At 49.7% G+C, this 491,570-nt stretch overlaps 50 protein-coding genes, 6 long non-coding RNA genes and 4 other non-coding genes across 120 annotated transcripts in view; 24 read left to right on the top strand and 36 right to left on the bottom strand.

Moving 5' to 3' along the window:
* LOC128748626 (calpain-2 catalytic subunit-like) overlaps positions 1-1,197 on the bottom strand; it is a 3,944-nt gene extending 2,747 nt beyond the window's left edge. The window contains exons 1-4 of the mRNA XM_053847573.1: positions 720-1,197; positions 397-484; positions 213-328; positions 21-154 (exon numbers count right to left, since the gene is read on the bottom strand). Coding sequence (XP_053703548.1) covers positions 21-154; positions 213-328; positions 397-484; positions 720-956 — 575 coding nt within the window. The 5' untranslated portion in view covers positions 957-1,197. The remainder of the gene's footprint in view (positions 1-20; positions 155-212; positions 329-396; positions 485-719) is intronic.
* Positions 1,198-5,996: 4,799 nt separating this feature from the next.
* LOC128748146 (uncharacterized) lies at positions 5,997-7,123 on the bottom strand. Its single transcript, XR_008412756.1, has 4 exons — positions 6,895-7,123; positions 6,522-6,801; positions 6,289-6,335; positions 5,997-6,108 (listed from the first exon to the last, which is right to left on the bottom strand). It is a non-coding gene; the product is annotated as an uncharacterized LOC128748146 (long non-coding RNA).
* On the bottom strand, positions 6,174-6,247 carry LOC128749011 (small nucleolar RNA SNORD65). The gene has a single exon (XR_008412870.1). It is a non-coding gene; the product is annotated as a small nucleolar RNA SNORD65 (small nucleolar RNA).
* Positions 6,405-6,478, bottom strand: LOC128749010 (small nucleolar RNA SNORD65). Its single transcript, XR_008412869.1, has one exon. It is a non-coding gene; the product is annotated as a small nucleolar RNA SNORD65 (small nucleolar RNA).
* Positions 7,124-7,409: 286 nt separating the features above from the next.
* Positions 7,410-10,666, top strand: LOC128748143 (ras-related protein Rab-34-like). Its single transcript, XM_053846580.1, has 10 exons — positions 7,410-8,063; positions 8,322-8,413; positions 9,170-9,235; positions 9,290-9,391; positions 9,456-9,520; positions 9,579-9,630; positions 10,004-10,085; positions 10,149-10,239; positions 10,302-10,409; positions 10,465-10,666. The coding sequence occupies exons 1-10, from the start codon at positions 8,016-8,018 to the stop codon at positions 10,521-10,523; spliced, it is 765 nt and encodes a 254-aa protein (XP_053702555.1). The 5' UTR covers positions 7,410-8,015; the 3' UTR covers positions 10,524-10,666.
* Positions 10,667-10,815: 149 nt separating this feature from the next.
* Positions 10,816-23,978, bottom strand: supt6h (SPT6 homolog, histone chaperone and transcription elongation factor). Of its 3 annotated transcripts, XM_053846579.1 has the most exons (37): positions 23,847-23,978; positions 22,247-22,357; positions 21,992-22,168; positions 21,640-21,710; positions 21,385-21,568; positions 21,228-21,309; positions 20,899-21,154; positions 20,715-20,816; positions 20,537-20,650; positions 20,366-20,455; positions 20,131-20,273; positions 19,908-20,053; positions 19,740-19,847; positions 19,383-19,663; positions 19,165-19,319; positions 18,809-19,004; positions 18,589-18,728; positions 17,722-17,839; positions 17,572-17,648; positions 17,365-17,500; positions 17,151-17,288; positions 16,488-16,655; positions 16,033-16,160; positions 15,754-15,961; positions 15,530-15,677; positions 15,305-15,447; positions 15,090-15,230; positions 14,825-15,020; positions 14,589-14,734; positions 14,429-14,521; positions 14,246-14,359; positions 14,042-14,166; positions 13,750-13,862; positions 13,603-13,680; positions 13,335-13,534; positions 13,004-13,266; positions 10,819-11,955 (listed from the first exon to the last, which is right to left on the bottom strand). In XM_053846579.1, exons 2-37 carry the CDS (start codon positions 22,344-22,346, stop codon positions 11,745-11,747), a joined length of 5,289 nt encoding a protein of 1,762 aa, XP_053702554.1. In that variant the 5' UTR covers positions 22,347-22,357; positions 23,847-23,978; the 3' UTR covers positions 10,819-11,744. The 3 variants fall into 3 exon arrangements, with proteins under 3 accessions (XP_053702553.1, XP_053702552.1, XP_053702554.1); XM_053846578.1 differs by lacking the exon at positions 23,847-23,978 and adding an exon at positions 23,524-23,733 and having other exon boundaries at positions 10,816-11,955; positions 21,228-21,568; XM_053846577.1 differs by having other exon boundaries at positions 10,817-11,955; positions 21,228-21,568.
* Positions 23,378-28,005, top strand: sdf2 (stromal cell-derived factor 2). Of its 2 annotated transcripts, XM_053846583.1 has the most exons (4): positions 23,378-23,478; positions 24,148-24,601; positions 24,945-25,141; positions 25,326-28,005. In XM_053846583.1, exons 2-4 carry the CDS (start codon positions 24,427-24,429, stop codon positions 25,623-25,625), a joined length of 672 nt encoding a protein of 223 aa, XP_053702558.1. In that variant the 5' UTR covers positions 23,378-23,478; positions 24,148-24,426; the 3' UTR covers positions 25,626-28,005. The 2 variants fall into 2 exon arrangements, with proteins under 2 accessions (XP_053702558.1, XP_053702557.1); XM_053846582.1 differs by lacking the exon at positions 23,378-23,478 and having other exon boundaries at positions 23,541-24,601.
* On the bottom strand, positions 26,508-60,175 carry caln2 (calneuron 2). 2 transcript variants are annotated; one of them, XM_053846585.1, is made up of 7 exons: positions 60,015-60,143; positions 59,331-59,939; positions 50,714-50,838; positions 44,253-44,396; positions 40,395-40,507; positions 30,452-30,605; positions 26,508-29,530 (listed from the first exon to the last, which is right to left on the bottom strand). In XM_053846585.1, exons 3-7 carry the CDS (start codon positions 50,829-50,831, stop codon positions 29,403-29,405), a joined length of 657 nt encoding a protein of 218 aa, XP_053702560.1. In that variant the 5' UTR covers positions 50,832-50,838; positions 59,331-59,939; positions 60,015-60,143; the 3' UTR covers positions 26,508-29,402. The 2 variants fall into 2 exon arrangements, with proteins under 2 accessions (XP_053702560.1, XP_053702559.1); XM_053846584.1 differs by having other exon boundaries at positions 59,331-60,175.
* A 17,954-nt stretch (positions 60,176-78,129) lies between these two features.
* Positions 78,130-86,409, bottom strand: nf2b (NF2, moesin-ezrin-radixin like (MERLIN) tumor suppressor b). The gene is made up of 17 exons (XM_053847674.1): positions 86,007-86,409; positions 85,811-85,926; positions 85,026-85,151; positions 84,825-84,947; positions 84,640-84,723; positions 84,505-84,573; positions 83,306-83,388; positions 83,152-83,227; positions 82,941-83,078; positions 82,766-82,840; positions 82,589-82,702; positions 82,404-82,526; positions 81,012-81,229; positions 80,070-80,172; positions 79,844-79,986; positions 79,604-79,772; positions 78,130-78,829 (listed from the first exon to the last, which is right to left on the bottom strand). Exons 2-17 carry the CDS (start codon positions 85,898-85,900, stop codon positions 78,782-78,784), a joined length of 1,782 nt encoding a protein of 593 aa, XP_053703649.1. The 5' UTR covers positions 85,901-85,926; positions 86,007-86,409; the 3' UTR covers positions 78,130-78,781.
* Positions 85,864-90,198, top strand: mettl27 (methyltransferase like 27). Of its 2 annotated transcripts, none has more exons than XM_053847675.1 (6): positions 85,864-86,673; positions 86,864-86,994; positions 87,287-87,415; positions 88,049-88,184; positions 88,611-88,703; positions 89,374-90,198. In XM_053847675.1, exons 1-6 carry the CDS (start codon positions 86,508-86,510, stop codon positions 89,574-89,576), a joined length of 858 nt encoding a protein of 285 aa, XP_053703650.1. In that variant the 5' UTR covers positions 85,864-86,507; the 3' UTR covers positions 89,577-90,198. The 2 variants fall into 2 exon arrangements, with proteins under 2 accessions (XP_053703650.1, XP_053703651.1); XM_053847676.1 differs by having other exon boundaries at positions 86,585-86,673; positions 86,851-86,994; positions 89,374-89,695.
* Positions 90,199-90,917: 719 nt separating this feature from the next.
* LOC128748136 (claudin-4-like) lies at positions 90,918-92,702 on the bottom strand. Its single transcript, XM_053846568.1, has one exon. The coding sequence runs from the start codon at positions 92,477-92,479 to the stop codon at positions 91,544-91,546; it is 936 nt and encodes a 311-aa protein (XP_053702543.1). The 5' UTR covers positions 92,480-92,702; the 3' UTR covers positions 90,918-91,543.
* Positions 92,703-94,683: 1,981 nt separating this feature from the next.
* Positions 94,684-95,316, bottom strand: LOC128748137 (claudin-4-like). The gene has a single exon (XM_053846570.1). The coding sequence runs from the start codon at positions 95,314-95,316 to the stop codon at positions 94,684-94,686; it is 633 nt and encodes a 210-aa protein (XP_053702545.1).
* Positions 95,317-96,379: 1,063 nt separating this feature from the next.
* Positions 96,380-97,288, bottom strand: LOC128748138 (claudin-4-like). The gene has a single exon (XM_053846571.1). It carries the CDS (start codon positions 97,252-97,254, stop codon positions 96,694-96,696), a length of 561 nt encoding a protein of 186 aa, XP_053702546.1. The 5' UTR covers positions 97,255-97,288; the 3' UTR covers positions 96,380-96,693.
* A 2,210-nt stretch (positions 97,289-99,498) lies between these two features.
* Positions 99,499-100,131, bottom strand: LOC128748122 (claudin-like protein ZF-A89). The gene has a single exon (XM_053846527.1). The coding sequence runs from the start codon at positions 100,129-100,131 to the stop codon at positions 99,499-99,501; it is 633 nt and encodes a 210-aa protein (XP_053702502.1).
* Positions 100,132-100,776: 645 nt separating this feature from the next.
* Positions 100,777-121,767, top strand: LOC128748111 (uncharacterized). The gene is made up of 4 exons (XM_053846508.1): positions 100,777-101,267; positions 114,086-114,088; positions 116,440-117,036; positions 119,640-121,767. The coding sequence occupies exons 1-4, from the start codon at positions 100,777-100,779 to the stop codon at positions 120,430-120,432; spliced, it is 1,884 nt and encodes a 627-aa protein (XP_053702483.1). The 3' UTR covers positions 120,433-121,767.
* On the top strand, positions 102,854-104,170 carry LOC128748124 (claudin-like protein ZF-A89). The gene has a single exon (XM_053846528.1). The coding sequence runs from the start codon at positions 102,860-102,862 to the stop codon at positions 103,490-103,492; it is 633 nt and encodes a 210-aa protein (XP_053702503.1). The 5' UTR covers positions 102,854-102,859; the 3' UTR covers positions 103,493-104,170.
* On the bottom strand, positions 104,530-107,868 carry LOC128748121 (claudin-4-like). Of its 2 annotated transcripts, none has more exons than XM_053846526.1 (2): positions 105,490-106,031; positions 104,530-104,557 (listed from the first exon to the last, which is right to left on the bottom strand). In XM_053846526.1, exons 1-2 carry the CDS (start codon positions 106,029-106,031, stop codon positions 104,530-104,532), a joined length of 570 nt encoding a protein of 189 aa, XP_053702501.1. The 2 variants fall into 2 exon arrangements, with proteins under 2 accessions (XP_053702501.1, XP_053702500.1); XM_053846525.1 differs by lacking the exon at positions 104,530-104,557 and adding an exon at positions 107,189-107,868 and having other exon boundaries at positions 105,096-106,031.
* Positions 121,768-126,509: 4,742 nt separating the features above from the next.
* On the top strand, positions 126,510-130,506 carry abhd11 (abhydrolase domain containing 11). The gene is made up of 6 exons (XM_053847679.1): positions 126,510-126,735; positions 127,467-127,602; positions 127,682-127,855; positions 127,953-128,123; positions 128,215-128,396; positions 129,515-130,506. Exons 1-6 carry the CDS (start codon positions 126,611-126,613, stop codon positions 129,648-129,650), a joined length of 924 nt encoding a protein of 307 aa, XP_053703654.1. The 5' UTR covers positions 126,510-126,610; the 3' UTR covers positions 129,651-130,506.
* Positions 130,507-131,175: 669 nt separating this feature from the next.
* bicdl2l (bicaudal-D-related protein 2-like) lies at positions 131,176-136,370 on the bottom strand. Its single transcript, XM_053847677.1, has 6 exons — positions 135,846-136,370; positions 135,095-135,214; positions 134,108-134,260; positions 133,416-133,495; positions 133,232-133,352; positions 131,176-132,254 (listed from the first exon to the last, which is right to left on the bottom strand). Exons 1-6 carry the CDS (start codon positions 136,368-136,370, stop codon positions 131,904-131,906), a joined length of 1,350 nt encoding a protein of 449 aa, XP_053703652.1. The 3' UTR covers positions 131,176-131,903.
* A 1,024-nt stretch (positions 136,371-137,394) lies between these two features.
* On the bottom strand, positions 137,395-140,770 carry sumf2 (sulfatase modifying factor 2). Its single transcript, XM_053847680.1, has 9 exons — positions 140,615-140,770; positions 140,394-140,547; positions 140,208-140,322; positions 139,803-139,847; positions 139,592-139,742; positions 139,448-139,503; positions 139,261-139,345; positions 139,055-139,196; positions 137,395-138,993 (listed from the first exon to the last, which is right to left on the bottom strand). The coding sequence occupies exons 1-9, from the start codon at positions 140,682-140,684 to the stop codon at positions 138,912-138,914; spliced, it is 900 nt and encodes a 299-aa protein (XP_053703655.1). The 5' UTR covers positions 140,685-140,770; the 3' UTR covers positions 137,395-138,911.
* A 479-nt stretch (positions 140,771-141,249) lies between these two features.
* cct6a (chaperonin containing TCP1, subunit 6A (zeta 1)) lies at positions 141,250-146,463 on the bottom strand. The gene is made up of 13 exons (XM_053847021.1): positions 146,250-146,463; positions 145,751-145,814; positions 145,423-145,557; positions 145,158-145,331; positions 144,799-144,902; positions 144,458-144,728; positions 144,085-144,167; positions 143,320-143,416; positions 142,377-142,524; positions 142,011-142,144; positions 141,844-141,946; positions 141,632-141,704; positions 141,250-141,552 (listed from the first exon to the last, which is right to left on the bottom strand). Exons 1-13 carry the CDS (start codon positions 146,384-146,386, stop codon positions 141,480-141,482), a joined length of 1,596 nt encoding a protein of 531 aa, XP_053702996.1. The 5' UTR covers positions 146,387-146,463; the 3' UTR covers positions 141,250-141,479.
* A 522-nt stretch (positions 146,464-146,985) lies between these two features.
* On the bottom strand, positions 146,986-151,792 carry LOC128748869 (protein NipSnap homolog 2-like). Its single transcript, XM_053847912.1, has 10 exons — positions 151,571-151,792; positions 150,470-150,594; positions 150,359-150,404; positions 150,195-150,289; positions 149,652-149,722; positions 149,442-149,582; positions 149,344-149,375; positions 148,972-149,066; positions 148,338-148,421; positions 146,986-147,649 (listed from the first exon to the last, which is right to left on the bottom strand). The coding sequence occupies exons 1-10, from the start codon at positions 151,660-151,662 to the stop codon at positions 147,585-147,587; spliced, it is 846 nt and encodes a 281-aa protein (XP_053703887.1). The 5' UTR covers positions 151,663-151,792; the 3' UTR covers positions 146,986-147,584.
* Positions 151,793-152,097: 305 nt separating this feature from the next.
* Positions 152,098-159,625, bottom strand: mrps17 (mitochondrial ribosomal protein S17). Of its 2 annotated transcripts, XM_053847915.1 has the most exons (4): positions 159,561-159,625; positions 159,404-159,476; positions 153,678-153,809; positions 152,098-152,527 (listed from the first exon to the last, which is right to left on the bottom strand). In XM_053847915.1, exons 3-4 carry the CDS (start codon positions 153,798-153,800, stop codon positions 152,204-152,206), a joined length of 447 nt encoding a protein of 148 aa, XP_053703890.1. In that variant the 5' UTR covers positions 153,801-153,809; positions 159,404-159,476; positions 159,561-159,625; the 3' UTR covers positions 152,098-152,203. The 2 variants fall into 2 exon arrangements, with proteins under 2 accessions (XP_053703890.1, XP_053703888.1); XM_053847913.1 differs by lacking the exons at positions 159,404-159,476; positions 159,561-159,625 and adding an exon at positions 154,017-154,291 and having other exon boundaries at positions 152,105-152,527.
* Positions 159,626-164,803: 5,178 nt separating this feature from the next.
* Positions 164,804-177,817, top strand: elnb (elastin b). Its single transcript, XM_053846507.1, has 40 exons — positions 164,804-164,920; positions 166,949-167,212; positions 167,374-167,619; positions 167,808-167,828; positions 167,977-168,063; positions 168,187-168,267; positions 168,354-168,511; positions 168,564-168,972; positions 169,053-169,262; positions 169,334-169,381; positions 169,445-169,507; positions 169,568-169,612; positions 169,680-169,742; positions 170,035-170,079; positions 170,184-170,468; positions 170,542-170,574; positions 170,644-171,129; positions 171,212-171,241; positions 171,436-171,543; positions 171,707-171,805; positions 172,037-172,081; positions 172,753-172,782; positions 172,846-172,962; positions 173,022-173,069; positions 173,135-173,185; positions 173,523-173,603; positions 173,669-173,692; positions 173,771-173,986; positions 174,060-174,440; positions 174,504-174,959; positions 175,036-175,068; positions 175,131-175,400; positions 175,490-175,531; positions 175,725-176,051; positions 176,122-176,304; positions 176,472-176,549; positions 176,660-176,707; positions 176,994-177,017; positions 177,112-177,177; positions 177,253-177,817. Exons 1-40 carry the CDS (start codon positions 164,845-164,847, stop codon positions 177,294-177,296), a joined length of 5,421 nt encoding a protein of 1,806 aa, XP_053702482.1. The 5' UTR covers positions 164,804-164,844; the 3' UTR covers positions 177,297-177,817.
* A 1,075-nt stretch (positions 177,818-178,892) lies between these two features.
* On the top strand, positions 178,893-187,030 carry LOC128748984 (LIM domain kinase 1-like). Of its 6 annotated transcripts, none has more exons than XM_053848141.1 (15): positions 178,893-179,108; positions 180,755-180,893; positions 182,245-182,354; positions 182,418-182,579; positions 182,640-182,745; positions 183,341-183,588; positions 183,662-183,851; positions 183,923-184,009; positions 184,960-185,091; positions 185,153-185,212; positions 185,278-185,343; positions 185,420-185,606; positions 185,905-185,960; positions 186,024-186,181; positions 186,240-187,030. In XM_053848141.1, the coding sequence occupies exons 1-15, from the start codon at positions 179,065-179,067 to the stop codon at positions 186,625-186,627; spliced, it is 2,133 nt and encodes a 710-aa protein (XP_053704116.1). In that variant the 5' UTR covers positions 178,893-179,064; the 3' UTR covers positions 186,628-187,030. The 6 variants fall into 6 exon arrangements, with proteins under 6 accessions (XP_053704116.1, XP_053704115.1, XP_053704114.1 ...); XM_053848140.1 differs by having other exon boundaries at positions 182,406-182,579; XM_053848139.1 differs by lacking the exon at positions 178,893-179,108 and having other exon boundaries at positions 179,582-180,893; positions 182,424-182,579.
* LOC128748987 (uncharacterized) lies at positions 183,911-188,142 on the bottom strand. Its single transcript, XR_008412860.1, has 4 exons — positions 187,997-188,142; positions 186,224-186,341; positions 186,009-186,154; positions 183,911-183,996 (listed from the first exon to the last, which is right to left on the bottom strand). It is a non-coding gene; the product is annotated as an uncharacterized LOC128748987 (long non-coding RNA).
* A 181-nt stretch (positions 188,143-188,323) lies between these two features.
* Positions 188,324-196,921, top strand: LOC128748986 (septin-5-like). Its single transcript, XM_053848145.1, has 13 exons — positions 188,324-188,524; positions 188,863-188,885; positions 189,841-190,218; positions 191,329-191,425; positions 191,539-191,625; positions 191,700-191,823; positions 191,927-192,061; positions 192,123-192,240; positions 193,877-193,978; positions 194,045-194,141; positions 194,221-194,383; positions 194,439-194,538; positions 194,877-196,921. The coding sequence occupies exons 1-13, from the start codon at positions 188,479-188,481 to the stop codon at positions 194,946-194,948; spliced, it is 1,542 nt and encodes a 513-aa protein (XP_053704120.1). The 5' UTR covers positions 188,324-188,478; the 3' UTR covers positions 194,949-196,921.
* Positions 195,038-204,520, bottom strand: mntb (MAX network transcriptional repressor b). The gene is made up of 6 exons (XM_053848144.1): positions 204,191-204,520; positions 200,491-201,061; positions 200,374-200,415; positions 199,953-200,064; positions 197,631-197,823; positions 195,038-197,565 (listed from the first exon to the last, which is right to left on the bottom strand). Exons 1-6 carry the CDS (start codon positions 204,264-204,266, stop codon positions 196,784-196,786), a joined length of 1,776 nt encoding a protein of 591 aa, XP_053704119.1. The 5' UTR covers positions 204,267-204,520; the 3' UTR covers positions 195,038-196,783.
* A 2,804-nt stretch (positions 204,521-207,324) lies between these two features.
* LOC128748032 (lissencephaly-1 homolog A-like) lies at positions 207,325-219,141 on the bottom strand. Of its 3 annotated transcripts, XM_053846420.1 has the most exons (12): positions 218,979-219,114; positions 216,871-216,958; positions 215,671-215,913; positions 214,604-214,688; positions 214,458-214,532; positions 214,153-214,359; positions 212,314-212,482; positions 211,392-211,494; positions 209,745-209,973; positions 209,561-209,662; positions 209,325-209,481; positions 207,325-208,393 (listed from the first exon to the last, which is right to left on the bottom strand). In XM_053846420.1, the coding sequence occupies exons 3-12, from the start codon at positions 215,700-215,702 to the stop codon at positions 208,320-208,322; spliced, it is 1,233 nt and encodes a 410-aa protein (XP_053702395.1). In that variant the 5' UTR covers positions 215,703-215,913; positions 216,871-216,958; positions 218,979-219,114; the 3' UTR covers positions 207,325-208,319. The 3 variants fall into 3 exon arrangements, with proteins under 3 accessions (XP_053702395.1, XP_053702393.1, XP_053702394.1); XM_053846418.1 differs by lacking the exon at positions 216,871-216,958 and having other exon boundaries at positions 218,979-219,141; XM_053846419.1 differs by lacking the exons at positions 216,871-216,958; positions 218,979-219,114 and adding an exon at positions 218,192-218,846.
* Positions 212,669-248,507, bottom strand: vtnb (vitronectin b). 3 transcript variants are annotated; one of them, XM_053846416.1, is made up of 9 exons: positions 248,340-248,507; positions 247,491-247,607; positions 247,155-247,424; positions 246,943-247,082; positions 246,724-246,880; positions 246,350-246,496; positions 245,967-246,284; positions 245,670-245,802; positions 212,669-212,679 (listed from the first exon to the last, which is right to left on the bottom strand). In XM_053846416.1, the coding sequence occupies exons 1-8, from the start codon at positions 248,401-248,403 to the stop codon at positions 245,702-245,704; spliced, it is 1,314 nt and encodes a 437-aa protein (XP_053702391.1). In that variant the 5' UTR covers positions 248,404-248,507; the 3' UTR covers positions 212,669-212,679; positions 245,670-245,701. The 3 variants fall into 3 exon arrangements, with proteins under 3 accessions (XP_053702391.1, XP_053702390.1, XP_053702392.1); XM_053846415.1 differs by lacking the exon at positions 212,669-212,679 and having other exon boundaries at positions 245,555-245,802; XM_053846417.1 differs by lacking the exon at positions 212,669-212,679 and having other exon boundaries at positions 245,555-245,802; positions 247,155-247,421.
* Positions 219,738-222,117, bottom strand: LOC128748037 (uncharacterized). 2 transcript variants are annotated; one of them, XM_053846428.1, is made up of 4 exons: positions 221,896-222,117; positions 221,716-221,768; positions 220,976-221,543; positions 219,738-220,536 (listed from the first exon to the last, which is right to left on the bottom strand). In XM_053846428.1, exons 3-4 carry the CDS (start codon positions 221,519-221,521, stop codon positions 220,432-220,434), a joined length of 651 nt encoding a protein of 216 aa, XP_053702403.1. In that variant the 5' UTR covers positions 221,522-221,543; positions 221,716-221,768; positions 221,896-222,117; the 3' UTR covers positions 219,738-220,431. The 2 variants fall into 2 exon arrangements, with proteins under 2 accessions (XP_053702403.1, XP_053702404.1); XM_053846429.1 differs by lacking the exon at positions 221,896-222,117 and having other exon boundaries at positions 221,716-221,781.
* asl (argininosuccinate lyase) lies at positions 223,010-226,250 on the top strand. The gene is made up of 15 exons (XM_053846414.1): positions 223,010-223,139; positions 223,252-223,446; positions 223,746-223,829; positions 223,985-224,139; positions 224,203-224,280; positions 224,346-224,423; positions 224,485-224,537; positions 224,716-224,778; positions 224,887-225,001; positions 225,082-225,166; positions 225,235-225,294; positions 225,383-225,466; positions 225,680-225,760; positions 225,851-225,957; positions 226,023-226,250. Exons 1-15 carry the CDS (start codon positions 223,125-223,127, stop codon positions 226,165-226,167), a joined length of 1,398 nt encoding a protein of 465 aa, XP_053702389.1. The 5' UTR covers positions 223,010-223,124; the 3' UTR covers positions 226,168-226,250.
* Positions 226,356-230,352, bottom strand: LOC128748033 (carbonic anhydrase 4-like). Of its 4 annotated transcripts, XM_053846425.1 has the most exons (8): positions 229,633-230,352; positions 228,533-228,580; positions 228,224-228,388; positions 228,024-228,169; positions 227,868-227,960; positions 227,743-227,809; positions 227,110-227,273; positions 226,356-227,043 (listed from the first exon to the last, which is right to left on the bottom strand). In XM_053846425.1, the coding sequence occupies exons 1-8, from the start codon at positions 229,688-229,690 to the stop codon at positions 226,861-226,863; spliced, it is 924 nt and encodes a 307-aa protein (XP_053702400.1). In that variant the 5' UTR covers positions 229,691-230,352; the 3' UTR covers positions 226,356-226,860. The 4 variants fall into 4 exon arrangements, with proteins under 4 accessions (XP_053702400.1, XP_053702399.1, XP_053702398.1 ...); XM_053846424.1 differs by having other exon boundaries at positions 228,024-228,388; XM_053846423.1 differs by having other exon boundaries at positions 226,356-227,273.
* Positions 230,523-236,545, bottom strand: aldh3a2b (aldehyde dehydrogenase 3 family, member A2b). Of its 3 annotated transcripts, XM_053846412.1 has the most exons (11): positions 236,419-236,545; positions 235,340-235,502; positions 234,987-235,218; positions 233,762-233,847; positions 233,237-233,445; positions 233,054-233,171; positions 232,850-232,991; positions 232,623-232,789; positions 232,440-232,539; positions 231,275-231,507; positions 230,523-230,826 (listed from the first exon to the last, which is right to left on the bottom strand). In XM_053846412.1, the coding sequence occupies exons 2-11, from the start codon at positions 235,499-235,501 to the stop codon at positions 230,812-230,814; spliced, it is 1,464 nt and encodes a 487-aa protein (XP_053702387.1). In that variant the 5' UTR covers position 235,502; positions 236,419-236,545; the 3' UTR covers positions 230,523-230,811. The 3 variants fall into 3 exon arrangements, with proteins under 3 accessions (XP_053702387.1, XP_053702386.1, XP_053702388.1); XM_053846411.1 differs by having other exon boundaries at positions 232,623-232,991; XM_053846413.1 differs by lacking the exon at positions 233,762-233,847 and having other exon boundaries at positions 233,237-233,363.
* LOC128748034 (paired mesoderm homeobox protein 1-like) lies at positions 238,848-241,580 on the top strand. Of its 2 annotated transcripts, none has more exons than XM_053846427.1 (4): positions 238,848-240,196; positions 240,271-240,442; positions 240,527-240,699; positions 241,007-241,580. In XM_053846427.1, exons 2-4 carry the CDS (start codon positions 240,310-240,312, stop codon positions 241,484-241,486), a joined length of 786 nt encoding a protein of 261 aa, XP_053702402.1. In that variant the 5' UTR covers positions 238,848-240,196; positions 240,271-240,309; the 3' UTR covers positions 241,487-241,580. The 2 variants fall into 2 exon arrangements, with proteins under 2 accessions (XP_053702402.1, XP_053702401.1); XM_053846426.1 differs by having other exon boundaries at positions 238,857-238,971; positions 239,665-240,442.
* Positions 241,689-241,762, top strand: trnat-agu (transfer RNA threonine (anticodon AGU)). Its single transcript has one exon. It is a non-coding gene; the product is annotated as a tRNA-Thr (tRNA).
* A 3,858-nt stretch (positions 248,508-252,365) lies between the features above and the next one.
* On the top strand, positions 252,366-260,255 carry slc13a2 (solute carrier family 13 member 2). The gene is made up of 11 exons (XM_053847535.1): positions 252,366-252,625; positions 254,606-254,734; positions 256,099-256,235; positions 256,321-256,565; positions 256,629-256,794; positions 256,854-256,976; positions 257,068-257,280; positions 257,454-257,554; positions 257,612-257,727; positions 258,848-259,222; positions 259,498-260,255. The coding sequence occupies exons 1-11, from the start codon at positions 252,521-252,523 to the stop codon at positions 259,627-259,629; spliced, it is 1,842 nt and encodes a 613-aa protein (XP_053703510.1). The 5' UTR covers positions 252,366-252,520; the 3' UTR covers positions 259,630-260,255.
* A 170-nt stretch (positions 260,256-260,425) lies between these two features.
* On the bottom strand, positions 260,426-263,994 carry LOC128748608 (protein unc-119 homolog A-like). Its single transcript, XM_053847536.1, has 5 exons — positions 263,803-263,994; positions 262,660-262,773; positions 262,232-262,325; positions 261,999-262,171; positions 260,426-261,606 (listed from the first exon to the last, which is right to left on the bottom strand). The coding sequence occupies exons 1-5, from the start codon at positions 263,900-263,902 to the stop codon at positions 261,494-261,496; spliced, it is 594 nt and encodes a 197-aa protein (XP_053703511.1). The 5' UTR covers positions 263,903-263,994; the 3' UTR covers positions 260,426-261,493.
* Positions 263,995-264,754: 760 nt separating this feature from the next.
* LOC128748609 (beta-crystallin A1-like) lies at positions 264,755-267,796 on the top strand. Of its 2 annotated transcripts, XM_053847538.1 has the most exons (6): positions 264,755-265,043; positions 266,258-266,471; positions 266,549-266,667; positions 266,743-266,884; positions 266,962-267,104; positions 267,168-267,796. In XM_053847538.1, the coding sequence occupies exons 2-6, from the start codon at positions 266,433-266,435 to the stop codon at positions 267,313-267,315; spliced, it is 591 nt and encodes a 196-aa protein (XP_053703513.1). In that variant the 5' UTR covers positions 264,755-265,043; positions 266,258-266,432; the 3' UTR covers positions 267,316-267,796. The 2 variants fall into 2 exon arrangements, with proteins under 2 accessions (XP_053703513.1, XP_053703512.1); XM_053847537.1 differs by lacking the exon at positions 264,755-265,043 and having other exon boundaries at positions 265,958-266,471.
* A 3,819-nt stretch (positions 267,797-271,615) lies between these two features.
* On the bottom strand, positions 271,616-274,811 carry LOC128748109 (trafficking regulator of GLUT4 1-like). The gene is made up of 3 exons (XM_053846505.1): positions 274,410-274,811; positions 274,208-274,334; positions 271,616-271,743 (listed from the first exon to the last, which is right to left on the bottom strand). The coding sequence occupies exons 1-3, from the start codon at positions 274,809-274,811 to the stop codon at positions 271,616-271,618; spliced, it is 657 nt and encodes a 218-aa protein (XP_053702480.1).
* Positions 274,812-284,495: 9,684 nt separating this feature from the next.
* On the top strand, positions 284,496-284,567 carry trnaw-cca (transfer RNA tryptophan (anticodon CCA)). The gene has a single exon. It is a non-coding gene; the product is annotated as a tRNA-Trp (tRNA).
* Positions 284,568-285,150: 583 nt separating this feature from the next.
* LOC128748230 (uncharacterized) lies at positions 285,151-293,039 on the top strand. Of its 10 annotated transcripts, none has more exons than XR_008412773.1 (7): positions 285,151-285,236; positions 285,558-285,646; positions 286,118-286,181; positions 286,251-288,634; positions 288,725-288,827; positions 290,310-291,163; positions 291,622-293,026. It is a non-coding gene; the product is annotated as an uncharacterized LOC128748230 (long non-coding RNA). The 10 variants fall into 10 exon arrangements; XR_008412770.1 differs by having other exon boundaries at positions 288,725-290,254; positions 291,071-291,163; XR_008412768.1 differs by having other exon boundaries at positions 288,725-290,396; positions 291,071-291,163.
* Positions 293,040-293,078: 39 nt separating this feature from the next.
* LOC128748232 (uncharacterized) lies at positions 293,079-293,698 on the top strand. The gene is made up of 3 exons (XR_008412774.1): positions 293,079-293,224; positions 293,280-293,362; positions 293,640-293,698. It is a non-coding gene; the product is annotated as an uncharacterized LOC128748232 (long non-coding RNA).
* A 726-nt stretch (positions 293,699-294,424) lies between these two features.
* LOC128748108 (F-box only protein 40-like) lies at positions 294,425-298,489 on the bottom strand. The gene is made up of 6 exons (XM_053846504.1): positions 298,463-298,489; positions 297,057-298,190; positions 296,684-296,970; positions 296,486-296,617; positions 296,119-296,389; positions 294,425-295,667 (listed from the first exon to the last, which is right to left on the bottom strand). Exons 1-6 carry the CDS (start codon positions 298,487-298,489, stop codon positions 295,497-295,499), a joined length of 2,022 nt encoding a protein of 673 aa, XP_053702479.1. The 3' UTR covers positions 294,425-295,496.
* Positions 295,358-304,798, top strand: LOC128748226 (F-box only protein 40-like). 12 transcript variants are annotated; one of them, XM_053846782.1, is made up of 15 exons: positions 295,358-295,639; positions 296,011-296,395; positions 296,540-296,633; positions 296,717-296,823; positions 297,632-297,938; positions 299,343-299,463; positions 300,140-300,250; positions 300,340-301,213; positions 301,287-301,848; positions 301,977-302,422; positions 302,621-302,800; positions 302,907-303,148; positions 303,213-303,672; positions 303,739-303,932; positions 304,680-304,798. In XM_053846782.1, exons 8-15 carry the CDS (start codon positions 301,211-301,213, stop codon positions 304,777-304,779), a joined length of 2,187 nt encoding a protein of 728 aa, XP_053702757.1. In that variant the 5' UTR covers positions 295,358-295,639; positions 296,011-296,395; positions 296,540-296,633; positions 296,717-296,823; positions 297,632-297,938; positions 299,343-299,463; positions 300,140-300,250; positions 300,340-301,210; the 3' UTR covers positions 304,780-304,798. The 12 variants fall into 12 exon arrangements, with proteins under 12 accessions (XP_053702757.1, XP_053702756.1, XP_053702755.1 ...); XM_053846781.1 differs by having other exon boundaries at positions 297,632-299,463; positions 300,137-300,250; XM_053846780.1 differs by having other exon boundaries at positions 297,632-299,463; positions 300,026-300,250.
* Position 304,799: 1 nt separating this feature from the next.
* Positions 304,800-308,285, top strand: LOC128748228 (coiled-coil domain-containing protein 92-like). The gene is made up of 4 exons (XM_053846789.1): positions 304,800-304,946; positions 305,318-305,466; positions 305,543-305,590; positions 306,904-308,285. The coding sequence occupies exons 2-4, from the start codon at positions 305,337-305,339 to the stop codon at positions 307,560-307,562; spliced, it is 837 nt and encodes a 278-aa protein (XP_053702764.1). The 5' UTR covers positions 304,800-304,946; positions 305,318-305,336; the 3' UTR covers positions 307,563-308,285.
* Positions 308,286-308,601: 316 nt separating this feature from the next.
* crcp (calcitonin gene-related peptide-receptor component protein) lies at positions 308,602-310,434 on the top strand. The gene is made up of 6 exons (XM_053846790.1): positions 308,602-308,666; positions 309,069-309,105; positions 309,173-309,271; positions 309,511-309,605; positions 309,713-309,770; positions 309,916-310,434. The coding sequence occupies exons 1-6, from the start codon at positions 308,659-308,661 to the stop codon at positions 310,027-310,029; spliced, it is 411 nt and encodes a 136-aa protein (XP_053702765.1). The 5' UTR covers positions 308,602-308,658; the 3' UTR covers positions 310,030-310,434.
* Positions 310,435-311,938: 1,504 nt separating this feature from the next.
* On the top strand, positions 311,939-318,344 carry LOC128748264 (protein-tyrosine sulfotransferase 1-like). 2 transcript variants are annotated; one of them, XM_053846869.1, is made up of 6 exons: positions 311,940-312,185; positions 314,552-315,035; positions 316,182-316,340; positions 316,409-316,656; positions 317,446-317,641; positions 318,113-318,343. In XM_053846869.1, the coding sequence occupies exons 2-6, from the start codon at positions 314,637-314,639 to the stop codon at positions 318,146-318,148; spliced, it is 1,038 nt and encodes a 345-aa protein (XP_053702844.1). In that variant the 5' UTR covers positions 311,940-312,185; positions 314,552-314,636; the 3' UTR covers positions 318,149-318,343. The 2 variants fall into 2 exon arrangements, with proteins under 2 accessions (XP_053702843.1, XP_053702844.1); XM_053846868.1 differs by having other exon boundaries at positions 311,939-315,035; positions 318,113-318,344.
* LOC128748107 (pinopsin-like) lies at positions 315,451-320,430 on the bottom strand. The gene is made up of 5 exons (XM_053846503.1): positions 320,112-320,430; positions 319,577-319,745; positions 319,164-319,335; positions 318,873-319,097; positions 315,451-318,811 (listed from the first exon to the last, which is right to left on the bottom strand). Exons 1-5 carry the CDS (start codon positions 320,428-320,430, stop codon positions 318,620-318,622), a joined length of 1,077 nt encoding a protein of 358 aa, XP_053702478.1. The 3' UTR covers positions 315,451-318,619.
* A 351-nt stretch (positions 320,431-320,781) lies between these two features.
* On the bottom strand, positions 320,782-325,298 carry htatsf1 (HIV-1 Tat specific factor 1). Of its 3 annotated transcripts, XM_053846866.1 has the most exons (11): positions 325,200-325,298; positions 324,835-324,891; positions 323,776-323,940; positions 322,779-322,965; positions 322,668-322,715; positions 322,449-322,603; positions 322,222-322,385; positions 321,998-322,094; positions 321,554-321,643; positions 321,360-321,497; positions 320,782-321,294 (listed from the first exon to the last, which is right to left on the bottom strand). In XM_053846866.1, the coding sequence occupies exons 3-11, from the start codon at positions 323,938-323,940 to the stop codon at positions 321,064-321,066; spliced, it is 1,275 nt and encodes a 424-aa protein (XP_053702841.1). In that variant the 5' UTR covers positions 324,835-324,891; positions 325,200-325,298; the 3' UTR covers positions 320,782-321,063. The 3 variants fall into 3 exon arrangements, with proteins under 3 accessions (XP_053702841.1, XP_053702842.1, XP_053702840.1); XM_053846867.1 differs by lacking the exons at positions 324,835-324,891; positions 325,200-325,298 and adding an exon at positions 324,024-324,340; XM_053846865.1 differs by lacking the exons at positions 324,835-324,891; positions 325,200-325,298 and adding an exon at positions 324,094-324,335.
* On the top strand, positions 324,516-329,874 carry LOC128748106 (biorientation of chromosomes in cell division protein 1-like 1). The gene is made up of 9 exons (XM_053846502.1): positions 324,516-324,802; positions 324,877-325,001; positions 325,226-325,408; positions 327,405-327,429; positions 327,506-327,590; positions 328,065-328,196; positions 328,997-329,139; positions 329,195-329,406; positions 329,664-329,874. Exons 1-9 carry the CDS (start codon positions 324,659-324,661, stop codon positions 329,872-329,874), a joined length of 1,260 nt encoding a protein of 419 aa, XP_053702477.1. The 5' UTR covers positions 324,516-324,658.
* A 211-nt stretch (positions 329,875-330,085) lies between these two features.
* bnip1b (BCL2 interacting protein 1b) lies at positions 330,086-332,749 on the bottom strand. Its single transcript, XM_053846722.1, has 6 exons — positions 331,993-332,749; positions 331,568-331,660; positions 331,217-331,308; positions 331,027-331,134; positions 330,845-330,963; positions 330,086-330,773 (listed from the first exon to the last, which is right to left on the bottom strand). The coding sequence occupies exons 1-6, from the start codon at positions 332,074-332,076 to the stop codon at positions 330,577-330,579; spliced, it is 693 nt and encodes a 230-aa protein (XP_053702697.1). The 5' UTR covers positions 332,077-332,749; the 3' UTR covers positions 330,086-330,576.
* A 5,116-nt stretch (positions 332,750-337,865) lies between these two features.
* crebrf (creb3 regulatory factor) lies at positions 337,866-352,062 on the bottom strand. Of its 3 annotated transcripts, none has more exons than XM_053846719.1 (10): positions 351,903-352,062; positions 345,871-346,094; positions 343,775-343,900; positions 342,222-342,397; positions 340,105-341,201; positions 339,841-340,038; positions 339,519-339,708; positions 339,373-339,446; positions 339,109-339,228; positions 337,866-339,039 (listed from the first exon to the last, which is right to left on the bottom strand). In XM_053846719.1, exons 2-10 carry the CDS (start codon positions 345,877-345,879, stop codon positions 338,921-338,923), a joined length of 2,109 nt encoding a protein of 702 aa, XP_053702694.1. In that variant the 5' UTR covers positions 345,880-346,094; positions 351,903-352,062; the 3' UTR covers positions 337,866-338,920. The 3 variants fall into 3 exon arrangements, with proteins under 3 accessions (XP_053702694.1, XP_053702696.1, XP_053702695.1); XM_053846721.1 differs by lacking the exon at positions 351,903-352,062 and adding an exon at positions 351,379-351,810; XM_053846720.1 differs by lacking the exon at positions 351,903-352,062 and adding an exon at positions 350,412-350,980.
* Positions 352,063-352,989: 927 nt separating this feature from the next.
* LOC128748922 (prenylcysteine oxidase-like) lies at positions 352,990-359,350 on the bottom strand. The gene is made up of 7 exons (XM_053848011.1): positions 359,043-359,350; positions 357,944-358,150; positions 357,422-357,596; positions 356,976-357,187; positions 356,769-356,909; positions 356,281-356,692; positions 352,990-355,432 (listed from the first exon to the last, which is right to left on the bottom strand). Exons 1-7 carry the CDS (start codon positions 359,149-359,151, stop codon positions 355,183-355,185), a joined length of 1,506 nt encoding a protein of 501 aa, XP_053703986.1. The 5' UTR covers positions 359,152-359,350; the 3' UTR covers positions 352,990-355,182.
* A 150-nt stretch (positions 359,351-359,500) lies between these two features.
* Positions 359,501-369,482, bottom strand: tcerg1b (transcription elongation regulator 1b (CA150)). Of its 3 annotated transcripts, none has more exons than XM_053846836.1 (21): positions 368,799-369,482; positions 367,129-367,360; positions 366,863-367,015; positions 366,486-366,759; positions 366,169-366,411; positions 365,341-365,400; positions 364,405-364,605; positions 363,879-363,982; positions 363,522-363,607; positions 363,288-363,448; positions 363,155-363,230; positions 362,491-362,626; positions 362,326-362,415; positions 362,119-362,237; positions 361,863-362,013; positions 361,636-361,800; positions 361,365-361,547; positions 361,120-361,299; positions 360,951-361,034; positions 360,659-360,759; positions 359,501-360,204 (listed from the first exon to the last, which is right to left on the bottom strand). In XM_053846836.1, the coding sequence occupies exons 1-21, from the start codon at positions 368,843-368,845 to the stop codon at positions 360,003-360,005; spliced, it is 3,048 nt and encodes a 1,015-aa protein (XP_053702811.1). In that variant the 5' UTR covers positions 368,846-369,482; the 3' UTR covers positions 359,501-360,002. The 3 variants fall into 3 exon arrangements, with proteins under 3 accessions (XP_053702811.1, XP_053702812.1, XP_053702813.1); XM_053846837.1 differs by having other exon boundaries at positions 363,312-363,448; XM_053846838.1 differs by lacking the exon at positions 365,341-365,400 and having other exon boundaries at positions 368,799-369,479.
* Positions 362,073-366,969, top strand: LOC128748254 (uncharacterized). Its single transcript, XR_008412778.1, has 3 exons — positions 362,073-362,275; positions 362,343-362,643; positions 363,190-366,969. It is a non-coding gene; the product is annotated as an uncharacterized LOC128748254 (long non-coding RNA).
* An 84-nt stretch (positions 369,483-369,566) lies between the features above and the next one.
* LOC128748253 (uncharacterized) lies at positions 369,567-371,755 on the top strand. 3 transcript variants are annotated; one of them, XM_053846843.1, is made up of 6 exons: positions 369,579-369,716; positions 370,020-370,207; positions 370,286-370,344; positions 370,420-370,501; positions 370,563-370,617; positions 371,372-371,755. In XM_053846843.1, exons 1-6 carry the CDS (start codon positions 369,605-369,607, stop codon positions 371,578-371,580), a joined length of 705 nt encoding a protein of 234 aa, XP_053702818.1. In that variant the 5' UTR covers positions 369,579-369,604; the 3' UTR covers positions 371,581-371,755. The 3 variants fall into 3 exon arrangements, with proteins under 3 accessions (XP_053702816.1, XP_053702818.1, XP_053702817.1); XM_053846841.1 differs by having other exon boundaries at positions 369,567-369,716; positions 370,286-370,501; XM_053846842.1 differs by lacking the exon at positions 369,579-369,716 and having other exon boundaries at positions 369,768-370,207; positions 370,286-370,501.
* On the bottom strand, positions 371,041-378,964 carry LOC128748252 (clathrin interactor 1-like). 2 transcript variants are annotated; one of them, XM_053846839.1, is made up of 12 exons: positions 378,745-378,940; positions 377,094-377,198; positions 376,248-376,344; positions 375,544-375,652; positions 374,944-375,135; positions 374,697-374,865; positions 374,345-374,561; positions 374,200-374,281; positions 374,053-374,124; positions 373,670-373,974; positions 373,434-373,602; positions 371,041-372,690 (listed from the first exon to the last, which is right to left on the bottom strand). In XM_053846839.1, exons 1-12 carry the CDS (start codon positions 378,783-378,785, stop codon positions 372,350-372,352), a joined length of 1,899 nt encoding a protein of 632 aa, XP_053702814.1. In that variant the 5' UTR covers positions 378,786-378,940; the 3' UTR covers positions 371,041-372,349. The 2 variants fall into 2 exon arrangements, with proteins under 2 accessions (XP_053702814.1, XP_053702815.1); XM_053846840.1 differs by having other exon boundaries at positions 374,697-375,135; positions 378,745-378,964.
* A 34,297-nt stretch (positions 378,965-413,261) lies between these two features.
* Positions 413,262-418,473, bottom strand: LOC128748747 (uncharacterized). 2 transcript variants are annotated; one of them, XR_008412834.1, is made up of 3 exons: positions 418,416-418,473; positions 415,049-415,225; positions 413,262-414,886 (listed from the first exon to the last, which is right to left on the bottom strand). It is a non-coding gene; the product is annotated as an uncharacterized LOC128748747 (long non-coding RNA). The 2 variants fall into 2 exon arrangements; XR_008412835.1 differs by having other exon boundaries at positions 413,262-414,866.
* Positions 418,474-420,040: 1,567 nt separating this feature from the next.
* Positions 420,041-491,570, bottom strand: part of LOC128748116 (transcription factor COE1-A-like) — a 75,166-nt gene continuing 3,636 nt past the window's right edge. For 2 of the 6 annotated variants that reach the window (XM_053846513.1, XM_053846514.1), the window contains exons 4-18: positions 491,280-491,436; positions 490,869-490,932; positions 489,961-490,016; positions 484,354-484,427; positions 480,302-480,370; positions 437,993-438,074; positions 437,062-437,203; positions 435,801-435,934; positions 434,733-434,859; positions 429,326-429,414; positions 424,716-424,781; positions 424,063-424,474; positions 423,779-423,976; positions 423,336-423,404; positions 420,041-422,563 (exon numbers count right to left, since the gene is read on the bottom strand). In XM_053846513.1, coding sequence (XP_053702488.1) covers positions 423,337-423,404; positions 423,779-423,976; positions 424,063-424,474; positions 424,716-424,781; positions 429,326-429,414; positions 434,733-434,859; positions 435,801-435,934; positions 437,062-437,203; positions 437,993-438,074; positions 480,302-480,370; positions 484,354-484,427; positions 489,961-490,016; positions 490,869-490,932; positions 491,280-491,436 — 1,738 coding nt within the window. In that variant the 3' untranslated portion in view covers positions 420,041-422,563; position 423,336. The remainder of the gene's footprint in view (positions 422,564-423,335; positions 423,405-423,778; positions 423,977-424,062; positions 424,475-424,715; positions 424,782-429,325; positions 429,415-434,732; positions 434,860-435,800; positions 435,935-437,061; positions 437,204-437,992; positions 438,075-480,301; positions 480,371-484,353; positions 484,428-489,960; positions 490,017-490,868; positions 490,933-491,279; positions 491,437-491,570) is intronic. The other 4 variants (XM_053846515.1, XM_053846516.1, XM_053846517.1 and 1 more) reach the window with 4 other exon arrangements.

Here is a 491,570-nt window from a genome sequence, read left to right as displayed (position 1 = left end):
CCTCTTGTCAGAACACCTACTTGGCGTAGGCCTTCTCCAGCAGCGGCGCCCAGAACTCGCGCACGTCTTTGGGCTGCACCGAGATCAGGCGCTTGTTGATGGTCGGGAGGTGGTCGTCCACGACGACGTCCACCCACTTGCCGTACCTCCAGAACTGAACACAGAGAGCGTCAGTCAGCGCACCAGCTCCCGCTTACCTTCAGACGCCGCACCCTGAAGTGGAATATCCCTGGGTTGTTGTTGAAGGTCTGCTCCAGGGGCACCACCTGGGCCATCAGGCTCTTCTGGGACGTCAGGGTCCCCACGGCTGCCAGGAACCAGCAGTTATCTGCAGGAGCAGAAGGTCACAGAAGGGTCTGCGGGAGGCAGGCAGCAGAGCCGGACGCTGCTACGTACACACGTTCCCTTGAGCAAAGTCGTAGTGCGAGGCTCCAGCGGAGAAGAAGACGGGCTCGCCCGACACGTGGTTGGCCTTCAGGATCTCCTGCAGCACCAGAACACACAGTCAGGCAGGTCTTCAATGCACAGGTGAAAGAGAAGCAAGTTCCCCAGCCGCCCTCCGGCGATATGCTCCGTAGCGCACTGCAACAGTTGACGCTGCTGATGCCAAAGCTCTGAAGCAAGGCCTCAGACTTCACACCTACAGTGGTAAACTTGGACCAAGCCGTTTGGATCTAACCTCCTCAGGTTCTGGTGGTCAGAGGGCAGGACGAACTCACCGAGGGGCGGAGCCACTCCACGGCGTTGAGCTGAGCGCGGCTCATCCCCAGGTCCCCCAGCGAGCGGTTCTGCGGCGGGAAGTGCCGGTCCACGAACTGCGTCCTCCTCCGGAGGCAGCTGTCCCTCAGCTGCTCAAAGTCCTGGTGCTTGAAGTTGGCGGGGTTGGTGCGGCTGCCCTCGCTGCCTTCGCGGTAGCGCAGGTTGATGATGGAGGTGCAGCTTTCATGGTCGTGCATGGTGGCGGCGGTGGCGGCAGAGGAGGAGGCTCTGGAGCAGCTGTAGCAGAGGCAGAGAGGCGCACGCAGCCAGAGGGAGAGTGCGGCGCTGGGCAGGCAGGCCTTCCGCTTTATAGCCGTGCGCTGTTGCACAACAGCGGGGTCGGGAGGGACCCTCCCCGGAACGCAGCAAAAGCTTCAATTATGGGGGAGGAGGCAGCGAGAGGAGCCATGTCACCTGCCCCCTCACCTCCCCCCGGCAGGGCGGGAGACCTCCGAACCTGCCTGCTGCCTGAGGGACAATCCAGCACCACAGCGAGGCACGAAAGCCTCCCTGAAATGTGCGACTTTTTGAAGAAAAAACATTCCTGCGTCTGGAGTCCTGTCACTCATGTCAGCGAGGCCCATTATACTCAAATGTTTGAGGCTCAACGTTGAAGCTAGCGGCACCAAGGCCAGCGCAGTGATGCGACACGAACCCAGTCAAGGTCTTGGTCTTTCCTCAGAAGCAGCTCCGTCTTGTTTCGGTCCAGCTGGACTCGGGATCTGGACCAGGATTTTTGACAGTCAATCATCGCCCAGGTTAAGAGGCCACCAAGTTCTCTGGGGTTCTTCTGCCCTTCACCACATCAGGACAGAACAGGCTTGTTCTGGGGCCTCGAGACAGGAGGGTTGGTCTCTCAACAGTCAGAAATGAAGTTATAGCTTAGGACAAACTCACTGTTACTTCCAGATGTCTCCATTCAAATTCTTGGTCTCGGTTTTGACTCGGTCTCGCCCGTCTCAAAGCCTTGATCTTAGTCTTGACTTGGTCTCCCACCTCAAAGTTTTCGTCTTGGTCAGGACTCGGTCTGACTCTGTCAGGAGTCTCAGTTCTTCTTGGTCTTGACCCGCCATCAAAGTCTTGGTCTCGATCTTGACTCAGTTTCATTTCTCATCGATCACTCAGTGTCACCGCAGAGTCTTACCCTCTGACATCTAGGTCTTGACTCGGCATCACACCTCAGCACTTTCACTCGATAAGACCCACAGTCTTGTCCCTCTTCAACTCTTGCTCTTGGCTTTGACTCCATCTCACCCATGCCCGATCTAACCCCCCTCCAACTCTTTGACTTGGTCTTGCCCAGCTGAGTCCCACCCTCTTGACTCGGTCTTGCCCCCTTCCAACTCGTGCTGTTGGTTTTGACTCTGTCTCGCCCCCCCTCCAACTCCTGGTCTTGCCCCAGCTGAGTATCACCCTCTCAAATCTAAGTCTTAACTTGGTCTCACCGACGCTTGGTCTCACCCACCTCCAAGTCTTGGTGTTGGTCTTGCCCCAGCTGAGTCTCACCATCCCAAGCTAAGTCTTGACTCGGTCTTGCCCACGCTTAGTCTCACCCCCCTCCAACCCTTGGTCTTGGTTTTGACTCTGTCTCACCCACGCTCGGTCTCATCCCCTTCCAACTCCTGCTCTTGGTTTTGACTCCGTCTCACCCCCTACCAACTCCTGGTCTTGGTTTTGACTCCGTCTCACCCCCTTCCAACTCCTGCTCTTGGTTTTGACTCCGTCTCACCCCCTACCAACTCCTGGTCTTGGTTTTGACTCCGTCTCACCCCCTACCAACTCCTGGTCTTGGTTTTGACTCCGTCTCACCCCCTTCCAACTCCTGGTCTTGGTTTTGACTCCGTCTCACCCCCTTCCAACTCCTGGTCTTGGTTTTTTAACTCTGTCTCACCCCCTTCCAACTCCTGCTCTTGGTTTTTTAACTCTGTCTCACCCCCTTCCAACTCCTGCTCTTGGTTTTGACTCCGTCTCACCCCCTTCCAACTCTTGGTGTAGGTTTTGACTCCGTCTCACCCCCTTCCAACTCCTGCTCTTGGTTTTGACTCCGTCTCACCCCCTACCAACTCCTGGTCTTGGTTTTGACTCCGTCTCACCCCCTACCAACTCCTGGTCTTGGTTTTGACTCCGTCTCACCCCCTTCCAACTCCTGGTCTTGGTTTTGACTCCGTCTCACCCCCTTCCAACTCCTGGTCTTGGTTTTTTAACTCTGTCTCACCCTCTTCCAACTCCTGCTCTTGGTTTTTTAACTCTGTCTCACCCCCTTCCAACTCCTGCTCTTGGTTTTGACTCCGTCTCACCCCCTTCCAACTCTTGGTGTAGGTTTTGACTCCGTCTCACCCCCTTCCAACTCCTGGTCTTGGTTTTGACTCCGTCTCACCCCCTTCCAACTCTTGGTGTAGGTTTTGACTCCGTCTCACCCCCTTCCAACTCCTGGTCTTGGTTTTGACTCCGTCTCACCCCCTTCCAACTCCTGGTCTTGGTTTTGACTCCGTCTCACCCCCTTCCAACTCTTGGTGTAGGTTTTGACTCCGTCTCACCCCCTTCCAACTCCTGGTCTTGGTTTTGACTCCGTCTCACCCCCTTCCAACTCCTGGTCTTGGTTTTGACTCCGTCTCACCCCCTTCCAACTCCTGGTCTTGGTTTTTTAACTCTGTCTCACCCCCTTCCAACTCCTGCTCTTGGTTTTTTAACTCTGTCTCACCCCCTTCCAACTCCTGCTCTTGGTTTTGACTCCGTCTCACCCCCTTCCAACTCTTGGTGTAGGTTTTGACTCCGTCTCACCCCCTTCCAACTCCTGGTCTTGGTTTTGACTCCGTCTCACCCCCTTCCAACTCTTGGTGTAGGTTTTGACTCCGTCTCACCCCCTTCCAACTCCTGGTCTTGGTTTTGACTCCGTCTCACCCCCTTCCAACTCCTGGTCTTGGTTTTGACTCCGTCTCACCCCCTTCCAACTCTTGGTGTAGGTTTTGACTCCGTCTCACCCCCTTCCAACTCCTGGTCTTGCCCCAGCTGAGTCTCGCCCGCCCAAACCCAGGTCTTGAGCTGGTCTACACCACCAGATGGTAAAGTAACCTCAGGCCCTTCTGACTGGGCGTCCGGTGCGGCTCCTTTGACCCAGGTCGGTCGGTCCTGACCCGGAGACCACGCACCACTTCACCAGGCTCGTGTGAGACGGACAGCAGCCATGGCGCTGTCCTGAGGAGCCGTATCACTGCAGACCACCGTGGCCAGTGTGGATGAAGCAGGTGACCAGCAGAACTGGGCTCCTGCAGGAGGTCAGCGGCTGCTGGAGAGGAAGTCCCACCTGCAGATGTTTGCCCCGCAGCTGTGCGTGACAGCGTTGGATTACAGCAAGACACTCGTAGAAATGACTTTCCAGTCCACACGGGAGGCGACTTTCATCCCGTGCCGAGTCGCCCGTGTTGTTTACGTGGTGATCACAGAACACATGTGCAGGAACGTGTCGCCGCAGGCTGCAGCCACAATGCAGGGCGATTATCCCCCCCGTCCTCTGAGCTCTTCCCCTCGAGACCATTTGGTCCAGACTTGTCACATGCATGACAAGTCCGAGACGGATGAGCTGATTTGCATATAAGGCTGCAGCAGGAAACCCTGCGGCAGAGGAATGTTGTCAAGAGAGGCGCAGTGAAAGGGCTTTATATCCCTGTAACCCGCAGCCGCGCTTGGCGTGTCAGACATGCCAGCGACTCCAGACACGGGGGGGCCTCCAGCCAGGACATGGAAGGGACGGGACGCTGACTGGGACCGCGGTCATCTGAACCATCAGGAGCAGAGCAAGTCAGACGTCCGGTCAGAGTCCGCCGATCACCACTGACCACAGGTGAGAGCTGGTCGCCTCACAGGTGCCACCGACTGCTGTTCTCACCTCAGTGAGAAGAAAATACAACTCAAAACTCAGGAGTCCAACCACGCTTCTCTCTGCTCAGATGCAAGTGTAAAGAGTAGGATAGAAATAAGTTCTGCTTCCAACATGCCACCCTGAAGCCAAGTGTCTGCACAAACGTTTCACCGTGGGAAACTGCAGTGGAAGAGTTCAAGCAATCGGCCTGACAACGTGGCACACGCCACAGCCGGGTCAGGAGCCCAGGCTGAGGGCGCTGCACCTGCGCCACACCTCCGCCGTGAAGCGTCACTGCTGCCCGAGCGCGAGGCTTCAGCTGAAGCGCTTCATTCCTGCAGCTGAGGACATGTCGGACCACTTGGTGCTCACAGAGCAGAAACTCCGGTTCTGACAGACTCACCAGGTGTTCACAGCGGTTTGACCTTTCATCTGACCTTGTAATCACAGGCAGCGCTGCACTCAGCTCAGTGACTTCAGAGACAGCAGGTCAGAGGTCGAACCAAGGTCTGGGACTCCGGTCCCAACAGGAGGCTCCAAGGTGAAAACCACAGCCAGCAGGTGAAAACTAGCGACGGCTACCGCAACAGCGGCACTCCGAGCTCATAGAACAATCCCGCCGTCGGTGAGACGATCATGTGACCGTGTTGACATGGCAAAAATGCACCAATCTGTTAACAACGAAGCGCATCTGTCAACAGGAAGCAGCTGCTGAAACCATCCGATCTCACGGTTCCTTGTGAATGTCTGCGTGGATCTAGGGGGCAGCACCAAGGGAAACGCTAGTCGTGTGGGACCATCTTGATCTCCTGTCGGAGAATGGATTTATTTCAGTCTTCACCCAGTTTGTCTCAGATTTTCGACTTGCCGTGTTCCATTACAAATCAAATTTCAAGGTAGTTAATTTAGCACCTGTAAAAACATTAAGTAAAAAAAGGTTTTCACATTTAAAGATATGGGATAACAATGAATGCAGAGACGTCAATGATATCGTTTACAGCAGGTCATCAAGTCAGTCAGTTCAGTCTGTCCAGTCGGTGGCCTGCAGGGATTCTTCATGTCCAGCAGGTGTCAGTGTTCAGTGACAGTATCAACGCAGTGCGTCATTGTGGCGAAACGCTTTATGCCTCATTTACCCATCCCTAGCTAAAACACAAGCTCAGTCAGGGAGCAAAGCTCAACGCTGGTCAGAAACCTCCACCCAGGGCTCAAGCTCTGAAGACCATCTAGTGAGGAGAGGACGCTTGAGCAGAGAGATTCAGGGTCAAAGGTCAAGCCAAGAATGTAGACCTGAAGAACTGGGTTTGGAAAGAGCAACATGAGCTCAACTTGACCAGTGAGAACCAGAGGGGGGCGGGGCATGAACGACTGAAGGCAGTTGATGTTCCAAAAGGCTTTTATAGAACAGTGTTCATTTGATGTCAACAAACACAGCAGGTCTCCCCCTGGAAGGCTCTGGTCCTCAGAGAGCTGCGCCGAGACGCCGACCCCTGCGGAAGAAAGCCTCATGAGACGATGGCGTCCTGGGCTGGAAGCCCTCAGCCTGCAGCGTTTGATTCAGAAAACCAAGGTTCACCAGCGAACAGTCTGACGGTAATTCCAGCATCATCAGTTTAGGTTTCATCACGACACCATGAGCAGCAGAAGCAGCGTCACGCTGCGCCACTCACCTGCGACCGAGTCGCCGCCTGCCAGGAGGAGTCCCAGGGAGACGCTCCTGCAACAGAAGGAGACGGAGTCAAGTGGCTGCCAGCAGAGCAGCCGGCGCCGGCGCTCAGGCTGCAGAGCTCAGAAAACCAAGCGTCACCACTGAACCATCTGCCGGTAATTCCAGCTGTGTCAGTTTAGATGTCATCACAGCACAACACAACACTCGGCTCCACACAGGGGAAGGAGCACCCACCTGGAGCGACACCAAGGCTTCCGGCCAGAGGGCGGGGGTCACACGTGCCGTGACCCGCAGGAGACGCCAGCAGCCAGTGGGAAGATGGAGTCACGTGGAGGCTGAGCATCAGCTGGAGGCTGGGCAGCAACTCATGTCTGCAGCGGTCAGGAAACCAGAGACCATCGGTGGAGCTCGGACGGTGACCAACACAACAGCGGGGTCAAATGAGACGCTTGGCTTGACCTTTGACCCACCCGAGCGCTGACGCGGGGCTCAGCCGGGAGGGCAGCGGGTTAGCCTGAGAGAAGCCAATATTCAGGTGTTGCATCAAAAATGTGGCACGTATTAGCGCCAACTCGGCGAACAGTCGCGAGGGACGGGAGCATCTTACCGTGGTCGAGCTCCCGCGCGCCTCCGTCCGCGACACGTGCTCGGCCGCGGCCTGTAGACGCCGCTCTTCCGCCGAGAAACATCTTATTTTACTGGCGAAACAGCAACACAGCGCGGACTGAACGTCTCTATAGTCCGCGGGCTCCTCCAAACAACAGAACCGACGGTCGCGTCAGCGAGCGCTACACAATCTCCGACAGGTCTAAGGCAGGAAAGGACAACAGACAGCCGCGAGAGCGCTTATATGGAGCGGGCGGCGGAAATGACGTCACCAGCCAGACACCGTCTGCCGCCTGCTGTATTGGAGTGGAACTACAGCTATTTCCACACTCATCAAGTGCTTGGCTTCAAAGGAGCCAAACAGATGGCACCGCACAAGTGCGACCCCAAGTGGCCGTTTAAAGCCACGAATCAATCCCTAAGAGCCGTCATCCGGGGGAGTCCGCCAGAACAACAAAACAGGACATATATATATGTTGTGTTTCTTGGGGTTTGATGTGCAGGGTGGAGCGAAAAGAGGACGAGTGGCTACGGTTCAGAAGCTGTGGATGGACTTGTTACTCTTTTCAACATACAGAACACAACTCCAATTAGTACATAAAAAACAATGTTCAATGTAGAAATGTTAATGCTACACGGAAACATGAGCGCACCGCGCAAGATGCTACTCCCAGCGTGGCACGGACTGGGGCTGTGGCCGCAGGGTGGCGCTGTTTGACAGTGAGCGGAGCGACGCGTCTGGCGCGCAGAGGGACGCGCGGCGGCTCGGACTCGTCTTCAGCTCGGCACTGAACGCATCAGCGAAACTTGGCCCGCGGATCTCGCTCCAGCTCCAGGTAACGGAACCGCTCTTGTCTTACTAACCGCAGCCGCCCACATCGCCTCTACACGCACGACGGACCACTGCGTCAAGAGGTTTCTCGTTTGAAGAACTAACTTTCTGGCATTTCTCCGGAAACAGTGGCCAAAGGTTGTTCTCGCTCTTCAGGTGTGAACGCGTTCATTTCCCGGCTGGAACCGCGCTGATGCGGCTCCGACTGGGTGGACTAGTTAGTGTCCTCATAAGTGTGTGTGTGTGCGTGTGTGTGCGTGTCAGAGAGCGAGTGTGGCCCGGGGTTCACGATGCTGCCACCTGTGAAGAAGGATCGAATCATTACACAACTGCCAAAGGTCAGAACCACACACACACACACACTGTGCTACCGCTCTCCTTGTGAGGACCTGTCAGGGCCTCCCCCTCCTGAACCGGGCTCTGAACCAAAGTGAGCCAGTGATTTTGAAGTTTGGACCCCCAGATTGAGGCCTAACCTTGCGGGGTCCCAGGAGCAGGTGTGTTTCCAAAGGTCGGTCCTCACAAGTGCAGCGGGTCCACACTCACCTCACCATCCTTCAGAGCTGCGAGTGAAGCCTCTCGCCTCTGTGTCTCAGTGTTTCAGTCCCCACGCAGCGCTGCACACCCGAGACAGCTTCCACCCTCAGGTGACGGCCGCGTGCCAGGTCCAGAGGCCCGACTCGGTCAGGTGGGAGCAGCGCCCTCCTCACACACGGCTGGCACTGTCATGCACCTGAGTGCACTCACCATGGTGCTCTTTGCGTCGGCCATTTTCTTTCAACCTTTCGTCCCGCTGCTCCTCCCAGAGCTTTTGCTGTAGAGATGCGGTTTGAAAAACCAAAGCATGCGGCCCGCCCGGGAATCACCTGCTGTTTTTTTCTCTGACCTAGGAGCCAGAATTCCAGAGATAGGCCAGGTTTCGTCACCAATTTTCCCATTGAAAATGAATGAAATTTGCCTCTACTTCAACGACTCGCAGCTCCCCAAACTTTGGCCTCCAAACTCAATGAAAAGCTCGAAACGCAGCTGCACTTCTGTCCTCTGTCGCCCTAAAAAAAGATCACAGCCAAGTCGTATTGTTTGCCCACAAATCGGCCTCGAAGAACCCGAGATTTGGCGAAAATCGAAAAGTTAGAGTGAGCTATCAAGCTGGTTAGAGCGGAGCAGAGCAGTCGAAATCTAGTCATGTTCCCGTTTGTAAACTGCCACAGTGGCCAAACGGTGGGTCGCAGAAACATGGAAATCTCCAGTCCTGTAGCCACACTTGTCCTCTCTCGTAAGATGTGCTCAGAATTACTGGAGCACTTTCAGAATTTGTGTGAGACCAACCAAAGAGAAGTCCTTCTTTAATGGCTCCTTGAGCAGTGAAACCCCTGGAGTGGGTGGACAGCAACAGGGTTTCAGACCCCGGTGAGAGACCTGGTGGTGTCTCCTCTGTCCTCAGCTTGAACGTGGCCAAGGTCATCGTGGTGGGAGACGTGGCTGTGGGGAAGACGTGTCTGATCAGCAGGTGAGGGTGAGCCAGCCGCGTGGTGCCACCGCCTCACTGGTCTCCGTTGCCCAGGTTCTGCAGGGGGGCGTTTGACAGGAACTACAAGGCCACCATCGGCGTGGACTTTGAGATGGAGCGCTTCCAGGTTCTGGGGCTCCCGTTCAGCCTGCAGCTGTAAGTTCACGCACTGCCATGGCGCCGTGTCTGGCTGATGTTGACTGTGTTGCGGTGCTCTCAGGTGGGACACGGCGGGGCAGGAGCGCTTCAAGTGCATCGCCTCCACTTACTACAGAGGAGCTCAAGGTGAGACCCTCCGGCAGGTGACATGGAGTCCCACTGAAGTTTCTCTGTTCCCGTCCAGCCATCGTCGTCGTGTTCGACCTGAGCTGCGTCGGGTCACTCGCACACGCCAGGTACGACGTCACCTACACACGGGTCGCCTCGGGACTGTGTCCTACCTGTCTCGACTGTGAGGAGTTTTTTAACTCTAACCCCTAACCCTAACCCGAGTGTGAGGTCACCACCCCACGGCAGGACGAGCGGATTGACCAGTTGTTCTTAGAATGGAAAGAGAAATGTGCTCAGTTTAAACAGACATGTCCGTCAGGTTCTAAAAGCCTCTCGCTGCCAAGCGTCTTGTAGATATTAAACCACTGTTCCTAACTTTCAGGTTCAGGTGAGCCATGTGTTTTGGATGGTTAGGTTTATGGGGAGAGGCTGGGGAAAGGGTGATGACCAGGGGAGGTCCTCACAAGTATAGAGGTATAAACGTGTGTGTGCGCGCAGGCAGTGGCTGCAGGACGCCATGAAGGAGAACGACCCGTCCAGCGTTCTTCTGTTTCTGGTCGGCACCAAGAAGGACCTGAGCGTGAGTAGAGCTGAGCTGAGCAGGCGGCGCACGGCGTCAGGGGCTCACCCTGCTCTCTTGCAGTCTCCAGAGCAGCTGGCCCTGGTGGAGCAGGAGGCCATCAGGCTGTCGGAGGAGATCCGGGCCGAGTACTGGGCCGTGTCCGCCAAGTCAGGTCTGCGGCCGCCGCACCCTGCCTGGCCTCGCGCCAACTCCCCTGGCTGTCCTCTCTCGCAGGAGACGGCGTCAGGGACTTCTTCTTCCGCGTGGCGTCGCTGACCTTCGAGGCCAACGTTCTGTCGGAGGTGGAGAAGAGCGGCTCCCGCCATCCCACCGACGTCATCAGTGAGTGCTGAAGAGGCTCTCGCAGATGGGACGCTGACTCCCGTGCTCTTCACAGGAATCACGGAGACGCACGACGCCCGCCTAGCCGCCAGGAAGCCCAACTGCTGCCGGTGAGGAGGAGCCAGTCTGGACCGGACCCGAGGTCAAACATGAAACCGTGACCGTTTGGTAATGAGGGTCAACCGCAGGCCAGTGCTGTGACTCATCTGTCGACCGGCAGAGGCTCTGCATGACCCGGATACTTGGCTTCACGGGGACCAGTGAAGCCAGCGACTGGTTCCTCACTGGAGGCTGAGGAGCCGCCGGTGCTGTTTCTTTAGCAACACTCTCATGAAGTCCATAGACAAATGGGCTGCGAGGCCCCTGAATTAAAAGCCATGTATCTCCCAGTCTGCCGTCTGTCATGTGTCTCGGCGCGTCTAATGTGAAGCATGCGCCGTCTCCCATGACCCCGCCGTCCTCGCACGCCGCACCCTGGAGACTCAGAATGGAGCCATTGTTCAGCGCAGAGAAACGATTAGGTTTTCCAGGACGTGGATGATTTCAATCAGGTGACTCTTGGACAGAAACATCCAGCTTGATCCCAACACTTTTATTAGAAAAGGTCATCAGCAGCGAGGAGGTCGACGCACCCCAAAACCACGGGACAGAGGAGACACGGAACAAGCCATGCAGACGGACTCATCCAGCCGCGGCTGCGCTGGCACGCCCACGTCACACCCGTGGTGCCTTCACTGACCTGCTCCAGTTCACAGCCGCATCACAAGATCATGAGAAATGCATCCGTTTCAATGTTGCGACCATGTGACGCGTCATAATGAGTGAGGCGCCGCCACAGCAGAACAGAAGATCCGCCACAAGTCGACGCTTCCATTGGCTCGGTCTCAGCAGACCACTAATAAAACAGCCTGCTGTGTGAGGGGTGATCCACACCGGGTCCTGATGGGGACGTAATACAGGCCTGGGTCACCTGACGGGAGCGGGCGCCACTGATGCGCAGGCTCCAAGTGGAAACAGAAAAACATCTTTATTCATCCTGCTGGATTTTATACAAAAACTGAATTGGCAGATGGGCGAGTCGTTGTCATGGCGACAAGGCCGCTGCCTCCCTGTAACGCTGGGCGGCCGGTGGGGTCGCCGGGGGTCATCATCACGGCACTAACTAAAAACCTGTCCAGATAAAGACAGTGGTCTGACGGTGTCTGTAGGTCCATCTCCTCTCTGTCAGACGCTTCAAGTGTCTATTCCCGACTCGTCACAATACTTTCGCAGCAGAAGAGAAGACGTGGGGAGCAGGGGTGAAGGAGGGAGGGAGGGGAGGCCCCCGTCTCTATCCTATCGATCCATCTCGTCCAAGAGGGGCGTGGCGTCGCCGGCGATGGACATGGGGGTGCTCTCGATCATGGGGCTGGGCGAGGGGCGCGGCGTCATCCTCTGGCTCTTCTTCCGACCCTCCGCCTCCTTCTCCTTCAGCCACTGCTCCGCCATCTTACCCCAGTCCACGGCAGAGGAGTTGCCGGTGCTGCTGCTGCTGCTGCTGCTGGGCCTGTGGGGAGAGGGCGGGGCCTGAGTTACGGAGAGAGACTGGATGGATGGCGCCCTCTACAGGACACAGCAGGACGCACAACATCCACAGGCAACAGAGGCACCGGTCCACTGCTCACACACCGGGCCTGCCCCAGGTTCTCCTCCCAGACATCAGCCTGAGGCATCTTTTCCCTGTCTCACTTCCTGACCCTGAGGTTCAGGCGCCTTTATACGTGCGCATGTTTATCCTACTCCCCTCTTCTTCTTTCTCGGTGGGCTTCTCCCTTCAGAGGTGGCCACAGCGGATCATCCGCCTCCATCTCCTCCTGTCCTCTACTTCCTCGTCTCTCAAACCTACAGACCTCATGTCCTCCTTCACCACCTCCATCCATCTCCTCTGTGGCCTTCCTCTCCACCTTCTGCCTGGCACTTCCAACATCTTCATCTACCAATGTACTGGCTCTCTCTCTCTCTCCTCTGTCCATGTCCAAACCATCTCCATCCAGCCTCTCTGACTTGGTCTCCTGAAGACCTGAGCACATGTGCTGTCCCTCTGATCCTCTCATCATCCTGCTCTCACTCCCAGAGAGAAGCTCAGCATCTTCATCTCTGCTACCTCCAGCTCTGCCTCCTGTCTTCTCCTCAGTGCCACTGTTTCCAAACCATACAACGTTGCTGGCCTCACCACCCTTTTGGACACTGACACATCACACCTGACACTTTTCTCCAATGATTCCATCCTGCCTGCACCCGCTTCTTCACCTCTTCCTCACACTCTCCATGGCCCTGGACAGTTGAGCCTCAGTACATCAAACCCTCCACTCTCAGGATGAAGACTTAACAACTGTGTGATTCTAACTAGGTTCCAGTTTGGGTCAGAGGCCTGATTCAGGTGTGTTTTAGATGGTTGGATTCAGGAGGACCAGGTGGACACCTGTGCCACAATGCACTGCAGCAGCTGAAAGAGCAGCTGAAATCCCCTCTGCTCACAGTCCAACACTCACTGCAAACATTCACTTTCACAACAGGTGACTTTTCTGTCACTGACACGTCAAACTGAGTCTCACTTTGGTTGCTGCTGCTGCTGCTGCTGCTGCGGCGTCCGGCGGCTGGACGAGATGGAGGACGACGGCGTGCCGGAGGAGTGGCCGTGGTGGCTGCTGTGGCCGTGGTGGCCGTGGTGCGACAGGTGGCCCCCGTGGGCGTGCGAGGACTGGGGGGTGGAGCCGGGGTAGAGGGGCGTGCCCAGGGCCTGCTGGCTGGGCGTGGTGTAGGAGTAGCTGGGCGTCATCATGGGCGTGGCCATGGGCTGCTGGGGCGTGGCGAACACCTGGCGGAGACACGCGTCGTCACAACACCTTCTCACACCTGGCGTGTCGCGGCCACGTCGGGACTCACGTGATAGGCGGAGGAGCTTCCTCCTCCTCCTCCTCCTCCTCCTCCTCCTCCAGTGCTGCCGCTATAACCACCGTACTGACTGGAGCTCCACTGAGCCGGCGTGGTGTTGGGGTTCTGGCCCTGACCCGTCACCGCGGCGATGGCGTTGAACATCTGGGACGTCATGTTTCTGGGCAGCGCGTTGACGGCTCGCGTCAGGTCTGGCGGCAGAACACAAGTCAGAGGTGAGCGTGGCGTGGCCCGGAGCGGCGGGGGACGAAGTGCCCACCTGCGATGTTGATGTTGGCGGGCGTGGCGTTCAGAGACGCCGGCGTCCTGGTCCGGCTACTGTTGCTGGGCGTGATGCCTGTGGAGGAAAGGAGGCGGTGAACTCGGGAACAGTCCCGCGGAAGAGAGCAGAGGAGAGAGCGCCCACCTGGGACCGGCTCCTGGTAATGGTCCTTGAACCAGCGGAACAAGCCGTTGACTGACGGGAAGATCTGGGAGCGGTAGCGGAAGCCGTCTGGGGTGATGGTCACGTACTCGATTCTGAGCAGGGCAGAGCCATTTTCCCATTCAAGTCAAGGCATTTGAAGCATTTCAAACACGACAGAGCCGAGCGCCTCTGCGGCTGCTTCCAAACTCACAACTCTTGCTCGCCCCCCGCCTCACCGCACTAGTCACCCAGACCCTCAAACCTCCCTCCCACCTGTGCAGTGACGCCTCACCTGGGTTTTCCACGCGGCTGGTACCCAAGAATGAACTTTCCTGGCAGATCTTTGCAGGCGGAGATGAAGTAGGGAATGAAGGTGGGCTTCTCTCTCTTCGTCCTGATCAACAACTCCTCCATTTTCTGTCGCAAGACAACAGCACAGAGTGTCACTGCAGCCCAACGTGGAGCGGCCTTTCTCTCCTCCTCGCTAGATAAACACCTCTTTGCTTCCTCCGTTACAGTCCTGGAAGTATTTGTGGCTCAGAAGGTCACGAGCGAAAGAGGCCATCGGCTGAATGTAGCGAGCGGTGATCTCATCCAGGTCTTCAAACTCCTGTGGAGAAGCAACTTCAGCGTCCTTTGACCACTTTCTGGACATCAGGTGAAACAGGAAGACACCTACTTCATTGTTGATCCAGAGGGTGTGACCCAGGCTGAAGGCGTTCTCCTTGCCTTCTTCTCGTACGTCCACGTGCTGGTAAATGTTGTCAGCCACCTGGGAACAGACGTCTGTCATGAGTTCCTCAGCTCTTTATGAGGTCAGGAGTTCCCGCTTCCTGCACCTTCCAGGTGACGGTCAGATGATTCTCTCCTTTGCTGCTGGGGCGGATGATCAGGTCCCCCTGGTCCAGAGTCTCCATCATCTTCTCAGCCTGGTTGAAGCTGATGTTGTGGAAGTTGGGGTGGGCAATGACACGCTTTATATAAGCTGCGGAGACCAAAGGAGCAAAGGACGAATTTCAAATTGAGGGTCAGAGTCTTCCATCAAACCACAGGAGCAGCCCGCTCCGCGACTCACGTGTTCTCTGCTGTTTCTTCTTCAGCTCCTCCTCCAGCTTGTGGTCGTCAGACTCTGCGTCAAAGTCATAGTAGGTGTCCTTCGGAAGCTTCCACTCGTTCTCCTTATCCATCAGGTCGGAGGTTCGGCACGTGAGGTCCACGCTGAACTTCTCGATGTCGATCTTCATGATGCGGCAGTGGACCGTCATCCCGACCTGCTCCAGGAGTCACATGTCAAACCAAGCCTGAGGAAACGGAAGAGGTCCACAGGAGCGGAGCATCACCTTCACTCGCTCCTCGGGGTGTTTGACCAGCTTGTCACTGAGAAACTTGGTGGGAATGAAACCCTGGACGCCGTTGTCCAGTCTGGTCCGCACCCCGATGGCCTGACCAGGACAGGAGCCGCTGTCAAAGTGGTTCCACACCTGCACAAGAAACCACATTCACTCACAGCAACGCTCCTGGAGGTCAGGGGTCAAGAGGCCGGCGCGGCCCATACCTCGCTGAGCTCAGGGAAGTTGTCCTGCTGGCAGAAGGGACACTGCCACAGGCCAGTGCTGTCATTCCGGATGGCTTGATCGTAGCTCTCTCCTTGAGGGCGCCGATGAGCAATGCCAGTCACCACACAGGTGATCAGCTTTCCTGGAGACGAACAAGGCGCCACAACATTCACAAGGATCCATCTGAAAACAGGGGAGTCGGGGAGGACGGCGCATGCTATTACCGATATAGAAGGTCTCTGGGGTCTCCTTGGTGAGCAGGTTGAACACCTCCTCTGTGTTGGGAACCCTGTAGGGAACTCTCAGGTCCTTGTACCTGCAGCTCAGCTCTGCACGGATGTCATACAGAGTAATGCCCTTGTTGCCGTAACCCTGAGGGGAGAAGATTCACGTTGACGGTCCAGGAGCACGAAACACCGCCCCGAGTTTGACCTCCTCAAAAGTCCACCTGTCGCTCCAGCTCTTCAGCAAACGCATCCAGATCCAGATCCTTGAGACGCTCGGGATTTTCCAGGATCTCCTCCAGAGCTCCCGCAGGGTTGGCGTCTTCTGCCGACTCATCGTACTCCAGGGCGTCCACAGCCATCTTTCGAGCCCACTCGTACGTCTCGGGGTGCACGCGAGAGCCGTCCAGGACCTCGATGTAGGAATCCGTACTGTCCATACACACAGCGACGCCATGTTGGTCACATCAGGACACTTCAAAGGAAGAGTGACACTGTCGCACCTGTCTCCCAGGGAGGCGGTGTCTATCTTGATGAAGCCGGCGCAGTTGATGAACACTTTAGGTCCCATGTGGCACATGGTGACCAGCTGGGTCCGGTTCTCCAGACGAGTGTTGTTCTGTTTCAGAATCTGCACCAACACAGGAAATGACTCTGAGGTCAGTCAATCACATCAAAGGACTTGAGTCCACAAGAAACATCAGTCAAAAAGAAATGCACTGCCTGACACCGATGACACCCGCCTCTCCAACCTCGTCCAAAAGTACGTCTGTGTCAAGTAGGGAGGGGCGATATGGACACAAAAAAAGCGGACCACCACACTCTCCACAACTGTCACACGCCGCGGTGCCGTCAGCGTCTCCTCATGTTCACGTGTGCAGGTCCAATGCAGCCAGTGAGCCGCGGGTTTATCCAGTTTATGGTGAGATGCAGAAGTGTCACATGAGGCAGGACTCACCTTCAGCAGATGGGAGCCCTTCCTCGGGCCCAGCCCACAAACGTACTGGACCAGGCTCTGCGTGTGAGGGTGGGCTATGGCTCGGTTCACGTCGACTCCAACCTCGTTGACGCGGTTGATGAACTCGCAGTAGAGGGCGTTGAGGAGCTCCTCCTTCACCACGTGCTCCTGGAAAAGCCATGGCGATGTAACGCAGACCAGGGCAATGTGCAGCCTGGGGACCAAATGTGGCCCTTTGACTGTATTTATGTGCCTCTCCTGGAGTCAGTGTATGTAAATTATAAAACTGTCTTGTGCACTGTTTTTTTGTTCATTATGATGCAAGTGAAACAACTTTCAGGTTTGATTTTTTTCCTCTTAATCCTTGGTCTTTTCCGTTGGCTATTTTACGGGTATTTCCTGAAAGTGCATTTTGAAATGTATGAGACACATCGAGAATCTTTAAATGGAATGTAGTTGCAGTTGAATAAAACACAGCAAACCAAACATATTTTCTGTGCACTTTCAACATGTATTTTAATAATCATACATGATATCATCACTTGATTTTTATTTTCATTTTTCCCTACCCTGCTTTCTTTGGGTTTGACGGCCCCTCTCTACAGCCACAACACATAACCTGCCCACCTCTGATGTCATGTCTGTGAAATGAGCGGCCCTCACCTGTTGGGGGTGCAGCTTCAGGCAGAGGATGTCTTCATCGGTGCTGCAGACTTGAGCGTACTCCATCAGAGGATCCTGGATCTTGCGAGCTATGGACACCGCCTGCCGCAACAGCGGTGGATAGTCCCGGAAGTCGGTCTGAACAGAGATGCAGCTGAGTGTCAGGGCAGCAGTCACGTGTGCCGTACGTCACGTCGGTCGTGTCAGTAGTGACCTCGGACTTCTTGCTGTTCATGTAGAGTGTTGCCAGTTCATTGTCCACCAGCTCGACTCCGACAGCAGGCAGTGAAGACTCTTGCTCCAGCTCGCTGATCGCCCTCTTAATGTCTTCGATGATCATTTGAGCATCTCTGCAACAAAGACAACACGTTCACGTGGACATACATCCTGTACCTCACATGCTTACGAGCAGCTCTTTCACCTGTTCTCCCCAGCGACCGCCACCACGTGAGGTTTCTTACTGGACAGAAACCTCTTGAGGTTTTCAACGTCCTTGGCCTGAGGAAGCAACACCCATCAATGATGGTGTATAAACTGAGAACATGTGATTGGTGGCGGAGAAGAAACAAACCTTCTTCTCTCTCTCATCTTCTCTGAAGGCATTTCTCCGCTTCATGAAGTAGGGCAAGCGCAGGAAGTCCACCACCTCTCCTTCTCCGTTGATCAGAGCGCAGAACACAGGCGTGTCCCTGTCGACAGAACATGGACAGAGCACTTCAACTCCTTGCACGGCTTCTGCAGAACACGCTAACAACTCTGTAAACAACGCAAACAACTCTGTAAATACTCTCTGTAAATACTTATAAAAGTTCAGTCTTGACTGTTGTTCATGAGTGACATCAAGAAATAACCTCACACTGCCACTGTAACAACACACAGCTCAAAACTAGAGACTCGCTTCACACCGCAGGAGTGACACAGTAAAACAGGTGGGCAGTCAAATTTCCACATCATAAACTGTAACCTTTGTGAGGGGCCATCATGCCAAAAGAAAGACAGCGAGGACTAGGGGATGAAATGAACCATTAAATATTCAATGGAAGCAAGGATATGAAGAAGTGTAAATGTGTCATGGAACCTAGAAAGCAATATTTTATATGCATCTTGTTTGAACTGAAACCATAATAAAACTATGGACCAAACACCAGATAAAATTGATTATGAATTTCCTTTCAACAAATTTTGAGGAAAATACAAAAATGACAAACGAAAAGAAGACGCTAAATTTTAGTCATAAATGTGTCATATTTACTGTCGAACCAGTGCTGACTAAAACGGAAACAGGATAAAAAATTGTCAGATATAATGCCGACTTATCAGTTGTATGGTTTTAGTCTGACCTCCTGAGGGCCACAAAAACACAGGCAGAGGGCCCCGCATATGGGGCTGCACTTTGCCCAGGTCTGCAGTGAAACCATGCAGCCCCAGTCACACACACCTGCTGGGTGCATAGGCAACACCAAGCACCCGGATTCCTTTCCCCTGACCCTCATCCATCAGATCATCATCCTCCTCCACCTGCTGATCTGGTCTATACGGCGACACCTTCAGCCAGTTGTACAGGCGCCGACAGCATGACTGGGAGAGGAGCAACAGGGGTGAGCGTCACCAAAAACAGAAGGGATGGATTGGGACAATAGATGGGTCCAAGACTTTACCCTGACGATGCTCTCTTTGGCTTCAGCTATCAGCTTGCTCTTGAGCTCCTTGGCCATCTGAGGGTACAGGAACTGGGACAGAGCTCTCTCGATGGCCGACGTTCTCTGCCTGTTCCACTCCTGCACCTGATGACTGAACTCATCTCGGTAGTAGAACTGTTTGATCTCATCAAAGTAGGTCTGGTCACCAGCAAACCTGCGGAGAAATTCAACAGGAATGCTCATGTTTGAGCCACTGTAGAACCAGATCAATAACCCGAGTCGAACACAACACTATTTCACTAAGGAAAAAAAGGTATTTCCAAACGGATCCATTTCTCACAGTCAGCTGGTCTGGACACGATGAGTGCACTCACACTTTAGGTCCCACAAGGTCGATGGAGATGTCGATGGTCAGCAGTCCCTCGTCCTCAGCCAGGCACATCTTCAGAAACTGATCACCATTCAGCTCTTTCACTGCCTTGTTCTTGAGATACTTGAAGGAGTTGGCGAAGCTGCTCTCATCTATCTCCTACAAGAGAAGAAAAGCCATGAACACTGGAGAAGGTTCAGCTCATGAACTAGGATGACAGACCTTCTTCCCCTTCTTGGTTGGCTTGATGTTTATCTTTGCTCTTTCCTGGAAGGTTTGCCGCAGAACATGTCTGACCAGCGGCTCTCGAGCGATCTGCATGGCCACCATGTACCTGGTCCCTTCCAGCACCGCCTCCGGAGTCGAGAACTGACTGCAAACATAGTCTTTGGCCAGATCCAACGGCTCAGCAGGAAACTGCTCCGTCTCGTGACGTTGGTAACTGTCCCTCAGATTTTCTCCGAACTGTTCTGGGGTCAAACCAAACTTCTTTGCCAGGCCATCTGAAACCCATAAAGAGGTTGTGGTGAACGTAGAAACACACGTGTGTGTGTGTGTTGGGAACAGAAGGCCACTCACCAAGTCCAACACTCTGACAGATGCTGTACATGTCACGGCGAGAAGCCAACTTGAGATCAGGTCCTCTCTGTTCCTCCTCTTCCTCCACTTCCACCTCCTCCTCTTCACCTGCAGCAGATCATCGCATTAGTCTTTCACTCACTGACAACACAAAACAAAAGAATTCACCGTCTTCGTTGACTTCTTTGATTTTTTTGAGTTTCTTCTTGTTGGCTTTGGCAGCGTTCTGCATCTTGGGGATGTCTCGACCATAGTACAGCAGGAAGTGGTTGTACACGTCACCCAGCTCCTCCAGGGTCTGAACATCTTTGAGTCTGGAGGAGAGACAGGGTAGAAGGCCAGTGAAGTCACTCAGTTCTGACTGTGGTCTGGGCCTCAAACCCAGACACACCTCTCCATGTCTGCGGTGTCAAGAGGTCGGATCCCATCGGCCAAAGGTTTGTCCGGGTCTGCTGAAATCTGCTCAAACTGGAACGATTGCATCTTCTGAAACAAGCGAGTTAAATTCTGCTTCCTGGTCTTCAGTTGAGTCCACTGGAGTTCGAAGGGAGTGAGAACAGAACACGATGGATTCAGAACAAGCTCTTGAATTCATGTCTTATGTGACCAGCTTGACAGAGCTGTACCTTCTCATCCCACTGCCAAACCTTCCACAGGTCATTGATGTTCAGCTCGGGCTCCACATACTCCTTTCTGTAGAAAGCTATGAATGGAACCTAAAATGACCGGTTGACACATTTTTCTCAAAGACAAATGAAAGAGGCATGTACACAGTTACAAAGAGAGGGAGAGTGAACCTCAAACTGCTGGTTTCTCATGAAGTTCAGAGCCTCCTTGATCTTTGCGATGGTGCTGGGACCCTTCCGGCTGAAGTTGGTGGTTGTCCCTCTGTCCAGGTAGTCGGTGCTCTCCTGTTACACAGTCACAGTTGAGTATTGCACCGCGTAACTGTAGATATGTCAAACCAACATGTACCTGCATGGAGATGGTGAGCGTGGAGAAGCCATGTCTGAAGATCCACTCTGCTTCCTCCTCCAGCTCATCATCCTCGGCAGGTTTCACAGGGATGGCGCGTAACTGTCAAACACAACCACAGTTCACTTGGAAAAACAGACCTTTGATTGAAATCCAGTTCACCACCTTCCACTCCAAAACACACCTGGAATCTCTCCGGCATGTCAGTGGAGCGGATCTCGTTGTCCTGGTCAGTCATGTGACTACTTTCCAGCTCACTGGGCTCATAGATCTCAAAGATGCTCTTTCTCCCGACCCGCCGCTTAATCTGTTTCTTCGGTCTGTCCCATCCTTCTTCATCCTGGTCCTCTTCCTCCTCCTCACCAGCATCGTAAGCATCGGCATCAAAGTCTGCAAAGTCAAAGTCGCCGCCAAAAATCTCCTGCGCCTCCTGCAGGGCTCTGAGGGTGAGACGACAGAGGTCAGACAAAAGATGTTTTGAAACAGATGAGGAGCTGACAAAAGCACACTCACGCGTCAGTGTATCCGTGAAACTTCTTCCCTCCCTTTTTGGTGATGGGCTGGCCGTCATCATCAACAATGAAGTCATCGATATCTGTAAAGTCACAGCAAGAATAAACACCATCAAGAACAACTTCTGTGACTTTGTGTGGCTCCAGCTCTGACGTACCCGACTCCTCATCCTCCTCTTCTTCCATGTCATCTTGGTGTTGCAGAGGCTCCTCGACAGCCTCGCCCTCCTCCAGCTCACCCTCTCCATCACCATGGAAGATTTCATCAGCGATCAGGTCTTTCCCATCATCATCGTCGTCTTCATCGTCATCCAACGTCTTAACTCGGTCATACTTCTTCTTCTGCAACATAAAGCCGTTATAAGATGAGCGTTAGCAGAAATGTCTGGAGGCGACAGTCGGTGAGGTCTTACCCTCCTTTTAACTTTCACACCCAGGTTTTCTTCAATGAGGTCAAGATCTTCATCGTCCAGATCATCATAAACTACAACAGGCAAAAGCACAAATATTAGAATAAGCAAGAAATCAACATCTGACAGGATCATTTAGCATCTTTCTTTTCAAAAGCACAGAAAAAAACGAGCGTGTTGCAATGTTGAGTGTTGTGTTCCAGTGTTGTTATTTATTTATTTATTTTTGTTTCACAAATAACTCACTAAGTAACAAAGTAATTACACCCTCATGACTAGATTTGGGGTTTTGTGGATTATGTTGCTGAAAAACTAAAACAGGTTGATTGAAAACAGTGCTATCTAATCAATTTACCCCGTTTTTTACGGCGATGCCGAACTTCATCTTCAGAGTCACTGCCAGGACCTCCCTCCCCGTCACTCGCACTCTTTGGAGCTACATCCTCATCTTCATCCTCATCCCCATCATCAATGAGGCCCCGTAAATTTCCTTGCTCATCCTGGTCCTCTGTGTTGTCGTCGTCCTCTTCGTCTATCGAGAAATGACAGGTGACATTGACACACACTGCATAACAGGAACAAGTGACAAAGACAATTGATGAGGTCCTACCATCGTCCTCCATAAACATTTGAGTCTTCTTGGGTTTCAGATCCTTCTCCTCCAACTCCTCCTCAGACTCCTCTGCCTCACTGTCTATGAAGACAGACATGTCTGCCGCTCCTACCAACAGGAAGACACGAGTAAGGTCAATGCTGCGAGGCATGCTAACTTAACCAACGCCACGCTCAACATGCCACCTTCATCTGACACCTTTCTGCCACAAAGACACCAGCACTCTGAATTGGCTTATAAATATCAACTCCGATATGCAGAAAGCTCAAAGTTAGGCTTGAAAATCTAAAGCTCAATACAAATAGACAGAGTGCTAGTTCTGCTGAAAAAGACATTGAGACATACTTTGGATGCTGTCCTGCCATGTCTTCGCCTGCAGTCAAGAAGCATTAACAGTATTTCTACTGTACCGATACTGGTTATATAAACAACCCAAATGTCCCCAAATGTTATGGGAAGAAAAAAGGCCATGGCGTTCTGCAGACTCTGATGCTTTATGTCGAACATCCATATTTGTTTCTTCTGTGCTCAGAAGTGCCTTTTAAATAGAGTTGGATGAAACAGGGATAGAAGACAGTTGGAAAATGATTATAATATTCACATTAATATAAACTTAACAGTATTTGTCATTGGCAGACAAATGTTAGACTCTTTCAAAAAGGCACCTAAATTCATCTTCAACATCAGTTGCTGTGTCTTTACATGTGTAAAGACGAGCCTTTTCCCAACCACTGCACACAGCTCGAGGGGGGATTCTATGGCTTCAGCAACAATGAACTTCACTTTCTTTCTTGTTGAAGCTATAGACCACTGTCCTATTTTAGTATTCAGCTTGGGTTTGATCGTTTAAAACACATCCTGGCCAAGATAGAAGCCAGATACCTCATGGTAACCCACTAAGAGCCCAACAGAATTGTCGCATTCTCAATGATGAACTGAGTCAACATGAGCATTCAAACGTGACCAAGCCTTGTCACTCAACTTGAACACGATGTCGTCGTTCAGTGATGGAGCCTCGTGCTTTGTTGACCATGTTCGGTCAGTGACAGCACGTCATTCTTCAAATAAATACCACTTAAGCACAAAAGAAAGAAATTGACTTCCCAGTCGCTCCTCCGAGAAATCTTGTCAACACACAGTTGTAGTCGTAAATCCAACAAAATAGAAGACTAAAGACTAAATGCGACGTTGAAAGCTTTTTAAGGAGAGTGTATCATGACATAACATGCGTAAGTTATTTGAAAAGGGCAAAAAATGCGACTGATTTTACCTACATGGAAGGGTGCTAGCCTGTTAGCTTGCCCTGACAATGTTAGCAACCGATGCATCTCCTCACAGTGAAAAATCACCCTATACAGCAGACGTCACCCGCCTTTACTTAGATGCGTCGATGAGAACTACGGCATGCGAATAGCAGGCGAACAAACGAGGCCTGCGATCCAACTTCTGAGTCCTGCGTCTCTAGAAAGCCTTTCACGGAGCTAACTTAGCATTAGCCTCAACAACAACAACAAAACAACGCACGAGACGAGTTGTCTGAAGAGTCACTGAGGAATTCACCATCTAGATCGAAAGAGAACGTAAACACATGACTCACACGTCGCCGTGTCCGGTTGTTTTAGGCAACAATGATTGTTTTCTTGAGTGTTTTCGGAGCGTTGAGGAGATGAATACTAAAGATGGCCGAGTGTGCGGCGTGATGATGCCGCTGTGAGGGGGAAACTTGATCGCGCAGCAGCGCCCCCTGCTGCCAAGAGCGCGAGATGAACCAACTATGCACCATCCAAAAGCGTTTTTTTTATATTAACCAGTCGCGACGATCTGAAAACAGAATGACAATTGTTTAATTTTATGTTTTAGTGTGTGTTGTTGTGTCATCTGAAAGATTGAATTCTCAGCCGGATTCCCAGGTCTGTCCTCTCAATGACCGATATCTTCCAAGTTCTTCCAAAGTTCCAAGGCAAGGAGAGGTCTTTCAAGGTCTGTCAACTCTAACCAGGGAACCGCTCGGAGTCAGGTGTTTGGAGTCAATCAAGTGGCTGCTCGAGGAACCGACCCCGGGGCTTCCACTCCGCTCCTCAGGGGGGCGCTGTGTGGCCAAACAGTGACGCCCTCTCCGAGCGTCGTGACGTAGGCAGGAACGACAAATCACCGGTGCGTGTTCCCCTGAAACAGAAATGGGCAGCTTCGATCGCGCTCCGAGAATCACACCTTTAGTGCTGCTCATAGCGTGTATGACAGGCCAGTCAGTCGGGACCGAGTTAAGCTTCGTGACATGCGGATCAGTCGTCAAACTTGTGAATATAAAGCACAACGTGAGGCTTCACTCGCATGAAGTTCGCTACGGCTCCGGTGAGTGTTATTACGGTCATTGTTCTACTAGTTTGTCACGACACGTTCTACTCTTCAGACAGGTTTCCCATTTACACAGCGGGTTTATCTGTCACTTGACAAAATAACTGGCTCGTAAACGAATCGAAAGACAGACGAAACGAAGAAAAAACAAGAACATTATTTTGCCGTTTTCACTTTTTTCTTTGTTGCATATATACGGTTCGGCCATTCCACTGAATCCACTCATTGGCAGTTTTTATTGTCTAAAGCAACTCTGTGTTTTTATTGTGTGAGGCAACGCTCTTGTTGTGATTCCCGAATTTACGACGTTGTTTCTGTGTGCCGTTTTTCCGCGGGGCAGGAAGTGGCCAGCAGTCAGTCACAGGCGTCACGGCCGTGGAGGACAGCAACAGCTACTGGAGTGTTCGCGGCACCAGTGACTCCTCCTGTGTCCGAGGAGCCGCCGTCAAGTGCGGTCAGGCCATCCGCCTCACCCACGTCAACACGGGCCGGAATCTGCACAGCCACTACTTCGCCTCTCCGCTCTCCTCCAACCAGGTAGGTGGAGCTCGCTGGTCGACACTCCTCAGTTGAGGGGGAGAGAAATGTCACTCGCTTCAATAGATCAGCCGGTTTGGTCGTCCAGTAAGGTCCTGGAGTGGATGCTCGTCTGGTTCACAAGCCAGCTGTGGTCCTCCTCTGAGTCTCTCCTGACCGTCTCTGCTGCCTCCCCTGCTCACAGGAGGTGAGTGCGTTTGGAGAAGAGGGCGAGGGCGACCACCTGGACGAGTGGACGGTCCAGTGCGGAGGGTCGGTGTGGAAGCGTGAGGAGGCGGTGCGCTTCCGTCACCGGGCCACCGACGCTCTGCTGGCGGTGACCGGGGAGCAGTACGGGCGACCCATTCAAGGTCAGTGGGAGGTTCACGCCATGCTGAACCCCAGCCAGCACAGCCTGTGGAAGACCATGGAGGGCGTCTTCCTGAAGCCCAGCGAGAGTTCCTCAGCACACCCCGACTCCAGTTACAAGCACAGCGAGTTCTGAGCAGCCCTGCCTTAGTCTCTCACCAGCAGCACCAGCCGGTGGACTTCCTGTCCCGCTCCAGTAGTGACACTTGGCAACAACGAACACGTCCGTGTAAGGAGATTCAAGTAGACTCTCTGCAGAGGGTGACGCCAGTGTCTCTCAGGGCTCAGACTGAACTGCTGCAGTCACACAGAGCGAGTCCTGAAATACTGTGTCTGTCCGTGCTGGAGACATCAGGCCCTGAGGAAGAGAGAAGCTGACCCCGTGTGAAGCTCCATGATCAAGCGTCTGCTGCCTCTCTTCACTCTCATTGAAAAACCATACCTCATTAAAAGAGCCCTCTGCTGCAGCACGCCGCCCTGGTCCGGACTCTGGTTCTAGTGTGATGTTTTTACTCACTGATGCTGTGTTTTCACCGACGATCAGCTTTTGATGATCCGGCCACAGCAGAAGAGCCACGCAGCAACATGTGTGTGTGTGTCCTTCTGTTGATGGAGCTGGTGTTTACAATGACGGAAAAGAAAAACAATGAGTCCCTGTGATTGAAAGCTGAAAAAGAAGTATGGTTGGAGTCGACGTCGCAGCTTGGACCCGGACAAACCTGCGAGCAAAGCCAGACGGGTGGGACCAGGTGCTTCGTTTCCTGGATCTTGGTTAGAGCCTCTGTCTAGCTGCAGACTCATTCAACACAGCACTAACAGGCTGCTAACACCTCCCACTCAAGACCCTCCTCTTGAGCCTGATCTCCTCGTTGGAGGCGCAGCAGGTGAAGTTAGCCGACGAGGCTGGAGCCCAGAAGGTCCTTGCAGGTCGTAGCTTCCATCTTACCAGATGAGTGGAGAATGAAGAGCCGCACAGGCGCTTCTATAAAAAACCAAACTTTATTGCATAAACATATGGTTATAGATACTCAGATGTATTTATTATAATGTATTATATTCAACAGAAAAAAAGTATATTTGCATTTTAAATACTGCTTCCGTTGGTAACTATTGCTGTTTCTCAGCAGCATGTCCTCCCTCCACCTACAGTCAGAGTTAAAAACAAACAAACTTAAAAAATAGTGTTAGATGTTCGACTGGATAGAAACCAGGGCTCCCCACAGCCGCGCGTGAGGAACCGCACCCGCTGCGGTCATGGGGATCATGTGAGCTCGGATTTGCATATTTATGAGAATGCCCTCCCGTTGGATTCGTCGCTGGTATAAACTAGAAAAATGGCTGGCGCAGTAGAAAGTGGAGCCTCAGACGCGTGACCTTAGAAGGGACGGCAACAGTGACGAAGACTTCCTCCTCCGCGAGAGAGAGAGAGAGTCGGAACATGCACGCGGATTTACAGGTTTGTACATCTTCGCTGTTTCTACATCCAGGTCTGCTGTCCTCCAGTCGACCTTCACTGGTTCCACGGTTTGATGGTGGCACCCCAGACGGAGGGAGGGGGTGCTGAGCTTGTGAGGACCTCGGTTCAGCACACACGTCTGAGCCTCCAGCAGGTGGCTCGCCACTCGCCAACCTCGACTGCTTTGCTACTTGGTGTGTGTGACTCGGTTGAGTTTGACCTCAGCAGTGAGGCGTCTAGAACTGTGATTGTTAACGATAGGCCCGGGGCCCATGGTAAGACGCTCAGTTCAAACCCATGAGCCACGTATGGTGGCAGTAGTGAGTCAGTGAAGTGACTTGACAGCTGCACATCTGTGATAGTCACCAACTATGGAGAAGTTCTTGGAAAGAAACGACGATAAAGAAAGTGGTGGCGCCCCCTACAGTACACACTGTTCACCTGTTGGAGCAGGTTTGAAAATGAATTGGATGGCAAAACTTTCATTTACACTTTATTCCTTATTTGGAGTTTAAATAAAATATATTATTTTAACTTTATGATATTTAGACATGCTTTTACTATAAGTATTTTATTCAGAATTATATTCAGTTTTTCCAATATTCGCAACGGTTTGTGCCAAGTATTTTTTCTTTTTTTCTTTCGTAAATTTGATGAACATGACTTGCAGCTGCTTCTGCTGCCGGTTGGACTTTTCCATGACAAATATCTTTGCAATGATCTGATGGTTTCATGTCATTTCACAAGGTTTTGGTTTTTTTTTTATGTGTAAGACGATTAAATATGGACAGCGCTCCTCTCCACAGTTCAGAGTAGGAACATAGATCTTTGTGAGTTCTGCCCTTTGGCTCAGCTCTTTCCCACCACACTGTCCTGCTCCATTGCCGACCTCCTCTGACTGGTGAACCAGACCAACCTGTACTGCCCTCTTCAACTGGCCACCATGAAAGGAGCTGGTCCCCATCCTGGGCCACTTGACTTGATGCCAGGACTACATTTATCAAACGCTGCGAAGCCATGACGCCAACAGACGCTCATCGTGTCCAACAGAGCTGTGAGGGGGAGCATCCCACCGGTGCTCAGAGCGATGTCACATGACAACCAGCCGATGATCTGGAGGGAAAGAGGCGGGCGGTCCTTGGTGGAACTGTTAGACAGATCAGAGCAGCGACCTTGTTTTGACTCAGCTGCGTGCCTGGATCATGAGGCCCAAGATGAGCAACAACTTCTGACATCTGAGGACAAGTGGGACGCAGCAGTGAAGCGTACACTCCCTGCACTACCTCCCTCACGGAGATCACTGTCGGACCAAAACAAAACCAGGACACACATCTGCCACAAGTCTCCAGGACTCACACACACGACAAGACGAATCTCCACCCACCTCCCGGGTCACACGTCGGCGTTTCTACGCTCTAATTCTACTTATAAAACTGAGTGGCACCATAATGGGTCAGCTTCAGTCGGCTGATATCAACGGTTGTTCAGTGCAGACGGTTAGAAATGCCCTCGCGACATTCACGCAACACAATTCACCTTTGACCCTGGTGTGTTGCAGTTCTCCGTTAGACCTCTAGACGGCGATATTATCCACGAAAACGGCTTCAAAACAGACCCGTCTGTGCTGTGTATCCCTGATTTATCTGACTAAAGACTCTTCTCTATACATTCAGCTATGGATATATATATACATATACATTGGAGCAGTCACGTGACACGTTATTTACAGTAGATAAGTGGGAGCAATTGGCCTGGCAGTGCTTCAACTGTTCTGGCATGCTTCTCTGGGGGTGGAGGGGGGGGGACGCAGCTGGCTATAAAAGGTGCTTTAGAAGTAGTTTTCACCCCAAAAATCATCTGCTCAGGACTCGCTGGAGCAGAAGGACACTGCACTCACTGCATTTTCATGGGGTGGGTCTGATGGGGGGAGGGCAGCTTGTGCTCTTCCAACATGCTGAACAGTTTACAGTCTTGGCCAAAAATGTTCATCACACAGTTGACGCCTGTTTGGAAGCTACAAAGATTCAAGAGACGACGGGTCTCTTTACTGTGAGCCTTTCATCCGTGCACAGTGATGACATCACAGCGGCAGTCAGGGCGGAGTCAGCTAAGGTCCGATCGATGGCGTGATCCGTCACAAAGCAGAACTGTGTTTATAGAGTCCACTTTTGGCCAAGACGGTAAATATAGTGGCGAACATTCAGAGCCTCCACATTCGATAGGTTCAGACATTCAGTTCTGGACAGTGATGCTGGGGTCAGGGCGGGGCGCCCCCCGGGGGTCAGGGTGCTCATCTACATTCTACAGAACACGATTCTCCGCTGCCGTAGTCTTGGTCTGCTCTTACTGTTTCTTGGGGTGAATTCAAGTGAGACAAGAGAAAATGCTCGTGTGGTCCGGCTTTGGCTGAGGGGACCGCAGGTGAGGTCATGGCTGGTCTGTCCACAGTGCTCCCGGTCACTCCATGCCGTTCCGCAGCATCTGATTGGCTGCGATGAGCATGACGCTGATGATGAAAGCCATGGCGAACGCACAGATGAGGCTTTTCCTCACGCACGTCTGACGATTCTTCTTTTTCGGATGGACTGGAGGAGAGAGAGAGAGAGAGAGATGAGCGGGTGAGAGGGTTACGGCGAGCCCACCGGCGGCAGGGAGACAACTTCCTCATGCAAATGTGTTTTTCATGAATATTCTTCATCTCCGCCCGCAGTCCTCACAGGATGCGGATCAAACACACTCTTGTATATTCATGTTGCTTCACAAGACAACCAGGGATTTCACCCAACACGACGCCCAGATTTCACACCCTGTGATGGAGACTCTCACTGCCAACACACTCCACTTGGCTCCTTCTCAGTGAGAGAACTTTTATCTTCCTTACGCATCAAACACACTGCTTTTCTTGTGACCATGAGCTTTCATTTCATTATAGTCTTTCAACTTGGACTTGCGTGATTTTATGTTCACACTTATTTAAGGAACTGCAGTTATATTCTACATTTTTATTAGGTTTCCTCAATCTCTTTTTTTAATTTATTAATATGCATATTTTTTTCCATAAAATATTTCCATATTTTTCCTTTGTTAGATGGAAACACTCATGAACATTCAATATTGCTGAAATATTTCATTCTATTATTTATTTTTCTGTATCCTATTTTTCATCAATCAAGTCTGCTCTAGTTTTTTAAATCTCAAAATAACACAGTTTTATGTTGTAAAATTATATTTTTCACCAGTACCTTTAAACTAGTGGATGCATTGTTGCGTGTCTCCCATGACATGAGGCGAAGGAGGTGCAGAAGAGAGTGTGGTAGGGTGGAGTGAATAAGGGCTCGATCAGAAATGAGTCTGTTCAGAGCTGTGTGTTCGCAGTGACAGACCTTATGAAACCACATGAATATGGTAACCCGTTCTCACTCAGGAAACTGCTTCAGTCATGTCACCTGTTTGTTCTATTCAGCTCCTCTCGCAGGTGAACGTCCCATCGTGTGCGAGCCACTCACCTCCCTCGTACTCAGGGCAGTTTCCTGAGGTTTCGTTGAGGCTCTCCTCCTCGGTGATGATGATGTTCTCAATGTCCTTCATCGTCAGATGGTCCCTGAAGGCGTGGAACAGCACCTGCTTCAGCTCATCCAGAGACAGCTGCTGCATGTCAAACTGCAGGGACACACACACACACACACAGCTGGATTTAGGAGGGCAGGTTAACAGCCGGGATACGGAGGTAAACACCAAGGTTAGAGTGTCTTTAAAAACTGTAACGCAGAAGGAGAGGATGGAAGCGCCGTCGTCCGTCCCTGAGTCGTCAGTCGTCTATCAGTTTTCCTGGCACAACAGATGGGTGTAATGAGGCAGAGGAGGAAGCAAATAGAGGGAGATCACGGCGAGGGATGAAAAAGTCGCCGCGGCCCGAGCGAGTCCAAGACAGAGGAAGTAGCGGGAGACAGATGGAGGAAACAGAACTGGCAGACGCCGCTGAGAGAGAAAGCGAGGCAAGGGGGAGATGCTCATTTCAACTTTATTAATCTCCGTTATTGCTCTGCTGCCTCCACAAAAAGACATTCTGTGAGCGACTCGGCGACAGAGCTTGTCAGGACCGGCGCACGGCGCTGTGTAATGAGTGAGATGGTTTGGAACTGAGGTCCTCCACTATGTTGTCTCAACAAAACTCTCTGGTATCACCAAACCACACAGTTCAGCAACTGTCTTCCCCGTGGGTGCACTCTGATTTCCTCCCACCTTCCTCCCGTGAGGCTCCCGTTTCTCTTTTTTTTTCCCGTCGCTGTCCTCTGAGTCACTTTCATGAAGGTGAGAAGATGATTCACGGAGGTTTGCTGGAGACGGAACCAACGCGTCCTGACAGGAGCCAGGTCCCACAAAACGCCGCTGCAGCCCCACTTGAGCCCAGTTAGTTGCGGCCACAGTCCCGGTGAGTTTCATGCTTCTGTGCGCGCCGGGTGATTGGTTTCCACGCTCCTTTATTACCTCCCGTCCCCCCTGTGTTTCCTTCATGTGCTCCCTTGTTTCTCTTCCACCGCGCTTCCCTTCCTCTGAGTCCAGTTTTACTTCTAATTCCTCCCTCTCGGCGGCGCACTCTGAGGGCTTATCGACGTGGACGCTGTTAGTCCACTTAGGCAAATCAAATATTCCCCTTTAAATGAAGCACCGCTCTCCATTGTTTGCTCATCCCTTCTTTCTCGTCCTCCGTTATGTGCTCTCTCTTGTCCTCACATCCACTTCTGGATCTTTCAGATGTGAGCTGCTCTCCTCAGCCAGATATGTCGAGGGCTGCTGGTGTCCCGAACATCCCTTTCACACCCATCCTTTTCCATGGATCAGTGGACCACATCCATCCTCACCGCAGTCAGTACATCGAGCTCCCCCAGGAGCTCCACTCTGGGATGTTCTCAGGAGGCTCCCCCTAATCCAGCGGCCCTTATTTCTTTCATTTATTTTGGCACAGAGAGAGTGAACTAAGGCGGCTGACTTCCTCTCCTCAGTTCACTCCCGCAGTGACGCAAAGCCGTTGGAGTCGTCGTGTGAAGGGGGAGGCAAACCTGATCCTAGTCCAGTGTTTTCCAACCTCTCTCCAGTCACGACACCCTTGGTTCACACCACCACAGGAGCCTGGGCCACTGGTGCTTCAAGTCCTGTAGAAACTCCCTCTTCACTGGTGAAACACTGCAGCTACTGACACTGGCTTGTTCTGTTGCCAGGATGTTTGCAGAAACACATGGCAGAAAATGTCTTTGTTTCACATGTGTCCAGAAAGAGGCGGCAATATGGCAACATACATCATGGTTTATTGACGTATTGACTGACTTTAAATCACTGTTTGGATGGGATCACTTCTCTTTTGCATGATGTGACTGTAGTTTCCAGACAAATCCTTGGCTTCTTTGCCTGAACTTGCTTCATCACAACAATGATTCTTTCTCTCTTCACATGTATTTTGTGGTGCGTTTAGTTGTTCAAAGCCACCTTTTAAAGCCCAGAGCCAACGTCAGTCCATGAGCATCAATACAGTTCTCTGTGAATGGCATCGTCCCACCTCTGCTGAACCCTGGGGGGTGGCATCAGAAGACCATCACAGGCGGAGAAGGTCAGCCTGAAGGTCAGGACTGCCATTCTAGGAGGACAGTGTTTTGATGACCGGCCTCTTTCTTCTATGTCTTTGAAGGTGGTATCTTTGGTGAACACCTTTCTCACAGTTTCCTCACCTACAAAGCCATTACCCTCAACATCATCTGAGGAACCGAGAGCCCCTGCTGTCAGGGTCATGCAAACAGTGGCCTTCAGCTCACGCAGAGTTGCTATAGCTCAGTGGCATCGTCCGTCATGTGCAGGACCTCCTGTGTGAGATGGCTCTTCTCTACGTCCATCAAGGCTTGAATGTCTCTGTCCAGTCCTACTCTGAGTGAGGAAAATGTCCTCTCTGTTTGGTGTGTGTTGAGGGTGGAGGTGCAGGTTGGAGTGTGATCCTCGCTCATGTTCCAGGTCCTGATGCCCGGCGTCTGGATCCCAGCCTTCACCCACAGCACGGCCTCACTCGCTTCCACTTCTCAGGTGAAACTGCACTCGAACCACGTGCTCTCCACGACTGTAAAGTTATAGCTCAAATCACTGTACAGCCAAGCCTCCTCCTGTCCTCAGGATCAGGAGAGAAAGTTGACAGGCTGCCAGACTCGTGCACGAGGCCCAGTGTCAGGGTGTTTCCTGCCGCACCGGTCTTTGTTCAGTCTGATGCCTTTGTCCTTGAGCTGCGAGTGTGTGTGCTTGCAGCTGCTGAGCGGTGCGTGACGGGAGGCTCCGAGATGTCGTGGTGGATTGAACCACTTTCCTTTAGGAGTCGTAGAACATTTGTTTCAGGCGCTTCCAGATTTATCAGCAGCTCCGCTTCAGATGCCGGGGTTTTGGAGGATGGTTGCGGAGCAGAGACGCACCAGATGGTGGGCTAATGGAATCAGGGAGTTTGGGCCTTCAGTTTGGTTTGACGGAGGTGCGACATATTGAGGGGAGGGTGGGTGTGTTAGGGCCCATGTTGGCACAGCCCACCTGCTTCTGGCATCAGCACACAGCAAAGCCATGAGACAGAGAATCCTTCTCTGGGTGTGCTGACCTTGCACACGACTTTGTTTTCAGAGATAACAAGCTCCGGCTGGCAGAGCGCGACTTCAGTTGGCAGGGTTCCTGTCGTCACTTTGGAGAAGTGCACCTGCTCCTGAATGTCACCTGAGCTCAGACTCCTTGGTTGCAGGAAGTCGGTGAGGAGATGCAGACAGACAGGATCACCAGGGCTTGAAAACTGAGCTCAGATAGGAGAACTTTTGTTCACCATTGCAACTCGACCATTCCTGCGCCCGTTCCAGCGGGACACAGAGGGCAGCCATGTTGTCTCTGGATCAACGATCAGGATGGAGACCTGATGATGTCTCACGAACCGCTGAGGAAAGGACTTCACAGGAAGACGTCAGTCACAAGGGAAAGCCCTCCGCTTGCTCATATCCTGACCAGGGCAGCGTTTATCACTCAGGGAAAACACTGATCTAGACAGTGATGTCCAGAGAACTGTGCTCGCCCGGTGCTTCACTGGCCGTGAATGGACTTGAGAACTCCTGACCAGGCCCAGAATGAAGTGGCCAGACTTCAGCGGAGCAAGGCTGACACACAACCGGCCGCCTCAGTTCAGAAGTCTGCAGAGCAGTCAGCGCCAGGACTGGCCAGACAACAGAGATGGCCGAATCCTTTGTTGCCGCTGTCACCACACATGCAGTCTGTGGAGTGGTGCTGCAGCAGCTGCTTCCAAAATGCAGCGCGCTGCAAGCTGTGACTCTCAAGCTCTCGTGGATGAAGTGTTGGTTGTGTGTCACCGTCCGCAGGTTTGCAGCTTCAAATGTTTCCTGTCCAGTCCTCCCTCAGGAGCCGGGCATCCCAGCCCTCACTGACCCGCTTTAAAGGGAGGAAATCCACTTCCGCCGCTTGTTAGAATCCTGCCAACAAAGAGTGAACAGCAGACGTGTCAGAAGCACCGCCATGTCAGGCGGCTCATGTGGATGGACCTTGACACGCTGTGACTCATGCCGCCTGCTTCGGGACTCCAGGGCGCAGTTCTGCTCCCAGAGCTGTCTGGGCTCGGAATGGATGCAGGGAAGGCGGCGGTGCAGCCGGGGGACAGACAACGTGACAATTCAGGGCAGGAAATGCTCGATATACAGTGTTGGTCTCTGTCTGTCTGAGGGGGGAGAAAAGTGTCGCCACCGGACGAGTGATTCCTCAAAACACACAAAGCTGTTTGGCGGAATGTTGTGTGAGCATGTGAGAGCGGAAGCCACCAGGGTCAGCAGTCAAAACAGCGACCCGCTGTGTGTGAGTGTTGAAAGAAGAAGTCAGATGTTACACCGAGCTCACACATCTGGGGGTCGGAGAAGACAGAGCCTGTGATCCTGTGGCTTCACGGCGCCTGCCTGTACATGTCCTTGTCCTGACTCCCTGGTTCCGTCTCTTCGTGGCCGGCTTGTCCAGTCCCGGCTTGATACTCTAATTGGCTCCCTAATAAGCCTGTCTCACTGACGCTTCAATCCACTGCAGAGCGCAGAGGATCCAAACAAGAAAACAAAAGCGCTGCCCAGCAGAAAGCGCTATTTTCAGACGACGCACATTGAATATCTTAATAAACACAAAGGCTGTTTGGAGTCGCTTTGGTCCGCAGCTATTCTGCTGAGATCCAAATTAGATTTGGTGGAAGGAGCGGAATATGGGGTCATTAACTGGCCCATTTCTCCATCGAAATCACCGGGCCCCAAACGCACCACAGACTGGCTGTTTGTTCAGGAGACCAAACCTCAAATGACAGGACTCGGCTCCAGTTTTGGCCCCCTCCCTCCCCCCGGCTTCGTCACTTCTCTCACATGCACACAAACACGTTTCTGCGACAAAATTGCAGGTAAGTTATTTTTTAATGAAGAAAGAAGAGGCAACATCCATCCACTGATGAATAATAGATCAATTGGAGCCACTTAGAAAAAAGTCTCTTCCCATTTGATGACGCTGTTTTTTAAGCGAGCGTTAAAAATAACAGCACATTGAACAAATGTGACACGGAACGTTCCCCTGTGCCGACCCCAATTCTCCACAGACTCCGTCGCCAGCCTCTTTAAGGTAATTACACTTGTGCTGCTCCACTGCAGACAGGAACATGCCACCAAATGGAAGTTGTTATGTAACGCAGCGGGACGTTCAAAACAAATGTTTCTGTACGAGACGCTCCGAAAACCCGCTCGCAAACAGGGGTCAAGTTGATCAGCACAAGCTTCCTGGGCTGGAACTGAGTGGGGCGTTGCTCTCACGACGGTCAAGTCACGTGCGCGGGTCGCGTCCAACTCGAAAACAACCTTGCACATATTTACGTCAGATTCGGATGGCGGGAAAAGACGACGCCAGGCCGCAGCCCGGTCCAGCTACAAGTGCTCAGATCCACACAGACACACAGGAATTGCCTGCCGACCAGATGAGGACCGGAGTCGGCTGCTGCCTGGAATCAGACCATCATATTTTGCCCGGATCAGGGCCGGATGTGGCCTGGATCACCACGCCATCTGGGCTGGATGGAAACTTGGTTTTGCAGTTCTTTGATTTTTGGTTGGAGAAGGTTAATAAATAATTTCAGTTCATTTAAAAAGAGATAACATTGATAACAATACAAGTTTATTGACTTGGACGGAGGGACTGAAGGGCCTGTTTGCAGGTATTTTCTGTTTGTGTGATGCTGGAATGCAGTTGAGTGGTTTGAGGTGGATGGGAGCATGTGGAAGTTTTGAGTTGCTGCGCACCTTAAGTCACCTTGGGGCTTCTGTAAGAGCAGTGATGCTGGCAGTCGAGAAAAAGTAAGAGTGGAGCCCCACGGTTTTCTGACCTCTCTCTCTCTCTCTCTCTCTCTCTGTCTCGCTCTCTCGCGCTCACTCTGTCTCTGGATAACTTTCACTACTATATTGTTGTTTGGATGTTATGGATGCCTGATGCACAACTTTTTGTATCACCCTTTTTACAGTTTGGCACCAGTTAACTGTTGAAATCTGGCCTGCGCCTGGTGTGGAGGCAATTAGCGCATCTGACTCCTGTGTGGATCCGATGTATCCCGCCCGAATCTTGGCTTTATTCCTGGATAAACGCTGTCACTTCACACGGTCGGTGCAGCGCTGAATGCGTCAGCAGGATTATGGTCAGTTTAGCATTCCGCTACGGAGCTCTCTGACCCGCCTCTCGAAGGATGGAGGTTCATCGATTTCTAGCTAGGTGTCAGAAATATCCTCTAACCCAGAGTTTATCACCCGGGTACCGTGAGAGCGTGTCAGGTGTGGCGTGGGAAAATGATCCAGCGTCACCTCATGTGTCCGGAGACAGAGGCGGGTGATATGATGCCATGAAATCAGGACAATGAGAAGGTGTTGAGGAGCAACCAAGGTGAGGAGTCATTTATCTACAGTATCTACCTCGCTGTAACACGGTTCACTTTTCGCGGTTTCACTGTTTTGCGGATTTATGTCAACAGTCTCCATGGCTCGTCTCTGTACAGCCTTTTCTCCACGACAAATTCCACAATGTTGACAACACGCTCTGCCCAGCAAAGGCACCAGAGGACACGCCCTAAAGGAAGAGGACGACGCTAACTATGGCAGACAGAGTTACACTTCTGGACATGCTGAAGGAAGGCAGACGCTGTGCGACTGTAGGGCAACATTAGAGAATAAATGAATCTTTGGTTCGTTCCATCAAGAAGGAGGAAGACAACAATGAGTTTCAACAAGGATGCAAAAAGGCTAGTAACTGTCTGAAACAAGAGCATTGTAAGGATGCACTCTGCTTTAGCCTGGTGGATTTATGCCTGTCAGAAAAGAACATTACGCTGGATACCAACGTTATCCACACAAAAGCTAACAAACCTCACGAAAGCTTTGTTGACAGCGATAACAACAGCGGAGCGCAGTCGGAACAAAGAGGCAAAGTCAGAGGAACTGTGAATTACACGCGAGTCCAAACTCGTATTGACTACATCTACATTACATCTACATATAAAAGATTATTTTACAGTATTTCTAAAAACTCATAGTTATTTGTAAGAAAACATTATACATATTTTTATTTGTTTTAAAAATGTTGGGGCCTGAAAACAGGTTTTGATCTTTGGTTTCATTCCATAGTGCAGTATTGTATTGTATAATAATTGTAAAAAATAAACTGGCTACTTCACATAACACGTGATAAACAAGAGTTCACTGTAATTCATGTTACATACATATGTGCAATGTGTTCAATCGGACACCCGGCAAGATGCCAGTAAAGCCACAAACAAGTGAAGTTTTTAGCTCACACTGAAGAGAAGGAAATAAACAAGATGCACAAACCTTTTAGAAAAAACGACATTAAGGTTCGCAGCAGTAGACCAGACCATTCGAGCCCAGAGGGAAAAGGTCTTACTGATCTCATGAAAACTGACCTTGAGTTTTTTAGACATAAATAACATAAGATTTGTTGCATACTGTGTTACGGTGAGCGTCATGTGATGTCATCGGAGTGAAGCCAGGAGAGTGCAACGATGTTCGAGGAGAAACTTTGTCTGACTGAGGATGTTTTCGTAATGATGACACGACGTCTGCAGCTGTGTTCCGGTACAGTGTGAATGTGATTTCAGCTGCCGCGGCCGGAGACGGTCTGAAGGAGAAGCGACTCGGTGCTGTCATGAAATCCAGCCATATCAGGTGGTCGGACTGGGATCATGGTGGCACATCTGCGGCTCGCTCTCCTGGAAACACGGCAGCCACGGTGGCTTTTAAAAGAGCCGGGTTTTTATCGCCGCCACTGAAAACGACTGTCTTCGGGGGCTGCAGCTTAATTTGCAATGGAAAGCTCTTTTTCTCCCAAATCTAATTTACAGTCCGTCAGCAGAAGCGCGCTAAGTTGAGTCAGGACATTTCCACGGCAGAGATCTGCATCTCCCTCAGGTTTCCCTCCGGAGCCGTGCAATCCACTCAACAACAACAGGCTGCAGATATCTTCATGGAACTGGCCCCTCAGATAAGCACAGGCACGCACGCGCGCACGCGGGCGCGGGCGGGTGGGCGGGGAGCAGGTGAAGACACCGCGCATGTCAAACCCAGGCTCCTGCAGCAGGTCAATCAGTGAGCCAACCACACAGCTATCAGGAGATCTGGTCGCTACTGATTCATCCTCTGAAGCCTGAGACACACGAGCACTTCCTCCCCTCCCTCTCTCTCTCTCTGTCGCTCCTCTGATTTCCCCTCTCCTCCATATTTGTAGGAGGCGAGCATTTAAACATCCCCAGAGAAACATCCTGCCACCTTCATGAATTAGAGTCTCTCCTCACTCTTTTTCATTCGCAGCCTTCGCTCCCCCGTGTGGCATCCCTTTATGCTCCAGTATCTTTATGTGGGGCGCCCCCCCTCCCGCCCTCCCCATCAGCCGCTCCACATTCTCAAACACTGTCCCCATCTCATCTCTCTATTCTTCCACGGCGCGCCTCACAGTTTGCTCCACCTCCTGTCTTCACACACGCCGCTCAGGTCTCACTCTTCCAGGCAAACCATTTCCCTCCGCCAGCCTCAGAAATGGATGTAAACTCTGCCTGATGTGTCTCAGTAACCGCCTCTTTATCTCAGTGAATGGCTCTCGAAATAGTTGCTCTCACACGCCGCTCTTCAACACCGACGGCCGTCTCCACTAACAGGCTGAAAACACTCAGCCAGCGACGACTTTTTCCCTCTCCAGAGCAACAACTTGGCCCTGTTCAAACGCATGCAGATGAGCCGCCGCTTTAATCACGGCTGAGACCGCTGTGGATACTTGAAAGCTCCACGCTCCCTAAACCTCTCCATCTCTGGAATCATTATGGAAACACCAGCGGATAAGAAAGCCACACCATAACCCAAAAACATAAATCACTTCTCAGCAGGCCTCCGTTCCTTCAAAGGCCTGCGTGGAAACAAAGCCAGTTATTGCAGGAGAACAGGTACGGTGTGTGTGTGTGCGCGCGCTGTCCCTGCAGGAAGTAGGACTGTGCTTAAGGAGGAAAATCCTCAGGCGGAGATGATGTGCTCAGGCAGCTGCTGATAAATATAGGGATGCAAAACAAGCTCTTTGGTAGCACCACACAGGACGCATGCAACAGTCACCGCACCACAAAATGCTCACTTTTCAACTCTGATAACTGGTGTGCATCGATCTTCCTACAATGCCGAAGGAGGAGGCAAAGGAGAAGGAGAAGGTGAAGGTGAAGGAGCAGGAGAAGGAGAAGGAGCAGGAGCAGGAGAAGGTGAAGGAGAAGGAGAAGGAGAAGGTGAAGGAGAAGGAGAAGGCGAAGGTGAAGGAGAAGGAGAAGGAGAAAGAGAAGGTGAAGGTGAAGGTGAAGGTGAAGGTGAAGGTGAAGGAGAGGGAGAGGGAGAAGGTGAAGGAGCAGGAGAAGGTGAAGGAGAAGGAGAAAGAGAAGGTGAAGGTGAAGGTGAAGGTGAAGGTGAAGGTGAAGGAGAGGGAGAGGGAGAAGGTGAAGGAGAAGGTGAAGGAGCAGGAGAAGGTGAAAGAGAAGGTGAAGGAGAAGGAGAAGGAGAAGGTGAAGGAGAAGGAGAAGGAGAAGGTGAAGGCGAAGGTGAAGGAGCAGGAGAAGGTGAAGGAGAAGGAGAAAGAGAAGGTGAAGGTGAAGGTGAAGGTGAAGGAGAGGGAGAGGGAGAAGGTGAAGGAGAAGGTGAAGGAGCAGGAGAAGGTGAAGGAGAAGGTGAAGGAGAAGGAGAAGGAGAAGGTGAAGGAGCAGGTGAAGGTGAAGGACAAGGAGAAGGAGAAAGAGAAGGTGAAGGTGAAGGTGAGCAGCAGTCGGGTGGTGCAGGAGTTGCTGTCTAGTTTTGTTGTTATGTGCTTGAGGGGAGTTGAGAAAGCTCTCACCTGCCAGAAGATGTTGTCGATGGTGTTGCCCAAGAATCCTTCTCGGTTGTCCGACGACAGGAGTTTGGGCCCCAGTATCGTCATGAACTCCTCAAAATCCACCTGCCCATCGCCTGCAGCCACAACAGAGACAGAGACGCTGAAGAGGGACACGGCCAAACACACTCATCTGTGACTCACAGTCTGAGTCACAAAAGAGAATTCTGCCAAAACCTCCTGTGGATATTCCGAAGATAGTGATTCACAGTCAGCAGTGGAGCTTTACAAAGTTTTGGAGGAGAGTTTCAGAGCGTGGTGTTGGGTTGTGGCTGGTCCGGGGTTGGCAGAACGCTGATGTAAGAGAGTCTGCTGTTGATGCAAGTTGAGTAAGTGAGGAAGGAAGAGAGGCGTGAGGAAGACAGAGGGGTCTGCTGGAGGAGCAGCAGCGTGTCGGTGTCTGCAGAAGAGGCAAGGACGGGCGTCATGGCCGCCCAGGACCGTTTCCCCGGAGTACTGCTGAAGCTAGAATCACTGTCCATGTGTGCTCGTGGGGGGTCGTGTTTCAAGGTCAAACCAGGCTTCTTGAGTCACACTCATCATCTTCATTTATCACATCCAACAATGCCATCGACTTCTCCGTCCCCTGGCGCCGCCATCCAGTGTTCCCCCTAATGTTTCATGTGTCTGAGCAAACACACTCTCTGAGCACTCACCTGGACCACCGTGAGCCATCTATTGTTATCGGATGTGGTGACTGCTGCAGTAGTTTATAACAGCGTTTGCAATATTTACCATACATATATATATAGCTCCATCACTGTCACGCACTCCAGCTCTAGTCGTTCACTTCAAACAGCAGCTCTTCTAGTTGCTGTTCCTTCCACTGTGAGATCGTACCAGCTGTGTGCAAGCTCAGAGGGAAGGTTGCCTCCTTCACTGTCCCTCTCTCCAAACCTCTCCTCTGACAGACTCATGTCTGCCTCTGACCCCTGCGTCTCTGAACATCCATCCTGTGGAGCTGCTCCGTCACTCCAGCTCACCCTCTGACGTCAGCCATTGTTCCTCCACGCCTGCACTCTCATCTTCACCTCCCTCATCTCTTCCTATAGAAAGGTGTCAGTGCTTGAATCCTCTGCCAGCGTCTTGAGAAATGACGGCGTAGTAGGTCAGACTTGATGTGAGGTCGACGACGACCCTCATCAGCCTCACGAGGTCCACATCAGAGTGAGACGTGTTCTCGGCCATCGTCTTCTGACGTCCGAGGAAACAGTCTAAACCTTGGTCCAGAGCAAGTCAGATCAGTCCTCAGCAGGAGGTTTGAAACCTGTGACGTGAAAGAAAGCTGCAAATCAATAGCGGAGCAGCAACTCCAGGCCGAGTGCTCTCAGGCAGGAGGGTGCACGGCGCGTTGTGCCGTGGCTGCTGAAGCAACGCCGCACTCCTGTACAACACCACTCACTGTTCACAGTGAGCTTTATATTTCCTCCTGATGTGTTTGCTCCGTGTGATTGCTTTTGCTTGATTTTCCAATAAAGCCTTCAGAACCAGTCAGAGGCAGCAACCTGCTCTTCACTGAAAAGGTGAAACTGCATCTGTTTTCAATGGCGGTTGCGTCAACAATAAAGCAGGAAATGAAAGGTCAGTCACTGAACTCAGCAGAAACACGCCACGCAGCTATGAAACAGGAGACGCTCCAAACACACGCACCATAACAAATGGTTCAGTCAATAATGTAAGTGCAATAAAAGCCACGGTGAACTGTGTGGACCGGTGCGAGGCAGCTGTGAAGTGCCTTATAAGAAATGAGACTCCGGCGTCTCCCCGAGAGCCGTGCTCATTTCCCATACTTGCCTCAGGACTCCTCTTTCCAGGGGAAGTCATTACTCTCACATTAATACCTGAAGTCGTTATTCCAATGGCCATATAAAACCGACAACTCTGAGCGGCTCAGTTGCGCCGCTCCGGAGACTGTGACTGTGCTGAAGAGTGTTGACAGAGAACACAAGCGAGACACAAGCAAGTTGATGCTGTCGCTTGTTTGTGTTTACGCAGCTTCTGCTACTCATGTCTATGCTGCAGGTCATGTGACCAGCGCCGCGACCTCTTCTTCATGCCTGCTGTGTGTGTTTTTGGAGCTCGGCAACACTGCTGCCTCCTGCTGTCTGACGGAGCTCACAGCAGTCAGTCAGCTTATGCAGACGAAATAAATGTAGGGCAATAATACTGGTATGATTTTAATATGAATACGTTTACTGCCAGGGATTTTTGTGGTGTTGGAAACCAACAATGTGAACAATAATAAAACAAGTGAAAAAGTTGTTTCATGTGCCTCAGCAAACCTGCCATTGTGATGTGGCGACTGCTGTGATTGTTTACGATAGCGTTTAAAATATATAATTCACATTGAGGAATGCAACATGTGTGAACTTTAAAATGAAAAAATAGAAGCTTTCAATTGCCATTGAATTGTTTCGATTCTTTTTGGGGTGACAAAGTTGGCTCTCGGAGATTCAGTCGTTCCTCAACAACAGCTCAAACATGGAAACATTTCTCTTCATATTTTCTACAACTTTGCAATGAGCTGACAATTGGCAGGAAAACAGAGACAGTAAACACTTGTCCACTGCTTAATGAACCCAACTTGTTTCTAGAAATTGCAAAACACTTGACTGAGCGCAAGTTGCTCACGTTGTCTGAAGGCACCGTTTACAGAGATTAAGTTTCCAAATAAAGCAAGTGGGTCTCAGCCACAGCTCTTCAAAGAACAGTGGCTCTGAACTTCCCGTCGTAGCCGCGGAATACGTGAGCATTTAGGGGAGGCTGGATTTGTTTTCTGGGCTGCTGGCATCAAAGAGAGTCATGTCTCTGCTGATAGTCTCTGTGAGGAAACCTGATGGCGAGATACCAGAGAGTTTTCATCGCAGAACCTTTACACACCGCAGCAGTTTGTTATTGGAGATGGATGATGGGAGGAGCGGCGCCGGATCACATGACCCACCTGACGAGAGGCAGCGCCCCTGCGTGTGTGTGTGTGTGTTCGGGGGCTGGAGTGCGCGTCAGGATAGCATCTAGAGGAGGAATCTGCCTGGGTTTATTTTTAGACTGAACTATTTACACCAGCAGCAGCTCTTTCAGACGTGCATCTCATCATCTTCAGCAGAACGTCTGAGGCTCCACGGCGCTCCGGCTCCGGGTGAGGGCCCCGAAGCGCCTGCTCCCGTCACAGGTTCAAATCCCATCTGAACCTGGGACTGAGCTCCACACCTTTACGTCCATGTTGTGTGGTTATGGCGACCTGTGTGAGTGTTTACTTGTAGTGTTTGTCCTTCTTTGTGAGGACCGATTCATGACAAAACACTATCTTTATGAGGACTGACTTTTTGGGGACATCCAAGCCTCAATCTGAGGGTGAAGACTTCAAAATAACTGGATGATTCTGACTGGTTCCAGTTTGGTTCAGAGTCCTGGTTCAGGTGAGTCATGTGTTTTGGAGGGTTAGGTTGAGGGGGCGAGGCTGGGGAAAGGGTGATGGCCAGGAGAGGTCCCCACGATGTCCCCACAGGGATATAAATACAGTGTGTAAAAGTGTGTGTGTGCGTCTGGTTGATCCTCACTTGTGGGGACCAATTCTTCACAAAAAAACTATCCTTGTGAGGACCTTATGCCAACATGGGGACTATTTGGCTGGACCCCACAAACCTAGGCATCAATTTGAGGATGAAGACTTGGAAATAACAGGAACATTATGGTTGGGTTCCAGTTTGGTTCTGAGTCCTGGTTAAGGTGAGCCATGTGTTTTGGCACTGAGAGGTCCCCACACGGGCAGCAGTACTAGCATGTGTGTGTGTGTGTGAGTGTGTGTGTGTGTGCGTCCCTCACCGTCCATGTCCAGCCTCTGCATGATGATGGCCAGCTCCACCTCACTGGGCATGTAACCCAGCGAGCGCATGGCCATGCCCAGCTCCTGCTTGGAGATGAAACCGTTCCCATCTCGGTCCAAGACACGGAAGGCCTCGCGGATCTCTGCACAACAAACACACACACCTCATCGGGGACTGAGCGTCAGGAGGAGCCACAGCAGGAAGGCTCTTCCTCCGTCCCCTGTGATGGAAGATGTTTGGAGTCAGTGCTAAAAGCCGCTGGCAGGCAGCAGATTTAAGCCGCTGTTATCGCTCTTGTTTATTGCCTTTAAAAACCATGGGCTTTATAGACAGACTGCTCCTTGAGTGGCTGAACTCTCTTCCACTGCTCCTTACTCTCCACGCACCAGACCAGTGAGCAAGCCGACGGGGACCTCAGGGCTGTGAAGAGCCGCTCAGAGAGCGCGAGAGTCTCAGTTCAAAGGAAACTTGAGGGGCAGCAGAACGAAACACCTCTGTGGCTGCTGGATGGAAGGAGGCCAGGATGGCTGTGGTTTGGGTTCGAGAAGCTGTTGTCTAAACCAGGGGCTCTGAACCTCTCTGATCTGGGGGCCACCTTCCCCAGAACAAAAGGACCCATTCAAGTAATAGAACTGACTCATGACTCTTAATCTATTCACACGTAAACAAAGCAAAACCTTGTGAAATGACAGGAAACCATTCGCACTCAGAGACCTGATCCAAACTTCAAATCTCCTCCGTCTCCGGACGCTTCCTTCTCTCCTCCACTCGCTGGGTCCCGGCACTAAAGCGGCTGCAAATGAGCAGCGAACGTCACGTTCCACTCGCCGACTTTCACTGTGGCTCTAATGAGCTACACTGTCAGACAAACAGGACGGAGACGAGCTCGCGGCACACGCGGACGTTCATCTGCTTGTCTGTAGATGTGAATCTCTCTCTGTGGTGGGATGGAACCTGAGGAGGCACCAAGCCTCCCCATCAACACACAACACTCTCACAGGACTCAAGGTGAGTGGGATGTCAGACTCACACCTGCCCCACCCTCCCTCATCCCCGCCTCTTCTCTAACTCCACACTCGTTCCTTCGCCATCGCCGTGTGCTGGAGAGGACGCCGCGAACCAAACATCCCAAAGAAAGATGGACGACAGCAGGAGATGTGAGATTGGCACAACTGTTTATCATCGCGGGGCCACGTTATTGGTGGCAGGAGCCACGTCCCAACATAGAGGAGTCAAGTCAATGGCGCCCACATCTACGCCGCTTGATATGACTGTCAGCCCCGACTGTTTCCACAGCCGATAATTGAACTCACCCTGAACACAGCTGAGACATGAGGGTCCACTCATGGTGTGGCCGGGTCGGCGCTCCTCCACAAGCCTGACTGCTGCCCTGACTCGGCTGCGTACAGCCGTGGTGCCCAACCTGAGGGTGAGTTCAGGGATGCTGCCTGCACGTTGATACATTATGAAGATTCAATCTGCTGCCGGATGCGCCCAGATGGAGGCGCAATGATGAATATTAATGACAGACTAGTGGATCCAAACATTACAGCCACCAACAATGGCGCTCTGGTGCTCTGGGATCAATGAAAAAATCATGTTCTCCGAGGCGTGATTTGCCTGAGAAATGCACACACACACTGAGGCCAGACAGAGACGTGATGCTGAGCAGCTGCCGGCCGTGTGACGCTGACAAGGCCTGACTGTCCCACCTGAACAGAGGCTGGCGCTCCGGCACCAGGAGTGGGTCTGTCTTACCCTGAAAAGGCTGTGTTGGTGACACCAGTCCTGCAGTCTTTCCACCGCAGCTCGACTCACAATGCAATGTCCCCGGAGCTCATTGACACAACTGACACGCGCTCCCTTTTTTAAAGGCAATTTTCCGCCCCTGGCACCAGACGGATCGGCTCCAGATGAAACTTTCTCTGTGATGCTGCACGTGCAAGCCGCAGCACTCGGACCGTCCAGAGCCCAGTCTGGATGCTGGGCACGAGCCAATGAGTGATCGCTCCCTGGATGGAGGGCGAAGGAGAGGAATGCCTCCATGACTGCGAGGCATTGTGAACATCAGATCACAGACGCTCCACTACCTCGCTGTAATATCTGTCACAGCAAAACTCAGCACATTTCAAGCTGGGTGAAACAAAATTTAAAATACAAACGTATTTATTATTAGCCATTTTGTATAAATATATGTTCCTTCATGTTTTATGCATGTTTCTAAGATTGTTGGAAGTAAAACGAGTGCGGCAGAGGAGACGGTGTCACGGTTTCCACTTGGCATCGGGGAGGGGCATCCAGGCTTCCCGTCATAAGTGGCCTGGAACTTGAAGTGTGCGCGTCGTCTTTTCTCTGCAGACATTCATTTATCATTTCTCAGGTCAGTGTTGTGAATATGGTCGCAATTGAACTGAACAGGCAAAAAAGCATGTTCCCCGAGGTCTCATGCGCCGCCCCCCTGGGCATCGCCCCACTGTTTGAGAAGCACTGCGCTACAGTCAGTCAGTATGTCACGGACACAGCACAGACTCACCTGCCACCTCTCACATGGGATGACAGGTTTTTCAGTTGGGTCCTTTTGACACAATAGTTGCTGCATTCAGCAGGGTTTTTCTATTTTTTTGTCTCCTTGAAGAGGGATATAAAAACGTGTCTGAATTCAATGATTTAATGGTTGACGTTTTCACATCATGTACTCAGAAGTCCTCATGGTTTTGATGACAAATTCATTGTCAATCCATGTGATCGGTGATCGGCAGCAGCGACCCTGAGCGGCGCCTCCCTGGTTAGAAGAGAGCGAGTTGACTTTGATGAAGGTTCAGTACAGGTCAAGGCCCATGTGTCTGGCTAATGGCTTCATAATTGGCAATAAGCAACGCTTTAAGGGTTAACTGCAGTTCCCAACCCCACCTGAACTCTGAGAGAAGGGATCAAGCTCTGGCGGGAAAACACGCCGGTCACTCAAGAGGCTAATTACCTGTCAGTCGGGGGGCGGGGCTTTAAGATGGCGTCCATCTTCTGGCTGGGTGGGGGGCGGGGGGCGGGGGGCGTCCTGCTGGACTAATCCTGCTTCCCTTAACTTCAGCCATGAATCTTACATGAGCTTAATCTCTCGCTCTCTCTCCGCTCCGTCATTGATATTCTCAGCGCCAACATCACGCAGCTTCCCTCTCAGTCCCTCTAATAAGCCCATCGCACATCGACCTGGAGATCGCCGCCTGACTCTCTTAACTACAGTAACAGGAGAGATGTGGAGGCTGCACAAGGGCGCGCCCCAAAACAGAGTCAGACACAGAGGCCAGATGAAGCGCTGGAGGCCACGCCGATGGATGACGTGCCTTCAGAAGCAGCCGGAAGGATGGCAGCGACAAAGAGGGAGCAGAGCATCCTCCACCAACCTGCGGCGTCTCTCCCTGAAGTGAGAGTTCTCAGATGCTACACATTTATTTTGGGTCCACATAAGACAGGTTCGCTCGGAGTCTGAGGACGCCTTGGCAGTGTGGAACTCAAACCACCTGCGGTCCAAATTCAATTCACCTAACAGCGTTACGGGGCGTCTCTAACCTTCCCACCTTTCCCAGGTTTTGTGACCAGTTTTTCCCATTGAAAATGAATAGGAAGAGGATTCAACACTACAGAAATTTGCCTCTACCTCAACGGCTCGCAGCTTACCCAAACTTTGGCGTAGAATCTCTGCGAAAAGCTCAAAACGCAGCTGCACTCTTCCTCTGTCGCCCTACTAAGTCGTATCGTTTGAGAGTCGCCAACACGAGGTGAAACCCGCCTCCATCGAAAATGCATTGGATGCTGCTCAAAAAGTTACTCGTTTTCAACTCGCCATCCTGGCCACACCGTAGACTGTCGACACATGAAATCCGGCTCAGTTAGAGCCGAAAGCCTCAGGATTCCGCCAGACACCGGGGCACATCTTTTGAGCGAGAGAGACGTCATTCAAAGCTTCAAACATAGCTGCAGACCTCCACTGACAGCATGTGCAGTGCGGTCGCGCACAGTGCCGTCACCAGCTGTTTATTTATAAAGAGCAGCGACTAGTCTAAAATATAGTCTCTCAATGAGTAATGAGCTGAATTAAACAGTAATCTTTCTCCCACAAAATAAAGAAATATGTAACAGCTACTGAAGAAAATGCCCTCCAACAAAGCACCTTCTTAAAAAGACCTCACCCCTCGTTCTGTCAGCAAACTGTTCAGCACTGAAAAGAGGATCTGTATTGAGAATCCCAATGTAAAATGAAATGATAAAAATTACCCAAGCATGACATGTCCAGGCTCTTTTATTCTGCTACACTAAAGTAACGTAACTCCGGCCCCACTTTCCAGTCTGGCCCTGAGGAAACTCCCAGCTTCATGTGGCGCAGGCTCACAACTCGACATCATTCACTTGCTTTCACCGCGGTTGTAAAAACAGAGGTAGAATGAGTTCATCCAGAGACAGACCTTCCACGATTCCGCCCCACATCTGCAGTGGAAACGCTTTCACAGCCATTTGAACGTGTGATGCAAGACTCACTGCAGCAGGCGAAAACCCATGACTTGACTCTCTGCCAGCCGTTAACATCACGCGCTGGGTTTTCGCCTCCATCAGCGCCACGTCCCGGTCACGCAGCTGGCGTCAGGTTGTGACACCTTCTGACAGCTGCTCTAACTAGAGTGAGGCATTGCTGGTGGGTGACGGGCAGAATACGGCGTCACAACGCTGGCACGCCGCTGCAGCATCGCAGAGCTCTGCTCCTCTGCCGACTCACAGGTGGTCCCGTCTGTGACTCAGCGACATCCTCGTGTGACAGTAGAAGGCCTGTTTCAGACGGGAGCGGGGAGAAGACAACAGGTTTCCAGCCGGATGTTTGGAACAATGACCTGAATTCAGGCAGACTCACACTGAGCAGTGGGTTCAGCTTCACCGTAGGACACAAACACAGCTTCTGGATCCACTTCAAACTCTCCCTGCTTCCTCACATCTTTGTGAACAACTGAGGGAAGCACAGCTCACTGACGGGTGGTTTCCCTCTCAAACGTGCGGCCCTGGGGCCACATGGGGCCGTGCGGCATAACGATCGGGCCCTAAAGAGGCCGGGGAGAAGCGTGAAAAATATTTACATGTTGAGAAGCTCGACTTCTCACCAAGGTTCCTCTCAATCCATGGTTATGTTTCAATATATAGTCAACACAGTCTGGACCAGTCTGTGGCACAAGCTCTATTTCATTCAACACTCATGTCGTTTACATTTAAAAAGCATAAATGCTTCTTCCTAATTACTAATCTTTGAAATAATATTTTGTTCATATTTCTTGTAACAATAATAATAATAATTTCATCACTGAAACTGAAATGCTTTTGGCCAAAACAATATAGACATTTGTATGTATTTTTTTTAAATGATGCCATTTTTTAAAACTACCGCAGCATCCGATCAAATATTTATGATATACATTTTTATTTATTTATTGTCCTTTGTCCTTCTTACTCCGAAACACTACAGTTCTTAATCGTTGCTTTCCTACTTCATGTTACAGTGTTGCATCACTGCCTCATGTAAATGAACAAACGCATCTTATGCTTTTACTGCACACACTTGTTTTGCAATGTACTTATATTTTCATTTCTTATTACTGATCACCATGTTTTAATTCTCAGTTCACTGTGGGCAGCAGAGTAAGACTTTCTTGACAATAAACAAAATATTTTCTTCAGTTTATAATGGCAGTTCTCATCAAATATTAAATATATTTCCTCACCACTGTAGAAGCAAACAGAAGCTTTAGTTTGCTTTGGTTCAGGGAGGATTCCTCCATGTTTGTTGTTGTTGTTCTCATCCTCGCTGCCATGTGTCTGCTGCATCAGTGGGAGCAGTGGAGCAGGAACTGCTGCACTGACAGAGGGTCCCTGTTGTCTGTTCCATTAAATTAAATTAAATATTTCAACACTTGTTTGTTGTCATTAATTAATGGTAATTAACTCCCACCACTAACTATTTAATGAGCTATACTGGTCAGAATAGTTTCTCTTTTGACAACAATAATGTCCAGCTAGAGAGAGGATTTGAACTCAGCACACGACTGTGTGACCGGACAGATGATGGAGTGTGTTCAGTGAACTTGAGAGGCCCGGCGCCGGGCGGCGGCTTCAGGGTCCCGCAGACACCAGACAAGGCTGGGGTCCCCGGAGGCGATCGTGACCTGAACCTGGGCCTCGCTCGACACGACCATGGGCGAAAGCTACGCGCTGCAGAGTCCGTCTGGAGCCAGGGATTCCAGGACTGTTAGCAGCGATTGTGAAGCCGGTGAATTAGCGCCGCAGCGAGTCCCACGGAGCGCGTAAAAGAAAAGCCAATAGATTGAGTCAGAGGTCTGTGAAGTGGCGGGACGTGAGCGCTCCCCGGAGAGAGCTTGTTGTTCCAGTGGTCAAACATTAACGGCAGCTCCGTGTCAACACACTCACCGCCCAGTTCCTCGGTGGAGATGCTGGTGAGCTGAAAGGCTTCGCTGCCCTCCGTCAGGGAGCCGCTCAGGTAGTTGTCAGGATAGAGCAGACCCGCTCGCACATGATGGAACGGCATCTTGGCCCTGCCAGAGGGAGACACACAGTAGTCAGTCAGTCAGCGCTGCTGCCACCAAGGTCAAAGACCCGCTTCAGAAAGATTCATGCTCCGCTCCGTCGCCTTGTCGCACAATCAAAGTGACAAATGATGTCATCCCATTATAATTCCATCGAGTCAGGCGCAAAAAGCATCCTTCTATTGCTGGGATAATAGCAGCAGTCGTCAGGAACATGGAATGATCCGCCAGCCATTCTCTGTCTGTCTTTGCTTTGTTCTGGTCTGCAGGTCCTCAGAGGGAGCAGGCTCCAGACCTGTCACTCAGCATTGTTTCGTCTTCCCCCCTGCTGTCAGCCAGGCTGACTCTTGCCTCCCGACCCCTGGGGGCCTGACAGGGCATCAGTCAGTGGCCGCCCCCTGCTGTGGTCTGATCACAGCCGTACCCGTCTCTCATCCCTGACTGTGCAGACGGTGACGTGAGAAGAGTGTGGAAGGAGCCCCAGGTCCCGGGAGCAGAGCAAACACCCCTCCTCATTTGCCCTCCAGACGTGGCTCCTCTGAGCCTCCGGATGGAGTCGGAGAGTGGACAGGAAAAGGTCATCAGTGGAGAGACGGGCCCAGGTCTCCTCCTGTGTGTGCGGTCACTGACTCTGCCGTGTGTGTGTGTGTGTGTAAGTGCTGATGGCTTGTGAGCACCGAGGAAACGTGTTTGTTGGTCCATCTGCTCCTGGTTCTACTCCTGTCCCACCTGCACATTTACGCCACTCAGGTCACCATGGCAACATCCATCCACTCTGCAGACATGAGCCAACGAGATGCACACGCACGCGCGCGCGCGCGTCTGTGATCGCTGGAGCAGAGGGACATGCAGCTCAAGTGGCTTCAGCCCAGACTCATCTGGCCTCTCCTTCACACATGAAGACTGAAACTGCTGAGTTGTATGTTGAAACGGGGCGTCCAAAACTCCACCCCCAACCCATAACTCCGCCCCCTCCCGACACACCATGTCAAGCACTGACAAGTTGCTCTGTAAAAAATCTGTTTGTACCAAAATAACTTGATAAACAATAGATAAACAAGCATCTGAGTCAAATGACAAACGCTAACAGACATGAAGTCAGTATGTGAGGGTGATGCTTTTCTACACTTTCACAACTTATCTGTGGTTTCCTCCTGTCATCAGCGTCAGACATCCCATCAGTAGCAGCGCTTCCATGCCGCCGGTGTCGCCACTTACCGCGAGATCACCGCGAGATTACGGCGGTAAACAAATATGGCGACCGCAATGGCCAAAATATGACCTGGACCTGGCCTGCCAAGTCACTTCCTGAGGCCGGCAGCACCTCGGTGAGTCCATGTCAGCAGAGGGTCTTCTGTTCCAGCACCATGAACGTGAAGGGGAAGGAAACGCTGGTGCAGAGGGAGGAGCTGCATGTTGGAGTCAGTGGAGAAGAAGTGTGTGAGGTGAAAGACACCACAGAGATGCTTCATGCTGAAACCATCCTCCAGTGATGAGGAGCCAGACTGAAGCCACACTCTGCTCAGACTCCTGCTCCATGGAAGACCAGCTACGACCAGCATAACTTTGTCTGTCCATGCCAGATTCAAATCACTTCACTCACAGCCACCAAAGAAAAATACACTTTTCAGTGCACAGGATTCACGTCGGCTGAATTTCTGACATCTGGGTTTGAGAGCTGTTATCCTTCGCTCATAACTGGAATTACGTCTACACTTTTGAAATATTTTAGCGACAGTTATGATTTGCAGAGTAACATTTTTACACAAAGGATACAAAATAAAAGCAATGAGAATCAGAGCTGCACAGTGAGAGGGAGAAAAACCATGGTTCACAATGTTTTTCTCAACATGATCCGGTGTTCAACCAAAGCACGTGCTAAGCAAGCTCGAACATGTGACACTTTCAAATATGCAAAACCGACTTTCATTTGTGAGTTTAGAGTTGAACCACCAGGACGCGTCGTGATCAGTGCGGCTGGGAGCTCTGACTCCACGGCACTTCACATTAGCGGTGTGAATCCATTCCAAAATAATAATCTCATTCATTTAAGTAGGGATGTACCAATACGAGTTTTTTTTTTGTCCAAAATGTATACAAGCACTTGCATTTGAGTACTTACTGACACCGATACCAAGTACTTACGCAATTACGTTATTTTGAGTTTTTTTTTTTCCATATATATATATATATATATATATATATATATATATATAGTTATTTGTGCAACATTCCTCTGTATGTTTTCTTGTGCATCATGCTCTCAGCTTTCACTGCAGTACAAACTCACATTTTACAAAATTGTCATATACTGACATTCAAAAACCATAGAGCATTATTGGTTTCATGTTATCGGTGGCCATGGACGCTGTGGACACCGCGGATCTGCCCCACCATACACATCACTGGCCGTAACTCAGCGGGGGAATGCTGTTGAAACAAGCTGAGGAAAAGACTCCAGAAGGTAAACCAGGACCCAGAGAGAGACAAAGCAGGAGCACGTTTGCAGGAGAAATGAAATCAAACAGGAAGCAGGGGAGAAAGCATGAAGACATATGAGATGAATAAGTGTGTGTTTTAGCAGCCCATCTGCTCGCACAATAGCTCCTCACAAAAACACCCCCTCAGCCTCTCTCTGTCTCTCTCTCTCACGTACTGCGCAGAACACACATCCAACTTCATCAATCCGTCTTCTGCACTCCACTTCTCCGCCTCACTCACTCCATCCTTGTTTTACATGTGTATTTTTGGATTCAATTACTGCTGCGCACTAAAGAGAAGAGTGTTGTCGCAGACGGATGCCAGGGAGACGAGGACGTGGAGAGCCAGGCAGGTGAGGGGTGGCAGACCTGTGCGGTCACTGTCACCCCGGGGATTCCAGTGGAACGTCTGCAGTGAGGCAGTCAGCAGTGAGAGCAGGGGTTTGGGAGGTGGAACTCACCCCCCGACTAGACATGACTGCCGGGTGAGATACATGTGTGCAGCCGTCACAACAGCCTCTGTAAGCTGCTGAGTGGACAGAACGAAGGAGTGAGCAGCACCAGCGTGATCCTTGGGGCTTCCTCTGTGGTTCTTCAGAGAAGAGAACCTTTCCAGTCGAGCAGTGAACCAGAAGCAAGGTCACGCGGTGAAGGCTGTGTCCCATCTCTCCCTCTAACCCTGGGCTCTGCGCCTCACGTGTCAGTGTGGTGTGTCCCACTCCTCCTCACTGGCTGTTCACCACTTGAAATGATCCCTTCAAACCCAGGGAGCTCCGGAGCTGACTTGAAACCAAGTGGGAAGATGAAGTGTGGAGAGATGTCCAGGAGACCAAAGGACTTGATTTCACCACAATGTTGGACAGGACAACAGGGACATGTTAGTAGCCAGGACCACTCTGCCCTTTGTTGACTTTCTCTGGCGTCACACGTCAGCCAGCCAAATGCTCCACCGTGTCCCACAACATGAACAATACAACATGGATGTTCAACAGTAGGGTTGGATTTATGCTGAACAAACAACAGTGGGCTAGCATCCAGGCTAACGTTAGCATCCTCACACCTCTGACACGTCTGTCACCGCAACATAGGCTCCGCCCATTTCTCCTCCGCTGGTTCACCAAACCAAGTGAGATGATCAGCGCCGATGCAAGAGGTTGCAGAAACACTGGAGCTGGCATTTCCAAAACGTTGTCTCCAACACTGGATATGCAGGAAACAAGACACAGCACGGCAGCCAATGACACGCCGTCTTTACGCATGACCTCATCAAGTGTTGTCCCACTTCTGAGGGACGTCAATCGCTTCACTTGGTCATCGGAGGGAGCTTCACAGTGGAGGGAGCTTCACAGTGGAGGGAGCTTCACAGTGGAGGGAGCTTCACAGTGGATGGAGCTTCACAGTGGAGGGAGCTTCACAGTGGATGGAGCTTCACAGTGGAGGGAGCTTCACAGTGGAGGGAGCTTCACAGTGGAGGGAGCTTCACAGAGGAGGGAGCTTCATAGTGGAGGGAGCTTCATAGTGGAGCTTCATAGTGGAGGGAGCTTCACAGTGGAGGGAGCTTCACAGTGGAGGGAGCTTCACAGTGGAGGGAGCTTCATAAAGGAGGGAGCTTCATAGTGGAGGGAGCTTCATAGTGGAGGGAGCTTCGTAGTGGATGGAGCTTCATAAAGGAGGGAGCTTCATAGAGGAGGGAGCTTCATAAAGGAGGGAGCTTCATAAAGGAGGGAGCTTCGTAGAGGAGGGAGCTTCATAGTGGAGGGAGCTTCGTAGTGGATGGAGCTTCGTAGAGGAGGGAGCTTCACAGTGGAGGGAGCTTCACAGTGGAGGGAGCTTCATAGTGGAGGGAGCTTCATAAAGGAGGGAGCTCCACAGTGGAGGGAGCTTCACAGTGGAGGGAGCTTCACAGTGGAGGGAGCTTCATAGTGGAGGGAGCTTCACAGTGGAGGGAGCTTCACAGTGGAGGGAGCTTCATAAAGGAGGGAGCTTCATAGTGGAGGGAGCTTCATAGTGGAGGGAGCTTCGTAGTGGATGGAGCTTCATAAAGGAGGGAGCTTCATAGAGGAGGGAGCTTCGTAGAGGAGGGAGCTTCATAGTGGAGGGAGCTTCATAGTGGAGGGAGCTTCATAAAGGAGGGAGCTCCACAGTGGAGGGAGCTTCACAGTGGAGGGAGCTTCACAGTGGAGGGAGCTTCATAGTGGAGGGAGCTTCATAAAGGAGGGAGCTCCACAGTGGAGGGAGCTTCACAGTGGAGGGAGCTTCATAGTGGAGGGAGCTCCACAGTGGAGGGAGCTTCACAGTGGAGGGAGCTTCATAGAGGAGGGAGCTTCACAGTGGAGGGAGCTTCATAGCACAGTGGAGGGAGCGTCACAGTGGAGGGGGCTTCAACCAAGTGCTAGCGTTAGGGGGAGGAGTGGGACACAGCTGAAGGCTTCTTCATACGTGAGGGTCGCCCTTCACCCTCGCTGCATGGAGCAGTCAGGACCCCAGTGACAAATGTCGACCAGGAAGGACGGCAGCACCAGTGAGTGTCCGGGCTGTCACCGTGTGACGCATGTTTCACAGTTTCATTGCAAAAGGACAGTTCATTTCTGTCCACAAAAGGTTTCTCAGATCCGACCAGTAAAAATCCCACCATTCACTCTGCTTCCAACTGACTCCAAGGAAGATAAGAGAGGAGCTAATGGGCGGAGGCAGTGTTGGATGCGGGAAAACAGCCCCCGTGACAGCAGTGGCTTGAGACATCAGAGAAGGACGTGCAGCCACTCTCACAACACGGCAGTGTCTCTCCCTCCTGTTCACGGCGGAACTCGTGACGGGATTGATGCGCAGGAGTCCAATAACTGTCTTTGCCTCACGTGTTGGCGCTGGCAAAGTCACCTTGGGCAGCGCTAGAGCGGCAGCTGGGACCGTCTCCATCTTACTCATCACTCTGCGAACCTTTCCTCGGCGGAGGCGCCGAGCGTCAGCCTCCAGCTGCTTGATGGAGGTCGCCAGGGTCAAACAAAACACACTCCACGGCCTCGGACCATCAGCTAATCTGCCAGACACACAAGAGCTGGGAGGAGGAGCTGGGCCCGCTGGGGCCGCTGGGCCGGCGCCATGTCAGAGGGCACCCGCTGCCCAGGCTTCATCTTTATCTACAGCAAAGCACATGTTAGCCAGCACTTAGAAGACTGTCTGATGCTACATTAGCTTGGACTGCCGCCGTGGCCACGCGGTCATGAACAGCTACTGTGGTTGTCTCTCAGACTTTTCTATTCTGTCGAGTCATAGCGGTCAGCGCTTCAGGGATCACAACACTGCGCCAATGTAGAGTTCCGTTGTGTTCACCTTCAGCTCAGAGGTTCAGGAGAAACTGCCATGCCTTTCATGGGGTGGGAGGCAGGGGACACGCTGGACAGGGCACACCTATCAACAGACAACCACTCGAGATCAGGGGTGCCAAACTTGCTGCTGGGCTAGCCACGTTTTGCCTTTCACCTGGAGTCTCCACATCAAGTCATGGTCTCGTCATGTGGAGCCAAGTCTTCTCGCCTTGTCTAGTCATCGCATTCATCTCGTCTCATCAAGGTCAAGTCTTTTCTGCGCCTGGTTCTGGTCTCCTCTGGTCACGACTTGTCCCTGCCCTCCTCCTGATCCTGCTGTGTCTCCTGCTTCCTGCTCGCTTCTTCATCAGACACCTCCACCTTGCAGATTTGGGTCCAAAACGTTGAACATGTGTAACAGTTACGATTGTGAGCCAATGTTTCCAGAGCCACAGTCAGAACAAAAGCAGCCTCCTGAGGCTCCCTTTAACTCTGGAGCCGAGCTCTCGAAACATTGGATTTACCGGAGTAATTGGCTCTCCGGCTACTTTTACCTCTCCGCTTGTTTGACATGTCGGCTCGCCTGCTGCTGAGGAAGTGAAGTCATTTTCATATGCCAGTTTTGCTGACTCAGCACAAGTTCCTCAGATTCACGACGAGACTTCCTCAACAGGTGTTCAGAGCCGTGAGTTTAACGCCATGTTCAGGTACAAAACTGAAGGTGTTTTTCCTCTCACCGTCGCAGCACCTCTGCAAACCAACCCCAGAGAACAATGGCCTCCAACTTGGTCCGTTTCTGACAACACTCCCACAACAAAGCAGTGGAAACCAGTGGATCCGCTCGGCAACATCTCGCCGCTGCGGCGCAGAAGATCAAACACTTGCTCAGAGCCGCGCTACCATCCAGATGATGCAGCAGGAAACAAACTAATACATGATTCATGTCTCTTGATGGAAACGTAATTACATTTGCAACATGACGGCACCAGAAGCAACGAGAGGCCCGACATATTTGTTCAAGGTTAAGTTGTTCTTTCAATTACCGGCTAATGACAGAACACCGTCACATGACCAGGCGCAGACCAATCAGAGAGGCCGTGGACATGGAACCAGAACACGCTTCATTAAAGTTCTGCAGCTGCACCGAGTCCAGGCTTTTAAAATGAGGTGGAAATGAAGGGAGTTTCATGCATTGTTGCAGACAGAAAAACACAATTATGTGGCTGATTTTTAAAAAGAATTGGTGGTGAAGGTTGCTCATCATTTATCCGTCTGGAGCGACATGACGGGAAAGAAGGAGCTTTGCAAATGAGCTCAGAAAACACTAGTGTTTTATCCTAAAAAAAAGCTTTGATTTGAACCAAATCTGCGTTATTTGTAAAAAGAAAACATGCAAAAATAAATAAATGTACATGCTAAATAAAAATGGAGGCTAATCTTTTTCACGCCGATGTCAGTGTGGAGTGAGTGCTTGTTGTTTTGTTACGCAGCTCCTCACGAGGGCGGAGCCTGACGGAGGTTTGGATGGGCGGAGTCTGAGAGGTAAAGGTGGGGAGTGTTTGTGTTGTTCAGCCAATTAAAACAGTAGCTGCTGACACGTTCCACAGGATGTCGAGGGTCAGAAACTGCTTGGAGAGTGATGGATCTGGAGGTCGGCCGTGTTTGTTTACGTCCGCCCCGTATGGTGTTCGGGAGACACTGCAGTTCCGCTTTTTACTTCCCTCTATTCTATGGGAATTTGGACGTTTCGGAATGGATTCACAATCGTTCACAATGCGCGAGCGCGTGGCGTCGCAGAACTCGCAGGGGTTGGTTGGAATAGCGTTCATAGTTGCAGTCACGACGTCTGCTGGAAGGACCGACCTGTTCTGCCTGCACTGGTACCATGGACCAGCTCAACCCGTCCATCATCAGGTGACTCACAAACCTCTCGTGTGGAAAGAACAGGAGCAAGTGTCAAATATGAATCAGGCTAACCTCAGTGGGCTCACAGGTTTAGTCCCTCAAAACACCATCATCACATTTTAGTTGAGGGTTGGAGACAGTCGGGGAACACAGAGTCAATCTGCCGACAGCAGGTGACGTTTTCACACCGTAAGATTCACAAGAGACCTTTATCGAAGGTGTGACCTCAACATCCTGAGCACCTCTCCGGATTATTCAATCGTTCAGACCGTTGACAAAGGGCTTGGAGGCTCATTAAGAATCAACATGTTGAGGAAAATTCCGGACTTGATCTCTGGGAGGCGGTGACAGACAGGTGGTTGATCAGAGACAAGGATCGCCTGAGAACAACTTCAGGCGTCCGGTCCAGAGCCTGGGACCCCCCGGACGCTGAACGAAGCTAACGAGCCGAGCTGCAGTCACAGCTTCATTGAACTAAAAATAGGCGCCAGAAATGCGCGCAGCGCCGCTGGTGACAGCCGTGCGATGACAAGCGTGCTGCATGAGGAGGAACGCTGCTGGACCCAGCGAGGGGCCGCAGAGGATGATGGGCTGGGCTGCTGACGCCCCGCTGGGAGGAGATAATTATACAGCAATTACACCCGCGCGCGCGTGACCTATAATCACCCAATCACCCCGATCACTGGGAAGCACGCAGATCCCAACATGGCAGAGAGAGAACCCCCCCCCCCCCCCCCCCCCCCCACCCCCCCACCCCACACACACACACACACAACAGGTGCAGTCGCGCTCCCGGGAGTCTGGAACCCACCTGGCCGCGGAAGCGCCGTCCGAATCAGCCCGCTCGGTCGGATCCCCGTCGGTGTTTCCTGGAGCGCGCGAACGTGTTGAGCCGTGGAGGAGCCAGAGGTGGACTCATTCAGCGCCAGGGTTTGGATTCGCCGCGGTGTCAGGTGCGCCGCACACTTTCTTTTTTGGGGGGGGAGAGTTATTTCCTAAATAAATCAACTGGTTCCGGACGGGGGAGGCGGGCTTGGCCGCTGCTGGAGCCGGGAGACTTCAACTGTGACCCACTGGCTCGTGCATCTCATCTCTCGTCGCAATATCTGGAGGCTTCAGCAGCCAAAATCCGCGTCCTCTCCGCGCACCCAGACGGACGCGCCCAGACGCCCACGGACCGCCGCCGCTGCTGCTGCCGCCGCTGCTGCCGCTGGGTCTCCGAAGCGAACCGGAATCCGGATCACAATTCAGAGGAGTCCTTGGGGTGCAGACGGTGCAGGGGTCCCCCGACACCCCGGGTGCGTCTCGCTCGGTTCTGCCCGCTGGCAGCGCTTAGCCACTGATCAGCCGCGTCCGGAACCAGAGTCGCCATATGTGGGTGGCGCGGATGCAGAGTTTAGGTGAGCGGGAAGACGAAGACCTGTAGAGAAGCGGAGCAGGTGTGAGAGAGAGAGGAGAGAGAGAGGGGAAGAGGAGGAGGAGGAGGAGGTCCGACCAATTAAGGTTCCGCTGGATCGGTGCGGCTCCAGAACCCCCCCCCCGGGGTGGAAGAGCGTGCGTCCGCGCGAGCGTTTATTTAGCTTCTCCTCAAAGCTTCAACAGGCATTGATGACCAGTTATGGTGCTTAGGAAATGACATCAGCCGCAGCACTTAAACGATGCGCTGTGTCAGAGCCCTCCTCCCGCAGCCGGGCTCCACCGAGGCAGCACCTTCTGGGCCACCCGCTGCCTTCCCGGCATCCTCCCTGCTGCTCTATAGCATGAGCCTCATGGGTCGCCTCAGACCCCTCCTCGTGTTATGCAACACTGGCCTATATGAGGCAGCTAACCGCCTCGGTGGAGCGTTGCTGATATTAAATGCTTACAGATGCTAATTTTATCCTTGTGCTTTTTTTTTTTTTCCTTGAACGGAAGAGATGACCTCGCTGACACCCGCCGCCTGGCTTTGTAATCTCCCACCCTCGGCTCTTTCTGCTGCAGTCGGAGGAGCGGATTTGGATCAGATGCTCTGGACTCCGCTCCAAACAAACATGTCAGTTTAACCTCACAAACCTGAGCTGGTTTCTGTCCCGTGACCAAGCTGACCAACGGAAGTGACCTGGTCTGACCCAAGATCTGTGGGGCCCCTCGTGTCTCCGTCTGCTGCCTGCCATGATGAAGAGAGGCTCTGGAGGACCACAAGTTTCAGTCTGTGTGGGCAGAATAAGTGCACTCTGACCGAGTCACTTGTGACCTAGGTGCTTTCATCCAAGAGCCCTGGAGCACTTAACCCTTTTGATCTTGGGGCCCATTCAATAGAACTGATTTAAGACTCGTGATTTCATTTGGGATCAATAACCATATTGAATCTACTGACACATAAACAGAGCAAAACCTTGTGAAATGACATGAAACTATGTGATCTGTTGAGAGTCAAGACACGGAGTGGGACCCAAGTGCTGTGATGAGAAAACTTACAGGAGGCAAGGAGTGGAGCAAGGTACAATATTTAATCATTAAACAAGAAAACCAGAACAGAAAGAGTCACCGAAGCGGGAGAAACAAAGTGAAGTACAATCGTCCAAAATTAGAGTGTCAAACTGGGAGAAGTCCACAGGTACGAAGAGAAGAGTCCAAACAGAAAGCGGCACCGAACCGAGAGAGTCAAACAAGCTTAACTCTGCAAACAGAGAGAGAAAAACACAATGGACAGAAATAGTGAATCATAGAACAAACCAGGAAACACGCGGAAACAGAGGAAGGAATAAAACACAAACTCAGGCACCAGGGTTTCAGAGAGAGTGGTAAAACATGACCAAACCAGAGCGCAGAGAGAGAACGAACGAGGAGAGCCACTTTACCACAGAAATCAAGGAGACCATCTGGCACACGTTGCTGGAGTTCAGGTGTTATACACAGGTGATTGGGATGATTGGCTCCAGCCGTGTGCCTCACAAACAGGAAGGAAGGAGGGAGAAACAGGAGTCAAGGGAACAAAATAAAAGCGGGTCATGACATGATCAGCGCAAAGATGTTTATTTGTCATGGAAAAGTCCAACCAGCAGCAGAAGCAGGTGAAAGTCATGTTCATCAGATTTACTAAAGAAAAAAAGGAAAAAATACACTTGATGCAAACTGCTGAGAAAATTGGTCAAACTGAAGAAAGTTCTGAATAAAAATAATAAAACCATGTCTAAATAGCATAAAATAATATAATTTATTTAAACTCCAAGAAAGATATACGTCAGGTGTAAATGAAAGTATCACCACAAAATGTTTCAATTCACTTTCAAAACTGCTCCAACAGGTGAACAGAGTTTACTGTATGGGGGCGCCACCACTGTCTTCATCGTTGTTTCTTTCCAAGAACTTCTCCATAGTTGGTGACTATCACAGATGTGCAGCTGTCAAGTCACTTCACTGACTCACTACTGCCACCATACGTGGCTCATGGGTTCAAACTGGGCGTCTCATGGCCAAGAGGGGTGATAAGCGGCCCAACCATGGGCCCCGGCCCTATGGTTAAGAACCACTGATTTAATCTGCAAACGCAGGGGAGAAATGATCTTCTGTAAACAACAGGGCTCACACGGTTTCACAATGCCATGAGTGAGGTGAAGCAGAAGCTGATCTTCTCTTACGTTAGCCCCGCCACCACCAGACTGATGAAGACACCTTTAGGTTAGTCTGTAGGTTCCTGAGAGAGTTGACCTCCACATGTAGATGTAACAAGTCCATGACGGTCCTGCACTTCCACTCTTCCCCAGTGAGGATGATGAGTCTTTAAATTCCATCTTGTTTTCGCACTGACTTTGATGAGGATCGAAGAAAATTGGTTATCAGAGTGTAAAAATGGTGAGTTACCTAATGTAACTTCAGTTCTATGAGTACGTTGCATATGGTAACCTCCAGGCCCCGCCTTGCACCAAACTTCATCTCTCCTCTTAGGCTTGCGACCGCCTTCTTAAAGAGCCTGAGCATGTCGTCCAGGGGAAACATACGCTCGGCAGGTCTGGCCGGAACGCCGGCGCTGTCGGAGTCGTCATCCATGAAGAGAGACTGCTCTCGTCCGACGCGTCGTACTCATCCCACAGTTTGGAGGATTTCCTGGACCTTTTAGTTTTGTCCTTGGCTTTCTTGGGTGCCATGGAAGTCGACGCCTTGGGCGGCGTGGGGGAGGAGAAGCGCATTCGGCTGGCTGCAGGACGGCCGCTCGCTTCTCTCGCTCCTCAGTGGGAAGAGCCAGACAAGCCGGACAAGAACTTCCAAGCATCCGATGATGATGACACACTCTCAGGCTGAGAGAAGGAGGAGGACGCATAAAGGCCAACAGGGAGTCTTGTGGGGAGATTTCTATATAAATTAGGGGTGGGATTTGATTAAAACATGAAGCTAGTTAATTAGAACATTTTTGATTAAGTAGTTTCAATTAATCGCAGTTTCATCGTATAAGAATATTTGCCAGAAGTAGCCACATTTTTCAATGTGAATGAATGTGGTTTATGACTGAATCCAATGATGGAGCCATACGTCCATTTAAACAACAGAATATGGTTTGTTTTGCATCAGTTTGACAACAGCACAATAAACCTCCATGGTGACTATAGTCAAGTCTTTACGTGACCTGATTTAGACTAGAGCTCTTTTCATGTCTTGGAAATGTTTGTCCATTCAGAGTGGTGGAAACCCTGGACATTGTGGAGTGAAAAACCTCCCTGAACCAAAACAAACAGAAGCTTTAGTTTGCTTTGGTTCAGGGAGGATTCCTCCATGTTTGTTGTTGTTGTTCTCGTCCTAGCTGCCACGTGTCTGCTGCATCAGTGGGATCAGTGGAGCAGGAACTGCTGCACTGACAAAGGTTCCCTGTTGTCTGGAGAGCACACACTGTTCAATTAAATTAAATTAAATTAAATTAAACTTTACCACGTTTTTTGTTGCAATTAATTAATCATTAATTGCAAAGTCAAGTTAATTCAAAGACTCATCTGTCCATCTGTCTTGGTTCGTCTGCCCCTCACATTTTCCTTGTATGATTTAGGAGCGCGTGTGACATTTATGGACCTTTATTAACAAAGAGAAGTCACCCCTTCACACATCAGCGCCTCACTCTTGTTGAAATGTCACAGGACTTGACTCACCCACTGGCCAACGCTGAGGGTTGGGACCCCGCTGGCGGAGGAGAGGGTTGTCAAACACCCTCATGGACGTGAGAAGAGGAGAGAGGGCGGGAAGCCCAGCGTCACGCTGCACCACAGGGACACGCTGACACAGACTCTGACCTCACAACAAATCAATACGCTGCAGTCGGAAGTGGCTCAGGGATTTCACCCGCCAACCCTAAAACCATTCGCAGCTCAGGCATAAAATCGTCCGGCCCATCGCAGTTTAACCATCGAATCAGAGGGACCCTGAATAAACCGCAGCCTGAAGTGACATGGAGGCAGACAGAGACGAGATGAAGAGGATGATGAGATGAGATGTGAGAGACGAAAGATGAGATGAGATGAGATGAGATGAGATGAGATGAGATGTCATGAAATGAGATGAGATGAGATGAGATGAGATGAGATGAGATGAGATGAGATGAGATGTCATGAAATGAGATGAGATGAGATGAGATGAGATGAGATGAGAGATGAGATGAGAGATGAGATGAGAGATGAGATGAGATGAGATGAGATGAGATGAGATGAGATGAGATGTCATGAAATGAGATGAGATGAGATGAGATGAGATGAGAGATGAGATGAGAGATGAGATGAGAGATGAGAGAGATGAGATACGCGACATTTTCACATTTGACAGTGGTCAAATGGTGAAGAGGCGGGATGAAGAGGATCCTCCTGAATGTTTGATCCACGACTCCAAACTCCTGTCCTCCTGAACTGCGTCTGCAAACGTCTCACTCTGAGGAGACCTCAAGTGGGTCCTCACTAGGACAGACATGCTGAAGCAGACGGACCAACCACAAGCCTCCGGCAGTCACACGCTCTGCTGCGGATCAGAGACGAGACAGAGAAGGACTCTGTCGAGGTCAGCGAGCGCCGGGCGTCGGAACAGGACCATTAGCATTTCAAAGCTCAGGTTCACTCTTCAGACACGGCAATTTATTTCTGCACCGACGTTAATGTGCTGTTTTAATGACCTTTTCCGTGCGCTACATTTGTCAAAATAAAAGGATTATCTGTGCGAGGGGCAAAGCTGGAGCTTTCAATGGAGTCGGCGGAAGATAAAAACTTGTGAGTGGAGATAACAAGCAGCAAACTTTGGGCCTTCAAACACACCTCATCCTGGGCCCTTCCTGCTGCTGCTGCTCCTCTGTTAAAACACTAGGGTCCGATGAGAGAGGAGAGGAGAGGAAGAGGAGAGGAGGAGAGAGGAGAGGCGAGGAGAGGAGAGGAGGAGAGAGGAGAGGAGGAGAGAGGAGAGGAGAGGAGAGGAGAGGAGAGGAGAGGAGAGGAGGAGAGAGGAGAGGAGAGGGGAGGAGAGGAGGAGAGAGGAGAGGAGGAGAGAGGAGAGGAGGAGAGAGGAGAGGAGAGGGGAGGAGAGGAGGAGAGAGGAGAGGAGGAGAGAGGAGAGGAGAGGAGGAGAGGAGAGGAGAGGAGAGGAAGAGGAGAGGAGGAGAGAGGAGAGGCGAGGAGAGGAGAGGAGAGGAGGAGAGAGGAGAGGAGGAGAGAGGAGAGGAGAGGAGGAGAGAGGAGAGGAGAGGAGAGGAGGAGACAGGAGAGGAGGAGAGAGGAGAGGAGGAGAGAGGAGGAGAGGAGGAGGGGAGAGGAGAGGAGAGGAGAGGAAGAGAGGAGAGGAGAGGAGAGGAAGAGGAGAGGAGGAGAGAGGAGAGGAGGAGAGAGGAGAGGAGAGGAGGAGAGAGGAGAGGAGGAGAGAGGAGGAGAGGAGGAGAGGAGAGGAGAGGAGGAGAGAGGAGAGGGGAGGAGAGGAGAGGAGGAGAGGAGAGGAGAGGAGAGGAGAGGAAGAGATGAGAGGAGGAGGAGAGGAGAGGAGAGGAGAGGAGGAGAGAGGAGGAGAGGAGAGGAGAGGAAGAGAGGAGAGGAGAGGAGAGGAGAGGAGGAGAGACAGATGCACGGTGTCATGAAGGTCATGAGCCAGGAGCCGTGACACCGACGTGGTGTAACCTGACGACCGTTGTGGAATAAATAAACAGGCTCGTCGTTGCTGCAGTGAGGTCAAGGGTCGGAGGCTGAGGTTGGCGTGCGACTCCGGGCCGAGCGCCTGCTCTGTGGTCTCCATCCTTCCGCCGCTGCTGAGGCTGTTTGAACATGATCCATCACCCTGGAGCGAGAGAGCTGAAGGAGGGCGGACAGGACACACCCTCAAGCGGTATCGACCGTGTTCTGGAACTGATCCATAGGAACCGCTCCTGCATGCCTGAGCAGGTCCAGGGACTCCGGATCACGTGAGGACCTGGGGAGGCCACGCCCCCACAGTCACACCGGCGACGGACCGTGTGGTGAGGGAGTCAGAGCTGAAGTGTGAAGCCCTCGCACCACTGCAACTAATACAGACTGATGAGAGAGCGAGAGCAGCTCCACGGCCGACCTTCTCACTCGCTCACCAGCCGCCTCTGTCCCATAAAGCCTCCTCCTCCTCTTGCAGGTGGAATACAAATAAGCCCAAACAACAGAAAAAAAACTGGCCTCAAAATCAAATATAAATAACTGCAGCTGCTGAAGAGGAGCGAAGCCGAGCGGTTTACTGAGCCGTGGCTCCGCCCCCAGGAGCTCTGAAGGAATAATTGGAGCGGCTCAGCCTCCGGTCCTGGCTGGAGGGCTCAAGTCTCAGGCGCCTCGGGACCCGACTGAGCCGCCTCTGGGGGAACATGACGCCACCCAGAAATCCTCAACACCAAATGGTGTCGAGGCTTCAATATCCCTTCAGCCGGCGCTGTGCCTTCAGGATCCTGACACCACCCTGACAGGAGCCCACTTCCACACGGAACCTTCTCATCTTCTTCTCTCTTCGCAGCGATCCAGTTCTAGCTTCCTCTAACGCGGAGCGACGGAGCAGAGTCGTTGGTGAGCCTGTTCCCCGTCTGCGTTCGAGCCCGACCTGCCGCTCGCTTTAAGCAAGTCAGCCAAGACTGGACGCCTGTTAGCAAGAACAGCTGGAGGAAGGAGTGTTCCACAGCCTGTAATGACATTAGCCACGCCAACTTAAACATGGCTGCTCCCCCCTGCTGCTCACAGAGCAGAACATGAGAAATGACTGCCAGCCAGAGCGGGAGGCTGGTGACGCAGCTGAGGCAGCGTGATGGATCTGTCCTGGAGACGTTGTCTCCCTCAGAAGATCGGTGGGTGACTCAGCAAGGTTAGAGGAGGCTCTTGCAGCTACTCACTCCAGGAACAGTGGTCTGAGCGCGGCAGGAGAGGTGGGGAGACCTTCCGCCTCACGGAGGGAGCAACCACGTCTTCCTGGAGACTGACACCCAGCGACTCCAGCCAGGTTTTATAGACGTCAATTCTTAAAGATTCAGTGGAAGCCTGGCACATTACACATCAATCCCAGAAGGTTTGGGGCCAGCAAGAGGCATCAATGCTTTTAAGACGCTGTTTCCTTCCTTAACCGGGGTTGTTGGAGAAGCTTCATCCCAGTGTCACCAGCATCAAGCAACACTTCTTTAGGAAGGAGAAGAAGTAGTTCTGGGTTTCACTCCGTGTACACCAACAACTTCACTCGGTTTCCATCTCCTACCATGAAATACAATGTCATTCTCCTCAGTGGGTTACATGCCGGCGCCATCTACTGACATCACTACCGGCGCCATCTAGTGGCGTCACTGGAGGCACCAAACACCGGCACCATCTAGTGGCGTCACTGGAGGCACCAAACAGCGGCGCCATCTAGTGACATCACTGTAGGCACCTCATGCCAGCCCCATCTAGTGGCGTCACTGGAGGCACCAAACAGCGGCGCCATCTAGTGACATCACTGTAGGCACCTCATGCCAGCCCCATCTAGTGGCGTCACTGGAGGCACCAAACACCGGCGCCATCTAGTGGCGTCTCAGGAGGCACCAAACACCGGCGCCATCTAGTGGCGTCACAGGAGGCACCACACACCGGCGCCATCTAGTGGCGTCTCAGGAGGCACCACACACCAGGGCGCTGTGCACTGAAGTGGCATCAACATCAGCCAATAATGAGGGGGTTGAGGAAGAAGAGCAGCTTCATGTGAACCAAAGACTTGTTTGGATTCCAACCAAGTCACTGTGGAAGCCACGACTCGGACTATTGTGAGAGGAGGAAGTGTCTGAACGGATCAACACTGGTCTGATAAATAAAGCTCCAGGCTGCAATGATTTTAACCAAATATGCTTTATTTATTTGAGTATTGAATATTATAGTATTTCAAGTGTGACGTGAATAAATGAATAAATCTCCATGCAAAATAAAACAGATGCATAAGTAAGTTCTGTCTTTTTTCTGACGATGTTCCGTGAGTGTTTTGTTCTGGAGCTCCTCACAGGGGCGGAGCCTCTGGTGGGCGGGGTCTCAGGTGGGCGGAGTCTCAGGTGGGGAATGTCTGTGTGTGTACGTGTCTAATGTAAATGCAATGTAGAAGACTAGTGTATCATCCTCTCTGTGGTTGGAGTGTCTTGAGTACACTTTTTTTTTTAAAGTGGATCGTTCTTTTGTCAAGTCCGAGCACGTCTTTGTTCCCACGGAGGGGGCGACGTGTGATGAACCTCTCAGAGGACCACGGAGATCTCTCACCCCCGACTGTCCCTCCTGTCCTCTGAGGGCCACATGTGAATGGACACATGGCTCCCGCCTGGTGGTCGCCGTGGTAACCTGCCTGTCCCTTGAAGCCCAACACGTCGGTGCTTCCATGCGGTGCACAGCTCCTCATCGCCATTCCGTCCCAGATGCTCCTCACTTCCAGCTCCTCTCTGTTAATAAGTGATGGTCGTCTTGGCAGGAATGTGAGCGCGTTTGTTTCCTTTCAGTCGAGCCAAGGCTGCAGAAATCAAACGTTTTGCTCTGCCCAAGGGCGGCAGCGCGAGTGCACACGCTCCAGGCGTGCACGCCGCGTGTGTGCGTGAGTGTGTGCAAGGCGAAGTCCCTGCAGAGCCATCAGCAGTCACACGGCTCCAAATGAAATAACACTGAATCAGATGAACGTGACTGGAGCGCTGCCGAGGTGCCGGCAGGATGATAATCCCGCCATTGTCCGGCTCATCTGGAGCCTCCACCGGCCTCGGATGTACACACGCCTCCACTTTCATGTCGGGCCATCACATCAGGCGGATGGGGAAGCAATATTCATGGGAATCGCCATGGCAACCCATCTGAATCATTGGGACTGGAGAAGCTTCTCCAGTTGAAGAGAGACATTTTTGAAGCGTATGATGAGACTTCCCAGATGACAAGAGATTCCTCAGGCGAACTGTGACCCCGGACCTCAACAAGCCGTCCACGCCACGACGCAACTCACATGGCGAGCTCCTCGGAATGAGCTGAGTCGTCCAGCCCACATGATTCATCTTGAATAATGTTCAACATGGATTGGTCGAGATCTGAGTTGAAGTCCTAGTCCTGACTTGTATGTGGTTTCTACAAACACAGTGTGAGCTCAGGTGCTTGGCGGAGGTCTGCAGCCACTCAGGGCTTCTCCAGTTCAGGTTATGGGGTCAGGTTATGAACTGTGACCGTGGAGAGGTGCTGTCAAACTCAGGAGGTGGACAGGAGGGTAAGTGAAAAATGAAGATGGGAAAAAAAAGTGAAGGAGCCTTTGATAATCCAGCATCTGTTACTCTCTCACCTGAACCTCCAGCCGTGCCTTGCTCCTCACAGCCATCCAGACTGATCAATGGGTCGGTCGGTCGGTCGGTCGGTCGGTTGGTTTCTGAAACAAGGCGCAGCTAAGCCCTGGTCAGAGAGAGAACAAGGGGGCGCTGAAGTGCCGAGGCAGAAGGCGATAATCCAGGCAGTGAAGCTGGTTTCAACAGCACATGTTCAGGAAACTGTGGGGTTTCTAAACCAAGTCTCTGAGAGGAGGCGGGACGCTTGAAACCAGCCAGTCAGAGAAGAGGTTGGACGCCCTCCTCCACGCCGCACCATAACCTGAGACGTGGCTGAGGTTCAGACATGAAACGGGAACCGTCAGACCCGCACCTGCTGAACCTTCCTCCTCCACCTGCACGTCCTGCTTCTCTGCTCCATGTTGTCTTCCTCTCCTGTCCCTCCGACGAGACCAGCGCTGACTCAGCCACCAGAGGACTGGAGAGTGGCAGAGAGGAAGCAACAGCAGTGTGTTCAGTGGCTCAAGTGAGGCTCAGCTTTGCAGCGGTGGGGGTCTGTCACTAGAGGCAGCAGCAGAACAGCAGCATCCTGCAGTGGCCGCTGGCAGCAGGTACCTGCTCTCCGTGTCTCCCCTGGGAAGAGGCGCTTGATTCTTAGTGACCAGAGGGGGGGCTGCAAATCATGTGGCTCCCCCTGGTCTCTCCAAGCCTCCATTTTCCTGGCTCTGCCCCCGAACTTCCCCGCCATCCATTACCTTCCTTCACCTCCATTTCCACCGGCCCAGTTTCCAGCTCCTGGCCGTCAGCGGCCCCATCATCCCGTCTCCTCCTCACTTTCCCCGGAGACGTAGGAAAAGAGGTCAGATTTGTCCCAGCACAGGTTCACCTTCAGCTGCCCGCCTGACTCTGGTCTGGGGGAAAAAAAGTGGGAGAAGGTCTCCATTTCCTCCAACAAAACCTGGAGAGCTCCTCATGTCTCGCTCCTGGCTCTGAGTGCTGGAGCGGCCTCAGGTGGGTCAGGCATTCGCCTCCTGCACGTCAAGGAGTGTTTTCCAACCTTTCTCTAGCTACGACACCCTTGGTTCATTGAAAACTCCCGGGACTCACCACCACAGGAGCCCGGGCCACTGGTGCTTCAAGTCCTGTAGAAACTCCCTCTTCACTGGTGAAACACTGCAGCTACTGACACTGGCTTGTTCTGTTGCCAGGATGTTTGCAGAAACACATGGCAGAAAATGTCTTTGTTTCACATGTGTCCAGAAAGAGGCGGCAATATGGCAAACTATATCATGGTTTATTGACGTATTGACTGACTTTAAGTCACTGTTTGGATGGGATCACTTCTCTTTTGCATGATGTGACTGTAGTTTCCAGACAAATCCTTGGCTTCTCTGCCTGAACTTGCTTCATAACAACAATGATTCTTTCTCTCTTCACATGTATTTTGTGGTGCGTTTAGTTGTTCAGAGCCACCTTTTAAAGCCCAGAGCAGACGTTGACAGTCCATGAGCATCAATACAGTTGAGTGGAAGTCAGACAGGTCAGGTTAGCCGTTAGCTCTGTTAGCTCTGCGCTGCAGACAGTCTTTGGCCTGGTGGCGGCTCCCTCCCTCCATGGTTCTGTGGTGAAGGTGTGTGGTCCAGTTAGAGGCGCATCAGCTTTAGAAACAGCTGGAAGTTGTTGAAGCATGTGAGCGGCTTCTTGGCTGTGAGTGTGTGGGCAGAGGAGCGCGGCGCACCACAGCAGCGCTGCTTTGACTGAGGGAGGGATCAGCATCAGCATCAACACACTCTACAGTAGAGTGGAGAGAAAGAATGGCAGCCAGTCCATGGGATCATCTCCTCACCTTGGTTGCTCCTCAACACCTTCTCACTGTCCTGATTTCATGGCATCATATCGCCGCCTCTGTCTCCGGACACATGAGGTGACGCTGGATCATTTTCCCACGCCACACCTGACACGCTCTCACGCGGCACCCCGGGTGAAAAACTCTGGATTAGAGGACATCCTGCGTCGTAATTCCACCTTAAACAACGCTCCTGCTCTTTTGTTCGCTGAGAAGTTCATGTAATCCCTCTTAAGCTGCTCTCACTGGATGATGTGGAGCCTTCCTGCCTCTGCGATGTAACAGGAAATGCACCTGCTCTTCCCTCTTCAACCAGGCATCACACTGGACATGGAACCAATACTCCAGACATGGTCGCCCTTTCTGATGTTTGTAACTGGAAATAGACTGTTTACTTCATCACTTGGGGCAAGAGGTTCAAAGTTACCACGCACAGACCAAACTCTGTTTATCAAAGGCTGCAGATATGAAGGTCCTGAACAGGAAATAAAAGCAGCATGGAGCTCTGAGGTCAGCGCTGAAGCACGGCCACGTCTGGCGCGTCCATCACATGGTCATCCTTCTGTTTGAGTGGCATCTAACTGTCGTTGCGGCGTTGTGTTTAGGATGATGATCAGTTCACTGGAGGCAGGTGAGTGACCTGTGGTCCAGACCTGCACACGGATGAAGGACTTCAGTTTGAGTGAGTGAACACCTCTTGGAGGCCAGTGATCTTCAGCAGTTGTGTGAGGGAGACCCTGGAAAGCTGCCGGCATGGACCTGTTTGCTGGATCCAGATGCAGGCCAGATGTGGGCCGGACTCCAGTACAGTTGTGGGCCACATCCGACCCAGATCCGGATGTGGCAGATCATTCCTGTCGGCGGGTCTGGGTCGGGACTGTACCTCAGGCTCATTATGTTGGTCCCTGCTCAGTCACACAGCTCTGGCGCTGGCTGCACACTTCCAGCAGCTGATATATGAGCTCATGGAAGAAAAACAAGGTCACACGATTAGCATATAGGCGCTTGATATTCCGCCGCTGCCTGCGATTGATCCCAGTAATGCGGCGACGGGCCTGTTGTCGTGGCGGCTCAGGGGGAACAGACCCAAGTGCTCAGATTGTAGCTGGATCACAGAAGACCGGACACAACCAGGTTAAGTTTAACTACAAAATACAAGATAGAGATAACAGGGCGCAGACAGGAAACTAGGAACTGAAGGTAGAGTGAGGGAAACACTGAAGGACGGAGAAAAGAGGCGAATCACAATCGAGCCAAAATAACGGGGACAACCAAAACGCACCTGGATAGACTCACAACACAAACACACTCATGAGGAAGAAAAGCCAACAAGAGCAGTGATGGGTCCCGCAACAATGATGCTCCGACGCACGCCGAGCTCACAGAGCAATCCCCGCGTCGGTGCGCGGACCGCTTTAAGACCATCACGTGACTGTGTCGACTCGGCAAAAACGTTCCAAACTGTGTTATAAGGAAGCGCATCTGTCGACAGGATGCACCTGCTCGGTTGCCTGCAGGGATTTTTAATGTCCAGCAGGTGTCAGTATTCAGTGACACAGTATCAACACAGTATCAGCACAGTGTGTCATTGTGTCGAAACGCTTTATGATGCCTCATTTACCCATCACTAAACAAGAGAAAACAAGACGTGAGTACAAAACTCTCCAACGAAGCACAAAGCTGATAGAAAAGGACAGAAAATAAACAAGGAAGAAAACCAAGGAAGAGGCAGAAAACGCAGGCACAATAGAAAGTTATCAAAGAACGCGATAGAACTCAGTCTCGAGGGGACCTTTACTGGTGGACGCGGAGTAACCATCTGGAAAGGCAGACTGGAACCAAGGTGCAGAAATCAGCGGAGCTTGATCAGCAGGTGGGTTCCAGCTGCGCTGCTGTGAAGGGAACAAAGGAAACAGAAACAACAGACAGGAAAACAGGAAATAACAAAATAAAAGCACATGAAAACTGAGGCACAACACATGTTCTGTGTAGCGCCTCTTGGAATAGGAGTTTCAGTACTGGTGCTTTTATTGTCTGTTTGCAGTGTGAAAACTTGTTTCACCTTCCAAGAGCGCTAAATAAACAGTTGGCATGGCTGCACTCCTTCGCTTGTCACTCCAAATCATTACAGACAAGTGACTGATCATCTGGCAGAACATACATCTCTCTCTGCAGGACTGAGGAACAATGTGTGCTGAGGACCTCCGCACCTCCAGCCACGCATGCGCCGGAGTTGCACCAGCAACAAAGCAATCCCAAAATACAAGCATGACCAAATGTGGTGACACAAAGCAAGAAGTGCACACCTGAACGAACAATGAAATCCCAAACAAACAAAAAAAACGTGCAAACTGCCATTAGATTCCGGAACACGCTGACCTTGGTGTGGGTTCAGCGCCGAGCGGCAGCCTGTCAGGTGACAGGCTTCAGCTGAGGTCCATTAGTGTCTCAGGAAAACCCTGTCTGCATGATCTCCAAGTCAAAAGCAGCCGGGACGAGACATCGATTCCTCCTCTCACTGTCCTTGCTGCGGCCTGCTGAGCCTCCGTTCACACGTTATTGATCGTGTAAAATCTGGATCACAGTCGTGGGCTCGGGTGGGAGGAAGGATTCCTGGAGAACAATTAGACGCTGGCTCTTGTGACGGCGTCGACGCGCCGCGCTCGCTGCTGCCTCTCATCTCCGCTTGATGCTGCGGAGAGAGCGGAGCAACAGGGGACACCAAAGCCTCTCGGATGAAAGGAATCGATCCGTCTCTTCATGTGAGGACGACGACGACGACTTGTTTGCAATTAGAGCGTCGCCGCCGCCACGGACAATTTCCCTTCGCCGCTTATTAGCTCAGCCATGAAAGGCTCAGCAGAAAGTGGCGATTTAATGGAGATAAGCGTGAAGATCAGATTGAGTTGGAGGGAAAGTTGCAGCAGCGTTGATGTGATTGCGGACCTCAGCCCAGGTGCAGGCCGGATGAAGGGCGCACTTGATATGGAGGGAAGTGTCTCCATTAGCACGGCGGCTACTGCAGCGGGATCAAGAGGCGCACCTCGACACACACCCTCCTCCCTCCTGCGACTCGGGGAGGGCTCCTCCTCGGCTCACCTCCGGCGGGTCTCAGTAGAGAACGGGTCAAAGGCGCTTTAAGGGCGTTTGTTGTGGGTGGATGGAGGGATTCTGCGCCTCCCAGGAGAAGCTAGTAAGGCTTTTATCTCCGAGGCCAGATGCAGCAGACTAGTGTCCACATGTGGATGGGGAACAGGCTAAATATAAACCCGTCAGCCGCTGACAGCGGCTGTGAAACGCTGTGGGAGATAATGCTGTCAGGCTTCACCTCCAGTCGCCGGCAAAGGAGAGATTCAAAAGTAGGTAAATGTAAGCTCCACTGTGAAGCGCCCTCCACTATGAAGCTCCCTCCACTGTGAAGCGCCCTCCACTATGAAGCTCCCTCCACTGTGAAGCTCCCTCCACTGTGAAGCTCCCTCCACTGTGAAGCTCCCTCCACTGTGAAGCTCCCTCCTCTATGAAGCTCCCTCCACTGTGAAGCTCCCTCCACTGTGAAGCTCCCTCCACTGTGAAGCTCCCTCCGATGACCAAGTGAAGTGACTGACGTCCCTCAGAATTTGGAGAAACTTGATGATGTCACATGTAAAGACGGTGTGTCATTGGCTGCCGTGCTGTGTCTTGTTTCCTGCATATCCAGTGTTGGAGACAACGTGTCTGCAACCTCTTGCATCAGTGCTGAACACCTCACTTGGTTTGGGCTTGACCCGGCCCGCAGGCCAGGCGTTTGCTGTGACCTACATTACAGAGGCCATGTTCAGGAGGCAGAGCTGTGGGGGAGAGAAGGCGCATGTCACGGCCCTATTTGCTTCTTCATCCCGTTTTGCTTCCAGGGCTCAGTGTTATGACATCATTTCCTGTCCGCATGCGCACAAGACATGTGGTACATGTGTGTACCTCAAGTACGCTTTGGTGGACAGATGTGGAGCACAACCTGCTTCTCACGATGATTCGATGAAGTACGCGTGGGTGCAGTGACGCAAGCAAGTTATGCTAATTTATCTATCTAGCGGCTACAATCACATCATAACACTGAGCCCTGGAAGCAAAACGGGATGAAGAAGCAAATAGGGCAGTGACACTGCAGATGGGCTGTGTGAGGTGCTAACATCCTCCATGATGCGGGGCCAGACCACCTGCAGGTGTGAACATGCTGCAGCTCCACCCAGCCTCTTCTGAGGCGCCACACTCGCTCCACATTCCCACCGTAGCGTCGCTCCGAGAAGCGTGTCAGGAGGCCACGCTTCCCGCCAGGAATAATTCCCCTGCAGATGGTGATTAATCTTACCTTCTTCTGCAGGGTCTGGAAACACAGCGAAGCATGTCGCTCCCGGCTCCTCGGCCGCTCCACCACCACCGTGTACTGCAATATTTACAGTAGACGGTGATGCCGGAGCTTCCTTCACTGGCTGTGAAGACAACAGGAACAAAGTGACTTGTTGGTAAAGTCTTTGAACCTCAAACGGTTCCGATAACTTCTTCTTTGGAAATCCACTTGACTCACACGTGCGGAGAGAGGCTGTGTGTGCGTGTTCCCCAGAGCTGCATGGATTAGCATCTCATTGACAAAGTTCATGGGCAGCAGAAGCTGCTCTCCTCATGAGCTACAGCTCGGCGCCGGCGTGAGTTCCAGTGTAAACCAGAGCATCACTGTGCAGGTGGAACTGTGATACCAGGGCAGCACGGAGCTTTCCAGGAGGTCCCTCACCGGACGTGAGACCGTGAGTGTCTCAGATGAGTAGGCCAGGCCCTCTGAGGTGCTCCCATGTGCTCATTCATGATAAAGGCCTCACATCTGTTACTGGCCGTCGTCCAGGCGCGTCTGGGGGTCACAGAGTCAGACGGTGCTCAGGTGGGCCGTCATGAAGGCGGCGAGTCAAAGCAAAACTCGAGTCAAAGCAAGAGTCGAGTGAAAACGAGACTTGAGTCAAAGAAAGACTCGAGTCAAAGGAAGACTTGAGTCAAAACAAGACTCCAGTCAAAACAAGATCCAAGTCAAAGCAAGACCCGAGTCAAAGCAAGACACCAGTCAAAACAAGACTGGAGTCCAAGCAAGAGTGGCTCAGCTCTGTCCTCACCCCGTCAGAGCACAGCGCCCCCACCACTGTCGACGGGTGCTGCATGTGTCCCATCCTGGAGGGTGGAGGAGCAGCCGTGACCTTCAGCCGCCCGACACGCGTGTGAGGACGCGGCTGGGATTCAAGCGTCGACGACTCCATGATAGTCACGCTGGATTAGAGGGGCCAAGTATGAAAGACATGCGGGTTCGGTTGCATTCACTCAGACAATTTCCTTCCGCTGAATGAAGATGAATGTGTGTGTCCGGACGTGGCTTCTCTCCTTTGTCCGACTGTCCTCTGCCGGGGCCCTCGCTCCATCCCTCTGACTCAGACGTCCGTTCTCTCCTCACTAAGTCCAGGAGCCCTGTTCATCCCTGCAGCCGTGCAAGGACGGGGGTCACTGGAGAACAGGCAGGGGCCCTTCGCCTGGGGCCCCCGAGCTGCTTCTCACCACACCTTGGCTGAGAAGCTGTTTTAGTGTCTGGAACCCAGCAGGACATGGTCCAGCGTGGCTCATCTCAGGTGGTCCGTGAGAGGCTGGAGGACAGCTGACGTGGCCCCTAAGAGACTCAGGACACGGTGACACCAGTTTGGGGCCGGTCCCCACAGCAGCGTGGACGGAAACAGTCGAGTGAGCGCTCATCTTCTTCTTCGTGACTCGGCCGCCCCGGTCACTCTCGATCCTCCTCGTTACGCTTAATGACTCCAGCCGTAAAGTCTCATCTTCGCCGCGCAGCGAAGTAATGACAGGCATAAAACCTGACTCCTGGCAGCGAGGCACCGCGTCCTTCCTCCGCTCCGCTCCACCATCCATCAGGCGCCGCTGCGCCTCAGCTCTCATTGATAGCGCGGGGCCGTCATTATAGGTCACGTGACGGTCGGAGGAGGCTCGCGTTCCTGGATGATGACGGCCAACTGATGGACTGAAAAACACCAGAGCCGCTCAAGTCACCGGTCACGTCTCTGGTCCAGACCGTGATGGAGCCGCCATCCAAGCACAGGTTCCGCTGCGGAGCTCGCTACGGTTCACCAAACGCAACTGGACAGAGACAAAACCAGAATTGAACTCATTTTCATTCACTGCAATAACAATAAAAACCAAAGTGGTTCATGAAACAATGACGACCTGAGACATCGAAACGAACTAAAATCATAGCAGAATTACCTTTATTTCACAAAGAAGCTTTGTGAGATGATTTAAAATCTGTTTATTTTGCCTGGTTTCGCGACAGCGGTCGACGGGGCCGTGACGTCATGTGTGTTGACGCCCCGACAAGCTCGACAGTGGTGTTTGGGTGAAAGCCTCTTCTTTCCAAACCAAGAGTTTTTATGACTATTTTTGTGACCTATTTCAGTCTTCAGTCTTGGTCCAATACCTCACATTGAAGAAGAAAAAAAAACTTTCAAAAACTAAAATTAATTGTATTTGAGAGACAAAAATTCAAAGGTAAATAAAAACAAAAAGTAATGAAGAACCCCCAGTAGTTCTGAGATGGTCGGCGGCAGCATCACGCACCCGGCTCCTGTTGCACTGTAGTGACAGCTGCCTGGATGACAAGCGCTCTCTTTTCCCACTCAGGGACATGAAACGGTCGCCATCCATCCTGACTGAAGCACCTGTCACTGATACACACTAGAATCTTTGGTCTTCTGTGGAGCTGCTCTCTTCCCAAACACTGGGCGCTGAGGTCCGTCTCTGCTGGCCCAGTGAGTCCAGGAGGAAGGTCACGGCACATGAGGAGGAGGTGAGGAAGTGTGGTCATGGGCCTCCTCTCCTCACCACAGACAGAAGAGGAAGATTTAGATTTTTTTTAAAAGAGAAATTTAGTCCATCTTGTCAATGAAGGCAGGTTCATGTTTAAATAGAAAATACTGAACAAAGGAGAGTGGGGAGAAGCGAGGGAGGTTCCGGTCAGGTCCAGAGATTTTAATATGAACACGGTGAACGCCAACACAGCGAGGGAACACAAACCTGGGCAGCTACAAACACGATGTCACATCAGAAGTGACGGGAAACTCAAGGATCCTCATCAGTTAAGGCCACGGAAATGAACAAAAAAAACTGTGCGAAATAAATATGAGACTCCTGGACTGGTGCCAAGCTGCCAAAGCTCAAGGAGTTCGACCACCTTTTCAACTCCTGAAATGTTTCGATGACTCAGCAATGTTCAACGTGGATGAGCGTTAGTGTTTGAGGGTCAACAAAAACATCCTGACCGAGCGCGCCCCCTAGTGGAGGCCGTTCAACGAGGCAGCTGCAATGAACTCTGTCACTGACCTGAAGGCAGAACAACAAGGAGGGCGAAAGCAGCGGAGCAAAGTAGAAAAAAATAAAGTCATAAGCATAAAAACCTGAAATGTCAGCTACAAGCTTGGAAGCCAATACTGCGTTGCTCCTCCCTGAAATCACCTGGATGTGACCTGGACACCACGGGCCCCGTCTTCCGCCGAGCGAGCTAAATTTCCCTTCAGACCAAATTCAAAAACCAGGGATCCAGACTTGGAGGGTGGCGACCTCGGACACGGGCAGGTGACCTTGACGACGACCTTCTCGTGGCGCAGCCTCAGACCTCTTCATAGTAGGCCATCTGAGACATGTAGGCCGAGTTCCTCTGCAAAGAGATGCAGGTGGTCAGTGTCACATGACCATCAGAGAGAAACCCTCAGGCTTCGTCTGCCTTCACTGGGCCAAAGACGACCAACACTAGCTCCGGTCCGACAGAACCTCAGCTTCCAACGGCTCGGAGCACCTCAGACAGAACTGCCTGAGCTTGTTCTGCTGCGAGCATCTCCCCGACTGTCCAACTGACCAGGGGCCGGAGCTTGGCTCAGCAGGACGGACCCAGACTCCTCCTGACTGAAGTCCCTCACCTGTCCTCACCTGCAGCGCCACCTATCAGCCCGTTTGATGAAGGTCAGTTGGAAGTTGGCTCACAGCAAGAGAGGGTTTCATAAACCACGAGGAAGTGGAACAAAGCTGAGCAGAACATGAAAGGAGCCGGACAGTGAGGTAAGTAAGGAACGGTCTCAAAACAGTCGGGAGCGTCTCCGCGTCCGCTCAGCTCTCATCTTCTTCCATCTGGTCTGGGGTTAAATCACCACCAAGATGGAGCAGACGAAGCACGTGAAGGTGAAGGGAGGGGGGAGCAGAGCCGAGCCACTCGGGCAGGTGGAGAGTTTCCCATAAGGAGCTTCCAACACTGCAGACTGAGAGACCAGAAGGTCTGCTCTACTGTGCAGTCCACAACACTCATGTTATGAGCTGCTTCTGATGGATGTTTAACCTTCACAGCCAAGTGATGGATGAGTCGCCACTCCAGGCCTCTCCTCACCTTCACCTGCTGCTGAGGTAGCTACCGCCGCAGCTTAACTGACTTAGAACCTACGTTGCTGTGCGGCGAGTAGACGGGCTCCTGAGCATATCCCGCCGCCTCGCTGTGCAGGGTGTAGACCCCGGCCTGCTGCTGCTGCTCCTCCAGCTTCAGGCTCTCAATCTCAGACTTGAGCTCCTTCAGCTGGTCCTGCAGGTGCTTGCTCTTCTCCATGTACTCCAGCCTGCGCAGCAGAGGAGCGGTGAGGAGCGGTGAGGACGGCCGGCCGCGCCGCTGCCGAGAACTTGGCCTCACCTCTCTCGCTCGATCTCCATCGACAGGCGTTTCATGTCGGAGTCCTTGAAGTCCAGGCGCATGGAGGCTGATTCATAGGTGAAGTCCGCCGCCGCCTCGGGGGCTGCAGGGGGGGCGGGGGGAGCCGAGTAAGCTGCTATCAGCTGGAGAAGGAAGAAGAGCGAGAGATGAGGCCGGGGCTGGCAGCGCCCCCGTGAGGCTGCGGGGGGAGCTGCGCCTGACTCACAGGGTAGGTGGTCTTGGTGATCTCCAGCAGCTTCTGCTTGGCCCGGCGCTCGGCGTCCTTGGCCTCGCTCAGGTCCTGCTTCAGGTGGTCGGCCTCCTTCAGCCTGCAAGGCCCAATACAACGTCAAGCTTTTTTTAGAGCCAGTTTTGGAGTCTGGTCTTCACTCGGGAGAGCAGGACTCGCACTAATGCCACACATCAAAGTGTATTTACTGAGTTTGGGCTGCACGGAGAGGAGCCATGCATAAAACATCCCACCTTCCTCCAGGGACACGCGCCATGAGAAAATGCAGCGCAGAATTAAAAGCGTACAATATTAGCTCGACCCTAAATAAATGAGGGTGTGTGTGAGTGTGTGTGTGAGAGAGATAATTCATGTTGCTATCGTTTCTATTCTTAGAGGAGAATCCTCACGCGAGTTTGCAGCAACTCAGCAAACAAACTCAGGTCCAGGCGCCAACCTCCTCCACTGATTTCTTATATTCATTTTTTTAAACTTCATTTATTATAATAAAAAAATTGTTTTCTTTTCATTTAAGCTCTTTCCTCGTTGGCGAGATTCTGATTTCAGAAGATGACATGTAAACCCAACACAACTCCACTCAGCGCGAGATTACAGCGGTAAATAAATATGGTGGCCACGATGGGCAAAATACGAAAGGTTTGAGAATCTACGAATTTGGATCATATTCGGCGAAATAACCGGGCAGAAACACAATTTAATGTAAACTCTTGAGATGACACTGAGACATGGGCATTATACAGGCACTAATAATACATTTGGGGCATCCTGCCGTTTTGCGGTTAACGGCCTCTAGCTAAAAGTCTGAACGGTGTGTTGAAGTGTGATGACAGTTTTAAGGGCCGAAACATCTGATGTAAAAGCCACATCAGTTATGGACACGCTAAAGAAAGAGGGAGAGCCAAAGTGAAAATCTCAAACCTCCTCTCCGACTGCTCCACCAGTTTGACGGCCAGCTGCTCCGCCTCCCTCATCTTCTGTTCCATCAGCCTCTTTTCCTCCTTCGTCTTCATGGCGGTGACCTCTAACCTCTGCCGCTCCTGTTCCGCCTCAGCCGCCTTATGGGCCAACAGCTTGGCCTCCTCTTCAGCAATCTGGGCTTTCTCTGCCAGCAGATCGGCCGTCTCCTCCGAGCGCAGCTGGAGGAAAATCACATTTCAGAGCAGGCGCTGTCAGATTCCTTGGCAGCAAATCAGCAGCAGCGCGGAAACAAGAGTCGTGCTCTTGTGTGAGCTGCACAGGGGAACACAGCTTTATAATTGGGTACTTAACACGAGGTCAGGGGCTGGAAGGCTTCCTGCAAAACACCAAACAGCTTAGAGAGACGCACTGCAGTTGACATGAGAGGCAGGGGTCAAAGGTCACAAAGTCATAAGGAGACAGGCTCCAACTTTGTCTGGAGAACAATCCACCTGTGCACACAACAAGAGTGGAACGTGGCCTGCACTGACACTGCTCAAAAGAAGACTTTTATTGGATATAAGACGCATCTCAAGTTAATGCTTTCAATGAAAAACGGTTGACTGTGCCCTGAAATGTGAAACCACTGAAGGAAAGGGGAAGATAATGAGACCATCCCTCTGCGCTGTCAGTCCATTCATCAGCCACTGATCCCACTGTACAAGCTGGGAATGGCTCCTTCCGCGACGCAGCCCACAGGACGGCGACCGTGGCAAAGACGGATCGATGTATTGACGCTCACACTGCACGTGGCCGATTCAGACACGTCAGCAGAGACACGTCGCCAGGACACAGTAAAGCTGCTCACAGCTTCAAGACTTTAAATGGATCATTATGCACTAGAGATGAGTGATAACTGATCGTACACCATATCCCGTCATACACTATCTCCACGATGACAATTCTGCATGTCACAATAAACTCATGAACATGAGGAGTGACAGTTGTGGAGAGTGTGGTGGACTTTGGTTCACCATGGTAGTTTGAACCTTTGATCATGACACTGGTGGACTCTGACTCTCTGGATCCCTGTTTCTTTGATGAGATGGAGTGGTCCTCATAGGTTCTCTGAGGCGCTCCTCTGCCTCGGTTCACATCAACACATGCAGCTCTCCCGCTGCCAAGGTGACAACACTTGGATATTGGATATTGGCGGCGGCGTCCTCTTCCGCGTCCCCATGAGGCTTCACTGATGGAGGACACACTCTCACAGGCAGCGCAAACACTACGCTTAAAATATTCAGGAGATCAACAATCTTTCTGCCTCAGCCTGACCCTCATGCAGCCTTGACCAAAACAGGCTCACACCAAAGATTCACAGATCGGCTCTGAGTTTGTAGGTGAAATACTCACCAGTGCCTCGTTGGCCAGTCGAGCTTCATCCTGCAGCTGGAAGAGTCTTCGCTCCATCTCCTCCTTGGCCCGCTCAGCCTCCTCCCTCATCTGCTTCTCTCGAGCCAGGATCTGACGCTCCATCTAGAATATAGACAGGTGGTTGACAGGAGACTGCAGGCGAGAGCACTCCTCTGTGACGTCACCTTTTTCCGGGCCTTCTCTTCTTTGGCCTGAGCTTTCATCTGCTGCACCTCGATGGAGTCCACCTTCCTCCTTCTCATGAACAGGTCGTGATTGCCGATACACAACTGCAGGATCTGGACACACCACGCAGACGTTAGCAGCGGAGCACATGATGGGCTAAAACCTTTTCAACCCACCAGCTTGTTGACGCGCAGCTGAGACGAGTAGAACTTGAAAACATCCTTCTTCTTGTCGAGAGGTTTGATAGTGAACTGTAATGAGTCAGTGTTTCTGTTAGGAGTGGTTGATAGCGTGGGCAGGTTTCACTGAAGCCCCTCTGGGGAAACACTATCGAGCTCAGATGAAGGTCACCTCTTTCTCACTGTAGGAGATGTTCCTGATTCCGCTCCACGGGAAGGATTTGTTGGGGTTGAGCTTGCTGTTGGGGCTGTAGATGTGAAGACCCTGAGCGTCCACTCCCAGCAAGAGGTCAGTGTCTCGCTTGTTTTGCTGTCAGGTGGCACGGAAGACATGATGGAGACCTTCCTGAGGAGAGGTGGAACTACAGGACGCTGAGACTCACGGTGATGGCAAAGTAGCTGACACCGTACATCTCCAGGTCCTGGGCAATCTTCAGGTACTCCATCTCAGCCTCGTCCCTGAACAGATGAGTCACATTCAAGGCTTCACACCTGGCACTGAGCAAACGGTGTCATGCTTCCGTGTGCAGGTCGTACCTGGCGATGCCTCGGTGTTCGGCGTACCAGGCTGTGATCTTCTCCTCCCACATGTCAGCTGTCATTTGGTATTGCATCAGCACCTGGGATGCAGCGACACTGGGTTATTCACTGGGAGGGTTTGGAGAGCAGATCTGAGTACAGGACCGGATCAATTTCAATAGACAGAGAAACCCAAGCACAGCACAACCAGGTGGGAAAAAACACGAGGAAGGAATACATTTCATGATACATTTCTTTGATGAAAAAATAAGGGTGTAAAACGGTTTTTATCTGCCATGTCTTTTGTTGAGGCCACAATGCTAAAGAGGAAATTGCATCATGATAAAATGACCTGATTCAATAAGGAAGAAGGACAATTGAAAATGAGCAAGAATGAAAAACTTCCTTTTGTGAATAGTCTACAGCAACAGTAATACTAGAAACCCAGCTGAGTCCACTACATTTGTACTTTCATTTGAGATGGTCCCAAAGGAAAAACCAATAAAAACAAAAGATGATAAAGAAACCTTTGAATGAAGGTGAATGAACACCATAGGTGCTGCTAAGCTGCTCACTGGACTGAGCAGGTGCAGACATGTTCCTGGAGACGAGTGGTGCACAAAGATGTGTCTGTTTGTGCAGAGAAAGTGCTCTGTTCTTCAAAGAAAGGAACCATGCGCTTGCATTTTTCTAGCTGGAGAAGAACTGGGATTTTTGAGGGGCAGTATAAGCATGTTAAAACAAATGAATCATTTATTAATATCATTAACAAAGTGGTTTTCCACTAATGTGACCAGGGAAAAGGCCACTGCTGTGCACAGGTGCTGTGCAACACTGACATTAGGAAAAAGGCAGGGAGGCTCGGGTGGTGGGGCTGTGTTGATATATATTTATCAGCAGTGGTACCTCGGTTTTCGAACGTCCCGGACTTTGAACAAATCGGACTTCGAACAAAAATTTAAAGATTTTTTTTGCTTCTGATTTCGAACGAAAATCCAGTACTTGAACGCCCCCGAAAAAAGCCGGAAAAAACATAACGTGCGTGGACCGATCAGATGACCCACGACGCGCTCTGTTATTATGTATAACGCAGCCTCTGTATTTTTATTTATTTATTTTAGGGCATCACGGAAGTCCTAGGTGTGAAATGCAGAGCTCACATTTACTCTCTATTTCTCTCAAATCACTTAAGCCTCACACACCGCAGCTGTACTCACTGTTTTTGGCAGAAGCTCGTCCTGGGCCAGGAATCCTGGTTTATGAAAGTTTGGATCGTAGTCTCCGTACTGCAGTGGAAACGCACACAGAGTTTTATTGCGAGGCGAAAATCCGACCCTTTGCTGCGGTCTCACCTTGGCTTGGACAGCATAGGAGGCCAGAAGAACAGAAGCTTCAGGAGAACAGAAAATCTCTTCGTCTAGAATCTGTTTCTTCACCTGAACAGAAGTACAAACAGTGACATGAAGAACATCTCAGCTGAAGAAAACTACGCAAATAGACAGAAGGACCAATGAAAACAAATGAATAAAGGGGTCACCTGTAAGAAAAAGAGGTGCTGAGTTATTTCTTGGACCAGTTCTTCCTCTACTTTTTCTGGGAAGAATTTGGCCAGGAAATGAAATGTTATTGGGGAGTCTTTGGGAACCTCCTGGTCCAAAACCTGATCCAACAGAAACAACACAGAAACATGACCATTGACAGGCTGAACCTACGCAACACGCTACGGCAACAAACAAACCCGTTTCTCTTGCTTCAGCCAAGCGTACGTGTCTTTTACTGTGTAGCGTAGTCCGAAGAACCAGGTCTCCCTCAAACCAACAGTCCGGCACACCAGGTCAAACAAGTCTTTGCCCTTCCACTTGACCTGCCAAACATCCAGTCAGAACCGGTAAGATTTTCATTGCATTTCTATCTTAGTAAACTATTTCAAGGTCAACCTAACCCAGTACATGACAAGAATCATCAAACAACACACAAATGCTGTTTAAAAATGAACAGGACAAGCTTCTGTTGTATCAAATTTGACGTGGTTGACTCAATCCTATTTTGCTTTCCTTTTCAAACATTCAAATTATGTATTATTAAGTCAATTATTTCCATAGAAATATTTACTAAAAATGACCCGTGTGGCGTTTTTTTCCTGATCATGATATGGCTCATTCATTAGCATCTTTTCCAAGTTCAAAGCACAAAAACAGCAAGCAATTAAATGCTAATATTAATGAAACATTCAATACATTTAAAGAGTAATCAGAGACATATTACTATAAACTTCATAAGCTGTGTAAAACAACTTGCAAGACACTTTCCCTGAACCCCTGAGAGGGGAAAGTAAATTGGAGAATCGGGTTTAAATAACTGAAATGATGATATATATATATATATATATATATATATATATATATAGACAGACACACACACACTGCGTTTTCAACCGGCTCCATATATATATATATATAGATAGATAGATAGATAGATAGATAGATAGATAGATAGATAGATAGATAGATATTTTTTTAATACCTCACAGCTGAACTCCACTTCTGCATCCATGGTGATCACTTTGACTTTAAAAGTCTTCGGTTGCTTCTTCTTCAAGCCCAGGATAGACATTGTGGCGAGCGAGCTACCAGACAAGTCTGTGGAAGTCAGTCCAAATGAGTAAACCACTCGCTCAAACGTGATTTTGAGAGTGCAGCTGGAAGAAGAGGCCTGTTACCTGGGAACGAAGCGTGGAGCTCAGCACACCGACACAACTCGGCACAGGCGCTGTTGGACTCGGGCAGACCGATGCTAAGCTAAGTCACAGTGGACAATGTTCACTTTCAATTATGCCGTGAAACCGCACCAAAACAACTTTTCGGTCCGTCGGAACTTTTCCGAAGTCTCCATGCTCGAACAACGAGTGTGGAGTTGTTCCAAAAAGCACTTTAAAGCAAGTGAACGATGTCCTCGGCGGCTAGCTTGTTAGCATGCAGTTAAATTCAGGACTTTCCAGAAGATTTTTTTGTTTTGACTCCCAGTCGCTCCAGTTGGGAATGCGACACCGCGCATGTGCAAAACGCTGGCCATGCAACCTTCACTTCATATCGGAAATTGGCCAGCATATACTAACGAGCTCTACTTAATTAATATGGAAAGGAAAGGTGAAATGATGGTATGTTCAGACGAATCAGTTTAATATTATGGATTGTGCGTGTCTGAAATTTGCTCAAGTCCCATGAAGGAGAACGAGGGAAAGTCCCACGGCAGATTGTTTTCAAGGGACATTGAAGGCACCACCTTCAAATCGCTTCCTGTTTCGGAGGCGAGCTTCATGTGTTTAGAACTCTTGGAACCAGCTGCTTATTCTTACTATTCATTAACCCGACCATCGACCCGCTTCTGTAAGAAATCCAGATTTACTGCTCTGCATAGTTTAGCACTGTGCGTTTCACCCAGTCATAAAAATGAATGTTCGAAGTCTCTCAGCGACTCATCCATGTGCCTTTCGTAAACATCATTGTTTCTGTGATAACACAAGCGTTGGCTGTGATGATAATGTCGACGCCATTGCTGTCAAGTATGTTCCAACAGGCTCTCATGAAATGTCTGCTGTGAGCAAGTCTTTGGAAGACGTCAGAGCAGTCATCCTGTCAGCGCATGAGAAGGTCACCGCGGAGGAGAAGGCCACCTTTTACAACCGCTGGGCCCAGACCTACGATCAAGTACGTCTGAGGACGCAACAGTTTCTGCTGCTGCTGCTGGCCTTCATCATCTTGTATTCATAGAAAGGATCCTCTCTGATTTGCATTCATGAGAATCTGCTCACAGTCTCATGATTAATTTAACACGAACGGCCTGAGGAATAAAGGAACAAAGTAGGAACTGGAATATCTGCACTTTCAAACCAATTCAGAGCTATTTTAAGTGGAAACAAATGATTTCAGATTTGGTCCCACTATCTGCCGCCAGTTTATCGGCTAATGCCTCATCCCTTCTTGCCACTGACTCTGACAGGATGTTACTGCGATTGAGTACCAAGCGCCTCGGCTGGCTGCCGACAGCATCGCGGCCCATTTCAGCGGAGACCGTGAGCGAGCCCAGGTGTTGGATGTGGCCTGCGGAACAGGACTTGTAGCCCGGCAGGTGAATATAAACCACTCAAGATGTCCTCCGAAGCAATAAGCAGCTTATTGAGTGTGAGTTTCATGTGTGTTCCTCTCTCTGTGGGGGAGAGAAATCAATTGTAATGTGGTTTTGCGCGTGTATTGCTGCTTCACTTGGCTGCATGTTTGGGACCTGAGGGGCGATGCTTTTATTTGAATTGTCTATTAATAACGGAGGGCTTGCTTTGGAGTGCACTTTCTCATTTTCACCCTTGAACTAAATTGAAATATTAGGGGTGATGTTTTCATGATCAAGTAAACTAAAATCATAATAGAAAAATACCACGTAATATGACAAAGTAATGTTTAGAAAATTGATTCAATATGATCAAACAATCCTGAACAACAATGACAATGATATATATGACATAATATTCTGAAAAATAATAGGGTAAGTCATATCTGTTTGCACCTGTCATTAAAATATAAATATAATCTAAAACTATCATGTTTAAAAGGAAATAAAAAATATGATTATTATAGTATTCAAAGAACAGAAAAAGGGTAGGAATAAACTGAATATTTAGGATGGAATTAAATGAGAAAATTATAAGAATATAAGTTGAGATGGATAAACTGGCCGTCCACTGACCAGCAGAGTTGTGTTTCCCAGCTGAAAGGTCACGGATTCGGGCGATTCTCTGGAGTGGACGGGAGCGAGATGATGCTGAAGATGGCAGAAGGGACCGGCCTGTACCAAGGTCTCCAGCTGTGCTCGCTGGGCGAGGAGCCGCTCCCCGTCCAGCCAGGTGATCTGTCACTGCATCCTTTCTCCCAGATCATCGATCGCTGTGGCGCAGAGTTTGGCCCGGCGGCTGCTTTGTATTTTCTCTCTGGGCTCCAATCGATTGCCTTCATCTGTAGTTTTCATGGTGATTTATGTTTTGTTTGGCCTTGTGGAGCTCATTCGTATCTTCAGAGCAGGACGCAACATTTGTAAGGCCTGACGGGAATGCTGCGCCGTTTGTTGCAGAATTTCTCCCGCGGATAGTGTTCCTGCTTGATCAATGGCAAGAACACTTTAGACTTGGAGAATCCATCATTGATTTTAGATGCGAGTCCTCGATCAGGGCTCTTCACCCGGGATAAACCTGCCCGGTGAAATCCTTGCTGTGTGACTCTGAGGGACTTGAAAAGAATGACGATCTCCTGGCTGCATCTCTCCTGTCTTTCAGGTCTGTTTGACGTGGTTGTGATCGTGGGAGCTCTGAGTGTCGGCCAAGTGCCCGTCTCTGTGATTCCAGAACTCTGCCGAGCAACAAAAGCTGGTGGGAATCTGCTGTGTCAACATATTTAGACTGAATCATTTGCTACTGCTTGTTGCTTTAATGGAGTCGCGGGGGACTGGACACACACACACACACACTTGTACGGCTATCTTTGTGGGGGACCCCTTTCCCCGGCCTCTCCCCCTGAACCTAACCATCCAAAACACTGGGCTCACCTTAACCAGAACCCTGTTATAATGACCTCATTTTAGTCCTCAAATTGAGGCTTCAACTTGTGAGGTCAGGGATAAGGTCCCCACAAAAGTAGGCGTGTTTCCAAGAATTGGTCCTCACAATTATAGCTATACAGGGTAGTCACACACACACACACACACACATCCTTTCATTTAGCTTTAATTCATAGAAAGAAAATAGTGACAAAAGTCAAACTCGCCTCCCAAACGGACCAGACCTGTCATTCATCTCGCCTTCTCAGAATCAGAATCAAATTTATTGCCATGGTCAGTGGGGAGCCCATTAACTAGGAAAGTGTTTTGGAATAACGTGCGTGTTGCTTGCACGCCCCCTCGTGGTGGGGCGCTCACCTTCACGTTTTCCCCAGTAAAATGATTTGAAATGTGCTGTTATTCGAATGAGGAATCGTCCTGCAGATGTAGACAAGCATTGAAAACAAAAATAAAACCATGCAATTCCCCTTTGCTCCCGCTAGGTGGCTGTGTTTGCATGACTACCAGGAGCAACCCGGACAACCTGGACTACAAAAGTGCCCTGGAGAAGGAGATGAAGGCGCTGGAGGAGGAGGCAGCGTGGACGTGTGAGGGGGTCACTGAGGTGCAGCAGTGGGAGCGCGCCGTGTCCGAGCACGAGGACGGATACATTTCCGGTGCCGTTTACCTCTACAGGAAACTTTAGCTGCCCACAGAACGGGCTGACTGCGCGTGCTCGCTGATGGAAGCCGTCCACACTGTGGCGCTGTTGCGTGTGCTGAATAAAACGATGTCCGTGTAACGCGACAGCTTCTGATCTCATTGCTGGCGACAGGCAACAATGGAGACGCTTCCTGGGGAGTGACAGGTGATGTGGCAGCTGGTGAGTGTTCAGTGAACCGTTCGGAAGCTCGTGGAGAGGAAGTCCCAGCTGTTCGGCAGATGATGAATCCGTGGATGTGCACGACAGATGCCTCGTCCATCACCATGATCACGTCTGTCATCGTGCTACACCGTGGTCCTCACAGAGACGTTTCACTCCTGCTGTCATCGGTCTCCAGCTCCAGAGGCACACGCGCGTTTAAGCCACGCCTCCCGTGACTCCGGCATGTCCTGGGTCTGCCCCGGGGCCTCCTCCCACTGGGCACGCCGGAGGCACCTCACCACGGAGGAAAGGTCCCAGCACCCTGAGGCTTCTCACAGGGCCTGAAATGGACCAGTTTTCTGGGGGAGGGTCATGATTCGTCACCATTTTTTTGTTAGATCTATTAATTGTAGAGGAGTCATTTTCGTTTTCTTTCTTAAATAATTTGCGTACAGTTTCAGAAAGCTGATTTAATATTTGTTTTCGAAACTACGTGTGTGTGAAACTGTATCATTGACGTCACGGTGAAGGTACACTCAACCACAAAACGCCTGAAATGTCAGTGAATCGATTCAACAGCATGAAAACCAGACGATATTCGAATATTAAAATAAAGCGATAAGAACCCTGCGTTAAGACACTGTGCTGCGTTCAAAGACGCATCCTAACTAAGGAACATATCACGTTTCATTAACACCAATAAGAGCCAATGCAGTGTTTTAAGGGACAGATGGCAACTTATATCGCATGTTTTGCCACGCTACATTTAGCGCATTGGTTTCTTCATTGTCTTCAGTTTGATTTTTTTGTTGTCCCCCAATCGAGCTGACTCACAGCTGGCCATGTGACAGAGGCGCCATCAAGCTGAAGGACAGAAGCAAAACAATCATATTAAAAGCACTGTAACTTCAATTGTATTTCTGAAATGCGAAGGAATAGTGTAAAAACACCGTGATTCTCAATAGAAACTCTAGTAGTGAACATCTTGGTGGCGTTATTTACTACTTGCCATGAAGTATACACCTTTACTTACTATAAAGGAACACCAGTTTTTATATATTTTATTTGTTTATTTATTTTGAGGGACAAGATATACTGTTAAAATGTGCGTTAATCATTACTATTAAATAAAAATATTTTGAAAGGAAAAAAAAAATCTAATATTTAGAAGAATGAGTAATGAATGATGAAAGTTTCTGTCATAGTTTGGACCTTGTGTGGGCCACATAAACACAGGCAAAGGGCCGCACTGTGCCACCTCTGAGTCTATTGATCCTGTTGGCGCCGCTCTCTCCTGTCTTTTAATAAGAGCAGTTTATTTTGAGCTCTCCCGTGTGTTGAGGCGCTGACATGCTACCAGCTAGCTGGATCCTGGCTGGAACGAAGCCGTGAAAACATCCAGAAAACATCTTTGCATATTCAAAACCCAAGCTGCCACTGAAACTAGACTCGAGTCCCTCAGCAAACAATCATCCGTGAACGGCCCGTGTCCCTGGTGAGTCTCTGTCAAACCAGTTCGTCCTGTGTTTCATTGAAAGAGCTCGCAGACTCACGTGAGTCCACAGGCGACACGCAGTAGAAGAAACTCCACTTGGTCACATTTGTTTATTCAAAACAGAAACGCCAATATTGAGTTCCTTTCATTCATTGATTTCTGAGACACAGTGAGAGCGTAACAGCAGTAGTTCAGCAGCTGTGAGGTATCATTCTTCAGTGCAGAGAGAAGAGTCACATGACTTGCTGTGATTCAGTCCAGTCCAGTCGAACTTCATGTAGCAACAATCAACCCGGCGTCAGGTGACAGCGCCTCAAATGTAGGTCCTGGCTGGGTTGGAGGACAGGTCCTCGCCGTCGCTCGGGACGGACTCTCTCTGACTCCGCTCCAGTTCCGCTCGCTGCAGCTGGGACTTGGTGGAGAGCGGCTCGCTGGCCTCCGATTTCACCGACTCCGGCCTCTTCATCTGCGATTTGGAGGACGGGGCCCAGGAGTTTTCCGAGTCCGGCTGGTCCTCCCAGGGAGGCCTCGCTGGCGGAGGCTTGGCAGAGGTGCCCTCCTGGCTGCGGGCCCTGACCGGAGCTCTGGTCCTGCTGTGATGCGAGCCCGCCTGAGTGGAGCCGTTGGAAGAGCGCACCACCAGGTAGCGCACCGACGGGCTCTTGTCGGCGTCACGGGCTCTGATGGGGCAAGCGGAGTTGATGAACAAGCCGCCTCCCAGGATGAGCAGGATGGAGGCGCCCCAGCCGATGTAGAGGCAGGCACCCAGCTCCCTGCGCTGGGCGTCGATGGAGGCGCTGTAGAACTTCCTCACCACAGCGCCGGCCGACCAGGAGGTGGGAATCAAACACAGCACCCCCGTGGCCATCAGCACCACCCCGGCCGCCACCGCCACTTTGCTCTTCGCCCCGTTCCCTTCTTCCTCCAAGAAGCGAGTGCACTTCCCCCCGATGAAGGCCATGATGAGGCCAATGCCTCCGGTGGCGATGGCGAGGACGGTCAGAGCCCTGGCGGCCTGCAGGTCGGAGCCCAGAGCCAGCAGGGACTCGTAGGGCTTGCACTGGATCTGCCCGGTGCTCTGGGCCACGCAGGTCATCCAGATACCTTCCCAGATGCGCTGTGAGGTGACGATGGTGCTGCCCACGAAGGCCGTGACGCGCCACATCGGCAGGATGCAGCAGATGAGCACGCCCACCCAGCCCAGCAGGCAGAGGGCGCTGGCGAGCATCTGCATCCCCAGGGACGCCATGGCGGAGAGTGTCGGTCGCTGCGCTCCGGCTAAGATCCTCTGTCCAGCTTCGACATCCTCGATGTACGAACTCGGTTTCAGCTCCGTCACATTTCACCTTCTGGAATGTTGAGAATCGACTGTCAGGTGTCCATGTCGCCGCTCAGTCCCTCCCCTCCTGTCGTCCTGTCCTCCCCCTCCTCGCTCCTGCCCTCTGGCTCTGCAGCACGGTGTCACCTGAGCGACGGCCTGAGCGCTACTGAGCAGGTGCAGATGCGCCACACCTTCTCTTCAGGGACAGGAAAGAGGAGGAGGAGGAGGAAGACATCAGTGTTGAAACTCTGACATCATCTCTCCCCTCCCCCTGCGGTTTTGTGATGAAACTAATTTGGAACCAACAACCATTGGCAGGAAGAGCCTGGCCTCACTGTTGTCTGACCCAGATAATGGGCCCATGAAGGAACAAAAGAGGCGAGTCACATGGTCCGAACACGAGGCGCCTGCCCATCATGGCGTGGCGCGACACCAGAGAAGCTTGTTTGAGCTTTACGTTGGTTTGCCTCATGAAAAAGTGGGGTTCAACCCGTAGAGTCAGTGGCTCACAGCAGCAAGGATGTCTCTGAGTCGTTCTCTTCCTTGTTGCAGTAAGTGAGAGCATCTGCAGGTGAGCATGTCGGCGGGAGGCTGTCGCACTGCTCTGACAAACAGAGACTTCCTTCAGGCGCCAAACATGTTTGCTGACCTGAAGCCAGCGAGCGGAGATCCTGAACATGTCTTCCAAACACCATCAGGAATCATCCCCACATTGTGTTTTTCATGTCTAACAATAAGTGGCTGAGCCGTCAGACCTGTAAAACTGGATGTGAACCTCAGTGAGAGCCGAGAACTCTGGTTCCTCTGAGCTGGATCCGCTGATGACGACAGCAGACATACAGCCACGGTGGTGGCATGAAGGAGGAAAAACGCTTCTCTATATTTGGGTCAGCAGGATGACTGACAGCTCAACCGACAGCGGGGAAGGTGATGCACGGCCCAAACCTGTGGGCGGGATTGTGAGTTGGACCCCTAGTGGCCTTGCACAGCGGTGCAGTGTTTTTAAAGACGACTCGCTCATGCAACGCTCTTCATAAATATCTATATACACTATATATGTATATGACATTCACTATATAATATGTATACTGTGTATATAGTGAATATAATATACAAATACAAAAACCAGCTCCTCAACATCAGCCAGCTCCAATAGTTGCCTTCAGATGGCAGCTCTTCTAGTTGCTCTTCCTTCCATGGTGTGGATGTAACATTGTCACTGGGCGCACGCTGGTCTGAAGCAGCGCTGCACAGGAGGAAAGGAAGGAAACACGCGGTGGCACAGCACAGTGAGCGCTTCATCTGATCGCTCTGATGTCACCAGGCTTCATGTCTGGACGGCCAGAAGCTCGGAGTCTGGGTATTGATATTCACTTCAGGATGGATTTGTGTTGCGCAGCGTAGATGTTTCTGTGCTGCGATCGCATCAGCTGCGCGCACGTGTGCAGCTTAGAGGGAAGGTTGGTTGTGACCCCTGGAGAAGGGCTGTACCTCTGAAACCTGCTGGATAAATGTCAACAATGACTGCATAAATCAGACGCCTGTGTTGGACGAACTGCATGGGGTTCCTCTGGGCACCGTCCTCTGCCTGTCCAGTCATGCGTATCCACTTTGATCTGAACCTTAAGAGGCCACAGGTGTGTGTGGGACTTGGGTTGGATTGAGGCCGTCGCCCGCTGCTCTCCTGAGGACGACTGTTTGTTGCTCTGAATGTCAGTGTTGTTGTGCTTTGTGTACGAAATGTCAGACCTATTTGAGCAGCGTTTCTTCGCACGTACTCATCAGCACCGTCCTCGGCAGCTTTTAAAGACAGTTCAACAGCGAAGACATGAAACCTCCAACACATGTTTGTCAGCGTAAGTCTGTTTATTTAGCAACGTTTCTTTGCCAAACCCGCGCAACCCGTTTGTAAGCTCCAGTTGGATTAACATCGCAGCAGCGAACGTATCTGAGTGTGAATGAGCAGGTGGGTCTGGGTGTAGGAGCCGGGCAGCACCAGCACTCTAACCGTTTCTCTCCAGCAGGAACTTAAACATGCATTTCCGGTCCACTCAAAAGCAGCAGGAGCGTTCTCTCTCACAGGAAGTCCCTTGGTGGAATTCTCACCACCGCTGTTGACCCTTCAGGCCCTTCTACACGTAGGACCTGCTGCTCTTCTCAGCTGGGGCCTTGGTGTACGTAACATCGTAGTCTCTGTCGTCTTGGGACAGGCAAGAGCTGCACAGGAGACCTCCGCCCAGAAACAGGGCCGCTGCTGAGCCCCAGCCAACATAAAGAGCCGCCCCCAACTCCCGCTTCTGGGCAGGGATCAGCATGGGGTTGTAGAAATCCTGAATGATGATGTGCGCCGTCCAGCTGACGGGGACCAGAACCAGCAGCCCGGCCAGGACGAAGATAATCCCCGCTGAGGTCAGCAGCTTGACCTTCTGCGCGCCGTCAGCCACCAAGGTGGTGCAGCGGCCCCCAACCGAGCCGACGAGCATCCCGAACAAAGCGGCCACCGCGGCGGTGACGGTGAGCGCCCTGGCTGCCTGGACGTCCCGAGACAGAGACAGAAGCGAGCTGTAGACCTTGCACTGCATCTGGCCCGTGCTCTGTGACACACAGTTCATCCACAGACCCTCCCACACCACCTGCGCCGTGACGATGTTGGCCCCGATGAACGCCGTGACCCTCCAGGTGGGCAGAGCGCAGGCCACCACGCTGCCCAGGAGGCCGGCGGCCGCCAGACTGAAGCCCAGAAACTGCCTCCCGGCTGAAACCATGATGACCCGAGCAGCGAGCGGTGACTCTCAGGGAGGCTGCGATGGACTGACAGGGGGCCAGACTGAGGAGGCTTTTATTCTTGGCCAGGCTGAAACTGATAAAATCTCACCAGACCACATTTATTCCCACCTCTGAGAGGAAGCTTGGAGAAGCTGATTTACAACATCAATAAATATTTCAGAGGATGTTAGAGGCTCCAGGAGCCATGAGAGCAGGGTCTGGTCCCACGTCAGTCACAGCGGTGTCGCTCTCTCCACCGTCATCGCTTGTTATTTGATGATCGACTCGTCCGTGAGGGCGCAGGTCAGTGAAGACTTGGGGATTCATTCACATAAATGCTGTGAAGAAGAACCTCCAATCTGATCTTTATGAGTGGGACACTGACAAAGTCACTTCCCTCTGGAGAGGAAACAAGCTCTGAATTTCAATGCGGCATTTATGGCTCTCATTCCTGCATCTCAATACGACTGGTGACATCCTGTCAGAACCCTCCAAGAATTTAGCGGCATCACTGTAACCAGCGAGCGGATGTTCTAGGAAGCTCTGCTGAACTTTAAGTCCAATTTTATTTCTGTGTCTTGATTATTTCTACAATCACCTGTGATGTAGAAATTGATATTACTTTAAAAATACATTATATTTCACAAAGATATTGTGATTTTATGAACCATAATTATAGAGCCCACTGCAATAAGATCAAATCCATGTTGGAAAAACTTGTGTTGTCAGTACAAATAGAACGTTATTGTGTAGATAAATAAACCGCCATTTAATCTATCCATTTTGCACTGCTTTTCTGAGGTCGCGGGGGCAGCAGCCAAAGCGAAGAGGCGCACCACAGCAGCGTTGCTTTGACTGAGGGATGGATCAGCGCATCAACACACTGGAGCTCTACAGTAGAGTGGAGAGAGAGATGTCAGCGATGGTTCTGCTCCAAGCTCCACCCCCCACGGACAGAACAGCAGGGGGGCGTCGAGGGGGCAGCCTGGCTTCTCTCAGCATGGAGGAGAAGTGGTCCTGCCTTGTGATGAGCAGGAGGAAATGAGTGGAATGAAGGCAGCGTTTCTACAAACATACAAAGCTTTATTCATGGAGAGTGAACATATGTACATATTTCAGACGGCAGTGTGAGTTAGCATCCACTTCACAGGATCATTGACACACTCGCTGAAGTCAGACAGACGCGCGCCCTACTCCGTGTCCTCCACATTATCGGCCCAGCTCTCTCAGCAGCGCTTGAAATAGTCCCAAAGGAACATTTGTTCTTCATGTGTTTCACCTTCATTCTTCCAACCTCACGTGAAATAGTGCAAAGTAATTCAATGATATTTCTATATAATCCCATCATCATCCAGTGGCATGGCTGAAGGTGGTCCTCAGCATCTGTAGCTGCTGCACAGGACTCCGCCGCCCAGGATCAGAAGACCGCCCGCGGCCCAGCCCACGTAGATGGAGGCCCCCAGCTCTCCCCTGCGCTCTGCCGTGGGCAGCGGGTTGTAGAAGCCCGTGATGATGCTGTGAGCCGACCAGCTGACGGGGATGATGCAGAGGAGTCCGGCGATGAGGAACACCACTCCGCCTGAGAGGCCGATCTGGGCCTTGGTGTGCCACTCGTCCCGGAAGAAGTTGGTGCAGCGGCCGCCCACGACGGTCAGGCCGATAGCCACCACGCTGACGCCGATGGAGACGCAGATCAGCGCCCTGGAGGCCTGCAGCTCCTGAGGCAGCGCCAGCAGGGAGTCGTAGGCTTTGCACTGAGAGTGGCCCGTGCTCTGGATCACGCAGTTCATCCACAGACCCTCCCAGAAGACCTGCGAGGTGACGATGTTGGCCCCCACGAAGGCGGTGACCTTCCAGGCCGGGAGGCCGCAGACCAGGATGGTACCCAGGAAGCCCAGCATGGCCAGAGAAATCCCCACGATCGGAGTCCAACCCATGTCCGGGCCGCGGCTGGTTACATGACGGTGGAAGTTGCAGGTCGTGTTATGAGAGCGAAGCGAGAGAAACAGGGGCGGGACTGCAAGATTCAGGATCAGGTTTCTTGCCTGTCCTGATTCCCGCGTTGTCTCGACGGGGAGGAGGAGATCAGCAAACAAAAGTGACATTGTCTTAAAGAGCCCGCTGGGAAAACGGGCTTGTTTCTGGAGGAGACTATCCCTTTCAAGTTCCTCTAAACCAGTGTTTTCCAACCTTTCTCTAGCCACGCACCACGACACCATTGGTTCATTGAAAACTCCCGGGCCTCACCACCACAGGAAACGCGCACTTGTGCTTATAGAAAATCCCTCTTCACTGGTGAAACACAGTAGCTACTGACATATACATCATGGTTTATTGACATATTGACTGACTTTAAATCACTGTTTGGATGGGATCACTTCTCTTTTGCATGATGTGACTGTAGTTTCCAGACAAATCCTTGGCTTCTCTGCCTGAACTTGCTTCATTACAACAATGACTCTTTCTCTCTTCACATTTTGGAGCACATTTATATCAGTTTTAGTTTTAGTTTTTCCAAGTTTTAAAGCCAGTAAAGCTTTGAAGTGAGACGTCACGCTAGCCGTTAGCTCTGTTGGCTCTGCAGTGCAGACAGTCTTTGGGGTCACGATGGTGTGATCCAGTGATCGACCTCATCTGCGTGCTCTTGACCTCACGTTGTGTTGAGGAACTAGTAAGCTAGCAAGCTACCAGCAGAGGACGTTCAGAGATGGAGTGAGAGCAGCAACCACAGCTACATGCTTCCAGGTCTCAGCGTTGACTCCAGCACCTCTGGATCACCTCAGACCTTCCTCCCTTCTCATGCAGTCCACACCATTCCCAGAAAAAAAGACATTGAAACTGCTTGTGACCCACTCTTTCAACCTACTCTGACCATCAACACAGGTTTTACCCCACTTTGAAACATCATCTATTCAACCTCAAGCAAAAATCCCTGTCCAAACCCCAAAGGTGAGCGTTGCTGGGTCACAAGCATGTTGGCTTTAAATGAGAGAATACAGTGCGAGAGACACGTGGAGTGGGACGGGGTGCCAGATCAGCCCCTGTGTGTACCTCAAGGCAAGTGCCCCTGGTGGAACACACTTGCATTTGAGGTGTACAAACACGCGCCAGGGCTCATGCTGGAGATGGCGCTCAGCAAATCAGCCATGGAGTCGTAAAGCTGGCTCTGAACCGTTAATGTTTTACTGCAGGATTATGAAGCGCTTCTGGCTCCTGCCGAGAGCCTGACACGGAAAACATGCGGCTAAAGTTGAGCCAAGACAGAGCAAGAAACCAGGCACTCGACAGTGAAAGGCTTCACTTTAACCCACAAAGAGAATTGAAATTTGTTTTTTCGGTCTGGGTCACAGCGTGGGCCGCAGGTTTCCTCTCACTGATGAGTAGGACACAAATGTGCCGGAACATTATGACCACTGCAGGATTGACGTGTGGACTTCAGGCCTCCCCAGCGTCACCCGCTCTTGGTTTCATATCTGAATGCCACTGTGGTAACTAGGGTTTCTGGTTTGGAAGCTCCAGAATCTCACATCCATCACTCAGGGATCAAACACATGCCTTTGCTTCCGACACTGTGCTTCTCAGTGGGGTCCAGAGCTGAAGCCAGGCGCGAGATCAGATGTTCAGTCTGGACCTCTTTGACCAGACCGCTGCGCCCACAAGCCGCTGATGCATAGAAAGTCAAGTCTGTTCCACGAGAAGAATCCAGACAGGGAGACCTGTGAAGCTTCAGAGGAACTGGGAAGCGACAATCCTGCAGTGGTCATAATGTTCCAGCACATTTGTGTCCTGAGTAAACTCAAGTAGCTTTACAGGGTCTGTTGTGCATGAAACACTTCTGAAGCACCAGTTCTGAAGTTGAGCGTGTCAACTCCACACCAGAGCAAAATCACATTAGCTGAGACTGTCAACTGCACTTCCACCAGTGGAGACACCTGCACACCTTTTTAAAGAAAGTTGAGCAGTTATTTTGGGAAATGTCAATAGTAGCTCTGGTGTGTGTCCTCCTAAGGTTACTGCCTAGAATCTGCACTGTTTGGAGAACGTTCAGCCACAATGACACGTGAAAACTGTTTGGTAAAAGACAATTTAATAAAACCATAAAAAAGGGAGAATAAAAGCTTTGAAATGGGAACGTTAAATAAAGTGTGCTGCAGCGAGGAGCGGAGCAGGCGGCGCTGCCCTCAGACGTAAGCCCTCTCGCTGGGCGCCGAGCGCGGAGCCGAGTACTTGACGGAGTATCTGTCGTCCTTGTGCTGCCGGCACTGACAGCAGAGGAGAGCTCCTCCGATCAGCAGGAGTCCCGCCGAGCCCCAGCCGATGAACAAGCAGGCGCCCAGCTCCCTCCTCTGAGCGTCACCAAGGATGGGGTTGTAGAAGTTCCTGATGACCTCGTGCGCAGACCAGGACACGGGGATCAGGCACAGAACTCCTCCCACCAGCAGGAAGACCCCGGCCACCATGGCCACTCTGCTCTTGGCCATCCCATCTTCAATACAGTTGGTGCACTTCCCTCCAGCGAAGGCCAGCAGCAGCCCCACCACCACCACCAGGATGGAGATGACCACCAGGGCCCGGGCGGCCTGCAGGTCCCGAGGAAGGGCCAGCATGGAGTCGTAGACCTTACACTGCATCTGCCCGGTGCTCTGCTTCACGCAGTTCATCCACAGTCCTTCCCAGAAGGTCTGAGCCGTCACGATGTTGTTCCCGATGAAGGCCGACACCTTCCACATGGGCAGAGCGCAGGTGATGATGTCGCCCAGGAAGCCCACGGAGGCCAGGAAGACCCCGAAGATCTGGAGACCGGCGGACGGCATGGCTGTCTGTCTGTGTGTGTGAGGGAGCAGAGTCTGGACCAGCAGGAGACGCTGGAGCTGGACGCCTCAGGTTTTACCCCCGCAGGCTGGGGCGCACGCTGCTTCCTGGTTGGCTCTCACCAGGATCAGGCAGATTGACGACACCTGGGGTCATCAGCAGCATGTGAGTGGAACTGAAATAGTGCTTCATTTACATGACTCAGAACTAAGTAAAAAGTGAATCAAACAGGTGCTGTTTGAGCCTTCTTGCTGTCTGAGTTGTTTACGTCAGCCAAATATTTTCAATTACAATTTCATTTCACAATTCTTATTCACACTTTTTTTCAAAAATAAAAGATCAAATATTTGAAAGAATCAATATTATTCATAATGTCAACAGCTGCAACAACAAATTCTCATCTTTGCTCTTGACGTGCAGCTCACTTATCTTCGTCTCTGTTAAAGATATGCAGGTATCTAACACATCCGTTCTTCACTTGCTGCTCAGGTTCACTGATGACCCCAGGTGTCGTCAATCTGCCTGATCCTGGTGAGAGCCAACCAGGAAGCAGCGTGAGCCCCAGCCTGCGGGGGTAAAACCTGAGGCGTCCAGCTCCAGCGTCTCCTGCTGGTCCAGACTCTTCTCCCTCACACACGCAGACAGCCATGCCGTCCGCCGGTCTCCAGATCTTCGGGGTCTTCCTGGCCTCCGTGGGCTTCCTGGGCGACATCATCACCTGCGCTCTGCCCATGTGGAAGGTGTCGGCCTTCATCGGGAACAACATCGTGACGGCTCAGACCTTCTGGGAAGGACTGTGGATGAACTGCGTGAAGCAGAGCACCGGGCAGATGCAGTGTAAGGTCTACGACTCCATGCTGGCCCTTCCTCGGGACCTGCAGGCCGCCCGGGCCCTGGTGGTCATCTCCATCCTGGTGGTGGTGGTGGGGCTGCTGCTGGCCTTCGCTGGAGGGAAGTGCACCAACTGTATTGAAGATGGGATGGCCAAGAGCAGAGTGGCCATGGTGGCCGGGGTCTTCCTGCTGGTGGGAGGAGTTCTGTGCCTGATCCCCGTGTCCTGGTCTGCGCACGAGGTCATCAGGAACTTCTACAACCCCATCCTTGGTGACGCTCAGAGGAGGGAGCTGGGCGCCTGCTTGTTCATCGGCTGGGGCTCGGCGGGACTCCTGCTGATCGGAGGAGCTCTCCTCTGCTGTCAGTGCCGGCAGCACAAGGACGACAGATACTCCGTCAAGTACTCGGCTCCGCGCTCGGCGCCCAGCGAGAGGGCTTACGTCTGAGGGCAGCGCCGCCTGCTCCGCTCCTCGCTGCAGCACACTTTATTTAACGTTCCCATTTCAAAGCTTTTATTCTCCCTTTTTTATGGTTTTATTAAATTGTCTTTTACCAAACAGTTTTCATGCGTCATTGTGGCTGAACGTTCTCCAAACAAAGTGCAGAATCTAGGCAGTAACCTTCAGAGGACACACACTGGAAGCAGCTACTGTTTCCCAAACCTTTCCCAAAATGACGGCTCAACTTTCTTTTAAAAAACTGTGCAGGTGTCTCCATTGGTGAAAGTGCAGTTGCCAGTCTCAGCCAATGTGATTTTTGCTCTGGTGTGGAGTCGACAAACTCAACTTCAGATCAAGCGTTCATGCCAAACAGACCCTGTGAAGCTACTACAGTTTACTCAGTATTCCACAGGTCTGGGTCAGAGCGTGGGCCGCATGTTTCCTCTCCTAAATATTTTCCTCTTGCTGATCAGTAGGACACAAATGTGCTGGAGCATTATGACCACTGCAGGATTGTCACTTCCTCTGAAGCTTCAGGTCAGTGGCGTTGAAGCTTCACAGGTCTCGCTGTCTGGATTCTTCTCATGAGCAGGACTCAGGATGTGTGCGGGTGTTTGATACCTCAGGTGTTTTCTCCTTTATTAGGCTGATAAAGACCTGTTGACAGATTTGCTTAAATGAATAATGCCGCGCTCTACTCTCTAGTAACTGTTCTCACTGCTGTGATCTACAGCTGTCTGCATGAGGACAGTGAGGAGGAAAGACGCTAGTTTTCCCCAAGTTACTGAAGATCACCAGGCGATTCATTGATCATTTCTGACGTCTGGATCTGGACTTCACTGACTAGAACCTTCTCCATCCTCAGTCCTCTCTCTCACTGTGTTCAACCTGTTGTGAGAGCAGCGTGGACCAATCCAGATGCTTCGTATTACGCAGCTAGTTTCCACTATTTCCCTGTAAAACAAACATGACAAGACTCTTTCATGTTTAGTTTTGGCTGTGAAACGCCACATTCTGTTCCAGCCCTGGCTCAGCTCCGTTATCAGTTTAGTCCTGAGGTGAGGACGACTCCGGATAAGGCGATGGTGGTGAACAGGTTCCTTCGTCGTGAGTCACAAACCAGCGCCCCCAGCTGAGGAGAAAAAAAGGCATATGGGCTGAGGCGCATCACACTCAGGCCACCCGAGACAGAGGCCGCAGTGTGAAGCCGCCCGGAGTGTAACATGCCTGTTATATAACGGCGCTTCCATAAATCTGTGCGTGTCTTTATCAGACGCTGCTGTCTCCTGGGAGATCTGCTGAGCCACAACAGAGCTTCTGTGGGAGAGGATCCCCCCTGAACCAGCGCCAGCGTGATTGATGTGGACATGCGGAGGCGGGAGCGTCGGGGGGTCCGGCGTATAAAGCGGCCGGGCGGAGCGGCGGGCTCCCCACAGTCGCGGCGCATCACTCGAGCATGGCATCTCTGGGGCTGCAGATCCTGGGCGTGGGGCTGGCCGTGCTGGGCTGGATCGGGACCATCTTGATCTGCATGCTGCCTCTGTGGAAGGTGTCGGCCTTCATCGGCAACAACATCGTGGTGGCTCAGTCCATCTGGGAGGGTCTGTGGATGACCTGCGTGGTGCAGAGCACCGGCCAGATGCAGTGCAAGGTCTACGACTCGCTGCTGGCGCTGCCGCAGGACCTGCAGGCCGCCCGAGCCATGGTGGTCATCTCCATCCTCTTCTCTCTGTTCGGGCTGCTTCTGTCCGTGGTGGGAGGGAAGTGCACCACCTGCGTCGGGGACCGTCGCACCAAGGCTTGGGTGGCCGTCGCCGCCGGCGTCTTCTTCATCCTGAGCGGCATCCTGTGCCTGGTGACCGTGTCTCTGCCAGCCAACACCATCATCAAGGACTTCTACAACCCCGTGGTGCCGGACGCTCAGCGGAGGGAGCTTGGCGCCTGCCTCTACATCGGCTGGGGGGCTTCCGGGCTGCTGCTGATCGGCGGGGCGCTCCTCTGCTGCCAGTGCCCCTCACCAGCCGAGCGCTACAGCGGCGCCAAGTACTCCCCGCCCAAATCCACCACACCGGGGAAGGAATTCGTCTGAGCTCCGGCGGCGCTCCAGGCGGGACTTTTCACACTCGACAAACCTGTTTTGCAAGTGACTCACTGTGTCTGACACATCTTCAACGGGATGAACAGACGTCACACTCTCGCTCTATGTGTTCGTCGGCGTTTCTTCCGGTTTCTGTGGAAAGTCTGAACGAGTGAGCAGATGACAGCTTGTAAGGTTTGAACTGTGGGTCACTGTTTGTCCCCCACAAACAATCAGTATCTGCATCGCTGAACTTATCCAGACTCATATTTGGAGAGTACACAAATCCATACGTTCAGCTCCGAGAACATGTTTTTTCAGTGGCTCTCATCTGCATGCTCGACTTCAAAGAATGATCAAACATTTATTCAGTCAAACACCTGAGCAGATTCCGCCCAACTGGGTTTCAAACCGTCCGACTCTTCCACCCAGCAGCAGGACTCAGAGTCAGTCAGAAGAAAGTCACTCTGGACGGTGTCTCTGAGGCAGCATCAATCCAGCAGCAGTGAGCTCCAACAAAAACCATGATCTCATCACATATTCCTACTTGTCATTCTATCATCATATTTGTGATTTCTTTATTGACTCAATTTTTTTTATTTTCTTATATCAATTTCAATGTTCTGTCACTACAAATGTATTTCTTTGCAACGGAACATTTGTTTCACCGTTTCATAATTGTCTTTGTAATCTTTCTTGTCATATTTTCTTATTTTCATAGAGCAAAAAATAAAGCTGTTTTTGCATACATTTGTGATGTTAATGTGTTAAATAACAATAAATTATTGTTTTACAATTATATTAGATTATAGTATTGGTTATAATTAACGAGTCTGTGTTAGATGTGACAATACAAAAAAGAGAAAGAAAAATAAGAACATTTAAAAGAAAAAAAGGAAAAAATTTAAGGAAAAAAAGAAACACAACTGGACACAATATTAATATTAAATATTCTTTGCTTTTTAAAAAAATGGCGAATATATATATATATATATATATAATATTGATTAACAGTGTGACTCTGGTGACCCTGACCTCGGGAGGGCCAGTCAAACAGGCGCTGCGGACCCCCTGTGGCCCCCGGGCCGCACTTTGCTCGGCTCTGATGACGCTTCAAGCCGGACTTCTCCCCTCCCCCGTCTACCTTGGTGAGAGATAGCGCCTATTGTGATGTCACAGTGATTTAAATGGAAACGACTCTCAGACAAAAGGAAGGAGAGTTGGAATATATCATCCTGGCGGCAGCGCTCACACAGGCCCGAGTGTAAATATCCAGCGCTGAGACGTCCACAAAGGTTCCTCAGCAACATGAGGCAGCACGAACACGGCGCTCCAGTCCCTCGGACCAACAGTTGTCTCACCACAGATGCTATAAATCCCACTCGTGAATGCAGATCTCGCCGATACAGTAAATCCCCGTCGACTCCCCTGGATTCCTGAATTCTTTACGTGGTGCGGGTGGGGACGAGAGTCAGGTTCTGAATCACAGCCAGGAGCAGAAACCACTTCAATAGAGGAGTTTATTGGCGCTTCACAGTTGAAAAGTAAAAAATACAGACCATGTTTCTATAAAACAAAACAACCATAATAACAGGGAATACAATGGTTATAGTTTAGAAAGTTGGAGCGTCACAATGTTTGGTTTTCTGGAGTTCAAAAATGCGATCGCAACAATAAATTAAAAATGGAAACACTTGCGCTTTCGTTCGATCCACCTTTCCTTGAGTGTTTGTTTGGATAAAGAGTAGAAAATACAAAAATACAAAAGCGTTGTCAGGCATGGATAAAAACCACGAGGAAAATGAAACAAAAAAAGTCTGATTTCAATGAATGAAGTACTTCATGTCTACACAGAGAGAGATTCATGACCATGTGGTTGCACAGACCAGCAGATGACCTTGGATCAGAGCGGCTCTCACACGTAGTCCACGTTGGACGCGGCGCTCCGGACCGGTGCAAACTTGGCCGACCCGTACGGCCGCGACTCTCTGGGAGGGCAGTTGTTGCAGAGCAGGCCTCCTCCCAGCAGCAGGAGCCCCGACGCGCCCCAGCCCAGGTAGAGCGCGGCGCCCAGCTCCCTCCTCTGAGCCGCCACCACCATGGGGTTGTAGAAGTCCCTGATGACGGCGTGCGCCGACCACGACACCGGGATCATGATCAGCAGAGCCGCGACGATGAAGACCACGCCGGATGCGATGCAGGCTTTGGCCTTGGCGGCTTCGTCCTCCATGCAGTTGGTGCACTTGCCTCCGGCCACCGCCACCAGCACCCCGAAGACGCCGACGATGACCGAGACCACCACCATGGCCCGGGCAGCCTGCAGGTCCTGCGGCAGCGCCAGCATGGAGTCGTAGACCTTGCACTGCATCTGGCCGGTGCTCTGCACCACGCAGGTCATCCACAGACCCTCCCAGATCACCTGCGCCGTCACGATGTTGGCGCCCACGAAGGCGGTGACCCTCCACATGGGCAGGGCGCAGGTGATGATGGTGCCCAGCCAGCCGACGAAAGCCAAGAGGACACCCATGAGCTGGAGGCCCTGAGACGCCATCTTCACCTGGAGAAGAAGAGCTCACCTGTGCAGCCGGCCTCACTCTGAGCGGCCAGCGCCTCCACCGGGAAGATAACCGCTCTCAGGGTGGGGTCTCTGAGCGGCGGGACAAAAGGGGGCCAATGAGACCTGAAACCCAGTTTTCTCTGGCCATTGTTCTGTTGTGGACCTGCTTTGTTCCCTGGAGGACGGATTGGACGCTGCGAACAATGGCCTGGGCTCACACCTCGCGATCACACGCACACTTGGGCGCACAAACGTCAACAAAGGTTCAGCCTTGGGCAAACACAAAACCACCTGAAAGTTGAGTGTTCAACTCCAGGAAGTGTTTTAAAACAGACGAATTAGACCTGCAAATGAAGGCTCTCATCTTGGTATTGAAAGACACAACTGTCAGTCAAACCTGGCGATGGAATGTAATTCAGGATTTGTGACCCCTTCAAGCAAGTGCTACATGAAGTGCCACTACTGTTCATTTATACATTGTATCTAAAAGCCTAAAGCCACTTGTTAGCATGTTGCTAACCACCATATATTGCTTCTGATCCACGGAGTCAGGTGTTAATAATTCATCTCCTCTATCTGGCGCTGATACTCTCCCACCGGCCGTTGTTTTCATCTGCCGCGCCCAAACCTGATGAACCAGAAACACAGCCAGGCGATAGCTGAATGTTGAGCGGCTGCTTTTTAAACCGCATCGCTCACAGCGTTGTGTTGTTCAAGGAGACAAAGAGCTGTTGGGTCAGTGAGGTTTTATTTACAGTTTGTTTCAACAACGTGAACATAAAACGAGACCTGAGAAGTCAAAATAAAAAAACATGAGGAAATTCAAATAGTTACAAAAGCGAAGAGCATTAAAAAAACTTGAAAATGACTAACATATTTACAGATTCTGCGGCACTAGCATCCACTTCCCTCTTGGGTGTGGTTCAGGTGTCAGGCCCGAAGAATCCACTGGAGCCGGCAGCACCAGAGTCCACGTGAGCCGAGCTCACGGCTCAAACGTAGTCCTTGCCGGATGCAGGGGCGGAGGCATCGGATCTGGCGGCCTTGTACCTCGCGGTGTAGGAGCCTTCGTCTTTCGGGGGGCAGTTACAGCACAGCAACCCCCCGCCGATGAGCATGAGTGCTGCGGCGCCCCAGCCGATGTAGAGCGCGGCGCCCAGCTCCCTCTTCTGGGCGTTGACCATCAAGGGGTTGTAGAAGTCCCGGATGATGGTGTGGGCCGTCCAGCACACTGGGATCAGGCAGAGAACCCCGGCCACGATGAACATCACCCCGGATGCCACGCCCACTTTGGATTTGGAGGCTTCGTCCTCCACGCAGTTAGTGCATTTCCCCCCGGCCACGGACAGCAGGATGGCCAGGATGCCCACCACGATGGAGATGATGGTCAAGGCCCGGGCGGCCTGGAGGTCGGAGCTGAGCGCCAGCATGGAGTCGTAGACCTTGCACTGCATCTGGCCCGTGCTCTGCACCACGCAGCTCATCCAGATCCCTTCCCAGGAGGTCTGCGAGGTAACGATGTTGCTGCCGATGAAGGCCGTCACCTTCCACATGGGGATGGCGCAGACGATGATGGCGCCGATCCAGCCGAGGATGCCCAGGGCGGTGCCCAGCATCTGGAGCCCAGCGGAGACCATGGTGGTGCTGTTCAGGGAGCAGGTGTGAGCTCGGTAAGGTGAGATGCTGAATGGGACTGCATTTCCACAGCCGGTGCATATGATGGAGGGGGCGGGGCCAGCAGCAGGTCCACCTACACCACCTCAGAACCGGTCTGACCATCCGACTGTTCCCCTGGAAACGTGACACCCGCCGACTCGGAGGCCTCCAGCGTTTGAACCAATCCTGTCATTAAAGCAAGTGAGCAGACGACTTCACCTTCTTTGTGTCTCTCGCTTCCAACCCCCTCCCCCAAATCCAGTTTCACCATGGAGCATGAGGGCGGGTGAGGCCTTCTTACCGGGAGGTGACTCACACTTTTGAATAACAATGTTGTGACGATGCACTTTACCTGACCAAATATGGTCCCGGCTTCCGTGGTGTCTTCTCACTGATGCTTTCCACTGACACAGCAGGCTCAGTCTCCAGTCACATATGAAAACAATTCCTCCTCACACAACAATCCCTGATCATATTATAGGTAAAAAAAAAAAATTTTTTACCCATTTTAGATGCGCTCTGTTTAAGAAATAACATCATGTTTTGTGGTCAGTTTAGATTCTAATCTTCAAAATAAACAGTGCTGAGGTGGTCAACTTCACTGTTATCCACAAGCTAAGCTAGCAAGTGTGTTATTCCGTTTAGACTTTCCTTCCTGTACATCATATTTAAAAAAAGAACCCTCATTTTAGTAGGCCTAGATCTATTGTGCATATGAGGGTGGCAAGGTGTTGCTTCATGGAGCAACTCTGACTCACAAAAAGAGTAAATAAATCGTGAGTAGTATTGTGAGTAGATGACTGCTGCGTGAGTGATGCCATCTGTGACGTCACTTATTGTCGTGTATCCGCCCAACAACATGCCACTGTTACGGGGTGGCGTGTGAAACTCAGGGACGGGCATATGTCACGACTTTTATATTGAAGAAATGTAACTTTTTAAAAGTATAAACGGCACAACTTTGATGATCAAATTAATGTAAATGTGGTAAACAAAACATGAATGGCCAAGGCGAAGCACAATGAGTACGTTGTGTGGGACTTTCCAGGCACAGGGCTGAGTCATTGTTTAAAAAAAAAAAGACAAATATTTGGTTATTACTACATCGAAAAATACATCATTTAATACACAACACTTCAGTCATCTCTTTAAATATATTTCTGCATATTATCATGAAAGGTTTTTATTTCAAAATCCCAATATTTAAAGCTATAACTGAAAACTAAGATAGCAGGTGCTAGTTACTTCTGTTGCTAGTTTAGTTTCACAAAGCTACTAAAGTGTTATCAATAGTGACGTTAAGGTGACCAGACTTGAGTTGATACAAAAGAGGACGCCACATTCCATGTGTCCAGAAACGCGGTGACGTCACAACAATGTTCCCCCCGAGCTGTTTAACATGAACACAGAAACCTGCGCGGGGGGCGTGGCTAGTAAGGTACCGACCAATCAAATCCTTGAAGAGAGAAAGGACCGACCAATCACTACTCATCAATCTGAACATTTCCTATTGGCCGGCTTTTCGTAGCCCCGCCTCTCAGGCCCGCTTCAGGAAGTGAAACAGCGCTTCTGTAATAAAACGTAGCGCGGATTTGACGTGAGTATGTGGCACTAGTACATATGATGTTCCATTCCGCTGAGTTCCTTTCCTGAGTAATATTCAGGCTGGTGCCGCCGATACCGATGCCATATAGCTATCAACAAAAAGGGGATACAAACAATTATTATACTGGCAACTCAAAACTGAAATTGCTAGTAAAATATTTAAACAAATAATGCCATAATAATTGCACTGTTAAATTAATATAAATTATTCATTTAATTATTACTGAATTATTCAAGTTTTATATGTGTGTGTGTATATATATGTATATGTATATATATTAATGTTTAAGTTTTAAAATAATACAATATTTGGTAGCTAAACTTGTGTTTTATTCATCTTTTCTGGTTCATTTTTCACAAAGTCTGTTTTATTGTCATTGCATTTAGTAGTAGGGATTGTCAGAAGTAGGTGTTTTTGCAATACTGGTAGCTGTAGGGAAGTAATAGGACAACTTAAGTACTAGTGGAATAAACAACAGTACTAGCACGGAAAGTACTTGTATTTGTACTTGTTGTGTCTGAAGTAATAGTATAGACACAGAGGAGGAAGTGAGAAACAGTAGTAGTTGTTACAGTAACAGTACAGTACGGGGTATTAGCATCAGATATATTTATGGAAGTATTTGCTGTATCGAATGTAGTTGTGGAAGTGACTTTATAATGCAGCACACGACTGAGGACTCCCCCCCCCCACACAGAAACACACTGTCCTTCCCTTCATTTGAAAGATCAGAGGGGAAGTGGTGTCAGAGTTGGTGGCGGCACATCCTTCATAGCAAATGAGCAACATGTTCGGACTGTGGAATTAAAGTGAGTCAAACCCAAGGTCAGCTTTGAAGGAAGCTCCACTGTTCTTCCAGCGTGTTTTCTGAGCCGCAGACTGAGGGCCGATTGTCCAACAGGACACACAGAAAAGTACTATGTGTGGAAGCGCTGCAGGCAAGACTCTCTGGTGCCATGATTTGGAAGGAATGGTGATGGATATTTGCAGTCACTGAATATGGTGTTCATGACTCTGCCCCCAGGAGGCAGCAGACGCCGCTGTCGCAAGTGTGTGGCTCCTTGTTTGCTCCACTTGTTTTGCACGTCCTTGTCTGTGACTCATCGAGAGAACAGGCTTTATGATTCAGATGTGGAGTGAAATCCTAGCACGGAGCTTTAGATGGATAGGTACTTGATGTCTATCTTTGTTGAGTTCAGTTTCCCACTCACACCTGAATTACCTGAACAAATATCTGTCACTCATCTGATCAAGCTCTCAAGCTTCGAGCTCTACAACGTGTCCTGATCAATCTGCTGATGACTGAATTGGGCTTTATGTGGAGAAGCAGCAGCAGAATTTCTTTTTTGGCTCGGCTGAGAAGAGAGCTTTGAACTGCCATAAATCTCTGAAGAGCCATTAAATCCAAGGACCCTGACTCTTTCAAAGGGCTTCAGAAAGCTCCCCATCAAAAGTCTTGCTTTCAGACAGAGTCACATGCTCAGTTAACTGTTTAAACACAGGCGTGTGGTTTGACTCGGCAGTTCTTCTTCGTTTAAAGTGGCTTTACCATCACACAGAAGTATGTTGTTACAAGTTCCCACTTCATCCAAATCTTAGTTTTCAACTACTCAACAGTTCAGCTGACTGAAGTTAAACAGACACAGTGCAACAGCTGAGGGTCATATTGACATGTGGGAGGAGCTAGATGTTCAAATCACATCTCTACTCCTGATGAACCCATGAATGAGTCCTGTTTTCCATCGCGCTGGTTAGTTTCAGCTGCTCCGCTGTTTCAATCCAAGCATCAAAAGAGCTCCTCTCCAGATAATGTTGCATGTTGAAATGTCGTTGACGTCACACTATCTTCATTATCTGTTTCTGACCTCTCTTTCACTCTCAGACAGTAAGTGGGTCAACATGTCTTACATGTGTCTACACAGGATTTCAGCGTTCGTATCCTCATTGCGCTCAATTAGATTTGGACTTGAGGAGTGGAGATTTGTAGATCATTAAACATGTTGAACCTGAGCGGATCAGTGAGTGGAGCCGCTGGAGAGGGAGAGAACAGGCGAGGAACCTTCCTCATATCTGCTGATCTGATCTCACTATCGCTGGTGTTCGGGGCTGGAGACCTCACTTTGTGACCTAATTCACCTTCAGAGTCACTGGGAGGAGATGTGGCACACTGGTGGAAGGTTTGACTCTTCACACAGGCCCATAAACCGCAGGGAGGTCAGATAAGCTTTAGGAGAACGGCCTCCAACACACTTGGTTAGAGACGGGGGGTGAGGGGAGGGCGACCCCTGTTTGCTTCTTATCCATCTTTAAAACTCCTCTGATTCCAGAGCTAAATTAATTTAAGGCTCCTGAACATTTGGGCGAAGAATTGACCCTCTTAAAGTGGAATCAGTTTGCCCGCTGGCCTTCTTCAGATCAGGCTTTAACACAGCTGTTTGGGTTTGGACTGCTGTTTTGCCTAATTCAGTTGCTTTCATTTGCTTGAGATACTCTGAACAACTGAAGCAGAGGGGGCTGGGAAGGTGGGTGGGGGGGGCGAACTAAAGCGCCGGGGAGAACCCTGACAAGCAAATGGAGCCGCTTGCTGGTCTTCACTATTTTCACCAGTCGAGCTCAACACTAACACGTGGCTCTGGTGCACTGTGAAGCAGAGGCAGAATTCACGTTGATGTGGAGGCTCATTCCAGGCCTCATCCCTGATGTTGTTGAAAGAAACCTGCAGTAGCTCTGGAGCCGTTCCAGCACAGTCAGATGACTTTGCCTCGCAAGACACGTCCTCCGCTATTAAACTGTCTTCAACTGTAAGTACTTTTTGCAAGGTTGCGGCCTTAAATGCCTGATAATGTGGCTTTTTTTTAAATTGCAGTCAAAGTTGACATGACGGGAAATAGGGAGGGGCGATATGGAGAAAAAAAGGCATCATGATAAATGTTGTCATTTCGGCGATAGCGATAATGATCAGGATAAAGCCATGTTCCTTCTCCTCCATGTGTCGGACACTCCAGTCTCTCTGTTTGATGATGGAACTCAGGAGTGGAGTTTGTCTCCAACACCATGGTTTGTTGACGTCTCAATAGAAGAGTGAACTCTGCAGTGCAGAGATGAGAAACTCAATGTCTCAGGTCTCTGGTAGAAGCCGCTGGTGTCTGACAGGCTGCTCTGCCAGCTTTATTTAGGGCTTCAATGGAGCCGTCTGTCTGTCTGTCTGCTGTGTCTCATGTCTCTGAACACTTGAACTATGGAGCAGTCTGGACACAGTTCCTAGATGCTGCTGAGGAAACATTACCAAGGCAGAGGAGCGCCTCAGAGAACCTGTGAGGACCACTCCATCTCATCAAAGAAACAGGGATCCAGAGACTCAGAGTCGACCAGTGTCAGGATCAGAGGTTCCCTGAATTCAGAATCACTTTCAAACTAACACGGTGAACCAAAGTCCACCACACTCTACACAACTGTCACACGCCGTGGAGCTGGAGAGCACGGCGCCGTCACCCTCTCCTCATGTTCACGTGTGCAGGTCCAATGCAGCCAGTGAGCCGCGGGTTTATCCAGTTTATGGTGAGATGCAAAACTGTCACCGTGGAGACTGTGCTCGGGAAATAAGGAGCTTTCCAAATGAGCTTGTAAAAAACTGGGTGAGGCTGCACTAGTGAGTTCCGCTTTTTACTTCCCTCTATGCTACATTTCAATCATGGGAATTTGGATGTTTATGATTCAGAATCCTTCACATCCTCGGTGGCAAGATTTGTGTGCAGGTGTGAGCCGGGAATATGATGCGGCATATGCCGCGTAGAGGGGGCGGCAGAGGAGACTCAAGTGAGTGGAGGAATTGGCAGGAGAGTCACAGTGATTCAACATAGCAGCACCTCACAGACCTGGCGGGGACTGGTTGGAGTTGCGTTTGTAGTTGCAATCGCAACCTCGCCGTCTCCTGTGAGGACTGAGTTGTGTTTTACTTGTACCACAAACACAGACCCGTGCGTGCCGGTCCTCCGCGTCAGGCCTGTCAGACTCCACTGTGGAACTGAAGCAGGGACTGTTGTCGAGTTCTCTCTGTGCTTCCGCATCTTCCCCCTCAACTTTTTATACAACACTTACCCTGAATGTTGCAAATATCTGCTGCACAGCGAATCTGATTTTCCACTGGCTGGAACCCAGAAAAGATAACCAGCAATTGGCACGGCGGCGGCACCTTCACCTTCCAGCTGGAGTAAGAGGCAGAGAGGCAGAGCGTCTGCTGTCACATGAGTAAACACAAGGCCAATGGTTAATCCATGAGCTAACTGAAACTCATTTAACAACTCTCGTGAATAATAAAACCATTGGCTGCAAGCTGTTTATCGCAGAACTGGAAGTGGATGTGCTTTGATCCGCTCCGTCTCAAGCCTTTCAATGAGGTCAACCTTGTACCGCGCTTGTTCCAAACAGGACACCACCAAAACGCTTACAGCTGCCAAACTGTTGAACCAGAAACTCAAACAGACCTTTGTCTGTGGCTTAGTTCAGTCCGGAAAGTGACTTTACCTGTTTGGGTTTGATTACGCACCAAACCTGAGCATCAGTCGCACAAATCTGTGGCCATTGTTGTAGAGTTGACTCTGACTGGGTCCATGCGGCTTCACCTGTGGCAGTGCTGTCTGGGGTTTGTGGTGTCAGTGGTGGGATTGCTCTTTAATGGCGAGCAGGTGAACTGGCACGTCAGGAAATGACAGGACGGGCTGAGTGTGGCCCGCGGTTCTGAGGTTTGACACCACTACAGCAGAAAGATCAGCGGTCACAAAGGAAGGACGTTGTGACTGAGACTGAAGGGAAGGGAGGTTCACAGAAGAGTGAAAAACAAGGACGACGGTTCAGACACCCAGCTATCGCTTCCTTCCTGTACATTGATAAACAAAGATAAATTGCTCTTTATCTGGTTGTATTCCATCTGACGGTGCGTGAATGAATTAAAGTGATAACGCCAGCACGCGTCCTGCCGAGTCATGTATGGATGTAGACCCTACAGATTAGGATGGAATTTGTTTTTGTTAGACAAGGATCTTCACTCGACGACGTCATGGAGGCCTTTGTCCAGACCTGAGAGTCGGCGTGAATCACCACCAATATCCAGGGACAATCGCGTTGGTCTGCGGTCGGATCGTGTGGTTTAGCAAGGCTTGGACAGAGAATTGAACCTTGGATGTCTGAATGGCAGGTGAGCTCAATCAGTACAGGAAACCTGTTGGCAGTGACACTCTCCCTCACTCTTCATGACCCATATCTTGATGTGGAGAGGAGAAATTCAACGGCTCCTTCCTGACACAGTTTAGCAGGTTTTCCTTCAGCAGCAAGTCTGAGTCATATTCCTGTGGTGACTGTAGTTTGTAGGTGCTTAAAACCAGTCTTACTCAACTGGAGAGTGAAGTGGTGAGGCCGGTCACGATGATCAGCTCAGTGCAAAGGTCAGGCCTTCACTCGTTCACATAAACCCTTCACTGCACCATATCTTCGCGCAGGCTGTTGAAGAGATCCATGTGATAGTAGACGAGTATGAACTGAAGTGTCCACCAGTCCAGAAGGTGTTGAAGCAGACGAGCAGTCTGCTGAGTGCTGTTCCCTCAGAGACGTGTTACGCTTGAAGTGACTCTTCAAGTGAAGGTTTTAAAAGCTTGAAACATATCGATCCCCAAAAGATGCATCTGAAACACACGTCACTTGTTGATGACGTCACTTCCTGGTTCAACTCAATCGAGTAGAGTGGACACCCATGGCCTGTTCCTGGACCGACCTGAACAGGTTGGTACCAGCAGTGGAATGATAAAGTCTCTGGGTCCAGTTCTGTCTGTCTCACCATGGAGACGGAAGGGCCTCAAGAGTCACAGACGTTTCACTGATGATGCCGAACCATGGTGGAGGTGAGGAGTCTTGGAAGTGGACCAGCATTATGGCAATGGGACGCCTGGAAGTCTGTCCCTTTATTGTCAAGCATGCAGTGAATGGATTCAGGTCTCGATGACAAAACTGACTGAGACCAACGTTCCCGCTAAGATGCGCGCCTGCGCAATTGCGCACATCTGATACAATCTCAGCCGAAAAACATCTACACTGCGCTACAAAAACTCATCCTGAAGTGAATATAAATTTCCGGACGAAGTGCTTCTTCCACAGGCTCACTGTTCCGTGAGGAGCGCTCACAGAAGACGGTGGCCTCAAGTGGACAAAACTCGCTCTCACAACAGACCGATTCAGGAGCCTCATCCATCCGTTTGAGAAAGGATCAATGTTTGTCAAAGCTGCTTGAAGTTCTTTGATATCCAGCGCACACCTCATGGTGTCATGTGGCTTCAGTGACTGGCGTTAAGTTTACTTATTGTACTGGAAGATTATTGATCGCTCGTGAGCGCTCAGAGAGCGTTTGCTCAGACACAGAAACATTAGAGAGTACGTTGCCCGATACATGTACCCAACAGCAGGAAGGTACCTGCAGTGTTTGTCATGAACCACACTCCTCCTGAACGCAGCAGATACTGAAGCATGTGGGGTTTGCTATTAACTGTGCTGAGACTGTGACTCACTGGAGATGAGCTGTTTTGGTTATAAACGTGGGCTATAAAAGTTCTCAGCACAACAACCGGGAAGTCGGCCCAGTATCTCTGCACTATATTTTATAGCAGTGGCTACACGGTCACCTACCAACCACACAACAAGCTGGTCACTCATTACCTGTCATAAACTGGACCCTCCCTGCGCTACCATGGTCAAAAGGTCAAGCCGGAAAAATCCTCCATTTGAAAACCGCACTGCCCTCCTCACCCCCCACCCAGGTGGTAAATGAGGGCAAAGCATGCTGATTGGCTTAAGATGGCGTGTGATGTCACCACGGAGGAGGGTGAGTCACCGGGTCGTAAAGCCATGTTCCGATAAGCACCTTAAGAACAGCTGGGAACAGGAGGACGGCTTCTGACGGAGCAGCACCTCAGAGGGAGACGAGCCAGTGGTCAGAAGGACGGCGAGCGATTGGGCTGGACCAGGGGTGGCAGCCCTTCAATAGCGACGAGCAGAGACCCCGACTCACAGACCGAGACTCAGAATGGCTTCGTTTGGACTGGAGCTGGCCGGCGTGAGCCTGTCCACGCTGGGCTGGCTGCTGAGCGTGCTCAGCTGCGCGCTGCCCATGTGGCGGGTGTCGGCCTACATCGGCGCCAACATCGTGACGGCGCAGGTGTACTGGGAGGGTCTGTGGATGAGCTGCGTGGTGCAGAGCACCGGCCAGATGCAGTGCAAGGTCTACGACTCCATGCTGGCGCTGCCGCAGGACCTGCAGGCCGCCCGCGCCCTCACCGTCATCACCGTGGTCCTGGGCATGGTGGCGCTCTTCATCTCTCTGGTGGGCGCCAAGTGCACCAACTGCATCGAGGAGGAGTCCGTCAAAGCCCGAGTGATGGCGGCATCGGGCGGGGCCTTCATCACGGCCGCCCTGGCCCAGCTGGTGCCCGTGTCCTGGTCGGCGCACACCATCGTCGTGGAGTTCTACAGTCCCATCATCCCCGCCAGCCAGAAGATGGAGATCGGCGCGGCGCTGTACGTGGGCTGGGCGGCGGCGGCGCTGCTGCTGGTGGGCGGCGCCATCCTGTGCTGCAGCTGCCCCCCACCGGAGGAGAAAGCCCTGAGGTACAGCGTCCACCCTCAGAGCCGCATCGCCTACTCCGCCGCTCCCCGGTCCGCGGCCCAGAGCTCCTACAACCGCAGGGACTACGTGTGAGCGCTTCCCTACCCTCGGACTCTTTTTGTACATACAGTGTTTTTGATACTCTGTGGACCTCAGCAGTAATTTCAAATGTTGTTTACAAATGTTAGCGCTGGGAAGGTAATCCAGAATCGTTTCATTTCTCGCGGAGCAAAATGACCAAATCTGAGTGGCGGAGAGAACCTTTCCACAGAAGCTGATCTATTTATTTTTCTATGGTGAGAAATCTCGTGGCTCACAAGCAATCCACCTTCACGGCTGCGCTTTGCTGCGGATCCCTGTAATGATTAGACACACACACACACGTGAAACGCTGCCCCGCCAGAGTGGAGCTCACCACGGACTGAACAAGGTCAAGCGGCGTGTCGGAGGAGGGGAAGCCCGGCAGAACGTGGACGGAGGGCGTTAGATCGACCCTTTTGTTTGTTCAACAAATGTGCTTCGCGTGCACTTTTGTACTCGTCACGTGACGCCTGTGTACAGCACAAGGAAGTGCTATGAGCGTTTGAACCTAAATTATTTGAATAGATGTAAATACTGTGGAAATTTGTACCGATAATAAATAAGCTAATTTAATATTTAAAATGATTCTGGTTTCGTGGAAAAGCCATGTTTTTATTTTGGAATAATGTCTCTCACTTTTCCAACATGTTTGTTGTGTGATAATAAACTTCTGTGCTCAGGAAAGTACGTACTCTACGCGTCCATTTTATAGTCCAAACTACACACCAAGTACACAGAGTTTCTGGATTTGCATAGTCAAAGTTCCACTGTGCGGCAGCAGGTGTGTTCGCCCGGCTGCGTCGGTCCACGGGACATAATAAGTGACCTATTTTTACTGAACAACACACGAGACCTTCACAGACGTTCTATTGATTTGACAGGGTTTAAATAAGTGATAGCCACATTAGCCATTTAAAGGCAGCTGGCAGCGAGTACAGCTCCGTTCTCATGTTGTTCTCATGTCTGATGTTGTGAAAGGTTCCTCACGATTCACCTGCGCCAGGATGAGAGAACCACAAGCTCAGGCCACTGGAGCTTAGCTTGATCCATCCAGGCGAGTCCACATTTCATCGCCGTGTTACGTTGTCCAAAGTCCAAATAAGAGGAAACGTGCAGTTTGGCAAACATATATTGATGAAGCAGAAGAGACAATACATTTTATTTAGTTTCTCATTATAAGTCATAAATATATAATGGTCAGTATTTTTTTATCTGGGTAATTATTAATAAAACAACATGATGTTAAGGCTCTTTAAAGAAAAACAAACTTTCATTTAATTGTTTTTAGGGACAAAAAACTAAAAAACAATCTGTAAACAATCAATGTTAAGTGAAACGATGTTAAACAAACTTTGTTTAAATTTGGAGGGAAAATGTTGACGAATGTGACGATGAAGGGACATGGTGATCACCTGCCCATGGTGGATTCCCTGGAGAATCTACTGGGCCTCAGAAGGTCCCAACAGCCCTGAGCATATCTGAGCAGGACTGTCGTGGCAACATCAGGAGCGTGGACGGCTCCTCAGGGACCAGGGTGTTGTGACACAAGCGCGAGAGGTGGAGCGGCTGCTGCTGCTGCCTCCAGCTGTGTGTTCTTGTTCTGCTCGGCTCCGTCTTGTTGGTTTCCTCCCAGCACTTGTTTGACAAACACAATGGCTGGTGTGTTTAGCTCCAGAAACCCGCTGACGCTCGGGTTACCTGTGGCTGGCTGCGCGGATGCGCCTGTTGTTTGCAGAGTGGTGCGTATCACCGATACCTCGTCTGTATGCTAAAGGCGTCTGAGTCGCCTGCGCTGATGTTTGCTCTGGGTGCAGTTACACCGGTTTCCCGCGGAGCTGTGGGGGATGTTTTCCCAACTCATCCTCCCAACTGGGACAGGAAGGCAGCAGGTCACAGGGAAACGCTGTTTTCAGCGCAGTGTTTAACCAAAGATTCCAGCAGTGAAGTTAACATCATATCATGTCTCCCGCCATCTTCTCACCTTCTACTCTGGAGAGAATACACAGTTTCAGCTCCACTTTAGCCGGGGCCCCGGGGCCACATGTGGCCCTTTGCCTGTGTTTTTGTGTGACTACAACTATAGAACTGATAAGTCGTCATTTTTCTGAATATTTTCTGTCTTGTTTCTGTCATTACTATTTCCACAGTAATTATACCATGTTCCGGACTAAAATGTCTTTTCGTCTGCCATGAAATATTTTGAAATGAATTTCCTTTTAATATTTCACAGATATTTGTTTTATTCTTATTTATATTGAAACAAAATCACATACTAAATGGAATATTTTTATGGGCTTCATGCCATATTCCTCTTTCCATTGAATCTTTAATGGTTCATTGTTCTTTTGGCATGGTGGCCCCACACGTTTAGAATGTGGCCCTAAGTGATCAGCTGGAGGTCAGAGGTCATCGCTCATCTTCAGCTCATTCAGGGTCTGTTTACTTCTTTGCCCCTTTTGTCGTCATGACATCATCATCATAGTGTCAGATCCCCCGCCCCCGGCACTCTGGTTTCCTCCCACACTCACAGGAAGTGAGCTCCGGAGAGAGAAGCTCTTGAGGCCCCTCCCTCACATCCCTGTCTCCAGCTCCCCTCCTCCGCTCCGCACAGGTGCGTGTGTGTGTCCTCAGCGGGCGACGCCTCTCCACACACCTGCCGTATAAAGGATCGGTTTCCTTGGCAGCCGCTCAGAGCAACATCCCGGGCCACAGCACAGGAGACGATCAGCAGCGCAGCAGCTTTGAGCGTGTCCACCATGTCGATGGGTCTGGAGCTGGTGGGCATCTCTCTGGGGGTCATCGGCTTCCTGATCGCCATCGTGACCTGCGCCCTGCCCATGTGGCGGGTGTCGGCCTTCGTGGGCGCCAACATCATCACGGCCCAGACCATCTGGGAGGGTCTGTGGATGAACTGCGTGACGCAGAGCACGGGCCAGATGCAGTGCAAGGTCTACGACTCGCTGCTGGCGCTGTCCCAGGAGCTGCAGGCCTCCAGAGCCATGATGATCATCGCCATCATCCTGGGCGTGTTGGGCGTCCTGGTGGCCATCGTGGGGGCCAAGTGCACCAACTGCATCGAGGACGCCCCCACCAAAGCCAAGGTCATGATCATCTCCGGGATCTTCTTCCTACTGGCCGGCCTGCTGGTGCTGATCCCGGTGTCCTGGAGCGCCAGCGTCATCATCCGGGACTTCTACAACCCCATCGTGACGGCGGGCCAGCGGCGGGAGCTGGGCGCCGCGCTCTACATCGGCTGGGCGGCGGCGGCGCTGCTGCTGATCGGCGGCGCGCTGCTGTGCAGCAGCTGTCCGCCCAAGGAGAACAAGTACAAGCCGCCCAGGATGGCCTACTCCGCCCCGCGCAGCACCGGCACGGGCGGCTACGACCGCAAGGACTACGTCTGAGCGCCGCGCTCTGCCTGTTGCTTTTGTGTGACCGTCCGGAGGGAAACCTCCCCGACAAGACTCCGAGATGAAGCCACTTCTGATCTTCTTGCTCTCTTCTGCGCTGTAGGTGGACGGGGGATGGTCTCCTCCCGAACATGTGACTTAGAAATGTGTGTGTCGGTGTCGTGTTCGACAGAAACCTTGGGTTGGAGTGTGAGATGAAAAGAGCTTGCTCTCCTTTTACATGGATTTGAATGTGTGTGTGTGCGTGCGTGTGTGAGGAACGTTTGCCTGGGAGAGTTTCAGCCCAGACTGAAACTGAGCCGCGGCCTGAGGAGGCAGCTGGATCCTCCTCCAGTGTCTGTCGTGCCTCGGCTTCTCCCGTCTCATGACTTCTGTTGTGTCAGTTGTGTTTTGGCTGTTTTTGTACCGACATGTGCCTCTTTTGTAGCCGAGTGTTGACACAGCATCGGTGCGGCGCCCGAGGGAAGCCGACGGTTGGAGGATGTTTGAGTCCAAACAACCAGGATGTGACATTCGCAGGTGTAAATAGAGCAACGTAACGTGTAACTAGTTGTTTTAACCTCGTATTCAAACAGATTAAAGTGTGTTTTCAAATAGCCGTTTCCCCTTCTTTCTCGCTGCTGAGTGACCGGTCGCAGGTGTGGCAGGTGCTCCGAGTCACATGACCACACCACCTCATGAGCCTCACGTAAAGCAAAGCCAAGCTCCAGTTTAAACTGTGACGCCACTGTCAATACATGGCTTGGCATGAAGATCACAGACGATCTTAGCTGGTCACTCCACACCTCCTCCCTGGCAAAGAAGGCACAGCAGCGTCTGCACTTCCTGAGGCGGATGAGAAGAGCTTCCCTGCCCCCCCCCATCCTGACCACCTTCTACAGAGGGACAATCGAGAGCCTGCTGACCAGCTGCATCTCCGTCTGCTCTGGGAGCTGCAGTGCATCAGACTGGAAGTCTCTGCAGAGGGTGGTGAGGACAGCGGAGAAAATCACCGGGACCCCGCTCCCTGCCATCAAGGATATAGCAGATGTTCGCTGCTTATCCAGGGCACAAAGGATCATCGCGGACTCTACTCATCCAAACTATGCACTGTTCTCCCTCCTGCCATCTGGCAGACGGTTCCGCAGCATCCGATGCAGAACCACCAGATTCAGGAACAGTTTTGTTCCTGGTGCTGTCAGGTTGCTGAACATTGGACAATAGCTGCAGTACTGTTTATTTGTTCAATTGTACATCCTCTGGACTGGCACTTATCTGTTATTACTTTATTATTATTTATCTATCTATTTATTTTTGGACATTTCGTTTTGTTTTTGGAAACTGGAGGCCTCGGACCGAAATTTCGTTGTCATCATATAGTAATATGTTTTGTGCAATGACAATAAAGAAAGTCTAAGTCTAAGTCTAAGTCTAAGATGTGTTTCTGGAGTTGCGGGTCTGAGTCATGTGTCTGAGGCCGACTGGACGGACCAAAGGGAAGCACAATGGGAGGCCGCAGGTGGCAGGTGGGGTGGGGTGTGTGTGTGGGGGGGACTGGCGTCATAGCGCTCGCAGCTGTTTGAAAGCACGGGAGGGGCGGAGCCACGTCCACCAACCGTCACACAGCCAATAATACTGCAGTTACATCAACAATATCAGTGTTGAAAACCTCTGCTTGTGCTCACTTGGTTTCAAGATTTGCTCAACAAAATCTCTCATGCAACATTTTTTCACATTAACTTCTGTCTTTACTCAAATATTTGGCGAGTTCCCTCTTTATGTATTTGAGATACTGTATGATAAATATGCCACAACTGGATTTATAATGAATTCAGAAGAAAATATGGTTTATTTATATTATCATTGCTTGTTTACTTTACATTCATTTTACTGAATATCATTTAGCATTTTACATTCCATAAACAAAGTACAATATTCAAGTGTCACACTTTTATTTTTAAGATTTTGAATTTAAAAAAAATATTGATGTCATGGCTCCGCTTTTATTTTCTCACTTGAGTCTTGTTTTTGTTTTGTTCTTCCTGTTCCTTTGGCACACGGCTGGAGCCAGTTAACCCCTGATGACCTATTTCAAGAGCACCTGGACTCTAGCAACGTTTGCCAGATCGTGTCTTCTAGTTTCTTGGACTCTCCTCTTTGTTCCTGTGAGTTTGGCGCCTCATTGTTCCCGGTGATTTTTGACCTCTCTGGTTCCTGTGATCGACTCCCATTGTTCCCTGTGGTAACTCCTCCTTCTCTTGGCGCTCCTTGTTTCGGTCTCTCGTCCTGTGCGCTGGCTAGCTAGTTTTTTCCTTACTCTGTCTTCAACCCTGGTGCCTGAGTTAGTGTTTTGTTTCTCCCAGATTCCAGGCGTTTCCTCTTCTCTTTTGTAGTTTATTCTTGGTTCGTTGTACATTCAGCTTTTGCTTAGTTTCTCCCGGTTCGGTCACGCTTTTCTGTTTTTTTGTTGTTTAATTATTAAATATTATTTCTAACTCGCTCCTGCCTCACTGTAACTTTCACCACTCGCACTTGGGTCCTCAACATGTGACATTCACTCTAAGTCCCTTGATTCGTGACATGATGTTTTTCTCACAACCAGTTGTTTAAGAAAATATGTCATTTTAGTTTAGTGTTTTTTCTTGGATTTTTTTTTTTTTTTCATTTTAGTTCATCACGTATATTTTACGTCTGCACTAAGACTCCCGCTGCACTTTAATAAACACTTGAGTTGTTTCAGTTTGGCGTGCATCACCAGGTGTGTCAGGGTTATTAGCGCAGAAATGCCGCTTGTTTTTCTTTCCCAGATGACGTTCACTGATGAACGGAGCTTTTGGGTGAAAACATGAAATGTCATTGTTAATATGGCATGGGACGCACCTGTCATCTGGCGTGATGAATATTTTCTGGGCCGTAAAGCCAGACTCGCCTCACAGCCAATAGCTGGTACTAGTGCTGACTCAGCAATATCACTGCCCTCCATGTCACATTTTTCACTCTTATCTGTTAAAACACAATTCTTTATCAGCCTTGAAGTTTCCCCGAGTCCTTCATTCTCCCTGCATCTACACAAACACTGGCTAATTCATGCGCTCTAATCTCAGAGGACCCTGGTCCGAGAGACTGCTCGCCGGGCGGGGCCCCTCCCCTCCCCCACAGTCCCCAAAACCTTTTGATCAAATCAAAATAATCATGAATTCATAAATGCTTATTGCAACTGCTTTAATATATTTACATTTGTGTAACTATAATTATATTCTGTTAAATATAAGCTAAAATTGCTAAATATAAAATTGTCATTTTCTGCATAGTTCAATGACTACAAATATAAATACGTGGGCAAGATTTTTCATACACAAATGATGAATATAATAAAATAAATACAATTATAATAAAATGATTCAATTATGTAATACAATATATTGAATCTAGAATATCTGGATTTAGATTAATAATCAAAATAGTATTTTTTTTTTGTATTACTAAGGATTTTTTACATTGAAAACAAATAAACTGAATATTAGTAGCATTGAACCATTTCAGAAGACAAAATAATATTGAATTACAATCATGTTTTGGGGTTTTTTTCAGTAATAACTGCATAATTACATAAGGTAAAAGTCATTCACAGCGGGGCAGTTTAAGTGTCTGACAGGAGCCTGACAGTGACCCAACATTTCTGGACTCGGGGCCACTCCAGAGACGGCTGAACACCTGAGCTGTGCTCTGTTGCATTTGTGGTGGAGCTTCTGTGATTTCACCCTGAGGTTGGAGGAAGCGTCTCAGTTGCACAATGAAGCCAGTGTTTTATAGCTGCAGTTCCTCAGTGGCTGATGATAAACGAGAAGTAAACACGAGGTCAAACGCTCCCCGGACAGCAGGCGCAGTCTTCGGTCGCAGCAGCCGCTTCTCCAACACGTGAAGTTGACAAACAAGACGGGGCCGGGACGACAAAGTCCACCCGGCTCCTGATAGAGGCGCTGGAGGAGAAGGATTGCAGGTTATCGTTGGTTTTTTAACCTTTTTGCTTGGTGGACTGTGACACGGTGTGAAGTGAGATTATCTGCTGCACACGCTTGAGCAGACGTCCTCATCTGTCCCACTCCCAAACCTCACCCAGGACGGCTGCTCCACTCCAGCTGAGATGAATCCACTCAGAGAAGGGGCCAGTGAATGAGTGATGACCTTAGACCCTCAGGTCCTGAGCGGATGAGTGTGGTGGGGCTCTCAACACCAGGATGGACATAACTGCTCAGCCCACTCTGGCTCAGGAACATACCCTAGCAGAGGAAAGTTCCACACCAGCCGAGCAAGTGTGAGGTCATCCTGGGTGCAGGTCTTCAGGATGGGAGCAGGAGAACCTCCAGATGTGCCTCAGGAGGGAGGAGTCTTCTGGGGAGAGAAGAGCCGGTTCACTTTCACCGCTGCCCCCGCGACCTCTGGCCCGTCCCCAGACAGACACACCGGAGAGACCGGCCTGCATCGTTCATACTCGTGGATAGAAGCTTGAAAAGACAGCTGAGACCAGGAGCGACTCCCAAGTCGAACAGAAAGGCATCCTTTCCCTCTGCCCTCTGAGTGGTGGTGAGACTCAAGTGTTTGGATGCCAGTGAGCTGACCAGTGTTCACAACTTGACGCCTCATTAAGTCATAAAGAAGCACTGAGCTGCTGATAAAAGCCTCTGCCAGGAACCTGCCGGACAGGACGGACCTGTCCCCTGGGTGGGAAACCATGGGATCCTCAGCTGATCCCACATGCCTCAAGTGTCACATGACCAGCAGGTTCCACTTCCTGGAGCTGAATCCTGACGTGACCTCACCATGGGGGGTGAGGATGAGGAGGAAGTGCCAGACAGAAGCAGAATGTTTCACAACGATGGACCTGGAAGTGGAGCGAAGCTGCCACTTGACATAGTTAACAAGGCAGTCACGATACTGCACCCCGCGCCTTCATCTGGTTCCCCGCCACGTTCTTCCTGTTTGTCCCGGGCCATTGTTGTCATGGCGACCCCTCACAGTTTGCTGCATCCCAGCAGACTGGGCTCCCACGGCAACCCATGTTTGGAAGTGGCACGAGGGACTCGCTGATGCCTTGTTCTTCTGGGGAAACACTCCCTGAACGTTTGGAGTCGTGTCGTAAAGTTACTGCATTTGAGGTTACTTTGATAAACTGCTTTCAGATCTGCAGTGGTGGGAAAGGTTTTGACGACTGAACATTGATTTGATGATTTAATTTCTGGTCACGTTCTGAGTAACACATTCTGTTTGTTGGCGACAACTGACCTCTATAAACTGCCACGACTTTACTTTTGTTGGGTGTTGTTGGAAACAACAGACCAAAATGGAATATCATTTTCCTGTATTTGTTTGTGCCTGTATAATGCAGACGAGACTTTAGAACATGAAATTACATTTTTAAAGACAGGTATATACTCACGTTGAAGACGGTTTGTTCTCCGCTCTCGCGCGCCGTCGCCCCGTGAAGCGCTTTAAAACTGTGACTGTGTCGCCATCGTTTGGTTGTAAAAGGAATTACTATTCATAAAACTGCCCTGGTGTAATACCAAACATCTGTCAAATATTTACACGGGGACTTTACAAATACTAAAGATTACACATTGTGTAAATGTTGCCATGTTATCGCGTAATAGAAGGTACATAATGTAGTTTATGTATCATTAACCGTTTTATTCTCTTTTAATATGTATGTTATTTGATGTATTTTCATGCATTTTTCAAGGATGGATCTCGAATTTTCTTTTGGGAAATTAATATGGAGGAAATGGTACGAAATCTTCGACTCAATTTGACCAAATGAAATCATATTAGCGGTTGTCCACAGGAGCTCGGAAACAGCAACATGGACGTCTGCCTCTTTGTGCTTGCCTTTATGTACTAGCTTTCAAAATTGTACTTATATTTACTTCACTATTCGTGTCTCTGTGCGTGTTTATACACGTGAGGTGCAGACATTCTTCTGTGAAGCAGTGAACCCAGTCAACACCCTTCTAAAAAGTGCTTTATTGTTATTCTACGACGGACTCGATGCGTGAGGGGAGCGACTGGGCTGCGTGCTGACGTCATCAGGCCTGCGCCCTCACGCAGCATCAGCTGGACCGTCGACCTCCACTCTCCGCTGCTGGGATCCTCTCATGCGGCTCCGCATCCTCCAGTCCACGGAGCGTATGTTGCCATGAGCGCCTTGTGTCACCTCGTCCGGAGAGGCCTGCCGAGCGGCCGGGCTCCGTGCCGGCTGTTCCCCGCAGTTGGGCTTCAGTGTGGCGCCTCGGGGGTCCGAAGGCTCGGCTCCAGACCCAGGTAGTGCTGCGAGCTAACCGGCTAGCTGGTGCCCTCTGCCTGCACCCGGGCCGAGGTGGCGGCTCTAACCGCGCGGTTCTGTCCCTCAGCATCACGAGAGGCCGTTTGCAACATGTATAGAAGCGTGGCGTGTTTGTGTTGACAGTCTTTGGAGCGATGACATTCAGAGCGGAGGTTAGCACGATGGAGCTAAGCTCCTGGTTTCACTCTGAACGTTCACTCCAGTGTAATACAACATTTCCGTTCCAGCGTTGCTTTTAGGGTATTGTTTTTCATTTTATAACAATGAGCCAGTATTAAAACAATGAACTGAAGCGTTATTATCTTTGTAACCACAGCACATGGAGCGTAGTAGATCAAACGAACGGAAAAATGGTCTTTATTGCGTCGGTTGTATTGCTTCTTTTTTTTAATGCAAACGTCACAAAGTGTTTTTCCAAAGATAGAATGAAAATAAACAGCAGAATTTCTGAAACAACAGCAGCCTAGTGCTGAGAAATACACTGGTAACAGCAATAATAAACTCAGTAACTGTACTAATGTCTGACTGTAAATATAAATACATAAACGTCTGCTGCACATATTCAAGTCGAGCAAACAGAAAGTAGTGGTTCAGCACATTATCGGAGCGCAGCTTGTGAATAAAATGCCACCGACTGAACTGCAGTTTGGTCCCGAGTCACCAGGTGGACGCCCAACATGAGACATGTCGCTGCTCTTCCTCCCCGCAGCCCCGTCAACCTCACCTACGACGTCTTCGACGGGAAGGGGGAGAGCACCCCGCTGGTCTTCCTGCACGGCCTCTTTGGCAGCAAGTCCAACTTCCACTCCATCGCCAAGTCGCTGGTGCAGCGCACGGGCAGGAAGGTGACGCAGCGGCGGAGGTCCTGGTGGACCTCTTCGTCCCGGTGGCTCCAAATGTCCTAACTGTCCCTTGTCCAGTCAGGTGCTGACGGTGGACGCCCGTAACCATGGCAACAGCCCCCACAGCCCCGAGCTCACCTACGAGGCCATGGCCGGGGACCTGAAGCACCTGCTGGCGCAGCTGCACATCGAGAAGTGCGTGCTGATTGGCCACAGCATGGGAGGGAAGACCGCCATGACCACGGCGCTCACGCAGGTGAGGCCTCCCCGAGCCGTGGCCACGGACTGCTTGTGTTGACCATGTGGCGTCAGACGTTTGGAAGGCCTCCTAACGTGGAAGCGCTTGTCTGCAGCCGGACCTCGTGGAGCGGCTAGTGGTGGTGGACATCAGCCCGGCCCAGACCTCCACCAGAACCAACTTCAGGTGCTACATCCAGGCCATGCAGGACGTGAAGATCTCCACGGACCTGCCCCGCTCCACTGCCCGCCGCATGGCCGAGGATCAGCTGCGCGGCCTGGTGAAGGTCAGGACTCCTGCCGGGCCCCCCGTTGAGGGGGAGGGGGGTCCAGGTGGGACCCGAGTATAGCTGCTCTCTCTCTCTCTCGCCCCCACAGGAGCACTCGGTGCGGCAGTTCCTGCTGACCAACCTGGTGGAGCTGAACGGCCACTACTCCTGGAGGGTCAACTTGGAGGCCATCTCTGCTCACCTGGACAACATCATGAGCTTCCCCGACTTCCACACGGTCTACAGCGGCCCCACGCTCTTCCTGGGCGGAGCCAGTTCTGCTTACATCAGGTAGGGCAGGACACCTGACGGATCTCCTGCTGGGTTTGCTCCTGAAGAACCACAAAAGACTCCAGTCATTAAACCATTTCCTCCATCCTCCATCAATCCTCCTCACTGGCCGTTCACCACTTGAGATGATCCCTTCAAACCCAGGGAGCTCCGGAGCTGACTTGAAACCAAGTGGGAAGATGAAGTGTGGAGAGATGTCCAGGAGACCAAAGGACTTGATTCACAACAGTGTTGGACAGGACAACAGGGACATGTTAGCAGCCAGGACCACTCTTCCCTCTGTTGACTCTCTCTGGCGTCACACGTCAGCGAGCCAAATGCTCCACCGTGTCCCACAACATGAACAATACAACATGGATGTTCAACAGTAGGGTTGGATTTCTCCTGAACAAACAACAGAGGGCTAGCATCCAGGCTAACGTTAGCATCCTCACACCTCTGACACGTCTGTCACCGCAACATAGGCTCCGCCCATTTCTCCTCCGCTGGTTCACCAAACCAAGTGAGATGATCAGCGCCGATGCAAGAGGTTGCAGAAACGCTGGAGCTGGCATTTCCAAAACGTCTCCAACACTGGATATGCAGGAAACAAGACACAGCATGGCAGCCAATGACACGCCGTCTTTACGCATGACCTCATCAAGTTTCTCCAAATTCTGAGGGACGTCAGTCACTTCACTTGGTCATCGGAGAGAGCTCCACAGTGGAGGGAGCTTCACGGTGGAGGGAGCTTCACAGTGGAGGGAGCTTCACAGTGGAGGGAGCTTCACAGAGGAGGGAGCTTCACAGTGGAGGGAGCTTCACAGTGGAGGGAGCTTCACAGAGGAGGGAGCTTCATAGTGGAGGGAGCTTCACAGTGGAGGGAGCTTCACAGTGGAGGGAGCTTCACAGAGGAGGGGGCTTCACAGTGGAGGGAGCTTCACAGTGGAGGGAGCTTCACAGTGGAGGGAGCTTCACAGTGCAGGGAGCTTCACAGTGGATGGAGCTCACAACCAAGTTCTGGTGTTCGAGTCATGAAATTAGCTCAAAGTTTGGGGCAGAATTTCCCCACAAATATGGTCTGAACGTTTGAATTGTAATCGTTTGACCCCAGATCTAAAGTCTTTTTCTCCCCCCAGCTCTGAAGATTACCCCGAGATCCAGCGGCTGTTCCCCCACGCCGACATCCAGTACATCCCGGACGCCAGCCACTGGATCCACGCGGACAAACCCTTGGACTTCATCAGCTCCATCAGCTCCTTCCTGCAGTCCTAGCTGGCCAGGACTGCTGGACTCTGGTCCTCTGGGTCTCAGCTTCTGACCCCCACTGGACCCACTCCCCCTTTTACAGCATAGTGAAGTGTAGATTCGTGAGCATCCTCATCATCACGGCGCCCGCAGCAGGGCTCCTCAGGTCAGTGTGGACGGACTGTAGCGACCCCTGGAGGAGGAGCAGCGCACTGATCCAAAGAGAGACTCACTAACCTCAGGTCAACAGTCCCACCCCCTTCGTTCTTGGTTCTGGTGTCGTCCTGGTGTGTGTTCTGACCCGTATATGCTGCATCGATGTCGCGTATCTAATCCTTCTCTCTCTCTCCGTCAAACTGCCACGAAGGTGTTAGATGGTGCCTCCGCACAGAGCCGCTCTCCGGCAGCTGGGTTGCCGGTTCTGTTCGTGTGACGGGGACCCGCTTGGGGGCCCCCGGGGGCCGAGCCCTGTGAAACGCTCAAGTGGCTGTCGGTGATTCCTTGAGTGCATGTCTCTCCTGTGCTTTTGGGTTGTTGCCATGGAGACGGTGTTTACATGGGAAGCTGTGTCTTTACATTTAAACTGATTCACTGTTCTAATGTGTAAAACTATATTCTACAATAAACAGCGGAGGTGAGGAGGTATGTGGATGAGTCATGTGACACCCGAGGCTCTGGAACCTTCTGGACCTGGAGGTTTGAAGTCGCCTGATCTCCAGCTTCAGAACAGGTTCATAGAAACTGTGGCTCTTGGGTCCAAGCTGAGGCTGGGATGGTGGGGGGAGGCGCAGGTGAGAAAGGTCATGTGACCGGGAGCAGGACCTTCTCACAGGAGGAACAGTGAGGGAGCAACCTGGGAACAAGAGGACGGTAGCTTCCAGCCCCTCGTCTACAAAGTGACAAACAAAAGCCTGTGCTTCTGTCGTGCCTTCTGCAGAAGATGGTGAAGTCATGTGACCCGTCAGTCAGATCTGAGCCAGAGGTCATTCGAGTTTTTGATTTTATTTTGAAGGACAGAACTGTGTCCTTCAAAATAAAAAGACTTCAATGTGAGATATTTCTCTCATGAAATTTGAAAAAATGTTTAAAAATGTGGGCATCATTTCCCGGAGGGCTTCAGGTTCTCTGTTCAAAACAGTCTTCGTGGATCAGTTTCACGTCGGCCTCAGGAGGCACTTGTCAAAGCAGGTCTGGTTTCTAAAGTCCTCAGACCTCATTCTTCCCAGACGCCTTCAGGTGAGCGCCTCCAACCGTCAGAACCCACGGAGAAGCTTCCTCCTGCTGTCACGGCCTGCAGCTTCCTGAAGGGCTGAGTGTTTCCAGGACTGACGTTTGGCTGTCTCTCACTCTGGTGATACAGTGGTGCTTTTGAGGGAGGAACAACGTGGATCTTAAACCAGGAAAGAGACAACAATGGGGGAAAAGTTTCACTGTTCACTGAGAAGGAGAGCAAAAAAAAAAAAGTATATATATATATGATATCATTAAATAAAGACTGCTGAGGACGGTGGAGCTCCAACTCTCGCAGGGAAGGAAGGTTCCAGAACCAGACAAGGGGTCGGAGGTCACGAGGACCACTGGACAGGATGGAACACGGAGCCACTCTGAGAGAAACAACAGGTTTCATTCCGCGGTTAAACCTCAGAAACTGTTGGTTCATTTGAAGCCGGCTGGACCAGCGCCAAACTGTCATCTGAGGTGTTTGAAGCAGAGACTGGTCTGGACCGGTTTCAGGTGAGTATCTCGCTCATCTGACAGCTGGAAGGTTTGGTTCTGCCGATTCACATTCTGTTCTCAGAACACTTACATAACAGCCGACCAGCTGCAGCCTCACAGTCCATCGCTCCAGAACCAGCCACGAACCCGGTCACAGCTCTGATGGGCGGGGCCTCCGTTCGGCCGGCGCGTCTGCAGCTAATTCCTCCCTGCGGTCATAATGTTGGGACCGGCTGTGGACCACACTAGAGCAGCGATGCTCCCGTCTGCTTCCTGACGCCTCCTGCTGGGAGACTCTGCAGCGCCCCCTGCTGGCCGCTCCATCTCTCACCGCCTCACCACGACAGCTGACCACAGACGCTAACGGCCATGTTCGCTACACGCTAGCAGCCACAGCATGACTCAGCAGAACTCTGTGTAACGTAGAAAACTTTATTTACAAAGCAGCTGTACAATGACTGAGGCCAGAGACTGTAGAACACCACTGAGTACACGTTAAATACTTAAATAGATCAGAAGCTGAGGCCCGCCGGCCCAGACCAGTCCAGACCACCATCAGCGCCCTCAGTCCAGGGACACCACGTGGAAGCCGTCCTCGTCCTTGGCGCTCGGCGACTCCGGTTCCGACCGGCTGTTCTTGTTCCGCTTCAGCTTAGTCATCCAGTTGCGCGGCAGCGTGCCGCCAGTAGCGGGCGAGCGGTGCACCGGGGCGGGAGACCCGGCGGCTTTGGGCACGTAGATCTGGGCGGGGCTGGCAGGGGGCGGGGTCTGCGCCGGCACCGGGAAGTTGCTGGGCCGCTGCATGGGAGCCTTGTTGGTCCTGCGCAGGAGGCCCATGCGGGACGGCTTCTTCTGGACCTGCTCGGCCTGTTGCTGACTCTGGAGCTGCTGCTGGATGATGACCTGGACGTCCTCCTGAGGGACACAGAGACAGCACGATGGGTCAGGGTATCGGGGTCCGGCTCACCCACTGCTCCACCCTGCCCCAGAGTCCCACAGGTCACCACCCGCTCAGGTGGGTGAGTGTCATGTGACTTCAGCACGGCGTCGCTGCATCACTCGCATGCCTTCACAAGACTCTTGTTCGTGGTGACGCAGTAGTGGTGGGGAATAGTGCCAGTGGGCGTGGCTTCACTGGAGAAACACTGACACCATACGTGGCTGAGACACCTGAACACGTCGCTTATTTACGAAAGAAAAAGAAAAAAAAAAAAATATATATATATATATATATATATATACAGTATATATATATGACAAATATATATAGTAGTCAGTTTATATATGTCTGTAACAGGTTTTTCCTTTGAGGCGACGGCCTCCTGACTCAATATAAGAGGAGAAGTGGATCCAGAGTCAGTTGGATACAGCCAAATCCCACTCTGCAAATACAAGTTGGAGTCCAATGAAGGAGTCCAGGTCACTAACTTTGAGGACACTGGTCCTGTCCAGGACGTTCCAGGGGTCTGGTGAGTGGTGGAGCGGGTCTGACTCATGACGTTACACCTGAGCGTGACACCAGGCAGGAGACGCCTCTGCTGACTCAGCAGTGTTGCGGCGCCGCAGGTCAGCGCAGCTGGCATCTCCAGAGGGTTCCACGCACCCGTCCAGCAGCCAAGCAGCTCAAGTGACATCTAACTTTCTATCTTCACAGGCTGAACCCAATCATCCTCCAGAAGGACTTCAGCACCTGACGGTCCCAGTCTCCACCGTTGTCACAGCAAAGACCACTGAACAAAACGCTCTGTGAATTTGACTCTCATGTGGATGAAGACAATTACGACCACCCGATGCTTGAGAGCTGAACCTTCACAGGCTGGCGACTCTGGACCCAACAACCCAACCCACACCCACCCGGGTGAGGGAATCTGGCGAAGCCCCGCCCCCCTCACCTTCCAGGCCTCCAGCTCCAGCGACAGCTCCAGACGCTTCTGCGCCGCCTCCAGCAGCTGGTTGTTGAGCATCATCAGCTCAGTCTTGCTCCTCAGCAGCTCGGCCTCCATGGCCTGCTTCCTGCAGAGAGACCAGAGAAGCAGCTCAGATGAGCGCCCCACGCTGGAGACACGGCTCACTCACTTCTCTATGGCCTCGTCTCTGTCCCGCAGCGCCTGCTCCAGAACCTCAGCATCCTCTGATTTCCTCCCACACTGAGACCCCTGAAGGAGAAGTACAGTTGACCTCCATCTGAAAGCTTCACACTTCCAGCAACATTCTGAGACGCCTGCAATTCCAGAGAGGCCGACTGATCTTGTCTGGCAAACCAGTCGGGCCACATGCCGGCGCGTCCCCACCCGGGCGGGGAGCGGACCAAGCAGAGCCGGGAGAATTGGCTCACACCACTACACCAGCACTTGACTGTCAAACAATGACACATTTTTTGACCCCACTGAGTCTGTATTTTAGAATAACTTGACACGTATCATGGCGTTTAAGACACACGTTTTAGTCCAGTGTGAATAGTTGGCCAGAAGATGTGCGGTAAATAAACAAAACACTATTTTTCTTTTCTTTTCTGTCAGACAAACGTGATCAGTCCAGTAGCTGGACCTTAGTGGGTGACTACTGACCTACACAAGCTAAAGTGTCAATCATCTCAGCTTGATTTGGTTCCACTCAACAATATCAGGTAGAATACAAGCTCATTGCTGATCTGACTGTGAAACGCTTGTAAAGTCATGTGATGCTGTTTCTCAGTGTGTAGTTTGGGAACTCAGATGAGCGATAACCGAGTGTTCTCCCGTCAGAGTAGCAAGGGGCGTGGCCAGTACCTGCTGGGTGTGGCCCACCGCCAGCTGGCGAGCGACGATCTTCAGCTGGACCAGCGCCGTGTCCAGCTGGGTCTCCGCCTGCTCCGGGGCGCTGAACTCCACCTGGGTCAGCGGGTGCAGCAGCCTCAGGACGGACAGCACCTCCGCGGTCACCTGAGGCGGACGCAAGGAGGCGTGAGGCCAATTGCTCACAAGCAGAATACTCGACCTAAATGTTTAACATTGAATTGAAACGTTACATCTGACCAGAAACATGCCACTAAAAGCGTTAGAGTAAGGAACAAAAACGATCATGAAACACCTCACTTTCATGCTAATGCTCGCATTACAGTTAGCCTCCGCAAGCTGGCTCCGATTTGAAGGCTATTAAACACGATAAAAAAAGAAAAACATGGAACTACAAGCACGAGCAGCAAGAGTGTTGTGGACCGGATTCGACCAATTTTGTCTCTGTTGAACCTTGGAACTTTCAATTTCTGTTTGCTAAAGTTGTTCAATCGTCCGTGTCTGGCGGTGCGTTCAGGGCGTGTCAGAAACAGACGTGAAACTAAACGAGGACCTTTTAAAAACATTCTCTGATATCGTAACAAAACCCTGATAGAGTGTATCAACACGTCTAATATGGAGTATATAATCAACACGCCTAATATACTAATATAACATGTATTGCTATGGAATTATTTTTCAAAGGTGGACATTCCAAATGTGGCGCGCCGACGTTGCTGCGCTCTTGAATGCAGCAGGCGCAGCAGCACTGCGCTGCGGAGTGACAAGCGTGTCCCAACAACCACGGTTTAGCTTCATCTGACGTGACTTGAAATGTCAATAGGGCGGATCGTTTTAGTTCATAAATCCCCACTGATCAGTGATTTCACCGATGACTGTCTGCTGAGTCAGCTCTACTCCGCGTCTGTGGCGGGTGACGGAGCTCCTCAGTGTATCTGACCGCTGGTCCTCAACGTGCTGTGGCTTCGGGGGCGTGCGTACCGCTTCTCTGTGCTGGCTCCATCCCGTTCCTTCCCTCCGCTCCTGCAGCTTGTCCACCTGGGCCTTGAGCTTCATGCTGCGCCGGCGAGACAGCTCCACTTCTCTGCGAACCTCCTTGAGCTGCAAGACAAGCGCAGCGCTGACGTCATTGTGAGCGCCGCGTCAATAGAAACCCATGATGTTGATAGAAACTGAGCACGTGAGATCCAGTCCTGCCAGCCGTGACGTCAGGTGGAAACACGCCATTAAACGGCTGGTATTTCTGTCCCAAACAACCGCGAGTCTCTCATAAACAAAGAGTCAGAGGAGACTGGCCAGTGAGATGAAGAAGCAGCAGCTGGTGGTGTGTGGGTTTGAAACACAGCCGCTCTGACTTCAGTCTGAGAAATGTCTGTATCAAGCTCAACACAAAACAACAACAACGTTGCTGCTTCAACGGTGAAACTTGGTTATTCAGCGTTGCGGAACCTGTTCATGCCTATTGGCGACTCTTTATGAAACACAACCAAAATACCAGTGACCGAAGCTGTTGGCCGTGTGCGTGTGTGTACATGCTGCTACGGCGTGTTGTGATGTCGTCTGAATGAAGCGAGTTAGAAAACAGTATTTATTTTAGCTTTCTCTCTTTAGCTTTCATTTGTGGAACTGTTTCATTTTCTTTTTCGTTTTGATGTTTTTGTCCAGAGAAGCTGACTTGATCAGAGTCAGGACCACTGGAGCCCTCTAGAACCACCGAGCGCTTGTGACCTACCGTGTCGGAGACGTGTCCGAGGGTCCGGCGCCGGCCCAGGGGTCGGCCACTGTTGATCAGGTCCGGGAGGCTGCGGTCCTCGTAGCTCCTCTGGAAGGGCGAGCCGGCCTCTTCATCGGGCAGGAGCACGGACTCGGGCGGCTCGCCGGTGCCCTCTGAGGCCACCTCGCAGGCGCTGTCTTTGCCCTCGGACTGGCAGGAGCTGCTGTCCCCGTCTCCGGCCAGGCGCCCGCCACAGAAGACGCCGGTGGCCGAGCCCAGGTCAGAGCAGTCCACCTCGTGGTAGAGCAGCGAGCCCTGCTGTGGCGGCTCATCGGGTGCCGCCATCTGCGGCTCCGGGGTCTCGGCCTGGCCGACCGGCGGCTCCGGTTCTGCTGGCAGGACCGTGGCTCTGCTGGCGGGGCTCCTTGGAGAGCTGAGGTGCCGACCCTGGAGCCGGCTCAGAGAGTAGTAGACGGTCTCACTGCTGGGGAGGCGAGGCTTCATCATCTGGTTCAGGTCAGAAAAGGGAAGCGAGTAATCCATGACCAGCCCTCGCGCACTGCCGACTATTTCTGTCCAAGACGGAGGCAGAGCGCTGAGCTAAAAGCAGGCAGAATGTGGCCCGACTGGTTCCACCTGACATGAGACCATGTGATGTCACTGCAGTGGCAGCTCTGACATTCCTTCCTCATTTCCAGTCACAGAGTCAGAACAGAGGCCTGGCACACCAGGGCCACGGAGGGAGGGGCTTCCAGAGAACACACCGCTGCTTACAGCAGGGGGTCAGAGGTGGCAACTATGACCTCATCTAGAGAGGTTTCTCACTTCACTGCCGCTGCACACAAACAAATCCCAGCTCCAGTTCATGAACGGCGTGTAGGCGTGACCATAGAACTCAAAATTAAAGGGTCAAGTGAGGTCAACAGCCTTTCCATCAGCGCCATCTACTGCAGTGGAGGTGAAGAAGAAGTCATGTTCAACTTCCCACACAGCTGAAATATAAATATATCTTTCAATATAACTTGGTGGTGGGACTTTAATGAGTTAATTCTGATTCATTAATTACAACAGATTTTTTTTATTTAATATTAGAAAATTAAATTTCTGGTACAAACATTTTCACAAGACAAAAGAAACAATATTTTGTTGTTTAAATGCATGTATGGCTCAGGGATCATTTGAATCAGTAATATACCAAATTCATTCACATTGAAAAATGTGGCAAATATTCTGATACCATTAAACTGCCATTCATTGAGATTAATTAGTCACAAATTCTCTAATTAACTAGATTATTTTTTTAATCGAATCCCACTCCTAATATAAATATGAATTATAATTCTTCTCCACCCAAAAAAAGGATATTAAAGACGAAATATGGGTATGATATCGGAGTACCTCGATGTATTGCAGCGTCTAACTCAAGTCAGCTGCCAGGCTTCGTGGTGGTCACAGCTCCTCTGCTGAGGTGGGCGGGGCCAAGGTCAGCCCAAGGTCGAGCCTGGAGAGCCGCCACCCCAGCAGGCCGTCTGTGAGACGCATGATATCGGATCACCTGGATTTTATCTTCTCGTCTGATGGCAGAGATGAACGAGTGAATCACGTGCTCACCTCTGACAGAACACAGCAGCCGTTACATAACAGTCAAACACAATGTTCTCCTGGCAGCGCAGCGGGACGTTCCTGAGCCAGCGGCTTCTGGGAACCTGCTTCCGTGAGCGCTGAAGAGGGGCAACACGTTCTGAGGCGGAGCCTGCGATGGCCCACACCAGAAACAACGAAGCAAACCGCGTGTCACTCACAGCAGGTGTCGACTGACAGCTGAGGAAGCGGCAGTTCATCTGTTACGCAACACCACAGTCAGCTCTGCCGACATGAGAAGAGGAAACGCTGCAAACATACAACATTATTTCTCATGAAAGAAGGAAACATTACATCCACCTCTGGTTCATAACATCCAACAGCCAGTTCCTGAGTATTTGCTTGACTTTTCTTGCAATATCCACTTCATGTTTTTACATTTTACTGTATTATAAGTCAAATCAGATACAAGTTGATGTGGAGCACCAAAATTAAATAATTATTAAACATCTATCAAGTTTGGATTTCTGAACATGAATCTTTTAAAAAATTGATTTGGGGATATTTTGTTTTGATTGAATTTACTCAATTATATTTGAAACAATTTATGAAAAGAAAACACTGTTTTGCTCAAATAAAAACATATTTTTATTATATAAAAATAAATATTTTTTCCAACATTTACACTTGACACGCTGATTTGCATTTGTATTTAAATGGCTGAACTCAGAGGTGAGGGAGGCGAAGAGGAGAGTGCAGCAGGGTCACTGCCATCAGCCATGTTTAGCGCCTTGGAGTCAGAGAGGAAGGTGCTAAATAATAAACTAGATGCTGCTATTTAGGAATAAACAGCTTGTGGATACATCGTGTGCAACTCCAATGATATTTTCAATGGAGCCGATTGTTAGACGTTGGCGGCTCTCATGCAAATTCTGAAAGTGCTCCAGTAATTCTGAGCACATTTTACAAGAGAGGACAAGTGTGGCTACAGAACTGGAGATTTCCATGTTTCTGCGTCCCACCAAATGCGAAACCAACTTTATTTCCTCCTCTACTCCACTCTACCCAGCTTAGTTGCCCACTGTAACTTTTTGGATTTTTGCCAAATCTCTGGGTCTTTGAGGCCGATCTGCGGGCAAATGATAGGACTTGGCTCTGATCTGTTTTTTAGGACGACAGAGGACGATTTTCAATGGGAAACCTGGAATATCTTGGAAATTAATTCTGGCACCTAGGTCCGAGAAAAGTAATAGCAGGCGATTCCTGGTCGGGCCGCACGCTTCAGCTTTCCAAACCCGTCTCTACGGCAAAAGCTCTGGGTGGAGTAGCGTGCCGAAACAAAATGGCCGGCGCGAAGAACAACATCGTGAATGCACACAGGTGTATTGACGAAAGTTAAAAGTGAACGGACAAGCGAGAGCGTGTCGAGGTTTTATTCCCAGCTCAGTTCTCCACAGGAGAAAGCGCTGGTGTCTGTGGTCACCTGACGCCAGGCTCCTCCTCCTACAGCTCCTGACTCCGCCCGTCACTGGAGACGCACCTGAAGCCCAGGTTGTCAGAGGCGGAGTCAGGGGTGTTGCCCATCCTGCAGGATCACAGAGCTGAGTCAGTGCGCGTCACAGTCAGCAGGAAGTGAGGTCAGGCACCTGGTGGTGAGGCGAGCCTTGTGATTGGCCGAGCCATCCGCCGTGTCGATCCAGGAGGCGCCGCGCAGCACAAACATCTGCTGGGCTGCTGGGAAGCGGCTGGACGTCCACTCCCACGTGTTGCCCATCATGTCAAACAGTCCTGGGACCAGCAGAGGGTGAGTGGCGCCCCAGACAGGCCCAGACCAATCGAGAGCTCCGGCTACCGTAGCTGTTCTGGGCCGGGAAGGCGGTGACGGGGGCCACGCCGTGGTGCCCGTCCTCTGCCGTGTCTCCATCCGGGAAGGAGCCCTGCACACCGGGAACAAGGAGCGGATGAGCGGCTGCTGGCTGGGACGACACGCTCCTCCGTCGCTGAAGAGGGCGCCGTCTCCTCACAGCCGGAGGACTGACCTGCCACAGGTTGGTTCTGTTGGACTGGAACTTGTTTCCCCAAGGATACGTGCGACCTAGAGACCAACAGCTGAGTCAGCCACCAGCGTTTCTGTCCTTATCGTCTCACATCAGGACAGAGGTGAGAGCGCGGGGACGCCGCACCTTGCCGCCCGCCGCGGGCCGCCCACTCCCACTCCTCCTCGCTGGGCAGCCGCTTCCCGCTCCACTGGCAGAAGGACCGGGCGTCATTCCAGCTCACCTGGACCACCGGGAAGTCCAGGCGCTCTCGGATCCCACTGCCGGGACCTGCCGGCTTGGAGGGGGGAGGGGGGAGGGTCAGACTGGGGGTTCACGCCAGACTTCAAAAGCTCACCTGTCGCCAAAACGCTCTTTCCACGGGCAACCACCAGGGGGCAGACTGCAGGAGCAGACACATAATTCCATCATCGCTGCGGTTTTAAATAAAATAATCATCCACCTACCGAAATATGTACAGAAAATACAACACAATTTCATAGAACGTGGCAATGTGAGCATCGACTTTCTAAATAAAGGGAAAAATAGCAAAGATTCTTGGGAAAAACATACCATTATTGTTACATATTTGTTACGAAAAGAGGTCAAGGTTAGCAGTGTATGAATAAGAGAAGCTCGGGGAATGTTTCGTCATTTTAATGTTTATGTTACACGTGCATGAAAACTCACTTACCGAAAGGTTTATTTTGTGGTTTGTTGTAAATACAAATATTTGTGTGCGTGGGGGGGAGAGCTCACCGACCTCGATCCTCTGCGTGACTTTGTTCTTCAGCTCCTCTGAGACGAAATCTTGAAACACGAAACTCCAACCGAACTTCTCAGCTTCCGTTTTAAACTTCTCTGCTCTCACAAAATCCCTGCAGCAAGAAGGATTCCAGGTCAAAGCTCGAGCCGTGACCGGGGTTTCCGGACCAGGCGGCGGCCGCACCTGAACTCAGCGTTGGTTACAGGGTACTTGTCTATGTGGAAGGGCTGCAGCCGGACCTGCCTGCTCGGAGACTCTCCGTCCCTGCCGTCGGCCTCGTCGGTGCCCATGCGCATCTCTCCTCCGGGAACACTCACCATCTCACCTCCTGCTGCCACTGAACCCGGTGCCAACAGTCACTTCACGATGTCGAGCTGTTTTTTCGACACAAATGCATCTCTCACCTGAGACGGCCAGGAGAACCACGGACGTCCAGGGAATTAAAGAAGCATCACCTTTCACGGTTAAATACATCTCACTGTACAGGAAGCGTGACGCATCTATTCATCTGGAGTAAAGTTTTTCTTTTATTTTTCAGGAGTACGTTGGCACAGCCTTCAGTGCGTAGTAGAAACAGGTCCGATGTGACACAGCTTCCGCGTCACAATGGTTCCGCGTGTCACAAAAAATGTTTTTAAATCATTACTTTTTATATAAGGGAGTTTATGAAACACGATTTCTGATGCTACGAGTCATAATTTCGAATAACGCTACAGCAGATGAATCGATTTTTGCAAACACATTTCTGTGGATTCCAAAAGGTATGAGTGTATATATATATATATATATATATATATATATATATATATATACACACATACACAGACAGGCCTTGATTCTTCTGTGGCCACATCCTTGTGTCCCTTGCCCCGTGTAGCTGGGACGACAGGCTCCACTCCAGCTGCTCCAGAAAGGAAGGTTGAGGCTGCAGAGGGACACTACACTTCCTGATGTACGATCCAGGCTCCGCTGGAGCCGTGTCCTCTCATCCATCACAGGTCAGTGAGATCGCAGCTTCAGAGTTCAGTTTCATAAATCACGAGAACAGCTTTGGCGTCAAGAAAACCTTTAATGGGCAGAAACTAAATCGAGTGTCAGGAGTCAGTGCTTTGAAGAAAGTACATAAATAAAGTCATTTATTGGAGCCGCGTTGGGAGGACGACATGGAGACGCCGGGGCAGTTGTTTCCTTTACAGACTTGGGTGTCGAACCGGGGGACGTGATTTCAATCTTCTAGTTGAACAGACAGCTACAGGTTCATTCAGAGCCTCAAGCCCTGAGTGAAGACATCCCAGCTCGCATGATCTCGTCCACCAACAGGATGTTGCTGGCGATCGCCGTGCTGAGACAGAAAGAGAGCACCAGTCAGTGACGGCACGGCAGACGGGGGGGGGCGACTCGGCGCGACCCTCTCTGCTCACCATGAGTGGAAAAGCTGCTTCTTGACGCTGTAGTTGTCCCACACGCCGGCCTCTGCTGCCACCATGGGCTCCCCTGAAACACAGTCACCCATGAGTGGCTCAGACCCCAGCGGAGAGACGGTCACACAGCAGTAGCATGCTAACAGGAGGAGGTTTGATACCCAGAAACACAGAAGAACTAAGAGTCTAACTGTGTGTGGAGCGGAACCCACCCGTGCTCAGGTCCACTCCAACCAGCTGCCCGGACTCTCTGTACTCCGTCTGCAGCTTCAGCAGGGTCTCCTGGGCGTCATACCCAGAGTTCTGGGCCAGAATCTGCAGAGGAGCGCAGGGTTAAGACCACGGTCTGAGGAGAGACAGCGGACAGAATGTGGATCACCTTGGGGATGATGAGGAGAGCATCGGCGAAGGCCTGGACGCCGAGCAGAGCTTTGCCTTTCACGCTGTTCTTGTGTTTGACCAGGGCGTCAGCCACCGCCACCTCCAGCGCACCAGCGCCGGGCACGATGCAGCCTGAGGAGAGAGAACGGCGGTCAGACGCAGGCGCGCGGGTGCGGACCGGAAGTGAATGTTCTGATCTTCTGAATACATGCAGGAGTGGCTGGACTCTCAGAATGCAGAGGTTAAAGACCAGAGTCAGTGTGGCACAGACGTCTAAAGCAGGGGGAGCCAGTAGGCACCCCTGGGTGTTCGCTGTGCAGCGGAGCCGGGGCTCAGTCTGAACAAGCACAGAAGCGTGTCTGACCGTCCTCGATGGCGTTCTTGACTGCGCACAGGCCGTCTCTGATGGCGTCTTTGATCTGCACCAGCGTGTGTTTGTTGGGTCCCTTTATGAGCAGCGTCACCGACAGAGGGTTTTCACACTTCTCGATGAACGTGTACTTCTCTTCTCCCTGCAGACACAGAGCAGCAGTCAGAAGTGTCGTAGATCCTGATAATTCACTTCTCAAATGCATTTTTCTGCTTCCATCAAACGTAGAACCACTAAGAAAAATGACCGACAGACACTAGGGATGAGCAATAACTGATCATACACAATATCCTGCCAAGTCTCCACGATGGCAATTCTGCATCTCACCATGAATTGGAAAAAAACACGATGTGGTTTGTATCATGATCTGGAGAATAGACTCTGACTCCATGATCATTTCTTCACCTGATGGTTTCTAATGTTTCTTCAGCAGCATCTAGGAACTGTGTCCAGACTGCTCCATAGTTCAACTGTTCAGAGACATGAGACACAGCAGACAGACGAGCTAAAAGTCACACAACCCTGGCGTCTAAAAATAAACCCGCTCGTCTGCATGACTTCCTCGTGCTGAATTGAAGCAACATGAATTAGTAAAATGTCAAGAATTTCCATGACAGGAAGAGGAGACTTGTAATTAGAGGTGACGTTCGGCATGATGCGTCAGACACAAGTGATCCCCGACACAGCGACATGTGCCTGCAGCTGCATGCAAATGCCACTCCACACACCTAAATAGGAAGCGTAATGTTGAAGGAAAGAATGGCTCCACACCTGCGTCAGCCACTGCAGGACAGGTGTGGCTGAAATGAGGTCGAAGCACAAACCAAACAGAAAAGGCAGCACCTCGTGTTTCCAACAGACAAGAGCAGCAGCAGCAGCAGCAGCAGCAGTGAGCTCAGGTCACAGAAGCAGAAGAAGTCACACAGCTGAAACCCACCAGAGTGTGTTCGTAGACCAGGCCGGCGTGTCCCAAGCAGTCAGGCGTCAGGTCGTCCACCGAGTTCATGGCAGTGCCGCCACAGGCCAGAGTGAGTCTGCAGGAGGAGCATGACGCCGGTCAGAAACAAGTGCATCGCTCCCCAAAAACATTCCTTCACCCACACCACGATCTGATCATCGTCGGGCTACAACTAACCATTTGTTCTAACCATGAGCCGACACAGATGCGCACAGCAACATGGCTGACTGTGGCGCTGGAAACAGAACATGAAAAATATCTGAATTCTAAAATGCACGTTAACTGTTCTCAAGAAATGATGTTTTGAAGCTTTCAATTTTGGACTAGATTTGCTGGAAATGTGGCATGAAAGGAAGGTATCCTTTGATGTGAAATGGTCCCAGAATTTCAACGTTTTGGGTTGTGACAGTCACTACGACATCACAAGACAACAGGTCAGCAACTAGTAAAACAGTTCACGATTGTCGACTAGCTATTGCAGCCCCAGATCATCTGTTCCAAACGCTGCCGAGTTGAGAATGAGTTGACATCCAATTCTTCAGGAACAAAACATTGCTGTGCTCTGCTCATAATGCATCAGTGCCATTGTCCCCTGAAAGACATCTTCAAGGAGAGATGCAGCTTTGGAGTGGAACAAGACGAGTCAGCAGATTCTTCCAATGTTCATTAAATGAAACATGGGGTGTGTGACTCTGCCCCCTGCTGCCGACACACCAGAATACAGTCATCGCCCGCAGCGCTCACCTCTCCATGTTTCTCCTCTTGGCCCGGCGCAGGGCTACAATACCTTCTTTAGCCAGAGCATCCAGAGAGTACGGATCGATGCCCTGAGCAGAAGGACAGTGAACAGAGTCAACATTGACACAGTCAACGTGAACACGTCTCCAGCTTCACGCGTCATTTGTTCTGACCCGTTGAATACAAGTGGGGACGGAGTGGTGCCCTCATGCAGAGGTACAGATCAGAGTCACTGTAGCACAGACACAGATGACCGAGGGGAGCCACGCAGCATCCTCGGGTGTTCACCGTGCACAACCTTCAGCTTGGCGCCGCAACAGCGCAGAAGCATTTGCTCACACTCACGCAGCAGCAGCAGCAGCAGCGTTCAGGAGCCTACCTTCTGGTTAATGACAACGAAGCCCTTCTCCCCATTGGGACAGACTTTGTTCTTCAGAGCAATGATCCTCTGAACACGGTCCTCGATGAACTTCCTCTCAGCCGCCACAAACTTCTCTCTCTCGTCTGCACTCTTGTAGAAGAAGCCAGAGTTCACCTCCGTCTTCTCGTACTCCAGTGAGACATTGCAGGTCAGCACGTAGGCGTCCTCCACGCGCTTCTTCATGTCCGGGTGCCGGGCGCCGTGGTCCAAAACCAGGCCTCTGATCAGCCTGTGCAAGGACACCAGTGCTCAATGACCACTCAGCACATGCGGTGGAATCAATGTTTCCAGTGAATTACTGTGTGTCGCAGTCAGTCTTGTGCTTCATCTCCATGATCTCAACCATGTACAGGTCGATGGGCTCGTTTGGCTTCGAGATGGTCAGCACAGCATCGACCACGGCCTGCAGACAGAGTCACGGTCAGAAGGAGCACAGGGAGACTGTAAGAACTTCAGTCAACAGGAACAAAGCCAAGGTGGGACGTGCTTGAGCAAAATAAAACACCAATATATGAGTGACACTTAATCCATTTTCACTTTAACATCACCGTCCCTGCATGAAATTGGAGGAGATTCAGAAGTTTTTCCTGAAAATATTTTTTTACTGACACCTCGAGTTGTCCTAGTAAAGACATCACTGATCCGTTTTATGTCTCACCTCAGTGAGCAGATCTGCCAGATCTTCGTGGACCTTGGTCCTCAGAGACGTGCGTGCAACATTTATGAGGGTCTCTCTGTCCATCTTCTGAGTCACCTTCACTTCCTCCAGAACAGCCAGAGCTTTCTCTTTCGCTGCTTGAAATCCCTCGGCCACGATTCGTGGATGAAGACCCTGTTCAACATCAAGAACCTGTCATTTACATTATTGTAACCTGGAGCAGCGCTCAGCAGGGCAACAAGAAGCGAGAGGAGCCGCCTGTTACCTCAGACACGTAGAGGTCGGCCTGCTTCAGCAGTTCACCGATGATGAGCACGTTGGACGTTGTTCCGTCTCCTGTGATGTCATCCTGCGCCGTCGCCACCTTGGCGATCAGTGACGCTGTCGGGTGCTGAATTTGCTGCACACATTTCACATACACCAACATGAGCGGCGAGATGGTTTGGTTTTTTTCACCACAGAAATCGAGCCAGCATGAGACAGCATCTCATGTGGGGCATCCAGTCACAGGGAAGCAGGTCTTGTGAATGAATCAAGCGGTCACAAATACGTGCGAGGTAAACAGCGACGACGATCAAGTCAAAAGGTCTCACCATCTCGTGTAACAGGACGTTGCCATCTTTGGTCAGCTTGATGTCTCCGGCACCAGAAACCAGCCTGTCGGTGCAAACAAGCGGTGAATGAAACCGGCTTCGCGTTCAGAGCCGGAACACCGATTATATACCGGGGTTTACTCATCACGTACACCACCATCGTCAGGTCAGTGCAGCGCGAGCGCCGCGCTCTGACACGCGGCTACCGGGGAAAGCTTCCCGAGGAAGTTTACTAGTTAGCATGCTAACGTTAGCCTGTGGGCAGTGACGGGGCAGGGCAGCGTGCTGTCATTCTAGGAGCAAATCTCTCCTTAAACAAGAACGCGGGCGCGGTCAAGTTGCTTATTGTAACGTGCGCTTGGTTTCCAGTGTGGTGGCGCTGGGTGACACCGACATGTGGGGTAAAACACAAGAAGAAGGCAGCCGGTAAGGCGATGCTAATGTTAGCCACTTAGCTGCCTTAGCACGCGTGCGGCACAAAGAGCTCCGCGGTGCTCACATTTTCATGGTCCCCTTCGGTCCCAGGTTGCTCTTCAGCACATCCTGGAGCCCCCGAGCGGCGCTGATGTTGACGGCCAGCGCGGCCTGGGCCCGGGCCACCTCAGCTTTCGGGTTCAGATCTTTCAAGGCAGCCATGGCGACGCAACCAGCCGGGTAGAAGACTCAAGTACCGCCGGAAGGGAAGCGCTCTGCTCGCGACGCTCTCGGAAAGAGAGTCCGCTACTAGAAGGCTCCAGAACGTGCGCTCGTGCTGCCTTCAGAGACCACGCTCGACCTCGGAAATTGTCGTTTCCGCGTGCAGCCCTTCATTTAACAGAGTTGTTTAGTATCATTACAATGGTAATAAGGATTAACTGATCCTGTGTTTTACAGCTATATTTTATAGAGGACTAGCCGGGCACATGTAGGGGAAGAAGCCACCTACGTGAGTGCGAGACTCGCTTAGAAACGTTCATATCCGACTGTCTGCAAAAGCAGCACAATGACGCACTCGACCTTACGTCTGCGTCACCACGAGTGGCTACTTTGAAGGCATGGGATGCGTTTTCTTCACAAATCATCGGGTTTTACGTCGAAATACAGTATGTGCGAATGTAACTAACGCCACACGCGAACCTGAATTATTCGACATGACGCAATCCAAACTGTATTATTACTCCACTCCATCAGAAATGAACACATCCGTAAATCAGTGTCTCTCCACACCCACAAAGCAAAATAAAACAAATCAGACTTCCAGTTTTTATTGAAAATTGAATTCTATATTTACACAAACTATCATTAATAAAGCACTGAATCTCACATTGATATCGCACTGGACTAACAGCACCCCTACAGCGTTCCAACACCCAACTGTAAAGCACGACCTCAGTAACATTGAAAACCCAGTATTCTCAGTAACTGCTTGTTTGGGTCAAAGCCAGGAAGCATCAGTTGATTACAGAAGAGTAACCGTGAGTGGAGTGGGACCGACGCACGGAAGCTCGCTGGAGTTTACCTTTGATGTGAGAGCATGGACGTGTTGGCGGCGAGCGTCCGTCGACGCTGGTCCCCACCTGTAGCAGTTCAACTGAGCATCCGGTTCGACGCGTAGAAAACTACTGCCTTTATGACGGATTAATAATCAGTACCAGAACAGAACCATGAAGGACTGGGCCGCTGAGATCGGACCAGGAGCCCAGCGCCAGACAGTAACTGGAGTAGCAAACACAGGCCTGTCAATCATCGTGACCTTTCCCAGAATCAGACAGAGACGTAAGACGGAGAAATCGGAGAGGATGTGCTGATCCGCGGCTGGGCCCTCGGGTCAGTCGGCCGCAGCTCCTCCTCCCAGCTACTTTAACGGAGAGTTCTTCATGGGAATCATTATCCTGGATTCCATGTGCTGAATCAGAGGAACTGAGCAGAGAGACACAGAACACAGAGTCAAGCAGTCTTCAGTCTCAGTCGCCTCCATTCTGAGAAAAAACAGCACCATATTCCCTGCACACATACCCAAAACACACAAGGGATAAAACATGGGAATTATAGAATGGGATTATTCTCCAGGACTCCAGGATATATATAAATAATAGTAGTATGTGATTTTACGATATTAATCTCATAATATTACAAGATTGATGTTGCAGCAGTGGTATGTGATTAAAGTCGTAATATTACGAGATTAATGTCGTAGTAGTAATAATGACTAAAGTTGTAATATTACGAGATTAACGTTGTAGCAGTAGTATGTGGTTAAAATCGTGACATCACGTAATGTTATTTTTATTTTGTGTGTGTGTGTCAGGCCCTAATTCACCGTCGCAGTTGGCTGCACATCTGTCTGTTCCCAACTCTACCTCCAGGTGGCGACAGAACCTCTAAAACAAGCTGCCAGGTCGGGTGACCTCACATGCAGGACGGAGTACTGATCTCACAGGTTTCATGTTTGAGTCGCACGTCAGCGTCAAGAGACTGGGCCTCAACGCGGCCCTGCTCTGCTTCACATGTTCAGTGGCATGAGGACCTCAGGGGATGCAGCTACAGGTGTAGCGCCTCACCAACACTCTCCTCCCACTGTTCCCAACAATCTCTTTCTCCATCGTACCTGTGTAGTAAACCACCTCGTCCCAGCCTTCGCGCTGCCAGGCTGCGTTCCGGATGTTCTCTCTGGACTGCAGGTCCTTGTAGGCTGCAGGACACATGAGAAACACGCGTGAAGCTCGAGTGCAACTGGACACTATGGTCTGTCATCATTTTGGGTTCGTCTGAATGTTTTGATTTCTTGTACCTGCATCTATGTGGGAGCAAGCTAAGGCGTTTACTTGGACCTGGCGCCCCCTGTAAAGTCATTTGAAGTCACTGAGGGGAGAAAAGGTGACGTATGTGTCATGTGATAGCTTGGAACCAAGTTGGAGCTGAAGGCAAGAGCTTGAGTCTGTTTAACTTCTCCTGAGTTTTTAAGGGAAATGTTTGGGATGTGATTTGATGTGTGGTTGTGTAGATGTCCTGTTGTGGTTTTTCACCAAAAATCTGAGTCCACAGCAACTTGACATGAGAAATAAAGACATCAGTGGAAGACTGGTCGGTACCTCAAGTCAACCTAAACCGTAACAAAACGTTGGACAGTTAAAGTCACTGTGCAGCAGGTTGTGACGTCATTGCTCCAGGTTGTGTTCAGCGTCTACACATGGAGGCCACGCGAGCGCTGTTAACACGACTGGCGACAACATTGCGCTCACCCCACAGGTGGTGAACCGTGTACAGACTCCCGATCTGAGAGAAGAAGCCTCCCACCGCCTCCTGGTTGTGCTGGCGGATCTCGATGGCCCGAGCCCTGCAGGCGACAGCAGACCATCACTGCAGTGACATCATCGACGTGACAGCGTGCGTGAGCTCAGATCCACATCAAACCCAATTAGACCGGATTGACAATGGAGACTCTCGGGAGCCGGAATCAGGAGAATTTAGTTTGTCAAGCCGATGGGGTGAGAGACGTGCTCGGCAGCCGTGCAGACCACAGTACCGACCACTCAAGCTCTGAAGCCAAGAGTGAGCTGGGCTCAGTCGCACGTCAAGTCCTCCCGCAGACAGGTGGCGCCACTCCCACGTACCAGTAGTTGCCCCACTCGATCATGGTCCCAGGCTGAGGTGGACAGAAGCAGAGGGTGAAGCGTGGCGTCTGACTGGCTGAGGTGGCAGGGGGACTCACCCTCAGCTGGTAGGATCGCAGCTCGTATATGTTGGGGCCGGCTCGGGGCGCGGGCTCGTCCCAGAAGCTGAACTCCAGAAGCAGCTGGTTCCGGCGGGACAGCAGCATCTTGCCCCTCTCTTGTCTGTATTCCATGAAGTCCTGCAGTGACAGAGCCGTGCGGTCAGAGGGCGGATCGGCGGGCGTCAGAGGGTCACAAGGTCGGCTCACCTTGTTCTGCCGCAGTTTATTCATGACCTCAGTGAGGGCGGGGTAACCTCCCCGGTACCTCCACAGGTGAACTGCCAAACACAAGGACGACTCAGCAACTTTGACAGCACCAGTGCTGCGAATCATCCGCAGAACGCCAGTCTGAGTTACAGTAGCACGAGGCGCAGGTCGGTCCAGACTTCATTTCAAATACACACGTCAGTCGGCGGCGGCGCTCTCCTCTGAGGCTTTTCATCTGTGCTCGCCATTATTTTTCAAACTCTAAAACTCTTTCAATTCCATTCTTATAATGGCTGATGTTTATATTGTCAGTTCAGTTTGTTCCACAAAATAAATTGATTTTTTTTTTTTAAACACCTTGAAATAGTGTCTTTAAATGAAATATCAATAATCCATATCATATAATGATGCAATTACACTTTTCTTCCAATGAAAAATACCTCGTTCGGCAGCAACAGTTGAAGTTACCCTGGCCCTCACCACATGACTGAATGATGTGGCCCCTCAGCGGCCCCTGATCCGGCCCTATTAAGTGGCTCCTACCTGCCTGGTCCTGCTCTCCATACCAGGTGTTCCAGGTTCCCACCAGCTCACAGGGATATTCCGGGTCGGCGTGAATGGAAGGCAAAACCTTCTCACTAAGCAGAGTCAAACGTTATGAAAGAGAAGGATGAGGCGACATTTGACGGAGATGAGAGGGTCCTCACCAGAGTTCGTTGTAGTCATCCAGGCACTCTGGCTTGACGTTGTGAACTGAGGAGGGGAAACAATGATCAACAGGAAGAGCGTTTTGCTTTGGCTGTAAAGACGCCACCTACATTGAATCTTGTACAGATTGTTGATCTCCTTCTTGGCCAGCAGGTGGGAGTGAGCGTCCTTCCTCGGGTCCACTTTCCTGACGAACAAGGATTTGAACCAGCTGTCCTGAGGGCCCGATATGCTCCTGTGGGGCAGCACACGATCAACACCCGCCTGTGAATGACTTTCATATTCTGCCCGCCGGGGTCGCCAGCGTTGATCAACCGTCCCCACAGCTTCTCCATTTCCCCCTGGTCTCCTGGCACCACTTCCTGCTGACCACATTTGCACAACTGTGAGTCCAAGAACCTGAGAAGGGGTCAGTTTCTCTAACATGCCACGTGTTCTTGCTTCCCCTAGGATCTCTGCTTTCCTCCCACAGTCACCCGACATAGGTAGGTGTGAGTGCCGGAGAAACTGAGCTGGTTGTGTTGGTGTTGCTGAGGGCAGTGGTCTGGGGTCAGCGGGGTCACAGGTCAGAGGTTTGGCTTTACCACATAGACGGCAGCAGGTAAAGGCAGTGAGTAAAGGAGGCTGTGTGTGCACACGACAGGACACAGAGCGTGACAGTGAGTAGAGTCTGAGCCAGCCAGGGAACAGACTCACTTCCTGTCTGTGTCTATCTTGACCACGACTGCTGCACCAGTGTCATCCGGCCAGCAGGAGGGCGTCGAACCGCACACGGCCGGAACTTACGACGGTTATCTGCTTGAATTGAACAGACCCTCTGATGAGCACACGCAACAAAAGCCGTTTTATAAACTTCCCAGTTGTTATATGAGTGTTTCAGGGACGACATTCGCTCAGAGACTTGTCACCTGAGCAGTGGCGATATAAACATCGACAACTTGACCTTGACCTGGAATTTAGTTTAAAACTTAAAGAAGACAATGACGCCAAAATGCAAGACTGAGAAGAGTGGAAAACGCTGGCTGCAACACAAGTCCGAGTCCTCACGCCGCCAGCTGACGGGATGTAACAAGAGACCATGAACGCAACGTTAGCTTAGCCGCCTAGCATTCCAGAGTTTGTCATTGGCGTGGAACTCTATCGGACTTCGGTCGAAAGTTCGCTAGATTCCCCTGCAAAGGCAAGGTTGCCGAGTTGAACAAAACTCCGACCTTGCGATAAGGTGGGCCTGCCCGCTTGCATTCAGCCCCGTCGGGCCGAGTCTGACGCCGGCGCTCAGTCTGTGAAGGACTCGGGTCGCCATGTTGCTGGTTGACAGCTGCTGCGGGGAGATGCTGACGTCTCTCGCCTCGTGATGCGAGCCACTTAACACACTTGGGCATCACATCACGAGGTTCCGTTTTGATCGACGAGATCCAGACGGTGGCGGCACGTGATCGGGTGGGCTCTGCGTTCAACGGGCAAGTCACATGACTGACCCTAACCCTTCAAGAAAACAAGGACCAGGCGCAGTCAGGAAGTATTAGAAATGCAAAACTGTGAACGGAAAGATGAATGTATCCAGATAAAAGCGCCATTTTCTGAAGCAGAGATAGTTTAACCAACCGCACAATGAAATCACTTGTACACAAACAACCTCACTGATTCATGTTTTGTTTCTTATTTGGAGTCAGAATGTTTGTCATCACTGTCAGCGAACAGAACGCATCCAGATCGAGGTAGGAAAAGAGAAAACAAGTCTAAAACAGACCACTAGTACTTAACAAATTCACCAGGTGCTTTATTGAAAACACACTGCAACCAGTCCCCAAGTCTTGTGTGAAGCAGCAGGAGCAGGTGAGCTGCTACGGAGCCGGCGTCGCTGCTGGAGGGGCGTCGGCTCCACCAGGGGCTCCAGAGACGCTCAGCTCTCCCAGCTTTCCTGACAGTGCGTCTTCGACCTTGACCTCATCCGCAAGGTCGGTCAAAGACTCCAGAAACTCAGTCCCTGCGACCCTCCTGCCAGTGAGGGGGTCGACCACCCGCCCCACTTTGTAGACGATTTCAGCGAGTTCGTGCTTGACATGCTTGGAGCGTGGAGCAGGCAGAGCCTTCAGGAGGACAATATCTCCCATGGTGCACTGCTGCAGAGCATCGTGGGCAAAGTAGGTCTTCCTCTTGTTGTAGTACTGTGTGGAGGACAGACAGGTTTGGATCCGTTTCAATGAAGAAATAACTAAAATAGAATGACAGTTACATGCGTGGCATTTCAGTGGTTCACACCAGAATGATTCAAGTTCAGGTGAGTCCAAACACAAAAGCTTAAACATCAAGTGCTACAGTGATGAGTGAAATCAGGACGTTTTGGTGATGACATCACGTTAGTGGACCAGAGGCTCCTGGAGAAAAGCAGACGCTCACTTGCGTCCAGCGGGTGGCGACGGCGTCACACCAGGCAGTTGCCATCGGATTAAACTGGAGTACAGTAAATGAGGACTTCATTGTGGGCTTTTATTTGTCACTGCCTGAAGATCAGAGTCCTAAAGTGTCATTGAATTTATTTTTACATTTTTTATTCGAACACAACTGCCTCATGTGACGTCATTGCTCCCAGCCAGACACAGGGAAGCAGCTCATTTTTCCCAGAAGCACCTCTGTGCACATGGTCCACTGGCAACTGCAAAACGCTCCCTGTGAATTCACGATTAATCTGCGTTATTTGGCCCCATGTTTTTGACAGTAATTGATTAATCACAATTAACCTCTTAAAGTCCTTCAGCACTTTATTCCCAGCCATAACAGGAAATAGCAAAAATAAAAGGTTAATTATTATTTGACAAATCCTAACACACGTAGGTCCAATCTCAATGATTTTCTGGTGTTTCATTTCTTAAATTCTTCTTCTAATAGCTGACAATTTCCAAATAAACTAAACTGAATTTTTGAATGTATTTCCTTCAAATTGGAAGCTAAGGAACATTTGGTCGCACGTTAAATATGGAGTACTGTACAGATAAGTAGGAGCTGACAAAACATTTGTTTTTGGTGTAGTCCCGGCACACTGCTTGAAAAACAGTGGTTGTTTACCAAATGCAGAAGAATTCAACAACCATGCTTTGCCTTTGGTTTGTGCGGTAAACAAACCATAGGTTTTCTGCATTGGAAGCAGCGAAGCCTCAGCACACTGTGGCTTCACTGAACATACTGAAGCCGACAAGCCATTATTCGTGACACCTCCGAACACTTGGATCCAGCCATCAACAAGGTGCTGCCAGTGGATGGCAGAGTCGGGTTTGTGTAAAGCGGGACCAGCCCCGAGGCCCCTCTGACGGAGCTCACCTTCAGCAGGTAGGGGTCCAGCACCAACCGCGTCACCCTCACTTTGGCCGTTTTAGCCATCTTGGTCCCGATCACCTTGCCGATGATCCACTTGGCATGAACGGACGACCTGACCACCGACATCCTGCTGACCTAAAACCACACCAGCCAACACAGACATTAGTGCCACCACTCGCTCAGAACCGCATCAGCCTTCTGTTCATGTTTTATAACGTCAACAACGGTGGGTTGCTCTACAGGACGACGGCGTATCCAAGCGGCGGCCGGAGAAGCAGGCTAACGCTCACTCGTTATAGACACTGACTGGCCTGCCAGAACCAAGACAGAATAATTACTTACTGTTCCTCAATAAAATAAACCAGCAGAAGGTCACATCCTCCCGCACAACGCCATGCGCGTCTCTCCACTCTTCTTTGATGTCATTGTCATGCAGGTGTCACCGAAGGAACGCAGGACACTGCCCCGCGTGGTCGGAAGAAGAAACGCACCTTGGGTTTGGTTTCTCTCTTTCCCTCTACTCTATTCTAACTATTCACCCCAAACATTGACCCAAGGTAAAAACACTTATAAAAACAACTATTGATTTGACTCACAGAGATAGAGTGAGAGACAACCTTGCATTTTCATTTATTAGACAATTATACTCGTCAATCATTTCCCTCTGTATTGATCTTATCTTATATAATACTGTTACGCACATAACAGAGTGATAATTATTCAACAGTAATGCACTTTCTCCACCTCAAACTCGTTTGAATGTTACCAGATTAAGCCAGCAGGTGGAAGCATCGAGTCACTCGAGTCCCTCCGTGTCCGAAGTGACTCACACTGAGTTTGATAGTCAAGTGGAAGAGTATTCCTGGACTGAAAGGTTGCTAGTTTACTGAGGCCATTTCTGTGCGTCTCATTCATCCAGCTGCTTCACTGCAGTGATGTCTGACAGACACAAGAGGCAGACGCCTGTGATTTGGAGGAGGCTGAATCTGTACTCTGACTTGGGAAGCCCTCAGATCCTCCAGCTGTAGTGGGAGCGTCTAGTTCCAAACTGTTTTGTAGCTACAATCTCAACTCCCTCATTAGAAGCCCCACTTGACTGCAGCTAAAAATACAGCACTGAAGAAATGATGACGCAAGTATCACATTCGAAGAATTCCGAGTGGATTTCCTCACACGTTCTTCAGACTAAGAGCAGGTCCAGCGTTGCGTGGACTCCGTCCAGGCTCCCAGATCCCTGGATTATCTGCTTCATGAGCCGCCGTGTGTGACTCCCCTGGTCATCTGAGTGGCGTAGCCGGAGTGAAATGCTCAACACACGACGCAGCGTGATCAGGACTCGTGGCTCGGGATCAGCTGCAGAACCTGCCCTTAATCAAAACCTGCTGCTGCTGCGAGTCTGCTTTCCATTTAAGGCAGTGCAGCGTTGGTACACCAAGCATTGCCAGCATTACACCATCGCCCAGCTGCAGTCTGTCGTCCTACATGAGGGGGTAACGTTTCACCTGACAGAGATCCGTCACACAGGCACAGCCGCGGCCACCGGCACCTTCTCCTGCTTATAGTGGGTCAGATTTGTCCAGTACAAACGGTGTCCGTTCATCCGTGGCATGATAGTCATCCAGCAAATCCAGCCTCACTGACCAGCGCGAAACACTCCAGCACTTATCAAGTGGGTCAGTAAAACACAGCCAGAACCCATGTTCAAACATTTGCCTGAAGATTACTGCACGTGTGAATTCTTCCATCTGAGCGGTGACAGAACGCAGCGGTGCGGCTCTGCGCGACTCGGATTGAATGTTTTCACCGATAAGGAAGTGGCCTTTATCAGCTATTATTCTACAGATAGCATGGTTTTAAAGCACTTGGCCGCGACCTTTATCTGACTATCCAGGAATTCCTTCACAGATGCTGGAGGTTTGTATGAGATCCAGCCTCAGCATCCAGATCTGACAGAGAAGCCTGGCCCACTTGTGTCTCGGCTGCGATAGGCCGGTGAGTCATGGCCTGGTGTTGACTTTAGCGGGGGATTTAGTGCAAAGCCAACAAAACGTGTTCCCCTTTTGAACTGCAGTCAAAACCCAAACAGAGCTGGGGATGATTACTTGGAGATGGCCTTCCTCAGGGGCTCTTGCATCGGCGCTGATCATCTCAATTGGTTTGGTGAACCATTTGGTAAACCATGTTCATGTTGTAGGACACGGTCGACCATTCACAACATTCCGGCGACGGCAGGACGTGAGGAACGTCAGTGACAGGTTTCCACAGCTGGTGCTAGACAGAAATGTAGAACCAAACTTTCAGACAGAAAGCAGTCGATGTGTGCTGGAATGAAGTCTGGAGTCACAAGAAGAATTTGACATGACTGACAGTGTGAGGACAAAATTATGATCCCAGATAGATGGAGCAGTAGGTGAAGAGTGAAGCTAAAACAGCAGGCAGACATTGGCGCTGGTGAGGACAGATGGAAGTTCTGAATACACGACTCAACACAGCTGATCAGAGGGACTGTCTCGTCCGACCCACCCTCTGACGCCTCCTGACACACATCCAGATCAAAGACGCCGGGGCCGCATGTTGACACACGTGAACCGTGGAAGTAGGTCATAGGTAACAATGTGGGATCACTTTTGTTAATGTGCTGTGAATTAAACATCCAAGTCAAGAGGGATTCAGCGACATTCCCGCGGCAGTGACTTCATCTCTGACTGACCTTCCACTGGAAGGCCGGTAACACAATACTGCTGGTGAAGGAAGCATCAGACGCCTTGCCCGGCGCAGGTCACCGCAGCGTGGCTGACAATACCTGCCAGGGCGACTGCTGTGTGTGAGGGTGTCACCGCGTGTGAACCAGTCGTGCGATCTTTAATCCCGCGGCGGCGACGAGTCCTCTCGCTAATGTGTTTCACATGAACTCGTCACGGCAAACGCCGCCGTGCCAGAGCGTTAGCTACAGGTCAGTTCAGGTATCGACCGCACGCCACTTCTCCTCTGCGAGCCAGAACGCTGACCCCAAGACTCACGGTGAGGAGGACCCAACCTGGACTCACGACAGCTCAACCAAACAGGTGACGGCTGAAAACACAGAGGGAGAAAACAAGTTTCAACTGGACGACCTGGATGGCAGCAGTTTTGCACCAGGTTCAAGGCCAGGCCATGAAGAGTGGTGTCAGGAGTGGGATGTGACGCTTACTCAGCGCTTTTCATACATCTGACAGTGTGTTTTGAGACAGTGACGTGTCCCAAAATAAAGCGACAGAAAAAGGCGGTTAAAGGCCCTAGTTGCAGGAAGACATCACTGCAGGCAGGTTCTGACCGATGTGGCCTCTGTCGTGTACAAACGCTTGTCTTTTCTAGGCAAAAAAGAATCTGCTTTTACTTCACTATACTATAATGAAAATGTGTGGAATGTGAGGCTCAAACTGGGTCATAGCTTGTCTTCAGGGTCGATGGTGTCTTGATTCTAGGGAGCAGCCCCGACCACCACTGGAGAACGCGGCCATAAACCGGTTCCTGTTGAGCCGAGCTGCCACACAGGGCCCAAATCTGTCAGTCAAACAGGTGGTTTTCCCAGCTCGCTCACGGATCCACTGAGGACTGGCTTCACGCTCCATCCACTCCCGCAGCAATCCCACAACAAAGATGGCCCCACTCTGTCGAGCAATCCCGACACCACTTTATCTCAGTCATAACAAACACGGTTAAATTAAAGGGAGATAGACATTTCCCACGATGCCATGAGATCATTGTGTTGGCTATAAACCCCAGATAAGATGGAGAAATTCATCCCGAAGCGAGGGACGTCCATGCAAGGAGTGTCGTGCTGCTCGACTGGGACGGATCACTCACAGTGAACAGCTACAAACACAACACTGGTGATGGAATCTGCTTGGCTACATGGTCATCGTCTGCGCAGACGGTGCAGAAGACAGGAAGCAGAGCAGGAAGAGTCAGAGTGGAAGATGCTCAGAAGAGACCAGGAAGGACAAGAGTAGAAACCAGCCTGTGAGAGAGACGTGTGGAGAAGTTTGGAGAGAAAGTTAGGACGGACTAGGGACGCTCCGATGATCAGCTGATCTCAGTGTGATCTGTGAATGCCGATCACTACCTGTCACTTCCGATCACAACACCTGATCAGGTGTGACACCAGCCCTGCTGGTTTGATGCGTCCGCTCCTCCCTCCTGGCTGCTCACTCAGCAGCAGCATGTCTGCTGTGGAGCTTCTTCACAGCACAGTCTCTAGAGACTCACCCGCCACCTCTCACATCAAATTAAATGCTTTTCAGTTGGGTCCTTTTGACAGAATAGTGTCTGCATTCTGCAAGGTTTTTCTATTTTCGCCTCCTTGAAGAGGTATATTACTGAATTAAAATGATTTAAAGTTCATGTTTTCACATTATGTACTCAGAAGTTCTCATCATTTTGATGACAAATTCATTGTCAATCCATGTGATCGGTGACCGGCAGCAGAGTCCCAGATCAGAAGGAGGACAGACTCAGGTGGAGAGGAGGTTTCGGGGACATGTTGGACCAGGAATGTTGGCAGCACAGGGCAAGAGACGGAGAGGGAGACGAGCACAGAGGTTCATGGGTGAGATAGAAGAGGACATGAAGAGCAGATGTGTGGCGAGGGCGCACGATGGAGAGAGGTGAAGAAGACGGCTTACTGAAACCACTGCTCTCCAGCTCAGTCTCCAGCGAGCGCATGCTTCCTGTCACTGCCTGTGATTAATGGCCCTGCAGGCCAGACTCTCCTGTCCATAAAAAGATTACGGTAACTTCATTACCTTTGTTTTCTCGGTTGACTCTCAAGGTTTGGCATCTCGGTCACATGACAGCTGCCAAGACGGCTACGCTCTTTATTTGTATTCCGTCTGGCTGCTGCTGGTTCTGACTCTATGTATGGTCCGGAGGAGCGGAGCCGGGGGAAGGCAGGTACCACAAGCGGCACTGGTGCTGGGCTCGCCAAACGCTTGACTGACACTTTGGCCCGGCTGTCCAACGTCTTTGTGTTTTCGCTTCTTTAAAACTCTCCTGTAGCATTTTTGGACGGGTTACAAAGGCCGATGAGTCATCGCCAAGGAATGTGCTGGCAGTGCTCGCACTTGATGCAGGGCCTTCCTCGCAGAGCTATCAGACTATGCAGTTATGACTGTTGCCTGCAGTCAGCAGGGAAGTGCAACCCAGACCACACTGTCCCGAAACTTTGGCTCAGCAACAGTTTTCCTTTGTACAAAGCACTGTGAGTTCAAATGTAAAACGTGGTAGCATGAATGACTTCAGAGTCACTTCAAACTTCAGTTCGAGAGGATGGGGCTGCTACGTGGGACGCGGTGATGGAGCAGGAGGTCAGTGAGGGAAGCAGCTTGAGGTCAGAGGCGCGACATGCAACAGCCAGTGTGACTGGAAGGGTCAGCTGAACTGCCACAAAGCACTGATCCATTGGTCAGCAGTTATCTTTCATGGATGAATTGAACACATAAATGCCCACTCATCCAACCCAAATGTCTCATAATGCACTGCAACCATCAAAGCCATTTTTACAGTTGAGTCAAGTCTAGTCTGCATGGCTGACTGGTAAGAAACCTGGCAGATGATTCCTCCATCCATGACCTTCAGACACCCCCCCCCCCGCATGACTGTCTCTGCCTCGCTTCAGACTGACTCAAGCCACCAGTTCAATACAAAACACATCAGACACATTTCCAATGTGGAGCACATGACTTTCTCACCTCTAAAAGCGGCGGGTTTAGTCATTAACTTCGCAGGGAACATGTCACTGCGTCGTTCTCACAGTAGTTCAGGCTGCAATAAAGCAGCAAGTCAAACAGTTTGGGTGCCAACTCAAGCGTCTCAGCACAGTTGTAGTGTGTGTGTGTGTGTCGGTACCGCTGTGTTCACTCCGTCCTGACTGGCTCTGATACGCCGGGAGGCTGTGAAGCATCATGTGAGGAGGACCCAGAGGCCGAGTGACCTGGAGATGACAGGAAGGTCAACGCTCAAGGCACAAGACACTTTAAAACAAGAGTTATGGATCTTAAAACGTTTGACACGAATGAATGTTAATGACGACGCAAAAATGCAACAAAAATCTAAATCTATAATTTTATATGATTCTTTAAAAAAACACTCATAAGTATAATACGCTGCTGATAGACATGTCAATCTTTACCCAGTGTGTCTCAGATTTTCGACTTGTTCCATTCCAATTCAAATTAATTTCAATGTAGAATTGAATCCCATTATTTAAAGAGATGGAATAATAATGAATGCAGAGACTTCAATGATGTTATTGTTTACAGCAGGTCATCAAGTCAGTGTCAGTTCAGTCTGTCCAGTTGGTGGCCTGCAGGGATTCTTAATGTCCAGCAGGTGTCAGTGTTCAGTGACACAGTATGTCATTATGTCAATAATTACTACTATAATTAGAGGTACTGTGGAACTGTGCAGTATTTGAACTACATGAAAATGAATACATAAATCGGGGAACTGTGAACTTGAGAAATTCAAAAGAGGAGTTTTGTTGGACGCGACGCCGGGCTCATCTCTGACACCCGTACCAGTTCCAAACATCATCTCGGTGGAGCTCATCTGTGATGTCAGCACGAGGCTCCCGAGCGGCGAGTGACGTCAGAGACCAGCCAGTCACGCCGAGGCCCAGATGAGTGATGATCTGCCGAACAAGGAGCTGAATGACCTCAGCACCAGGAGAGATGTTCGGGAATCCAGTCTGATCTGGAGTTGTTCCCATCAACGGACTGACTGAGCAGGGTGTGGTGGCGCAGGAACCCGGCCAGCGTTTGGAGCCGCATGTGACTTCGGCGAGTGAGTTCAGGTCTCATAACTCTGAGTTAAACACAATCAAGTCGGGAGTGCTCAGACAAACACTAACTCATCAGTAGAGGCAACAACCCTGGACACACACACACAGCTCATGGACTCTTCACCTCCCTGACAAACTCATTTCTCACGCAGCAGAGCAGCATCATCCTCAGACCTTCATCCGCAGCTGATGAATGAGCGACGCGCGGCGCTGTGTTTAAGCTCCTACTCTACACTTGTGTTGCTTTAACCCTCCAGGGAGTCTCCTCGCAGAGCTGAGGAGAAGCAATGAGTCATGGGAACGGTTCTGCTCGGAACAGGCAACTTAACTCTCCATCCATCCAGCGTTGTCACGGCTGACAGCAGTTTGAAACATGGAGAATGTGACAGGAGCATGAACTTCACTGCAGAGTGAACCACCGGCTGTGAAGATAAAGTCCTCTGTGATGTCTCTCCTCTCTTAAGCTCAACACCTGGCTGTATACCAAACCTATCTCCCACCGTTGGACAGACCAGAGAGGCCATTGTTAACGGTAAAATCTAACAATGAAAACTGTAACTTTCTGGGTTTCACAGACTCACAGGTCAATGTTGAGAGAAGACTTCAGTGATGTTGGGGGTTTGGAACCCAGAAACCCAGATGAGTCAGAGTTGAAGACGCTCATGTCAGTAGAAGCGATGAGCAACAAGATCAGGAAGGAGTTTGGAAGTAGTTTGGTTAGGTTAAGATGAAGTAGTAGCGTCTCACAGAGCAACTGGACAGAAGAAGAACCCGTGGAGTGGAAGAGACAGGTGATCAGAATCAGAATGAGATTTATTGCCACGCTCAGTAGGGATCCACCAACTAGGAAAGTGCTTTGTCAAAAACATAATAATAGTAATAATCATAATAAAATAAAATAACTACAAAATAAACCACAAACAACAAAGGCTGGTCACAAATGCAACAGTCCTAAGGCCGAGGGGAAGCAGCCGTGTGAACCTTAGCAGCTGAGCTATCAACACAGTATCCGGCTGACTCCACCCGCACCTGCACTGACAGCAGTCCGTCGACGTTTAAAGCAAAGCCTTATTCAGCAGCACAGACGTGTGAGTCACTACAGAAAATATTTGTCCAATCAAACGTCTCTAAACATTAATATTAACAATGGCTGAGGTCCACCGAGGTGTGTCAGAGCGACGGTAGAAAACAGCCAACAGTAATGTTGTGAATTCCACCGCTGCTGTAGTCAAGCAATGCAACACAAACACAGCGCGTGTTTGACCACGCTATCAAGCTGAATCTAGTGCACTTGCCAGCTGTGTCTCTGAGAGTCTGGGGCGCACCTCCACGCTCACCCCCCCCTCTGATGTTTGCCGTCTGCCACTCACATCTGAAAGAAAAAAAAGCATGCGACTAATGACAGGCGCCAAACATAGGCAGCAGACGTTAGCTAAACGCTGAGTAGACATGAGGTCTACGGCAAACTCACTCCCCTCACTTGGCTGCCTTGTTTGTTTCAGTGATACCCTGGACGTGCTCACCGAGCCATGAAGGAAGTCAGGTAGTTCCAGCTGTCAGTCACACCGATGAAGGCATTCATGACAGACTGGCTTCAGGACTGGGCTGAATGACGAAGTCAGAGGGGACAGATGGTTGGGACCTGTGGAGAGGAGGATGGAGCTGGAGAAGAGGAGCACAGTGCTGAACTTCAAGGGGCACCAGGGCAGGGTGAAGGTGACCCCCGATGATGATGATGATGGCTGAGGAAGAACAAACGACAGTGGTATAGTGACCGAAGCCTTCGGCCATGTCAACGGAAGCTTGGGATCTATTCCGGTTGCAGCCGAGTTGCTGCTGGCAAATTTAGCTCATGAAAGACTTTGTTTTGGAACTAAAACTCTTTTCCTTCAATGATGTTATTGTATACAGCAGGTCATCAAGTCAGTGTCAGTTCAGTCTGTCCAGTTGGTGGCCTGCAGGGATTCTTCATGTCTTAATGTAATGCAGGTGTCAGTATTGAGTGACAACACAGTGTGTCATTGTGTCAAAACGCTTTATGATGCCTTGTTTACCCATCACAACTAACTTCCGCACAGGAAACATTAGAGCTGGGCTAAACATGCAAATACAATAAACAACGATATAACCACAAATGATGAAACTTAGCTGTCAATCACTTGAATAAAGCTGACTTGATCAAACACAATGGTCCGCTGCACGCCAACCTTAATACACAGCATCAGATGGTGAAGCTCACCGTCATGATGACAGCCACAGAATAAGCCTCTGAATATCAGCAGTCACAGCCACTGCAGCACCTGAGTCTCACACTCCAGACAGAGGAAGACGTGGAGAACATCCTCTTCAACTCCAGCTCCAACCAACAGGTGACCTCCGCTTCAGACGTGCAGCACAGGTTCTGCTCTCCGGGTGATTTCACTGCACCACTCTGAGCTTAGGAACAAAGCCAGAGCTGAAAGAGAAGCAATAAAACATTTCAGCTCAGTCATGGTTCTCAGGTGGCCGTCTGTTTGACACACACACAAGTACAACACAAACCGTGCTCGGACAGACAGGAAGTTTTCAACAGCTCCCATGTTCCTGCTCATGAGCAGGGCAGATCTGCAGCCGCTTCTTATCCTGGGCGAAACGAGAGCCCACAGAGAGAAAGGCGCACACACGTTCTCCCCTCATGAGTTCAAAGTGTTGCTCAGCCATTTGCTCACTTTCACAGTGTGTTTCCAGGTCTGTCACCCCCACAGAGACCCCTGACTGCAGAGGCAGAATGGACAGCACCAGACGGCCCAAACATGGAGAGAACAGCAGCCTCTGGATGCAGGAGGGCTGCTTCTCACTCACGACCTGGTAACAGGGACTTGCAAAACATGAGCTGAATGAACATGGGCTCTGAGGGTGAGGTGTGAGGAGGTGTAATCTAAGGAAGACAGTCAGACCTTTAACAGTGACTCTACACCGAGTCTCTCACCGAGGAACGGGCCTCCAAATAGCAGCTCTGCACTCGTCAGCAGGATTGTTGATCCTCAGAAAAGGGACGGGCAGTAAAGTCGTCTGTCAGGGACGTGGAGCGGAGCACCAAAGAGAGGACAGGCCACTGGTTTGTCAGGCATCAGATGGGTTCAGGACATGGACCCGAGACCAGCAGACCAACACCCACATCTACAATGAGCAGGTGGTGAAAGTGCCTTCATCCCTGACCCCAACACTCCGACACTCGCCTTGGCTGCAGGGCTGCAACGATTGGCTGACGTCATCGATAAAGTCGACAACATTAACGTCAAAATCTGTGCGTCGACGCGTCGTGTTGCTGTTGGTGTAAACACACAGGATGGGCCTCGAGAACTGGTTGTTATTGAGAAGCAGTGAGAAATGATCACCTTCATCATTAAGATATGTTCATTTCTGCTCCTTTCATTGGTTCCTGACTGAGGTCCGACTCCAACTGGTCACCTGCGCGCTGCAGGCTCTGCCTCACCACCTCCGTTGACTAATCAAAAAAAAGAAAAAAAAAAGAACGGATTAGTCACCAACAAAAATAATGGTTAGTTGCAGCATCTGTGACCTCATCTCTGACCCTTCTACTCTTCTTCTACAGGCTTCCTGGCCTGTTGTCAGCCACACGACTGTCCTGCAGAGCTCCTCTGCTTCACCTCCCTCTGTCCATCACGCTCTCCTCCTCTCTTCCACACACGCATGGACCCTGGTGGCTTCTTTCTCCCCCTCATCCTCCACTTCACTCACACTACAAAGTCCATCTCTGTTAAGTGTTCCAAAGCAAAGCAAAGTACCATTTAACACTGACATTAGAAGGGCATTATACCATGAACCACAACATGCTCAACAAATCCACAAACACAAGTGGGTCAGCAGGTGAGGCGCGACGACACACACTGGGTTCATTTGGTTTCCGAATTAAAGATGAATGTGCTGGTGTGCTCAAACACAACACGCACTGATGTTGAGCTGGTATGAAGTCATCACGCCAGAGTCATGACGGACGTGACACATTCACGCCGACAGTGCATGTTTTTGTTTCGCTTGGAGAAAGAGGCCACTACTTACTTTCAATTCAGACTCTTGAACGTGCTTCAAATTTCCTTTTTTTTCCTCATAAATGCAACTCCCAGAGGGGGAGAGAGAGGTGGGGAGAGGGGGGTGCAGAGCGGACCAGTTGGTTGGATGAGGTGATGGTTGGTTTTCTCTCCCTATTTTTTCTCATCCAAGTCTGTGTCTCTAAGCCAATTGCAAGGGGTCCCACTCTCAGACCCTTTTTTTTCCTCAGGAGCCCGGACAGGCTTGCGGGGGATAAAACCTGCGCTTCTGGAGAGGGGAGAGACATTCGGGAGCGAGATGGCGAGGGGGACTTTGGGCACGTACCTTCGAGCGGCCCTTCTTCTGGCTGTGTGGAAACCTTCACTGCAGGGAGGTGAGTGGGCTTCAGTGCATCACAGCATCAGTCGGCTGAACAGCACCTGTGGAGCAGTTGACGTATGACCACATCACTGAACAAGAGTTTTAGAGAGGATTTCTGTCCATCAAGCTTCAGTTTTGTTCTTAAAATCAAAGTAAACATTTACACTTAAAAAAGCATTTCAAGTTTTGACTTTTATCCGTACTCATTTCTCAGGTGTTTAGGAGACAATGGAGACAGAGAGGCTAGATGGAGATGGTTTGGACATGTACAGAGGAGAGAGAGAGAGACAGTACATTGGTAGGAAGACGATGATGAAGATGAAGAAAGATGAAGAAGAAGAAGATTATTAATTTCTCAAAAGTCCAATACACAAAGCTCAGCTTGATGTGGTTTAAAGGAGAGACTACAAACCTGCTGGTTTTGAAACTATAAAAGAGATGGGAAGAGTTTCTGTTGCAGATTAGACACACAAGAAACGACAATGTTATGGTGAAGCTCGAGAAAAACTAAACATCTGGATCTTTGAGAAGCAGTGGGGTGGACCTGAACGTTCTTCAGACACATCCAGCTTCTTAGCTTTGTAGTGAATGACCTCAATCCGTCTTGTTCTGACCTCATCGGAGACGCCACAGGGGCAGGTGGGTCGGGAGCCAGAGGACAGGACAGTCAGCTGAAGCTCCAGCTCAGTGTGTGTGAGAATGTTGAGAACAATGTGACCAAGGTGAGACACACAACTGAACGCAAGAGATGGAGCTGACTCCAGGAGTCTGTAGCTTTATGGTTCATCCAAGTGTTTCAAGATCCCTTCATTCGTCTGAAACTGTGCTGCAACAGTAGTGAGATGCTTGACTGACTCGCCTTGTTACCAAGGTTAGGGATCAGAAGAATCAGGTGTTGTATAGACTCAGGTGTATGTCGTATACTTCAAGGGGATTAATGCCAAAAAGTCAAAATAGGGAGTCTCAACAGAAGATCTTATGGAAGAATCCACAGTTGAGGCGTCTTTATCATTGGTTATTACGGCTAAAACAAGTCGCTGTAGTCATTGGAGGCAGTATTTCGAGTAAAAGTAGTAGCAGTAGTGGTTGTAGTAATGAGTACCCCTACAGTGGTCGTAGCAGGAGTGCAAGATGACGAAGTAGTAGTAGGACAGACTGGTGACGATGTCGTAGTAGTCTGTTGAAGTGGCAGTGATGATAGCGCCAGCAGATAGAAAACAGTTCAAACTCAAAGTACATATCGTTCTACTTCACTTCAGAACGCGACCTTCTGTCTGGCGGTGCAATGTCGGAGCTCAGCCGGGCTGCACGTGGCTCTTAAACCACTGAGTATGCAAATCAATGCTTGTCCATGCTGGCCAAACCTGCCGTCTTCGCTCGCACTGATCTCACGTTTCAGCGTGTGGGGGCGTCTCCGTCCCGCGCTGGGAGACAGATGACTCTAATTATCAACGGGGTTCTGGTAATGTGTTGTACATGGCGGCGCTACAGCATCAGTCACTCACAGAATCCCCACAGACCTCTCGGTTTCAGATCCGTCGTGTGGAATCTTAAAAGCATTTCCTTTTATAGCGCTCGGTGCTTTGCCTTTCTATTCCTGGCCCTCGTGATTTGTGAACATGCGAGGCCAGAACGTGTGAGAATTATGACCGGGGAGGCATGCCTTTGTGCTGATAGGGCTCTTGTTATCGGCCTGCGAGACCCAGACTGAGGCTAGCGAGAGACAAACACTCGCGCAGGAACATGAGGAACCCCTTTGCTACACCACATCTGATCGTGCTTGCAGCGAGTGATTCTCTCCAGCTTACACCAATTACAGGGTATAAAAGAGACACTTAGGTCCGTTTACGACGGATGAGGTCAAAATACACAACATGGCCCTCAGAGGAACAAGCCTCAAAAGCCCTGGTGTAAGATGGCAAATCGCAACTAAGTAGCGAGGAGCCTGGATTCAGTTAAAGCAGGGCTAGTGGAGCGACTTCAAAAGTACAAAGACTTCAACAGCTGAGTGGCGTTACATCTTTGTGTTCCTGTGGAGCAGGTGTGTACGTACCGGCTGGTGGAGCTGCAGGATCTGGCATCGGAGCTGGTGTTGGGCCCGGACGGGGATTTGGACCGGGAGGAACCGGGACTGGATTCGGACCAGGTGGAACTGGATTTGGACCAGGAGGAACCGGGACTGGATTCGGACCAGGTGGAACTGGATTTGGACCAGGAGGAACCGGGACTGGATTCGGACCAGGTGGAACTGGATTTGGACCAGGAGGAACCGGGACTGGACCTGGGCAAGGCAGTGCTGGTGGAGGTATTATGTCTGCCAAGTACATTCAACGTATGGAGTTTAGAACCAGACCCATCGAGAACTGAACATGTTATTTCACTTCTATTTTTCAAATATATACTAAAATACTTCTACTCTGGCAAATATTTACAACTTCTACTTTATCATTTGTGATTTACATTAAGGAGCATATGGCGGGCAAGGACAAGGAGGTGTGGGACCTGGGGGAGTTGGATCAGGCGGAGTAGGACCAGGAAGAACAGGACCTGGAGGCATCGGACCAGGCGGAGTCGGCCCAGGTGGAGTCAGACCAGGGGTAGTCGGACCAGGTGGATTTGGACCAGGTGGAGTCAGCCCAGGTGGATTTGGACCAGGTGGCTTAAGGCCTGGATCTTATGGGCAGGAAGCCGGACCAGGAGGGTTCGGACCAGGTACGAGCGGTCATTATTTTGGTGGACACATGATGCATCATAGGTTTAGAGAGGTGTTACTGTGAACATGATGACGCAGCAGGGTCATCCAGAACTGGAGCCACTCTGTTAACCTTCCAGATGGCATCAAGAGGAGTCAATTTACGAAACATCTTCTTGGTTAATTCTGCTGTGCTTTTTCCCTCCAGGTGGGAAGCCTCCAAAAACAGGTAAGAACTAAGGTGTCACTGAAAAGTGTCTCATCAATTTGGTTTTTATCTGCTCTCTAGCTGTGATGGAGGTCAAGAAACAGTGACTTGAAAGGATGAATCAAGTCATCCAAAATAGAAACAACAACGATGTGTTTCTTTCGTCCAGGATATGGATCCCTCGGGGCAGGGGGGTTCGGTGGCGGACCGGTTGGGGGTCCAGGCAGAGGTCAAGGAGCAGGATATACACCTGGAGGTCTGTAGTGTCAGAAGTGGCTACACAACGGCTCGTGCCGCCACCAGGCAGCACAACTTAGTTCAAATTCTGTGCAAACTCCACTGCAGTAATACACATCAACAGAATTCTGTACTCGCACAGGAGGCTACTATGGCGCTGGTTATGGAGCAGGTGGCACAGGCCAGTTTCCCGGGTCAGGGCTCCCGAAACCTCCTAAAACAGGTAACAACTCGTCAGCTCAATATACACTGCAGTACACTTTAGTGTAGTGAGCACTACATACACATAATTATACTTCCTCATGTTAGGCAGGACAGGACCAACCACTGGACAAACAGGATATGGACCCGGAGGTGCTGGAGCTGGGTCTGGCGGGACGGGATTTGGACCAGGTGGGGTTGGAATTGGACCAGGGGGAGCAGGGATTGGTCCAGGAGGGACAGGCTTTGGACCTGGTGGTGCTGGGGTTGGGCCAGGGGGTACAGGGTTCGCACCTAGTGGAACAGCCATTGGGCCAGGGGGCACTGGGTTTGGACCGGGTGGTGCTGGGGTTGGACCTGGTGGAACTGGGTTTGGACCGGGTGGTGCTGGGGTTGGACCTGGCGGAACTGGGTTTGGACCAGGTGGCGCTGGGGTTGGACCAGGTGGAACTGGGTTTGGACCGGGTGGCGCTGGGGTTGGACCTGGTGGAGCTGGGTTTGGACCGGGTGGTGCTGGGGTTGGACCGGGTGGCGCTGGGGTTGGACCTGGTGGAACCGGGTTTGGACCGGGTGGTGCTGGGGTTGGTCCAGGTGGAACTGGCTTTGGACCGGGTGGTGCTGGAGTTGGGCCAGGCGGCACGGGGTTTGGACCGGGTGGTGCTGGGGTTGGACCTGGTGGAACTGGGTTTGGACCGGGTGGTGCTGGGGTTGGACCTGGTGGAACTGGGTTTGGACCGGGTGGCGCTGGGGTTGGACCTGGTCGAACTGGGTTTGGACCGGGTGGCGCTGGGGTTGGACCTGGTGGAGCCGGGTTTGGACCGGGTGGTGCTGGGGTTGGACCTGGTGGAACTGGGTTTGGACCGGGTGGTGCTGGGTTTGGGCCAGGGGGCACTGGGCTTGGACCAGGTGGTGCAGGAGTGGGACCCAGTGGTGGAACCCAAACTCTACCACAGACAGGTGGAGCTGGTCGAGGACCCGGTGGGAAGAGTGGTAATAAAGCATCAAAACAAGTCCCAGGTAAAGCCCCCCAAGTCAAGTCCGGTCCAGCAGACGATAAGTCCACAACTATCTGACTTTATGTTTCACAGGAGTCGGAGTGCCTGGACTCTATCAGGGGGGATACGTCCCGGGTCAAGGTACGGACCACAGAGCATCAGACATGGCTGCTTGAGTTGCTGAGGGATACACACTCTCTCTAGGCTTCGGAGGTCGAGGTGTTCTGCCGGGAGTAGCTACAGGAGCTGGACTTGGTCCACAGACTGGTATGACGTGTTCACACTGAGAATCCTGGTTGCTGAACCTGAACATCTCACATCTTGAAGGAGCTGGAGTTCTTGGTCAGGATGGTGCAGGTCAGGGAACAGGAAGTAAGTGTCACCAAGTTCCATTTGAAAGACGGATCAGTCCATCTGATGGTGTGTGGCTGAGTTCCAGATGGCCGTGGACAACAGCTGCCGGGTGTTTTCCGTGGCTACCCGCTCATCTCACCGAAGACAGGTAAAAACTGACGTACCCCTGCTTCTGGTTGGACTTTTCGATGACAAATAAATATCTTTGCGATGATCACATGGTTTCATGTCATACGGCTTTGGTTTGTTTACGTGTAAGTAGATGAAATATGGTTATTGATCACAAATGAAATCAAGAGTCATGAATCAGTTCTATTATTTGAATGGGCCCCAGGCCCATTTGTTCTGGGAAAGGTGAGGCCCCAAGACCAAAAAGGTTAAGACCCCTGCCATAAGGAATGAAAGCAGAGAGAGGAAATGCTTCCTTTCGTCTCTTTCAGGGGCTGCAAAGTCAAAGAAACTGGGAAAAGCCGCTTCCAAATATGGTAAATAGCACCCGTCTTATGTTGTTCAGTGTGTTGTGGAAACCTAAAAACGAAAATACATCGCTCTCACTAACCTCAACCATCCAAACTGCTTTCTTCACAAGGAGCTGGAGGTGGTGGGTTGACTCCGGGTCAAGGAGGGGCTCTGGGTGTCGGGGATGGGAGACTGACACCTGGCTTTCGGGGGGGTCCTGGATCTGTACCTGGTTTTGCTGGTGGAGGGGGAACTGCTGCTGGACCAGGCTTTGGTGCCGGTGCAGGTCCTGGAGGTGCTGGTTATGGACCTGGGAGGACTGGACAAGGAACTGGAGGAGCTGGTTACAGGCCCGGAGGAGGTGGATATGGACCTGGTGGAGTTGGATCGGTGGGCACTGGAACAGGACCTGGAGGTCTGTAGGAAGTACATGAGTTGCAAACTACTTCTAACTCTTCAGCTGCTGACACCACTACATTTCATTTCAGGCTATGATGCCAATGCAAAGGCCCGCAAATATGGTAAAACTTCAGTGAGAATAATACTCACCAACTAATACTGTCTAACAAAACAACTTCATTTTCATACAGGGATGCTGGGTGGACCAGGCTTTGGACCTGGAGGGACAGGTACAGGCTATGGGCCTGGTGGAGGAGGCGGTCCTGGTGGCACTGGAATTGGGTTTGGACCAGGCAGAGGAGGATTAAGCTACGGACCAGGTGGAGGAGTTGGACCTGGTGGCGTAGGAACTGGGTACGGACCAGGCACAGGAGTCGGACCGGGTGGGGCTGGAACTGGGTACGGACCAGGTGGAGGAGTTGGACCGGGTGGGGCTGGAACTGGCTATGGACCAGGTGGAGGAGTTGGACCGGGCGGGGCTGGAACTGGGTACGGACCAGGCACAGGAGTCGGACCAGGTGCTGCTGGAACTGGGTACGGACCAGGCACAGGAGTCGGACCAGGTGCTGCTGGAACTGGGTACGGACCAGGCACAGGAGTCGGACCAGGTGCTGCTGGAACTGGGTACGGACCAGGTGGAGGATTCCGACAGGGCGGGGCAGGTTATGGACCTGGAGGTGGGAAAAAAAGCATCAAATTCTGTTCATTATTATTCATGTCTTCCTGTTATTCATCACATTAAACTGCATCTGTTTTCAGGCTACTCTGGTGCCAAAGCACGCAAATACGGTAACAAGTTTTTTCTCTTGAAATGAAGTGATTTGCTCAAGGTCCATCATTAAAGAAGCCTCAGTGGAGCACAGCTAGACTCTCAACTGTATCTAACAGGGACAGGAAGACATCAGATTGACAGTGACACGCCCTTTAAACAAACGTTCCTGAGCCGGTCTGACTTTTGATGGACAGAACGTGGATCTCTGCAGGTCTTCCTGGAGGTGCAGGAGGGAGCCTGGGGACAGGAGGATTAGCACCAGGCTCAGGAGTTGGAACAGGAACTGGACCTGGAGGTTTTGGACCAGCTCGTACTGGAGGTGCCTTTTTATCTGTTCCTGAATGTAACAGCCCGAAAGCGTTCGACTGAATTCTTTTACCACTTTGTAACGTCTAGCAAAGGCAGCGTGATGAAGAGCAGCTTCTACTAATAATGCAGCTCGTTACATTTGAAACACTGACCTTCTAATACTTGGAAAGCAGGATTGGGACCAGCTGGATACGGTCCAGGAGTCGTGCCGGGCACTGGCTTTGGACCAGGAGGTGGCCTCGGCACGGGAGCAGCGACTGGATATGGACCAGGTGAGGAATAAGCAGTGAGAGTTCACACAGTTCAGACTGAAATACACACAACAAGGAGCCAAAGCCGCAGCCGTGACACACAGGACAGGAGGTAAACTTCATGGCACACTATTAACTCTCAAACAATCCATGTTCTCAAAAGAACGATGATGAGTGGCAGGGATTTTCGATCCGTTTGTTGGCTTAATGACATCAGTGCAAAGTTTAAGTAGATTTGTTGTTGTTTTGAAGGAGGTTATGGACCGGGAGGCTTCGGACCTGGACCCGGCGGACAAGGTGAGTCGTTCTTGGGTGCTACCGTTCATGGCGCGTCAAATAATGACACTTTGTCGACCCCAAGTGGTGACCAGGGTGTATCGCATTATCATGACTTCCCTTCTTTCTCTCTGGGCTTCTCCCTTCAGAGGTGGCCACAGCGGATCATCCTCCTCCATCTCCCCCTGTCCTCTGCTTCCTCGTCTCTCAAACCTACAAACCTCATGTCCTCCTTCACCACCTCCATCCATCTCCTCTGTGGCCTTCCTCTCCACCTTCTGCCTGGCACTTCCAGCATCTCAACATCTTCATCTACCAATGTACTGGCTCTCTCTCTCCTCTGTACATGTCCAAACCATCTCCATCTAGCCTCTCTGACTTGGTCTCCTAAACACCTGAGCACATGTGCTGTCCCTCTGATCCTATGCTCACTCCCAGAGAGAAGCTCAGCATCTTCATCTCTGCTACCTCCAGCTCTGCCTCCTGTCTTCTCCTCACTGCCACTGTTTCCAAACCATACAACATTGCTGGCCTCACCAGCCTTTTGGACACTTTCCCCTTCATCCTCTCCTTTCTCTCCACTGTCTCTCCTCTCCCTGGGTCCATCTGACCCATCTGAGCTTCTGACTTGCTCGTGCAAGCTCAGCTCAGCCAGTTATGACAGTGTAACTATGCCTTGTTTCTTGATTCAGGATATGCCGGATCTAAAGCAGCCAAATACGGTGAGTACTGAAGTGTAACTTGATTCCCATTGGAGCATTTGAGTGAGGTGTTTTTGTGTTCAGGACCAGCAGGTGGCGTGTTACCTGGTACTGGTGTTGGAACAACTGGAACTGCAGACCAGTCTGGACCCAGAACCGGGGTTTCTGTAAATGGCACTGGAACACAGACGAGACCCAGTGGTGGGTTCTGATCAACCCATTTCTCCTGAAGAGGAAATGAAAAAACTCTGCTTGGCCAGCAGGTGGAGCCGTGGTGGCAGGAGGAACTCCAGAACCAGCGACAGCAGGTAGATGTTCTGTGTTAGCATGAGGTGATGAGGTCCCACTGATTCAATGTTACTGACTGACGCAGGTGGCAGAGGTGGAGCTCCAGCTGGAACAGGAGGACAAGACAGCGATGGAGGTGGGTGTGACATCTTTAGCTCGCCAGCTTTAGAAAACATCATGAAAAGTCCAATGGAAACTGTGCTTGTGTTCCAGGTGAGGATGGTGATGTGATAGAAGGCTCTGGCGCTTCCGCAGCAGAAGGTGTGTCAAGTCCTCCTGCACGTTCTAACTTACCTTGAAACAGATGAGAGCGGGTCACTCACAGATCTGTGGATCCAAAACCCAGATGACCCAGACCTGAGAGGAAGGACCCAAACACAGCCGTTACATCACTGTCGCCCGCACACTCCGAGTCACACGGCAAGCTTTCGCCAAAATAACATCAGAAATGTATTCTGCTTCTAAAAATCCAGGTCCTGGGGTGGGAGGAAGAGCGGCAGGTTCTGGAGGAGGCCTGGGGGGAACCGGGATCCCCATCAGCGGAGCACAACCAGGTACCACCTCTCACACGTGAGACACTCATTGGAAACTGACACTCTTGTCTTCATTTCACGGGCAGGAATCAATGGCAGCCACGTGTCAGGTCAGTCGCTGAAGTCGATAGGTCAAGGAAGTTAGTTGGATGTCAACTATTTTTTCCTTCTGTGGAACGTGTCTCCAGGTGTGGGTGCTGATCTCTCGCTGCCTGGAGCCAAGCCACTGAAGCCTCCAGGCGTTCCCAGAGGAGACACACCAGGAGAAGGTGAAGGCAGTCCAGATGGAGATGCAGGTGGAAGACAACCAGGGGTAGGAAGGGCTCCTGGCACCACCGCCACTGGAGGAGAAAGTCCTGCTACAGGCAGCGGTGGAGTGGGAGGAACCCCCAAACCACCCAAAGGTACACGTTTTGCTAGAAACATCTTGCCTGGATAACTATAAACTCTGAGACCATTTTACATTTCAACACTCAGAATACGGACCTGGTGGGACTTCGGCAAGTGCTGGAGTTGGAGGAGGTCCAGGAGGAGTAGGTGGAGGCCCTGTTGGAGGAGGACCTGGTGGAGTTGGTGGAGGCCCTGGCGGAGTTGGTGGAGGCCCTGGTGGAGTTGGTGGAGGCCCTGGCGGAGTTGGTGGAGGCCCTGGTGGAGTTGGTGGAGGCCCAGGAGGAGTAGGTGCAGGCCCTGGCGGAGTTGGTGGAGGTCCTGGTGGAGTCGGTGGAGGCCCAGGAGGAGTAGGTGGAGGCCCTGTGGGAGGAGGTTCTGGTGGAGTTGGTGGAGGTGCAGGAGGAGATGGTTTGGCGCCTGGGATTGGTGGACCTGCAGGAGCTGGAACTGCCATGAAACCTGGGAAGAGTGAGGTCAAAACATCATAAACTTTCTGAAAATTACCTTCTGATCCGTTTTCTTCTGCTCCAGGCTACGGTGGTGGAGGTGTTCTCCCAGGATCAGGTAAGAAGATCACACTTTTTTCCCGGATCAAACCTAAACTCTCCTTTCCTTTCACAAAGGAATACGATATCCCACCGGAGCTGGAGTCGGGCAGGGTGGGAAACCAGGGAAAGGTTGTAGAGCTCTTCCCTGCCGTCGATCGCCCTCGGTTTGACACTGAAGATAAGAACATGCGTTTGTTTGTCATTCCAGCATACAGAACTCTTGGGGTTGGAGGTCCAGGTGGGGTTGGACCAGGAGGTTACCGGCCAGGATTTGGTGGATACGGCGCCGGACCTGGTGGATATGGGGTTGGCCCTGGAGGGTTTGGAGCCGGGCCTGATGGTTATGGCACTGGACCCGGAGGTGCTGGTGGGGGACCAGGAGGCGGACCTGGTGGAGCTGCTGGTCTGGTTCCATACGCAGCCGGTGCAGGAGCTGCCGGTACGTTGCACAGACTGACAATGTTTTAATGAGGGTTATGAAAACAGTCCATATAACAGACCTATCTGTGGTCCAGGATCCAGATTTGGAGCGGGCAAACCATCTAAAAGTAAGAGCGACGGAACCCACCTCAGCCACCTCTCAGGGAACTAAAGCCGGACTTCTTCCCAGGTTATGGCGCTGGAGCTGGCAGCTATGGAACTGGAGGTGTTGGAACTGGCCCGGGAGGTTTTGGTGGCGGTGGCTACGGACCAGGAGGCACTCGTGTTTACGGACCGACCGGTGCCGGACAAGGTGGATATGGACCCATTGGTGCAGCAACAGGAGTGGGACCTGGAACTGGACCAGGAGGTGTTGGAACCGGACCGGGTCTCTATGGTGGTGCAGCAGGAACTGGGCTCTACTCTGCAGGGCAGGGAAACAGGAAACCACCTAAATCTGGTGCGAGGATCTTTCTTCACTGTTCGACACCAAACCCACTGTTTATTATATATGCTGAGTTATAAAGACTGAGACTTGACTTCTCACAGGTTACGGCTCATCATCCCAGGGCGGAACCGGCTATGGACCAGGTCAGAGAACACATTAGCTCTTGATCAGTTCGACCCAACCATCACCAAATCAAAACCAAAGATACTAAAGCTTTTAGAAAAAACATCTGAGATATTGTGAGCTGCATTAAGACGCAACATTCCCAAACCTGAGGAAAGAAAATCTGGTCAAATTCTCTGACCACAGGGGTTGAATTGTCCTCACTCATTCCAGGTGGATCTGGGACTGGAACAGGAGGGTTCGGACCAGGTGGTGCTGGAACCGGAGCAGGAGGGTTCGGACCAGGTGGAGCTGGAACCAGAACTGGTTTTGGTCCAGGTGGTTCTGGAACCGGAACAGGAGGGTTTGGACCAGGTGGTTCTGGAACAGGAACAGGAGGGTTCGGACCAGGTGGAGCTGGAACCGGAACAGGAGGGTTCGGACCAGGTGGAGCTGGAACCAGAACTGGTTTTGGTCCAGGTGGCGCTGGGACCGGAGCTGGTTATGCACCGGGTGGTACGGGCACAGGAGCAGTAAAACCATACGGGAAAAGAAAACCTGGTGAGCAGCAGTGAAGGAACATAAAGAGACGAAAGAAAGCTTACATGTCCTGGTGTTTTGTTTCATTCAGGTTACGGAGGAACTGGGTTTGGCCCAGGAGGATATGGTCCTGCTGGAACCGGGCCAGGAGGAATTGGTCCTGGTGGGTATGGCACGGGTGGTGCTGGTACTGGGCCAGGGGGCTATAGACCTGGTGGGACCGGTGGTTTTGGACCAGGAGGATCATCGCTGAGTGGTGCTGGTTTTGGACCAGGTAAATAAAGTTCCTGAGTTTAACAGTCTCATCACTTCATCAGCCCTGTGATGCCTGCCTGCTGATGACCCTGTCTAGCTGGGATGGGGTGAACACATGAAGAAATAGCTGCACCTGCCTGACCCTTGCAGGAGCAGCAATGTCATGCTCAGGTTCTCGCTGTGTAGGTACTGGAGCAACCCGAGGAACAGGGGGGCCGGCCGGGGCGACTCAGGGAGGGGCCGGGGGTCCGGGAGGACTTCCAGGTGAGCAGGTATCCATTTTAACAGGGAAATGGAGGAAGGATTGAAACCACCAGACCTGCTGACAAAGCAAAACCTTTGTACTAGTTGTAATGTGACTGATTTGCCTGCAGGTGGCGGTAACACTGGCTATGTCGGCATATCCGGAGGAAGCTATCCAGGTAACGAAAATCCAACCAGGTCTTTTTCTAAACACCATCCCGAGTCTAATGCTTCACAGTCTCAATATGACACCAATTCGAGAGATATTCTTCTTAAAAACATATTTTAGTCAAAGTGTTTGAGACTCACAAGTGTCGACGCACATCACAGTGAGAAAAAAACAGGATGGGCCTCCATTAACATGGCGGTTTTAGCTCATGTGAAGCCAAAGTTACCATCCAAACTGCAGCACTTTTGACAGCAAAACAATGACCAACAATCTGTGTTGTGTTTCATCCCCAACAGGATACACAGGCGCTGGACAAAAAAGTAAGTTCATCAGTGAGTCTGTGTGTAACTGATGCTGTGATGGAGTGGAGGAGAGGAGAGGATGACCCGACGTGACTTGTCTTCCACTCCTCAGCCAAAGCACAGAAGGCAGCCAAATACGCAACCATGCAGGCTCTGCTGGGAGCCGGAGGCTACCGAGGTACACGCTGTTTTTAAGGTGCGCCACGAAGCGACTTCACGCCCCACCCTCGCTGTGTTGATGTTCTGGTCACAGGCGCGGGCTGCCAGAGCAAATACTGCGGCCGCAGGAGGAAGTGAGCGCACAGGAAGAGACCTCATGACAGTGGTGCTACTGCCCGACCCAGCTCAAGTCACCCCTGCTCACACTTCATCCACTCAGAATATAGAGGAACAAAAACAAAGCTCTCTGTTGTCATGAACAACCTCAATCCCGAACTGTAGACACTGCAATTGCTTCCTCTGTTTCAGGCAGCTTCTTCCATCCAAACACAACAATCACTGAGGAGTGCACAACAGCTGCTCGGTGACATTCTCCAAACCTGCCACGAGCATCGGACTCTCGCGACCGTCTCGCTGGCATAGTTGACACCCTCTTTAAATTATGCAGCTCCTTGTTCATGTAGTCCCACTTCACAGCGTATTCATGGGTTATGAAATGTTTCCGTGTGATTTCAGTGTAAACCTTTCCTGTTTGTTGTGGAGTGTCATCATTCACAGCCACACAACGTGCTTGTATGAGAACTGAGTCTCACGCAGCACTTGTGATGATTGTGTCGTGAGGAAGACAAAGCACTTTTCTGACAATGCTTACTAATAAAAGAGGCGTTCCTGAACCAAGTGTGTGAGCGTCAGTTCTGAGGTGACCACTGAGAAACATGAGAGTTTTGGTGGAAAAACAAGTCCTTCTCACCGGCACAGATAAGAACGCAGACCTCCGGTCGCTCCCCTTTGCACCGCAGAAAACATTCATTTGATCTACGTTGTTTCAAAACTCAGCAACAAGCTCAACTGCTTGGCAATACTGTGAACGACAAAAGCACCCGCGAGCCTGAAGAAACTAGCCAGCACAATCACAATCCAACCACTGCCCACCCACCGATCGCAGCAGCACCCGCCTCAAAGATCACCCTCTCCAACTAAGGCCACTTTTAAAAAGATCTCTCTCAGAACAGCATTTTGTGTCCACTCCCCACAACAAGTGCTGCTAGAAGTGGGACGCCAAGGAAGACCACCAATACATGCATGCATGCACAAAACAGCAGAATATTGCACCACTACTTCGGGACACAAAACGTAGTGGAGCACAAGACTGAAGAGCAAGGACGCCGATGTTTCGACAGCGTGGCGTGAAGGACGGGCGGTCAGGTGACCTCTCATCACACTGACTCGCACACAACAAGCTGGATCTTTGGTGTTGCAGTTTGATGTTAGTTTCCTCACGGATGTTAGCGAGACCGATCCTTCGTCCTTCAAGTGGTGTCAGAAGTGGGATGGCAGCAAGCAACTGAGACTGAAGCCGATGAGGAAGGCAGGAACAAGGTGAGCCCATTTAAAGGACCCTAAAGATGGTGAAGGAAATCTGATGGACATGTTGATGGTGCTGCCAGATGGTGTGAGGATTTACGCTCCTCTACTGCAACCTTTTTTCTAACGAATGGTGGCATAACTCAGATCTTTGTTTTTTGTGTTTCAGAAACAAGAGTCAGCAGTAATAAAACACAAATAATAACACAGCATTAAAAACACAAACCTTCCCTGAGAAAACCGCACTGATGCCTTGGGACTGGGAGTAACTGAAGTTGGAGCCACCACCGTCGGCGTAACTGGACTGGGAGGGCGGAGCATGATTTCTAAACTGGGATCTCAGCGGCAAACTAGAAGCAGAACGGTCCCGCTGGTGTCAATGGGTTGGAGCTGTTCTCACACTGCTGCTCAGCAGACAGGGAACTGAACTCAACAGGAAGTGAAAGAGAAGAGAGAGTGAGCGCAGGCGACCGCACACTGCTCGTGAACACATGCAGGAACAGTCTTCAACATTTTGAGGACCTCAGAGGGGGCAGGCAGAATGTCCAGAAGGGATCAGCGGTTTCGACGAGGGATGAAAGGAAGGTAAGAGCTGTTCGTACCGATCGCACGACGGAAGATGGAGATCAGATCACGCTACTTCCTCAAAACAAACTCCGCAGAGAGAGGAGTTAAATGTTGTAGTTTGACTTCTCTGAATCATTTTCACTGAGTCAGGGTCGCTCCAGCTGGAATTTAGGCTCAATATTTACGCACCTCAGGTTTAATAGCTGACTATTATGTCTGGTGCCCGTACATAGAAATTGATCAAATGATGAGGGAAAGTTAGGTAGAAACTTTTGTGTTGAAACTTTTATGATAATGGCTACAGTACGACGTGAAATTTGTAAATAAAATCATGTGTGAAGTTGAAATATCCCATTCACAGATGGGATCCTGTCACACTTCATACTGGGGAACAGAAACAAGTCATTGAAATGGTTCAATACTGGAAGAGCTTTTGGTGACCACTCACGAGAAAAATATAGCCTGGCTGAACAAGATGCTGATAACTAAACTTATGTTTTCTAATCTTAAGTGTTACTGAATCTTACAAACACCATATATTTGGCTGTAAATTTGAGGCAGAATCCTAGTTCCCAAACTGCTCAGGTTTTACGTCAAAGTGGACCAAAAAAAGTGCTTGGTTTTTTGGAAAGATATCGACAGAAGAAGCCAGCATTATTCCAGCGCATGAGGCGTCCAACATCATTTTTATCGGTTTTAGATATCACGCCAGTTCACCAGCTCATTTCTCGAAGCCACAGTACAATCTTGATCAGTGAGGGCGCGACGGTCAAGGCTGGTTTACTGAGAAGCAGAGATGAGGAAGTCCAACAGGAAAATACATCACACATTCTTCGTGCTTGACTTCCACTATCATCAAAGCAAAACAACTGGAGTTCTATTTTCTACACCCGCCACCTGTGAACGGATGAACGCGGCTAGAAAAGAGATTCAAGCAGAGGAAGCACAGGGCGGTAGGAATAGCACCAAGCTCTGACCAGAGGAGGCCATTGTTGCCACTCAGTACAGTCCGGGCAACTGGCCTGGCAGGTGTGTGTTGTAGGGCAGGGTTAGTGGTGGGATGCCACCAGAAGGCCTGTGACTCCCAGCATTCATTAGTGATGGACACTGCCCCACTCCCATAACGCACTGCAACAGTTGAAGTTTTTGAAACCTGAGACAAAGCAGTTGAAGTGAAATCCAGTGAAACCACCACAGCAGAGACTCAGAAGGTGTGGCATGAACTCGTTCCTCAGAGGTCAGACACAGTTAAGAGGAGTGGACGGGCGGATCAGTCAAGAAGCAGTCACAGGGAGGAAGTATCATGAAGACCGGGAGATCTGTAATCCGCTTGTCTCTGCGTCAAAGCAAGCTTCTAGTGTGATAGCCGAGGTGGAGAGAGGAAGTACAGAGCTGTGGTGTCCAGGAAGTGACCTCCCACTGCAGCTGGAGGGATCAGGCCAGCTGTTTTCACTGATGATGGGATCATTCTGCTTCCACCGGAGCTTTACTGAGGTTTCTAGAGAAGACGTTCAAAACTGCACGTTTCCCCAGCGTGGAAGATCAGGATGTGAGAGGTGGATCGTGTCAGGAACTTCCTTCAACAGAGAGCTGGGCGACTCTTCCTCACTAACCTCCTCCCATTGTTTCATCACATCTCCTCCCCGCTTCCTCCCCACGTTTAGGTGCACCGTCTGCGGCTGCATCCTGTCCAACTGGTACTACGAGAGAGAAGAGCAGCTTTTCTGTAAGAAGCACTACTGGAGTCGTTACGGGGAGCCGTGTCACAGCTGCAGAGAGGCCATCACAACTGGACTCATAATGGTGATGTCACACAATCTGCAAGCTCGTGATGATGAGAGACCTGTGTTGCACTAGCGTGTACAGTCTAAGGGTTCTGAGTAAAAGTGAGAACTTCAGTGGTGCGCAACACTAAGTGGGCAGCCATGTGGTCTCCTCCCATTGTCATGACTAATCCTGAAGGTGGCAGGTGGGTTCTTAACCTTTCTGATGTCGGGGCCCACTTTTTCCAGAGGAAATGGACTCAGAATAGAACTGTTCAATAACCACATTTAATCCACTTACACATGAACAAACCAAAACCCTGTTAAATGGCATGAAACTATGTGATCATCGCAAAGATATTTATATGTCATCAAAAAGTCCAACCAGCAGCAGAAACAGGTGCAAGTCATGTTCATGAAATTTACTAAAGAAATAAAGAAAAAATATATAGTTGATCCAAACTGTTGAGAAAACTGGAAAAACTGTACATACAGTAAAATAAATACAGTAAAAGAATGTCTAAATGTCATGAATAATAATGAAGAATAAGATATATACTGTACACATTCAAAATATAAACTAAAGAAGATATAAGTCAAGTGTAAATGAAAGTGTCACCATCAAATTTTCTAATGGAGTTTAAAAACTGATTTCATGAACAGTGTTTACCATTGGGGGCATCATCACTTTCTTTATCAATTTTTCTTTTCAAGAACTTCTCCCTAGTTGGTAACTATCACAGACTTGCAGCCGTCAAGTCAATTCCATGACTCACTGCCACCATATGTCCAAGTGTGACAAAAAACTTTAGTGGCCCTCTATGGTTAAGAATCACTGTGCTAGAGGATCCATCTACAGCTGTGGTCAGCAGCCGTGCGTCGACTAGAGAGTCTCGTGGTCTACTGGATGAGGAACAGTCCATGTGGAGGAACTGCTCGAGTGCGTCAGGTCTGTTTCCTTAAAAGACACCACCTGATAAGCAGTTGCACCAAGCAACTATCCAGATAAAGGCAGTGATTTTGGGGGGGAACAAATGACAAACTCCTGACTGGGTTCAGGAACAGCTCTGCATTTACACTGATGATCATCAGTAAAACACATATTCTCTCCTTTCACCATATGCTCTGATAAAGAAACCACAAACATGCAACCCAGCACTCTGGCCTCTGACTGTTGTGTTCAACTGTGTTAGCGCCAAAGCCAAAGAGCTTTCCGACTTTCAAAGACTTCCTGCCTCTTGGTTTCCTCCCAGTGTGAAACCTTCATGAGGAAATCCTTCGTTAGTGTCGCACCTAAAGGCTTTGTCAGAAAGACTTTCACCGCGTGAGCCGGGACGTGACCAGACTGCGGTCCGTGATTCCACAATTCACACCAGACTTTGCTCACACAGGTGGCAGGAGAGCAGAAGTACCACCCCGAGTGTTTCACCTGTCAGAGGTGTCACATGTTCATCGGAGTTGGTGACACCTACATGCTGGTGGAACGCTCCCAGCTGTTCTGGTGAGGCGCCACAGCGACGTGAAAACCATAACAAGCTTCACCTGACTGCAGTTTGTCTGGCAGCGGCAGCTGCTTCAGTCCAGCTGCGGTAGCTGCGTCTCAGTTGAGCAACACCCCCCACATGGTGGCGCTAGTCTCTCTTCCTCCAAGATCAAGCGGTGGACGAGGCCTCACCGTGAGCACGGAGGTCAGCACGGACAGCGGGCCTCTCATCACCGTCACAGAGTGAGCAAGCACAACTCCGTTCTTTCACTCCCAAGTCTCATGGTCTCTCGTCTGTTCTAGGTTAGACCCAGATGTCCTGGGCTCAGACCTGCGATCCTCTATCCACACTGGGGACCACATCCTGGAGGTCAACGGAAGCCCTGTACGCAACATGTCCCCGGAGCAGGTCAGCAGGACACAACCAGTGATGCCAGTAACGCAAGAGTAACGCATTACTAAATAACTATTGTTGTCATTGTCGGGACGCAAAATATTACCATTTGCTTTCTACAACTGCGTCTTTGGACATGACACGCCAGCCACGTTTTCAACACGCGGGCAGCTCACGTGTCAAGCTGCCGGCAACACTGCAGTAAATAACAGAGCCGTGAGGAGAGAGTCTGCTATAGATGACGGTATTAACCCTGCAGAGTCCACCGACGCGCAGAAATCACCAGTTAAAGAGAGTGAGATAAAGAGGCCTCGCAAATATGTATGTCAACAGTGTGGACTCAAAACTATGTGCCAGTTTTTTTAATCCTCTTGATAGTTAAGTCCAACCTCAAAATTGACGTAAAAAAAGAGAGCTGTAGTCGGCTGCCAAATGTAACTTGACAAATACCATGTAATCTAACTTAGCTACTTTTAAATTCAAGTAATCAGTAAAGTAACTAAGTTACTTTTTGAGGGAGTAATCAGTAGTCGTAACTGTTGGCAACACTGAACACAACACTGAAGAGCTCACGTGGTGAATCAATCCCGTTGTTACGTTCCGTCTCTAGATAAACTGTCTGATCCAGGACGTGAGAAAAACTCTGACGCTGATGATTGAACGTAACCCAGAGTCCACCAAGAAGCCTCCGCCCTATAAAGACGCCCAGGACGACAGCGTGAGCAAGAGAGTCGCCGCCACGCCCAAACTCCCGAGCCTGGAGGAGGAACCCCACTCTGGGGAGGACGTGGACCAGGCAACCAGACTTCCCTCTTGTCAGCAACATGGAGCCACGGGGACGCGATCGCGACACATCATGTAACGCTGACTAATGAACGACTCCCTCATCGTCATCCTCATCTTCCTCGCTGAGTTTGTTCCCCTCCACCAGCCGCAGCTCCAGCATTGACAAGTGTCCCCGGTCTGCTGGAGCGCTCTCGCTCCCATCCCACAAACGGGAAATGGTTCGCTCGGAGTCTCTGCGTGTGGATACCGGCGACCGGACTCATCGCATCTTTCGACCGTCGGACCTCATCCACGGTGAGGTGCTGGGAAGAGGCTCCTTCGGACAGGCAGTGAAGGTACCGCTGCTGGCCCTCATGTTCGTGTTGTGCGGGCGACGATAACAAAGCTGAACATTTACCTGGTGAAGGTGACCCACAAGGAGACGGGAGAGGTGATGGTGATGAAGGAGCTGATTGCATTTGACGAAGAGACGCAGAAGACCTTCATGAAAGAGGTGAGACGCAGAACAATCTTTAGTTCACGTGCAATTCACAATAAAACCACTCACAGCACCAGAAAAAACTAGTGGTGGGACTTCAACCAGTTAATTATGATGAATTAAATTAAATTAAATTAAATTAAATTAAATTAAATTAAACTGTTTGCTCTCCAGACAACAGGGACCCTTTGTCAGTGCAGGAGTTCCTGCTCCACTGATCCCACTGATGCAGCAGACACGTGGCAGCTCGGATGAGAACAACAACAACAAACATGGAGGAATCCTCCCTGAACCAAAGCAAACTAAAGCTTCTGTTTGCTTTGGTTCAGGGAGGTTTTTCACTACACAATGTCCAGGGTTTCCACCACTCTGGATGGACTTGAAATTCTTATAAAATTCAAATTCTTATACAAATATTTCCAAGACATGAAAAGAGCTCTAGTTGAACTCAGGTGATATAAAGACTTGAATAGAGCCACCATGGAGGTTTATTGTGCTGTTGTCAAACTGATGCACAATGAACAATATTTTGTTCTTTAACTGTCTGTGTGGCTCCACCATTGGATTCAGTCATAGACCACATTCATTCACATTGAAAAATGTACTTCTTGTGGCAAATATTCTGATACCATTAAAATGGGATTAGTTGAGATTAATTAATCACCAATTCTCTAAATAATTAGAATATGTTTTTAATCGAATCCCACCCCTAGAAAAAACAGTAGGAGCTCTGTCCTTGTGATTATGCGTCTAAACTTGTGGTTAAATGCTGTTTTTGACCCTGACATATGTGAGTTTGACTGGTCGCAGCTGTGACTCTCATCTCCTGAATATGTCCCATGCTGACCCTTTCTTTCATCACCCCCCCCCCTGAGCTGAGCATCAACTGTTGGCAGCAGCTCCTTCATCCAGCACAGACCTGTGGCTACAAACTTTAAAGTGACCGCCACGCTTGATGTGCACAGGTGAAAGTGATGCGTGGCTTGGACCATCCGAACGTCTTGAGGTTCATCGGGCTCTTTTATCAAGACAGGCACATACACTTTGTCTCGGAATACATCGAAGGAGGAACTCTCAAAGACACGATCAACAAAATGGTAACAAGCGTCATTCATCTGAGCTCAGACATGAAAACGTCATCCGACTGTTTTGCTGTAGGACGAGGGCTTCTCCTGGAGCGTCAGAGTGAGCTACGCCAAAGACATCGCGGCCGGGATGGTGGGAGTCTAAGCTCGCTCGCTCAGTTCCGGACTGAATCTGAGACTTACTATCCGTCTCCTCAGGCCTATCTGCACTCCATGAACGTCATCCACCGAGACCTGAACTCTTACAACTGCCTGGTGAAGAAGGTGAGCAACTAGGTCCAACGTTCCACTCGACACTTGGGAGTAATGAACGTTAGTGTGGCTTTCTCCATCTTGCTAGAACCAGTCTGTCGTGGTGGCAGATTTCGGGCTCGCTCGCTTGGTGAGGGAGGAGCCAAGTCACAACAAGACGTCATCCTTGGAGCGACCAGCGAAGGGGGCGCTGGCAGAGCTGCGAAAGCAGGACCGCAGGAAGCGCTACACCGTGGTGGGCAACCCATACTGGATGGCTCCCGAGATGATCCACGGTAGGGATGGACGAGACGGACAAAAAACGCTAGCAGGATCAATGCTAACGATAATTCTCAGGATAAATCCATGTTCATTCTCCTCCATGTGTTGGACACTACAGTCTCTCTTGACACTGTTTGATGATGGAACTCAGGAGTGGAGTTTGTCTCCAACATCATGATTTGTTGATGTTTCAATTGAAGAGTGAACTAAGTGTAGAGATGAGAAACTCAATGTTTCAGGTCTCTGGTACAGTAACAACAGACACTGTATGTCACATGAGTCAGCTCTGTAATGACCCTTTTTCACCTACAGGCAAAACCTACGACGAACGAGTCGACATTTTCTCCTTTGGGATCATGATGTGTGAGGTAACGACAGGGTGAGGGTGAACACCAGCGTTGACGCCTGGAACTCACTCTGCTTCTGTCCAGATCATCGGCAGAGTGAGCGCCGACCCAGACTTCCTTCCTCGGACCAATGACTTTGGTCTGAACGTGGCTGGCTTCCGTCAGCAGTACGTGCCCGCCCAGTGCCCGCGGGCCTTCCTGCCGCTGGCTGCTTTCTGTTGTGACATGGACGCTGAGAAACGGTAGAGAAGACCACAGACAGGTTGTGACTGCTGAACGCTAACCTTCGACTCTTCTCAGCCCTGCCTTCACAAAGCTGCAGGAGTGGCTGGACAACACACTGATGCACCTGGACATCGGCCTGCCGCTGCTCTCCGAGCTGGACCACGTCTGCACAACGTTCTGGGGGAACCACAGCTGTCATGAACAAGCAAGCAGCCAGGGGCTGCAACATGAACACCATGACTCTCCGTCCTCCTCAGATCAGGGAGCGTCTGATGCCCTCACACACAGAGAAAACAACTCACAAAACTGTGCTCCTGAAGCAAACCAGCGGAGGCAGGAGACCTTCAGCCTCTCCAGCAAAGAAACCTGTGGTCCCCGCAAACATCTCAACGGTTCCAACGAGCCCAGAAGAATGTGCAGGGTGTTGTGGAACAGATCTGAAGAAGACACTTCTTTTTTGTGATTCGACAAAACATGGTTGAGTCGCATGTTCACAAACTTCTGTGCCCTTGCATCATGCTACATTTCAACAAGCTCCAGATGAAAAGTTTAATTTGGAAAATAAAAGTGGAATAGGAAGGTCAGGATCAAATTCCTCCTTGTTTGTGAGAATCCTCCTGAAACCACACTAATGTTTGACTGGAGCAGCAGGAAGATCAATTTAATCCAAAACTTTGGTATCAACTTCCAGAAACTGTGAAAATGGCACTTTATTGTTTGACCCAGCTCTTGTGGGCTTTTGGTCCGACCACTGGTGAAAATAAAACTTTATTTGAAAGTAATTTGTAGGGATGCTCCGATCAGGATTTTTGCTGCTGATCACTGATATCGATCACATGGATTGATGAATTTGTAATCAAAATGATGAGACCTTCTGTGTCCATGATGTGAAAACATGAACCATTAAATCATTTGAATTCAGACACATTTTATATCCCTCTTCAAGAAGGCAAAAAATAGGAAAAAACTTACAGAATGCAGCAACTATTCTGTCAAAAGGACTCAACTGAAAAACATGTCATTTGATGTGAGATGTGGCAGGTGAGTCTCTAGAGACTGTGTTGTGTCCGTGAAATATTGACAGACTGTAGCGGGACTCAGCACTGCATTGAGGAAAGTTTCCACTCCGGACGTTTTCAACAGTTTCAGACTCAGGTGGCTGACAAACGCTGCACCTGGCTCCAAAACGGTGACCGATCTGGACACCTGAGAAAGGCTCCTCATCCAGTTCGGTGAAATGAATGATTATTTCTCATCATTCCGAATCTCACGCTCGGAGCGGCGGGTGTTGCTCAGCGTCAGCTGCGCTCACAGCTGCTGAGGAACCAGCGCTCTCACTTTCATGAGCCCAGAAAACTCTCCGTGCTCAGTCAAGTGCTGGAGCTTTAAATGGTGTGTTTCATTTGAAGGCGCTTCCCTGCGCAGCATTGTCCCCTGCATGTGCTGCAGGATGCTAACTTGACTGGCTGGTCATTGTGTGAGCAGCCCAGGAGGGAGGAGCGGATGCATCACGACCAGCAGGGCTTCATCAGAACGCAGCTGTCACACCTGATCAGGTGTTGTGATCGGCAGTGACAGGCAGTGATCGGCATTCACAGATCACACTGAGATCAGCTGAACACAATCGGTGGCGATCGATCAGAGCATCCCTGGTTTATTTTGGGTTTAAACTGGAGTTCGCTCCTCCAGGTCTCTTTATAACAAGGATAACTGAGGGACTTAATCCTCCAGTGTGCCTGGGGTGCGTCCCGGGTCTCTGCCTCACCAGGAGGGTGTTGATCCACCTCACCCCATCAAGTCCAGACAGCTAGAGGAGTAAACAAGTCTTGTACCTGAGATCAGGCACAGCAGCAGCTCGTGACCACAGGTGAGGTGGATCTGCCACAGCTTCACCTTCTGGCTCAGCTCTATCTTCCCCAGCATCTTCTCAATCGTCTCTCACTCCATCTTCACTCACTCTAGAACAAAGCAGTGACATGGATTATAATCTGTGAGTCTCTACACACAAGCGTTTGAGTGTAATCTGGACAGGATTGAGAGTCTCTAGTGAGTGGAGGAAATGAATTTCATGGCATCTGTAAACAAGCTCAGCAGCCAGAGGGGATTTGTTCTCCTCGCCACTAACTTCCTGTTGCACAAGTCCTGAGCCCAAAACTCTGCCGGCACCAACAGGACTTGATTAATTTGTCAGAGTAATCAGACCTACTGACCCCCCGACTCAGACTTCTTAAAACCTCATCACATCTCGCTCGGTCCCGTCCGCGCTTCACCCAACTGCTTAATCTGACGGCGGTCAGTCGGAAGAGGCGGCAGCATGGAGCACATGTCCTCCCCGGTCCGGTTCCGAACCAACAGAAAAGGTAAGTCCACCTCACAACTGCACAAGGAACCTTTCTGGATCATTCGATCGAATAGGAATGAGACACTCTGCACCTGGTTTGTATTGCCAGCCCATTCACTGTGATTCTCTTGCCTGTATCATCATATTGTGTTGCATCATTTTGACTTCATCACGGTGATGTGTGTTTCTATTTGATTTTTTAGTTCATGTCCAACAGCAAACATGTATTAATACAAAGTAACTATTAAGCTTTTGGTGAATAATTCTCTGCAAATTAGCAGTGTTTATCAAAGCAGGTCAAATGTCCATGCGTTGACTTTATTTTCACTGTCTCTTGTTGCCGCTCCTCGGAAAAAGCCGGCACATTCCCAAACAAAGAGGTAGGAAACGTTATCTGTAGTTTTATAGTTAGTGTTTGTATCTTGTGTGTGAGTGTTAATCTGCAACCCCCACCCGGCAGGAGCATTATAAGCTGGATTAAAGCTGTGAAGCTCAGTGGGTAACAAGAGGTGACAGGTAGCAGGCCAGCCGGCAGCTCAGTGCCCCAACAAAAGAGCCGCCGCGGGGGAATTTGGCTAAAGTTTGGGCGGGTCTTCAAAAGGGGGGCTGCAACTGAGCTGAGCAGGGGGAACCTCCAAATGAGGACAGTGTCTTAGTGGCGCCCCTCCCTGAGCAGACAGATGGAAACGTTCCTCTATAATGGAATAAAGAGATCAGGGTTAATCGGTGAAGCAGAGTCCACTACAACAATCGTGACTGATGCTCCTCACAGACAAACATGTCAACAACTGTAGCAATCTCTGCGCCACCATTTTGCTTTTACTGGCCGCCACAGGAGGCGCTGAGCCAGGTCCCTCTACCGCAGACCCTTGCTGAAGTTTTGCCTTCTGGCTCAACTCACTCCGACGACCCACTCGCACGAAACAGAACCACGGTGGATCTTGAGGCTCTTGTGGTCCTTGCAGATCCACAAAGCTGTGTCCCATTTCTCACACTAACACTCTAGTTTTGTGCGTCACGTTTGAGTGTGGTGTGTCCCACTGGCCGTTCACCACTTGAAATGATCCCTTCAAACCCAGGGAGCTCTGGAGCTGGTGGGAATATGAAGCGTGGAGAGATTTCCAGGAGACTAAAGTACTTTATTAAGTACTTTATATAGCGGCTTCAGCTTTACCCATTTCTTCTCCGTTGGTTCACTCTCTGGGCCTCTCACCCAGAGTAGCTGGGAAAGCATCTTCTTCTTTAGTGCTTCCTTTAGGTAGCAAACCCATATAAAACTATATATATTGTTATAAACAACAACTTCAAAACAACTGTGTGACTCTCTTGTCCCAGCTGTCCAGTCTGTCCATCGAGGACCAGGAGGATGTCCAGCTTCCTTATGCCATGAGGGATCTGCCTCCGTACTCACCACCAGGGGGACCCCACCACACACGAACGCTCAGCCTAGAGTCCAAAAGATCTGGCACCACAACTAATGGGACCTCCAGCAGTCTTCCCGGGACCCCGCCACTGCTGCACCCGACCCCCTGCCACAGCACCAGCTCTGCCACCGCCCCCCACAGACCGATCCGCCCGGGTCTGGAATCGCTTTTCCAGCCGCTGAATTTACGCAGGCAGCTGGTTTCTCGCGGCTCGCTGGACTCTCCGCTCAGTCCGGCCTCACGTCCACGCAGCCCGTGGGGGCGATTTGACCCCTACGACTCGCCAGAGGTGATGCTGGTTTGTGGGAGGGAGTCGCATTGTGACGACATTTATTCTACATTGTTGAATGTTGAAGCATCAGCGACCAATGTTATGAGACATGTTGTGTCGAAAACATCATTAACAGGAAACATAAACACCAGTTTAGCAATTGAATTCAAAAATTCAAAAAGTACAATTCATTGCTCTCTGTTCTCTCTGCTCTCAGTTCCTGTTACCTTCATCCCAAAAGTTAACTGGAGTTTGTAAAAAGGTGAAAAAGGCACACATTTTTAAATCCCTGATTTTCAAAAAAAACAAAACAAAAAGACCCAGATCCAGTGGACTTACATTAGTGGAGTGTTTGAGGTGCATGTTCGCTTGGTTAACTATTTTATGATGATGGCCTTTGGCGTCATCTTTGTCTCTCCTCTCCACGAGTCCATATTAGGGATGAACCGATCGATCGGTCACCGATCATGATCAGTCGATATCATCATCGGTATCAGTGATGGGCAAAGGTCCTGGTCGGAGCATCCCTAGTCCAACTTTGTCTCCAAACTTCTCCACATGCTCCTCTGATACACTCATCTCTGGTCTTCGATCATATCACCAACATCTGGTCCAAAAGCATATGAGAACTAGAAACATTTGGCTTCCAAGGGTGAACTACTGAAATGAAGTCTTCAAGTAGGAAGCTTCAGTTTTCTGAAGTCCCACTCTCAAGTGAGGGGACAAAGAACATCAAACTGAGGTCACGAGTGTTCAACATGAGCGGTCGATATCTCTGAGGAAGCAGGTGAGCAGCTGACTTGTCCTCCACAGACTGAAGGACAGCCACAGTAACTTCACATGGAAAGGCTAGTGAGGGTGTCGCACTCCATTAGCTGTTCTCGCACAAAGCTAAAGTTAGCTCTGTCAAAACATCAAGCGCACATCAAAGACAGGACAGGTTGGGCGCCGAGCCTCGAGTTTGACAGGTTGGTCTCTCTATGCTGAGTTTTTGGGGCGTCTACAAACAATGCAAATCAAAGGCTTGCTGTCACCAACGGAGAGCATCTTTGACCACTGTTCGGTCGAAGAGCGATCATACTGCCTCAAACATTGGTGTGTGACTGAGCTGCTCCTCTCACCCTGCAGGACCACGACAAGGAGTACGTTGGCTTCGCCACGTTGCCGAACCAGGTTCATCGAAAAACAGTGAAAAAAGGTTTTACCTTCACACTGATGGTGGCAGGTGAGTCGAGCGACTGCTTGTTGTCTTTGTTGGTGCAACACACAATGACGCGTTTAGAGCAGCAGGAAGTGTCTGGTAGCATTATGATGGGTTGATCTTTTCTGTGGCTACAGGAGAGTCCGGTCTGGGCAAATCCACACTCATCAACAGCCTGTTCCTCACCGACCTCTACAGAGACCGAAAGGTTCCTAATGCAGAGGGTGAGTCAGCAAAGGCTGCGCTCTGGCTCAAGAGTGAAAAGTCTCAGATTGACGTTCCACTCTACTGTGAGCAGAACGGATCAATCAAACTCTGGGCATCGTGAAACACACAGTGAGCATCGAGGAAAAGGGGGTCAAACTGAGGCTTACCATCATTGACACGCCCGGGTTCGGAGACGCAGTCAACAACACCGAGAGGTGGGAGCATCCACTTCACGGGGAAAACACTCCAAACCTGATGGAATACAAGGTCATGTCACACACAAGCGTAAACCTTCACGTGCACTGATTCTGACCTCAGCTGGAGGCAGATCGAGGACTACATCGACCAGCAGTTCGAGCAGTACTTCAGAGACGAGAGCGGGCTGAACAGAAGGAACATCCAGGACAACAGAGTCCACTGCTGCCTCTACTTCATCTCGCCCTTCGGTCACGGGTACGTCCAAGCCTTTTAAGGCAGTTTCACTCTTAAAACTGTGAGTGTTGCCTGCTCGCAGCCTCCGACCGCTGGACGTCGAGTGTATGAGAACCCTGCACAACAAAGTCAACATCATACCAGTGTTGGCCAAAGCTGACAGTCTGACGCCCTCCGAGGTCTACAGGAAGAAGATGAAGGTGCGTGAGAGAGCTCACCAAACATTAGCTTCCAGCCTCGCGTCACCTCATTTAATGTCTTTCCTGACACAAGCTATATCCCCACATGAAGGAGATTTTATCTAATCTCATCTAGTTTAGGAGAAGTTCATCAGTTATTTATCATAAAAATTAGAGAGGTATGATCAGTTTCTGGATTCAAACCTTCCATGCAGTAACTAACTGGAGCTAAATCGGAAACTCATGGACTTCTACTTCAACTGTATCCTCTGATATTGGAGGAGGGATGTTTAATGCATCAGTCAAAAACAAAGCTGAAATGAATTGAATGGTTGTCATTAATAGAATGTATTATTGTACGTATTCCATCCGAAGGTTTCGCTTCTCTGTTGGGTGAGCAGGGTTTTAGGATGAGGAGGGGTTTGTGACGAGGAGGGTTTTAGGACGAGGAGGGTTTTAGGACGAGGAGGGTTTTAGGACGAGGAGGGTTTTAGAACTAGGAGGGTTTTGGGTCGAGGAGGGTTTGTGATGAGGAGGGTTTTGGGAGGAGGAGGGTTTTAGAACTAGGAGGGTTTTGGGAGGAGGCGGGTTTCAGAACTAGGAGGGTTTTGGGAGGAGGCGGATTTTAGAACTAGGAGGGTTTTGTGACGAGGAGGGTTTTAGAACTAGGAGGGTTTTGGGAGGAGGAGGGTTTTAGAACTAGGAGGGTTTTGGGAGGAGGAGGGTTTTAGAACTAGGAGGGTTTTGTGACGAGGAGGGTTTTAGAACTAGGAGGGTTTTGGGAGGAGGAGGGTTTTAGAACTAGGAGGGTTTTGGGAGGAGGCGGGTTTCAGAAGTAGGAGGGTTTTGTGACGAGGAGGGTTTTAGAACTAGGAGGGTTTTGGGAGGAGGCGGATTTTAGAACTAGGAGGGTTTTGGGTCGAGGAGGGTTTGTGATGAGGAGGGTTTTGGGAGGAGGAGGGTTTTAGAACTAGGAGGGTTTTGGGTCGAGGAGTTTTGTGATGAGGAGGGTTTTGGGTCGAGGAGTTTTGTGATGAGGAGGGTTTTGGGTCGAGGGCTTCATGGCGGGATCGAATGAGCTGCTCCTCATAATATTGAACTGCTCTCAACAACCGTGACGTGTCACATACCTGTCGTTCCTTTCGTCGAGCGGTCCAACGGTCCGCGTAACTCTTCAACAACAGCAAGTATGAAGCGTCTTTGTTTGAATGGAGGTTTCAAATCTTTCCTAAACAAAGTTGTGTTGCTGGAGTGGATGATTGACGGAAGAGAGCGCATGCGCGGTTACCAACGGCTCAGGTGCGTTCAATGACGCAAGGAAAAGTTACTTCTGTTTACATTGCCGATCCAGAGGAGAAGATCCGGTGTAAAGAGGTCAATAATCGAGCTAACCATATATATGCATTTATCACAAGGTCCTGTATTTCTGGACAGAAATTAGCTAACAAATTAGACTATCTACATTTCCAGTTTGTGTCAGTTCCATACACGTTTGTATTTTAATGTACTGCTTTTTGTCACCAAAAAAAGAGGCAGATGACTCCAATTTCCTCATCTAGATAAATGTGGTTGCTGATTCAAACACCTCCCTCTGCAGGTTACCTTTCCGTGTGTTTGATTTGATGCTCGTCTTGATCATGACTTCATTTGTCTTCAGATCAGAGAGGAGATCAAGAAGTTTGGGATCAGCATCTACCAGTTTCCCGAGTGTGATTCCGACGAGGACGAAGACTTCAAGAGTCAAGACCAGATGCTGAAGGTTCTCTGGGTGAAGGCCTGGTGAGTCCTGATGTGAACGGTTCAGTGACGGATCTGTGACTCACAGGACAGCCTTCCGTTCGCGGTCATCGGCAGCAACATTCAGGTGGAGAGTAAAGGCCGCAGGTTCCGAGGTCGTGTCTACCCCTGGGGAGTGGTTGAAGGTAGCACACGAGCGAGTCAAGATGAACCTGGTGAGGGCCTGGCCCCTGAACTTACTGCTGTTCCTGTCTTGTTGCTCAGTGGAGAGTCCAGCTCACTCGGACTTCCTGCTGCTGAGAGACATGCTGGTCAGGACGCACATGCAGGACCTGAAGGACGTGACCCGGGAGACTCACTACGAGAACTACCGAGCCCAGTGCATCCAGAACATGACCCGCCTGGTGGTGCAGGAGAGGAAGCGCAGGTACACGCTGGCCTCCTCAGGTGGACCCTTCACTTTTTAACCTCTGCGCTCTCAGTCTGCGGGACCGACAGCGAGAGGGCAGCGAGGACTTTCCTCTTCCTCTGGCCGTCATCGACACCGACAAGGAGAGACTCATCTACGAGAAGGATGAAGAGGTGGGACACTCATTCATTCACTCTCTACAGTAGGTTTGAGCATAGACGCCTTTCGTTTGTGGTCCCTTCAGCCACACCACGTCTGGCTGTGACAAACCTCATTTAGTCCATTTGGTCTTGATCCGTTTCTCAGTCTTGTGCCACATAGTGGCGGGAGGCCGTCACATTACAGGTCACGAAGCTATGAACATGTGAATTCTGCTAACCTTCAGGGTTTATGATGGTTATTGTATTGTATTTTGCGTTATAATGGCCCACTAACCACTTAACTACTTAAAGTATTCAATGGGAATGTAATTTTTTTTTGTCTGTGTGTGCGTGTGTGTGTGTGTGTGCAGCTGAGGAAGATGCAGGAGGTTCTGGAGAGGATCCAGGAGCAGATGCACAGCAGCCAGAGAGGAGGCTGCTGAGCCACATTTTGGTTTTCAATGACATTTTCTATCGTTTCTTTTTCTAACCTGTTCAACATCACTAAACGACTCCAACACCTCGCATGGACTTGTTTATGAATGACAGTGACTCGGAGGCAGAACTATGTTGTAAATGTTATAAGATTTATTAAGAATCTTTTATGTCATCAGCATAATTCTTCATCATTAATATTTTTTTTGTATTTGTTATCATCATCAACAGTGGACAGTTAGATGTAAAGGCAGCCCAAAGTGTGCAGGCCATATATAACTTAAAACTTTCTCCATAGGGAAAACATTATTTTCGTATTAATATATAATATCAATGTAGCATGAGGTCCAAGATCCTGCCCACGTTATACAGTATTGTACATGGTCCCGAAATCAAACGAACACCTTCTGAACGAAAGAGCGATCTACATGCAACTAAAATCAGAAACAAGCATTTGGAAAGTTTTCAGAGATACATACACTCCAGAACGTGCACACCATCACAAATGTACAAAGCTTCATACATACAAATATTACAAAATTCCATATCAGACAGTATTAGTTTATCATGAAAACAAAGTGTGGCGTCTCATTCTGACTGAAAAGAAAAAAAAGACAGTTGTCACTCATTCGCTTAGCCAAGGCTGTCACAGTGTCGAGGCTCCAGAGCACCTCATGCACAGGGCCACACCACAACCACACACAGCCATGCCACAGACACAGTAGGATGAACTAGACAAGAGAGGAGCCGCGTGACCAGCCAGGAGCGCCGCCGCAGATGTGCGCGAGGTCAAGAAACACGGGTGACGCCAACCTCCGCGTCCATGTTGTGAAAGAATGTCACAGATTACGATCAACTTCTGACTTCAAATCGTCCCCTCTCGGAGATGTCAGCGCTGATGAGGGCAAACCATGATACTCTGCCTTTATACACGCCATTTAAAAGAGCTCTTGTGGACATGGATCTTTCCGACTCAGACAGAAGTTCAACGGTGGTCAGCTGAAGCGAGAGCGACGCCCCCTGGTGGAGAGCCAGTGAAGCTGGTTTTCATCACGCACATCATTAGGATGTACTTTTTGTAAACACTTTTAAACGGAGCGCTGAATGAAGTTGTAAAAATCGGTTTCAAACATTTGTTCCTGATCACATCCTGCTCATTTGATTCGTCTAAGATGAGACCTTAAAAAAGTGAGGGGCCGCGGGGCCAGCAGGGGGCGCTGTTGCACCAGAGTGAAGCGGACGACCTGAAATAAGCCAGACTTCGAAGGTAAACTCTCCTCTGCAGGTTTTCTGGGACATCAACGTGTAGGAAGTGACTTGAGCTGAAGTTGCTGCTTTTGTATTCCACCAGCCAAGTTTGAGCTGCATCCGAGGATGGAGCCGTTGTTCTGTTTGAGTCCAGAAGAGAATAGGCTCGACCCACTTCAGAACGCAGCCAGTGAAAGCCGTTTGTTCAGCTATGTTTGTCCATCTGTTTTGTTTCTGTCTCCAGAACTCCAGCCTGCCTTGCTACCCTCCAACATCCTGGTGGTCCTTTACTTCTCTCCAGGCGTTTAAGTGCAGTGGAAGGGCTCCTGTGAGGATTATTTTGGAACCAACCTGTTCCTCTCTTTAAAGCCTCAGTGACATTTTCCAACAATAAAAGGACAAACGCTGCGTTGTCACGGCAACAGGTGGGAAATAAACATGATTGGATGACAAACGGATGATTTTATGATGAGTATAAACTGAGCTTATTGTGTTAGTGCTAAAGGTTCAAGTTCAAACAGGGTCATAGGTCACCCACTGGGTTTCCTTCCAGAATCCTGCGTGTGACTGGAGTGTGGCGTCCCTGTGGATGGATTCAGGCCAGTTTAAGGGTGTTGACGGGGTACATCGGGACCGTCACCATGGTGACCGGGTTAAGCACGGCTGCCTGACCGATGGGCTGAGGATGAGGGGCCAGCACGGCGGTGGGCTTCCCTCCGTGGCTGACCACGGCAGCGCTGCTGACCTGGCCCGCGGGAGTGTTCGCCTGAGGGTTGGCGTGGACGTGCGGCAGCGTGTGGTGGGCGAAGCTGTGGGCTATGTGACTCACCATGGTGGTCTGGGAGACGGACACACTCTGGGGGTAAAGGGTGGGCAGGTGGGGGGGAAGCTGAGCACCCAGGTGGGTCACCGGGTGGACGGTGATATGTCCGATGGGCTGCGCTGTGATAGTCTGGTGGGTCGGCGCCGCCGCTGCACTGGGCTGCGGTGTGGAAGAGGCGGGGCCAGGGGATGGAGCGATGTGGGTCAAATGTCTGAGGTTGGTCGGCAGCGCGTGACTGACAGCCTGAATGACGGAAGGATGAGAGACCGCCGCGTGGGCGATCACCGTGGGCTGCACCGTCATGGCTGACTGTGGAGGGGGCGGAGGCGGGGGCGGAGCAGGAGCGATGGCTGGAGGAGGAGGAGCGGGAGGAGCAGACGAGGGGGGAGTGGCCAAGACCCCCGGGAGAGGCAGCGACGTGTGCTGTATGGACAGGTGAGGGGTGAGCGGCGGCGGTGGGGCCTGGATGACGGCGGGAGGTGTTGGCTTGGGGGCAGGCGCGGCGGGCGCCGGAACCTCGTCATCGATATCCTGCTCAAAGTTGTCTTCTCCCTCTGCGACAGGAGAGGAGACGCGTCAGCGACACTTTCACAGACGGCGCCGGCTTCAGCGGCCGTACCTGAGGCGGTGGACGTGGACGCCTGGTCGTCCTCCGGCTGGATGGTCTGTCGCAGGACTCTGTCAATCTCCATCACGTCCATGCACTGGCTCAGCTCGTTCTTCAGCTCGGCAAGCCGCTGCTGGGTTGCGATCTTCTCCCGGGCCAAGCGCTCCATCTCGTGCTCGTACTCCTTCTCCTTACGCTTCAGAGTCTGGAAAGAGACGAGGAGTTCAGAGTCATCAAACCGAAAAACCTGCACCAGTCATCCCATCACTTCACTGCAGGAGGCTGCTTTAAGAGAGTCTGGGTCGGGCTCAGAACGAAGCCGGAGCAGTGAGTGAGACCACCCGGCTGCTCAGTCCTACCACCCCCGCCGACATGAAAAAAAAGCTGGACGGATCAAAGTGCAGAGAAGCTGATGTGCAGGAGTGAGAGTTTGTCGCTGTACGTTCAGTTCATCGTTTCTGTTTCTTTCTGAGTTGTTACCATCATCTGAAGTCAAGGAGCCAGTTGAGTTTCCACATTGTTTAACACTTCTACCGCCATAAAATCAAAGTAAACACGAGTATATATTTGTAGTCGTGAAGGAGTTAATGAGTTCAGCAGAAACTGTAAATGCTGCCTTGGAAATGACAACTTCCTACATTCACTACCTCTTTTTCACAGAAAAACAGGGACATTAAACTTGAAAAAACATGCCGTGGTTACGTTTTGGTTTTTCTCCCCTTTCGTAGGTGTTGTGTGAAAGAACGAGGTCACGATGGGAGTCACGCCAACACGTTTGACATTCCTCAGACAGTTTCCACGTCACCAGACTAAAGCATTACCGTCAGGTTCCACGGCATGAAACCATTTTCACACGCCGCACCTGGAATACGCATCAGACTGAAACAGAAAGAGACTCTGCAGCGGCTGACCCAGATTCTGAGTGGCTAAGGACATTATGGGAGATTAGTGAGGTGCAGGAGGCGCTGGAGAGACGCATGTTGCGGCCAGGAACAAGGGGCCAACAAAGCGCTAAGATGAGGACGGTAAAAGATCCTTCCCACTTGTGCCACATGTAAGGATCAGAAAGGCATGAGGGACGGATTACACCGACAGGAAGCTCAGTTCAGCAAGCAAAGCTGTTCACTCAGCACACACGTGACCTCGCCACACGCTTCCCTGACCTCCCCCCCTCCCTCACAAGAAGGTGGTCAGTCGTGCAACACCATTCCTGACCTTCCCAGAAAACACACTTCCCACTCCCAACAGGAAGTTTGCGCCACAGAGCATGTGACTCTTGACCAGGCCCACGCCCACCATATATCGCTGACTCATCGCTGGCTCTCCTACCGACTGGGAGCAGACGTGGAACAACGCATACAAGCTACCTGTGTGTGCGTGTGCTGCATGGAAAGCGAGAGCCTGGACACCATTGGCCCGGCAGCACATCACCACGGACACAGCTGCCACCCATCCGCGTTTCCATGGCAACCGTTCCGGCCAGGATTGGGTTACCGGAGCGGCGGTTTGTCAGCAGGACTCCCACTGCAGCGGAGGGTAATTACATTTGTGGTTGTTAGTGAGTCGGTGCTCCCCCCGCCGTGTACAAACGAGCGACAGTGTCCCGACACAGCCTCGCGTTGCCATGGTGACGGCGCGAAGAGACGGATGAAGGTTAACACGTTGTGGAAGCAGCTCTCTCCAGCTCTAATGGCTGCTACTCAACAACAGGGGCTGCTCTGTGTGTGGCGAGGAGGAGCAGCGCTGCAGTGACATCAGCGGGCCGCTGCTGGCCATGTGCTCATCTCTCACATGGCTCAGGCGGCGGGAGCCAGCCAGCACGAGGGGAGGGAGCAATCAAACCTTCTGACTATCACAAGGACAAAGAGGGTCCCAACAACTGCCAGGACAACAGGTAGAAGAGAGACGCTTGGCACGGCGTCGCCAGGTCACTGGCCTCACACACTGGCCAGCAGCCAGTCAGACACTCAAACATTCCACGCGTCTTCATCTGAAGACTTGACTTCAGCGCGTCAGCGCAGCCGTCAGGCCCCTGGAGGAAGCGCATCAGAGCCAAGCTGCGCTTCCGCACAACACACGTGCCTCCCGCAACACTCCGCTCAGATTCCAACCGTTTCATTAGCAACTTCAAGTTTCCACTGGGAAATATCACCCGCTCTCATCCTGTTGTTATTAAAAAAACAGCAGCATCAATACAGAGTTATTGGCAGACTGCTGAGTCATGGTTACCTTGGGGAGTCACAAGCAACTCCCCCGCACCCACAGTCTGACGGCACAACAGAGCCAGCATTGTGCCTTAATCCCAGAGCTCCGGAGGAACAAATCAGAGCGTACCTGAATGTAGCGCAGGGCGCTGCGGAGGACGCTGAGGTTGGAGGTTTTCTTCTCGTCCACGTTGGGAACGTTCTTCTTTAGTGTCTCGAAACATTCTTTGAGGTGCGCTCGCCTAGAAGGACCACAGAAGACAGCGGTGAAAACCAGCACGCAGATACTGAAGCACGGTGATGGGCGTGAGGACATCAGGGAAGTAGCACAGCTTCACGCCTCCACTGTTTGCTGCTGACGCCATCCAGAAAACCATGAAGATGCAAGCACTCCTCAGGTGTTTTACTGTTCCTGGAGCTCAGTTGCAATAAGTAGCGTACACCACTCCAGCGTGAGCCCACCAGGAGACACGGTTTTAACTTGCTCTTCTCCAGGTAGACACTGTAACCCGGACTGAGATGATGAAACCACGAGGCATCAAGAGACTGACCTGTGCTTTTCCAGTATGTTGTGCACCTCTCTGGTCCCAGCTCTGTGAATACATGAAAGTCATTGTCAACCTGATTTGTCCAGAAGGAACTTGAGAAGTACTTGCACAGTAACTGACCCTCCTGGTCTCCTCTTCCCTTCCATGGTCCTCATGTCCTCCATCAGCACGCCGTTGGGCCGTGGCTGAGACGCGGGTGGAGCCTGATGAGGGGCCAGTGCGTGATGAGAGCCAGAACCGTTGGTGGTGATGGAGGCCGAGTACTTAATCTCAATCTGAGTCTGTGACTGGCTGGTTTTTAATCCAACCACTGGGGGGCTGCTTTCTAACTTGATGTCGGGGCCACACAGCAGGGGGTGCGAGGCCGGGGGCTGGTGCTGAAGCTGAGGGGGCGAAGCGTTCTTGGCCGGCGGGGAACTTTTGAGGGCCGTGGCCGCCGCAGCGATCTGCGTGGTGAGAGGAAGAGGAGGAACTGAGGGGGTCGCGGTGACCACGGGGACCATGGGGATGACGGCGATGGGAACCTGAGGAGGTGGGAGTGAGGGAGGGGGCGGGGCTAGGAGGGGGCGGGGAAGCTTGTGGTCAGAATCCTCGCCGCGGTCGACTTTGATTGGAGGCGACGACAAGGTCACAAGCTCTGTGATTCTGGACTCTGGACATTTGATGAACGTCTTCTTGAGGTCCTCTTCTTCTGCGGGTGACAAAGAGGAAGTCAGGACGAGCGGACAGAAGACGGACAGGCAGTGCAAGTGTTTCTGCTTTGTGTTCATTCAACACCAAACTGTGCTGAAGGTGATGAACAGAACAGTCTGCCCTTTGAATCAGAGCTTGGATTATTGCAGCAGTTTGTTAGAAAACCCCAACAAAGACTGACACTTGGTGGACTCGACATGACTGGGACGTCAAGGGCTTCCTTGTGTTCATTCATCCTCTGATGAATCTCACCCAATCTTTTAAGCCGCCATCAAGCCAAGTATGGCAAGTATACCACCACATTGGTTCCATTACTCCTGGAGGCGCAGGCTGACACTTGAGTGGGTCAATTGCTTGGCTATCTTTGTGACCTGCAATCTTCTCATTGCAGTAAACATGAATGACGTCCTTCAGCAGCCATCAACACCCACGTGCCTCTCTTTTATTGAAGCACAAGAATCATCCACGAACAGATGACCGTCTCTTTGGTCTGGCCCTCAGGGTCACGCCTCCGTCCTGGCTGGAGCTCAGTCACCACCAACTAGCAACTAGCATTACCATCACATAAGGGGAATTTGATGAAAAGGAAAAGCTTATTCACGCTGCTGTTTGCCGTCATAATTTATAATGAAATGACACTGGACACATGACTGGCTCTTCACCATTCAGCTCCATGACGGGGGCGCTCAGGTTCGTCAGGTATCACCACCACAGATGAGCTTTTCTCACCCAGCGGGGCTTGTCTGAACATTGTGTCCCAAAGTGGGGAGGAAGCTCGGGGACCATGTTCAGGATGAGCGAGACAATGAGGCACGTGGGCGCATGAGAGCGTCAGCACCTGTGGTCGTACTGCAACCATGGCCAAGTCCTGCAGCCGGACGCTAAAGCACCGTCACAGGCTCCCAGACTCCGGCAGCACGAGCAGGTCCTCCCACGCAGTCCGCGGCTGCTCCCACGCTCATTCGCTCACCGATTTAGTGAGTGTGTATTTCATAACGTGGGCAGACTCATGGAAATGTGGAAAGCCCTCGGTTGCCATGGAAACAGCTGCAGTAGGTACAGAAGATCCCAGGGATTCCTCAAATCTGCCTGACGCCGACAGACAGCCCAGACGTCATCGCACAGAACCCAAGAGACACACATGATGTTCTCAGCAGCTGGACCATCAGAGGAAGCGCGGGGGGCGGAGATCTCGACACAAAAACTGAAGTGACAAGGCCAGTTTACAGTGCATCAGCTCAGACTCAATTTCATGGCTGTAAAAGACAGGAACATCTGAAACCAGACCAGGTTAGTTTCCTGCGAAACAACACTCCAAATCATGAAAATCTCCCAGGAAGCTAGTTTAGCTAGCAACCTTTGCTGCGCTCTATTGACTCCACACAGTCATTCTATCAGAGTATTTCATTGAAGAGTAAATACCAGTGTAGCTGGTGCAGTTGTGATGCCAACTCCTGAGGTGAGACTTCCCGGTGACATGAGGAGACAGGCTTGGCCAGGACAGTGTGTCAGAGAAGTTGACTCATGCTGAATGTATCTCTCATGATATTTACGCAATAGATGACTCCTAGCTCTTGTCCCTCTGATCTACTCATGTCTGATGTGGTCCTTTCCAGCCACTCCCACTGACAGCTCTGGGAGTGGGAGTGCTGCACTCTCTTCCTCAGCTCCCTCCATCTCTGTCCTTCGCTCACTCCAAACCAGACCAGGGCAACTCGGTCCTTAAGAGGCCAGGGAGGTTGAGGTTTTGCTCCAACTGAGCAACACACACTTTAACCAATGAGGTTTCAGGTGAAACACGCAGCACCAGATTAAGATCACCTGACTGGTGAAAAGGTGTCAGCGAACACCTGCACCCACAGCAGCCATTTGTGGAATGAAAGCTCCAAATACTTGAACTGTTGAACTGACCTGGTCCTCGGGCACAACCACGCGTCTAAGTGCAAGGCACGCCGTCCACATGGGAGTGCGTTTGGAGAAGTGTAACACTGTGGTCGCCATCTGACTCCCACCTCAAGTAACCAGTTTGCAACACTGTTATCTTGGAATCCGACTGGTGTTATGTAAACTAGACCTGCTGCTCTTCATGGATTGTGAACTTCACATTGAACCGCAGCAAAGGTCCCGAGTGGCCGGGTCATGACCATCACAAAGGAAGTGGGTTGACATCCTGATGACACTTGGATCACATTTGCCAGGGCCTGCGGTATGAAAGGTCAAACTCCAGAGATAAGACGGGACACATATCTACTTAAAAGCTTTAGCCCAACTGATATCTGGCCTCTCCGAGCTTCCAGTCCAGGATTTGCTCCATGCTCCAGATTGCCGGCTGCACGCAAGTCCATTACATAACTGTGGCAGGGGCAGGGGGCGCGGGTGAACACACTTTGCCCCCCTTTCTCTGACCTGCACTTTTCAGTAGACTGAACAGGACGGGCGGGGCGGGGCGAAGCGTGTGCGCGCGTGTTTGTGTGAGTGTACGCGGCTGAAGGGGGCGTTGCACGTGGTGGTTGTAGGCGTGGCCAAGCATGCGGTGGGACTGGAGCGCGGGGGGAGGGGCAGCATTGTGTGACACGTCATCAGTGTGGGAACACAAACACACGCACTAATCACCCGCTTCTGCTACAAAGTGTGCGAGTAAAGCACTCGGTCGCGCGGCGATGAGCCGAGGCTCGGCGCCGTCTCCCGGCTGACGCCGTCACGAGTCGCGCTCGGACCGGGGAAGAGTGCGCGAGGTCCCGCCCCGGTGTGTCATCAGATGTCAGGGTATTATGTAAAGAGCAGCCGCTGCTCGCCACCGCCCTGCCGGTGCTCGACGGACAAAAGTGGGGCAGATCTATTGTGATCGCGCTCTTTTATAACAGCGATCCCTCCACTCCACGCGCACCGCACTGCACTCGACACACTTGTGAACGAGTTGTGGAGGGAAAGTTTGTGCGGTATTTTCAATGTAAACCTGGAAGCAGAAGCTATTGGTGGGTGACATGCACACGCAGAGCGTGCGGCCAACTTTCGACATGGAGAGGCAGAGCGAAGGATGTGGGGCTGCATGACAGCTGAGAGGCGCAGACGCCCGGACAAGTTGACGCGGTTCTGTAGCAACAGTTAGGACTCGGTGTCCACTCACCACGTGAGACCTGCTGCTGCTGCTGGGCTTGCCATTCCAGGTACCTGGCCGCCTCAAGGAGGGTGTCGATGCTCATGGTAGGTGAGCCCAGAAGACCGGCGCCCGGTGGCCCGGGACACGGAGCGCGCACAAACACCGAGGGGTTAAAACAAAAAAAGCCCGAATGTCCTCCGGGGTGGCGCCGGGGGCTCGGTTCGCCGAGCTCGTCTGACCGCCGCAGGTGTGGTCAAGCTAGACGGGCGGTCTCGGTCCGGCCGATGTGGAGGGAGATCCTCGCCAACGTAAAAAAACAGCCGTGCAACAAGATGGCGATGCGAGCACAGGAATACACACAACAAGGCGAGTGGTGTTCTCGTCTGGACCCGCCCCTCCCGGATTCCTGCCCCGCCCAGTTACTACGACCGGCAAAAGAACTGGAACGAACTCTCACGTACCAGTCGGCGTTTTACGACCCTAATCCTCGGCACTGCACCGTACCATGTTACTTAGTTCCAACACGAATAATCCTAAAAAACCTATTTCTGTGTTTGACGGAAATGTGCGTATAAATAGCTAATTTACCAACAAAATTAAAGTTCATTCCGTGATACCAGCATCCATGTTTTAGTTTAGACACAAGAACCGCAGCGCACGGAGCTCGAGCTGAGCGCAGAGAGCCAATCAGCGCTCAGAACAACAAGGCATGGTGCTGGTCCACATGGGCACCCGCCCGGCCCGAGCGCGAGACATTTGCATGGCGAGAGCGTGACTGGCCACCCTGCTGTCTCGAGATCCGAGCTGTCACTCAACACAGCAGGGCGGGGCTTACCTATATCTTGGCCACATTCACGGTAGTACTGTACGTGGAGGGAACTTCTCACGGTCCCTGGGCAGTGTGGGATCCGCTTGGTGTTTACGGTTCGATGACTCTCAGCCACCTGACATGCTAGTTTGACACGCTAATGTGTCCGTGAACGCATCATTCCTCTGCGTTGAGGGGGCAGCGGTGGGAGAAAAGAGGCCTGGAATCTTCCACCCGCTGGAGCCACTAATCCAGGAGCAGGCAGACCGACAAGAAGTGAAGTATTGGAGAAAACAATGTACTGAGAAAAAAGTCAATAAATATGATATGGATAAGAGGATCTATTTTTACAGTAAAGAAGCAAATCATGACACGTTATTACAAAATAATGTTATTTTTCTCCTTTGTTTTGGTGGCAAATGCACAAAAGATCAGTGAAAGCCATTGTGATAACATGATGCACTTCATGCATGAAATGGCTGGGAAAATAACAGAAGAAAAGACTTGGCAGGGGCCACATGAATGCAGGCCAAGGGCCACACTTCACCCAAGTCTGCACTAGTCTGATCAAACTCTCTTGACTGTCCTCACCTTATGTATGTGTGTCGGCATGGTAACAGCCTTCTGTTGGACGCTATGCATCTCCTCAGACATCTGCCGCCTCAGCCAATCAAAACGGCAGCTTAGATGTGCACCGACCATGTGACCCGCCAGCACCAGTGACATGGTTATCTAACGGCCGGGTCACAATAGGTGGAGGCAGCATGGCAGTGGAGATGAGAGTATGAATGAGAGGAGGGAGGGAGCAGCACATGGGAAGCACATGGGCTGCGTAGGAAATGTAAAGCTGCAGAGAGAGGAGGAGGAGGAGGAGGAGGAGGATCCTCAGGGTGGGAGGAGAGGGAGGCAGGGATGGGGTGACCCAGTTAGAAGCACTGCATCACACACAGGAGGAGGTTAGTGGTGTGTCTGCACTGCCGATCTGTTGCCGAACTGGGCGTCCAGTCTGGAGCTGCCCCACGGGTGAGTGTTTCAGGAGCGGCCCGGGCCACAGCCAGCTCCCTCCACTGGCTCCTCGCCTGGGATCAGGTCAGCAGCTACTGGCCCAGACATACAGCTGAGAGCAGCCGTGAGGCCCAACTCCTGCCTGGGACAGCAACTGTCTCGCTCCGGTTTCAACCCCCTGGACTGAATCCTCCCAGGCCAGTCTCCACTCTGAGTCTCCGGTGCGTGATGGAACTCCCGCCTGTGAAGACAGCAGCTCTTGAGACACGATGCTTTGTAGCTCAGCCCTCATCTGTGCTCCACTCTGATCTCTGATTCTCATGAAGAAACACAGAACTTTATACCTGAATAAGGTCAGGGGGGTCAGGGGTGCGACCTCTTGACCCGCAGCACAGAAGTGGGGCCCAGGCGCGGAATGTCATGATCCCTATAACACCTTCATCAGTATGAGATTCTCAACACAAATGAAGTGAATATCACACGGGCGTGTCAGAACCTAAAACCCCTCCAAGTGCAACCTTTCGTACGCTAGAGGGCGCCACGCCTTCTCACAGCCTCGCGTTCTTCATGTCCTTCTTGGGCTTTGCGTGGATTAAAAGTCTAGTCACGTCGACTGTATTGACACTCATGTCGTCTGTAATGGGATGACACACAAACCTATATTTGGGCGACTTCCTGCTGCAGTTTGAGCTTGAACTCACCTTCATGAGCGAGTCTCATTCGAGAGAGTAGCGGCTCTCGAGTTCATCTATGGCGTTGACCTGGTGATAAAGCATGGGGAGGACTGCTAAAAATAACCAGCAAAGTCAGTTATTTAACGCTGCGGCGGGCGGAGCGGGAGACGGAGGATGGTGGATGTAGGGCATATTTCTCCTCCAGCGGCTCTGAAGAGAAACAAGAGCCGCAGCGCGCGTCAGCTGGATGGTCCTTTCATGAGGCAGACACTTTCATGTCCCTGCCCGTCAGCTCTCTTCCCACCTGGCTCCCGCAGTCATCTGCAGGAGTCCTTCACACGACGCTCCCTCAGACCTGCGGGACAAAACAAGGTGTGGCGGCGGCCCAACAGCGGCCGCCTTGGCAACGGTTGCCAGGAAACCGCCGAGAACACAGGCAACTTCATAATTGATAAAGGGGCTCTTAGTGCCCCGATAAATCCAGTCTGGAAATCTTTTATTTAAATGTGCGACTTCCGCATTGATCTGACCTCAGCTCAGGTCGCGCTGCAGCAGCAGCTCCCACTGAGCCGCACAGTTGTGCATGAATAACTGCTCCTGTCTGCTGACCCACTTCTGAGAAAAGGCTCTCTGTTTTCCCCCTGACAGCCGAGCTCACATCACGAAAGACACTCCCAGGCCGCTATATTTACAGAAGTTTATTTCATTATGTTGCAAACAATGACATCCAGATATATTGATACACAACTTTGACTGTGCGTGTATGTGCATTTGAGAGTGTGTGTATCTGCGTGTGTGTCAAGAGCGTGGAACCACAAAAAGCAGAATGAAAATCCCGTGAGGGAGCCCTCAGTGGGTCAACAAGGCAGATAGCGAGCAAGAGGGCACCGGGCAACTCTTTGGGCAACACACACACACACACACACACACACACGCTCCATCGACGAGGCTTCGTAAACACACTCTGTGAGGGGGTGGGGGTGTGTGTGCCTGTGCTCTCAGCAGCGTCGGGGTCATTAAGGTCCTGTGAGTGTCCACTAGAAAGCAAGTTCAAGAGACCAAGTAGCATGAATGAAGTGTGAGGCTCCGACCTCGGAGAGAGAGGGCGTCCTGCCACCAAATGCACCACACACAGACGGAAATGTACACACACGCACTCACCCACAGAACCTAGTGATGGCCTTCTCTCCACTCATCCTACTTCAGAACACCTTCCTCACACCTTCATCCACGCAGAGACGGAGTTCGCAGAAGAGAAAAGAAGCTCACGGAGGGCCGCCGCTGGTCACTTAACCGGAATGAACCCCTCGCACCTGACTACAAGTCATGACAACAGTATGCAGATTCGGCAAAATGAAGGGCGTTTCTTGTTTCACCATGCAAGGTATACGTCGTATCGTTTGTGTTTATGTGTCAGAGGTCGCGTGACATTTATTAAGCGTACCCTACATCCAGAATAATTTACATAAAAGGACAATAGTCATCTCAATAGGGCCGGACTGCGGTGGGAGGAGGGGAGGTGGGGAGGTGAAGCACCAACTATGGTTCGGAGAGATGAAGAGCCGGGCAGCAGGACATTAGAAGAGGCTGGGGGTCCAGGAGGGAGAGTTGGAGCTTTGCTTTTGGACGCAGGAGGGAAGCAGGACGGGGCGGGAGACGGGCCGCGGCCTCAGCGGCACTCCCACACTTTGACTGTCTGGTCCACGCTGCCAGTCACCACGTAGGGCGCAGACTTGTGGAAATCTGCAGACACAATCCCAGCGTCAGGTCAAAACCTTCAAAACCTAGAGCCACGTGAGATGAATACGGAAACATCAGGAAGAACATCATTTAATGCGGAAGAACCACTGCACAGACGGCGGGGGTCAGAGGTCAACCTGGTTCATCTGAACGTCTAAATGCCAACAGAGCAGCAGCTATGATCCCTCGAGTCACCATGAAAGATCGTGGAACTGCTGCCAAACGGACAGTCACACGTGCGCTAACCTCCACCAACACATGCACTCTGACTGAGCCATCTTCTCCGCAACACATGCACTTCATGTGATCCATGTGAGCTAGGGAAGAGTCATTTCAGCGATAACAAGAATGATCACGCTTAATAGACACTACAGTCTTTCTGTTTGATGATGGAACTCAGGAGTGGAGTTTGTCTCCAACACCATGGTTTGTTGACGTCTCAATAGAAGAGTGAACTCTGCAGTGCAGAGATGAGCAACTCAATGTTTCAGGTCTCTGGTAGAAGCCGCTGGTGTCTGACAGGCTGCTCTGCCAGCTTTATTTAGGGCTTCAATGGAGCCGTCTGTCTGTCTGTCTGCTGTGTCTCATGTCTCTGAACACTTGAACTATGGAGCAGTCTGGACACAGTTCCTAGATGCTGCTGAAGAAACATTAGAAACCATCAGGTGAAGAAATGATCATGGGGTCAGATTCTATTCTCCAGGTCATGATACAAACTGTCAGTCCTTTGTCTTGTGTGATGAAAAACCATGTCACAATTCACGGAAGAGGACACCCCTGCCAATACCGGAGCGGTGTTTTTGCGGATGTCAAGCAGCAACAGCTCCAACTGTAGAGCATTTCTGACAAAGGAAGGGCACCCTCGAGCCAGAACTTCGTGCAGTTAAGTCCACTGCGAATCCGAAACCAAAACCTGTGAGGAGATGCAACTCACCCAGAGAGGTAACAAAGTGTTCATGAGCAGCCAGCGTCTTCATGCAGCGTTTGTTCTTGTAGTCCCAGATCCGCAGGGTTTTGTCGTCGGCGCAGCTCACCACAAACTTTCCTCCGGGGTGCACCATCACCCCACGCACCCAGTTGTCATGGCCCACCTGGAACATTCAAGGCCGATCAGACACGCGCCAGACATGAGGGGTTCATCGTTCGCTTCACTTCTCTGCAGCAGCTCACCAGAGTCATAAGGCAGATGCCGATGCTGACGTCCCATATCTTAATGGTTTTATCCCTGGATCCAGAGAGGAGGAAGGGGCCGGGCTTGCCGCTCTTCTTGTTCTGGTGGAAGAAAACACCCGACGGTTATGGGCCACTTGGTGACCAACCCATAAATACCAAGCCAGTGAGCAGCTGAACGCACCTCTGAGCCCGTGGCCTCCAGGATGGTGGGGTGGGCGCTGTCAGGTGCCCAAGCGATACATTCAACCACGTGCTCGTGCTCCCGCAGCTCAGCTTTACACTCTTTGGAGGCCACCACCCAGACACGGACCGTTTGATCGTTGGAGCAGCTGGCAATCAAGGAGCCGTCCTGGTTGGGACGGACCATCCTCACCCACTCCCTGTGACCCGTGAACGTCTTCACACAGTACCTGCGCGGGAAACCACCCCGTCACTCACACACAGTTGCACACTTCCAACATCTGCTGGTCAGTCAACATGACTGAGTAACATCGTCATAACTATAAAACCACAAGATGAAACTAAGCTATCAACTGTTTTACATATCTACTAGGACTGCAACGATTAGTTGACGCCATCGATAACGTCAACAACTAAAATTCGTCGACGTCAAAATCTTTGCGTCGATGCGTCATGTTGCTGTTGGTGTAAACACACACGGCCACAGGATGGACATCGATAACTGATTGTTATTGAGAAGCAGTGAGAAATTCTCATTCTCTGGAATCATTCAGAGATGTTCATTTCTGTTCCTTTCATTGGTTCCTGACTGAGGTCTGACTCCAACTGGCCCTGTTGATCAGATATTTTATATGAGATACATATATGAATAGTGATGATTTTAAATTCTTCTCAAGGACCAATAAAGAGCTCCGTTCTAAAGAGCCGCAGCTCTCTGTCCACTGCTTCATGCTTCACTGGGTTAATACATGTTCCTGGATGATGTGTCATTATTTTAGTATACTTCTTTAATAATGTATGTGTCGGAGTATCACAGTGAGATGGTTTAAGCAACTTTAGGTAGAAGCGAAATTCAAAATAGCTCCAAACAAAGGTCATCGCGATTAGTTGACAACAAAAATAATCGTTAGTTGCAGCCCTAATATCTACCGTCACAAACTCCTGGACTTTTATGACTGTATTTTCAGTTCAGGGCAGGTGTTTTTAGCTAGTGTGCTAGTACTGAGCAGCCTGGTAGTCTCACTCTAGTTTTCCAAAAAGACTAGCAGATTTTCCCTCCCATTTTCATAACCAGGCTTCTCGCCCTGCTGGGAAAATCCCACAGAACAAACACTAACTGACCATTTATAGGATGAAAGTAGCAACAGCAGCTACAATAGCTGCTCCTGAAAAACGAAATAAAACAAGATGTTTACAGAAACTAGTTTAGGATCTTGAGAACGAGTTGCATATTTCACATGAATACAACATGACGGTTGAGAATTTAATGAGATCCAACTCCAAAATAGATTCAGTCCATTTGGAGCTGAACTGAGGCAGCTGTGACGGTCACTAAACACAACCAAAGGAAAACCAACCACAACGGGCCTGTGATTCCTTAACTTTGAATAATTTGAATGTGGATGTAAAACAGACTTTTGGAGGGAGAAAGGTGGTTTTGTTGAACTCCTTTGTTGAGAAACTATTCTGTTGACCAGCAGAGGAAAAGCTTGAGTTTGGAAAACCCAGGAGCAGGTGTGGGTGAACCTGCATCCGTGGTCCAGACCGTTAGTATCACCCTCAGACGGAGTAGCTGCACAACTCAGATGCTCCACGACACAGAACACTGATGATACGTGACCCATATTCAATGTGTTTCATCACTCACCCAGTGGCCACCTCCCACATCTTGATGGTCTTGTCTCTGGATGCTGACACTATGTGGTCTCCGTTTGGCATGATAGCAACCGAGGACACGTTGTGGTCGTGGCCTGGAGCACACAGTCAACACAGAACACTCGACTTCAGACACTCCAACAGAACATTTTGACAATTGGATTGAAGAGGCTGGACAGAGACCAATAGTAGTCCACACTCTAAACCCCAGGTGCCAAACTGAGTCCCAGAAGGGCCTGTGGATGCAAGTTTTTGCCTCAGACGATAAGTCCTCACACAACTGATTGGTTCAACTGTGCGCTCCTTATGGTTCGGAACCACACGGCCATTTTGGGATTCCATTTGACAGCTGTGTTCTATACACTGAACTCTTAACTAGGGATGCTCCGATCGATCGGTAGTGATCTGTGAAGGCCGATTCGGAGTTTTACTCTGTTTTGGAGTAGGATGCAGCGTCCCTCAGCCATCTGAATCTGAAACCTTTGGAAACATCCGGAGTGGAAACTTTCATGACTGCAGTGCTGAGTCCTGCTACAGTCTGTCAATATTGTACAGACACAGCACAGTCTCCAGAGACTCACGTCTCTGCCATGTCTCACGTCGAATTACATGTTTTTCAGTTGTGTCCTTTTGACAGAATAGTTGCTGCATTCAGCAAGGTCTTTCCATTTTTGTCTCCTTGAAGAGGTATATTAAAATGTGTCTTTGTTAAAATGAATTAATAGTTGATGTTTTCACATCATGCACATCATTTTGATTACAAATCCATTGTCAATCCATGCGACCGTGTCGGTGCTCGGCAGCAAAAATCCTGATCGGAGGATCCCTACTCTTAACACTATAGTGAATATTGGTGGCTCAGGTCTGAACACATGGAAGTAAAGCCACATGTGGCTCCGAGATTCACGACCTACCATGCATGGTCCGGATGCACTCGAAACCCTGGAAATCCCAGAGCTTGATGCTCATGTCAGCCGAACACGAAGCCAGCAGCTTCCCTGTCTGGTCGAAGGAGATGTCCTGCACTGAATCGGTGTGGCCCTTGAGGGTCCGCTCGTAGTCTCCTGCTTCATAGTCCCAGACCTGAATCGCAAAACAGTAAGAGTCTGAAGAAGGCCGGTTGGCAGGTTGTCATCTGTTTAAGCTAGTGATTCTTCACCATAGGGCCCATGCAGGCCCATGGTAGGGCACTGAGCGCCCCCTAGAGGGCCGCTAAAAGTTTTTTGTTTTACACCTCTGTGCTGTGAGACGCTCAGTTTTAATCCATGAGCCACGTGTGTTGGCACTAGTGAGTCACTCAATTGACTTGACAGCTGCAAATCTGTGATAGTTACCAACTATGGAGAAGTGCTTGGAAAGAAACAATGATAAAGAAAGTGACAGCGCCAGTAAACACTGTTCATGAAAGGACCAGTTGGAGCAGTTTTGAAAATTAATTGGAACATTATATGACGATACTTTCATTTACACTTTACTTATATCTTATTTGGAGTTTAAATCTGTTATTTTTATTTTATGATATTTAGACATGGTTTTATTATATTTATTTTATTCAGAAATGTATTCTGTTTTTCAGTTTGCATCAAGTGTATTTTTTTTCTTTAGTAAATTTGATGAACATGACTTGCACCCACTTCTGCTGCTGGTTGGATTTTTCCATGACAAATAAATATATTGGCGCTGATCACATGGTTTCATGTCATTTCACAAGGTTTTGCTTTGTTTACATGTGAGAGGATGAAATATGGTTTTTGATCACAAATGAAATCAAGAGTCATGAATCAACTCTATTACCTGAATGGGCCCTGAGCCTACTTGAACTGGGAAAGGTGAACCCCGAGATCAAAAAGGTTGTAAGATAATGGTTGAGATAACATCAGATGGAATGCGACTGACTCAAATTCTTTAACCCATAATGAGTCAGACAATCACCTACTTCTCGTGTACTTGTTAAGGAAATCCAGCGAGGGTTGTTGTTCTGTGTCATCCACATGAACAATGACACAGCACAAAAAAGGAGCTGCATGAAGATGACGAAAACAAGGAGGAAGAGCCAGTGGGAGGGGTGGGGGGCTGAGGCAGAAACACTGAGGATGAAAAGCGTCTCAGAAGTGCAGAACACTCAGATCTGAAGGGTCAGAGCTCCAGAGGGAGCATGATGGTGCGCACCATTGATAAACGCTGAGGTCAGCCATCAAGAAACAAATCCAAATAAGACGGGGGCGTGCGATTACAAGGCAAAACCACAAGTAACACATTGTTGTTGAAGTTCAGCTCAGAGTGAATGCCAACAACACGCTAGCAATAGCAAAACTCAACCTCGTGGACTTGCAGATGTCTCCGTTTCATGATGGAAAAGTGACATCAACAAATAGGACTGTAACAAACACTCAAACTATATTTGATTAGTGGCACAGGGGAATAGAAGAAAAACATCGTAACATCAACTGGTCCAGTCAGTAGCTGGACCATGGATGTGGGCTTCAGAGAGCTGTGCAGTTGGAAGCACATTCAAAGCCACTTCAGAATGAACCTTGGTCGTCCCGCTAACACAGAGTTAGCAGCATTAGCCTGTTCTGACACTGAGGGGGTACTAAAGGAAAGGAGGAGTCCAGTTCTGCTGAGCTTCTAATGAAGCCTGACCATTCCACATATATCTGTAGAACAATGCATCCTAATCTCTGCTCTTACAGCCTGAAGACGGGACACACAAACTGGGGTCACAGCCATGAGTCCACGAGTCCCCCACAAACCTTAATCGTAGCATCCTCCGAGGCGGTGACCATGACGGAGAAGACTGGATGGAATATGACTCGTGTGACTGGAGCTCGGTGACCACACAGGGCGTACTTCACGGGAGGACGAGGAATCCACTCCTTTGGGTCACGCTTCTGTCCGACAGGTCCTCCATGTGTCATCTCTTCTTTGGCCTCGTTCAGTTTTGACTCCAACTCCATCACCTGCATGAAAACAGGTGAGTCACAAATCATGACTGCTCTCCTGAACACACAGTTCAGAATGGCCACTCCTTTTGAGAAATTCAACCATTGTTCTTTACCTTTTTCTGTAATCTAATGACAGAGGTCCATTTTTTTTCCAAAAGCCCAGCATACTTTTTATCTACATCTTCGTTCTGAAAGGAAAAAACAGACAACAGGAAGTGAAATTTCGGGGTTCAAAAAGCCCTGAGTAATTTCTTCCTACCATATCCAACTCCGCCTCTTTCTTGAAGGTGGAATAAGCTTCCTCGTATCCATTAGAACGGAGATAGTCGGCTATAGCACGGTTTCTGAGACAAAACACACATCAGTGTCAATGTGGCTTCACCATGAAAAGCAACTATGAGAATGAAATAAAGCAGATTTGAGTGATGTCATCCCTGCTACACTCAACTCCACCTTAACACAAACGTCTGGTGCCTCCTTAAAACCAGGCAGCGAGACCACACCCTGGCTTAGAGATTTCAGCTCTGCCATTCAAGCATCTCAGTTTCACCTCAAACACAAGCGTGTCTGAACCACCGCCAAAAATAATGAGAAGTTGCCAGCGAGGAAAACCAAACGTAAAGCCAGAATCTGGCTGTGCTGCTGCCATGGAAACCCAGACAAATGGGTGAAGTCTGCAACAGCAGCAAACACACGGTAGAAGAATCCTGAATCCACAACATCTTCAACACAAACAGAACAGTAACAGGCTCACTGGGCAGAAATAAACAGAGCAGCTTCTTCATGATTTAAAAAATGAATATTTCATAAGTTACTGTGCTAAATTTAGGTTTGCTACTTCAGGCTTCTTTACGCAACATTCATACTTTAATTACTGCAGCTGAAAATAAGCTGGAGTCGGAATTACAACAGGTCTCCACTGAGTCAAGAACTTAGAAAAACAAACAGATATCTCTTCATTCTATGAAACACATTGACTGAAAAACCTGAACTTCACTGTATGCAGTAAGATATACTCAAGTTAACCTTCTGTCCCGCTGAGACAGCCAGGGAAAGCAGCAGTCCTTCGAGTTCAATGTCCATCCCATCCCCCTTACTTCTCTCAGCCCACCATGTACATAATGAAATATTCACTACGAGATGACTGAAGCTCAAATCTCTTTTACTTCACTGGAGGAAACGTGATTCTTGTGATGGCATGTACCTACAAACACGTACAAATAACGCTATTATTTTGCTGTGAATAACAGCCCCACATGTCGGATAAAACATACTCCCACAAACCACTGATATTTGTGATTCTATTTTTTCCATGCAGGCACTCACAGTTCATCTCTTTGTCTCTGGGACAGCACCATGGTGGCTGCTGTTGTCTCCCACTCGGGGAGTTGAGCTGGAGGTGTAGTTTGGGTGGGGGAGTCTGGTCCTTGTCTTTGGGAGACGACAGAAGAGGCAGGTACAGTTCCCCGAAAAGGTTGAAGCGAAATTCAGTTCTCAATTTATGGCAGGAAAACCACACCAAGAGAATTCACCGTCGAAGAAGCCTCAGCACTCGGCCGCATCCATCACCTGTTGAGACAGAGAACAGTGAGTAAAAAAAGAGGTCAATACACGCACCCCCAAGTGGGGTCCAGAACTTGTCTAAGGTGCACACATGTAGTCTTATTCATTTATCAATTCTGACACTGTATTCATAGTGAAATAAAACAATGACACTGAGCAGCAGCAGGTCAGACTCTGTTTCCATTTCTGGCTACTGAACACACTCCAACTTCTCTTTTATACCAGCGAATCAGGGCTTTTCTAGGGTGACAATTGTGAGACCACCAATCACATTCCTTCAAAATCTGCTTTTCTATTCAACAACAGAAAGAAAAAAAACAAACAACAATGCCACTTATATATGGATTTTGACTGGCAAATGATCTTCATGCTGCCAAGATATGGGGCCTCATCACAGCAGATGATGACATGACAAATGAAACGCCTGTGATTACATTGGTCTGACGTGACGAGTCTAGGGCTGCAACGACGAGCCAACTACAGCTAGTCAGTGACGAGTCGACTACAGAAATGGTCCCAGATGAGTCTAATTATATAGAATGCAGTCTGCAACCCAGTCAATGATGCAGACTGCAGGAGTTGCACTGAATGACCAGCACGGGCCCTTGACTGTGGCCCGTCTGTAACCACATGGGAAGTCATATCGCAGCACGGCGTCAGCACAAAGACCTACAGCAATGACTATCCAACGTCTTTGTCGGGAAACCAGCCTGAGATGAAGGTAACCATCACAACAAAGGCGGAACCAAACACGAGGACTTCAGTCAAGCCCTGGAGTAATTGTGTTCACTTTCTGATCCTCAACATTGAAGGCACTTGGGGCCACATCAGTGTTAAGCTGCTTAGTAGCCAGACCAGACATCCCATAGACTGTGTGTGACTACAAGTCCTCCATATAGCTGACAGAGCGATATAAAGAGACCGCACACAGACTAACAGGATTAGCAGGAGGTTAAGAAAAACCTTAGGAGAAGCAGTGCTCGTCTGGGGACAACAACAACACAGTTGGGTCCGTGACCGGTGTCCACCAATATGGATTCCAGACAAACCTCTGAAAAGAAAAACAGCTTAACGGCAAGAAAAAAAATTATTTCACACAATGGCTATTTTGACTATGGAAAACAATATGGCACCCAGTGTTAAACAGCCTGGAGTGCAAGAAAGTGCTCAGAATTGCCACGGTTGAAAAGTAATCATTTCAATGAACTGACCAAACTTCAAGCGCTTGCATAACCCAGTCAAGTCAGTTGTTTTTACACCTGATAGGGACCGAAGCTGCGCTGCTGAGATATAATGGAGCGTGTGAAAGAAGCACACAAGCGGTGGTGCGCACGCGGCCTGACATTCATCAGGATTGATGTTTGTTGCACAACCATTCGGCCACAATCACAACAACTAAACAGTTGCCAACAGGATTGTGTTCCATAAACGACCTTTATCCACTTGTATGCTTTCAATTTCAGTTGTCAAGATTTACATCTGTACAAATCAAGGCATAAACATGGTCAGTGTCACAAGTTATGACACAATGGTTTCAGTGCGATGACAAAACATCCAAACACCCATGACACATTTTTCAAAATGATTTCACTAAGGTTTAAGTGCCTGTTTGACGAATAGTAACATGGTAATACTGCTGGGATGTCACAAAGCTTAGTCTGCCCTTCTTAAAACAGAACTACACGACTCTGTGTGGTTACAGTGTTATTACTCCTCTGGTCCCCTTCTCTTTACCCATCAGTTTGGGTGCTCATATATCACAACAATGGTTTCAGTATCGAGTTATACCAATCTTTATCACCGGTTATAAAATTATTATCAAGAAAACCTAGTCCATGTAGTAAAGGCCATCGGACAATAAACACATTTTACATTTAATACCTCGAGTGTTGCTATGGATTCGTGTAGATGGCCATGGAACCTGGAGTGTGCATACAACTTGGGAGGGAAAGTGCTTCTCAAAACAAACTGTAACTGAGCTGTAATTAACTGGTTTTGAGATTCATGAAGCCTGTTCTGATTTAGTGTCCGCCAGGCCACTTCAAAGTATTTCTAGAGGCCCTTGAGCAAGACTTAATGACTTGTTTCAACAAGAGATAAGCTTCACCACCTTGACTTTTACTGACGTGCATTAACGATCTGTTGCATAGACAACAAACACGAGGGAGGCACATAAATAGTTCAGCACTGATGAGCAGAATACACATCTAATTCCTGCCATTTCTTCAGCCACTAACTAAGTTAGGGGAATGAGATTAAAGCACAGCACTGGGTCATGATTTACCTCAAAAGCGGTGATGCTTGATGATGGCTGCAGCCGGTTGAAATGGTTTCCATGTCGGACTCGACTGCGGGTTTCGGGTCGTTCTGTTGACGTCTATCTGAGCTTCGGTGTCCACAAGGACAAAGTTGCAGTCATGGCTCAGCAACGCCCTTCCAACATTAGCTTAGCACGGTAACCAGAGCTGTCAGCTCCAGCCAGCCTCCACAACAAACCCACACAAGGGCGTCGATCTGAACCTCCAACGACCGGCAAACACGCCATGTCAGGGCAATTACACCAGGAATTAAAACGCAAAGCGCCGCCAGATTGGTCGTTTTTCCTCAATCCTTCCTCGGACCGAACCCAAGCCACATCCTGACGGGCAAACAGTGCTAACAAGAACGACCACGTTTGAAGATCAAACGCACTAGTTGGTGGTCAGTTCGCCAGCTCACTCACCATACGAGCTCATCCTCCCCGAACTTCCATAAATAGTCGAAGCTAACCATAACTGGTGTTGACAACCGGTGTGCCGCCGCAAAGCTGCAAGCTTAGTACATGAAACCGCAGTATTAATATGATGGAGTATTCACGATATAAGCAGATGATACTCAGGAGAGGACGGGGCTGTACATGAGCTCCACTGCGATGTGTTTGTGCCAGCCACCTTGGTTAGCTTAGCCTCGGCCTCGCCGCCATTTTGAGATCGGAGCGAGAAAGCGCAGACACTGCAGACGGTTGGTCAAATTACACGCCTCACTCGGCGTCTTGACACCAACTCACGCGCCGGTGTGAACGTTTCACTCACCGTCAGAAGGTGAAGGAGCTTCTCATGTCCTTTAGAGCCCAAGTGCGCGGTGTGGACGCCCGGTTTGGAGCCTTTTACTGTGCCAGATTGGTCAGATTGCTCTCCCACTAGGAACCATCACAGCGGCCCAACTAACGGTCGCGATTGGCTGTCGGCAGCGCGCACGTCGCGGTGCCCGGGAGCGCGCGTTGTTCACGAGCATGACAGCAAAAAAAAAGTTATTTTTAAAAGAAAATAATTCCATTTGAGAACATGACTTTTAAACTTCAACTTTGTCCGTGTCGTTATCTATGGTTGTATATTTGGCCCAAATGATAAATGCAGTTGAAACAACACCAACACCAACAGGTGACACGCCAGAGAGGACTGCAGCCTGTACAGTCGGCTCGACCCCAGCCTCTGACACCGACACAATGTAGGTGTCAACTCGCGTTATCTGCCCACCTCAGCAGCAGGCGGTGCAATCATGAGCATTTCTTCATTCATGTGGTCAATGATTACGTTATGTTTTCACCCATTTATGATCTGGCGTTAATTCATGTCATGATTTCCAATGATCTCATGTCAACACATTCGTTTCATCGAAACACTCACTTCATAAAACTCACTCATAAATCAAAGCATTACAAAAAGCGTATGTCTTTTTGCCATTTCAAATGTCATTATGAAAAACTGTATGGAAACTGTAGAACAGCGACCTAGGTGAAGAAACGTCACCGCCAAGGAAGAAACTCTTTATTGTATCACAATAATCCGCCTATGAAAGTCCACTTCGTCATCTACAGGAATCGATTATGACATAATAGTGACATCCTGTGGGCAAAGATGTAATTGTAGACACGTGACCAAAAAAATTCAAGTCAAAATGTGATCAAATTACAGCAATACGAAAATGTATTGTTAAAAGATTAATTGAAAGACTGTGTTAAATGATGAAGTTTAATTCAAAAGCGATGGAAAACTGCATTGAGTAGAGAACCATTTTTGAGAATAGAAATTAAAAATAAAAATGTGATTTTTGAATAGCAGTAAATAAAGATATATAAATTACAAAAAATAAACATCAATATTCATCATCAAATATCTAAAGCAGAATAAGATTTTTACCGAAGACAATAAATACCTTATTGAAGCAAGTGCCATTTCACAAGTTGATATTATAAAATGGATTAGCATATGTACCTATTTATTGAAACAACAGGTAAAAGATGACCCTCTATCGTTTCCAGTATACTCCAACATAAAAGGATGCATATGATAGCAGTCAGGGTAAACTAATGGCACTTTAGGTGGCTAGTATTGCAACTGCAGTAGCTTATTGTGGCACTTGTGTAAAGATAGACAAACATCAATTGCCAATCCAAACAATTAAAATGATGAAAGTACGAGGATATATCTCTAACATGAAGCTTCAGGAGGAGGAGGAGAGCGTGGCCAGTTTCGCACCAACTCATCAGAACCGGATCAGAAGCAGCCTTTGAAACCAGTGCGTCGAGCGGAGCTGATGGATGACATCACACGGACAGGTCCCTCCTCTGACTTCCCTGAGGGAGATTTGCTGAGAAGAAATGTGAAAAATAAAGAAACACAAAAAACATGCAGCCATTAGCACCGTTGTGAGGATGCTGGAGGAATCTTCACATGATTGAATCAGCTAACAACATTATTCCACTCGTCTGATCGACTAGCAACTTTCTAACGTCATTCAGGCCTTCATGTTCTCACCTGTCCCGTTCTCTGAGAGACCTCAGAAAGTCTCTGACGCTTTCGTACAAAACTGGTTTCATGTTAGTCTCTGAGATTTGGGGGTGATTCAAGATGTCTCCGGTCTGTGAGTTACTTTGGGACTGGAGGCTGAGAGAGGATTTGGGTGATGTGTTGGACCAGGATTTACCTGGAAGCGTCCATGTTTGCTTGAGCTCATTTGGTTTTTACACTGAAGAACTTCTGAGCTCCACATCCGTCGTGGGTGCTGGATTTTTTGGCAACATCCTCACCTTTTCACTTTCAGAGTCCATAGCTCCCATATTGACCTCCATTTCTGGGGGTATGTTGTCGCTCATCTCTTTCCCTAAGTCAGGAGTTGGTGGTGCTTCCACATCCAGGTGCCTCTGTGCTGCATCCGGACCCTCAGCAAATGGAGACGAGTGTCCTCTTCCTCCCACACTCGTGTCCAGCTGGTGACTGGACATGGTGAAAATTTGAACCCCAGTCACATCTGGACATCTGCACTCTTCGACCTTCGAGCCTCTGACTCCAGCCTCCTCCTCTTCAGACACCAGCAGACAGACCATGGGGTCCACTAGGGTCACCTCGCCGGTGTCACCAGGGAACAGGAAGTGTTCCGCATCCAGAGTGAGGCTTGTGATGCCGGTGGACACGGTCACCACGTCGTCCTCCCAGGAGTCCGTCTGCTCCGCAGAGTCACACTCGCTTCCTTCGCTGCAGAGGAGGGGGGATCCCTCCGTCTCACCCAGGGCTGGGGTCTCCACGCACCTCAAGACTGACAGCAGCAGCTGACAGCACTCAACTACATTACCCATAGTGCAGTCCTGTTGATCAGACCTAAGTGAGGAGAGCACAGTGAGGTTCCATTGAACTCTGCATATTATATATTTTCCAGTTCTATAGTCCCAATCTACAAACAATAGCTGCTACGATGAGCTTTACTTTCACTCTGACTATGGCAGGGTTGTGACTGGATGAGAGGCCTTTTGAGGAGGGTGTCAAGAGTCACCTTAAGGGCCGTCAATAGCTGATCTTTGGCTTGATGCTGATGATGTGGGACCTCTGGAACAGAGATTTGAAGATGTCAAAAGGTTGCATCAGCACAATGTTCATTGCTACATCAAGACAGAGAAGCAGAACAGAGACAGCTCACAGGCTACAACACCATCCTCACAGCGCGAGGGCCTACCAGCAGTAGTGATCGTGGTGAGCGCATCCATCTCGTCCGCCACACGTCTATGTTCACTCTGCTGGGATGAGACGTCGGACTCCCTCAGGATTCTCTCCGCACTCCTCTGTCTCGGGCAGAATCACCGCTCAGTCCTTGCGTGTGCCTCACCAGGAGAGAGGAAATGTGCAGGCACTCTGCAATACCAGTGGATGGCAATTTCTTAGCTATTAATGATGTAACTTCCTGTGTTCAGCCAATAAACTCGCTGTCAAACTTGACTGTGAACAGATGCTGACTGGGTATAAATAGAAGGAGCAGATCTGACGGTGTTGCATGCTCCACTGACGCAGCACATGACTGCCGTCTCGATCCACTTCTCCTCTTTGCTCACTTCTTTTGCAAATGAGCTGGTGTATAACTCGGTGGTTGCCATGGCAGCACTGCAGTACTGTATTCATATTCTGGCCATGCTGTGGAGTCAGCTGTGGGAGGATCAAAGGAAGAGACACGACAAAACGATTTGATTCATGGTTCACTGTCCACACCAGCCTCTTCACCACTGCCTCGCTACTCTGAGGTCGGTTAGTTGATGTCATTTATAACTGAACGTGATGAAAAATCATTCATCAATTTTGACATAATGCCATAATCGTGTCACTTCTCATTCATAAATGCTGTGGCATGTCTAGTCATGTGTGACAGGAAATGATGAATATTATGGTCAGAATGTATTTTGGAAATTCTGCTGTGGCACCCTTAAATATTTTATATATTGGTAGTAAATCTACCTCATTTATTTTATCATTAGTGAATCCGAAGCCAATTAAACACACTGACTACTATTCAAATGGTTGGTTAAAACTATCCAAGGACGTATCATATTTTATGATGTACCATCAGGACATCGGAATTTTTTAATTTGAAGTACTAGATTTGCTATAAGGAAATGTCGATTATCCTCAGTATGTTTTGGAAAAATAAATAGAAATAGCTCAATTGCTTACATTACTTTGCGGTATAAAGTTTAAAATGCCATTGTTTCGTTTTTATTATTAACTTTTAGACATACCAGTTTTGTCTTCATAACTTTGAACATGAATCGTATTTTTCTTCACCGTAACCGACAGAAAAATCAAAACAAAGCTAACGGAATCTAGCGTGTAGCAGAAACCGGATATGACGCAAGCGTACGCGCCGAGCGGCGTGGCTGGCCTGGCAGCAGCGGCAGAAGCAGCGCTCCTGTCAACATGTCGAACGATGAGGTACGGAATCTTTAACGGCAAAGGCTGACACGACGCGACATGAATTTAGCGGATTTGTTGTCTCCAGATACTCACCAGGGCTGTGGATATGTCGTTCACTTTTGTCCCGCAGGCAGGGAAACTTTGGGGGGGACGCTTTGTGGGCGACACGGATCCAGTCATGGAGAAGTTCAACGCTTCCATCACTTACGACCAGAGGATGTGGGACGCCGACATCCGAGGCAGCAAGGCTTATGTGAAGGCGCTGCAGAAGGCCAAGTTGGTCACTGAAGAGGAGATGCGGCAGACGCTACAGGGGCTGAGCCAGGTGAACCACCTCAAAACAGAGACGTTTGTGGGGATCAAAGTGCTGGAAGACATTCGGAAACATTGGCAGGCGTTCACAATAGGAATGAGTCACTGATGGAGGGCAGTTGTGGCTCACTCAGCAGCCCTGCGGATCAGCTATTGTGTTAATGGCTGACTGAACTGCTGTGTGGTGGAATTCTAATGTTGTCGTTCGTTCTTGCTTTGGCCTCGTAGTTCAGAGTAACTTCAGAGTCCTAGAATCATAAACGTTTCTCTGGGCTGAGAACCTCTCTGTGCTCTTCATGTCTCCTGATCCAGATTTCTGAAGAGTGGGCCAAGGGTGTGTTCCTTGTCAAACCTGGAGACGAGGACATTCACACGGCCAATGAGCGCAGACTCAGGGTGAGCTGCTCCTGTTCTGTCTTGTAGCTTTCCAAGAATGTGACACTCGCGACACTTGCCACTCCTGCACTCACTGCACTCGATGTCAAAGTTTGACAAACTTGTTCCACCTCTCTTCATGTTGCTCTCAAATATGGATCTCTGCTGCACTCCAGGAGCTGATCGGCGCCGCAGCTGGGAAGCTCCACACTGGCCGCAGTCGGAACGACCAGGTGGTGACCGACATGCAGCTGTGGCTTCGCGACGCCATTTGCACCCTGACCCGACACGCGCTCCAGCTGATCTCCACCATGGTGGAGCGCGCGGCCGTGTGAGAGAAAACAAACCGAGCCTCAATCTTTTCACGTCACTTACTGTTGTTTTCACCCCTCAGGGAGGTCGACGTTCTGGTCCCTGGTTACACCCACATGCAGCGAGCTCAGCCAATCAGATGGAGCCACTGGATCATGAGGTGCTCATGCTAGTACCGAGACAGCGGCTTCAGTGTTCCCTCCTAATATTCTGATGTCTCTTCAGTCATGCTGTTGCCCTCAGCAGAGACGTGGATCGTCTCCAGGAGGTGAAGAAGAGAGTGAACGTTCTGCCTCTCGGCAGGTGAGCTCCGACTTCAAACACGCTGCTGGTGACCCTCATGAATCCATTCTCCAATTCTCAGTGGAGCCATCGCTGGAACACCGTTCGACATCGACAGAGATATGCTGCGAAACGGTAACAAGCATGTTTTATTTTAAATGTATCTAGTGGAAGCCTTTTAAGTAAGACCAGTGACTATGGTTCAGGTGTGACTGAATATATTTGCTCAGGCTGAGAATCAGTGGATTTAGCTTTAACCTCATTTTTTTGTGGTGCTTGATAACACACTAATGTGACATGGACTTGTGTCTAGAGTTGGGATTCGAGGACATCAGCCTGAACAGCATGGATGCCACCGGCCAGAGGGACTCGGTCGGTGAGTCCGAGTTTAACTCGTGTCTGTGAGAACTTCACACCGTACCGGTGATGAATATCATTTTTGGATCAATAATGTACAGTATTTCGTCTCATTTTCTTCCTCCAGTCGAGTTTTTGTTTTGGGCTTCCTTGTGTCTGACCCACCTGAGCAAGATGGCGGAGGATCTGTTGCTCTACAGCACCAAGGAGTTTTCTTTCCTCGCGCTGTCGGACGCCTACAGGTGGGTGGCTGTTGTTAGAGTTTACCGCTAATACGCGCCCAAGGACTGGGGCTCAGGTCTGTGCTGGTGTCGCCGTGCAGCACCGGCAGCAGCCTGATGCCGCAGAAGAAGAACGCTGACAGTCTGGAGCTGATCAGGAGCAAAGCAGGTCGAGTCTTCGGCAGGGTGAGAGGCGCGGTGTGGAACGTCACGAGAGGCGACCGTGGCCCTGGTTTTTCACACGCTCGTTTCAGTGTGCAGGTTTCATGATGACTCTGAAGGGCCTACCCAGCGCCTACAACAAAGACCTGCAGGTAGGGACGCAGCCGGTCTCAAGTCACGTGATGAGGCCTGGGTGACTGCCTGAGTCTGGTGACGGTGTGTCTGTGTGTGTGTGTTCAGGAGGATAAGGAGGCCATGTTCGACTGCTACGACACCGTTCACGACGTGCTGCAGGTGACGACAGGCGTCATGTCCACTCTGAAGGTTCGACGCCTCCTTTTGTTCCACACTAAATAGACGCGTGAAACGAATCTGTTGCACCGCTTGGTCTCAACACAAGATGGCGCTGTTGTCCTCAGTCACCGACTGTTGGACTGCGACTTGGTTTCAGGTTTACAGCCCGAGAGAGCGCTGTTTTCGTGTGAAGCATTTGATCGATCGGAAGTGAAAATGTTGACCGACTCCTCTCTCTGGCAGATCAATCCCAGTGTGATGGAAGCGGCTCTCAGTCCTGACATGTTGGCCACTGACCTGGCCTACTACCTAGTGAGGAAGGGGGTGAGTTAGAGGAACCAAGAGTGAGGAAGTTTGGCGCCTCCAGTGGCTGTTTGTCTCACGTATCGGAGTGAAGGGAACGTTCATGTTCAGGTTCCGTTCCGAGAGGCTCACAGCTTGTCCGGGAAGGCCGTCTTCAGTGCCGAGTCCAGAAGCATCCCTCTGAATCAGCTGACCCCGGAGGACCTGGGCGCCATCAGGTGACCGCCGTGGTGCTCACAACCAGACCCACAACTCGCCCTCATCCTTCCCTTCGCCTCTGCAGTCCTGTGTTCGGAAGCGACGTGTCGTCGGTGTGGGACTACAGGAGCTCCGTGGAGCAGTATAGCGCCCCCGGGGGGACGGCCAAGAGCAGCGTTGTTGCTCAGGTGGATCAGCTGCGGAACTGGATGAAGAAACACGCTGTGTGATCTTCAGCTGCCAAAGGTCTGAATCAGGATCACTGCCGGAGTCCAGGTGCCTGCTGAGTCAATAAATCCACTCTTGACCGCAAGCTCTGGCAGTGTTTCACTGAGTGAAACTCTCTCACACACACACACACACACTTGTATTTCTATCCTTATGGGGACCTCTCATGGCCGCCAACCGTCCTGGCCCAGCCTGTCCCATAAACCTCACCATCCAAAACACATGGCTCACCTGAACCAGGACTCTGAACCAAACGGGAACCCAGTTATTTTGAAGTCAAATTGAGACTTAACCTTGTGGGGTCTGGCCAAATGGTCCCCACATTGGAAGTGTTTTGTCAAGAATCGGTCCCCTCGAAGTAGTATAAACAAGCCCGTACACGCACACAGATGACATGTTGTCGAGGGAATCTAGTCTGGAATTTATTCAATCACAGATTTCTTCTAAAACACACGACTGCTACTTTAAATCAGCAAAAGATGCTGGTTCTATTTTGATTATTCTCAGTACTGTGAGGAGTTTGAGAAACAGAGGTTTGTAATTGACAGAATCATGTCGTATCTCACAGGAGGGTTGTGATACGATCTCATCTCACGATCATGAGGGCACTGCTTCTTCTACTTTGTCCCATATGGTACTGCAACAGTTGAAACCCCTGCTTGTACCTTCCCTTAAGAATGAGACTGGTTTGGATGTCAGAGCATCACAGGAGACATTCCGACCAGGAGCGCGAGAACTCCTGTCCACGCGCCAGTCGTCAGAGCTCCGCCTGAATTGGATCGGTACACGACCCTCCCGTCCAGAGGCTGAGTGGGTCTGAAGATGTCCGTCATGGGCTGCCCGGTCCAGAAACGACACTGCTTCACCAGAGCGTCCAGCTGGAGAGGAAGGAGCAGCACCGTGACACAAGGAGCGCCGTGGTCAGGAGGCCGGGGTGGACTCACCTGCCGACTGCTGATGGGCAGCGTCCTGCGGAACACAGTCCAGGCCACGGCTTGCTCACACCCCGGGGTGGTCATGGAGCCCACGTAGCGGTAATAACCACGCAGCTCTTTGGACGGCGGGACGATGTCACTCAGGCGGAAGTTGGGGACCACAGATGAACTTCCTGTGGAGAGAGGGGCGTTTTTGAGATTTTTTTTTTGCTTCTGATTTCGAACGAAAATCCAGAACTCGAACGCCCCCGAAATAAGCCAGCTTTATTATTGTGTATAACGCAGCCTCTGTATGCGTTGTATGCGCTGTATGACGTGTCCCGTTACTGACTGTTTTTTCTTCATATTGAGGTGTAAAACCTTTCCTGTCTCCGCACTGGACCGTGGTAGAGTGTCACAGGGGAGGCGCTGGAGCGCGCACAGCAGGGTTTGATGTCCAGTTGTCGGCTGGAGCTGGGACAGGGACGAGGCGTGTCTCGGACAGAGCGTTACTTGGTTCATGACTTTGTCACAGCCAAACTGCACAGAAGCGCACGTTCAGAGCTGGACACGCACCGGGCACCTCTTCGCTTCTGGAGAGACGTCACTCACTCGGCAACCCCTCCCACATGCAGTGGCCACACACACACACGAACAGCGTACCGTTGTTTGGGACTCGGCCCAGAGCAGTGATGACGGTGTCCAGATGTGGATGGTCATCAGTGGACTCCTGGAAGCAGAAGGACAATACCTGAGGTGGAATTTGACTGGGGGGGCTCGGGGCGTACCTCGAACAGGAAGGCCAGCAGAGCGATCCCCGCCATGTCGTGCTCTGCCTCCACCAGTGACCCGTACGGCTCCTTGATGTGAACGATGTGCATCTGAACACAACCAGGATCAGATCATGTGACCCGCCTCTCGCCCCAGCGGTGACCGTGACGCACCTCCATGGGGAACCTCTCTCCATCAATGGTGTGCTCTGACCCGGGTCTCCCGCTGCCTCCCCAGTGGAAGTGGAACTGGGCCGCTCGGTAGTGACCCGGCAGAGCTCCGCCGGTCAGTCGGACCGACTGAGGCAACTCGAAATGAGCTGCGAGGAAGAAGCCATGAGAGCCAGCAGGTGCTGGACGCGACTCTGCCTCACCTGAGTGGCCCTTGTTCTTCACCGTGATGTTGTTTCTGGTGGTGTGGCCGATGAAGTCGAAGGGCGGCAGGGCGGCGTTCACGTGCACCTTACGGGTCACGATGTTGATCGGGGACTGGCGAAGGCCTCCGCACCTAGGGAACTGGGCCGCCCAGCGGCTGGGGTCTGGAGAAACATCACCACAGCAGGTCAGCCTCCTCCACCTTCCTGTCCTGTCCTCTCCCCCTTGCTGATTCTGTTCCATCCTGCCAGTCATCGCCACCCTGCCTGCACTCTCCTCTTCACCCAGATATGAGTTATTTTTCTTACCTCCACAAGTGTGGTCACAGGAGTACTGGCTCTGGTAACACCACTGAGCTGCAGAGAGAGAAGACAAAGTGAATAAATGCAGCACTCTGCTTCAGTCAGGACGTGGCCATGAGATCAACCTTGATCCTCACATGTCGAATAAACGAAGAAACCAAACCAGAACATGAATAAATACCATGATTAAAATATCACTTTTCTCACTCCCTGACTACTGAAAAGTTATTCATCTTATCCTCAGTCAAAATGTCTCGTCCCACTTGACTCAAGATATATTTACTCTACAAGTGTCATTTCAGTAAGATGAAGTTGCATTTTAAATATCTTGTCTCTTGAGTTTTTCACACTTTTTTTATCTCATTTTTAGAGAGGCATTTTTCCACTGATGTTAGTAGTCCTTGTTTTATTTTATTTATACTGAATTTTAAGGTATATTGTACCTATATACTCGACACATGATACGAGCACATACTAAAAAGGAAATAAACAAAACATGTATGTCTACATTTAGTTGTAATAATGCCACAAATTGCAACAAAGAAAAATGTAAATAAATCATATTTTTACATACATTTTTCATAACAAAATTGATATAAATTGTTTATTCATTAAAGGTGAGTGCCACAAGCGCAGCAATGATGTCATTTCCTCCCACCGCACACTATAGGCTGGTGAGCCTTCACCACACACACACACACACACATCCCTCAGACATGTTCTGGAGTGGGCGGGTCAGCAGTGGGAGTTGGTGAAAGCTGCTGTTGTGTAGCTCGTGTGACCGTGTGGCTGTTGTGGGAACGGCGACCTCCACAGAAAACTCATTTAGCAGCACAGATTAGCTGCACGGCTCCCACAATGCCGTTCATTGAAAGTTGATCACAGTTCTCACAGGACAAAGAGCAGGTGGGAGGAAGTGGACTCACCTGAGCCATCACCTCGGACGTCGAAAACAACAAGGATGGAATACAAGTTCTGTCTTCCAGGCGATCAAATAATAACACAAGGAATTACTCCGGCGGGTTAAAGGTCATGACTGAAGCTTTCATAGTTGACTGAAGTGAAACCGAGGGAAGACAGGAAGAGTGTGGCGGCATGTCAGGTACCTGTGCACAAGTGAGGGTCCAGAGTCACCAAGATGAGGAGGTAGAGAGGAGACTCCATGGTCCAGACTCCAGCAGAGCAGCGGAGGATTCCTGCCTCACATTCTGACCTGGAGAGAGGAGTAACGGTGGGAGGGGCCCGAGACCAAAGGTGTGACAGCGCAAGAAGCTCCTATTAACTAATGAGTGTGGCAAACAGGGCAGTGGCGCCGCCTACCGCTGAAGATTCTGAGCCCTGACACAGCATTATTGAAAGAAGTGACGCCGTCAGTCTTCGCGTTCGGAGGCTGAGTCACAATCCTTGGATGAACACGACGCCATGTTTCTGATCTCACCTTAAACATGTCTCTGTTAAGACAGAAAACAGGGTTGTACACAAAAAGATGGAAGACTTTTCAGCAAAGAAATCCAAGCGCATCACCATTTCAGTGATGGGACTTGAACAAGTTAGTTACGATTAATTCATTACAACAAAAATCATTTCATTTAATTCAACAGTTTGCCCTCCAGACAACAGGGAACCTTTGTGAGTAATGCAGTGATATCACCTGTTGGGCCTTGTCACGCACTATATGTTGTGCCAGCGCATTGATCTGTCTGTCTAAGATTGGCGCTCCGACCGCTTGCTAGTGAAGTTGTGTTGTACGAGCTCTGCCTCTGTTTGGATTATTTGGAAAGACACCACAGTGCTGGAGTTCCTGCTCCGCTGATCACACTGATGCCCAAGACACGTCGCAGCTCGGATGATGAGAACAACAACAAACATGGATATATATATATATATATATATATATATATATATATATATATATATATATATATATATATATATATATATATAAACATTGATATCAAAACCATTTGTCATGACTAAAAACCACAGAAGGCGAAAAGACGTATAAAATTATTTATCTGAAGCAGCTTCGGAACAACTACAGTCATCAAGAAATTTAAAATCCAGTGGTCTTCTTATTAGATCTTTAAATATGAAAAGTGCAACTACTATGGAAACATCTTCATTGTAGTAAAAATATTCAGTAAAATCAAGACAAGTATATTTCCTTCATTACAAAGCTGAGGTGACAGACGTCAGCGAGGCCGATCAATTCTACATCACAAGGATTGGTGGCGTGCATGTCAGCGCCCGAGCTTCTCTCTCCTGGTTCCCATGGCTCCACCTCTTCACAGAAGGAACTTCTGAAACCACAAAAACAATAGCTCTTGATCTGGGCACGCTTTAAAGATCAATTTATTTGGACTCCGTCGGTGATTTATGAACAGAAGCTACACACTGGTTCACGCATTACAGTTCACGATTCTGAGACATGTATGATACAATAATAAATATTAATAACTGAACAGCCTGTCATTTATTTTATCCACCACACTGTGTATTAAATAGACGCTTTGTTTGGTATTTGTGATATTTCAAAATAAATTTTACACACTTGTGTCATGGTTCTTATGTGCTACTACTATTATTATTAATATCATCAGTTAAAATCTTTAATAATAGAATTTTTGATTTTTGCACATCAGGTCGGGACAAACACGGTGGTCCAGGAGGTTGTCGGTTCCCATCCCACTCTGCCACCCACTGAGAAATGGACCTCCAGCTGCATGACTCACAGCTGCAGGCGCTCACCTGCAGCAGGACGGCAGACACCACGGCCAGCACGGCCAGCAGGGCCAGCCGACCCAGGCGGCCCAGGTCGCTGAGGATGAAGAAGCGAGCCCAGCCCAGCTTCTTGGGAGTGTGAGGTGGGTAGCGCATGCTGTTCACTCCCTCCATCTTCAGCTGCTTGATGAGACACGCCCTCAGGTGGCTGAGCTGGTCGAAGGTGAACTTGCCGTGGTAGCAGCCCATTCCGCTGTTACCTGCACGTCACAGACAGACAGACAGACAGACAGACAGACAGACAGGACTGACGTGAGGCGAGACGCCATGTTTGGGCTGATGTTAGGAGAGGAGATGTCAGGGAACGACAGCAGCTACTTCCTGCTGTGGCAAGGCTCCACAAAATGCCTTCATTATCATCTTGGTGCAGACAAAAATGATGTAGTAATAATAGAGGTGGAACTTCAATGAGTTAGTTATGATTAATCAATTACAACAAAAAAAATGTGTAAAGAAATATTTAAGCATTTCATCACTTTAATTGAATTGGACAGTTCTCTCTCCAGACAACAGGGACCCTCTGTCAGTGCAGCAGTTCCTGCTCCACTGCTCCCACTGATGCAGCAGACACGTGGCAGCTAGGATGAGAACAACAACAACAAACATGGAGGAATCCTCCCTGAACCAAAGCAAACTAAAGCAGCTGTTTGCTTTGGTTCAGGGAGGTTTTTCACTCCACAATGTCCAGGGTTTCCACCACTCTGGATGGACTTGACATTCTTAGACAAATATTTTCAGGACATGAAAAGAGCCCTAGTCTAAATAAGGTGATATAAAGACTTGACTATAGTCACCATGGTGGTTTATTGTGCTGTTGTCAAACTGATGCAAAACAAACCATATGTTGTTCTTTAACTATCTGTATGGCTCCACCATTGGATTCAGTCATAGACCACAATCATTCACACTGAAAAATGTGGCTTCTTCTGGCAAATATTCTTGTACCAGTGAACTGCGATAAATTGAGATGAATAAATCTCTAATTAATTAGATTCGTTTTTTAAATCAAATCCCACACCTAATTAATTAAGTAGAATATGAGCGACTCGGAACGTTGGGTTTGAAGTACATCAAGCAAAAGTTTCCTGCGGTTCCAGGTGTGACGATGGGATCAAAGCCTCCAAGTTCTTACCGACTCCACCGAAAGGCAGCGCGCTGACCGAGTAGTGGACCAGGCAGTCGTTGGCCACCATCCCTCCACTAGAGGTCTCACTTTCAAACTTCTGGATCACCTTCAGGGGAGAAGAGGAGCGATGAGCGCCACGGCTGCCAGACTGGTCCAGCTCCTCCCTCGACACCATCATGACCACACAACCTTGTTGTCTGCTGTGAAGACGTAGAGAGCCAGAGGTTTCTCTCCTTTATTGATGAAGCGGATGGCTTCCTCCAGGCTCTTGACGGGCAGGATTGGAAGCAGCGGCCCGAAGATCTCGTCCTCCATCACCTTGGCGTCCGGCTTTACGTCCCTCAGGACCGTTGGAGCTGTGAGGCGTATCTGGAGGTGAGATTCCGAATGCTGGCGGGAGCAGATGAGATTGTTACCTATGTAGCAGTCGGACTCGTCCGTCTCTCCCCCGAAGGCCACTTGGCTGCCCTCCATCATGGACATGATCCTCTTGAAGTGGCGCTGGTTGATGATGCGTCCGTAATCCGGACAGGTCTTTGGGTTGTCCGTGTAGAACTCCTGCCAAGAGAACATCTCAGCTGCCAGGATCTCCATCAGCTCCACCTCACGCTGAGACTCACCTTGACAGCGTTCTTGATCTCCTGGATGACCCGGTCCTGCAGGCTGGGGTCACACAGGATGTAGTCTGGGGCGATGCAGGTCTGCCCACAGTTGGTGTACTTCCCCCAGGCCACACGCCTTCAAGCAGAACTGGGAGTTTACGCCAGATCAACTGGAGGGAGAGGCCCAGCCCAGGCTCTGACCTGCAGGCGATCTGAAGGTCACAGTTCTTGTCAATGTAGCAGGGACTTTTGCCGCCCAGCTCCAGTGTGACGGGGGTCAAGTTTTTGGCGGCGGCCTCCATGATGATCTTGCCTACTGGACTGCTGCCTGTGTAAAAAATGTGGTCAAACCTCTGCCGCAGCAGCTCCTGGGTCTCGGACACGCCCCCGGTCACCACGGGGTAAAGCTCCTGCAGGTGAGGGTCAACAAGGTCAGGACACCCCAAACACATGACGACCTGACCAGCAATTCTTCAGAACAGAAACACGAGACTTCAGGTCGTAATGCTACGGCTCACTAGTCTCATGAAAAAGCCCTGCACAGACTGGGATTAAAGGTCTGAAACACGCAGTATAAATGCTCATCATTTGACACTGACGATGAGGGCGGTCCATTACAAGTGTAATCGCGATTAATTGAATTGAATCTGCGATTAATTGCGATTAAAAATGTTGCTCTACTGACAGCCCTAGTCAGGATTTCAGCGTGTATGACACCAGTCTTACTTTGTCGATGTAAACTGGCAGCAGGTCCTCCATGACTCTGGACGTGTGAACGCAGACCTCGGACGGCTTCACCACCACAGCGTTACCTGCGGGCACGTTCAGAGTCGGGTTGAGAGGTGACACGCCGCCATGACCTTCACCTGAAGCTTTGCTTCTCTCCTGACAGTAGTGGCCTGCGGAGCTGAAGTCCAGGGCAACTGAGGAACTTGCGGTTGTCTGAATGTGACATCGAGCCTGCCGTCGTACTCATCGTGGCGTCACGCACACTTAACACCTGGGTGTTAGCGAGGACCGTCACACACAGACAGAGCAAATGAGTCACTATCAGACGCCTCGTCCGTCCTTGTTCTTTGAGCTGGGACTGATAGGAACTGAGTTGGGAAACTCAGTTTGAATGTTATACAACATCTTCTGAAGAGAACCATCATAGCTGATGGTGAGTGAAGAGTCAGCGCCATCATGAGGGACCAATAATCTTCTTCAAGATCATAAGACTTTGCGGGGACAATGGGATCTGTGCACAACACTGCTGCGACTGAGGTGTTGGGTCACGTAGACACACTTGTCCTTCCTGTTTAAAAGCTACACCTCCATCAGCTGCATCCTGGGAGCGGGGCTGCCCCGGTGCAGCGCTCAAAGCCCAATGTAACACGTCACCGCTCAGAGCCACACAGTTGCAGCGCATCACGACGCAGGTCCAAGTCCACCTCAGAAGGGAGTGGTGAAGTCAGGTTGCATCACACTCTACGCTTTCACCCACTCCGCCCCTCAACCTCACCTCTGCCACCTCAAACCACACATCATCCAAACCTAGCTCTTCTGCATGCGACACTTGGCGTGTTCAGACTTTTATCACTGTTTTAATCATATTTGAATTATCTGTTTTATCATCCATTAATCACTGCGTCTCCTCTTTTTATTTGTTATTTGTTTGTTCTTCTCTATAATGTTTCAATATTCATGTGAATTTGTGAAATAGTTTCTCTTTTTATATATTATATTTTAACTCATGTTTTATGACTTGGATTCCCAGGCATCAGAGACAGATCAGCTGCCTTTTTTTCTTCTCTCTTTTAGTCGCCACCACCACTTCAGCAGTAACTATTGCATTTTTTTTTTGCCCACCTCTGGGTCAGCTGCTCTCCACTACAACACTTCCTGTAAGCAGTCTCCTCAGTTAGCCCCGCCCACATGTGTATCAGCGACAGCGACGGCAGGACAGTACCGGCAGCGATGGCTCCGATCAGCGGCTGGATGGTGACGGCCCAGGGGTAGTTCCACGCCCCGATGACCAGCACCACGCCCAGGGGCTCTGGCTTGATGTAGACGGTGTCGGAGAGTGTCATCAGGTTCTTCTCCACGGGCCGAGGCTTGGCCCAGTCCTTCAGCTTCTTGATGGCCAGGCCGATCTCCTCTTCCAGGCCCAGAGTCTCGTACATCTGCGTCACCACCTCGCTCTGCACAGACGGAACCATCACCGAAACTGCCGTTGGTGCTGAGACCAAGGTCCTTGAGACTCGCTCCTGAGCTCATCACTCACTTATTATGGGATGTATTTGTAGGACCTGGCGCGCTCACCTTGTTCAGGTCTTTCTTGATGGCGTCAGAAATCTCCTTCTGTCGTTCCTTGAACAACCTGAGCAGGTTCTTCAGCTGGAAAATTCTGTACTCCAGAGGCTTGGACCTGCCGGTCTCGAAAGCCTTCCTGGCACGAGCCACCGCTTGCTGCTCCCGAGACATGCTGGACAAAGTGAGGCCCCGTCATTGGCTTTCACATGACAAATTAGAATTCTACTACGAATAATAATAACAATAATAATAATAACCTTAATAAGCGTGTTATTATGTATTCCAGAATAATGATCTGCTGTGTGACGTCACCACCAGGCAACTGTGGTCTAACATTTCTGCAAACGGCTTGCAGATTGAGGATCCCAAGAACGGCGGGAAGTTTCTGAACTCCATCAGCAACTATGAACCACGTGAACTCGACAGAGCAGCCGCAACTGAACCGACCGTTCACGTTTAACAACACGGTCAAAAGGGCTTCTCATCGTCCCTCTGACTCTCTGACGTAATCACCGTCTTGCACAACCTCCAATGAATCATTTGAATTCCGATTTAAAATCGTGTTAAATCTTTTGTGCCTGTCACTCAAGGCAACTTGGGAAAATATATAAAACACGGAAATTATATGTAAATGAATCGAGAATCATCCATATTAAATAATCGGATCAAGCATAGTTGAATGATAGTTGACTAGTAATAACTGCCATTGAGTGTATCGCAGCGTTTCTGCCTGCATTAAGGAGTAAACTGGACGGTTCTTCTTGGGTCGTTAAACCCTTTATTGTGGTGTCAAAGCGGGGCGCTAACGAGCCTCCGCGGGCGCTCGAGGCTGGCGCCAGTAAACAGACCGCTTCGAAGCCGAGTCCCGTTATATGAGAAGGTATCAGGGTCCAGGGTAATAACAGGCAGGGTTTGAGTCCACTGCCCCGGCGGTGTCTGGCCTCCCTCCCCGGTGCTCCACGGCTCTCTCCCCCCGCAGCAGCGAGCTTGAATTGCGGCTTCATGGTGGACAACGCTGGAGCCTCGTGTCCGGCCCGTCCATCCTAACCGAGGCATATGGGAGACGAGACGTGTCGGTGACCACCTACCTGGAACGCTGTGAGGCTTGTGTGGAGAGTCGAGGTGGTCCGCAGCGGAGAGGCCGGAGACTGACACCAGCCGCGGGGACTGCGCTTCCTCCCGGCCCCGTTAGATCACTCCTCCCCCAGGGGCCGGACTCCCAGCCTCGGGCCAGGCGCGTGCGCTCGAATGCCCGAGAGGTCAACTTCGCTTGGGCTTGGAAGGCACCACTCGACGGCTGTATCCGTGAAAATGTCAGTTTTATTAGCCACTATCAAACATTAGATATGTGTTTTAACTGAGTAAGATACATATGTAAACCAGTGTTTTATCTTCTCTATAATTACGTCTTTAAATGCACAGAAGGCCACAGTGAACCATCTAGCTGGATATCTTGAAAATAACCTCTTATTACACTCCAAAAATGTTTGTGTTGAGTTGAAATTATGAGGTGTGTTTCAAGAAACTCATTTGGCAGTATAATGTGATGAATAGACTTATGAGATCTAAGAGAATAAGACCTCCGTGTCATTCAAATGCATCTCTCATATATACTGTACTTAAGACTAGCATTCAGGGTTGTTTGGCTTTTGGTCAGTTCTTGATGTCAATGCAATCCAGAACAACTCACGCATGTTCAGGAGATAAAAATGTAGAGGTTGGATATTTAAAAAATGAAACAACTGATGACAAATAAAGCACTGTATTATTAGTGACTCGCTGTTTTCCTAACTAAACTGTTGCCTGATGTATACTGGAGTAAATAGCACTAAATAGCACTAGCGGCGTTAGCAGATCTAACAACACAGATAGAGTTGAATGAGTTTAAGATGACAGTATAGAGTTCCTGACATGATTCCATGGAGGCAAAAATGTGAAAAGTGAAGTGTCAAACGTATAAGTAACAGTAGCTGTAAAGTGATATTAGCCCGGTAAAATTCTCTCAATGTTTCTCCAAATGACCAAAACAAGTGTGTTGTGTTGTGGAGATGGTCGCTTCATGTTCTCAGTGGGAAGTGTTGTCCATTGTTGGCCTCCAAAACAGTGGCCCGGGTCTCTTTGGTGGTGTGAGAAATCCAGTCAGATTTCAGAATCAGCTTTATTGCCATGGTCAGTGGGGATCTCCCAACTAGGAAAGAGCTCTGGAATAACGCACAGTCAAAGATAAAATACAATAAAAAATCATTATGTGGAGCAGTTTAGCTTCCTTGATCAGGGATCGCCGGCTCAGACTCGCTGAGGCTCTGTCTTCTCTGCAGCTGAGGCTGAGGTCTTGCTCGGCTGGAGATTCGTGTCTCATCCATCACGTCTTCTGCAGAGTGGGTGTATCACCTGGAAACTTGGAGTCCTCCTGGTGCTGCTGTAGATGACAGGAAATGTGGAAGCAGTTTCCACATCAAACAGTGTTTGTGTATTGTGAGGCACGTAGGTGTGGGAGTAGAGGCTGCCTTCACACATCCCAGCCAGCCGGATATCAGAGAGGAGCGCTGCTCTGTGTTTGCTCACATCACCAGAGTTTTCAGGCCAAGTAGGAGAGATGCGCTTCCTGTACACAGCTGAGATGAAGAGAACTACTGTTGAGGACAAGAGCTGTGTGGCTGGACTGAGACTCAGATCTCAGCACACAGTTATGTAGTTCACTGACAAATGTGGTCTTTTCCCACAAGCTCACATCAGAGTCAGAGGTGCACTTTGGGCTACGTGTCTTTGTTAGTCGGTCAAAGGTCAATGAGAGCATTGTTATCTCAGCACTTAAGATCTATCTCTTGCTAGCTGGTATTAGCACCAGTAGGAATGGTTTTCTCACTGGTTTGTTGACGCTATGTTCATAATAATAATAGTGAAGGTTTCTTGACATATTGATCCGCACCAAGAGCTCCACAGAAGAAAGTTTGGCCTTGCTCCACCACCAATGTGGACAGCAGAACTCTCAAAGTTTGGAGGTTATTATGGGAATGCAGCCCTATAAAAGATTTAACGGAGGAGGTCAGAGTTATGCCGAGTCAGGTCTGAGTTATCTGACTGAACATCTAAACACGGCCTCTTTATTCTAGCTATTTAATCTCAATGCTCAACACTAATATTCTCCTGTGATTGTCGCAGCACTTTGGGTGTTTCATACTAAGAAGCACCACATGATGTAAGAGGCTTCTCCTTCCATCCAGCGTTGCAGCTGTAACCTGTTGTGATCTGCGTGTGCTCTGTTTTCATGTGGACAGTCATTGAAATGATGGTTGAATAAAACAGTCCAAATGATGTGCCCTGTTTTTAGCCTCCAGCTTCCTCTGCCTCTCCGTTCATTTGTCTGCACAGTCCAGGAATATTGCCCCTGCAGGACAACGAAGTGTGACTCAATAGACTTTGACCCTCCGGCTGCTCCTGTTGCATTCTGGGATCAGTGAAACGGTAAACAGAGAGAACATTTGCAGAGAACATTTTACGGCCATTGTGGGGTTGACCAGTTGCCCACGCCTTTCACTCAGTCAAGTAAAGTCGAGGATATTCAGCAGCCACGTCTTGTAACGGAATCACCTCGCCATCTACTGGCAGTGACGAGCAAACTAAAACGTTTTACCTTGACGGTGAGTTTGATCACAGGAGCTGCATTTATAACGATATTATTATTATTATTATTATTATTATTATTATTATTATTATTATTATTATTATTATTATTATTATTATTATTATTATTATTTTGTAAATAAATTAAATCATCTTTAAATTTAAATGTATTTATTCCCAAGCACATTTCATTTTAAGGTGTTGACGTGAGTACACTAATTCTGCGATGTATTGACAATTGTATTTCTTATATTTGCGACAAAATGTTAGGCGTTGCAATTACTTTCACAACCATTAATCCACAATAAATGCGGTCACTATTTTATGCACTTGTACTCATGTATGCTTCGCTTTTACCATTATCAAATATTCAAAGACATAAAGAAAAAGAAAACTAAATGTGCACACACATACACTCATTTTTAAACATTAAACACTTTTAAACATAAAAATGTGACTACAGGGTCGTGGGAAACTGTTATTATCAATTATATATATTATATTATATATATATTATTATTATTATTGTTATTTGTTTCGGTTGTTATTTCACATGTGGGTCGTATCACACAGGATGTCGCCCTAAAGAGGCCAGATTCTTGTTAGCTGTTTATCGTGTGTTCACGACTCATGATGTTAGTTAAATGAGGAATTCAGCTCAATTAAATGCGTGTTTCTTTCATGAACAAAAACATGATCGACTGTCGCAGAAGGTGAGCGCTCGTGACCTGGTATCGAGGACCCATCAGCTTCAGCAGGTATCGATTGATCACGAACTTCTGGAGAAGCTCATGCGACGGTGACGATCGATTGATTGATGGGAAAGTCTGAGCCCATCAACACTAACGACCCGGGATTAAGGTCATCCGAAATATTGTCCAGGGTCACGTGCCTCGCTCGGGTTCGTGTAATAGCGTGTTGTTGTTGTTCGAGGCCTGGCGCGCAGACTGTCCGGTGTTTTGAAGTCTGGATCGTGTGGAAGCGACCAGGAAGAAGGAGATGCTTTATCACCTCGAGCCGGAGCGGACTGGCCTTCACACTCCTCCAGAGGCTTCAATACACGTCCACTACACACGCGCCAGCTCAGGTGGCGCTGCAGGAGGCGCGGATGCGGCGCAGACCTGGGAGTGAAGGGTGAACGGTATCTCGGAGCCTGGGCAGACAATAGGGCCATTAGCGGGCCATCATGGGCCACTCTGCCAGGCACTCGTCGGTGGGTGCTCAGCACATCAAAGGCAAAAGGTGTGAAGACATCAGCGCTGTTTTGGGGGCGGCGGGGGCCCGGGGTCTGAGGGTCGGTTTAAAAACCTGCACAGGGCCACAGGAGTCAGTGAGGAGGACGTCGACCTGAAGACATGGCTTTTGATCTGGACTTCTTCGGAGAGTTCCTGGAGACTTCGTTCTACCCCGAGCAGCCGTGGGCCCCTGCCCCCGTGGGAGTCTCTCCACACCTGGACAAGAGGAGCGGAACCCAGGGCGCCAAAGACGGTGAGTTCTCTTGGTTCCATCGTGTTGCAGGCGCTTCTTGCTTTCGGAACCTCGCTGACTGGACCGTGTCTTTCTCTCGATCAGGGTCACTGAACGCTCCCAAATCCACGGACCCCCTGCGCCGCCGGAAGCGCACCACCTTCAGCAGGTCTCAGGTGGCGGAGCTGGAGAGAACCTTCTGCATGACCCAGTACCCAGACAGCAAGACCAAGCTGAGCCTGGCCATGAGGACTGGACTCCCGGAGACTAAAATCCAGGTAAATTTGACGGCCGCCTTTCACCGCCTCAAAACTAGTCCACTTTTATACCGAACTACTCACGGAATTTTATTTCGAAAAGAAATTCCTGAAGAGGATTGTTACTTGATGTATTTATTGTACGGTTAATATGTCGACTGAACACAACACAACTCGAAAATGCGGTTCTTGATACAAAGAGAGTCCAGCAGGGGGCGCACAACGCCAGGAGATCTGGAAGTGGAGATGCAAACAAGTGACATTTCGAATCAAACTGTAACAGACGACTGACCAAGCACCGTAGCTCATCGTGTCCCTCTTTCACCAGGTCTGGTTCCAGAACCGGCGCGCTCGCTACTTCAAGAGTAAGAAGAAGTCCCGAGAGGTCCAGAGGGCTCAGACTCATCCCTACCTCAGCTACCAGACCGGCAGCCCTCCGTTCTTCCACCCGGCTCCCGCTTTCCCGGCCACCTCCAGCCCCGGCTCGCTCCTCTCGGGCTACCCTGCCATGTGCGCCCCTCAGGCCGCCCTCCAGAGCGCGCCCGTGCTCCACCAGCAGCTTCCGGATTTCGCCCAGTACTTCCAGGACGGGTTCGACGATCTGGGTCGGATCACTGAAGACCTCCAGGCTTTCCTGCAACCTGCTGCTCACCCACAGGAAGTGGAGCCTCGGCAGGGCGAGCGCAGCCACTCCGGGACCGAGGACTCTTTGGACGATCTGTCCGACTTGTGCTTCAAGGACCTTTGTGATTTCAACCTGTCGGATCTGGACCTGTCTGCTGCGATGATCGATTATCTGATGGACTGATGCTGCACTTTCGCCCACTTTTCACCAACGCGCACGTTACTAGAGTATTTATGGCGACTCCGCCGTTCTACGTATTTATTGTATATCCACACAGTATATCACACTGTAGAGCATTTATCCAAATAAAGACGATATTGCATATGAAAACACGTGATTCTCCGGGGTTCGTTCATATTCCCAACTGCCGCTCCCGTCATCACCCGGCGCCGTGGCTTAGTTGGTTAAAGCGCCTGTCTAGTAAACAGGAGATCCTGGGTTCGAATCCCAGCGGTGCCTTTTCTTCCTTCGAGACATGTTCTTCATCGCTCTGAGACGAAGCCGTGACGTCAAACTTGGTTTGTTAGAATAATTTCATACTGCAGATTTTTACAATCTCGTATTCACCGAAGTAGAAGTCACGTTTGAAAACCGAAAAATACTGCCGCCCTGCTTTAAAACCCATTCACAGACAAACAAACCACCAACTAATATTCCATAAAAAGCGTACTTGAACGTCAGTATGATGCAACTTTTCATTGTTACGCTATTCACTAGTTGCAGCTATAACCACTAGGAGGGAGCATGGTGCCCCTTTAGGCGTTAAACATGCCATCAAAACGGTTTTGGCTTGAATGGTTTAGTTTTGAAGCAGTTGAGAATTTAGATTTTAATACAAAGAATAGTTTATGAAAGCAACAATTAAGCCGACACACCTCCCACGTTGACTGGACGGAGAGCTTCCGGGAGCTCGTGCATGCGTGTGTGTGAGAGAGTCACATAGACAGAGAGTGTTTCAGATGTCGCATTTATTGATCAAGCACACACTTTTCTCATCACTGAGGTCAAAGGTCAGCGGTTATTTACAAGCACGGTGGCGCGTCTGACTCTGGAGACAGCTGGGACATCTCCATCTCCTCCACAGCTGCTGGGAGCTGCTCTCCCCTCCTGCCCCTCCACACCAGCACCAGCCCCACCACCCCCACCACGCACAGCATCTGCATCAGCACCGCAGCACTGAGGAGCACGGACCTCAGCAGGTGGTGATCCTCCTCTGGCTCTCTCAGCTTCACCAGGGTCTCAGAGCTGAACACACAGCTGTAGCGGCCTCTCATCACCACACACCAGACCTGTCCACTGTCCTGCAGAGAGACGTTCCTCATCACCAGGCTGCTGCCGGAGAGATGCACGTTGTCTGGTCCATGATTCTCATGAACATAAGAGACTCGTCCTCTGGTTCTGTTGGACCTCATGAACCACTGAACCCTATCAGTCTGATTCCAGTTCCCACAGTGGAGCGTGAGGTCCTCCCCCTCAGTGAAGAGCTGCGCAGCAGGAGGCTCAGGCCCAGGACACACGTACAGGACATAACTCTCATCGCCAGCATCACCGAGGAGACAGGTGTATACACCTGTGTGGGCCAACGTCACAGATGGAAGCATCAGAGTGGAGTTGAGACTCACTGTCTCAGACCTCAGTGGATTCCACATCCTCCACCTGTATGTTTGGCTCCTGCTGCCGTCAGAACAGTTCAGCTCCAGACTCTCTCCCACCCTGCGCAGGATCAACTCTGCTGAGACTTGAACATGGAAACGACTGTGATGGTGGCATCTGAGCTGCTGCTTCACCAGACAGTAGTAGGTGATGTAGTCACCAGCAGGTCTGTCTGCAGTGACCAGGAGGGAAGGTTTGTTCTGCAGCTGCTCCACTTTGTGCTCTGGAGGTGTTCTATCATGAATGGAGACTAATCCGTCTGAAGTGAATCTCCAATGGGCCCAGTGAACACTCTGGTTTGGTCCCACCCTGTCACAGCTCAGCTCCACTGTCTCTCCAACAGTCAGCTCCACAGACTCATGACGTATCATCTTCTGGCTGTCACACACGAGGAGCGTGGAGTTCCTGTCCAGGGTCACCCTGCCCTGAGTCCAGCACTGCTGCTGGTACTGACCCGAGTGGGAAACATCCAGAGGGTCTAGCTTATAATAGGAGGCTGAAGAGTTGAAGAGGAGCCGCGTCCCCTCAGCGGTCCATCTGGAGACGGAGCAGAAGTCAGCAGTGTCGTCCAGGGGGAAGCGATGTTCCCTCCCTGCTGGCCTGATGATCTGAGCGTGGATGTTGGAGCAGAGCAGCAGCAGCAGCAGCAGTGCAGCCATGGTGATGTCTGGGAGAGACTCTGCTGCGACGGCTGCTCCATCCTCTCTGTCTCAACACCATCAGCAGGACGTGACGAGAGGAACACTTCCTGTTCGCTTTATCAGGTGTGAGGAGCGGAGGCAGGAAAGCAGCATCAGACCAACTCACGGATCCGTTATTCACGTGTCTCATATACATGGAAGCGAAGCTGCTCACAAAATAATTATGGCTTTTTCAATGAATGAATCAAAAAATTCTTGCTTTCATTCAGTGGTTTAATTTATTTGTGCATAATGCATATTTTTGCATTCTTCTCACCTGTGCACAATTGTTTTTATTTTTAGTTGTCACTAGCGTTGAGGTGGTTTGTGTTGGTTCTACCCATTTTGTATCTCAGTCTATGTTTGAATTCCATTGCAAAAACAGCCCTCAAGACACTGACACACACACAGAGCGGAGAGTATGAACCTGAGCAGAGATGTGTCAGAGGTGTGAGGATGCTAACGTTAGCCTGGATGCTAGCCCACTGTTGTTTGTTCAGAAGAAATCCAAACCTACTGCTGAACACCCATGTTGTATTGTTCATGTTGTGGGACACGGCGGAGCATTTGGCTCGCTGACGTGTGACGCCAGAGAGAGTCAACAGAGGGAAGAGTGGTCCTGGCTACTAACATGTCCCTGTTGTCCTGTCCAACATTGTTGTGAAATCAAGTCCTTTGGTCTCCTGGACATCTCTCCACACTTCATCTTCCCACTTGGTTTCAAGTCAGCTCCGGAGCTCCCTGGGTTTGAAGGGTTCTTTTCAAGTGGTGAACGGCCAGTGAGGAGGAGTGGGACACACCACACTGACACGTGAGGCGCAGAGCCCGGGGTTAGGGTCAAAAACAAGTATTGGGGGGAGAGATAGGACACAGCCTATGTGTGATTCATTTGCCCTTAACAGAGCGTTAAAAATTTGACTGACAGCCTTATTTAATATACAAAGATTCTGCACAAGTTCTCCTGTTATGTATCTCATGTGTGCAACGTTGCATAATTCTGATGCCAGTTTGGGAGGCGGAGGACAGACTTAAGATAAAAGGCTGTGAAATAAAAGAGACTTTGGACTGTAAACTGAATAATCATGAACGTTTTAGCTTACACTAAATGAGATGCGCCAGTATAGTAGTAGTCAATATTAATGATATCATAATTACGTGGTGATAAAGTAGGTCAAATCCAATCACTGTTGGAGCTAAAGGTACGTCCATGACATAATTTGGATTTCATAATGTCCTCCTGCCTATTATCTGCACACCCTGACACAATCCTGCGTGGACTCCAGACCCCAAACATGTAGGTCAGGGTCAGTCATGCTCAGCTGCGACGTACACAACCTATGTCCTGTTTTTTTCCCCTCAGCCTATGTGTGGGATTACATCAGGGCTCACCTCTCAACCTGTTCTTCCTGTTGCTGTGGTGATGCAGAGCCAGACAGGCCGCTGATGTTTGATGATGATGTAGTGACTTGTTGTCGGAGTAAGGAGGAAAGGAACAAAAGTCAGTGTGTGTGATTAAGAGGAAGAAGAGTTAAGAAAGCAGAGGACATGACCAACTTGGAGTCTCATATCAGAGTGAAAGGAAGAGCTCAAGGGAGGCGAAGAAGAGAGTGCAGACAGGGGGGTTTAGGTCAGAATGTTACAGAGCCTTGACTTCCTCTGATGCAGCTCCACACTGCGAGTCCTTGGGGCAGCGACCTGGCCGAGCCGCCTGGCCGACGGTCTTCTGTTTTAAAGCATCAATATACTGTTGGCTTCAGACTTCCGCCCCAGTGACTTGTGACATCAGTTGTTTCTGTGATTCATCCTGTTTTAACTGTTTGATTCAGCGACTCGTAATGAGCTGCCCAAAACATGTCACAGAGTTGCCATGTAGCTAAAAGTGTCGCGACATTAGTGGTCAGTTCAGCACTTCTGATCCTGTCAGTCACAGAGACGTCTGACACTCGGATATTTATTAAGGAGAAATGGTTACAGGTCTATATGTTCAGAAGTACTTGAATGGCGTTCTAAACCAGAAAAAGACTTTTATTTGCGCTGCTTCTCCCCTCTGAGCGTCGGCCGCCCCTCAATCCTGGCAGCCTAGCCAGTAGGTGGCGATGGGTCGGGGGTACGGGGGGCTCACGCGGTCCACTCGCTTGGTCTTCAGATTCACTCTGTAGTAGTTAGCTGTGAGCACAGCGAGGAACACATTCAGACTCACACAAACTCCTGATACACTGCAAAGAATGGACTGTCTCCTAAATAGGAGCAGCCATGTTTGTGGTCGCCGTGTCTGTTCGTCTCCACTAACATCTGCGTTCATTGTCAGCCTTTTAAAAACAAATCAATACCTTTCTTGAAGAAGTAGACGTGTTGTGCAGGCGTGCTCATGGCGTCTGGAAGGAGGGGCGGGCTGTCGTAGTCGTCCAGGCTCCAGTCGGACCAGTCGTAATCCAGAATGAACTCGCTGGAGAACAGGCTGCAGCCGTTCTTGCGCCTCTGCCTCTGCCTCCTGCTGGGCCTCTTCCTCATGCTCCCACGCCTCCTCACCGGCGGCAGCGTGGGTCTGGGAGCCCGATAGACCTGCCCCACGATGGCGGCGTCCACTGGAGGCTTGAACCCGGACCAGTCCCTGCTGATGAGGCGACCCCGCTGCAGCTGGCTGCTACCTGAGGAGCGTCAAGCTTTATCCGACAGTCAGGTCAAGGCAAGTGCTCTGAGCGGCGGTTCTCACTGTGGCCCCCGAACAGCTCCAACAGGAGCGACTCCCAGCTGGGCTCGTAGAGCTCGGCGTACCGGCTGAAGAGCAGGGACGGGACGAGCTGCACGCACTCGGCGTGCGAGGGCTGCTGGCTGAACTCGTACTGGTAGTACTGGTCACCTGGAGGCCAAGAGACAACAACTGGGGTGAAGGGAGAATTTCTGTCGTCGTCAGTCATGAAAAAAAGGCGCCGCTTCAGCGCTTTAGCTCAGCTTTCACTCGTTACATCAGAGGGAGAAGTCCATCAATCAAAGCCGATTTGGTTCGGAAGTCAGATAATGCTTGGATTAAATATTAACCAAATGAAAACTCTGCAGGTTTTATTGACGCTACTTTGACTGTGGTACCTTTGAAGAAGTACGCCCTCTCTCTGCCGCGGTGATTCGGCGCCGGTAGCGCAAACGCCGCATCGATGTTGTTGGGCACGTTGTCGAAGCCGACCGAGATGTCCCGAGGGTAGTCCTCATCCAAGAGGTCGCCGTCGAACCTCCAGTACTGGCTCCCCTGCGGAGGAGCGGAGCAGACAGTGAGGCTGGCGACACAGGCTCCACACGCTGGGCCCGCACCTTGAAGATGTAGGTCTTCCCCTGGCAGTTGATGCGAGTGAAGGCGGCGTCGATGGGTCCCGCCATGCCCCACACGTCCTGGATCAGCTTAGGGTAACCAGGAAGCACCGAATCTTCATCCAGCTCAAAGAAATACTGACCTGGGGGGACATCTACATCTGATCACCTCGTCCCTGCCTGTCATTTGGCTGAAGTGTGAAGGTGAACTGAACCTCTGAATGCAAAGGTGGATCCGTTCTTCAGCTGCAGGAAGGCGTCGAAAGGTCGCCCGCTGCATTTGTCGGCGTCAGGGTCCATGGTTGGTGTCGGGGCAGTGGTGGGGGGTGACGCCGCCGTGGTGGCGGCGGGCGTTGGCAGTTCAGTGGTGGGCGCCGAGGTCGTGGACGGCGTGATCGCAGTAGCTACCTCTGGAGAGGTGGTGGTAGCCGTCACTTTGGTGGTTGAAACGTCCTCCACTTCAGCAAAGGTGTCTCCGCGTGCTACTGTAACAGCGAGGACTCAGTGGAGGCACAGCACACGCCGTCACACCTTGCGCGCCCTGCACTCACTCTTTTTGGGACAGACGGCGTTGAAGTCGGAGCAGCAGCTCCCGTAGTAGACGCACATGGAGTCGCACTGACACTTCCGCTGCTGATCGAAGGTGCCGCAGCGGTTCGCGCAGGACTCTGAGGCCGGAGAGAGCAGGAGTCGGTGTCACTGCTCCACACACGTGTGAGCAGCGAGGCGAGTGAGTGGCCCACATGGGGCCGCCATTTTCTGTGCTCACTTCCAAGTCACTTTTCCTATTGTGTTTCTGCTATTTTGTTTTGTGACTTACTGATTCACTATTTGTTAGCATTTTAGAGTCACTGTGTTTCTGTAAGTTTGAGGATTTTTTTTTTAATGTAATTGTCTTTTCCCAATTTTTTCCTTCACCTACGACTAACCCAACACATAATTTATCTATTTACTATTTTAATACATGACACATATCTTTCACTGACAATGCTTTGTCCGGGATTTCTGATTTATTTTCTGCAACAAACCTATCATATTTTCTTAATGCCTTAGTTTGTTGTGTCTCTGTTAAAGTGTCTTTACTCACTGAATTCAGTCCTTTAAACTTAATTTGATCATTTGCACAGAGATACATCTCCTGGCTCGGAGTTCTACGTCTTTATATCTTATATTTCCGTGAAAATATTTGTTGAAGGCTGTTTGAAGGAGGTTGACATGAATTACTGACCTGCTATTGACGCTACAGAGGGAAGCCTAACAAGGGCTTGACCTAAGATTCCTGTATTATATTGCTCACAAAGTTACATGTAACTTCCTTAAACTAAGTTGTTTTCCTGCTGATTGTCTACCGAAGTGGCGCTGCGAGCTCCGTGTGGACTGACGTTTGAATTGGGACTCACCCTCGGCAGCGAAGGCCGCGTCCTGCAGCAGGGCGAGGAGCAGCAGAACCAAAAGCGCCTTCATCCTCCGCCACTTGGTAAAGGACTGAACCACAAAGCGGCGTGAGCTGAGACGCGTGCGGCTTGTTGACCACTCTGGAGCAGAGCGTCCTACTTTCCTCGCTCTGTGTGTGGCGCGATCAATAGTTTGGGGTGATTTTTTTAGACCCTGTGAGGTCCGCTTCACTGATTGGTCGACAGCACACAGTGCTAATCATTAAACAGCTCCAGAGTCAGAGGTGACTCATGTGACACTTGGATTATTTGGGTGCCATTTTGTCCAATTTACTGGAAGCATTGGGCTAAAAACATCACAGTGGGACCAAGTAATTCAACCTGCTCTGTCACCCCCTCCCATGAAGCCAGGACCAGTAATGGGGTCACGAATAATGACCCTAAATTCAGTGGAACGTTTGCCTCGTGGCCTGCTGGTTTTAAATGAAGTAAACTCCTTTTCCCGTCATCATGAGTGCAGTAATCTAATCTGGGAGACGTGGGCAAAGTGCAGGCCTCGTGCAGACAGATCCAAAGTAAAAAAGAAGTTGGACTTTTTTTTTTAAAAACAATCATTACTACATAATTTCTAAACATAAGTCATTGTTATTTTTTAGCTCCCTAAGCGATTCCCTACTTACTTGCTTGTAATAGCCCTACTGAAATTATAAATAAAATATATATTTTTTTAAATAATCAAATGTAACAGTGTTTGTTGTCACGGTGAAGGTGTGTAATGTGGCTCCTGAAGGGTGACATGTCTGCAGAGGCTGGTATTTGTACATGACATGGATCAGTCTCGACATGCGACACACACTCAGTCTGCAGTCCTGACCCTGCCATGTTCACACTAGTCGAATGTTCTCAAGAACAAAACACATTTGGTAATTGTTCACGCAAAAGAAAGAGACATGAAATGACTCACAAAATCCTTTCACTTGTCAAGTGAAGTGTGAAGCATTTTGCTGTACCAAACAAATACAGCGATGTAGAGGAACATCACTGAGACTCTTCCTTCTGCTTTACCTGTTTGTTTCTTATGTCTGTGAAGAGATTTAGTGTAGTTCGCTGCTGGATTTATTATTGTGACGTTCCTGCTCCGTGACTAGAGAACAAACTTGCAGTGTGTTAGGAAGAAGACAGCTCCGACACTGGTCACGCTCGCTGACTTTTAGCTGAGTAAACCGAGCACCAAAACAGATCATGCGGGTGTTTGAGTTCTGCTGGTGGACACCCAGCTCAAACATTGTGCAACCAGGACTCTCATTTTCCAACATTGATTTGTGAGAAACAAGCCTCAAGCGAACGGCGACCCACTTTCCAAGTTACATGGCGTTTTGTGTTGGAGTGTTTGAGGTGCGATTGCAGAGAAACCGTGGCCTGCTCCTCCTCTACAAGCATACACTCCAGTGGCCTTCAGCTCTGTCAAGCTTGGATCAGTGATCATGAGTGCTCGACCTCGAGGTCCATGTGGTACCTCATCAGACTGGCCTTAATGCAGCTCTTTTCAGAGAGACAGTGTCAGGTGTGGCGTGGGAAAATGATCCAGTTCCACCTCATGTGTCCGGAGACAGAGGCGGGCGATATGATGCCATGAAATCATGACAGTGAGAAGGTGTTGAGGAGCAACCAAGGTGAGGAGATGATCCCATGGATTGGCTGCCGTTCTTTCTCTCCACTCTACTGTAGAGCTCCAGTGTGTTGATGCGCTGATCCGTCCCTCAGTCAAAGCAGCGCTGCTGTGACACACTCACAGCCAAGAAGCCGCTCACATGTGCAACTTCCAGCTGTTTCTAAAGCTGATGCGCCTCTAACTGGACCACACACTTTCACCACAGAACCATGGAGGGAGGGAGGAAGCAAGCCGCCACCAGGCCAAAGACTGTCTGCAGCGCAGAGCTAACAGAGCTAACGGCTAACCTGACCTGTCTGACTTCCAAACTGTAGTTGCTCGGGAAAGGTTGGAAAACACTGGACCAATATATCAACATATCGACTGCTGCAACATGAACATTAGAGGACACGGTGGACACAGGACTCAAGTCCCTGAGCTGCTACTGACCACTGCAGACTGGCATCATGCTGCAACATTCAGGAGATGCGTGTTAGGACGCAGCTGCGATTATGGTGCGTTGCACAGGTCTGGTTCCAGTCAGGGGCAGCAGCAGCCGGTCATACACCGGGCGAGGCCAGGGGACACCCTGGACAGCCTCCTGTATGTTTACGCACTGTGGGAAGAAATCAGAGTCCCCACAGTCACACACTCCTCTTCGATCCCAGGTGCTGAAAGTTGACGTGAAGCTCAAATGAATCTGCTGAGTCACAGGAAGTTTGGCCCTGTCGATCAGCTCATTGGAAATGTGCTTCTCCTCTGGTAATATGCCGCATCAGCAGTCGTGTCGCATCAAATCAGTGGAAGGTTTTATGGCCAGCCTTATAACTTCCCTGTTGACGGCCTCCATGGCAACCTTGCGGAGGACTTGGTGGTGACCCAGGCGAGGACCAAGGTTCCTGCCAGAGAAGCAGCGGAGGAAGCCAGCTCTTCTCGATTAGATCAGGAGTGAAGCAAGACGCAGGAGCGATGGGAAGCATTGTTTCATCCCTGAAACTGGATTATCTGCCAGCGACAACACAGCTGGACTGACCAGAGCTCATTTAGATATGAACGCTGGTGCAGCGATAAGCTCTGACGTGAAAGGGAGCCGTCGCCACATCCAGCGCTTTCATCTGGTGCATGTTTACATTTCATCACCGGGACTGTGAGTTTTATAGCGTCCGATGTCTCACCTGCTCACACAGCTGTTGCGAGGTCGAAGCTATGGACAATCCAGAGCGGCACGTGGAGCCGCGGTGCAGATTCAAACCGGTTCAATGTGCTGACATCAGTGCTCCGCCGTTTCTTTGTTGTTTGCCTCTGGTCTTTTAGTTTGCACACACCTTTGGTAAATCGTGGGGAAGATTGTTACTCAAACTGACTGTGGCTTGGACCTTGTGCACGGAGACACATGGATGGAAGATGTGCGGGTCAGGTGTTGGCATGTGAGTGTACGAGACGCATCACGATACATGGATCAGGATAGGACAGCATCATGATGTCAGCTGATCTAGTCAAATATTCTGCACAGTTAATGAAAACGAATCTGGCAATGCGATATTTATCCTGATACAATGTATCTCAATACTGTAATCTATGATATATTTTAAGGAGAAGAAACTCACGTAAACTTATGAGCATGAAAATGACTTCATCGCTTCAAGCTCCAGATCTTAGCAAAGAGAATAACTCGTAGTAAACATGGTCCTGCAATCTCGTTGCAGCATGATGTTCAGTATTTACTTATTGAATATTGTTATGGTAGACTTAAAATATCAAGGACTCAAGACGACTGAGAGTACTGTGTTGTCTTAGCACTTTTAATGTCCTGAAAATATTTGCATAAGAATTTCAATTTTATAAAAGTCCATTCAGAGTGGTGGAAACCCTGGACATTGTGTAGCGAAAAACATCCAAACGGATGCTTTTGTTTGCTTTTGTTCAGCAAACAATTAAATTGACTAAAATATTTTAACGTGTATTTTGGTTGTAATGAATGAATCGTCATTAACTTGTTAAAGTCCCACCACTAGTTTACAGGCGTCCCTCCATGTTGGCCTGTCTGCAGCGCGTGTCACACGAAGTGTCTGGCCATGTTGCCGACTCCAGCTGCGGGGCCCTGGGAGGCAGAGCCAGGCAGGAACGGTGTGGATGAGAGGAAGTGAGGGTTGGAGGGTTGGGCGTCGGTGTGTTCACACTGAGAGTGTTCTCCCAGGTCTGGCTCCACATTCCCTGCCACATGTCAGCACTTGACCTTTGACTTGTGGGTGCAGATGGTCGATAGTGAACTTGCCAATTGTTGAGTTATCTCACCTCCGCGGGTCAGTCCCTCCCTCCCTCCTCCTTGCAGGTTCACTGCTATCTTCTTCTCTGCGCGACTCCCTGATGGTGATCTACTCGCGGCGCCGTTAATGATTCATTCGACGCTGCTGATATAAACTATTGCAGCTTTTTAGTTTGCACTTCACAAGTGCATCCTCCGAGTCCTGGCAGGTCAGCCGCTCCACTCTTAGACAGCACCAGCTTTTTGGCTCTGATTTGCTCCCAGCGGGACATGGCTCCTGGATGGCTCTCGTGGCTTTGGTACCACAGGAACTATTTCATCATCGTGCTGGTGCCGGTGTCCTTCCTGTGGCTCCCGCTGGTCTACCCCTCCTCTGTGAGTATAGCTCTCACATTAAGACTGAGCTCAGCCTCCATGTCTGTGTCGACACCAGAGGTGTCAGATGCTCAGGCTGCTGAACTTTTCTGTGGGAAAAACTTTTCATGACAACCCTCGTCTAAAGGTCCAGTGGCAGTGGAACATGGAACTGCGGTTTTTGTTTTGTTTGTTTGTCTTTCATTCAGCTTCTAAACCAAACACTGTTGAACAACATCGTGTAAAGTCCGAGTTTTCTCTGGGCGTGTAACGCACCGCAGCACAAACTTGCTTCATCTCAACTGGTCTTGACAATAGAACAAAGCTGCACTGCAGGTGTTTGGAAGTGAGGTGTGGTCCAGTGAAAGCTCAGACCCATTCAGCTGAGGTGGGTCCGCTCTCCTCACTGAAGTGTGCTGTCAAACTGGTGACACGCCTCCTCATCCTGAGCAAACACACTCAAACCCGACTGGGCCGACTGGCATTTGGGCAAGGCAGCAGATTTGGGTTTACAACTGCAGATCACTTGACCGTGGCACATCTGGGCCGGACCTTTACGGGCTGACAGTTACTTATTAGGCCAGAGTCCTGACCAAAAACTGCTTCCACAGGTGACTTTCTTTATCATTGTTTCTTCTCAAGAACCTCTCCGTCGTGGGTAACTATCACAGATGTGCAGCTGTCATGTCAATTCAGTGACTCATTACTGCCACCATATGTGGCTCATGGGTTCAAACTGAGCCTCTCACGGCCCAGAGGGCTGGAACAAAGAAATCTTGTAGTGGCCCTATGGTTAAGAATCACTGCCATAGAGCTTTGCCTTTTGGCTCAGCTCTGTCATCATGGAAACATCCCTCAGCCTCATCTAGGAAGAGTCCAATAACATCTATCTGTTTTCCGTGACTCTGAAGGGTGAACGACAGTACAGAGGGTCGGGAAGGTTTGAAGATACTCATGCTAAAATACTGAGGTACCAATTGCAGCAGTTGTGGGATGAAACTTGTCATTTTGACTGCTCACATTGAAGCCTTTCTTTCCTGAAGAGGAACCACACTGAGCTCTCCAGACCTAAAAGGGGCCCGAGAATGACAGCTTCAGATCATCTTTGATGAGTGACACCCAGAGATTTCACATGCACAAATGGGTTATATGAAGAACGTGCTGCAGAAACTGTCAACAAAAGTTTGCTCTGCTTCAACCGGACTGTCATGTGGTGCAGACGGTCAAATATCATTTCTTATCCTGCTGTTTCAAGAGAAATCTTCCTGTAGAGGCCCAGTTGCATTTAAACCTGAATATAAAATGAAATAATAAATTCACATTTAGAAGGCTCACTGACGTCTAATCACAGCGCTGCATTTACGTACAGGGCTTCCTACGTAACGTAAGGTTTGTCCCTTTCTTTGATTTAAAAAGATGAAGAAAAAAACGTGTTTCAGAACAGGCATGAAGGACATAGCAGTGACGTCTGAATCGCTTTTCAAAGTACAACATTTTAGCTGTTTTTTTCCAGCCAAGTTGGTTCAAAGTGACCCAACACATGTATGGAAGATCCCAGTACACAATCCTTTTATGAACAATAGGTAAGCCATCATGTTTGCTCGGGCTACCATGTGCACTTTGTATTTGCAGTAACACTGGTTACCTAATGTGGATGTCGGACCCATAAAGCAACTTTAAAGTGGACATTAATTTGGCATAAAAGATCGAAGGCATCTCAGCAGCGTCAGGACATGATGTTACTGTCTTTTATATTGTTAATGTTTACACCTGAAGAGTCCTGCGGTGACGCTGGACCAGCTGTCAACAGAGGAATGTTTCACCTCAGGAACTTTAAATGGTCTTCTCTCCATAAAGAGTTATCTGAAGAGTGACGAGTGTTTGATCAAAGGTCTCCAGAATCTGCGTGTTTGACGGATTCTTATGGAGGCCAGATAAGAGTGTCGGTCCTGAACGTGAAGAGCCGTGTGAGTTCAATGAGCTGCGCTTGTGTGCCCACAGGAAGCGCGATGCGGCTACGCTATCATCATCATGGCGCTGTACTGGTGCACCGAGTGCATGCCGCTGGCCGTCACCGCCCTGCTGCCCGTCATCCTCTTCCCCATGATGGGCATCATGGAGGCTGAAAAGGTAGGTCAGATGAAAACACTGGGGAGTGAAGAAGTGACTCTGAGTTGGACCAAAGAGGTTGGACATGGTCAGGAGGAGGAGAACCAGTGAGCTTCTTGATGAAGGCGGACGTGATGAACTGGAAGATGCAACTGGAGGAGCAGGAAGTCGTTGCTGTGGCAACATCAAATGGGAAATGCCAAAAGACAATTAGATGCTGCTGTTTATGAATAAACTGCTCGTGAATGCACTGTCGCCACCGCGATGCATATGCTGTCAGTGGAGGTCTGCAGCTATAGTTGAAGCTTTGAACGGCGTCTGTGGCCGAGATATGCCCCGGTGTCTGTGGCTGCAGCCTGAGCTGTGACCTTTCCCCTACTCTTCAGCTCCGTCACCACAGCAACGCTCTCTCTTCCTCTCACACAAAGTGCAGCTGAAAAGTGACTTACTCCCCGAACAAACGGCCGTATCTCGTAACCGTAGCGTTCGGCTCTAACTGAGTCGAATGTCATGTATCTCCAGTCTACGGTTTGGTCAGGATGGCGAGTTGAAAATGACTAACAAAATCTGAAAGTGCTCCAGTAATTCTGAGCACGTTTTACGAAAGAGGACAAGTGTGACTACAAAACTGGAGATTTTCATGTTTATGCGACCCACTGTTTGGCCACAATCACAGTTTAGAAACTGGAACATGACTAGATTTCGACTGCTCTGCTCCACTCTAACAGCTTGATTGCTCACTCAAAATTTTCGATTTTTGCCAAATCTCTGGTTCATTTTGTGGGAAAATGATATGACCTGGCTCTGATCTTTTTTTCAGGGCAACAGTGTTTTGAGCTTCTCACTGTGTTTCTAGCCCAGAGCTTGGTGGAGCTGCGAGCCGTTGAAGTAGAGGCAAATTTCTGAAGTGGTGAATCCTCTTCCCCTTCATTTTCAATGGGAAAAGTTGGTCACACAAAACCTGGAATATCCTGGGAATTCTGGCACCTAGGTCCGAGAAAAGTAATAGCAGACGATTCCTGGTCGGGCTGCATGCTTTGGCTTTCATGTCTTTGCCGCGTCTCTATGGCAAAAGCTCTGGGAGGAGTAGTGTGCCGAAAATTTAGAGAACAATGGTGGAGTCACGATAACAAAATGGCGTGCAGATGAATATTATGGTGAATGCATTCACAGAGCGTAGAAAGTACAGTGGATTCTTTTGTATCGAAGCTAGAAACTCAACCCTTTGTGAGACACTGCTGTAAATGGAACATGGAGAATGGGAACATGAAGCCCTCCATCTCCTTGGTGTTTGCTTCTGCAGCTGGTGACCTCAGGTGACCCATGGAACACCTGGCTGCTGCTCTGCTCCCTGCATTACTCTGCTCACACTTGCTTTGTTCCAGGTGAGCATCGAGTACCTGAAGGACTCCAACATGCTCTTCATCGGGGGTCTGCTGGTGGCCATCGCTGTGGAGCACTGGAACCTTCACAGACGCATCGCCCTGCGGGTCCTGCTGCTGGTTGGCGTTCGACCTGCCTTGTAAGAGGAAGATGAAGCCATGAGAATGAGCAGAGAGGTGTTGTGGTTAGCATGTGACGTGGGCTCCATCCTTGCACCGTCCCAGGCTGATGATGGGCTTCATGGTGGTCTCCGCCTTCCTCTCCATGTGGATCAGCAACACGGCCACCACGGCCATGATGCTGCCCATCGCCCGAGCCGTGCTGCTGCAGCTGAAGGAGACGGAGGCTCAGGCGGACGAACGAGATTTCAACGCCATCGAAAATGAGGGATTTGAGATGGAGGAGAAAGAAAAACCCGACGGGATTCAGGACGAGAAGCGTCCCCAGATCACCGAGCTGGAGGGGAACCGTGAGTCAGGATGACAGGACCATCGCTTTGAGGTCAGTGGAAGGTTAAAGTGTTTGTCTCCAGATGACGTGGAGCGCAGCCGAGAGCTGAGGAGGGTGGAGATCGAGAACAAGTACAGGAAGCTGACCAAAGGGATGAGTCTGAGTGTGTGCTACTCGGCCAGCATCGGCGGGACGGCCACGCTGACGGGCACCACCCCCAACCTCATCCTCAAGGGCCAGCTGGACAAGTGAGGCTTCAGCAGATCATTGCTGAGCCACGGCTGCTCATCTCTCTCTCTCTGTCAAGGATCTTTCCTCAAAATGGCGGCGTCATCAACTTCGCCACCTGGTTCGGTTTCGCCTTCCCCAACATGGTGCTGATGCTGGTGATCTCCTGGGTCTGGCTGCAGCTGCTGTTCTTGGGCTTCAAGTGAGAAGAGTCTTCAACTCCACCTGCACTTCCTGCGTCGGTTTGAGCACGTTTAAGCCGCCGTCTTCTTTCTCCCGGGTTGTTCCCTCAGTCTGAAGCAGTCGTTCGGCTGCAGCGGGAAGAGCGAGCGCGACCGTGAGGCGTACGCCGTCATGAAGCAGGAGTACAAGAAGCTGGGTGGCATGAAGTTTGCCGAGGGAGTCGTGCTCTTCGTCTTCGTCCTGCTGGTTCTCCTGTGGTTCACCAGGGAGCCGGGCTTCATCCCGGGCTGGGCCACCGTGCTCTTCAACACAGACGAAGTGAAGTGAGTCGGCCAGTCGGGTCTGTTCCGATCAAAACGCAAGCGGTGGAGAGATTTAATCCCAGATTAGGGTTTAGAAACTAGAGATCTGAAGAATCCCACTTGACATCTGAAGGCTTGTTCGGGAGCATATGTTTCCTGTGGAATCAGATGACAGGCATCTGCTTGTGTGTCAGGTATGTGACGGACGGAACCACGGCCATCTTGCTCTCCATGCTCTTCTTCGTCATCCCCTCGCAGCTGCCCAGGTGTGGGGGCTACGGTTTCAAGGAGAACGGTAAGTGTGGCGAGCCGGTCCTGGGAGAGGAAATCACCTGACTGGTCTGATCTGCAGGTAAAGCAGTGAAGGCTCCTCCCACCCTGCTGACCTGGGACGTGGTTCATGCACGGATGCCCTGGAACATCATCCTGCTGCTGGGAGGAGGCTTCGCTCTGGCTGCTGGCAGTGAGGTAGCAACTTCGACACGCCTCTGTTCCCTCATCATATTTGTCCCACATACTTTTGTTTCACTTACAATTTTAGCTGCCAAATGTGAACTGAATATATATATATATATATTTGTTCCCCTTTTTATTTTATTACAATTATTCTTTTCTCTCTTTAAGATATAATTATCCCATTTTTTCCTACTAAACCCTTAAAATAATATTGTTGTATCTTGTCATTTTATTCATAGCCTCAATTTAAATATTAGAATAACATTGGACATGAAATGCAATATAAAGGTGCTTTGTTCCAAATAATCATTATTATTTTAGGAGCAGGAAAAAAAGAGAGAACTACAATAAGGCACTTTACGTGTTTACATGTGAGAATGACTACCAAGAATCCAACCAGTTACGTCCAACAAACGTGTTCCCTGACAGAGGAGTCTAATACACGATGGCCGACTGAGCCTCAGCAGTAGTCAACACTACCTGAGGGCTTGGCCCTTTATACACAAAAAAAAGCGACTCCAACAATATTAATATTGCATCATAAATGCACACATTGCATAATAAATGCACCCATTCCCATTACTACTCCTACTACTACTGCTACAGAGTTTGGCTAGTAATGAAAACTGCTCATGAATGGGCTGCTCTGACTCTAAAGCAGCCAGTTCTGGAGCACCGCTGCCTCCTAGTGTCCGTCTGTGCTCATTGCAGTCAGCGCTTGAAAACGCTCATGACAGTCGTATGATATTAGGTTTAAAAATCTCACTATATTCACGATCCATTGAAAAAAATATATTCTACGTTACTTTCCTTTCCGTTATTGCTTTTCTTAGCCACTGTTTGGAGAGATTTAATCCCTGATTGAAGTTTGGAAACCAGTTTTTCTTTCCTTCTCTGATGTGTAGTATTGCCTCACAATTATTCAGGAAAGTAAAGGTGTTTCAGTAGACTGATGTTTATATATGCAGAACAGAAATATCATGTCCACATTTGTCTGTCGTCTGAGTGGATTCACAGAGATGAACGTTGCGAGCAGCTGTTGATGGTGTTTACCAGCATCTGCGCCTCATATGAGACCAGAGCAGGCGTTTGTTATGACCAGTCTTTACAGCACCCTCATGTTTGCTCCCAGGAGTCGGGCCTGTCCGAATGGATCGGGGAACGTCTGGCTCCCCTGCAGCAGATCCCAGCCTACGCCATCTCACTGCTGCTCTGCCTGCTGGTGGCGGTGTTCACCGAGTGCTCCAGCAACACGGCCACCACCACGCTCTTCATGCCCATCCTGGCCTCCATGGTGAACCAGCCGCGCCCACTCACGGCCGCACACTCACTCTCTCACAGATGTGTGAAGTCGTGCTGTCGTCCGCAGGCCGTCACCATAGAGATCCACCCTCTGTACGTGATGCTGCCGTGCGCCATCGCCGCCTCCCTGGCCTTCATGCTGCCGGTCGCCACTCCGCCCAACGCCATCGCCTTCTCCTTCGGGGACCTGAAGGTCACGGACATGGTGAGGTCATCGCACGCTTTGCTGCTTCCCATCATGGACGCTTGTCTTATCGCTGTCCTGCTGTCCAGGTTTTCATGTGGAATATATCCGTAGATAACAGATTAGCTGTGCCTCCACCAATGCAACTGACTGTGTTTTGTGGATGGCACTTTCATTTATGAGAGCGATAATGCAGTAAAAGTAACGTCACGCGTATCTCCTGAAGGTCAAGTGAGCGATCAGTCTCCTTAAACAAGCTGCTGCCTCCAGATCATGCGAACTTGTCATGTCCGCAGGTGGTCGCTGGATTCATGCTGAACATCATCGGAATTCTGACCGTCAACCTTGGCATCAACACCTGGGGGTACACCATGTTCAACATGGGCACGTTCCCGCCGTGGGCCAACATCTCAGCGCCCAAACACTGAGTCCAGAGGAGAGGAGTTCAGGGAAGCGGGAGGAAACCAGAGGGAGACGAACCAAGTTGTATTCCAGGGAGTAGGAGTGGGAGACGCAGAGCCTCTCAGGTGCAGCTCCTGCCACACGCTCTCCACTCCGCGTCTCAATACTGTGAAATATTCCCATTAGATCAGACCCGGCCCACAGAACCTGCGATGAGCCGGGTGGCGCCAGTTCTGGGGTCGACCCAGTGACACGTTCAGAGACGCTGCCTCGCCTTCTGAGGCTCGTTTCAATGTGAAGATGCTACTATTTATGAATTGATTTGGATCGCACACGTGAAATCAGCCAATTTAAACTGGTTATTTTAATTTATTCATGAGAACATGTTTTTGGCGCACAAGTCATTGCTAAGATGGTCCTCACAGCAGAGAACTAAAGTGTATATCATATTTTATATGTGACTTTATATATATATATATTTCAGCACTTGCTCTTTTAGCTTAGCCTAGCATAAAACAGCTAAGCTAAAGATGCTAACTCTGAGTTCAAAATGAAATGACACTGTATTTTATCATTTACTACATGAATGTATTTATATAAATATATAAATTGATTATTAATGAAGTGGTGTTGAATGCTGAATGTTGAATGAACCTGCTCTTCTAAGCTAAGCTAACTCTCTAAGTTATGGAAATGAAACCCCAACCTCGTGTTACTAGAAGGGTTGTTTAAAGAGTCAAAATCTCCAGACGGAACTTTATTCGTCCACATTTTTGTTTGTTTCTAAATAAAACATCAAGGAGCCGTTTTTGTCTTTCAAAAGTCACTCCCACAAAAAGTTCCATAGATCTTTATTGTAACGCGGCGCCAAAATATACTCTACCTGGATTAAAAATACTGGAAATGTCTCCCGGCTATAAAGAAATCAGCCGTACGTCCTTTACATTCAAGTCCGTTTCCACGTCTGATCAGATCACGTTTGAACACTCACGCGTCGCCGACACGCTCCGACTTATCAGATCTGCAGCTCCCACCAAAGTTCACGCCAGATAAAGATCAGGACGCTTGTTCGGCATATTTCAGTGCTGAGGCAGTAAAACTCATCTTTTATGGATTTATCATCGCCATAACGTCCAGCGCTCGTGATGGAAGGAAAACAAAGAAGAAACTAACAAGAATCACTGTTACACATAAATAGTAAAGTTATGTTCAAAGAAAAACGTGCATTTTGACGCATACTAAAGTTCAGTCCTCAAGTTTTGACTTTGACAAATACAACAGAAATAAATACAGTTAAAAAGAAAACTGACAAAAAAATGTTCCTTTCCTTCCTTTTTTTTGAAGCTGACTCTGAAACCCGTCTTATTCTGCCCCCTACTGGAGAGGCCGTGTAACAGCCTTTCACATCATGGAAGCTCCTTTTTCATAACCCCACTTCTCTGTTTCCCAGAGACTCGCGTCTCTCGGCCGAAATGAAGCCAAGTCAGAGCTGAATTCATGCTGTTCACTGTAGCCAACTGTGTTTCTGGAGCGGTGCGAGAGACACGTCGTCCCGCTGGCCTGTGTTTAGGTCGACATGGTGCTGGACTCTGATCACATGGACGGACCCAGACAAGGCCGGAGGGACTTGTGGGGACCAGCGTCGGGGCCAAGAGACACTCTGTCTCAAGTATTTTACGGAGAAGAAATCCTGGGGGGGTTTCAGTTGCCAGTTTATGATCTCACACGTTTGCATCCCAGTTATAATCACCCAGGTATTTCAAAGTTTCCAGCAAAGGGCCCGGCAAAATGGTCCCCACAAGTACATCTATACAAGGTGCACACGCACACACACACAGACAGACTGGGATGGCGACGGCTAAACAGAGAGGAGAGCAGCTGTCGTGTCATCTACGTGCCTCCGTTGTACGAGTAGTCGGCCTTGTTGTGCATCACCAGTTTATTGTCCACAAAGTAGAAGCTGTCGGACTGAGTCTCGTACGGGTGCAGGATCATCTCCCGGACTGTGGGGACACAAAAACACCACCGGATCACCACCACCAGAAAAAACACAGGAAGGTTTCTGAAGCTTCTGATTGGCTCTGCTGAGATCTGTGTGGCTTCTGCAGTTTTGCCCTTTGGCTCAGCTCTTTTCACCTTCACGTGTGTTTGTTTATCATACTATGTGGGGACCAATTCATGACAAAACACTATCCTTGTGAGGACCTTATAACTTTGTGGGGACATTTGGCTGGACCCCACAAGGTTAAGCCTTAGTGTGAGGGTTAAAACTGGGTGATTCTAACTGGGTTCCAGTCTGGTTCAGGTGAGCCATGTGTTTAGGGGGAGAGGCTGGGGAAAGGGTGATGGTCCCCACGGAGGACAGAGAGGCGTGAGTGTGCGTGCACAGACTCACTGACGTCCTCGGACAGCGGCGGGAACTCGTAGATGTGCTCGCAGGTGTTCTTGCTGCTGGGCATGCAGAAGCCGAACTGGAAGTCGAAGCTCTTCAGCAGCTTCTCTCTGAAGTAGTGCCTCTCGATCATGCGGAAGTTGTCTATCGGCATGTCGCCCACCGAGAACTCCACGCTGCGCAGAGGACAGTCACGCTACCATCACAAACACCTTGGCACCGCTGACCTCACTCACGTGGCTCCGACTTGCCGCAGCCGCAGGAAGGCGGGGGTGAACTGGTACCGAACAAACCGGCCGGCGTTTGGGTCGATGTCTCGCTTGTCTTTATCTGAAATGAAAAAAAAACTGTTGGACTCCATGACCAGACGAGACTCCAAACCCAAGGTTGCACAACGATACAAGACCTTTTCATTGCGCTGTAGTGTCAGGGATTTTTTTAAAGAACAGTTACTGCACCACCTATTGGCTGAACGCCAGAATGACCCATGAAAGTCGGTGACGCAGCTCAGAGTCACCTGATGACCACGTGAGGCAGCACTTCCTCTCCAAACTACAGCTGTGACCAACTTCAAACCCTGGTGTTAAACAGCGGCTGAGGTCACGTGACGCAGCCTGGGTCACGTGGTGACAGCGGAGCGTGACGGTGTGACAGTGGGACTGGCCTGTGCCCGGAGGCTTGGTGATCTCAAACAGCACCGTGCTGGTCTCCAGGTCTCTGATCTTGAAGCGGGTGAAGTCGATGTTGTAGACGTTCTCCTCCGGCCGGCACAGGTAACCTGAGGGAGAACAGAGATCAGTCCATCATGAAAAAAAGATCACAGCAAAGTCATATTGTTTGCCCATGGGGCGGCCGTCTTTTGAGCTAGAGACGCCGTTCAAAGCTTCAAACATAGCTGCAGACCTCCACTGACGGCATGCGCATCACGGTGCCTTCACAAGCTGTTTATTCATAAACAGCAGCGTCTAGTTCACTTCTACTGAGCCGCTCAGTGGAGGATTTTGAACGGCTTCATCTCAGTGGAGGTCGTCTGTGTCGACCCCGACCAGAACTTTGTCCTCAAACAAGCCAGTTCTGTCTCGCTGCTATTTCACAGCTGCACGAGGAATGGGGCTGAACAGGCTGTAAATGGAGCCACTTCACTGCTGGAGAGGTCCGACATGGAGCAGAGCCGCGGAGAGGTTTTGCTATTTCGAAGCAACTGGGGAGTCAGTTAACCTCAGCGATCACATGACCAGAAGCGAAGATCATGTTTAATTCACTTCACTCCTCAAGTTGTTTCACACTGAGCTGCAGCTTGTGAGTAACTTAAAGAAACAGCTGACAAACAGACGGAGTGGAAAAGAGACAGAGGAAAATGAAGTGTGAAAACAAAGATGTTTTCATGTGGCCCTCGGCTGGATGGGTTCAGGCAGAGGTTCTGGTGCGGAGGATGGCAAGGAGCCTGGACGCACCACTGAAGAGAGTGCGGATAGAAGGGAATTCTGGGCGCGCGACGATGATGTCAAAGTTGAACTACTGGTCACGTTGCCACGGTAACAGACAGTCAGAGTTGACGTTTGCTGTCATCATCTCAGCTTCATGTTTCTGTTGCTGCTCAGGACTCAGGTTTGGTTCAAAGGGTTTTACCAAACGTCCGCCAGGAAGGGTTGACCTGGTCATGAAATCGCAATTTGAGATCGATAACAAACAACACAAGAAATCTTCATCAGAAACCGAAGCTTGGACCATTTGACCTGGAGGCGGCAGGAGCCTCCGGGTCACGGAGGTCCGCGGCTGACAGACGATCGACCGGCGGGCCACTCACTGTCGGTGACCTTCTGCAAGCCCAGCACGTCCTCCGGGGTGATGAGGGCGCTGCCCAGCAGCTCCTCCTCGGTGGTGTCCGGGACGCTGCACACCTTCATGGCCGCGGCGCTGCTGCTGGAGTCTGGGCTCGGATTATCGGCGGCAGGCGACGGGTCCTGGCTGCTGCCTCTGCCGGTACAGGAATAGCTCATCCCGCTCCCTGCTGCTGGAGCGTGTCCTCGCTGATCCGCTCTCACCCGCCTAATCGGACCTGCTGCCTCCTCAGAGCCGGCGCCTTCCAGAGCGGGTTCGAACTGAGCGGGGGGCGGCAGATGGCGGTGGTCGTTGGGAGGGGGTGGGGGGCGTCTGGCGCGTCTCTGACCGACGGCGCTCGAGTCCAGCACCTCAGTGACGGAACCGCTGGAGTTGTTTTTTTCGATAGGGACTTTCAGTCAAGACCTGGCGTCGGGGCCACGCGGGGCCCGCGGGAGGCGACCGAGTCGTCACGTGACCTCTCCCATGAACTTTGCCTGCAGTAACCTCCCGTTGGAATCTGAATCTTCACTCATCTTATGACCATGTCATGAGCTTCATTTCCACTATAGTGATGGGGTTTTAGCTGTTCGCTCAGCAGCGCCACCTAGTTTAGCTGAGGTTCTTCTTTTTGAGGACAGAAGTCAGGGCCTTTTTAAACAGTTTTACTCAGTGGCAGGCTCTGACATTAACATTTGTTTTGTTTGACTACTTTTTAAACGTGTCTAGAATACATTTTGTACATAGAAAGTACATGTTAAGAAAACAGAATATTTTTTACATTAAAAATGTATCATATTTCAACATTTTTTTACAAATAGTTTGCATAGTTTGGTTGAACACTTGCTGCAAACTGCAATTTTATTCTCACTCTACAGCACTTTCAAATATACAATAAATATTTGGTATTATCAATACATACATTGTGTTATCCAACATAATATACGGTGACCATTGGTCGGAATATTTCCGGCAAGCTGGTGCATCCCATGTAATTTCCAGACGATAGACCGTTTTTTTTTTTGTTATCCCTGTGGCTGAGGCTGTACCGTGGATGTTAGCAACCATCAAATTAAATTAACAGTGTTTTATTATTATATGTATTTATGTTAAAGCGCTGAATGTTTTGTCGCAGCACTTTCCGTCAGTGCGTAGCTCCGCCTCCTCAGCAGGTCTCAGTTCCAGCACGGAGCTCCAGGAATGCCGGAAGGATGTCAATGCTTTGAGGTAAACAAAGCACAACCATTTGAATGAATCATTTTTAAACCGAGAGCGCCACCCACTGAGCTGTGAAAGTGAGGACGCTGTTCCATCAGAGCATCATCTAGCGCCACCTGCTGCCCAGTGAGCTCTTTTGAACTGGACAGTCTGGTGATGCAGATCAGAGAGGAGGATCACGAGCTGCTTGGTGGAGGTCTGGACGTTACCGTCTTCCTGACCTCTGACCTGAATCTCTTGTCCAGTTGGTTTCTCACGGAGGTTGAGCTGGTGATTACTGGGACCAATCAAAGAGGATTGTGGGCAGGAAGCACCTGGAGGTTCACGTCTGTGGAGGGAGAACTTGAGCTGACGGAGGCGTGTGCGTGATGGAGACTGGACGTCATGGTCAGCGTGACCTCTTCGCTGTGGCCTGCTGACTTAGCTTGTCCCTTTGTCACGTCTGAGAATTCGCCGCCATCAGCAGAAACAGACCCACACGCACACACACACGCACACACACACGCACACACACCCAGGCAGGAGCTGGCTTTATGTTGCACTTCTCTCAAGGTTGATCTGGTCTGTGAGTGGGTTGATGTCTTCAGAGCCAATAGCAGCTTCATGTTGGTCACAGCTGAGAGACGGAGCGTGCGCCTCCATTACCCCGGTGTTTGCTGATGATCTTATCGACCCAGTTTTCCTTCCTTAAATTAGATTGTGATGCGTTCATGATGGAGGAAAGAAACTGATCTGACTGTGATGTCTCACTCTGATTCGGTTTCATCAACGTCCGACACTTTTCCAGGGTTGCACCAGACTCGACGCGGCCTCTCAGCACCAACTGAGGGGCGGGGGAATGGGCCAGTCTGTGGGGGGCTGCTGCTGCTGCTCCTCTGTTTTGGGTGTCTTTACTAATTCTATTTTCAATGAAATGATTTATAAACACACCTTAGCAGTGGATTTGGCATTGAATCAACCTCTGATCCGACTGTGATGAAGCATGGTGGTCGCTTTTGTTGGCTCCGCCTACCTGCACCCCATGATACACAGTCATTCAACTCATATTGCCGTTCACAATCTCCACCTAGTTTGCGATAACGTCTTCTTCCTGTGTGATATAGTTGAATAGCGTTGAAGATGAAGTGTAGCTAGTGATTCAGGCCACTGTTTCAGGCGCTCAAGCGTGGCGCCGCTGGTCGTCGCTCTTTGTGAGTCTGAGAGTTAACCCCTCTACTCAACAGCACAACGGAGTCCAAAGCAAAGTGCTGACATGAGTCCAGACGGGTGGGTAGTCCAGGGGGGCATATAAACCCCTCTCACACCCGCCCTGCAGGACTTGGTGTCAGCAAGGGAGAGCTTTTGTTGTCGACCAGAGGAAGTGAGTGGCACGACGGCTCTCTGTCCAGGCACCGCGAAATGGCTCTGACAAATCCTACCCCAAACGGACCCTGGAAGGTGAGTGACTGACCCCGACAAAATGATGTGGGGCTCGGACAGAATCGCCCTTGAGACCTAGTGACCGCCTTTTCCAGATCACCGTCTACGACCAGGAGTTCTTCCAGGGAAAGCGGCTGGAGTTCACCGCCAGCTGCCAGAACATCGTGGAATGCGGGCTGGACAACATCCGCTCCCTGAAGGTGGAGTGCGGCGCGTAAGAGCCTCTGGCCGTTTCTCTCTCTCTCTCTGCCCCACCGAGGCCCACTGCTGCAGCCTGTTCTCTCCGCAGCTGGGTGGGCTACGAGCACTCCAGCTTCTGCGGTCAGCAGTTCGTCCTGGAGAAGGGAGACTATCCTCGCTTTGAGGCCTACAGCGGCAGCAGCTCTTACCGCATCGACAGGATGATCTCCTTCAGGCCCATCTGCTCCGCCGTGAGTTCCAAACGCAGCTAATGCGCATCAACCTCAAGCCCCGACGCTCCACTTATCCCTTATTTCCTGGCTGGCAGAACCACAAGGAGTCTCGCATGACCATCTATGAGACGGAGAACATGACGGGCCGCCAGTTCCAGCTGTCCGATGACTACCCCTCTCTGCAGGCCATGGGCTGGATGAACAAGGAGGTGGGATCCATCCACGTCCAGGCTGGAGCGTAAGTCTGATTTCTGCTGGCCATTATTGGTCACCTTCCTTGACCTGATGTTTGTCTCGGCAGCTTCGTGTGCTACCAGTTCCCTGGTTACCGTGGACAGCAGTACATCCTGGAGTCCGACCGTCGAGGGGGAGAGTACAAGAGCTACAGAGAGCTGGGCTCTCACGCGCAAACGCCTCAGATTCAGTCCATCAGGAGAATCCAACACTGAGTGGAGCACGTCCTCCTCCAGTCCTGGTCTCAACCCTCCGCTCCCAGCTGGCCCGGCCGCTGGTGCCTGCTGTCTTCCACCGCACCACTTTGTTTTTTAAGAAACATCACAAAAGTCGCAGAACGGAGCGCTCCACGTGTCATCTGGCTGTCGAGTGGTGACGTCACTTCCTGTTCTCCTCCATCGCAGCCTTGTTTTCGTCCTCTGTTTCTTCATGATCACCAGTCGTGCTGTACCTGTGACATCGGTGACTTACTGTGTGTCAGACCACCAATAAAGACAGAGCCCCAACACAAGAGCCACAGCCTCGGCATTTGTGGCACAACAATTAAATAGTAGAATAAAATCCATGCATCTCTCACTGTGAAGAAGCAGATTTTTACTGATACTGTCAAATAAATCATGTAATAAAATAAAGAAATAATTAGAAATAAAAAGTCCCAGCTAATTCAATAAAAAATAAAAAAATGAGTGTGTTCACTGACTAAGCAAGACTTTTATGACACAGCGACAGGTGCGACGAATTTCCTGTTATTATGCATTATCAATAACTTGGATTCATTGTCGACAATAAACGCAATTAGTCGAACAGGAACAAAATTTGATGGACGTTGAGCAACTTGACAGTAGTTTACAATCTCGCCACTAGATGGCGGCGTTGCTCTCTCAGGTTTGCGACAGCGGTCTCTGCTTGACGGCGGATGATGGTGTAAACAACAGACAAGGCTGCTGCTAAACCAGACTTGCGTTTGTATAAACTTTCCATAATTATGCCCGTTTAATGTTCAAGTTAAGGTTTGGTTTTGTTTAGTTAATAACCGAGAACGTCAATGTGTTTATTGTCATTTGTTAAATTAGCGCGATCTATTTAAGCAAATAATTACAAATGAAAATTCCTCTGGCTGTTTTGCTGTATTTTTCTGAGTAGCTTTAAATGAGAGTAGAAGAAGAATGAGTGAGCGGTGGATTCTTCCTTCACAACCTCCAAAACGTCTTCTGCCTTTCGTCTCACCCTGGTCCGAACACTATGGATTCTGTGTTGATGCCAAAGCAACGAGATGCTGCCGCAGCACAATTGTAATGTATTTGTTGTAAAATATTCATCAAATTTATCACCCTGACAAGCAATTTGAATACTATTAAAAACATCCTGGCATCAGAAAATTGCTATTGATTTTGTGTCCTCCCGATGGCAGCTCACATAGCCAACACAGACATAACACGGGGGCCACTCTGGTCCACGCTCTGTGATCTGTGTGTGACTGGGCTGTGGTGCCAGGAAGCTCTCGCACCAGTGTGTGGCTCCACGCGTCGACGGCCTGCTGCTGTTGAAGTTGCTGTTTCGGTGCCTAATGGGGGTCCAGTTTTCCCTTCCGCCTTCCTTCCCCTCACCAGTAGGAGGCGGAAGCGCAGGCTTGATTTTGAAGTTCCCCCACCCTTTTTTGTCTCTTTGTCTAATGAGAACAGCCCCCTCTTGCCACCCACCCACTCTGGGGATCTCTCTCCTAAGTGCCTCCTACAGTAAATCAAACCACAAGGCTTTCATTCAGCTAAAGCTGAGAAGAGTGGTTACATCTGGCCGACAGGATGCTCAGAGAGAGGCTCACCGGGAGGCGGTGGAACGCTGCTGCGGCGGCGGCTGCTGCTGCTGCTGCTGCTGCGGCGGCTGCTGCTGCAGTGGCCCCGAGCCACGCGGCAGGTCCTCTGCTGACTGACAGTGACAATCTTACATTGGGCAGGGAGAACCACGCAGATGAGTGATGATAGTGAGTTAAAAAAGAAGGAAGGTGGTGTAAATAAAAGATGGAGGCAGAGCAGATGGGCGGGATAATGCTGAGCTAATCACTTAAAAGCCTGAACACAGGAAGTCCACGATCAGCATCCAGTCATCGTTTTAGAGGCCGATCTCTTCTGAAATGTAGCTGTTCTGATCACAGGGAGGCCGGGAGTTCATATGTAGAACAGAAAACCCTCGGTGTTTCAGCACTACTGACCAGTGGTTCCTTCATCGTGACCATAGTTAGCTTCGTGATGTAATATGGTGTATATATGTAGTATTTTTATTCTTATTGTGTCTGTGTCTCAGCGTAGTTATTAGTATTAGTCATTTTTATTGATTATTTTTGGTGTCTGGTTGTTCTTACTGGCTGTTTTATTTATTTATTTTTTTATAACGTGCTTTTGCCCTTAAATGTTTTTGGTAATTACCTTTTTCTTATGTTCCTGTCAGTGACCCACTGGATGAAGACCTGCTTTAGCTTGACAGTTAAGGTTGGTCATGTCTCCGATGAGGCGCAGGCGTCTCAGTGACACTTAATTGAGTCATTTTAAAGAGACAAAACCATGGTTCTGGCTCAGAAACCAGTGGGCTGTCTGGTGCGACCCCTTATTCTCCAATGAGGGGCCTCAGTCGTCCTCAGTCATGAGCGTCGCCTGCCACAGGGGAGGAAAGCTGAGACAATAATCTTTGGATGCTGCAAGGAACACTATTGAAGAGAGACCCACAGTGGAACCACTGCTGGTCCACATGAGGAGAATGCAGTTGAGGTGACTCGGGTGTCTTTTTAGGGCACCTCCTACTTGGGTATTGTGGGCAGGTCTGAGGAGGCCCTGGGGCGAACCCATGGCTCGTTGGAGAGGTCAAGTCTCTTGGTTGGCCTCAGTATTCCCCAAAGAGTTAAGGAGGGGAGAGGGAAGTCTGGGCCTCTTCCCCCCAGCTGCTGCCCCCACAACCCTCCTGCATAATGGCTGCATGGACAGTTGGTTTCTCCACCTGTGCTTTGCATGAAGCCGCTGGTAGCGCAGAGAAGCGGGTCGCCCTGGATGTTGTGGAGCAGACGTTCCACATTATTTTAATGTCTCTGATCCTCTGAACTTGAATCCAATTCACTTTGTAAATTTGATTTCAACTGCAGCGTCAAGTGCAAAGGATGTAACAGAGGACCGGCCCCAGATCCACTCTGCGCCGCTGCTAATGACGGGAGGAGAAGTGGATGGACGGAGGAAGAGTTGGATGGAGATGGAGGAAGTATAAAACCCACTATTGATTTTTGGTCTCCAGTGGAGTCGGCCATGACGTGCCCGGCCGCCCTCATAAGCTCTGCTCATCCTCGGATTGAACACTTCATTTTCCCTCCGTACTTATCTCTGCAGCTAATGGCAGCTGACGTAAACCTCCACTGAGTCTTCATGGCACACGCAGCTGCTCGGCTCTGACTCACGCCGCTCCTTCAAAACAGCTTTTATTGGCCTGGAACGAAGAGAGTCAACATCAAGCATGGGTTTGAAAAAAATGAAATGAAAAAAAAGTCCTTGAAGTATTTTTATTTTTATTTTTACAGTGTCTGCTCTCAGAGTAGTTATGTAGTTTTTATTATTTTTTCTGTTTTTTTCAGTCCTTAGATCTTTTTGAATTTGATTACTTTCACTTTTTTCTTCCTGATCCGTTTCTCTCATTTTGTTGCCAAGCTCTATTTTCCAACAGTGCAGTTAAATGGTATAAGAACATTTGCCATAAGACGCCACATATATATTTTTTTATCAATAATGATAAAAGAAAATGTATTTTTTTAAATCATTATTTCCATTACAAACTATCATTTTTACTTTTTATGAACTTTTTAGTATTTTATTTAGCCAGCTCCAAGTTGTAAATGAAATTTAAAACTTTCGCTTCTTTCATTTATCGATGAATCCTCATGAATCCTGAAGGAGATGCTAACAGTTAGCAATGATGCTAAAAGTGAAGGATGCTCAGTCTCCAGCAGACCTGGGTGAAGTGTGGCCCGGGGGCCGTGTGTGGCCCTTTGCCTGTATTTTCACGACTCTCAAGAGGTCAGACTTAAGCTGTATGTATATAATATATGTAGTGATTTTTCTCAGTATTTCTTTTTGGTCCTGTTTTTTTTTTAAGAGTTAAAAATATTTTTCATGTTTGGTCCAGTTTTATTTAGAATTAGATTTAAATAAAATGTCGCTATTGGGTTCATGGCATGAGTTAATATCCTTAGGTCCGTTTGTCCTTGTTGTTTAAGATGATATTTGGATTTTTTCCGCCTCGTTTTTCGTACTCCTCGTCTTTCTCTTGGCATGAGGGCCCCTCCAGGTTAGAGGAAACTAGCTCAGCTGCCCGCCTCTAGTCTCTCATGATGGGAGTCAGAGAACGTAACGCTGAGGGCTCGGTAGCGTCTTGTTGTGGAGACTCCAGGCGGCTGGTGCTGGCTCTCCTGCTGCAGACTGTCTGCTGAGGGAAACCCAGCTGGGATCATGTTCTCCTCTCCTCCGACTCACTTTCCCACCCTCAGACCACTTCCACATCACCATTAGTCTCAGTTTGCACGCTGCTGGGCGGGGGCCTCTCAATCTGAGGGGTGATGTCGGCGGCCTGGTCCACAGGCAGACACGAGGCGTGGAGCCGCTTCACCCTTGCTGAGGGCCACATTCCTCAGCAGGAGACTCAAACATCTGACATGTTCAATCTGGGAAAAGCACACGCTTGCTCCTCTCCCATCAGAGATCAGCATGAAACGATAGATGAAGGGTCAAGTTTTATCAATGAAAGTGAAAAAACAGAAAACATACTTTACTCATCAAAATTAGAAACAGCGCAATATAAAAACTAAAAATGAACATAGTACGAAATAAGCAATTAAATAGGAAAATAACAGTTCAAAGGAAATGTACCATGAGTGAAATACAAAAATACTAAGGAGCTTAAAATATGTAAAGTAACAATACAGAATGAACGAAGCTGCAGTCCATTTTGTCAGGGGTCACCAGTAATGTTTGAGTCATGTTCTCTTGCTTACTTCCTGTTTTATTTTGACAGTGAGCGGTGCGGCTTCCTGTCTGCACCACGTCTTTGCTTTGCTCCCCTTTCCTGCCCCTCTGCTCGTCCCATCCTTGTGAGTGTCTGCCGTCTAGTCACCAAGCCTGGAGCCACGTGTCTTCGAGTCCGAGTCAGGCCAAGTCATCGTCATCAGTGAACATCTGAGTGAGACTCCTTCCAAGTGAAGCCATTTTTGTCACAGTTTTTGTGCTGTTTAAGTTGCACTGCATCTTGCATCGCCCCCTTTTTTGTCTCTGAGCGTCTGGCTCCGCCCCATGACTGAGCAGGACACGTTTTCTCTTTAATCTTTGTTTCATTGAGAATATTTCTCCTGCTTGTATTTTCACAGTTACGATATTCTCTTCTTTCTCTCTGGGCTTCTGCCTTCAGAGGTGGCCACAGCGGATCATCCTCCTCCATCTCCCCCTGTACCCTGCCTCCTCTTCTCTCAAACCTACAGACCTCATGTCCTCCTTCACCACCTCCATCAATCTCCTCCTGCCAAACTAAGACATGCGGATCAGAGTTAAGATATTACAATATTATATTATGTTATACTATATTAGCCAATAATGTTTGACATATTTTCCCTCATGTTTACTAATTTACTACTGTTATTATGACTCTTGTTTTGGTTCCTCTGGTCTCTTTCATCATCACCACTTTTCTTTTTCCTCAGACGTTTCAACAATTTCTCTCATAACACTGAAAATGAAACCCTCATATTCATCCTTCCAGGTAATATGAAACACTTTTTTCGTCCACTCGGCCCACTGGCCCCCAGTGGGAAGCGCCGGGTGAGTCAACCTCAGCTTGCACTAGGATGCAGACAAACGTCAGGAAGTCATGCTCATTCAACTTTTATTTCTCACATGCAGAAACTATGGCACAGGAACCCAGTCGTACAGTATAAATGTAGAAACATCAACATCAGTGCCGGGCGAGTGCAACCCCAAAATCTTGCAGTATATGGAAACCTAAGGAGAGTCTGTGGGGCTTATCATAGGAGCACGCAAAGCTAGGGACCACACGACGACTGCCAGGAATTCATTTCCATAATAAACGGCCAGAACCGATGGGATCGGGGAGGATCAATACAAAAGTCTGGTGAAGGGGGCGAGGCGGCGGCGGTGGCAGCATTCAGACAAGAGGTGCGACGGTTCGGCTCGAAAATCCTGCGTCATTTTAGGACGAGTGCACCACTGGTGACCCCACTGGTGACCCCACTGGTGACCTCACTGGTGACCCCACTGGTTCCTGAGTGTGCAGGGTTTTGGGCTCCGGCGTCGGCTGAAGACTTCTTTGGTCCGTTCGTTCCTGAAAAAGCAGTCTCTTCTCTCTTCCATCTGGGTTTGTGCTTTTTCGGTCGTTTCTCCTACCCCCTCCTTACCCCCCCTCCTCTGTGCAAATTCTGGGTTAAAGAGTTCCCTCTTCTCTGGTCACTTCTGGTGCTCTGACGAGACAAAGAAGGAAAGAGATGAGAAAATCCATGTTGTTTTTAATGAACAAAATCATTTTCTCAATCAAACTGGAGCCTTTTACCTGCAAAATTAAACATTTTTACGTGACTAAAATATTTTCTTGTTCATGCAGAAATATGAAGCAATTATTCTCATTTTTCATTTTCTTTTATTATTCCTATTTTTTTTTCATCTACTTTTTTCCTTCTTTAAATCTCAATCATCTACACTTCTCTTTCTTTAAACAAAGTTAAAGTGACAGAATTGAATTCAATATTTTTGTTTCCTTCCACAGATGTGCACTTGAATCCCCAAGGTCACGAGGTCATGTTTCAGGTCAGCTGGACTCCCCAGACACTCAGAGCTGATCTTGAAGTCCACGGCCTGCTTCTAACTGACAGAAGCTCCAGACAGGAGGAGAGTTTGAGGTCCCTCTATCGGGTCCGAGAGATGAGCCTCTGCCCTACTGAGGTGTCCGTGAATGAGATCACTTGAAAATGATTTGATTAAAAAGTCTGTTGGTCTCAGCCTTCTTAAGGTTAAGGCGAAGTGATTCCCGGGGGCCCTGAAGGCATCACCGGCACAGGCGAAAGGAGCGTCTCACCTATTGTAAACACGATGAAGATGATGACGGCCACACCCAGCAGCATCGCCAGGCAGCTGAGCAGCATGGACAGGCGCCCGTACTTCCGGGCTCCCTCCACGTCTCCCGTGTTCAGAACCGACCTGGACTGGATCAGAAACAAGCGTGAGCGCGCGCTCCGGGGTGCGCAGGGGTCAGCAGGGACGGGTCAGGGGTCACTCACCACGCTGGCGTACCACAGCGCGCAGATGTTGAGCGGCACCCCGGGACACAGGCACGACAGCACCGCCAGCCACAGGTAGCTGGGCGGAGCGGCCCCGTGCGGGACCTGCGAGGGCAGCGGGCCCAGGCTGAGCCGGGACAGGGACTTGGGCGGGGTCGCCAGATGCCCGACCGAGCCGGACTTGAGCGGCGATCTGTGTCCGTTCTGCTCCGCATCCAGAGAGCGGACGCTTCCCCGGATGTTGAGGGTGAAGGAGTCCGAGGGTTTGATGTTGCTCTGGCCCGTGGGCTCCGCGGTGGTGGCGCTCAGCAGCTTCTCCGTGTCCTGGAAGTCCGACGGGTTGGACGCCTCTCTCTCGCCCAGAGCGCTCTTCTGGTAGCTCGCGTCGGTGTTGATCGCCATCTCGGGAAGTTTTGGGACCCAAAATCGGAGTGAGGCGGAGGAGCTGGGGTGTCTCGCGCGCGCTTCTCAGGCGCTCTCCATTGCAGAGATCAGAGCAAGCGAAGCCGTAATTAAGGCGCGCATCAGCATCGCTCCGGGAGCCAGGTGTGATCTGCGTCTCTCTCGGGTTGAGTCGGTGGTGAAAGTCCGGAGTGGCTCCTCACCCCCCGCCCCTCGCGCATCCCTCACTCCAGTCTCCATCATGTGACGCTGCAGAAACCATCAGCGCCTCTCAGGCTTTTACGCGCGGTGCGTAAAACCCTGCGGTTAATGGAGCAGCCGGGCCGGGCCGGGCCTGGCTCCCAGGTTCCCAACCTCTGCACACGCGTGTTAACTCCGCTGTCTGTGGGGCCCCGGGTGGGGGGGCCCTCACCTGTGGCGTGCAGGAGAGTGTGTTTGGGGTTTAACAGAGGTGCGAGTTCATGGTCACGATGGTGGCGTTAATGCTGTCATCCTCCGCACCGGTTTGTAAACACGGTGTGTGTTGTGTTGTGGTGTGTTTATGTTTGGTGTGTGTGAGTTTACGTGGGACCCAGGTGCTGTGTTTATTGTATGAGCGTGCAGAGATGTGTGTCTTATGGTTTTCTAGTGTGATCACTTCATTGTTGTGATGTGATTTGTGTGATGTTACGGACAGTGTTTGGCGCGTGTGTCGCTATGGCAATAAAGGGGTGTTTAACATGGTTTCGTGTGTGTGTGTGCACCTGGTTTAGCTGTACTTGTGGGGACCAGCTCTGGGAAACAGACCTACTGCCCAGATAGAAGCCCAGTGTTGCTCGGGAAAAAACCTGACTCTCTCATCGGTTCCGTCCTGTTGGTCTTCATCTGTCCGGGCATGTAGTCTCTCGAGAGAACGGTTCCCCTCAACCGCCCGAGTTATTAAGGTGAGAGCGCCATCTGCTGGGCTCCAGAAGTACAGCACCTAACTCGCGAGGCCTCGTCTGCTCGCCTGCTCATTGGCTAACCGTCCGCACCTGAGCGGCAGGTGGACAACGACACAGTTGGGAGGCCTTCAGGTGGAGGTTTGGCTGCGTGTGGCGCACACGTGGTCCAAACCGTGTTCGTCCATTTTCGAGGCAGCCGAGTCTTGATGTCCGCGCGCGTCTACAATGAAACACAGATGCGCGGCAACGTCTGCTTTAGTTTATCTTCATCTATTTGGATTCGGCCGAGACACCCTTATTTTAGAATGCAGCGAACAGAACAGAGCATGGACGCTCGAGAGCAGCTGGTGGTGGAATATCGAAAAGTTTCTTTTGTTTACTTCGTGAAAGTACACGCTTCATTTTGAAAGATTACACCGCCCTCCAGTGGTGACTTGGAAGCACTACAGCTTCAATTCATAAATCCTGTCGGTGAGTATGACTTATATTTGCATTGGATGCATTTGGCTAAACTGACATTTGAGATCAGTCCAAGCTAAGCAATTTTATATACCAGGTAAATAAATAAAAGCTTCTTAACTTCAATATTTTCAAATATACACTGTATATATTTCATTCCAGTCAATTCAAGTCACAAGGCTTTTCTCATTTTTATTCACTCCACTTGCATAAACACATCATCATCATCATCATCATCATCTTCATCGTCAGAGAAAGTCCACCACACGTGAAGTCCGGATCTGACATGGACTCACTTAAGTGACACCAACTCAACAGTTTAATCGTGCAACTTGGGGGACTATTTCTCATAGAGACGTGATACTGGTGTTGTCGTACCATGTATCGTGAAGCTTTACACAGAAACGTACCTGACCTTCCCTTCTCCTCCTCCTCTGGAGGCGTGCGGGGCAGGGCTGACCAGAGCAGTTCTTCAGCTGGCAGCTTTAGCATGTGTACAGGAACATAAAGCTTGCCAGTGAAGAACTGCTGTGCGTCAGCCGTTACGGGTCCACGGGCGAGGGGCCACTCGGAGCCGTCCAGGGAGCGTGAGAGCAGCGGCGACAGACACGTCTTCCTTCTGCTTTCACTGCTCCTGTAAAAGGAGAAGAAGCTTCTTCAGAACGTGGCATTTATTTCCAGCAGCGTGGGTTCGAAGTGCAAAGCCGTCAGCCAGCAGCGGTGAGCGCCATGGACCGCGAGGAAGTGGGTGAAAGCAGCTGATGTGAGAGTGAGAGATGCATCAGATTCCTGGCCAGGATCCCAGCAGCATCAGCAGCAGATAAACTCTGAGATATTCTATTGATGTGCCGTCTCAGACCGGCAACCCGGAAACGCCGTCAGTTACCGTGGTTACGCTGGAGAAGCTACACACAGCGGGGGCAGAGGAACCTGAAGAGGATCCGGTTGACTGCAACTCCTCAACGTCCATCACTGCTCCAGTCAGAACCAAGCCTCTCCACCCGGAACTTTAGGACGGTTCAACTGTTGTGGCACATTACAGAGTGAACGTCTCTTCTAAACACGGTTTGGTGCAGCTCTTTCGGTGACCAGCAGGTGGAGAAATGACGCTACAACTCTGGCTTGTGAACATAAGGGCAGGTTCTCTACAGGACCTAGCTGTGACCCAACTCTGGAAAAGAATCCATACAGCTGAGTGTCCCTGACCAGGAGCATGAGCGGAGGGAAACCAGTCGCCCTGACATCCATCTACAACTAGAAAACAGTTCTGTCACATGGCAGCACAACTCTTGCATAACGTGTGTCTAACAACTGACTCATCGAGACGTGTTGAACTTTCAGCAGCCAAACGTTTGAGAATGAAGCGTGGGATCTAAAAATACACATATGCACTTGTTAACTGTCCTGGCGGCAGGTATCGGAGGCACCGCGACTCGGAGCCGTGGCTCAGACGGAAGGAACTCTGTGGACAGAGGTGGAAAAGTACCAGTGTGATCCGGCTCCACCCACCGACTGAATCTATCTACATAACAAATGTCCTGTTCTGAGGCGGGTGAGTCAGCGTGGCCCGGCGCGGCGTGTTCTGGCTTGTGACTGACGTACGTGCTCCACACCTCCTCTAATGGCTGCCATTGATGGAGTCCATTTCACAGCGTTTACTTCTTCCTGAGCGGCTCGGTTCTGGATTGTTTCATGGGAGACCAAGGCAGGGGCGTCGAGGCCGAGCATGTGGAGCCACTGGGGACACGTCCAACACACACCTGACCACACAGGTGACGTGTAGCGCAGCGGCAGCCGCGTGGCTTTGAACGTCACGTAACTCTCACGAATCAGCAGTTTAACTCGTGGAGAAGGAAGAGCTGAGCTAGAAGGCAAATCGCTGGCTTTAACCAGTCGATCTATGCTCCTGTGGGGAGGAGGCTCAGTCCTGTACGTAACAATAACCCACTCACCACTTGGCTCCTTCCCGACCAACCAAGGCAAACGCCTGTTTATCTTATCTCCTATAAGGTTATCCTTGTTCAAACATGTCGGAGGTCGGAGCTGGTCCGATAATCTGTTCCAAAACCGGTCAGGTTGGACCACTGAGAAGGTTGACGGGGCCGAATAACGTCCGTGTGAGGACAGCTGACGGTTCCCGACAGAGGCGACTGCACAGGGTTTGCGCGACATGTAAACCATCGTGGCGGCGCCACCACATGTTGGACGAGAAGCGCCATGCCCTGAAATAAATGTGGATCCTTGGCAACTTGGTTATCCTGAAGGGTAACTCCTGTCTGGCACCTGGCACCAAGTGTGAACCGTAGTTCTGAGAATCGCTTACTATGGGTTTTTCTCGGGATCCTTCCGTTTCAAAGCGCCCAAGAGCACCGTCATCCCGTCCACTTCCATGTACGTTTTCTTCTGGCTGGGCGGGAGCAAGTTTTTATCGGAGCGCACCAACGATATTACAGTAGAGGCCAAACTTTTAAAAAACGTGTGGGGTCGCTGAACACTTTCATTTCCACCAAATCGGCCGTCTGCAGTCAAGGGGCAGGAGCGCCCCCTACAGGCATCCATCCCAGACGCAGAAGGAAGCACAACTGCTCCACTGGGAAACCTGGCCAACAGGCAGCAGCGTGGATCATGACTCCACCTAGTGGTCAGGTGGACGACAAGCTCACCTGACAGGTGACGAGGCTTTGATCTTCGAGGCGGCAGGTCCTACCATTTCAAAGGTCAGTGAGGACGAGGCTGGGGGGACTCGAAGAGCGTCCTCAGGATAGCCAGGTGAGGTGGTCCACCGGGGGAAGTCCTGGGGCAGACCCAGGACCAGCTGTCTCTCAGTTTCTGCACAGAGAAATATCAAGGTTGCACTTGAGTTTTACCCAGCTACTTCAGGTGGGGGCACCACAACAACTCAGCAAGTAGACAGTGGGAGGAAACCAGAGCTCCACGGAGCAAAGGGAGAACAGACACAGGTTCTGCAGCCCACTGCCTCCTCACGTCGACGATGTTCATGAGCATCAGAGTCGGCCCAGCAGAGTCCGAGGACCCACAGAAGTGGAGACAGAATCTAGTCCTCGGACCTCCTGTCCCGGTGTTCCTCACCACCCGCCCTGTCTCACACACACACACGAGGACAGTCCAACTGCCAGCACCCAAACGGAAGCAGCTATTTGTTCTAGTGGCCTCTCCTTCCACAAACACCGGTTCAGCGCTGGCGTCTTCACAACACACGACGGCAGCGGCCCCGGATCCTCACCGCAGCTCCTCTTCTCCTCCAGCCTCTGCGGGATCAGACTGTCCTGCGTTCCTGACATTCCAGCTGTGTATGTTAAAAATTCCACCCGGCTGCTGTGGGCTCGCACAATCCCTTTCCACTCCTCCTTTTCCATCCCTCCATCCCCTCCCTCCCCTCTACATCTGGCCATCTTTCCTCCACCCTCCTCGTCCTCGCTCTCCTCCAGGCCAGGGCCACGCGACGGCCTTCCAACGCGGGACAGCCTCCAGGCTGCGGGAGGATCAGAAAGAGGAAGTGGGCGCAGCGGCAGGATGTGCGTGTCAGGGCGACGGCGGTGTGTAAACAGGAGGGCGTGACTTCACTGTGTACACTGCAGAGAGGAGTCGCTGACATTTTGACAGAGGTGGATCCGAGTGGACCATTAAACTGCAGCAGACCAACTGTGTGTTTTAAGAAGCAGAGAGGCGACGACAGACAGCTGCTGGGTGTCAGCGGGTACCCTCTCTGGGTGGGCGTGGCCCAATGGGAGTCAAGACGCAGAGATGAAAGGCCCATACTCCCTCTGAGTTCCCGTCACTGTCACTCGCTTCCTTGTGTTCTTTACCTTGATGTTCAGCAATATATCCACCAGGGGGAGCAGCCCAGAGTCAAGTCTATGCCGACAACAAACTTTAAAACCAACATGGCTACTGTGGCAGAAGCATTGATCATGCAGCTCTTGCACAGAAGAAGAAAAGGAGGCAGCGTTGTAGGAGGAAATGTATCAGAGAATTTCCCTCTTCTTCATGTCTCAATAGAGCTACGTATCAGGTAGTATCAGCTACACCGCCCCCCATGGCTTCCAGTGGTACTGCTCCGTTTTGTCCATGTCATTTCGCTTTGTGGAAACGAGCAGAAACGCAGAGGAAATGAAGGCAGAGCATGGACAGAAGGCAGCGTCTGGATCCGGATCCGTGATGAACGTGGAGCATAAATGGGCCTTTAGTCAGAGCAGAGCCACCGTGACTCATGGAGCTAGTTGCTAATGTGGGTCAGCAGCCACATTCCTCCACTCTTCCACGCAACATTCCAAATCATTAGATGATCATAAAAAGCCAGACTCCCTCTCAGATGAATGTTGCAGCGGAACTAAGCTGCTTCACGTCACTGCGCCACCAGCCTGGTCATGGTGCGTTCCACTCGTGTTCAAGTTTGATTTTGTGTGACTATTTTGGCCACAATTGTTCTGCCTAAAAATGTGGAGGAGTTTTTTGTTGGTGTAACTCTGAGTAGGTGTGAATGTAATAAAAACTCTGGTTCGTTACTGAGTTTTCAGATCAAAGTGAAATAGATTTTGACATGTATGTGTGCAACGCGGAGCTCTTACATCCTGAAGAGACTCAGAGAGGAGCTCTGCCGTGATGGAGTGAGATACTGTGAGCAGCTGCTGAGGGTCTTTCAGTGGCGGACGGGGGTCCAGAAAAACTGTCATTTAAATCCCGACAGGCCGACTACGATCAAAGGCACCGATCAAAAAAATTCAACTTTAAATCATCAAACCTCTGAGGCAAATGAAAGTGGCATGAGTGGAATTTTCCTTCCTCGGTGTAATAACAGATCACGGCCAGCAGGGGGAGCAGACAACCGGGCGCCTGACAGAGATGATAAATGAAGTGTTACATGTGAGTCATTACTAATAACAAAGCATCACATGTCGGTGGTGTAATGACATGAAACCTGATGATGATGAGGCATCATGTACTGAAACATGTTCAGTTACTGCTGTTTATGATCATGAGAGGGGATTAATAATCATTGGCTGAGGTAAAGTTCATGACATCTCTACTACAGACTGAGATTATACAGATTTGAAGCTCTTCACAGGCAGCTCCTCTTCATGTCAGCGATCATGTTTGTTCAAGTTTTGAATTGAACTAGTTTGACTTAAGCTTGAGAGCGCCTCCCTCTTGACCTGCGAGTTGGGAAAATCTGATCACAGTTTGATGACATTTTTTTTAAAAGGCGCTTGGAAGATGGCCGTGCCATCTCCACTCCAGTAAGTGGTCAGCCATTTTCCTGGAAAGACCGGCATTTCCTGCTCATATACGGGAACCCAGATGAGACATTCCATCCCGGCCCATCTTCCCCTGACACGGCACGCAACACGAGCGCAGGGTGTAACCCAAGTTGAGCAAGACGGCCTCACTTCTGCAAATGTAGGCAGCGTGGAGGCGCTGCAGGGCGAACCAGATAAGTTGCTTTCTAACCGCCACCCTGTCACTGCCATGTGATCCTCATTGACAGGGTGGCTTATGTCACGCTCAGGGTTCGCAGTGGCACCGATGCAGCTCGTGACACAGCCTCTTGCGCATTCCTGCTGGTGCAGTGAACTCTGGCTGTACAATTATGTAAGGCAGGATCCACCACTGTAGCTGCAGCACCCGAGCGGCCCCCGGCACAGCAGAGCCTGGGAGGCCAGCGCAGGTCAGCGGACACAGGGACTTTCTTCTGACATGTCAGCAGCTAGCATGCAGAACTGTCACAGCCACTGCTCCCTGGCGTGGCCCAGTTCCTGTCAAAGTTCAGACTCTGATCCTGACACTCATTCGCCTCCACCTCACCGGGAAGAGTTTCCTAATAGGAGTGGTTGAAAGTGTAGAATCACTTTCACTCATCTACGTGTTGCAGGAGTTGCCTGCGGGGTCTGTCACGTTCTCCAGGTGTCTGTCAATGACCTCAGCTGCCTGGTTCTGAAGCTGCTAACAGCCCAACGGAGGTCGGTCACTCTTGGTTGTGCTGTGATCGAGAATTCTAGGCACAAATCACGCCAGCCAGTTCCAGTAAATGGGCCTGGACCCCACCACACATCCACGCAGGCCCACACCCACGAGCCTCCACCAGCCACACCGCGCGTCCTGGACAATCTGCGCTAAAACATTCCTCATTAAAAGAAGAATTCGGTCCTGGGTGTCAACCTGATACTTGTTTAAAAGGCTGCGCAGTTGGTCGGAAAACTAGGTCATGGAGACGCCACAGGCAGTGGATGGAGCTGACAGGACAGGAATGTGCTCTGTAAAACACGGCACCGCCGACAGATCCGAAGACGAGCCCCACCTTGACCACTGACCCGCCGCTCCGCCGCGCCTCGCCCCGGAGACCTTCACCTGGGAGTGTCGCTCTTCCGCTCCTCGACACGGACACGCGCCCGGTGGGAGTCCGCTCGGCGTCCCTGGGTGCAGCAGTGAGGAAGACGGAGCAGGACTTCAGCCCCTTTTTACACAACTCCTGCCTCAACTCCCCCCTTCTGCCCGCTCTCTCCTCCTCCTTTCTCTCTCTCTCACACTCACACACACACACACACACCCAAGTCACCGGCTCCGATCAGCTGGCAGCGTGATGACGTGCGCTTCAGTTACAGCAACGTGTCCGAACGTCACACGCTGACGCCAGCACGTTAGCGTACGCACGCCCAGTGACAACCAACTTGGTGACGTTTTCATATTAGTTGTGACGAGCAAGTCGAATCCATTTCTTCTTATCATGTCAATGACTTTTGAGGATTAAAACCCTAATTGTTGATTTTTTTTGCCGTGAAATTACAATCATATTTTCTTGAATTGATTCTGTTTTGCGTTCGAGAGATGGCTAGTTTCCTCTGTGGCCGTTATTTAAAGACACTTCATTGAAGTGAATACATTTGCGACCAAGACTCAAAAACAACTTTTTAAAAAGGTATTGTAGATTTTTGTAATGCATGGGTTCTATTTTCATTCCAACTGTATTGTTATACATTATTCACACCACTTTATTTTTAGAAAAGAAGTGTTCCACAGCATCCCACATATAACAACAATCTAACAGCAAATCTGCTATGCAAGTTTACATTTACAAGCATGAGGAAAGTCAACTACCTGCGTTTGTGCAGGTCTATCAAGGTTATACTGTGAAGGTCCAACCCAAGTCCCTAAAATGCTTGAACAGATGAAGGGAAATCAGTTGTTTGAGTGGCACAAGGGGACCCCACTGTTACCTTCAGCCATTCTAGAACCCCATTTTAAACACACGCATAGCTCATTACAGGGGGAGCGTGTGAGTTAAGGAAACTCCAGGAATAGCACGCTGCCGTGCTGAACACGATGACTCACACGTCGGTCCACAGACAAAATATGTAGCATTAAGGCAGCAAAACAATGGAAAGTCAACTCTGGCCCTCGAACCCCACCCAAGTTTGCTGAGTCAGACATCCTGACGTGATGTGTGTTCTGGGTCCAGTTTGGAGAACAACTGCTGACTTGTACATCTCGCGAGCGCCAGGAACACGGACGATCCTTGAACACAGTGATCTGTTTGAGTTGCATCTGACCTGAGCGGACTCTGGAGCAGCAGGTGATGGTGCTCAGGGCACACCTGAGAGCACGCAGGCCAAACACAACCCCCACACGCCTGGTGCTAGATCATATCAGGCTTGTGAGCCGCCACTCACTTCGACCTTGGCCTCCCCGGCGTGGCGAGTGTCATGTGCGCTCATGACTCAGCATTCTAACTCTCTGACATACTTGTTGTGAGAGCTGAGCTGCGTGGGGAACATACAGGCGCGGGACCGAGGTTATTTTTAGCCGAGGTGGCCGGCTTTCACAGCGGCAGACAGGTTTCATGTGGTGCGACGACCCGCAGCTAAGGCACAATAGTCATGTATTTCAGATGCTTTGCACACATGTGTGACACTTTGTTGATATTGGAGTTGCTTTAAATGGCAGGACAGGTGTGTGAAGAGAAACTCCCAGGAGAATACAGAGTTGAAGACTGAAACTTGCAGCGTGACGTGGATGAAATATGAATCTCTGAATCAGTCGCCTCATCAGTGATACTAATGCAGTCCCGTAATATATTTAAAAGTAAAACAGCACACATATAAAACACAATCAAAATACAGTGTAGTGCCCTTGAAATCTTCTGACAAAATGGTGATGAAATAAAAAGAGTGTCGTCGTCAGTACCTTTTATTTACTGCTTTCAGTTGTTACGGTTTACAGGGAAAAGGCTTCTGCAGAGTAAAATGTTCCTTGTTTCTGACCTGGAACATCATGATCCCTCTCAGGAGACCTCGTGGCGCAACGGTAGCGCGTCTGACTCCAGATCAGAAGGTTGCGTGTTCAAATCACGTCGGGGTCAAAAGTGTTTTTGACCTGCATTTGCTTCAGCAGTTGTACAAAGACCTTACTGTTTCATGTGTTGAACTCGGATTGATTTAAAAGAAATGTTTATTGGATTCTAAAATTAGGAAACGTTTCTGTTGTCCGCATACTATAGCGGCGCTTGACCTTTTCACGGCCTTTTGGATTAACCTGACACAACTCACCTGACCAAAAAGATGCGCTGTGAAGACCCATTCGGACGCAAAAGATGCGCTTTGACGACCCATTCGGACCCCGGTCTGAGTTCTCAGTGCGCAGGCGCGTCACGCCGAGAAGCAGGTGCGTCAAACTTTCCGGTGGGCGTGTCTCACAATATCTTCACAGGGAAGCCGTATTACGGCTCTGAATTGGCCCAATTTTGAATTTGTTTTGTTCCTTTGCACCCAATCTCTCCTTTAAGTTCGCAATTTGATGCATCAGCTCGTTTGTTTGAGTGGACCGAACTCACAATTGAGTCCTACGAACATTCCTTTTTCCTTTTTTTGTTATAATGAATTGTTAATTCTCAATTGTGCTTCAGCCTTTGTTGATGTAGTGCAGCTTCCTGGCAGCAGATGGTACTGTTGGATCTGAAATGTATTTGCCGATCTGCTCATGCGCAGATCGACCCGTACGCCCTGCAGAAACTCTTCTTCTGATGCTAAAGGTGCGGCCAAACTTCATTTCAATTACTTCAAAAGTACTGCACTATGACCCGCACACATTGCCGTCCTTCATTTTTATCGCTTGAAAACATTTTTTGTCGAATTGTAAACAGTAGCTGACGAAGAGTTTGCAGAGTTAAGCCAACTCTACATGTACATGATTTTAGCCTCGTAGCATAATGCTAATGTTTCGCAGTGTTATTGTTATTGGTAAAGATTTTCTTAGTGTAATACTCTACACTTGTTCACTCATTTTTCACTACACCGTTATTTTTGGCGTCATCACCATCACACGGTACATAAACTTGCTACTGTCTTTGCAGGGAGTAGACGGCTCTACTCCGAGTCCCAGGCAGGGAAGAACTAGCCACCATCCGCCATCTTGTTTTGTGGTTGCAGCTCCACGTGTGAGGTGAGGTCTAAAACACCGTCTCCTCTGTTAAGGAGAGGTAAAGCCCTGCTCTGCTTTAAACTGCACCTCTGGAGAATCAAGACTTTTACCCGGCAAAAACACTTTTAGACCTTAATATTAAGTAAAATAAAATACGGTCACTATGTGAAGAAGCTGTGCAGTACACTCACTACTACTATTGTTGTCATCGTCACCATCTTTGTTGTTTTGTACATCGACAGCGTAGCTCCTGGTTGAAGCTAGACCTTCTTTAGATTTTAGTAGGAACAAAACAGAATGTTTTTCTTGGATACAATAAGAAAAGGTTTGTGTTTATATTCATTCAAATGTTACAACAGTAGCCTCCTGCTCTGATATACCTATTTGCTAATATGTTCATACGGTGTTTACCTAATGCAGGTGTTTGGAATGGAGCCAGCTTAAATATGGCTGTTGTTGCCTGACTGAAATTCATATTTTTGTATCTTATAGATATGAAACAAAATGGCTCACTGGACGCGCCGCCAGGTTTAAGAGGTGCCAAGCAGAACAGAGGGTAAGAGACAGATCAACACTTTCTTTTTTGTCTTGATTTATCATTGATTATAATGAGCGCCCATTCCAGAAAACATGACTCAGAAGGCCACACCTGCATCCAAATGCACAAGAACCTTGCAGGATATCCATGACTATATAGAAATACTTGAGGACATGAAGAGAAAAGCAAATACACTGGATGAGGAGAGTATAAAATATTTGAGTACTTTGAGTCCACCATCATTCTGAGGTATGAGTTGTCTGTATGGTTGTGTCTTCCTGCTCCCAATATGTAATCTACACAGTCAAATATCCCATTGTAGAGTGTAACGGTCAGGACACGTGCAGCCAGCTCAGATCCTCAGACCTTTAAACCAGACAAAAGAAGAACAAACTCTATTTCACATTTTTGCAGTGTGAAATCAAATGATTGTTTCATATTTGCGTCGTGCCGCTGGCCACTGTTCTGCCAGTCACCTACCGAGCCTCTGCCTGTGCAATGGCCTTCCCCGTGACCAGCCGCTCAGCAATAGCAGACACTGCAGGGTCGTAGTCCAGGCTCGCTGCTGCCACCACCTGATCATCCCTGTGGTACAGAATGTCTTTTCAAGAGAGGCGACAGTCTTTTCAAGAGATGACAGTACAGTATGTTCCTGGGCTTACTTGATGTACAGAGCCAGGAACCGCTTGTTCTCAAAACTTCCTTTGATGACGACCTCGGTGTATCCCTCGCCGTAACCTGTGGCCAACAGAACACAATCATCACCGTGTCTTCCTCACAGGCAGGGTGCACTCCAACAGACAGACACACCTGATTTGCTCTGGATTAATATTTTCTATGTATTCCTAATATCTATAGCAGACCCTGGGCCCTCACGATCAGCTGGATCTGTGAGTCAGATAACTTGTTAAGTTATCTGACTAGTTTAATATCTATATTTATTAGTCATTACTAGCTCCATTCTAAATACAACTGGAAGACTTTCTTTTCTTTTTTCATTTTTTGTGCGAATTATATAACATCGTTCGGCTAGTGAAAATATATTGCCCTTCAAAATAAATTAGAAAATGCGATGATAATTATGCTTACGATCACAATTGTGTTTCTCCCCAGGCATCTACTACTAAAATACATCATCTTCACATGCTAATGATTTGTTATGAGAGTCTTGAAGTAAAACTTAGTGAGAAAAAAATTAAGCATTAAATAATCATAAACCCAATTGTATGAAGTCTGATCATTCCTGGTACTTGATTTAAAAAAAAATATACATTCTCTTAAATCTTATGGCAAGAGAGGGAGAAGGATGAGGTGCTCACTGGAGTCTTCACTCTGAAGGTCACAGTCTTGGAAGCTCAAACATCTGAACCTCCACTCACCTGTGTATCTGATCGTTTTGCCTTGGAGGACGGTCCAGTAGAAGGGAACTGAATTGAGTTCTGTGGCTTTATCCAGCATGTTGAAAGCAGCGATTCGGCCTGGAATAGAAGTCAGGTCAAGATGGGGTCACGGACCTAATGTGGAGCGGAGGTTTCTCACTTAGAATCAACAGCTGTCACTCAGTCACCTTGCACCAGGCGCATTTCTCAGGCACACAGCTTCTATTGTCGCGAGCTTTACCGTGCGCTTGTGCCATCTGCCAGTGCCCAATGTTGACCAGCTGGTCTTTGGCCATGGCCAGAGGGAAGGTGGCCAAGTCTCCCGCGCAGAAGACCCCCGGTACGTTTGTGCGCATGAACTGCAGCAAGAAGAAAGCAGCGGTTGTGAAGAGAGGAGAGGAGTCGGCTGGCTCACATGGCAGGAGCTTGTTGACCTCTGACCTTATCGACGATTACAAACTTTCTCGAGTCCATGACAATCTTTGTTTCCGACAGAAACTCTGAGTTTGGGACAACACCTGGCAAAAAACACAAATAGGCAGGTTAACAAGATGCAAACTGAAATGAACTTCTATTGTCTCTGTACTGTGGAGAAAAGTCACTCACCAATGGCGACAATCAAAACATCAGCTGGGAGAATCTTTCCACTTTTCAGCACAACTTCTTTCACCTTTCGGAGGAGAGGACGATGAAAGACAAAGCCAGTGAATATTCTGATAGTGTCGGTTAGTGGAGCTGAAGTTTTAGCTCGAGAGGTGGCTGTGGTGGCTGCGGCAGGTCGGCCTAGGGGTTGCAACAGCATGCCAGCCTCCTCCACCTTAATGTCGCTTCATCCCCATTCACCATGAACCACTCTTCCTCTCCTTATCGCCAACATCCTTGGTCCACTCTGTCTCTCTCTCTTCTCCACAGGCCCCTCTGACAGCCTTGTGTTTGATGTGGTGCTTTGTAGCCAAAAACTTTGTGCACAAACCAAAATGACCTTGCAGTTCTAAGTGAACTCTGCAGTGTCTGTACCTTTCCCTCTTCTCCACAAGCCTCTGTGACGCTGTCGTTCATGCAGAACTTGACGTTCTTCTCTGACAGCATCTGGTAAAGAAGATCACGTTTGGATTAAAAATGAAATGTTTCATGGAGACTCCTGTTGTTGCCTGACCGTCATGGTGATTCTGCCTATTTCAGGTCCCAAGGTCTTCTGGTACGGAACCTCGCTGCTGCCGATCACCGTGATGCTGGAGGCTTTTTCAATCAAGTAGGAAGCGACCTCCATCCCTGGGGTCAACAGGTGAAAGCGGTTCCATCTTTCGTCCCAAAACATGATGTCTTACATCACCCCGTCCCAAAATGAGTCTAGTTTCTTGCCTAATTTTGGGTGTGATCGAAAAAAACAAGTCTCCCCCCCCAGTCTTCACCCACCGATGAAAGAGGTTCCCAGAATGACGACGCTACAGTTCTCACAGGCTGCGTGGATTTTCTGGGCGTCCTCTGGCGTCTCCAACATTTTGACATTTTCCAGGTTCATTCCTGGGATGTCAAGACTTTTGGCTCTGTAAGATGTAGCCACAGTTATCACTGAGGTGCAGGACCATGACGTTGGTGTTTGTACCGGCAGCCTGTGGACAGGAGGAGCTGGTCGTAGTCCTGGACTGACCCGTCGTCAAAAATGACCTTCTTCTCGTCTGTGTCTACATTCGTCGCCTGGACATGGAGGAGCAGAGTTTGCTGTGGAACATGAGGATGAAGGAACATGTCACCGCGACTCACTTCTTTCCCGAGCCAGACTTCAATATCATACTGGTGAAAGAACTGCATCCCCCGCAGCAGAATGCTGTCGCTCTGCACGTTCATCACCTTCAGTCAGGGTGAAAACAGACCAGTAAGATCAAAGTTCTCGGTCACTGAAATGCCCCGGTTCCGCCGCACCTTGCTGAGGCGGGTTTTGTCGTACGGTAAGAGGTGGTCTCTGGTGACCATGATGATTCTGCCACCGAAGTTCTCCTGCCGCAGCGTCTCAGCGCAGATCAGAGACGCAGCTCCTGCACTTGCACGGCATCGTGGTCACCGGGGTGAAGCAGTAGTGAACCAGCAGTCAAGGAATGCCACTCACCTCCTCCCAGCAGGACGACTGTGTGTGTGACGCCCTGCACGGCCGTACCCATGTTCTTCCTCCGCTTCTCCTGGATGACAGTCTGATGACAGCGAATCATCCAGAGATGCTTGAAGCTGTAAATCTGAGTTGTGTGTGGAAGAACGTTGCCTCACCTTTTTGTTGACAGAGACGTACACTTTGTTGTTCTGGACTTTGACCTGCGGCAGAGCGGAGACTCACGTTTGTAGTTAGTGGTCCTCTGTGTGGCTGGGTTCTTTACCTTGTGACACGGCAGACAGTCCAAACCGGGGTGCTCCTCCAAGTCTCCTGTGTGGACGTTGAAACAAGCGCCATGCCAGGGACAGCGCACCCGATGCCCTGAAATGACCCCTGAACACACATACACACACACACACACACACACCCACACACACACACACACGTCCATGATGCAGACATAGACGACAGACTCGTGAGGGGAAGGGATTCATGCCTACCTTTGCTCAGCGGTGCACCGTAGTGTGTACACTGGCTACCTACAGCGCTGTATTTGCCCTCGGTGCGGGTCAACAGCACGCTGTGGTGACCCACCTCCACCTCCATCATCCTTGGAGAGCAGCACGGTCAGTGAAGATCATAAGTGAAGCTTTGCTCCCTCAACTCTTTTCTGTCTTACAGTAAAGCATCACATGGCTGGTGGATGCAGGTGTCATTTCACATTTCATACGACATTTTCTTTTGATAAACTGTTGCCACGGTGTCAGGGTAAGTGCTCTCATTTAAGGGGCGTGATAATGTATTTCCATCTCTTACTTGACGTATGAAGCTGTGGATAATGACATCATCATCATCATCATCGAGGGCTTTTTGTTTAGTTTCAACCTACAGTAGTTTCAGCTCCCAATAAGGTCACAAGCCAGGACAGTGTGCTGATAGAGAGGCTGTCAGTGAGGCAGCTGAGTGTCAATACCCTCGTTAAATCAGACGTGTGAGGATTGGAAATTGCAAATAGAAAACAAACTTCATATTGAAATATTAGCCTTGAGCTGCCTGCGATCATTTCTGGACCCAGAACTGAGAAATGGAAGTTATGTATTTAAAAACCAGCCAAACTGTGGTGATGCGGCTACTGAATGATATGTTGTGTGTGACACACAAACACACACACTCATGTTTGTATCTCTATCCTTGTGGGGATCTTTCATGGCCATAACCCTTTCCCCAGCTTCTCACCTAAACCAGAGCTTTGAACCAAACTGAAACCAAATTCTAATGACCCAGTTTTTTTAAGTTTTAATCCTCTGATTCATGTTGAAGGTCCCCACTAGTATAGCTGTACAATGTGCACACACACACACAAGCACACTCTCTTACTGTCCATCATGAAGGTCTGACTCGAGACAAACCACTTTTGTCACTTCCTCTGTGCTCTCCTCCAGATGATCATCTGGGAACTCCTGCGGGGCTGAAAACACAGGCAGTATTCACAGCCTCTTCTACACAAGCCTCATGGTGGATCATGAGAACTGCAGGTACTCACATGGCTCGGACATGATTCGACAGCAGAACTGACACCCACTGAATCATAGCAAAGACGGTTCCTTCAAACAGGTCATCAACTTAGTGATGACGTGTGTAACCGCGGCAACCGCATCCTCCCAAACAAGCCGTCCCGGTTTGCCACTGCCGAAGGGTCACACTTGAAAAGTAGCTCTCCGTCAGGTGTGCCACCGGTTGTGGCCCTGGCCCCGCTCATTATTCCAGAGAAAGGCCGATGACCTTTTGTTTTGCGCGGCGGAGAGATGAGAAAGGCTGACGCGGCAGCTGCGACTGCTCTGAATGGAGCCACCACAATGAACCAGGCAGTGCTGTTACATCACACCCGTGCTGGCGGCTTTCGGGTTGTAAGACAGCTGTACACAAGGATGTCAAAGATGAGCTGGAAATGTGAAACTAGCAGTTTTGGTCTGAATGGATGTTTGTTTGACAGGAGGAGTGACGAGGCAAAGGCGGGTCACGACTTCGATGTGAAGTGGGTTCCATTACAGCAGATGGTGTTTTGAGAGAGAGAGATTCTAATATCTTCCTGGTATGTGATTTGACTGAATCAAGTGCCACTTGAAGAGCAGTTGATTGACATGTGTAAGCTACTGCTCAACTCTTACAGTTTTACGTGATAGTTCAGTTCAGATTACGTTCCACTTTTGCCAGTTATTTTTTTATCTTGTTTTCTTGACCAACTATATAATGACAGTGAAGATGACATCACCATGACATCACTGAGGTGCTGAGGTGTAACAAGGCAGGAAGGAATGTCATGAATGAGTACATATAAATATATAAAAAATGTATAAAAAAGCCCCAGCTGAGGAATGAATGAAGTGGCTCACTGCAGGTAACTAATTCCAGCCTTAACCCCTCCATGTTTCTCACCAAACCACCGGTTTTGTTTTCTATATTGTCAGAATACATCAATTACATGTAGACGCTCCAATTGTAATCATGGAATCTTGATGTTCATTGGGAAGATGATGATGATGTTTATGAAGTTGTTTTGTTTTCATTTCTAATGCTAGACATGCTGTTGTCTAATATTCATTCAGAGGTGTTGACGCTTTGAAAGCTCTGGGTTGCTAAAATAGACCATTAGAAACAGCTGGATCAGGTCGGAATGTGGCCCAGACTTTCACAAGTACAACTGAAAATTGACCTTCTAGAGGTCAAATGTGTTTTTTAGCACAGAAAAGGGACAGCAGGAACATGAGAATTGAAGTTGGTGTCGTTGGTGCGAGTCACTCTACTCCATCTTTCCTCTCTTTGCTCCCCTTCATGTGTACATTTATAAGTCCATGAGCTGCATTGGTTGCCCTCTTGCCCCATTGCTCTCCTCTAACTTTTATCGCTTAATTTCTGCCTACTTTACTCTTGACTATGTTTAATATGATCCAGCTACATCTGAAAGTAGCTTCCATAACTTGCTCGGTCGTTCATGTTCTATTTCTCAATTATTGAATGTCAAGACATAGGCGCTTAAGTTGTGGGGGAAATTCAGCAATAAAACTGCTAATTCTCCACCCATGAAGTCCCTTGGTTGTTGTTCCCAAACTCAAAGTCCAGCTCCCTTGTTCATGATTACACACATCCCACAAGATAAAAACGTCCCCTAAACCCTGGCGAGCTGGGAGTTAGACAATGATTAAATGAAAACTATACGATGGACTAAATAAGGAACTAACTAATAACTGTGATTCTGACAACATTCCTTCTGAAGTCTGCATCACATGGTCTGTCGTAGCCAGAGAGTCGGACCGTGTTGTGTAGAGCTGGACCGGTGTGCAGTTATCAGTGCCAACTTTATCAGCAGGTGAGCATCCAAGGCCAGACCCAACGTGTTGCTGTAGATCCCAGTCATGGATGTGACTTCCACGCTTCTGCTGGTTGGAGCGTCAGCCTGGTCCTTCAGACTGATCAACACCATTGTGGGACTGCTGCCCGCTCCAGAGCCGGCTCGGAAGAAAAGCTGGAAGTGGAGGAACATCGGCACGTCTCTTGTTCACAGCTCGCTGACCGGAGCCTGGACCGTGCTGTGGTGAGTGATGGCAGCTGGTTTATCCTCATGGGTTTTCAACTTCTTTTTTCCTCTCACAGTTTCTACCTTGAACCTCACATACTGGAGAACCTGATCACCTCATGCTCCTTGCTCTCCCAAAGTCTTGTAGCAGTGTCAACAGGTGCCCCTTCATTCATCTGATCTTCTGTGACACTGACAGATGTTTGTAAATGGGAATTATTACGGTATCGTTAACTTGTTAGCTCGCTCTTCTTTGATAGCCCCTAATATTTTGATTTGACTCTTATGTAAATCATGTTTAAAATCACCTGTGGTGGCCCCAGTAAAAATGGGGGGTGATGAAAAAATGACCTAACAGGGGTCATTTTTTTCTCAGTGTAAATCCAGGCTCTGATTCCATTCGCTTAAAGGCGATTACACAGTGTCCCCTTTTTCAGGTTATTTCATCTATGACTCAGTGGATTTGGCCTTGAATCTCCCATTGCAACAATGTTGGGACCTTCTGCTCCATCACTCTGTGGTAATCTGCGCGCGTGTGTGTGTGTGTGTGTGTGCGCGTGCTGGTGACATATACACTGATGATTTATTAACTTGCAGTAAGTGTCACTTCTGTCTTCCTCTTAAGTTTGAACAAAAATGAATACTTTTTTGGGTTTTAAAAAAGGACACTTGTTGTAAAAATAAGTTACTAAATCTAATCTAAAATAATAATTGATATATATTCATATTCTTACTAAATAAAAATAATAAAGAAATATGTCAATGTTGTTTATATATATACGGTATTGGAATTGATATAAAGAATTTAGGAAAATAACATTAACAATGTCATGTATTTCTCAAAAAAACAATCTATATAATCTTACTATTAAGTGTTAAAAATGCTGAAAAGACTTGAATATAGCAGAAAACGTTGCAAAATATATTGTCTCAGAATAACCGTTTTTTTCTCGTGTTTGAATCTGCACCGTCATCCGCCCAGCGTTGTGTAGGGCTCCATCACTGTGACATTCTAATCACTGAGAGTCTGAGGTCGGAACCTGAGTCACCTCCAGAGGTGAAACAAATGCTGACTTGGTGCCGCTGAACAAGCCTGACGTCGTAAAAATTTAGGACAGAAATGCACAAAGCACTGAATATTGACTGCGCAGATGAGTTTATTTTCCGTATGCACTGTTAATCTCACAGTTAATTATCATTCTAACATTAAAAGTTTCTTTTATTGAAATGGTTTCCGTGTGAATCAAACTTTGAAATGAAAAGGTGAGTGTCAAGTGTTAGCAGGATCAGATCCTACCAGATGCCTCACATGTATTTCCTCTCGGGTGGGTACGTTTTTCCCCCTGCTCCCAGGTGCTGCTGTGTTTCGGCCTGGCGCTGCTTCACCGCCTGTACCTGGGCTTTGCTCTGGTCTCTCTGCTGGTGGAGATCAACTCTATTTTCCTCCACGTCAGACAGCTCTTCCTGCTGTCAGTGAAGGAAAACTCCAACCCTCGCCTCATGATGACCTTCCAGCTGACCATCTGGCTCAACCTCGTAACGTAGGTCAACGATGGACGAGGGGGCATGGCCTTTGCCACACAAATGAGTCCTGACGTTAGCTGCTAATTGATGGAGTTGTGTTTGGGATGGTTTCACTGTAATGTCCATGGCATGTAATGTGGCGTCATCTTCATCCATCTGTACTTAGTTTTGTACTTTATTCACGATTTAATTATTTTTAATTCTCTCAATCAAATAATACAATTTGGCTAAATAGTTTATTATTTAAAGGCATTACGTTTTCAATATTTTTTATTATTTTAACAAAGCTATAACAAGTTTTATGCAGTAGTCATTACTTCTGTGGTTAGTTACCTTCCATATGTGATGTAGCTTTGCACTTATTTTCCTGTGTGTCTCTAAACAGCAATGGTGTGTTTCAGTGCTCATCAGCTCTGTCTCCTGCAGGTTCCTGGTCTTCCGTCTCTTCACCCTGGGCTGGATGAGCAGCTGGCTGCTGTCTCACAGCGACCGCCTGACCGTTGTCACCACACTGACGGGGGCTGTGGGTTTGACCGTCATCTCCACGGGCAGCTTGATGCTGCTCTACAGACTGTTCCGGGCCGACTTCCTCCACCACAAGCCGAGACCCAGAGACGACCAATAGACTTGTCTTCCTGCTCTTACCTGAACGAAGAGGCAGCTCTGACTCTCAAGTGTGACCTGATGTCACGCTCCTGTTTTATTCCTGGAAGTGTGTCGATAAAAAGAGGGAAGTATCCGGGCATCTCTTCTGCTGGAGCACACCAGGGTCAGCAGAGTTTACTGGGTTGGACTTTCTCTGAGAACTGTGGCAGCAGAACTGGTTCGTTTGTGGACTCCCTCTCGTAATAGTGGCAAGTCTTCAGGTGTTCCGACATGGGTGCCAGGTCTCTGAAGCTCCACGAGTCAACAGGTGAGAACAGAGTGCTGAAGTGCCACACCTGAGGGGACAGAGGCAGGGACTGGTCTTAAGACCTGGGGTCATGTGAGTGAGTGAGCTAGAGAAACACACACTGTTATTGCTAGCGTTGGTTAGCAATAGCAGGCTAGTGGAGCTAATTGTCTTCACTATGATAAAATAAAAATTGGGGTTATGAAAGAAACCGTGACCATGTTTTCTTTGGTCACATTTGGGAGGATCACACATGATTTCAGGAGGTTGAGGAGGAGCAGCAATGGTTTCAATCATTAGGAGCTCAATCATCATAGTAATGATTTTAGAATGTCCGTCTGCAACTTCAAGCAAGCATGTGACATGAGGCTGCTCTCTCATTGGCTTCACAGGTGCAGCGTGATAGAGCGCCTTGATGTGGTTGGAAGGAGAAAATCACAGAGTCATGAAGGTGCTCCGCCTGCACACTTCATGACCCACTGTGTCAGGACGTTACCTACCTTCTGCTTCACCCTCCACTTGGCTCCTCCATGTGAGGAGGGCCTCCTCTCCCACTGCAGGGTCACCATCCCTCTGTCCTGCAGCTGGGTGGAGCACACCTGCCTCATGAGCCGCGACACCAGAGCCAGCTGGGACAGAGACAGACTGTCCAGGAAACTGGCCACGTGGCACAGCACCTCGAAGGGCAGCGAGCTCAGAACATCATCTCGTCCTCCTCGTCTGAGGCTCACTGTGGTGGAGGGGCACAGTCTGAAGCAGCCCAGCTCCCCACTACAGGTGGACAAAGAGGTTTTTTTTGAGTCAATAATATAATCATAATAATAATATCATATAATAATCTGCAGTTCACACAAACAAGTTGCTCACTTGTACGTGACGTTGGCTTCATGAGTTGACGGTCGAAATCTCTCCTGACTGAAGGTGCAGCCCAGGTAGGCCAGAGGGCATCGCTGGTGGAACCAGCCGTTCACACACATCTGGATGTCACTGTGGATGTTCCTGCAGCAGAGCGTCGGTACGTCAGGACCCGAACAAACATCCCAACTCAGATTTCTGACGGCTCACTTGTAATGTCGGCCATACTCCCTGCGCTGGAAGGCGTGTCCACACAGGAAGGTGAAGGCGGAGCTGGCCTTGTGGTGGCGGCTGTTGACGCTCTCTACCTGCAGCTGAAGGTGGAGCTCCAGAGGCTTGCTGGCGTTCAGGTGAGCCAAAGATGTGTTTCTCCGGAAAGGAGCTGTCAGGAAGGCGTAGGTCTGGGTGCCCTCGTCCTGCAGCAGGCCGTCTGTGCAGACGCTCTCGGCGATCAGGTGACCTCTCTGCTCCTTCTCAAGGGAGCAGAGCAGCGACGCCTGAGGAGCACACCAAGCTGTCAAGATCTAAAACCCTTGAGTCACAACCTAAATATGTAGATTTGAAAACCTCAACCTGTTCTCACCTGAACTTCGTCCCAGATGGGCATGTCCTCGTCCCGCACCTCCAGGTCGCTGGTGTCCACCGCCTTACTTTCTCTCTTATAGAAACCCGGGTTGCGTATACGGCCGTGTTTGGCTGCAAAGCTGGTGGGGACTTTAAACGTCCGCACCGCTGTGATCTTCATGGGCTCCAGACGTCCGTACTCAAATTTCTTCTTGGGAAGGTTCATGGTGCATGTTGAGGAGGACGAGTGGGAGCTCGAACATTCTCCATTCAGCTGCGTGCAGGTGGCTCCTTCTGCTTCCTCCTCCATCAACACCCCCAAGCCTTTAGCCTTCGTGACTCTAGCTCCACCCGCCTCAGCTGACCCCTTTGCCTCCCGGCACCCGCCCATCTCCATGCTGAACATGCGCTCCCAGGCGTTGTAGTTCTCCAAGAGCTGCTCGCTGACTCCATCCCCCCGAGCGATGGCCTCCCGCTCCTCCTGAGTCAGCTCCTGATCCAACGGCACTTCCTCCTCCTCCTCCTTCTCCTCCTCAGGCTGGCTCATAGCAAAGATGTTGAAAGACTCCCACTGACCTTTGGTCTCCTCCACAGCCGCCCGTGCTGCCGCCTCCCTCTGAATGGCTGCTAGTCTCTTCTTCTCCCGCTCCTGCCGCTCCTCCTCTTTCTCCTCCTCACTGATGCTCAAGACCAGCTCTGGGAAGAGTTTCTTCATCTTTAAGGAGTGGAAAAGCCGGTCCTGGTCCTTCAGAGCCATGTCCAAGTCCAGACAGCCCCCGGCTTCTCTATCGCTGAGAAGGTTTTCATGCAGATCTGTGTTGGGATGAGAGTGAGCGTCGTTGGCCGGCCAGCGGTTCCACTCCATGGAGCAGGACACCACACTGGCGGGGCACTCCTGGAGGTGAGCTGCCCGGGAGGACCGGGCCAGGTGGAGGGGGCAGCCGTACTCAGCGTTCAGGCACGGCACCCGGACGTTGGGGCACAGCAGCAGGTGGTCCTCCTCTTTACACTGATGGAACACGGCTCCACAGAGCAGACGGCAGGACACCACCGCACAACACACCGACATCTCCACCTGAGCTCTGCAGCGGCGGCTGAAGCAGGTGTCGCAGTGGACATGCTGGCGCCCCCTGGAGGCCCGAGAACGATGGCTCTGATGGGACGAGACTGCTGTTTAAAAATATGTCCATAAACATTGTCAACCTTCGTCACATAGATGTTTTCTATATGTGTTTGTAAACAAAGTCAGGAGCATTAGCCGCTCGCATGTAGCACTGCCATTAGCTGCTAGCATTAGCTGCTAAGTCAAACTGACGCTCTTATAATTGACCTTTTAAAAGCCAAAACACATCCATCATCTGTCAAGTATCACGCAGCTGTTTTGTGTCATGTTTCTCAATGGATGTGCAAAACTTTAAAGCTCACTAACAGAGAGTTGCTGTTGGAGAACATGTCTCATGCATATTACTCATTGTAGCCTTGATTTGATCTTCACTTGAAGCCTATTTGCCGTCGGTCTGTGGTCATATTTGTCTCTCCAGCGATGTTGCTATTTTCATGTGTCGCTATGAACGGTTTCCCCAGTCACTTTTGATCCCGTGCTACGGTTTAGTCAATACACACCATCCTGCCTGTAACTTCAAACCTGAAAACACCTTGACAAACTTTGCTTTCAACTCACCATGGCAGTGCGTCGTCCCTCGGCCTCCTCTGCAAGTGAGCCTGTCAGAGTGTGTTATAAATAGAGGCGGCAGTCAACATGCTTCACAGGTGGTCAGACACGAGGTTTAAATTTCCACTCATTTCAGCCGCTTATGTCGCCATGATCTCTTTTATCTGCATTATTAAACATCTGACAGTTGCTTTCAGCCGCAGCAATCCTCCACCTCCCGTCTGACTATTGTTGTTATCATTGTTACTATCATTGTTATCAAACAAGCACACTGTGAGCAGAAAATCAAAGCAGACATCGGATCAAAATGATTGGAGATCAGCTTGTTTTATCATCAGATGTAGACCAGCTGTTAAAAACTCCCGTGGGCCTCGTGAAGCCATCTATTGGACCTTATTAGGCCCTCAGGCCCGGAGTTTGACACAGATGGTTTCTAACCTTGTTTACAGTACAGACGCCTATTTTGTGTGATAATCTTTTTGTTTTGAAATATTTTTAGATGAATTTTCAAGGACACACTCAGGCCTCTTGTGGCCCCAGACCAGGGGATAGCGTATCCAGAAAAATAAAAATAAAAAAAGAGAGAGAGATCATAAGGTTAAAACTCTTTCTTGTTTGTCTCCTCCCTCACAGGTGATGTGGTGGTGCTGGCTGTAGAGCTTCACGCTGCAGTTTCTCATCCATGTCAGACAGCGCCCCCTGCTGCCACGGAGGGAATATTACAGCGACAACTGACTCACCCTGGCAGTGTACAGTAAGTGCACCTTTACACAACATGATTTCATCAGGATAGGATTGGAGCTGTTTTTCTTTTTCTTTGTCCATCTGTGGTCAGATCAGCTGGTAATGTTCACTACAAGGAGGTCACGTGATCAGCATCTGTTAGCTATATGTCTCGACAAGAGATTTGATCTCCTGCGAAGCAGTGCGTGTTCAGGAGTCGGACATTCACCAATGACCTGCTGCATCACCCCACCCAGGTGCTTTAGCTCCACCCACCTCAGCTGACCCTCTTGTCTCGCTCCGCCGGGTGGTGTTGTCCAGGAGCTGCTCACTGCCTCCCTCATTTTGGCTGTCAACCCACCCAGAGTGTCTGTCACGGTGTGTGTGTTTGTCAGAGTGTGTTATAAATAGAGGCGACACTGCACATGCTCCACAGCAGGTCAGCGACCAGGTTTAAATTTCCAGTCATCCCAGCTGGTTATGTCGCTGTGGTCTTTGATTTCTCACTGATCTGCATGATCAAACACAGTTGCTTACAGCCTCAACAATCCTCCACCTCCAGTCAGATGCCGACTGTTGCTCACCATCGTCAGGAACAACGCACACTATTCCTGACCAGGAAGCAGACAGAGAAAACCAAAGCTCACTTGGGATCAGAACAAATAATGGCCATCAGCAGTGTTGACACGGCCTGGTGTGTGTAGCAGGGGCTGAACCTGAGGGAGGAGTTTCCCTGCTACTGGACCTTCAGGTCTAATTTTAACCCAAAAGTTGAAGGAGCGAGCGCAACGTTACAAAATCAAAGGGCCGCAGACCTGGTGAGACTCACTGGTGTGTCTAAGTTTGTGTTGTGTTTTGCTAATATCAGCTACAGCTACAACGCTTTCTCACTGCATGTGCTGCTCAGCTGACTGAAGTCTTTGGTTTGGTCTTGACCGCCCTCCCTCTGACCTCAGACCTGCGGGATGAGTAGGCTGGAAGGTTTGCGACACTCGGGTGAGGCTGGATCTCAGGATTCACATCACAGTACAGGCCCAACTGAAGCTTTCCGAACCCTCAGCCTTCAGTTCGATGATGACGGACGGAGAGCGAGAGACCACTGAACAGGCCTTTTGTTTTAAACCCTTGTTTGTTGCTGTCAGAGCATGTTCTCTCCACAGCATCGCTTCCTTATGAACATTCTTGTCATGTCCGCACTTTACTCTGCTGTGTTTTCGCTTTGTTTGTGTTCTTTCCGCGTCCCTTCCTTGTGCTTTTATTTTGTTACTCTCTCTCTCGTTTCCATTTCCATTCCACTATCCCACTTTACAGGCAAACGCAGCTGGCGTTCATTGTCTCATCAGTCCTCCCGTGGATATATTCCTCCCACTGCCACTTGGTCGATTTTTGACTCTTCACGCAGTAACCTCTCTTAGGACTTCCGTGGTATCTTTGTTCTCTAGTTCTCTATTAAATTGTTAATTTAGTCTCGATCTTGTGTCATCTGTCGACCAGTTCCAATAACACTGGGTCCATCTGTCCACAAAAGCATGTCAGTTCTTATGACGTGTGCCACTGACCTCTGGCCGTGTCACCCTTGTGAAGGAGATCCTGATCTCCTGTTTTTATCTGGTTAAATACAGACTGGGCAGTGTGGGGCTCCCTGACTGGAGGGATCGAACCCAACATCTGGCTTCAGCTGTGCTGCTCCCTCATTGAACCCTGCTGAAGATCTGAAATTTCTACGTGGATTGTTCATCTCTCCTTGTGCTTGTTTGCAGGACTGTGTTTGAGCTGACATGGTGAGTTTGAAACAGGCAGCCATTGTTGTTGTTGTTGACCTCAGTTCTTGACCTTGACGTGTTGTCCCATCAGAGCCATCGTTCTCGGGCCACCAGGGGGCGCCAGCATGTCCACTGCGACGCTTGCTTCAGCCGCCGCTGCAGAGCTCAGGTGGAGATGTCGGTGTGTTGTGCGGTGGTGTCCTGCCGTCTGCTCTGTGGAGCCGTGTTCCATCAGTGTAAAGAGGAGGACCACCTGCTGCTGTGCCCCAACGTCCGGGTGCCGTGTCTGAACGCCGTGTACGGCTGCCCCCTGCACCTGGCCCGCTCCTCCCGGGCAGCTCACCTCCAGGAGTGCCCTGCCAGCGTGGTGTCCTGCTCCATGGAGTGGCTGCGCTGGTTGGTGGACGACACAAACCCACACAGTGAAAAAGCTCTTCTGGAGAACGTCCTGAAGACCTCAGAGGCACAGCAGGAGGCTTTGGATCTGGCAGTGACTCTTGTGGACCAGGAGGACCTCTTTGCTCGCCTGAAGATGAAGCCACTGTACCCTGAGCTGATGGAGGAGGAGGAAGAGGAGGGGCAGGAGGAGCCTCTGCAGGAGACCACAGAAGAGGTCGTCGTTGACAGTTTCTCTCCAGCTGACACCAATGAAGGTAGGGAGCTGTTCCACCATCAGCTCACTCACTCAAACTTGTCCACTGACTCTGAATGTGCTGTCAGAAGATCCATAATGCACTGCAACAGCTGAAGCTTAACACAGTCACTTGATGATCTCCGACAGAAGTCCACACCTGCAGCTCTGGAGATCCGAGTCACACCGAAGAACGTGTTCAGAACCAGGTGGGCCGGAGTTCTGGTGCGGCCAAGTCCAACCTGTGTGACATGATGTTCAGCATGGAGAGAGGCGGCTGTGCCGCTGCTCAGGCCAACCAAGACCGCCGCGACAACAGCACCCGAGAGCCGGAGGCCGGCCTGAGCCCGGTCAGCTTGGAACCTGCCACCGGGCCCCGGCAGGACTACAGTAAGACGGGTCAGGCACCGTGGCAGGAGGGCGTGCTGGAGCGTCTGGTCCACGAGCTGAGCCCGCAGGAGTACAACATGTACGTGGTGCACCACGGCCGCATGCTGCTGGCTTTCGGGCAGATCGAGGCCTGCACCCCGCGAGAGAGGGACTTCGTCTACGGCAGCCTGGAGCCCATCCCAGTCCAGACGCTCCGCTCCTTTAAGGCGAGTGGCATGGGCGGGTTCATCCAGACAGTCCTCAGTGAAGATAAGAAATGGCTTTAAAAGTGCCATTATGAAGCTTTAAAGTGGACTGAGATGTTGCATGAATGATGGGTTAAAATGAAGCACCACTTCACGAGGACCAGGTGAAGGGCCGAGCGACGTCACCTGGATCTGACTCCGCTCCACGTGCCGCTCCAGGTCCCAGACAGCTACCACTACCGCCACCGGGTGCACCTGTACGACGTGGCTTCCCGAGCCCAGAGTGAGACTCGCAGCGTGGACACGGCCGACCTCGTGGTCCCGGAGGAAGAGCGCTTCAGCGACGAGGCGGCCGCGACTCTGCTGGGCTACGCTGAGAGAGAGGTCATGGGTCACAAGGTCAGTGGAAGGAGGTCTGTCGACCTGATCTCATCATCCAATTGATCAGTGAAAAGCCAATGGCTGTTTGACCTTTGACACTAACGTTAATATGACATGACTCCAGATCAGCGAGTGGAAAGGCTCTGATGGCCTGTACATGGACGTGGGCACGCAGACGCACTCCTTCCGCTCGGCGCCCTTCAGAAGCAGGACCACCCTGGCGCAGGTGATGGTGGAGCGGCCGCTGAAGCTGCACCTGCAGCTGCAGGCCGAGAGCGTGAGCAGCAGACACAACCGTGCGAGCAGCGTCTTCACCTTCGTCTGCGGTCACAGCTTCCAGCGCCGGGAGTTTCCCTCACACTGCAGGTCAGACCTCCATCACCCCCACCCCGTCTCCACCTCCTGCTGAGGAAGAGCTTTTGTGTCTCAGGAACGTTCACTGCGACATCCAGACGGGCTTGAGCGGGTGGTTCGAGCAGAGGTGCCCCCTGGCGTACCTGGGCTGCACCTACAGCCAGAGGAGGTTCCGACCCGACACACACGACGCCACTGTCACCTACAAGTCAGCAGAGGATTGTGCACGATCTGTGTGTGTGGTCCTCTTCCTCACGCTTGTTTCCGTCAGTCAGCAGCTGAGGAGTTTCAACCTGCGTCCCCGAGGGCGCGCCTGTGACCCCAGCACCCGGAAAGATGTTCTGAGCTCGCTGCCCTTCGAGGTGCTGTGCCACATGGCCAGTTTCCTGGACAGTCTGTCTCTGTCCCAGCTGGCTCTGGTGTCGCGGCTCATGAGGCAGGTGTGCTCCACCCAGCTGCAGGACAGAGGGATGGTGACCCTGCAGTGGGAGAGGAGGCCCTCCTCGGGCGGGGAGTGCCGGTGGCGCGCGCGGCCGGTGCGTCAGCATCACCTGTCGCTCCTCTCACCCGCTCCCCCCTCTCACCTCTCTTTCCTCCGTCAGGTGTGGCAGTTCAGTCGCCTCTTCTCCACGGTGGATTCCTGGCACATGCTGGACGCCGCCCCCATATCTGCTCACCTCAAAGTGTGTCCCTACTACCAGACTGTCCAGCGCACTCAGCCGGTCCCTCTGGTCTACCCGAGCGGGTCGGAGGAGCGAGTCCAGACCAAGCCCAGTCTGGTCAAGCACTTCTGCAGGTGACAGGGTCACTGTGTCCGTGTCAATGAACACGCAGACAATCAAAGGTTTTACTGACCGAATCATCGTTGTGTTCAGAGAAGTGTGTTCCACACCAAGTTATCACAAAACATCTACAGGTGCTTCAAAGATGGAGATCAGGTTGTGATGCAGAGATTCTCACCAGCTGTGGAACTTCATCGTGTTACACCTGTTTATTAGTTGACAGTATTATAAGATGTTGAGAATATGAACAAAATATGGAATAAAATGTAATTTAATTTTCATGAAGTCACAAGACAATTCAATTGGCTGTATATTATGAACGAATATAACTTATAGATGGTGATAACTGAGGATAACTCATGAGGTAAATGGATGAATTAATACTTTTTCTTTTCAAAGATCATACAACATGCTATAACCAATAAAAAGCTTTTGTTGCTTTGTTTGCATTCTCTGCTGTTGTTAACCCAAGATTTTGTTTTTAACTTGTTAGTAATTATTGTTTTCAGATTTTTCCTTTCATCAATCTGTGTATTATGTATTTGATCTCTTTGCTCTTAGTTTAAGGTTGGAAAATACAATAATTAAATCAGACATTACAAGGGAAAATATCCAAAATGGAAACACAATTTTAGAAATATATATTGACTATAAATACGTGATGACTAGAATGTAAAAAAAAAAATCAATTATGCTCCCGGGTCATTTCCGTTTCCCTTCAAATGAAGTGAAAACTAATTGATTGTTTTTGGGGGACGCAGATGGCGCTCTAGCCCCGCCTCCTCCCGCCCCCTGCTGGTGCCACCGTCCGTCCGGTGCCGCTCCACGGACCTGCAGCTTGAGAAGGTTATCAGGAGGTGATTCCTGCCGCAGACGCCGTGCAAGGCTTGGGTCTGGCGCCGCAATAGAACCCCGCGAGTCTCCCGCCAGGAGAGGACTGGGACCCGCGCTGCTCTTTTGTTGTCAGCGGCGGCGCTGCGGGACAAAGATCCGAGCGCGGATCCATGACACACCGCTGCAGCTCCACGGTAGGTCGGTAGGCCCCGGACGGTGGAGACGCTGAGGAGGATGGGGTGGCGATTCGAGCTGCGCTGCATGGAATATTGGCGTGAGACGCCGCGCTGGTAGCGTCGCCTCAATGATGTGTGTGTGTGTGTGTGTGTGTGTGTGTGTGTGTGGGTTGTCTTGGTTTAGCTGTACTAGTGGGGACCGATTCTTGGAAACACACCCCCTCGTGGGGACATTTTTGCAAGGTTAAGCCTCAGTTTGAGGGTGAAGACTAAGAGATTCTAACTGGGTTCCAGTTTGGTTGAGGTTAGCCATGTATTTTGGATGGTTAAGTTCAGGGGGAGGCTGGAGAAAGGGTGACGTCCTGACCTGTGTGTGCGTGTGCGTGCAGGTCGCGCGGAGGGTCAGCGATGGACGCCGTCCGGCTGGAGCAGCAGGTGGCCAGCGTGGAGCGAGGCATCGTCTTCCTGAAGCAGGAGCACCTGGTGCTGTTGGCCGGCCTGCAAGTGGAGCTCACGCACCTGAGGAGGCGCTGCCATGGTGAGTGGCCCGGGCCGGCTGCTCCGCTCAGGTGGTCACATGACCGTCCCTCTCACCTCTCCCGTGTCCTCTGCAGAGCTGAGCTGCGAGCTGGACTCCAGGTTCCCGGGCAGAAGCACTGCAGGTGAGCCAAACCACCGGGGTTCCTCAGTGGTCAGTCTGTGGCGGACGATCAGTACACCTGTCAATCACCTGTCTGCCATGTTGGCGTGCAGCCAGCGCAGTTCACCAGCTTCTGGTTTGAAGAACCAGATAAGAGTCAGTCTGATTCAGGAGCGACCGAAACAAGCCTCATGAGTTCATGTCTGTCATACATGAGGGTGTGAAAAGCAGCTGCAGCTGCTGCGCGCAGTGACGCCTCTCTACCACTAGGTGTTTGTTTACTGACGGCAGGACTGTAAACGCGCTGGTCCTGCTGCTGCTGGACCCCAGCGTGGACGACCTTTGACCTCAGTCACAGTGGCTTACTCCTCCACGCGGCTGGTAAACCGGGCTTGAACCTTTGTTCCGTCCACATCATCTGAGCCAACATTTACAGTGGTGATAAACAGATGACTCAGTGGGAAGGTGCTTTCAATTGTTTTCCTCAATTTATTTATGAATCCTTTTTAATTCTGTTTAATGATTTGCCACATTATTTATTCACGTCATTTCCAGTCATTTATTTCTCTCCTGACTCAATTTATTTATGGTGGTCTGAATATTTATTTAAGTAATTCAAATTTTGATAGTTTTTTCATCGTATTTAACATTTAATCACAATGTTTGCTTGTACACATTGCTTGCCTTGTCGTTATCATGGTTTAGTTACTTTGATTATTGTGTCTTTCCTCCTATATTCTAACCTCTCTTAAGTAGTATAGTAGTCATGAATTGCGATGAATCATGTCATAAGCTTCAACCTGAGGGCAAAAGTGATGCAGAGATGAGGGAACTCCGCTGCATAAACTACAAATATTTCTCTGCTTCAGTCCTTAGTGTTTTCAAACTCCTTTCAGCTTGTTCCTCATGGACATGATGACATCACATCGTATGAAGTGGTGCACCTGGAAACGTTCCTGTGAAAGATTACATGCATGAAACACACATGAAATTCATCTCTAAAAGTCTCATTCCTACTTTCAAGCTTATTTTTTAACTTGTAAATCAGAAGCCAATTTCCTCTCTTAGTCCTTACTTGCTATAACTCTGTAAAACTGGTGTCCAACTCCTGGCCCCGGGGTGACAGACCTGGGCCGCCAATTCACTGTCAGTGGCCCAAAAACTGTTAAATCCAAAAGTGAAGTGACTCACCTTCAAAGAAGCCGCTGGTGAAGCTTCACCGTGCGACTGGCTGCTGTGTCCGATGATAAATGTCGGAGTAAAGTATAAAAAATAGGGATGAGTGTCTTGCGTCTGGTGTTAGTGGCCGCGTGTTGACAAGCCTCTGTGTTCCAGGGGAGGAGGCGGAGCTGGCAGCTCGCTGTGAAGCGGTGCAGCGTCTCCTGGAGGACCAGCAGAGCATGACGGTCACGGCTCGCGGGGAGCTACGGGCCGGCAGGGCCCGGGCCTCGGCACTGGGCCGGAGCCTGCGAGAGGAAGAGCGCCACTTCCTGGAGGAGCTGAAGCGCCGCAGCCACAAGATCACGCTGCTGAGTCGAGAGCTGCAGCGGCAGAAGGACGCCACCACCAGCCTCTGCCACCAGCTGCACTCCGCTCGCTTGCAACTCTCCCAGCAGAGTCCGGGAGCAGCGGAGGAGGGGCCCGAGGAGGAGGAGGGGCCGGAGGAGGAGGGCGGAGACGGCCAGGAGGAGGAAGATGACCAGAGCTGGCTCCTGACCCCGCCACCGCCGCCTCCTCCCGAGGAGACGGAGGACGGGCGGCGGCGGCGTCTGAGGGAGGAGCGGGTGCGAGCCTGCGTCCCGCTGGAGAGAGTGACAGCGCCGCAGAGAGCGCTGGCCATGCCGGACCCCGCCCTCTTCCTGGTGCCGCTCAGGTACCGCCTGCTGCGCTGGAGCCCCCGGCCTCAGGAGGAGGACGAGTGGGAGGACCTGGAGGAGAGCGGGCTGCACCGCCGGGTGGACCTGGGCGCCGCCGAGGGAGAGACCGCCCTGTGACGGCGGCCCATCAGTCAGACGCTCAGCCACGAGCTCAACATCGAGGCGATGAGTGAATCCTGAAAACCAGCAGAGCGTTTTCATGAGCTTTAGCAATACCTTTCTGTCCCGTGCAGGTGATGATGCCTTCAGGCGTCTCAGTGGGCCGGTGTCGAGACCCGCTGTTTCCTATTGTGCCAGCTGGGGCCTCAGCAGCGCGCCCTCTGGTGGCGACTCAGGGTGAACCTGCTGGGTGGAGCCTTGAAGAAGCCTCAGACCTGAACTGAATCACAGTGAGGACGTCAACCTCCGACTCTGTGATGATGCTTCACACTGGAGAAACACCCGACTATTGCTGTATTATTCATGGTGAAAGATTCCTGATTCATTTTCCTAAAAGAAAAAAAAAAACTTCTTGGTTACATACACATTCAAAAGATGTTTATCATGTTATTTTTGTCGTTACTCAACCTTTGCAGCTGTAGCCCACAATAACTGTTTCAGAAGTTGGTCACTGGTTTGTTGTTGAGCGTAGAAGTGTTGAGAATAGTGGCATATTTCTACCAATACTATGAGAAACCAAGTGCGACTGTAACAAGATTTTCAGCAGTTCTGTTTCTATAGATGCCTTTAGGTTTCGACTCATCTGAGTGCAGCTTTTTCTACTCCTGTCTCTGATGATACTGAAGGGATTTTCTATGATTTGCACTTTATTAAACCCATGCAACGAGCCTGCAGATGGCAAAACCCACCAGCTGTCGTTGTCCTTTTTACATCTTGATTTCAGCATCGTATTATGGGGACAAAATATGTTATTATTATTATTATCTTTGTGCGTCCTTTCTAGTTTTAACACTCAAAATACATGCTCACATTTTTGGCCTGGTGGTTCTTTTTTTGTTAATTCACGTAAATACTTGTATTATTTCGGACCATAATACTTCGCTTTCACGTGCTGACTGACCCTGTTCATTCAACTCTCGCGTGAAGAGAATCTTTCTCTGGTCATTTCACCGTCTGGACATTAGCGGAACTTGTAAAGCGGAACGTTTCCCCTCGTTTCGTTTCCACCCGGATACCGCGACTGAACCCCGCGAATGAAGTCAAACACGGCGAGATGGAAGTGTAAGTTTGTTGTTGTTCATGACCATAAAGTCCGCAGAATGAAGCAGATTGTGCTGAGTATGATATATGAAGTATTTATAGCGTCGCGTCACCTGAGTGGAACATGTATACCGAACTATAAAGGGCTCAGATCGATAGAATTCCACTCACATCGACAACTTCCGTCGTTGGAAGAGAGAAACAGAGACTATGGGAAAACTCTCAGCATCATATGAGATGTGCAATATACCGATCGCTGTGCGATCATGGCGTTATAAAACGCTTGGCTTTATTCACATTAAAGCTGAGATACATCGTAACTACCGTGGATGTGATATGACAGAAGAAAACGTCCTTACATTCAAGAGGCTTCACAGCGTATCTACTGTCTCTGGCGGATGATTTCATCTTGTTTTTCTTTAGGAAAAATGCGAACGCTGCGATGCTGAGTAACTATGAGGTAGGTCTTCTTATTCCTTTGTCACCACTGAGCTGGGACGTGTCCGTCATCGTCCTGTCGTCTGCAGGTCTTCCAATTGCTGACTGACCTGAAGGAACAGAGGAAGGACAGCGGGAAGAATAAGAACAGCGCAGGGCAGCAGAATCTCAACACCATTATGTACGAGGTGGGTCGATATTTGATATCCAACGTCCTATTTTGATCTATTTTATGACCCAGTTTGTCGTACACTCCTGCCCTGCATGGACAGTGATACAAAGTTCTAAAGGTCTGGGACGACAGTCTTAATGTTTAATAAAGTGTGATGAAAAGTATCGAGTAAATTAATTGTGCAATCATAATCCAAACTTTCTTGCTCTTAATTTAGCATGACAAAAATGATCAATCCTTTGTCCCCGCTAACAGACACTGAAGTATCTTTCCAAGACGCCGTGCAGCAGACAAGACCCCAAGATCGTCAAAGAATTCCTCACCGCCATGATGCCGCAGAAATTCACAAAGTCAGTGAGGAAGTGACGCAGTGCAGCAGCGCGTCGGCCGTGGAGAAATCGCTCGTACGATACTGACGTGTTCTGCTCTGGTATCCCCTCGTGTCTGTCGTCACCAGGGCAGAGAAACTTCAGCTGATGAATCATCGACCGCAGACTGCAGTGGAGATACAACTGGTAAGTCAGAAGGATGTGGAGAGGTTATAATGTTTAAGATGAAGTGGAGGAGGACAGCAGTGAGGTTCATGATGAAGGAGGACGTGAAGAGGACTTGCTGTGGCGCCCCCTGATGTAGGTTTGGCCATTTTTCTGTTGTCTTCAGATGGTGGAGGAGAGCGAGGAGCGACTTTCAGAGGAGCAGATCGAGGAGCTGATCCAGACTGTTTCAGAAATTCTCCCTGGAGAGCCGGAGCAAGAAAATGCTGCGACCAACTAGAGTGGTGGACTGAAGGACGAGAGCTGTGAAGGGTGTGTTAGTGCTCCTCTCTCTCTCTCTCTCTCTCTCCAAAAAACTTAAAACTTTGTTTTTTTTTTACATGTGTCATGTAATTCTGTTTTGCTATTTGCATCATGGTGTTTGCCATGTCATTTCAATTGCTATTTATTTTGATAAAACGGAATGATAAGCAACCGACTGGAGACCTGCCGTTTGCCTGCACAAAGGTTGGGACGTTTCTTGGTAATAACTGGAAATGTAAATGTTTAAGAAGTTACTTTTTTAACTCAGTGTGTGGTGAATCCACCTCCTTTTTAAAGAACCATGGCTGACTGCCATGCATCTGAATAAAGAGGCCAAGAACAGAAGCCTAGCTCGGCCTGGATTCAAACTGGTGTCAGTGTTTTTCCTCCTTGGATCCTAGTGATGGGTAAATGAGGCGCGGGGGGCAGAACGCACAATGCACTGCAGTCTGCTCTTGGCGGTGGCACTGCTGTAAATCATTCCCAGTTCAGTTAGGTGTTTTAGCTCAGATTCTGCTCGAGGTCAAAGAGCATAAGGCGCATTTCGTGGAGGATAGAACTTTGGTATGCTGTCCGGTCTCAAGCTCAGTCTGGCTTGAATTCCTTTCATGGTGCCTATAGCTGTTGCGAAGGAACCGCCGAGCGTCTCTTCAAGACTGTCTCCAAGATCTCTTTTTCGACTTGCTCCGTGGCGTCTTTCCAGTTCAACTTGATCACTCTCAGCCACTCTCTGCCAACTTTCACAACATACAAAAGCAGCATAGCCTGCCGTCTCTTTAATTTTACTTGCACCTTCATGACCCCCCCTCTGGTGCCAGCGGTTCTCCCGTCTTTAATATGACGTCGGTGGGTTGGAGGGAAGCTTGCCGAGTTTGTGTCTGTACAATTCCCAGGGAATCATCTCATCTCCATTGCCTCTACTTCCCAAGTCACAGTCTGTGTCAGATTTAGTTCCTTCACTTCCACTACTGTCTTCTCTGGCCTCTAGATGATAGATTCTCTTCTTTTTTTATCCTTTGCACTGGTTTTCCTTGCATTACCCTTCTGTTCCAGTCTCTGCGGTTCCCTTTCTTCGGCTTGGCTGCCTTTGTCTCTACACCCGTGGCCTTTGCTCCCGCATCCTCTTCTGCGTGATTCTTTTTCCCACAGCTCTCTGTGCCAACATGGTGCTCACTTTGAGCGAGAGGTTTTGCGGTGTGAACTTTTTGTTTTGGTTTCCTGTGTGTGTGTCACTCGAGCTTCCTGCTGTTATCTGCTGTGACTCAGAGTCAAGGACGACAGCTGTTAGTTCTGTTTCTGCAATAGGCCACTCACCTGCGACTGGTAGCACAACAACAAGAATACATGATCTCCAGTTTAGTTAGACACTGGTGAAGAGAAGTTCTTCATTTTCCTTCCGTGGTTGGCACAGTGGTGGACTGGTGACACTGGTTCAGACATGTACGATTATCACTATGTGTTACGACCTGGGTTTCCTTCACCCTGTGGTTCTGTCGGACCTCCACTAATAAGAGGCGCTGGTCACTGCAGCGAATGAACCTGTGAAGCGTCATAGATGAGGCTTCTTCTGGGAATGTTGTGTGTTTATAAAGGAAGGCTTCAGTCGGTCAATCGCTCTTCCTGCATCCAGAATACGAGGATAAATGAATAGTTGAACGATTGATTGTCGACTCTTCCGGTCAAATCAAATCTTGCTCTTCTTCGTGTCCCCGGAGGCCTTTCAGTGCGCGCACACCAATCGATACGGTCAAGTCATTTTAGCCGAGAGCGTGAAATCAAACTACTTGCAGTGGAATGGGCCTTTAAGGCACCAGCCAATAGGAATCGTCCAAACAGCCACCGTGTGAGTTTCGGATGGCGGGTGAACCAATCAGAGAGCGCCTCTCTTCTTCCCGTCTGCGCTCGTGCTCTGCTGCGTTCAGGGGCATTTCCCCTCTCCGAGGAGGAGCGAGTAGAGCAGCCGCGGCGCAAACTTGTTGTTCGAAGCCGCTTTTAAACGATTTTCTTGCGGCGAAGAAACGCCAGAAATGGCGTCCAGATCGGCGCCGTGACGAGAGACTCTACGCGTAACCGAGCGCCGCTGTGTCCGCCCTCGCTGCGCCTCTTGAATGCGTTTGTTGTGCGGATCTCTGGGTGAGTAAGAGACGTCTGTTTCCTCGGGTTGGTGTTGGAGACGGTTCCCGGCGGGCCAGCGACGTCTGCCGCGGGTTCGTACGTGTCGAGGAACCGGGCCCTCGGGAGCGGCATTCAGGCGCCAAGCCTGCGACTGATAGCAGGTCGTTCACCTGGCGGTTAGTCGTGTTGGTCATGGAGGCTGATCCAGCTGCGGCAGATGTGTGTCCGGGTCACGAAAATCCTCCCGCAACACTGGAGCTTTTGTGTTGGCCCGGTGCGGCCGGGGAGGCGAAAAACCGCGACGTGTGTGGAGATTCGACCGTGTTGATGCTGTCGTTGACTCGGGATCAGACCCAGGCAAAACCCCAACAAACAACCGCACCTGCACAACACACCGTGTTGCTTCCACCCGCGTTGTGTAACTGTGAATTCATGCAACACTACGGAAGTTTTGCTCCACACTTGCCTGCTGTGACACCGCTTCAGACACAGAGCCACCAAACGACTTGGCTTTAACCAATGAATGGAGGACCAGCTTTAGCATGGATTAACTACAGCGTTGGGGGGAAAGGTTTGTGTAGAGGGCAGGTGAATTTCCTCAGGGGCCACATGTGACTGACGTGAGGGCCTCTCAAGTCCAAAGAAGGAGGCGAGGAGGAAGAAGGTTGTTCACATGATGCGAAGACTAGATGGAGAATAAATCAAGTGAGGATATTATGCATCATTTGATGTCACTTGTAAAAATATACCCACAAGATGTTGGTTGGTGGTATCTTATTTAGTTTAAGATTCTCAATGTATCTCAAATCTGTTTTATATTCTGATGTATGTTAAACAGTCAACTGAAAAGACCAACTGTAAAAAAACAAAGCTGGCAGGTTATGTTCCAGGCGCAGTCACAATCAACAAAAAATGCAGAAAATAAAATGGTCAGAAACGTGACGTGATCACTTTGATAGAGAAAGGGCCACCTCCGGCCCCTGGGCTGCACTTGGCCCTGCGGTCTGGTGTAGATGATGTTTGACCTGGAGCATGCCAGTCAAAACCACTCTCTGAGAGAGACTGAAGAGGTGGTGACGTGACTCGCTGGACTCGGGTGTCGAGCTGCTGTGGGCCCTGAAACCACAGTGCTGCCTCCTGGAGTGCTCTCTTGTTGTTGTGTGTGGCCGGGTCCACCAAGGTCGCTCAGGTCAACAACTGTGTCCGTGGATCTGCAGTGGACAAAGGTCTTCGGTCTGTTCTGTTTGAGGAGCTCCCCCCCGCCCCCCATTAATCCGAGCTCCTTAAATCTGCTGCGACCACCGGTGTGGCTCAGGCAAGTGGCTTAATCTCCCCGGGGAAGCGCATCACTTTTATGGGTAAATCTGGGGGATTAAATCTGATTAAGGCTCCACAGGAGGATCCAGAGGGAGTGAAATAAATGTCCTCATTTCCTCCTGCTTTTGGCCTGAGCTTCCCAGCCTGAGGAGGGCGTGGCGCCACATGGCGGCCAGATGTGGGGCTAATCCGCGCCGACTGATGCCTGCGGAGGGAAGGTTGTTGCTCGCACCGTGTGTTGGTGGGAGTCAGACCCCGCTGTGTGTCATCGGCAGCGCTAACCACTGCTCCACCGTGCTGCCCTCAGAAGTGTACTTCAAACTCCTGCTGCTAAAAGTAGCAACAAGTGTGTCATTTTGTGCACCTTCTTTTCCGACCCCTCCGCGGATGTCGGCCTCTTTAGAGCAGCCCTGTTTGCTCTGGTCTCACGCCGTGGATGTCGGGTTGTTGTCTTGAACCCAAGATGCTGAGCTGCCATGTCTTCAGCTGCCCTGAACTCCCCTCTTATTCAACTGCACTGCTGTCGCTGCCTCGCTCACATGGAACTGGAGAACACTATAATCAAATATATACTTTTGTGGTTGATCAAATTCTCTCACCATACTATTTCTTTTTCTAATTTCAGGATTTCTTAGAAACATTTTTACTCCAAGCTCTTTCTTCTCGTAGTATTTTTTTCCCCAAAATAATGTACTTTTACCCCAAACATTTCGCTTGCTTCAGCAGTATTTTTCTTCATGTTTGTTCATTTATTTATGCCTTAGCAAATATAAACATAAATATAGATAGATAGATAGAAAGAAGCACCAATTATTTTCTCCTGGCTCCCGAGTCTCTTTAGTGTTGCTGTGCATGTCAGAGGGGAAGTTTGGTGGAGAGCAGCCGGGAACAAGCCGCTCGCTGCTCTTCTCGGCCAGTGAAGTGCAGACGCCTCAGTCAAAGCTGCTGCGGGGGAGGAGACGCTCGGTGGAGGGCTGCAGATGAAGGCTGGAAATGTTCTTGGCAAAGTGACGCGCGCTGGCTGCCAGCGGCTCTGAGGAAGGTTTGGAATATTCCCTGTGTTTCAGGCCGTGAGTGAGGGATGCTGGTGGTCCTTCCCTCGTCCACGCGTGAGCCTCCGTCCTCCTGAGGTCTGAGCAGCTTGGAGACGCCATGAGGAAGAGGTCGAGTCTGCTGATCGGCGGCGCCCTTGTCTGCTCTGCCATGCTGCTGTACTTGGGCATGAGCGGCGTGGAGTGTCCGCAGAAGAGCCACCGGCACCGCTGGATGGAGCTGAACCTGGGACCCTTCAACCAGAGCCTGCCCGAGCACTTCCCCGAGGACACGCCCATCATCTTCATCGGAGGCTTCCCCCGCAGCGGCACCACGCTGATGCGGGTCATGCTGGACGCACACAGGGCCGTGCGCTGCGGCGAGGAGACCCGGGTCATCCCCCGCCTGCTGTCCATGCGGGCCACCTGGAGCCGCTCGGTGAAGGAGAGGATCCGGCTGGACGAGGCTGGCGTCACCGACCAGGTGCTGGACTCCGCCGTCAGGGCCTTCCTGCTGGAGGTGAGGGGATCTGTTGCTCTGACTCGTGAGCCTTGCTGAGCTCAGCCCGGGGGGCAAAGCAAGAGATGTATTCCAAATATGTGCTCCCGGAACGACGACGCCCCGGGGAACCGAACCATCTAGACTTGTACCGACTTGGTTTGAGAGCATGGCCCGCCGATCGCTAGCGCGGGTCGCTAACTTGACTCTGACACGACCTCTGACCCCGGGAGTCTGACTCACAACGCGATCATTGTTCAGCTTCCGACCTGCAGAGGGCAGTGGCTGCTGAGAGCAGGATGCAAACACGTGGAATTGAGGACAAGATGGAAGAAGAATGACATGTAAAGACAAAACGATAAAACAACTTCACCTAAAATATTTCTCTCATTTTTCTAGGTCTGGGAATATATTAAAAACAACTCAATCTCAAATTTGCATTATAAATACCAGCAATTATTATGAAGGCAAAGTTTGAGGAAAAAATCTTTATTTTCAGGAAATCTATACATATATGATGTTATCAACACAAGAGTTCAGTCACAACAGTCCATGAGACACACTGTGGTGAACAGTGAATAAGAAGCCACGTCAACACCAGTCACATCATCAGCAATATTAGTGCGTCAGGGTAAAATTCATCACTTATGTGTCAGTGTCCATGGATCATCAATGCTATTTAACAAGTTAGAATGGGAAAAGTGAAGCTTATATGATAACTTTTTAAAATTTAAATATAACTCATACAAGAGGTTTGAACAAAACATTAAAATGTGATATGATTTTTTTCTATTTTCTCCATATTTATTTTGAGGAGCAAGAAAGTAAATCTAAAACTCTGATCTGTGCAGTCAAACTCCAAGATCAAACTCACAATGAATAATAGAAATGGGCAAAAACTAAATCCAGGAGGTCTGCTTTCAGATTCTACTCTTGAGCGCCCAATGAATCCTGTCATGTGGTTACGCGGAACATTAGAGTCATTGGAGACTGGATATTCTTGTCCCTGTCCCTGAGGGTCAGCGGAGGTCTGTGGCTAAACTCAGGTCCAGATGTGAAGTGAACGGCGCTGCGGTGGTCAGTCAGAGGCCTCACCTGCAGGGGGCGTCGGGGTGATGACTGTGTTGGACTTGTCACTAACGGTGGTCCCGGTGTCGCCCGCGTCAGGTGATCGTGGGTCACGGCGAGCCGGCCCCTCGCCTCTGCAACAAGGACCCGTTCGCGCTCAAGTCGCTGACCTACCTGGCGCACCTCTTCCCCAAAGCCAAGTTCGTCCTGATGCTGCGCGACGGACGCGCCACCATCCACTCTGTCATCTCCCGCAAGGTGAGTCCGGCCCTCGCAAGCCTCGCTGGGGAGCAGGCACTGACGACAGGCTCCGCCCCCTCCCGCAGGTCACCATCTCCGGCTTCGACCTGAACAGCTACCGCGACTGCCTGAGCAAGTGGAGCGGCGCCGTGGAGACCATGTTCAGCCAGTGCCAGGCCACCAGCCGCTGCCGGGCCGTGCGCTACGAGCAGCTGGTGCTGCACCCGGAGCAGGAGATGAGGAAGCTGCTGCACTTCCTGGAGCTGAAGTGGGACGAGTCGGTGCTGCACCACGAGCAGCTGATCGGGAAGGCTGGAGGAGTCTCGCTGTCCAAGTGAGTCGCGGCTCTCGCGCGGAGTCAGACCGAGTCAGAGCTGCAGGCATTGTGTCATTCTTCTGCTCTGTGGTTGGACTCTGCTCTTTGATTTCAGCGCTTTAGTTCTTGTATATAAAGTATATTTTGCCAGCTATTATCAGCAGAGGACTTGATTTATAAAGTGGATCCAGTTCATTTGATGTTTTAAATTCATTCATGGCGACAAAATCATCCAATGTCAGTTGAATCGGTTCATTGAAGCTTCAACTTCTGGCAGTTTCCGAAGCTTCTGTCTGTCTTTTCTCTGTGTTGGTGATGACATAATTTTCTTCTGTCATGAATTGAAATTAATTCAGCTCTTGTTTTCATCCTTTGACCCAATATTCTTATGAGCGTTTATTTCACTTTTGTCTCCAAGTGTGATGAATATTTGCGGATGTTCTCGCCGATCCAGCAGGTGAGCAGTGTCTCTCTAGTGTGATGCTGCCACGCGACGCTTCTCTCCGTCTAGTCTCCACATGAAGAGCTCTTCTTCACAGCTTCCTGTGACATCAACACCAGTGGCAGCTGGTTTCAGATCCTCTTGTCACTGAGTTCTCAAACATCTGTGAGGAAACTGATTTGAAAATGATTCGCTGAGTCAGCAGGCGACGGAGTCGCGACTTTAAAGGGGAAATTCAGTGGTTTGAATTTGGTCCTGGTTAGGACTAACCGTGTGTTCCGGACTGTTAGGTTCAGGGTGGCAGGCTGGGGAAAGGGCGTGGATCCCCACAATACCTAAAAATGTGCTTGTGTGTGTGTGCGCAGAGTGGAGCGCTCCACCGACCAGGTGATGAAGGCGGTGAACACGGAGGCTCTGTCCAAGTGGGTGGGGAACATCCCGGCGGACGTGCTGGCCGACATGGCGGAGATCGCGCCCATGCTGGCCCGACTGGGCTACGACCCGCACGCCAACCCGCCCGACTACACCCGAGCACCGCCGCCGTCACTCAACCAAACACAGGTGAGAGAGCTCAGCTCACATTTCAGAGTCAGAGGTCCAGGAAGGTCACATGACCCAAGCTGATCCTCAGATGTGTCTTGTGGTGAGACAGCGTGACGCTGAGGTCATGTATTTTAACCTGAGAGCGCCATCTAGTGCTTCAGAAAGGGAGTTTTAATCCAGAGGTTAAAGATTCGGATTCAGATTTGGTGCACCTCGGTCACCATGGAAACACGGCACGGATGAGCGCCTTCACTGGGCTGGACGTCCGGTGTCCGTGCACGCCCCGCCCCCTCCGGACGTCCCGGGAGCGTGCGTGTGCTCCGGGTGCCACCCACAATGGTGACGCTCATGAAATATGCAGCAGATGAAGCTGAAATCACTCATCAATCATTCAGAAGATTTCACCCGTCTAGGGGCGACAGAGCAAAAGCCAAAATACACCGTTATTTCCCGCTTGTTTTGAAGCCTTTTAAACTGCTTCCTGTGCAGAGCTTGAAGGCGACAGAGACGCCGCACCCCAGCTAACGTGAAGGCGCCACCTACTGGAGGAGCTGTGAACCTGCCCCGGACGCCGCGCCAGTGTACATATTTACAGATGTATTTTCTTAATAAATTATTTTGGACTGTGATTGTTCATCATGAATGTGGATTTTGAAATGTTCATCGTGAGATTAAACATGTCTGAACGTAACTGCTGATGTTGTGGCGGTCGTCTTTGACAAAATGCATTTACAATATTTCAGATGAACGACCTGAAATATTCAGGCCTCGACTGACCTGGTTTAGATTTGAAAGCTCAAGACATGAAGTCCAAGTGGAACGCGCTGCAGGAAGACAGCCGCTGAGGTCGAGTGAACCTCTGGGCTGCTTCCCTGTTCAGACGCTTCCCAATGCACCGGAGCAAGGCTTTAGCTAAACTAACTTGGCAAACACGAACATGTCACTTGTGGTTTTGAGGAGAAGCCTGAAGACTACACGACGCGGTGTGTGAGCCCTTCATGAGCCCTCCTGAGCGGGCGGTGGCTCCCCCTGCTGGTCTGGGCTCGGGAACACGTTTGGCCACGTGTGTTCTGACGGGGATCTTTCAGTCTCGGGGGGCAGGGCGCCACTGCTGGCCAGCGTCTGGTGGTCTCCCGCCGGCTGGTCCTCAGGGCCGCACCTGACCATGTAGAGGAAGCACCTGGAGAACTGGGCGGGAAACACGGGAGCCGTGAGAGGTGCACCTGCTGTGACGTCACCACAGACCCACCTGGTCGTTCAGCAGCACGTAGATGAACGGGTTGAGGACGGTGCTGGTCTTGGCCAGCAGAGACGGCACCAGGCTGGCGGCCGGTGGCAGCGAGCGAGGCCGACCGAAGGCGGAGAGCATGGCGACCACGCCGTACGGCACCCAGCACAGCACGTAGCCCGTCACCATGGAGACCACCATCAGGAGCACGCGAGCCTCCCTGCGCTCCGCGGCGGACTGGTCGACCTGGCGGGACGCGGCGGAGAGTTGAGAGAGCGTGAACCCTCGGGGTCGGAGGTCGGTCGGGCTCACCTGCCTGCTCACGCCTCTGACCGCCAGCAGGATGGTGCCGTAGCAGAAGAGCATGAGCAGCAGCGGCAGCAGCAGGCAGAAGACGAACAGGCAGCCGATGTACGAGCGGGACGAGTCGCTGCGCTGGTTCCACTGGACCGAGCAGGTGGTGCCGGGACCCTCTGGACCGTAGCTGCACGCAGAGAGAACGACGCGCTCACGGACGGACGGACAGACAGACAGACAGACAGACAGACAGACAGACAGACTTTTGTGAAAGTGTGGACTTAAAACATCTGTTTTTATCCTGAGAAAATCGTAAAACTCTAAAACTTTTCTGACGAACTGCTACGTGGAGAGGATGCTAACCTTTAGCAGCTAACAGTCAAGTTTAATCCTGAACGAGCTTTTAGATAATCGAGCGTCGAACTGACCTGCTCCATCCAAACAGCGGCGGCAGCGTCCAGGCCAGAGAATAGATCCAAGAGACGGCGATGGCGAGCCGAGCCCGCACGAACTGAACCGAGTCTGACCGAGGAGGGCCGAGCACCGCAGAGCAGCGCTCGAAGGAGAGCAGCGAGAGCGACACCAGAGAGACGATACCTGTCCGGTAGAGGGCGACATATGAAGGTTCCGCGTCAAATTCGTTGACACGGTGAGGTGATAAATATATACGTAATAAAATGATTTAAAATGCATTTTCACGGTTAAAGGACGGAACTGACTGAGGGAAAAAGAAGACCAACACGCAAAACGTGTTGAAACGTTTTAAAATAGAAAACTAAAAATGAAAGATAAAACATACAAAATCTGTTTGTTCTAAACACGAGGTTATTCTTCATTATGCCTATCAGTGATTTAACTCAAATATAAACCAACAATTGTTCCTCTAATAATCACCAACTTTCGTGACGTCAGCGGTCCGACAAAAAACACCTTTTTTTCACGCGTGAATTCAGTGTCGCTCACCGAACAGGGCGTTGGAGAAGCCGTACCACCGACACCCGTGCGGTCCGGTCAGCCAGCGTCCGCGCACGCTGGCGGCGAAGCTGAGCGGAGTCCCGAAGATGCAGACGAGGATGTCGCTAACGCTGATGTTGATGAGCAGCAGGCTGATGGGCGTCCGCAGCGCCGGGAAGCGGGCGAACACGAGCAGAACCAAGAAGTTGCCCACGAAGCCCAGGACCAGGATGAAGCCCAGAGCCACGGCGGCGGCGGTGTGACCCGCCCGGCTCAGCGCGGGCTCCGGGCTGGACCCGCTGCTGATGTTGTGCAGGACGGTCACCATGGTAACCAGCTTCCCGGTGCAGGAAGGCAGCAGCGCTATCAGAACCGTGGTGCGAGTGTTCGCCGCAGCCTCCGTTCGGAGTCAGGAGGAGGAGCAGCGGGCCGTGAACTAAGCATCGGAACCGGGTCAGTGCCTGCAGAAACTCTCGCTCTGCCAGCCTCTGACGCCAAGGGTGCAATGAATAAAACACGCCGGAAACTTTCTTGTCACCGTCATCCGTCAGATTCCACTGTCGACCATCTCCTGCTGACCCTGTTGTTGGGCTGGCCCCGCCCAGTTTCTGGCAGCTTGTGCCCTGAATATGGAGGCCAGCGCCTCAATAATGGAAGGAGGAGTGGGACGGAGCAGAAAAGTGTTCCCCAGGATTCACACTTTATTAGCAGTGGAGACATGTATGTTGAAAGCTGGCGGCTCCGGTGGCCAGTCACACAGTCCAGCCTTGGCTGCATCCGTGGCCTCCGAGGTTTGCATAGACCAGGAGAAGGTGAGAGTTTCTGGGGGGTGAAGTGACAGCGGGGGAGCAGACTTGGCGTGGCCTCATGCATTTAGAAGGGCGAGCGCCCGTCGTCTGCTCGGCTCACAGGAGTTCTGCAGCTGTATGAACCGTCGCCATGGTGACAGGCGACTCCAAGTTCAGGCCTCATCATCGCTCCCAGCCATGCTGCTGTCAGTCGAGTCCACGTCCTCCGGCTCCGGCTTCTGTTGGGGCTCGGTGGTGCCGGCTGCTTCCACGGGCTCTGAGGCGGCAGCGGTGGCGCCCTCTGCTGGCGCGGCGCCCTCACCCTGCTGGTCTTTGGCATCCTCGTCCAGGAAAGAGGACCAGCCCTTGAGCCGCTCCTCCCGCTCCCGTGTCGTCTCCTCCACCTGGACACGGCGGGATGCAGCGCTCACACCTCAGACTCTCCACTGCCCCGACCCGGGTCACCCACCTGATAGTCTGTGGTTCCGTCCCAAAGCTCCGCGGACAGCTGCCGTCCTCCAAACCAGCGGCCGCTGAAGGACTGGATGCAGGCGTCGGCCTGCTCGGGCTCTTTAAAGGCGATGGAGGCCACGCCGTCCGGGTGTCTCTGCAGCACAAGCACGTCACTGAAGCCCACGAGGAGCAGCCACTCGCAACACTCACATCGAAGAGGATGACCTTCTTCACCACGCCGAACTTCTCGCACTCGGAGCGCAGATCCTCGCGGTACTCGTTCAGCACCAGCGGGTCCTCCTGCAAGGACAGCGGGTGTACTCACTACGTGTGGGCGCGTCATTAGCCTGACTAGTGAGGACCAAGTCTTGACAATCCACCTTCTTGTGAGGACATTTTGGCCTGTCCTCACAACAGGCCAAAATGTTTGGCCTGTCCTCAGACAGGCCAAAATGTCTGAGGACAGACATTTTGGCCTGTCCTCACAAGGGTCAGAGGGTGTTTTAACCCTCTGAGAGTCAGTCTGGTTCAGTTTACCCATGTGTTTTGGAGGGCAAGGTTTAGGGGGTGAGGCTGGGGAAAGGGTGATGGCCATGAGAGGTCCCCACAGAAATAGCAAAACCAACATGTGTGTGTGAGTGAGTGAGTGAGCACCTCGAAGTCAGAGGGATGGAACATGTTCCTGATGATGACGACCTTTTCATGCCTCTTCCTCAATTCTCCCTTCTTCTCTGGCCGCCAGTCCAGCTGCCTGCACACACACACACACACACACAGACAGACACACACACACACACACACACACACAGACACACACACACACTCGGGATGAGGCGACCATCAGCCTGTCTCTGGAGACTGTGAGGACCAGATCGCACTTCTGTTGCTGCTGCAGCTTCTTCCTGTACTCCTTGTTCTTCTTCTTCTTCTTGCTGGCGTCGTACTCGCCCTTCAGCTCAAAGCGAGCCGACTCAACGTGGAGCTTGTAACCTCTGACCTCGGACTCGTCGATGAGGCGCAGAGCCAGGTCCACCGACTCCCTCTGCGGGCGGCGCACGGCGTCACTCTCAGCGGCGTCAGGACCGGCAGCGTGAAGAACACCCACCTTCAGGTAGCAGCACAGCCCGTCTCCCTTCAGGTTCCCTTCCTTGTCCTTGTAGAGCTTGACCTTGAACTCCTCGGTGATGGGGTCGCGCATCACGATGCCACACTTGGACATGATCTCAGCGAACTCCTCTGCGCTGGTGTCGGGCGGCAGACCTGCCGAAGCACAGACCACCCGTGAGTCCGGCTGAGACCCGCCAGGGAAGGGGGCGCCACCCACCGGACACGTAGACGTTGGTGTTCTTGTTCTCCTCCACGTTGAACCATCCTGAGAGGCAAACGCATGCGTCACCAGCAGGTCAGGCCAGAACAGCAGCTACAGCCCACTCACCTGGGTCGGCCTTCCTCTTCTCCCCCCTGGGCTTGACCTCTTTGCTCTTGCTGTCCTTCTGCACTGCTGGCTGGTCCTTCACCGGAGCAGGTTGAGCGGTGCCGGCGGTGGCGGTGCTCGCGTCTGGGTTCCCCTCCTGGGTGAAGCCGTAGTTGGCCTGATAGGCTGCAAGGAAGTCCTCAGTGATCTGGAGAGAAGAAGGAACACAATTGCTCCAGGAGCAGGACCATGTGTCGAGAGGCCCTCCACGCACAGTCTGACCACACTGAGGCTACGGTCATGAGGTCGACTCCCCAGGGACAACAGCAGCACACAACAGCTCTCTATAGCTTTACTGCCAGTACTAACACTGTCATGTCACAGGAAAACACCCCAGCAACATTGTCAAAATACTGTTCTCCTCAGAGTAGACGACCATCTACTTCAATTTGAGTATACTTTCACTGAAAATATTCTCTTCTTTCTCTCTGGGCTTCTCCCTTCAGAGGTGGCCACAGTGGATCCTCCTCCTCCATCTCCCCCTGTCCTCTGCTTCCTCTTCTCTCAAACCTACAAACCTCATGTCCTCCTTCACCACCTCCATCCATCTCCTCTGTGGCCTTCCTCTCCACCTTCTGCCTGGCACTTCCAACATCTCAACATCTTCATCTACCCATGTACTGGCTCTCTCTCTCCTCTGTACTCACTGAAAATACTGTACTTTTATCAGGTGTTTTTGCTATTTAAAATCAGGTCCGGACAGAAGCCCGCCGTCCACTCTGGGACTCTTCTGAAGGGAACACTTGAGCTTTACTCATCCGTGATCGACAGCGCTCCCGTGTTGGGGAGAAACACGCACAATGCCACGACGTCACTATAAGGCGGTAATAACACAGTAATGAAACACATTTAGAAGGGAAATAACTAGGGCAACAAGGTGTCGTAGACATCATTTTGGACTCTTGACGCATTAGCTCGGCCCTATTTGCTGAGGGACACGGCAGAAAACGCCGCCTACCTTGGGGAACCAGGCCTTCTTCTCGTGGTCCCAGTCATAGACGGTGCCGTCCTCCGGGTCGGTGTAGGTGAACGGGTCGGATCCATCTTGGCGCTTCCGACCGTACAGCTCCTGCATGCGCAGCTGCTCCTCGAACTCCTGGTTGTTTCCCGGTCCGCCGCTCATCTGCACCCAACAACACCGTGGCTCATGGTCAACACGACTGAATGAACATGCAACTCGATCGCCATAACAAAAGCAACACAAGCCTCCGCTTCCGATGCAGTCAAACATGAAGCGTCCTCAGTTCCAGCTACGGTGTTCACAACAAGCCGCTACCTTTCACTGGGGCTCCGCACACACGGCCACGACTGGTCGTCCGACTGCTTATTGAAATGCGGAATATATTTCTGTAACTCGACAGAATACTTTAAAATCAACCCCCGAATCGACCTGCTGTTTTTTTAATTACCCCCGAAAGCTAAATCCGCCGCAAAGCTTGAACCAAGCACTTCCGACGTCAACACCATAACGCGCATGCGCAAGACGAAGGCGGAGAGGCTCGATTTGTGTCACGGCTTGTCCCGCTGTGTGGCAACACCAAGCCAACTCATACCGTAGCTATTTCATGCATATGTACTCCATGAAATCTTCGTCTCCAGAGAAATATATACTGGTATTCTAAATGTAATAAAATGCTTACTAAAATACTACATTTGAGTTGAGTCTACGTGATCCAGGCTTCTCATACAGTGCGTCCATCCACGCGCCTCCGTTTCAGTAGGTGGCGCTACTCAGTGTGACACCGCGAGTCAGCGTCACAGAAGAAGATGGGCATCACGATGACAACAAACGCCTTTTGAATCCGAGGAGAATCTGAGTAGTTCAGGAGAAAAGGCGCGACATGGCTGAAGGCAGCGGCGGCGTGAGTCCGAACAGTCTCCCTCCAGGAGACCCGCAGCTGATCGCGATGATTGTGGAGCATCTGAAGAACCGAGGACTCTTCGACGAGTTCCGCCGAGACTGTCTGGCCGACGTGGACACCAAGGTAGGAGCTGGAGACTGTCGAGTCCGACTCACCTGCTTGTTCGTGTGCGACTCACTCAACCACGTGTTGTGCAGCCCGCCTACCAGAACCTGCGGCAGAAAGTGGACAACTTTGTCACGTCACACTTGAGCACGCAGGACTGGAACCCGTCCATCAACAAGAACCAGATGCGGAATGGACTGCGACAAAGTGTCGTCCAGTGAGTGTCTGTTCTGACTAGATGATCTTGTTCCAAATAGACATTTGATCCGACTTTGTTTAAGGAGTCAAAACCAATTGTTTTGCTGTTGTACTGTACAGATATACAATGTTTTGAAGAAGTGAAGTCAGTTTTTTTGCATCGCCTTGAACCCAGCGCAGTAAATAGGGACGTGTTCACGAGTCCAGTGGGCCCCACCTCTTGACTTCCTGCCTCTGCCTCAGGTCCGGAATGTTGGAATCTGGCGTCGACCGGATCATCACTCAAGTCGTGGATCCCAAGATGAATCACACGTTCAGGCCGAACATCGAGACGGCAGTGCACGACTTTCTGTCTGGAGAGAAGAAGGAGGAGAGCAGCTCAGAACCCACGGAACCCACAGACGCTCCTTCTGGAGCCAGAACCCCGTGAGGGCTGGCAGGACCTGTGGCGCTGCTTCCCTCCGCCGCCGCCGGCCCCTCGTGGCTGGTGGTCTGAGCTGGATCTGCTCTGTTCCGGACACCGGTGGCCTTGTGTTGACTCTACCGCTCAGGACTCTGAATTCTGAGGGATTCTCTACTTACCTGATTTGATAATAAATATTTTGTGTTTGAGGAACCTTTTAATGGAAACATTGCCTCCACTTTGTTCTGTCCATGAAATGGTCCTTCACTACTCAAGTCTTCAGTTGAAGAGCTTCTAAGGTTATTTATATGTTGGGAGAATACTGTGGCAGGGGATGAAGAGGACTCCTTCTGGAGTCTGACTGAAGAACATGACACATGCTGAGAGCGGCTGATCTCTTGTCAAAGCCAGTCTTCTGCCTGCTGGGCTGCAGTGGAACAGCAGCCCAACATCAGAGGCGCTGAGGACCCTGGACGGCTTGAGAAGGGAACAAGCCTCTGAAACTCTGGGGCACAACTGAGCTTCAGGCACTGAAATAAAGTGGATCACCTTTCTTACTGTGGAAGTACGAGACAAGAATAGGAGTTTTGCCATGGAAGACGCCTTGTATTTTGTTTACTGCTAGGACTCCTGCGTCTGGGTTCACTCAATAGTTGGGAACATCAATACGTCTGTGAGTGGAGTCGCGGTGTGAGGGCGAGCACGTGCCTCCACGGTCACTGATGTTGTGATGTCGCACCCTGGTGGAGGGTCGGAGGTGTTCTGAAGGGGCGCAGCTCGTGTGAGTGCGAGACGCTGCTCTCCTGACTCGGGAGCGTCCGTCTCCACCTGATCTGATCAGCTTCACTCGGGCGGCACATGCACTTCCTCAGTGGCGCCTCCTGTCCAGCTCTGGAGAGCTTCAGTCATGAGGCAGCACAGACCCGTCTGACGTGACTGACACCCACAGGAGGCACCTCGACAATCCCACTTCTGACACCACCGCAGCTGTTGAGGAGGTCACATCTGCTTGACTTTGACCCCTAAACTCCGAAGCCACCGCTCGGGTCGCGGGGGTAGCAAGTGAACAGACGTCCTCCTCCAGCTCCTCTGGGGTGACACTGAGGTGCCAGCGTCTCGCCAGTGAGTCCTGGCTCCGCCCTGTGGTCTCCGCCCCAGCTGGACTAACAGGGACCGGATCAGGAGCCCAGTTTTCAGCTGCACCATGACCGTTATCCATGCCAGCTGGAGCCTCCCATAATGCACTCTCAACAGTTGAAGCGCCTCTGAGGCTCAGAAAGTCGACTGGGATTCTTGTAATAAATCAGACTGTTGACTCCTCACTGCTCTCCAGGATCAATCCTCTCAGGTCTAAACATTCTCAGAGTGACTGAGGAGCAAAACAGCTACATCGCTCCATAAAGTGGCCACAGGTTTGTGTGGCTGGAGCCAAACAGGCAGCTGAGGATGTTGTTTACAGGTCAGTGGTGTCGCAACTGTTTCGATCAATAATGAAGCTGATAGGTGTGTGTGTGGGGGGGTCGACCACATGATCATGTGACAGACAGAGAGTACAGCGCCACTCGTGCCGTGAGGGTCGGGGTTGGGGGTTGTTTTCCACAGATGGACATCAAAGGCAGAGGCCCCGGCTGGGAAGCACAGAGCCACCAACACACCGCTCAAAACAAAAAAACACACAGCCCATTCAGGAAGTGTGGTTTGGATCACACGGCGGCGGCGGGGTCACGGTGAGACACCAGGGGTCAAGGCTCCGAGTCCAAGCCACCCAAACAGCTGGGCCGTACCAACTGTTTACGAGAAGAAGTGAAAAACATCAGAGGAACATCCAGGCAGTCCCCGCAGGGTGTCCCCCTGCCTCTCACCCCGTGGAGCTGGGACAGGCTCTGACCGGAGGAGAGCCATGAGCTGAGGTGGAGATGCCTGAGAGACGGAGCAGAGAAGGGAGGCAAGCAAAGGGCCAAACCAGGAGCCATTTTTATGAAGTGAAGAGGTTACCTCCCATTGTCGCCCCATTTTCAGGCCACAGGAAGCGGATCCTCCCTGGGTGAGATCACTTCCCTTCACACGTATCACCTGGCCCCTCGAACCCCTCCCAGCGGCATCTTGTGTTGTGGCTTCAGGAGTCCAGTTCGGGGGCGCAGAACAACATTCATGCCGCAGAGATGCTGGAGGGCGATATCATGCTCTGCCTGGACTCGGCAGAAGGTGGAAGGGATTTGTCTGGGACTTGAGCTTCACCTTGAGCTCGGCTCTGGAGGAAGCAGACCAGCTCGCTGCTTCTTCAGCACCTGGATCCACACCTTCACTGTCAAATCAACATGGAACCAGACACACCTTCTGAAGACCACGGTCTTCCTCTGGAGCCACTTCCACGCCTCACCAACTCGGTGGACCAGGTGAGCAAAGGTGGAAGTCTTCTCTCTCGGGGTGCCACTGAGGACACCTCCATCCGCCTGCGTGACCCCCGCATGACCCCGCACTAGTTGGCCTTCAGATTGCTTGTTCTGTTTACTATCCTCCGTAAATGAGACAGCGAGCAACGATGCTGCGCGTGAGCAGTCACGATGCTGCTCTCTGATTGGTCGGAGCGCAGCGGGGTGCGCGCGCAGCGGTCAGTATAAACGCCAGCTGGAGGTGAGAGCGGCGACAACAGGCGTCGGGATCGCGCACTTCTACCAGACATGAGGTCAAAGCTGTGTGTGCTCTGGTTGACGCTGCTGCTGAGTCAACAAGCGCCGAGTCTGGAGCTTCATGAAGCTCAGGAGAAACCGGCGGTCGCGGCTAAAAAGCGTCTCTCCGTGCAGAGCGCAGGTGAGTCACGTGTTCTGCGCTCTGGTCAGAGACGAGTCAGGATGTTTTGGATTTGCTCTGGTTGTTTATTGTATTTTCACATCCGTCAAACAACGCAAATTAAAAGAAGTTTCTTGTGAAAATAGCTCATCAATGCTATGTTTTTTAAATAATTTCTTTTTCACTGAAGCGTAAAAAGTATAAACTAGTATTTCTATATTATTTTCTCCATCACGTTTTTTCTTAACATTTGCTAGATTTAGTCCCAAACATTTTATTCAGGTCAACCCGAAAACATTTCAAAACATTTTTTTTAATTTCAAACAACCGTTAAAATATGTGAAAACATTTAGTATAAAATGCGTGTTGTGTGTGGCGGAAGGAAACGTGCACGATTCGGTACCAATTTAACAAAATAAATGACAATTTAAATAAAAATATACACAATTAAAATGTATTTATTACGATTTTATTTGTAAGAAAAAAGGGTAAATAATTGGGGGGAAATTAAAAAAAAAAGTTTTTACCCATGATTTATGGAGAATGTTTTCATATTTTCTGTTATTCAAAATAAAATAATTGCATTTTTCCATCTTGCTTTCATCAACTGGCTTTTCTAAGGTGAAACATTCCCAGAGAAAAGAATGAAGACATGATTTGAATGGATGAATGATTCATCCCAAAACTGACCGGGGTCATGTGGTTCATGGCGATAGTTTGCTGTTGGTGGTCGCCGCTGCCGCGCAGTTGGGCAGGAACACAGCTGTCAGTAGGAAGTGCCGGCGGGCCTGTCACCACCGCGTCTGCCGCTCTGCTCCCAGGGGAGATCCAGAGCTGCCTGCTGGGCGCAGGGGACGTGGGCTGCGGGACGTTTCAGTGTTTCAGCAACAACTCGTGCCAGATCCACGGCCTGCACCACATCTGCCTGACGCTGCTGCACAACGCCGGGCGCTACGACTCGCAGGTGACCCCCGGTGACCTCCCTCTCTCCCCCCCTCCTCACCGCTCCTCTGCCGCAGGGCAAGTCGTTTGTGAAGGAAGCGCTGCGCTGCCTGGCGCTGGGGCTGCGGCAGCGCTTCAGCTGCGTGAGCCGCCGCTGCGCCGCCGTCAAGGAGCTGGTGTTCACGCTGCAGAGGGAGTGCTACGCCAAACACCACCTCTGCCTGGCTCTCAGGGACCACCTGGACACCACGGGGAGCCTGGTGCAGTTCCAGCTGCTGTTTCCTCCCGGGTGAGACGTCACTGACAAACAAACTAACCCCGCCACAGACCGCTCACCTGACCCGGGTGAGACTGGGCACTAGAAGACATCCTCAACGAGACTCAAAACACACAGCAACATTTGTAGTTGTGCGACGTTTTGTCAACTTGTCATCGATATTACGCCCCTTCTCTCGAAGAATCTCTCTCAACTCCCTGTTTTCCGCGTCCTGCTCCGGTGGTCCTCAGAGCTCTCTTGATGGCGTGCGCGTGCGTGTGTGTCACCAGGCCGTACCTGGAGCTGATGAACTTCCTGCTGAACTGTGGTGACCAGGTCGAGTCCTGGGTCAGCCGCCGCCTGCAGGAGCAGTGCCAGCAACACTGGGGGGCGCTGTGCAGCAGCTTCAGCAGAACCTGTTCAGCCAACCAGTCGGACGCGGCACCGACGCCGACCCAGCTGTGGGCGGAGCAGAGGGCTGCTGGACCAGAGGCGAGATAACCAGGGTCACAGACACGGGATCCACAGTCCCGCCCCGTGTATGGTGTTGACTCAAGGACCTAGCTCAGAACAGACACCCGAGCAGCGCGGAGGACCCGCACTGTTTCAGTCTAAATGTCATGTGGGTGACCTGGTTTTCCTGTCGGAGCCTCGTGGACGGAAGCACTCTCACCACCCAGCAAGCAAGAGACTTTTATATTGTATTTAAATGAACTTTAATAAACGATACCGACCTGGACTGAACAGTCTGAAGGTGTCACCGGAAAACAGAAACAGGAGCAGTTATTTAGTGGTTGTCTACTTCGACTGGTTCGGTTGGTTACCATGGCAGCAGTCAGGAATGACGTCAAAATACATCATGAAATACTTCATGTATGATATGCTTCACTGCTACTTACTGCTGACGTCACAAAAAATAGTAGTTGCATCGTTGACAAAAATGGAAAACAGGAGTCAAGTACAGTGTAGTGTAGTGCCGCCTGCTGGCCACTGGCGTGCATTACTTACACTGAAAAAAGACGGCAGTGCGCGCTGTTAGAAATGAAGAATCAGTTTCGGTTTGACAGTTATGAGTGTATTTTCATGTCCTAGTCTGAAGAACTGCACAGGCTACAGCTGCTGAGGAACCAGCTGCGCCACTTCGCTGTCCGTGTGGCAACATGTCAAACCTGGTGCGAGAGCAGCCAGACGTCTGTCAGAAGCTCATATGAAGGGGAAGAGTCGCTTCTTCAGGATGTACAGAACGGTGGCGAGGAAGAGCGCCAGCGCCAGGAAGATGAGCAGCTTGTCCGTCAGTTCCCGCCGATTGTACTTGAGGATCAGCTTCCGTCCCTGGTGGATGGTTCCCGTCATGTTTTTGAATTCTTCGTTGGTCTCCTGCACCGTCCTGGAGGAGGTGGCTGGTGCGGGAGCAGAGGGTCAGAGGTCAGTGCGGTCGGGGCTGCGGACGCACCGGAGGCAGGTGGCGTACCGAGCGTGCTGATGCTGTCCTCGCTCTGCTTCACCTGCTCCGCCATCATCCTGCTGATGGACATCAGGCTCTCTGTGATGTTGCTGCTGGTCTCCACCAGACTTTCTTTAGTTGCTTTCCTGAAAACACACCAACGTCCAGCGTCAGCTTGCGGTTCTTTGAGGTGAGACACACCATCTCACCTCTGCCTGGTGCTCTGGGTCTCTGGGCCACGCAGCAGCTCGTCCTTCTCCATGTTATCGATGGCCAGCTTACAAGCCAGGTTCGCCTTGCGCCACGCCGTCTGGTTGCTGTAACCATGAAGACCGCCATCAAAAACACATGGAATATTCCTGCTCCGACCCTCGCTGCCACAGTGTGAAGGAAAGCCACCTGAGCATTTGCCTCCGCTGGCTCTCAGTGTCGGCTTGAATCATCAGTCTGTCGGACTCTTTGTCCTGCTCTTTAGCGATCTGCTCCAGATCCTGGGAAACCAGTCACCTTTTTTATAGATTGTTGCCGACGACAGTTCAGTCTACAACATGTGCAGAGAACAACCCTGTGACAGAACCTTATTCCTTCTGGCCAGTGAAGAAGACAATTCCGATTCATTTTGCATAGACTATGGCCAAAACTCTTCAGAGTAAATCCAAACACACGTCATTTCTCTTCATCAACAATACAGACGCGGACAATGGTCGGGCATGTGTTCGAGGGTGGATTCACAGGAGCGACCACACTCACCTGTATTCTGAGTCTCAGCTTGTTGAACTTCTCCTTGACCTGAGAGTTGAGCTCCGTGAGCGCCAGCTGAGGCCCCGGACAATCCCTGATGTCCTACAGACAACACACACGCCCGTGAAGCGCCCGCCAGTCAACGGAGCTCCTCAGTTCGAGGTGGAGACTCGCGGTGGATCAGACGAGGAATTCACGTCGCACAACAGCCTAATGATGTCAGCTGCCGACAACTGCTTCATTGACCACATTGAAATGCACACAGGATGATTTTTGTCAACCGGAGAATATAGTTAATTCGCCCAACGACGTTCATGATAATAAAAAAACATTGACTGTCTGGCGGAAAGCGTTGCGTCTTCCTTTACATCGTAGGGAGACAAACACACTTTAAAACAGAAAATGAGGACAATAGCAGAGGCACTTTATCATACCTGAATGAGGGCTTTAATTTCCAAATCATACTTGATGATTTCTTGAGCACAAATTTTGACATGAACGTCCCCGGAAGACGCCATGTTTGTTTTGGTACGGCAACTCAGCGAGTCCAAGTTTGAGCGGGTTCCGCGGAGTGCGAATCAGCAGCAAAGGCGTGAGGCAGGAAAAGGTTTAAGATTAACCAACTTAACTTTAACTTTAGTAAGGACACGATGTCAAACAAACCATTTGTGGCCATGCTTATACCATATTTCTGCATGTTTTTATAGTATATAAAGATTGTATTTGTGAAGTTTGATTCATTTTCATTCACTGGAACCTGAACTAAACTCGAAGAAACGTAGTGCCTCAGTTGGATCCTAAATAAAGCTAATAGCTCAATGAGCAGCTTTGATTTCTGAATGATCACATCTAGAATTCATGACTGTGTTGACGTCCACATCTCTCCCCTGTGATCCCTCATTTCTCAGTTGTTTGGAGGCTCTTCAGGAACCCGACCAGGGCAGGACAGTTGTGTGACCCAGCCGAGGGCGCGTCAGTACACGAAAGACTCACGGAGTCACGGAGGGGTGCTAATGGTTTTTATTATTTTGATATTAAAATCAATAAACATAATCAGACTATTGTGGTTACAAGCAGAACTGTTGCACCAACACCCGGCTGATACAAGAGTAAAAGAATGATTTAAAAAATGAGAGAACTGAAGAGAAAGAGGCACAAAAAAAAAAAAAAACACAACAGAGATCCAGGACGGCCTCCGGCAGACGCAGACACCGTCCTGGGAAACAGACCGAGTCGTTATACAGTACAACCAGGAACAAAACTCCATGCCTGTGCATAAACCCTCACGATGCCTCCAAGAAAAGACAAAAAGAAAAACAAGTCGAGTTAAAAGAATCGTATAAACCAGCACGACATTTATTACACAACATAAATATAACAACTGTCAAGATATTGTATTTTTGAACAGGCATATATGTGAACTACAAATATAGACGTCGTTGCTAAAGAGAGGATCAAGTTAGTTTCAGCAGGATACACGTTCTGCAGGTTTTGCTTTATTGTGAAATGAAGAATCACCAAGAGATCTATTGTAGAGCACTTAGCAATGAAGTACAGCCTTCCTACTGAGACTGGGAAGAGAAACACACACAGGACTAACTACAGAGAGATCCCATGCTGTTAACTAGTCCACCGTACTGGACCACAAGCCTCAGACCAGTCGTGGCGGAGCTCAGGAGACCTCCCTCGACCGGCCCGCTCGAGTATGGACTTCCTACTGACTTGTGTTCACTCTCGATGGCCAATGTCCAATTCTGACCGACAAAACGGAGCGGACGCCATTGTCTGGAAAGTCTCGCGCACCATGCGTTTTGGCAAGGCCGGAAGGAGATGTAGATCATTGAAGTGTCGGATGGAAAGTGTTCTTGGATTCAAGAGAGGAAAGAAAGGAACCCTGCCCTCCGTCACAGGTGGCGGGGGAGGGGGAAGGGTCTCTGCCCACCAGCCGCACGTGACCTCCGCTGCTCACCCGAGCCCTTCCATGGAAACCAAGCAGAGATGAGTTTTCTCAGAAAACTAGTTCTTTGGAAGCCAATTTCACCAGGAATATGAGACAGAGCGGTCGCGACCTTGAGAGGCCGGACGGGTGCAGGTCGGGCCCAGACCACCACCAGCACCACAGACCCATCACCAGGCGCTTCAGAGGAAACACTGAAGAGGCTGCTTTCAGACTGTTGCACTACAAAATGGAAGTGGAGTTTCATTGCCGGATCGTCGAGTCGCTTCTCGCGAGACTTTCAAGGTCGTCGCTTGAACACGCTCGGCGCAACCGGACTTCTGTGGCGCTGGTGCGACGCTCTTCTGCGGGAAATTTCAGGCGGATTTAAATGGTCCTGGGTCGCAGGACGAGATCAAGAAAAGGCCAGAGGAATTTAGCTTCAGCAGAAACGCAGGCTGAAAAACAAAGCAGCGACTGACGGACGAAACATTCAGGATCCTTCTGCCTAACAAAGACCGACAGGAACTTCAGGAGCGTCTCCTGCAAGGAAGACGAGTCTACATTCAAAGCAGCAGCAGCAGCAGCAGTTGCACCTCGCTATGACGGCGCGTCGGAAAGACTGACCAAGTCCTGGACAGAAGGAAACAAGTATGGCTAAACAGCTCTTGTTAGCACCCAGCCACTGACAGATTAGCACCACGGTTTGCCTCCAGCTTCACCTTCTCTCTCAGCGCGGAGGGTCTGGCACTTCATTATCGCGAGAAAAACACAAGGACGGGACGCAAGAAAGGAGGCGGGGTCCGGCAAAACCACGCAGCCTAGTGGGCAGAGAAAAGTGTGGACAGAAGCCGTTTCCAAAATCATCAAAGATAGTGCTACTTTTTCGGTGCCTTTGATTGACAGTGGATCAATTGAGTGGGAATTCAGAGGCGCGGCTCCGCACTCGGGGAAACCTGGATGCTTGTTTCTGTGGGGCGTCGCCCTCCAGACCGACAGAAGGTGCAGAGTTTTGAATAAGGCACCTGGAACAGCAGGCATCGTCTTCAAAATACTGTGAGTAAATCAAGATCTACACGTGAAATCTCTTTGTGCTCATTCAATAGCAGCAAATCATCAGATCCAGAGTCAAGTGAGCCCAAAAAGCCATGCAACGACGGACGGTGACGACGCTCGCTTGGTCAAATCGCTTTGCAGGGTCATGCAGATGAACAGCAATCCCACCACGTTCTGACCGCAGATTACAAGTCTGGGTGGGTGGAACTTACAAAAAACACCAAGGGAGGGAGGCGTCCGCCTCTTCGTCCACACGTTCAGGCCTCACAACAGGTTCACACACCAGCAGAGACACTCGGAAGCAGAGACTCGGGCGGCACTCGCCTCGCCAAGAGGAAAATTCACACAAACTCTGATCCTGCCATCATCCTGCTGTCAGTCACCGGGCCGGAAACAGTCCGGGAAAATTCATCAAACCAAAGAGACCAACACGTCCCCAAGGTTCTAAGGTGTGAAGTAAAAAAATGGTATCATGAGTCCCAATCTTCACCCACAACACAAGAACGGTGGAACTGAAGGCGAAATATTTTGCGTAGAAAGTGACTGAGTGAGTTTAGAAGGTAAACATTATTGCAGTAGTCGCTGAAATATTAAACTACATTTCAATTTTAAGATATGAGGGGACGTTTTTAGTTCCAGGAAAAGCCTCATGTCGTGTTAAATGAAAAGAGAGCAGGGCAGCTGATTGTGTTTCAGGCACTTCTCCTCTGGCAAACTCAGGATCCACCCGAGTCTCTGCTTGTACAACGCTCCAAGTCAGAAGAAGAAAACCAAGGCCTGAACAGAGTGTCCGCCCAACAGTGACCACAGGGGCGCGCGTTAGGAGTGAATCAGTTTGGGTGGTGTCGAGTCTGTTGGCCGTTTGTTCAGTTTGTGTCGAGGACGTTGCACCATATTGTTTGACAATAACAAAATACATACACAATAATCTTTACAGAGTAAAAGAATGGCGACTTGAATACATAAATATATTTTGATTTACACAAATAGAAGAAACACTAGAACCCTGATTTGCTGGAGAAGAGTTGAATGGGTTGATTTCGGTGGAGGACGAGTGGCGACGGGTCGCACTCTTCTAGCTTAGACGTTTGTTTGTTGTTGGTTTTTTTTTTTTTCCGGCAAAGTGAAAGAACAGTTTTACTGGCGTCGTGGTTTCCTCTCTCTAATAAAATGCCACAGAGTCTCTTGGTTTGGATGTAAAGTTGCACAGCTTTCGCCTCTTTAATGTAAAAACCTGTGAGGACTCTCTCCTGGATCCACAACCAAGCACACACTCGCACGCACTCACTGGCACTCCTGTCGACCCCCTTCAGATCGGGTACGCTCCCGTCTGCTACTTCAGTCGAGGTTTTTGGAGCCGCCCAACGGATGCTTGTTTACCTTCGTGTGGCGCCGCGGCGCCATCCCACGCGCCGCTTGGACTTGGTGTGTATGTGAAAAGTAACAAGGCAATAAGTGTCCAGATTGAGTTTGTAATTGGCGAGCCATACAGTACAGTGATATAGTAACTTCCCCCGGGGCCGCCAGGGGCCACGCCCCGGGCTCCGACCCCTCCTCATTAAGTCACAAGTAGAAATCAGTTTACAAATGATAACAATATAGCTCTCTGGAGAAATGTGTCTACACTGTACAACACCCTGAAGAGGAAGCCAAAGCAGAATCAGTTTTTCCATAGGAAACCTCTACTGAAGGCAAATGAATCATGACGCCACCGGGTCAGCATCAGGATCGAAGTAGGGGCCCTGGAAACCTTCCTTAGTTCAGACCACAAACATGAATCCCCAGGGCCCGGAGGCGGGCGGAGAGCCGCCCCGCACTCGGGCCCCCGCAGCGCTCGTGGACCAGACACCCACTCCTCACTGGGTCACAGACCTGACTGGAAAGAGAGCGGGCCCTCGCGAGAACACTTGCAGCATTCGCACCAGGCCGGTTTAGCAGCAAATGGAAGAAAAGATGCTTTTCTTTTTTCGCTTTTTTTTTTTTCTCCTTTTTTGGACAAAGTGCTTTTGTTTGAAACATATCAGAGAACTCTATACACGCACCTAACACTTTAACTTAGATTATTTACAACAAAACAACTCAACCTCAACAGAAGTGGACGGCGGAGGAGAGAAGTCTTCAGGCTGCGACCGCCAGTTCTCCCTTTGAAACACAGAAGCCAGTGACAACAGGCGAGCGTGTCCAACACAGGCTGGCGCCCGGGCGCACGCTCTGCGCTGGCCGCGCCGGGATTATTTGGTGAAGTCCCGACACACACACACGTGGGGAGTCTACTGAGACGCCGCCCGACGTGATGCGCAGCAGTCCAGACTTCTAATGTCTGCTATTTACAGATCCAAAATCTTGTAAAATGTTGTGGTGAAACGTGAAAAGAAAATAAACTTGGAAGGAGTCAGCTGCGTTCATGAAACACGTGAAGTGGAAGGAAGCTCGTCACTGTGAACTGTTTCCATGTGAAAAAGCTCACTGCAGACGGGGGGGGGGCTCTAGATGGAGGTAAATAAATAAATGACTAAAGGTCATCTTGATAACAATGAACCAGAAGGTGGTTTTGACTAAAGTGCTTCTTAGTAACACGCCAGACTCGGAGCCACACGGGCGAACATCGGCGCCCGACGTGTCCAATCCAACTCTGCGTGCATCACATGATGTGTCCAAGTTTTCAGTGAATCACTGAAAGGTCTCTTTGGCTTTGGACTGGGTCGGGATGATCAGCGGGGCTGCCCACTAACCCAGGCACCCGAGGAGCCGAGTCAGCTTCACCAAATAATCCGGCCAATCTCACCAGTTTGCAGGCAGCTAACATACAAAAATATACACTTTTTATTTGGTTTTTCTTTTTTTCTCTCGCTATCCGTCTCTTTAGAAACATGCTGGGAACGAAAAGTGGCCTTTTACCATTAAAAGACGTGTATATATTTACCACTCTATATACAGTAACACGACCATCCAACTAAACTGGTCTAAAACCAACACAACGTTTTGGTTATTCTCGGCGACGACTGGACAACATAAACGTAACGTAGCTTATCTAGTAGCACCTCCCGCTCTCAGACGGCGCTTTGAACACAACGAGCTTGTGGGGGAGGAGTCAGTTCAGGAATGAAGTGCTCTCGACGACTGGGATGAAGTACACTTTTAGAATTCGTCCGACAACAAGACTGAATGTTCCTCTTCTGTACAGAATTGGACCCACGCTGATTTCACAGTTGGATGAAGTTCCCTGACCCTCCCACGTTCCTTACATTCAGTACGGCGTCAGGTAAGCTGTGCAAAACCTTACTCTACCTGGCTGGTCGCCATTTTCCTTGCATGTGTCTTTGGTACAAAAAAAAAAAAAAAAAAAAAACATAGTGTGCAAATATTTTGTTTTTTCGTAACTCTAGACGATCTGCCGCTCCAAAGACAAGAGTACCAAAAACCATGAGTCGTCTATTGCAGAGCCCCTCCTATTTACACAGACTCTGTGGCATCGCGCGACAAGAGCTTCCGCTTTATTTACATTCAAAATATCTCGAAGTGAAAATCACAACAAAAAAAACAACCTTTCTCTATCTGGCTCCCTGCACTCGGCTTGCTCAGTAAAGTAGTCTTCTGATGGCCGGACCCCTGAGGAGTTCCGACCAATCACAGCTCCTCTCGCGCTCGCAGGCACGCACGCACACACACATACATACATACACAAGGCACGATGAATAGAACTCCGAACACACTAGAATGAACACAGCAAACTATTCGCCGGGTCGTCTCCACTGGACAGGGAGAGAAGCCGCTGCCCTGTTATGTACAGTTCGCTGAGGAGACGGTGGCAAAGGTCAGCACCACCGTCGTCCCCACGTCCTCAGAACCTGCTAAATGCCCATTAAGTTCGGTCCGGTTAAGCCAGCCACCCAGGCCTAACCACACACACCACGTCCTCAGTCGAGGCTTTAGATTTGCTCGAGCATATCTTGGCCTTCAACACCAGATAGGCTCGGCCGTCTGTTTACTCTGGCGAGTTCTCAACTGGAGCTTCGGAACCGGACAGGAAGAACCGTTCCGAGTGTGTGTGTGTGTGAGACGCCATCCCAGCGGATTGGAAACACGCCACCATGAGACGACAAACAAGTGGAGTCACCACCACGGATGGAGGAAGGACTTCTAGCTACAGGCTTCACCTCGACACACGCTCTTCCCTACAGACGCTCATGACGGGGCGGAGACGGTGAGACGCCGAGAACAGAGTCAGAAAGCTCGGGTGTGAGGCCGCACAGGCGGGGCTAAAATGTGTATGGACTCTGGGCGGGAGGGGCATGCAGAGGGAGCATAGTTACAACAGAACAGCACGGTGGCGGAATGAGTTCGCTCCTCGCGGTGGACTTCCTGTCCGCTTAGATCTTGGAGGTGGGCACTCTCAGGCCCACCAGTCCGCCGGTGGGATCTCCGCGCCCCGTGTTCTCCAGAATCTTGTTGACAAAGTCGGAGGTTTGTCCTGCGACAGGTGGTGACACTGGACACGGACACACACACACACGTGAAGACATTGCTGTCACGCTGCACTTGGGAGCAAACTTCTCACCGAGCGTCTCCTGGATGAGCCGCTCCAAAGTGTCGGCCATGTTGGTGGAGCGAGGCGTGGTGTCCTCCACACGTACCACGATCTCCTCCTTGATGGCGTTGATGACGAAGAGAAGTCGGTCTGCAGGTGAGGAGAAAAGGTCTTACTGACCAGGTCTGTCCACCGTGGCGAGCACAGCAGCGTTCACTCTTCATGTCGTAGCACGTCACGGCGTCGATATTTTCATTCTTTTGATAACTTCAGAGGAGGGAGAGACCTGCGTACCGTATTCGGTGCTGAGGCCCCAGAGCTTCACCTTGTTGGCCTCATACTGGGCCTTCTTCTTTAGACGGCAGGCTCTGCAACAAACCAAAGACAGCTTCAGTCAGACGCCTGGACGCAGCTCCGGTTTCCTCCCGTGACTCAGTCACCTGGACGCCAGCTTGTTCTTCTCCTTGCGGGACCAGGGCCGGGCCGTGAGCGGCAGCTCGCTGACAGGCGTCAGGTCGCTGATCACCTTGTTCAGTTTGCGGAGCTCTGTGCCGATCTGCAGCAGCTTCCGAGGGTTGGGAGTCAGGTCTTCCACGTCTGTGCGGCGGGACTTCTTCAGCATGTACTTTCCTTCAGGACCAGAACGAGAGGTGAAGACACGGTGCACCACCATTCCATCAGAACCGAGGCCCAGGGATGAGCAGCACCACCTTGGCTCTCGGCCCAACAGGTGGTGGATCAGGCAGGTTTGCGTGTGCGTACCGTGCAGCGGCCCGTTCTTCTGGTACAGGTTGCTGGGTAGCGTGTGTCTGTCCCACTCGGACGGCTTCAGCATGCGCTCCTGTTTGGACGGGGTCAGCTGCTCGCTGTACTCCCAGAAGTAGCGGCGCTTCCCTCTCTTCCGGCTCGACACTCCGGCTGTCAGCCCGTTGATGTCGTCCACCAGCTCCATGTCGCAGCCTGGTGAAACTCAAACAGTTACCTCAAGACATTTCGCAGTGTGGCTGGCGCTCGCCGGTGTCACACCTGGTTCAGAGAAGGCGTCGCTCATGTCGTCGTCCTTGTCTGCCTCGTAGTCATCGTCCTCCTCTTCCTCCTCCTCCTCGTTCTCAGACAGCTCATGCTCACTGCCGAATCCCTCGTCGTGGTCTTCGTCGTCAAGCTCCAGCCCGTCGCCTTCCTCCTCCTCTTCCTCCTCCTCCACCTCTTCCTCGTCGTCCTCCTCTTCCTCGTCCTCCTCCAGCTGGGAGTGCGTTCTGCCGGCGAGTCTGCTGCGCGTCAGGAAGAGAGAGTAGTTGTGCTCCTCCTCCTTGCTCTTCTCGGCGCCCTCCACCACCAGAACGATGCCGCCGCTGGCGCCGGCCAGACTATCCTCGCCGGTCAGCGTCCCGGAGCGCTCGTCCTCGGGACTCTGGCTGGACTCCACCAGATCGGGAACGGGTGTGTCCCACGTCCCTTCTCTCTTCACCTCCGGTCGGCGCTCGGGCAGGTCCACCAGGGCGGCCGAGGTTGAGGCCTTGTCTCGGACCTGAGAGGTCGGAGGAGAGTCCGGCCTCTCGAAGTCAGTCTGAGTGAGGATTTCAGGTTGAACTTTACTGACCGAACTTAGGTGCACTTTGGCCTTCCGCACAAAGTTTGAGCCGCTGGCCGGCAGCGCGGCCACCTCGGCCCCCGGCCCCTGGGTCTTGATTTTAAGGTGCGTCTGATCCGGTGTGAAGTGAGTCTGGGTTTTGGCCATGGTTTCAGTGCAGGAGGCCACAGGCCTGGTGGCTCTCTGGGAGCCTTCAGGGAAGTCAGGGAGAAGGCTTTGTGACGTGTACGAGGAGGACGCGGCGCCGGGGGAGGGCCGAGCGACGCCCGGGCCCGAGCCCTGGCTGCGGACCAGGGCTCTCACGCCGGGACCCGGAAGCTGGAGGGGCTGCGACTGAGCGGCGGGAAGCGTCTGGTCGGCGTGCGGGTACAGCGCCTCGCAGACGGGCTGCGAGTCCTCGCTGTTGAGCTGAGCTAGTGTGGGCGTCTGCCCGATCACTTCCTCGTCCTGGTACGGGCTGGAGAAGTCATCCAAGCCCAGGAAGTCCACTTCCTTGGTTCCCCAGATGTCACAGCTGGTCAGCCGCGTGTATCTGTGCACAGCAGACGAAACACATGAACTCCGAGCCGTGAGGGATCCAGGTCCACTTCTCGCTCAGATACCGTGTATTCCTTCCCTGTAACGTTGACTTTCATCATCCTAATAGCGACGCAGTTCAATACGTTTCACCCTTCACTGGAACTGCAGATAGTTTGTGCTTCACAGACTCGAGACGTTTGCGTCTGGTTTCACAAGTCTTTCACTCTGCTTGCATCTGCTTTATTTTGGGTTCCAGCGTCTCCGAACTGGACAGTCTGCGTGGCTCTGACTCGTGGCTCTGACTCGTACCTCTGGACAGTGATGGATCTGATGCTGACTGTGTGAGTCAGGTTCTGAGTCAGGTTCGTCCACCGAGGCAGGAAACACTGAGCTCTTTTTTTGCACGACACATCCAACAGCAGAACTATATTATAACTAGCGGTGGGACTTTAACGGGTTAATTATGATGAATTAATTACAACATTATTATGATTAATTCATTACAACAAAATTTAATTGAATTGAATTGGACAGTGTGCTCTCCAGACACCAGGGAACCTCTGTCAATGCAGGAGTTCCTGCTCCACTGATGCCACTGATGCAGCAGACACGTGGCAGCTAGGATGAGAACAACAACAACAAACATGGAGGAATCCTCCCTGAACCAAAGCAAACTAAAGCAGCTGTTTGCTTTGGTTCAGGGAGGTTTTTCACTACACAATGTCCAGGGTTTCCACCACTCTACAAATATTTTCAAAAAAGATCTTTAGTTTAAATAAGGTGATATAAAAACTTGACTATAGCCACCACGGTGATTTATTGTGCTGTTGTCAAACTGATGCAAAATAAACAATATTTTGTTGTGGAAATGTATGTATGGCGCCATCATTTGATTCAGTCATATACCAACGATGGAGCCACCGAAACAGTGTTTGGAAACCTTTTGGCCTTAACATGAGTCTCGATTTACACAGCGTGGTTATTGAGCAGAACCATCTTGAGCAGAACCAGCAGCGAATCATCTGGATCATACCTGGTGAGGTCTTCCCAGTACGAGTCCCACTGTTCGAACGCCGAGCTGCTGCAGACGGTCTCACACTCGCCCAGACTCATCAGCTGGTCCATGCTGCCTTCCATCTCCTTCGCACCGTCAGTGACTCCCACCACACTGTCTCCGTAGGGACTCTGCCGGTGACTCATGTCTCGGTCCTGTTCCGGAGAGAAGAGTCTGCAGTCAAACGTTGAAGCTTCACTGAATCGCTGCAACTTGCTGTTAGAAAACTAAGAAGTCTGTGGTGGTGAGTTAAGATCGCTGAATATCGGGGGTCGTGACTGTAACCTGCGGCCGCGTCTGATTGGTCGAGAGGTCAGAGTCTCTCACAGATCCCTGCTTGAGCTCAGAAAGAGCCAACAACAATTGCCTTTCACTCCAGGCGCTGAGATGAAACCCCATTAGTGGCGGCTGCTCATATCTGATGCTTTGTCAAGCAAACAGAGAGCCGTGACTCACTGAGGATATTATGGATTCCGAGCGGAGCATAAACAAAGATGACAGCTCTCTAAACCTCCTAATAATACGTTGGTAACGTGGAAGAGAGTGAGTCAGCGTCTGCAGACGGAGGAAGACCCCAGCAGCGGACAGCAGGAGCAGTCGCCTGGGAGTCCAGCTGATGTCACACTGCCACCGGCTGCCGCTTCACATGCAGACAGGCAGATAGCAAGACTTCATCTGGTGTGTGTGTGTGTGTGTGTGTGTGTGTGCCAACAGGTGCCACCGCTCTCAGAGATACACCATGAAAATGCATCTGTGACTGAAAACAAGTCACTTATGCAGCCAGCGGGTTCAGCCGTCTCACACATGGACAGTGGCGGTTATGTGAAAGTCTCCCACCTCCGATTCCAAATGAGTCACTGCCATTGTTAGCTTGCTGCATCTAATCCTCTGTTCTCATCCCTCCGTAGTTTATTTAACTTTCATTTTTAATTCACACACATGTAAAAAAAACCGGCAGCAGTGGAGGAAAAATAAAAAAATACAGCAGGTTTAGCAAAAAAAATCATGGTTCTGTTCAGTAGGTTTGTTTTCGATAGGCAGAGCAAATGTCCGGTCACATTATATAAAGCACAATATGCCATCAAATCACTTCACAGTCACTTCACAAGTGACTGTGACGATCAAGTGTGGATTCACCAACGTTTTTAATTCACTATCATTATCGCCATCTGCTGTCAATTTGTGTTCATTGCACCAGGAATATTCGCCACGAAATCTATTCATAAAATACGCGCAGGACGATGAGAATGAGTAGAGAAAAATCACATTATGGATGCCGATGAGATGAAGATGACTGAGTCTCCAAATGTTGGAGATGCCCAAATGTTGAGTTGTGCTTCACTGTCACCAAACTTTTTTTAATTTACTTTATTGTTGTGCTGCCCTTCTCTGGGACCTTATCACCTAACACCTTGTATGTGACTCCACTGCTCCCCCACAGAAGAGTAAGGGTGGAATGAAACCGTGTCAGATCCAGATGCATCCTCTTTGAAAATGACCTTTGACCCTCTGTGGAATGGCTTGGGACTTACCAGCTCGTACATGAAATCTGGGTCGGCGCTGGTAGCGAGCAGCTCTGTGCTGGTCAGCGCTTGGTCAGCAAAGGAGAAGTTCTGAAAGTCGTCCCCAAAGGGAGGCTCCATCCAACTGACGCTGGGCTGCAGGGACGAACACCAGTTTCAGTTTCAAGATTCTCCACTCATAATCACAAACATCACTCCATATACAAGTAACATCCGACTTACGAGCGGGATTGCTTCCGGCCAACCGGACGGGACATTCAAAATTCATAATAGCAGACGCGAGGGTTACAGGTGCGACTGTACTGGCAGATAGCTGTGTGAGAGTGAGATGCTGGGAGACTGTGCTGCCGTAGCTGTGGTACACGATGCCGGGCTGATACATGCTGCGGTGCCAGACATTGAATTAAACACCAAAAAAAAAGCATCTGCTGGCCGTGGTCATAAGCTCGCATAAGTCGGATGTTACTTGTACACTTTCTTTACATACAGGACCAATGTGGAAGAGTTTTGTTGTGCACACCACACGTTCAAGTGAGCCATCCACAAGGATGCAAAATAAGTTCTCACGGTCCTCCAAACACTTCAGAGTCATCACAGCCCGGGCATGACTCGGCTGAGCTGCTGCCCATCACACGGTGTGGGGGACAGTCCAGCTGCATCAGGTGCTGGAGGCGGCCCCCAGGCCTCGTGTTCGACGCTCGCTCTGTTGAGTCAGTAACCAACGTCAGCAGATACGCTGAGAGCTGCTAAAGGTCATTACACCTCTGCAGCGGAGACCGAGCCTGGTGTGCAGAGCAACCGTCCTCCCGCCCTGCTAACGTCAGGAATGTTGACGAGAGGGAAAAACACTGGCGGGGCTGAGATCATCCCCCGGGCCTGGTTGTGTAACCACTCTATCACTTGAAGAGCGTGGAGAATATTGGCTGGAATCTAACACGATGTGCAGCACATCCATTCATCTTCTCAGGAGCGACAGTTCATCTGCTCCCAGCAGCTGTTTGCTGGCTGCACATTAACACACAGAAAGGAAACAGGGTCACTCAGTCGGCTGCCTGATGCTAACGGGTTACTAAAGAGCTCCTTTGTTTCTGTTTGTCCGCTGCAGACACACAACTCAGTGGCAACCGAAAATGACTTCGGTCTCATCCACAGTTTATTCTGGGCTGATAATGGCTGCTCAGACGGGCGTTCTGCTGAAGCCAGCTGCTTGATTCTGAAGCCAAACAGCACTGTCTTACTCCACAGATAAGAATGATGAACAGTATGGTATCAGTCGCAGCTCGGCCAGAGAGAAGCCGGCGATCCCACCAAACCTCCTGGTGCCTTCAGAGGCTGCGGCGCGTCATTAGAAAGAATCATTTCAGTGACCCTCACAGGAAACAGCTGTTTCAAACTCTATTAACTAGAGACAAAAACATTGACATCATTTCATGTAAAAAAAGAGAGAAAGAAAGGACCAAAAATGTAAGTAAAAGTGCATCAGTTATACTTATCACTCTTTCATTTGAATGTCTTGTATTACTGTAGTGTACAGTTACAAGTTCTACATATTCAACAGTCACAATGGAGTCATGTTTAAAAAAATGTTTTCATATCAGCCTCAACTCCATATGGCCTCTATTAAAAATACAAAAAAAGTTTGAAAGCCATGAAACGTTAATAGTAACATATAGTAAATAAAAACACAAAATCATATGATATTTAATTTTTGACAACTGAAAATGCAAACTCAAGTGCAGAGAAGATCCCTAATGTAAGTGAGTCAGTTTATATCGAACTGGTGTTGATGCAGTTCCCTTAAACCAGACTGGAGTCAGCAGTGAGGCCTTGAACCCTGCTGACCAGTCACCTCCCTTTGAGAGAGGCGGCTCTCCGGGGCGGGGCCACCAGGGTGAAGGGGCTTCAGGCAGAGGTTTACTTGATGTGAAGTATATAGAAGTCTACTTTTCATTAATCCAGAAAAGTCTATATTCCCACACTGACTTCGGCTTGCAGCCATATAAAGAGTCGTTCTCACAGTCAGCTGGAGTCCAGGAGCACGGCCTACAGCATCATGTATCAGGGTGACCAGAGGCAAGTGAACTGTGAGTGACCTGAGCTCCTACCTGAGGCATCGCCAGGCCCGAATTCGCGCTCCAGCGGGGGAACCTCTGGGCCTTCAGTCCAGTCCCAGTGGTGCCAAGCTGCTGGACTCTAGAAGTGTCTTGGTCAGGAGAAGATGAGAGGTGAGGTGGCAGCGCGGGGAAACGTGCAGAGGCGGCGTCGCTCTCTCTCTCTCAACCTGGTCTGCCCTGCTGAGATCTGGTGTGGTTTTCTGTTCGCTTCAGGTCTGCGGAGCAAACAAAGACAGTTGTCATTTTCACAGTGACCCGCTCCCTCCAGGCTGCTCATTCAAATGCAAGATCAGCGCCGGAGAGATGCGAGTGATTGGCCCTCGCTGCCGTGCTGCACATACAAAGAAACACAGTTTCCCTGGGCCGACTCAACCAAGCCGTGAGTCTATTAGAGGCCTTCAGCGCCAGCCCCCTGGGGCCCCGGCGGACAGACGGCCGGTGTGACTCCGGACCACGTGTCTCAGGATGGACAGCCTCTATAAAGCCAGAGGCTCCAGGTGAGCCCCGGCGCAGCAGGGCCTCACAACTTCACAGTTCGACCTAACTATACGAGCGCAGAACACGAGGTGAAAGAGCAACACAAACCCGCAGAGACGCGCACAGACGTGTTAATTAAAAACACCTCTCAAGTGTGAACACGATTAAAAAAAGAACAGCAGCAGTGAGGAAAGGAAGGGCTCTGACGGCACTGCTCTCACCCCTTGGTGCGTTCATGTCACTAACTCTGCTCACTTCCTTCTTGCCAAACAACAGACAACTTGTGTCGTTAAAGTGTTCAGTCACCATGGCGACTCGGTGACTTCAAGGTCCTTTCCTCGGCGTTTATTATGCTCATCTTTCCAGCAGATATCCATCCTCTCCTGCTGGATCTCGTCTCCACCCCGAGCTGAGGGAGGAGTCGCGTCCCACTGCATCACCTCCGCAGCAGGTCTCAGACAGGAAACGATTTAGATTCAATTATAAAATATGGATTTAAAAAAAAATAAAAAGGAATTAAGGGCTAGAAAGTGGGTCAAACGAATCGCACCCACTTTCTACATCCTCATAAAGGAAGTGAATTGAAATACTAAATTGAGTTTGATGATAGAAGAACAAAATCAAAGAGCAAAAGCGGAACACAACATTTGAGACGGTCTAATCTTGCTATACATATCACAAACATACAGTAACTCGTGTCCACTGGGGAGAACAATGGCCCGCGACAGTGGGTCTCTGTGTGGCATCATTTGAGGAAACCTGTTCAGAGAGCAGGCGTCTACACTTCCATCGCATTTGTTCTCAGGTCACTGGCGCTGGAGCCAATCCCACCAGTCTTATGGTCGCGCAGTTATAGACGGTAAAACATACAGACATACAGGTTGGACCCTTGTTGTCGTCCGGGTCGGAGGCGTGAGGCTAGTCGGCGTCATAGAACTAAGGGATGACAGATGGAATCTCTGTCATCCCTTAATGAGGTTAGGAGCATGAAAATGATGGGGCCACAATAAAGGAGCGGGGCATTAATATTGAATCTCACTATAACCACGGGGATCCATGGCAGGCCAGGTGAGCCGTTACATTTCGGTGTTTAACCATTCCAAACCTGAGGGCAGGAACACACTGACCATCGATGAGCCTCAGCGATTAACCGGGTTCCAGCAGACTAATCCAGCCGCGGTGAGCAGCCAGAAGCCTTCAAACTAGCTCGGTCACACGTAAGATGCTTAGAGTAGAGCCCTGATCCGCCCTCTGCTTTCAGCTCTCCGACCTCACGCTGCACACCAGCTGACTTCACAGCCTCCGCAGCTTTTGCATAACAAATACATGAAAATGAGACATATGAAAGCGCAGCCGTGAACACGCTCATAGATCTCTCTCTCCCCCCGCCGCTGCAGACGACGACATCATTTCCTGCCACTGGCTGGGATGAACTTTTCACCTCTGGAGGGGCAAAAAAGGGACAAGATAAATAAGCCAGAGAAGGAGTCTGCCAATGGCGAGTTCAGATCAAAGCTGCGCAGGTCCAGAGGTAAACAACACGGCTCTCTACTTCCTCCTTCTGCAGCGGCACCTCTTTTGTTTGCAGCAGAAGCAGAATGAGGAAACTCATGCCTCATGCACAATCACTCCGATTGTGCATCACACTCAGAAGAAAACAATGTTGAAAACAGGCCACAGTGATCTGCCACAGAGCTCGCAGCACAGCCACTAGGAAATGTTTGCAGCCAAGACTTCCCGTTTCTAAAGTGTAAACAACCGGACTCGAAATCTATACGTTCGCTGCCTTTGAACCCAAAAACACACACAACTTCATGTTCCTGAGTTTGGTCAGACACAGGACGGTCCAGTGGTGTAAGAGTGTTTCACAGGGAAAAATCAGGTGGATGCAGTACATATGCCTGGCCTGTAGGAGACGCAGTATCTTGCTGTGCCTTCCTGAAAAGGACAGCACAAGAGGTGTACTGATGGTCACGTTCAAGTTCAGTTTTAATTCTAGGATAAATCGTGGGTGTGTGAGACGGTCAGTGACGTCATGGACCCTGAGATGCATCTTCAAAACAGTGCGCAGAGCTATGCGGATGAAGCGAGATGCTGAGTCAGGTTGGAGTCAAGGTGGGAAGCAGTAGCAGTCAAGGCAGACGCTCTTAAGTATAAAGCGCTGAGGGAAACCCTGCAGTCGCTCTGTCCTTCTGAGTGGGCTCAACTCATCTGGGGTCATAAAACAACAGCCAACGTCAAGGATAGTGCTGACCAGTGTCAACTGGACAGGTGAGTAGCTCTGTCATCCAAAACAGACTTGGATTAGAGCAGCTCTTCAATGAGGAAGTTCAAGGTGAGGTCAACAGGAAAATTCAGAATCACCACTCTGGCTCAGAAACATGACGGAGGTCTACCCTCCACATGCTGGAACACCTCCACCTTGGACTTCATCACCCTTGGGTTTCATCCGCGACAGACCAGACAACAAGAGATGAGGCTATGTGTTCCTCCACGTCCGGGCCATTAGAAGCACAGGATCCACTCGAGTGTGGATGGAGCGTGGATGTCTTCAGCATCACCGTCACACAGGAGGATGCTGGGTTTAGCATCTCAGTCGACCTAGTCGCTCGTGACAGGAGAATAGCTGCAGTACTGATCAAACATGGAGGCTTCCACATCACGGCTCTCTCCGTATGAAACTGAGAAATTTGAATGAATCACTTTATTTTATTCCGCTTCTTTGCACCGCTTGTCCTCTTTGTTTATACTTGTCTGCAGGGCGGAGCATCTCTGACACCTGTGAGACTAGATTTTTATATGATCTTATTCAAATGCAGGACACAACTCAGTGACCTTAATTTTCTCCGAGCCTTCAGCACAAGCCTCTTAGCAATAAACTATAAAGGTTGTGCCTGAGCAGTTGTAAACAAACAGGTTGTATTGTCTGTGTTGGAATTCTAACTCCACTATCATGCAAACAGCTCACATTCCCCACATCAAAACACTGGAAGACATCCAAGTAGGCCAATCGGCAGCCATGTGAGTCGCCCACTGATATCACACAGCTCCTCTCTCGACAGAGAAACAAGCAGGCAGCGGCAGTATGTTCCCTGGAAACAGACACGTGTGAGAGCCATTGACTAACAAGTCGGTAATCATCCACAAAATCAAATGAGGAAGGCGCGTACACAAGCGGTAGTGATCTTGATGTGAAGTACAATCTTAGTAATCAGACACACAAAAGGACACGATTGATCAAGTGGCTTAAGCCACGGAGACAGTGAAAATAAATGTTCTGCAAAAACGTCAAAACCATCGCAACCAATCGTTTTTTTGTTTATCCAAAGATCAACCACAACATTCTGTTGTTCTGTTACTGTCTGGGGCACAACATGAAGAAGTAAAAGATGAGAGTAGATTGAATCCCTCAGCATTTCCAGCCTCCACCATTGTTCCTCATCCTCTCTGGTCACTCTGAACCTCCTCACATCCTCCTTATTACATCCATGAACGTCAATGATCATCGATCTATTCATTTGTCACCTGGTACTTCCATTTTTGACATTTTTAGTCCAACATTTCCCTGTCTCCCCACTCCACGTATTCAAACCATCCGAGTTCGGCCTTCTGAGTTATCAGCAACAAATCTACAAACCTTCAACACAATGTCGCCACTATGAATGTGAATGTTCAAAGCATATGCTCAACTTCTTCATGCGCAACTTACCGAAAGAGATGGGGATCCTGAAATGAGCTAATGGCCCAATTTTTCAATGCATTGCCACTATTTTACCCTGAGTTGAAGCTTTTATTTTTCAGCAGTGAGTCACAAATATTTATCACGAGTGTGGTGCAGTCAGCAGTGGAATTATTTATGCAGGAAAGATGTGAAAAAGCAAGCTAAAATCTAAAGGTAACCCCTGGAGCATGTGAATGTTATGAGGCTTTCGTTTATATACATTTAGAAGGCAAACATTCCTGAAGTCGTAAAGCAGCAGCTTGCTTTTAACAGCCACCTGTAACCCATTAGTTGACTAAAGCGTTGCTATTTTATAGTATACATGTTTGCTCACAGTGATGCCTGGGAGAACGAGGGATGTTGGTTTAAGTGTGACTCATGCCAACAGTACGGCCGTATGGTGATGAGTGATGAGTGATATCGCCTCAAAGCGAGCCGGTCCTGAGGTCCAGTATCTATTGTCTTGTGATGGACAGTCCACCTTTAGTTGCTAGAAGACAGCTGGGATTTGCATCAGCCCCTCCACTCACTGCAGCACAAAAGGATAGAGCGATGATTCACACTCCTATCTGGTGTTTAAGGCCTTTACTTTGTTTCATAATGGATCAGAAAAAAAAACGTTATATAAATGGAAAACAACAAACCTGTAAACCTCCATTAAACGTCGGGAATTTAAATAAAAACATGCTCGCTAAGTACTTATGCAAGGTTTACTTTGAAATAAAGGCAAATCCGCTATCACGAACATCTAACTCCCGTCAGAACCACAAAGGGAATTCTGCTGTAGATGCAATCGCAATAAAACACGATATATTGATGTTAACAAAGTCGTAAACTCGAGCGTTGCCTCTCCAGACGGTGCTCGTTGCAGACCAACAAAAAAGCAAAACAAAAGCTCACACGAACTTATCGTGCCAACACCCACGTAATCCAGCTCTCCTATTGGCTGACCGAAAAGTACATCCAGCCTCCGCGCGTCTCTGATTGGCTGACGCGGTTGGCACTCCGCAGGTCTGCTACATAATAAAGACCTCTTTTCCAAGCTCGGTTGGGGCGGAAGATAAACAAGTTGGAGGCCTACATGTCCGTGGCCTAGATATTGGTGTTTTTAAAAACTACTGGCCAAATCTAGATTTTAATACAACACCCGAAGGCGCCAGATGACAACATAAATATCCAAGTTAGTACCACCGTTACTACGGAGGAGAGAAGAGCGACTCACGACGGTCGGAGCAGAAGCATTTCGCCAACACCGAAATTAATCCACAATATTGCTTAAATAGCACGTCAAACACACTCACTGGCCAGCGGGTGTTCAGCAGACCTGGCAGGAAGACGCGTTTCATGGAGGAGAGGGGATGGCATACGTGCTTGCTGTTGGGGGGCGTGTACCCACTGAGCACATTCTACAGTAAAAGTCCACGCTGGGCTTCAGAATCCACGCGTGAACCTGCCAACACGACTCCACTACCATGACTGACTTTATAGATCGGTGCCATTTTGAAGCGGTAACACGTCTTCTTATGTAAGCACGCACGGCGATACTTCGGAAATAACTTTATTAATACGAGACGGTTTCACGACGAGACGGTCCTGAAGTGAGTCAAAAGTCGAGCTGCTTGTGTTGAAACGGTGGCACTGGCTGCGAGCTCAGAAGTGAGGTCTCGCTTCCCAGTCAGTATGGCCTCCATCGGTCCGTCCGCCCCCTTCATCAACCCGAGTCCAACAACAAGCGACCTGTCGTTAGCTGCGCGGCTAATCCTCCTCGGCCGCGGAGACGACGCCAGCGCGGCGCCCGCCGAGGTCGCCTGAGCGCGCTACTCACTGTTAGGACGCCGGTGCATGAGTGTGGCTCCGTGTTGCGGGTCCACACGCGGCCACAGATCCGTCTCTCGTCTCTCTCGGGTTTGTTTTGTTTTTCTTCTTCCTGACGGGTTCCTGGAAAGCGCGTGACTGCCTGATCACGTGGCGTCCCGCGGAGCCAATGGGAGGGCGGGTGAGATCAGCCCGAAAATGACTTAAATGTTTCACCAAAGTGACTGTAATATTGCAACAGAGAGGAGAGACGTCACCAGAAGCTTCTGGAGGCGATTTCTTTGATTTCCTTCCTCCAATCCAAATATATGTGTTTACAGCAGTTGAAATTAAACGCGTGCGATATTTACTTGAAGTTGTTATATATATTAGAAATATATGTCTCTAACGCTTCTCAGACGTTGTTTTCTGATAAAAAATAATCTGAAAATTGAAGGCAATTTACACGCTAAAATGCTGCTGTTGTTTTTAAAGCGTACGCGTGTTTCAGCAACATATTTCACTGCAGTTTCCGAGCTCCTCCCACCACTTCTCCCCAGTTTCTCAGGAAGGAGCCGAGTTCCCGTCTTTTGGATCCAACGTGCAGATTCGATTAGAAACAGCGCGAGCCTGAACCCATTCAAGAAATCCAATAAAACCTCCTTTAGGTTTGACTGAATTAACCAATGCGGCTGCGTTACAGCATTGAGGCCCGGGTTTCATCAGAAATGTCAGAGGAGCACAGGGTTTTTCCTGAGCCTTGACCCTGCCCCTGGGGTCAGCGACTTTGCTCCAGATGTTCAACAACTGATGTGGAAAATTCAGGGCAGAAACTGATGGGAAATGAATAGCAAGCATTATTAGTTGTATTGCTTTATTACACACTTCTTGTCTTCACAGCTGGTTTGTGTTGTGAGACAGGTTCTTCAGCGTCACAGATGACAAAATAAAAATGATAAAACGGAAGAAGCCGACCTCGACCTGACCTCCTTCCCCTCACACGTGTGTCAGCACACGCCACATCCTGTCAGCTTATGTCAGAGGCAGCAGGACGTCCAGCAGTGGAGGACCTTTCTGAAGGTCGCCTGTTATTACTTGATAAGAACAGCTTTTGCTGGAAGGTGGCTGGTCCCGTCAGGCCCCGCCCCCATTTCTCTGGAAAGGAAACTGAAGTTGGAGCAAGTAATGAAACAGAACACCACTAAAGAAACACTGGACATCTGTGTGTGGGTCAGAAGCAGAACTGTGAATGCAGTCCAGAAGTGTCTCAGAGTGGATGGACTCGGTGCAGGAGCATGGTGGCCCTCACACACACCCGCGGCCCAACACGGCCACATGGCAGCAGAAGGAACAGGAATCAAGCATGAAGTTAGTGGGATTTCCAGGAGCAGTAAAACCACCTCTTGTTCCACATGATGGGCACAGCTCAAGCCAGACTCCGGTTTGAGTCAGAAAGTCCCCACGCAGGGTTGGAACCCCAGGCTTTCTGGCAGTGAAATATGTTGAAGTTATCGCTGAGATGAATGATGAGGACGCTTGTTTATAAATAGCCTTCAGCCGGAAGTGGCAGGGAAAATGGAACATGAAATCAGGAATTTGGGAACAATGGTGAGGGGATGCAGCTATAAATTCCACGTGTTAGGGCTGTTGTGATGTAACAAAATGAAATAAGGCTGAAAACGCTGGGATTTTATCACTGATATTGGGCGTCACAGGGGCAGCCGTCTCAGTAAAGAAGCCCACACCGGCAGGACTGGCCTGTGGCTGGAGCAGTGGATCTGCCTCCAGTGTCTCCTGGAGGCTCCCGAGTGAGACAGGACAGATGGGGGGATAAGAACTCAGCTTTCTGCACCACTCCTGAGGAGGCACTGATCCAAGTGAGGTGTGAAGCTCCAGCCGCATGGAAACGTAAATTGTTGCGAACAAAACGCAGTTTTAAATGACAGTTTCGATTTTATTTTGAGGAAAACAAAATGGTAACTGGAGGTCCTGGGACTCCAGCGACCCACAGAGAGCCATGAGCTACAGAAGGAGGGGAGGAGCTTCAGACCAAGACAACCCGCTCAACCTGGAGGTCATAAAGACCTCAGCAAAACATCCACAGAAGTGAAGGGCTCACGTGCCTCAGTGAAGGTCAGTGATCATGGCTCCACCAGATGAAAGAGACGCAGCAAACTGGCCTTCACAGCAGACCAGGACGATGTGGACGGAACATGAGGGCAAGACGAAAGGCCTCGCCAAAAAAAATGGCAGACACATGACCCCCCCCCCCAAACACACATGAACAAAGTGTATTGCTGGAAACATGAATGACTGAAGAAACTTCAATTTTATAAACCAACATTTACATTTGATGGCAAATTTAATTTATCCTTCATTGATTTATTTATTTTGTTTTGCATCTAAACGATCCTCGAGACATCAAGCCTTGGACTTGGTGGTCCTCCACAATACAGACCTTCATGACCAACAAGCACCACAGGGGGCGGGGAAAACCTTCATCGCAGTCGGGACTGGATCAGACTGACGGACCAAGGTCACCGGGAGGCCAGGAGGAAGTGAGTCCTGTGATGCACCAGAACCTCGTCGGGTTGGGCCCTGTTTGAGCAGGCAGGTGTGTGTGTGTGCGAGTGTGATCACATGAAAATGCTTCATTGTTTAGAGAATGAAACAAACACTAGATTCACTTCTGTCACTTCTGGCGTCTGCCGAGGACGGAGAGAAGACGGAGCGACACAGGGAGCCAGCGCTGTCGAGGACGAATCACTCTGTGGGATTATTCAACATTGAAACACTTGTTCACAGTGACGCGTTTGGGTCCGAACACGACGGCCCGGTGGATCCGGAGCAGTTCCGTCTCTCGCCCCACGGCGCCTCTGTCAGTGCTCATCTCTGCGTCCTCCCGAGCATCCTTCACATTCTACTGTCTGATCTTGAGGGCCGCATTCTTCTGGGGCGGGCCCTTCGTCTGCGTGACCTCTGACCCTCTCGGTGAAGAACACACAACACCAATCTTGAGCCACTGTCCTCGACAGCTCCCACATGGGTCCATCTCGTTCTACAGCATGAGGATCTCCACAGGCTCAGTCCCAGCAGCCTCCTGAATGAAGAGGAGCTCGCTGCTTCCTTTGATCTCCCACGTGCTGCAGCCGCAGGCCTCTCGGCTCCTTCCATCTACAAAGGCAATCGGTGACTCACGATCCAATAAAGCTCTGGATCGATGGGGAGATCTCTCCGGCTCCATGACTCAGCGGAGCGACGTCCCTCCCTGAAGTCGTCCGCTCTCGTCTTCCTCCTCCTCCTCCTCCTCCTCAGAGCTCCGTCTTGATCTTGTGCATCAGGTCCTTCTGGTCCACCATGTCCGTCTGGCGGCTCCAGCGGTGGTACGCCAGCAGGGCGATGTTCTTGGCCGCCACCGCGCTCATCTCCATGGCGCTGGCGGCCCACTCCACGCCGTTCAGGTAGTAGAGGTTGGGGTGCAGCTCCACGGGCGGCAGCCTCTGGCTGCTGCGGTAGCTGGGGTACGCCTGCCACTCGGTCACCTGCACCGAGTAATAGGACCTGGACGCAGAGAGAGACCATGAGCATCCAAACCTCAAGGCTGAAGCTGCGCGGACTCAGTCATTTCCTGTCAAAGATAAGTGTGAACTGCTCCTAACTCACACAGTTTGGTGTGACTCAAGGGCCCTCGATTCTTTGACTTGTGGGTTCATCATCGAGGTCAAAAGAATGTGATGATACCAACCAGGGCGGAACAGATGACTTCACCAGAATCACCTTCATGGTTCTCCACCATGTCCGTCTCCATACTGAAGCCAGCAGTGCTGACTTGTTGTGGTTCCTCCGTCGCCATGGTGACAGGAGAACTGGCCCTAACCTCCCTATTGTTCTGCTGTTGGTACCGACCCGTTCAGCTCAGTCCAGGAAGCTGCAGACCAGGACTCCACTGTGTTGAACTGGACTGACCCGGGGTGTGATGTCATCAACAAGTGACATGTCTCGCAGACTGGACTCAGTCTTAGTAGATAAAAGTGTCTCATGCTTTTAAAACCTTCATTTGAAGTCAGTTAAATGTGAAAGACCTCAAACATCCAAGTGTGAAACAGACACAAGGAAGAGAGACAAACAGGACAGCAAGGATGAGCCTGGCGAGCAAAGGTCAAAGGTCATCCCAACTCCTAAACACTGTGGTGTATTAAGCAGATGAAGCATTCAAATGATTCCTTGCTCTGATGATGAAAATGAGACACTTGTGTTCTAGCACTGAGACAGGCCCGCAGCCAGGGGACAGAAGTCAAGGAGTAGGGATGACCTTTGACCTCCATCAGGGTCACCTGCGCCGTCCTGTTTGTGTCACTGCCTTCTCTACATGATTCTGGGGTGTGTTTGCACTCTCCTGAACGTCTGACCTGAAGAGGATCTTCAGCTGGCTCTTGTCCAGAGGTTTGGGAGAGAAGACTTTGTAGACGCCGGCCTCCTGCGGTTGCTTGCGGCGGAAGCCCACTGAGATGTTGACCGGGCAAACGCTGCTCACGCTGTTGAAGAACAAGTCGGGCGAGTCCATGGTCAGCACGGTGGCGAAGGGGAAGAGGCGTGGGTCCGGGAAGCCGAAGAAGGAGGTGTTGAGGTAACCATGGACGACGGTTGCCACGGTGCTGTGGTAGCTGCCTTCCTGCGGGTGGGAGGCAGGAGAGAAGTCCTGGAAGAGGACTCCGGACCCAACGCTGTCCTGCAGGGGTGTTGCCAGGACGACAATGTCGTAGAGCTCCGATGCCGAGCCTGCGGCGGCGCTGAAGCTCAGCTGGTACTGCTGCGCGTCGCCTGAGGAGACACCGCCACTTGAGAGGAGGAGATGTGATGCACCACAGCCCAGAGGAGGACAACAAGTGGTGAGTACCGGAGAGGACTGAGGAGATGGCGCCCACTTGTGCCCGCAACAGGTTGGCGTTGGCCGTCTTCAGAAGTCCTGAACACACCAGCTTGTTTCCTCCCTCCACCGCCCACAGGTTGTTCTGGGCTCCAGCTAAGGACACGGCCCCTGAAACCAACACAGACGCTGCCACCACCGGCGCCCACTTCCCCAGCTGAGCCTCGCCCCACTCACCGACGAAGGCAGGGATGCTGACGTTCTGGCCGTAGTTGACCCTCATGACCGGTGCAATGATCTCGTCGATGAAGCGCTGCGACACCCCCAGCTCCAGCAGCGAGTCGGAGAGCGAGCGCCGGGTCATGTTGATGAAGCCGCTCCCCCCGAGGGAGTCCAGCAGCTCCTCCACCGAGCTGAAGGCGTAGCCATGAGCCTGGTACTTGTAGATCCTCACACACACAGCATAACAACATGTTAAGCATCAAACGTTGCTTTCTAAGTTCAACATTTAGTGGAATTTGATTCAATTTCACACACTCAATTCAGATTCTTTTCTTCACTAAAGATCCTTCTACCGCTTTTTTCCCCACTAAAAACGTAACTTCCTGACACGTAACTTATTGATCAACGATACGTTTTGGAGGATTTATGGATGGCAATGACAGCAACACAACAGGTTTTACCTCATGAACTTCTCCATTATTTCCTCCACCCACATCTGCAGCCGTATGAAGCTGATGCCGTAACGCCACCACAGTCGGAACAGATCCAGCAGGTACCAGTCTGTCTCCTCCAGAATCATCTCGTCACTGTTGAACACGGCTGTCTTCCCTGCGACGCTGCGACGGTACTTCAGCCCTTCAAGAGGAACACCAGGTTTGATTTAAGCTTGGCTTGTTCTCAATGATGCTGTGTGTGTGTACATGTATGACTATTGTATGTATTGTATGGACCAATCTCGGACAAGACACTGATTCTTGTGGGGACATTTTGGCTGGTCCACACAGAGTTTTGAGGCTGAAAATGTCAAAATAACTGGGTCATTCCCACTGGGTTTCAGTTTGGGTCAGAGACCTGGTTCAGGTGAGCCATGTGTTTTGGATGGTTAGGTTCAGGGGGAGAGGCTGGGGAAAGGGTGAGGGCAATGCGAGGTCCCCACAAGGATGGAGATACAAAAGTGTGTGTGTGTGTGTGTCTGTACTGACCCAGCATCTTGACAAACTCCTGCATGTGAAGGTTCAGCGAGTGAATGATGGACCCTCCAGACTCATAGTCCTGATGGTTGACGGTGACAGTGGCCAGGCGTCCTCCGACCTCCCCCTTCTCATACACGTCGATCTGAACCTCGGGGCCAAAGTGCTGCCGCAGGAAGTGAGCGGTGGCGCTGCCGCCGATGCCAGCGCCCACAATCGCTGCATCAAGAGAAGGGACACTGACACTGAATGGTGCGCTTTAGTCATCAGGATTCTGTGAGGAGAGCGTTGCATCGCCCCTTTTCTTATTCAGCACGTGAGGACTCACTCTAACATTAGTTTCTCCAGCACCAACAAGCAGCATGGCTCTTCGGCTTTAAGCAGGAGCTACAACCTAGAACCATCCGTGACCATAAAGCCACGTCAGTGAAGACTAGACTGGCGGCAGAACCATCTTTCACCACAGACTAAGACTTGGAAGGCTGAACTTCCCTAAAAACAAAAGTAGTTATGAAGGTCATCGGTGGCTTTCCACTTGGTCAGCGAAACACTTATTAACAGTGCTCTGAAATGTGCTGCATAGTTTTATTACTATCGCATCTGACTGCTGGCTGTCGTCAGGGAATGAACTTCGGCTGAAGGTCCAGTAGGTCTGGTTTTTCAGTTGCGCAGACAAACGAAAGACAATGCAAAAAATGGATGATTCTGGTTTAATTGGATCCTAGAATCCAGTGGTATGAAAAGGAAGCAGCACTAGATCGAAGATCGAAGGGTGTGGCCCAACACTGGATGGCGCACCCCGTTCAAATATGACGTCACAGTCGTTGGAGGGCAACTCCGTCCTGCTTTATGACTGTATTGCCATGGTTAGAACTAAAGCTGTAACGCAAACGGTGAGTAACAGCAAAGTACAATAAATACAGACACTTAAACTCCTCTGTACATAAATATGTATTGCTGTTGAACACATGAAATATGAAGATTAATAAACGTTAATTTCGATGAAAAACTAAAAAGGCGTTGCTAGTAACAATGTAACCACGTTGTAACGACGGCTTTGTTTCGCTTTCGGTACCAATGTGAACATGGGCAGTTGCATGCATTTTCTCACCTATCTTGGACGGCGGGGCTCCATCGACGTGCCGCGGCTGTTCGGGCTCGGCGGCGGCCGACAGGACCGCCAGCAGCAGGAAGAGGCGCGGGACCGCACCGGCAGCCATAACGGGAGGACGAGCGCTCCTGCTAGCTGCTAACGTAAGCTTCGAACTGTCGGTTATCAAGCGCCTATCATGATTAAAATAGCCCAAGAGATTTTGTGTTCGTCAAAACGAATAAAATCTACGCAGAGCGGCGCAGCAGACGTCAATATCGAACGGCGAACAGCAGCACAGCAAATATCGAACATCTTCTTCCGGCAATATCACGTGATCGTGTTCCTCAACCAATCGCCGCAAAGGTCGTCATAAGGTCACCAGCGCAGTATTTTCATGGGCGAGACGGACAGATGTAATGAGCTGAAGGACAAGGTGACGCTTGATCGAGGCGGTGAAACAGCAGTGAGAGAAGAGCTTATTGAAAAACAGTGGAACTCTCCTTTATTTTGTTCAACAGAGAAACTGCTGCAACATTTGGTTACACCACTGAGCAAAAACTAACATTCACACTGAGCCTCTGAAATGAAGACCGGCACAGTGGAGCAGTAAGGCTTCGGGGACGCCTCCGACACATGCGCGCCAACACACACACTCACACACACTCACACACGGTCGCACTCGCTCACATTTACATCTTCTATGGTACAAATCTGAGGCCGCTGCCTTTTTCTACACCCCCTTCCTCCGTGGCATTGAGGGGCTCTGTCAGACCCTGAACTGCCTCGGCTGCTGAACTAGTACAGGGACTGAGAGGTGACATAACAACGTTGACCTTTCATCCCATTGCATTTCTCTATGGAACATCATCATTTCCCAGTGACAGAACACAGCAAGGCCAGTCGAGCTGAAGGGGCTACCAGGAGGTCATGCTCAGTCCAAATAAGGGGTCGAGGGGGAGGAGTTGGGGAGGGACTTGGTCACTTGTTGGAGCGCCGTGTGGGCTCAGACGCAGTGGGGGGAGGCGGTGGGCCACGCCGGTCCAGGTCCTCTATGTAGAACATGATGAGCTTGCGCCGCTCGTCGGGCACACACTCCAGAACCAGGTATCGCTTGTCGTTCTGAAGAATCTTCTCCACGTCCTTCAGGTGCTGCTCCGACTCATGGATCAGCTTTCTGGATCTGAGGACAGCAGACCATTGGAGGAGCAGGCTGACACAGACGTCAATGATAAATCATGAGGTGTGTTGCACTTCATATTGGCGATGCCACACTCGAGGTCTGGACACCAGTTAGCATAACACAGCAGCAGCTTCCCTGCACAAGCCTCAACGCCTCGGCACCAATGTTCTCCCTGGTGATGTGAATTACAGACGTGCCTTGATCAGTAATGTGATCGGTGGCAACATGTTGTGTTCGTGCAGACCAATTTGTAGGCGACATCTAAAAATGAATGTCCAGATCAGAGGTGGTTCGTAGCTCCAGCTACGTTGAGTGAAAGTGAAACTCAGTTGAAAAACATGTTTTATAGTGCGCTCCTCTGCAGTGAGACCTCTCACACAGCTTGACACCCTGCCATACCTCTTCCCTGTTAAACTCTGAACAGGTGAGATCATGAGCAGTGAAGGGGACCCACCTGTACGTGATGAACTTGGTCTCCTTCAGAAGGGTTCTGAAGTCAGCTTTGGCTGTGATGTACTTGTCTTTGATGTAGTCTTCAAACTCCCGCTGCCGCTTCTGTAAACAAAGGGCAACTTCAGCAATGGATGAGGGCGGAAGTGCAAGCTGGTCCCTGCTAGCGCACGAGCTGCACGACCAATGCTCATCGCGCCTCTGGGTTCCTCAGGTCTCTTTCTCATTACAGGTGAGGTTGAAATATTGTTATCTGGGCACGACACGCAGATGCTGGAGGAGCAGAGGAGCCTCACCCGGTCGCTGGAGGAGAACTTGATACAGCGAGGATCCTCCTTTATGACCTTCTTCACCTCCTTCCATGTAGTGGTGAGCGTTATCTACAGAACAGATCCCGTGACTGATGAGCAAACTTGACCCGGACCATTTATGCCCATCATGAAGGAGAGGAGCAGAGAGACCCACCATGCTGGTCTCATCCAGCAGCTGCCTGAAGTGCTCCTTCTTCTTCTTGGCCAGTGCCTCCACATGCTCATTGAAAAGCTTCTCCTTCTCTTCTCTCTCCAGCAGTGAGGACGACTCCCAGCGGTGGTCCTTCCTCAGGTTGCGGCGAGTATCAGACCAGGTTGCATCTGAAGACCGGACCTGAAAACACGGCCAACACGTCAACACGTGACCTGACAGGAGGTGACAGACACACGTCTCCCCACCATGTCAGACATTAAGGCTTTGAAATGCTGGATGGCCTCCTCTCTCTTGTGCTGCTCCCTTTCTCTGTCGATTTCTTTGGTCTGCTCGGACCGGGCCTTCTGCACCTCCCGCTCCCGCTCCCTGAGACTGGCCTCGATCCGGGCCTGCCGCTCCAGCTCGCGCTCCTTCTCCAGGTCCACGCTCTGTCCAGGACACGCCGCCGGAGGAGGTGAATTAAAGAGCCATTCCGGACACGTCAAATTCAAAGGTGGTCATGTGACCAGCTCACACCTTGGCCAGCTTCTCCATGTACTGCTTGTAGAGCTCTTCTCGGAGCGCAGAGCTCTCCACAGCTTTGTACCGGGGGTCTGTCTCCAGCCTCTCCTTGACCTTGCTCCACCGCTGGCCCGCCTCGATGTGTTGGTCGCTGAGCAGCTCAAAAAAGTCCTGCTTCATCTGGAGAAAAGAAATCCCGTCAGGATGAAGCCAGAGTAAATGTCAAGCAGATGTGGTGGTACCTTCTCTCCTCTGGACTTGGAGTCTTCTTTATCTCTCTTCTTCATGGCAGTGACATACTCAACAAAGATGGCTTCCCTGTCCTTCATCTTCTCTATGGTTTTGAATCGGGGGTCTCGACCGTGCTTGACTGCAAATTCACTAAAGGTCGTCCTGCAAATGAAGTTTAGAGCGGCGTCATTGCACCGCGTAGCCTTGTCTAACCCAACACCGTGGGGAACACAGAGACAGAAATGAGCCATGTTCTGAAGCGCCCACCTGGCTGTGATTCTGGACTCGTCCATCATCTTCCTGAATTCGTCTTTGGCCTGCATCAGCTTGTTCTTCTTCTCCTTCCTCTCTTCCTCAGCGCGGGTCTTCACATACTGATCAAACACCTGAAACCCACCAGAGAAAAATGACCCCAAGCCCGAAGGTAGCCCAGTCAGCGGGAGCAAATGTGGAACTAAACTTGGAGATATAAACCTGTTTTCTCTCTTTAGGGTTGAGGAGGAGGTACCGGGGATCAAACACGATCTTGTGAAGCTCTTTGTCCCACGTGGAGAAAGCAGACACCTTCATGAAGGAAACGAAGACGTTCGACGAACTGGACAAGCAACAGTCATGATGGCGACAGAAAGCGGGCCTCACCCCTCTCTCCAGCAGCATTTCTCTGAACTGTGTCATCCTGGACTCCAGCGGCACCACGGCTCTTTCTCTGGCAGCACGGAGCTCGGCCTCCATGGCGACCTCCTTATCTGACTCCCCTTCTTTCATGTCCTCTTTCCTGTGGAGAAGACAAAGGTGAGATACCACCAAACAGCCTGCATCGGTGCTTAAAAACGTGAAACGAGGGCTTTGATTTCAATGTGTTCAGTGACTCAGCTGAACATTTGATGCTGATCTGCAGCAGACCTGGGCAGCGTGTGGCCCGGGGGCCACATGTGACCCCCTGCCTGCATTTTGCTAGGTTTTGTAGGTCAGTTGTGTTTCTATTCATTCCCATTTGCAACACCACTATTAACAATTAACTAGTGTCAGTCCAAAGATTTAATATCTTTAAATTGTTTCAACATTTCTCTGTGATTTTCCATTTTTATTTCGGCTTCTTTCATTTGGTTTAACCCAATATAGCGTTTTTTTTTCTGTAACAATTTAGACCTTTAAGATTTCAACTTCCCCATTTTCATTTCTTTAAATTCTAAATTTAAAGAGGTAAAAATCACAATGAGAACGACTTTGTTTTTCTCTGACAGTTTTCTTGCATTGTATTTAGGTCGGACCCGTGGAGGACCCGTTTTTCCTGAAGACTCACTTGCGCTTCTTTGCTTTGTTGTGCTCATCGTCCAGATCGCCATCAGCAGACAGGCCCAGCTCGTCATCCTTCAGACCTGTGAACCCAGGCAGCTGTCAGACACAAACGGCAACAGCCCAACGGCGGGACTTACCTATCCTCTTTGAGTCATCCAAACCTCGTTTGTGTGGCGGCTCCTGGATGTGCTTGTCAACATCAGCTCGACCCACCAGCTCCTCGGGTCGGTCCCACATGGACAGCCGCGTGGTTGGATTGTAAAAAAAGACCCGGTCGTCCCCGGTCCACACCACACACCTGACACACACGAGCGTGAGCGATCGCAGCAAGGCTTTCACGGACCACCTGTCAGCTGACTCGATCACCGTACCAGGGGGTCCCCGGGATTGGGTTGGTGGCGACGGGTCGTGCTTTTTGAGCCGCTTTCTCCTCCTCCGTCATCTCCGCTTCTTTAGTCTACTTGAACAAAAGGGAATCCTCCTGACTATAGTAGACAACGTCTGGGAGAAAGCTGTCAAGACAGCTAGCATAATTGAGACAACACCACAAGATAAAGAGGTTGAGCACGAAGCGGTTATGCGAGTGAGCTCCTGGGGGCTTGCTACAAGTTGACCTCTTCTCTAATGACCTCCTCAGGCCTTTAAATAATCCATCAGAGCCACTGCAGTTACTGAGGTGCTTACATAATCATCCTCCACAGCGTATGAACTTAAGTGTTCTCACAAACCTCCTTGTCATTGAGGAGGAGGAGTTTGTTTTCTTCATCCTCCATCTCCATGGCTTCAGCTTCTTCCTGCAGGAGACGCTCCTTCAGCTTTTCAGTTTCTTTCTCTACAGGGACGAGCAAGGGACACTCAAATCAAGGCTGCAGGGTCACGTTGGGGCATCAAAAGCAAACAACATTTTTCTGATGCCATTATTCAATTACCATGAATGGTGAACACAATCTGTCTGAATCCTGTTTATAAGATTAGGTGTCATACCTGGAGGTGACACGGGTTAATTTTAGGTCAGCTAATGTGAGACCAGGCTTCTTCTGACATCTGACAAATGACAGTGTTGTGTTGCTGGTGAGCAGAAATTGAAATTGCATGAAGCTTGAGAAACCAGCTGCCAGCCTAACACACATACACGTCATAAAAAAAATAAGATTTAATCAGAAGAATCCATCAAAACAGGTCCTAACAAAAGAGAACAGCATCACAGACCTCCTCCAAATCATCTGCACTGGGATTTCTGGAGTGGACAATCACCTTTCTCCAGGACTGCCAGTGGTTTCTCCCACGTGGACTCCAGTGTTCTGTTGTTATAGTAGTAGGTCTTCCCATCAGCTGTCTTGTATTCCATCCACTCGGGAAGGTGTAGTGAACCAGCCATGGAGGCGGGAGCAGCAGAGAGAGCCAGCTGAGGATGCATCATAGAGACGAGCGGCGGACCCATACCAGGAAGCATGCCTGGAATAAAGGCAAATGAGTGGATCAAAAGACTTCAGCCCGAGCCTTGTTGTCGTCTGAATGAGGAAGACTTGGACCAAAAAACTGAAAGGGAGGAGCCTCGTAGGAATCATCGTCAAACTAAATGTTTTGAGACACGTTTGCAGAACTGAAGGACTAAAGACAAAAAAGCTGTGTCCACACACACACAACCATGCCACAAATGTAGACAACACCACGACCACATGTAGGCCAGAACCACAAATCATCACTGCTTATCCGATTCCGTTCCAGTTGTGATAGTGATATTTACAGACAGGAATATCCTGAGACGGTCAAATTTGGCCAACAAATTTTGAAGATCTGAGGCAGCTACAGATTTAGCTCGACAGTTACTGAGAAGCTCATGGACCTGTCAGATTGTTGAAGTTCCCCCCCCTCCCCCGGCACACTTCTTAAGAATACCAATTCAGACGGACTGTTGTCACTAATTTACCACAGAAAAAACAGTTTAAGACGCCAAGCAAGCTCAGAGTTTTGAAATTTTGTTCCCAGGCTTGAGCTCCGAGGAAAGCCAGGTGCGGAGCAACTTGTCCCATCAATGGTGAAATGGATTGATCAGTTTTCCTGGATGGACACTGTTCACACCATTCAGCACCATGCCACTGTCGGATAGTTCCCACATGACTGAGGAGGACATCGTTGACTAGCATGCCATCTACGATGGGACTGAGAGGCGGGCGGCTGGGTGTTTACCGTTAGCGTTGGGGCCTGCCTTTACACACGGGGCACCTACTATCTGCATCATTGCTACACCTGCAAGAACAACGGACAAGCAAGCATCTGGTTGAACACAAAGGGAAACTAGACAGCAGCCACCGATGTGTTGACATGTGTGGCACAAATCTGCTGCTTGCAGTACTTTCTAGTTCAGCATCAATGAAGGCTCTCAGTGGTCGATTAAAACTGATATGGAAAGGAATATATTTTTGATGTTGTGCCTTAACACCAGAGTGGATCATGAGATCGCAGATATAAAACACAGTCAGCATTGTTGTCAGAGTTGTGTTTACATAGTCAACAGTGTGACTCCAGACACAGAAGCAGGATTTAGGGATGACTGACTTGGCATCTCAGTGCTGTGGAACTACTGCCCCTTCAGTCAGTTCGCTGGAAGAACTACAACCCGTAACTTTACAATTACTGCCTCCTTCCAAAAACACTGCCATCACTATGTTAAAAAATAACTACAGAAAACAATAGCCACAAATTAATAGTTAATACATATCTTACACAAAGAGAACAAACTTTAATAACTAACAAAGTTAAAGAAGGGTAATATTATCCAAAAACCTGATGTGTTCGAACACTTATTTCGGGAACAACTTTTGAAGAGCACTGACAAATACAGAAACACCACACAACTGTAGGTATTTATTTTCCACATTCACACATCCAAAATTTGGTATCAACTTTTGCGAGAAATGGCTGTCTGTCTAAGATATAACGCCACCATACGTTGAATGGATGACACGTCACATATAAAAATGGATAAAGACAGCAACGTTGTGTGCTGGGTCTTACCTGGTAAGGGGATGTGCATTCCTGGCAGAGGTACTCTGAAGGGGGGCACCATGACAGGGGGAAACGCGGGTATCGCAGCGGTGGACTGGGCCACACTGTGAGGCAGCGCGGCAGGCAATAACGGAACCGTTGGAACTGCCGTAACAGGTGATGGCACCGTAGAAACGGTCACGACAGTGACTGGAGACACCGCTACAGTGGAGGTCTCCGGCGTAACCAGAGGAAGGTCTGCTACAACTGGGGCTGGAGGAAACAAAGACATGTCCTTCAATCCCTTTTGTTGAGAGCGGGGACGATCACGGCATCGACATACTGACCTGCCATCGAAACTGAGGGCGACAAAGTAGTCACCGAGTCCGGACTGGAGCTCAGCGTACGGGAGGGGGTACTTGATGGGGCCTGCGTCGGAGAGGCTGCCGAAATGCTTGCTGTTGTGTTGATACTGCTTGAGCTGGCAGCTGCTGTTACACCCACGCTGGTCCCTCCAGTAGCGGTGACAAGGAGAGGGTTAAGCTCCGACTGCTGGATGATTTTGACACCTTCTGGTTTAGTCCAAGCCGACTCTCGGGTCCTGGCATTGTAGTAATAGGCCTGAAAAGATTGGCCAATGAGATTAGGGCATGTCCACATCACTTTTCACCAGCATCACACTGATCATAATAAGGTGTCGACTAAAGTGCTGGTTGAGAAGTACCTTTCCTTCTGGTGTTTTGTTCTCCACCCAAATCTCCTCTGCAGGGTTAGGGGCAGGTGCTCCTGCTGCAGACACAGGAGGCATACCAGGAGGAAACAGCATCCCTGGAGGGGGAGGAAGGCTGCCAATGGGAGGGGGGAGGAATGGTGGTCTCTGCGGCAAAAAACAGAACAAACATTGAATACTGACACTAGATATATCATTCCTTTATCATCCAAAACTTGACAAAGATCACAACATAATGGCACGGCAACAACATTGGCTACCTGTAAATGTGGGGGTCCAATGGGTGGGGGCATGCCTCCCGGAGGTGGAATGGGTGGCATGTTTGGGTCAAATGGGGGGCGTCCAAATGGTGGTCGTGGAGGGGGTCCACGCATCATCCCAAAAGGCGGTGGTGGCGGCCTAAGGAGCGGGGGAGGTCCTCGTAGCACTGGGGTCTGTGGCGGTGCAGGGGCAGGAGTGGGGTTGCGAAACCGGGCAACCTGCTGCGCCATTCTGGTTTGAAAGTTCAGTTATTGGTACCATTGGTTGGATGAAAGATATGCAGAGAAGAAATAAAGATAAACATTGTTTCATTCAAATTATAGTGTAGTTAAAAGCAAACTAGAATGGATTCAGATTTTTTAAGTGCTGGTGGCTGAACCACAATGTTGTTTTGAGTGAAATAATGCCATTAGAAAGACACCGTGGTGTGAGTGATGAAGGAGCTCTGGGAATCCAGTTACTGACTGGGCTCGACAAAAAGAAAACATTCCACATCAGCAGAAAATCCCAGCACCAGTCAAAAGAACCAAGTGTTTAATAACCACAGTCAGACTGGCTGTATATAATGGAGCATGGGCAACTTTGGAACACTTCATTGTCCTGCTCTAATCCAGCTCTTTCTTGTGAAACTTAATCTCTTTTACAAAAGATGATACCAACATGATACAAAAGAGACTGGATACTTGGCGCTGTTTGGCCAACACAGAACACTTTTACAAATCATGTTCAAAATTAAGAGTGCCCGTCCCAACAGGCTTGGACTGGAGTCACACTGAAAAACAACTGGGTGGTGCTTTGCTGCAGAACGTTTAGAATGAAAAGCACTTTATTTAACCATGAACCAGTCCAAATGCAGAGTATATTATAATCCTCACAGTTGGTATATGCTGCCTACTACAAGCAAATCATAGCCAAACGTTGTGACTGCAGCCCAGTCAGGGCTCTTATCACCCAAGGTCTCCGCCGATCACCCGGTGGCTGGTGATGACAGCCTTGATGGTTGGACCCATCTAAATAAAGTGAATCAATGGTGAGCTCTGGCTGTGCTCCTCCATCATTGCCACAGTACTTTATTGGCCATAGTGCACATGACCCGTGGGGAAACTTTTGCTCACGGACTCAACTCTGTAATACTCCTGTAATAGACAGGAACAAGCCAGTTCAACCGTAAATGCCTATCCCCGTCAGCTTGACGCATGTGGATGCAATCTACCGCGGATAAAATTGGTCAATTTACCATGACGTGGCAGGCAGGTTAGTTGACCCAGTGCAGACCAGAAAAGGCTTCGTATTTCAGAAACAGTTACTACAACAGCTCGTCTGCTAGTCAGGAAAGGATTGCGTAGCTAAAGCGTGATTTCACACAGAAGACCTCCGAACGCCATATAAGAGAGCGAAATACCAATATGGTTTGTGATGAGGATAAAATACACTTCCCGATTGTTTCTCGCATCTTTGTATGTTTACCTCGTGTTGGCAACGGAGAGACACTGGCTATTTAGCATTGAGCTAAGTTAGCTGGCGTGGCTACATGCACAACTAGTTCTCATTGTTTACAACCATACGCGCACAAAACGGCTCCAAAAATATACCACTGAAACTTCAATGTGTGCGCGATGCCAACCCTCATTTTTAGGAGTAATTCGCGGTCTTGGGGTGATTCTCTGACCTGTTGTCGCCGAACCCGATAGTCTCGCTTTCTGTCTGGTCCGCCATTACAGGAAAATGTAAGGCGGTCTTCCTGGAAACGCCCCTGCAAGCGTTCTAAATATCCTACTGGCTGTTGACAAGTGTCAATCAAACCAGCGGCGGCGCGCTAGTGGAGCTTACAGCGGATTCCGTCCGAAGTTCATCTTCTCTCGTCTTCTCTTCATTGGCTCAGTTTGAAAACCGTCAGACTGAATTAATTTCATTTTTAATGATGTTTTCTGAGCTGGATTTGCTCTTTTAATAGTATATAATGACTAAGGATGAACGTGATACAACTTCCATCCTCCTAGTTTCCGCATCACTCGCTGTAATATAAAATAACTTTATTTCATTTTAGGCTTCACCTTGAAGTTGAAGCGGCGATATAAGTTGTAGTTCTAGCTTGTGTTAGACTAGAAAAGTAAACTTAATCTGAAAGCAGTCGAAGGTGGGGCCTTTATGGTGTATATAGCGTGGATTTTTTTTTGTTTTCTTATACAGAAACGCGTGTTAATATAATCTGGACGAAGCACTAACAAATTCAGATACTTTTACTGTGTGTTGTGTTTACACAACTAGTGACAACAGAGTCTGAACTAAATCCTTTTAAGCACTTGAAAGTCCTCTCATGTATCTAATCCCAAACACGTACCCCAGGTACATTTCCACCATGCACTACTTCACAGCACAAAGATGACAACCATAAAAGGTTGTCTCCTGGATAAATGAAGGTGCGTCCGTAACATCTGCTTCAAAGCCGGGACAACATGACCTGCTGCGGCTTTAATGGTCTGGATTAATGATGCATGGACAAGCGGTGATTCATTTATCATAGTTTGCATTATTGCTTCATTAATGCTGACTGTTATTCAGAGATCATCACAAAGAAAGAGTGACGGTGAGGAGCAATCAAAGGTGAAACTCTCCATTTAAGACAGGAGCAGCAGGTATGAGTGAGGACAGGAAATGCAGGCTCGTTCAATAAAGACACAGAAGCACTGTTTATTACCTGGATTTAGGGCTTCATCTCTGCAGACTACCAGCGTCCCAACGACTCGCCTCATCAGGACTCTAGAACCCCTGATCGGGTGCTAGGAATCTTGAATAAAGTGGGAAATGGACTGCAGCAGTGAGGAGTTAATCAGAAGGGAGTTTGATCGGCTCATCATTGGAATGCACTGGGATGACTTTTTCTCCACAGTCTGGGACATGATGGCTGACTTGGGTTTCCCCGCTCCTCCTCCTCCCACCGCCTGGCAGGAAGTGAGCATGCACCCTCGTCGGGCCATACAACTGAAGTCTGGTTTTGAGGAGCACTACGCGTGCCCCCCGCATCTTGGTCAACCCCCCGTTCACTTCATCCCATCTCCACCGTTCAGCCACACCCGGGTGAGTGCAGTTACCTGCCACATATGAATCCCCACACAGGTGAGGACTTAGCCAATGATCTCTCATTCTCTGCTTCAGAATAATGACAGCCACTTTGTCCTGCAAGAGCATGTGGATTTGAGACCCGTTGGTTTGATGCAAGTGGCATACAAACACACGTCTTCAGGCTTCTATCGCCGTCTATTGTCTGACTGGTTCTGCTCCTCCAGCAGTGACGGGAACATGGTGTATGAGATTCCCTCTCCACAGCCTCAGCAGCCACCGATGTTAAAACCTGAACTGGAGCTCTCACAGGTGGACGTCCGTGTTGACATGTTTGTTTGGACTCAAACATAAAACCTGACTCTGTCTCTAGGCTAAGAAGAGGAGGAGGAAGAGGAGGAGGAGCCACACAGACAGCAGCGACTCAGGTGATCAAAGCATGACACACCCTGGGATCCACAATAGCTGCTGTCCATTCCACTCTACCGTCTAAAGAAGTAGCCTTGACACCAACACATGCACAGAACTGGCCAAAGGTTTGGACAATTCAACGTGTTTTCTTCATTTTCACGAGAGTGAAAGAACTCTCACTGAAGCACCAGAGCTATGAACAAACACATTTGGATGATGCAGAAAACAAAAAAAAAAAAAGAGTGAAATGATTCAAAACGTGTTTTACGTTTTAGATTCTCCAAAACAGCCTCCTTTGCTTTGGCGACTGCTGTGCTGACTCTCAGCTTTCTGACGATGAGCTTCAGGAGCTGGTCACCTGACACAGGTGACTCCATCATGGAGTTCATTCAGAAGGGTTTGCAGCCTGTCAAAGCAAACAGAGGCTACTTTGAGTCACATTCACATTCAGTTATAGAACTTTTTTTCTCTTTCATAACTCCATATCTCCTGTGCAAATGAAGAAAAACAACTGAGTCAGAAGGTGGGTCCAAACCTTTGGCCTGTACTGTACACTACACACACATGTCACTCAAATCACACATGCATATGTTCAGAAAAGGCTGAACTGGACCCACTAGAAAACATCCGGACTGCAGACGCAGACACACACATCCCTCTCCACAAACACACACACACCTTGCACACACACACACACAACACTGCTGTGTCACACAGCAGACCAACATTCAGCCAACCTTTGTGTAACAACTGGCGGGTGCGTTTCTTCAGCGTTGACACACACGCACTCAGACACAGACGCTCCCGCGGTGAAGAAGAACGGACTGGTCGCCACCTTGCTGCCGCCTGAACGTCTGGAGGAGCAGGACCAGACCCTGAGTGAAGCCCTGAGCGTGGGGGAGGAGCTGCTGCTGATGCTGGAGCAGATGAAGCCCTTGAGCCCGCCCTGCAGCCCCTTCAGACCCAAGCACTTGGCTTAAGAAGGTTCGCTAGCTACACCGGCAATTCCAGGAAAGGGAGCCGCACGTCATCACTGGTGTCTCGATAATATCGTTTAATGGAGGACGCAGCACAGAAAATGCAACCGTCTGCACTGAAAAAGTGGGTTCTCATCAGCTAAATCATCTCAAACATGACAATGCAACTAATAAAAATATGAACTAATCCTATGAGATCATCGTCTTGAGAGTAACAAAATAAAGATTTGGTCATTTGGAGACTCGTCACCTCTGAAGTGACGGAAGGCTCCGCTCAGCTGTTTGCAAACAAAACTAGACCCCCACACACGCACACGCACAGTACCTGGAAAAATCAGTCGGAATTCTCTGCTCCGGAAAATTCATCAGCACCATTTGTTAACGTGAGCCTCCTGCGCACCTTTGATTGGAGGACGAGCAGGAAGTTCCGTTTCTTCTTTAATACAGCGAGTGCGTGTGATCGTGTGACCCACACAACTGCTTGACAGGTCAAATCTGGGAGTTTGGTGAACACAGACTGGTGCAGTGACATCACAAGTGTCATCTCAGACTGGTTGTTTCAGTGGAGGATTATGACGAGCGGAGTTGAAGACTAGTCTTAAAGTTAAGGCTGTTTCTGTGTCGCCGGGTGAGGAGCAGGACGGTGTGTGGCAGCAGGAATCGTGCTTTTATCTTCAAGTTTCTCCTCCTCCTGTGGTCCAGTCTGAACATGACACACGCACACTCACTCTCACACACGCACACGCACGCACGCACATGTCCTTTCATGCTTTCATTTCCCGAAATTTCCAAAGTGAGCGAAGGCATCTTGTTTGGGTGGCACCACTGTCTGCGCGAGGCCCATCCCTATTCCTGGGACACCCATGCCAGTCATGTTCCCCATCATCATGGGGGCCGTCATGCCCATGTTCATGCTCATGTTCATCCCCATCATGCCCTGGTTCACCGGGCCCAGTCCCATGGTCCCTGTGGTCATGGACGGCGGCATGCCGGTTGCCATGGCAGCCGGCATGGTCAGGGGATTGCCGGGCGGTCTCACGTGAGTCACGTGCGGCGGAGAGCTGAGGTTCAACCCCCCAAAGTTCTGGGCCAGCAGGTTGACCGGAGGAACCCCTGCACAGCAACAGGAAGGAGAAATCGCATCATTCGTGAGCACCTGAGAGGAAGAGCTTTCCAGCAGCCCTTGAGCAAGATGGCTGGCAAAGCACCTGCAGTTCACAGTCACAGAGCAACAGTGCCAAGATCTAGAGACTGAAGGTACTGAACAAGATGAACCAGCAGCGACTGTCTTTCAATGAAATTAAGACTTTAGTATAAGTTACTTCTTGCGATTCAAATATGACTCAAAATAATTAAATAGAAAAAAGTAACAATCCAGAATGAAATTTGACTCTAAATTCAGTAATAAGCGAAAGCAAAGCAAAATCCTGAACCTCGACGCGATCAACCGAACTCAAGGTCACTTTCTTGTTTCACACATAAAGTAGCAAAAAGCCTGTGCAGGTGACTGCGTGGGAAACGACAAAATAAGCAGCTGCTGCCTCACCCGACTCAGTTGAGTTTGGTCCTCGACTGTTTGTTTGTACACTGCGATGGTACCAGGAGGGAAGCTCAACTGGACCAGAGATCATGGCGTGATACCTTCGATTCTTGGTCGCCACTACCACTACTGACCAGTCCAGTCTCTGTTTCCTCGGGCTGCTCTCCTGCCAACTCAGCGCTCTGATCAGTTCTCTGTCCCTCACCCCAACACTTTGGTAAATTCAGTTGTTCCCCGACCGGTACTTTCAATTTTATGCAGGGAAAAAGCAGCAGTTCACAGCCAACTGAACATAAACCTTTGGTTTTATCGTTACCTTGCTGCTGGATGATGTTGTTGAGAGTGGGCGGAGACTTGGCAGAGTTGAGACCAGCTGACAGGAAGTCCAGGTTGATGTTCACAGAAGGGTCTGCCCAGGTGGATCCCAGCGACCCCTGACCTCCCACACCGACCTTTGGCTGGTGAGCCATCGGTCCTCCCAAGCTCTGAAGAAAAATAGTTGAAGTGAGAGATTCAGCGTTTGGATACACTGGTGACACAACACACACGCACCTGTTGGGACCGTGAGAGCGGGAGAGTGGGCATCGCTGCGGGGGCTCCTGGTGCGGCTCCACCCAGAGTGAAGGTCAAACTCTGCGAGGAGCTCAGCGATGCATGCTGACTGGACAGCTGGTGGCTGACCCCTCCCATCAAGTCGAAGAGCTCGGCAGAGGGAGGAACCGTGGAGGGTTTAGAGGCTGGAGGCGACTGGACCGTCCCAAACAAGTCGGGGACCGGCTTAGGGGTCGCAGAGGAGAGCGGGTTAGAGAAGGCGCTCCAGTCCCCGAACTCGCCGTTTCCAGTCGTCGACGCAGCAGCTGAAAAGAAGGAGGTTTACTCATGATGGCAGAAGAGCTTGTCTGGGAAACAAGTGCATAACATGCAACCAACGTTACCTGTGGAGGTGGGGAGGCTGGCAGAAGCTGCAGGAGAGGAGAAGTCAGCAAAGCCTCCAAAGAGGTCCGACCCTGGTGGACACACACACGCATTAGAACCTAAACAAGAAACACCATATGATCACATTTATGGCTTCATTTCCTCACCAGTGTTCGACTGACCGGACGAGGAATCGATCACCAGCAGATCTGCCAAACCCCCGCCTGACGGCTTCCTTCCTGCCGAAGACTGCGAGCACAGAACATCGTCATGAGCTCCAGAGCCGGTCCACGGCACCAACACCTGCCATACCTTCTCCTCTGGACTTCTATCTCCAGTGTAGTGGGCCGCAGCCCCGAGGTCCAGAGTCTTGCCACCTGCTGCAGCGCTGCGTTTCCTCGTGGTGGTGGTGGTGGTCTCCGTGGCCTGCGTGATCTGGATGCTCTTGGTGGTGACCGTTTCCTCCTCATCTTTAAACTCCAGAGCATCCTGCCGGCCGTTCCTGGAGGCCCGCTCCTCCTCGTTGTCACTGCAGCCCAAAGAAGACTCAGTTAGGAACTGAAGCAGCTCTGTGTTTACCAGCCAACAAGGATCAGTGATAAAACATTCTCTCCTCCGGGACACAACCGTGTCAGTCGAGCATGAATCCCAGCCGGAGGGTCACCTGATTCTGTCTGGCGAGTCGTCGCGCTCCTTCTTCCTAAACTTGTTGAGGGTGTCGTCGATGGTGCTTCCTATCTTGTCACTGATCTCGCCCAGTTTCTCACTGAAGGGGAACGTTCCTTTGCTCTTGTCCCAGTCCTCGTCCCACTTACTGCGATCAAACTCTGCGGCTGAGAACAGGAAGACACGCGATGAGATGATGGGAGACGACACCTGAAGACCACAGAGCAGATCAGCAGGCCACTCACAGTTCTTCATCCCCCCTCCTCCTCCACCGCCGCCGCCGCCTCCCATACTGTCAGAAGACACGCCAATGTACTTGTCTTTGTTCTTCTTGGCCTTCTTCCTCTCCTCCCTCAGTCTGTCGTCGTCTTGAATGAACTCCACCATTTCCGTGACCTTCTGACGAACATTGATGCCCTGGTCCTTCCCGTTCTCATCTGTGATCATTTCATCACAATGCTCAACGACATCTAGCATGCTTTTCCCACAAACTCCCCATTAATTATTCATTAGTTCATCCAGAAACAAATGAAAGTATACTGTAATATACAGCCAATAACTGTTTCCTCATGCAAACGTGCGTTTCCTCCAACAAGCCAACAGAGCAGATACTGTCCAGAACATTCCTCAGAAGAAGCTCAGAGGCTCTGAAGAGGCTCAGCAACATGCTAACAGCCGAACACTGCAAACATGATTGGCCAAAGAGGTGTGTGTTGATAACATCGCGAGCTGACTCAGCTTTATAGTGCGATAAAATGAGATTAAAAATTCAATCTATTAACAGCCCTAGTCAAAATGAATCGACCAATAAATCTGACACGGTCGCAAATGAAGAGATCACTCACCAAAAAAGTGGTAGTTTCCTAAAAACCGCAGGTCGTAGATGTGTTCTCTGGCGCTGGTCACCACCCGTTCGGACCCGTTCCTGATCAAATAAGCCAGGAGCAGCAGAGCCTGTGAAGAGCAGGCGAGTGAAGCGACCAGTCGGTCAGTGTCTCACACTTCAGTCATATCCGAGTGTCAACATCAGATACACCAGCATGTAGTGGCCATTCTGAGGCTTTTTTTTTAAATTTGGATATATTTGGCTCATGTTTGCCACAGTCCTCGTGAATCTGCAGAAAAGCCAGCATGTTCATTAGACCAACAGAATGAAAGCGATTAAACAGCTGCGGAGAAGACTGGGACTCCCCATTAGCACCACCATCCTGTCTCTTCAGCCGCTGCATAATGCATGGTGTTTAAACAGTATTTTTGGAGGAGCGCACCAGCAGGAAAGGAGGAGCTCAGGAATCTCTCTTCAGACGATTAAACATTGAGCTTTATAAATCAAGTATAATCCTCTGTGTGTTTTTATTCTCCAGGAAAACCAACCCAGAGCCGAAGCTGTGCCTTCAGCAGGATGAGCCTCATTTCCAGGAGCTGCCCTCACTCTGCCATGTGAGCGGCTCGAACCAAACCACGCGGCCACCATGCTGATGTAAATGGATTTCCCTGCGCAGGTGTGGGTGCAACAGGCAGAGCAATTCACCACGGAGCAGCGCCTCACCTTGTAGACTCGCCTCCAGTTCTTCTCGTTATCCTTCAGCATCCGGCTCCACAGCATGTTCATCACCTCTGGGAACTGCTCGTACATGAAGGTGGACCTGAACAATCACAGAGACAAAAAACACATCAGAGCAGCGGGTCCCCTGGGGGCCGGAGCCGGGGCCGGCCCATCACAGCTCAATCACGTCCTGCTGCCTGAGAAGAATCGTCTTCATTGCTGTTCCTGCATGTCTCACATCACAGGCCTGATTTGGCAAACACGCCTCACACGACAGGCAGGAACTGCATCTGGCCACGGATGATTGAATACATCAGGGATCTCAAGTGTTTGCTACACAGAGTTAGTATCCATCTGACGAAGCAGAGCCCGAAGAAGACATCTCAAATCAGCCCATGAGTTGCCGTCACTCCACTCGAATGAAGGCAATTTCAACAATAAAATACTCCATAATAAGAGCTGCATCAGCAATTTCAAATCACAAGTGAGGCACCAGGTGAACACAGAACTCGGGGGTCTCTGAGGATAATGCTAGACTTTGTGTGAAAGTAGAGTCACACTTTGTCTACGCCACATAACGCAGCTGTGGTATGGACGAAGCACAGACCGTCACACAGCAGCCTGATTCAAACCCCACACCAGCGCTTCATCTCTGTGTTAATAGAATGTTTAAGGATTGAGCTGCATCAGACGCAAATCGGGGCCGGGGCCACCAACAGCTGATGTCAAAGACGACATGAATGATCCAAACAAGCCACCGTCTCTACCCGACAGACCACAACATCAGAATCATTTCTGACAGGTACTGTCCACTGCGGGTCGAGCTGGACTTGCATTTGACCGACTTACTTGGCTATCTCGCCCATCAGCTGCCCAGAGGGGCCCCAGGGGTCATCGTTGGTGGCCTCTCTCACCTTGGACTCGATCTCGGAGTAATTCATCACCACGTTGGTGCTGTGGAGAGAAGAACATGTTCCTTGAGAACCATCACTGGCAGCTTCTCCACAGAAAAGCAGATGATGAGATTTTCCAGTCTCTGAATAATAAATGACTGCTACAGAGGGAGCCACAACTGGAGCTGGAAACATGACGCTGAGTTGTGTTTGCCTCAGTCCACAACTAGCCAGACCCTTGAATGTGAGCAGTGAGTCTGTACCTTCTCCCTGCATGAGACGCCAGTGTGTGTGTGTGTGTGTGATGATCAGTGTGGGAGGAAGAACATATCCATCGGCTCAAACATCGTCATACTTGTTTGTCTGATATTGTCTTGATCTTTTTATGATATAGAACACATAAATACTTGGACACGCTGCTGCATTTGTGATGTGTGTTTAATATCAATAACCTTTTGCTTCTGTCCACAAGAATTATGTAGTTGAGACGAGAGGTTCTACAACTGGACTGCAAAACTGTCGTGCACACCACAGTGTGCTGCATGATCTGATTTCCTCCCTTAGGATGATGGCTCATAACAAATTTCATAATATATTCCAATGTATCATATGACCACTCCTGCATGAGGACACGTATCATATGTATGCGAGGCTATAAAATGAACAAGTTTAACACAAAGAGAAAATCAGACTTTGATACTTCTCTACAAACGTAGCCCTATAGTTTATTTGAAGATGGTTCATTAAGTATTTTTCATGGTTTCATATGTTGAACGGATCACTGAGGTCACAGAACAATGAGAAGAAAAGTCTGCTGTGCATGTTTGACCAGGGATATTCACACAGAGATCAACACCCGAGGATAAACACAGGTGTTGATCTTTTGAGTCACTCGGCCCCCGAATGTGCCTGAGTTACAGCAGCATCATGCAGCAGGAATTACTGTCCAGTCGCTTCTCATTTGCCCAATTATTCAATAAAAAGAGACTATTATTCTCACCTGGAGTGAGAATAGTTTCATTTCATTTGTTCTTGGTGAGTTTTTCCCTTTCCAAATATAGTCAAGTTCTTTTACTCAAAACTCTTGGCACATTTGTAAACTTTATCGACTGAGAGGATCCTAAAGCTACCATGAAACAAACCAGTACCGAGCGACTGGACCGGTCGACACCAGGACTCTGGACTCACTATTCTTCACCTTTAACCTTCGCACGCGTTTTGTTATGATCGGGTCCGGCTCAGACCACCGGGATCCGGGGCCTCGGTCCAACTACCGCGGGACCCCGGCGAGAGGCGACTGACTCGGAACCAGAGGCGGGTCTCATTCACGGTACGCACTGGAGCTCCATCTGCTCTTTGAGCGTGCGTTACCGTCGGCGGGAGCGGAGCGAGCCGGAGGCGTCAGAGGGATGCGACAGGGCGTGATTCCGCAGCGCCGGACCCGGATTAGCTACATGAGCTAGTCGAGCTAAGCAGGTAGCCTCAGTTGCGGACGGGAGAACTGAGACCTTGTGTTTGTGTGAAGGGTGCAAAACAAAGCGAGGCGTTCGAGGGTGCAGTTCCGCAGCGCTTAGCAGGTTTAGCTCCACCTGCTCCCCGGTACTCACGCTTTGTCCAGCAGCTCTCGGACTTTCCACATATTGAGCATTTCCTGACGGAACCACGCGCCCACCACCTTGAAACCGAGCCACCCCGGAGCTCTGAGGCCCAGCCAACACAGGCGGGATCCGGCTGCCGACGATGGAAAACCTCCTCGTCGAGCTCCGGAGATCGAGCGGCTGCAGTTAACGGACCGGCCCCAGTTGCTACGGAAACGTCGAGCTCCCCGTCTACGTCACTCAGACGTCGTGACGCAGGCGCATCGGCTGACTCACGCGCTTGTTTACCAAACAAATAATGTCGTAATTGCAATGTCAATAAAAACTCCCGAATTAACACTAGCATCAAAGTAAACATTTTTTTCTTCTAAACTTTGAATCCGACTGTTCTATTTGAAATGTTCCAACACGCAATATAACGTATATATTTTTCAATCTGAATCTATTTAAAGTTTCTTTTAGGGGTGTGGACTTTAACACATGAATCTGGAAAACAGAACATCAAGCGCCGAACTTTAAAACGATACCGGCCGCAACACTTTTCTCCCACTAGATGGCAACAAAGACTTGAAGTTACGTCTGAAGTTATTGATGGAATCATGAACATTTTTTATCTCACAATGAGGAAATTTAGCTTGGTGGCAGCATATTAACGATAAAGACAACCATTAAAGACATACGCAAAGACACCAGACAAATAAATATCATAACACATAAATACATAAATATATAAAACAAATCATAATTACAATAACGTGACAGAAATGACAAAAAAACAACAACCCACAGTGACAGAGAGTCCGGTCCAAGTCCACCACTGTCTTGTCTTCATTCATAACACTTTTTGACCTGCATTATATGATCCCTGCAACAAATGCTCAGTCAAGTGAAGACCTAAAACAGCCAAAGATGCTTCAGGTGCTTCCCTCCTACCTCAGAAATGAGTAAGTTTGGAGTCTCGGTCACCCTGACTGCTGGGGGGAGACCACAGGGCGGACCCAGGCCCAGTGGCGCACACTACAGGGTACGTCTACGCTGTGATCGGCTTGGGAAAAGGTAAGACAAGAACTGAGTGTAGACCATGTGAGCGTTGTTCGGCTCCTTGTAAAGGATCCCACTAATCCCCGTGGGACCACCCTGGTGAACAAACCCTCCACAGATAATGTCTACAAATGAATTCACCTGGTGCGAGAACAACAGTTTCATAAGCATGGCTGTGTTTGGAGGGCAACACAGATTAGCACTGGGGGGGTGGAGGGGTGATGTGGGGTGGAGGGGAGCGTGGGGCAGAGGAAGTGGACAGTGTGTATACATGCGTGTCCGTTCCCTGGGGCCCCGTCTGTATATCGCTTGGGAAAAAGACCTCTAGGTCTGCCTGAGGTCTGACTTCCAGCCAAAAAAAGCAAAGTCTAAAATAGCTAGAAAGAGGGCGAGAGAGAAAGCAGGAGATTAGAGAGAGGGAGAGGTTAAACCTGAGAGTCAAAGACGTGGACCTGGGCAGAGACAGCGACCACGAGGGCGTGAGAGGAAGGAGAGGACAGCACGGATGGAGGAGAAGGTGCGGACAAAGCAGCAAATAAATAGAGAAGGAAAACATTCTCACACTGATTGGAACCATATGCTGACAGAGAATAATGGGAAACTGTGAAATGTTTGATTTGTTTTCCCTGGTTGTTGAGTTGGGGAGTGGGTGAGGTGGGGGCGGACTGGAGATGATGATGATCAGCCATGGGAAATTCCAGCGCCTGGATGTGCAGCCCTGACAGGTCCGCTCCATTAACCGCGCTCACACTCGGGGGCTGCAGGGGGGAACGTCCCCTCCGCTCGGGGTGAACTGGGAACTTCAGCTGTTGGAGGCCGCGCTGCTGGTGAGAGACGCCATTGATTCCTGGTGATCACATGACGCTCTGCTCAGCTCCTCTGCTGATTGACATCACTATTAACAGGCACCAAAGTGATCAGCTGACTCTGTCCTTCTCCTAAACCAGGGGCTCTTAACCTTCCTGATCTCGGGGTGTCACCATTTTCTGAGCAAATGGGTCCGGGGCCCATTCAAGGAATAAAAGGGATTCATTTCTATGGTTACTGATTTCTGATTTCCGAATGACTGATGCCATTTGTGTTCAATAATCGTACGTGTTAACAAACCAAACCATAGTGGAATAACATGAAACCATGTGGTCAGCACAAAGATATGTGTCATGGAAAAGTCCAACCAGCACCGGAGCCAGGTGTAATAAATAATAAAACTACATCTAAACACCATAAATTTTTTCACAAATAAACTAAAAAGAACATAAGTACAGTGTAAGTGCAAGTGTATTAAAACCAAGCGTCAGAGTCCAGAGGTGTAAAACAGAGAAGTTTTAGTGGCCCTCTAGGGGGCGATCGCGGCCCAACCATGGACTTGGGCCCTATGGTTAAGAATCACTGTCCTAAACCTCTTCTGCTACTGCTGCACCCACCGTGAGCCTGGTTCTTCTTAGGTTTCTTCCTCCTCCAGCTCTCCGACAGTGTTCCCAGGTATGAAGCCTTGTTGACGCCCATGATTTTTCGCGAGGTTAAGAGGACAATAACACAAGCTGCACAAGCAGCGTTGAGCGACACTCAGGGGGCTTGATTTCTCCAGCAGAACAGCCGAACGAGGCAGAGCTTGTGGTCTTGTGCAGGTGTGGCGTCCACTTTTAAATCATCCTTCATTTTCCAAACGTAAACATGCCAGCAGTCCTGACTGTGTGCCGCCGTGGCCTTAGCCTGTCGCTCTGTGGGATCAAATGGCATCATGTGCCAGACCGTTATGTGATTCATCGACAGCTGCGAGGAGCGAGATTGTGTTTAATACCGATATCATGTCATCATAACGCTATCAGTAAAGCTGTCTTCAACTATATGTAAATTCTACGAGCAGCAAAGGACCGAAGGCTGATGCTCTCAGGTCCATTATTTATTAGGTATTATATTATTATGTATATTTGCTATTTATAAGGTCATTTATTTATTAGTTGTTTCTGTTTATTTTATTTCTATATTTTATTATTTTAGTACTTTATTGTGCACCTTTTCCAAAGCACTTTCCTCGTTGGTGGGGAAAGTAGGTGGTGGTTCTGATTCTGAAGAACAAATGGTTAGCCAGAGGAATAAACTAGGGGAGATGAGGGCTGGGTGAGTTGGTGAGGGCCAACATGGTGGTCAAACTCAAGAGAAATATGAAAATTGTGACAGGGATAAAGTGTTAAGTGAATGGGGGGGTCAATGAGGCCAAGACTCCAGGAAGAAGGGAGGCTTCAGTATGTTTTTCATTTGGACCCGCCAATCAGCCAGTGGAAGACTCCACTCCCTGAGCAGACGATAAAGGATGCACATGGCTCACCTTTATTGCCAATGTTTAGACTCCCGTCCAGCGTGCAGAGGGCTGAAGCCCCACACTACTGAGGCCATAATGTGTCCAGGCTGTGGGGCTGCGCGTGAGAGAGAATCACCAGGTGAGTGTATCTCAGCAGACCAAGCCCGAGTCAAACCACGTTTGTGCTTCAAGATTCAGAGGATTCCTGGCCATGATTCTGGAACATAGCTCAATGGTTTATCTCCATTCTGCTGACAGGATAACTAATTAAAACAAAAGCATTTCCAAGAGTAGCAGGTCTGAATGAAATGTTCCATGAAGCTCTGCTGAGTCACGTGTCGTTTCTCCGCCTCCTCTTCCAGACTTCATTAACATGAAGCCGTTTATTTTCTCCCGTGATGGGGGTCACTCAGAGCCGTCAAGCCTGCAGGCCGGCTAAGCAGCAAAGACAGTTAAACGATCTGTATCTCTCTGTTTCATCAGCGGTGACGTGAGATCAGTGTGGACAGGCAGAAGACCAGCACCTGCGAATGACACGCACACGGAGCCAAGAGGTGTGTCTCCGCATCTGCGCCTCACAGACTTTGGCTCACTTGTTCCTCATAAGAAAAAAAGAGACGGAGGAAACGAGGGAAAGTGAGTGGGAGAAAAGACAGAGGTGAAGGAAAGGCGAGCCTGATTTGCTGCAGATGCTGGAGTTTACTGGGAAAATGACATAAGGTTGATCTTTTATGGCAGTGGGAGCGTTTACACGGGTGTGTGGGTTTCTGAAAAAGACATTGTCTTCCATAGTTAATGCAGTTTATCCAGCTGTTGCAGCCAGAAGCAGCTCAATCTTGGCCCACAGATTCATCTATTTCATGTGAATTTAACTAGTTTTTTTAGAGCCTGAACTTGACAGTTTTTTGGAGCAAAACAATCTAAAATCAAGAAGATTTTCCTGTGATTTGGCTCTAGTTATTACGAATAAACAAGTCTTAGAAACAACATCGTCGATGTTCTGTTGTGTTGGATGGACGCCTCTGAGAGGCTCATTGTTGGACCGTCCAGATGGATATTTGGCCCAGTGTCTCTCCAGCTCTTCACCGGGAACCTCCCGAACTGAAACATTAGATCAGTTGCATTTTCAGTCAAACACTGGAATGTTTTTCACTGCGAGCAGAAAAGGGCATTCAATTGTTTTGAGCCAGAAAAGAGAAATCTTTGACTCGGGAAGAAATGAAATTCTTAATGATTCCAGCTGAGACTTGTGGTAGCAGGAGAAGAGGTGAACTTGTTCAGTGAGCCGGAGGCTGTGACTATCTTGATCTAAAGTAAAGTTATTGACCAGAGCAGACGGGTGACGTTGACACGAGGACAACTCAGGAGAAGGTCTGTGCGCTGAGCAGAGGAGCCAGCTCAGTAGATCAGTCCACAATGTTGCAACAAGAAAGGAATAAACAACAACTTAAAAGTCAATGTTATGGAGAGCGGTGGACTTGAAATAGCAAAATATTGGGCATTTTCAGGAAATTATTTGGACTAGATCGACATGACGTTTGCAGATGACATTGTGATCTGTGGTGAGAGCAGGGAGCAAGCGGAAGATCAGCCAGAGAGGTGGAGGTTTGCCTTAGAAAGGAGAGGAATGAAGGTTAGCCGCAGTAAGACAGAATCCATGTGTGTGAATGAGAGGGAGCCAGGTGAAGCTACAGGACGCAGAGATAATGAAGGTGGAGGGTTTGAAGTACTGAGGATCAACTGTCCAGGGCCATGGAGAGTGTGAGGAAGAGGTGAAGAAGCGGGTGCAGGCAGGATGGAATCATTGGAGAAAAGTGACAGGTGTGATGTGTGACAAAAGGGTGGCGGCAGGGATTAAAGGGGAAGTGTCCAAAAGGGTGGTGAGACCAGCAACGTTGTATGGTTTGGAAACCGTGGCACTCAGGAGAAGACAGGAGGCAGAGCTGGAGGGAGCAGAGATGAAGATGCTGAGCTTCTCTCTGGGAGTGAGCATAGGATCAGAGGGACAGCACATGTGCTCAGGTCTTCAGGAGACCAAGTCAGAGAGGCTGGATGGAGATGGTTTGGACATGTACAGAGGAGAGAGAGAGAGCCAGTACATTGGTAGATGAAGATGTTGAGGTTGGAACTGTCAGGCAGAAGGTCGACCTGAAAACCATCCAGTTTCCATTCATTTCACTTGGATTCGAGACAAGTCACATGTGTGTCGATTACTCCCGTTTCCACCTGCACATGCTGCTCTCGCCCTGCATCAGACACGTATCAGAGACACGGTGACTAGTCTGTTTCTGTCTGTGACACACGGTGGGCAGTAAACATGAGTGAAGTCCTAACAGATTTGTCTAACTCCTCACCACTTCCACGATCATCCTGCTCTACTGAGATGCTGTAATAAAAGTGAAAACCTCTCTCTCTCTGTTTTCGCAGTAAACAACACTCACCAGCGGAGCGCAGCCCAACAAACAAACATTCCACTGTTTTAATGGGCTGTATTTCCAATTTTGGACCGGGCGACGGCGGTCCAAGACCTGCGAGCTTTTGCCGTGAGATTTAGTGGAAACTACAACGGTGTCTCTGTTTCTGCTGCGAGCTGGAATCATAACTCCTACTCTCATTATGTCTCTTTAAAACGCAGCCCTCGGCTGTTTCTTCAAACCTTTGCTAATTGTTCTTTTTGGAGTTGGTTACTTTCCATCACCTTGCGGAATCCAGTCGGAGTAATTCCGGCGCGCTGGCTGCGCGTGCGCGCGCGGCAGGCGGCTAATATCCACGTATTCAGGGCACGGTTGTGTAAACAGAGCCAAGTCACATGCCGAGATCGTTTCCACTTTCTCCTACATGAATAATATTATTGTAAACTATCGGTGACCTGACCTTTCCTGCTGTAACTTTCCTGCTGAATAGAAACACATGTGGCCAGTTTGCTGGCGGCCGCTCAAACCCGGGGTGACTGATTGATGACATCACAGCCCCCCGGGTGAATACGACCCCTGCGCGCTCCTGACATTACACTCTCACTAAATAATGCCACTATTTTTCCCACCTGGATTTGTTTTGTTTTCCGTGGTGTGATGTGTTTATCGAGTTTGGAGAAGTGAATTTCGATTTGGGGTTGAAGCTGTTGCGTGGAGTCATGGTGGGCGAGGGTCTGATTTCAAGGTCGTACAGGAAATGCCTGCGCAGATGGAACAGTAATGTGGACACACTCCGAGCCGTGTACAGGAAATGGCCGACCCTGCAGCTGCATATGTGTGTGTGTGTGTGTGTGAGTGAGTGTGTACTGACATGTGCGCGTCAGTTTGGGGTCCTGCTCAGAGAGGATGAGGCAAAGGTGCAGTAGATGGCACAGATGGAAAAGCATTTAAAAACCTCCCCTGGCTTTCTTTATATAAGCGGCGGCGGTGAGTCCAAACATCGGTCACGCACGCCGCTCCAGATGTCCGTCACGACGGTAAAGTGTGCATAATGTGTTTCAACAATAGAGTCGAGCTTCTCCTGAGGGTCGACACGGGACCCTCTGGTTCCTCACATCTGGATTCGATGTGGAATGACTGACATCATCAGGAGGACACTGAGGGCGACAGGCCCTCACAGAAACATTTGGAATTGATGCAATTGTGACGACACATTTCGACCAGTTTGTTTCTTCATCTCACTGCAGGCTTCACCCTCAGAGTGCCACCAGCACCACTGGGTCCAATCTCTAGCGCTGACTGGTCGGTTGATCCTTAACTTCCTACGTTACGGGGACATCATATTAGCCGCCACCTCTCGGACCTCGGCCGTGCCACTCTGACCCGCAGGCTGGATCCAGCTTCCTCCGGATCTGAGCAAAGAGACTGTAGCGACGGGAAATGTTCGACTCAGCAGAGGCCAGAGGGGAAATCCCCTCTCCTTGTTTTAGATGAAGGAGGAGATGGTTGTGAATACAGCAGAGCTCACATGGATGTTTGTCATTTCATGGAGAGACTCAGAGGGAATCAGAAGCCTGAGCTTAAGAAAACTCCATTATTTCTCGTCTTTGTTGGCGGGTCGTTTGTCACTCTGCTTGCCCTCTACTCGCCAGTTGACCCCGGAGCTTCAGTAGATGCCTGTTTCCCCCGTTTCCTTCATCGGGCTTCTGTCCGCTGTTGGTGAAACCTGCTCTCTGTGCAACGCCACATAGTTTTCAGCCTCAGAACCTCCAAAGAGCAGAGGCTCATCCTGACTTTTTCTAATAAGCATCTCAGGACAAGTGATTCAAGTGTGAAATCACTGCAACATCAGAACCACGTGATGATCTTGACTTCGATACAAACCTCTGTGTCAGGAGAACTGTGGAAGGAGCAGCTACTAATGACTCAACAGTCTTACAGCGTAAATAACTCTTACTTTTAGTTTAAAATGTTCAGCTGTTGTCAATGCACTGTAGGATTCACAATGTTTACATTCTCTCCCACATTATTTCAGTTTAGTTAGTATATATATATATAAAAAAAAAACCATATAAAATTGTGAATGGAAAAATGTCAGATTTTGTTTTAGGCCATGTCGCCCCTTCTGACTTCAAAGTACGGTGACACCTCTGAGTGACCAGCTCAGTCCTCGAAAAGCAAAGCTACCAACAGAACATGTTCATCTGACAGTGTTCAGGCACAACTTGCAGCATCTGACCCCAATAGAAGTCAAAGGTTAAGCCCTGCCTCCTGCAGACATTCAAATCAATCATCGATCGGATCAAACCGTGATCAAAGATTATGGCAGAATATTACAAGACGAAACTACATTAAGGACTCTACAGCTGTTGCTATGGTGATTCTGATTTGCGTTCCTGAAACCGTCCTGAAGTTAAAGCTTGCCTTTCAACGCACCGCTTTCATCGACACGTTCCTTTGTTGGCACACAAACGCTGATAAATTGCGGCAGTATCAAGTTACACATACACATCTGGTCAGTGCTTTGATTGACAGACAGACAGGTGAACCACAGGGCATTCGCCGGCTGTTCAGGTGTGTGTGCGTGTGTGTGCCTGTGTTGTATTGTCTCCTCATCACTATTCATCAGACTGAGCTGTATTTGCGTCTCATCTGCATATGGGTCCAACAGGGAACAGATTAGCATTAGAGAGAGAAAGACGGTGCGGAGAGGATTCACTTTAATTTTTAACAAGATGATAGAAAAAAAAAAAAAAAGAGTGAAGTGATACTGGTGCTGACACAGCCAGGAGAAGGCTCGGCCAGCCTGTGATGTGTGTGTGTGTGTGTGTGTGTGGCATCAGCGGGAAGGCGAGGAAATGGAAATAAAAACAGCCGGGGAGTTTTCAAAATGAAAATAACATTAAAAGACGGCGCAGAGTTAATGTTGGGTATTGATCCGACAGGCGGCGTGTTTGTTAGAAGCCGGGCGAACTGCCGCATCAAACGCTCATAAATAAATAAGCGGGATAAACAACGTAGCCTAGACACAATAGAGTCAATATCTCATTAGTGGTCCGTGTACACACTCACTCAGACATCTGATCTCATGTTCCACAGCAGTGAAAACATTTCATTCTTCGCAGGGAGAAGTTCATTACCATCCAAACGCTCGCGTTCCAGTGAAAGCTCCCAAAGCTCTCCCGGTCTGGTGCAAGGGGTCAGGCGTCCAGCCACGCGCGCCCTCAGCAGCAAGAGCTTCTCTCGGACACAATCTTTCCAGCTCCTCCTCGTCCTTCACTGCCTTCCCACCAGGGTCCTGTTGCCCCACACCTCATGTGTCCTCTGGCCTTCTGTGACGATTCACTGCAATGTTCTTCCTTCACTCTGATCACCCACAAGTCGCTGTGCTGACCTGCAGACAGCATCAGGCATCATCATGGAGACCTTCATGACCACCTCAGACTCCACCTGTAGCGCCTGTCCTTTCAAAGCGCATCTCACCAGCATCTAAGCCTCCGTTTAGACTTTCAGTACATCAAGTGCGGCCATGATAGAGAGAGATTGTTGTGCCTCACTAGGAGCAGAGACGCAAGAGTGGCTCAAGAAAAAGCAGTGAAATGAATGGCAACACGAGTCATGTTGGAATTTCTTCTCAGAGAAACCTTCAGATGCTCCTAAACTTCAAAATATTATCATGTAATATTCAAGGAAATGTCTGTGTTTCAAATGGCTGCATTATATGAAGAGCAAAGAAATGAAGCATGGCATCATGATCAACGTCATGGTATTTAGTGGTCCTGCCTTCAGCTCACAGTACAATCTGTGGCGTGAGGTCACACTCAGCTCCATAGATATTTTTAATCTACACTCAAATAAGGCAGAATTTGAACTCTGAACCTGAGTCTCTATGGTGGACACACTTCAACACAAAGAAAAACTGTTGAGAAGTTAGTTCTCAGCTGGTCGGTCTTCTGTGACGTCACTTAAGAAAAGAGAGACATAATCATTCAGCTAAATGTGTCGCTGATGTCAACATGATTCTAACGTCGTGAACGTTGGCCTTGTGGTATAAAGACTCGCTGTATAAACACGTGTCTGAGCTTCCTGCACCATCGTCTGCGCTGGTCAGTGGTCACGCTCACAGCTGGCCGTCCCTCATGTAGCATGTAGCAAGAGCAGACATGTTTGGACACCGGCTCACCATTCACTTACTCACGTGACTGTCTGTGGTTACCACCTGAGCAGTGTTCAAAACAACTACCTTAGCAACCTACGACACCAAACAGCCAAGTGCTAAAAGGCGTTCGGCGGTGCCCGGGGAATATGTGCATCTGACAGCTCCAGTCTGCAGCTGTAAGATGTGACGTTCGACTGGGATAAAACCCCCAGGTCAATGATCAGTCCCATCAACCCCTCCGAGATCCTCACCCAGGATGAAAAAGACACTCTCACGACAAATGAGCAGGTGGATGCGGAACAAGGCGGGACATGATGTGTTTTGATTCGAGACGCAAGTCTTTCCATCTCTTCTGCCGACTCTTCATAACTGTGGCCTCGATCTTTGATCAAGCGCTCGATATATCACTTGATGGTCCCTCTGGGGCCTCGATGCTAATGACAACCCTAATCATCATAAGGCTCCAGAGAGCCCTGGTGGCCCCCCGCTTCCGTCCCTCTCCACATCCCAGCGCGCCGCTCAGCAGAGACGCTGTAGTGCCACTCCTAAAGTGTGGAATCTCCCTGAGGACCAGGACAGGAAGGGAGTCCCTGAGGGGGTTGGGCTCTGCCATCTTCTCATCTTCTGCTTTGTTTCCCTCTCTCACACACTCATGCAGGGTCTCGCTGGGGCTGCCCCAGGGCACCGCCGCGCCACGCTGGGTACCTGAGGAGCAAACGATAGCAGGGCAGGGCCAGAATGCTAAGTGGTGTGTAAGTGGTGAGGCGTGCGCGTGTGTGTGTGTGAGCTCGAGTGGAAGTGCTGGAGTGCTGGATCCATCAGCTCATCGTGTGGAGGGTCCATTACAGCCAAGGCTGGACCAGAGTGAGACACAGACGAGGTTTCAGGGGTTAGGATCCCCTCAGCCCGGCGGGGCTCCTCTTCATCAGCCTTGAGATGTGAGAACTGGTCCCAGGCTGTTGCTCACCATCCCCAAGAGTCTGTGGTGGAGCGGGGCAACTAGAGAGTCTGTAGGGTTCCCACACCAGAGTGAAATACATCTGACAACACAGAGAAGAGGCTCCGCTCCAGGTCTCAGACAGAGGAAGTTGCGGCTTTACGTCCAACTTGGAGCCTCAGTCCCTTCAGTGTGGAGTCTCCCTGTACTCGCATGGGTCCAATTTCCTCCCAGATCCCAAAACATATGGAGCTCGATCGGACGCTCTGGATCGTCTGTAGGTGGCTGACGTGTCTGTCCCTGAGCTGAGCGCCCCCCCATCCTGGCCTAGCTACAGTGACGACAGGCCGGAGTGAAGCTTGGGCAAATATGGCAGCGACATGTTGGCCAGTTCAGACTTGTTTAAAAGTATTAAGTGGCAACAGGTCTCAATCGTTCAGAGAGAAACTTGGCAGTGTGTGTTTGTGTTGAAGCTCATCTATCCTAGAGAGGACCGAATTTGTGGGGCCCTTTTGCAGGTTAAGCCTCTTGAGGATGCAGTCTTCAGAACAACAAGGTTTCAGTTTGGCATGTGTGGGCAAAGCATTATGTCAACCAGCGGTCCCCACAAAGGTGGCGCAACAAGCCTGTGTGTGTCGGCCAACGGAGAAGTGAAACTGGCATAAATAGCATTGTAACTGTTGGATGCTGCACATGCCGCCCTTTTTAACCCCGCGTCTTTCTAAATCCGGCCATGTTTGCTTTCCTTGCACCCCCTTCATCAATCTCCACTGTTTTTTTCAAGAAATCCATCCATCTGTGGCCAGAACTGTTGCGAAGTAGCTCCTACTTTTAGAAGCAGGAGTCGCTAAACAACGGTCACCAGTGGAAAAACAAGGCCTGTGTGAGTGCCTTTCAGTCTGTCTCACACACACACACACACCTTTCCCCAGTGATCTGCGCCGGCTGATTGTGTATTCACGAGCGGTTGCGAGCCCAGCAGGCCTAAAGCTCTCTTTGTATTGTTTTATTACCCAGGGGCAGCCCAGGCGCGCACACATTAACACACACACACACACATTTTCTAAGTGCTTCGATAGCCTACAAGTGCAAAGCCGGATTAGCAAATTAGCATCCTGCCCATCACTCGGCCGCGTCTGCTCTTCTTTCTCTCACACGCTGTCAGAATGAAGAGGAAGACTTTCATGAGAGGAGCGGGGGAGATAAGGAGGAAAAAGAGGAGCGGAGGGAGGTGTTGACCACGCCGCCGCAGACAGATGGTAGGACGACTCCTACCGAGTTGAAAACTGGCCAAGAGAGAAAGACAGACAGGAAGAGGCTGATGGAGAAAGATGAACCTTTCCTCCACTTCTCCGTCTCCTCTTCCAACCTCTGAATCATTTCTGCCGCCAGCTGCAACGTCCCATCCTTCCCTCGCCGACACCATTAATCTCCTCATCCACATTACTTTTTTGTCGCTCATCCGTCACAGGTTGCTATTTTTCTCCTCCTGCTCCAAGTTTGGATGCATCAGAAGGAGACAGGAGAGGAGCAGAGGTTTCAAAAGTCATCTACAGGCAGCCAAGCCTGCTCCTCAGCCTCACCCAGGCGTCTTGTTTTCTGCATGTAGCTCAAACCTGGCACCAGCAAGAGGCCGGTGGCTTAACCCTGGAGCTCTGCAGAGATGGACGGAGCCCTTGAGCAAGAGCCTGGACCCAGATGCTCTCCAGCATGACATCAGATGCTGGATCCTTGCAGCCGCGATCGAAAGGTCCTGGGCCACTCGCTCCGTCTGATGCTGGACAGGCCTGAAATATTTCACGGGAAACTCCCTCTGACCAGATATCGGGTTAAGAAAAGAACATTGGCAACACAAGATGTTGCTCGGCCCATGTTCAAATCTGTTTCAAACTAACAAAAGAGTGAAAGATATAAACACTTTCAGGATTTCAGGCTGAAGTCCTGTAGCCATGCATTTCCTTCCTTGGAGAAAGTTACCCTCAGTTCACCATTTACTGTGATTTACTGTGCAGCTAATGCTGATCTTTCAGCCATGTTTCATACATTTAATGACAGGAGAGGTTGGTTTCTGCATGAGGAAACCAGCCTGAAACACAAATAACTTGTTTTCAAGTGAGAAAACAAGTCACAAGGGTGACATGCTAAGTTAATGTTGAATGATTTTATCCTAAACTGGTGCATAAAATGCAACCTCAGCCATGAAACTGTGCAATATGGAATTATACTTTTTAATTTTGAATTAGAAAAGTAGCTCTTTCTCTTGAACATTATGAAAATAAATGTGGTCACAAACTCAGTGGTCAAACCCTCAACCTGTTTTCTACTGGATCCAAATGACTCTAAATACACCAGAGAACTAAACTAGAAGCAGTTGAGTGAAGCCTTTACCAGAAAAACAGCAGTAACACAACTCACTGATGTAACACTGATTTATTAAACGGTAATGACAGGCTTCTCTTGACTCTATTTCCAGTCTTCATGTTTGAAAACCAGGTTTCATGACTCGGGCTGCTGTTATTCATCTTGCACAACAGGGGGCAGTGTGGCTTTGTTCATTCGCCCTATTGGCGTCACTACATGATGAATGCACCGACAGCATGGAACTATAAACTCTATCAATCAAAAATGCAACATGAGAGTCATTTGTGTTAAATGAGTGTTTAAACACAAACTGTGGTTATGAAGAGTCTTTTCTAATACACTGGCTGGACAGTAATTTGTCCTGAACGAGAGTCAGATGTGGAGCCTTGACTCAGTTACACAGCCCAACAAACATCCAGGAGGCTTTTCTCTCACAGTCGACTGGAGGGTTGCGGCACGTGGATCAGGCAGGATCATTTGACAGATGAATGATCAGCTTCATCTGTGCACACCGAGGAACATCGATGCTTAGTCAGCCATCAGTCGGCACCTCACTAAAGCGCAGGCAGGGAAACGTGGCTTGTGAAACTCTTGGACACTTCACCAGTCGACTAGTTGATGAGGCTACACGACCATCGTCGCACGTACAGGACCATTTCACTGAGGACACATCAAAGGACAATTCCTGTTTTTCATGAGTACAACTGGTTCAACTGACTATTATTGTATACGTATTCATGAATATCATCGAATCCGTCAGTGCTGACAAGCTCACACGTGTGTTTATTCCTGTTAAACCTCATCCACAGATGATTTATCCGTAATACAAACAGAAAACTAGGATCCACCCATCACGCGCCTGCAGAAAGAGAATCATGCAAAGTCACGCTGGAGCTCAGCTCACAGCGTGTCACTAGTTTCATTTGAAAGCTGCACATCTGAATAGGTCCATGTGTTCACACATGGAAGAAATGGACCTGACAGAGTACATGACTGACACCAGTCCACCAGTTCTGGGCCTGAATCTTCTCTAAATTGCAGCCTCCTTCTCCTTCTGGTAAACACCAGTTTTTGTTTCCACTGATCTGATGTTCAGGGAGTTATTTCCATCTCGTGTATATTGTGATCACGTTCCATGCAGTAAACAGGTAGCAGTGAAGGTGGTCTTCACTGGCTGCATCTCCATGGGACGTATCCAGAAGCCACCACTGAGGGGTCACATTCACATCCAAGAAGTCGGGCAGTTCCATGTGAGTGGGATCTGCAACCCCCCCACACCTTCTCACACACAAACCAATGAGCCTGATGTGAGTACAAGCCTCACCCGCGTGTCAAACTCGGGGGGTCCGAGTCACTTCATCTGGCCGTGCTGGGTTAACACAGAGCTTGTTCAGGGCCTCACATGAAGGTCAAACTGTCGCCCCCTTGTGTGAGTGATTGGCACGTCCCTTCAGCTTCACCCTGCTGAATCAATAACAGGAGGTGAGAAGCCTTTTGTCAAATAATATGACTCCATGTAATGAAATGGGTGTGAATTCACCGTGTGACTGGTGAGCAGAGGGTGGACCCTGCGTCACAGAAATATCCGTCTTCACACAAGGTTTCAGATGAACGCACAACACGGCACCACAAAACTTCACGACGACGTCCATGTGAAACACACTCTTCCTGTCACTGAACTGGTGCCGCCGCTGAAGCGCGGCGTCCGTGGTCAGAGCCCACTGGAAAGTGCAGTTCCTCACGCCGCGTTTCCCATCCTCACTATCAAAGTGGAGTCGCCCGAAGACACGTCTGTGATGAAGCCGTTCAACGTTATCTGGGCTGATTTGAGCTCACCAGGGAAAATCAAGTTCAAATGAGAGATTTGCTGTGAAGCTTCAGGAAAATAAGAGGACGAAGACGGCGCTAATTAGAATTGTTGACGGACTTTAAAGGCAACACGATCATCAATGTTCAGAGGAGGCATCTTCCAGAGCTGGTAAACTCTTCTGACGTTCAAGAGTGTTAGATTATCTTTACACTAAGACTCATCAGACTGGTGCGGCGGGCTCCCAGGAGAGAGTGGATGTGACAGTTGCTGATGCTAATATTACCCCATATCAACATGCCGCCTTGTTTGCTTGTTTGTATTTATTAATGCTGGCTGCTGGGGCTTCGTCACAACAAAAAAAAGCAGTTTGTTTTGTAGAAACACTTGAGGTTTTGGTAAGTGGAAGGCTCACTTGTGTCTGCACAAGTGTTTGGTGAGTGGAGTGTGTGTGTGTGACGGCAACACTGAAGCGACAGCGCCGTGTGTGTAATGACAGTGTGAGACTTCTGTCACTTTTCAAACAAATTTGTTTGGAGTGTGTGTGTGTGTGTGTGTGTGTGTCATTTTTTTGTCATCTGACAAGTAAGACAGAGCGCCTTTCATCCGGCTCCTCTCATCTCGGTGACGCGTGCTCGTGTTCGCGCGCACGGACCCGCCAACAAGCACATGGCTTGTTTGTCTCAAAATCAGCACATAATTATGCCGCTTGTTTATAGTTTGTCTCCCAACACAGAGCGACAAAGTGTTGAGTCTTGTTTTGTTTTTGCCGAACCAAAATAGTTTGCTTTGTGTGTGTAATGATGCTCCTCACAGCTGTCACCCGTTACAGTGCAGAGGCGTGTGCTGCCGCTACATGCGTGCGCTTCACACTTGACTTTATTACAGCCGTGTGATGCGGAGCAGGGACTGAGGACCTTCCTCGAGTCACCGCACATGCACAGAAGGCAGCTTCATGGACCTGGAGCGCCCCAGTCTGAGGTGATGCCACTGCTGCACTGCCTCCCCACACGTGTGGGAAAGAGGCTTGGTTCCTTGTGAAAGTGCCAGCTGATGAACATTGGCTTCACTCAGACTAAAGCATGTCATCAAATAGTAGATCATGGTCAAAATGTAGTTCAGATGCTTCCTGCAAGCTCCAGTGGAGGTGCTGCGTACAAGCCATGCTCCCTCTCACCAGGCCTGTCAACAGATGAACATTTGAATCTCAATTAATCGCACTACAAAGCTGAGTCAACTGGCGATCAACTGGCAAGTGACTCACACCTTTGGTATCTGCTCTAAATGTAGCTGAAAGGAAGGTGTTCTCAGCACTGAAGTGGCCAATAATGTGTCCCACGTCCCGCTGCTCGCATGTGGCCAAGCCTCATCAGAGCCTCTGAGGTTCTTCTGAAGAATGGTCTGTTGCCTTGTTGGAGGAAACACAGCTGAAACATTACAGCTGAGAACAGCTTCCTTTAAGCTACATTTAGAACAGGTATGGTGTGGGATTCATTTGCCATTAATCGCGAGTTAACTCAGTTCCAGTGCGATTAATTGAGATTAAAGCTCGTAACTCGACAATACGACCAGACGACAGGATTAAAATATGGTACGAACAGAAGTCTGGTGTGGCCTTTCAGTCCTGCAACGCATGATGGCTCGCCTCAAGACCACAGCGGGCATTTGTGGGAGGACCTGTGGAGCCTGATCTGTGCCTCTTCAGGAGGCTCACAGCAGGACAGAAGGGCGTCTGTCCTGCACAGCCCCTCAGTGTGCAGCTTTATTATCGGCAGAGCTTCTAAAAATCAAGAATATTTTCCACATCAGCTGAGTTCAAAGTCATTTCCTGTACTGTCGATAGAAAAAAACAAGAAAATACCTGTCAGAGTCCGAAGTCTGTGATCCGTTATTACACCTGATGTGCTGCATTACCCTGAACAGGAATTGATGTTGAAAGAAAACTTTAATCAGTTTTTATCAAAGCGGGGAGACAGCTGCAGCGGGAGGAGTGTGACCTCAGATGTTTTCCTCTCTCTGTTTTCACCTCCATCCTTTGCCTCGCTCTGTTTTCCGCCTCTGGCTACGCTGCGGCTGTCCCCCGAGGCGTCGGGGTGCATGTGTGTCTGCCGGCAAGTTGTGGCCTGTCTGTGGGCGCGGTGGCACCAGAGTGCCGGTGAGCGACAGAGAGACAGACAGGCAGAGCCGCAGACAGGCTCCCCAACTTTTACTCTCTGAGGTAAGTGTTTACAATTCCTGATGTAACCTGCTGTAACCATGTGGACCTGGTCCTGCAACACCGTCACAAGGGAGATGGATCAACAGTGGTGGAGAGGAAGTTACCGGCAGTTTGGTGAGCAGGGGGAAGTTCCTGAGGTCAGAAGCTAAAGATTTCCAGGAGCTACGTCAGCACACCGCCATGCTTACACAAGGCAGCCATGTTGGAGTTGAGAGGACGGGAAATATCCCACCAATTTACACGACGGAACCAGTATTTGCAGGTTCTGACACAGCCCTCCAACCTGGAGTGGGAAAGGAGCGTCTCCTCTAAAAATGAAGTGATTAAAGGCCCAACAGAAGGCGATGGAAACAGCGCGCGTGAACCCATGAGGCCTGGCCGACGTCCTCCCGCCAGGTGTGGGCGGAGCCGTGGCCGCGGCGCTGCAGATCGCTGACGGTGGAGCTGACAGAAATAAGTCGGAGTGATGGAGGGATGCGGTGTTTTGGGAACAGGAAAGAGGCATCATTCTTGCCGCACTATGATAGCGGTCCACACAGCTGTCCTGACGTCTCACTCAGTCAGACGCATCACAGGCTCCTGGCGCACACACACACACACACGTCTGTCCTGGGTGGCCACAGATGAGCGGCTGCAGCTGCCCTGGACCTGATCTGAGGCCAGGGTGGCACTTCAAGTTCAGTGGTGTGACTTACCGATCCTTGGCCTCCGGTCACTGAGGAGCACACCCTGGAAACCATTAGACCTCTGTCCAGAGCTGGGCGCGTCTGAGCGTGACGTCACCAGGAAGGTCAGGGCTTCCTCAGGCTGCTCCTCACTACAGGCTTCAACGCTGTGCTCCCCATGTTCTATCATGACCCTCGTGTTGGCGTGGAGGTCACGACCTCAGACATCTGATGAGTAGCTGAATGGTGTTGGGAGAGCTGGAACTCAAACCCGGCACTTAGTGCTCCAGGAATGATCAGCGACGTGCTGAGAGGCCATCAGGATGCCACTTGGATTCGGGAATCCTCGTCTGAAAATAGAGAGGCTGGAAACACCCGAGCACTTTGTCTCAATTATCTGCTAATTCAAGCACAATTTCACCTTCAACTGAGCGCCATCTTAGCGTGAGTTCTCTTCTGTGTGATGGACACACGGCTGCAGACTTGGGAGTTCGCTGGGTCAGAGTTCTGTCGTGTTATTGGAGGGGAATCGCTTCTTCTCAGACAGTGGCGTCCTGACACCTCACTGCACAATGATGAGGTCAAGCTGAGGTCGGCAAAAGACAGCGCCGTCCCCCAGGAAGCCTCCTCACAAACCACAGTCACAGTGACATCAACATGACGTCTCACTTCAAACCTTTGTTTACACTCGCGCCTCATTTAGTTGTTTAGTTGTTGCTTAAACCAGTGCTTCTCAATTATTTTCTGGAAGTACACGTTTCGCGCCCGACAACTCTCCGCTGCCGCATCATTTGTCTATAAAATGATCATGATAGGCCTCTGTATAACATTGTATCCCTGTCTACATTCAAGAAAAAAGAAAGTCATATAGATCAACTTACTTACTTCTGTCAGAGAAAAGACTTGCATCAAGTGCATCAATTTGCCTGAAATTAAGAAACAAACATTGTGAGTGGATGTGTCTTTTATCTAAACGCAGGTCAAAAATAAATGTAACATAAACACAACACACAAAGACTAATAATTGTTAGGGAGCATGTTAAGCAGATGAGTATTAGTCAGGAATAAAATAGATGGAGGTATAATAGGATCAACCTTCACACAGCACCGGTGAGACAAAGAAGATACCTGAACAGTTTCAAGTAGAGCAGAAGCTACTGGACAGGAAGCCACTACACACGGACCAGAACCCACCAGAACAGAACCCACCAGCTGGATACACGAACAACACCGGTGATGAACTAAAGAAGAGACTCTCTCACTTGATATAAACAATATTTCCAACTTCACACCTCACTTCTTGCTTTTTTGTCTAAGAAACTGCATCGCTTCTGAGCTAGCTTGTCATCATGGACGTCAGAGTTCGTCCAAAGACCTGGCAACCCACCTGACATCAGCCCCTGATAATGACTGCAGCCATGTACCAGCAACCGCTGCTCAGTCAGAGCAAGCACACACTGTAACACATGTTCTGCTGAGAACACGCACGACTTGTCTTCCTATCTTAGTGAGGACCGTCAGCGACCCAGCCTCTCCCCCTACACCTAAGCATCCAAAACACATGGCTAAGCTTCACCTGTACTCTGAAGCAAACTAAAACCCAGTGATAATAACCAGGCTGTTTTGTAGTTTTAACCCTCAGAATGAGACTTGACAAAGTGAGGAGCGGCCAAAATGTCCTCGCTGTGTTCATCTAAAACCTCACACCGGTCCTCACAAAGATAGACGTAGAACTACACTACAGGGACAAACGTGAATGACTTCATTTCCCACACGTGTCTGAGCCGCTTCATCGAGGTGGTGGTCCTGAGTCTTGCCCTCGCTACAGACACACGACTCTAATCTGCCCAGGTATCAGTGAGCGCTGCTCCGCGGTCGTCATGGCGACTTCCAACAGGCGAGTGAAGTTCCTGCTCATAGTTAACCTGGCTGTATTCAACTGATAAATGATGTTAGCCAGGTCGTGGGTGCACTGATGATGGATGTTGTGTTAGTGGAGGAGGAGTCGACCTGCAGCTAAACCTAAGAAGTTACAGCTGATACTAGCAGTGTTGTCTGGGACACGACAGAAGAGTCTCCAGAAGCTTTTTTATATTTGCCTCATTTTCTTTGCCTTTATCTGCACTCAGTGAAAACATGAGTTTATCATTTCAATTTTCTCATTATTTTATCTATTTCATGTCTTTATTTCTCTGAACTGTGCTTCAGTTTTTCTAGTAAATCCAATAGTTCATTGCCTTATTAAGTCTATGTTTTTTACCCTGCTGGTATTGAACTCGACATCTTTGCGGATGTGGAGCTTGGTCTCACCACACACTTCCTGGAATGATCATGCAGCGAGGAGCCATGACTTTGCCTCTCGTGTGTTGCTGTGTTCACGTCCCTCCTGTGGCCTGTTGTGAACAAAGATCAAAGGTCAGATTAGGGACATCTTCTTGTCTCTCCAAACTCTCATCCTGAAGCAAGTCCATCACCTTTATTCCACGGTGGTAAAGCATCCCATCGCTTTAGTGTGTGAATGTTGGAGGTTCAAAAGCAACGGCTGCGTGCGACTCTGCTCCTGCGACAGCAGGCGCAGCTGGATTCAGCAAACTTTGCTGCACTTGCTATAGTTGCCAGATGCAGTGAGTTGCGCAGCAGATGAGACAGAATTTGAAATTGATATGTATTTTCCCCGTACCTCTCTCTCTCTCTCTCTCCGGGCGAGTCTCACGCTTCATTATACTGATTATAGCTTCCCCCTGCATGTTGCCGTTTACAGTGTTTCTCCTCTGAACTGCTGATGTGAGGCATCCGTAACTCCGCGGGACACGCACACACCTAGAAACGCACACCTTGTTTAACATGTGAAAGCTCCGCTCGGTTCCTGGAGATGAGAAAGGAAAATGAGGCCCGTGGGCTTTGGCGCCAAAACTCATCCTGACGCTCCTTCAAACACTGGCTGTCTCCAGCCCCAGCGGGCCGCGCGCGCGTGTGTGTGCGTGCGCACGCGCGCGCGTGAATGGCACCGCCAGTGTGGAGGGAGTAGGAGGGACTGGAGCTGTTCCATTACAACCTTAATTGCTTTTCACACGTCCCTGGCAAGAAAGGAACCTGCTTTGTTTGATATGAAAAGTGACACGGCGAGCACCGGCGAGCACCGGCACCCGCCGGCTAATTATCGCTGATCATTTCTTTCCTGATAAACAATGATGCTTGTCAACAAACCAACCTCCAGTTGTGGCATGAAATGGATCATGGATTTTAGCGACGTGAGGATGCCGTCTTCCCTGGCAGAGTGGGGGCTCATGGTGCGGGGCTGGGGCGGAGGGTGGAGGGGGGGAGGCAGTTCCTGTTCTGGCCGGGCAGAAGTGACTCAACATGTGACATCACTGGTGACTGGAGTCGGCTCTGACTCACCATGAGATGAGCACCATGGTGCTTCACCACCTCAGCTTCACCTTGGCGCAGGCGTCTACACGAGTATCTCCCACATAAAGACCTGATCTGGCGTGAGAAGCCTGGGTCAGGAACCTGGAGGCCAGTGAGGGAAGACGCACTGCTCCCAGGGATGTTCAGCCTCATATTTAAACACGGAGACCAGGGCTGTGCCATGACACGTCAGGGAAAAGCTGCAGTTTTCTGGCTGATGATCAGCCGCCACCCTGTTTCATGATTAAACGTGACCTAGGATACACCTCTCTTCCACCAGAGGGCGCTGTGATGTGAGTCTGACTGATGACGGCAGGGACTGGATGGCTGTTCGTCTGCCCACCCAAGGACCTGTTGGAGAACGGTTTCTTTTGGCTCAGTTTTTAATATTCCTCATAACTTTTTTCAATCTCGCACACAGCAAATTCCTCACATTGGGAAGGAAATAGCAGTAAACTAATAGTGAAACACATTAAAAACTAGAATAAAACTGGGCGTTCCTTAAAAATAAAAATCAATCAACGCTCAAAACACGAATTAGAATGAATAGATTTGAAAGACAGAAAGGCAAACAAAAGAAAGAGTCAAACTAAGTCAGGTAATCTTGACCCTGCGGCTGGTGTGGAGCAGGTCTCTCTTCAGGAGGACTGTGGAGGACGTGCCACGCGCTTGTTGCCCCTCCTCTTCTGAGACATTTGTTACGTGGTGAGAGTTCTTACATCCTTCAGTTATTATCATTTCAATTGTTGGTTACATGAGTTTCTATAATTTTTCACTGCAGATTCTTTAGAAACAGGTATGTTGAAAGTAGTCTTCAAAATCAAACCAAAGGATAATGGATAATAGAGCGATGTGAAACATAGGACAAATTTCCCCGCCTCATGCAAAAGTGAGGGCTGCCTCGTCCTCATCACAGCTCTTCCCAGCAGCCACGTGACCAAGTTCCTTCCCATCCTTCAGGCAGATATTTTTACTTTTTAAAACAGTTTAGCTTATTCTTTGTGGTCGCCATGACGACGTGGACCTTTTCCTGTGTGAAATCCTCAGAAGGTCACATGACTCTGGGAGTGCAGTGGTGGTGATCACAGTGGAGGATTGATGACGCTGCGATGAGCTTGAGCTGGGCCCAGCGTCTCTCGCACAGGAAGCTCCACACACACACACGGCGTGTCCGTCACTGCTGAGGTCACCGCATGACTTGCCTTCATTTCCTGGCAACAGCCCCTCAACATAAAGTGCCATGATTTATGTTATAGGCCGCGGCTTGGCGTTTTTTTCCCAGAGGAACGGAGGAACCCGGAGTATAATTGTGTCGACAGATTTATGGTCCTGAACATCACTGATGCGATAAACACGCAAGAAAAAGATCAGGGATCAGACAGTAAAGTTGTGTGTCTGCGTGTGGAACTGACAAACTGCTCAGTGGGAACCTCTGGTTTGGTCCCCTTCTGGTTGTTCTTCTGCACAGACCTGATGTTCCAGGTAATAAAGGACAGAAAACAGCAACAGGAGGCCTTCAAGGCAACTGGACAGCAGAGGAGTGAGCACGACAATATGTGGTCATTAGACTAAAAAAAATCCAAGGAAGTAGTGAGAAGAAGCCAGAGAGCCAGAATTTGGGATGTTGGGGACCAAGTCCAGCCGATCAGCTTCTGCAGGAGAAGCTATTCCTTTCATAAAGTAAGTTGAAGAACACCTCACCCCCACCTCCTCCCCTGTTGGCTCCTCCCATTGCTTTAGTTTAAGATTGAGTTCGTACCTCAGCAGTCTCATTCCCATTTCCAGCCCCAGCCCCAGCGCCAGCGCCAGCCCCAGTCCCTGTCCCAGTCCCAGTCCCAGTCCCAGTCCCTGTCCCAGTCCCAGTCCCTGTCCCAGTCCCAGTCCCAGTCCCAGTCCCAGTCCCAGTCCCGGGCTCAGTCTCAGTTCTGGTCCCAGTCCCGGTCCCAGTCCCAGTCCCAGTCCTCGCAGCTCAGAGCTCCAGTCTTTCAAACAAGCGGCACCCAAACGCGGCCAGCTTCCCACTGCCCTCCCTCCAAACCTGTCATCACCGGGTCTGGCTGTCCACACCTGCCCCCTGAAGATGACCTCTTCACTCTCCTCCCTGCCGCATGTGTGTGTGTGTGCGCCACATGTGTCTTCTGCCACTGACAAACTGGACAGGTGATGAGTGAGCTGATGCAGGGCTGGCGGACAGAAGGCCCCCGCCCCGGGTTCAATCATTTTTATTTATTCCCACATGTGTCAAGCGCCGACCATCTGCCGCAGCAGAGGCCTGCAGCCTCCCAGGAAACACTGCCGACCTGTGGCAGGCCTGAAGGCCGGACTTCTCTGCGGAGTTTTACTGCCTCCTTCCTTCACTCTCGTCCAGGAAAAACAGGCCTGAGTGGTGTTTACGAGCTGATTACTGCCCGGACGCACACGCAGGCGCGCGCACGGCGAGTCACAACTTAGCCGCTAGTTTAGCTGTCACCCCGCATTAGCAGCCCTGCTGACGGCTGCTCTGGATGGCTCTCTGGATGCGGGATCCCTCTGATCCTGGCAGCTGCTGGAGGAACCTCTGGGACTCACCGGCAGTAAAAATAGAAGAGCGGTGGGTGTCAAACCATTAGTGGCGGGCTCCTGGGTCCAGGGTGGACGCATGTCAACATCCTATCACATGACCACTCACCTGCCACCCGCAGCTAACTGCCGTCCTGGGACGCCACCAAGATGGAAGACATGACTCTCAGAGTCATTTCTGTATTTCCACCAAGCTATTTTCCAAATGCAACGAATGAATGTGCAGTTTTGAGCTAATACCTTTCTTCACCAATGCAGTAGTTTCTTCCATTCCATTACTACGTTTTCGTTAAAGTCAGATTTATTTTGTTTCTTTGACAAAATACTTCATCATGATAAATGTCACATTGTTTGTGATCATTATAAACTAGAAACATTGTCTTTCTTTCCTTTTCTTTTAGTATTTCACCATTTAGTGGCTTAACTTTTGTTTGTGTTAATTTTTGTTTTACTTCCATTTGATAGCAATTTATTTATTTATAGTGACTTATTTCTCAGGTTTAGTTTTGCATTCACCTTTTTCCTGGCAGATACGAGATTTATTTTATAGTGTAGATTATTTTGTATTTTGTAATTACTTATTACTTACTTATTCATTATTATTATTAATGTACTATTTCTGCTGGTATTATTATTAATTATTAATGAATAATAACAACACCTTAGGTTGGGGAACACACACACACACCGAACTTTGCCATTAATAAAGTAATTACTTGCTTGTTTGCTGTTAATAATCAGTAATAAAGGCGGGGTTTGGCGTGACCTTGCGGTGACCTTTCCAGGAGCATTAAAGCTGGGCTGAACAAGATGCTGGTCAGCGCTTCATAAGGCTTCATTTTGGGCATGTCTCATTCATGCTAACATTTGTTCCTTCGTGTTAGATTTAGACGACAGTATATCTGGTGTAACCCGTGAAGGTTGACTCTGCAGATGATGAGTTACGGTTTACATGAACGTTCCCTCCTCAGTCTTTGTTCCTGGTGTGTGTGTTGGTGTCTTTCTCCGACTCAGAGGCTCTCCGTCTTCCATCACACCACAGAGTGAGAGGAGCAGCTGGCGTCTCCCCTTCAGGCGACTGTGGGGATCTGCAGTCGAGTTCCACTTCAGGGATGTCAGACTTTGTTTTTTCACTTTTCAGGGAGCTCAGTTGCCCCGGGACATCGACACTTTGTCTGTCACCTTAGAGCCACCAAAATATCAGGCTCCGGGGGAAACAGCGTTTCAATATTCAACTGACTTTGATCAGCGAGGCTCCAATCAGACGTCCTCGACAAATCACTGCTGAAAACAGTCACCACAGAACCTCAGTCGCCAAACGCTTCATTTGTTGCACTGCAAATATCTCTCTCTACTCCCATACATTTTCAACAATATGCTTTCACACGTTTTGATCTCCTCCTCCGAATATCCAGTTCATTGTTGTGTAGGATCATGTCGTCCTCGGCTGACTGGGCCTCACCGTGGACCAGGTCCCAAGTGCGTCACGCAGGACACACACTGACTGGGACATGGTCCCGTAAACACACGGAAGAAGGTGATGAAAGCGTGGACGCCTGGATGCTGAAATGCACAGCACACTTGCTCAGTGTGCGCAGCCGTATTTGATGGTGCATTAGCGTGGAGCGCAGCTACAGTGCATCTCTGTGTCTGGCTGTAATGTAATAAAACCCGCCGCTCTCTCCGACACAGACCCGCCTGTGCAGCAGAGCACTCTGGGTACAGTCACCACAGGCTCCCCCAGGACGAAACCTGAGCGCAGAGCAAACGCTGGCACACATGGAGAAACAGAAAGAGGACACCTTTATGAATAAACAGATGAGAGTCCATTAGTTGTAATGTTATTATCCGGCTGCCTGACCTCTGACCCCGCGGAGGGTGTGTTTATGTGAGCTCCAGAAAGCAGGAGTGATGGATTAGAAGCCTCCTGACTCGTGGTGAAGCAGCCCAACTGTATCCAAGCTTGTTAGCAGTGTAAATATCATACGTCAGATGAGTTAGACGCGAGGCCCGCGGGCCAAACCTGGAGCGGCAAGTCACTGTCTGTGGCCCGCAAAAGAGCTCTCAGCACCTGCAGTTGACTGAGAACCACATGTGATGCGGTGAGATCATGGAGGCTGGAGGAGGTTATAGTGTTTTCTAGGCCAGAGCATCAACAACTCATCTGGAAACTTCCTGAAGTCCAGGTTCATGTCCTATTACTGGCATTAACGCTCTCTCACGCCCCCTGCTGGTTCAGCAGCGAGGCATTGAAGTGGCTCTAAGAGACGGCAGCACATCCCTCCAGTGTCACCTGTCAACAACTGGGCCTGGCCCCGGACTCCAGTGTGGAGCTGCTGCCCCCGACCAGCCAGCACAGAGCCTCAGACCCTCAGGTGGATCTCCCACAGTTGTCCCTGTCTCTAGACATGAATCTAGAGGAGACAGAGCCTTTTTCTCTCCTGCACTCTGGAGGTCCTGAACGCAGCATGAACCCCCACCTTTAAAACATCTTCGAGACTGGGGCTGCAACCAGCTGTGAAGCTTGAAACAGTGGACAGAGAGCTCAAAACGGAGGGCTTCATTGGTCCTTGAGAAGAATTTAAAATCATCAATATTCATATATGTATCTCATATCAAGTGACCAACATCCACATCAAAAGGTCTTATTTGAATAATAATAGCTCCGTGCTAACTGAGAACTTGGCTCATCCTAAAGATGCTCGATCTTCACAAACAGAACCAAGCCACACCTTTGAACACTACGACCCGTCGCCGCTCGAACTGCTCCGTGGCTGTGACCGAGGCGCTCAGCGGGAGGTGGTGAGGCAGAGCCGGGGACGGAGGCCAGTTGGAGTCGGACCTCAGTCATGAACATCTCTGAATGATTCCAGAGAAGGCGAGTTTCTCACTGCTTCTCAATAACGTGCAGTTCTGGAGGCCCATCCTGCGGCCGTGTGTGTTTACACCAGCAGCAACACCACGCATCGACGCACAGATTTTGACGTCGACAAAATTTTTGTTGGCCACGTTATCGATGACGTCAACTCATTGTTGCAGCCCGACTGGAGACCACGTCCGCGTGTGTGCGTGTGTTCATACGTGTGTTGTTAGCGTGTCCAATGTAAACAAAGCGTTTGAACACTGACGCAGCTCTAGTGCAGCAAAAGAGCCAGTGACGTCAGGACTCCTGCTGCACAATTAAAGAAGAGCTTCATATGCAAATTCCCTGTGTGTCTCTTAACTGGTGGTAATTCAGGTTAATGCGGCGGCTTTATTTACAGGTTAGTCATGTCAAGGAGCTGCTGGGGAACCCCCCCCCTCCACCCGCTCCGTGGCTCCCCTGAGTGCGCAGGTGGGCGTGTGTGTTGGTGCTGACGATAATGAAGTCGATGAGGATGAAAATGAAGATCCTTAACTCTGACTTAGCAGCGCGGCTGCTGACGGCGAGCCGCAGCCGGCGGAGGTGTCAGTGCCGCGCTGAGCCGAGAACTAAAGGGCCATTTATAGCCGTCACACACTGACAACCATTACCCCTGCGTTTACAGTGCTCTCAGCACATACTGTCAGGAACACACACACAGTCACACACTCACAGTCACACACACACACACACAGTCACACGCTCACACACACAGTCGCACACACACACTCACACACACAGTCGCACACACACACTCACACACACAGTCGCACACACACACACACACACACAGTCACACACTCACTCACACACACTCACACACTCACACACTCACACACTCACACTCACATACACACTCACACTCACACACACACTCACTCACACACACTCACACACTCACACACATACAGTCACAGTCACACTCACACACACTCATTCACTCACACACACACACACAGTCACACACACTGTCACACTCACACACACACACACAGTCACACACACTGTCGCACACACACACACTCACTCACTCACACACACACACACACAGTCACACACACTGTCACACTCACACACACACACAGTCACACACACACACTCACACTCACACACACACAGTCACACACTCACACTCACACTCACTCACACACACACACTCACACACACTCACACTCACACAGACTCACTACCTGACGGAGCCTAATTATCGACACCTCTCTCTGTCGGATGAAACAAAAAACCGCTCTATTTTCAGACTGATGGAGCCTGATGTCTCTCTGTGGTTGGCTTCTTCTTCTCCCCCTCGCCGCGTCTGTTGTCGTCGTCTCCTCGCCGCGCCCGCCGCCGCCCACCCCTTATCCCGCCTTTGATCCTCCACTCGTTAAATAAGACTCAAATTAAAACAGACAATGAGGAAAGTTTCCCCCTTACCAGCGCTTTCATTTGTAGTGACTGTGATTCAGACACGGAGGAGAACAATGTGCGTGTGTGTGTGTGTGCGTGTGTGTGTTCAAGTGCCATCTTGTCTTTGAGGCGCGCCTCATTAGTTGTCAAACAGAGACGCTGGAGTCGCCCCTGGCCCTCCACCCTGGCTGAGTGTTGCAGGAGCGGGGCGGGGGGCGGGGAGGGGGGATCAAGCAGCCGCTCTGTAGCGTGGCAGAACATGATTCATGGGAGGTCATTTCAACTTAGCCGGGCTCTGATTCTTCATTTGTCCCGGCGCCCTGACGCTCGGCCGCGCGCGCGTGTGTGTGTGTGTGTGTGTCACCGACGCCGCGTCCAGCGACCTGATGAACCACAGCCAGCCAGCTTGGGTCTGTGTGTGCGGACGTGTCTGTTTATGTGGCTGTTGGCAGACCTGCGGGTTGATCGCGTTTCAGAACATTCCAGAGGCATGTAAACATTTATACACAAGCAGCGAAAATCACACACAGCACACACACACACACACGGTCGGATTGCTCGGTAAATAAACCAGTGTATGCAAAGGGCCGAGTGTTCACACGTCCAGATGGAGCCCACTGCACGTCACTGTGTGGGGAACGTCCAAGAAGATGCAGCACAAAGATGCCAGGTGACTCAAGATTCCCCAGGTCCTCAGGAGTACTGGCACATTCACGCCCCCAGTTCCGACCAAAATGGACCCTGTAAACCATGTTCCCTTCACTGAACACAGGCTTCCAAGCACCCCTTACGCTGCTGTTCACCAATCTATCCACCAGGGGGAGCAGCACAGAGTGAGAAGCTTATGACGACAGCAACAAACTGAAAGCCAACATGGCGACTGTGGGGTCAGTGTTGATCATGTAGCTCTGGCACAGAAGAGGAAGGCAGCGTTGTCGGAGACGGTGGTCGGTGAGGACGGTAAAATGTCGCCACCGGAGGCGATAAGACCTCAGAAATCAGAATCAGAATCAAATTTCTTGCCATGGTCCGTGGGCATCCCACCAACTAGGAAAGTGCCATCAAAAAGTAACTAATAAAATAAAGACGTCTGTGGAAACGTGCAGAAATATGGAGGAAATAAAGGCTGAACCTAAATAACACAAGGGTTTTCAAGAAAAGATTATAGCAGAGAAGAGACTTGGCAGATCAATAGTAACTGACTGTAACACACAACATAAAGGACCTCACACACAGCACACACACACACACACACACACACACACACACACTAGCTCACGCACAACCACTGAAACAAGGAATAAATAAGGGGCAGAAACTGTTCTTCACTTCTGTGCTGTGTGAGCGTGAGGTATCCATGTAGCATGGTGACACGATGGTCACCAGTCATTACTGTGGCTTAGAGGGGGGGTTGAAATAAAGACTTATTATCATCGGCTTATTTGATCAAACAACAGATGTGTCTTCATCTTAGCTGTACACACACTGTCCACACGTCTCGAGCCGATGTTCTGGCCTCAGATGAACGAGTAAGAGCCTGACTCTGTTCACATGCTCCGCTCCATCAGCTGCAGGGTCGAGGAGCGGCGCACTGTGATCCGGAGGTCACCAGCGAACTCATGTTTCTAACAGATGTGATCAAGTTTTGGGAGGTAAACTCAGGAAATCACACACTCTCCAGTTTCTCTGGCCAGATCTGCCTCCACACAGCTGCGGAGCCGCGTGGGCTGCCAGCGCTGAGCCTCGGGAAACTCAGGGAAGGCATCCACACCTTGTTCACCTCAGGGTCACCTCACAATACACTTCCACGTCGACGGTCATGTTGAAGACCTCCCCGCCGCACCGTTCAACAGCACGTTTATCCAGTCCTGGAGCAAAGCTGCAGAGGTTCTCAGGAGGTTCGGGGTCTTTCCCGCTGATGTCAGAGCGGAGGGAGTTTTCTTGGAGCTGTGAGAGGAACTGAATCATGAGTCACTTCCTCGCTCTCTGGCTCCTGCTGATCACATCGATAGCACATCACTGAATGACCCTCGGAAGAGACTTTCCAACCATGTTTGCTTCTCACACCAGCAGAACGGTCTGCTCCATTCATCAGCACTTCTGCCGGCTCCCACGCTGCTCCGCTGAGGTAAATAAATAAACAGAGGGAGAGAGGATGTGCTAACACTATCATTCATCAGCCCCTGGACTTCTTCCTATTTATCTCACTCTGCAGGGAGCAGCGGGACTCTGCTCGGAGCAGCTTCTTCTCGCGCTCCTCTGTGGATGGCGCGCCTCCATCCTCCTCTCCAGAGGATGAGTGATGTGAAGGGTGAAGCCAAGGAGCCGGAGCATCCGTCACCCTGGAGTGGCCAAGCGCTGAGGTGGAGCCAGAATCACTTCAGTTTGCAGCAGTACTTGTACCTCAATTCAACAGTATTCTGCAAACCCAGCAGAAGCACTGAGCATCTCACCCTCTCAACTGTGCCGCGACCCCTGACCTGAAACTCAACCATGAGACCCCAAAAGAGAACCCCTTAAATGGCGCTTTAAACTCGGGGTGAACCAAAACGTGCGTGCACTCGACCGAGTCCTCGCACACTTATCAGTACCACACACGCGTCGCGTAATGTCCAACAGGCTTTTCTGAAATAAAACACAATTACAAGCGATTACACGGCAATAGCTTCCACATGGGAAGCAGAATTCCCCCCCCCCACACCCCCCACCACTGAGCTCCTGAGAGCGGGTTTCTGTAGATCAGCGATTCTTCACCACAGGGCCGGGGCCCTTGGTTGGGCCGCCTCCTCGAGGGCCACTACAAGATTTCTTTGTTCCAGCCCTCTGGGCCGTGAGACGCTCACTTTGAACCCATGAGCCACGTATGGTGGCAGTAGTGAGTCAGTGAAGTGACTTGACAGCCGTGATAGTCACCAACTATGGAGAAGTGCTTGGAAAGAAACAATGATAAAGGAAGTGACGGCGCCCCCTACAGTAAACACTGTTGATGGAAGCACCTGTTGAAGCAGTTTTGAAAATGAATGAGAACATTTTACAGAGATACTTTTATTTACACTTTACTTATATCTTCTTGGAGTTTAAATGAAAATCATTATTTTTATTTATGCTATTTAGACATGGTTTTATTATATTTATTTTATTCAGAATCTTATTTCGTTTTTCCAATTTTCTCAACAGTTTGCATCAAGCGTATTTTTTGGTTTTCTTCAGTAAATTTGCACCTGGTTCTGCTGCTGGTTTTCCATGACAAAAAAATTTGCGTGTAAGAAGATTAAATATGGCTGTTCATCACAATCCATTCTATTGAATGGGCCCAGGGGCCATTTGTTCTGGGAAAGGTGGCCCCTGAGATCAAAAAGGTAAAGATGTACCGGTGCTGTAGATAACACTGTCTTCAGGGGAAGTTTGTAGAGACGGCAGCGTTTACTTCTGATGGGGTTCAGTGTCTGAGATACCATCTGCACCTGACGTCCCCCACTGACTGGGGGCCGGAGCGTCTCACGTGAGGCGAGAGGCGGCGCCAGCGAGGCGGCGCCAGTGAGGCAGCGCTGCGACGTGGGTGATCTGAGGGCTCCGTCCCATTATGCTGGGATTGTTCCACTGAGCGCGCTCCAGCCGTTTGCACAGGTCCATATCAATCGTGCAATTTGGGGCAATCACAGACAAAGTCCGCTCCAAACATGGAATTAACAGACGTCCAATCCAGCAGTTTCCTCCACACCTGGTTTTCTCTTCAGTTTTCACTGCCGTGGTGTTGGTCTACACAGGCTGAGCACCAGGAGGTCACGAGCACAGGAGAGAGGAGGGCGAGCTCAGCCGATCCACGGGAGAACCCCAGAAGGATCCAGAACCCCTCATCCTACATGTGGACTCCGACTCACAGAACCGCAAATATGTTCAACGTGTGTTCAACTTTTTTTCCCAGCAGCTCCGTGTGCAGCCTGAAACACCCTGAAACCTGGTCCTGGTCGATGGGATCTGACTGCTGTTCTGGAAGGAGCCTGCTCTTTCCCTTCTGGCCTTGGGTCACACACCTTGGTCGGCTTCCCCAGACACGTCACCTTGGAGGATTTTGACCACGACTTGGACCTAAACCAAGTCAGTCCCGTCTTTCGTCGCAGGTGATGTGTTCCCTCGGCAACGTAAACACTGATCCATTGACGTTGTTAAAATGATACAATTTCAAGCACTGTTATTGTGAAACACACAAACACAGCTCAACAGCTGACAGCTCGATAATTGACAAACAATTTCGAGGTTCAAACGTTTGAATTCATTCATCATATTGACGGATAAAACTGATAAATATTTGCCAGTAAGTTTGCTAACTTTCTGCATTTCACTTGGTTTAAACTGACTAAGTCACGGCTTCAAAATATAAAGCGGTGACGATTATATTGACCAAACCAAAGCTGCGAAGGCGTGTTTGTGTTTGTTTGTTTCAACACTCCAGAACACACAGAGATTCAGTGGCGCAAATGTCTTGATGTTGCTGATCCACCGCATCCTTGTGTAGTTCAGTCCACTCTGGTCCACTCTCAAACACCTGCAGGGAGGGAAGAAGGTGGCGGCCGCTGAGGTGCGTGCTGGTGTGTGAATGATGGAGCGGCTCCCCAAATGTCCACAGGAGCTCCGCCTCCATCCATCCATCAGTGAGAAGTGTGCGCCTCCAATCACCGCGCAGGAGGCCGGACCCGCCCTGGTCCAGAGCCGGAGCCAGTGTTGCCCACGCCAGCGTGTTCACACGGGGGGAAGACGTGGACCCCCCGCTCTCTGCTCTCGCTGCTTCACACACACTTTCTCCTCCTCAACAAACATTTCTCAGCTGGTTTTCAGCGAACGTTCCCACCACATTCCCAGGCTGTCTTCTAGCAAGGCTCTGAAAAGGGTAAGATCAGTCCCGACCCAAACCAGAACCGCTGCGGTTGCAACCGCCAGAGTCAAACAATGTTAGAGTCCCGGACCAGCAGCGAGCTGACCCTCCGGTCGTCACCAGCCTCCCCGAGACCCCGGCGTTTCTTCGCCTCCTCCTCTCTTCAGTGGCAACATGTGGTTGACCTCAGACTATTGTGTTGCAAGAGTGAACGTTTTTCCTGAATATAATCCGGCTCACTCTATTTCTGGAGAATGGAAGGCTCACTCAAGAGCAGCGTTGGTCCTGGTGTGACAGAGGGACTGGAAACTTCCAAAACCACACTGATGTTCTCGGCGAGTTCTCTGCGCCGCCATCACCAACTCAGGCTTCCATTTAATCAGACATCATTTGAGTTCCTTCCTCCCCGGAGGATGGAGAGAAGGCTCCTCTTTGTTTGGTTCAACTTCAGTTTGTCCAGTCACAGTGACTCCAGCCATCGCAGACCCCTCTTCACCCTTCTGTGGAGGCCAGTCCAGTTTCAAGCTAGCATCAGAGGGCTGCGGACGCCAGCATCACACCGGCTCCTGCTTTACCTGAGGTTTTCAAGGTTTCAGGAAAATATCTACAGCCAGAGGCAGAGCTGGTTAGACATTGTCTTGTATTGACCTATGGTTGTGTTACGTTCGGAGTGCGGGGCGGAACCCAATGGCAGTGATGAAAGAGTCACAAGAGGCTGGAGCGAGTCAAATACGATTGAATAAATAATACAAAAATATGCAACAAAAGGCGTCACCGAACCAGGAGAAAGAATGCAAGGAGAGTCTGTAACAGGAGAACACACGCACACTATGAGCAGTAAAACACAAAGTACACTATCGAGGTCGTGAACACAAACACACGAGTAGAAAGTAAGAGAAAGAGACTGAGACTTTACTGATCCCTTTGGGATGACTCCCTCCAGGAGGTCTACATTTCCAGCAGCAATAGAGGCAAGAAAGGGCCTGCGGTCAGGAAGAGCATCACACAGAGAATAAAAAAAAAAAAAAAAGATACTAATAACATAAAAATAAAATAAATAAAAAGTTAAAATTAAACTAGATTAAAATAGGTTATTGCACCAGAGAAGAAAACAGAGAGAAGAGTGAGAAGCCACGCGGAGCAGGGAGAACAACGGGAGTCAAAATACAAAAACTCCAGGGTTTAGAAAGAGCTGGACAGAAGACAAACAATGGATAAATGTACAGCAGGCAGCGAGAACTGAACACAACAAATTAGCAGTGAGGACAGAAGGAGTGGAGCTGGCAGACGTCGCTGGAGTCCAGGTGTTTTGAAACCCGAATGATCAGGGGTTGATTGGCTCCAGCCGTGTGCCACACAAACAGGAAGGACGGAGGGAGAAAACAAGACGGGAGTCAAGGGAACAAAATTGAATTGAATTGAACATTTGCACTACAACAGTTGTGTTTTTATTGGAAGAGTGTAAATCATGAATATTTGTAACCATTCGAATGTGACACAGCATTTCAAACAAATTCTGAATTTCATTTTAAACCAGACAAAGCTGCATGACTCATGACAAGAACTGAACGTTTAGATAAAAGTTTATAAATTGCGATGAAAGAGGTCTGTGACCTCAGAAGGGCCATAGAAACGCGAGCCCCGCGTCTGATGCGTTTTCTTTGAGTCCACACGTTGACAGCGGGAGGCAGGGTGGACTGTGAGACCTGTTCCTCCCAGCTCCTACTGAGCCACGATCTCATCGCCTCTGCTCAGCACGGGCTGGATGACCAGGGCCTGAATATATTGGTGATGTTTAGCAGATGCTTGTGGAAACCATCAGCGGCTGCTACTCTCTTCCCCTGGAACAGCACTGTGTGCTTCACTGACTCCATTGACTCCAAACTCAGTTGTGAATGCTGCTCAGATGCGAGGCACAGGTGTCCATCACCTGCTCCTGGAAAGTAACAATTGCACCAGACTCCATAGTCGCAGCTTGGCTTCTTTAAGTGCTGCGTTTTGCCTGAGCTGTAGGACTCAGCTCTTCACTGATGCTCAGCCTGTTGCAGCTCTCAGGATCATGAAGGTGGTCTCCACAAATGGTGGTCGCTGCACTGACTGGGCTCCATATATTCCTCGTGTTTACATGCTGCAGAGGACCTTGCAGCACTGTAGTGAGGACACCAGCAGGGGCTCCAGGGTCAGCCTGGACTGTCTGGTCTCAGGTTTCTGTTGTCGTTTTCCTGGGAGTTTGATGTGATGTTTGGAAAGCAAGCTGCAGGGTGTGTGTGTGTGTGTGTGTGTGTGTGCGCTTGACGGTGTTGTTACAGCATCCTGGGCGTCAGAGGATCTGGTTTCCAAACACACGCTGATCTGCGACTCCACGTTTGGGAGGACTTTCAAGGGCATTAGGAGCTGAACCCTTGTCTAAAGGTCTATTCCAGGCTGGGTCAGGGAGCCCACCCAAACACATGCACCCAGTCCGTCACACACGCCGCTGATGTCAGCGGGGAGTGGGAAGCTGGGCGGAGGCTTCTGAGGCAGAAACACGTGCCAGCAGGGACCAACGTAAACAGACAGGCTCGCAGCAGGGCGAGGCCGTGATGGAGGACTAAAGCCTCTTAACACCCAACACTGCTCCAAACATCCAAAAACACTGTCCGTCACATGACTTGATGTTTCCCAGCCTCCTTCAGAGAAAAGAGACGGAGGTGGAAGGTAAACAGCAGCGAAGGTCGGAGGATGGCAAAGGTAAATAGAGGAGCAAATGGAGGCGTCGCCGGGATAATGGCTTCCACATGCTACAAGGTTCAACACTTGCTTGTAGTTGGAGTCAAACCAGCAGCGGAGCTTTCCAACCTTCATAAATGTGAAATATGCAGCTTCCTTTACATAAACACGCCTTAGAAAAACAAGTCCCAGGAGCGTGTCCGTTCCTCGGGTCCGAACGCTTCCTGCTGAGGAGAGCGGCGGCTCCACGCTGGTCGACCTTCTCGTGACGTGGAGGACAGGAAGCGTGACCCGCTTCTCTCAGCAGCAGGAGGAACTGAGGCTTCCTCACCAGTCTGGACCGGCGTGTTGGCTGCGCTCCACCCGGGGCTGTCAGAAATATCCACTCTCTGAAAAGTGTCGATACTCAAACGCTGTGTCTGTATACGTATGTAAAGTATATCAAGCAAGCTGGCTCTGTACTGCTGAGCTGAGTTGGGCCGAGAGATGAACCCAGAAATCTCAACATGAAAACATTTGTGTTTGTAAGGCATATTTTAAGTCGGACTGACCTCAAGACAACTTCCACGGAACAAAGTATCAGAGCCGCTCTGGTGTTTTCACAGCTGCCCTTCCGTGCCAGGAACACCAGGTCCAGTTGGTACCATCGTGTACGGACGGCTTCATCGCGCGAAGTCAGCCAGTCGCGTTGTTGCAGTTCTGCTCCTGGAACTGTCGTGTTCAAAGCCCTGAACGTCGGCCAGAAAAGCAGAATCCAAATTCACCATCCCCACTGCCAATCTAGCTTTTGTTTTGCTTGTTGAGAAACAAACATGAAATCACAAACTCGGCAGCCGGGCTGGAAATACATGAGCATCATTTCAAGCCCTGTGTTATGAAAACGCAGTCTTCCCACACAGCTATTCAGATGCGGCTGCGGAGCGGCGCAGCGAGACCCACCTCTGCAGCAGCGGGTTAAAGTCCACAGCAGCCAGTGAACTATTGATAACCGCTCCGTCCCTGGTGGTGCGCTTCTCTGTTGACTGGATCAGGGGCAGCAGGAGAGATCAAGCCCCGCTCAGCGTGAGTGCCGCTCCCTGGGGCCCCGCTGGAGGTCAGCGGAGGCTGCGGACCTCCTGCCTGGCAGCTGAGGGCTGCGCTGGCGATTGGTGGAGGAGCGGTAAAAACACTGGCTCCATCTGCTCAAACAGCAGCTCATTCCAGGACGTGTCTTCCTCAACTGCACCCGCCGCTGTCATGTGGGGCGGCGAGCGCCGCCGCGTCTATTAGGGGGCGCTGAGCTCTGCTGCGGGAGGCCAACAAGAAGACCCAGCTGCTCCGTAGTGCTTCAACCTCCTCAGTCCAATTCACGAAATAAATCCTGATAAAGGAATCCACTTTGGGCATCTGCGTTCCCCATCACTCCAGGCTCCAGTGGAATTTGGTCATGAAACTTTCTGGAAGCACAAACGGATGTGGCTGACGGAGGGAAAACACTTGAGGAGAAACGTCCGCGGAGCGCAGCAGGAGCAGCAGGTCAGGGGTTTGACCTGAGGCTCGGCGACTGACCGCTGCAGAACCAAGGACCCTGACCTCCTGGGTGTGAAATCTGACCTTCAGCAGTTCAGAAGTCACAGACTTGCGTGAATCTGCAGCACAAATGATGGTTCTGATGGATAGCAGCAGGAAAGAAGCCTTGAGTGGAGGGAGCTCTGTCTTCAGCCACCAGGTGCAGGTAAACAAGCTCTTCAGCTTCAGCATCAGAGTAGAGACGCCGGCGCCAGCGAGCAAATCATGAAGCCAACATTTAGGGACCTTTTGCCCAGAAAGTTTGCCTCAAACAGGCTCTGAAACCGACTGCAACGCTCACGCTTTTCCACTGTAAGCAACCCGTCCAAACAGCAGAGAAACCGCTATCCTTCCTTGAGCAGACGCAGGGGTCACCTGAGGACAGTGTTCCGGCCCGGCAGCCAGAGCGAGCCGTCGCTCATCTCACCACACTCCGGAACACCTGAGGAACCAGGACGACGAGCCATGACGTCGTGTGTGTCGCAGGTCATGAGTGATGACATCATCATGGTGACTGGCGCTGCTGTCACCGCCGTGCGCCCTGCATCAGTGATGACATCCTCCTCCTCCTCTGCTGAGCAGTCAGCAGCAGCTTCCCAGCACTCCATGCTTGACCAGGTCTCCGCTGCGCCCTCCACCCTGGAGCCTCCACCTCGGCGCTTGGTTCTTCTCTGTATCATCCAGGCTCGTCGGTGGATGAAGCTTCCATCGATACACGTCTGAACAAACTCTGAACTTCATGTTGAGTGTGAGGAAGAAGCGCCAGTGAGGCCCATGAAAGTTTCATTCAAAGCCACAGAGGGTTTTCCTTCCTGGCCGAAAGCCTCTGCTCTGCTCCTTTCATGTGCAACACTCATGGTTCATGGAGCAGCTGAGCTGCAGGTGATTGTTGCAGACGCCTTCTCTGTTTGGCTGGTCTCTCCCGGAGGGGCGTGTCTGGGAGTCAGGTACCTGCCTGCCGACGCCTGCAGGGCCCTCTGTCTCGCCGCTGAGCTGCTTCAGAATTACAGGGCTCTGAGACTTTGCACTGCATCGTGGGCCGTGGTCGCCATGTTCACGCTCGACAGGCTTCGCTCACAGTCGCTGTTGAATCCAGCGCTGGAGCCAGAGACTCTGCACTTCATCCAAGAAACTCTTAGTTAGGTAAAACTGGAGAAGATTAAAAAAAACAAAAATACATGGCTCTCTCTCCTGAAATGTAATAATGTAAAGACCTTATTATTATAGTTAATATTTATTTAGGGCGATGTCAAATTATCTGTGGACTGACATTCAATTTAGGTTCACTTTTTAAAATGAAATTGAACCAAATATTTAAAAAAATAAAATAAAATTTTATCTTTTCTTTGTATTTGACTTTATTACATTTTAATTTCCTTTAGTGTTGGGTTTTTGTGTTTATTTTGAGTGGATCTATTTTATTCTTTGTTTGTTATTATATTTGTTTGTTTTCTTCAAAAAGGGAAAATCTTCCATAAAACAAATTCTGACAAGAAAATAAAGGGTTGATGCCACTGATTCTCGCTTTTAAAGGCCCAGAATGGAATGTTGCGTGTACGTCCCGAGTCCAGAAACCACCTGAACCTTCAGTTTACTCACCTGTTATTAGACTTTTGTCCGGCCTCATCTGCGGGTCAGCTGCTCGTTCTATTCACTGTTCCTCCTGCTGAAGCCAGAACAGTGGAATACTCTGGGGATGAACGGCAGAGGAGCAGGGCTCCGGACCGGCCGTCATATTTCGCACGGCTGTGACAGACAAGCCGCCGCACCATCAGACGCCTGTCATGTTCCGTCCCGGCCCCCGCGGGACCGCCGTCCTCACCTGCGCGAGCCGCGCGGAGGCGTCACGTGAATGGATTCATGGGAAGCGGATGAGAGGAGCATAATTGTTTGGAGTATTCATTCCAGGTCCCAGCTCAATTTCACACCCTCCACTTAAGTGAGTGGGAGCGAGTGTGTGTTCCGAGTGGCTCCCGAGTGTCATCGCTGATGGCTGTCACCGCCCCTACTTAGCGTGCACGCGCGCGCTCCCTCAAGTGTCGCTCGCGCCTGATCGATTTCACCGGTGAGAATGTTAAATCACGGCCGCGACTCAGCGTCGCTCTCCTCGCTTCACCTTTGACCTTCAACACCTGACCTTGGTCGGTCTCAGCGGCACACGTCACGTGACCTGGGAGCGCCGTTCGGACCCCAAAACCACGTGATCGGTGCCATGACTTGTCTAAACTTCTGTTAAAATACGCATGAGTTGGAGTGGAAATAAAGCAGTGAATGATTCTTAACATGAAGCACATCGTTACGCTGATAATAAAACTGATGTCACTTTTGTTGTTCACATTTGTTTAAAAAAAGTCGATCACTCTTTCTTACCTTTCATGACTGTGATGTCTTTCTGCTGCACCTTTCTAATCCTGGGACTGTTTTTCTTCGTTTGTAGAGAAGCTGCTTGCTACTTGCTGAAGTGAAATCACTGCCACCTAGTGGCGGGAGGCTGTGTGACGTCACCACAAACGCTGGTGAAGCTAGTTTACTGTCCAAGTCGTTTACACAGGAGTTTAATGGAGCTGAACTCGGAGCGGGAGCTGGGACCGAGCCCTTCCATCAGGTCGGACCTTCTGCTTCGTCTCTGACCCAGCAGCTCATCAGAGCTCGCACATGTCCATCCCTCAGTCCGTCCGCACCGTGAGAGGAGGGTGAGGCCCGGCGTCAGTGGCAAACACAAGTTTCACGTGAAGCTCACGACAGGAAGTGTGTCGGCGGCGTTGTCAATGAAGGGCTCCACTTCAGACGGAGGAGTGTGTGTGTGTGTGTGTGTGTGTGGATGAGGTTAAGTGCAGCGCTTGTGTGATGGAGGGAGGATGAGTGGGATAAAAGAAGAAGAGGAAAAACAGTGAGAGGAGCGATCCATTAGCTAATGGATGTCTTCAGTCCCGTCTCTTCTGACTTGCTGTTATTACACTCACACACCAGACACCAGGCGCGCTGCTTCTGCCTGTGTTAACGCACATCAAGTGTCGTCTTTATTGCATGGAAATGAGGCCGTGTATGGCTCTGACTTCATCTGTGAGATGAAAAATGGATGTTTGTGCGCTTCAACGTGTGTGCACGTGTGTGCGTGCGTGCGTGTGGTGGGTGAGGCCGATACTAATTGGTGTCAATAAGACATCTGTGGCTGGTCTGTGATGAAGCCTGCAGGCGAGCACAACAACAGCGCCTCGCTCTCCTGCTCGCACCAACTCGCCGCACACGTCGCCTGCAGTTGTGCTGAGAGCAACTCCAGGCAGGTCCATCTGTCTCACCACAGAGCCAGAGTGGTGCGGACACACAAAGCCACCGCATGCCACGGAAAACTGCCTGATAACAGTGATTTACCAAGGGAAACTTGAGCGAGTCTTCGGTGTCACGGGCTACGATGGGGGGCTCTGACCCTCGACGACCTCCTGTCGCGGGATTTACTGCGCTGCGCTTCCCTAAACTCACCCGTGTTGACAGATGTGGGTGTGTCCAGTGTGTCCTGGGTCTGCCCCGGGGCCTCCTCCTCAAGGCCTGGTACACACCAAGCACAGTAGTAGTGGTTCGAGTTTGAGTCTTTCTCAGATGACTGAGCATGTAAACAGGTGTGTCATGAGAGTTTCAGCTGTTGCAGTGCATTATGGGAGTCATAGTCCAGGCGCATCTACGGTACCTATACGAACGAAAACACACCCGTCTGTTATAAACCATGTGACTGATCACGTGCGGCCATGCCTTGTTTACGCCACTGTTCTCCAATGTATCCACCAGGGGGAGCAGCCCAGAGTCAAGAGTTCATGACAACTCAAACATGGTGACTGTGGCGGAAGCATTTATCATGCAGCTCTTGCACAAAATAGGAAGCATTGTAGGAGGTGGTGGTCGGTGAGGCTGTTAAATGTCTGCCGTTGTTATGTCTTCTTTGTTTCTCATTAGAGCTACGTATCGGGTGGCTACAGCAACACTGCCCCCCATGGTTTCAGGTGGTACTGAAATACGGAGGAAATGAAGGCAGAGCACGGACAGAAGGCTGCGCCCGCATCCGTGTGGAACGCCACTAGACCATTGACACGTCATTGACAAGCAGCCACTCAGTTTTCACAGAGAAGAACTTTAATTAAATATAGTGAGAGTCCAAAAGTTATCTTACACTTCAAAGTTAAAAATAATGATAAAAATCAACACAATCATCTTTACAGTAGTTTCCTCTGTAGGTTTGTCCTCTACACCATACTGCAGATAATGTGTGTGTGTGTGTGTGTGTGAGTGTGTGTGTGAGGACCGTACGTACGGCTGCGCTCTACTGCTCTCGCCTCCTACTGTACACACACACACATATATATATATATATATATATGCGCCCACCATTGACGACTCACGTGACAATGACACGCACTCGCTCTCGCCACACAAACACAAGTGGTCTCCAGACGGGAAAATAAATAGTTGGCTCATCTCGAAGGCAAACGTGAAGGGAAATATACAGAGCGAGAACGGCGTTAGCATCAAGGCCCCCAATAGAAAACATTAGAAAACATGACGACAGGTATGAACATGTTAATGTCAGGAAATAAAAAAAAAACCCTGCTTTTCTTTTCTCTTCTACAAAACACAACATGGCTGTTGCTTGATCGACATGTGACTTATGGCTTCTGAACAAAAAACAATCATGTACAAAAACAAAGGGGTCATTCACAGTTTCTTTCAAACGTCACCGCCATATTGGTCAGAAGGGTGGCGCTAAGTGCCTTCAGACGGACGTCCTTCACCATGGCGACTCCTTCAGGTTTGGTCGTACCTTCCGCGGATCATCCTCGACGTCCGCACGTCGACGAGTCAGAGCAGTGACTCGCAGCTGAGCCTCGCTCGTGACGCTTCCTTCAAACATCTTTTTATGAAAAACAACAATTTTGGCTGCCGCACTACTCCTCTCCAGGCTCTCTTTGACTGTCGCCCCTGTTGGTTTTTAAACGCTCGCCTGTAACCTGCGTAAACCCGGTCGCAGGTTTATATTCATTTTCACTCCTGTACGTGACGTCTGTTTGGCTGGCGGATCAGTGCGATCTGATTGGCTCAGTCAAGTAGCATCACGCCACATTAGCATCCGCACTATTACGTGGGAGGAAGCGCTGAGAGCTGCTGCTGAGGTGGTCAGAGGAGGACACGTGACCCCCGGGCGGCGGCGGCAGGAGGACGAGGATCAGGAGGAGCTCCACAAGCCACGTCACAAATTAAGGCTTTGGCTGACAATAAACTAATGAGACACAAAACACAACAGATTGGCGGCGAGACGGATCATTCAGAACCAGGTCATCAGATGGTTGACAGGTCTTCAGTGACATGGCGAAGGTGAGTTCCTGGAGGTTCTGCTGGAGTCAGGGGTTCTGTTTCTAACTCAACACTTTCAAGTGAGTCTTTGAGACCTAACATGGCCGTCGTAGTTCGGCTGTCAGTCAAGAGCACCACCAGGTGTCGCTGGCCAACTCCACTGGGCAGTTAAGACTTGTGTGACGGAGGCTTCCCTGGCAGCAGCTGTCAGTCACAGACGTGAGGTCACAGAAAACAGCTGCTGCCGGGTCAAATCCTGAAGCCCCACACTCCTCACAGGCTTCGTGACAGGATGAACTCGGGCTGGACTTGAATCATGGAGCCAGAACGGAGCGTTCGGGGCGTCGAGTCATGACTCAGCAGATGTGACCAGGAGAACTCCACATGTCTCCTGCTGGACGGTGATTCCAGGTTCAGGTTCGGACTGTAAATATGGAGCTGACCACACCAGAGTTGCTTCCGTTGAGGAGGGTCAGCGGGCACTTTACAGGTGCCGACTATGAAACAGCATCACTTGGTGTCTAAAGGCCAAATCAACAGTCGCGTTGAAAAGTCCTGTGAGGAGCGTGAGGTCGACAGTGTCGTCTGCTGAGTCAGCAGGTTTTCATTTGGTGTCCCGAATATGTTCTAAATCCGACTGAATGGCGAGGAAAGAGGGTGCTGTGGTTTGGCAAGGTGAGTTTTGGCTTGAGTGTGTTGACTTGGTTTGACCTGCAGCCTCATCATCATCATCATCGTCTTCATCTTCATCATCAATGGGTCCGCGTCATATGAAATGCCTTCATGCGTCACCACACTTCATAAATAGAAAATCCTTCATGTGAAACATTCAAAGATCACAAAAGCACAAAAATAAAATTAAAAAAACACTTATGAGAGGAAGTGGATTTGTTTCAAAATAAAGCCACTTCCTGTGTCTGAGTCTGAACCTTGGCCATCCACTATAAAAGCATCGAGGTGAACAAAGTCCTGTTGGTTCTTGCCAGAGTCTGATGTTCCGTTGAGATTGTGTACAAAGGGCCTGAGTTGGGTTTGTTCCTTGGTTTTGGGTCGGGACGCCTCCGTCCCCCGCGAGCGGGGTGGGACTCGCACCGACGCCAGGGTGTGTGCTTGGTTTATCTCACACACAATTAGACACACACACCTTTACATGGGAGGGATGATCATTCCTGGGAGAGCTGTGGAGGAGAGAGAGCAGACGTCCGTCAGGAAACACATCAACATGGCTGACCATCTGCGCAGGCCGAGGTGAGGGACATGGGGGTCAGCCGTGCACGTGCATGAGTGTGTGTAAGCGTCAGGTCCAGACTCAAACCTTCCATGAAGAACTACACTACACATTCCATCGGAATCTGTCACACACACCTCCACGCTTGTGTATCTATCCTTGTGGGGACCTCTCCTGGCCATCACCCTTTCCCCAGCCTCTCCCCCTAAACCTAACCCTCAAAAACACGTGGCTCACCTGAACCGGGACCCAGATGGAATTAGGAGGTTTGAACCTGTGGGGACCGGCACAAGAATCGGTCCCCACGAGGCGGGATGTGCAAGTATGCGCACACTCTGTTGGCCCACATTAAAACACTGAAGCAAAGCGTAATAAAGCACTTGAGAAGAGGAAGAGAAACTCTGCCTGGGCGACGGCGTCAGCCTTCAGTGGAGTGGAGCAGCTGTCAGCGGTGATTGCGCCCTGCTATGCTGTCGCAGTGTGATCACTGTGTGTGTGTGTGTGAGTGTGACAGTGATGGTGCACGTGCTTCTCCAGTTGCAAGGTACTACATCTCAGGACGCTAAACAACAGAATGAAAGGAGAATCTGCCGCCCAACAGAGGCCAGCGAGAAGTTATGGAAGGACAGAGGAGAAGCTGGAGAGAGAGAGTGGAGTGGAGTGGATGGCAGGGTGAGGGGTGGTGGGAGGGTGAGAGACGGGGATCACTGTGAGCCACGTACTTCAGGTGAAGGCCAGGCCTTGTAGGGAGCTGGCTGTTGAGTACTTGCTCGAGTCCACAAATGTTTGATCTGCCAGGCATCGGAGAGAGAGAGAGAGAGAGAGAGAGAGAGAGGACAAAAAGAGAGGAGATGAGGGTTAAACAGAGGAAGAGGAGGAAACACAGGTGCAAAGAAAGAGTGAGGGGAGTCCCCATCAGCCTCATGACAACACCAGCTTCAGAAAGTAAGTGACTCAACAGAAGCAACGCCGGGCCTGGGGGCCACGTGGGGCCCTCTGGTGACCCCTGAGTGGCCCTTCCAGCGCAGTGTTGAACTAGTCTGGCTCAATGCTCATATCTACAGCACATCTTCATCACGGTTCGATAACAGTCAAGTGTCTCCCTGACGTGTACTGCCCCCCACCCCACCACACCCCTCTGACAGGCTGCTGTCATGGTAATTACCTTGGAGCCCGTTGCCGTTGGCGCTGGTACAGGACGGAGGAGGGGAAGAGGAGGGCCGGACCACCGGGGCGAAGGCGGACTTCTGCTTAACTGCCGCTGACACCATGTTGGCGGGGGAGAAGGAGAAGACGCCAGAGGAGGAGGAGCAGTTGGAGGGGAGGGAGGTGGAGGAGGCCATGGTGGGGCTGGACGGGACGACTGGGGGCGGACACAGACCAGGAAGGGGAGAGAGAGTAAAGCAGCGGTTTGATTTTCCCCTCCGGCTGTAATGGCTGTGTACTCACTGGCGTACGGCGAGTTGGCGGCGGAGCCGTTGAGGAAGGTGGGCGAGCCGCCCAGGTTGGTCATGCCCGTGTTGTTGGCGTAGCCGTTCATGGTGCTGGTCACCGAGGTGTAGCTGCTCTGCTGCGGCGTGGTGCTCGGCACGTAGCCGTGCGGCGACACGCTGCTGCTGCTGCGCACGAAACCTGGAGGCAGGAGGCGCGTCAGCGGCGGCAGGTCGGCGGTCGGCGAGTCAGCAGAGAGGGCCTCACCCTGATTGGCCTGCGTGGTCTCGGAGACGTTGACGGACAGCTGACCGGTGAAGGAGTTGACCCCCATCATGCCGCTGTGGGCGGAGCCTGGCAGCTGGGTGTGACCCCGGGGGACGCTGTAGAGCGCTTCTGCGATGTCAGCGGCACGTTTCAGGATGATCTCCTGCACAGAAGAGAGTGTGACCTTGAGACTCAGGATGGAGGTCGTGTGGACCCGGCGCAGGTCAGGAGGTCAAAGCAAGGAAGGAAAAATCATGTGACCAAGTTCTCATGTCTACATACCAAGCAATAATAATACTGAGAGGCTAAAATGAGTTCAGAGCTAGCCTCACAAGATTTCCTTCTTCTCTCCTCCATGTAACCCTGCAGCATCCAGATCCACTCAGTTCCCTCCAGACTCTTACCTGGTTGTTGTGAGGCAGCCCGTACAGAGCTTCCACCAGGTCCGCGGCTCGCTTCAAAATCACCTCCTGCAGCAGAAGCAGAGCAGGAAGTGAGAGTGAGGTCACCTGAGGGCAGCGGCGTCTGTTTAACCAGCGATTATTGGCCAGGTGACAGGTGTTTAAGTGCTCCGCAGCGCCTTCACACCCGAGGATCTCCCGCCAACAAAGGTCACACAAACAAAACTCATTTTCGGCTCGTCCTCCTCCTCGCCCTTCATCGCTCGCCTCTTCCCGACTCCGCCAAGTCCCTTTATTGTTTCCTCCGCCCACCCGCCCGCCCGCCGCTCATATCGCGGGGTCTAAGGTGTCTTGTTTAACAGTTCATGTGTTGTTGTTTCCCCAGCGTGAGGCGACAGAGAGAGAATGACTCTCTGCTTCACAGCATTAACCTGCACGGTTGGCGTGTTGGTGCGGGAACATATTGCCTCTCCATCTCGGTGTGTGTGTGTGAGGTCAGCGAGCCGGTCAGCAGATTCAGCGCGACGGCCTGTGGAGCTAAATTCAATCTTTTGCACGTTATTATGGGCGAGCTGGCGCTCAGTTAACCTCCCATTACTGGACCGGAGAGCAGCTCATTCACAGAAACCTGAGCCGCGGCGCTTCCAGTAAGGCGGCTGCAGATAAACGGGAAGGAAAGATGATCCGCCGGTGACATCATCATGATCGGGTCTGCGGCTCCTGTCAGTCAGCTGATCGATGACTCTCAGCCCCCCCACTGCTAACACGATCTGCACCCATCAACCAGACCTCATGAGATTCAGCCTAATCTGCTGCCCACAGAACAAGAGTTGGATACAACAGCAAGCTCCTCTCTAAGTGTTAAAACTGTCATAAATGTAAAAAAAAACCCACAAAAATAAAAACCAATGCTTGGACTTGGTGACTTGGTGAGGTGACAATCTGGACTGGAACAATGGACTGTCAAACACCTCTTTCTTCTGAGTCCACAGCCTTCCAAATGTCTCCTCATTGTCGAGTTTAATAACTCACTATATTTCCATGACCATGTGACAGGTACGTGTTTTATGGTGAGATGCAGCAGAGCTTATTATAGCTGTGCTCTTTTTGCATCTTATGGGATGTTCTACTCTACATCATATTTAATACACAAATTTAAATAAAAAATAAGTAAATAAAAATCCTTCAGAACAATTCTGTACACAAATGATTTTATATGTACTATAACGCATATCAAAAATATAATAGAATGAAACTGAACTAAAATAAGCAAAAACAAAATAATAAACAAAATATAATAAAAAAAATTAGCATCTAAATGTAAGTAGATAAATAAAAGTAATAAAATGATTATTTAAAAAAAGGAAAACTGCAGTAAACAACTGAAAATATCTAAAAATAAAATATAATATAATCATAAAATATATAATATATATATATTTTTATATATATAAAATATATATATATAAAATACTGCATTATTATTTCCAATACGTCAGGTCAGATCAGGTTATCATGAATATCCGGAGCTGATTCAGTAAGTCATATGAAAGTTATGTAAAGTAACGACACAATCCAAGATAAACCAAACCTCTTCTTTGGAATTAAAATCATACGAGAACCGTGGGGACGTGACCAGACCAAAGCAGAGTCCAACAGCGCGGCAGCCACACAGTCTCCTGAGCTGAAGCTTTCTCACCTCTTGTTCCATATTTTGAGGCCAAAACAATGGTTTGTCACTTTTCATTTCTTCCTTCTGATTCATCCTCCTTTCATCCAAATTTATCATCCCAAATCCAGAGCTGCGGCGACCTTGACCTCCGACCTGCCGCATCAGGCTGTCGATCAAGGGGCCCCGTGTTCGACGGCGGATTGTGACAGACGAGTGACAGAGGCGCCGGCTCCCCCCGCCGACATTTTAAAGATTTAAAATCTCATTTACATTGTTTTGCATTGGCGCTGATGCTTCAGGGACAGTTGTCAATCACCGGCGCTCGCCGCTCTGGGTTTAAAAATAATCTGTGATTGAAGAGATCAACTGCTGGAGATGTCGAGCGAGATTACCGGACCTGGCGCTGACAGCCGGGTCGAATCGTGAGGAGAGGAAGACGGATGCGCCGGCAGCTCGCGAGGAGACCGAGGTGTCCGGCTGCTTTTACTGTCTGAGTTATGAGCAGCTCTAATGTGATAACCAAACATTAAAGACACACATGTTGTAGGCATTAGCGGCGGGAAGCGCTGAGCGGAGCATGGGCCGGGTCAGGCGTGCGCGTCGCGTGCGTGCGCCGGGCCAGCGCAGACATGACACACACATGACTTATTCCTCCCTAATGCCGCTACATTAGAGGCTTGATCCGCTTCTAATGTGCCATTAGAGACGGCGTACATGCAGGGTCACACCTTGGACAGGGATGATGTCATGCATTACATGTGGCCTCAGATGGATGTGGGGGGCGCTCACACGCACGCTCACGCACATGTATGGGCAAGGGTGGCGCTCACACATCCTCTGGGGGCTCGTCTTCCCGCGGCAGGAGCCAGGGACCCCGAGAGGACGCGTCTCTCCCAGCAGTGTGGATGAAAACTGATTTATTTTGAAGGAGCCGCCGACTTCACATGCATGTTAGTGCAGACGCTGACATCAGGGTGAGGGATGGAGTTGTTAGACTGAGTTAGCTGAGTAGCAGCCGAGGAAGCCGTCAATCACCCCAAAATATTGGGTAAATCATGGAGCGCACGTTTGGACGGGTGTGAGCCAGGACCTGAGCAGCACTCGGAAACAAAACTAACAGGCATTTTATTATGATTAGAGGTGAGAAACACATGAAGTAGGGATCAAGCATAATGAAAAAATATCTTGGATGAGATAAAAATAACACAACCTAGTCAGAAAAATTGACAATAAACATGAAATTCCTGAGAAGCAAAAATATAATAAGTAAGATTAAAAGATGACTATTTAAAAAATTTGGAGAATAATGACTTAAGAAAAGTATTTATCAAAATTCCATTCAAATGTTAAACAGATAATAGTGATGATAATTGTTATTATTAATACATAATAATAATAAGTTTTTTATTTCCTTCATTTTATTTTTCTCTGTTGACCACTGTCATGATGGAAAGAAAGCAGTTTTCAACTTTGTGAGCAGAAATTGTGTGTGACGTTGACAAAATGATTAAAATACACTTGGATGTCAGTCACTCCAACTGAAGCAGCCGGGACCCACTATCAGAGCTGACGGGGCCGTGAGATGGTGCTGACAGAACCTGGCAGCAGAAGCTGGCTCTGAGCTCCAGTCCAGCAAAACCCCCCAAATGTTCACTGAGCAATTACGGAATATGGTCTGTCCTCTTGTAATCCTCTCATCCACTCTGCTGCCCCGTCTGTCCGAGCCGTCGCTGCCTGTCGGCCGCCTTTATGGTGCAACAAACGCTGCTTCAATAAAGCAGCTGATCAATATCGTCTGCAGGAAGCAGGCGTGTGTGTGTGTGGCGCCAAACAAAACGGCCCATATTCCCATCACCGCCCACAGCAGCGGCGAATCATCAATCCCGAGGCCTGGACGCGTCTCTCCTGCTGCTTAGAAACTCATGAACGCCATCTCAATCACCACTTGTGCTAGGACAGACAGGAGAAGGAGTTACCGTAACTCCCGGACTATCGAGCGCACTGGAATATAAGCCTGATGTAAGAAGGAAAATTGATTTGTTCAGACATAAGCTGCACTGGTCTGTCTAGAAAGCTCAGTGATTCCTGTGTACCGGACTTGAAAACGCTTGAGGATCACTTCTAAACTAGTTTAGGAAACAGCTCCAACAATGACATGTTCTGAACTCCAGTCATGCCGCCAATATAATTAAACTCCTCACATCGGTTATTCACATTGAAGCGCTCAAAATGTGCCGCTTTCTACCGCGAGTCTGAAGTTCTGCAACGGTGCCTTCGGAGCGCTGTAAGGTGAATAGTGATTTCAACACTGGAGTTATTTCACTGAAAGTCCAACTGACGTCATGACAATAACCGCATCACACTGTACTTAAAATCATGGTTCTTATTCCAATCGCAATGTATCGTATCATGGCTCCTCTATCAGGAGATACCGGCCAATACACGGCCCTATTACGCACGTCCAAGCGTATAAGCCGCAGGATTCAGACCTCGAGAAAAAAACTAGCGACCTATGGTCCAGACTTGATGGTAAGTCTAGTGACAAACGCCTACTACTTACAAGACACACCCGACCCACTTGCCGACTGTGAGTCTCTATGAGCGACCGTGCTGGTCGGGCTCTCTCTGAGGAGCCCGAGCAGAGGAGGGAGCTTCCAGCCGACGCACTATTCACACGCTCAGAGAGATCTTGAAACGCCGCCCGGAGGATACACAAACAAGATGGTTGGTTTGCTTTCAAAGCATAACTTGTCGTTTTGAGTTAATAGCTCCCATCTGTCATGCTTTTGACTCGCTGCTTGTTGTGATTAACAAATAAGCAGATATTCTTTTCTGATCCGATGACACCAGAGTTTAAACAAAGTTGGTGTGCAGCGCCGACATCACCCTCCAATCCAACAATGGCATGAGCACATGAAAGAGCAGGTTGAACTGGGCCTACCTTCGGCAGTCTCTCGGGGTCCCCGGGGTGGCGGGGAATGACCTTCTGAAGCCTCTGGAAACCGTAGTCGATAGTTGGCTCGTTCAGCGCTGCAGACAAAAGAGAGGAGCCGTGATGAGAAACCCAGCATGTTTGTTTGTTCCCTCACTTTTCCCTTGATTCAAACACAACCGGCTCCAACCTCATGAAATCACCAATATTCCTGGAAGTGTCTGGAGAACAGTGCGTCTTTACTGGTGACCTCATCCTGCACTTGTGGGTGTAACTAAAAGCCCAATCAATAGAACCATTGCCGGGTCTTAAAGGGTAGATTCACACTTTTTCATGTCTCTCTTTAGTCAATAATCAGGCTCCCATAAGAGCAGCCAAACCATAAACCTCACGCTGCAGTAATTCAGTCAGCTCCCACCAACAATCTCTCGTCACCCTGTGATATATTTGTATGTTCATCACACTGAGCCACAGGAAAGGGGGTTTAAATTGACATTAAAGATCCTATCCTTTTCCTCATGCAGCAATTGGAGCCAAAAAAGTGAGTCGCAGCGGCTCCATTTCAGATCACTGCTACACAGACGACCCAGAGCAAAGGAAAGCCATTGATATTGAGTGCATCACATGTATTGGATGAGAGGTGTGCCTCCTGGCTCAGCTCAAAAATAATTTGTTGAATATCCATGTCTTTTTGAGTCATTATTAAAAAGTCTTCCAGCGATGTCCACTAGGGGGAGGCCCCAGGGTAGACCCAGGTAACACTGGGGCATTGAAGTGGGAACATGTCAGGATTCTTCTGGGCTTCTTTACCTGGCCTGCTGCCCCCTCAACTGGAGACAGACAAATGTTTGGGTGTTATACTGACTTGGTCATACTGTTGCGTGTTGCTTTCTTAGGTCTACATGAACAAAGACAGCGCAGCTGAGTCTTGGCTCCCCGACAGGAGCTCCAGATTTCCCCAGACCCAGCCCTGATCCAGATGGCTTTCCAGGCGAGTTAGCTGCGAGTGATAGTCAACTCTTCCTCTCACGACCCCAGCTGTTCCCACAGTGGAACTGGTGGCCAGAATTGTGAACGCTCCACCAGAACATGAGGTTCAGACAGCGACCATGAGAGTGGAGGACTGAGTGATGAAGACTGAGAGCTGACAGCCTCATGCAGTGCCAACCCGCTTCACGCTTCTAAATCAATACGTCCGTCGCTCGGTTTACACTTGTTCATCTGCGCTCGCTGCAAAGTTGCCGCGTGATTCTGGGACACGGAGGACGGACGGAGAGAAGCTCCAGTGCCTGCAGCTGGATCTGGACCTGTCCACACGTGCACTGATGAACGACTTGCAGCTGTGTTTTCATTGTTTGTGCACATGTTTTAGATCCATTTTCACATCACATCGCACCCAAGTACGCAAGTCTTTTGTCTTTGGAGCCTGACCACCCAATTTGTTCGCAGCGACACGCAGTCCTCGCCAGCCCTCCTGTTGAACTTCATTACTCTGTCATGAGGGGGCCAAAATCCAAGCTCTGAGGAATCAGCACGTTGTGGTTTGTGAAGAAGACGAGCGAAGGGAGAGGAAGTGAGAGCATGTGTTTGAAAAAAGTAAAAAAGCCTTTATGGTTCAGTGAACTACAGCTGGGAGAGCAACCGACAAACTCAACTGCCAAGCTCCGGCCGGAGCTGGAGACGAGTGCCGACTCGGCTGAATCCTGAAGCCATTCAGAAAACTGTTGACACATCTGCTCGAGTGCCGGGAAAGCTGCGGTGTCGTGGGGTTCACGAGTGAGGGACGGTTGACTTGAGCGCTTCAGTCTGGGACTCGACACGGAGAAGACAGAGACTCAGCCTCTGCTCCGCAGCAGCACGGGAGGCCACCTGATCAGGATGTCTCCTGGATAGTCTGGGCCCCGGGGGCGACCCGAGGCTGGAGGGATTACCTCTCTCTCAGTTTCTGAGGAAACGGATGTTTACTCTGGCTGCTGCCCCTCGACCCAGCCTTGGACGCTGTGTGTCCGAACACCAACCTTCAGAGTCTTCTGACTCGCTCCACAGGTTGAGATGAGCGAGTGAAAATGTCTCTCCCACAGTGGACACTCAGCACATGACAGGTGCTGGAGTTACTGACATGCTAGATCCTGACATCCTCCACCGGCCGTCTGACCTTGAACGCATCCCAGCATGATCCACGCCCCCCCCTCTCATTTACAAGCACCTCCTTCTGTTCAGCTTTGCCCCCGACTCTCCAGCACTGATGTCACATCCATCCGTCCATCCATCCATGCTGCACCCCTCTTACCCCCCCACCCCGCCGCTCAGAGCTGCCTCCAAATCAATACTCATAGAAGTTTCATGAGGACCGACCCTCCTCTCCGGTTTCACAATAAAAACCTGAACTGATGAGTGAGACAGGGTCCAGCGCCTGCGCCGCTGGTTTGGGAACATCTGTGGCGTCTCTGTGAATGCATTATAACAAGGTGACATTTATTCTTTGGAAACAAGAAAGGCGTTTTGTTTTTTTTCTGAACGGCGGGGAAGGAGTGATGTAGAAGAAAAAGAGGAGGAGGAGGAGAAGGTGTGGGGAGATCGATTCTCTGGCCAGCCAGCAGTTCAATACCACTGAATTATTGCTTCATTCTCCCTTATGAAACGAGATCTTTTTCTATCTCACTCTTCGTCTCTGGTGACTTTCTGTGTGTTTGTATATAGAGCTGTGTGTATCTGCATGCCTGGCACTGTGTCTCCCGGACGGATCAATACTCAACAATCTTTCACATTTCAGTCTCTTTTTAAGGCCGTTTCTGCACCTGTGTCTACAAAAACTTGCTGCCGAGACCATACAGCGAGAAGCCGCCCTCACGCATGCAGCAGAGACAGTCTTCCTCCCTCGCGCCGTCTGAACGGGATCAATGAGGGCGCAAACTGAGCAGAGTTATAATTTTGCTTTTTATGAATCAATTTGTTTGGGAAAAAAAGGATCAAATAATCTTTGTTTTATTTGTGCAACTCAGAGTTTAGCCCTGTATGTTTGGACTGTGGGAGGAAACCAGAGAGCGAAGAGAAAAGCGCAAAAGAGCCGGACTGGAGGTCCAGGAGGCCACACACAAAAGGCATATTGACAGCTAAACTGATAACAGTTGCCGCTTCTGTGACTGCGTACAAAACGCTGACTCCAGGGATATTTCCGTCTTAATAAAAGGGATGGGTCTTCCCTCTCTGGTGTCATTAGAATTCCTCCAGCAGAGTCACAGCTATAGATTCCTTCTGACTGTAAGTCAGCTCATGTTGGGAGTGTGAGTGTGTGTGTGTGTGTAAGGCCTGGTGTGCATTTATTGATTGTCACTTTGTACCACTGTGTGTTTGTAGGAGTGTGTGATGTTGCGAATGTTAATGTCTCCCACCAGGCAGATGCAGCAGCCATACGGCGCGCGCGTGTGTGTGTGTGAGTGTGTGTGTGTGTGTGCCATCTGCCAACCAGAGTGTGGACCATCTTCCTCTCATATCTCTGTGATTTACAGTGCCGTTCAACTGTGTTTGAAAGTGTGTGAGCTAACAAGCGTCAGGCATGACCCCTGCAACACGTGCGTGTGTGTGTGTGAAATACTCTGGTGTTTCATTGCGAGGACCGTGCGCCTGCAGGCCATCGTAGAGAAAGCATTCACAACCAGCGACAGCCAATCAGCACGAAGCGCTGCGACCTTTCACCGCCGACTCTCATGGAGAACCCCTAGAGGCAGGGTCAGGGAACTGCTCGAACCGGCTGCCTTTTTTCTGGGTCACATGCTGAAGTCATCAACCAATCACAGGGTCACACGGGGTCATTTCCAGCCAATCGGAGCCTCGCCTCGGGCCCGCACCACAGCTGCAACCCACCCTGGCTGCAACTTGTTGAGAGCTTATCCTGGCTTTTTTCAGCAAAGGTGAATGAGCTCAAGAGCTCCGATTTGGTCTCAAATCTGGGTGAGTAACTGACTGAGTGGCGGTAAAACGGAGGAGTCTTTTTTTTACATCCTGTGAGCGCATCAGTCAGGTGCACAGCTCTAAAAAAGCTGGCTGTAAAATAGGGTTAGTTTCACCTCTATTGATTAGGTCAAATCGATATCTATATCTTTGCTTTATGACCAGCATCATTAAATTTCCTATAGTGGGAAGGATCCATACTGGAGCCGATAAATGACGTCATGATGTCATCACCGTGTTGAGTGGATCAATACCAGACATGGCCTCACCTCCGTCCGCTGCCACACGTGTGTGAGCGACACACACACACACACACAGACTTGTATCGCTGTCCTTGTGGGGACATTGTGAGGTTTCTCATTGAAACTGACATTTCCTCAGCCTCTCCCCCTGAACCTAACCCTCCAAAACACATGGCTCACCTGAAGCAGACCCAATAAACCCACTTATAAAGACCCAGTTGTTTTGAAGTCTGCATCCTCAAGTTGAGGTTTGGACCTGTGGGGACTGGAAAAAGCTCCCCACGAAGACAAGGATAGTGTTTCGTCAAGAATTGGTCTCCCACGAGACCGTCTTACTATCTTAGTGAGGACCGTCATTGACATACATTAACATCACCCTTTCCCCAGCCTCTCCCCCTAAGCATCCAAAACACATGGCTAAGCTTCACCTGTACTCTGAAGCAAACTAAAACCCAGTGATAATAACCAGGCTATTTTGTAGTTTTAACCCTCAGAATGCGACTTGACAAAGTGAGGAGCGGCCACACACACACACACACACATGGGCGCGTGTGCGCTCACCTGGGCACACGCACACACACACACACACACACACACACACACACACGGGCGTGCGTGCGCTCACCTGGGCACACGCACACACACACACAGACAGACACGGGCGCGCGTGTGCTCACCTGGGCACACGCACACACACACACAGACAGACACGGGCGCGCGTGCGCTCACCTGGGTGGCGGAGTGAGGAGGCAGACCTGACGCATGAGTGTGTGTGGGTGTGTTGTTCTCACGTGCTTGTTAGTAAACGGGGAGTTCTGGATGATTTCACTAATGGCTTCAACATGGACGACCATAAAGAGCAGACTGTTTAATTGCAGCTGCTTTTAACAAGCCTCTGATTATGGCAGCATGCTAACGAGTGTGGCTCGTTAATGTTGACTAATCTGCAGTCGTTAGTTCAACAGTGTTCGGCCCAAAAGTGAACTGGAACTTGTGCATCCAGCTCCTCCACACACACACACACAGGTCTGTATTTCTCTCCTCTGAACCAAACTGAAACCCAGTTATTCTGAAGTTTTCATCCTCAAACTAAAGCTTAATCATGTGGGGTCCGGTCCCCACAAGGCAGGATAAAGTAAGCGCACACACACCACTCACTCCATGCGACTGTGTCTCAAGCCTCACCTCAGGCAGACAGCGTGTGTTCGGCGTCTCACACTCACCTGTGTAGATGAACCTTCCGGGCGTTCCCTTGCAGAACTGTTTGGACTTGTAGGACAGAGTGACCTCCACGACCCCGGGGATGTGCCGCGGAGGCGTCTGCACTCGGATGGCGTGAGGCGTTATCAACTGGTGGAGGAGAGACGCGGAAGAGGAGACGTCCACATTAATGTCGCGGCCAGACCAGTGCAGCTGGGTTTAGTCATATGGTTTAAATTTTCTGGCAAATGAACTGGCAACTCCATGCATGAACCCGTCCATTTATGATGCTTTCACGTCAACTTGTTATAGTTGAACCAACCATTCAACTGTTACTTGAAATAATTATATTGGGGTGATGCTAAAAAGCATGTTTTAAACATGATTCATATTAGCTTCTCTCACAACGCTGGGCTTTGGTTGAGGTTTATCAGGCAATTGATACATTTCAAATCATATTTTTCATAGCAAATGTTTCATTTAATAGAAAGTTCAGATTTTCTAAACAATGTGATGAAAGTGCATGATTCAGACTTCAGCTGAAAAAAAGTCCACTTTCAGTTGCCAATCTTTTCCTTCACCATGTCTCTTGAAAGCTGATTGAGAGACATGTGGTGTGATCTCAGAGAGCTGTAATGACCATGGTCCTGTGTCTTCAGCAGACTTGGAGCTGAGCAGAGAACCATCACCAACACTCTGGCGTCCGCCCAGTCACCGTAGTGGAGCGAGTGAACCTCTGCTTGGCCAGAGTCCAGCCTGGACGGCAGCGTGCAGAGAGCTGAGTCAGTCTGAACTGAACTGACTCTGTACACATGTGAGTGCGTGTAAGTGCTGCTCTCAACACTGTCAACAGAGGCCTGCTCTCTTAAATCACGCACACACCAGCGTCATGCCAGCGCACACACACACTAACTTGACGTTGTTGTTGGATGGAGGCCATCGTTCGCAGCGCGCGGTGAGTGGAGTCAGAAGACAAACAAACAGTCAGTGAAGGAGCGGAGACAGGGAGAAGTGTGACGGTGTGAGATGAGCTCTGCGCTTCCCTCAGCTCTCCCAGGGAGAGAGGACCACGGTGAGACCTGCACACTCACCTCGCTCCAGACCAGCATGGTCCCGAAGATGACCTGCAGCCCGTCGAAGAAGTTGTCTCCTATGATGATGACCGTCGCCCCTCCCGTGGTCCATCCTTCACTGGGGCTGATCGCTTTGATACAAGGAGCTGCTCCTGACCCAAAGGACAAGAGGGAAGAACAGCACTTGCATAAGTTCAGTGGTGATCATGATGTAGAGCATCCAGCCGCTTCAGTCAGCAGTGTGGCACAACACAAGTCAGCCATGTGACGGACGTATTTCCAGCTTGACCACCACCACCAATGACACATGATCCAGGAACATGTGTTAACCCTCTGAAGCACAGACCATGGAACAGTTGACAGATAGCTCTGGTTCTTAAAAACGGAGGGCTTTATTGGTCCTTGAGAAGAATTTAAAATCATCAATATTCATATATGTATATCATACAAAATATCTGATCAGCAGCCACATCAAAAGTCTTATTTGAATAATAATCTTTTTTTGTTGTCGATGTTATCAATGACATCAACTAATCGTTATAGCCCTAAAGAGTAATAAGTCATTATAAATGCGTAATAAGTACAAGACAGTTTTCCACCATGGTCTATTTCAGTCAGCTAAAAATGCAGTCATTTGTTCCAACAAAACCCCAAATATCTCATTTGACACACAGTATGTGTTTGTTAAAGTGACAACATGTTGATATGAATGGAAACTGAGTCAGTTTTCTAACCAGTTACTGACCTCATGTTTGATAAAAACCTTGAAATAAAGGATTTTACCACCATAATTAATCAATGACGTAGCTTTACAGCAAAAACAAACATGTTTTAAAATGAAGTTGAGACAAAATAACGTATTTAGAGGGTGGAATTCTTCTCACTGGACAGAGGGAAACTGCAGAGAAAATCTGTCATATTCTCAACTCCAGTCCTCTTCTGTGAGGCTGCACTTCAATAGGGAGGGAGCCTCCTGTGTAATCTCATCTGATCTAATCCCATATCATAATGATTGTGAGTGAGAGTGTGATTATCTGACTCCAGGTGAATGAAAACAAGCCTCCCAGACTGGATGCTGTTGACGTGTAATGACATTAGGTCTGAGAGCCTTCCTCTCGCAAGGCTCCAGATCTGGACCAGTGTGTGAGACGGAGAGAGTTTTAGTGGCTCGGATTAGCCAGATGGAGGGGCAGGAATCACCTGATAGGATTAAACCATCAACCATCTGGTGGGCATGCTGCTCAGACTGACACCACACACACACGCACGCTGGTGGTACCGTGCTCGAGGTAAGATGGAGTCCCTTCCACCGGGTCCAGTCGGCGGGCCCGTCGGCCATGTTTGGAGTTGTTGTGGACGAACATGTTGTCGGAGACTGAGAGGACGTGACCTTCCACGCTCACTGTGGTCGAGACCACCACCTGCAGAGGAGCAAAGATTGAGGTGAGGCGAGGAAGAGGAGCCCAGTGAGAAGATCAGGGATGGTGTGAACTGCTGGTGTGAAAGCTGCTCCGAGTTAACCATGCACTTAGCACCCCACTCTAAGATCACCACCAAGTGGAGCCTAATAAAGAAAGAAGCACAGCGGAGAGGACGGAAGACAAAAAGCTCGAGGGAGGAGAGGAGGGGGGCGGGAGGGGCGGCAAGCGTGAAAAACTTAAAAAGTAATGTGTTATCATTGCTATCACCATCATACTGAGCACAGACCGAGCTGCCGCCGCCGCGTGCGTGCGTGTGTGTGTGTGTACACGTGGTGTCTATCCTCCTCTGTTCAATAGTTCCTGAAAGGTCCGGCCCTTAATTATCTAGCAGGGAAACAGAGCTGTCTTCTTTGGTTCCACTACAATAGAGCTGCACAATTAGAGCGCAGATACTGTCACACGCTCGCTACTGTATAACTCTCTTTGTCCAGCACACACAGGAACATGCGTGGAGAAGAGGAATGCACATCTCTTTTCTGCCGCTCTCACACCGTAATAAATCCGTCAGCATCTCCCGCGTCTGCACTCGAGCTCAAGTGGAGTCTTCCTGAAGATAAGGCAGCAACAGAGGCCGGACGCTCTTCGCCTCCCTCTTCTTCATCACCTTTCTTGTCCTCCCTTTCACACTCTCCCGACGCGTCTCGTGTTTCCGGACACCTTATTTACCTTCGCCGCGGTGGCGTATCGCGTGTCAGAGCGAGCCAGGCGGGAACATGGCGGCGGACCTACCTGGAACCTCCTCATGTCTCGTGGGTTCCCGGCGTTCTTTAAACAGTTCTGGTTGCACTTGAGGAAAAACTTGAGGAAGAATCTGCGAAGGAAGCACATAGTTTGAAGTTAAACACAGAGGAGGAGCCGACGGCACAGAACGCTGGTGCATAGACAAAGACTGTTCCTGGATGTTACTTCTCTGTACTTTCACTATAACTTCTACAAGAACTACAACTTCTGCTGATACCTTTACTTCCACTTCTAGTTCAATGCCACTACTCCTAGTACTTGTATTATAGATAGTACTACTACAATTGTACTTTTACTGATGCAAGAATTTAAGCTAGTTACTTTTCTTACATCTGCTACTACAGTTTCTGTGGTAGCACCTGGTACTACTACTACTTTTATTACTACTCATATTACTTCAAATACTACATCTTAATACTACTTCAGCTGCAATTACTACTTAAATAACAAATAGTACAGTTACCACAGTTGCAACCTCAAAAACGAGTACTACAAATATTGCAGTCCTACCACTTCTACTTCAGCACTGTGACTCCAGCTCCAAGCTACGTTCCAATGGTTGAGGAAATGTTTTAGTTAATGGCTCTACATGGTTCAATTTCAAGGTTCTCAGTGAGGAATCCATTGACTCAAACGGGTTCTTAAATATTGAAGTGCTTCAGATGTAAGTTAGAAGGTTGTTCATTTGTGTCCCATCATCAGAATGAGTCAGAAGCACCTGAAACTGGAGGGAGAGGAAAAGGTGCAGGTTCTGGACAGACGGAAGCCTGAGTGACACTGACGCACAGCCAGTCCATTCCACTCAGCAAGCACTTTGTGATGGAGGAATGCGACCTGAGACGGTTTCCCATCCAACTTCCAGGTGCTTTCATCATACCGAGCTCTTCTGCCATCACTAAAACAGCATTCGTATTTTCACGTACAACCATATGTCACAGATCTATATGACAGAGCGACTGGGGCTCACAGATGGCCCCTGACAGCCAACAAACATGGTGAGGATCCAGCCAGATGCTGCGCCGGGTCCGGAGCGAGGCGGCGTGTTCATGTTCGTGATAACATGTTTATTAGACACAGATTTATTTAGAAGAGAAGAAAGGCAGGTTTACTCTGCAAGAGTAAAAGCCCAGACTCACACTCAACACTAAACCTTCAGGTCCAAAGTGGGCTGCGGCCCACGGGCCACACGTTTGAGACCCATTCTAAACACCATCCACTCTTTATGGCGACCATCACACAATACATTGAATTGAATTATATTTTTTTTTAAAAAAACAATATTTAAAAAGAAAAAACAAGTCATGTACAGGTCTGTGTCATGAACTCTCATGACGATAATGAATCATCTAAAGATGGCAGCCTGTGAAAGCTCATCCACCCGTCTCCCAGCTCTAACTAACCAGCAGCTTTGTTTCGGGGCTTTGTCCAAACAATAAGTTTGGCGGTGAAGACTAACTATTAAACTGGATTTAATGGCCAAACCGTGAAGGTGAAGCGCCGGGCATCACCTCGGCTCCCCTGTGGCCGGAGATGACAGCCTCTGCAGCGGGCCGCCGGAACAAAGCAGAGGTGCGCGTGTGTGTGTGAGACGGCGCAGCGCAGTCCCGTGGCAGGTCTGGGTGTAGAACTCGCCGTTAACGAGCCCAGGCTTCGTTAGAACACAGACGATGAGATTCTGCATGCTTAATTATCTTGACCTCTAACCCCCGGGTGACAGCCTATCACAGCGGAGGACAGCCACAGTGACCCCTGCCGACCTCCCACTGTCTAGTCCTCCTCACAACACTAGCCCAGCGTTAACACCAGCCAACAGTCTGACCTGCTGAAGCTCATTGTGAGGAAACAAAAACCCACATGTTCAAGTCTTCTGTTCTTCAGTTTTGGCCTTAAATGGTGTCGGAAAAAAATGTAGCCGGAGAGATTTGTCAACCAAGGCAGGGCTCGCTTGCCAAAAGAGTCATCGTTTCCCAAAACTACACAGAGACGTGAAACAGTCGCACACATTTCGGGGTCTAGAGAGGCTTTAGAGTCTTTTCAGGGAAATGCTTTGTATGTTGCAGCTTCACAACTTAACAGATGAAGAAATGCTGTAAGTCAGAATAATCCTCTGTGACCCACAGTAAAGTCACTCATCTGATGTGGAGATGATGACGTCAGCAGGTGGTTCCCAGAGTGAATTACATCACCGTCACTGATGTTTATTTGATACACTGTTGATACTCTCTCCGCTCTCCGGGCCTCTGATGCTGCCACTGTGAAACACCAACCCGGAGCAGTGCTGAATCTCTACTTCAAAACTTCAGCGTAAACAAGCGTACAACTGTTGCTCAGATTGAAGTGACATGTGTCCGTCATCTGCTGGTGTAAAGTAGAAACTACATCAGGCTCTATATTTGCAGCTTGGCTTGTTTAAATGCCGCGATGTTGCCCATCATAATTTAAGTGGTTAACATGGTCACATGTCAAGTTACCTCTTGACCAAGCTAAAATCTGCTTCCTTTAGTGTCAGAAACAGCCTAATCAGAACAAGCGATCCTGAACATGTAAAGCTTGAAGGAGATAAAAGTAGTACTGCTAAAAACCCAATGTGCACGTGGTCAGTTGGTAGGGAGAAGGGGAAGTCAGTGCTGATGCTGTCTTCAGTTTCAGGTACCGTGCATCATCCAAATCATGAGTACTGACGTGAAAAATGAATAATCGCAAGCTAACTCTTAGCCGCAGCTGAAGCAAAGTTACCAGTTACCAGTCCATTAGAACGCACAAGTCAGTTCCAGCTAAAAATAAGTAGGTAAAAAAAAAAAAAAAATATATATATATATATATCTGCAATGAATTTAAGTAAGAATTATGCTAGCGTTTATACATTTTAAGAATCGTGGCCCTCTGGTGACCCCTCCGCTAAGCATTCATTTCCGCCTCTTGCATTTTCATAAACATGTATTTGCTCATTATTTTTCACACTTCCAGCTCGACTCTGCAGATCCATTCCCTCCGAGAGCGGTTTTCTCTCATCGATTGCCGACAGAAATGATTCTGCCTTTTAATGCAGTATGTGTTCCTTCCTCTTCCCCCTTCACTTGACCCCATCTGGCCTAATCAGCCCAACTACAAAAAGGCCCCGCAGCTACACACACACAAGCACACACACACAGACACATGCAGACACCTTGTGTGAATTGATTGGTTGGTCCAGTCACTGGTCGTTAAGAGGCCTCCAATTAAAGCAGGCAATTATAAGGCTGTGAATGACTACGGGGGGAGGAGGGGGAGTCGGGGGTGGGTGACCCCCCCCCGCACACTCGCTCGGCTCACACCGCTCTCCGAGGCCCGATCATGTTCAAGTGATAACACTGCTGTTGACCCTGGCTATATTGTCAGGGCTGCGCTCAGAGTGCTGACCCCACACACACACACACACACCGACAGTAAATAATGGAGATGACTCAAAGCTCATCAAAGATGGCCACTTTAACCAGCTTTTACTTTTCATTTCCGGCAGCCAATCGGCCAGGAAAAACGTGCATTTATGGCTGATCACCACAGTCAAATACTGATACCTTCCTCAGAACACAGACACTAAATTATTGACATCATGTGTACTGTGATTTGGAGGTGAGGCAGTAGAGCCCCGCTGCTCCGTAGACCATTAGCCACAATAACCGCTGTAGGATGCTAGCTGCTTGTGTAGGACGCTGTGTTTTTAGCCTGTTAGCCGCCGTGTAGCGGTGAATGGCACAGTTACATCCATTATTCAGAGGCTGAGATGGCAATTATGGCTCAGAGCACAACTGACATTAATATTTAATATACAGGACGGAGGAGAGAGACAGGAAGTGACAGACAGCAGGGATGGAGAGGACTTTTGGGATGGAGAGGTAGGGAGGGGAGAGTGTGGAAGAGGAGGACGGTGGGAGTTTTGTTCCGACGGCTCGGCCGCCGTTTGAGCACGCACAATGCCAACAGGGCAAGGGTGACATCCGGGGGAATTCCAGCGCGGTGGGTGTGCGTATAGACATGTATATGTGTGAGTGCGAGAAAAAGTGCTCACGACTCAATGTCTGTGTCCGTTTAATTCCCCACGGAGCCGCTTTTCTACTGAGCCAAGAATAACGATGCTGCTGCCTTGGAAGGCAGAAAAACAAAACATTTGTGAGCGAGCGAGCGAGCGAGTGAGTGTGTGCGGCGTCCTGGTGAGCTGCTGTTGACAGGTGGAGGAATCGCAGCGAGTCAGTTACAGCAGACAAACTGAACAACAGATCAGTGCTTGTGCGGCTTCTGCCTCCTCCGTCTCTGTCTCGCTGCCTCCTCAGATGTCTTACTTCACCTGCCTGCCAAGTTTGCTGGCAGAGCTTCCCAACGCCGCCATGACGGTTCCCGCTCGTCTGCGCAGACACGCCAAACCACTGCCAGCTCCTCATCACCCGCTTCCCAATATATTTCCAGAGACTTGTGTGTAATTAGAAAGTCACATTGTGCTGCTTCCTTCCTTCTCATCAGTCAATTCAAATGCAATATTTGCAGTTTCGCTCTCAGGCTGTTGTTCAGTCAGGGATCAACTTCCTGCTTCCTGTTTACACAGGGAGCCTGTTATTGTTTGATGTGATGTCATCAGACTGTATCTCAGGCAGGCTGCAGTTGAGGAACAACATGAAATACTATATGTTGATTACAGAGTGATAATATATTGCTTCCTGAGGGGGGAAATACTCAGGCTCTGAGATGAGAGGTCCAGATTACAGCTGCGGCCTTCCGGGCCATTCAAACTCAATCTTTAAATACGCACGTGAATCTATGGGCTGAGGACACTTCTGACCAGTTGAGGAAAAAGATTGTTCCGAAGTGCAATGAACTACAGTAAGATCTAGTTGCAGGTTTTGATTCCTAATTTGTATCAGACAGATGAGACTGCATCATTGTCAAATGCAGGAGAGAGCCAAAGTCGGGGCCCGGGGACCAAATCCGGGGCAGCAAGTCATGTGAGGCGGTCGGCTCATGATTTACCGTGAATACTGCATCATAGATCTTGTTCACAGATAAGCCACAGCGGTCTATAAGTGGCAGGCCCGTAGTGCCAGAAGGAAAGCCATAGAAAGCCATAGATAGCACAGTGGTTCCTGTGTATCCGACTTAAAAACGCAGGAGGATCACTTCCAAACTTCTCTTGAAAACAGGGTCCAGCGTTACAGATGCTTCATGAAACAAACTCGCAATGTTCTGAACTTGAATTGTGCCGCCAAAATTCGTCACATCTTTTATTTACATTTTCGCCCGTGTGCCTCTCGTCTCTGGTGCTTCAAGTCTGCTTTAAGGTAAATAAAAGTCCTGTAACTTCCTGGGTTTGATGTGACGGGGTTCAATACGTTGGTGGCATGAAGCTCGTGACATCCACATACAGTATTATCTGCGTCGCAGGATTCAGACAACGATGATGATACAATGATCTGATCTGTGATTACAATACACAACATGCTTCAAGGAAGACCAACTGGTGGTGTTGAGAAGGTAGAAAGAGTCAATCGCCCCCCTCTCCTCTGGTACCATTCTGGATTGAAAGAGTTCACACAGGGGTGGGCATACCAGACCTCCAGGGGCCGGGGTGGTCCAGGTCTTTGTTCCAACCCAATTAGCAAACAGTTTCACCTATTAGGTGTCTGAGGACAAATGCTGATGGGAGTTTCGGCTGACACCTGAAATTGCTTCATTGGTTGGAACAGAAACCAGCACCGTGTCTGCTCCTGAGCTAGCATGCAGACATCAACAGCAGGATATCTTAGCTCATCGCTTGACATCGCTTTCAGCCTTCTATAGCTGGAGTGTCAACCATGGTGCTGAGACCGTCTCCCCAGGGAAGGAATTGAAATTGGACATGTGGCCTCCCTTCATCACGTGAGACATGAGTTCACTCAATGTTGGCTCGCAGTTCCAATCCAAGGATGTGTCCTTGGATTAGGAGTGTTCAAGGTCGAAAGGTCCGGTCAAAAGCAGCCCACTAAAACACAGACATCCCAAATGCATGTTTGTTAACTGAGCCGCTGAAAAGTTTCTCCACAATCCTGATGAGTTTGTGGCTGCGAGCCAGGAAGGCTGGCAATCAACGTTACGTGAAGTGGCGATGTTAACAAGCTCATCCGACTTGACAGACTCGAACGGCCATGACTGCATAACGAGAGCCGCCACGTCCGCGTCAACCACGGAAGGAGGAGGAGGGAGGAGAGTAGGAAGCCGCGGTGGAGTGGGGAAAGAGCGGGGGAAAGTGGTCGGAATCAAAATGAAGTGGGGAATAAAGAAAAAAGGAAGCCGGGGTGGAAGGCAGAGCGGGAGAGCGGGAGGGAGGGAGGAAGTGCACGGGAAGTGAGTTATGCGTAAGACTTAAGAGAAGTGAGCGGCGCCGAGCGAAGCGGAGTTATTTTACATAATGATGGTTGATATGCACAGAGGTAATTGATAGCTGAGCTGCAGCCCAAAAAACACCCAGTGAGCTGTCAATCACCGCTCATCTCCCAGGAGATATGCTAATGATGATGATGATGAGGGCTTAGCTTCATATTGCTATCATTACTATTAATGCTGTCATTGTTGTCATCTCTGCATATTTAAATGACAGAACAGGCCGGGATGGTTACAGCCGCCGTGCGTGCGTGCGTGCGTGCGTGTGTGTGTGTGATGTCGACACGGCGCCTGCATTGTGTGCCAGGGCTGAGATAAGTATTAATAACTTGTTCGGTCTCCTGGTGCCGCCGCGGTTCATACCTGTACAGGTGTCACTACATTATCGTTACATGGAAGTGGGACAGGGATGTTATCAGTCTGTCTCATGCACAAGAGTATTAATATATATAAGACTGACGTGCGGCGAATAACTCGGACAGTCTGGCTCCACGCTCAGACCCCGGCACGCCACATTCAAGTGCAACCACGGGGGGGAACTTAGTGAGATGTGTTCTCACATGATGTGCACGTCAACTCAGGATTCCTCATAACTCTTGCAAACACACACTTCATGGTTAGCATGGTGAAGATGCTCAGTGGCTAGCAGACACCTGCTAGCTTCAGTGGAAACCTCTCCATAAGTGTCATGAAGGCATCATCTGATAATGCTAATTCACTTTCATTATAATGGAGGAGGAGTTGTACGTGGCGGTTTAATTGCTGCTTTGACCTGAGCAAAATCTAATCTCCAGGATGATCACTCACAATGTGCTCTTTCAATCCCCCAAAAGCACTGCAACACTTGCAATTCTTCAGACAAACTTAGACACTGAAATTCTGTGACTGAGTGGAGGACCGACTCCATCAGACTGCTGTCTCCAGGAAGACTCAGTAAATAGTGTGGAAATCCACGTGTAAGGAAAATTATATGAGCAAACAAACTGATACTGAACTTCACAACCTGAAACTGATGATCTGCCTGGGAAAGAACACGTATGCGTCTCCCCCATTGGACTACATGCAACATAATTTTTTTTTATAGAAGTAAAAGAAATAAGAAAAAAGAAATAAACTAAAGAACTTAAGAACAGTTATATTCTGCTCTTTGCTGTACAGGAAGGAAATAAACATTTCAAAACTTCTTAGAAAGCCGTTCATGCAGCTGGGTCTGTGTTGTGTTATTGATAGGACAGTTCATTCACAAACTTGCTTTTAAAATCTCATTTATGGACCCAACACAGAAAATGATATCACCGAAGTGATAAGAGATTTAGCTAATCTCAATTCGTAATTCCGACTTTGTGCTCGGCGAACGCCACAACCAACCCAGAAGTTGCCTGTCAGAGCGGTCGCTCCAGAATTAAGCTCTAAATGCAGCTAGTCAGGATTCAAACGCTTCGCTGGAACATGTTTCAAACCATTAAAGAGCGAGCCGTGTTATTAATATTCCGAGCGGTTCAATAAGATTTATGCGCAGGACTGAAGTCAAATAATGATCCGCTGTTAAAGGCCATGGTGGAATCAAATTACAACATGATTATCATCAAAACAAACACTGTCAGAGGTCCTTCTGTCTCCAGAGAGGGGGGAGGTTGTGGAGTGGGGCGGGAGCCAGGGCAGGGATGAGGGGTGAGTCCGACTCGGGAGGAGGAGGGAGGTTACTGTGGTGTATATTTTAAAGGCTGAAGGCAAACTGCTGAATTATAGATGAGAAGGATTGATTTGGGAGGGGGAGAGGAGGAAATGAGGAGAAAAAAGGAGGGAAGGGGGAAAGAAGAGAGAAGGGGAAAGAACAGGGGGAAGTGAGAGAAGGGAGAGTGGCTAAAGGATCGCCAGCTCTCGGCCAGATGTGTGTAGGTGAGTGTGTGTACGAGAAGAGCAGCACACACAGCCATGCACGCAGTTTACTTCAAATCGATGTGAAGCCCGGACTCTCCCTGACACACACACACACACACACACACACACTCAAAAACAGGCGAGTGGACCTCAGCTTCACGGAGCGACCAGATGATCCTCCAGTTTGTGTGGAAGTTCAGGCGTGTGTCGTCGCTCTTACAAATAATTCATGCAGGTGGGGGGGAGAACATGAAGGAGAGGATTGAAAGCCAGTGATGGGGGGAGTAGTATTGACAGGAACCTCTTCTCTTTCTCTTCTCCTGTCTCCTTCTCTTCCCATCAGTCATGCACACATGCCAAACACACACACACACTGGGGAGTTTCCTTCTGTCATTTTGCCTTTTCCTCTTGGAATGCTGGCTCAGGGGCTCATTCTGGACTCTGAATTCAGATCTTCTGAGTCAGACCAGGAGAGGACAAGCTTCAGAAAGACCAGCATGGGACGTCACCTGAAGCCAGCACCATTATGGACTCTCAGAGCTGACTTAAGTTTGTCCTGAACAGAGTCATGAGTCGAACAACCCTGCAGTGTTTTTGAGGGTGTCTCATCTCATTTGAATCGCTCGTCTTCAGAAGGCCCCTAGGTTATTGGAGGACAGCGGAAGGATCTGAGCTCCTTCAAGAGGCCAGAACGCCAGAGGAATAGTGGACTGGCCCAAAGAGGACCATCCTCCCTACTCACACCTGCTTCCTTCACCATGAACCTCACTGGCTGTCTTCTTGTTCTACATCTCCAACATTCTCGGTCCAACACTGTCTCTTCCCTCCTGATCTGTTCACCTTAACTTTGTCTCCAAACTTCAAAGTCTCTCAGATCTTGTCCTTTCTAGTGACTCTCAATGACAACCTCAGGATCTTCATCTTTGACTTGTCTGACTCTCTAAACTCACATATGTTCTCCCCACCTGCACTGTCTTCTTCGCCTCGCTTCATCTCATGAACTCAAACCTGAACAATAAGCTCTGATTTAAGAGAGAATGTCCTTTGTCACTGACAAACCACTTGATTTTGGCCTGAAAGAAGAGTGAGTTCTTTTGGGAGTGAAGCACAAACATGATGTAAACGGGAACAAGGGTGGGAGCAGAATTTGTCAGAGGTTATAAAGCTCAGCGAGCTGTGGTGAATGTGACTTCACGGACATCTTCATAATCCAGAACAGACGAGATGGTTGTGAGACTCGGTACTTCGTCAGAGCTTGTGTACCAATGCCAGCGAGTGCATCCATTTGTTGACACTCAGGACTCCATGTGTTCTTCTCATTCTTGTATATTTAAAGGGCTGATGTTTTATTTAGACGCCATATCGTGGTGAGATGAAATATTCAGTCGTATCTCAATTGTGCTCTGATCCGTTCACCGTCTATCATCTCTGGCTGACCGAACATTTACAGATACAAATCGTTTCGCCTCTTTGAAGCTGTCATCTTCCACTTTGTCTGAGAGATCCGTCATGCAGAGACGCAAAGAGCTCCGGAGATAGACCTGCTTTTAGACGCCTGTTTGTGACGGCTGTCCACTGCACTCTTTTGCCAGCCTTCCCTACTTCCATTCCTGCGCTGTCGCGCCACCTTTTTGAGCGGTTCTTTGGAGGCTCCAGACTCAGATCCCAAAGAAACTCTGCACAGTGAACATGAGAGCGTCCAGCAGTGATTTAGAGCTGACTGAGGAGTGTACTGGACGTACAGGACGGTGCCGTGCCACCGCTGTGCCTCTGACCTTCAGCAGCTTTACATCATTTACCTCTGAGGCACATCTTGGCACTGACATCATCCTTTGTCTTTTGAGGGTAAGACAACCAATGAGGTTCATGGATCTAGCAAAGGGCAGGAGGTACCAGCTATGCTGAACATTCTAAACACAACATTTTAGAATTTAGCCAGTAAGATTAATATTTACAGGACACTCACACACTAACCGGGGTTACAGTGGCTTACAGCAGTGGACGAGTTTGTGAGACTCACCACTAAACGCAGATCAAAAAGAAAGTTTGGGAACCACTGGCTTGACAAAACCACACTTGGCAACAAAGACAACCCACTAGCCCTTAAACTGATGCCTATGGTGACTCCTTCACAGTAAAAGAGCGATCGAGGGAGGCGAAGAAGAGAGTGCGGCCGAGGTGGAACTGGCCTCATCGACATGGAGGAAATCAGAGTTGAAGTTCAAGCGTCACAACTGGAATGAGGGAAAGTGAAAGGAAGGAACAAACCGCCATGTGTCAAAACACCTACAGCCAGCCAGCGTGAGAGTCCGACTTCCGCTACGTTTGTCAAACAAATTAAACGCTGTCAGTGTTCCCCACACGTGCACGAGCACACACACGCACACATGTTCCCAAAACCGCTTGTGTGGCACACATATGGCTAACCCGCACCAAATAAGGAAATATGCATGAATTAGCATCACTAATGTACGAAGCACTCCATTTAATATGCTAATTCACTGAAATATTACTGAGTGCCGTCTGTTGTAAATGAATAAATTTGAATTGCAATTAGAATAATCCTTTATAATTAATGAAAACTGTCAATTTGGGTTCAGAAGTAATTTGATTAACGGGATGATGGGGCACCAATTAAGTGGAAGAGGAGGAGGAGGAGGAGGAGGAGGAGGAAGAGGAGCGGCGGCGGCGGCGGCGGTGGCAGAGGAGGATGATAAACTCTTCAGATAAGCTGTTCTGTTTCATGTCTAATGAGAGATTAGGCCAAAATGATGTAACGTGGCTTTAATGACAGAGGAAACACTTCTCGTACCTTTGTGGAGACCAGACACCGTCACACCAGGAGGAGGAATGTGGGGGGAGAGGGAGGTTCGATGGTGGACAGGACGCTGCTTCATTACACAAGGGACAGGCTGAAGCCCACCAAAGAGTTGGACAGTGTTTTTGTTCCACACATTAATGGTGTCGTTGCTTTTCTAATTCACGAGAACCTCCTCCCACTAATTAACCACATCCATGTTGCTGTTATTACCAATTTACAAGAGTGGACACATGCCCGGCTAATTAAAGCTATTACGTGTGTGTGTGAGTGTGTGTGTGTTGTGTGTGAAAAGATGCTCTATTCTAAGTTGTTAAAAGCAAAGCTCTTAATAAAGCACACTAGTAAAACATTACAATGGGCAACTTGTTCACCAGTAACGGGGTTTAAAAGTACACAATAAATTCATGTGTTTTTCCACTTTGCATCATGAACGCAGGACGGATTATTCATTCATTCATTGTCTCCAGCTGGGACACAAGACAACGGGCAACCACACACACCAACATGATTCTAACTAGGGTGTCGAGACCCGAGCAGCTTTTGTTCATCTTCACCTCGCTAAAAGGTCATCTGTGTTTTCTATTAAAATAAAATGATGTTATTTTATACGCAAGGTTCAGACTTTAGCTAACACTAGATTAGCCATTCATAAAGTAACTACTCCTTACTTTGTTCTCGCAGTCTGCAGCCTGCAGCTTACACGATGCGGTGAATACATGCTTTTTTACGGACAAATATGCTTCATGCCGCCAAAATATTGAGTTCCATCACGTCAAGCCAACGAAATCACAGGCGTCTCGTGGAGGACCGGAGACGAGAGGCAGCAGATGTGGGGGAGGAGCTTGGGACACGGTGGTGCTGGTAACATCTTCCTTTTACACAAGTTACATTTAGGACACATGCAAAATATATGATTCATTTGCCATTAAGTATGTGTTAGCCGAGCTTCAGCGCGATTAGTTGAGATTAAAATTTTAATCTCTATAATGACAGTCCTAGTCATTACAGGGGTTTCCGTGGTGTTCAATTGACCAATCAGGAAGAACCAGAATAGAATGTCATTGTCCATGTCAAGTGCTAATTCCATCAGAGATAAGGCCACGAGGAAGGTTCAACCTAAGCCTGAGTTTAGCCCGAACCCTAACCTAACCCTGGATGGTAAAACCAGGATGGGGGACCCTCCAGTCACAGGATCCCCACCAGCACAGGAGCGCCCACATGTGGCCGCAGTGGGATGATATTGGACTGAGATGCTCAGAAGTATTTGAACTGCCTAACATGTTGTGAAAAACACAGGTGTATGTGGAGTATATTAATGATTTCTATGTGTTCCCAAATATAAAATGCCAATTATTCTTTATTTTTAATTTAATATACATACTTTTAAAACTCTGTTCTCAACTTGGGGCATGGCTTGTTGTTTAGGGGTGACAATGGGTCCCAAAAACACATGATTTAGACCCATTATTTCACTTCTTTATGTCCTTGGATGGCAGTTTTCCTCTTTAAATGGCAATTACAATATATTAGGTTAAATGTTGAACTACAATGCTTCCATAGTATTTTTATTACAGTGTAATGATAATATAATGATGATTAACAACAACAAAATGAGGATTAAATCAAAAGCTTCAAGTAGAATCATTTTAATTATTTACGTTAAAAACTGCCAGTTATATGGGAATATCATCAGTTGAATATTAAATAATGACGCAGCATATTAACTTATTCATATCTAGGCACGAATAGGATGTGATACCCCCATTACTCAACATATAAAATCCCACTGCTCGGTCTGCTTCCAAAACCTGTTCCCAAAGTGAAACCATTAGGCCCTGGACACCCCTCTCACACAGCAGCCAGTGAGGGGGAAAGAAATCAATATCCAAGGTCACCGTGAGCAGCTGAATCATATGTTTCACTAAAATTGCTGCGCGTTAATAATATTTCAACAGAGTTGCAGAAAAAAAAGCCCATTGAGTCAACACTCTCATCCATCACCATGAAACACAAAAGACCCCCTGGACTCTGCCCCGTCTTCCTGGACACATGAGCTCTCCTCCCCCTGCGCTCTCGCTCCTCTCCTCCTTCACTCCTCCTCCTGCGCTCCTCTCATTAGCGGAGCATGTTTTTCTTCATTTGGGCTCTTTAATCCTCTTGATTCACCTGAATATTCATGACTTGTTTTGTTTTGAATATTCAAGAACCAATTAACAGGCTGTTGATGAATAATTAATGCTTGTTATTTTTCCTTCCTTTTAAATTTTTAATAATTGAGATGTGTAAATCTGAAAACAAAGAGTGTATTTTTCCTCTCCTCCCTGAGCCCAGCCCCTGCGTGTCACGCGACAGCTCAGGAGCTGGCTTTCATCTGCCGGCAGCCAAGGTGTGCTGGCGCTGCCGAGGAGATGAACTTGTTCGGGGGAGATGAAGGCGGCGGCAGAGACAGGTGCTGCTGTCCCGCTCGTAACGGCCTGATGTGGAACACGGTGCGCCGACACACACTCGCCTGCTGAACATGCACGTTTACAAACAGCGACATCACAGCGCAGGTGACGACAGCCAACAGTGTTTTGTTCATGTGGTGCCTTATGTGGACCAGAACATCACGCACATATGGACATCTGAGGTGCACACCTCTCCACCTGTCCAAGCCTCCCTAACTGGGTCTTCACATGTCCCCGTGAGAGACTGATTCGCTTGCGAGTCGCACACAAGGTATCTTCATCTCTGACTCTGCCATGGACTCCAGAGAGGAAACCAACAAAACAGTTGGATCAAGCTGAAAGTTTGGAGAAGCTCTGCGTCCACCTGGCTGTGGTGTCACATGAGGTGGTCACTTGTGTGGTCTCCTGCTCCATCAAAACCTTTTTAAGTTGCTAAACTAGCTGATGAAACAAGATTGGGACATCACTAGTGATAAAGAAGGTGAATCTGAGAAGATGAAGGAACCAGCCATTGACACATGAGGTTCCTCAACCAGAATTGAGATGGGAGATTTGGTATCACCGTCATACGTCGTATCTATCATCAATCAAGTCCCCCAAAATGAGCAACTGCTTCACGCCATGAAGACTTAGACCCAACAAGAAGAGGTTTCTGTGTTCCTTCTGTGTTCCAGACAGAACACAGAACCGTGCCTCTTTATTGTCAGAGCAACTCCCCTGCAAACACATCTCGAGTCTAGACACCATGGTGAGACACCATGGCTCCAGGTGGAACAGCTGAAAATATTTTCATTTATTATGTGATAAATGTTAAAGACCTCATGAGAACTGAAACAATCACATTAGCATTAAAGCTAATCAGATTACATTTCCTACTACTCGGTTCATTCAGGAGCAGGGACCTGGCATACACAGGCACAAGGTGGTAACGGTTTTCAACTACATGGGTCTCACTTGAACTCTGGATTTAAAGTCACACTTGTGATATAAGAAAATGTACAGCAGCTGAGGGCACCACTGGTCTGAGGGTCTGGTTTTGGCAGCTGAACCTTGTGATCGAAGCTGTGGGACGCACAGGTCCATTCATAACTCTGCTAAGAAGCAATATGTGAGCCACAGACAGGTCAGATGGTGACATCCTTGCAACACACCAAGGCTACCATGGAGAGCAGGAAAGGAAGGACGGAGGAGAGAAGTTTTACGTCTTCAGCTTCGTCTTCCAAATCCTGCTGGAAGGCGACAGCCATCATTGCAAGAGTCGCCGCTGTGATCAAAGCCGTCTCACCTCCACAGAGAGAGAGAGAGACAGCGGTGTGATGGGAGTCTCTGTGTCTGAGCAACGATGTCCAACATATGGATGACAAAAAAAACGTCGCGTCTACGGATAAGTGACGATCTGCTAAAGCTCTGACACTCAGAATCCCTTCACGTTCACAGTCGCAATACTAACAACTGTCAAACACTCACCTCCCGACTGTGGTGTAGGTAATTAACCAGACAAAACAACTCACAACACCTCGCAGATCAAGAACAGAGGAAGAGAAGAAACGCACCCAGATTCCTGACAAAAACAAAAAAAGAAAAGAGACTATAAAACAAGCTGCAAAAACAAGGAGCTTCACGCGGGAGTACAGAGGATGGCGATTAAAATAGAATCAAAGATGTAACCATCCCAGCTACATTCTAATTCAGCATTACATCTGCAATTTAAGAGTTTCGACTCGAACAGCCAGACAAAACTAAAAATATTAGCCGGTGTCAGAGCTCTCTAGCATGAGGAGAACAAAGCGGGCATCAGAAAGCCAACAGCTCTCCGGCATCCGTGACCGTCCATGCATCAGCGCTGGCTGGATGCAGGCTTCAAGGCTCCCTGGAGGGTCAGGCCTGATTTTTGAATGGCTATAAATCGTGCCACGACGTGAACATGTGTCAAAACGGTGATGGAAATCAGCTCAGATACATATTCATAGATATTCATCTCAACCTTTCCCAAGTTCCACAGTCATGTTCAGTGCGGCTCTGACGTTGCTTGTGGTGGTGAAACTGGTTAATTGGTGAAAAACACAAGGCAACACCCTTCAGATCATGAGTCACACTCACGGCCTGAGAGCCAACTCTGGTCGGTCACTTTATGTGGCCCTCAAGGGCTTAAAACATGCACGTCTGCTGCAGAAGCCCAGAGACTGTTGATATCGAGGCCCACAGACCTTCCCATCCAGTAGCCTGCTTTCCACCATCAGAACTGTCAGCCACTTATCTGGAAGCTCCTGAATCAACAGCTACAGAAAGAGCGCTTCAAGAAAAAAAAAAAACGTCTCTTTTGTCTTTTTGAGTTGGTGGCAAACAACAGAGGTGCATTCATGCAACATTATTTCCAGGGAGAAACAGTTGAGCAATATGAGTTTATATGAGGGATCTTCTGAGATTTCATTACTAAGAAGCAGCTGCATTATGCAGGAGCCAATGACGTCACATCAATGACGACATGAAGATGAACACATCTCTTCTGGGGACATCATTCTCTGGTTCACCTCAACACAGTTGAGTGGACACCTGTGCAGTGAGAGCCATGGTCTGCACCTTCCCAGGTTGATACCAATAGTAGAATTATAAGGTTTCTGGGTCCAGCTCTCCTGTCACCAAGGAGACAGAAGAAGCACAAGTCTGCTTCAGCATCGCTGGGTCCAGGATGGAGACAGACGTTTCAGCGAGTCAGTCTGGGCCGACTAGGTCGAGGATGACTGCAAAACCCTCATCTGTTCTTATGATGATCAGTGGAAGGTCCAGATCATCCACACTTCTCTCCCGTATGATAGTTCGAGGCTATGTTAAAGCCGAATGGGAGAAACGATCAGACGTTTTACAGGGTTCTCGCCAGCGCTTTCCCAGTGCATTGGAGGGAACCCAGCTTCAAATCATTGTCATTTTAAAAGCAGTTTTCTTGAAGGTTTCCATCACTGTTGGAAGGGCAGCTCTGACATGGAGGGTCAGTGTGACCTAAAATCTGACCCATCAGATCATAGGTTTTGCATGTCAAACCTCAACAGAAGCAGGTAGCCAAGCTAGCGTCTGAGGACCGAAGGCTTCCGACACTCCCCCGACAGTAGAGTGACTCTCTCGACGTATTGTCCCGTCTTCCGGCAACAAAAGCTTCGGATTGTCCGCCAAAGCGCGAATTGAAATTCTACTTTTGTCGCTTCCAGATTAGAGTGTGTGGAAGGAGTACACTCAGATAAATAATTGAAAAACGTCAGTGGTAATTAAAAAGCTTAAAAAAGGGAAGCTCAATTTAATTAAATCCTTTGCTCAATTAACAGTTTGGCTCCTTCTGTTGGGTGTCAAAAGCTGATGCTATCGAGATAACAAACACTCGAGTGTGTTCAAGTGTGCGCTCACGTCTGACTCCTGCATCGCCACTGCCACTTCCTGTAACAGCGTGTGCGCGCGCGCGCGTGTGTGAAGGCTCTAATTAGCTCCGGCTCACACGGACTGAGATAGTAGCAGCACACTGTGTTTTTCTAATCCTGTGCTGTTTAATCTCCCTGTTGTCTCCTATTTGTTCAGCTCATTACGTGATCAAAGCCATTAACATGTTTATGGAGCGACTCTTTCATGTTGCAATAAAACACTCCTCCATGAAATATGAATATGCCGGGCCCGAAAAGAGAGAGTGTTTGTATATGATGGTCTTCATGTGAGCGCCCTGATGAAACTCTGAGCTAACAGGATGAGGAGGACGGGCATCGAGAATTGTTGCACGCACACACACACACACACACACATATATGGAAATACATACACAGAGGCAGCGACTGCTAAATAATTCAGCGTACACAAACACACACTGGAGGCAAGGTGAGGGTAAAAGCACAGCTAGGCTAACAGGCCTGCTGAGTGGCCCGCAGAGTCAACAACCAATCAGGACAGAGCACAGTGGCCAGAGAGAAAGACATGACCCCCGGTGACCCAGGACTCTAATGATTTATATCACAAGTGTAGAAAGTGTGTGTGTGTGTGTGTCCCGCAAAAGCCCCTGAAGCTAGTTAAATGTGGAGATGAATTCTTATTTATTCGCAGAGAAAAAAGAGAGAATGTGAAGACCCCAAGGGTGAAGTTCAAAACAATACAGAGGCACACGGAGGAACACAGATGGAGGAGAGAAAAACAAAGATTAGAGAAGAAAGTGAGCGGAGGGACGGGAGTCGGAGGGAGAGGTGAGTTTGAAAAGGTAAAGCTGCACTCAGATCACGTAAGCAGAGGAGGTTAGAGGGGCGTAAAAGACCCTCTTTTACGATCCCTAAAGAGGAGGGTGTGTGAGAATCAGGGGCGCACACACACACACACACACACACACACACAAACAGACACACAAATATATTCCTTCCCCCTTCCCCCCGTTGTGTGTGTGTGTCCTCATGCAATATTAAATAGGCAGTATGTGTGGGTATAAAGACTGGTGGGGCCGGGATGCAGTGAATTATATATCACTATTGATTTGTGCCCGTGCACGGACAAACACACACACACACATGAACACACACACACTTTATTTGATTAAAGCTAACAGCTAAGAAACAGACAAGAGTGAGGCCTAATTGCAGACGTAGGGAGAGAGACCCGGTCCAAATAACACACATTTGTAACAGTAAAGTGTAGTTACTTTGCACAGCAAGTAACCACTGGACTGGACCAGAGATCCGGTTCAGCTGAAGCACACGCAAAAGACACATCAAAGAATTATACCTGCACGGCTTCATCTGCTGCTATAGCCCAGTGAGCCACATGGTATCTAGGGGTTTGGTTTGCAAATGCGGGGTGAGGTGGTGAGCCATCCTCTGAGGCAAACACAAGCGAAGAGGCAAGGTTTTGATGTCTCACCGAAGTCCAAACAGGTGAGGGAACTAGAGACAGCGCTATATCATCATCATTCCCGCCTCATTCTCCCGAAAAAATCATCTCAAAAACAGCAGCAGATGTTGATGCCATTGGACAAATAAACCACGATAGCAACTCTTTGGTTCACTGGCATGAAGGTGCCAAATGTGTCCAGTCAACGGCCCGAGAGTCGTGATCGGATTTTTGGAAGGTTTTGCAACCACGTCCATCAGCATGAAGCTACAAACACCTTGGCAAAGTCCCCCCCCATGCTCAGTTAGCTCAGTGATGCTCAACATTAGCCCAACATCACTCTTGTGTTCATCTTGCCACTTGATTGACATAAAACATGGTTGTGGTTGGAAGCTTATGAAACCTAAAACACCAAAAGTACAGCTTTCGCCAATGAAAAGTACAGGAAGGTTAGCAAACATCCAGTACTCAAATACTTAGTCAGACGCACGTCTTCTCCACACCAAAGCAGCTCCACAAAATCAAATATCATAGACCAAAGATAATAAGTGAAGCGATAATAACACAGATGTTGCTGCGATAACCGTGCTACAAGCAAGTTTGGATTCCACTCTTCACAAATGATTTGTCTCGTTTAACCAAAGCGCCGTGAGACACTAAATGAAAACAATTTGGCCGACGTCCCATCAAACATGTCTCCAGCAGGTGATAAACCTGGATGGCAAGAGCAACAGCGCTTCAGCGAAATCACCATCACAAATTCCATAAAATGGCCTGGTCATTATCGCCAGTACGCCGGTCGATTCCAGCTAAATGGCGGTGCTATCTCCAGATTACGTTGCGTTATCATTTACACGGAGGTGATGTGTGTTTAATATATCTGACCTCTGATAGTCATTTATACAGCTGCTGGTGATGTAATGGATTTTTCTTCTCAGGCGACATTAACCGAATTAGAAGTGAAGGAGTGATGGAAGAAGAGAGCAGCAGGGGAGTGCGTAAAAGGGGGGAGGGTGGTGGTGATACTGCTCTCAGTGCTGACCAGAGCATGAAGGACTAGATAGTGTTTTACACCTCCCATTAAAACAGCGCTTGACATTGTCAGCTGCTGTGGGAGCGAAGGTGAAGCCAAATCATGAGTTGAGATCCACATTAAACCTGCAATAAAGCAACAAGAAAGTGACGACAATGCATGAGCACGATTTCTCAGATAATTTGGGTGGAAAGCAAGTGGTGTGGAAACACTGCCACCTGTGGTGGGAGGCCGTCACTTTGCAGCTGGTGAAATTGACGTGCGTTTCTGTCAGTGTACGCCTTAAATCAATATGGAATTTTATTCCGAGCTGACCATAAAGTTTGACATGAGTGGAGGCTGCAAAGATCCTTTATGTTTTTTCAGTTATTTCATTTCTTAAGTGCTTCAGCTCCACTGACGGACTACCGTGACGAACATGAATGTTTTGCAGATGATGAAGATCAAACGGTAAAACTGAGAATCAGTGCATAGAAGTTAACTTCATACCAGGACATTTATGAGTCAAGGAAGTGACAGAAGCGTCACATAAAAACAGAGTCTCCTCACATCAATCTGCGTTCAGAATGTCCAAAGCAGAAGAATAATGTCAACCTCAGATCAACTATTTCTCACGGCCTTTCAGCCAACACTACTTTGACGTTCCCTTTACCTGTCCCTGGGCCAGTCACAGTCACCGTTCAGGCGTTCCAAGAAAACCTCTGCGCACTCGGTGACATCATTTCAAAAGCCTCAGCCTCATCATCTGACTCAATTCTAAGCAGAAAAACATCCACTCGGCTTGTCTGGAATTTGACTCCACCTCTAAGATACTGAGCCCATCTTTCTGGTCATATCTCAGATTCCAGTGAAACATGATCACAGTTCGGAGTTCGGCTGTGATTATTTAGAGACAAATCTGCACTGTGGAGCCGGTCAAAATAAATCAGATGAAAAACATGTTTAAATTCCACCAAAGTTTGGTCTCTTATTGACCACATCAAAGCTGTTCAGGCAAGACTAATAATCAACCACAGCAGTGATCTTCTTAGCTGAGATATTATTTCATCTTACTTGTCCATTACAATGCCACACATTTAAGAGTGTAAACAGCTGGACTGTCTAAAGGTGGATTGTTGAATCAACACCTCGAGTCAGACATCGCCGTGCAACTCTGACTCACTGCACTATTGGATGAAAATAAATAAAAGACAGAGTGGCCATTAGCTTCATGTGTCATCAGACTGAATAAGCATCAAGGAAAAGCCAAGTTCTTCCTTCCCATTCTCCTCCCACTATCTCCTACTTTAATGCATCTATAGTCATGCTAATGGTGCTCTGAATTCACAATAATTTCCTCTTTGTCCTGCTCTGCCACTCAGCACTGATAGAGCAGCTCTATCTCTCCTTCCTTTTCTCCCTTCGTAGCCAGTGAGCCTTGAGGCCTGTCAGTCTTTCGCCACGTCTCTCTATCTTCTCTGTGTGTCACATAAAAGGGGCTAAGGAGTCGACAGTGCTGACAGGGCATGTGGAGAGGAGAGGGAGAGAGGAGCATGCGTTTTACATCACGAGCGCTCCTAACCTTTCTATTCATGCAGGTTGACCTTTCCATCAGTAGGTAATAGAGAGTGGAATGTCCTTTACTATAAAGGCCTGATGTTAAGTCACGCTCCTCTCTGCCCCAGAGAGAGAGAGGACAGCACCTGATGTCACCCCGCCACTGCTCGGGGTGAGAGGGGAGGAGGGTGGGGAGGTGAACACAGGTACACGCCGCGTGTGTGTGTGTGTGTGTGTGCAGTGGAAATGTGAGTATGCGAGAACAAGTGGGGCAGGAAGGGAGGGGAACAATATTGGTCTGCCACTGTGGGTCATTGTAGAGAAAACATAAAATATAATCATCCATTAAAATGCAGCTTCACAACCTCCATCACATCCATGATGGAGCAGCTTCCATAAACGTTGTGTGTGTGTGCCAGTGCCCGTATATACGCACGCATGCATCACTCGCCGCTGATAGATCTGGCTCTGAATAGTCTGCTAGAGGAAGCGGAAGATGGGGCTTCGGGGGTGTGAGGTGGGTCAAAGTGTGTATGTATATATTCTGCCTCTGTGTGTGTTTGTGAGAGGGAGTCTTGCTCTGTGGCTCCAGATCATAAAGATGGAGCACATTACCAAGGATTGGGCTTCAGCAGTCACTGCCAATGAGACTTTCCTAGCTCTGTGGAAGGTCCTGGTTTTGTTGATGCCACAGTCTGTTCTGAACAACTAGAGCCGAGATCATAAACACCCATTAAATCTCAGGTTTATAATAGGACTTTCCCACCTACCTACACAGTCTAACACTTTGAAACAAAGAGAAGAACAAGAGGAAGAGGAACAAGATCAAGGAGAAGAAGAAGAAGAAGATGACGGGTGTGATCCTGATCTGCTGATTCACGGTGATGTTTCTGGCCTGAGAACCTTGATTTCCACAAACCACTGCTGGAGTGTCACCACGATGGTCATGGGCTTGCACACACTGGCCTTGCACTTTGCAGTCCATAACAAACTAGGAACTCAGTGAAGCGTCAGAGACGATCAGCGTCATGACCAGAATATAGCAGCTTCATCTCAACCAAAGAACCAACTCTTTGGATGAAGATAGTATCTGGCGTCTTCAGCTTGTATATGGCTTTGAACAGATGCTGAACCACCGCAGAAAAACAGTATTTAAACATGAATTCTCAACTCACACACACACATACACTCTGAGCTGCATGTTAGCACTGAGTGAGCGAAGTTCTGAGGACTCCAGTGCAGAATGGCTGGCAGCAAACTTACATGTTTGTCATGTGAAAACTATTCACCCTCACTTAGCCAGGAACACAACACAAACAATAGACATTAACAATGTGCCATTATCCAGAGCATGATGGGAGGAGAGCGAGCGAATGCTGAGCGAGCGAGCATAAAGGCAAAGAGATGAGAGGGAGGATTGCAGAGAGACCAAACTGTTATTTAAACCAGGCGGCCACAAAAACATCACAATAAATAACTTGGCTGTTTAGTCTCCACCTTAGATGCTGGAGGAGCCGCTGAGCACAACACGCGCGGGAGAAGGGGGGATTAAAGGAACGGGGAGGGATGGAGTGGTGGGAGGCGCAAGGGAGGAGTGGGAGAGGAGATAAAACACATTACAAGATCGCTCTGTGTTGTCAGACTCAAAGGAGTATCCAGGATCGTCTCTCCTCTTGACTAATGAAAGGAGCAGCTCTTCCGAGTCGAGAGCCGTGACGCTCGCCACACGCACACACACACACACACACACACACACACACACACACACACACGTGAGTGCCAACGAATACTCACATTCACATGACATAAAAGAAGTTACTCGTGTTTATACCATAAATGTGTCTTTGCAAGTTCAGCTCAAATGTATTTGGCGCACCCTGTCACCGTCTCGCACTCACACACACGCAGAGCCGTTCTTCATCCTCAGCAGAACCACGGCACAGCGAGGGCACCTTCCACAGTGCAGAGCGAGGCCATTGATGGGAGGAAAATAGTGCTAATGCAGCAAGGAAACTGTTCTTTCCCAATTAAGCCAATAAAACACATGCTCCCTCCGTCCTGCAACTGCCTAATAAGCCATAAACACAGCTGAACATTTATAATCTGGCCGAGTCCATAAAAAAAAGCACTTCCAATGTGTGCACTGGGTGAGGGGTGAGAGCAGCAAGGCTTGCAGATAGAAATCCCTTTTCCAACTAAAAGAAATATTTAATATCTGGCTGGATGAATGCAGAGCAGTGGGAGGCGTGGGGCGAGCGAGCGAGCGAGAGAAGGAGAGTAGGAGGGGAGGGCAGAAGTAGTCTTGAAAGACCACAGAGGATGTTTCCATCTGCCTTCCATCCCACGGCCCTCTTCTACTCTGTCCACAAGACGGGCTTGTAGGTGAGACTCCACAGGAGATACACACCTACAGCGACTTCTCCTCAGCAGTCGGCCACCCGCGAGGCAAACTCAGGGGCGACCCTGGACCTCACTGTAGAAGGGATGATCACAGGCGACGCTCCAGCTTTGGTGACGACTGAAACCGGAAATAAACTTGAGTCCTGTTTGGATGTTAATTTATTACTGGTGACTTATGACTATTATTATAACAATGTAAATGTTATGGACGTTAATAGTCACACTTTAGATTATATTACCCAAGATAACTACGATTTAACGTGTATAGAAACACATTAATCGGGATGAATAATTGATTTGCATCTTGTCTATTTTGCCCTGGACTGGTCCCTGAAAACAACAATTATGGACAGATAAGTAAGTAATTAGCTTAATAATAGTTGTCATAGGTTCCCCAATCTTAAGCGCCACCGACCTTTTAGAGTGATGGATTTGGATGTGAATTTTGGCTCTATGTAACCGGACTTCAAGTCACCCTTGTCACACTGACTCTCAGCTGTGGGCGGGTCCCAAAGAGTTTGATCTTTTCCCTGGCAATAAATAAATAAGTAAATACAATTTTTAAACAGAGTTGTATCTGCAGCTCAAATTGATTTTCTCGATAATACACAGTTAATTGAATGAAACACTCATATTGTTGTGGCTTTTACTTTGAAGGGCAAAGGCCTCTGTCGAACAGGAAGTCCTCACCCAGGGTGGATTTAAAAGGAAGTGGACGTGGAGAGGTGGAGGGGAAAAGAAAGATGCCTAATTCCGATTCCTGGTATTATGATGTAGATCTGGGACAAGTAAAAAGTGCCTAAGTTCCTAAACATGTTACAAGGTTCAATTTACTTGGAATTTCAGACGGAAGTAAAATTACATGACAGTTGACAGTGGAAAAATAACAGCTTTGATCCGCCACATGACTCACGAGAGAAAGAAGAGTCTGACCCTCCTGCAGCAGACCAATAAACATGTCAAAGCAGATTATAATTGTGAAGAGCCAAAAAGATTCACCCAACTAGGAAACTGACTGTGAGCAGAACTCAAGCCTCCTGTCAGAAGCGTGGAAGAAAAGAGCTTGATGCAAAGGAGGAGGAGCTCCAGGATGAGAGGACCGAAGGATGAGAAGCCACAGTGGGATGCTAGCGAGGAGGGGTTGAGGATAGTAGGAGGGAATAAAAGAGGAGGTGAGAGCGAAGCAGGAGTTGGGGTCAGCAGGTTCCTGGCTGGAGTCTCGGTTCTGCACGCTCGGCCAATGTGGCCTTTTCTCCTCCTGAGCTGGAGGAGCAGTAAACTCAGCGTGGGTTCTCCATAAAACAGTTCCTAAAAACACATTTGCAGTTTACTGAATAAATGAAGGAGCTGAGGCCTGGAGGGAGAGAGAAACTTGGATGTAACCTGACTCCAGATCAGTCAAGTGCTGCCAAGGTTTTTACAGCACGTCTTCTCCACTGGTGCATCCTGAACTGATGCTCACTTCTGGACTATAGTTTATATATAGGCAGGCATGACGGCGACCAGGATAAACGTCGGACAACAATATTTTCACTGACCTTTGACCAAAGTTGCTTCAATAAAAATCACCCAAGGTATTTCAGTTTCTCCTATGAATAACCTCATGGAGCAAAATACAGTTGATGCCAATGAAACTTCTTCATACAAATCGTGCCTCTCCAGAAGGATGTTGTGCGATGCAGCCTGTGTTTACCGCTAAATTGCCGGCGAGCCTCGGAGGACATCATTAAAATGTCATTTGATCTGAGAATGTGAGATTTTAATCTTGGTCTGAAGTGCTTCAGATCAAATGAATCTGCCTCTTGTGTGCGTGTGTTTTGACTGTTACTGTAAAGTGGAAGTGAACATGAGCTGGCACCGTGTCTCCCACACACACGGGCGGCTGAGCCGTGTGTGTGTTTGTCTTTCCTGCTATTGTCAGACGGAGATTGATACCGGCTCTCCTTACTGACAGTCGATTGTCGGAGCTTCCTGAACTAATTATATAAAGCAACAACAGTCACCCACAAACACCGTCTGCCAGTCTGTCAACAGCGTGTCCTTGTTTTCATTTGTCTTCTGAAAATGACTGCTCGTCTGGATGGAGCGGGAAATCTGAGGGATGTTCATCAGTGAATCGAAGAAATCGATGAGCAGAGGTTCAGTCAGAGAGAAGGGTTTCTTCCTGAGACGTCCACCGACCTGAGCGCTGCAAGTGGCTGGTGTAAGTCAGCTGGTCTTCAACACAACGCTCATGTGCGTGAAGCTGTGTGTATGAGGAGGAAGTATTCATGGAATGGTGGTGGGCAGCGATCGACTTCCTGTGCGGATGGAAATCTCAGCTGCCCAGGGTGTGAATACAAATACAAGCACGCAAAGACATCAGCACGGCACTGACAAATAAACCAGCGGCGAGCTGAGTCTGAATCACCGGGAGGTAGTGGACGCACAGCTTTGTTTTCCCACATAAATGCAGAGCAAAGAAGGAAGCACGAGGTGCGCCGCTTTCCAAGCAGACTGGCGACAAGATAACCGATGCTGTAGCTTATTACACTGCGACAAATCGCCCACTTTCTGGGCAAACACAGTTCATTAAATACTACTTTCAGATTGATTTTACAGTACTACTTAGCTACACTAGGTTCCTATCCTCATAATGTACCGCACCAGCTACTATAACTAGCGTTGAGACCACCAACCATCAAGAAATCCTCCTTCATCATGGACCTCAAAGGCGTCCTAGTCTCCTTCATCTCATCAACATCTTGGTCCAACTCTCCACCAGTCCAAACCATCTCTCCTCCCTGACTTTGTCTCCAAACATCTCCACATGTCCCTGTGATGGACTCATTTCTGATCTTGTCTTTTCTCCCGATAAGATCCTCAATAGCTTCATCGCTCGACTCTTCTGATTCTGACTCCTGAGTCACACACCATAGCAGCGACCATGACTGCCCTGCGAAGCTTCACTAATCCTCATCTTCAGCCCCCTTAGATTATCCTCTCAATATCTCTGGCACAGCAAAACCATGACAGCCACCACAAACATTGGAAATATGGGACCACTGTACAAAGGACACATCAAAGGACACACCTTTCACACCTCATTTTGATTAAGTAAAATTTAAAAATAAAGTTTCAAACATCTTTTGCATCTATTTTTTATGATGAAATATTAATTTTCTATTTACAACACTCCAATCATGCTGACTTGTTCCTGGACTCGTGCCCTTATGCCGACCAGTCGACTCGTTAAGATGGTTGTGACTACACTCACACTCCTTGCATTCACTAACAATCGGTTCAGACTCAAATCCAGCTCGTTTGCTCTCATTAATACTTGTTGGAAGTTGATTCCAGTGCTTGTTAAATGTCACTAACTTAACCTATAGTCAGAGGACAACGGCATGTGATGCTACACAGCGAACTATAGCAGCAAACAAAGCCACTTCAACAAAGGCGGCGCTGGGTTAATCGTCAGGCTGATTGGAAAACACTGGACCTACAGGCCTTCAGGGTTTCACCTTCACCTCAGCAGGATGCAGAACATCATTGGAAGCTGTGACTCCACACTGTATTTGCATTATATAAAACAACAATAGCTTTAACTTAGCATCCATGTTTGCTCCACCAAACCCACTTATTTAGCTGGTAAACACTGTCGCAACACTCGGTGAACACCGACTCTCCCGAGATTTAACCTCAACCCTGAAGTGTGTTGCATAACAGCGGCAAACTTGACAGATAAAACAGCCGCCCTCCCTCCCCCCCGCCGCAGCCCACCCCGGTGTTTGACTAGACAGCAGTATAAACACTGGGACTCCTCACTACACTGACTTTACAAGGACTAATTACCGGCTGGCACTGAGCGCAGACAGATGGTAGCGGGAGAGGCAGAGCGAGCGCTGTCGGACAAGCGCACAGAACCAAAACATATATACAGAGTCGTTCCAGTGAACATGTGTGTACATAAGTTAATTTGCATCAATAATGAGCATCCTCGCTGCAGCAGATGAAAGGAACTGACCAAACGTGAAGAGGCTGATGCAAGTTTGAATTCCTCCACTGGCTGTCCCATGATGCAACTTTTTCATGAACAGCAGTAAACGCTGCTTTTATTGCGGCTCAAATGATCGCAGCAATCAGCTGGGGATTAATTACCAAATATTTTCTCATTTTTCAGCGCAGGGTTTTGAGTTGCGAGCAACAGCAGCGCTCCTGCCAGACGTGCAGCAACTTTCAAAACTGGACCCGAGATGTAATAGGATGAGAATGTTGGTGTGATGTCGAGTGGCTCTCACTCAGCTGAGCTCCAGTCTAAACTTCAGCTCCTCCAATAAAGCTCCCGACTGGCAGACCCTGAAATATGTTACACTTTTACCACTTTCTCTTTTCATCATATTTTGTTTCCTATGGGTGGATTATTGGCAACAAGTTTTCACAGTCAACCTTTTCACATTGCTTTCGTCATTTCCCCACTTGTCTTGGACAGGAGAGTGATGGCCACTCTCTGCTGGTCACTTGGTGACCAGCTCCAGCTTTCACTGTTTGACTTGTGTTTCTGCTCTTAACTGTTAAGTTTCCTTCTCCACTGATATTATTTTATTTTCATGCAAAGTTTTGATTCATTCTTGGCTCCTACGAATGAGTACTACTCTTTTTCTTTTTCACATTTCAAATGTATTTTTCTATGTTGCCAACAAGTTTTTGAGACTTTCACATTTATTAAATTCACTTCTTTTGGGCCTTATTTTTTCAGGTTTCATCAGTTTACGAGTGTTCTCTTTCCATGGCTTCCACTTTTACTTGTAACTTTCTCTAGGGTCGAGCCCCTTCTTGAGTCAGTCAAGGTCGTTTTAGGGGTGTTTTTTTTTTCTTAAATCCATCCTCGTCCGCTTATCGGTTGCTGGGTCGCAGGGGCAGCAGCTTCAAAAGGTTGCACCAAACGCGCTCCCCTCAGGCTACATCCACCCGCTCCAACTGGAAGATCCCGAGACGCTCCCAGGCCAGTGAAGAGATCTTATCCCTCCACCTGGTCCTGGGTCGACCCCTTGGACTCCCCCAGCAGGCTGTGCCTGAAACACGTAACATAAATTCCTCAGTACAAAATCACGCGCACCTGGCAACAAACCCCTGCAGACGATTCGTATGACTCTAGAAAGGTCTGGAATTTTGAATCGTTTTTTTCGGAGGTTCCTGAGTGAGAGAAGATTCATCCTAATTCACTCCCACGGACACAGCAGGACAAGAGGTGGCGCGAGCCCCAGACGGGTCACCTCACACACAGTCACCCAGAGCTCCAGCGTGTTTGCTTCTCTGCACGCCAGAGCTGCCTCCAGCAGGTCTGGACCGTGTGCTCTGACGAAGTTAGGCACGACTCTCTAAATCCTCCAGCGTCTCCATTGAATTAAATCTGACTCATTTCTGTAACATCTTAATTTAACAATTACGGCCAACAACACTATGGCAGCTCCCTCGCTGCTATAATCACGGCGTGCTCTTTTCTCTACGCCATGTAATGTTAATTCGATTCTCTTCCCGGCCACCCGCCCGCCCCCCCCCGGCTCCTCCACCCCGTCTCCCCTGCGCTCGCCCCTCGTAGCGCTCTCGTTAGTGGGGTATAAATCTCCAGAATCCACCCAGTAATTTAACCAATTAGCATCTGAGATATGCGGGTGGCACCTAAATGACGACGGCGCAGAATAGTGATGCATGTGGCCCCGGCTTGTGAATTTACAACGTCTCGTTACATATTCAGGCAGCATAAATCATGCGCTCCCCACTGACACCGGGCCGGATGGGAAGCCACGGGCCGGGGTGGAAGGAACAGAGCAGGAGACATGAGTTAGTTAATCATGTGGAAATAAGAAGCGCAACCTGGATTCAAACACACATACACGGGGGACAGGTACATGTAAGCAGCGGCTTCATAAATAAAAACCAGCTCTGGCGGCCGCCGAATAACTGCAGCAACTCTCATTACACCATTAGCTACGTTACTAAACAATGAGAACAATTCAAACTAACAAGGAAGATTGTTAGTTTCCACTGATGCCATCAGGCAGGTTGAGGATTCACACTCAATTACATGGCGGGTAAGAGCTTCACATCACCGAGTCATGGACTAGAAGAGGTCTGTGACAGACGGTGGCTTAGGAGGAACCACGAGAGTTGAGTGAGGCATCAGTCTCTCTTTTTATTGGATAGAGGCTGATTCGAGCATGAAACATCTGAGTGGTTATTCTCCAAATACTCAATATAAATGGTGCCACATCCACTTCCCCTCATCACACTATGACACTGCTCATAGCACAAACATAGGTCAGCACTCCTGACTTTTGTTCCCCCCTTTGATCGACATCATTTCATAGAGTTATTCTTTTCCAACAGTGAAACTTTAAGACTGATACATGTGCTAGAGGTGATCTGGTTTTCCGTCCACTCACATGAATAATTCCAGCCAACTATATGTACTGAAATCTCTGGTGGGCCCCAAAAACGACTTGGTGGGCCACAGTGGGCCTCGGGCCTCGTGTTTGACACACATTTGTGAAATGTTTTATTGGTTTTATCATGTAAACTCTTAATTATTCAGCAATATGCATTCATAACAATAGTTTTATCTTCCAAATGTAATTCTGATGATAATGCCGAGAAAAAAACTTAAATCCTCCACATGAAATTGAAGAAACCATGTCTTTTTTTCACATAAATAACTTGATCCAGTTTTTAGAGGAATATATGAAAACATGTAAAAAGGGAAAATAAAAAGGAGACCAAAATTAAAAACGAAATTAAAATAACAAAAAAAAAAACCAACACGTGATCATTTATGATGTGAAAATGAACCTATGATTTCAGATGAACTGAATGCACCACTGAACCATAGCGATGTAAACCAAGCAGAACTCTGGCCACAAACACATCTGGGAACAGTGTAGTGAGTGGTCCTGGTGGGTCTGGCCATCAGAGCAGTGGCGACAGCCAGTGAGTGATAACTGTAGTAAAAGTCTAGTAAACAGAGTGAGTGATGGCGTCTGTCTGCAGGCCCAATTGAGCGTGTGACATCGGCCGTGACAGCACAGCAGTGGAGCACAACGGTAATGACAGCCACACACACGGAGCTACCGTTTAACAGCTGACGTACACACATGCAAGCGTGAGCTAAGGTCCACCAGGAACTGATGGCTTGAACACGGAATTCTTCCAACATCTTCACTCCAGAAATCACTGCGATTGTTTGGGTCTCAACAGGGGGGAGGGTGGCTGCTAGTAACTCAACACAGCAGACTAGCAGGTATGAGAGAGCTTGGGTGTAGTTTTGGAGGTGAGAGGTCATGACCCGGAGCTCCCTGGAGGAAGACAACAGACACCACTGTTCCCAGAGGAGAGAAGTCTGAGCGTCATTATAAAACACGCACACAGACAGACAAATACACCTCCGATCATTATAACAAGGTTCCGAATAATGAGGGGGTCACCTTCTAAACCTTTTAAAAACAACCCCCCCCGTCGGCTCTCTGGCTCTCACCTACCCGCCTCCCTCGAGACCCCCGACTGCCAGGGCTGTTAATTAGATACCCCAGCACACGGGAGGCACGTTGGATGCAGCCACTTCAGGATTTCTAACTTGGTGTGAATCAAACACGACAGCCAACAAAATATGAGCGACGTTTCAACTGTCAATGATGTTCTGCATGAAATGCAAATCCAACCTCAGCCAGATTGGTTTTCTAAACCACAAACCATGAAGTCGAAACTCAGAGACCTGCAGCACAACACTGGACAACTGCTTTCTATAGGACGCCCCAAAACAAGGCACAAAGATGAAGCAAAGTTGAAATGAACAATGTAAAACAGCTGTCTCAACATAACAGAGAAGCTTCTTCTTGGTGCTCCAGAAACAGACACTTCCAGGCCGCGGTCTCAGTCCAGCTCAGATCTGAATCTTTGGACATTGTCATCAGAAAATTAATAATAAAAAAACACTGTTTACAAACGTCAGAAACCTCAAACTAAATTTGGTTTTAGCCCAAACAATGTGTTTTAGGAGCCAAAACCCACCATTAAAACTGTGTTTGCAGATCACGATTAGTATTTCAGCTTCGTCTTTGCCGCTCAGCATTTCCCAGCAGCAGTGGCCAGAGAAGTCGGCCTCCTCACCTACACCTTCATCCTGACCCTCACTGTTGTCGTCCTCGTCCCTGTCTCTCCAAACTTCTCCACACGTCCCTCTTATACACTCGTTCCTGAGTATTTCTGATCTTCCTTGCCAGATATTTATGAATCAGGTTAAAATGCAAACATCACAGGACCAGTCTGCTCCCCGGCGCCCTCTACGGACAGCCTCCCTCTGGTTCCTGGTGGAGGTCAGTGAAATCAATTGTAAAGTTAATTGTGGGCTCAATGAGCGTTTCTCCTCTAAGTACTGGTGGACGGATCATTGAGAGCAGAATACACAAGTGCTCACCACTCACTTACATACTTTATTTTCTCATTAAACAAGGAGCACGACGGCGCCTGCATCAACAGCACTATGAAAGATTCAAGGATCAGGTCAGAATGAGATTCACTTGACGAAGGCTCCTTCCATTCCATCAAGCGAAAGCGAACAGCGAGCCATTTAGCATCGGCTTTGGTGCCGAGCGCGGCTCCTGATGAAAGTGTGAATATTAAATATTGCAGAAAGAGCAGTTTCGCCAATGAAAAAGCCAACAGGTCACCGAGAAGAAATGTAGATTCACAGAACGTGTCTTTCATTTTAAATAAACACCCAGATGATCGCTGTGAGTTTGACACTTAAGTTGGCAGACGCCCACGCCAGCCGACCCCAGTTCAAGTGTTTCTAGCTCTCACTCTCCGCTCCGAGAGAGACGAGGGAGCGAGGGAGAGAACAACAGTTAACCTCGGAGGGTCAGACCAAAAATTCTCTGTGATCAATAAGTCCAAACAACACATGCACCCACACACTCTCGCCACAAAGCGCACACGCACAAACACACATAAGTCATTCCTAATGGGCGCACACAAGCCGAGCAACGGGAAGGCTCGAGTGCGAAACACACACAGACTGCGTGGAGAAGATCTGGCCTCAGCTGCGCTCTCCTCTTGAGCACGGCGCTAACTGACGGCTAATCGATTGGTGCTTGCCGACCTCTGACCCTGCCAGCTTCCTGTCTGACAGATTACACCTCCGCAGTTCCATAGGACTGCATTTGTCTTTGTGTGTGTTTGTGCAAAGGCTGGCAGTATAAAAATGGATGTTGCATTACTGTGCATCTGATCCGAGTGTGCGGTGAGGAACCGGGTTCTGGGGGTGCGAGACGCACTGTTGTTGTTCGGGCGTGTGCTGCGTTACTGTGGCAACACAGACGGTGTGCAGATCAGGCAGCTGAGTATAGGAGTGTGAGGCAGTGTGTGTCTGTGTGTGTGTCGGCAGATAACAATGCCCCTCTCTGCAGGACACTGCCGCACTCTTCCTGCCCAGGTCTGCACGGGAAACACCACCCAACGCACATGCAGACACACCAACACGGATATTTATACCTGTGTGTGTCACAATGACTTGGCCAGCGCTGAACAAAAGACTGCGTCCACCACGGACCCACGATCTAGAGTTCAGGCTTGCATTGGAGGTTGCAAAGATATCTGCAGAGTCCAGTCCAAGGCCACTTAACTCCAGTAGTCAGCCTACTCTGATGACCAGCTCTCACCCTAAAGAACTGGGTGTCTGTCATGTTGTAGTCCTCAAGACCAACCTCTTACTCAAGACCATACTTCCAAGGTCTTCTTCTCATATTGACTGCGTTTAGATTTAGTCCTGTTTCGGTCACGTGGGGCTCCTCAAGGCCAGTCGGCACCACAGGTATTATCTGTTTATCATCACTTATGCTTCTGTCTTCAGCTTGGTCTAGGTCTGGGGTCTCAAACTCGATTGGCTGGGGGGCCACCAGAGGCCAAAGTCTGGCTGAGGCTGGAGTCGTGTGGTTTAGCCGCACATCATTGGTCACTTCGCTTCATCTGATGCTACTTATTTGCAATAACAATGATCCTGGTAATTCCACGTCAATGTGAGCCTCCTAAAGAGCTATAGTACAGGCTCCTTTAAAAAGAGACCACAAGTCACAGACCACAAATCCCAGGCTAAAATTAGGCATCCAGTGGTGGGCCACAAAACTGCATCCTGACGGTTGCATATGGCCTGCGGACCACAAGTTTGGTCTCGGTCTTGACTTGCTTGACCTTGACTTGGACTCAGGTCAGGTGGTTTCGACGACAACACCAGTGTTGAGTGAGTGTCTGAGTCCTGTCCAGTCCTTTCCTACTATAATACAATGAAGGCAAAGACACGGTTTCCCCGCCTCGTCTTCCTCCTCTCACCTAAATTCCTCTTCACAGTTGAACAAACTCTCATATAGTAAGTAAACACACTCTTTCTCTCTGGAAGTCCAAAAACACCGCGACCACTTCACGGTGGAGGGAAAATTCCCTCTCCCGTCTCCGTGTTTGTTAACGTGTGTGAGGAGTCTGCAGGGAGTTTCCAGATAAACTTAATGTGTTTGCTTTTTAATGACAGAGATTTAAGATATGCACACACACATTCACACGCAGCAGCGGCAGCCACCTATCGTGAAAGAGCCGCTTTGTGGCGTCAGCCTGTAATTCAGCATGAGCGTGTGTGTGCGCGAGTGTGCGTGACTAATAGATGTCCTGTCATGGGCGTGTAGTCAGAGAGATCTCTGTGAGCAGGTACGTCCAAGTGGCTGGCCGCAGACTCATCGCCCAGTAGGAGGCGATCCACCCAACACACACGCAGGCCGGCCTTTTGTGCACACGGACGGTTAATAAAGCCACGAAGTACACCATCGGCTTACTGTACTGGAAGGTTTTCACTTCACCATGAACAACTAAGTGTATTTCTTTCTGTTACATAAGCATGTTGCTCATTTATGAGTCGTTTCTGTGAATGGAATTAACGAAACAAAGGCATGGTAAAACGTTGTCTGATGGTACAATAAACTGGGTCAGATTGCGAGTTTGTGCAATAAAAATAAACAATTTTATAATACACTGTACAGACTTCAGTGTTCTCCATGATAACTGACATAAGACGACATTTGAAATATCCATTTGTCATTGACAATTTAATGGCCCAACATTATGTCTAGCAGTCACTGAATCTCGTCTGTGTTGGGCAATTCTACTGCAGAAGTCCTGGGCCCCAATTATGGTGACGTATATGCAGAGTGCAGAGTTTTGGAATTTTCCAAACACCTTAAACACTGACAGAGACACAGTAGGAAGAGTTACGCTGCTAAAGTCGTGGCTGCTGCTGGGTCGGAACAGGACGGATATTAAATCCAAACCCTCGACACAAGTCAGAGCAGGGATGAAATATTTCCAGCAGCTCCTGTACTCACTGGAAATGCATGGAAAACAGCAAAAGTTGAACTCTGAGACTCATGAGGTTGGACTCTGACGCCAGCCTTCAAGGGTTGTAAGCACAAGTCTTTCCTATCCAGGGGCGACTCTGGGCTCATGTTTTGGGGTGCTAAGCACAAAGAGTGCTGACTTTTCAGAGCAGAGGAAACATCAACCAGAAAAGATGAAAAAGCCTTTATACTTTATAGTAGTGTGAACCTGTAGCTTTGATTTGAAGGACAGGTAAGACATGAGGGGGACACTTCAATGCTCAATGACAGTGAAGTCTGAAGATTTTCTCTGTGAATTACAATCCGAAGCTTGTTGCGAGTCCCAGCTGATCAGTCAGCAAATTCGATCGAACACACAGCCAATGAGCAACCTCCTCCATCCCCCCCAAAAGTGAACCGAGCAGTCCCGAGCGTTAAACAACAGTTAACAATGTAAACAAAGTTGACCTGAACACGTGCTTGGTCGTAGCGGTACAGAAGTAGTGTGTATGATTTACCCCAGATATGTACAGCTGTATCAACTTCTTCAGCGCAATAAAGGTGTTGTAGTTTTAAAGTAAAAATGAAAACATAAGTCAAAGTTAAACTGAAAAAGTGCACGGTTGACGTTCTTTATTTAGGGGAGCTGGAACTAACTTCAGGGTGAGATCAGCAGGGTCTACCGACATCCGTGTTCCCATCCATTTATTCTCTAGCACCCATCTCCCGTTACTGGTCCCTAGCCCCGGCTACTTGCTTATACAGTCCGTCACAAGGCTTGTGTTGACTGACAGCCACTCACACATACTGTACTGTACACACACTAGTGTCAGCAGCTCCAGAAAGATGAGTACATTACGAGTGTTTTACAACTTCGAACAGTTAGTCGAACAGAAGACAAAGAATAGCGGAGGATAAAAACATTAGTGAAAACAGGCACCTCAGCTTTCAGTGTCATTAGGATCGCCACAGTTAAAGAGCTGGAACACTATGTGATGATTGTCTTGGCTTTTGTCTTTGATATTTCGAGAGCGAACCAAAATAAAGACTTGAGAAGCGTCCTCCCTGCGAATGTCACACACTTGGTGATTTGGAACATAAATCTGCTGAACCACTGACACATGAAAGGACCTTCAGTTTTTGACAACCAGCAGCTTCGCAGAGTAAACAACGGCATTAAAACGGCATCAACGGGAACAGATGGGGAGAGTGTGTGTGTAGGATAGTGTGTGTGTGTGTGTGTGTGTGCGTATCATGTCGGTGTTTGTAGCTTTTAGGGTAACACGATCCCTGCCTAAGGGTGTGTGTGTGTGTGTGTAATGGGGGTGTATAGTGGGAAACAGGAGCAGGATGGGAGGAAAAGGAGGATCAGGGAGGTGAAAGAGGAGGAAAGGGGGATACAAAAAAGTCAGAAAATGTGTGCGTGTGTGTGTTTCATTACACGTGTGTGTGGAACCACTCCATCCATGCCCCTGGGCGCTTCAGTTTTACTGCTAATATTCGCTGTCTCACACTCAGACAGCAGGATGGATGGAGCAGCAGAACGAACGGGAGGATTACGAACTATCCCTCCTAAATTTTATATCTGTCTTCATATAGTTAGCAATCATCCGCGCTCTGCCCACCGCCATATTTCCTCCATCCGTCTTTAGTCCCGACCCTTTATCCACATTATTGGTAGCTTGTAATATTTCCTGTAAGAGAAACCTGACGGGAAGAAAGAATGAAAGAATAATAGAAAGCGAACTGCAGCGAAAGAGAAACCAAGATGGATGAAGGGGTTAAAGTGGACAGACAGACAGAGGAAGAGTATATTAGCTGCGCTGCAGCCGACATTAGCCTGACAAACACGTGAGATTATGTGGGTGTCCAGTTAAACTAAATCATCACTTAATGCCGTTGCTAGCCTCGGAGACAGGTGAGGACGGAGAGAATAAATGAGCAAAATGAATAAAACATCCTCCACTCTTTCCTTTCCTCTCTCTCTCTCCCGCTTATACAAACAGTCGCACATACACCAGCGAAAACACGGCGAGAAGAGAATGCTGACATTAAGTCGATGGTATGAATAATTCCCACCAGTCTTCCACTCCAAGCAACCGCTGACCTTTAACACAGGAAGTGATACTGCAACACCAGAGAGGGGGAAAAGAGGTGGAGGAGGGAAGACTCTATTAGGCAGTTTGGACACAAAGTGGTTGTAATCTGTGGAATTATTCACTGCTGCTGTCAGTTATGGTCCAGACTCCACTGCCAAAAGTGAAAATCAACAAGCTAGTGTCACTAGTTTCAACACGTTTGAAGCACTTTCTCAACCCCTTCTAGGAAACCTTGGGTTAAACCAAAGGGTTCATGCTTGTTTCCTCCCACAGTCAGAAACAGACTGTCCGTAAGTGTGTGTGTGAATGGTTGTTTGTCTCTCTGTGCCCTGACCAGAGACCTGTTCAGGGTGTCCCCCAACTCTCAGCCAGAGTGCCTGGGATAGGCCCCATCACCCCATGACCCCCACAAGGGAACAGGCGGTGGAAAATGGATGAAGGTCTCCTGTCTCCATCTGTACAGCTAGCTGGTGGAAAAGATGTGTGTCCATGTGGATGTAGTTTGCCATGGTGCTGAAACGTCAGGCAAGCATGTGACCTGAGGTAGTCGTCTGAACTAGCTGGCTGATGAGGTCTTTACTCAGAGCACTGACCTATTCTGAGGGTCACTTGTGACCCAAAACACTGTTAACAGTTAACAGCAGATGTAATGGGTGGTTACAGTCAATTCAGGCGTTCATTAGGCGACAGAGTTGGGACACCCTGGACTGTACCAAACACTTTCAAGTAGAAGGAAGGGTTAAGCAAATAAGTGTTTTTGGACTGTAGGAGGAAATCAGAGTGCTTAGAGAGGACAGAAACATGCAGACGAGAGTCTGAATTGTCTGAACATGAATTCAGTCCCGCGTCGCGGTCACCGGAGCCTCTGCACCAGGACCAGTAGCATACGATGGACAGTTGAATTATTAATAAAGTTTGTTCAATTTCAGCCAAAGGATGAAAAGATCTCAAGCAAAAGGAGGGCACCGAAGGAAAAAAGTGAAAGAAGGGGAGGACAGGTCAAGTAAGGAGGAGGAATAATATCTCACTGTCTATTTTAGATACGACTGCGTGTGTGTGTCAAACGCTGACAGTTGAGCGAGCAGTGACATACCAGGTTGGCGGAGATATTTTGGTAACTAGGACAAGCGAGACAGAGTGAGAGCGATAGTGAGGAAGACAAAAGGCAGGAGAGATGAAGAGATCGTTTAGAAGATTCCCTTCGCTCCCTCTGTCGCCTTTCTTCACCTCCTCCCCCTCTCCCACCAGCTGATTGACAGTACCCCCGCCTCCCCCCCGAAGCTCTTTGATTGACAGGACTCCCCAGACTGAGGCTCTTATCCTCTGAAACAAACCCTCCTCACCTCTATTCTCTCCTCTGTCTGTGAAGGCGAACCTCCTGTCTTCCATTTCCCCCTCTCTCTCTCTCTCGCTCTCTCCCTCATCTGGCCTCTGCTTTGCTTCCCCTCGTCCTCCCACACATCAAAACAGGGCAATAATAGCCACTGCATTGATGATGATGAGTCAAAGCTGGACTCATATCAGCATCACAATCTGTTGATTGTCTCACACCGCATCATTCCTCATGCGTCTTGAGTCACCTCTGCCAGACGTTTTCCATCCATACCTCTCCTTCCCGTCATCTCTTCCTCAAGCTGTGACCTCTCTTAACCCTATAGATTACACACACACACACACACACACACACACACACACACACACACACACACACACACACACACACACACACACACACACACACACACACACACACACAGGGAACCCCTTAACCCCCTCTGGCTTATGTGGGCCCCCTAGACTTTGAGAGCGCACACACTGCTGCTCGTAGCCACTTACAGACACACACACACGCTCTCACACTGCGACACAGCGAGAGCCTATTAAGCCAATAGCAGAAGCCCCGACCGGCTGTGAGCCGAGCAGCGAGGAAGGTAACCCCCGAGGGCCACGCAGAGACTGGAGGGGGAGAAAAGAGGTGTGGGAGAGCGACAGAGAAAGAGGGAGGCAAATGACTGAGATCATTTTAAAAGGAGCGACGCACAAACAGAGCAGCAGAGTGGATGTGGCTCTTTAGGAGTCAAGCAGGCGTATGATGGGATATCGTTGCATGTCGTTAACCCTATATTAACCCCAGGAGGGAGCAGGACACTCACGGCACTACAACACGGATTAGCTGGGCCACACACACACTCGCTGGCTTGCACACGACGAGCGAGCTGTCACTCACACACACACAAAACACACACACCGCCGTCATCCAATGAGCTGTCAATCACCACGTGATAAACAATCCGTGCTATTTGTGTGTTTACCGCGCGGATGGTCTGGTAAACCCGTCTGCTGCGATACAGCTAAAATATCATGTCGCCGGAGGAGCGTGTATGCAGGTCTGAAGTTGGAGAAGCGCAGCACAGGTGCGACTAGCTTCCTCGGGAGCAATTAAGGTTGTGACAGAAACACCATCCATCAGAGCGCGGCGGGTTGTCGGGACAGACTGCAGCTCCATGGACAGACGAAGATGAATCCGTTGACTGTATCGCCATAATCGCGGATGAAAAATGTTCCAAGTTGCAGTCGTCTAAACAAGCAGGAAACACCTGAGTGACACACAGACTAACCCGTCACCAAGGCAGAACAGCCTCCATACACACACCACATATTCCACCATCGCCTGAAGAACCAGGTGGACCAACGCGTACGCCTCCGCCACCTGTTGCACAGGAGGCTGCGTATTACACGTCGCCACACTTTTTAACAGCCTCTTGTCGCAATGCACAACCCAGAGCTGGTTTCAGGACACCAAAATGAAAAAAAAAGTTGGACAGTCTGATTGGGCGGGGCCAAAGTTAAGAGGAAGAACTGTTGCCCTTTATCTAGTGTGGTTGGCCATTAAAGCAAAAAAAGATTGGGATGCTGAAACCGCTGCTAGCAACCACTGCTAGCAGCTTCTGTTTCTACTTGGTGAGGAATTTCCCCACTCTGCTAACGTCACTGTAAAATCTGAGCTGTGATTGGTTCACATGACGTGCAGATTTCTTAACCTCAGTGTTTGATGCGACAAATGTGCCCCAAAACCTGTTGCATTCCCAGCACTCATATTGGAGTCGGCTGCGTTGCATCACCACATTGACTCTACATGTAAACCAGACGTTTTTGTCGCTTAAATGGCTTCAGAGTTCATCATCTCTAATCTTCTGAGGTCTGACTGATCCCTGTAGCTTTCACACGTTTGTTTCTGGTTTTGTCCCATATTAATGTGAAAACCAACTGGAGTGATTGCACTTCTGAAAACCACCCAAAGACAGCAAGAGTGGAAATAATGAGGGAGAGTAACAGGAGCAGTGACAGTTCTCACATGAACTCAACACGTCACGCTTTCATCACTGACACAGAAACATCTGGGGAGAAATTGATAGCGCAACTGTTCATCAGTCCTTTCCGCAGTATTTACTAATAGTACTTCAAGTGATTAAATGCATTGTCTGGTGTGTATCTCAGACTCTCGAGTAGCACTTAAACAAGTGAGGCAGCGGCACTTATTTGTCTTCCTCTGCGGCTCCACATGTTTGGGAAGAACAGCAGAGTTCCAGATGTTAAACTGAGAGGCTGTGAACCGCTGTGAAGTGGAGGGGAGGGGGCACGACAGGAAGTATCCCACGGTATCCACGGTAACCTTGACATTCCATCCCGACCAAGTTCTCTGACATCTCCCACAATCCAAACACACACACACACACACACACACACACACACACACACACACACACACACACACACACACACACACACACACACACACACACACACACACACACACACACACACACACACACACACACACACACACACACACACACACACACACACACACACACACACACACACCAGCAGCCGCGCATTTTGATGTTCAGAAGGTTGGAGCAATAACGGGCTTCTCCATTGATGACTTTGTTAGTTTACATCTTCTGTAGTTGACACCTCATCAGCACACCTGAGAGGCAGCACCGTGGGCAAGCCGAGATGTCTGAAGCAGCCGACGACAACAAAAATAAAAGGCTGTGGTGGTAATACATGATACCCTCCTGCACAATGACAACCTGACAATAGTGTGTGTGTGTGTGTCTAACCGTCACAAGGCCTCACACAACACAGCCAGTACTGAGCCAGGGTCAGGGCGCTTGGATTTTCAGCAAATAAACACAAACACCTTCGCTGTAAAAGCCACACATCGAATGATCACTCAAAATGGCAAAAAGAACATCATGGCACGCGTCAAATCCACTAACAAGCAGGTCGTTGCCTCACAGAAATTCATTTTCACAGGATCCTCATTTAGAATTGAAATAAAATCCTCAAAATAAGGGTCAGCTCTTAAACAGATTAATTAACAGATTAATTCATGACAGACAAAAACAATGAATCGATGCAACAACGCAGATTAATGGCGTGTTCACCTCCGTCCACGGAATCATTTCTCAGGGCACCAGGTGCACCACATTACCTGATGTGACATCGTAACCCAAACATTCATGAAGAGGGAGACTAGATGAGCTGCGCTGACGCACGGACAACTAAGGTTAGAGGAGAAGCTCACTTCAGAGGAGTCCACTGCTGTTTAAATGTAGTCATTCTGGAGTCGAACATTCAAATAAGATTAATGACGATTCATTCATTATAGCACCTATAATTCATTAGATTATTTTTTAATAAAGTCCCACCATAAAATAAAATATAAACTACTATTAAATACAAACAAATACTACAATTTATACACAGATTTTGAATACCATCATCCATCATTTGACGGTTTGAATACATCCAATTTATAAACTATACATAATATAATCAAAAATAAGTTGCTGTAATTTATATGTAGCGAGGAATTGGAATTTGGGCAACATTCTCAATTCAGCTGGGAGTCCAGCAGAAGCCTGCAGAGACACAGCAGTTCTGGCGCCTTCCTCATCTAAACTACTCTATCCAGATGTGCACTGGGAGTTTTAACAACTGGCAGAAAGAAGGCAGATTCAAATGAGGTTTTTTGTTCTTTGCTCATGACCCACTTTCTGGTACGGCAGTACGGGAAGGTAGGCGAGTGATGGCATCAGTCTGCTGCCACCAGACAGAAGATGGAAGGAAGAGAGAGAGAGACAGACAGACAGACTGCTGGAGCAACAAGAGTTGGTAAGCAGCTTTGTAGTTTGTGACGAAGCAGAAAACCAGCCACTCGTCTGTGGCTGTGTGTGTCATGACGAGAGCTAAACAGCTGATGCACACCTGCGCCCGCCGCGGCGGCTCCTGTGTTCATGCTCTCAACCATCACTTGAACTCTGCTAAGCCTAACTAGCTGTCAGCGTCTTCTAAGGGGCATCATGAGCTTCCCACTCATCAGTGTTACAGGTCAATACACTTGAGCGGTGTGTGCGTGTGTGTGGGCGGAGCCAGAGACCGTACCTGTCGATGATAACAGGGTCTGAGGGCGTCTCATTACGGTTCCCGCAGCTCTTCTTGTCACAGCAGCGACTGAGGAGAGAGGAAGACACGGGGCGAAGTTGTCAGCGATGGTACGAGCAGAAGATGTGGGAGTTCAAATTCACTCTCGTAAATGGGAGTGTTGGCGAATATCAGCTCGGTGCGGAACAAAACATCCAATTAAAGCTATTGATCCAACCTGCGAGGGGAGCTGCTCTGACAGCGCAGACATAAATACAGTCGTACAGTTTGGAAATGTAAGAGAAATTCAAATGCAATGATATTTAATGACATGTGCAGACGATGCTGGTGAGGAGGGGGGCGCCACACAGTGGCTGCACAGCTACTGCGGTGGGGGAGGCGTCAGGTGAACATAGACAGAACTCTACACAGTCTCTCTAATGAAACCCAATTACAGTCAAACGCGCTTCATTTTCAGCATTAAAACAAGGGGACAATGTGAATACACCACACAAATCAATCCTTGTTTGCATGCATTTTTAAGCATGTAGAAGCGCATGGTGTGAAGCTACACGACAACAATGCATGTCTGGGCGGTCACCTTCTGATGACATCACTAATGACTCGTCAAATGACTTTTTTAAAAGCAACTTTTCCTCCACATGAAAGATTTCTATCCATTAACTGGATGTTGTCAATGAAAAGATGTCGCTTGTTGATGACATCACTCCCTGGTTCAGTACAATTCAACACAGTAGAGTCATGGTCTGCATGTTCCCGGACTGAGATGAATTGGTTGGTACCAACAGTGCAACAACAATGGGGTCCACAACAAGTCTGCAGCCTTGAGTTCAGGATGGAGACGGACGTTTCACCGGATCTGTCTGCACTCACTAGGCGGAGGATGATGCAGGACCATGGTGAAGGTGAGGAGTCTTGGAATCATTAGTGTACGGTACTGCACCAACATGACGGCTGGGTCATCCCTACTTAAGGAGTCTACACGCCCTCTGATGAATATAAACGTCAGCCATGACCGCGGCTACATGAGAGCGAAGCCAGCGACGCGCCATTTAGGATAAGCAGTAGAAGACGAATGAATGAATACATGACAGGACGGTTAGAAACGTGATGTACCGGCTTAACAGCTGAGCAGCAGAAAAACTTGCCTGAGGCTCAAAAGAGAAGGACACACATACACACCTCCGCACGCACACACACACACACACACAGACACAGGGAAGAAAAAATGGCTTGTGCTCCCCAATTCACACAATGTATACACACTACAAATCTGTCAGGAAAGGCTTTCTTGTGCGCATCAATTATGAATTAAAGTAAAAGGGGGGAGTGGAGTAGGAGAGTGAAAGGGTGAGCTAAAACAGGAGGAGGGGGAGGATGGGAGGGAGGATCGGGTGGGAAGAAGAGGAAGGGGAGACGTCTCAGGTTTCCTGCTGTCACAGATGGCAGAGGTGGAGAGAAAGAGAGCGCGATACGTTACACCTCACACATTGTCTCTTCTATCTGCTGCTTCTGAACTGGGTCACTACACGGTTCTGTCAGTGCGGCGGGAAGTTAGCGAGGAACGGGAGATTAAGAGAGATTGGAGGGGGAATGAGGGTGGAAAGTGGGTTGTGAAGGGGCCTGGGAAGATGAACGGTGGGCGCGGGTGAAGAGGAAGGGGTTACAAATGGAGGGTAGTGGGGAGGAAAACGAGGGGCTAGATGGAGTAATATAGCACTTAGGGCTCAGAATCCTGGTGATCTAATCATCCTCTCACCCCTGCACCCCCCCTCCTCCCACGGCACACATATCATCCACCCACTTTGGAACAATAGAGACTCAATACCATGAATCTAGACCTCACTCCTAACTGGGTTGGAAGTGAACACGAAGGCAGCGTGGCTCTCAGGATGATTCCGCTTTGACTTCACGGCTACGCTGCCGTTTACGGCTCGACTTGGGTTAAGCTAATGTTTAGAATGATTGCTGCTGTTACTCCGGCTCTTAATTGACTGTTCCGTTTGACGACTGGACTCGGTTCATGGACAGAGTCTGCTGGGGACGGTCGGAGCGCTTGTTTAATAAACAGCAGCACTGAGGAAATGTTGCTGTTGCGCCGCGGTTTCTGCTGACAAATTCACTATCACAGCTCGTTTGCTTCCACACTTGGCCCCCGAAGTGTGATCGCTCTAAAGTTGCACTTCAGCAAAGCCATCTGCTTTTCCACTCCAACATCCTGGCTTTGAGAGGAACACCGCGTCGGCTGGTTTGTACGGAGGGATGGTAGCTAAATATCACATTACTCGCAGTAGTTCGTGATCATAACATGCGCACATTTGCAACTGGAGTTAAAATCAAAATCGTCTGAAGATTGAGATTCACATTTAAACTAGAACCTGGAAAATGACACAACAGAAGTTGTTGCTTCACTTTTAAAAGTTATATGTGACTGGGTTTTATACAAAGAAGTTAAAGTTTTTCAATACGATGGCACTAAAAGACAAGAAATGTTTCAAGTTGGTGGCACAGATTTTCGGCACTAACGTATGTTGTCATGTTTTCTGCTCAGAACTAACACATGGATGGTGGTGTGATACGTCTGCAAGCGTTGGAAGAAAGGCATCCAAGAAAGAAAATCCATAACAACCTTTCTATCAAGACGTCTAGGCCTCTTCAGCTCTCGGTTTCTCAGCTGAGGGTTTAATGGGTTTGGAAGAGCCCGCAGCCAGAGAACACCTCTCATCAGTTTAACCCTGCAGCACTCAAATCATATATTTTTAACCATCAAACACTCCTTATTTATGTGGCACTCTTAGAGTGTCACTAATCTGAGTATAAAGGTCACATCTAACCCACCTCTCCATCTGCTGCTCGCTCTTTTGCCAAAGTGCAACCATATAAAGCAGAAACTTTGCTCCTAAACGGCAGTCGTGGTGGGTTCATTTAGATCCCGGATTCATTTGTGTTTCAAGAACATAAAAGAAGTGCAATTATTTTTCCCTGCGCCCAGCATAAACCAACATTAGCGCAAACACATGACATCAGCAGGACAGTTGCCCGGGTAATTTATTCTCCACGTTCATGCCGACGCTCCGACTCCGCTCTGTTTGGTGGCAGATTGGCTGGGAGCATATGGCTAATAGCGCCATCATGACAATGAGCCACACTGATTAATGGACGCCCTCGGCTCTTTGTGTGTGTACTCTACATGTGTGTGTTGTGTGCGAGGCCCCGACTGCAGAATCAGCATGTGAGAACATGAGGCAACAGCCGTGGCTCTGACCTCAGCGGCTGTTGCAGGCCGGCGACTGTTTACAGTTGCACTTTCGGCTACTACTCTGTGGGAAACTGGAGATCAAAACAGTACTCCAATCCCTCCACTGGCAAAGATGAACAACACACATTCATTCGCGTCCGTAGCAGCGCAGAGCTGAATTGGTAGGGCTATTCAGACACCCGGGCCCACTGTAGGACTGAACCTCCTCCTCCGCTCTGCATACAGATGCACCACCATTTATAACCTTACAGTTAAAGTTGTTGGATGACAAGGTCAGGGAATGAGAACGACTTAACTCATGTGCTAAATCTGAGTGTTATAATGACTGCGTGTGCATACATGTGCGTGTGTGTGAGGGAGAGCGTGCATGCCTATATTTTATCGTCACATTGTGGAGGGAGGCCCATTTGTTAGCCATGAAACAACAGGAGGGTTCAGATTGACTAATGAGTTTCTCTGTGTCCTAATTAACCAGGCGTCACCAGCGCGCACACACACGTTCTATTGTATAGTTTTAAAACGGCACTATAAATAGTCCCTCCTCCAACCTACTTCTGAAGAAATTCATCTTTAGAATATAATTAAAGCAACAACTCTGAGAGCTGAAACTCGTCTTCCTCAGCTGATGCGCTGCGACGGGGAGGGTGTGTGGGAGGTTAATGAGGGTGACAAATTATATGGAGAGGTGACTGGTGACTCGCCGAGTGGTGTGGAGGAGTGCGCCGCTCCGCCACACCTACTGCGAGCTTATGAATGATTTCAAGACAAGACAGTGAAGATGAGCCCCTCTCACCTGCACATGATCTCGTGTGTCAGCAGCACTCTGCACATCTCTGGGTTCTTGTCTTGGCCTTCATAGATGATGGGCTGCAAACACAAGCACAACATTCTTTATAAATTGACTGCGGGGTCCTCTTTTTGCTCTCGACCTTTTCAGTTCTATAGAAGCTCTCAAACACTCTTCATGCTGTGTAAACTGCCCCATTTAATGTTTAGGTTTTATCTGAGAGCACTGAGTTAAGTCAGCGTTGGATAAATAAATCATTGTTTTTTTCTCCTTCGTCCATTGCCGTTCATCGTGGAGAGGATACTTTGATGCAAATGTCACTACAGGCCAATAAACACTGACACACAAGTCAAAGTCTCAGATCCCAGAACAGACCTGGCCCTTCTTCTACTTCAGACTGATCATCCTCCCTTGTCACACTTTCATCACAAACCTCACTGGCTGTCCTCCTCTTCTCCATCTCTCCTCTCCACAAACCATCTGTTCTCCCAAACTTTGTGTCCAAACTCGTCCTTCTGACCTACTCCTTCACTCCCGATGACATCACCTTCTAACTCTGACTCCTGAGTCTCTGAACATACATCACAGCAGTGACCATGACTTTCCTATTAAGCTTGTCTTTGGCTCTTTCCGTGGCACACCTCTCTCCACCCTGCCTGCACTCTCTTCTTCCCCACCCTTCATCTCAGTCATTCACTCTGGATAAATCACCCCAAATATATCCTCATCCATTCACTCTTCGTCCTGCCTCCCTGAGCTTCTCCTCTCTGCTTTCACAAGTCACTCGATCATGAGCAAACATCATCATCCATGGAGACCAAACAAGAAAACAAACAAGAAAAAGAACATGAGTAGAATCTTATGGAAAGAAACCAGTATTATATCAAAACTTTTTCTGTTTCATAGTTCTCTGTTGAGATGGTTACAAAGCTAAAATCCTAACTTCAAGCTGGCGTTTAACATCTGGTGGACTTCCTCAGCAAGTGGATGGGATGCTACAAACATAGATAAAGACTGAGGTACAGTACATTATGATAAGTGATGCTGAGGTGACAGCTGAGTTCAGCAGTCGCACCTCGCTTTCTCACACATCGAGGCACCTGTCGTCGCACACACCTCGTTCAGGCACACACAGCAGCAACTTCATCTCCTGATGATCAAGACTGATGATGCCGTCAGTAAAAAAGTTCACACTGCCAAGTTTCTCCACCTGAACACATGTTCCAGCTCCGAATTCACCTGCTTCATTTGATTGTGGTGAAGGATGGCGCTGGAGCCTCTCTCACACACACACACACACGCTGCCACTCACACGCGTGCCCACCTCATCTCCAGTTTATTCTAGTCTGTTTGATCTGTCGCTCCAAACTACAGCGAGTCTTTCCCGGTGACAAACTCACTCTTCCGAGGGAACAATAAAGAAGTTTTACTGTCCACCATAATAGTCTTCAGACGCTGGCTGCCATTCAGGGAACAAAGGACTGGCGCGAGCGTGAATAACCATTCCATACACTGTCTTCTGCCAAGGCTGTTTTGAATGCAGTCCCTAATTAAACACATCACTGCAGTTAGGAATTTAAAAATATGTGCTGTCATCATCAAGCAGCAGCAGATGAAAACAATCACTAAAATAATATCATCTAGGAGTCAATTAAGAGCTGTAATCATCAAGTTCTAATGAGGAAATGTTCTGTCAGGAAAGTAGTGGCTGCCGGCAGAGAGAAACGAAAACTCATATCATATTGGTTTTCCAGATTTAGAGGGTCTAAATGAGGCGAGTAGACTGTGGTTTGGAAGGCCGCACCTTCGAGGAAGCCATCTGGAATAAAGGTGAAACGTGTGGATTCAGACTTAAGAGCCTTTTTAACTCCTCACTGAATGCATGTCTTTTTCAGATTAGATTCTGCCAGTTTCCTTTGAAATAAAAAGACAAGATGCTCAGGAACATGTTATCAGAGTTTCCATGTCAAACTTTTTTCTCTTATTAGCAGCACTGCCAGATAGAGAAACCTATTTTAAAGACATATCATAAAGCTTCCCCCTGAATGTGCCTGGACAGACCCCTCAGGGGCCCCAGGGCAGTCGTGTTCCATGCAGACCCCAATATAAACCAGGGCTGCACATGGAGCTCCTCATTTGTAGACAGTAGAACCTTCAGCCCCTTCAGGACCGACCTCCACAGCATTAGCAGAGACGGGTGACAGCAGCTGTAAAGTCTGAGGCCGCCATTACAATATTCTTGAAGCCTAAAGCTACTATCGTGCTCCAGAGTTGCGGCCCTCATTTGTTTCAGAGCCCTGTCACTTTTAATTTTTCATACATGTGGAGGGGGGCAACTTGACGTTTGTAACAGCTCCAAAGGTGCTCTCGTGGACAGGCCACGTGAGTGAAGGCGTCCCGTACATGCGGCTGGATCGTAACAAACACTGAGGTCAAGCTGACATGAGAAGTGTCACTGACACAAGCACCAAGTTCCCCGCAAAGATGTGAGCAGAACTAAGTTGACGGGTGGGTTAAACGCCGCGTGGAATGATGATCCACTCATCGATAGTTTCAGCCCCAGAACCAGCATTTGAATGGGTCCAGTTTGACTTGCAGGTGTCATGTAAGGAATCAGGAACATCACAGGGACGACTGAACAAAATGTTAAAAATTATGGAATATATATTTCTCATTTTTAATGATGAAAGAGTGATTAAAAGCTTAAACATATTGGAGGAGTTGTGAAGGATGTCTAATGAAAACTCTATATATAACAATGTATCATATTTAATAACGGAGAAATTGACAAGCTAAGCCAGAGGGTAAAAGAAAAATGATGTATCAGTGTCACAGCTTGGAAGGAACATGATGAAGCAACATAATGTTCCAAATAAATGGAATGTTTTTTGAAATATTATGAATGACGTCATAGCTCAGCTCCATATTATCTGGTATACAGAACTAACCCAACTGACTACACACCAGCATTCACAGGCGCATACAGGAGTTAGGTTTAGGGATAAATGATGGAACATGCTTCTAGAACATCAACTCTACAGTTTTGCTGAACTCGCTTCAGAGCACTTGTCACCATTTCACTTCGGAATAGTGCTGGATTGTGGGGGGAAACCAGAAATGACCCAGGCTCAATTGAAGCTCAGAGTTTCTTCAGGCTGGATTCAAACCAGCAATTGTTATGTGGTTGATGTTATACCAAATTTATTGAGTCAGACCACCAAACTCCCCGATCCGTCCTACTTCAAGATTCGTCTGCGACTGGAGAAATTCCTGATGGGCTGACGCTACAGCAGCTTGCTTGACAGCTGTTTTTTGGGCTCCACTAACTGCGACCATCGTCGCAAAGACACACCGGCCTATAAAAAAACATCACGTCTAAGTGTGTCACAGCGAGCACACTCCTCATTTTGCTCATCACGGTGTCACCTCGCCTCTCCTGCACCTCTCTTTCATCTCCTTCAACTAGCATCTCTGCGGCTCCCTCTTCCATCTTTGAAGTCAGGTGACACGCCTGTCGTGTAAACAAGGCGACGGCAGCGAGAGCAACACACTGGTGCTGCTTCAGTGTCAGGATGACTAGTGGCTCACAGGGAAGTGCTGTGACTCCTGACGGCTTCCTCTGGCCTCCGGAGAGGAACGGTGAGAGTTTACTGCGACACATCACACAAGTTTGACTATGTTGATGTGAGAAAATGCTGTCTCAGCTACTTTATTTAACTAAAACAATGCCTTTAAAATAATAATTATCATCTCCCATAGAAATTTGGAGGACAATGAAATACCTTTAAATGCTTTTTGGCTGGCTGAAGACCAAGACTGTGGCATGTCACAGTGAGGATTTGTGGAGGAACATTTTGGTCACTAGCCTGTAAGACTTGCTTTATTTCTAGGTGATATTTAGACCCAGAAAATAATTTACCTGCAGACATTTTTTTATTTGTATTTTGCTGCTGCCGCATGTTAATTTCCTCACTGTGGAATTAATAAAAAGCATCTTATCTAATCCAACAAAGTGAAGCTGTGTCTACGGAGCAGCACAGAGGTTTTACACTCGCAGCCAATTAGACAAGCTGCAAGTGAACAATAAAACGAGGATTAAAACTGCGTCAGAAGATTCCACGTCTCGCAGCTCTTCGCAAGTCTGCAGCGTCAAAAGGAACTAACACATTTGCTTTTGTTGTCGCTCCACTTTTGTCTTTCATCACTCAGAGTTGCCCTCATTAGAGGCAAACACATGTTTGGAAAACATATTTTAAGGACCCCGAGCAGATTCATGTTTACTTTCAGCTATTTGCAGTGGAAAGAGTGTTGACACAACTTTGCACTTTAAGTTTCAATTCAGGGATTAACGTGCTACTTCCACACTGAACCTTTTGAACCACAGGTCCTGTCTGAGCCACAAATCAGGATACATTTGTTCCAGAGAGGAAACTATTAACTAACAGATGTAAATTGTTTTCCTTCGGCTTCACTATTACTACTTTTTTTTATTAATTATTTCAGATTATTTACTATCTACATATTACATGACCAAACGGAGGAGGCCGTGGGGTGAAAATTAACTCCGCTTTAATAAACTTTGCTTTACAATAGAATTATATTAAACTAAATAATCGAGTTTCAATTTCAGTGCCACCTAGTGGTGGGTTAGCAGACTGCTACTGAAGCGTAAGCAGGTGAGTAAATCCTGGAAATTAAACTGCAAATATTATTTGTCGTCATTTCTCTAGTGTAGTTTTTTTAATGCTTATTTATTAAAATCCGTCAACTTTGAGGCAATAAAAATGAACAAGCTTGAGGAGAAAAATGAATGCAACTTTGATTTTAAGATTAAAACACTCATCTGTTTCATTGCATTTTCTTCTAGATAAATATTTGATGATTTAACATTATTTTAATAGTGTAAATTTATTTTGATATAGTTGAGAGAGTGATTAAACCATGAGAAATGACCGAATCATCCCACTTATTTCACACTGAATTATTTCCTTTGAGCCTCATGGTCCAGGTGTGATGAGGAACAGCCCGCAAACAAACACACCATGAGTTCATGTGTTTAACTTCCATTTTAAAAAGCATATCGTGCGTCAATATGACTCAAGTTGATACACAAACAAAGTGATGGAGACAGGCTATAAATAACAACTACTCAAGTGCAAAGCGGTAAATCAGCGAACCCCTCCAACGCTGGCGATAATCTACGCTAACTGCTCTGCACTTCTCAGCCGTAAACTAAACCAACATTAGCGGGAAAATTGAATGTGATCAGTGAAGTCTTGCTTCCTGAATCCCAGAGGTGCCGTTATAACTTCCTTCAGTGAGCAGCAGAATCACACTTCTGCTCAGTGCTCAGTGTCTCCTGGCTCTAATCACAGAGAGGGAGGTGAAGGCAGAGACGCCTGGAGCCATGCAGTGTGTGTGTGTGTGTGCGTGTGTGTGTGTGTGTGTGTGTGCCCCCACCCTCACAGAATGTGCCACTAGAACCTCACACACGTGCATATAAATAAATGAAACAATACTTGGGGAGTGTAAACAGGAGCAGATAGTGGAAGGCGGTGGAGAACCAGTGTGTCTGAGAGGTAACCAGAGGAGCGTGCTCGTGTGTGTGTGTACCTGCTTAGTCATGGAGTCAATCAGCCGCACATAAAAGTCCTGCTCTGTTCTGATGCCTGTTGGGATTCAGGAGAAGAGACAAAACCTCAAATCAATATTGATTCTGAAATACTTTCAAGTTAAAAAAAAAAACAATAATTTTCATTGATATTAGATTCATAACAGACACGGTTCTAATTAAATAATAGTACTTACATTATTAATTATTAAAAGTACTGATATTCCATATTGATTCAACTTCAGGCACCAATTTTAAAATAAATAAATAAAACAAAAGGAAAGTTTAAAATACACCCTGAGGTATTTGTTTGTTTTTCCCTTTTTTAATTTAGTCATTAAATTTCATTTATTAAGCAGTTTTTTTATACTGACATTAAAATCCATTGAACATTTTTATCCAATACAATTGTGATTTCCTGAAAGATTTGCATTGCAGTAAAATATAATCAAAGATATTAGATATGCAATTAACTAAGGCCTGAATATTAAAGTGAATAAAAAGTTGCAACATTCTTTTCACTAAAATAATCATGAAATTCCCTCCTGTAATACCATGACACTTAATGCACCTATATTATTTAAAATCGAATTTTACAAGCAGATATTACATGCTTTTTGGAGTCTATATTATTTCCAAATCAATACAAGCAAATTAATAAACACAATTGCTTAAATTTAAATTAAATGCAAATGATATCAAAATAAATGATAATGCGCATTTAATTAATATATACAACACAATAAGATATTTTGGGGAATTGATTATTTGACCCATAAAAATTAGGTTGTATTCTCAACCTGTGTGACTCAGACGGAGCCTGTTCTCAACTGGCTACAGCGTAAAAAGATCTCTTGAGGATTGATCTGGTTTGTGCAGGACTCACTGATTTTCTTGTCAACAGACTCACCATTACTGTAGAGAAGCTGCAGCCGGTAATGAATGCCGTTATTCGTCTTTTCTCCCGTGGTCTCCTTCACACCAACACACACACAAGCACTTTCATTACATTTGCAAATTCAACATTTCATTTTAGAGTTGTCAGTGTGAACGCCCGCATTTAATATAAGTGTGATATTCAATTAAAATTAAAGTCTGGAGTTGAAGCATTTAAGAGCTGTTTACGCTTTATTTTGCCGTAATTACAGCTTACAAGATCGCAAAGCAAAATAAAAAAAAGCGATTAAATAAAATACCTAATTTTAATTTGTCAACTCTGCTGGTAAATTATTTAGCCGACAACTGTCGTTTCAAATGAAATAATTATGTATCAAAGAGGAAAACGGGCCTCAAATGAACACCATCAAACGTGAGCACCGACCTTCTCTTTCTCGATGAAGTCCACGAAGTTGGTCCTCTCGATCTCCACCGGCTGGCCCTGCCGGTCATACAGGGCCAGGACGAAGTGGAAAAAGTTGGACTTCCGGAGGTTGGAGGGCGGCTGCTTCTCGAAGTGAGCCCGGGCCAGACCCACTCCACTGCGGACACACACACGCGCGCATGAGTCGCTTTAGTCAGACGCAAATAAATACCAGTCAATTGGGTCATTGTTAGTTTCGAGATGTGTCGTTTAAATCCACGGTTATTTCAATGGACACGGGTCCTTAAACGC

Source organism: Synchiropus splendidus, chromosome 17, assembly GCF_027744825.2.
Source record: "Synchiropus splendidus isolate RoL2022-P1 chromosome 17, RoL_Sspl_1.0, whole genome shotgun sequence".
In the NCBI taxonomy this organism is placed as follows: Eukaryota; Metazoa; Chordata; class Actinopteri; order Syngnathiformes; family Callionymidae; genus Synchiropus; species Synchiropus splendidus.
The sequence above is the reverse complement of the archived record's forward strand: the minus strand, read 5'-3'. Positions and strand labels throughout refer to the sequence as shown.

What these genes read in the sequence shown, in the direction of transcription:
- LOC128748143 (XM_053846580.1), top strand. Translation starts at nt 8,016, where the DNA reads ATGCTGCCACCTGTGAAGAAGGATCGAATCATTACACAACTGCCAAAG. An exon ending in GGGTCACTCGCACACGCCAG is followed by an intron (nt 9,631 to 10,003) that starts GTACGACGTCAC and finishes GTGTGCGCGCAG; the next exon opens with GCAGTGGCTGCAGGACGCCA. An exon ending in CCATCCCACCGACGTCATCA is followed by an intron (nt 10,410 to 10,464) that starts GTGAGTGCTGAA and finishes TGCTCTTCACAG; the next exon opens with GAATCACGGAGACGCACGAC.
- supt6h (XM_053846577.1), bottom strand. Translation starts at nt 22,346, where the DNA reads ATGTCTGTCTTCATAGACAGTGAGGCAGAGGAGTCTGAGGAGGAGTTG. An exon ending in CAAAGAAGTCAACGAAGACG is followed by an intron (nt 19,848 to 19,907) that starts GTGAATTCTTTT and finishes GATCTGCTGCAG; the next exon opens with GTGAAGAGGAGGAGGTGGAA. An exon ending in TTACCAGGAGCCGGTCCCAG is followed by an intron (nt 13,681 to 13,749) that starts GTGGGCGCTCTC and finishes TTTCCTCCACAG; the next exon opens with GCATCACGCCCAGCAACAGT.
- sdf2 (XM_053846583.1), top strand. Translation starts at nt 24,427, where the DNA reads ATGGGCAGCTTCGATCGCGCTCCGAGAATCACACCTTTAGTGCTGCTC. An exon ending in TGAAGTTCGCTACGGCTCCG is followed by an intron (nt 24,602 to 24,944) that starts GTGAGTGTTATT and finishes TCCGCGGGGCAG; the next exon opens with GAAGTGGCCAGCAGTCAGTC. An exon ending in CTCCGCTCTCCTCCAACCAG is followed by an intron (nt 25,142 to 25,325) that starts GTAGGTGGAGCT and finishes CCCTGCTCACAG; the next exon opens with GAGGTGAGTGCGTTTGGAGA.
- caln2 (XM_053846584.1), bottom strand. Translation starts at nt 50,831, where the DNA reads ATGCCGTTCCATCATGTGCGAGCGGGTCTGCTCTATCCTGACAACTAC. An exon ending in TCGACAACATCTTCTGGCAG is followed by an intron (nt 30,606 to 40,394) that starts GTGAGAGCTTTC and finishes GTGTCCCTGCAG; the next exon opens with TTTGACATGCAGCAGCTGTC. An exon ending in CTGCCCTGAGTACGAGGGAG is followed by an intron (nt 29,531 to 30,451) that starts GTGAGTGGCTCG and finishes TCTCTCCTCCAG; the next exon opens with TCCATCCGAAAAAGAAGAAT.
- nf2b (XM_053847674.1), bottom strand. Translation starts at nt 85,900, where the DNA reads ATGTCTATCCTGGGCTTGAAGAAGAAGCAACCGAAGACTTTTAAAGTC. An exon ending in TCAGCTACTTTGCCATCACC is followed by an intron (nt 83,079 to 83,151) that starts GTGAGTCTCAGC and finishes GCCACCTGACAG; the next exon opens with CAAAACAAGCGAGACACTGA. An exon ending in TCTCCTACAGTGAGAAAGAG is followed by an intron (nt 82,841 to 82,940) that starts GTGACCTTCATC and finishes GACTCATTACAG; the next exon opens with TTCACTATCAAACCTCTCGA.
- mettl27 (XM_053847675.1), top strand. Translation starts at nt 86,508, where the DNA reads ATGAAGGAGAACGAGGGAAAGTCCCACGGCAGATTGTTTTCAAGGGAC. An exon ending in CCGACCATCGACCCGCTTCT is followed by an intron (nt 86,674 to 86,863) that starts GTAAGAAATCCA and finishes ATGTTCCAACAG; the next exon opens with GCTCTCATGAAATGTCTGCT. An exon ending in GCCGCTCCCCGTCCAGCCAG is followed by an intron (nt 88,185 to 88,610) that starts GTGATCTGTCAC and finishes CCTGTCTTTCAG; the next exon opens with GTCTGTTTGACGTGGTTGTG.
- LOC128748136 (XM_053846568.1), bottom strand. Translation starts at nt 92,479, where the DNA reads ATGGCGTCCCTGGGGATGCAGATGCTCGCCAGCGCCCTCTGCCTGCTG.
- LOC128748137 (XM_053846570.1), bottom strand. Translation starts at nt 95,316, where the DNA reads ATGGTTTCAGCCGGGAGGCAGTTTCTGGGCTTCAGTCTGGCGGCCGCC.
- LOC128748138 (XM_053846571.1), bottom strand. Translation starts at nt 97,254, where the DNA reads ATGGGTTGGACTCCGATCGTGGGGATTTCTCTGGCCATGCTGGGCTTC.
- LOC128748122 (XM_053846527.1), bottom strand. Translation starts at nt 100,131, where the DNA reads ATGCCGTCCGCCGGTCTCCAGATCTTCGGGGTCTTCCTGGCCTCCGTG.
- LOC128748111 (XM_053846508.1), top strand. Translation starts at nt 100,777, where the DNA reads ATGCCGTCCGCCGGTCTCCAGATCTTCGGGGTCTTCCTGGCCTCCGTG. An exon ending in TACAACCGCAGGGACTACGT is followed by an intron (nt 117,037 to 119,639) that starts GTGAGCGCTTCC and finishes CGCTCCGCACAG; the next exon opens with GTGCGTGTGTGTGTCCTCAG.
- LOC128748124 (XM_053846528.1), top strand. Translation starts at nt 102,860, where the DNA reads ATGGCATCTCTGGGGCTGCAGATCCTGGGCGTGGGGCTGGCCGTGCTG.
- LOC128748121 (XM_053846525.1), bottom strand. Translation starts at nt 107,674, where the DNA reads ATGGTCTCCGCTGGGCTCCAGATGCTGGGCACCGCCCTGGGCATCCTC. An exon ending in AGAAGAGGGAGCTGGGCGCC is followed by an intron (nt 106,032 to 107,188) that starts GCGCTCTACATC and finishes CTCCAGGTGAAG; the next exon opens with ATGGCGTCTCAGGGCCTCCA.
- abhd11 (XM_053847679.1), top strand. Translation starts at nt 126,611, where the DNA reads ATGAGCGCCTTGTGTCACCTCGTCCGGAGAGGCCTGCCGAGCGGCCGG. An exon ending in TGCAGCGCACGGGCAGGAAG is followed by an intron (nt 127,603 to 127,681) that starts GTGACGCAGCGG and finishes TTGTCCAGTCAG; the next exon opens with GTGCTGACGGTGGACGCCCG. An exon ending in TGACCACGGCGCTCACGCAG is followed by an intron (nt 127,856 to 127,952) that starts GTGAGGCCTCCC and finishes GCTTGTCTGCAG; the next exon opens with CCGGACCTCGTGGAGCGGCT.
- bicdl2l (XM_053847677.1), bottom strand. Translation starts at nt 136,370, where the DNA reads ATGGATTACTCGCTTCCCTTTTCTGACCTGAACCAGATGATGAAGCCT. An exon ending in TCGGACACGTCTCCGACACG is followed by an intron (nt 135,215 to 135,845) that starts GTAGGTCACAAG and finishes CTTGTCTTGCAG; the next exon opens with CTCAAGGAGGTTCGCAGAGA. An exon ending in CGGTGGGCCACACCCAGCAG is followed by an intron (nt 133,496 to 134,107) that starts GTACTGGCCACG and finishes CTTCTCCTTCAG; the next exon opens with GGGTCTCAGTGTGGGAGGAA.
- sumf2 (XM_053847680.1), bottom strand. Translation starts at nt 140,684, where the DNA reads ATGTATTTAACCGTGAAAGGTGATGCTTCTTTAATTCCCTGGACGTCC. An exon ending in GTAACCAACGCTGAGTTCAG is followed by an intron (nt 140,323 to 140,393) that starts GTGCGGCCGCCG and finishes TTCTTGCTGCAG; the next exon opens with GGATTTTGTGAGAGCAGAGA. An exon ending in AAGTCACGCAGAGGATCGAG is followed by an intron (nt 139,848 to 140,207) that starts GTCGGTGAGCTC and finishes CTGCTCCTGCAG; the next exon opens with TCTGCCCCCTGGTGGTTGCC.
- cct6a (XM_053847021.1), bottom strand. Translation starts at nt 146,386, where the DNA reads ATGGCTGCCTTGAAAGATCTGAACCCGAAAGCTGAGGTGGCCCGGGCC. An exon ending in TGGCAGATCTGCTCACTGAG is followed by an intron (nt 144,903 to 145,157) that starts GTGAGACATAAA and finishes CTCTGTCTGCAG; the next exon opens with GCCGTGGTCGATGCTGTGCT. An exon ending in TGGTCTACGAACACACTCTG is followed by an intron (nt 142,525 to 143,319) that starts GTGGGTTTCAGC and finishes CTGTGTCTGCAG; the next exon opens with GGAGAAGAGAAGTACACGTT.
- LOC128748869 (XM_053847912.1), bottom strand. Translation starts at nt 151,662, where the DNA reads ATGGCGACCCGAGTCCTTCACAGACTGAGCGCCGGCGTCAGACTCGGC. An exon ending in ATAAACTGCGGCAGAACAAG is followed by an intron (nt 149,583 to 149,651) that starts GTGAGCCGACCT and finishes CTGTCACTGCAG; the next exon opens with GACTTCATGGAATACAGACA. An exon ending in CGAGGTGGTTTACTACACAG is followed by an intron (nt 147,650 to 148,337) that starts GTACGATGGAGA and finishes CTCTCTGCTCAG; the next exon opens with TTCCTCTGATTCAGCACATG.
- mrps17 (XM_053847915.1), bottom strand. Translation starts at nt 153,800, where the DNA reads ATGTCGGTGGTCAGGTCGTCCGTTCATGCCAAGTGGATCATCGGCAAG. An exon ending in TGGACCCCTACCTGCTGAAG is followed by an intron (nt 152,528 to 153,677) that starts GTGAGCTCCGTC and finishes TCCTCCACACAG; the next exon opens with TACTACAACAAGAGGAAGAC.
- elnb (XM_053846507.1), top strand. Translation starts at nt 164,845, where the DNA reads ATGGCGAGGGGGACTTTGGGCACGTACCTTCGAGCGGCCCTTCTTCTG. An exon ending in AACCCCCAAACCACCCAAAG is followed by an intron (nt 173,987 to 174,059) that starts GTACACGTTTTG and finishes TTCAACACTCAG; the next exon opens with AATACGGACCTGGTGGGACT. An exon ending in AGCGGGCAAACCATCTAAAA is followed by an intron (nt 175,069 to 175,130) that starts GTAAGAGCGACG and finishes ACTTCTTCCCAG; the next exon opens with GTTATGGCGCTGGAGCTGGC.
- LOC128748984 (XM_053848137.1), top strand. Translation starts at nt 180,309, where the DNA reads ATGAACTCGTTCCTCAGAGGTCAGACACAGTTAAGAGGAGTGGACGGG. An exon ending in GCAACATGTCCCCGGAGCAG is followed by an intron (nt 182,746 to 183,340) that starts GTCAGCAGGACA and finishes TTCCGTCTCTAG; the next exon opens with ATAAACTGTCTGATCCAGGA. An exon ending in TTGGGATCATGATGTGTGAG is followed by an intron (nt 185,961 to 186,023) that starts GTAACGACAGGG and finishes GCTTCTGTCCAG; the next exon opens with ATCATCGGCAGAGTGAGCGC.
- LOC128748986 (XM_053848145.1), top strand. Translation starts at nt 188,479, where the DNA reads ATGGAGCACATGTCCTCCCCGGTCCGGTTCCGAACCAACAGAAAAG. An exon ending in ACCCCTACGACTCGCCAGAG is followed by an intron (nt 190,219 to 191,328) that starts GTGATGCTGGTT and finishes CTCACCCTGCAG; the next exon opens with GACCACGACAAGGAGTACGT. An exon ending in GTCAAGACCAGATGCTGAAG is followed by an intron (nt 193,979 to 194,044) that starts GTTCTCTGGGTG and finishes TGTGACTCACAG; the next exon opens with GACAGCCTTCCGTTCGCGGT.
- mntb (XM_053848144.1), bottom strand. Translation starts at nt 204,266, where the DNA reads ATGAGCATCGACACCCTCCTTGAGGCGGCCAGGTACCTGGAATGGCAA. An exon ending in GCAGCAGCAGGTCTCACGTG is followed by an intron (nt 201,062 to 204,190) that starts GTGAGTGGACAC and finishes TGTCACCCGCAG; the next exon opens with AAGAAGAGGACCTCAAGAAG. An exon ending in GTCCACGTCCACCGCCTCAG is followed by an intron (nt 197,566 to 197,630) that starts GTACGGCCGCTG and finishes CTCCTGTCGCAG; the next exon opens with AGGGAGAAGACAACTTTGAG.
- LOC128748032 (XM_053846418.1), bottom strand. Translation starts at nt 215,702, where the DNA reads ATGGTGCTGTCCCAGAGACAAAGAGATGAACT. An exon ending in TGGAGGCCACGGGCTCAGAG is followed by an intron (nt 209,663 to 209,744) that starts GTGCGTTCAGCT and finishes TTCTTCCACCAG; the next exon opens with AACAAGAAGAGCGGCAAGCC. An exon ending in GCATCTGCCTTATGACTCTG is followed by an intron (nt 209,482 to 209,560) that starts GTGAGCTGCTGC and finishes TGAATGTTCCAG; the next exon opens with GTGGGCCATGACAACTGGGT.
- LOC128748037 (XM_053846428.1), bottom strand. Translation starts at nt 221,521, where the DNA reads ATGGGTAATGTAGTTGAGTGCTGTCAGCTGCTGCTGTCAGTCTTGAGG. An exon ending in TGGACTCTGAAAGTGAAAAG is followed by an intron (nt 220,537 to 220,975) that starts GTGAGGATGTTG and finishes ATTTCTTCTCAG; the next exon opens with CAAATCTCCCTCAGGGAAGT.
- asl (XM_053846414.1), top strand. An exon ending in CCAATGAGCGCAGACTCAGG is followed by an intron (nt 223,830 to 223,984) that starts GTGAGCTGCTCC and finishes GCTGCACTCCAG; the next exon opens with GAGCTGATCGGCGCCGCAGC. An exon ending in GAGGACCTGGGCGCCATCAG is followed by an intron (nt 225,958 to 226,022) that starts GTGACCGCCGTG and finishes TCGCCTCTGCAG; the next exon opens with TCCTGTGTTCGGAAGCGACG.
- LOC128748033 (XM_053846421.1), bottom strand. Translation starts at nt 229,690, where the DNA reads ATGGAGTCTCCTCTCTACCTCCTCATCTTGGTGACTCTGGACCCTCAC. An exon ending in GGACCCTCACTTGTGCACAG is followed by an intron (nt 228,581 to 229,632) that starts GTACCTGACATG and finishes CTCTCTCTGCAG; the next exon opens with CTCAGTGGTGTTACCAGAGC. An exon ending in GAGAGAGGTTCCCCATGGAG is followed by an intron (nt 227,961 to 228,023) that starts GTGCGTCACGGT and finishes GGTTGTGTTCAG; the next exon opens with ATGCACATCGTTCACATCAA.
- aldh3a2b (XM_053846411.1), bottom strand. Translation starts at nt 235,501, where the DNA reads ATGTCTCGGGAGCAGCAAGCGGTGGCTCGTGCCAGGAAGGCTTTCGAG. An exon ending in GATCGGAGCCATCGCTGCCG is followed by an intron (nt 233,848 to 234,986) that starts GTACTGTCCTGC and finishes ACGTGCCCGCAG; the next exon opens with GTAACGCTGTGGTGGTGAAG. An exon ending in GCTGCCTTTCGGTGGAGTCG is followed by an intron (nt 231,508 to 232,439) that starts GTAAGAACTTGG and finishes TGTGACGTGCAG; the next exon opens with GTAACAGCGGAATGGGCTGC.
- LOC128748034 (XM_053846427.1), top strand. Translation starts at nt 240,310, where the DNA reads ATGGCTTTTGATCTGGACTTCTTCGGAGAGTTCCTGGAGACTTCGTTC. An exon ending in AACCCAGGGCGCCAAAGACG is followed by an intron (nt 240,443 to 240,526) that starts GTGAGTTCTCTT and finishes TCTCTCGATCAG; the next exon opens with GGTCACTGAACGCTCCCAAA. An exon ending in TCCCGGAGACTAAAATCCAG is followed by an intron (nt 240,700 to 241,006) that starts GTAAATTTGACG and finishes CTCTTTCACCAG; the next exon opens with GTCTGGTTCCAGAACCGGCG.
- vtnb (XM_053846416.1), bottom strand. Translation starts at nt 248,403, where the DNA reads ATGAAGGCGCTTTTGGTTCTGCTGCTCCTCGCCCTGCTGCAGGACGCG. An exon ending in ATCCACCTTTGCATTCAGAG is followed by an intron (nt 247,083 to 247,154) that starts GTTCAGTTCACC and finishes ATGTCCCCCCAG; the next exon opens with GTCAGTATTTCTTTGAGCTG. An exon ending in GGAGCTGTTCGGGGGCCACA is followed by an intron (nt 246,285 to 246,349) that starts GTGAGAACCGCC and finishes GACGCTCCTCAG; the next exon opens with GTAGCAGCCAGCTGCAGCGG.
- slc13a2 (XM_053847535.1), top strand. Translation starts at nt 252,521, where the DNA reads ATGGCTCCTGGATGGCTCTCGTGGCTTTGGTACCACAGGAACTATTTC. An exon ending in CGCTGGTCTACCCCTCCTCT is followed by an intron (nt 252,626 to 254,605) that starts GTGAGTATAGCT and finishes GTGTGCCCACAG; the next exon opens with GAAGCGCGATGCGGCTACGC. An exon ending in CTGCTGTTCTTGGGCTTCAA is followed by an intron (nt 256,977 to 257,067) that starts GTGAGAAGAGTC and finishes TTGTTCCCTCAG; the next exon opens with TCTGAAGCAGTCGTTCGGCT.
- LOC128748608 (XM_053847536.1), bottom strand. Translation starts at nt 263,902, where the DNA reads ATGAAGGTGTGCAGCGTCCCGGACACCACCGAGGAGGAGCTGCTGGGC. An exon ending in CTTGCAGAAGGTCACCGACA is followed by an intron (nt 262,774 to 263,802) that starts GTGAGTGGCCCG and finishes GTTCTCCCTCAG; the next exon opens with GTTACCTGTGCCGGCCGGAG. An exon ending in CACCAAGCCTCCGGGCACAG is followed by an intron (nt 262,326 to 262,659) that starts GCCAGTCCCACT and finishes TTTTCATTTCAG; the next exon opens with ATAAAGACAAGCGAGACATC.
- LOC128748609 (XM_053847538.1), top strand. Translation starts at nt 266,433, where the DNA reads ATGGCTCTGACAAATCCTACCCCAAACGGACCCTGGAAG. An exon ending in CCCCAAACGGACCCTGGAAG is followed by an intron (nt 266,472 to 266,548) that starts GTGAGTGACTGA and finishes CGCCTTTTCCAG; the next exon opens with ATCACCGTCTACGACCAGGA. An exon ending in TCAGGCCCATCTGCTCCGCC is followed by an intron (nt 266,885 to 266,961) that starts GTGAGTTCCAAA and finishes CCTGGCTGGCAG; the next exon opens with AACCACAAGGAGTCTCGCAT.
- LOC128748109 (XM_053846505.1), bottom strand. Translation starts at nt 274,811, where the DNA reads ATGGCGATCAACACCGACGCGAGCTACCAGAAGAGCGCTCTGGGCGAG. An exon ending in CGCTGTGGTACGCCAGCGTG is followed by an intron (nt 274,335 to 274,409) that starts GTGAGTGACCCC and finishes TTTCTGATCCAG; the next exon opens with TCCAGGTCGGTTCTGAACAC. An exon ending in CTTCATCGTGTTTACAATAG is followed by an intron (nt 271,744 to 274,207) that starts GTGAGACGCTCC and finishes TGTGGCCCTCAG; the next exon opens with CAAGGGTGAAGCGGCTCCAC.
- LOC128748108 (XM_053846504.1), bottom strand. Translation starts at nt 298,489, where the DNA reads ATGTTCTCCAACAGCAACTCTCTGTTA. An exon ending in CCATCTGGGACGAAGTTCAG is followed by an intron (nt 296,971 to 297,056) that starts GTGAGAACAGGT and finishes TGTGCTCCTCAG; the next exon opens with GCGTCGCTGCTCTGCTCCCT. An exon ending in AGTGGAGGGTGAAGCAGAAG is followed by an intron (nt 295,668 to 296,118) that starts GTAGGTAACGTC and finishes CTGTCCCCTCAG; the next exon opens with GTGTGGCACTTCAGCACTCT.
- LOC128748226 (XM_053846779.1), top strand. An exon ending in TCCAGCTGACACCAATGAAG is followed by an intron (nt 301,849 to 301,976) that starts GTAGGGAGCTGT and finishes GATCTCCGACAG; the next exon opens with AAGTCCACACCTGCAGCTCT. An exon ending in GAGAGGTCATGGGTCACAAG is followed by an intron (nt 302,801 to 302,906) that starts GTCAGTGGAAGG and finishes ACATGACTCCAG; the next exon opens with ATCAGCGAGTGGAAAGGCTC.
- LOC128748228 (XM_053846789.1), top strand. Translation starts at nt 305,337, where the DNA reads ATGGACGCCGTCCGGCTGGAGCAGCAGGTGGCCAGCGTGGAGCGAGGC. An exon ending in CCTGAGGAGGCGCTGCCATG is followed by an intron (nt 305,467 to 305,542) that starts GTGAGTGGCCCG and finishes TGTCCTCTGCAG; the next exon opens with AGCTGAGCTGCGAGCTGGAC. An exon ending in CCCGGGCAGAAGCACTGCAG is followed by an intron (nt 305,591 to 306,903) that starts GTGAGCCAAACC and finishes TCTGTGTTCCAG; the next exon opens with GGGAGGAGGCGGAGCTGGCA.
- crcp (XM_053846790.1), top strand. An exon ending in ATGCCGCAGAAATTCACAAA is followed by an intron (nt 309,606 to 309,712) that starts GTCAGTGAGGAA and finishes TGTCGTCACCAG; the next exon opens with GGCAGAGAAACTTCAGCTGA. An exon ending in CTGCAGTGGAGATACAACTG is followed by an intron (nt 309,771 to 309,915) that starts GTAAGTCAGAAG and finishes TGTTGTCTTCAG; the next exon opens with ATGGTGGAGGAGAGCGAGGA.
- LOC128748264 (XM_053846868.1), top strand. Translation starts at nt 314,637, where the DNA reads ATGAGGAAGAGGTCGAGTCTGCTGATCGGCGGCGCCCTTGTCTGCTCT. An exon ending in ACTCTGTCATCTCCCGCAAG is followed by an intron (nt 316,341 to 316,408) that starts GTGAGTCCGGCC and finishes CCCCTCCCGCAG; the next exon opens with GTCACCATCTCCGGCTTCGA. An exon ending in CGTCACTCAACCAAACACAG is followed by an intron (nt 317,642 to 318,112) that starts GTGAGAGAGCTC and finishes CTTCCTGTGCAG; the next exon opens with AGCTTGAAGGCGACAGAGAC.
- LOC128748107 (XM_053846503.1), bottom strand. Translation starts at nt 320,430, where the DNA reads ATGGTGACCGTCCTGCACAACATCAGCAGCGGGTCCAGCCCGGAGCCC. An exon ending in TCAGAGGCGTGAGCAGGCAG is followed by an intron (nt 319,098 to 319,163) that starts GTGAGCCCGACC and finishes GCGTCCCGCCAG; the next exon opens with GTCGACCAGTCCGCCGCGGA. An exon ending in ACGTGCTGCTGAACGACCAG is followed by an intron (nt 318,812 to 318,872) that starts GTGGGTCTGTGG and finishes TTTCCCGCCCAG; the next exon opens with TTCTCCAGGTGCTTCCTCTA.
- htatsf1 (XM_053846866.1), bottom strand. Translation starts at nt 323,940, where the DNA reads ATGAGCGGCGGACCGGGAAACAACCAGGAGTTCGAGGAGCAGCTGCGC. An exon ending in AGAAGGCCTGGTTCCCCAAG is followed by an intron (nt 322,966 to 323,775) that starts GTAGGCGGCGTT and finishes TCTTCTCTCCAG; the next exon opens with ATCACTGAGGACTTCCTTGC. An exon ending in TCCATCCCTCTGACTTCGAG is followed by an intron (nt 321,644 to 321,997) that starts GTGCTCACTCAC and finishes CTGTCCTTGCAG; the next exon opens with GAGGACCCGCTGGTGCTGAA.
- LOC128748106 (XM_053846502.1), top strand. Translation starts at nt 324,659, where the DNA reads ATGGCTGAAGGCAGCGGCGGCGTGAGTCCGAACAGTCTCCCTCCAGGA. An exon ending in TGGCCGACGTGGACACCAAG is followed by an intron (nt 324,803 to 324,876) that starts GTAGGAGCTGGA and finishes CGTGTTGTGCAG; the next exon opens with CCCGCCTACCAGAACCTGCG. An exon ending in CAGCTGCTGTTTCCTCCCGG is followed by an intron (nt 329,407 to 329,663) that starts GTGAGACGTCAC and finishes GTGTGTCACCAG; the next exon opens with GCCGTACCTGGAGCTGATGA.
- bnip1b (XM_053846722.1), bottom strand. Translation starts at nt 332,076, where the DNA reads ATGGCGTCTTCCGGGGACGTTCATGTCAAAATTTGTGCTCAAGAAATC. An exon ending in AGCTGAGACTCAGAATACAG is followed by an intron (nt 331,309 to 331,567) that starts GTGAGTGTGGTC and finishes CTGGTTTCCCAG; the next exon opens with GATCTGGAGCAGATCGCTAA. An exon ending in ACCCAGAGCACCAGGCAGAG is followed by an intron (nt 330,964 to 331,026) that starts GTGAGATGGTGT and finishes GTGTGTTTTCAG; the next exon opens with GAAAGCAACTAAAGAAAGTC.
- crebrf (XM_053846719.1), bottom strand. An exon ending in TACTGGGAAGACCTCACCAG is followed by an intron (nt 341,202 to 342,221) that starts GTATGATCCAGA and finishes TGCTGTGCACAG; the next exon opens with ATACACGCGGCTGACCAGCT. An exon ending in GGGCCTCAGCACCGAATACG is followed by an intron (nt 339,229 to 339,372) that starts GTACGCAGGTCT and finishes CCTCACCTGCAG; the next exon opens with ACCGACTTCTCTTCGTCATC.
- LOC128748922 (XM_053848011.1), bottom strand. Translation starts at nt 359,151, where the DNA reads ATGGCTGCCGGTGCGGTCCCGCGCCTCTTCCTGCTGCTGGCGGTCCTG. An exon ending in AGCCCCGCCGTCCAAGATAG is followed by an intron (nt 358,151 to 359,042) that starts GTGAGAAAATGC and finishes CTCTTGATGCAG; the next exon opens with CGATTGTGGGCGCTGGCATC. An exon ending in CATCTCCTCAGTCCTCTCCG is followed by an intron (nt 356,693 to 356,768) that starts GTACTCACCACT and finishes GTGTCTCCTCAG; the next exon opens with GCGACGCGCAGCAGTACCAG.
- tcerg1b (XM_053846836.1), bottom strand. Translation starts at nt 368,845, where the DNA reads ATGGCGGACCAGACAGAAAGCGAGACTATCGGGTTCGGCGACAACAG. An exon ending in ATCGGGTTCGGCGACAACAG is followed by an intron (nt 367,361 to 368,798) that starts GTCAGAGAATCA and finishes CTTTCAAACCAG; the next exon opens with AATGGCGCAGCAGGTTGCCC. An exon ending in TTGGACCCCCACATTTACAG is followed by an intron (nt 367,016 to 367,128) that starts GTAGCCAATGTT and finishes TTTTTGCCGCAG; the next exon opens with AGACCACCATTCCTCCCCCC.
- LOC128748253 (XM_053846841.1), top strand. Translation starts at nt 369,605, where the DNA reads ATGGTCTGGATTAATGATGCATGGACAAGCGGTGATTCATTTATCATA. An exon ending in ATCACAAAGAAAGAGTGACG is followed by an intron (nt 369,717 to 370,019) that starts GTGAGGAGCAAT and finishes TTTTCTCCACAG; the next exon opens with TCTGGGACATGATGGCTGAC. An exon ending in CTGAACTGGAGCTCTCACAG is followed by an intron (nt 370,502 to 370,562) that starts GTGGACGTCCGT and finishes CTCTGTCTCTAG; the next exon opens with GCTAAGAAGAGGAGGAGGAA.
- LOC128748252 (XM_053846840.1), bottom strand. Translation starts at nt 378,785, where the DNA reads ATGCTCAATATGTGGAAAGTCCGAGAGCTGCTGGACAAAGC. An exon ending in CTGATGGGCGAGATAGCCAA is followed by an intron (nt 376,345 to 377,093) that starts GTAAGTCGGTCA and finishes GTGATTGTTCAG; the next exon opens with GTCCACCTTCATGTACGAGC. An exon ending in AGGAAACTACCACTTTTTTG is followed by an intron (nt 375,136 to 375,543) that starts GTGAGTGATCTC and finishes AAATGATCACAG; the next exon opens with ATGAGAACGGGAAGGACCAG.